Source organism: Amphiura filiformis, chromosome 8 (genome assembly GCF_039555335.1).
Source record: "Amphiura filiformis chromosome 8, Afil_fr2py, whole genome shotgun sequence".
Taxonomy (NCBI): Eukaryota; Metazoa; Echinodermata; class Ophiuroidea; order Amphilepidida; family Amphiuridae; genus Amphiura; species Amphiura filiformis.
In genome coordinates, this window is record NC_092635.1 from 31,376,630 (window position 1) to 31,952,797 (window position 576,168).

The 576,168-nt window shown below is 36.4% G+C and overlaps 6 protein-coding genes and 1 long non-coding RNA gene across 8 annotated transcripts; 3 read left to right on the forward strand and 4 right to left on the reverse strand.

The window, feature by feature from the left end:
- The first annotated feature begins 11,188 nt into the window (after positions 1-11,188).
- On the forward strand, positions 11,189-21,600 carry LOC140158250 (uncharacterized). The gene is made up of 12 exons (XM_072181363.1): positions 11,189-11,260; positions 12,748-12,836; positions 13,160-13,233; positions 14,753-14,925; positions 16,320-16,387; positions 16,892-16,969; positions 17,368-17,428; positions 18,199-18,313; positions 19,134-19,243; positions 19,445-19,510; positions 19,933-19,995; positions 21,111-21,600. The coding sequence occupies exons 1-12, from the start codon at positions 11,258-11,260 to the stop codon at positions 21,327-21,329; spliced, it is 1,119 nt and encodes a 372-aa protein (XP_072037464.1). The 5' UTR covers positions 11,189-11,257; the 3' UTR covers positions 21,330-21,600.
- A 5,723-nt stretch (positions 21,601-27,323) lies between these two features.
- LOC140158955 (uncharacterized) lies at positions 27,324-68,083 on the reverse strand. 2 transcript variants are annotated; one of them, XM_072182246.1, is made up of 12 exons: positions 68,011-68,083; positions 51,054-51,466; positions 45,359-46,823; positions 42,566-44,302; positions 41,410-41,558; positions 41,098-41,203; positions 36,290-36,393; positions 35,319-35,424; positions 34,985-35,109; positions 33,845-34,064; positions 33,215-33,331; positions 27,324-27,912 (listed from the first exon to the last, which is right to left on the reverse strand). In XM_072182246.1, the coding sequence occupies exons 2-12, from the start codon at positions 51,201-51,203 to the stop codon at positions 27,905-27,907; spliced, it is 4,287 nt and encodes a 1,428-aa protein (XP_072038347.1). In that variant the 5' UTR covers positions 51,204-51,466; positions 68,011-68,083; the 3' UTR covers positions 27,324-27,904. The 2 variants fall into 2 exon arrangements, with proteins under 2 accessions (XP_072038347.1, XP_072038349.1); XM_072182248.1 differs by lacking the exons at positions 27,324-27,912; positions 33,215-33,331; positions 33,845-34,064; ... (1 more) ...; positions 35,319-35,424; positions 36,290-36,393 and adding an exon at positions 38,561-38,638.
- Positions 60,409-63,808, reverse strand: LOC140158251 (uncharacterized). Its single transcript, XR_011859742.1, has 3 exons — positions 63,564-63,808; positions 61,449-61,523; positions 60,409-60,941 (listed from the first exon to the last, which is right to left on the reverse strand). It is a non-coding gene; the product is annotated as an uncharacterized lncRNA (long non-coding RNA).
- Positions 68,084-80,855: 12,772 nt separating the features above from the next.
- On the reverse strand, positions 80,856-111,761 carry LOC140158956 (germ cell-less protein-like 1). Its single transcript, XM_072182249.1, has 15 exons — positions 111,437-111,761; positions 107,098-107,221; positions 105,774-105,870; positions 100,250-100,347; positions 95,553-95,665; positions 93,921-93,986; positions 93,282-93,366; positions 88,482-88,566; positions 87,568-87,699; positions 87,174-87,243; positions 85,522-85,603; positions 84,887-84,948; positions 84,228-84,311; positions 82,646-82,733; positions 80,856-81,556 (listed from the first exon to the last, which is right to left on the reverse strand). The coding sequence occupies exons 1-15, from the start codon at positions 111,580-111,582 to the stop codon at positions 81,398-81,400; spliced, it is 1,491 nt and encodes a 496-aa protein (XP_072038350.1). The 5' UTR covers positions 111,583-111,761; the 3' UTR covers positions 80,856-81,397.
- Positions 111,762-156,203: 44,442 nt separating this feature from the next.
- LOC140158958 (NACHT domain- and WD repeat-containing protein 1-like) lies at positions 156,204-406,476 on the forward strand. Its single transcript, XM_072182251.1, is given in 25 exon segments — positions 156,204-156,320; positions 179,751-179,993; positions 186,408-186,654; positions 220,441-220,555; positions 252,481-252,550; positions 304,066-304,405; positions 341,848-341,933; positions 344,013-344,129; positions 350,036-350,135; positions 354,656-354,758; positions 357,557-357,708; positions 360,069-360,563; positions 360,566-361,346; positions 362,594-362,748; positions 373,000-373,302; positions 374,235-374,468; positions 393,476-394,071; positions 396,015-396,117; positions 397,593-397,940; positions 398,512-398,670; positions 399,758-399,930; positions 400,432-400,680; positions 402,030-402,225; positions 403,546-403,767; positions 405,338-406,476. Coding segments are annotated over 20 exon segments (4,902 nt in total). The 5' UTR covers positions 156,204-156,320; positions 179,751-179,993; positions 186,408-186,654; positions 220,441-220,555; positions 252,481-252,550; positions 304,066-304,311; the 3' UTR covers positions 405,574-406,476.
- A 31,451-nt stretch (positions 406,477-437,927) lies between these two features.
- Positions 437,928-446,420, forward strand: LOC140158957 (carbohydrate sulfotransferase 8-like). Its single transcript, XM_072182250.1, has 2 exons — positions 437,928-438,378; positions 445,064-446,420. The coding sequence occupies exons 1-2, from the start codon at positions 438,153-438,155 to the stop codon at positions 445,912-445,914; spliced, it is 1,077 nt and encodes a 358-aa protein (XP_072038351.1). The 5' UTR covers positions 437,928-438,152; the 3' UTR covers positions 445,915-446,420.
- A 4,059-nt stretch (positions 446,421-450,479) lies between these two features.
- Positions 450,480-461,587, reverse strand: LOC140158252 (ornithine decarboxylase-like). Its single transcript, XM_072181365.1, has 11 exons — positions 461,436-461,587; positions 459,399-459,495; positions 459,006-459,082; positions 458,641-458,813; positions 458,006-458,140; positions 456,631-456,796; positions 455,869-456,130; positions 454,988-455,133; positions 453,684-453,807; positions 452,610-452,694; positions 450,480-451,057 (listed from the first exon to the last, which is right to left on the reverse strand). Exons 1-11 carry the CDS (start codon positions 461,538-461,540, stop codon positions 450,910-450,912), a joined length of 1,518 nt encoding a protein of 505 aa, XP_072037466.1. The 5' UTR covers positions 461,541-461,587; the 3' UTR covers positions 450,480-450,909.
- Positions 461,588-576,168: the final 114,581 nt, after the last annotated feature.

The window sequence follows — 576,168 nt, forward strand, 5'->3', positions numbered from 1 at the left end:
GCATAATTTATAAATGTAGGCCTATAGTATTGAACAATGTACCCATTTGACATACACTTATAGAAAATAAACAAATTATTGTCTTAATTTATTAATTATAAATAAAATGACACTTCATAAAATTACATTCAACATTATGAAAATGATTGAAGAGAAAACACACAATGTAGATTATTATTAAACGGAGTAGGTAAGATGCCATGTCCATAGCTTCGCAGGAGTTTCGGACTAACAATCAACACAATCAGAAAAATACAGTCTAAAAGTGAAGATTGTATTTGTAGTCATGGCAGTGAGTAATCAGTCCTTTATGTGCTTGACACTATCTAGTATATATATAGTAAACTATACATTGCGAATTGATATAAAATATAAATGTCCATGTAAGGTGAGTTTATATAGCGAATAAACTAAAAACTGCAATGTAGGCCTATTTCTTAATATTAATAATAGGCATAGGTAAAAAGCAGAAAAGACGAAACAATTTGGAGTAATGAATGAAACATGCTGTTTCAGTGTGCATGTTCTCATTATTGATGGTTTGGAGGACTGTCATGTAAATTGGATGTAAGCGTGATCCTAAAAATGCCTTTTACCCAAACTAATTACAAGACCTCTTCTACATTTAGGCTGGCTTTCCCTTTTAAAGGGAATTTTTACTAGTGCACGGGTGTACAATTTATGCAAAGATAGTTTATAGTCCGGTGGTATAAATAGTGAAGGAGACTAGACCCTCACTATCTATCAGGTTCACTCACAGTCGCATACTGCTATGCTAGCTGCAAGTTAAACCCAGTGGGGTAGTACATGTAATACTAATAGCGTGTCCCGACCTCGACCATGGTGACCTTTGACTATGGCAGTCTCTTTAACTTGGTAACCCCAAGTGAAACTACACATGAAAGAGTACTCAAGGTGAATGCTATAACCGTCAGAGCGACTGACTTGTAACAATTTAACAACGTTTAATTTCATTCCTAAAAAAATTAAACAACCTGTTAATTTTTCATCATTGTTTCAACACAAAAATTTCCTTCACAGACAACTTTAATGTTTACACGTTTAAACATTATCAAAACAACTTGCTCTAGGTCCACCTGTTTTCTTTACGAATTCTATCTTATTCATATTCTAGAAACAACAATGTTTTATTTCCGACTAATAAGTACCGGCCCAGCTCACGCTGGCCCGGTCCAAAAAAGCAGCGTTAATTTAAATATCACATGTTAAATGCATATCTTTCCTGACTTCGTTACAGAAAACAAAATTTAAAAATCTATCATTGAATAATTATAATAAATTAACCAAAATATACTATTTTAGCAATTTCGGCCAATCTGCAGACAAATTAAATCTCAAAAAATGACTAAGTTCAGCTAATTAATATGCAAAATTGATGCCAATAGAAAACCGTACATGATATAAAGGTGCGGTTTTTTTTGCACACATATGTATACAAAGTTCTTTCAATTGATAACAAAAAATACACAAAAAATACACAAAAAGTAATTAATTATGCAAATTAGGTAATTACAGCTAATTATGTATTTATGATATTATTATGCAAATTAGGCATGAGTAATTTTAGGTTTTTTTCAATATTTAATGAACGTCTGTTCATTCATCATAAATTTTTAAGTATGATCCTGTTATGAGGTTGAATAAATGAACTGCAGTTAATTATTTAAAAACAATACAAAAAAAAGTTTGACATTTTGACGGTGTCTGGAATATAATTTTAATTTTTACTGTAAACATGGTATGTGTCACCATTACTCAAAGCCAAGTCCGAAAAGTAAAAATTAAAATTCAGTTGCAATGAGACTTTAAATTAACATTTTGTCATCTGGATTAACATGGGAGGATAATCGGTAAAAGCAAAAGCTATTTTACTGTACCGCGTATACAAAAATAGTATGGCCTTGGACACACACAATGGCTTAGAGCTATTGTGGTTTGGAAAATTACTCCCTAAAAATATCATTGATTAATGTTTTGCTTCAACTAGTTTTAGGGAAGTGTTTCATTCGTTGTCGACGGAATTAATTTACATGCTAAGAAAGATTAGTATTTCAGCTAAATGGTGGTAGTTCCTTTACTTCAATAGGCCTATATTTACTGATTTATGAGCGATCTTCAAAAATCCATAAAAACAGGCAGTAGCTCTTAAACAAAACAATATTTTTATTTAAGGACCCGATGTTAGCCTCGGAAAGGCTTCACACACCATATATTAAAAATTTAAACAATTTGGATAAATGAAGCATATGAAGAAATTCATTTATCGACATGGATGTTTTCTAAAATTGGCCAAATTTGAAGCGCGCCCTTTTCAATTCACTGTTATGCTTGCATGCACAGTGTAGCAGAATTATTGTGCAGCCACTGTGACATACCTAATAATAGCTTATAATATACAGACATGTTGATATATCTACCCATGATTACTTATACAGGCACTTTGCTATCTTCATAAGATAGCTTATACAGGTACCTTGCTATCTTCATAAGATAGCTTATACAGGTACCTTGCTATCTTCATAAGATAGCTTATACAGGCACCTTGCTATCTTCATAAGATAGCTTACAGATGAGTTGACCTCAATGTTTATCAAAAAGGCAATTATGTCTGAGCGAGCCCCATGCAACCACTACAATGTTCAATAGTCTTATTGTGATGTGGCGGGAGTTTTAAAAACACAAGCCCTAAACAAAATATAATGCGCGCGCATACTGCCAGGCAAAAAACAATGGAAATTGTGATGATGCGTGCGTATACTGCCAGGCATTGACGTCAGAAGTCAACTCATCTATACATGTACCTTGCTATCTTCATAAGATAGCTTATACATGCTTGCTATCTTCAGAAGATAGCCTAGCTTATACAGGCACCTTGTTATTTTTACTAAGGCACCTTGTTGTCTGCTGAAGATGGATCTACCATGCTATCATCTGAAGATGGCTTATACTGACACCTTGCTTGCTATCTACAGTATATAGCTTATATTATAGCTTGCACCTTGATATCTCCTGAAGATAGTTTATACAGCTTGCACCTTGTTATCCCATGAAGATAGGTACACTGAAGATATCGCTACAACATAAGTTAAAATTTGCAGCACAATTAAACGCAACTCGCCAGCCCCCTGCCCCAATTTTGTCAAATTTCGAAATTTGTGACAAAGACAAAATTGGGCTACTATCCGTAAAACATTTTTTAAATAATTTTTTTAGTGCTATATTTCAAAACGTTTTTATAAATTGTTATTATGATTATTATTTGGAATGTTATATCAAAACGAATATTTTGTCACCTCTTGTCAAAATCGGAGCAGTTTATTTTAATTTTTAACCCTCATTAAACATTTGACCTTTGACCTTTTGGAAATAACTTAAGCCACAGTTAGAAACGACCGATTTATAGACTGACCAGTAGATACCATACATATAAAAACAGGGAAAATATGTTGCAACTAACCAGCAGTGAACCAAAGGATGAATTCAAAATGATACAACAGTGTCACACTGGCAATGGATAAAATTAAAAAAGAGGGAAAATGTGTCACAACATCTAATGGGGGAATAACACAAAAGCTACAATCAAAGTTATTTAACAATGGTTAACTTAAATACCTTTTGTTTTGTGTCCAGGATCTGGGGTCTCAGAGGGGCTTTCAGAGTTATGCGGGGGGGCTTAATGGCTAAGATCGCCAAAAAACGGCTGATTTTACATGATCATAACCAAGTGCGGGGGGCCGGGCGGGGGGGGGCTTCAGCCCCAAAGCACGCACTGACTGGACACGCCACTGAAAGGAATAGCCACACCTTATGAAATTCGTCCTTCCCGTAGGGATGATACGAAAACACTTTGTCTGTTTGCCAAATAACAAAAATAATGTGTACTTCACGTGGCAAGGTGGAATTACACAAACATTTGTTTGACATTTACCTGAAGTCAATACACACTAGTTTTTAACTTTAACCAGACTATGATGCACAGCGTCATCATCCCTATATCTTCGTGTCAAAAATTGCCGTGATAGTACGGCGAATCCTCTCGTTTTTCAAAAGCTACGCATGGCGATTTTGTTCGAGATAGGCCGAGCGACTGAGGCTAAGCATTTTGTTACGAGTCGTACTTGACTCAAGGCCAAAATCACCTTTTACCCAAATTCACACGAATGCACAACACAAATACACTGTTTGATTAAGCTAATAAAATCTAAGTCTTTAATTGAAAGCCAGTTATGATTGGTACAATATATGACAACAAATGCACATACATAATAATCAAATATAAGCACTCTTTAACTATTTAGTACTTAGCCAGCATTCTTCTTGGTGATCATAAAGTTCTTGCAATGTTCTGGACGACTGATGTAATATATCCTTATTCACTTGTCTTGCGAAAATCAGCGAAGTCCTTTGTACACTTGCATTGATAAATCCTTGCGTATAAAATCCTCATACGAAAATGGTGTTACTTTCTCCCAAGTACTAAACTCCTTGCGTCGTTCTCCAAACACATTCGTAACTCCTTGCGCAGTTCTCCAAATCACTTTACTCCTTGCGCCGTTCTCCAATATTAAACTCCTTGCGCTGCTTTCTCCAAACTTGGTGCTATTTCCACCTTTCACACAATATCTTCAGGAAGCAGGACTGCGATGCAGTTGTCCCCACTTATTTTGACAGTTGCGTTGAATCAAAACACCAGACTTCAGCAAGTCGACAGAAGAATATATTTTCCTTTCTTGGAAGAAGTACGTTCTTTGACGTATTCTAGATCTTCTCCGACAACACTGGCAAATCAGTGGCGTAACTCCTATGGGCTCTGGGGGGGCGTGCCCCCGGGCACCCGGGCTAAGGGGCACCCAAGCCTGGATAGCCTTTGGCACGATAGTACTTTGTTATAGGAAAGAAGTGGAAGCCTTTACCCACCATGCATTGAATTACTCTTCATTTGGGTGCCCTTCAACACAAAATTTTTTCGCGCTTCGCGCGCATTGCAACTATATAAATTGTCATTTTAAAGACCTAAATTCAACTTGATTAAATACCAAATTAGTGGTATTTATGCACATTTTCGCGCGCCCGCACGATTGCTTTAGGAAGAGGGGTATTTTGTATTCTTGCCCTGGGCGCCATTTGCTACGTCACTGACGAGTCTCCAAAGTAAAGACATTAGAGAATATGAAAACATTTTGTTTTATTAACGCGGCTGTGTACTCAAGACGTTGTTTCTTTCGCAAAATTGAGCTTTTTTGATATTTGTTACTTTGTTATGTTTTTTATAAATACAAGGAAAGAAAATCCGGATTTATAAACTCCAACTGCGCTATTTTATGGATTTTATTTCACTATTTCATTCGTGTTTGCAATTTTAAAGAGAAAAACCTTTGTTGTATCAGCGGGGTGACACGCGCGCAACAACGCATCGCGCTGCGTATCGCGCAATTTGTTAACGCACAGATACGCTACGCATACGCGACGCTTATCTGCATGCGTGGCGCATCCTTTGGAAACACTAATTTCAAGTGGTCAAATGGCTCCGTTTTAGCTGATAAAATGTGGGTTTTTCAAGTTCTTTTCCTCGATTTGAATATCAAGTTATGAATGGATTTCGCTCAAACTTCTCAACGGGCTGTGGATTTACCCGATGTTCACATAATATAAGGTAGAAAAACGAAAACTGCCACATTCTCCTGTGAGATTCGATGAAAGGGCAAAATGTGACCACTTTAAACTTTAACGGCCATTATTTCAATGTTCATTTTCTCGGTAAAATGACGATTTAGGTACACGATAACTCAATAAATACAGCATCTATAGGTAAGCAAATATGATCATCGTAAAAAGCATGATCGACTCAAGAAACGGTTTTCTCATTTTTTATATTTTGGTCTATTTCCGATTTTAGGCATCATTTTGTGCAAATAGGCGTTTGTGAATTTTAAAAAGTTCAATTTGATGCCTTATATGGTCAATATCTCAAAAACTAAGGCCAATATCAAAAAAATAAAAAAACCGTTTTTGGAATGGAGCCTCAAGATTGAGCTAAAAACAAAATAAAATATTTTGGAAAGAGTGTTTATCTTTTATGTTGTCTCTAACATATATTGCCAAAAACTCACTTTTTGTGATTTTCTTCATAATTGTTGTTTTTACCCCAAATCTGTATTTATATTAAGATTTATTGATGTCTTGCCTTTATAAAAATGTATACTTTTATATGTCTTGCGCGAATAATTACAAAGTTATTGCACTTTTACTACATGCATATGAACTGCATTGAAACATGATATAAATTTAATCTGAAACACTTCGTAAGTTATTCGGTAGGTCTATGGCTTTCAATACTAAAATTGATTATTGTTGGTCAGGGGCACCCGAACTACTTTCGCCCCCGGGCACCCTGACCCAAAGTTACGCCACTGTGGCAAATAGTAGTACTTTGACTACATAAAATATTTCTGGTTTGCAATTTCCTTTCTTTGAAGGAATTGGACTGTAAGCATAGCCCAGATCAACACTATCAACTGTGACCATACTTGTGTTTACATTTTCTTATATCCCAAGCATTGGAAAAACCCCATTCTATTATGGGCCATTTACTACCTTCACATTATGTTCAATCTGGGGAATTCCAAAGTCTTAATTATAACATTAACCTTTCTCATTACATCACTTCCTTAGGGAATTCCATTACATCACTTTCATTTTACAACCTCAGGGGTTTCCAAATATTCCAAATTAGATATGATTCAACTTGTTTTGCTCAATGTGAGAGGGGAATTCCCCCAAAATGTCATCACTCATGTAACTTTGTAAACAAAGATAAATCATCAAATTAAATTACTCAGGGCACATGGGTGATCACAATAGTACGACTATCATATGAGATACCACCAAGTTCTATTCTACACATTATTACGATTTGCGCATGCTCTAAGGAAATTCGATTTGTTTTCAGGTAAAACCCAGGTTTTGTTTTTAATACACTAGCTTGAAATTAAATACACTAATTAGCGGCCATTGCTGTCTGCTCTGGATACATTTTTACTGCAGTTAAAATTGTGATATATTTAATTTTGAGAATTACCATGATTACAATTATAAAGATACACATTTAAGATCCAGGTGATTGTATAATAGAATATTCGATCACACGTGTATAGCACAATGCATATGTAAACTTTCTTTATCTATGTCAATAATAGAATATTTATTTCACCAACGGAGTATGGACCCGAGTATGGAGCTGTATGAAAAAAATATTTATAATATAGGGTCTTGACACTGTGTGATGCTTCAGGCATGTCATTATCATTGAACAACGGGTACTGCAAATTGTTTGCGATATCTGCTTAAGGGTATACGAGGTATTGTTGGTCGAAGCAGCCAAAAAAGTCGATTTTCATTATCTGAATCAATATATTATTGAAAAATAACACTTTGGTGTTTTGCAAAAGTTCATTCTACAAATCATATACTTTGAAAACTTGCTTAATTTATTGTTGTTAATGAGTTATGTGCGTTTTACAAAAGTGTTGTTGTTTCAGCCCTCTTTACAACATAACTCAAGAACCACGGGACCTAAAAAAAAATCTGTGATATTTGAATTCTTCTACACGCTCGCTATGAATTGAACAATGCAATTTTGCTAAAGCTCACTACCATTCGCAATATACTGTGAACTACTTTTTTTCCTGCTGCTTCGACCAACAATACATCGTATATTAAACCTTAAAGAATGGGAAGAGGTCCTTTTTTCCACAATTCAAAATCGCCCATTACATCGCTATTGTGTAACTTGAACTGGAGGAAGCTCTTGTAAAATATTGCCATTTGATGGTTCTGATTGAGCTTGATGGGTTGTTAAAACAAAACCCGTTTCAAAACACTTATTGGACAGAAGCACATGCATATTGCCAATATGCTAATGAATAAGTTTACAAAAAAGTTATAAGGAAAAACAAACCAAAATAATAATAAAATTAAGGGGACGATCAACTATTATTTCTTTTTACTTGGCCATATATCAAGTCGTGTACTTACGGAAAGTATAATTAACGATAATACACTAATTAAGACTAATTAAGAATAGGCCTGGATCGATTTGGTTGCTGAGAGCACAACAGAATTGAAGAAACATTATTGCATATTGCATATTGCAAATATCTCTGTGATGACTCGTGACACATTCCCATCGTCACACTTGATTATAACTTGTCATCTCGTGTGTTTTTTTCCTTCGATGCAAATTTACAAAGGGGTTTGTTCTCGCCAGGACATAATAAAAACATAGAAAATGTGCTATACAGTGTAGCACAATTTGAAAAGGAGAAATAAAAATATTTACAGTGCACACGGTGCTCGCGGGAAACTATGCAAATAACGCCAAATGAACATCTCGTCTTCGTCAATATCATCAGACTTTTATGGTGGTTCTTATCGAAGTCCTTCAAGTAACAATGTCATAAACAACAGTTAACGGAGATATATTCAACTTGGTTGGAATAGATTGGCACAGATTTTAGACGAGTTAAATGCGATTAGGTTTAGACAACGAGAGCTAAGTTAATTTCTACCAGCAAGAGATTTATTCCCGGGATTTAGTGTTTTACTCTAAGTATGCTGACACCAAAAGAGGTATGTATCTTTTATTCAAACATCAGAACTCTGCAGCGCAGCTTTGTTCTCAACCAGGAATTTTGTCCGGATGACAACAAATTTCGTGGCTGTTTAATCATACATTGAAAGGTTAAAAGACAACGTTTCAGCAAAGGCTGTTTCAAAAGGAATGTGTGAATACATTTATTTAAGGCATGTATTTTACAGTATTTATTTTCCATAGCGACAAACAACGTTTGGTCATTTCTCCTGTGAAACGAACAAGTCCGTATAATATATAGGCCCTATAGCATAATTCTTCTGTTCATGATCCAGCGTTAACACATTTGCCTTAAAACGTTAAAGGCCCATTCAGTCATGTCGGTGATTCCAGCGACGTATACAATATTAAAATTGTTTATAAATTGCCTATAAAAGTGAAGGAAAATTTTGGGGTTTTTATTTGGGTATTTTTGAAATGAAAAATGTGGCAAAAAACGAGGGTAACAGTAGTACATGTACAGTAATTTCTCTACTTGGGCGTAAGTTGAGAATTTACAATTTCATGAATGTCTTATTTTAATCCCGGCTTTCGGCTTGACCACGAGCAGGCTGTTAACACATCTATGACACTAAAAAGGTGTCAAAACTTTTTGATGATTTTTTATGAGCAAATGGCTGAAATGGGCCTAATTAAGGGAAACCACGCACAAAACATTTAACCTTTAAGTTTAATACTCCCCTGTAAAACTCTATCATCTGAAGTCGCGTTGCTCTCTAAGTGTATACCGAGTGGAAAGAGTGGGAGAGTGAAATGGAGGACAACCCCTTTTTGAGTGGAAAATTTCACTGACTTGAAACATATAGCGAATTGAGTATTGCAACGAATATTCGACGTTGAATAAAAAGTATGAATCGGGCCTAAGGGCGCAGGCGTACCCTATTGAAAGGTATATATCATACAAATAAAAGTCAAGTCAAACTTGAAAACTGTTGAAACCATCAATCAAATCATTTTGATGAACTTTTACAGGCAAGATGGAAATTTCGAAAAGCAGTGCGCATGGTCATCGTGCAAGCTACTATGAACAAGTAAGTGCTTTAAGTTTTAGGTAAAAAAAACAAAAACAAACAAAAAACAACACAAGTTGTAGGGTCGGTCTGTCCATTTTTTTAAACATATTTTTTAATATTTTGCTTAAGACGATAAAAATTCCCCCAAAATACGACGGCTTGTCAGGCTCAGGAGTGATGTACAGTTTACTTTAAGGTAAAAATACGTTAATACAAACGGTGTTGGTTATCACTCCTCCAAATATACACCTTAAAGTCAATCACAGTCATAACCATATAATCATGAGCTGGTATTTTTTGCCAACAAAAATAAGGGCCCTTATGCTTCAAGAGTATGAGTGAAGTAGAGATTAAAGACGATTTATATTCATTATTGAAGCTGCGAATAACTGAACAAACAAAATGACCCAATACCATATACCATGAATACCTTGTCAACTTTAGCTAGGGAGTTTAGTTCAACACCTGATATATACTCCCCGGGATATACTCTCACATCCCTGATTATTTGTACAGCATATGTTTCATCTTTGTGTACCCAAACGCTAACCATTTTTTTTTCAAAAAAAAAAAAAAAATAGAAAGGTTCAATAATTGATTACAACTGTTGATTATCTTCCATTTCCAATTCGTTAATCCTCTAACTCACCCTCTTTAATCCATTTCCTCTTCCATCTATTCTTCGTCCTCCTCCTTTACCTTGTCTTCTTTCTTCACTTCATCTTGTATTCCTCCTTTATCTCTTTTCCTCCTTACTCATCTCTTCTTCTTCCTCCTCCTCCCCTTCATCTCGTCTTGCTACTCCTTTGCCCCGTGTTCCACTTCCTTCATCTCTACTTCTTTTCCTCTGTTATCTCTTCTTCTTCGTCGTATCCTTCTTTCCTTTGTTTTATTTACATTGATCTTCTTTTGTTTCTTCCAATTCTTCCATCTCCACATAATCTCCTCTTCTTTTTCCTCCTCCTCTCACCTCCCTCTGTTTTCTTCATGCCCTTCATTTTTTGAAACAGAACCACTGCAGAAGTTGACGACGAATCGGAAGGAAAACTTACTTTTGTCAACAATGGAGTGGAATTGACATTTGATAAGAAGGACTATCGGGCAAAAAGACAGGTTAGATGTTTGGGTTGTTCAATGCATGGTCCAACTTCAAGATACAGGTTTGATCAATTGGCGAGATCTTGCTGACTGACTGTTCTGCAGTGTAAAAACTATACACAAGCTCTTAGTATACATTATGAAGGTTGAAGGCAACCAGTATCCTTACCGCGTTGCTATAATAAAGTAGGGGAGACCAGGGCAAAGTGGACCACAATTATTTTACCCAGCCCAAACAGGATTACAAAGCGAGGCAAGGCAAAACTTAAGATTTATAATCTTACCTTAGGACTGCAACTAACAAATGACATCATAAACGCAGGTTCATTTGGGCCGGGGTAGAGTGAAACGTGGGCATTTGTCGGGGTTTAATATTCTTGTCTATATGACATCTAATCCGCAGACACGGATTACACAGGAGGTGAAAAATATCTTGAGTTTGGAAGTTGAAGATCGCAAACCTGAGCAGATTGATATGGTGAGTTTGCTTAATATAAACTCATGTGGTCATTTGAAAGCGGACTTTGGGCTCTATCGTGGGGGGGGCACATAAAAAAAATCGCCTTAAAAAACCAACAAAAATATGAGGGAGCTGAAATTATCAAAATCAAGGGTCTTTCGGAGTTTTGGTCAACAGCTGCGAAGTCCAAAAAGGGGGTCTTTCCGGGGGAGCCTACCCGTATGGTCATTTGTGTTAAGTGCTCCCCGGGGGGGGGGGGGCTCTATATAATTATAGACCATTCATAATTGACACTTTCCTGCCGTCGGATGGAGCGAACATCGATATCATATCACCATAGATATTCGGCAGATATTACGTATTTAGCCCCTCAACGGTCAATCAACGCCAATGGTGCCAAGCGACAAAATGATCATTTGAGCCCGTGTTTTCCGTAACACCTTATTTTTGTGTACAAAAGGTTCAAATCATACGTCAACAGTGTAATCCGACGTATGTCGCATAATGCTAGACTACGATACGGAAAAAAATTCCTGCCGAACGAAAGGCCGCATACCGGTATTTAAACCTATATTGAAAACAGACCGACTCCACTTTTTAAATCAGTGACTTCGAAAGCGAAGGAGCATTTGGATTTCAATGGATAAGCAAACACAAAACGTTTTCGACATTTTATTCGCCAAAAGGTTGTCAGAAAACGTGTAAATGTTGGAAAAAATGTGTAAATGTCGGGTTATATAAAGGATATAAGCAGGCCCGTAAGCATGGGGGGGGGGCCTGGGGCGGACATTCCAAAATGTGCCATTTTTTACCCAAAAAGTCCCATTTGCGAGCGTAGCCATCGAGAAAAATTTGGGGTTTTTTTATGCCTTTTTGGTCCAAATTTTGGGGGAAAAGTCCACTTTTTTAAAATCCGCCCCCTAATCCAAAACGGTCCAAATTTTGAAAAAAAGTCCACGTTTTTAAAATCAGCACCCCCCCCCCAAATAAATCCTGGTTACGGGCCTGGATATAAGGTATAAAACGTTTTCATAACGTTCAAAAACATTTTTTGCTAACTTTCTGCAAATATTCTATACCGGTATTTGAGTGTTGACAAAATATTTGGCAAAAAATGTTTGCAAAAAATATTATACAATAACAATTTGAGAACATTTGAAAAATTGTAGTGTGTTTTCATAGGGAACGTTTTAAAACGTTTTTATGACCTTTATAAAAGCCGACATTTAATGTTATTAAAATGTTTTTAACAAAACCAAAAACCCCAAATATAACCTGTTTTAGAACTGGTTTTTTTTGTGTTTGCTGGGTATCACGGGTCACGTTCCTCTCTGGCCCTGGCCCTCCAGTGACCTCGCTTTTGTTATTTCATAATGACTGATGATACACGATATCAAAGTTCACTCCATCAACGGCAGGAAAGTGCAAATCATAGAAATGGTCTATTTTCTGGAAAATTAAAGGTTTCTGCTTCTTTTGTTGTACCTGATTATGTTTGCCAACAGGCTCTTCGCGGACTTCAATCCATCACATCTTTTGCCGAATATCCGCCACATTTACAGGATAAACTAGCGAGAACGGCGTACTTTTACAGGTGAGTTATGGATAATTTTAGTACATAACATCAAAGTTGAAGATGTATTAAAACAGAAGCAAATCATGTAGTAATATTAAACTGTATAAAATCATCAGAACAATAAGATGGGTACCATAAAATAAATCCTCAATTAGATATTGACAAAAATGTGACATAGAAATTGTTTTAAAACACTTTTTTAATAATTCCTATTGTTAGTAATCGCAATGGTAAGCCTATATTTCATTTTGCGTAAAGAAATAACATTGTGTTAGAATTTATTTAAAATACCTATACTATATGCATACTAATTCCTTGAAATGTATGTTGATATTCGACAGCATTCCTTCTAAGAAAGTAATTGTGAGACAAGGTCACCACGCTGAAACATTCTACTTTCTGATCACTGGTCAAGGTAAGCAATGATTTTCTATCTCTTGGATTTATAAGAAGAGTGTGTTGTGTCCCCAAGTAGCTCATAATTAGATTAACCTGCTTTAAACTTGATGCACATGTAAAGGATTTCGTTAAGTGTTGTAGGCCGGCAATAACGTGGCCCCGGGGGGGGGGCACTCCAACTTTGGAGGTGACGCGTATGTAGGGCTGTTAAGACCCCCCTTTTCAGCATCGCTGTCACCCAAAGACCCCATATTTTTTTACGAACACATGCTCTGTCCATACTCTGTCACCCAAAGACCCCATATTTTTCCATTTGATCTGTCACCCAAAGACCCTTACAAGTCCAATTTGAACAGCAACTTTCATTTATCATGGATTTTGTTACTTATTTTGAAAAAACAAGGAAATTTGAAGCCATTTAGAACTAAATACTCAATTTTCGAGGTTTCTGTGGTGCTTTTTCGGCTCTCACTCAAAGATTCCATTTAAAAAAAAGGTAATGTTCTCACCCAATGACCCCATATTTTTCACATTTTGCTCTCACCGAATGCCAAAAACCATGCTCTCACCCAATGACCCCATATTTTTTACATTTTGCTCTCACCGAATGCCCCTTAGTGCGAAAGTGCCAGCCCTACACCTATATCCATTTTATATTGAAGTGCCCCCCCCGGGAACGTGGCCTTTGCATAATACGAGTTTTGCATGAAAATCCGGAGCCTGGGAAGTCTACATTGATGGCGAAGTTGCCAGATGAATTTATGATAATGTTGTAAAACACCGATGATGCGTGTGTGATGCATATGGGGAGTGGAGGAGGAATGGGATGGGGAGGAATGGGTCGTGAGGGGTGCAATTTCGTGTGTTTAGGAATGTGGGCGGTGTTTGGGGCATGGGGGCTGCTGACATATGTGTGTGTAATATAATTTCCGTGAAATCCCGTATCACAGCCCGTGATATTACGGGAAAGAAAAAAGTTCCGGCAAATTTGCTGCCACAAATTTGTTACAGTGTGAGGGTGTGTGCGATGTGCGTTGGGAGGGGTGGGTGGATGGGCGTGTTGTGTGTATTTCTGTGGTCGTTGGAAGCCAATAAGTATATACATTGTACCTTAAACAAAATTGTGGAATACGGCAATCGATCAATACTCATGATTATTATACAGTATTTATTGTGGGACATTAGAGCACATCAGACATATCGAATTGCATTCTGAATACGAAGAATGTCCTTCTGATATCAAATAATTTTGATTTTTGAAATTCGCAATGTAATACACATTTTATGGCAAATCATTAAAATTGATATTTTTGATATTTAACAGTGTGAGGGTGTGTGCGATGTGCGTTGGGAGGGGTGGGTGGATGGGCGTGTTGTGTGTATTTCTGTGGTCGTTGGAAGCCAATAAGTATATACATTGTACCTTAAACAAAATTGTGGAATACGGCAATCGATCAATACTCATGATACCCCCTTACTGTTTTTTTAAAAATATAATCGCATTAATCTGTATTTAAAAAAATTAAATTCCGTAGCTGAAGAAACAATAACAGAACACAAAGATAAAGACAAAGAACCCGAAAGTACAATAGTGAATACATATGAGAAAGGAGACAGTTTTGGGGAGCTAGAAATTGTTCATAACATCCCGAGAAAGACCACCATAGCTGCAGATACTACATGTGAAGTGTTAGCAATTGATAGCGAGGTAAGAAAACTGTAACTTAAAATCTCTAAAAGGATCACATATTTTGACTAATGATTATACTGTTGCTTTTGATTGGTATAGGCCTATCGACGGATATTAAACGTCCCAGCAAACGCAAAACGTTTTACAGAAAACTTTAAATTTCGGGTTATACATGTATAATTATTATACAGTATTTATTGTGGGACATTAGAGCACATCAGACATATCGAATTGCATTCTGAATACGAAGAATGTCCTTCTGATATCAAATAATTTTGATTTTTGAAATTCGCAATGTAATACACATTTTATGGCAAATCATTAAAATTGATATTTTTGATATTTAACAGTACTTGAAGTAAACTTTATAAATCTGATGATTTATACTTAAAGTGTATGTAGGTGGGATGAAAAGCCGACGATCAATTGAAAATTTTGACCTTTCGTATTGAAGATATGGATTTTTTCCCAAAACACCAAAAAAATAGGTCTTTGGGGGAAAAAATTCATATCTTCAATATAAAAGGTCAAAATTTTCAATTGATCGTCGGCTTTTCCTCCCAGCTACATACACTTTAAGAATATATCATTCGATTTATAAAATTTATTTCGAGGACTGTTATATATCAAAATTTGAAAAATATCAAATTTTAATAATTTGTCATAAAATTTGTATTATATCGTGAATTTCAAAAATGAAAATTATTTGATATCAGAAAGACATGCTTCGTATTCAGAATGCAATTCGATACGTCTGAGGTGCGCTCATGTCCCACAAAAAATACTGTCGAAACGCCATAAACGCTCATTCTAGGTCCCTTAAAGGGGCATTTCGTGATCCACAGCCTCATCCCCCCACTTTTCTCAAAAAAAGTTGAGATTTTTATATCACTGGAAACCTCGGGCTACATAATGTTTATGTACAAAATATTTCTTGCAGATTAATTCGTTTAGCAAAGATATCGTGAAATTTGAATTTCGTTCTGGTGCACCACAGAACGAAATTACAACGCATTGTCTATGGAGCAGTGTAATACACATATTCGCGAACGCAAAATCGGAAGCAACTGAAATTTTGGGAATGGTTTTTTTCGTGGATATCTAATGAAAAATGACATAAATAGAGGATGCTAGGATCACGAAATACTCCTTTAAGTGCTGCCAAAATACTTTTGCAATAACGTTTTGACAACAATGTTATTGTGGTGTTTTTCAAAATGTTTTCATGACCTTCACATAACCCGACATTTAAATGATGTTAAAACGTTTTTACCAAAACCAAAACGCGTTTATAACACGTCTATAACGTTTTAAAGACATGATTGGGTTTGCTGAGCCGTAGCCCTAAAAAAAGCTGATTGATTAATTACATAATTAAATATATATTCCATCAAATGTCTTCAACATTTTAGGATTTCTATGACATGTTTATGGAAGATGGAGACCAAACATTTGAATTCGATCATTTTAAGTTCTTAAGGTAAAGTTGCTTAAGTTTTAAGTTTACATCTCTCATCCTCTCTTAATTCTCATCTCGTGACCCCATCCCCTCCTCTCTCTTCTTGCCCCCCCATCTCTTGGGGAGCTCTCTACTGCCCTTTATTTCCTCTCTTCATATTGTCCAAATCTTTGGGCAGAACTTGTTAAATAAAAATAATATGTAGGCCTAAATGGTTTGTTCTGGGATATGCTGATGGTTGGATCTATCACACTAAACTGCCAATAGGACCTACTTTTGATTCGACGTATTGCTAAAAATGTTGTCTGCTGTTGATTGCTAGAAATGTTGTCTGCTGTTGATATTCCTCAACAAAAACAAAAACAGCAACAACAACAACAACAACAACTGCAGCAGCAGCAAAGATGCTGACGACGACAATAACATCAACAACATCAACAACAACAGAAAATGACCGTATAAAACAATAGTTACACGGGGATCATTATTTTATCTAACACCCAGCCATTTTGTTTTTTATGACAGGACAATACCTTTCACTAAGGGCTGGCCGATCAGAAAACTCTATGAACATCCCCAGATGTGCATGTCTCATTTTTTCAAGTAAGTTAATAGTTCTGGTGGTACACTGCAAAAATATTGAGTAAAAAGGTCACAACTCAACAGTTGAGTAAAATATTTGAGTATACAATTACTCAACATTGAGATCATATAGGTCACAAATCAACAAATGAGTAAAAATGACTCAACATAAGCTCAATGTTGAGTAATTTTGTACTCATTTGTTGAGTTGTGACCTATATGAGCTCAATGTTGAGTAACTTTTTGCTAAACTGTTGAGTTGTGACCTTTTTACTCAATGTTGAGTAAAATATTTTTTGCAGTGTACAAATATTTGCTTATGTTATCAGTGACGGATAAGAAATCTTTATAGCTAATGTGATATTCCTACATTGAGAAGACTCACCAATTACAAGTAGCTTTTTGTGAATCATAAACAGGAAGGGATCAGTGATTGTCAGAGACAGCAACAACTCGGAATGGCTTTTCATTGTAAAAAGTGTAAGTGTTTCAATTTTTCTTAGATGTTGTAAAGTGCTACAGATAAGGTTATTTTTAATATAGTTTAGTGAAACTATGGAGATACAAAAATAAACATATTTCAATACTTCGAAGTATTGAAATATGTTTATTTTTGTATCTCCATAGTTAAGGAAAAAGATATGTCTTGAGCATAGTTTTGAATGATTCAAGAGTAGCAGCATTTCTGATATGAACCGGTAAGGTGTTCCACAAACGTGGAGCTGCCACTGAAAAGGCTCTACCACCAGCACCCTTCTTAGAACGAGGCACAAAGAAGGAAATACTATCTGCCGAGCGGGTCTTCATTGCCATCTGGGATGATATTTTCACAGTGAGGCAGTTAGTTATGTACTGGGGAGAGAGTCCATTCAGAGATTTAAACACATAAAGCAGCGTCTTGTATACAATCCTCTCACTGACAGTGAGCCAATAACATTGGCTCAAGAGAGGGGTAACATGCTAAAATTTTTGTTTGAGACATATTAAACGTGCACATTTATTTTGCAACTTCTGGTTCTCAACCCTCAACTTGTTTGTGTTATTCCACTTGAAATCCATTCACCCCTATGGAAGATAGGACCTTTATCTTCCACACAGGGAGTGTGAATTTCAAATGGGATTACCTGAATGGTTATGGCACTCTATTTGACATCTACACCCCTGTGTGAGAAATTAAGGTCATGTCTTCCATAGGGGGTGTATGGATTTCAACTGGAATAGCTGATTTTGCTGCATTTCTTTTGGTACAGGGTTCATGTCAAGTCATCAAGGAATTGCGAGAAGCTAAACCATTGATAGTTGCACAACGAGTGGCCAATGAACAAGTTGGAGGGGAGAAATATGCACCAAATGGTCTTAATATAGGTAGGGAAATATTGCCACTACTGCAGGCAGTATCAAATTGTTTGGCACCGTAAGCTTCTTTGTTATAGAAATGCCTGCTAATACTTCCAAATTAGATCCTTGCGAAATGATGAAAATGTATAGTATATGTTGTTTTATTAAAATAACACAATCTACCAACTATAGTAGACCTATGTTGCATTGCGATGTGGAAGTCCTGTCCATAATCACAGAAACCTGAGTATTTGGATACTGCTCAATGGTGTCTTTGTGTATGGGGTACTAGGGGGTAAACCCCCAATGACTTGGTTAGTTAATACACCCCCCACCCCAATAGTGTAATTTGCAAATAGATTGGTAAACACAAAATTTAACCTTTATTTTGTGCTGGGTTAAAATTGTGTAAAATTTACAATTGATGTCAACCGGGAATTTTTTTTATCTCTACCCTCTCAGAAAACTGATCTTGATATGTACAGAACATGCAAGATATACTCCACCAAAAGGAATAATAATAATAAAAAAAACCTTTTGGTGGAGTCCAAATATATTTTTAAAAAGAACATTACAATGGTGATTTTTCTTGGATCAGTATGTCACTTTGGAGTTTTCATTTTATTTGAAGGCATTTTCATGTCTTCATGAGATGGCCTGGACTACATAAGACTCAAGTGACAATGTTACTAATTAGGCATAATATTACATTCAATTAATATAGTATCAGCCCGAGTATCAGGTGGGAAGATGAAATCTCAATTCATGAAAAACTGCATTACCACATCTTTTAAAAACTTTCTTACCAAATACATTAATGTTGTCATTTCACCTTCCTCTTGTGCAGGTCCACGTATAGATTCCAGAAGACGGAAAGGTTTTCAATTGGGACCACCAGAGTTTGCTTCACCGACTTATATTACAGCATTGCAACCAGCAACTAATGAAGACATTAAGGTAACATAAATATCAACAGCCGAGTAGGTGCAGTATAGGACTTGAATGTGGCACTTGCCCATTTGTTGTTATTGAGTAGTAATTGCGCCACCCAGGGATGCGCAAGACAAATTGGCAAAACTTAAACATTTGAAGTAGCCTTTGATACTAACTCACCATCATATCTTATAATGTGGCCTCATTTGCTTTTATTTGATTCAGAATAAAACATACGAAGAGAAGACAGTGTTTGTCCAAGTGGATATGCTCCTGCCTAAGGATGTTTTTGTAAGTTTTCTGGCTTCTTGCTCACCTGAATAGGTGTGAAAAAACATGAGTAAATGCAGCTATATGCCCTATTTCCCATTTCCAACATAATTTAGATAATTTGAATCATAACTTTGTGTATGTCCTGCTACAAAGAAGAATGGATTATATTATTTGGACTGCTTATACACAATTGAGGGTTCTTGCACATAACACTCTTGCTTACATAAACCCTCAATTGTGTATGTCCTGTTACAAAGAAGAATGGATTATATTATTTGGACTGCTTATACACAATTGAGGGTTTATGTAAGCAAGAGTGTTATGTGCAAGAAACCAGGTTTAGTAGAAACATGGTCTATATAATAAATGATTAATCAGAAAAAATGTGGAAAAGGGTCAAAATACATTCAATTTGGTAACATTTTGTCTAATGTTTCTAGGGTTTGTCCATGATGTGTGGTGAGAATGGCATAACCGATATAACACAACCAAGCTTGAGTCTTGTAAGTATATTCAACATTTCATTTTGAAAATTAAAAGTTTGAAAGTGAGCTTGGAAACTGCTTATCCACAAATCCACAATAGCATGTTTGGTAAAATTTCAAAGTTTTTAGGGGCCAAAGTTTTCGATCATTACAGGATCTTTATTTGTCTTTGATAAAGATCCTGGTAGGATCGAAAACTCAGGCCCCTAAACCAGTGGCGTAACTGTGGGTCAGGGTGCCCGGGGGCGAAAGTAGTTCGGGTGCCCCTAACCAAGGATGTGCATGGTGCCGAGCTAATCAATTTTGGTATTGAAAACCATAGACCTACCGAATAACTTACAAATAGTGTTTCAGATTAAATTTATGTTTCAATGCAAGCTAATGCAGTTCATATTAATAAAACAAAATGTTTTCATATTCTCCAATGTCTTTACTTTTGAAGACACGTCACTAGCTGCAGTGACGTAGCTGGTGATTGTGGCGCCCAGGGCAAGAATACAAAATACCCCTCTTCCTAAAACAATTGCGTATGGGCGTGCGAAAATGGGCATAAATGCCACTAATTTGGTCTTAAATGAAGTTGAATTTAGGTCTTTAAAATGGCAATTTATAGTTTCAATGCTGCAAGCGCCAAAAAAATTTTTATGTTGAAGGGCACCCAAATGAAGAGTAATTCTATGCATGGTGGGTAAAGGTTTCCACTTCTTTCCTATAACAAAGTATTATCGTGTCAAAGGCTATCCAGGCTTGGGTGCCCCTTAGCCCGGGTGCCCGGGGGCGCAGCCCCCCAGAGCCCATAGGAGTTACGCCACTGCCCTAAACACTTTGAAATTTTGCGAAATTAGAGACAATCTGTATTTTAGAAGGCCATGATTGAAATATCTTAGGGACGAAATCAAACCTCGACCGGCGGTCAACCGCCGGTTCCGGGTGGTTCTGTCCGGTTGCTATTGCTCCAAATAATATGAACCGGTGGCTGACCGCCGGTCGGGTTTTGATTTCATTCCTCAACAAATACTATGAAATGCTTGTTTCTTACTACATGACAATACCCATATCTAAATTTCTAATGTTTGCTAATGCTTTGCATAAGGATTTGTTCACCTGTCAAATTGTTTTTGTCTCCATTTCAGGTGAGTCGTGGTATAGAATGCATCATGCTTAACAAGCGTTTCTTCATGGAGCACGCAACTGCCTTTGTGAAGCAACAACTGAAAGAAATAGTACGACCATATCCACTCCAAGAGACTTTACAAAAACATCTGCAGACACACACAGACTGGGAACACTACAAGATGCAAACACTATCGGGGACTTTGAAAAGTGTTGGAAGAAAACCAGCATCACCATGAGGCTAGAGTCATGGGAAATTACAGAGGGTTGCGAAGACACATCCCGTAGAGGGCTGTGTGTGATATTTGAATTTTTCTGGGGCAACCATTGGGTTTTGTGTGTAAAATTTGGTTATATCCTTCATGTAAACCTACAAGAAATAAGCCTGAATCAAGACTTAATTTAGAGATTATACAGCTTTATTTCGTAAGTTAGGTAATCCTCGTCTTGATACTACTCTCGAGTAGGCTTACATGAAGGTAATATCAAAATTTGGCTAACATCAAACTATTTTATTGTGTCAGTCCGTGTCACGTCACTTCCGGTTGATGATGTTCGAGTGAAAACAAGTCCCTGATTCGATTTTTGTTGATGATTTCTGTCATTGGTGTAATGTAAATTTCGATCGCAAATAGTCAGTGGAATCAAACAACCGTTTCTAAGTCTTCAGAGTGAAAGAAACTTACTTGATTTACCGCTTATATACTGACAAACTTAAAATTAAATTCCATGGTCGAGTGTCGTTTTTTTTTTTTTTTACATCACTCCAGCAACATCGCTATGTAGCCTCCTTCACAGCCGGTTTCTGTTGTTCACAACAAACCGTGAGCCACATGCAGTTTGGGCCCAAGACTAGAGATAGCCCGGATGTCCGACCGACAGAATAACAACTTTTTTGGGGGGGCGGGGGTCATCGTCCATTATGGACCACTTGTCTGCATCCCCGGCTCGCATTGTAATATTACATGTTTTAGCATATTACATTAATAAAAGTATATTCATATATTTTGAATAAATTAAATTTCAGTATGCAGTGTAGATTTAATTGTATCAGTAACTGTTGCATAGTCTGGGAGAAGAGAGGGTATAATATTTTGCAGTAAACATTTGACGAGAGCGTATTTTAAGTGTACATTGCGTTACTACGACTGGTACTGCGTTGAAACACACTTGCCTAGCTCCGATTGACTGCTGAGGCAACCTGCTGTTGCCAAGTGGAAATTTATGAATGAACTTTGCGTTGTTAGCGTTGTTAGCTCTGACTTTGCAACATCATGGTAGTACGCGCTCGTCATATGGTTTACTGCAAAATATTATATTCATAATCATTGTAAACATCTACACCACCACTTCAATCTTGCATGGCTCAGACTGACAATGCATTTGTTCACTGGTTTTCTCACAGGTGGTGTTGATAAATGCAGTTCACTTTCATAATGCAAGCACCCAACCCGTAACTACATAAGTAGCACTACTTTCAGGCAAGGTTGCTTTAGTATACTATCCAGAAAGTTTGCATCAGCAACCAGGCTCTTTACACTTGCCCAACATGTTAGCACTTTGCTTTCTATTCTCGTGTTATGTGCTCGATATGTTTTTGATGCCACATACCATAAAAACTTGAGAGTTAGTATATGTGCTTACTATCGAGCACTTTTAAAACATGCAAACATGAAGAGTCCCATCCAGTTTGTATACGTCACTGATTCAATGATAAACATGCACACCATATGTTAATCCAGCATTAGGGTTTTAAGCAAATCATCGATATACATAGTACATAGTTATATACGAACAAGTAAACCTGCAAATGCGTGTCTCAATCCCATTAGCTCAGTTGGTAAAGCGCCGCGCTTTGGTACAATTTCATGTTTTCAAAAGTGCTCGATAGTAAGCACATATGATAACTATCGAGTTTTTACTGTACTGCAGCTACTTCAGAAGTGGCTAAATCCACAGAATAAGAGCCACTCTTCAAAATGTCACAAATGCTACCAAGGTAACGTTGAACCTGTGATGAAAATAAACATGGTTCAGTTTAGTACTTTATTAACAAATCAAATAACCCCAATCTAAAACCATTTCTAAACAATCCCGTTCACAACACGCTTCAATGTTAGTTACTTAACATTTGACATCTTATAGGACAGCCCAACAAGAAATTAAGAAATATACAAACAAGTAAAAAATTGTATTTTGTGGAAAATTTATTTCCTTTTTATCAAACCAAAATATATTGAAAGCCGACGGAAAACTTGGGAAATACAACTTTGTTTTCCTGAGTAAGTTACACACATAAATAAAAGTTAGCACCGTAAAACATAAAACAACAACAACAAACTTTTAAATGCTGTAGTCACGTTTTTTAACAGGAAAGAAATATAGTGGCTCTCTAACTATGAGCACATTACCATGTTTACTTTAGGCAAAACCTTTTACTTGCAAAATACAAAACTTGCGAATACACAATATTGGAAACGGGCAAGATGTTTATGAATACTGATTGATGGGGGTACATCTTTTCTTTTCCTGAATCAATTACAAACATACAATGTACCAGATAACTTCTAATCTTAGTCTTTAACAGGAAGGAATACTAATGGTGGTTCTCAAATATCTGTCTATCCTTTAATGAAAGCCTACACTTATGTCTTCATACTAACTCTTAGTATGCTAACATGAAGGTTATACCCAAATGTTAGATTATTATGAAAGTCTACTTCAGGTAAAACCTTGATACTTGCAAAAGGTATTGAAAGCTGCATGGCACAAAGTTTATGAATACCGATGGAGGTACATCTTTTGTTTACCTGAGTAAATTACAAACATACAATGCACCAGATAACTTCTAATCTTTGTAATCTTTAACATGAAGAGGTAATAATGGTGGTTTTTAAATATATCTCTATCCTTGATGTAAGCCTACACAAAATCAGCTGATTGTCAAGACTTCATAGTGGGATTAGAAAGCTTTATTCCATATCACTGTCTTGATACTAGGCCAACTCTAAGTGTGCTTACATGAAGGTTTATACCCAAATGTTAGATTATTATGAAGTCTACTCCTGGCAAAAATTGTTACTTGCAAAATGTATTGAAAGCTGGCACAGAGTTTACGAATACTGATTGATGGGGGTACATTGTTTATTTTCCTGAGTAAATTACATGCACACAAAGTACTAAAAAACAAATTAACTTCTAATTCTAATTTTAGTAGTCTTTAACAAAAAGAAATAATATGATGGTTCTTAAATGTGAGACTATAATGAAGTCTATTCCAGGAAAAACTTGTCACTTGCAAAATGCAGCTGGCAGAAAGTTTATGAATACTGATTGATGGGGGTCCTTTGTTTGTTTTCCTGAGTAAATTACATGCATACAAAGTACTAAAAAACAAATAAAGCTTCTAATTCTAGCAGTCTTTAACAGGATGGAGTAATATAGTGGTTCTCAAATATGAGATTATTAATGAAGTCTACTCCAGGCAAAACATGTTACTTGTAAAATGTAATGAAAACTGGCAGAAAGTTTATGAATACTGATTAATGGGGTACATCTTTTGAGTAAATTACATACACAAAATACTAGAACTTAAAAAAGTACTCTTATTTTACAATGGTTTGAATGATTTATGAGGTTTCTAAGGAAAACAATAAGAAACTGATAAGTTTGATAACTGTTAATGAAAAGTTTTGAGTAATATGACGTACACATTTTAGCAGAATATTAATATTTAACTTTTTTTAACATAAAATATAGCTCACACATTTTAGTACTTTAACTTTAGAACTGGAGTACTGAAGCTCATTTGAGTACTATAATTTTGGAATTTGAGTACTAAAACTGTTAAGTTTGAGTGTTTTAACTGTAACTCACTAAGTGCAACTCAGCATAAGCATGATAATATGCGACACGATCAAGGGGAATGAGTCGGATGTCGCTAATATTGATTTTGAGATATTGGCAAAGAAAGTGTTAAAATTCTTTTGTTTTATATTGTTTTCAGTGATTGATAAATTGACTTAACTTCGCAAAGAAAAGTCATATCAACATGGGGTTTTCAGTTCCTGAAAGCTCTAAATGTCTTCTTTAGAAACATATGTAAAACTCATTTTCGACCAGTGTCGACATGCGACTCATTCCTCTTGATCATGTCACATAATTATGTTAACCATGACCTAACAATCACTTTGCCACCCATCACATACCAGGTATTTCAACATTTTACTGAATTGGATATCAAGATACCCATAATCAAATGATCTCAAATGATTTCTTACCTACAACATATCTTACATAACACCTCAATAGCACTACAAGGACATGGTCAAAGACTGTCTGAAACAACACAGCACATCCCGATTAGTAGTATGGATTTCAAATGGTTGAGCATTGCAGCATGAGTTAACATACCATGATAAATATGAGTATAAAACTAGCCCTAATACATACAAGTTTGGACAGAGTAAACACAAAATGTTTTAATACTACTACAAATGGCAAATCAGAGCACTAGAATTTCTTACATGTCATTACTGTAATGTGCATAGTTGGGCACTATATAAGTCTAACTACAAGTTTGAGTGCAAAAACTACTTATATATAATCATTGTAAGAAAAATATGTACTCAATACAAGAAAACTATCTACAACTTGACACAAAACAAAAGAGTTGTTATGCATATGACACCCACATCCTACCATTGCTTGCAAACTCATCTGGGCCAGCACCTGATTAATACATCTGCCTTATTATAGACACTATTGGCACAACACATGCAAGAAGATCGTAAACAAGCACATAATTGAAATTTGGCAGATGCTCTGCAATACCATTGTGAGGTAAGCACACACATGGCACAATCCCACTTCTGGATCTTTGGTGGATCTAATCCAATAATGATTATGCACTATATGTTATGCTTCAAACAACAAGGAAAATATATGCTGGTTACAGGTGGGTGACCCGATTAACAGTCTCTTATTCCCCCTCCCACTTTCCCCATCAAAATTCAGATTTTGGTATCAGATGAAAGCTCATTTTTGCCCATAGCCCCAGTTAATTTTATGCATGCATGTTTTTTGTTTAGGCAGTATGAACAAGATCATGCTACAGTAGAAATTTCAATTGAATGAACACAGCTTTCAACAGTTGTACACGATTCAAACGTGATCGCATATCATATTTTTCAAACTACAACGCGAATGCACAACCTTGGACATAATACTAACCAATCACGAGTGCGTCGGCATTGTTGCATTCTGTTCTGCATTACACACACACAGTTGCACAAGCTGGTGTACATTGCATATGTAGTATACACATAATTTTTTTTGGTGCTATGTCAGGCAGACTCAGGCTGTGTTCATTCAATTCAGACACTGTGATACACATTTTTGCTACTAGAATCCAAATAAACCGCTGTAGCAATTTATCTCAAAACTTGGGAATGTTTGGGTGATGACACCATGTCCATGTGAAGTAAAAAACATCATGTTACAATAAATTGGACCACACACATTTAACCAAATTTCTTACCAGACTACCAACATACCTAAAGCAAGCAATAATCAGGTCTATCCACTTTTTTATCATTATTATAAAAGAAAATTACTTCATCCATTAAAAATCTCAATTCTCGATCACGGTCTAAAAATTAACACGTTCAGCAAGATCAATTTAGTGTTCTTTACTAAATATACTCTAATTTCCATGATTACTTGAAACTCAATTAGAGAAAACAAACATATGGTTGCATTGGCACACAAGTCAGCAATTCAGGGTGATGAATTTGGCACTTATCTTAAACACTACACTACAAAGATTGCTCAAAAATCAATGTGGTTAACATCTGAGTCATGTTGTATTATTCCAAATGGCAGTGTTTTTACATATTAAAATGGTATACTTACAGGGTGCAAACTTGATAACCCTCCTCTTTTAGTTTATACTATAACGAACCAGGACTATACATCAACACACACCTGCATGCCAGTGGTGGGGTCAGTTCCAATAATTGAAACTTAATCCCGGAGTCACTTGCACAGAAGGTTCTAGAACTTGAGAACAAGTCCTCAAACGTTCAAAATTTGTAGTTACTACAACTGGGTAGGTTACACTACTGTCAGGCAGTATTAAATTTTTACACACAATCCTGCCCTTCTGGGTAACAATTTTAGTACATGTGACTTTTAGATTTGAATATTCAACATACTTTTTCGTACTTCGGCCAGTAACTTATTACAATTATCACAGCCCAACTGACTATTTAAATAAAGTCCTGTTACATTCACACTACCTCTGTGGAAGGTATTGGAAATATGGGGAGCATGAACTTTAAATGGAATAAACATATCAGACAGCTCCATTTGAATTTTATACGCCCTCCTGAGAACGATTCAACCTTAAACTTCCACAGATCCAGGCCGAGTTTCAATGGGCTCCATTTGAGATTCATATTCCCTCTGCTGAAGATATTGCCAAAATCTTTCACAGGGGGAGTGTGGACTTTAAATGGATAACATAATGTGCTATTCTTCAGATTAATTTTACATCAGGTGTACTTCTTTAAGATCAACTACTTACAAACATGTGCGCGAGCTAAGCACTCAATATGTAGCACCAGGACTGAATAACTTAGATGCCTCCATGGAAGCTACAGCATACATTTGTACTAGTATTATATTTAAAAACAAATACAAACATTACTTATTGTAGGGACAAAACTAGCCCCTTCTAAAGACAAATTACTTTCCTGGTTTCAAGATGTGGTCTTCTTGGAAGCACCTAAGCTACTCTGCCAACGGGGAGCTCTCACCAGCCTACATAATGAAGAAAACAAAAACAAAACAAACTTAATAAAATGGGACATTAATGTATTTGAAGGAATATATGGAGATTTTAATTTTATTATTTATTCAGAATAATTTCCAAGATATGTAAACTAAGTCTCAGTGGTTTGCTCAGAAGTGAAAACACTATGAGGAATGTCCCTCATAACAAACTTAAAATTAAAAAGAAAATACTGAATTTGTAGACTAATACAGACTATTTATCAAGAGTCAAAGTCCCCATGCTTTATATGCTGTGAATTCTCGCATATTCATGAAGACTGATCGTTCGTGTTTAACAATAATGTCAGCATGCCAACATGTATTCGCGATAGAGTGTTGCCTGTCTTTGTGTTTATGCGAAAGACCGTAAAAGCATGCAGTTTTGTCTGTCGCACTTAATGGAACATGCACCAAATTTAGCTTCAATGTGGCCCTCATTTATCAGGCGATGCTGAGACTTTCACTATTTGGGAAAAAAAACAAGCAAAAGAAGGCAAAAAAGCAAACACAACAGTTAGTACAGGAAATCTTTAACTGTTTACTGCAGAGTGAAATAAACACTTGCTCCAGGAGATTGTTCCAAGCAATACCTGCTCAGTAACAGAAACTGTCTTTGAAGGAATTGCTATGCCAGGATTTATTAATAGTGAATGAGAAGTTTGAAAACAATGTCCAGAACTGCAAAGGAAGAGAGAATACACAAGACAAATTAGACATTATTTTAATATACAAGCACAAGAGCCAAATAAGAGCAGCGAATAGTGAGAGAAGTAATGCCGACAGATGCTAACTTGGCAGCAGACATTTTCCAGTTACCTGTGCCCATGAGCAGTGCTAGAGTTTGCACATCAGCAAGAAGCTTGATATACTAAGTGAGATGCAACATGAAAACAAAGCAACAATAATCCAGAGTGGGCGAACAAAGGTGATGTAAACTGAGGTCAATCTATGTCCAAATCCAAATTGACATTGAGAAAGAACATTACTTGTTAGTAAATGAGACGTAAGTCTAAAATGTAAAATTCTTCAGTTTTGCTGATAATAGGTTGGAGAGAAATTAGTCTGTAGTTAATGTTACTGAAGATGAAATCACTTCAAACAATGTAGTTAAAGCATCTACGAACGTTAATGTTGCATGAGATCATTCAGATCAATTGAAAATATGAGCAAGTTGGTGAGACACGACACTCAAGATGTCAAACAAAAATGTAATGCTGTAAAACCAAAAAAAAAAAAAAAAAGTGCAAGCTTGTTTCTTTTCCTGAGAGGATGGCATGAATATTGAAAAAAAAAAAAACCTTGAAATTTCACACTTCTTAGATGTGGCGTTTTTTGTGTTGACTACAATGCCTCCTCCTTTGGGGCTATTTCACTTGGAGCCGTCCCTAGATGACAGCTCTTTAACCCTAACCCTACACATGGTTTTTTGGCTATCGGAAGGGAAATAAGGAACGAAAAAGGAGAGAAGATGAAGAAGAATGTCACTTGGCACCCCGGGATTCAACCTCGGACCCCTCGCATGCCACGCATGAAGATCCCCAGCATGTAGCTACACAGGTGGCGTTGGCCCGCCAACGACTCCCTGGGTATATATGACTTGGTCTGATTGCGTCATCAAGTCCCGTGGAATGCATGCACGCAGAGTGGTTTTAATAGTGAGCTTTAGTGAGTCCTAGTTGGGTTAGGGTTAAAGGAGCACTCTGTCACATTTGGCCTGAAAGGGGTATTTGGATATTTTATAAACTTGGTCTTTAAGGCCAGTGGAAACTGAATTGGCATTAGCAAGACATCAACATGTACTTAGTTTTGGAGGAGTTGAGAAATAAGCCATTAGTGGACACCTAAAAAGCAATGGTATCATTTAATACAGCTTGAAGGTGTTAGTTCACCTTGTCCTCAAAATATGAAGATTATTATTAGTCAGTAAATGAGACATACAGGCTGAGTCAAAAAGAAGTAAACTCATGTTTGAGGGGCTGTAACTCGAGATCAATAAGAAATTTGCTAAACATGAAAATACCACTGGAAAGAGCAATTTCTACACGTCTAAATCAAAAAAAGAATTGTTGCAATTGCTCAACGCAAACTCAAGTTATACTCATTTGAATACAACCACCCATTTTTGTAGCTGCACACGGTATCACTTCCCAAGTAGGGGCCTACCTATTATATTGATTTGTAAGGCGATATTCAAATGAAAATAAATTTATGTGGCATGTGTGGTTTCAATCAATAATTCCTACATGTTAAAGGGCTCTTTTCAATATGAATTTTACCTCATTTCACTACATTATAATAAAACGGTCCAAATAAGGACATGGCACCACAATTTACTGCACGGGAGCGCAAGATTCTGTCGATGAAGTATCATGAAAGTTAGAGTCCAACTGAAGTTCAGCGTTTTAGAGTCCCACTGAAGTTCAGCGTTTATTTCGTCTCCAATTTCCCACAGATAACCGGGTTTCATGTAAGGGAGCAGTATAAAAGAATGTGAACAAGTTCATGTGCATGGGACACTAAGGAACAGACAGCCGGAAGTTTCAAGCAGACCACGAACTGCTAAATCACAAGTAAACATTGCTAGAGTTAGACATGCGTTACAGCAAGACCAAATATCAGCTCAATCCTTTACCCAACATTCCCCAATCAAGCTTCTGCGGATCGTTCGTAAGACTTGAATTGGTATCCCTACAAACTATAGTACCGTCATGGACTTTGTTGAATATTAATTAAAAGCAAAAGTTGTCTTTTCAACAATAAATCCTGTCAGCACTTTGCTGATTCGTCGAAATTGAAATGGATGAAAATCAATCAGCCGTGTGCAGCTACAAAAATGGGTGGTTGTATTCAAATAAGTATAACTTTAGTTTGCTGTGAGCAATTGCAACAATTCTTGTTCTTATTTAGGCGTGTAGAAATTGCTCTTTCCAGTGATATTTTTTATTTTTAGCAGTCCTTGCAGATATTGAGTTACAGCCCCTCAAACATGAGTTTACTTCTTTTTGACTCAGCCTGTAAGTTTAGTATGTACAATCTTCAGTATTTTGCTGATAATAGGCTGGAGAAAAATTGGTTTGTTGTTAACGTTATTGAGGATGAAATCACTTCAAACAATGTAGTTAATGTTATTACCAAGGAAGGGATTTATCTCCCTTTTTGTGGGATAGGTACCACATTACTTAATTTTCAGGCATATCGGAATGTTGATATTGCAAGAGATAAATTGAAAGTATGAATAAGTTGGTGATAAATAATACATTCAAGGTGTCAAACAAAAATGTTGCTGTAAACCCAAACAAACGAAAGTGCAATTTGTTTTTGTTTTTCCTGTAAGTGGCCGACATGTAATAACGGTTTTCTATCTACGGAATTCATGTTCACTACATGATATGTAATATCTTATAAAATTGAGAAGAGTACAAAAAATGTGGGTCTGTGACACTTTGAAGTGTTTTACACATCTCTATATTTCATCAGTCAAATCGATTTACAAAATTTCTCATGTGACCACATCAATTTTATTATTATTGTTATTTACAGAATGTGAACAGGAGAACTCACAGCTCTGCCATGATTGTTCAAGGAGGGAGAAATTGTGCACTTCCAAATTATTTTGCCATACTTCTGGCAACTTGGATTGTAAGTGCATGCATTTATGCAATAATGTGTAATGAATTGTGCAATCAATTACTATTTATTTGATATAATTATACAAAGGAACAGTACATCACTATAATACATGATACATGCCATGTTTATACATATTATCAAAACATTATTATTATTATCAACCATTGAGACATGGTTTTCAAAAGACAACACAATAAATTTAACAAATAAGTCATTCCACAGTTTTGGGGCAAAGGTAGATAACACAAGTAACCAATACCGAGTCCTCTCTTGTACATGAAGCAGGTCGTACACTATTAGTATCATATCAAAGTCCATACTTTGGTTCTTGTACTTGTCATGATATCAGAATTTTGATGACTTACTTCATTTACGAGCAAGAGGTAAACCATGGAATGGCCCAAATGCAGTTACACTACCATTAATTATTAACATTCATGAGGCACCAGAAACAATTTTGTTTGATCTTTGCATCGATCTTTGATGCTGCTTTGATGCTTGTTATTAATGAGCTAACAGTTAATTCATCAAAATTAATGCTAAATTTATGTTAGTCAATGTCAATACAGACAAAGAAACATATTTATCACAATTAACAATAGTCATTTAATTGTTTTCATAAATAAAAAGGATTGGTCAAGCACCAATGGTCGATCGAAAGATCAAACTAATTTGTTTCTATTGCCTAAGTAAAATTAATATATCCATATCGATATCACTTGGAACACTGCATTACAAAATAATTTTCATCGTCACTCTCATTAAGATCACAAAAGATACAAAGTTGTTGCACAGGAGAAATTTTTTGGATTAGAATAAAAAGCCATTTCAATCTTCAAATGATGCACTAAGAATCACATAATAGCCAAAACTTTGCATCACTCCTAGTTATTCGCTGTCAAAGTGATGTAATAATCGGATTAATAGCAATAGGGTAAAACAATTTTTGAATGTATCGCGCTGCACTACAAGCACATTGTACTCATCGACATTCCCCCAGAGAAAATGGTCTAGCGACGGCCCTGGAGGTACACCATCATGTATGGCGTCATGAGTGCAAACAACTCTGGTGGTAAAGGTACCATGGGTGCAGCATGGGTGAGTGCATATAAATTGGGGGTTAGAGGTACCATGGGTGGATGGAATGGCATCTGGGGAGGGTGAAATACTAATGGCATTGAGGGAGGGGGCTGATAGAATGGACTAATTGACCTTCCTGAAGCATTTTGTAAGACGGCTGCTGCAGGACCTGCTGGCAATGTGAGGGTTGATGATCCATGTGACCTAGCTAAAGCATTATGAAGGACCGCTGCAGCAGCATCTGCCTGTGGATTGAGGGTTGATAAAACGTTTGACCTAGCTAATGCATTTTGTAGGACCGCTGCTGCAGCTTCTGCTTGTGGAGAGAGGGTCGATGAACCGTCTGACCTAGCTAAAGCATTTTGAAGGACCACTGCGGCAGCAGCTGCCTGTTGAGAGAGGGTTGATGTGGATACATTTGCAATATCTTCTACAGATTCATTTACAGATGTAGAATAAGATTCATGTACATAACTATTAGATATTAATGAAACTGATCTTGTAGATCTATTTCTTCTTGTTGATGATACTTTTGAAGAGAAATCTTCTTTAGTTGTCTTTTCTGACAGGTTAGACTGACCTTCATCTAGGCTTGGTGTTCCTGATGAAGCAGGAGGACCAGCTCGTTGGTTTGGTCGTAGAGATATTTGTTGATTTCCCTCAATGCCGCTCCATCTTCTCTCTCTTTGCCCGGGTTCTGAATAACAATAAAAAGAGTGAACACAAAATTTCACACATTGGCTAAAAAACTGCCAACTTGCTCTATACGGCAAATCAACATTGTTTGCTTGTTTCCACACTTTTCTATAGAAACAGGAGCTTGTTGGTCGGATTAAAAAAGACCATGGTCAAACCTGCATTTAATTAGCTTAATAAAATACATTACCCAAACAGGTACAAACTAGGTATCGTATAACACTGCTGTATCGGTCCATACATGTTTTAAAATAGTTCATAAATGTGAAGAAACTGTTAAAAAAGTTTTTTATCATAGGCAGGTCCAATATTTTGAGTAGTGGATGCCAGTGCACCCTCCGTATATCCAAATTTTGAATGAAAAATAAAGCAGTAAAACTTTTCCCCGTAATTTTTAAAGGGTCAGTCTGTGGAGGACAACCAAACCAATACTTTTAATATTGCTCTACCTGGGACTTTGGTCAGGAGGGAATGAACGGAAAAGTCACCTGGAACCAGGTAAATGTGAACATACCTCTGTTCTGTGTGTTGAACTGTGGTGGTCCTGCACCTAACAACCCTGGCGTTGGCGGTGAGGATTCTTGGGCTGATTCTGGTATTGCAGAGAACGTTGGGCCTGGCCATGTGTTGAGGCGTCTTGCTCTTGAGTTGCTGTGATGAGTTTCTACTATTGGTTTGACATGGGGAGGCAGGTGGGTGCATTGAATCAATTCTCGTGGGTCTTCATCATTTCTCTGCATTAAAAAAGAATCATAATATAAACAGGTACATTTATGAGTAGGGTGAATTTCTGCAACAGCTTTGGCATGTGGAGGTAGGTGAGTGACTTTAATACCCCATATCTTGGGATCGTAGTAATTTCGTAGTAGTGTTGCACTCTACCGAGTGCCGACTAACTAATACAAAATATACAAAAATGTATATACATAAGCAGTAGGAAAAGATAAATAATGCAAAATAATTAGGTAAACTCTAAATCATAATCACTGAATAACAGTCTTTTGAAGAAGCAAGACTTACAGAGAATCGTGCTTGATATGACAAGTATAGTTTATTATTCAACTAATTGAGTGTACTTGCTTAGAATGCAACATTACAAAGTGTATTGTGTTTTAATTAATTATACTGTACTTTATTTATTATTCTTAAACACTTGAGAACATTCCTACAATCTTAGGGCTCATATTGAAATACCCTACCACGTTTTCACACAGAAAGAAGGCAGGATTCCCCTCGCTAAGCGAGCGCCTCAGGAAAGCTCGGTCATAAAACGGATGGATTACGCATCAGTGATACACCCTGCCCAGGATTTTAACAAAAGAAGGCTAGCACAGGAAAGCTGCAGGATGGCGCACACCTTCCTGTGTAAGGGAATTTCAATACGAGCCCTTATTGGTTCTTACCCGTGTGATATGACACAATATAATAAGGGTCAGCATGTGTGCATTGACACGATAAGCGTACTCGCTATTTGGACCAATCGGAGGCGCATAGTAACAACAGGACCGCTCGATTTTAAGCCCTGGGTAATTCCTTGTAAAATGTAGGATTTAATTTGATTGAAATTGGTAATACTTATGATATTTTTATTTGAATTGAAGTGTTTAATGAGAATAAATTAGGCAATACACCCGATGATTTGATTAGTACTTACATCTACAATGAAACCTGTATCACTGTTCAGGAATGTGTAATGGAGCATTATGGGGATCTGCTTCGTCAGAGGTGAATCATAACAAGATAGTAGGAATTCACGGCTGTACTTCTTGCAGTGTTTATCTGCAAAAAAGAAAAAGAAAATATATATACATAAAATAAACTCTGACATTTTAGCATATGTATATAACCAACGACGAGTGGAAGAGGCAGAAATTGCTGCACAAGACCGCAAGAACTATCTCACATGACAGGCAGAGTGGCCTACCCGGGCCAGTTCTATGAGATGGTTCCCAATCATTTTGATGCAGCTTGTACATGTAAATACTCACCCGACTCTTCACTGCTGAGTCTATCCCTACCATCCCTATCACTTGTCTTTGGTCTAGCGCCCTCTTGTGGTGATGTGTCTACTCTATCGTCATGTTGAGGTGCTACCTGAAAATAGAAGAATACATTAATTACCCTGATACATTATTACACACATGTGTGATACAGACCAAGTTGTTTATCTCAATAAGGTCAATTTCAGCACTTAAAGCTTCACAGTCATTTCATTAAGACCAACTTCTCAATTATTTTGATAGACTAAAATGAAGTTGTGATTAACAAAACCTGACCCTACTGAATTTAATTAACTGGAAACTGTTTTCTCTACATATTTTCTAACCCTAACATCATGATATAGGTTTAGGGCTCATATTGAAATTCCCTTACACAGGAAGGTGTGCGCTATCCTGCAGCTTTCCTATGCTAGCCTTCTTTTGTTAAAATCCTGTGTGATTATAACACTGCAATTAGCCACTTAAATTAGGAGCCAGCGCTTTCCTGGGTTGTGCGATGAGCCATAGTCAGTTTGTTTTCTTCCCATTCGTCATGGACCACTTCAAAAGGCAGGGTGTATCACTGATGCATATAATCCATCTTTATGATAAGTTTTATGACCGAGCTTTCCTGAGGCGTGGGCTTAGCGAGGGGAATCCTGCCTTCTTTCTGTGTGAAAGCGTGGTAGGGTATTTCAATATGAGCCCTTACCACAAATTAAAATACTACTGCTTGGGCACCTCCCTTCAGTCGTGCAGTGGTGGGGCAATATGTAAGGTGGATTAGCACCTCTGCCAAACCAAAGGATGGAGCATCGTATGTCCAAAAAGCAACCTTTGGAAATTAGACCAAAAAACACCACAGAACCTATGGATATGTTCAAGGTTTATGGACAATACAAATGGCAATTGCAAGCCGATTCTGAATGAAAAAAAAACCAGAGGTTACCATCTATAAATAAAAAATAAAATGGCATTACCTGATAGCTATGGTCTGTCTGGAGCCTGGTTGGTGCTGATGTACTCCGTTCCAGTGTAGGATGCATCTTGTGACTTTGAAGGTCATGATGAGATGACTTGTCCTCTATAACAAAAGATAACAGATGATACTGCTTAGGTAAAAATTAAAACCAAAGTGTGGATCACACTATATTTTCCATCATTTCCATGCTGTGAAATCCCTAAGAATATTTGCATCAAAGTTTACATCAAACTTGTGACTGGGTGTGTCAAGAAGTGCAAGTTAACTGTGTAAATCAAACTGATATACCGTAGAATTCCATCTACAAGCATATATGCCTCTAAATGAGGGTTTTCTTAAATAGCAGACACCCTCCACAAAAACATTACAATAGATTGGTCTTACAATAATCAGTTTGTACAGCCACCTGTGTCAGTAATATAGTTGTCCAAACTCAAAATAATGTTTTTGTGGAGGGTGTCTGCCTTTCGACTGACTCTTTCATCAAAAACAATAATTTAGAGGCATATATTCTTGTAGATTCTCTTGGTCGGGCTGACGTCACAAAGGGGAAATAGCCTTGTAAAACCAGTGTGCGCATGTGCAGCGCATGTGCAGTTCCCCTTTCTCGAGCTGGTTGCTAGGCGCGCGCTTGTGCAAAGGGGACAATGTTCCCGGATGTCCGACCGAGTGAATGTGATTCTACGGTAAAAGTTTTAATGCACATTTTGTGACTGTGTACAAGTGGATCATGTTGTAAAAGTCATGCTAATAAGATGCACTCTCCAATAAATACACAGCATGATATTTGTAATTTATGTGTTTTAAGTTTTAAATTAAAATTGTGACGGCATAGTTCACAAAATAACAGTCACATTGAGTAAGTCAGGTTATTGTAATGGCATGTTATTTTGGTTCACATCAAATGACACTTTAGTTTTGATGACCTCATCCAGAGGGGGGTGAATATCATTCCCATGATGCATTTGGGTGTCAAATCCTGGTCATTTGGCATTAAATAACTTGGTCTAGGATCAGCCACAACAACCTTAATTATAAATTTGTTCTGCATGCTTATTATGCAATTTGTTCAGGAAGATTCATTATAGGAGAAGGGGAGCTATACCTTATCCTTGAGCTACAAACCCATGCTATGCTCATGTACAAACATGTTGAATATACTACACAATCATCTAGGCATATGTGCCATGATCTGATCCAAGCAAACCAATGTATGACATTTTGAAAATGAATGATGTTGAAATCCCCACATCCCTGGCATACTTCGTTATGGTTATAGGAAAAAATATCTAATTGTTGATCATGAGAGCCAATTTGGTACACACGGTATGCACATTATATTTACGGAGCAAGCACAGCTTTTGAGAATTGACCAATCACACTTCGAAATATGGTTGTCGCTACGCAAGGTCAAGGTTTGATCGCGCGATTGTGTTATTCCATGAAAAGTATGCTGATGCAACAGTACGCAGAAGGTACATCCTCTCATGATCGAGAATTAAATATTTTGCCTATAAAAGTTTATAATCCCAAATTCATTATTGCTGATTTTGGTCTGATTGGATAAGATCATGTCACATGTCATTGGGGAACCAGCTACTTTTTTTGCATTGTAAATTGCTATTTTTTTAGGTTCACTGGTTCACACTACTCCTTCCACCATGTTATGTTGTCCACTACTGCATTCCCTTGTCAAACTAACAAAAAATACTAAAAAAGCTAAAAAACACAGCACATACACACTTTTAAAGCAAAAAAGAAAAAAGAAAAAAAAGAAGAGCAATAAGCAAATAAATTTCAAGTCCAGTGAGCATTCCTAATTTTCCCAATGAGTTTTGTGTGAGAAAAGATTGTTGTCAATTGATCTTTGTTCTTTTGTAAGATAAAATAGGGAAAATTAATAATAACAAAAAGGCCAACCTACTGTGACAGTACCAAGTTAGATATAAAAGTGTTGGTCAGGCAGTGGTTTTGAGATGTACGCCTGTTGGTGCTAGAAACCAGCTATGCACTAAGGAAAACAAGTGCACACAATAGGCGTCACTTAACTCATATTATCTTGGCACTTTATAATTACAAATAAAGTTCAACTCTGCCTAATTTCCACCTGTACTGTCGCATTGATTATTATTAATTTCCCCCATAAGACATATTTCTCTGCTGACATGTCCTCCTTACAAAAGAACACAAATCATCACTATTATTGTACTACGCTACTGCATGACTCTCTGCTACCATGCTACTGTACATCATGTACATGACAAAAGAAAATGCAACTTTTTGTTCATGTTTATTACTACCTGCTTCCTTGTTATTAATTAAAAAGGAAGGATCCAAAAAGGAAAGGCTGTGAGATGAAAAGATACAAAAACATAAAATTTAGTACTTGTTTAACATGTATAGGGTGTCACATAAAAAGCGGGTTCTAACGGATGTGGTAATATGCATTTTCAACCATTATTCCCAATTTACTTGAGCTATAATTTGCGAAGAACAAGAGTTCATTTGATAGTAATCATTTTGAATATATGATCTTGAATGTACAAATGGATGCAGGATAATTTTCCAAATTTCTGTTGACTTTTAAGTCGCAAAGTACTGGTTGATTGAACATGCACAATGCTCAATCAATGGAGTTTTTATAGCAGACTTACTGGTCTCATATTTTCTCAAAAATTGCATAAGTGGTCCTGCAACCATTTTTACAATCAAGGTAATACCTTTAAAATTGCTTGATTAAATACAACCTATAGCTAAAAGGTTGAAAAGGCATTTTAAGATATCCCCCATATTCGCTGGAACCTGCTTTTTATAGGACACCCTGTATGCATGATGTCTGCGACCTGCTCCGACAAAATGAACGTTAAGTTACAAGTTGGTAGTTTTGAGTTGATTTCCTTTGTTCGACACTTACCTATAGAAGCCAATGTCTTTTGTGAATGCCAAATTGTGAATGTTGTGCCCCATTCGCAAAGGACATACTACTGGCAACAGAATGCCCAATTCACTAAGACATACTACTGTCTTGTACAGGTGCACATCACACAAAGAACATCAACTCAGCAGTCAGGATGTCTTGAAACCACCAACTTGGGACTTTATGCTTATTTTGTAGGAGCAGGTCATCATATGGAAACGTTTTGGCAGTATTGTCTCATTTGATATAGACCTCCTCATCCACACACAGTGCAAAGTTCTATGTACACAATTCACTGGGTCATTGCACAGGAGATTAGGCTTGATCAATAATGCATAAGCACACCCAGGGAGTTTGCAATTAGGACCACTCCATTGTTGTGCATGGGTAAATTGGAGGGGGAAAGACACAATCAATATTCACAAACTGGTCATGAAGCATGTGTTGGTTGTTTTCTGTTTCTTACAAACTTTTATTACTACAAATTTTCCACAAATACCACAACAACTTACGTGTGTCAGGTCCTCATATATACCGCAAACGTAGAAAACATAACACACAGGAAACCCTATTACCCCTACAGTGCAAGTTCTGCGGCTCAAGCCGATTTGGCCTTAGGTCCGGTTGGGAGATTTGACATACGGATAAAATAAAATGCGATATTTTGTTGATTCACCACTCTGTTAAACCAGCAAATGACTTCCAGTGAAATTTAAATAGTATATCAGAACTAAAACTATCTTTTTGAACGCAAAGAAATGTTAAAATTAAATGAAATGATGTGAAGTACGTCCTTTCAATCAGCTGACTGAAGCGGTAATGGCGGCGGCGTCCCCAAGCAACGCATCCGGGATGTCGTGATGACGTCATGCTAATGGGCTATTTCCTGACCTTTTAATAACACGCATACCGATTGGATATTTTACATTATTGAATAGTCCGGAAAAAATATTTGACCTATCAGAATTGTTTTTATAGATACTTCTAAAGCAGATAATCAATTTTGCAATGCACTTTGGGAAAAAAGAATTGGATCATCAGCAACCGCGAGAGGGCCATTTGAATGTCGGGATTTCACTGGATTCACGCTAATTTTTGCCCTTTCGCATGTAAAAAAGGGTGATTTTGCAACATTTACACGACCGTCCTGAGAAATGAAAGCTTCTAAACACATTTTGTGAACGGATTTTGTGAGAAGAATGTGTATAGTTTTAAAATCTGAATGGGATTTTAATTGGATATTTTTATTTTATTCAGTAGAAGCTCGTTTAGTGAAAATTGGCCTGATTTCTCTATGTAACCACTTTCATTTTAATGATCCGAGAGCAAATGAGACAACATTCGCATATGAAAGTATCTAGGTGATCCGAGTAATTTAAAGGCCTAATTTCAATGAAGCTGGGCAATCCTGTCCCTCTCCCAAGGTTCCATGCTTGATTGATGATCTTCCAGTGCTTCCCACAAATCAAACCTCAGTGGTAAAACAAATCCCCAAACCTTCCAGCAGGACATCTCCAATTAGCTTCCAGTATTCATAAAGTACTGGATTTGAAAATGTCAAAATGTTAACAAATAATTTAAAGCCATAATTCTGGTTTCGGTTAGGTGCCAGAGATATTTCTTAAAACCAGATTTACAGGACCGGTACATTTAAAACTGAAAACTTTGACCTCCTTTTCTTCAAATTCTTGTCACAAAATCTGTAACCACTATTTGCTTACTAGTATAATCAACCCCACAATGCCACAGGGTCAAATTAAGGTTATCATTTGGGCATTGTCCACTAAAATTACTTAACATATTTGACATCATAACAATACCAATCTATCTTGAATGGAGTGCAACACAAAATGTTTTCCATTTGCCAGTCTTGTACAACTTATTCTTACCTTCCTCCTTTTTCTGTACATTATTGTTAGCGTCGTCATCAATCAGTGTTGTGCCCAGTGATGCAGACCCATCCCCACTGTCACTTACTGTAATATTTGTTTCACACTGTAAAATATAGAAGGAAAGGGAGGAACATGTGATAAAGTTAAAAATAATGATTCATTAGACAAAACCAGTTTTTCTCTCAAATTGCCACCATGATACAATGAACACCATACATGTAGGAATACTGCAAAGTTTTGAAACTTACCACTCAGCAGTTCAATACAAGAGATATATTTTGTTGAGGGCAGTATCAGATCTTGACATACCTGTGTGCTGTTCTCATCAGTGATGTTACTCCCTGTCCATTTCTTAGCCCTTAGTTCCACGATTTGCAACAGCTCAATACGATGCGACAACTTCTTGCTGTGGTCCAATATGATATTTCTGATGCTTGCAAATATCTTGTTCATTCCATCTGCAACACAGAGAATAAAGGAGGAATCATTGGATGCAAACAGATTTGGGTGCATATGTTTGGGTGATTAACAACAAACCTTGTATGTATTTTACAGACATTTGGGTACATCCCTACATGCAAGTTTGGGTTATTTTGTAGGAATCTTGGCTGCATTCTCATACTTTTGGGTGTAATTCTTGTTCATTCCACCTGTAATAGAGAACGCTTGTTAAACAATAGCATATTACATGTGCCACCTGCGTTCCGCTAATGAAACACATAAAAACACAACACAAAATGGAAGTCCACACATGTTTGAGTTGAGTGACTCATGAGTGACTAAGAACATTGAAAGTTAAATGAATCTGCGAATAATTATGTACAGTCTTGATACCTCGGTTGTGTAAAAAAAAAAAAAAATAGAAATAGTCCAAAATTTAATGATCTTTGGGAAATTGGTGTGATTTGAATAGTTGCTAAAAAGATATATTTTGATGGGTACCAATCACACAATTCTATCCAAATTGAAAAGATAGTGGTTAGTAACAAAATCAAAACTCGACCGGCGGTCAACCGCCTGTTCAACCGTCCGTTCTATTGTCCATCACTGTCCTCTGCTATTGTTCTAAACAATGGAAACCGGACAGAATCGCCGGTTGACCACCTGTCGAGTTTTGATTTCATCCCTTAGTGCTTACTGATTGATGACCACTCACTACAGGCAAGTAAAACATCTCAGGCTAATCAAGTTTACACTATGTGACCTTCTTGTTAAGCATCTTTGAAACTGCACTAACTTACACCAAAGTTTGGATGATTTGGAATTTACACATGTGAGGCATTGATCACATTCAAACTAACAAAATGTATAGGTCATTTATATAAACTCCAATGTTCTTAATCATGTGGAGAGTTACCATAACTTGAATCTTAAGGTTATTGCATCATGGCATTACGAATGAATACCCAAAGTACCCACTCACTCACCCATTCACTCAATTGTCCAATCAACAAATCAATCTCACCTTTATTATAATCTTCCATCTCTTTGCCATGGGTCTTGAGGAGATGACACAAATTGCTGATTCCGAACGCAAACTGCTTGTGGTTGTTGCTTACAAGGAATGAGTAACTGACATTGATAGCTCGCCACGTAGCCAACATAACTTTTACAGGCACTCCAACTTCTTCATCATCACTATGGTCTGTGCTGTTGTTATGATTATATCCATTATTCCGATTCTTGTCACCTTCAGCAATGTCCTGATTTGTGTCTTGCATTCTGTGTTTGGCAGTAATTCGTTCCAAAGCTGCTTCTAGTTTTTTCACATGAGGAGGTATGGTGTGTGTTACAGCCATGTGAGCTTTTTTAATAGCTTCAAGTTCTGCTTTGGCTGATGACAGAGTACGCTTGACACGTTCCGGCGATGACCCAGTTGGTACTGCTGGAGCAGTGGTGTATGGATGGCTTTGTTGGCGTGCTAACCGTGCTACAGTGTTGGCTTGGTTTAATGAAGCTGTATCTGTAGGTTCTGTCTGAGTGTGGAGTGTGTCCTTTGTGTCAAGTGATGGACTGGAAGGATCATCTACGCATGGACTTTTTGGCCTAATTACTGAAGGGGAAGATCTCTTGGAAGTAATTGCAGAAGGTGAGGTTACTTGAGGACCAAACCCAGGAGGTGCTTTTAGTATATTTCCTGAGGTAAAACCTGGGGGTGGTTGTCTTGCGCTAAATCCAGGTGGAGGGTGTCTGGCCATATAGCATGGTGATTTGGACATTATGGTCAGATCAGTAGTTGCCGGTTCTTGCATGATCAAATCCATACTCTTTGTTTGATTTGATTGTCTTGTTGTCTTCATTTCTGTATGCAGCACTGGTAATTGAGATAGTCCCGGTAGTGGGTTTCTTGCACTGAAACCAACAGGTGGATTGGATTTGCTTTTGACCGTAGAGAGACCGGGTGAAGGGCTTCTTCTGGTGAGACGGCTAACTTGAGATGTTTCCGAACTGGTCTTCTCTGTAGATTTCTCCGGGGAGAATCTAATGCTAGAACTAGGAATGGGTGATGTTCGTGGATTGGATGTGGCTAAGGAGAAACCAGGTGGAGGGCTTCTTCCAATGACAACTTGAGATGTTTGAGAGCTGCTTATCTTTACAGGGTTCTCAGAAGAGAATTCCCCTGCTGCAATAGCACTGGACCCAGCTTCCACTGATGTTGGAGAGATTGGATCCACCCTGTTTTTGACCACAGGGGATTTATTTACCAGCTTCCTGGTACTGAATCCAACAACAGGTGAAACTTGAGAAGTGTCCTCTTGTTTTGTTTCACTGACAGCTGTTATCATTTTGGGATCTGTACTCTGTTTGCTATCTACATAGTTCTCTTCCTTCGAATCCAAATCTTCTTTGGAGTTATCCTCAAATTCATGTTTCATCCCATTTTTTCCATCTGATGAGCAACTTGAGTCGGATAAGGTTGGAGAGGCAAGCCCTGGACGTCTTGAGTTCTGCCAGTCTCTTCTGGCCTTTGCTTTAGTTATGATAGCTTTCTGTGTTCTTTCGCCAACTTTATGGGGCATGGTCACTGGACTCTTAGGGGATGGGCTCTGTAGAGCAAATTGAATCTTATCTGCTGCAACAGGAGAATTGTATGTAGATGTGAGTTGGGACCCTGAAAAGGCATTTCTTGCGCTAAATCCAACTTTTTGTGGCGGTGTGGTAGGGGTTCCCTCACTGTTAGTTACAGCTGTTGAGCTTTGACCTGTAGGGTAAATAAAAAGAAAAGTATGTTTTAAAATTTATCATTCAACTGGAAACACTCATGGATTCTGGCGCCTGACCATACTCAAACAAGAAACTCAACTCAACATCAGTGCAAGCTCTAGTGCACGTACATGTAGTATTAAAGCCATAATGTGTGGTTTACTCCACAGTGACACCCTTAAATTTCAGTCAGTGTCTTAGCTAGCCACATTGTCTGCCCATCATTTTTGACGAGGAATTTGCTCCTGGGACATGCAAAATGAATGCCTTTGACGGATGCTTCATTATACTTGTAGGAGTTGAGAAAGGCTATTGACCTTGTTAGTAAACCAGATTTGCAAAACAAGACCATAGCATCACACAAACTCTTTGAACCCCAATGTGCTGTAGAAGTCTGGTAATTTATGTTTTAAAGGTCAAATTAGTCAGGCAATTTTATTCAATTGATGGGGAAACCTCAATTTCTAGCTAGGACCTTTCACGGTCGAAATATTAGTGATGGCTGAAATGTCTCGCGCATGCATGAATCATTTGCATATAAACTATGCATGTATCGTTATTTATCTTTAGTTATACAAGTCTTATTTATACCTCACTGCAAGAAGCTCCACTCAGTAATGATCGGCAAGCTAATACAGGTCGCTGGAATGATATCATATAGTGATAATTTTCTTTATTTATAGGAGACATATGTGATTGTCAAAACTAACATTTTGTTGAAACAAAATAAGAATTAATTCTTTATGGAAAACGCTCATTATTGCTTTAAATCGAGCATGTTTACTCAAAGAAATGGCCACATTTACATGCACAATCAAAGGTGGTACGTCTGTACACGCGCCAAGAAACTCCAGCAAAGTACTTACGTCACTCTCCTGGAAGCCAATTTAGCCAAATGGACTGAGACATGTAGTTGCATTGGTCAACTTTTAATTGGGCTATTTTTGAAGATTTTCACCACTACCTATGACCATTTCCTGTCTCATACATTGTAGAAACCAATGGTTAAGAGAAAAAAAAGGGCTACTTTCCGGTGATTTAACCCTGCTCTCACCTTGTACTTGGCTTTTTTGTTCCATATCAGTGCCACCATCACTTCTGACTCCTGATACATCCATCTGTGAGCTTTGGATTTTGTTGGATGTTGATGATGTGTACAACTTTCTAGCACTAAATCCAATAGCTCCATCTTCACTCTGATGTCTTATCCTGCCAGACGAGATTGGTGATTCAGATCTTTGATCAGATGATGGAGTTGACCTTCCCAAGTTCATCTGTCCCAATTTTCTAGCGCTGAATCCACCTTGTCCATCACTGTCCCCACTCTGATGTCTTGTCCTCCCAGACGAGATTGGTGATTCAGATCTTTGATCAGATGGTGGAGTTGACCTTTCCAACTTCATCTGTCCCAATTTTCTAGCGCTGAATCCACCTTGTCCATCACTGTCCTCATTCTGATGTCTTATCCTTCCAGACAAGATTGGAGATGGAGATCTTTGATCAGGTGATGGAGTTGACCTTCCCAAGTTCATCTGTCCCAATTTTCTAGCACTGAATCCAACTTGTCCAGCACTGTCCTCGCTATGATGTCTTATCCTCCCTGACGAGATTGGCGATTCAGATCTTTGATCAGGTTTTGGAGTTGACCTTCCCAAGTTCATCTGTCCCAATTTTCTAGCACTGAATCCAACTTGTCCATCACTGTCCTCACTTTGATGTCTTATCCTCCCTGACGAGATTGGCGATTCAGATCTTTGATCAGGTTTTGGAGTTGACCTTCCCAAGTTCATCTGTCCCAATTTTCTAGCGCTGAATCCACCTTGTCCATCACTGTCCTCACTTTGATGTCTTATCCTCTCAGACGAGATTGGCGATTCAGATCTTTGATCGGGTGGTGGAGTTGACCTTCCCAAGTTCATCTGTCCTAATTTTCTAGCGCTGAATCCACCTAGTCCATCACTGTCCTCACTCTGATGTCTTATCCTCCCTGACGAGTTTGGTGATGGAGAGCTTTGATCAGGTGGTGGAGTTGACTTTCCCAACTTAATCTGTCCCAATTTTCTAGCGCTGAATCCACCTAGTCCATCACTGTCCCCACTCTGATGTCTTATCCTCCCAGATGAGAATGGTGATGGAGAGCTTTGATCAGGTGATGGAGTTGACCTTCCCAAGTTCATCTGTCCCAATTTTCTAGCACTGAATCCACCATGTCCATCACTGTCCCCACTCTGATGTCTTATCCTCCCAGATGAGAATGGTGATGGAGAGCTTTGATCAGGTGATGGAGTTGACCTTTCCAAGTTCATCTGTCCTAATTTTCTAGCGCTGAATCCAACTTGCCCACCATCACTGTCCTCGCTCCGATGTCTTAATCTTCCAACAATCTCTGGAGGTGAATTTTGATTATCTTCCCGAGGTGATGTCGACATGGCATTCAGAGCAGCCCCAGCTGACAGTAATTCTTCTGCAAGGCATTTGAAATGCGGAGCGACAGGGGATACTGAGGCTTTGCGAGTAGGCTGAAATAATCAAGAAGAAAATTTTATCATTATTGTGTAACTGCCATAGAGAAACCGCACATTTGTTGCTTTACATTAGGGGTGGGGTATGAGTGTTTGAACCTTAGTATTTTTTGTGGGACATGAGAGCACATCAGAAATATCAAATTGCATTCCGAATACGAAGAATGTCCCTGATATCAAATAATTTTAATTTTTTTGAAATTCACAATATAATACACATTTTTTATGGCAAATTATTCAAAATTGATATTTTTAATCAAAGTAAACTTTATTTTGTCCCCAAAACAACAATATAAATTAGGTCTTTTGGGGAAAAAATATATATATCTTCAATATGAAAAGGTCAAAAATTTCAATTGATGGTCGGCTTTTCATCCCAGCAACATACACTTTAAAAGTACATATTTAAGTTTAATTCGAGGACTGTTGTATCAAAAATCTGTCATAAAATTTGTTTTATATCGCGAATAAAAAAAAAATCAAAATTATTTGATATCAGAAAGACATTCTAAAATGCAATTCGATATGTCTGATCTGCTCATGTCCCACAAAAAATACTGTTCAAACACTCATACCAGAGCCCTTAATCTTTACCAATCTCTCATTTTGCCTCATATTACTTATTATTAAGTTTGTGTCTGGTCTCCATTTCCAAGTTGATTGATACGTTGGAAAAAATCCAGAGGAGAATCACACAAAGTTCTACAAAGATATTGAAGATCTTCCTTCTTATTCTGAGAGGCTTGTAGACCTTAAATTAATCAAGCTTGATGATGTTTACAAGTGTCAACGATTAGTCTTTGGATTTAAAATAATCAATGAGTTTGGGCCTGCTTCTTGCACCAAACTGCCAAATCTTCATCTTTCTGTATGTTTGTTTCCCTTCCACATCTTTGGAATGTTATTCCCTCTGAATATCGACACTGTGTCATTTCATGACCGGTATGATTTATGTACTTATTGTTTTTTTTATAATACAAGCAAAGAAAATCCAGATTTGTAAACCCAAACTGCATTTTTGATGGACTTTATTTCACATTAGGCGTGTTTCTATTGGGACCATTTACCGGTAAAAAGACGGTAAAGAGATTAATTCTGCTCAATAGAAACTGACCTTCCCCGCTATTTACCGGTAAACAGAGGCGAGTTTTTACCGGTAACATTTTCCTTCTTGAGGAAGGAAAATAGCGGGGATGCTTACCGGTAAACGTCAATAGAAACTCACTCCGTTCCGATTGAATGCGCATACAGGGAAGAAAACAGAAGTTGAGTCGCGAAATTGACCTCGGCATCATCAATGAGCTAGCTTGTTTATGTATTATACCATGATTATACCATTCCGTTCGCCAAAATTCTTAGGCCTAATCACATACAAATATTTGACTCATTTGCTATAAATAAAGTAAATGGAAGAAATATTCATAATGCATTATCCTTGCATTATACATATTATGCTAAATATTTAACATGACTAATTGAGTTATGATTTATGACCCTAGTAAAAGCCATGAAATAAAACAACAACAACAACATCAGCGGATGAATCCAGCTGTGCATGCTAAATAAATAGAAATCAACTCGGATCCAGCGGTGTGTGTGTGCTTCAGAAAATTAGAAAGATTTCATGAATTTAATATTATGTTGTTGATGTTAAAATACTATTCGCTAAAAAGAATATTAACTGAAATTAAACTGTGAAAGATTAAATTCTAAGACCTATTTTTTTTGCGCGCAACAATACTGAGTACTCACATCGATATCACTGAGGGGGATTTCCCAATGGCGTAATTTGATGTACAAAAAATGAATGAAAACGCTAATAAAAACATTATTCTTCAGTCTTCTTTTCTCGTGTTTGCTACCTCATTTTTAGCTAAACAATTAAGAAAATACTACAATATTAAAATCCACAATGCTTTGTGATTGACCCGGGGATTGACCCCAGTGCATGACCTTTCGCCGGCACACTTTTAAGGTGTGTCAATTGACGCTGTTCATCGAGTGTTTACCGGTAAACAATGTGCAATGGAAACTGACCGTTATCCGCCTTTCGCCGCTATTTGACGGCGAACAGTTTTACCGGTAAAATGCAGGGGACTCAATAGAAACACGCTATATTTAAAAAAATGTGTTAGCAAAAAATGGCAGCTGTGCACTCTCAGACATACATAGATATACAATACATACATAGTAAAAAAAAAGTGGCATAAACTTCTTTTATTCAAGTAAGACATAAAAGTATCTTTTCAAAGGCATGTATCAACTTCATTTTGTGTTAAAACAACAATTGACCCATTCCATGTCAACTCCAGGGATGTGCACCGCAGCACCTCTTCAATTTTTTTCTTTTTCTGTGTGGTGGTAGATATTGATGAGAAAGTAAAATCCCGAAAATTTGAGCTTCATACTCTATTTCGTTTTCCCGTGGCATCAATTTGAAATTTAGAGGGGTCAGCGTAAAAAATGTGTCGCAACGCGAAAGACGATGTTTGGAGGTCCATGAATGTATAAAGGGAACCATTTACAACTTTGAAAAGTATGTATCCTGGGGTACTTATTTGTGTAGAATTCAAATCTGGCATCAGAAAACTTGTAACTCCTTTACTTTAAAAGATATAGGGCCCTCAAAATGCAACTTCGTCCATCCAGGACCAACTTTGGGGGGTCAAAACTCCAAAAGTAAAAATAATTTTATTGTCCATATTTTTGCCAGTCAGAGCCCTTTGGTAGGACATTACTCTTATCCAATATTGAGCCTATTAGAATACTTTTAGCTGAGATATTACCCATGCAAAACCCCAATTGTACATTTTTTGTACATTTTGACCCCCCTGAAAACCAATGTCAGACATTTTGCCCCACCATCAACTTCAGGTATGTTAAAGATATGTCCTTGGACAACATTTCTGAGAGATATTGGCTTTGGGTCTCGATGGCTTCAACACATCAGTAAGGTTTGCATTCTCCATAGAGTTGTACACATTTTGATTTCGCATGTATAATGACTTATGTACAACTCTATGGAGAATGCAAACCTTACTGATGTGTTGAAGCCATCGAGATGACCCCTGGATGACCTCTGGTGACCTTGACCCACTGACCAATACAAACTTGTTCTGTCTAGGGTCAAGATGCACCCACCCACCAAGTTTGAGGAACGTATGCGACCCCTAGTCTCCGAGAAAATGGTATTTTGCTTGTTACGCATAAATTATGCAAATTAGGTACTTAATTAGCATATTTTGCGCTGAAAATCTAATCAGGATGAGAACATCTGGCCACGCTACTTCCCACCAAGTGACGTCACTGTACCCCATACGGATCTCCAGATAATCTGTTCACAAGGTATTTTGCTTATTACGCATATTACGCATAAATTATGCAAATTAGGTACTTAATTACCATATTTTGCGACGAAAACCTTCTATAAAGACCCCCAATGACCATCCCTCCACCAACTTGCATCACTGTATGTCTTACCAGTTCTGAGAAATTGCACTTGCAAGCTCGGACGGACAGAGAGACAGACAGACAGAGAGACAGACAGACGGACAACCAGGAAACATAATACCTCCGGTGGAGGCATAAAAAGGAGTCACTGATATATCAAAAAGCCAAAAATGTAACCCGTTTTTATTTTGCAGCACATCGCCATACCCCTGTATACAGTCTGCAAAACAATTAAGGTACCAGTCATTGTTACCCCCGTATATCCTAAACAAAGGAGGATATGTCATAATTAAAGCCAAAAACAAATAGCTGTATCTTTCAGCTCGGATTTAAGACCCAATTCGTTAAAATTGATCAAGAAATAAAGCACAATGATCCAAATCCTAAGGAAGATGCAAATTCAAAAGTTGCAGTTTCGCTCCATTACATGATTAAATGCCCTATTGATTTGTACATAAAGCATTGTCGAACAAGAGAACTAGCGCCATGCTTCCATTGATTAGCACACATAAACTAGCGACGTGCTTTCCATTTATGAGAAGATAAAAGTGCAACTTTTGATTTTGTTACTTCTTTAGGTTTTAGAGCTCCATTTCTTTTAATAATTCTCAACCAATTTCTTCAAGTGGGGTCTTAAATCAGAGCTAAAGGGTACAGGTATTGACTGCTGGTTTAATTTTAACATATTCATCATTGCTTTAGGATATGTATGCAAGGTTGAACATAACTGGTACCTTAATTATTTGGCTTACTGTATGTTCATCTCCATGTACTCACCTTGGTTTGTATGTAGTTAATAATCCTAATTTTATCCCTCACAGCCAAACCATGTTCAATGTTCTGCAGGCGTTTATTTTGAGTTGGCACTCCATGCGGCCGTCTCAAAAGTCGTGCTGAATAGCCCTGTTGCAGGTGTTCCTCATCCATGGTTAATCAAGTTTAACCAGGTTTAAATCAAATGAACTTGGTTTTTTAGTTGATGTAGATAATCTGGCAATGTTGATCAACTTTTTTGGGTTGTAACTTTTACGATGAATACGATGAATTAAAATAGTATGTGGATGGGTGAAGATCTTTACGGCAGACCAGAGATGATTGCACCTTCTCCGAGTAGACAGAGAGACAGCACGTTTTTAGCTACATCAATTTTGCATCTCAAATCTTGACCATGATACATACATGTACCATACCTGAAATAAATAAATGGAAAACATAAGGTTTTATATTTATAGCTTTTGGCGAGTATCCCGATTCTAGTAAAAAGACGGGTACAAATTTTCAAAGTCACCACAATTGATCTGCACAGCAAACAATTTGTTCAAATCAAATTATTCATTCTTGCAAAATAGTCAGTAAGTCATCTGAACACCAAATGTGACCCTAAGTTCACCCAGCACCTTAAAATGGTTCTTATACTTTCACATCTTTACTTTTAAAACCCATCAAGACAAATCATTCCACTTAACTATTGACTGATAGTCTCTATGGCCGGTATTCACAAAAGGAGACTAACTTTAGTCCTGGATTATCCCTAGTCCTGGACTAGTTAGTCCTGGTCTAAGGATGGTCCACGGACCAGGACTAATTGGTATTCACAAAAGCTGGATTAACTAGTCAGGCCTAACTCGCGATCTGAAAGTTAATCCGCGGACTATCTTTTCAGATTGCGAGTTAAGCTTCTGACTAACGCGAGATCTAACGGTCAATCCATGGACTAATTGAACTGCACATGCGCAACAGCGTCATCAGAGGCCGCACATCATCGAGCGCGGGTTTTCTATGGTAGTCCGATGAAAATGTGACAAGAGATCAATCTTGAAACACCCTATACACAAACTTATTTGTCATTTATACATTAATAGGCCCACATATTTATGTTTATTTATGTGTTTTCTTTCTTGATTATAATTTATGTTTAATTTAAAGTAGACCAACGGGAATTTGAAAGAATGACTGCTAAAGAAAGTATAGGCCCTACGTTTATTAACGCCAGTGTTTCGACTAGTCCAGTATGGCTTTGCTTATTTAGTAGGCTTAGCTTATTATAAAAGTGAGGGACGGAGGGACAGTAACAGGGGAGTTATTGCCAGGAGGAGCGGTTGTTCAGGTTTGACCATTTTTCCTACTCGTGCTTCGTTCACCCCAATTTTCACGGTAAATATGGAAATTCTGATATGAGCTCGAGGAGGTATGATCGATCGGAGTTGTAAAATTTTTCAACATTTTTATCAAAATTGCCTAAGAAATGGTCCATACTCCGTGTATCCGTGGGTGCTCATGATTGTTGGCAAACTTTGAAAACAACCCCTTTTTGAATATCATTTTTCGAAAATTTCAGAGGAATAGACCAATTTCTAATTTCAATCGATTTCTCGAAACCCTCACATGTTGTTTTGGACAGAAACAAGTAGGGCCTACGACTAGTCCCAATACCGATTTACTATGTGCACTGATTTCTGTTTCCCAAAATAAGAATTTCGAGCATTGCGTGCATGATGAATAATTGGATATGCACCTTTTTTTACTTGATTCATAGACGAACAGCTCTTTTTTTTTTTCTCCAATTAGCGAATGTTTTGAAAAATGACACTTTCTTGTGCGTTCCATAAATCATCCCATATTTTACAAAATGTCCGATATTTGAGCTAATTACGACGGATACAGGAGTACAGGGACCGTGGGAACTGGATCCGCTCCTGGTTTAAATTGCCAGTAATGTAAAGTCTACTGCAGGAAGAGAAGGTTTTTTTTGTGGTTTAGAGGAATAGGCCTACGAACGGGCCTACTTTGCTGTGGTTTAAAATTCCCAAAATTTTTGAAATTTTGAAGATTATTGCATTAGGCCTAGAGGTCAAGCTGCTCTTGGCCCTGATGCCATCTCCCTCCCCCCGTGGGTTCAGTTTGTATTTAAAGGTAGGACGTATGACCGTTCCAGGATTTGAAAATGACCCTATTTCACGGGGAATCGAGGACATTTGCAGCAATTTTACCCCTATTTTATGCGAAATCAAGGACAATTTGCCCCAAATACCTCCCCTATTTTTATCATTTTGAGGACGCATTTTTATTTCACCCCCGTATCACAAGGAATCAAGGACATTTTCCCGATATAAATACCCCTATTTTTACCATTTCAAGGACGCTTTTGAATTTCCCCCCTATTTCACGGGGAAATGAGGACAATAACGAAAACTGTAGCGGTAAAACGCGGACAAAAGTCCTAGAAATACACCCTATTTTCCATTTCAAAGACAATTTTGCTCCAAAACACCCCTAATTTGGACAATCGCAAAACAATTTTGTCCTCGAAAATTCCATGGACATTTCTTGAAAAGTACCCTAATTGGAACCATCATGCGTACACATTGTCAGTGAAGACTGGCGGCTCCTCCATCTGCTCATAAATTTTACAATAGACATATACGCATGAATGTCTATATTTTAGCTCTGGGGAGGGTAACATGGGGAGGGTGCGGGGAATGATTGTTATGTCACGACAGCTGAAGGGGGTGTGCAAGCAATACTTTTGGCACTTTCGGACATAAGGGATTTTTGCTACACATTCATGCGGCACCTTTTCAATAAAACGCTGTAAAAAGCTTAGAATTATTGCATGATACATGTCATCTTTGTTGTAATCTGCACAGGCTTCATTAAAACAAAGGATCTCGACTTAAAATCGCACCCTTATGTTTTGTAAATAACCCAAATGTCGCTTTCTATAATTTCAACATCTAGGCCTAATTGTTTTGGTTTGTGTCTCCTCACTTCAAAATATATTTGATGAAGATGCTTTGTCTTAAAGAAACCTTCCTTCATAACCCAAATCCCTAGCATGATATCTTCATACATGTCATCTTACAATCTGCACAGGAGGCATGCAAACAAAGAATTTCCATCTGAAATCTCACCCTGATGTTTTGTAACCCCACATTTCACTTGGTATCATTGAACTTTTCATATCTAATTGTTTTGGTTTGTACATGTATCTCTTCACGTTTTTATTTACAAAACAGTTCAATGTTTTCTTCTAATTGTGTTCCATGTTTGGACTACAGATCCTAAGGTATTACAATGTATGTTTTATTTCTACCTTCCTTATATTTACAAAACAGTGTGATGTTTCACAACAAAAGCAGCTTTGGCGGAAACATACATGATATCGATTATATTCCCTCAACTTTCAGCACACACTTTGAGTGAATTTCCTCCGTTCATATCACAAAACACTGCATACCAATGTATAACATTGCATATAAACATGATAAACAACGGCTTAGAACCAGAACTGCGTATGTCCAAAATAGATGTTTTGTTTTGCAATGATGAGTTCAAAAACTTTCTGATAAATAGAATTTCAGCAAAAAAAAATTGTTTTGAAATATAGGGACAGAACACTTCTGTCAATTTTGTCATACGTCAAATAACGACTTCTGGTTAGTCCCCTCGGTAATATTCATAAACGGGCTAAACTTTACTATACCCTACCACATTTGACCGTCGCCGAAGCTACCCTAGTTTTAGCCCTGCTACACCGACCAGCGCGAAACTCGATGATAGGATTACATTGAATGATGTATGGATTAACTCAGTGCAATATATAAATCACTTAATTTAGCAAATTAAATAAACGACGAGAGAGATTCAAAACAACATTGTAGTAATTTAATTAATAATGCCACTATATAATGAAGAAGAGGAACATTAGTAAATTTTAAATTTAATTAATATTCATAATTATTGCTTTGCTTCCCATAATCAGCCAGGAATCATAAATCTGCATAATGATCGGTTTCTATTCATTAATTATCTTATTTAAAGGAATTATTAATTAACTTAAGAACATTAAATAAAAACATTAACTTTTAACAATACTCAGTCATTAATTACCGTATAATATGTAAATTATGATGCACACGAGGAAGGTTACCGTTGTTGCAGGGCTACAGCGACATCGCTGTTTGATAATTAATGAATTAATTAACAAACAAACAAACAAACTTTATAAATATTCACCCATTAATGCGATGCCTATGAGGAAGGTTATCGTTGTTGCAGGCTACAGCAACATCGCCGTTTGATAATTAATGAATGAATTGACAAACAAAACTTTATAAATATTCACCCATTAATGCGATGCCTATGAGGAAGGTTATCGTTGTTGCAGGCTACAGCAACATCGCCGCTTGATAATTAATGAATGAATTGACAAACAAAACTTTATAAATATTCACCCATTAATGCGATGCCTATGAGGAAGGTTATCGTTGTTGCAGGCTACAGCAACATCGCCGTTTGATAATTAATGAATGAATTGACAAACAAAACTTTATAAATATTCACCCATTAATGCGATGCCTATGAGGAAGGTTATCGTTGTTGCAGGCTACAGCAACATCGCCGCTTGATAATTAATGAATGAATTGACAAACAAAACTTTATAAATATTCACCCATTAATGCGATGCCTATGAGGAAGGTTATCGTTGTTGCAGGCTACAGCAACATCGCCGTTTGATAATTAATGAATGAATTGACAAACAAAACTTTATAAATATTCACCCATTAATGCGATGCCTATGAGGAAGGTTATCGTTGTTGCAGGCTACAGCAACATCGCCGTTTGATAATTAATGAATGAATTGACAAACAAAACTTTATAAATATTCACCCATTAATGCGATGCCTATGAGGAAGGTTATCGTTGTTGCAGGCTACAGCAACATCGCCGCTTTGATAATTAATGAATGAATTGACAAACAAAACTTTATAAATATTCACCCATTAATGCGATGCCTATGAGGAAGGTTATCGTTGTTGCAGGCTACAGCAACATCGCCGTTTGATAATTAATGAATGAATTGACAAACAAAACTTTATAAATATTCACCCATTAATGCGATGCCTATGAGGAAGGTTATCGTTGTTGCAGGCTACAGCGACATCGCCGTGAATGACAATTTCTCAACAACCCTACTATCGATTTCCATGATTTTTGTACCAAATTTCTTCTTTTTAAACGACCTTGCTAAGTATAGGCCTAAATGATAAAAATTATCATGATTATACGTCGTTCATAAAACGCCCTACCACTCACAAGCTTTACTTTACATTGACCGCGTTCTTACGCTCAATACAAATCTGAATAAAGATGGAAGATAACAGTTCTGTTTCATTCACAATGTTTTGTTGAACTTGTAAAAAAATGTCTTATGATGCTTATTTTTTTTTTTAACTAGTCGGGACTGTATGACCATTTTCTTCTTAATTAACTTTACAGTGGTCTGTTTTTATTTATAACAACTAACAACTACAAAGTATGAAATCACATAAACCAATGTATACGTCGTTCATAAAAGGCCCCAACCAGTGATAACCAGGTGCAAAAGTTCTGTTTCTTTTTAATTAACTTCTCAGTGGTCACGGTCCTGTTTTTATTTATAATATCTGGAAATTATGAAATCACATAAACCAGTGTATACGTCGTTCATAAAATGCCCCAACCAGTGACAACCAGGTGCAAACTAAGTTATGTGCATTATGCGCTTACCAATGACAACTTAACTTAATATTTCCTCTTGTCAACAAACAAGCAACTCCCCATTTCACATGTGCATCATATGTACATCGCCCAAGCATCATCATCTACAATCCAACGATCACTTGTATCAATATGCAAATATATGATTCAATACGTGCATATAATAATAGGGATTAGTTTTTTAACGGCTTTTAAGTCAGGCCTGGGCGGGGCGTAAATAAACATGTGTTGCTTAATCCTAAAACCAAGCTGGTCATTTATTTTTATTCTTTAAATAATCAAATAATATTAAAAAATCATTCATGCGCGCCGCTGTAGCACAGCAACAGCGTACCTTCACCCAATGGCAAGGTATAGGTTAGCGGCGTCGCTGTAGCACGGCAACAGCGATACCTTCCTCCCCTACATTAATTTGGTGACATGACCAAATAAGGTATACCTCAGTGCCGTCGGTGTTACCATACGGAAATAGGTATACTTTCGCGCCGTCGGTTTGGCCCCTCAAAATGTCTAGCTTCGGCGCCGTCGCTGTAGCATGGCAACAACGACACCTTCGGCGCTGTCGGTGTAGCCCAGTAAAAGATATAGCTTGGCGCCGTCGCTGTAGCACGGCAACAGCGATACCTACCTCCCCTACATTCATTTGGTGACATGACCAAATAAGGTATATCTCAGTGCCGTCGGTGTTAGCATACGGAAATAGGTATACCTTCGCGCCCTCGATTTAGCCCCTCGAAAAGTCTAGCTTTGCGCCGTCGCTGTAGCACGGCAACAACGACACCTTCGCGCCGTCGGTGTAGCCCATTGAAAAGGTATAGCTTCGCGCCGTCGCTGTAGCACGGCAACAGCGATACCTTCGCGCCGTCGGTGTAGTCCTGTAAAAGGTCTAGCTTTGCGCCCTCGCTGTAGCACGGCAACAACGATACCTTCCTCCACCATACTCATTTGCTAATATGACAACTTTAACAATTAGGCCTACTTAAGATGCACCTTTGCACCGTCGGTGTAGCCTTACGGAAATAGGTCTACCTTACCGCCGTCGGTGTAGGCCCCTCATAAATGGTCTAGCTTGGCGCCGTCGGTGTAGCACGGCAACAGCGATACCTTTGCGGCGTCGCTGTAGCACAGCAACAACGATACCTTCATTCACCATCACATCATTATTCAATATATGATACTTAACGTATTTACTCCATGAAATAAATGCTACTCATTCTTAATCAAACCACTCATTAACAATTAACATTCCTCTTATCAATATAACTTTAATCACTATTAACATCAATCATTGTTAATTACTTACAACAACCCTCTTTTCCCTCACACTCATTATTATTATGTCATAATTATTAATTAACTACCATCGCCCTCTAATCCATCATAATAATTATAATTATATAATCATTCATAACCAATTACAATCGGCCTCTTATACGTCACACTAATTATAATTATATCATGCTTATTAACATCATCTTTTGATGCGGTCATCATTACTTGAGTACATTAAAATCTATTACGCATAATTAATACTTCTAAGCCATTATATAATGCAATATAGTTATTTCATTATGCTTAAATTCAATTCAAATGACATTATTACTATCTAGAAGTAACCACAATAATTTAATCGTACTAACACTTATATTACCTTGATGAATGCAAACTTCATTAAGTCAAACGCCGACATACTTTATTAAAAACCTGACTCATAAACCTCTATCCCATTAATAAGTAAAGCTATCCTAAGTACAAAAAAAAGGTGCAGCTTCGCAGCGCCGTCGATGTGGTAGGGTATTCTAAAGGTACTCCCATAAACGTGAAATATATTAAATTAATATTATGTTACCCAACTTACCAAAATTCAAATGACCATAAACACACACCCACACATAAGTTATTATGGTTTTCATTTTTTTCTCTTAATTTTTTTATTATCATTTTTTCTCTCTGTTTTTTAACATGTTTACCAGGAACATCAATATCTTAAATTTTACAGGAATGTCTCTAAGTATCGATTTTGCTGATGATAATAAGGGAACAACCCAAAAGTTCGACGAAGCCCTATAAACGAAAGTCCTTTCGTTAGGGAGGGAGGGGGTAAAAACGTCAGTTTACGTTTGTAAAAAAGTAGTTAAAACAACGGTCAAAGTTGATCTTTTTTTAAGAATTTACAATATAATTTTAAAAGTAGTATTTTTGAAGTACAATATTGACATTTTACAGTGGTTGCTTCAAAATAATTTCAAATCGATATAGAGTGCAGTACTGCAACCTGCAATTTGTAAGTTCATTTTTAAACAGCTGTACCGCACCTTGATTCTTTTTTATTTGAAAATCCAGCAAGTCATATTTTTTTCGTGCCCAAAAGGTATGAAGAAAAATATTTTAAAATAAAATAGAATATTGGTTTCTTCCATATACGTGATCAATATCATTGCACTGTCGCACTCCTCCACATCCCCATCCACCATAGCGACGGCCCTGTATCCTATGAATCCAGGTTGGAATCCGGGGTTGGAATTTTCGATATTTGAAAACTTACGTTAGAGGGGAGGGGGGGTTAGGCTTCTAACGAAAGGACTTTCGTTAGAACTTTTGGGTTGTTCCCTAATATATCAATATAAGGTCACTGTGGGGCCAAAACTTAAAAATAGCTCCATCATGTTGTTATGTATCTCAAATTGTTCCACTCATCACAGGAATAAAAAAAGTCAATGGTCATATTCTTCTTAGTTCAGGAGTTATAAGGTCAGATAGGTCAAATTACTCCCTTAGGGACCGTTCACAAACACTTGTAAGGGGGGGAACCTGATGCAAAAAGGGGCCCTGAAATTTTTGACCCTCCTAAGGGGGGGGCTGAAAAAATGACCACAAATTTTCCTGGAAAAATTGAGTTTGCTTTTCTATGAGGTTGACACATAATTTTCATGTCAAAAAAGGGGGGCCCTGAAATTTTCGAGGTCTGTAAAGGGGGGGGGCAAAAAATGTTCGCAATAAATTTTTTTTTTTATTTTTCTCCCCCCCCTTAGGATTTCTTTAAGAATACCCTACCACTGTAGATTTTCAATGGGGGTCTTTTATGAACGACCCATACACATACACTGTGAATGTAAAAAATGGTAGGGTATTCTAAAAGATAGACCAAATTTTCATAGTCATGTCCCTGTTCAGAGTTTATGCAGTCAAAGTCAAATAGAATGTGCATGCATAACCTTTGACTTATCATGTGATTTCATCTATTCTGAGGTTATACATTTCTCAAACAAATTGTTTTCCTATACTATTTCGTCTGCCCAGAGGAGTATTTTGAGACAAGTTGTGATTAAATCGGTGCACTTTGAAAATTTGGTGACTGTGCATGTGATATTTGACCTTTGACCTATTTTACTCTATAACTCCTGAACTAACCATTAGTTCAGAATGACAGTTGACTTTTTTTATTTCAAGCAATGAGAGGAACAAACAATTTGAGAGATGGATTGCAACATGATATAACAAATTTGAAATTTTGGCCCCATGACCCTTCGACCCCTCATGGGAAGCACAGGGGCATAAAAATGGAGAACCAATTCTAGTCTTATCAGTTGAGGCATAAGGATGCAAAAAACATTGGTTCCACTAATCATGATGTAGCAAAACTACATCCCAAATATTACCCAATAGCGCCCTGTACTACCATGGCGAAAACAGACAAAATGTTCACTGAGTAACTACGCTGCATTTTGGGCAGCTAAAGAATAATAAACAAATGTCAACAAGAAAAGAGGTTACGGTTATCTGCTTTGGCTTAATAAATAACAAGATCAATAATAACAACTTCAAACTTTAATCTGCCACCATAGAATGTTGCATTAAATTCAAATTGTATTAATAATTAAATAACAAACATTTTTCACACACTTGAAATGAAGAGGCATGATTATGCTGATTAACTGGAATGGTCCAGAAAAATGTTCACTGCAACTTTGCAATCTATGTCAAATTTAGTGGTTCTTTAACATTTTATGTATCATTTGTACATTGATTTCCTTTAAAAACATTCACAAAAGAGATCTTGCACAAACATCTTTAGTCATCCAACTGGTGGTGTCAAATGTTACTACTCATCATGCTTGAAGATACCTGTAACAAGAAAGAAAGAAATAGAGTAGTTAAAAACTCATAATATTGGGGCTCTTTCTAAACAGGTCAAATTTCAGGCCCAAAATTTCACTGACATTATGATAAATATATGAGTTTTCTTCTGGTACCAAATCTCTATTTTGATAGGATAAAGTGGGAGGGGAAATGATGCTGTCAATCTGGCTATGTACATCCCTTTATAAAGTGAGTCATCACTTGGGATTGTGAGAATAAACCTGAAGTTGGAGTCATTTGGGATTTAAAACTTGAGTCAAGTGACAAATCCCAAAATGATGAGTCGAGTCCGAGTTGAGTCGTTACAAGTCTCAGGGAATTAAAACATGTTACAATGTGATTGTAGGTTTCAATTCATGTAAATTTCCAGTTTTCTCAAAACTTACTATGAAATTGAAAGAATTTACATCTCATTAAAATATCAAAATTTTATGAATTTTATGGTTCTTCTTACAAGTAACATTGATATTAAACATGTTAAAAGAAACTCACCATTTATAGATTTAGGCTAAGGCTGTAATTTCTTGCTTTCTGTTCAACCAATGTCTCACAGCACATCTGAAACAACTGAAAACAAAATAGCAACATTTTAGAAATAGGTATCATCTTAAAACATTTTGAACACAAAATTAACATTTTTCCTGTGATGAAAACCAAGTTTCAAACAGTTTGTCATGAAATTCAACTTGGAATTCAGACATGTTATTATAATTATTATTAATATTATTAATATTGTTACCAAGCCCAATTTTAAATATTGGGCTAAGCCATTGGGCAAAGTCCACACACCACCTGTTGAAGATTTAGAAATATCTTCCACAGGGGGAGTATGAATTTCAAATGGAATTAGCACATTAACCAACACTATTTGACACTCACTCTCCTTCTATGGAAGATTCATACTGACTCAAATGGAATTCAAATGGAGCTGCCTAATGTGTTCATTCCATTTGAAAATCTTCCACAGGGGCAGTGTGGATTTTAAATGGAATAGCACAATATTACTGTGGGTGGGTTGTGTGTGTGTATGCTCACAGGTGATGTTGAAAAGGTGACTATGCTGGTATGCATGGAATGGGGTGGGCATTTGGAGTGGGGTGTGTCTTAGTGTACAGTGGGAGTCAGGATCGGGCTTTAAAGCGGCATGGCGTATCAGCCAATGACAAGCCTTGATTGTGTTCTTTTGTCTGCAATGCGCTTGCGCCACGCCGCTCAGCGGCAAGCGGCATGGTAGTATGAAACCAGCATAAGCGTTGGATCGCGGCGATCAGAAGGACATCCCTAAAGTCCGATTCAGACTCCACAACACATTGCAGCATGATGCTATGCAGATGCTTTTAAACCATTGCGGCATCACACAATGAAATAAAATGTTCATTTTAATTTCATCGCATGATGCTGCGATGTTTTCATGTCATGCATGTTGGGTCTGCATCTCCTTTTTATAGTCATTCTGCAGACCTCGATTTAGACAATATTAACTGACCATCTATTTTGAGGTCATTGTGTGAAATCGGAGGTTTTGTTTTGGGCTGAGGTATTTATACCGAGGCCCAAAACAAAACCCGACAATTTCACACAATGACCACAAAATAGATGGTGCAAAGTTATTATTGTCATTCATTACCATCGTATCTAATATTTTGAACAAATTAAAATGGCATTTTATGTTATTTTATGCCATAAAAACACTGTTAAATATAACCAGTTTTAATCATTGTAGTAACCTACCCTACAAAAAAATCAACCAGGCGAATATAACATTCGCGCCGACAACAAGAGCTACCATTTACAAAAGCGTGACGGCATCGCGTAGGTGTGTGCGTTGCCATAACGCGTAGCTTATACACGCACGCGTGCGCAAGTCATTGTTGCGCGTCCGGAGTCATTGTGAGTTATTAATGACATGTGCGCGGTCAGGCAATCAATTTCTTTTGATTGGATTACAGGCTTCTTGATACTAATGAGGTTATGAATTTCTAGCAGCCAATCACAAGCATGCATGCATGCAGCATGGCCACGATATCGCAACGCAATGCAAAGAAAGTTCAACTTTCATCCCCGACAAAATTTCCACCACACGATGAGAATTTTTACCGTCCAGCATGCAAGCTTGTAAAAACCTGGCTGCTCAGATTTCATAGAAGTATCGCAGCGTCACCGATGTCATCGCATCGCGCTGCGACATGTAGATATACCCTAGTCATGCTAACTTTTGTTTTTTTTAAACTTCCGTGGTCCGGGTATGCGCCGGTGAATAGTGATCGCGTAGGTCGCCTACGCGACCAATGGGTCAGCCGGCTTGTTGTCAAGTGCGTTGATCAGCCAATCAGCGTGATTTGTTATTGCTTTTGCATTTACGCTCGTGTACGCGATACGCACAGGCACGACCACGGAAGTTTAAAAAAAAAAAAACTTTAGTTAACCTAACCATGTTATGATGTCCTTCTGATCGCCGTGATCCAGTGTTTACCTTTACTTGTTTATACATAAGCTAGCATTTCATGATGTATGGCAAATACATCAGGACATATACCTACGCACCTGTATGCGTAAGCTTCGTGGCATGAAAATTTAAGGTTGAAAATAGCTCTGGTTACGGCATACCTGGCTACTAATTCACGTCTATGCTTCATTACTTTGCAGACCACAGTCTCCGTTAAATCTTACACGAAGGAAAATATACAAAATGCATTTTTAGATGGAAAAATTGGGCATTTTTACCCGAGTAATGTGGCGGTAGGTATGGCTACATGTCAAAATTCCAATTAATTACGGGCATTAATAAAGCACTTCCGGGAACTGTTGATGGGCGGGGCGTTACTAATTTACATGTTAATGATGTTTCGTCACAGATGATGTCCTTTCATGTTTTGATTCGTTTTTTAAATAAAAAAATGAACAAATAATCACAATACTCACCGGAAATTTCAGCCTTTCTTGTAGTTTTATGGCCCGATTCCCGGTTTGGTGAACTAAACTCGACCTATAAACTTATTTTCAGTAGGTTCCAAGGCTTACCTTTCATAACATTTACAAAGCTGCAGTAAGTTTGAAAGTTCTGATCACTTTGTTTACCCCTGACAGTATTTTTATTCAACAAAATGCTTACAAAAGTGCCCCAAACTGCTATTTCACAGCCACCGGTCACCGCTTAGTCCACAAGTTAAACCTGCCCTCTCAGTGGACTAAATTTGGTGCCGTTTTTGCATCATTTTAGTCCCGGACTAAGCCTAGTCCACTTTTGTGAATACCAAATAACTTTAGTCCTGGACTAAACCTCCGATTTAGTCCAGGACTAAAGTTAGTCTCCTTTTGTGAATACCGGCCTATGGGTTTAAAAGTAAAGATGTGATGGGAGTACTATGATAAGAGTTTGAAAGAGCAATGTGTTGAACCTGTAGCCTCTGGTGCAGTTGAAAGTGTTTGTATTGACCTGCAATATTATAGCTTGAGATTTTCTTTTGCACACATCTCTGAAATTATATACAAGGTGGTTCTCGAACCATGAGTCTCGCCTGCTTTCGCTACCTCCTGCTTTTGCGATTACTTTTGGTAGAGGTACAATGTAAATGAATTTGGTGGTTATTGGCTGAGCACAATCATCTGGCTGATGGTGACTGTACCCACCAAGTTTCATGCCCATGCAACAGTTTTTACTAATTGACCTAAGATGACCCCTGGTGACTCTGAAATGACCTTCCAAAAATTTGGCTCTAAATGTTGACTGTACCCACTAAGTTTCATGCCCATCCTACAGTTTTTACTAATTTGACCTCAGATGACCCTGAAATGACCTTCCAAAAATTTGGTGTACCCACCAAGTTTCATGCCCATCGGACAGTTTTGACTAATTTGACCTCAGATGACCCCTGGTGACCTCGAAATGACAGGTTCCAAAAATCTGGCTTTAAATGTTGACTGTACCCACCAAGTTTCATGCCCATGACCTCAGATGACCCCTGGATGACCTCAGTGACCTTGCGCCCTAACCAATACAACCGGTTCTGTCTCGGGTCAAGATGCACCCACCCACCAAGTTTGAGGAACGTGCGACTCATCTGAGAAAATTGGCGGAAGGCAAACTTTAACCAAATTTGTGTACACCCCACCCCTACACACACACCCCCACATACGGAAAAGTGGTTATATAATATAGTCTCCTGCCTTATCAGGCGAGACAAAAATAAGTAAATACAGCATTTTTCCTGTATTTTGATCAAAAATTAAAAAAATAACACATATCCAATTTGTGACCGTACACCACGAATGAGCCGTAAATGTCCTCAATTGTATTCTGCGTTACAGTGTAAAATGGGCATGAAGGTCGTATTCATAGGTACCTCAATTTGGTGCTACGTGTACCTCATTTAATGAGATACACGTAGCACCAAATTGAAATACCTATGAATATGACCTTCATGCCCATTTTACACTGTAACGCATAATACAATTGAGGACATTTACGGCTCATTCGTGGTGTACGGTCACATTTAGTCATACTCAAGCAACTCACAACTTGACTCAGCGATGCTAGGTTAATTTGATTCTTCATTTTCCATTTTGCCCCCGATTTTGCCAGGAATCCACACAAATCTGATTTGATCCAAATCAAACTTGATAGATTTTGAAAGCAATACAATGTCAGTCTAGATTTTGTGTTTCACCAGAGTCTGGTTTCACATACATGTGGTTTACAATCAATAACCAAACAATTGTGAATAAACAATCAACACTTGGGTTCTGGCTAAGTAGGTAAGTACTTCTTTCAACTTATTGTGTACAGGAAGATTTCCCAAGACAGGAATCACTGAATCCCACAATGAATACAATCATTATTAACCAGATTACAATAAAGCAAACAATTCTGAATACTTAGTTTATGTTTTTGGATGTAGAATCTGGAAACAGAACAAACATCTAGCATGTAAGAATTGTTTATCTCTGACAACACAAACCTTTAAAAATTTGGCGAATATACATCATCTAGTCTGAGTATGCCGACTCAATCGAAGAAGAAGAAGAATAATCAACAGGGTTCGAATTTTGGTTGTCCGTCGCCCGGGACAACTAAAAAATCGCAGGACAACCAAAAATATTGATGCGGTTGTCCGGGATTAACCATAAATCTGTAGCCAAAAGTCACCTTTGTAGGCCTACAGACAACCAAAAACTTAGACGGACAACCAGAAATTGTAACCTGGTTGTCCGTGGGACAACCATTTATTTTTCCTTATTTCGAACACTGATAATCAACTTCATACTGTGGTTTATTTTCACACTACTTATTTTTTGAGCAGCCACAATCAAGAGATACTCAGTGTGCTATTTATTAGAAAATTTAAATTGTTCAATCTTTTATTTTCTGTCTTTTTCTAGGCATGTTATGAGTGTTTGAACATTTCACCTTGCAACCAAAGTGCTATTAGCTATTATAATTTTAAAAGTATATAATCCCCAAGGATATCACATGCCTTGTAAAATGTAGGCCTACATAGAAAACCTTCTCTGTGCTCCCAAACAAAAGTGCTGGTATCATATAATACAACTTAGGTTGTTGACACCAGAGAAGACATTATGTGTACACTGTATACATGTAGGTTTGCAGTCAAAGAAAAGCAGGCAAGTCAGAACTCTTGCCTCCCAGTCCCCCCAGTAAAAACCCCAAATTGGTTAATTTTGCCCCCCCAAAAAAATTCCTGGGGCCACCACTGCGTGTAACTTTCTTTGTAAGCCATTATTTGCAGTTTTGCCAAATCCTGATTGTACACTTGTCAGGTTTTATAAATAGCGTTTGTTATAGGGCCTACATACTGACAACCCATGGACTCAGGAAATTAGATTTTAAAAACATGACTGGGAATAACAGCCAATTTTGGTTTACCAGTCAATTTGAGCTATATCCAAAATTTACATAGTTCAATGTCCTTGAACCCACACTTAAGTTTTAATTTGGCTATTTAGAAATCTTAGAAACAAAATTTTGTCAGCGCATGGGCACTATATAAAATATATATTGCGACCAAAACAAACTTCTTTGTTTGTTTTCTCGCTTTTAATTCCTTCCTCCTTACCATTCCAGTTCCCCAAAAGCCCTTGGCTTGGGCCTGCCTGGGGCGTTAGGGTTAGGTAGAGAAATTAATACAGATTTATGTAAAAATAAAATATAATCGTGTAAAAATATTGAGGCAAATGTATGGCTTTTAAAATCACTATACAAGCAGAAGCAGTTCAGTGGCGTGCACAAAGGGGGCCGGATATGGCACAATATGGCACATGCCCCCACCCCCCACTTTTGTCAGTCAGTCATGGGAAATGCACCCAATCAGGGGGAAATAGGGTAACTATTTATAAATGGTGAGCAAAGCGAGCCAAAAATGTTAGAATAGTCAGGCCAGGAACAGTGTTCGAAATATGCCTCAAAAAGTTACCGGCCAGCCGGGCCGGCAACTAGATGCCAGTCAGAAAAGTTACCGGCCAGGCCAAAAAGTTACAGGCCAATGGCCGGCTGACCGGCCCTATTTCGAACGCTGGCCAGGAATCGAGACCCATGCACCCCAAATTTTGAAAATCCTGCCACTGCACTGAGCAGAAATGAGGAAGATGACTGGCTTTCCACTCACAGCCCTATACTAGAGCTCATGAGCTATGAACTTTTACTTTTTCTGAGTGAAAATCAGGGAAAGTGTAGCATACAAAAAATCAAAACACCAAGAACTTTACTTGAATAAAAATAGCAACAACAAGTATGCCAAGACCAATGACAGTGTACCCATGCTATAAAGTGAGTAGAGGAATTATATAGATTGTAAACACAGTATACTATACAGTCATGAAACTGCAACCATGCTGAATTTTATGTCGGTCAGTGTGAAAACCTGGGACGAAGGTCACTCAATCTTGCACTGCATCAGTGCATGGTCTGCTGCCCCTTCCTTTCATGAGAATAAATACACATTTTTGACAACACTAGTGTTTTAAACTATACCAAAGTGAACTCTACTGGTTCTATCATAAATTAAAGGGTCTAAAATAGTAAAATTCAATTGCTTACCGCATAAAAATGAACAACCTTCACTCCTGTCAGCTCAGCTTGTCTTCTCACCCATGAAGAAACTCATCATTTGTTTGCTCAACAAGTCGTCAGAAAACTTTAATTATTATAGAGGGCGCTAGACTAAATTCTGGAATTCAGCAGATGATGGTGTATGCGATATCGCTATTTTTGACGTCGCCATTGGATTAACACATAATCATGAAATCTTCACAAACAATTCTAAATTTGTTATGTGGTGTCAAAGCAAAATTATCTTACTCTAAAACCGTTGGGGTTCTGCAAAGTACCCCACTGCAAGTATGTTAATTGTCCATTTATAATCGCTAACCGTGTATTGTGAATGGGGCTGTCAGCCCTGTATCTTCGCCAGCCTCGTACGTCCGTGTTGCGGGAGCGCACCACCATTAAACGCGCCCATTGAAATACACGGTAAAAGGCCTACATTTGGATCTCGTTTTGGCACTTGAATTACGTATTTCAACTATAAAGCTTGGTATCAGATTAAAGCTGATCATGTGTAGAATATTATTCTTTTAACGGAATATATTGCTAACCACCGACTTTTTCTGTTATTTTGCCGCAAAGAAAAAATTGTGCAAATTTAACCCTAAAAAATCACTCAATTTTGGAAACCGGACGTTGTTCAAATTCGCGCCAGAACTTCAACTCTGAAATAAAAAATTGGGACTTTTTCTCCGAATTCTTCATGTATATACTTGTCGGAAGCAAATGAGCTGAAAACGGGCAAAATTTGACTATACGCTTAGAAAATAAAGCCGAAACAAGCTCAAATAAGCGGTGGACTATTTTAACCGAATTTCACTGTTACATAAATCGTGGAGTGATTTGGTGGTGCGCCCTCTTGCGTGTCCTATGCCGCCTGGAATTCAGGGCTGGAATTGTTTGTTCAAGGGCGCCAACCACTAAAAACAGATCACATAATAATTTATCTTGAAACTTTCTCTTTCCACCCCCGGGTTCCACCCTCTCCACTCAGGGAAGTGCCACTAGCTCCACTACTATCCTCCGGGCTATCCTCTCCCCCATCTCACCAATTAGATTATTTTCCTTTTGATGATTGAAATTTGATTTAATTCATTCTTCTTGAGAATGGGCGGTGGGCCCATCCCTTCCCCCTCCCCCAATAAAAAAGGAAAGAAGAGGAAAGGAGTAAGGGCTGTGTAATAATTAGGTAAATTTTTTTTTTTTTTTTTTTTGGGGGAATTTTTACAGCCAAAAGGGGGAGCAATTTTTGGCAAGCCGAGGGGGTGGGGGGGGGTTGCAAGCAATTTTGGCACACATTCATAGGGCGCCTTTTAAATAAACGCTCTAAAAGGCTTAGGAAAACAGTACAGAAACCAGTGGGGCACTACTGGGGGGTATAGGGGGAAATGCCCCCCAGATAGAAGCTCTGCCCCCACAGAAAAATTGAAAAGAGGGGTGAAAAGCCACTTTTTAGCCAAAATAAGGTGAAAATGCCCCCCCCCCCCCCGAAAAAATTTCTGGTGCCGACACTGACGGGAACGCGTAAATATGCAAATTTTCCAGCTCGCTGCACTCGCAACATGTATCTAGACCATTTATGGTTTGTAAATTGGGATCCCAAAAATTTGGCATGTGCAAGGGGCAAAGAATATATGGCAGGCCGAGAGGGGGCAAGCGATTTTTGACGGGCCGAGGGGGGGGGCAAGCCATTTTTGGCGAGCTGTTTAGAAATTTTACCCCCCGAGCTTATAATTATTGCACAGCCCCTAAAAGAGAAGAGGAAAGGGAGAAAAGTGCCTACAATGCCTGTACTACGCTCGCTGATCGTATTACATATTTTAGTATACCACTGTGCATTATAATTATGCAAAAAGTAGAAATCCAAGTAAAATTGAGAGCATCGCTGTGAGCTAGCAAATCACACATTATGGTTTTAAGTATTTGATTGTGTACTCTCCGAGCTTCAAATCCACAAATTTTATGCACTTTACAATTTGGGTGTAACACTGCGACTCCAATGAGTAATAACTCCAAATTTAATTTTTAGCTAAGGCCAAAAACAATTGTTTGCTTGCCCACACCCGACAGACCATAAAATTTGTGGCAACCGTAAAAACTTTTCTTATCTTCCCCCCCCTAAAATATACAAAAAATAAAACAAAAAATGATCAGTTCTCTTACAAGGACAAAATACCTTCGAAAATGCTTGGACATCCACTCGCAAGCTGAAAAAATCATCCACAAATAGTTAGTTAATTCAATTGGTTTTGACAAATCAAAAACTCTTAATTTTGTAATTACCAAACCTGATAAACCTGTTTCAAAATAATAATTATGATGTATGTAAAAAGTGTATAATCCATGTCATTCACAAATAAAACCAAACCAGTACTCATAATATTTTTGTTTTACTATTGCATTGGTTTTTATTAAAAATAAATTATCACAATAATCCTTTGCATACAATACTTGCTTCATTCAACAAATAATTTTAAAAAAATTGTGTCCAGATCTGTAACTATTGGAACCTAGTAACCACAAAATCTGTTAACACAGGCAACCTGATACCACAGTGTTTTTAAGTCTCCACTCTCCAACACATTTACATGTTATAATGACCTGGTAACTAAAATTCCTGTTAACACAAACTAAATCCCAATGTCCTGACAATTTTGTGTTAATAAGGTTCTAATGACATTTGTGACCTGGTGCCACAAAATGAGCGTAAAGTTGCAAGCCCGGGGGTTGCAAGTTGGTGGTTTGGAGACATCCTGGCTGCTGAGCTGATGTTCTTTGTGGCGTACCTGTACGAGTAGTACATGTATGTCCTTTGTGAATGGCCCATTGTGCCCCCATTCACAAAAGACATACAGACATACTATTGGCTTGAACAGGAGCGTCTGAAATAAAGAACACCAACGCAGCAGCCAGGACGTCTTGAAACTAACAACTACGCTCTGCCATTTCGAGGTAGCAGGTCACATTTGATCAAATCAAGAATAATCTGAAAAGCAAAATGATAGCAATAACAGACAGCTGGGCTATACAAATGGCTTTAGAAAATGGTGGAATTAAACAATACACATGTTTCTCTTTTCTTTTTCATTGCAGAAAAGAGCTATGCACTATGCGGGGTGTCATCTTTTTTGAGGGGGGACTTAAGGGTCAAATTTTGATCATTTATTCATGATACAATGTAGAAGGTTTATGCTTCCTGTAAAAGTCTTAAGAGCACAGAATTAGCCTAGCACAGAAATCTTGCACTGAAGGATTATACAGCTTTATTCCATAAGCTACTTAATCCTTCAATGGAGTCTTTACACTAGTATAACTCATGAATCTATTATACCAAGCATTTTTAAAAGCAATGTGGGCAGTCTTCTGAGACTATTTTCATAGCCTTATAGAGGGTATGCAATACGCCGTCACTCATAACAGAGTCATCCTCATTTAAATAAAATTCTCTCCTCCATAAGGTACCACGGGAAAATTCACATGATAATATAATAAAATGTGTGATGAAGGTATGAATGGTCGTGGAATTGATCTAGAGACCTGTCCCTCTGTCATCTTAAGTTATCTTAAAACTGTCCTCCAGCATGGCTGCTATTTCAATGGTTATACAATTCCGGTTGGTTTATTGCATACACTCTATAGACTCATTCAACATTCATACTGCAGTCGTTAAAATGTTCTTTCCACAATGCCTGCAAAAATTTTAGTTGTTGTTGTTTCAACTTTGTTCTCATTTTACTTGATCACAGCTTTTGCAATCTTAGCAGTCAAATTTTGTGATAATCATATCGAAGGGTAAGTGCCAAAAGGCCCAAAGTGCATTTTTGGCCAAAATGAGATTTTTACAACACTGGGCATCTTATGATTGCATGGCCATAATCAAGCTATAGCCACAGAAACTGTTATCTGTTTACACATCTGTTTAACACAAATTAAGTTGATCACTTGACTTTTGGCAGATGTAAACAGGTAAGAGTTGACATGTATTATAAACTGTCTTTAATCCAAATGTAACCATAGTATGGAAAACACACCCAACACTAAGCCATGATGGGTTGCAAGGCTCCGTACATCCGGCTACATGGTTACATACATGTTTTTAAAATTAGCACTATTACAATTTCAATAAGAGCTACCAGGATAAATAAAAGTGTTTTTCAGTTAAAATTTTTAGCATACATGTACTAAGTGGTAATTACATGTAATTTGGGTACCTATGACTATATTGGCAGCTGCTGAGAGCTCCACATTTGGCAGAAAACCGTTCAACTATCATTTATCAGAATATACCAAAACAATATGTGGTCAAAAATGTATTTATATGTGCAGCCCAAAATTCTTGACAGAAAACCCCAACTTTACCCCAGGAATATAATCAGAATTTCTCAAAATTGAGAAACTACATTCTGGTCATCAGATCAAATAAAAATCACCATTTCACATTCAAGCAATTACTATTAAACATTTCTGAAAGGCAACAGTATTTTTGTGGGACCTGAGAGCACATCAGACACACCAAATCATTGCATTCTGAATATGAGCAATGTCCTTCTAATAACAAATAATTTTTTTTTAAATTAGCAATATAATAAAAATTTTATGGCGAAGTACTAAAAATTGATATTTTTTATATATTTGGTATTTTAATATTAGTTCTCAAACTAAACTCTAATGTTAGGTACTTAAACTGTATGTAGCTGAGAGGAAAGCCATCCATCATTTGAAAATATTGACCATCCGTATTGAAGATATACATTTTTCCCCCAAAAGACCTAAAGACTGTAGGTCTTTTGGGGGAAAAATGTATACAAAAGGTCAAAATTTTCAAATGATGGTCAGCTTTTCCTCCCAGCTACATACACTTCAAGTACATATCATTAGATTTATAGTTTATTTCGAGGACTGTTGAATGTCAGAAATATCAATTTTTAATAATTTGGCCATTTGTATTATATCGGGAATTAAAAAAAAATCAAATTATTTGATATCAGAAGAACATTCCGCATATTCAGAATGCAATTTGATATGTCTGATGTGCTCTCATGTCCCACAAAAAAATAAAATATGTGCTAACATTGCTATCGAATACCTTAAAGTAAGGAAAATAAGAACAATTTCCAAAAATTAGGAACTAGATTTTGGTCATCAGATTAGTGGTAATTATAACACCTACTCCATTGGTTAAAAGTTCCAACAGTAAATACAAGACATTGATCCTCAATGACTGTATAATACTATGCAGTCTCTACCAGTGTAGTGTTTTTGATATTTTTCACTCACTCTGTTGAAAAACAACTAGCTGATATATATTATAAAGTCACCAGCATGGTCAGCATCAAGTTGCTACCAGATGAAGCTACTGGATCTCAACTCACTCTGGGATTTTAGCCACAACTGAATAGCTGGTAATGCTTGTACAATCACTATCATTGCTACCAGTCGAAGCTACTGGATCCCAACTCACTCTGGGAATTTGGTCATAACCGAATAGCTGGTAATGCTTGTACAATCACTATCATTGCTACCAGTTGAACCTGCTGGATCTCAACTCACTCTGGGAGTTTAACCACAACTGAATAGCTGGTAATGCTTGTACAATCACCATTGCTACCAGTCGAAGCTACTGGATCCCAACTCACTCTGGGATTTTGATCATAACCGAATAGCTGGCAATGCTTGTATAATCACTATCATTGCTACTAGTTGACCTGCTGGATCTCAACTCACTCTGGGATTTTGGCCACAATTGTATAGCTGGTAACGTGTGTACAATCACTAACAATTAATGTTTAATCACTTGCCAACGACCATTTGTATGGAACGAACATAATCTATATGTTGTTTCACTGAAAATCTGTTTCACCAACTATATACCTGACATATGGCAAAACAAAAGGTGGTAATGGAAGCACAAAATTGGAAGCAACATAAAATGGTCACTAAATGGTTACAATACAATCATTTTAGTACATGTTTTGATTTTGACAGGCTTTTGCCAAAAAATTCAGTGAGCGTAGATTTATATTACATTTTAAAAACATTTGTCCTCAGTTTGTTTATATGACATGCTCCTACAAAATGAGCATAAAGTCACCAGGGACCTATAGATGAATCCGACGAGACAAGCGATGGTCAGGGTTAAGTCGCCCATAGCTGGGGGCCATCCGTGCCAAACTAGCTTAGTTTGTTTGGATTGCGACACGCCCACTATCGTGAGTGCATTGGAGCGCGTAGCACTTGCGCCGCATCACAGGAGCGGTAAACGCTGTACGCCTGTGATACTGGCGTCGTGTAAAATGGATAGAAGGCCCCCAGCTATGGTTGCCAGTGAGGTGTAGGAATGTGTCAAGTCGGATTCGTGTATAGAAGATAAAGGCCACTACACATGACCACATTCAATAGAAAACAAACACTTTTCTGGAGGAAATACCGATTTTGAAGACATAAGGAATGAGCAACCTGAACATGTTTGGTATGATTCAAAATAAGGAAGTAAAATCTGAAATATTTTGTCAACTTTCTGCTCATTTTGTGAGATCAAACTCTACGTGGTGCCAACGTGCTGCCTGCCAGTTGTGGTGACGCAATCGGTTCATAACGAAAAACTTTCTTTGTAAATTTTATCATGGCCTATGAACAATAAAATAGGCCTTTTAACTAATCAGATGACAAAAATCTATATTAATGAGGTATATAAAACAAATATTGACTGCTTTATTCGGGTCATGGTTAACATCATACGCCCGCGGTGATCTCAAAACCATGCCATGACCTTGCGCCTATAATTTTAACAATGCCCCTCATAGCAGTCAATATTTGTATATTATACCATACTCATAATTCAAAATACCTATACTGGGAATTTCAATTGAATGAACACAGCTTTCAACAGCTGTATTTGACCCAACCGCAATCAAATATCGCGTATTTCAAATTACAACGCGAACGCATGACCTTGGATACAATAATTAAAACATTAACCAATCACAAGTGAGTTGGCATGGTCAGATTTACTTCTGCGTCACGCACAAGCAAGCGTTCATCACACAGTGTATGCAGAAGATCGTCACACTGTTGTGCAGCTGTGTTCATTCAATTGAAATTCCCAGTATAATTGTATCAAGCTCCAAAACACAAAATATTCTTCATCTCCAGTCACTTGACCAAATTATTTCACCTGTCATCCCATTTTATAAATATCAAAATAGTATCAAACTTACTCTTTTCACCACATCACCAAACCATATATCTATTTCATAAATATAAAATATCTATTGGATATCAAATATCCCAACCACACTTTGACATTTCAATGTTTGCGCCCATACCATTACCGTATATCTTTTTAAATCTATACAATACCGACTAATTTCCAGATGTAGTACATTACATGATTAAATGCGATACGTGCAAATTCCTTTCTTTGCGCAATTATCGTAAATATACATTTACAGCTATACCATGAAGTAACCTGCATAGAATCATAACTTCCAGCTCTAGATGGAATTGATCAATTCCAAGTTTCAAACTGCAATGGATCCATCCCTAATCCTACAACATACATTAGTACATGGTCATGTGCAATGCAACATGCAACATCAATATTAGTAATATGAAAATTTGACCCACTCTGACAAAACAAGGAACAATTCGCATTTTTGACAATTCATGATTTGAATATAAATGTAAGCACTATAATCAAATTAAGTATTTCTTGGTCAAACTGGAACACTGTGAATGCTAGTGGCTCCGCGATAAACATATGCAAATATAGCGCGGTATAGAAGAAAGTATACACGCGCCTTACATTGCGTACACGCTTAGTACACTACATGGATGCAACGCGCATGTTCCAGTTTGGCCAAGATATACTTAATTTGATTATAGACAATAAGCTTGAAAGTGATACCAAAATGATGTAAATAGCATCAATACTTCAAGATATGGATAATTTTGTAAATGATGCCTTTATTTTTGCCAAATTGATATTCTGAGAAATGGGGTAATAAGTTTTCTTCTTTACATAAGATTGAATAGGGATTATCCTAACTCAACTGTTAATTATTGATTAAATAAACCTCTTTTTAATACATACTTTCAAGGATCTAGTCCCACAGTTAAATACTATGAAATTAAGAATTTCAAAATTTGATTTTTTTTAAATGGAAATGTCATCTTTAGAAGCCTAGTTTGTAACTTAAAAACCTGTCTGGTGACTTGTTCCGGGTTTTGTTGGAGTGGGTCATAAATGTAATGCAGTTTAAGTTTGGTCACAGCAACCTTTCCATCCCCTCTACCATACATTTATTTTCACAGGCTGTCCTGTGCACACCCAAAAGTGACTTAAAACCCGGGACTCCAAATAGCCCAGTGCATATCACTATGGTAAATCCGCTATATTGGATTGTCACATCCTGGAGACCAAAATAGTGTACCTACGGCATTTATCAGCAAAGGTCCAAAATCAAATGATGATTTGCATCTTCAAGTGTTAGGAACCGTTCACAAACACTTGTTAGGGGGGGGGCTGATGCAAAAAGGGGGAGCCCTTAACATTTTTGACCCTCTTAAGGGTGGGGGCCTGAAAAAATTTGTGCAATGAAATTTTTTCGCATCAGGCCCCCCAAGTGTTTGTGAACGGTCCCTTACACAGGTTTATGCATGTGGCTTAGCGTGTGCTATCAGCACAACCCACTTGATGCAGGATACAAACGAATATGCACTCTAAATCCAAATTTGCTGGGCTCATGGCGAAATAATCCGGAGATACACTATTTTGCTCTCCGTGAGCGAGACACAAATATGGCAGCATCTGGATGTACTCTTTTAAGTCTACTCTATTTGGCACACCCAAATAATATGTCATGTTATATTTCCCATTAATGTTAATAACATTTTGTGTCGGTCACAGAAACCCTTACATCCTCTCTACTACTATTTTTTGGTTAACCACAAGCTTAGCAGTGACATTAATGCCTTTTTTGGGTTTGCGCTACAAGCATGCCAACAAACCGCCCTTGTATGCATGCAATTAACTTTACGCACATGACTCAATACTGCGCCAGAGAAATACGCACCTACGTAACTACCGACCTTGAGGCGAACCAATGTTTTTGAAAGTCTCAATGTAACCATTGCAAAAATTACCAAATCATGCTTAAATATATCATAATATATAAATATTTCTATTTACACTGTACAACAGTTGGCAATAGCACCATTACTATAATTGCTTAGCATTAACAACAACAAAAAAACAGATTTTATGTCACAGAAAAAAGCAAACTTAACAAACAAAAGCATTATTTAAAATTCATCAATCACACCCTATGAGATCCTCATGAAGCATGGGGTAAATATTACCAACAGCCAAACTGTGCAGGTCACCTGCCCTTTGCAAATTGGTTGTGAGCAAAAATTAAAGTAACTAGCCCTTCATAAGGGAATAAAAAAGAAAACACCAAGAAAACACTAAATGGGGAAAAATCAGCAAGACATTCTTTGAATTCAAGGCTGTATCAAATTATAGACTTTACCATTAACTACATGTAACTTCATTCGAATCCATAAAGAGTCAAATATGTGCATTTGATGACCTCATAGAATACCTTGTGTATAACACGGGTTATGCCTTGTTATTCCGAAGGACTGTTATTCCGAAGGATTGTTATTACAAAGGTTTGTTATTCCAAAGGATCATTACTCCGAAGGTTCATTACTCCGAAGGGTCGTTACTCCAAAATTACAAGTTTTGTATTCCGAAGGGTCATCAAAAACTCCAAATTTTGGAGTAATGACCTTTAGAGTAACAAGCTTTTGGAATTTTGATCCTTCTGATAAACAAACCTTGTAGTAAATTTGAAATAACAACCCTTCTTAGTAATGAACCTTTGGAGTAATGATCCTTCAGAATAATGTTTCTTGAGATTAATCTGTTCCCATAAGTGGGTTACACAACTTTAGACACATTTTGGCTTACACAATTCAACAAAACATCATTCAGCCGTAATATTTCACAGGGTCAAAATCGCCATGTTGATGGAGACTAAAAAAGTGGGGATGATGTTGTGGATCAGACTATCTTCTATAATAAAGCATTTAAAATATGATGTATTACATTAGTGAATGATTTTTGACTTTTGATCCAAAGTTTATTACTAGAGTTTCAAACTTTTTATCTGAACTCAAAACTTTTGGATATAACTTTGACCTTCATATTGAGACTGGTAACCCAAGTTTGGGATCAGTGACATTCTAGATACTTGACCCCAACACTTTGTACAATCTTGGTAACTTGATCGGCCCCCATCATGGTTGAATTATATTTTCTTCCTACTTTCAGATGGCACTACATCTTTCATTAGCGAGGAGAGTCTGTCCTCTACATCAAAACAAGGCATGCCTTATGAAAATCACTGCAAGGCTGCCTATTCACTACCCTAAAAGCCTGTAGGGCCATGAAATTTTATTACCAATGTCAGTAAGGTGGACTCAATGCTATCTTAAACATAAACCCTTAGCATTGCCTGTTGTTGATGAATCAGCCTGAAGTCTTACAAAGTATAACAAATGTAGACCAGTGTATTAAATGTTTACAATTTGATTTTGAGCTCATGAAATTTGATGAGGGTTAGTTGATTTGAACACCCTACTACTTTAAAATTTCGAGCACTGAAGTTGTGGATCAAAAGTTAAATGTGCAATCAACAGATTATTATGTCTTATTTTAATTATTGATTACAAATGGTGAAGAAAACCATTGCACTCACAGAATTTCAGTCATCAGTATTTTAGTTGTTTGTTTATATAAAAAAGTAGTTACTTTATGAAATACATAGTTACATCACTTTTTTTTGCTAATACCATTGGACATATACAGGTGATTAATTGAAGTTCTTTTAAAATCAGTGCTACAGATAAAAATATTTCTTTGCATCTGATGTCACCTGTCAATCAAACTCAGAGAAGATTTTTTTTTACAAGCTGTCGTAATGATTGAAATTTCTGAACGAAATAGTGAAACAGTGTGTCTTAATGTTAATTTTGCACCTTCAAACATACAAACTTTCTCAAAAGTTAGGTCTTAGTAATTGGAAACTTCACTTCCTGAAGGTACCATGTCAACAATGCCTAGAAAAGTTTCTTTTTGGCTTTGAAAAGTACCTTAATTTTCACCATTTTCTGTGATTTCTTTTTTCCGATTAAGGCACCTGATGAATCAACCTTACATGCAACTAACCAATCAAGGGTCGTGTGGGGTTTGATTGACAGTGACATCAGATGCTAAATAGTTTTTTTTAATTCAGTCTCGGATTATAGTGTCTGCTTTTTGTTGTTCTCTTACATGTGCGGTACCAGGTACTAAGGGCTCATATTGAAATACCCTACCACGCTTTCACACAGAAAGAAGGCAGGATTCCCCTCGCTAAGCCCACGCCTCAGGAAAGCTCGGTCATAAAAAGGATTATAAAGATGGATTATATGCATCAGTGATACACCCTGCCTTTTGAAGTGGTCCGTGACGAATGGGAAGAAAACAAACTGACTATGGCTCATCGCACAACCCAGGAAAGCGCGCTCCTAATTTAAGTGGCTAATTGCAGTGTTATAAATCACACAGGATTTTAACAAAAGAAGGCTAGCATAGGAAACTGCAGGATGGCGCACACCGTCCTGTGTAAGGGAATTTCAATATGAGCCCTAAAAGGAACTAATCATTCTCTTTCATTTTCACATGACCAAACTGGGAAATAAGTTGGCTAATGTTGCCTACTAACTGTAAAAATAAATAAACAAACAAACTTACTGCGAGGTAGCAAAGTTCAGCACTTTTTTGCAAATTTAGCAAGAACATATCGTAAACACAGAAGTGGGGTTCTGATTGAATCACACCATGAAAAGCTATGAAACATTTATACCTCATTTGTAGCGGACCCCATTCTTTTTACATGTTAAATGATGTGAATGTCTGCCAATGCTGAACTTTCCTATATAGTGTGTCTTGTCTCTAGTTGAGAATAACGCCATGTTGGATTTCGCAGATTCAAATCAGTGCACTTACGTCGCCAGCGTAGGGACAAATCGCCCTTCTACATCCGTGTATTAATACACCTACAGTATTAGGTTGGCACGCCTGATTTGAATCTGCCACTGCAAAATCCAACATGGTGTCACTCTCAACTTCAGATGAGACAGACTATAGTCCATTTGCCTTCTTCAAGGCTGTGACATCATCGTCACAGTTCCTTTGGGTACGTACAGATGCACTACCTTTGAACATTTGAGTCAACACACATGACTTAATACCGAGCCCACTGGAGCATGCATTGACGTCACTGCCTCAAGGCACCCAAATGGACTATAGTAGCAATTGTACAGAATGCCAACATGCAGGAATTTACAGTTACAATGAACATCTAGTGATGTTCACAATCTGTTCACATCAAGGCTTAAAGCCATATTGTAACATTGCTGAGGAGGACTCTCTCAATATTTTTCAAAATTCTTGTTTTTTTTACATGATTGTAATTAACTTTATTAAACTAACATATCCTGCAAAAATCAGACTTTATGTGCTGTAGTTTTGTTAAGATTTTGAATAAAACGCAGGAACCGTTGCTTAATTATTACGGTGGAAATATTAGTCAAACGCGTACACGATGTTCATAACACAGTATGTACATGGCATGCGAGATGGTCATACACACATCAAAGGATCATGCCGTAGCACAACCTAAGAAGTGATAGACATTGGCGATGGTAGTAAATTCCAATTTTCTTTGCTTTACCTCAGTGTTTTGGCTCAAAATTAAAATGGGACATACAAGGGGGTATCGTCATCTGTAAGGGACATGTGGCCAGTTTGGAAATTCCTTTTTCAAAAAGCAATAGTGCCATGTGATGGGCAATCATCACCGTAGATTGCTTTCATTTCATCATAGATTTATGAGCATTGTAGGCCTAACCCTTCAAATGCAGGAACTTAATCACACTGCGTGCCTCAATTTTCACCATTTTGCAGGTTATGCGCCTATTGCCCATCTAGCGCCACCTGTGAAGAAAGTAAACATACTTATGAGACCATTTTTGGACCATAATGTACATAAGGACCAGTTATTACACTGACAAAATTTCATCTGTATAGCTCTTTCACTTCTGGGTGATGTCAAAAACTTTTGGATACCCCCTCGTATCTGACAATAAAAGATAACATTTTATGGAAAAGAAATACTAATCTGGAAATGTTGCAATATGGCTTTAATGTGCTGCAGGGTTAACAACTGGCCACCAATCAACCTGAGACAGTCCAATAGTATTGGATCCAATAATATATAGCAATAATAGAGTAAGGTTTCCAATAATACAGTAATATATAGGTATACTATTAGCTTGGTCCTGGCCGATCCTCTATGTTATCAGGTTCTGCTTCTGGTTCAGGTACTGGTGGTTGGTTCGATTCCTCTCTAGGACTCATGCATAGAAGATTAACACTGACGCGCATTGGAAATGGAGCATGACGGTCAATGTTTAATACTACAATTTCCTGAATATACAAAGAGGGGAAATATTAATGTTATAAGTATTTTTGTATGAAACTTGCACACAACAACAACCATTATATGAACACAACACAATTAAAGGTATTTTCTATTCAGTGAGCCTTAAAGCATTTAACACATTTTTAGATCCCTCCTTGCATTTTGATATACAATTTGTCAAATGCATTATTGGAGGTTCATTTCTGAAATGAACAAAACTTGTTTACCATTTTAGTTGCACATACTGCGATCTCATTCACATATTATTATAGAACGCGCTACAAACTTGTGCTTTGACAAATTGGTCATCAAAATGCCAAATTCAAAGGTAAAATAGTAGCATCATCACTTTGAAACAAAACCTTCAATTTTCAAAAGATTGCTGTCATTAAGAAGTGTGTTTCTAAGGAACAAGTTACATTTGACCTAAAATGGTCACAAAATTCTATATTACTTTCAACTATAACAATTACAGCTTCATTTTTAAGTACAAGAAATACAAATAATTATGTAAACTGGGCTCAAAAAGGAACTTATAATTTTTCACACGGTCGTATTATAAAATCCTGTTCATAAAAATGAACTAAAATTACACACAGGATTACTTCAATACTCTACTCTAAACACATGTCATTAACCAAGCAGTGTCCAACTGACAAAACGGCAAAATGCACTGACACAGAACAGGTTTCTGGACCACATTCACAGGCGAGTAATTGGCATGCAGCAAAAGAAATATGTGAGAATGCTTTTCTCACACTTTCTTCAAAAAACAGGTCTTGTACCACATAATTCCACTTACTTACATATTTCTTGCCAATTATTGGGTTGTGAATGTGGTCCAGGAAGCTGTTATGTGTCAGTGCATTTTGCTGTTGTGTCAGTTAGACAACTGTTTGGTTACTCACTGACCAGTGTTTAGAGTAGAGTATTGAAGTAATCCTGTGTGCAATTTTGGTTCATTTTTATTCACATGATTTTAAGATATGACCTTGTGAAAAATTATAAGTTTCTTTTTTAGCCCAGTTTATTATATGAGGGGGGAGGTTTACTTCCTAGGGCTGAAATCACACCATGTTAAATAGCATACCTACCTCATCTCTCCCTAAACTTAGACTTGTAATGTCACTTGACTTTTGGTATAGTACATGGCCTTGGGTATCATATGATACAACCCGCACCCTAAAAAGTGAAACAAAATAAGAAATAAAAGTTATTTCATTTTGCAATAAGTTTGCAGAAGTGACCGACATACACAATGATACTACCTCATTCCTACCACAGTCAGGGTCTTAGCTAGAAATTGAGGGTTGCCCGTCATTTGAATAAATTTGCCTGTCCTAATTTGACCTTTAAAATATTTACCAGACATCTACAGCCCATTGGGGGTTCAAAGAGTTCAAATATGTGCTGATATGGCCTTGTTATACAAATTGGGTCTACTAAAAAGGTCAATTAGCTTCTCAAAACATACAATTTATGATATAGCATCTGTCAAAGGCATTAATTTTGCCCGTCCCAGGAGCAAACTGGCCGTCTAAAATGACGGCCAGACGGTAGGCTAGCTAAGACCCTGACCACGGTTTTATAAACCAATACAAACTGTTTCCAAAAATAACTTGAAACTGTTTCCTGATCATATTTCTCGGAAGCCTAACCTTGCAGTATTATAATTAGGCCAAAAGAATTATCATGTTGCCTTCACAAGCTTATAATCTGGTGGTTCAACCAGGCTGATTTTTTTTACCAACTCAACCATTTGATACATACTATTTCACAGTAACATTAGTGAAGAGAGTAAAATGCATATTGCTTGCTGTATTTTCTACTCAATGTTGAATATTTTATTTTATAACATCCATGACAAAGTATGTTGTTGGGATTCAATGAGTTGGTCCTACCAGGATTATAGCTAGCCCAAGTTGAGTGCCGGCTAATTTTACTATCTATTATCCAATCAGAGTGCTGGCTTGGGGCATAATCTTTTTAGTGAATGTGAGGGATCCAGGAGTAGGCTTGGGTTAAGATGAAAAAATCATTTGTTAAAAAAACCCAAAAAAACACAGGCCTAGATTTTCAGAATTTTGACCCAGCCATGAAGGGCAACACAACAACTTTTTTTGGCCTTATTTGCTACCCCTGGCGATATATAATCATTCATACACTATATATAATTGTACTCACACAATCTGGGCTGTTCCTTTGAATGCGTTCACATTGCGTAGGATTGATTCACTTTATTTGGAGGTGGGTGCATTTATATTAGCTCGTATTTTCTACAATTTTAATGAATATTTCAATGTTGTAAAAATAGGAAAATCATAGGTTTTTTTTTCTTGAATATGAAATAAGTTAAAACTGCTTATTACTTGTTGCTGGAGAAATTTAATAAAATAATACACTTCTTATTCTTCACAGAAAGCAAACTTGCCAACAAATGAAGACACTGCAAGGCACATTAAATCAGAGATGCCACTTTCCAGGTTTTAGCCTGAATTCAGGTTTTTTGTGAGTCCAAATTCCTGTGTTTTTATTTATTTTCCACCCTTTTTGGGGCTTTTTGGCCTGCATTCACATGCTTTTTCAGGTTTTTTGAGTGAAACTGCATGGCATCTCTAAAATGTCTGTACACTCAAAAGAGCTGGGGGTGGGGGTGGGGGGTGGGGAGGTAATTACCTAAACATGATATTCCTCTGTGCTTGCAAACTAACACTAGCTGTGACTGGATGTGTGACTGTGTTTCTTCTGAAGATCAGTAACCTGCAAGAGGAAGTATTAGATATAATGAAAAGTACATTTTGAAATGCACAGTTACAATTAACAATTCAAGACATTTATTTATTGATTTTTTTTATAAAATGCTAGAGTGAACAAAAAACATTTATGCTTAATTCTTTCTGATAGCGATTTGTATGTACATACGAACAAGGTATGTGTAAAAATAAACAGGGAAAAACATATACCTTGGATGAAATCTGACAAAGTCCCTTTAAGTGTCTAGAACAGTTTGTAATTATTAGAACTTGATCATTATAGTTCCTTCAGCCTCAGGCTGAATTATTATTATTTTTTTTATTAATGCTAGAGTGAACAAAAAAATGTATGCTTAATTCTTTCTGATAGCTATTTGTATGTACATACGAACAAGGTATATGTAAAAATAAACAGGGAAAAACATATACCTTTAATGAAATCTGACATAGTCCCTTCAAGTGTTTAGAACACTTTGTAATTATTAGAACTCAATCACTATATTTCCTATAGCCTCGGGTTGAATGGACCAATGAATGTATAAATTTCTGGCACATTAACAACAGACGATTATATTAACTAACCTATTTGCAAAGCTGACAAGTAAATCTACTCCGTAATTATAGCCCGTCCATCTCCAGCAGTACTGCAATAAAAAAAAATGAATGAGATAAGTGATGTGTTATTACTAATTAAGAGATTAGACCCAAAGAGGACTTGTTATGCTTGCATGTCGCTCATGTAGGGCAAAATAGTTTCCCTCGTTTCCATGCACCCAGCAAACCATTTAAAGTGTGTGCTCATTTGCATTAAAGGGGTACTACACCCCTTGATAAATTTGTGACTATTTTTGAATAAAAAAAAAAAAATAATAACACACTGGTAACAAAAGTTATGTATATTTTTATAGGGGCAAGGAATCCAGTTACTCCACTGGAATTTTAGAGACTCAAGACAAGCGGTACGTTATTTATGATAAGAAAAGAGGTACCGCTAGGATATTGACGCATACAGTAACAAAAAACAAATATATTTGCCTATTGTAAGCTGAACAAACTAGCCCATGAAACCGAGAGGAACCACTGTGGTATTCGCTTTCATTTTATAGTGACCTACATAACATGTTTAGGACACAATAAATATTTATATGACAATTATGAATGGAAGTGCATCACAATGCACCCCCCCCTTTACTTTAATCAATCCCTTTTCAATCTACCTCTGTGTCCCTAGTCATTACCCGTCCACATCGCATGGAATGCTGAAAGAATTGCTCCGGTGTAACAGTCTCTGTTGTTGGTCTGTAATTAAGATTAACAATTACAATAATACCAACAATAATGATAAACAGTAAAGAAGCACTGATCACTGCAGCATGTAGGGTTTATTTACAATGAGTAATATGTCATGTTGCTGGTGTTATGTATTGCCCAGTAAAGTGTTAAAGTGATTAAAGACTCCACATCTCAGTGGGATACGATACTGCAATGCTTTTAAAACATCACAGCACCGTGTGATGAAATTAAAATGTACATATCAATTTCATTGCATGATGCTGCGATCATTATAAAGCATGTGGGCCTGCATCTCCTTTAATGGTCATTCTGCCAACTTTGATTTTCCAGTAGCCAATCGCAAGCATGCACGGCTGCGATAAGTTGAACAAATTTCAACTCTCATCGTGGACGAAATCCAGTTTTAAAAGAATCGCATCGCAATGCAGTGTGGAGTCTGAATCCGACTTAATGCAGCATTTACATACAACTTTACACAAATGTTCCCAATGTACTTTTTAATATATAACATGCAGCTGGTGACGTACATTGTGTTATGGCAATCCCGCATAGCCTCTGCATACTTTTCAGGTTGTTACTGATCAAGACATTCAATATTAATTAAACAAGGTTTTGCAGCTAAGACTTGTATAAACACTACCTATTCTTATTTCCACAACATAATCCACCACAGCCAGCAGTACGTTCCTTACCCAGAAGAATTACATGCTATACTGTCTCGACTCAAGTTGAGAGTGCCTTCAGTGCATTTACGAAGTTGCGTTGCCATCATGTGGAAAAACTGCCCTTCTAAGCATCCTTCTTAAATACTTGAGAACGTTCCTGCAATCTCATTGGTTCTTACCCGTGTGATATGACACGATATCACATGGGTCAGCACGTGTGCATCAATGTGATACGCGTGCTCGCTATTTGAACCAATCGGAGGCGCATAGCAACAACGGGACTGATCGATTTAAAGCCCTAGGTAGTTCCTTATAAAATGTAGGATTTAATTTGATTAAAATTGGAAATACTTATGATATTTCTATTTGAATTGAAGTGTTTAAGAATAAGAATAAAGGTATTGTTTTTAGCCGCTGTCGTGCATCTATCGTCTCATATAGCACGGGCGACATTATTTGTGGCGTAAAAAAAACTCGGCTTCACCTCGTTGTTTTACTTAAAATAATGATGTCCCCCGTGTTATATGAGACAATAGATGCACTCCAGGGGCTAAAACCAATACCTTTATTCTCTAAGTATACGCCCCGCTGGTTTAGGTCAGTGTGCAATATTTGAAACTGCCTGTGTGAAATGTGTATGTGGTGTTACTCCCAACTAGAAATCAGATGCAGTATATCTACACTGTAAACTGGTATCACCGGTGCACGGGTTCAAACTCGCACGCCCCCAAGTCCAGCATCTTATTGATTGAGCTAACTTATATCAATATTATCATTTTGAGATTGGAAATGTTATGTACAAATTACTCACTACCGTAATCCTCTGAGTATAGTCCCACAGTTGAGTAAGTACCAATCCCTCCATTTTTCGAAACATTTCAGATATTATAAAAAAACACCAAATTTCTTACCCTTGATCCTGTCCTTGCTCCAACGATAACATACATTGCCACTGGTGTTTGTATACAGGTAATAACCATTCTATGGGAAGGGGAAAATAGGGTATAAAATATTAAGCAAATTATTTGAGCACTTGGTGCACTTGATCATTTTTTTTATTTATTTTTCATTTGATAAAAATGTTTCATGCAAAAAACTGCATGTAAAAATATTTTAGCAAGCCATACAGCAGAAGAGGTTATCATACTACATTGTATATCACCCAACTAGTTTTTTAAAAATCCATCAGTTATTCCGTTTAGGCTGCAGAGTGGATTAATGGCATTTCAGGCAAAAATGCAAATAAGCTCATCAATATTCATAAATAACACAAAACTATAGAGTACAAGAGGTGAAGATACTGACCTGTTGGTACAATCTTGTCTCTCTCAAGATGCCTGACAGCAGATTGGTCATTAATAACATGGTTTAATCTTAAACTCTGGAAGAGATTCAGGAAATTCTTCCCTCTATCAGACTCCAAAAATTCACCAGATTCTGAAACAAAGAAGCAGTTGTTTTCATATTCTGTAGTGCTAAGTCTAAAATATCAACTTATGATAGTTCCTGAGGACAACAATGATTCACTTAAAATCTAAGAAGTCCTTGAAGCTCTTTGCATTTTAGTAAAAACAACAGCATCAAATATATAAGACATGCTATAATGTAGTGCAACTTCAGCTTACTGAATCACAACCAAATTTTTTAATTAATATAGACACATTGTTATTTATTTTTAACTTGAAAATATGATTATGCTTTTATGGTTGGTATGAACCTAATTATGGAAACTTTTGGGCCTCATTACCTCCAAATTTGTTGGTTCAATATAAAAGTTAAGCCTATTTAGAATGTTAAAACTTTGATGAATACAACTATGTCAGATTTATGTAAAAATTTTCAGGTTTGGAGAAAATCATAAAACGTATGACATGCAGCAATTGTTGTTGGTGTGTTAGGTCTAAGGATATACAAAAAGTTTCTTTGTGAGATTATTAGTTTTCAATAAGACAATTAAAGGTTGATCCTTCATGTAATTATTTTGTGTTAGCTAATCCTAACCCTAAGCCTAATCCTAACCCTAATTTTGTGTAAAAAAAGGACTAACCAAATTAATCCATTGTCTCTCAGTTAATTGAATACATAATAATACCAAAAACTTTGTGTATAGAATGTCCTATATTACTGTTCTATAATCTCACAATGATTTTAAAAATGAACTGCCGAATATTATATGACTATTTCAAATTTATTATACTTGAAATATCAAAAGTACTTACTTAATTTTCTGAAATAAGCATCAGCATCTTTTCCTATTTGTTTATATTCTCCCGTCCAAGAAGGAGTGATATGTAAAAATACAAACTGTCATAATGAAAAAAAAAAGACAATGGTCATCTTATTTCACAAGAAAAAATTATAACATTCTTTATTGATTAAAAAAAAATGTATGAGCTCACTAAATTAAATTCTATTACCGCCACGACCCATTATTCAAAATCGTGCACTGTGGTTTGTTGAAACGCATCACGTGCAAGACCATTATTTCAGGTATATTTTTTTATTAAATGTCATAGCAGTATTAAAACACTGAATTGCGACACAATTTACAATTTATAAACATCAAAATTTACACATTAATTAATACAACATAAAAATATATATCTATGTACAATTTCAAAGTAATATATTACTACATCAAAAACATATTTAAAAGAAAAAGGAATTATAAAACACAATTTAAATCAAATTCATAAAAAGTCAAAGAGGTAAGAGTAGTGCACTGGTAGGGAGCTCAATTATTGCACAAAAAACAAAACTTTCATATTGATTGAATTTTATAATGATACATGAATATTGCACACTGTTTTGGTGAAAGGTTTTTACTGAAAATATACAAGCTATTAAACTGCACTTTAATAAAAGTTAAAGGACACGGATGAAAATAATGCAGCTAGCACAACAAAAATTAGTAATTTAGGAAGTATAGGAGGGTAGTTCATTTAAAAGACTGGTAAGATAGGGCAGTGGGCTGTTCTTGAATCGGTCAGTTTTGAATCGGTATGGTTTGAATTTTGCTTGTTTCCGGAGTTGCATACTTGATCTGAACTTAGAGCAGGGGAACCACCTTGAGAATCTTTCAGAGCTGCTAGCTTTGATAGCAAATTCCTTGCAGATATGAATTCTGCGGTCCACAAGAGATTGAAGGTTGAGGACTTCCAATGCATCAGAGTAGGTTGTATAATCTGATGAAAGGATGCAACGGCATACACGCTTCTGAATCTTCTCAAGGTGGTTCACCTGCTGCTGAGTGAGGCCAGCACTCCAGAGTGGTGCAGCATACTCTAGACATGGGCGGACATAACCTTTGTAAACGGTAAGGAGATCTTCTTTGTCAAGCCCGGCTCCTTTCAGTTTTCTGAGCATGAACAGCTTTCTGTTGGCCTTAGTGTACATTGTATTTACCTGACCCTCCCACTTCAAATCCTTATCAATGATAACTCCAAGTAGTTTGACCTTATCAACAACCACAAGATTCTGACTAGAAATACGGACTTCCACGTTGGGAGCAGGTTTTCTACCAAAATGGACTTGCATGACCTGACATTTTGTAGGATTGAGCATCATCTGATTATCAACAGTCCATTGGTGCAACGAATCCAGGCTTTTCTGGATCTTACTAGGTTTCCCATGGCCCCTGCTTTCACCTATGGTCAGGTCGTCGACATATTTCCATACGTGGATGTCCGATTTCTTGTCATTCTCTTGGGCACTGTTGATAATACTTAAAAATATTATTGGGGCCAAGATTGTACCTTGTGGAACCCCTCCCAATAACGTTTCCCATTCAGACAGACTATTTTTATACTTAACTCTTTGTTGCCTACCAGAAATGAAGTCGGCCACCCACTGCACAATAGATAGTGACACACCCATGCTCAGGAGATTTGAAACAGCAATGCTGTGAATCGATGACATCGAAGGCTTTTGAGAAATCTGTTAGTACCAGCGTACTGATTGTACCAGATTTCTCAGCCTCCGAGACCAACTGGTGGTAAACATCTATCAAGCAGTGGGTAGTCGACATACCTTTCTGGTTGCCATATTGCCTCTCATCGACCTGGGATTGAATAGAATCAACAACAAATTTGGAAACCTTGCCTTCAGCTATTTTGGCCAAGTTTGATGTAAGTGACACTGGTCTTAATTTGTCAATTGAAGGGGTGTCGTCTTGAAGCGGGATGACATTTGCTTGTTTCCACTGTGATGGCACTACACCTTCTTGAAGAGAAGTATTTATGATGTCTGTGACAGGTGAGCTAAGCTCGTAAGCAAATTCTTTTAAAACCTTCTGAGGGATGTTATCAGGGCCACCCGCTTTGAAACCGACACCTTCTTCAAGTCACCATAGATCTCCATGGCTGGAATTGAGGGGAGGATCTTTACTCGGGAGGTAGGCAGGCAATTCATCACAATTGAGGGGTTGTTGAACTTGGGAAAAACTTGCCAGCTGTTTGTTGATAGCATTAGAAACAGCAACATGATCAACAGGGTCTACACCGGCACATGGATAGTGGGGTTCGATTTATTCATGTTGGCAAATGATCTTATTTCTTTGTGCCATTTACCAGGTTCAGTCTTTTGCAGATACTTGACTTTATTTATATTATGACTATGTTTAGCTTTCTTGATTTCATATATGACTTGATTCCGCAGTTTATTAAACATACATTTGTCCCCCGAGGCAAATGCTTTCTGCCTTCTCTGAATAAGATTCTTGACTCTGTCCGTCATCCAGGGCTTATCAGTGGAGTGCAGTCGGACAGTCTTTGTTGGAAAAGACGAGTCAATACCCTCATTCAGAGTGTGATAGAAGGCATCAGCCTTGGATTGGACATCAGGAGCATTGTGAACATCTGACCAGGATTGTTTTTGAATCCATCTACCAAACTCACACATTTTAGAATCAGTTATTGGTTGAAGAGTCTTGTATTTCAACATGTTCAATGGTTTGGAGTGCTTGGGTACTAAGCTGATGCATTGATGGTCACTACGGCCAATGGGAGCAAAGTGAATTGGTTAGCAATAAAGGCTCTCCACATTGGTTATGACAAGATCAAGGATGGCATTACCTCTGGTAGGTTTAGTGACAATCTGCTTCAGCTGATTACCCGAGCATAGGGGCTTGATGTTAGATCGATTAAAGTCACCTAGAATCATGATGGCAGCTTGCGATTTGCCAGTTCTTATTTGATCAACAGCTGCTATCAAATGGTTCACCAGAAGATCGTGGTTGGGAGAGTCTATGCCCTTAGGGATATAAACTGCAGCAACGGCGATGTATGGCGCTGCTCTTGGCATGTTTGGGTGCTCCAGCTTGATCCACATAACTTCAAGTTCTGAGGGAACAGATATTTCTTCCATTGGTTCAGCTTTGATATTGTCTTTGACATAAATCAGCACACCGCCTCCCTTTGTATCTTGACGGCACTTACTAAAAGCATTGTATTTTTCCAAGGCATACTCTTCAGGTGCTGAATCTGGTTTTACCCAGGATTCAGTAATAACAGCTACGTCAGTCTGATTGTTATTTAACAACTCGGCTAGTTCATCCATCTTGTTCATGACTGACCACGCATTGGATAGAAAAAATCGTGGCAGAAAGGATGACTTTGGATTTGAGTCATTAGTAGGCCTACTGTTGGTGGCCACGGGGGTGGACACTGGAGGTGCCTTAGGGATGCGAGTCAAAATTTGTGATCTTTCAGCAGCAATAGCATGATGATGATAGGGACGAGGGTCACTCTCTGAGTATATAGTACCAGTACATGATGAGAGTCTATCTGAAATAATGGTACGGATTTGTCTTTGTTTATTTCTGCCTGCACGACAGCCTCTCCTTCTTGTTCTAGCTATACCCAAGGATTTTATATGGGTCCATTGTTCTGGAGGCAATGAAGTCTTGGTGCCATTATTAGCAGGGTTTAGCTTGAGGAGTTGTTGGGATGTGTACTTGGCGATGCACATCTCGTATAAATGTAAATAGTTCAATCGGTGCAAAATTCGGCAGCCTTAGTTGTGTGTGTGTAATTTTAAGCTTACTGAATTACCCTTACCAGATGCGAAAAATAAGAGTCAGAATACAACAGAAAGTTCATCAACAGTCAACGGAGATGTCCAATTACTAAAACGGTGATAGTACACTAAAAACACGATGATGGTTGAACGAAAAGGACGAATTTATCAACAGAATGTGCAGGACGAACAGAAAGTTCGTGCAGGCAGCTCAGAGCGCCCTCAAAAAAGCCAATAAAGTGGCATGGGTAACAAATTTTATGTTCTTCTCGCATCACAGTGCACAGCAAAGCGTGATGCAGTATATTAGCGCCGTTACTTATTCTACGCAAAGCATTACGCTTGGTTACACGTTCAATAATTCTGCAAAAATCCCCCCCCCCACAAAAACAAAAAAAAATTGAGGGCACTATTTTTTATTTACTCCATAACCAAAACAAATAGCCAACCAGACTCATCAAAAATATACAAATATTGTCCTCATAAATCAGCTTAAAAGGTCAATATACTGAAAGGTTTTGGTAGTAAATAAAGAATATTACTTGTGTTGTTGCTTGGATGTGCCCGAAAATGTACCATTTTTGTAAATTCAGGCTGGAAAATCAAATCAAACTTCAGCTTTTTCAGTTGCAATGGTTGACAAATTCTACAACCATGCGCCGCAGAAATAGATTTTCGTGGTAGAAATGAATCTTTTAAAAGCGAGAAAAGCACTAAAAAGCGAGATCCACAGCGAGTCTCTGTAAGCCTTAGTAGGTATGGTGTGGGTTCTATGGAGATCTTGATATACATGTAAAGTGTATCATTTAAAATGCCTAAAACTTTTGTTTTTATATATTATTGGCCCAACTCAAGAACTGCAAAACAAATAGCATAGCAAATGCGATTATTGGCTCCCTTGACTCATTTTTATACGATCAATGTATAAATGTTAAGAACGTACCCTGCAGTTTGTGAGTTAAATGGCTAAAACTGAAAACAAAATATGTTAAACTTAGTCTTACCTTTTTGACCATTGAGTATACATCCATTTCAACTTGAAGAACAAATAGGTTGGGTGACTTTACAACTGTTTCAAATAATTCTAGACTGCAAAAGACAACAATAATTCTTAAAATTATTACTTTTATCTTAAGTTTGATTGAGTTTAAATAACAAGAGAACTCCTGGAGCTTTAAGGTAGAATTAGTTTTGAACACACATATTCCTTGTCCAAAACTTATGATTGAAGTTGCCTATTTAATTGTGAGAATGATTTAGATTAGTTCTAAAAAAGGTTAAACAGATTAAGCTGTGATTCAGATATTAAAATGTCCTGACTTGATGCATGCAGTCACTTTCAGTAAAGAAAGATGAGAGTAATATTTCAGTATTCTATGACAAGAACAAACATTATACTCATGGTGGCACGAGGAATATTTTTTTCGGTGGGGGCACTGAGGGGGAGCAAAGTGAATCAACCAATTTTGCACAAAAGTGCCGCAAAAAGTGGAAATTTGTATGATCCCCCTTGCCTCCCCCTGGTAGCACCGCCACTGATTATACTTGAAGTTTATCATGATGTTGAGGCTGCCACAACACAAAGGTTACTGCTGTACATTTTGGTTAATCTAACAAAATTATAAGCTTTTCAGAAGGGTTACCTTAATTCTCGTAATAGTGATGCTCTCTGCACATCCATTAGGTTACTTTCCAACCACTCTAGACAGCTGAAACACAAAGGACAGGTGGGAAATAAACCACAAAGGTTATTATTTTAAGTTAGGAGGGATACAGCATGAAAATGTTTGAAAGTCAGTACATTTGTTTGGTGTGTGTGAAGTTGTGCATTTGTGAACACCCCACCCAGCACACCCACCAGGCTGATACATTACACTAATTATAACTCAATAATATAATCCAAGCAAAATATTTAGTGTCAAACCACACTAATCATAACCGTGGATACACAACAAATGTGGATGTCTTTAATTCCTTTTCACCACCAGCATACGGCAAAAAAACGTAAAGATGCATTAAGGGATCTAAAATGAGCGTTTATTGCGTTTCGACAGTATTTTTTGTGGGACATGAAAGCACTTCAGACCTATCGAATTGCATTCTGAATACGAAGCATGTCTTTCTGATATCCAATAATTTTAATTTTTGAAAATCACAATATAATACAAATTTTATGACAAATTATAAAAATTTGATATTTTTCAAATTTTGATATATAACAGTCCTCGAAGTAAATTATATAAATCTTATGACATATTCTTAAAGTGTATGTAGCAGGGAGGAAAAGCCGACGGTCAATTGAAAATTTTGACCTTTCATATTGAAGATATGGATTTTTTCCCAAAAGACCTAATTTTTTTGGTGTTTTGGGAAAAAAATCCATATCTTCAATAATGAAAAGGTCAAAATTTTCAATTGATCGTCGGCTTTTCATCCCACCTACATACACTTTAAGTATAAATCATCAGATTTATAAAGTTTACTTCAAGTACTGTTAAATATCAAAAATATCAATTTTAATGATTTGCCATAAAATGTGTATTAAATTGCGAATTTCAAAAATCAAAATTATTTGATATCAGAATGACATTCTTCGTATTCAGAATGCAATTCGATATGTCTGATGTGCTCTAATGTCCCACAATAAATACTGTCCAAACGTTCATACCCCAGCCCTTAAGAGCTGTGTCTTATTTGCCCGTATAGGGTCAGGTCCCGTTTGGATCTAGTAAAACTTAGGCGGAGCCATGATTTGGAGCAAAACTTAAGGTGTAAAAAGTCTTTGCTTAAAGTTTGCTTAAACTTTTTGGCTTATAATTGGCGAAAAAAATTAGACTGATAACATTGCGTATTGATATAGAATCGCACATTTGGGAGGAGCACTTACACTTCCGTGAATTTATGCAAGCATATGTTTGGACTTTAATGACTTGTACAGTTTCAAAAACCAAATAATGTTTGCCAATTATAAGCCAAACAAACTTTAGATAAGTCCAAGTTAAAGGTCTTCAGTTGGAATCCCGAGGGTTGGGGGTGTGTATGTTTTTATTCAAGTCTATATTTTGACTACCAATAAATGTGATATGTGATTGGACTATTCCAGTTTAAATCCATACACCCCCTGACATGACCTTAATCTTCCACACAGGGAGTGTGAATTTCAAATGGGGTTACCTGAATGGTGACTCTATTTGTAATCCACACTCCCTATGTGGGAGATTAAGGTCATGTCTTCTACAGGGGGTGTATGGATTTCAACTGGAATAGCCCCTTACCTGCAGGCAACGCCTTGTAATCCATACGCTGTGGCTGCAGCATGATAGGAGCATACAGTCTTAGGGCTAATGGTGTCTGTCATGATGTCTGCACACTGCTGAATCAGTCCATCCTAACCATACAAGATGCAAACATACAAACTATTGATGATAATCAGGCGGCGGATGACATGTTAGAGAGAGACGGCAAAACTACTCAGCCGTATGGCACTTTCCACACAATCAGAACACAGAAGTAAATCGTGTCTGAATTTTGCAACTGCCGCGATCACTGGTAAGTGCCGTTCAATTTACACACTGAGTGATCAGAGCCTATCCAACACGGCAGATTTTTGCGACTCTCACCCAGTAATAATCAAATTTTACTGTATTCAATTAATTTAAAGGTTAGTTTTGTGGGGTTCATTATCGAACCCCAACGGTTTTAGCTAGTATTAATATTATTTAGTAACATAGGCCTACTTGTTTGTGATATTTTAAGCATTTTAAAATTTCAAAATAATCCCATTCAATTACATGGCTGACAAAGGAAGTTTACTGAATTTAGAGAATGCATTGCGCTCACCACCTGATGATAATCATGATACATTTGAAACTCTGCCAAACCATGTAAATTAAAACAAGTTGTCATGGATACGAAAGTGGATAGTTGAGAACTGAGTAAAAATTTATTTTTAACAACCATTTAAGGGCAGAGTAATGGGAGAGAACATGGACCTTTTCGAGCATCATTATTTCTGAATTGATATGTCAAAAGTATATAAAACTATACATTTTTGGAAAGGAAATGAGTCAAGGAATCCCATGGTGACGTCAGATTTGTTCAAAAATCTCGAATTTTTGAAAAATCACAAAAATTCACTTTTTTACCCCAATTTTTTTGTGACAACTTAGAAAAAAATCCGTTCGGAGTAAAAAAGATTCAGTTAGCCTTTCATGAAGAAGAGATATGAACTTAGGGAAGGTTTTTTTATATGTTTGAAATTCGTCTCTTTTTTCGAAATATTGAAAAAAACATGTGAAAAAAGTAATTTTGTCACTCTATTAAGCTAAAAATTGAACATAATGGTGTATATTTTTGTTTAAAACAAATATTTTGAAAAAATGAGAAAACCTTCCCTAGACTTTGATGTACTCTAAACAATAGTTCAAAAAGTTTACCTTTTGCTTGCATATTTTTCGAGCTATCTTGTCACAAAAATCGTGCAATATTGTTAAAAATGAACTCTGAGAAATCGACGTTTTAGTAAAAAAATGTCTAAATTATGCACAAAACGCCCTTATATTTTAAAACGGTACGACTTTCACGCTTGTAAAAGCTGTATCTGGTGCATGGTCTAAATATGCATCTTTTTGCACCAATAAATCTATAATGTCTGCTTTCAGTGCGCTAAAATTCAAAATAATTAAAAAATCCAAGTGGCATTTTGACTGCAAATTTCTGTTTTGTTTACACCACATTTGCTGGCGTGAACAACAAACCGAATGCGCCTAGACTGCGTTGGACATACGCGCAGAGTTGCGCCGTGTCACGCTAAGCGAATTGCGCGCGTAATCAAAATATTTCGCATTCGCGCATTTCTGACTCATTATTTCCCGCCAATTTACTAGGCTGTCTTGAGCCATGTGACTTTTTAGAGTTGAAAAGAGTGAAACAAATCAAGCAAAAATACGAGTAAATATTAGCAAGTTGTATTTTATCAGTTTCAAGTGAAAGAATACATCTTAGTGTTGATAAATATCAAGAAATCTCAAATTCGGGCGTGAACGAATGTGTCTTCCATTACTCTGGCCTTAAGACACTTAACCATTGTTACCGGGTGGACACTTTGTACTTCTAAGAACAGGTAGTGATAATTTAATGATACTACTTACTAGAATTAGTCCCATTTTTGTCTATGCCCACTATGCTTCCCACGAGGGGTAGAAGGTCATAATGGGCCCAAAGTTAAAAATCTGTTCTATCATGATTAAAGAGTTTAACTTCAACACTACACTATTTTTCGCTCACCTGGATCGTTTTCACTAGTTCGACTAGCGTCTTCAGCAGATGGTGATGCTGTGATGATATCTTGTCTACAATCGGGATATCTCTCACTGATGACGTCATATGATTGACAGGATGACGTCATAGGATGTTACGATGTAGCGCCACCCCCCCTGGGCATCAGCAAGTTATCCCAGATGGGGTCTATTTCTAGACCTTTGTCACGATTCAGTCTTGGTTTCTGAGTCCTTATGTGTATTGCTTCCAGAACTCTGCGGGAATATTCCTTTTGCTCCCGTTCAAGAACTTTTACATTTTCCCAGTCAATCTGGTGTCCTTTTGATCTTACGACGTGCTCCCTGACAGCTGATTTGGAACTGCCAGCTGTGGATTTATGTTCACTGATTCTTTTCTCTAGCTTCCTGGCCGACTCGCCTATATAACTAGCATCACAATCAGCGCAAGTGATCTCGTACACAATACCAGACTGTTTAATGGGTTCTGTCTTGTCTTTAGGGGCTACTAAAGCACTCCTAAGCGTATTTTGAGGTTTGAAGCTGGTACATGTAGATACTCCTGCGGTCCTAAACGCTCGGCGTAGCTTCTCAGAAAGGCCTTCTATAAGTAAGGCAAGGTGACAAAACCTTTATTGGCCGTCTCCGAGTCCGGGTTCTGAGAAGCACTGTCTTTCTCTTTGGGCTGGCCCCGGAAAAAAGTCCAGTCTTTATAGCCGCAGTTTTTAAGAGCGTTTTTCACATGTGCGATCTCCTCCTCCTTATCTACCGGGTCTGTGACAACCGTTTCTGCGCGATGGAGTAGCGTTCTTACCACACTGAGTTTGTGTTCAAGTGGGTGGTGAGAGGAGAAGTTCAGTGAGAGATATCCCGATTGTAGACAAGATATCATCACAGCATCACCATCTGCTGAAGACGCTAGTCGAACTAGTGAAAACGTTCCAGGTGAGCGAAAAATAGTGTAGTGTTGAAGTTAAACTCTTTAATCATTTTATCTACCACTACGTATGAATATCCACTCGTATATCTGTTCTATCATGTTGTAATATACCTCAAATAATAGAGGAACAATTTGTTCCTCTCATTGCTATGAATAAAAAGTCTACCGTCATTCTGCACTAGAATACTTAGTTCAGGAGTTACAGAGTACACTAGGTTAAATGTTAAATATCTCATGCACAGAGGCCAAATGTTTAAAATGCACTGATTCAATCGCAACTAGTCTCAAATTACTCCTCTTGGCAAACAAAATATGAAAATAATCTGTTTGAGAAATGTATAACGTCAGAATCAGGTGAAATAATGAGTATAAGAGATGAGTCTGGTATTTATTCCTAGCTACATTGTTGTATCATGTAAAGAAGACACATGTAGCAGCTGACAAGTGCATCCTTTTGATATGACTGTACACTAGGATGTGGCGAAAAACACTTTTTTTTCTCGGATCGACTTGGAACTCTTGGAGAATTTTACTAGGGTACATACTAGTATTGTGCTAAAAATCCCTACTTATTTCTTACTGTATAACTCTATAGAGAAATCAGTAGGAACAACCTGGGAAAAGTAGGCATTCAGATAACATCATTATGTAGCCAATATTAAACACTTTGGGTAGTTTGTTTGGACCCTGCAGCACATCACCAAATAGCAAGCAATCTCCAATAATTGGTTACCATTATTTTTTGCTAAAGAAAAAAGCGCAGTGATTTATAGTGCGCTACGCACAGGCACAACGCCTAGACATTGATCTACAAGCCTCAGCACACTTTACAGGTTTTCGCTGACCACTATGGCCCACATCATTCCATAAACCATTTAACAACAAGACATGTATTTAGTTAAATATTGATGATATTTGAGTTGCTAAATTATGGGGTACGGGTAGCATTTCCCCAGTTCTACTAAGTCAAATATCACAATACTGGCCTTGATATGAACTGCAAAAGTACAAACAATACATAAGATATGATTTTAGAGCAGTTTTGACTTGACCGGGGGTTAAAGGGTCATGTGATGCCCGGATTTACAGTAATTTTCAAGGCCGTGTGACCTTTTGACCTCTCTGGTCAGAACATGGCTAGCTGAAAATCACATATTTATTTTTGGCAATGCTGCAGTTCATATCTATGCAACAATACCAAATTTTGTGAAATTTCTGAAAAACTTCTGAGTAGAACAGGGGAAATGCTCCATAATGCTACCCCTATCAACTCAAATATCATCAATATCAAATATCATCAATATTTAACTTACATGAAAAAATATGTCTTTAGCAAAAATAATGGTAACCAATTGGAGACTGCTTGCTATTTGGTGATGTTCTAGAGGGTTTAGGGTTATGATGTGGCATCTGAATGCCTATTTCCCAGGTTGTTTCTAATGGGAATTTTCCCAGGTTGTTTCTAATGGGAACCAAGGGAGAACAGTGCATTGATTGGTCACCCCAGGTAAAATAAGAAATAAATAAAATTCTCTATATAGAGTAAGAATATAGAATAAGAAATAGCAAAAAAGTAGGGATTTGTGAAAATCTACTGCCTGCGTGAACTTGCTTCGATCCTATTGATATTTCAGCACAATACTAGTATGTAGCCCAGTCCCCAGTAAAATTCTCTGAGAGTTCCAAGTCAATCCGAGAAAAACAAGTGTTTTTCGCATACCCTAATGTACACAATATGGAACTAGCGGACTCTTACCAATTGCAGAAGAGAAGCTGCTGCTAGTATGGAGACTACCTTAGCAGGTTCTATAAGAACATCATCTCGGTACAAGGATCCAAGGGCTACCTCTAAAGCTGAAAAACACACCAAAATGACATCAAGTTATAAACACTGTTTGGAAAAAAAATGCATTGAAATGGAAGAGAAACAGATTGACGGCATAGAGATAAAAATGATTAACAGTGAATAAGATGAAATTAACACTAAAAGGGTTATACAGACATTTTACTTAATATCAACAATGTAAGGCCGATATTTAAAGACGAAGTAACTTGTGATTAAAAAAAACAAACCCTGCAGCTGAATTGGGACTCAAACCTGTTTCTTCATATATATTCTTTACAAGTAAAATACAGCCTCCTTTAATTCAAGCAAACATATTTTTTATTCTCTTTTATAACAAATTATTGCAAATTAATATAAAATAATAAGATTAAGGGTAATATCTTAGCATATACTCTTAAAGATTATGAAGGCTTGGACTTGTGCCAAGTCTTTAAATTTTGTGCCTGCAATTGTACTAAATTGCAAAATTGCATGATTTAGCCCTGAGATTAGCCATTAGTTCTGACTAAAGGATTAGGATTGGGCTAAATTTACTTTGGCAAAGCAGGACATTTTCTAATCCACAAACATTAGTACTGTTCATGTTTTTCTGGAATCAGCAGTACTATTTAGGGGTGTGACTTTCGGGTAATTTTGTGCCCAGGTACCCGGTGCATTTTTCGGGCAGGTAACCGAAATTGCAAAAAATTCAAATTCAATGCATTTTGATATCATTAATAGAGTATGACATGAAAACAAATTATCAATTTTCATATTAAAAACACAAAACATCGTGCAAATTTTTTTTTTTTTAGGTCAACAATGAATGATTTTTTAAATTTCGGGCACCCGGCAGGGTATTTCCTGCCCGGTAATGTAATCTCGGCGGGTACCATGAGCCTGCCTGAAAATCCTGGCTTAGTACTATTGTAATGCATGTATGTCACATTTTGGATTCATTTTAGCTTTTCCTTTTTCATACTGTCAGATCTTCTATCAGCATTTATAAGGTAAATCAACTCATACATATCACTAAGAAATATCAGACGTAATATTCTGTCCAAGATTTTGTCATGCTGATTAAGTTCAAATGCTATCATCATATTACCATGGTTACTGGGTAAATTTATGCGCCAAAATGTTGATCTCTGATGCATAGAGAAACTAGAGTACCCTTAGGATAAAAGACAAAATATCAATATTCTAAACTGTTGACTGCAGTCTTTGCCATCCAAATATAGCAATGAAATAAATTGAGTGGGTAGATTTTGCCGTGTATCACCATGTTGTTTGCGATTTTCTTATAAAATGCTACAGTGTACTCTAAATATAGATTTTTATAGTGCAACAATTCCCGCCAAGGATACCCAGATTTCTGCATGAATTTAGATTGGGCTAGGATGGCGATTTATGGCTGAGATTTCAATATCTTACCCTGAAAATATTCCTACCAAATGTGAAGAAAAAGATCAAAGAGAAATGCTAATTTTCTTGAATTTGAAATTATTTTTGTAAAGTTAATTTGTGAAATTCTAGACAATTTGACAAATTAATTTAATGATAATTTAAAGATATGGATTTTTTCCCTAAAAGACCAACAAAATTAGGTCTTTTGTGGAAAAAAATCCATATCTTCAATTCGAAAGGTCAAAATTGTTAATTGATTGTCGGCTTTTCATCCCACCTACATACACTATAAGTATAAATTATCAGATTTATAAAATTTACTTCGAGTACTGTTAAATATCAAAAATATCAATTTTTAATCATTTACCATAAACTGTGTATTACATTGCGAATTTCAAAAAATCAAAATTATTTGATATCAGAAGGACATTCTTCGTATTCAGAATGCAATTGCTCTGATGTGCTCTAATGTCCCACAATAAATACTGTCCAAACGTTCATACCCCATCCCTTAATATATGCTGCCCAAATCTGCCACACATCCCTACCTTTTCACTAACAACAGCTCCAGGCTATATAATGCCCAGGTGGGGGGGAGTTCTTAGTGGAAATGAGGATACTGGGATGTACGGCAGATTCGAAGTGCATTTTCAACCATTTAGTGAAGAGTCGGGTGCATTTTCCGCCATTTTGGTTTATTGATGGCCATCAATTTCATGAATATTTGGTTTAAGGGATCTGGAATGAGCGTTTTAAGCGTTTTTATTTTTTGTGGGACATTAGAGCACATCATACATCTAATTTATTTCTGAATATGCATAATGTCTTTCTGATATTTAATATTTTTCATTTTTTGAAATTCACGATATAATACAAATTTTATGACAAATTATTAAAATTTGATATTTTTCACATTTTGATATATAACAGTCCTCGAAGTAAATTTTATAAATATAATGATATATTCTTAAAGTGTATGTAGCTGGGAGGAAAAGCCGACTAATCAATTGAAAATTTTGACCTTTCATATTGAAGATTTTTTCCCCAAAAGACCTCATTTTTGTTTGGCGTTTTGGGAAAAAAATCCATATCTTCAACACGAAAGGTCCAAATTTTCAATTGATCGTCGGCTTTTCATCCCACATACATACACTTTAAGTATAAATCATCAGATTTATAAAGTTTACTTCGAGTACTGTTAAATATCAAAAATATCAATTTTTAATCATTTGCCATAAAATGTGTATTACATCGCGAATTTCAAAAAAATCTAAATTATTTGATATCAGAAGGACATTCTTCAGATTCAGAATGCAATTGATATGTCTGATGTGCTCTAATGTCCCACAATAAATACTGTCCAAACGCTCATACCCCATCCCTTAAGGAAGGATGTTTTTTTTCAAAATTTTCTTGAAAACATGCCAATAGTTTTCATTGTTTAAGCAAAATTTGTGAAATTTTTCAAAAATTAGTACATTTTGGGTCTATTTTTCATCAAATTTGGTTTAAAGTCGGGTAGTTTTTCAGAGTCCCAGCCGCACATCCGCACCCAAACCAAAGTTGAGACCCCACTCCCGGGATATAATGACATTTTGTTGTCAATCCTTCGAAAATGAGTCTGATAGTATGACCTCCAGTATCTAGATTTTGCCATGTACCAATTGTCTGTCCTCATCCTATTATTTACAGTTCTAAAAATAGTGCCAAGCTTGATGCCTAAAGGGAGATCCCGATATAGACTAAAGATGCTTATCATCATCAGGTGTCCACAAGTCAGTGTTCAAATATTTTGATATTAAATGCTGTATGTATGAAGATGCACTGAACAGTATAGAAGTAGTACTACATTGTGATTTTCCCAAACCTTAGAAATTTGGAGGATGCATCAGATATCCGTATATGCAATCAATTTATGTTTGGTATGTACCATTAATAAATTAAAGCATGTTTTTCTTTATTTGACTTCAAAAACTTGGGCCAATCAAACATGCATGGTTCTTTTTTTTTCTTTTTTAAGCAAATCTAGGCATTAACTGCTTTGCAAATTAATTAAGTTTGCGAGACAACTTAAACCAAGCAAAGTGATCTGATAGATGAAGGTCATTGTAGCTGAGCTCATGCCATTTTTACAGAACAAGCCCAGGGGGCACTTAAGGGGGTACTACACCCCTGCCCAATTTTGTGCCAATTTTTGCATTTTTCTCAAAAATTATAGAGCATTGATGACAAGCAAGATATGTATATTATAGGGGCAAGGACTACAACTACTGCACTGGAAATTTTATTTCAGCACAGACAACAGTTGTGGAGTTACAGTCAAAAATGAGGGAAAACCAATATTTGATCAATAAATCAATAACTACTTGCCTTGAGTTGTTGAATTTTCAGTGCAGTAGTTGTAGTCCTTGCCCCTATAATATACATATCTTTATTGTCACCAATGCGCTATAATTTTTGAGAAAAATGCCAAAATAGGCACAAAATTGGGCAGGGGTGTAGTACCCCCTTAACACAAATGACCATACAGGTATGCTCCTCAGGAAAGACCCCCTTTTTTGATTTCGCAGCTCTCTAAAAGACCCCTAAATGGCCCATTCCTCACATTTAGAAACCAGAAAGTCAAGACAAGCCCTTGAAAGACCCTGTTTTACTTGTTACCAGCTCCAAAAGACCCCCTTTCACTGGTATGCCATCAGCTCCCACCACCTCAAAATTCCCAGGGAGCATGCTGCATACCCACCAAAAAAATTATGATGTGCCCCCCACCCCCGGAAAGGCAAGTGTATAGATGACAATCGGGCATTCCCACATTGGCAGCAACTGTAACAAGGTCTTTATCATGTGGCATATGTCCCCATCCTTTAACAAATGAGCCACAGGACGAGCAAATTTCATTTCATTTTCTTTTTGTCCAGTGGAGATTTTGAACCAAGAACCTTTACATCAAACAGTATTCCAAGCTGCTCCCGTTTTAGTGACTGTCTTGTAACATAGGAAGTCATCTACCTCGATATTTATACATTGTTGTTATTTATAATAGCCACCACCTTTATATGTGTACATGAATATGATGTATTTTTTATGACAGCTTTCCTTTTGTGTACATGTATGGAAGATAATTGCATGTTTTGTATCAAGTAAAGGCGAGTGGGATGACAGGAGCCATATTTTTCCAGTTTAAGCCATTTAGGTGACAAAAACCATTACGTTTCACTACCTGGAGAGAATTGATCAAAAATTGAATTTCCTCCTGAGGTTCGTATCTGTCAATTAGTTGACCAGATCACAAGGATGTCATTATATAGCTAGAGGCAGTAACACAAATGGGTCAATGAGATACCCAGGAAGTGAGTTTTGCCTGAGAAAATTTGTGGTTAAATGTTGATCCCTCACTACAAGAGTTATTACCGTCGATTTGGTTGAAAAAGAAGGTGAGACATGATCAAATCTCTCCAGGTAACAAAACGTAATGACCACTTTTCTACTGGCAGGCTGACCTTTCAAGTAGGGTCAGTGGTTTAAAAAAATTAAGCAAAAAAAAAAAAAAAAAAAAGCTGTAAATAATCGAAATTGCAATTTTTGTCCATATTTCCCATCCTTTGCGCACATTTTTTTCTTTCCCCCAGTCAAAATAAATCTATTTTTGCCCAAAACAGCTTATTTTACATGCATGCAGCAATTTCCATTAAACTCAACCTCCTTTTGGCCAAAATTATAATGTTCTTTTGTTGCAATTTCTAGGCGCTGCTTATACCTAAAGACAGTCTATATGGTGGAAATTATGGTAGGAAAGAGTTTATGAAAAACTATTCAGCAGAATAAGGGCTCATATTGAAATTCCCTTACACAGGAAGGTGTGCGCCATCCTGCAGCTTTCCTGTGCTAGCCTTCTTTTGTTAAAATCCTGGGCAGGGTGTATCACTGATGCATATAATCCATCTGTTTTATGACCGAGCTTTCCTGAGGTGCGCGCTTAGCGAGGGGAATCCTGCCTTCTTTCTGTGTGAAAACGTGGTAGGGTATTTCAATATGAGCCCTAAGTTACCTTTGATATCGATGTTGTCATCTGGTACATCAATGCCGATCTCACTCTCAGAGGACTCTTTCCATGATCCACTGAACATACTAGCAAAATAGCTGGACTGTGATCAAATAAAACACAAAATACATGTATTTGCTTGTTAGAAATATTGCAGAAAGGGTTGTCTGATGGCTTTTTCAAAAAAATCGTTGATTGAAATAAACTTTTTAATTTTTTACCATTTTTGATAAACTAAGTTAATTTCTTTCTTAAAAATTGACTGTTTTACTTCATTTCTGTTGTTTCTACAGCTTTTGGACACAATTCAATACCTCTATGAATGATGACATTAATCTATTGCAAAATAATTTCATCTTCACAGATGTTGAATTCAACAGGTTTTTCCCCATGATATTTGCCAAATTGTTTCTATGAAACATGTTTTGAATTTTTGTAAATTCTTGATACGATTACGCATACATGTAATGTATATGTCTAGCAAGCCACTGGTCACTTTTGAATTTATCATTTATCATGGGGTATGGCAGTTCTTGGAACATGGGGTATGGCAGTTCTTGGAATTCAAAAAAATTGAAAAAAATTGATTGAAATTTAAAAAAAAATCTGATGTAGGGGAGATTCCTTCTTATCTCCAATCTCATCTCCCAAGCATCTCCTCAACTTATTCACAAAATAATGACATCTTTAAACAGGGGCGTAGCAGTCTAGATATTTGACTCATAATCACAAGGTAGCTTGAGGTTGTAATTTTGCTTCACCACAAGTGCCTCTCCTCACCCAAGGTGGCAGAGTCTGTGTATTGCTAATTAGGGACAGGCTCTCAACTTTTATTTTTTGTTGAAGAGACATAGGGAGCCAAACATATAGACCCCAATTAGACCCCAGTTTTGTATGTTTTACATCTTAAGGGGGTACTACACCCCTGCCCAATTTTGTGCCTACTTTTGCATTTTTCTCAAAAATTATAGCGCACTGGGGACAAGTAAGATATGTATATAATAGGGGCAAGGACTACAACTACTGCACTGGAAATTTTGTTTCAGCACAGACAACAGTTGTGGAGTTACAGTCAAAAATGAGGGAAAACCAATATTTGATCAATAAATCAATAACTACTTGCTTTGAGTTGCTGAATTATCAGTACAGTAGTTGTAGTCCTTGCCCCTATAATATACATATCTTACTTGTCACCAATGTGCTATAGTTTTTCAGAAAAATGCAAAAATAGGCATAAAATTGGGCAGGGGTGTAGTACCCCCTTAAAGTTGTTCAATGGCCAAATATCAGTGGTTGGGGTTACATTTCAGTTGGTACAGAGGATACTAACCTGACATAGGTATATTTTATGTAGGTGCCATTCTTTGCCAAGGGCTCTGATTGTCACATCAGAACTCTCTCCATTCACAAACAGGGTTTGGTAAATGTACCGGGATGTACATTTCAACTTCTTTCTGTAAAATTTGTAGAAAAATAAAAGCTAGCAATAATATTTTAACAAATCCAATCACCCAGAGCTTTATTTTCCGTACATGTATAAGGATAAAAAATATTAGTGTTATTTCTTGACGAAATTATCTTTATTTCATACCTTGTTCACTTTTTAAATTATCTACTTGTTATTCAGCATCCCTTCACTTCCAATTTGCATGAATTTTCTGTGTTTGAAGCTTATATTCACAAATGGTCAAATTTTCCATAAAAGTTCAAAATTCGGCAACTTTCCCTTCCCAAGAAACGTGAACGTAATTATGGTGCCCCATTTAAAGATGAACAGAAGGAGTGGAAACAAGAGTTATCTGACCCAAATACCAAAGTTGATAATTTGGACAGATCCGTGAGACACCAGGATCTGGGAGGCAATAGATGACTATAGAGATTGAAAACCGAAAAGTGTAATGTAGTCATGCACTTAATGTTCCTGAATCTCAGAAAGAATCATCCAAGGAGAGACAAATTGATGACACTAGACTAATTGAAGCAATTGTTGATGAAGGTTTAGGTGTTCAAAGGTATGAAGTGAAATCAGTTATTCATCTTGGAAAGAAGACTGAAGAGAAAAATAGGTTGATAAGAGTTATCTTTGACTCAACCAGGACAAAGAGAGAGAGACTGAATGCCAAGAATTTACATGAAACTGAAGATTGGGATACAGTGTACATTACACCTGATCTATCACCGAAAAAAAGATATAGGAACAAAATCCTGAGAGAAGAAGTAGAACAGAGAGTAGGGATGAAAAGGATCTGGTTCAGAAAAGGACAAATCGTGATAATGGGACAAGCATCCAGCCACCACCAATTCGTCTGGCAGGAACATCAGCAGGGTTGTAGATACTCTAGGATATTTTTAGTGCTGCTGGGTGACATTTGATAAATTTTTTTTGCATATTTGGCAATTTTTTGCCAAAATAGACCAAATTCTTGACTAATTCAATCAAATGGTGCAATTTTGGCTTCTGAGTGGTGGGCTCCAGTGCTAAAATTGTAGGTGAGTGGTGGGCTCCAAAACTGAGTGGTGGGCTTTTGCCACCCACCACCGCCCACTGCAACTACAACCCTGAACATCGCCAAGCTACAGGAAGTGAGCAGTCCTTTCGTGAAATCTTCAAGTGATGGTGTTGGCACTGGATACCTGAGTGGGAGAAAGCTCCAAGATGGTAGAAGTAAGGATGGCGGAACTATGCAGTAGCGTAGCATGGGTCATCATATTGGGGGGCACTCACCATGATTGGGGGGCACCGGGTCTGATTGGGAGCAGCAGTTTTTTTAGCTCCTTCTCATTTTATAGACTTTTTCATATCGAAGTTTTCCAAAGTGATGACCATCATACGGCGCGCCAGTTGTGTGTTGCGTCAATGCACGCAGTTGACGAGCATTTCAATGTGTATTTACGCGGGCCTGTAAATTTATGATTTGTGAACATTTCCGATGGCTCCTGAAAAGGTTTATTAGATTAGTCTATTAGATGCAGTCATCAGGCGTCCAGAAAATTTTCTGCTGTCTGGGAACTTACAATGACAAGTGCTAGAAATTTTCTGTGAAATAACTGAAATAGGCCTATGTGCGCGTAGCGGACATCACGAGCGCGAAGCGCGAAGTCCTAACGGCCGTGGTCCAGAGCCCGCTTAAGGGCCCTGGAAGCTCTCAGGTTTAGATGCTCTCTTGTGCAATCTGAGCCTTATTTTGGAACAGTTTTCTATCAAAATTTACATCCTTTTTCACAAAAAAGTATTACTGTCAAAACTCACAAATTTCCAACAATGTTGTCATTTGTTTTGTCATAAGTCATAGTACATATAGTATATGATTGATACCGGGTCTAATCACATCTAGGGCTCAACCGATTATTGGATGTCGGATGTCAGTAAAAAATTCAAAAATTTTTTTAAATATATTTTTAACATTTTTTAGAAGTATTCTGCAACTTTGAAGAACCACTGGACCTATTCTGAATGAAGGGCTAGGATTATTCACAGATAATTTGAAAAAAAAATGGAAAAAAAATTACGAAAAAATTACAGTTTGTTATCCTTAATGTGCAAACCATTAACTTGTGTTTACCTCTTCATCTATCACATATTATAAATGCATGGAAAACCAATGCATCTATAATATGTGATAGATGAAGAACTAATTTTTCGTAATTTTTTCTGATTTTTTTTTCTTTTTTTTTAATTAACTGTGAATGATCCTGAAATTTCATAATAGGTCCAGTGGTTCTCCAAGGTCGCCGAAATTTTTTTTCTGTGACCTTTCTGGGAACGCCGTTCCCGCGGTTTTTGGAGGCCTGGCAGTCATATTTAGATGTTTAAGGTGGGCATTTAATCTAGGCTTTTTATAGCCTCTTTCAGAGCCCTAAAAGACAGGTGAAATCCAGTTGTAGTAACTACAAATTTCGAACGTTTAAAGACTTTTTGTCAAGTTTTACGAAGTGCCAACACGGTGCCTTGCACTTGCAGTGTTAATGTTTTTGCAAGTTTGCATTACTAATATAAAATACTCACTTTAAAAACCTGATGTATGTCGTCTGTGATTGTTTTTACGAAGAAAGTAGGCCTACAGTGCTCAGCTGTTGGTAGCTGGTTGCTAGAGAAGTCTAGCCAAGAATTTGCTCACCGATAGCTTCACATTCTAGGCTAGAGACCGTTGCATTCAAAATCTAGTCGGATTCGCTGAAGCATGGAAGTACAGAAGTAAACACAGCCGATCACGACAGGCGATTGCATCAAAAATGTTGCTAAAATTATACTTCAGCAAAATTTTAGACTGTCCGACATAGGCATATCTTGCTCAAAAGATACAGTTGACTCATCGAAATAACTTTCATCCAAATTTCAACATTTCAGAATAAATAACCTCCGGTGCAAAAAATTGCACCGCTGTCCGACCGAATAACGACATCTTATCTTGTGGACAGCGCCGGCGCAGAAAAGAATTTGCGAAATGAGCGATTTTTAAAAATAAAAATACATCGTCATGCAGTATTAAAACACTGTCAAACACGCTTGAAAATGCTTGATACGCGAGCGTAAATCACCGTCAAAACGAGCGTTCATCAAGCGCTCGTGCTACGTGCTTATACATGCAAGTTTTGGAGTTTGGATCACCAGTTTTGCATTCAGCTTTTTTATGTCAAAAATTGCAATAAAAATGTGGATTTTGGAATAAAATAGAGCTTGTTGGACAAAGTAATTAAGGTATGTTTGCATTAGTCCGAATAATCAGACCCAGAACAAAATATTAAATTCTGACATGATCTTGTACTGGGTCTGAACTGTTTCCATATGAAATCTTGATGGCAAATTGGACAATAGAAGCACATGGTTCTATGTGACAGCTTTTTAATCCCTATTCAGGTTACGTGAATCATGCTATTGACCATCCTTCTGATACTTGAGTGTTTGGACACTCAAGTATCAGAAGGATACTTGAGTGTTTGGACACGCGGAACAGTTTTTTGTCTACCTCTCTGTTTGTAAACAAACCAGGAGGTCGATATCGTCCTCCTCGCCGAATACGAAAGTCAGCGCAATAGTACGGCACTATGTTTGCATAGCTATTACAACATGTTCATACATACACGTTATATTTACAGCATATGTGATTGGTCGATAGGCGGGCATAAACAACGTTTATGCCCTGCTTTCTGGTCGTAAACAAGCCGCGTCAGAACCGATGAACGCTTTCATGAGTAGGATATACGCTGCGTATGCTCATGAAGCTATTTACGCAAAGCGAGAATGATGTACGCGATGTTCGCGCTGGCGTCCAAACACGGTGGACTGAGCAAGTAAACGTTTTCTTACAATTAGAATGGAAAAACTTTTAAAAGGATAAGAAATTGGTAGTTTTAGTCTAAAATGACGATATTTTTTAGTTGTGGAGGAAAATAACAGCACGCAGAATGTTACGTATGTATGAGCGGGGTTCATTCATATATTTTCATGACTAAGCGTTGTTTATGCCCTCGGGCTAAAGCCCTCGGGCATAAACAATCGTTAGTCATGAAAATATATGAATGAACCCCTAATTTAACCTTGTCAAGGTCCTTGATACGAAAGTTTAATTTGAATAATTTTCGGGTGGTCTATAAAATCGCCAAAATAAATACAATGAATCAATGCATAGCATATCTGATATTTACCAATCTAAAATGATATATTTTACCTTTGTGGAGTCCTCATAAGTTGTTCGGTTTCGCTGTCTGTGTCTTCTTCATCTCGAGTTCTTTTCCTGCCCCTCCCTTCCACCGCCTCGTCATGCTCCGGTGCCGAAACGCTGTTGTTGGCATTTCGCGAAACATAACCACCCATGTTTTCGGATTATTCGGAGTATTTAACTCAATGTTTAGCTAAAACTATTCAACACCTTTGAAAAAGAATATTTAATTACTGTCATCAAATCAAAGTGCGAGTCAAAAGGATATAGTTTTATGTATCAAAAGCTTACTCAAAGTATAGCCAATTTTGATTCAAACCAAAACAGGACGTCGCCATATTTGTTTACAATATTCGAGTGTCAGGGACCAGTCACTATTTAATACGAATATTGATATTATACATGTGGTCACGGCGCGGCGTTTGCAGATCGATTTTCATGTGACAAAAATAATTAGGACATAAAATAACTTTCAAAAATGTTTTATTTGGTCAAAACGTTTGCCTGAATATTTACTGTGAGCTGTAAAATTAATGAGATAAATAATAATAAAAAATAATAGCCTTAGCCTATATACAATTAAGAAAAAAAAAGAATAAACTATAGGCCTATTAGTATTACTTAGTAAAAAAGGAGAAGATAAGCGGACCAGCATGTAGTCATACCTAAATTACAAGTTTTACAACGTTTTTAAAATCAAGCTATGTTTCTTTTAGGCCTATATGAACTTTTTCCATATCCAATAGGCCTACTACTCCCGACCCCAGAAAATACACCAAACACTAATTTTTTTTAATTAAATTTTTTTTGTCTGTTTGCCAAATGAAACATTGCTAAAAAGGCTTAATCCTCACCTATATTTACTAGTATTAGTTCTATTCTTTCAATAAAGTCAAATTTTATTAGTTTTGCAATTTTGATTGGAAATGGGCCAAAAACATGCAATTTTACATGATTTCTTACAATTGCATATTCAAACTGGAGGCACTAGTCTTGTAGTCTACGCATTTTTCTTGGAGCCCCTGGAGTTCGCTCATCAATATTTTATGTTTTATATCCTATTGGTTATAAAATTTAATTGGTTATATTAAAATATATTAAACAATAGTGCTCAGTGTATTTATTTATTTATTTATTTATTTATTTATTTTTTATTTTATTTATTTATTTATTTATTTATTTATTTTTTTATTATTATTTATTTATTTATTTAGAATAGGTAGTCGTTACTCTGAGTTTCATGCCTAAAAGGCAATCGTCAGACGACACGCTCTCCCTTTTGGGATTGAGCACTTTATTCAAAAGATAGTCTAACTTGAGTAAAATGTTGTTATTTATTTATTTATTTATTTATAAACAAAAAGTAATGCAAAAATTAAATTATGCAACTGGCAGTTTCATCCATGATGGAATCATCAGGCATACTGATCTTAAAACTACATTACAAGCACACACATATATAAATACAATCGTTATACACTTGACATAAACTGCTTGAACTTAAGCTACAATAGTCCATCATAAAACGAGTTAGTTGAAGTTGTGAAAAACCGTCAATAACCACTTGGCCAACCAAGAAAAATGTCATGTTACTCCAAAGTCACTGAGTTTGTATTTACCCTTATGTCTGCATTTTGATACCAGTTCTGAGCGTTTGTTTAAGGTTGAGTTTTTATCAGCTGTCAAGATATGGTATTTTTCTGCTAGACAAAGATTGCAGCGTTTGGTGGATGGGTTATAAGGGGTAGCTTTCTGTATGATTGACCATTCAAGGGTGTACTGTTCGCTTTTATCCTTTAAAGACCATATGAATTTGGAAAGTTCTGTGGAGTGGGACATGGACTTGTTTTTGAAGGACGCCGTATGGTTCCCTAATCTCTCCTTGAATGTGGTGCTGGCGAGGCCGATGTATTGCTTGGGTGGGGATGATTCTGGTGCAACGGATGCTTTATATATGATATTTCGTGTTAAGCAGTGGCCGTTCAACGGGCAGGTTGCCTTTGCTTTATAAGGGCAATTGCATGTCCTTTCGTCGTTGCTCGCAGAGGGTGTGTTGAGGGTCTGTTTGTTGTGGGTGTTGATGATGGATTTCATGTTCTCCATGCATGAGTAGCTTAATTTTACATTGTTTCTGTTGAAGATTTTGTGTAAGGGTGATTCTTTTGGAAAGTGATGGTCCAAGAGCTTGAAGAATTATTATGACTCAGAATTGATGTGAAGATCCACTAACCAGTTATCTGATTATTAGAAATTAAACCAAATACATGGCCAGTAGATCTTCCATCTGAGACGGGGAAAGACTCAACAGAACAAACGGAGAGCAAAATATAACTTCACAAATAAACTTTAATTTCTCATCAACAAAGTGATCACAATAATATAATAGATGAGCGAAATATTCTTAGTTCATCCTCCGGCTATGGCTGGCTGACAACTGCCCCGAATAATAGGCGGGGTAATTGAGGAGACGGAGACATGGAGCGATATATATTTAAATTAGCTATGGAAAGCAAATAGCGTCATAACACACGCCCTGCCTTTCTTGAATTGGCGCCTGACAATTCTAAATTAATAATATAACTTTTTAAAATACCAATTTGAATTGATCAACCTATGATTTAAAAATATATATATCTTTCTAACACAAACTTTAACATCAGACATAACATTCATCAAGTAACTGCATGACTAATAATTAACTGCATCTTTTTAATCTGAAACATGTAACTCCAAAACACGATTTGATAGGGAGAAAATTATTTTAAAAAACAACATCTTTTAAAACTCTGAAGCTCGTACAGCAGACAAGGAGAAAGGGGAAAAGGGGATGACAAACTAACACAATTCTGAAAGACATCGACCAAGACATTGCACAATCCCCAAACTGGGCATTTACAATGTCAAGTTCCATGTGTTTCAGAAAGTGCGAAGATCTTACTCTACACCTTAAACTACACCTTAAAATTAACCCTAGAGTTCATAATCTTGAATCGCTGAATCCCTGGCCAGTAGATCCACCGCTGTCGACTTGAACCCATTCGCTGCACTGTACTTGACGCTGATCTTGACGTTGAACTTGACACTTGCGTGATGAACTCGACACTCAATTTGTCGGTGTGATTCAGATCATGTTTTCCATAAAATTTTAAACATGACGTAATAAAAATTGCTTTTTGCAATTAGACGATAACTGATGACGGATGTCAATATAAATAACAGCCGAATTAATTTCTTCATATAATTGCAGTTTTCAATGCACCAACATTGTGAAATAAGACGCAGTTCCTCCCGTAGATACAGTACTTGACGAACACGACGAAACAATTCCACACGACGAAATTGCACTTAGACATTCAGATCTGAAGACAAATAGCTGGATAATATTTGATTCAGAATACAACGGGCTTACATGAAAATCGTATGCAAAGTTCCTAGGAAAAGGTTTTATAAAGTTGTGCACCATACTTTGCATAGAATGACGTCATGTATCAGGTCACAGTTAATAACCCGTATTTTATTTCTTTATTTCTGAATCAAATCTTATTCTGGAATCACAAATATTGTACTGACGAAAATTCACAATCATTTCAGAATCACACATTTTGCATACCAACGGGAACAAAATTCTTCTGTGTCAAGTTCAAATCCAAATGCACCTATTGTTCAGATGATTGACCACGAAAATGACCGAAGAACTCCATACTCCATTCAGCACGACTTTCGAATTCTCTGAAATATAAACTCAAGCAAAATACACAGTATAAGTATAACACATACATACTATCTAATTTAGCATATTTCTTAATTCCATAATCATAAGAATACCGTATACCATATATAATATAACATGAAATTTCATCATAACATAACACACGCTGCCTTTCTTAAATTCTTCACAAATTTTGAAAAATTAACACAGCCAAAATTCTATAAACACAGTTTTCAAAAATTCATAAATTACAATCTGCTCTATGCACAACATTAGTATTACAAAATTTAATTGCAACACATTCATCTGCTTTTGCCAGATATCTTCACAGGATTACTTTTCAAAAGTCCAAAGCAGCTGGGTTTAAATTATCAGCAGGCTCCCAAGTATTTCTGGAACTTGGGAAATCACGCCACTTGATAAGATACTGAAGCTTGTTGTCCCTGTACCTACCACGTAAAATCTTCTCTACTTCATACTCACTACTTGTGGTAACAGGAGTCAAAGGTAGACCCGGTATAAAAGATGTGCGCTTATCCAATTCCTGGGATGCCATAAGTGGGGCAAACGAGTCATCTGGACAATCAGCATCTACAACATCTTCTAGAGGATCCTTTTGCACAAAATATTTGGGCATGACATGATTTTCTGGTCTGGCATATCGATCATAGGCAAACTTCATTCGATTAACATGCACTGGGGCTGACATCAACTTATTGTTTGTCAGATGTAGAACACGGAAATTCACGGGCCCCGTTTGCTCTCTGAGTAAGTATGGTCCTGACCAAAATTTCATGAGCTTCTTGGACAAGCCTGGTTGAGTGGCTGGAATATATAACCAAATTGTATCACCCACCTGAAACTGTACATCACTTGCATGTTCATCATAACGGTCTTTCATGCTAGCTTGATTAAGTTCAAGATGTTGCTTAGATATTGAACTGAACACTTCTAATTGAGATACCAAATGATGGATATGTTCTCTCACTGTCTTCTCTGGGTATTCACTCTTAGCCATCAATGTCACATCCAGGGGTAGTCTTGCTTCCCTGCCATATAATAAAAAGAAAGGGCTAAATCCTACAGAATTGTCTGCTGGTGTAGACCTATATGCAAATTGAATGGCTGGAATATACTCATCCCAGTTTGTCTGATACTCATTAGCATAGTGTGACAAGGTATCTAAGATAACAGAGTTAAAACGTTCCTGAATAGCATTACACTGTGGATGATAACTACTTGTATTCAACTTTGATGTACGCATAATTCTACACACTTCAAGCACCAGTTTACTGAGGAAATTTGTACCTCGATCACTAAGCAAATATTGCGGACAACCATGTTGACATATAATATGATCAAAGAATGCTCTAGCTACAGTGGCTGCATCAATAGTCTTAATTGGAACTAAGATAGGCCATCTGGTACAGTCATCTGTAAAACACAATACATACCGATTACCATTGGTTGTAATAGGTAGAGGACCCAAGATATCCACACTTACACGTTCAAATGCACTGGGGACCTTCATGGTCATCATGGGAGCTCTAACTTTGTGTCTATGTGTTTTTCTCTGAGCACAAGATATACACGATCTTACCCAATTGTCAACATCTCTATACATACGTTTCCAGAAATATCTTTGGCGGATTTTGTGATATGTTCTCTGAAAACCAAAATGAGCTGCTAAAACATTATCATGACAGTTATTAAGTATGATATCAATCATGGTTACAGGTACATAAAATTGCACAGTATTTCTTTCTGGCATGTGACGTTTGGCGGTGTGTGCCATATATGATACAAAATACCTTCATGGACATAGTATTGATCTGACTGCAATAAAATATCACGTGCTTGTCTTTGATTATCAGGCAATATGTCTTCATCCAAAAATCTTATCATGGGACCAGCAAAAGGATCAGCTAATTGAGCATCTTTGAAATGGTCCACATTAACATCAGTTGGTAAAGAAGGAACTTTTTTATTATCTACATACTTTTTGTCTCCATCCAGTCGTCTATTCCTCTGAAATCTCAGATTTCGAACAGTATTCACTTCTGGATCTGGCTTTGTCTCTGGCGTGGGAGAATCATTGATAACATCATCAGTCATTGTCTCCAAGCCACATTCTGTCCAGTTTGAATCTGTTGCTGAGGAAGTAGGGGAGTCAACATGATATGAGTTACATGAATTACAAGATTCTGACACTTGAGTTGGTATTCTACTTAGTGCATCTGCATTACCATTCTTACATCCTCTTTTATGGACTACTTCATAAGTATATGATTGTAACTTCAGTACCCATCTTGCGAGGCGACCTGTTGTGCGCTTTTGACCAAACAACCATTTCAATGCACAGTGATCAGTCTGAATTATGAACTTTACAGTATGTTGAAGGTATGGGGAATATTTCTTAATCCCTTCAACCACAGCCAAAGCTTCAAGTTCAGTAGTTGTATCGTCTTTTCGGAATCATGCAAAGCTCTACCTCCATAACAAATTACCTTCTCTTCACCATCTTGTACCTGTGCTAAAATGAAACCAAGACCTTTTATACTGGCGTCAGTTTGCAACATAAATTGAGTACCATCAAAACGAGGGTAAGCAAGAATTGGAGGTTCTACTAGCTTTTGTTTCAGGATTTCAAACGCTTCTGCACACTCTTTTGACCAAATAAATTGAACATCTTTACGAGTGAGATATGTTAAAGGTGCGGCTATTTTACTGTAATCTCTAATGTACTTCCTATAATAGCCTACAAAACCTAGAAATGATCTTACTTCCGATACCTTCGTTGGAACTGGATACTCTTGGACTACTTTGGTTTTCTCTGGATCAGTAGCTATCCCATCTTTACTTACAATGTGTCCTAAATAACGTACCTGTTCTTGAGCAAAACTACACTTTTTAGGCTTGAGCTTCAAATTGGCTTCTCTCAACCTCTGAAATACTTGTCTCAAATGATCTACATGTTCATTAAAAGAATTGGAAAACACTATTACATCATCAAGATATATTAATACAAATTTCCAATTTAAACCTCTGAACACTTCTTGCATAACTCTTTGAAACGTGGCTGGAGAATTTGTACACCCCATTGGCATTACATTAAACTCATACAAACCATCTTGTGTAATGAAAGCACTCTTTTGTTTTGAGCTTTCTTCAAGTCCAATTTGGTAATAACCTGACGCTAAATCTAGTGTGGAAAAATAATTTGGTGTTCCTGCGCCTAAGCTATCTAATGCATCATCTATGTGAGGTAGAGGAAAATTATTCTTTTCCACAATTTGGTTACATAATCTCATATCACAACAGAATCTTAGTGTACCATCAGGTTTAGGAATCATTACAACAGGAAAACTCCAACTACTGGTGGATTCTCTGATTAAACCATCTTCTAACATCTGATTGACTTGTTTACGTATTTCAGCTTGCACATGAGGAGGTTGTCTATAAGGGCGACATTTGATTGGCGGATGATTACCAGTTCTTATGACATGCTCAATTTTCGTATATCTTCCTCTAGGACTATCTTTGGTTTGAAAAACGTCTACATACTCAGATATAAGATCAGATAACATATCAGAATCGGTTTCAGTTAAATGAGAATCATTGAAATTGACCTGAGAAAGAACTTCACGTACCTTAGGATCTGGCGAATTCTGTGCTTTTACATGGACTGATGATACAGGTACTTCATCTACTACAGAGTCATCTATATCGGTAAAATGAATGATTTCACTGTTATTTACAAGTGTAAATGTACCAAGTTTTGTTCTAGGATACAACACAATTGGTTCATTGCTAGTGTTTAACACAAGTAATTGAGTACTACAACTAGATTTGTTAGCAATAGGTTGAACACTTGATACTGTATTGGCAATCAATACTCCTAAAGCAGTGACTCTCCGTCCTCCCTGACATAATCCTATTGTGCCTTTTGGAAGATTATTCGATAACCTCATACGCACCACTGATTGTGAATGAGGTGGAATTTCTTGCCTTTCAATTACACGTAAATTACTCCTCTTAAACAATCGCAATTTCTGTGTGTTAAAATCTAATCTGGCCTTATGCTGTTTTAGAAATCTCTTTCCCAACATGATTTCCTGACTAAGATTTCGAGCAATATACATTGGCACGAGAAATTTTGCACCTTCAATAAACAACGGAACAACAACAAAACCACTGATTTGCAACACAGATTTGTTAGCGGTACAGGCCTTTGTTAATCGCGGTCTTGACACTGCAATTTGGTGTGACAATTCCAAAGAATGCCAGTACTCATGATCGATTAGATTCATTGTACAGCCAGTGTCAATTAAACAGTCAATGTTTTGGCTACCAATAGTGACAGAAATATAAACTTCTTCATCAAAATCTGTTTCAACGTTATCACTATCGCATTCAGGCCGCAAAATTTGAATCAAATTTTCCATTCTTGCTGAACTTGGGCTGAATTACACGGAGAATTACTGCTCTTTTGACGCGTTTGGTCAGTCACACTGTTTACATTACAACTATTTGAAACAAATTTCTGTACAGTTTGTGCATGTTTTACCTGTTCATCAGTTGGATAACAACAGTTACTACGACCCCGATTATACACATCTTCCTTTTCAGGACACTGTCTGTAGCTATGACCTAGTGTATTACATCTGTAACATTTCATATTACGGTCATTAACCTCTCTACACGTATACGGACTCTGATCAATACAGCTATTACTGTTTACAGGTGCATGACATCGATCATTTACATTTTGTTCAATAGATTCAATGTACCTCTCATTGGACAATATCCTTTCATTGACCTCGCCAAAACAATTGTTTGTACGTCCTACGTTTTCGTGTACTACTCTCACTGTATTCACTATTGCCCTACTACTTGTATCCACTAATTTCACTATTTCATGACTGAGTCGGAGAAGATCATTATATTCTGCACTATGGATTACCTTCTCTGGCTGCTCTGAGTAGGTAACCTAGGCAAACCTTAGTTAACACATTTACTAGTCAGCGAATTCGCCGAGACCGGGGCCCCAACACAATGCATATTTACATAGAAATTTGAATTTTTTTCGAGAATAGGTGGGTGAAGGAAACCTACATAAATATGTTTTCTATACTTCACTTGACCCAAATATATGATTTTTTATGGTGATAATCAAGTCGCACATGGAATTTTAGAGGGATTTTGATAGCAGTTACATTAAAAAAAGCTGCTAGTGCTATCGCCATGAGACTAAGATCTAGAAACACCCCTTATGCCGTTTTGGGGAATTTTGCTAGCTGAATCTTTTTGATGAAAGTCAATCTTTGACAAGATGTAACTTTGCTACGGAAAGTGCTATGAAAGAAAAGGTTTTCAGTTTTGGCTTAGTTTACTCAAGGGCTTTAATTTGATATATAAAACGATGCAATTTGATGGCAAATTTGAATTCACCTAGGATACCTACTCTGAGTCAGCAATTGGTATGCCTCGGTGCATGCCTAGGGCAACTTGTATGCCTATAGGAGCCATAATCACATTTACTTTTCGCCATTAATATACATTGTATCAATACAAGAATATCACGCTGCAATATTATTCACAAAATGGCGAAAACAGAAAACACGCAACAAAATTCTTGCGCCAAAATTCAACTTTGGCGGAAATCACTAAAGCGTATTTCACTTAATCTATCAAAATATCACATAATATATATACATATGAATCAATTCAATATTGCTATAAATAATAATACCAAATTAACTTACCTGGGGTTGGTTTTTCCCACCAGGGCAGCTGACAGCCAGTCACAGCTTGCTTGGTACCGGAAAAGATTGGATTCTGCACCATTTATTATGACTCAGAATTGATGTGAAGATCCACTAACCAGTTATCTGATTATTAGAAATTAAACCAAATACATGGCCAGTAGATCTTCCATCTGAGACGGGGAAAGACTCAACAGAACAAACGGAGAGCAAAATATAACTTCACAAATAAACTTTAATTTCTCATCAACAAAGTGATCACAATAATATAATAGATGAGCGAAATATTCTTAGTTCATCCTCCGGCTATGGCTGGCTGACAACTGCCCCGAATAATAGGCCGGGGTAATTGAGGAGACGGAGCCGCGGAGCGATATATATTTAAATTAGCTATGGAAAGCAAATAGCGTCATAACAGAATTCTTTGCCCACATTAGTTGTTACGTTTTTTGAGTAGGGTGGGTTAAACCAGATCACGTTGCGTTTGTGGTGTCTTCTTTCCTGATTATTTGGCTTGGGGTCACTTTTGAAAGTGAAATCGTGGGAGTATCCTGATCTGGATAAGGCTTCCTTATAGGGTGGAATAGCGTCAGTGAAGGATTGTTCTGAATTTGAGAGTGATGAGATGCGCTTGTTCACAGAGTTTGGCACTTCCTTGAATATCATCGGTGGATGGTTTGACTTGACGTTTATGTAAGTTGGGTCATCACCTGGTTTTCTAAATGGCTTGAATGAGTTCTGTTGCAGGTTGAGTGTGGCGTCGAGGTAGTCGACGGTGTTCAAGTTTGCGTCTGCCGTGATTTTCAAGTTGAATTCTGTTCTGAACTTAGAACATAGGCGTTTCTTGGTACGTTCCATTTCAGAAGACCCTCAACACACCCTCTGCGAGCAACGACGAAAGGACATGCAATTGCCCTAAGAAAGCAAAGGCAACCTGCCCGTTGAGCGGCCACTGCTTAACACGAAATATCATATATAAAGCATCCGTTGCACCAGAATCATCCCCACCCAAGCAATACATCGGCCTCGCCAGCACCACATTCAAGGAGAGATTAGGGAACCATACGGCGTCCTTCAAAAACAAGTCCATGTCCCACTCCACAGAACTTTCCAAATTCATATGGTCTTTAAAGGATAAAAGCGAACAGTACACCCTTGAATGGTCAATCATACAGAAAGCTACCCCTTATATTACCCATCCACCAAACGCTGCAATCTTTGTCTAGCAGAAAAATACCATATCTTGACAGCTGATAAAAACTCAACCTTAAACAAACGCTCAGAACTGGTATCAAAATGCAGACATAAGGGTAAATACAAACTCAGTGACTTTGGAGTAACATGACATTTTTCTTGGTTGGCCAAGTGGTTATTGACGGTTTTCACAACTTCAACTAACTCGTTTTATGATGGACTATTGTAGCTTAAGTTCAAGCAGTTTATGTCAAGTGCATAACGATTGTATTTATATATGTGTGTGCTTGTAATGTAGTTTTAAGATCAGTATGCCTGATGATTCCATCATGGATGAAACTGCCAGTTGCATAATTTAATTTTTGCATTACTTTTTGTTTATACTTACGCTCTCCTTACGGATCGAGCACTTTGTTTACTGGCAAGTCAGCCTTATCTACTTCGTATTTATTTATTTATTTATTTATTTATTTATTTATTTATTTATTTATTTATTTATTTATTTATTTATTTATTTATTTATTTATTTATTTATTTATTTATTTATTTATTTATTTATTTATTTATTTATTTATTTATTTATTTATTTATTTATTTATTTATTTATTTATTTATTTATTTATTTATTTATTTATTTATTTATTTATTTATTTATTTATTTATTTATTTATTTATTTATTTATTTATTTATTTATTTATTTATTTATTTATTTATTTATTTATTTATTTATTTATTTATTTATTTATTTATTTATTTATTTATTTATTTATTTATTTATTTGTTTGTTTGTCTCTATGGTACAACAATGACAAAAAGTCGAAAACACGTAGTCCCCTGACGTATAGTTTACAAGCAAATAATTTGTGACTAGTCCCTTACAGCATACAGTATGTTCACCCTGTACATAATATCAATTCACTTTATCCTTTCCAATGTTCCAGGGAGACATCCTGCTTTCAGATTATTTTTTGTTGTGTTTCCGGTTCATGAAGAAAAATAATAATCGAGCCCCAGATAGATGAGATGTGAAATCTACCTAATTAAAATAGTTCAGACTTGCCGTATGTCTGTGCCTTAAAGTTACCTCATTCATTGACTGTTTTGTTTTGTTATACGTGGACTGGTCAGTAAACGTTGCAAACGAATAAACTGGTAAGCTTACACTGTCACTGCAGCTCAGCTGTAAAGTGTAAGTGTTTCATTTCATGATTTTGGTGCTGACCTGGACTGGACTGCAGCTGTCAGTCAGTATGTGCGGTGACCGTGCTTGACGGATCAAATCTTGTGGTAAGTACAGACGTTCAAAGTACTATACTAAAATGTTAGAGATAAAGGGAACCGGGAACTATATAGTTATGCAAGCAAAAACAGCTTTCAGTTTCAATAGACAATACATCCGCACACGCATGACACGTGCACACATCGCATATTCAAACTAAAAAAATACAATGTGTCGTTTGATCGAGAAATCTATCTACTATCCACGACGACACGATAGTTACTGTGTGAATAGAAGATAGAGAGTGCTAGTATAACACGTTCAGTCATCGTCTGCAGTTTTAAAATGCATCAAAACAATTTTTTTAGATTGTCCAATTTGGCTACAATCAGGGTCAGGGACAGGGTTGTAGCTAGCCAACTTTTAGTGATGGCTAAAATTAAGAGAAAATTGAATCAGAATACCAATTACTTGACAGTAATGGCATTTGACAGCTGTTTTGAGGACAATTTGTCATTTTAGTGCTGGTCGGCAAGACCCACAATTCCTGGTCAGTCAAGCTGAGTACTGGTTACTATCGACCAGTGCCGACCACCGTGGCTACAACCCTGGCTACAATTTAGCTAGGCTAACATTAATATGTATCTTAGCTGAAGTATTTGCTTACTTTTAACCGGAAACACAAGTGCTGAAGTACCAATTCCGACCATATTATGAGTCCGTTTAATTCTGCAACCTTGCTTGATCAAAGTTGTTTTGACGACCGGCCAGCGCCACTCATTAAATACTAGTGATGGAAAAATCCAGTGCTGGGCAAATCAATCCATCTCCCGATTTGCAAAGGTTGACTTGTCAAATGTTGCAAACCAAGGCAGTTAAGCGAAAGCCCTGGTGCCGTGTTTCATTACCGCTCATGCACTGATCTAGACTGCCTTACTAGCCTGTATCTCGTTTCAGCCAAAGAACGTCTGTAATACATACCTGTTTTTAATGACTTTGCAACAATGTTTCTATTGTCAGCAATAACAGCTTGCATTCATACTTTTGAGTTTATATGGTGAATTTTCGTACACATCATAAATAAGTGAAATCAGAATATCCTGAAAGGAATTTAGGTAACAAATTGAACGACACTGACCTCGCAGCAGCTAATGTTTTCATGTAAACATGGCGTCATTAGACATTTTTAGCCTACGTTTCGTATCCTACTATCGGATCGTTGAAACAAGAAAATCTCATTCCCCGGCCTCATTCACGAATTCACTCACCTTCCTACTACACCACCAGTTGAAATAAAACTCGAAACATCCCGTGTTATTCCTCAAAACTACATACACCTTCATTAATAAAAAATTGAAATCCTAGTAGAAATCCGTTATCGAAAATTGTTTGATATAAAACGTCAACAAAAGTAATTTTTCTGAAGAGTAGATACCTCGTGTCAAAATGGCGGCTCGCAGTTGCATCCCCTGCTTTCCCCAGGTCACGGTCTGTCTAGGTGACGAAAAGTCAGGGTCAGAGGACAGCGCAACCTGTCTGCTGCCATGCCGTAATATATGCACCTAATATGGGCATAATGGCTCCGCCCAATATATGGCGCTGTCAATCATCGTTATTCACAATCGCCTTTGTCGAACAGACTTTTACGCAGGTAAGAGCTCACGCTGTCCTCACTTTAGCGATTAGGATCGACGAGCGTCAGGCCGACACAATATGGTTGTGTAGGAGACTATCATCGTGATGCCCACGTTGGAACCATTGGATTACGGAAGAAATATTCATACCAGGACTGAAGCAAATGTGGCCATTTCTATGTTTGTACCGGGCAAGTACCGGACATTTTTCAACACGGACCTAGCGGAGATAACTGCAAATTCGTCCAAAGGTAAGCAAAGGGTTGGGGATCGCATTTTTAACTTGAACTAAACTGTTTCGGAATTAAGCCACGCTAAAAGTAGACCATTTCGGGGGCTGTATTTGGTGTACATACATGTGACGTTTTGAACAGAGTAAAAAACGACCATTTATTCGCTATTGCTGATATATACTCGCCGAAGCATGTACCAATACACAAGGTATTGGTACATGAGATCAGGTATAGCACTGATCAACCACACGATAAGAAGAATCGGGAAGCACCGTAAAAAAACTGGGCAACTGCATGGTGGCAAGAAAGTTTCGCACCACATACGTCGAAGTTCACTTTTCAAAGGGCGAACTGTTGTTACGAAAATCAAAACGACTGGTAAACATATCTACTAAATGACCTCAAAAGGTCAAATCGTCTGTGAAAAATAAAATGACGAAATTGCAACGGTGTAGCTGTCACCCTTACGAGTGAAAATACAGCTTATTTAGCCAGTGTCAACATGAGGTCATCGGTTTGAATATTTTCCTAACATATTGGACTAACTCCACAGCTATATGGTTTTTCACAATATAATAGTGATGGGAAGAAAACTGAAATTGTTCGTCATTTTTCGGCACAAAAATGTTTGGCAAAAAAATGACGTCACAGACATAAACAACAATCTCCTAATTAGCATATGGTCGCCATTCCTCCAGCTAGCTCGTCCTGTGATTGGTCCTTTAGTTAAATCTAGTTTTTATTCTATATCGCTGTTGCAAACTGATGGTGATACCCTTCCGGTTCTTGAACATGTGAGCCCAGCACTACACGTGTTGATCACCTATCACAATGGGGACTGTGTGATGTCTGACGATCACTTGAGAAAAATTGACACAAAATGATGTTTTTCGTGAGTATAGTCATGGTGAATTGACGAAGGAATAGCACATGTGTCACTAATATGTCAAGAACAATATCCTCATATTTTTGAGACAATAATTAACTTGAGGAAGTTTTTATTCATATGCATGACATTAATTGGGCCCTGTATGGCAACCGTGTACATGTGCCAAACAAGGTATGTGACATGAGCACAAATACTTGCACCTTCTAACTTTCGTATCACAAGCTATCGGTTGTTCATACTAAAGTTAAGAATTTTCGAACAACGTGTCGTGAATACACGACCTTGGATGCAAAACTTTATAAACCAATCTCGTGCATTGGCATGGTTTGAATCGCTTCCGTATGCATGTCCATGTTTATACGTACTCGAGAACTCTAGCTTCGAATTTGCACAATAGTAATAATGCATTAGATGCTACAGGCAAATATCTAATTCTCGATCATGAGAGCCAACTTGGGTACGCACAGCAGTATTTGCGTCAAGCATACTACACAAAGACCGGCGCAAACACAGCTTTTGAGAATTGACCAATCACACTATAGCTGTTGCTAGGCAAGGTCTTGGTTCGGTCATGTAGTTCTCGTGATCATGTTATTCTATGAAAAGTATAAGATTTGCCTATTTTGAACAGTCTTAAAATATTGCTGAAAACTTGTTTTGCAACATTTTTGATGCAATCGCCTGTCGTGATCGGTTGTGTTTACTTCTGAACTTCCAGACACGGGGTCATGCTTCAGCGAATCTGACTAGATTTTGAATGCTAGCCTATGGTCTCTAGCCTAGAATGTGAAGCTATCGGTGAGCAAATTAGAATATTGTCTCTATTCGAGGAAATATGGTATGTAATCATATTGATAGACCTGTAGATCGAACAGCTGAGAGTGATACATGTACTATACACTTTTTCTTTTGGTTGCTCAGACTCTATGTTCTACTGAGATTCTTTTGTTTTATGTTTTAAATTTATATGAGTGAATTAAACATCTGAATTAATTTTTAATTAACATTAATATTTAGTGCTTTGATGGTGTATTATAAATAATGAATAGATTACACTTTATAATGTCCTTAGAATGGCTATCTATTCTTACCAAGACTAAATTGTTATGATCAGTTTTAATTGTTAATTTGATTTATTGTCATCTGTAGACTCTAATTAAAGTTGTCCATCTATTCTTAGTACTTTGCCCTTTCCTTACAATAAAGTAATAAATACATATTGGCTTTAAACCTGTCTAGTCTAAAATGTTATCAGTTCAGTTGTGTTTTATGATCAAGCTTTGCGTAAATATCTTCCTCTCTCAGTCCCTCTCATTGACATCTACACTATGCATTTTCCAAAACTTTATACAGTAGGCTAACAAATTTTTAAGCCATATCATATTCAACATGCTAGAATTATAGCACCCTGAATGCTGAAGAAAGTCATTTCAACACAGGGAAAAGGCTAATTATCTTTGTTTTATTTATGTCAAAACTTGACATTATACATGTTGGTGATCTTTTTTTTTATACCATGCTTGCTATATTTTATAAGGACTAAATTATTACTTTTGCATCAAGGTTTAACAGTTGCCAAGCATTTTGGAGTTGAGGTTTAATGTATCTCAACCTATAGGTAACCCAGGCAAACCTCAGTTAACACATTTGCTGGTCAGCCAAATTCGCCGACAATGTCAATGCATTTTTACATAGAAATTTAAAACTTGTGCCCGAAGAAAGAAACCTACATAAATATGTTTTCTATACTTCACTTGACCCAAATATATAATTTTTATGGTGATAAGTCACCCGCACATGGAATTTCAGAGGGATTTTGATAGCAGTTCCATTAAAAAAAAGCTGCTATCGCCATGAGACTAAGATCTAGAAACACCCCCGAAATGCCGTTTTGGGGAATTTTGCTAGATGAATCTTTTTGATGAAAGTCAGGCTTTGACAAGATGTAACTTTGCTACGGAAAGTGCTATGAAAAAAGGTTTTCAGTTTTGGCTTTGTTTACTCAAGGGCTTTAATTTGATATATAAAATGATGCAGTTTGATGGCAAATTTGAATTCACCTAGGATACCTACAACCTACCTATTGCTGAAAATCAAAGTTGACATCATGGGCATGATCCATAACAAGTAAAGCGTGTTCTTGGTGCTCTTAAAACAATAGTGTCCTCTGCAATAGATTAAAATGTGAGATTGGCTGAAAAGGGCTTGATTGACAACATTCACTTGCTGCAGGATGTTCAGATTGATGCAAAATATGTGACCTGTTCTCACGAAATGAGTGTTTAGTTGCAAGTTGGTGGTTTGAGACCTTCCAATTGTTGAGTTACTGTTCTTTGTTTGAAGACACCTGTATCGAAAGTGGTATGTCCTTTGTAAATGGGGACATAAAAGGATATACCACTGTCACTTATACAGGTGTCTTCAAGCAGAGAACATCAACTCAACAGTTGGAACAGCTCAAAACTCCCAACTTGTGACTTTCATGATGGCAGCAGGTCAAATATGGACTTCACAAAGGTTAATTATTGGACCAAATTGTTTCACAATTTACACCAGATATGGTCACAAGAACAAGAAGGACAGTTTATCTTTATCCAAATTTACAGCTGTCCTTTGGATTTACCATATATTTAGTCCACTCTTACTGCACTAACAAATTGCATAAATTATATAATTGAAATACAAACTTTGAAGACTGAAAATATGCTGAAGCTGAATAAAAATAAGAGTAAACTTTTTGTGACCACGTCACCTCATTTCAAACTGCTGTCAAGTTGGCAATGATACCATCACACTATCAATAACTGTAGGCAATCTACGTACATGTATAGTTTGATCAGCTCATAATCAACTGGCCTTACATTTGTATAGTATCACAGATTAATCTATCAATATATTATATTTGGAGAATTGTCCTGTGACATGCCACCAGAAGTATCACAAATTATTAATTAAAAGTCCTTTACTCTCAAATACCTATGGTCTACTTTATTCAACATGTACAATATAGACCAGACAGGTCAACTATTACTCTTAAATGTGGGTCTACTTTTTGGCGTAGTAGTAAAAGCCTAACAATTCCCGCCAATTACGAGCTGATCAAAGTATAGGCATCATCTTTGACAATCAGATGTCTACTCTCGATTCCATGAAAATACAGCTGTGGATTAATAAATATTATCCTGTTTTGTCAAATGAAACATAGCTAAATCATAATCCTAAAATTAGTTTTATTAATTTAAAGGAGTATTTCATGATCCTAGGCTCCTAGCATCCACTTTTATGGCATTTTTTCCGTAGATATCCATGAAAAAATCTTATTCCCAAAATTTCAGTTGATTCCAATTTTGCGTTTGCGAGTTACGCATGATTATGTGTATTACACTGCTCTATAGACAATGTTGTAATTTCGTTCTAGTAAAAGTACCAGAACGTAATTCAAATTTCACGATATTTTTGCTAAACAAATTAATCTGCAAGAAATTTTTTGTACATAAAACATTATGCAGCCAGAGATTTCCAATGGTATAAAAAATCTCAACTTGTTTTGAGAACAGTGGCGAGATGATGCTGTGGATCACAAGTATTTTAAAAGGGCTCATATTGAAATTCCCTTACACAGGAAGGTGTGCGCCATCCTGCAGCTTTCCTGTGCTAGCCTTCTTTTGTTAAAATCCTGGGCAGGGTGTATCACTGATGCATATAATCCATCCGTTTTATGACCGAGCTTTCCTGAGGCGCACGCTTAGGGAGGGGAATCCTGCCTTCTTTCTGTGTGAAAACGTGGTTGTATTTCAATATGAGCCCTAACTGCCAATGCAAATCAAATTTCAATTTGTAGTCAATTTTTGAAAATAAGGGCCAAAATGCCCCAAAACATGCTTTTTGTATGCTGTGATAATCAAGACCAAAGATTTTATAATTAACATCAAGATCGGCATTAGATATTAAAATTATGAACGTAACTCTTGGCATACATGTATATACTCTAGATTTTGGGTATGTAGACTTGTTCCAAGTCTTTGAATTTTGTGATTGCAATTGTAAGAAAACTTGCAAAATTGCATGTTTGTGACCCATTTTCCCTAAAATTACAAAAATAACAAAATTTGACATTTATTGCCAGTGGCGGCGCCAGGAATTTTTTTTTCGGGGCATAAGGGGGCAAAGTGAATTTCAGGGGGAAATCAACAAAATTTATGTAAAATTACATAAAAAGTGGAAATTTATGTAATTTTTGGTTTTTTCGGGGAAGAGTTCTGACTTAGAATGGATTAGGATTTAGCTGTGTTTCATTTGGCAAAACACAGTAATATCCTTGTAATCCTAAAAGATTTTTTGAGTTTTTTGGAATCGGGTGTAATGTCCTCGTAAATAAATAAATCATACCACTTGTAATGTATATTGGTTAGAGGCATTTGAAATTGTCTGTAGTCCTTGAAATTAGATTATGTTGAATATCATGTTCCCTGAAAAGCTCTTGACTATGCAAGAGATGAAGCTCTAAAAATTCTGTCCAGAGATTTGGCTCAATATGACATCCCCAAATATCCCCAGGTTTTTAATTTTAGTTTATCAACTATATAATCATTATTTTACAATGAGATGTCAGTGTGGTTGAATTAATCTTTTAATAGTAGTACCATGACATGTCCAGACTGACCATGATGATATTTGCTCACAGCAAAACTGGAAATGTTACCATAACAATGATCCAACTTACAGCCAACATTTTGTTTGCTTAGCTTTTCCCATCAGAATATCTGAAAGATGTGATTAGTTTTTGTGAAAAAGTGACTCATGGGATTTTGATAGTTAAAATATTTGTATCTGTGCTCCATGTTGGAATGGTCAGGGTCAGAATTTCGGCGTGAATCGGAACAGTTGCCTGGACCACATTCAGAGGCGAATGATTAGCACCCAGCAAAAGAAATCTGTGAGAATGCCTACAAGATCCGTACACAGGTGATAATTTCCAAAGAGTAAGTGGAATAGTGTGGAACGGGGATGCTTCTGCTTTTCACACACTTTCTTCAAGAAGCAGGTCTTGTCACACTATTCCACTTACTCACAGATTTCTTGTGTTGGGAGCCAATTATTGTGCTGTGATTATGGTCCAGGAAGCTGTTCCATCACTTCCATGTGCATTTTGCTGTTGTGTCAGTTGGACAACTGTTTGGTTACTGACCAGTGTTTAGAGTAAAGTATTGAAGTAATCCTGTGTGCAATTTTGGTTCATTTTTATGGACAGGGTTTTAAGATATGACCATGTGCAAAATTATAAGTTTATTTTTGAGTCCAGTTTATGTATACATGTTAGCATGTAATGCTGGATAATATATTTTACATTTTGATTCAACAAACCGCTGATGGTGCCTGTAACAGTGGATCACAGGCTATAATAAATCTTTTCAAGATTCAACATCATTCTTTGACCTTGACATTTACGTGTAGTTTCTTCTGCATTTCAGTTTTAATACAAGCCTTTTATAAATTTGCTAAATTTGTTCACATTATATGTGATTATTTTACAGGGAATCAATCACAACATCTACTTTAACACACCATATTAGTGCAATCATCAATTGTTGGTGACTTGATGAATCGGTGTTGTAGCTGTCAAATTAATGGTAAGTAGTTGGTTACAAATGAGGTTGGTTGGCAGTGGTGGCACCACAGAGACATGGGGAGAGGGGTGGAGCAAATACACCTAGTTAGAACTCTTTCCCCCAGTTGCACCCCAGGAAAAACTACAAATTAGGAACATATCCACTTCTTGCAAAATTGTTCGCAAAAGTTGGTGATTTTGCCCCTCCCCCCCCCATGAAATTCATTTTGCCCTCCCCTCCAATGCCCCCTGGAAAAAATTCCTGGCACCACCACTGTTTGTTAATACAAGTATGGTTTAGCTTGGTCAGAACTGATAAAAAATATATTTGCAAACTAAACTGGGAACAAATATATTTTGAGGAAATGAAGAAAGTGCAATGAGACTAAGGGCTCATATTGAAATTCCCTTACACATGAAGGTGTGCGCCATCCTGCAGCTTTCCTGTGCTAGCCTTCTTTTGTTAAAATCCTGGGCAGGGTGTATCACTGATGCATATAATCCATCCGCTTTATGACCGAGCTTTCCTGAGGCGCGCTTAGCGAGGGGAATCCTGCCTTCTTTCTGTGTGAAAACGTGGTAGGGTATTTCAATATGAGCCCTAAAAGAAGCATGAAGAAAAATCAATATTCCTCTAAATTTGTTAGAGTCCGTAGTAGTCTGTGGTTAATACCCTATGTTACGTAATTATGAATAAATTTGTCAAATTTGTAGATATTTATAAGCACAATGCATTGAAGTAAACACCATGAAGAACTGCAATGGAAATAGGGAAAAACTGGATATAGTACTGTTTTTAGTACATGTAGATACTTTTCCTGATCAAACATTTAAATGGCAAAATGGACAGTACCACTCATCTGATCAGTATGAATAACATCCCAAGACCTTGAAAACTTCCTTTTACCACTTATTATGAACATTTAAACTCTTGTTTGCTTGTATTGGGGTTAAAGGCCTACTTGCTCTTTTCATGGTACAATTTTGTTGGGGGTCTTAGATTTGAGTACATATATATGTACACAACCCCACCCCGACCACCCCCCCCCACACACACAATACATATTTCGAGGATTGAGAGCCAGAAAGCCTCAACTCACAATTACCATTCACATTCACAACTCACAATAGTTACCATTCACATTACTTGTACACATGTTCAGGGTTGCCAAAAAGTTTCAGCCTGAATAAGGGAAAAGTCACCCAATTTTTCCATTAGATTCTATGGAACAGGAAACCAGGAGTTGCGGTAGCCATTTTTGAATTTTATGAAAAGTCAACCAATTTATTTCTTAACCATTGAGTTCTATGGGACATGAAATTGACAAAAATTGTGGAGAAGATCTTCAAAAGTCGCCCAGTTGGGCTACCAAGTTGCAGGTTTGGCAACCCTGCACATGTAATGTAAAAACAGCATTTTCTCCCCACTAAAAAAAATGAAACACGCAATGTTTCAACCAATATCAATAAACTGAAGACAAGCAACACATTGATGAATTTCACCTTAATTTGAACTTCCAATTGAACTTGTACATCAAAGAAAACATACAATGTACTAGACATGGTTTCTGGGTCAAGAGCTATAACAGGAAGGAAAAGACTCGCTTTTGTGTATTATGCTTTGTTGAATGTTTCGTTGCAAATTTGGCTGCTAAAAACACATTGGAATTGTTTGAAAGTACATGTAGCAATACATTTATACATTTAGGCCAAATGTAAGCTACATCATTCGGGGACATCATTAGGCATCATCTTCACACTTTCTGAAGTCTTGATGGAACTAGCTTTAATGTGGGGTCACAGGGTTATGCCGACCTTCCATGCCCTATACAAATTGTATCAAAATGCTCAGTATCTATTATATTTTTTTCTTTAAGACAGCCAGCCAGCCAGGGCCTCTTCACAAATTAACATTGGTTGGACTTGAATTGACCAGGAATTATATTATGTGTTTCTTTAGCTGCAGATCATGAGGCATAACTTGAACTTTTGGTGATAAAGGCTGGTAAAGAAGTGGTGGTAATATCTTTGAGACAATTTGGCAGAGCAGCTTGGTGCATTGTAACTTATGTAAGTAAAACCAAATTTTGTTTTCATAAATTTTGCCCAGTCTGTATTCAAGTAGGCATATCATGTTACTGGGGTTACCGGTGTGAAATGATGCACATTAGGCCCTTTGCACTTGATTCTGAGTGTCTTAAAATTTGTTTGTATTCTAGCTTTTTGTAATTTGATGAGTGAAAATAATAAATGAATGAATGAATGAATGAATGAATGAATGGTATACCAAACTAATGTACATTTTCAGGAGCAAAAAACAAAAATAGCATGCAACATCTAAATCTAACACCTATCATATGATGAGTTAGAAATCACCTTAGGCACTACAAAAATAATGTTTGATTGATAAGAATCCAACTGACTATCATGCCAATCAAACAGTATTTTTGTCTTGCCTGAAAGGAGGAGACCATATGATCTTTTCTGGCTGTATGGATGGCTGTATGGAAGATTAAATGATCTCTGGTTAACAGTTAAAAATCCTCAGTATTGCAAACAATCTTGGGTCATAGCTACACTATGGGTACCGTACATGACATTTATTGGCAGTATCAAAGGCACAGACTACCACATTTGACTACAATCAGTCAAAGTACTACCATCACCCAATAATGAGGTCCGATCATTCCATGAAATGCGACAGACAAAACTGTGTGCACATACCACATATTTTTACGTTATTTAGCGTAAACCGGAAGACACATGATGCTCTTGCATATCATGAAGGCACATGATCAAAGGTCACTTACGGAGGTCAAAAGTCATTTGATGTCAACTTGTAAAATAGGAGGAAATTGACAAATCTGCTTGGTCCCAATAGACAGTTCACATCCAACTGCAATCAGACTTGGGCCATATCTGCATAATATTGGTGGTATTAAAGGTCACATACGGAGGTAAAAGGTCATTTGAGGTCAACTTGTAAAATTGGCTGAAAATGACAAACACTTCAAATCCATTTGCACCCAAAGTTATGCCAAGCAGCACTATAGGAACCCAAACTTGGGCCAAGCTGCACTATGTGAACTTTAATGTAATAGTGGTGTTCAAGGTCACACTTAGGTCAAATGTCATCTGAGGTCAACTTGTAAAATAGGCTGAAACAATTTTCGGGCTACCAATTTGGGACTGCCATCCCTTAAAAGTAATTGCAAAAGCAGGCGGTCGCGAAAGCAGGCACGACTCGTGGTTCGAAAACCGCCTTGTTTTAGATCTTGGTTGGTTGGACCATATACCACAGGAAAAAGCAAACTATTCCTGATACCGAGGATATCCATAATATGTAAAAGCGGCAGGTTTGCTAGAAATATTAAGCCCGGATCGTGGGTAAAACCATCGAAAAGTTAACCTATTTTTCTCGTAACCATTTTTTCCATGGAACAGAAAACTACAGAAAGTCATGAGAGACCATGTCAAAAAGTCACCTCATTGTACGAATGTTTTTATTGGCCATCAGGAAACCTGTCTTTGGTATCTCTGAAAAGCCATACATCCTGAATATACCAAATCTGTTTACTTTTCCACAAATTTGCAATTGAAGAAGTACATCGTCGTTGGGCATGAAAAACCTCTGTGTCATTGGCCCCTGAACATGTTTAAAGCAAAACCTCTTATGTAACCTGTTGGCAGTTTTGTTTTAAACATGTTCAGGGGCCACAAGCACATAAGAAGTTTTCCTACCCAATGGTCATGTTATATCTTTTGGTAAACAAAATTAGCAGTAGTTGAGTTTTCAGATGAATTTCACTGCAACATCCTGCTGATAAAGGGATTGTTTGTTATCTTAAAATATAATTCGGGAAATTTCATTTATGTTTGTGTGGGGTATGTATTCTTCAAAAGCCTTTTTTATTTTGATCTAAACATAACAAAACATACACGAGAAGAAAGCTTAGATTACGCAGAGTAACATAAACTATATTTGGTTGAATTCGGTAAAGTATTAGCTTCAAAAAATGAAAATTGTTATCAAAAATATGGCCGTACCTATGATTTAGTTGGCACATGTAACGCTGCCCGCGTAATGCGGCACACCATTGTGCACATAAATGCCACAGCATGCACTACGATGGGCTGAAGAAAGTGAAAGAGGGAGAAGAAAAAAAAGAATTTGAAGAAGAAGTAAAAGATGTAGAAGACTTTCAGTTTGTAAATAAAAAGGATAAATAAATACAACAAGTATACGGGAAAAAGAAATTGGCCGAAGAAAAAGAGGAAGAACTAAACGTGTGTGGGTGTGTGTGTGTGTGGGGGGGGTGAGTAGAACAATAAAATACCAATTTAGCATGGTATCAATGTTTAATATATCAATAATTTCTTTTGGTTCATACTGTTAGCAACAGGTTGTTGCAGAATGTGTTTGGAAATATTTTGAGTATTATTTTTGTTTTGATTGAATTAATGCAGTCCTGAATATTTATAGCACATTTTAGCCCAATAGACAATTTTTCACAATGGCTTCCAAACAACTGTTGCGCAGTTATGGGCTATGCAATAATTATGAGCCCTGGGGGAGGGTAAAATTGGGGGTGGGGGGGGGGAAGAAATTTTTGGCAAGCCGAAAGGGGGGGGGGAAGCAATTTTTGGCAAGCTGAGAGGGGGGGACAAGCGATTTTTGGCAACATGTATCTAGACCGTTTAAGGTTTGTAAATTGGGATCCCAAAAAATCCCATTGGCATGCTCAAAGGGGGAGGGGCAAAAATTTTGGCAGGCCGAGAGGGAAGGGGGGAGCGATCTTTGGCAGGCTAAGAGGGGGAGGGGCAAGCAATTTTTGGGGAGCCGTTTGGAAATTTTACCCCCCCGGGCTCATAATTATTGCACAGCCCCTTCGCAGTTATTACCCTCTAAATATTAAATATACTTGCACATAGTCAGTGATTGCTCACTTAGAAATTGAACAATATAAATGTCACTTTAGTATGACGAATAGGGAAATGATTGTTAAAAAATACAATCATGAGTCTAGCTTTCAGCTCGTAAACATGATTTGCCTCCATGCATATTTCCTTTAAATATATCTTATATTGTTTTTAGACATAGTGCGGCTAAGAAAATCAGTAATAATAACCCTGAAAATGTCTCAATGAAATATAACACCAATATTGTGCATACAAAATTATATGTTTGACTGATTTCTATAAAAAACACATTGTAGTGTTGTCATGGAAACATGCAACCTGCAGTAGAGTGAAATCCCTGCTAAATTACATTTTATGAGGCTCCATACTCGGCAAATAATACACACACATGGGACTGGGTTGCTATAAGAGCCTTGCATTGTATCTCACATGCATATATATATCAGTTGCATCCGTGATAGGAAACTTCATACATAATTCACATAAGTTTGTTTTTTACGCGAGTGAAAATTTTGAAGCTTGCTAGTGGATTTGTTATTTTCAATGTATGACATTTACTTTAGGGTTTTGATAAATACTCCCAAAATGTAAGATGGTTTCTTATTATTTTTGTGCAATGTGTTGTTCGCCTGTTGTTATTGTTGTTGTTTGTTCATGGTTTTTTAACACCTTTATTTTTAATCATGTCATACTATATAGTTGTCATAGTCACAAAGATAAGCACATGAGGAAAACGCAATTTCAGAAGCCAAAAAATACACCTTCGAAAAATGCAATTGCAGCCACGAATACCGCTATCACATTTTCCTCCGGTGCTTACACTATGAGAAACCCCGGAGAGAAACCAGCCAGCAGAAATCAAGTGAATGAACCTGTGCCGACCGATGCAATTTAAGGCAACTAAGAGATTATTGCTGCTGCTCAGTTTCTCTTAAAATGTTCAGAGGTTTTATCAAGGAGATTATACCCAGAGAGAACCAACTCAGAATTGCCCTGTGTGTAATGCTGCTATGGTAAATCCACCATAGAGATTAGACCCAAAGATTATACCCAAAGAGTACCAACTCAGAATTGCCCTGTGCGCAATGCTATGGTAAATCCACCATAGAGATTAGACCCAAAGAGTACCAACTCAAAATTGCCCTTTGTGTAAATGACGCTATGGTAAATCCACCATAGAGATTATACCCAAAGAGTATCAACTCAAAATTGCCCTGTGTGTAATGCTATGGTAAATCCACCATAGAGATTATACCCAAATAGTACCAACTCAAAATTGCCAGGGTGCAATGACACTATGGTAAATCCATCATAGAGATTAGGCCCGTAACTAGGGGGGCGGGGCGAGGGGGCCAAATCACCAAAAAATCCTGTTTTTTGACTCCCAAACCCCATTTGTGAGTGTAGCGAGCAAAAAGTAGAGGTTTTTGAGCCCATTTTTGGTCAAAAAAAGGTCAAAATTTTGACATTTTTAAAAAATGTGCCCCCAGTCCACTTTTTCAAAATAAGCCCCACCCAAAAAAATAATATATAAATCCTGGTTACAGGTCTGGTTGCTGTCATATGGAAAGACAAATGTGACCTGATCTGCTCCAATCTATATACATGTAAGGAATGATGAAATTAGATACTTGCCAAATTAGATTGCAAAAGCAGAAGAAAACATGCAAAAATTGATTGATTACCCAAAAGACTCTGAAACTTGAGATGAAAGTCTTATGAAGAGTGTTTCAAAAATTTGAAAATTAATCTATAGACAAGGTATTATAATGATTTATCATAAGACTAAGAGAATCATGACATTATGAAAATTGTTAGCCTTTAGCGCAGTCATCAAACCCTTAACCAAAATGAATCTATGTGAAGTAAAATGAAGCAAATTAACATAATGTTGAAGAAAAGTAATGAAAGAGAACAAAACCAGACCAATCTGGGGAAAATATTTGTTTTTTCATCATATAGCCTTGACTCCTGGTTGTGAACTTCAACTTGAAGTTCATATTATGCATCTACACAAATTTGTTTCTATTTTTCCCTAAAATCTAATCATTATATAGTTGGATTTTATTCTTGAATCTTTAAGAAAATACCAATTTTACATGTATGTGAATTGTGTTTCCATAGCGATGCACCGATTTTTGCCCAAATAAACACAGTAAACCTAGTAGCTATAAACATACACCCTACAGCCTTTCAGTATTGTGCAGCCTCCTTAAACAATTACAGCACTCAATGCAAGATCATTGAACAGCTTTGACAGTGATGTTGCCATGGTAACATAATTTCATAACCAAGTAAATATTTCAGTGCTTAGATGTGTTTTTTCTGATATTAATTTTACAAATGTGACACACTATATAAAGAAAGTCCTGAGCAAAAGAATAACAAATGTAAAGAGAATATTATACGCAAGAAAATGTCAAATAATTTATTCTGGTTTGAATCAGTTGAGGAAACTATTTAGGGATGAGCTTGGCATTAGTTAAAGCTATTGTAATAAGAAAATAGATTTGCATTTTTTGCATAGTGTGACGATGAATTGGATGGAAATATAAGTTAGAATAGGCTTTGCCCATGCAATTTTGCATAAAATTTTGCATTTTAAAAGATAAATTACGGTGCAATGCTGATGACATGCTATGGCATGTAAATTTCTACATTTCGGTCACTTTTTCTTTGAAAAAAGAGGGGGGGGGCATTTAATAGAAGGGGAGCCTTTAATAGAGTAAATATGGTATATGGCATGTAGTAAAAATATTTCACATTATATTTTCAGTCTGCCTCTCATCACAGGTCCTTTTCTTGCTCCGCTTGAAACACTCTCTCCTTCCCCACCCCCCAGTTTTCAATGTTGGGAGACTATAATGTAGAAATGATGATGACGTTGTCCAAATCAACATTGCAATTGGGGAGTGGGGAAGAATGTTGGCCAATTTTAAAAAGCTTTCGTCAGGATTGTGGTTTTGTAGTGTTTTTCCCCACAAAATGCCAAATATAACATTTAACATTATGTTTTGACCAACAAAATAAAAAGGACATTTAAAAAATGTTTTTGTTTGCTGGGTGGGTGAAGGGTACTTTTTATTTAGGCCAGTGTTTCAGTATTATAAAATGGCATAGTTCATATCTCAAACAGGTGCATAAAAAAGTATGATAACCTGTGAATTTTTGGCCAAAAAGAAGTGTAATATTTACTTCAATTTTGATGGCATAGAATTCATACTAAAGACTGAAAATGAATAGACATGTACTACAGTAAGCCAAATAATTAAGGTGCCAGTTATTTTCACCCCCTGTATATCCTAAACAAAGGCAGATATGTCATAATTGGAACCAACAGCCAATAGCTGCATCTTTAAGCTCGAATTTAAGATCTAATTTGTTGAAATTGTTCAAGAAATAAAGACAATAAAGATCCAAAAACCCAAGGAAGATGCAAATTAAAAAGTTGCAGTTTGCTTCATTGCATGCCCTATTGATTTGTACACAAAGCGTTCTCGAGCAAGAGAACTAGCGCCATGCTTTCATTGATTAGAACACAGAAGTGCAACTTTTTATTTTGTATCTTCATTAGGTTTTAGATCACAGTTTCTTTCATTCTCAACCAATTTCAACATATAAGGTCTTAAATCAGAGCTAAAGAGTGCAGGCATCGACTGCTTATTTTAATTTTGACACATTGGTTTTTATTTAGGATATACAGGGGTGAACACAACTGGTACCTTAATTCTTTTGCTTACTGTATGCCTGCCCTTTGCCATTTCAATAGAATATCAGCTAGAGAGACAACTACCGTGATTCTTTACTCGTCAATAATAGAATAGAAGCAGCTTCTTCATCTTCTTCTATCCTTTATTGGTCACCCAATTGAGATTGGCAAACATCCAGTCTGCCATGAGCACACAATTTGAATTTCTTTTCTGTGGATGTAAATCCCCAAAGAAATAAGACTTGTTGACTCAACCCATGATAGTGTGCATGAGATAGTTAGATAGAATGTACATTATATTCGCTTAGTTTGTAAACTCATCTCAGATTGGTCCATTGGAAACGTCAGTTGGTACAAGAGACCAATCGCAATGCACAAAACATGCGATGGCGGATTCCGTTAGTGTCCATCTCATTTATGTTCTTTTCTTATGTGGGTTGGTTGGTTTAGTGGTAAGATTTGATTACCTGATAATCATGATAATATAGGGAAGTGTGCTAGAGGACAGGTATAGAGGCCGTCAGCCTTTCGCCATCTTGTGGGTACAAATGATACGCGCGTTCATGCGTCTGATACTACGCGCAGGTCGCAGCTTGCCACGCAGTTGTTACCACGCATCAACGCGATGATTTTACTGTTCACGCATGGAGATCGAACAACCATCGCAGCGTGCACCCACAAGATGGCGGCATATGACGTCACGCTGACGGCCTCTATTGGTAAAACTTCACTCTTATTATTCAAGTTATATCCTCTTGCACTACATGTCCAATTATATATAAAATGAAAGCAGAATTGACAGATTGATACATTTATATAAACATAAAAACCGGAAGGAAAAATACTGGTGAAGAACCAATCCACACTAGATTATGCATATCACCAATCAGTTTGCTGCTAATTTGTCGATCACTGATCCCAATCCAGATCTGTAAAATACCAAAAAAATAATGCCCTCAAACAGATCTGTAAAATACCAAAAATACCCAAAAAATAATGCCCTCAAACAGATCTGTAAAATACCAAAAATACCCAAAAAATAATGCCCTCAAACAGATCTGTAAAATATCAAAAATACCCAAAAAATTATGCCCTCAAACAGATCTGTAAAATACCAAAAATACCCAAAAAATAATGCCCTCAAGCAGATCTGTAAAATACCAAAAATACCCAAAAAATAATGCCCTCAAACAGATCTGTAAAATACCAAAAATACCCAAAAAATAATGCCCTCAAACAGATCTGTAAAATACCAAAAATACCCAAAAAATTATGCCCTCAAACAGATCTGTAAAATACCAAAAATACTCCCTCAAACAGATCTGTAAAATACCAAAAATACCCAAAAAATAATGCCCTCAAACAGATCTGTAAAATACCAAAAATACCCAAAAAATTATGCCCTCAAACAGATCCTACACTACTTGAGAAATTAGGGCTCTATCCTTATATACTTTTCAGAGGGAGGGCAAATTAGGGGAGCCAAATTTTAAGAGGGCAAAAAGTGCAAAAGGATTAAGAATCTAAGTTACAATGTAGCCTGGGCAGCCAGCATCCCAAAGGGGCGGGGTTAAAGGGGTAAGACTTGGGGGGGGTCAAAGGGGTAAAGACTTCTGGGGAAGCTGCCCCTTTGCCCCTGGCTATGCCACTGATATTGGAGATTAATATCAACTTTGACCCTGCTTTGGCTGATGGCAAGTAGGTAAAACAAGTAAAAACCAGTTTAAACTGCCTACCTCAGACTTTTCCAGCAACATGATGATATATCAAATCACTGTCTGGAATTTTCAACTTTTTTGGTAAAATATGATAATTGCTGTTGTGAAAATATTATGAAGCCTAAGTACCGATTTTGGGTGACAATAAATAATCAGTTCATCAGATGGGCAAATGAAGGGATTTTTCCCAATTCGGATTCAGATCCGATAAGGCCAAAATTGAACTGATTCGGATGTGAACGATCAGATCTGTTCTACTCTAAAAAATACTTACTTCGGGACGTTTTTGAAAGTCCTTGTTTGACAGATGAAATATAGATTGAAATACAAGTGACCCTCTTAAACAAATGCCGCCTTTACAAAGGATATAAGTATCAAGTCTGGGCGAGATGTTTTTTCCAAAGAGTTTCGACCCAAGGAGTACCAACTCGATCCACTCTGGTAAATCCGTCATATTTCTTGGCAAAGGTGAATTCAAAAATGCAATTGGTCTGTAAGTTTTGTATAATAATTTGAGCTCAACATTGCTGCATTTTGTTTTGTATCATGTTTGGTTCTTTCATTCTGTATAATATATATTTCTATCATGTTATTATCATGTTCATGTATATAGAATTATAATCAGGTCTTCCAGGGAGACCAGTACATTTGTATTGATGGAATTTCCTGAATAAATAACGAATAAATAAATAAATAAATAAACACTCAACATCAAAAGATAAATTTACATCTTCAAGCAAGCTTGGGTGTTACAAGTGCTGTGCGTATTATCAGCACATTGCATTCACTCGTGTAACACATTTGAAATCAAAATTTACCAGGTACATTGGAAATAATACGGAGGTACACTATTTTGCCCTCCATGCGCAAGTCCACACAGCGCAACATGCAAGTAAGATGTAGGCCTGGGATGGAGGCGGTGGCACTCCTTTTGTTTAATCACTTTGTCTTTTTTGTGTAGATTTATTATATCTATAATAATTAGACCCAGATATGTCATTGTTATCTCTTATTTTAGTTAGTAAAACTTAAAAGTTGGGCCTTTAAATTCAACAGCGCAGCACCAGCAGCTGGAATTATCTGTCTTCCAGCCTAATGAAATACATTTGTATTTTAATTTGTTAACTTTCAAGTTTGTCATGGAAAGATAAATGTCAAATGAGTGTTGCATGCAACGTGCTGTAAGGCTTATGTAGGAGGGGGTATCAAAAAGTTTTAGAAATCGCCCAGAAGTGAAAGAGCTATATCAATGAAATTTTGTCAGTGAAATCACTGGTCCTTATGTACATTATGGTCCAAAAATGGTCTCATAGGTATGCTTACTTTTTTTACAGGTGGCACTAGATGCCAGTAACCTGCTGCCCCAGTTACTGCGCATAAACTACAAGATTGAGAAAATTGAGGCAAGCAGCATTATTAAGATCCTGCTTTTGAGGGGTTGCAGTGCGTAGAAAATTGATGATGAAAATGAGTGTTATCTTCGGTGGAGATTGTGATATGTCACTCTCGCTTTTTGGAAAAGGAATTTTTATTTCATCACAGATTTTCTGGGCACTGTAACCCTTAAAATGGAACTTAATCATGCTGCATGCCTCAATTTTCTCCATTTTGCTGGTTATGCGGTTACATAGGCAGGTAGTGACATCTAGCTCCTGTAAAAAGAAGTAAACATACTTATGAGACCATTTTTGCACCATAGTGTACATAAAGACCAGTGATTGCACTGACAAAATTTCATTGATATAGCTCTTTCACTTCTGGGCGATTTCTAAAACTTTTTGATACCCCCTCGTAGATGTTCTGAGAAGCATCTGCCAGAAAGGCATCATCACTCAGGAGATAGTGTTCCCCCTGAGCTGGTACCGAGTTGAAAACCTATCCATCTAGTAATTAAACAAGGTATCCAGAGATCAACCACAAGATATCACACTCTTTATGCTACTCTTTATGCTCAAAAAGTTACGTAGTGTATTGTTACGTATCGTAATGATGGCATGTAAGATGGGGTGTTTATATAAAAAGCAACGTGACGGTTTTTCAATTAAGATTTGAAATAATTTGACAATTCAAATTAAATTTTATTATCAAAGCTGCTGTACAGGCACTGCACACGTTCACCCCTACTTGTAGGAAAGAAAGACACAAAATGTATCCAACGTTGCAATTTATAATTATCTAAACCACTCTACAGATATATGTACAACATGTTTACAATTTTAAAACTAACAAATATTTATCTGTTGTTGATATAGTACAAAACAGTTGAGTTCATGGGCCATGCCACTTCAAATATGGAACACATATTTTTCAGTGCTTTTTGAAAAGCTATACATCTGTGCATCTGTAGTGTATGAATGCTAGACATTTGAATGGATAAGGGGGCTGTAATTTTCTTTGGAATGGGGTAGACATGAATATACTTGGGTCATAGAATTTTTATACCAAAAATCGCGGGTCATAATGTTTTACACCTAAAATTTTAGCACGCTATGTACCCTTTCTTTTTATTTACAATCAAAATGTGTGCACAATCTTTAGCTATGCATTCTTTACACTTACAATCAAAAAATTTTGTGCACTCCTTTTGTATTATATACAATTAGAATTTGTGTGTGCTCCGCACCGTAAGTCCAACAAGGAATAATTTGTTTAGAGTCTGTGTGGGCGACATATTTGTGACCCCACTTCTGAAGAAAATGGAGCCCCCCTAACCCTAACCGCCTAGGGGCTTTTTGGCGACGGGAAGGGAAAGAAGGAAAGAATAAAGAGAGAAAAGAAGGAAAGAAGTTGTTTGCTCTGGGTGGGATTCAAACCCGAGACCCCTCGCATGCCAAGCACTCGGTCGGCGACACTTTGCCACGGTCTTGGGCTTCGCTGGCCAGCTAAACCGTGCCTATATATCACTTAGAGCGATTGCATCATCACACCACGTGGGATGCATGCACGAACAGCGCATATATCAAGTAGTATTTTGTAGTATTCAGGAGCGTTAGGGTTAAGAAGCCAGTCATAGCAAGTGGTGAAAATAATAATAATAAAGACAGATTTAATATAGCGCCTAATGCAAATGCCTCTCAGCGCTTCGAAGAAACCTTTGAAAACCTTTAAGATTTTAACCCTTAAACCCTTAAAATTTGAAAACCCTTAAGCTTTGAAAACCCTTAAGATATCTTCTTTGGGTTAGATGTACCTGGTGATAAAATACAGTAATTGTTATATAATATCTAGATAGAATTGCTAGTTCCATGATCTGGCATAAATAATACAGTATATCGAGGGTTCAGAACTAGAAAGCCGTAACTTGCTCTCACAAAATGAGTATAAAGTAAAGCCTCCATTTCTCCGTTTTACAAAATCAAAATTCCGTTTTGCAATTTTGCCATTTTCCGTGATTTTCCGTTTTACTCATAAATCCCTATAAAAACACCTTACAAAGCAAAATGACAACATGAACTTGTTAGTTATTTGTCCTACCTTACTGAAGCCGACCTTCAACATTGCCATTGAAGTATAACATAAGTAATTCCTTGGTATGTTTTTCATCACAGTATCACTAGGCTTAGAGAAAAAACGCAATTTTTTGACCAAAAATGCGAGATGGCAACTTCAAAATGCGAGAAAAAAGCGAGATTTATGCCCAAAAATTGGCGAAAATCAAAAAAAGGTAAAAAATTGAGTGAGGGCAGTATTTCATTGACTCCATACCCCTGAGTGATGCCAAAACAAAGCATGGAAATTGCCGACCGGACTATCAAAAATACACAAATGTTGTCCTCATAAATCAGCTTAAAAGGTCAATATACTGCAAGGTTTGAGTAGTAAATAAAGAATATTACTTGTGTTGTTGCTTGAATGTGCCAGAAAATGGACTGTTTTTGTACATTCAGGCTGGAAAATCAGGTCAAACTTTAGCTTTTTTAGTTGCAATGGTTGTCGAATTCTGCAACCTTTCGCCACAGAAATAGATTTTCGTGGTAGAAATGAATCTTTTAAGCAAGATTCACGGCGAGAAAAGCAAATTTTTGGATAGTTTTAAATATTTTTTCAAGAAAATTCTTACTTTTCTGTCAATTTTAAGCTTACTTTTTCAGAATTTTTCATTTTCGATTTTCCGTGCTCAAATTCCAATTTCCGTGATTTTTTCCCGTTTTCCGTATCGCGGAGGAATGGAGGCTTTAGTATAAAGTTGGCTCCTTGCTTTGGTCTTCAAAATCAATATTTCGTGCACAATGTATTTTGTTTTCTACACGCTGGCGAAGTTACGTAATAAATCAGATTAACTACCATAGCAATAGGTGAAAACAATTTTGAACATATCGTGCCGCACTTGAAGCAGGTTGCAATCATCACCTGTGTATGTCTGCAATCATAGATTAAATACAATACTGGTCTTTTCAAAGATACTAATCTTACAGGTACAAGTGATCAGCTACCGTGTGAATGTATCAGTGCAGCCCGGTATATTCAAAAATTGTTTTCACCTATTGCTATGGTAGTTAATTAGATTATTACGTAACTTCGCCAGCGTATTGAATTTTTTGGACTGTATCATCTATAGTGCCCTGGCGACTTTATGCTCATTTTGTTGGAGCAGGTGATTATGAGTTGAGGTTTTCTGGCTCTCAACCCCCGCTATATTCTAAGATGGCAACACATTACTATGTACAAGCATAATACTAAGTGTTGTTCTGCAAAGAAATTAAACGCTATTTAGGTTAAAAGTACCTGGTGATAAAATACAGTAATTGTTATAATATAGATAGAATTGCTAGTTCCATGAACTGGCATTTAAAAGTAATACATTCTTATGTTCTAACAATGTGTAAAATCATAATATTCCTTCTTTGTAAGTGTTGTTCTGCCTAGGAATCTAAATGCTATTTCATAGGTTGAATGTACCTGGAGATAAAATATGGAATTGTATTAGTTACTGGAACTTTTTTTAGCATAGACTGAAACTTGGCAGTCTATGTTCTTAAAGATGGCAACAAATTCATTTTATCAATGTATATTCCCATGAGAAACTTATTTTAAATTTGGAGCTTAAAACAATAGGTCCCGCAGTACCATTGTGCAAAGTTTTTGCTCATTACTGTAAAAATCAGAGGTTAACCATAGGTCTTCAAAACTTTGAAGGCCTATGGGTTAACTGAGGCTTTCTACTTTAGATGGGGCAAGATTCTGTCAACCAGAGGAGGTCTCAAATTACAATCCCGGCCATGACTGCTTGAAAGCAGGACTGTTTGAAACCGTATTTCTGTTATACTTGACATATTAAAATTTCGCTTTTTTTGGTGTGAAGTCTGAATCCTTCCCTACTACTTCAACCCTCCCCGGCCCGACCAATCAATGTTAGATGTTTGTAGGGGTGCATGACCAAAAAAAACCTACCAACATTGATCGGGTGGAATGGGGGCACTTTTGAAGTACCTGTGTTAAAGAGTTCAAACAATTATGACCGGGATTGTATTCTATACCTTACGAAGAATGGTTTGAAATTTAACAGGTTCCATGATTCTTAAACTATAGTTTGATCTGTTCGTAATCGACGGGCCCTATAACATAGCAGATTAATATCAATATTTTATTTGGAGAATTGTCTTGTGACATATTTGGCTTAAGTATTTATATAATATTGAATGGCTTTGAGTGTGATACAAGAATATATTGACGAGATAGAAAAATATTGCACGAGTCGAAGACGAGTGCAATATTTTCTATCGAAAGTGCAATATATTCTTGTATCACACTAAAATAAGCCATTCAATATTATTATTATTATTTATATCAGGCTTTTGCTATGCGGTAAAATGAAAAATTAAGCTTACCTAGCCACCGGGTTTAACCAATGTGTATTGTAATGTAAGCTTACCTTTTGACGTTCTTGTTTTCTGCTCTTTACTCCAAAGACAATTTCGGAATAATCATATATACTAATAGGTTTATTTGTAGATGTGAATTATTATTTCCTAAGGTTATCATCATCCAGAATTGCCGCGCATTAAGTTTGTGATTTTACTTGTTTACACAGTAAGAAATCTCCTGTGAGCCGTTACAGTATCTGTATTGTTGTGATGTTGTATCATGACGCGTGTTGGTGCTGTAACCATTGTAACGCGCGACGCGTACGCGATACGCGTACAATATTTTTTATTGTATTGCATCCGGGTATTCTGCAAATATTGTACAATATGCAGTTTTATTGTATCGCTCAAAAGCCTGATATAAATAATATTAAATACAAATTATTATTTGAAGTCCTATACTTTGCTTCATTAACATGCAAAATACCAAGCAGATCAATAATATCCTTCTTAACATGGCCTACTTTTTTGCGCAGTGATAAAAGCCTAATAAATTCCGCCGATTATGAGCTGATCAAAGTATAAATCACTTCTCTGCTAGTGCCTTTCTCCATGTATGGGAGTCCATGAGCTTTGGGTGCATAATAGATTTTGCCATTTTTATTCATAAAATGTTGATACAAGAATGAAGAGATATTAGCCTGTAACTGACCATAGCAATTTGAGACCATCTGGTAACCATATGTACCTATGTAGAACTGTGTGACCAGTAAGGTACATCCACATGGAGGGCGTTTGGCTTAAGCAACGCAGTTCTTGAGCAGGTGGTATGCGCCGTGCATTCTCTAAATTCAGTAAATTTCCATCGTCAACCGTGTAATTGAATGGGATTATTTTGAAATTTTAAAACGTTTGAAATATCACAAACAAATAGGCCTATGTTAATAAATAACATAAATACAAGCTAAAACCGAGTATATGGAAAATGCCATATGGCCGAGCGGTTTTGCCAGCTCTCTCCGACCATCATGCCACTCGCCGTGTGTTCTTGAGCAAATACTTGACCCTGTGTGAACAAGCCATTTTGCGATTTTCAAGAGCTGAGCTTAACCCATGATCTTAGTTTCATTATATAATGTATGGTTCATTTGGGTGCAACATTTATAGGTCACAGTGTGCTTCCGGTTGTATTTGTCCTTATCAGGCATTTCAAAACTGAAGGATTCTATAGTCGTCAATATTGTCGTATGGACTCCCAGCCAGGGATTGAACCACAATTCTCAAGTGACTTGATCCTTGAGAATTGGATGACCGTATGAACATGCCCAGTGTCTCTTTCCATGGATTTCAATTAATAATCCACTAAACCCTGTCATGCCTGCAATTAATATAAAATTCTTAATTGAATGGTTGGAACCAACTAAAATAATATAGCCATATTGGCGGTGTATATCATTGAATTAACGCTCATCAAAATATAATACATGCAAGTCAATTGATTACTTGCTGTGAAATTTGCTATTACCGTAATTTACTGTAAATGTGATATTGAATGCAAATTTTGATGCTTGCAAGTAGCAAAACATGAATTTTCTAAAATCAAGGAAGCAAGTCATAAAGTAGATGTGAGAAGTCATGGAGGGGCAAATAGAGGATGCTGATGGGTTTATATCCCGGTTAATATTAATGATAATTTTAACATTGCTGGGCAGGAAAACCTCCCATAAATGGCCTTGAACATATGTTGAAAACAAGACTGCTAAGAGGTGACATAGGAGGTTTTGCTTTAAACATGTTCAAGGGCCATTGACACTATGTGTGTGAGGCCCGGGTGTGAGGTTTGTTTTTCCTGCCCAACATTTTCATTTTATTCACAAATTGGTGATGAAATAAGGAGATATTTGAAAATGTGTCTTTTCAATGATGCATTGTCTTTTCTGTACATGCAGGACTTCTAAGAAATAAGATTGTATTGCATTTTAGATATCCATAATAAAGTTCAGTGGAATTGGCATTTGGATCTCAAAACATTCAGTCTTATAATTTCTCTGAACTTTATAAAATGAGTAAGTGGAATAAACTGGAATTGACCTGTGGATCTGATAACTCATCTGTTTCAGCTTCTGTTTCTCTGACACACATACACAGTTACACATCCCCACCAGAACACCCCAAACACCACACACACAAACAACTTTAAGTTATGAATAAGCCCATTGCGATGTTCAAAAAAACATTGAACATTGACATTGAAATAAAAACATTGAAAACATTGACTCCATTAAAAATTTGTGAACCGCTCTAACATAATGAGCACCATGTCAACAAAATGACTTTTTGAGATATAATATAATTGTGGGGGCCAAAGGAGGCATTTTTGAAAATTCGGTCAATTCACAATACGATGTGCCTAGGCCGAAATACGCAGTGTATCATGGGAAAATGTCGACATCCAAAGCCCGCGTAATACGAATTCAACACGGGAACATGTCATTGTGTGTGTAAATGTCAATATAATTACGTTCACGCGAATGTACACTTACAGAAGTTTACAATAATTGTAGTATATCCATTTTCGATCTATTGATCACACAGAATCCTTTGTGAAGCTGTTTTCAGCATTATTATTATCACACTCGCGTAAAAACCCAATGGTGGCTAGGAAGGCGATGTGGACCCTAAAGGTCAAAGTTTGGACTAGCAAGAGCAACCGTTGGCGGCGCAATGTATTGTCAATCGCGAGAATTGAGTTACTATAATTATTACATTATACATACAATAGGCTATCATTTACTAAAAACACCAAAGGTCTAGCATACTTGGTTCTAAAGTAATGAAGTTTTTTGATGTTTATTTTCTTATGTATTTTATTGTTTTTTTACTGCATATTTTTACCTTTATCTCAGTTTCAAATTTGCCGCCTTTGGACCCCATGGACCAGATCGTGTCACAATTGAAATCTATACTTCAAAGCCAATCATGAACTGTCAGTCACTTTTAGCAATGACACACTATTGATTTCCCTGAATGCCTGATTTGGTTGCAATCTTATCCCATTTGATCAAGAAAATACAAAGTGTAATGATTTAATTCCCTTTTCATGTCAAGAACATTCACAATTTGATTATTCAATTTTGTCAGTGTTTTGGATTGAAAACATTGACAAATCAATGTTGGAAAAAACATTGATATTTTTCAATACATTGAAGCATTGCAACGCCTCAGTTATGAGTGTAATTTGACAAGCTCTTTTCTAATGAAAAACAAATAACATTCTTCCAAATATCATTAGGTAAAGGTTTGATCCAAAATTATATTGAGACACATAGAAACAACTTCAAATTAAGGCTTGCTTGACCTTCGTTGTTGTATTTTAGTTCAAAGGAAATTCATAAATACACGTCACAATACTCAGTACAGATGAATATATTGGGTAAATTGACATTTTATTTACAACAGAAATAGAATTTTATCATCGTCAGCTGAGAGCGTGAGTGGTCAATTCCACCTGTAATGAATCTGTAAGTAGTTCCTTGGAAATACAGGGCCATAATTTGATTTTGAGTATCAAGTGGTATCATGTAAACACCTCCACCAAATACACTAGCAATTGATTGAATTTTGTAGAAATGAATCTAGTCGATTTTAAAGTGAAAAAAGTGTTGATGATTGCCTATGACAAAGTATTATGCATGGTTTGAATTTGTTTTTTGAAATCATTATTTTCCTTTAAGGTGGTACTACACCCCTGATAAATTTTGTGACTAATTTTGCATTTTTCTCAAAAACTAACTAAACACTGGTAACAAAACTTATGTATATTATTGGGGCAAGGAATCCAATTACTTCATTGAAATTTCAGTGCTTCAAGGCAAGTGGTTCATTATGTCATGTTAAGAAATGAGGTACATTCTAGCTGTACCTCTTTTCTTATCATAAATAACGTACCGCTTGTTTTGAGTCACTGAAATTCCAGTGTATTAACTGGATTTCTGCCCCTATAATATATACATAACTTTTGTTACCAGTGTGTTATAATTTCTTGGAAAATGCAAAAATAGTCACAAATTTATCAAGGCGTGTAGTACCCCCTTAAGGTTGGTCTGAACCCTGGAATTATGAAAACTTTCGGGCCTCATAACTGCTAAATTATTAGTCTAAAGAATATAAAAGTATACATTTTAGAATGGAAATGACTTGATGAATTCATCTGTGAGGTCAATTTGGGCCAAAATGCTCATTTTGGAGAAAATCCCAAAAAAGCGGTTTTTGGCCCAAATTTTTCGTGCAACCTAACAAAAAAATTGTTTGGCCAAAATTATTTTTTTACTAATTTTAAAAACTAGATAAAAATATCTAGGGACCGTTTTTTCATTTTTTGAATTTTGACCAACTTCACCAAAAATATTTTTTGACCATTTTTGGTGCAAATTTCTCAAAGTTGGTCAAAATTCAAAAAAATAAAAAACGTCCCTAGATATTTTTATCTAGTTTTTAAAAATTAATAAAAAAATTTTTTTGGCCAAACAATTTTTTTTTGTTACGCTGCACTTAAAAAATTTGGGCCAAAAACCCGTTTTGGGATTTTCTCAAAAATGAGAATTTTGCCCAAATTGGACCTCACAGATGAATTTAGTAAGTCATTTCCAGTCTAAAAATGTATACTTTTATATTCTTTAGACTAATAATTTAGCAGTTATGAAGCCCGAAAGTTTCCATAATTCCAGGGTTAAGACCACCCTTAAGTAGCCAAGAATGAAAGGCTCTAATGTCATAATGCTAGTTGTATACATCAATGGCTCTAATGTATGCTAGTTGTATACATCTATGTTATTGATGTAGAAGGGGATGTGGACAAGGAGAGGGAATAAGTGGAAGAGGAGAAGATGGAAGAAGAGGAATACAAGAGGGAAAAGAACAGAAAGAGGGAGGGAAGAAGAACATGGGAGGGAAAAGAAGAGTGGCGGATCTAGGAATTTTGTCCGGGTGTGGGGGGGGGGCAAAGTGAATTTCAATGCGGACAAAATCAATCAATTTTGTGTACAATTGCTGCCAAAATTTTAGTTATTTGGTTTTTAGGATGACAAGGCCTTTTTGTGGGTGGGTGTGGAGGCAAGTACGATATTTGGGGCCAAATGCCCACCCCCACCTTTATTTAGACTACTATACTTCCATAGAAGTTCCTAGGCTTTAATGCAAGACCTACTGCTGAACCATCAGTTCAAGTTTAAGTTTTGATTCTGATTACTTTTATGACATTCATGTGAGTTCAGAGAAAAATATTGAACAATTCCAAAATCTGATTTAAATTGGAATATGTCGGTGGAAAACAGTTCAAAACATAAACTTTAAACTCTGAAGAATAATAGGAATTATGGTTGGGTCATTGGAGTATGCTACAGACCAGGAATACAATGCAATACATATTTGACAAAGTTTTTGCATTCTTTCATTTCTGATGTCAAGTTTTAAATTTAGATATCTGCGAAATGCTTAATATTTCATGCTCCAGTAAATCAATTTATTTAATCAACATTTAATTAAATCAAAATTAAATTATACAACTGGATATTCGTACGTAGTGGTAGATAAAATGATTAAAGTTAAAACTTCAACCACTACACTATTTTTCGCTCACCTGGAACGTTTTCACTAGTTCGACTAGCATCTTCAGCAGATGGTGATGCTGTGATGGTATCTTGTCTACGATTGGGATATCTTTCACTGATGACATGAAGGTTAACCTTCACTGATAAGAACTCAGAAACCGAGACTGAATCGTGACAAAGGACTCGAAATAGACCCAATTTGGGACAACCTACTGATGCCGGGGGGGGGGGTAACATCCTATGACGTCATTCTGTCAATCATATGATGTCATCAGTGAAGGTTATCCCGATTAGTGCTCGAATTTCGCGGCGGCTACCGCGGCCATTGCCGCGGTGCCCTTTCATTTGGCCTTAATGCCCTGAAAAACAAGAACTTTACGCGGCCACAATGGCCTTACCCTAATTTTGCAGTGGCCAGTAGCATTTGGGATCGAGTCTCGGGTCGGGAACAAAAAAATGCTCTCGATTCCCGGAAGTGGAATCAATTTAAAAGTAGCCCTTTTATTTTGTATCACAATTGACTGTAAAGCTTAAGCTTTCATACAATCGCAGGTTACACTCAATCATTATGATCACACGTGTCGTTTCCTCCAGCTTCCTCGCCCGCAAGCGAAATCACAACAGAGTTGCCAGATCTTTTGCCGCACAAGCGCAGCAAATGCGCTGCAGGCTGCACACAACAAAGTTCATCGATATCGGGGCCACATGTTCCCTTGCTGACGAAAGCGCCCAACACGTGTCTCCTTAGCGGGGTTGGCAAATATGTTTTTCGATCGTTCTGCAACAGGTAGAGATCCTGTGACATCCTGCAATTTGTTTATCGGAGATTTATTTTACGTATTTTTGCGTGATTTTTTTTCTTCCGTGTTTTTTCAGCGTTAAAAAAAATGCTGGAAAATAAAAACGCTGACATTTTCATGCCTGAATGTATTCTAATAACGAACCTGGAACGAATATGAAAATTGAAGCTGTATTATCATTCTAATAACAGGTAAAAGTTTGACTGTATCACTGCACCTCCCAGGTGTTTGTTTCTGTTTATTTACATACTCATATTTCACTGAATGAATCATGAAATAAATAAATAAATAAATATATATATAAATAAATGAATGAATCATGAAATAAATAAAGAAAGAAGAAATAATGGTGGATGGATGGATGAGCGAATAAATATATGAAATAAATAAATCATGGCCTCGGTGCCCCCTAAAATGTTAAATAGCCTAGGCCAAGTTGGCCTGCCCTAAAAATAACGAAATTTGCTTTGGCCTTGGTGCCCTGGCATGATGGCCTCGGTGCCCCCTAAAATGTTAAATAGCCAAGGCCAAGTTGGCCTGCCCTAAAAATAACGAAATTGGAGGCTTGATCCCGATCGTAGACAAGATACCATCACAGCATCACCATCTGCTGAAGACGCTAGTCGGACTAGTGAAAAGGTTCCAGGTGAGCGAAAAATAGTGTAGTGTTGAAGTTGAACTCTTTAATCAAAATTAAATTGTTTAGCAAGTTACTTAAACATCCACTTTCTTCCGGCAATAATTATGTAAATAGCTCTAGACATTTCTTACCATAGAACCATGTTTATCACAATGGTTGAACCCTTGATATGGGGCATGGGATTACAGCTTTTAGCCCCACCTGCTTGCCCACCCCCAACCATTTTATGGGACTAAGATTAATAATGTTTTGCAAATTCTGGGATTTTACCACTTGTGAAAATACCTTACTTTATTACTCCCGCTGCTAAATAAGTCCCCGCTACTAGTTGTGGCAGCACAACATTGGAGGAGGGTGGGAAAGGGAGGACAAAAAATCACAGAAAATTCACTGTTTTTGGCCATAATCATTAAATTTCAGTTTTTTGCCCCAAAAGTATTTTTTTTCCATTTTGCCCCAGCCAATTATTCTTACGCCATCACTGGTCTCTAAGGAGAAGCAATTTAAATTTAACCAATGAGGTTGTTTGTTTTATGTTGATATGAAAAGAAAGATGTTGGTGGTTGTGGTCAGAACTTAATTGTGTGTCGCTAGTGAGATGGAAAGCGAGTTGGCGCAGCGATTGTTCCTTCGCCTTGCACCACTGTCTCATCGATCAGGTTAAAGCCCCAGCCGTGCCCAAGGACTGTATGTGCACTTGGTTTATCCCGATCCATGCTCACTTTCGCAGGTTTTCTCTAGGATCTCCGGTTTCTTCCTGCTTTCAAAAGCTGTGATTAGTTGTTTATCACAGATGATTGGTGGATGTTACAATCTACATTGTAAGCACCTGTGTAAGTATGGATAAGTTTGCGTTGGTTTGGCTGCACAATGCTTAGTTGATAAGATCTGATTGTGATAATTTACCATGGCAGTGAAATTACAGCGCTTTGAATCCTTTGAGATATGGTAAAAAGGCGGTATATAAAAACCGAAATTTCTGTTATTTATTTATTTATTTATTTAGTAAATAGGGTACACGAATTATGTAATAACATCATAAAATGAATGGTCAAATGTTGTATAGGTACATGTAGGCCTATAGCAAACAAATCAAATTGATCTTTAAAAGCGAGTTTCCGTTCAATTCCCTTTTAAACTTTCTGTTTTATAAGCTTACAGGGCACCAACATATATAGGTCATATCAATATCATTAACTATTCAGTCCTGGAAAGAAGTTACCAACAAACAGGAAAATAACTGGTTGCCAGACGGAACTTATATACATGACTTTTTCCTATATCAGTGACAATGAACTATCTTGGTTCAGTGACTTTATGGTATGATAGAAATAGTGGTGTAGCAACGTGTATTTATCTATCATTGTAGCCATGGTATATTTTGATGTCAATGTGTGAAGTGCATGTGATGCGTGGGGAAATAGGTAATGCTGTGTTCAATGTAAGTACAATAACATTATTCAGTCTTGCAGTGAGTGTTTTGTGTAATGTTACAGGATTGGAACGTACCTGGAGATTGAAATTGGTAAGCTAGTGTATATGGTCCATGGTCTATGATATGATTTAAATCATATAATTTGTGTATGAAATACCATGTCAATAGACATTATATGGGAGATGTACATAGAGTTAGGTTGACTAAAATCGCCTTAAATATCCAACAAGTCAATAATTATACAATTTTGGAGTTTATAAAGAGATGTGGAAGAAGTATTTTGCATATCAGGATTGCATCAGTTATGTGATGAATGGCTAGCTGCCATCTAATAGGGTGATATGGATGCACAGGATATCCCTCTGACATATGACCTGGATATAGGCCTATAGCTTCTCTAGTCATCTTGGTTTTCAGGAAAAGATCGGAAACTACTCCTAATCAACTCTGTGATTGACCACTGTTTTGTGTCACAAAAACTGTAATATTTGCTACTCTCTAAATGTGAAAGAGTGAAAAACAACTCAAAAAGAGTGGTTTTTCCACTCCTCCTTGGAGCTGTATGAGTGACCACTCCTTTTAGAGTGAAATTCACTCTTCAAAAAGAGTGAGGAAATTCACTCGGGAAAAAAGAGTGAGAGTGAATTTCACTCCAAAAGGAGTGGTCACTCATACAGCTCCAAAGAGGAGTGGAAAAACCACTCTTTTTGAGTTAAAAGCTCTGAAATAAAGAAGTAAATGAGACTGACAAAAAATAATCACAGAAATAGGCACAAAATGTTCATTCATTCATGTATTTTTTGTGAGCAAAGGAATTACAACACAATAAGTGTTATTACATGTTAATTAAGATTAAAATGGTAATTTTGGCATGATTAAAAGCTTAGTGACGTAGAACTATAGGCCTAGCATCACACATGCAGATAGACGTGCTGTATACTATTATAGTACAGCCTTTTGGAGACTGGTCAGACATAGAGGCCTATAGTCCTCTGTGACTTTTGGCATCACACATGCAGATATAACGTGCTGCAGTAGGCCTATATAAACATGATAAATTAGAGACTGGTCAGAGATAACAGGCCTATGCTTTGGCCTGACCATATGGCCTAAGCCTAGCTAGGTATGGCCTGGCCTTGCTGCATGCGATCCTGTGGCTACTGGTATGTATAGCATGACTAGCGCATCGGACTCGGAGATGTGATCGGGTACATACTAACAATAAAAAGGCTGACGCAGTATAACAAACATTACAATTTTAATATTACACAAGTACACTCAATCATTTACAGGTTTATGAAGTAAAACATGTACCAGGTATGCATAGCAGTGCATGAGTGTAATACCAAACCGACAATGTGAATCAATGTGTTCAACAAATGAAGACGCTTCATGGGTACAATTATCACCTTTGAAACAATAACATCAGATTTTTAGTTGTCGATTACAATCTGCAATGATTCAACATATAAATAAAATAGTTCAAAGTAGGCCTATATTTACCGACAAAAATATTGGCTATTTCTTCGCCAAACTGCCTCGCCCATTCCTGACTACTGACAACTCCACCGCCATTGCTGCAACGATTAATTTGCGAATGAATAATCACAATTTTTTTGTGCGAAAATCCGGCTTTCTGATTGGCTGTACGAACTGTGGATTCACTCCGCAAAGAGTGATTCTGATTTCACTCTGAAATTGAGCGGTAATTTTGGATCACTCTGCAAGGAGTGAATCTAGATTGACCGAGTAGAAGCTTTTTTTCACTCTAAAAGAACGAATAACCGCTCGAATAGAGTGAGAATGAAATCACTCCAAGTTCCGAGTGAAATTTTCACTCTTTTACATTTAGAGAGTACACTGCTTTTGGTAGGAAGTGGTACATAGCGGAGGTTTTTAATTTGTTGTTCAACATTTATTGGTATCTTCTTGGCAGTAAACTAAGAATTCAGAGGATATTTAAGGTCTTAGATAGGGGTATGAATGGACTTCTACAGTATTTTCTAACATTTACATGTACCAATCTTTGGCTGAGTGCAAACAAAAAATTTCTTTAAAAAGGATATTAATTGCCATATAGGATACCACAAGTCTAAACTTTGTTCAACATAACCAATAAAGCTCATTCCAGTGCACCCATGTTGATCATGACTAAAATACTCTCTGTACAAAGTCAATGGAAATTCTTCATGCAGAAAAATTAATTCAAAAATTGTTTTAAAAAAACCACCTGAATTGGCTGGTGAGGTTTTTCTCATCCATACCCATGCCATGTCCTGTATGATTGTCAAGCAAATCTGTTTTAGGTGCTAATCGGTTCTGATATGTGAAACAAAAACATGTTTCACAATGACCCATAGAAGAGGGATGAGGGTATTACTTTTTCGTTTAAACATCTAAATGGAACATATTTCTTGCTTAAAATATCTGGAATTATGAGTAAAATATGAGTTGATAGAATAAAGTGGGCAGGGGGGGGGGAGGCTATAAGGTTGGTTACACATCTTTAAAGTCAATGTAATTTTTAGATATTATTTATTATTATTTATTCATTTTTTTTATAATATTGTATTTTGTTGTTAATTTTTGATGGAAAATAAATAAATTTGGTTGATTCAATTTGAAACATATTTTAGATAGTTTGATGAAAAACAGAATACCCCAACAACAACAACAACAACAATAACAACAACAACAGATGATGCATGCAAACTTTTATGCTGCACACAAATTAATTTGCAAATACAATAAAAAATTATGCATACAAAAAAAAACCCAATCTTTACTTATACGCTGCACACAAATTAGGGCATGTTGATCAATGAATATTGTGTGGGTGGACGGACATGCCACATCTTAGCTACATGCCAAAGATTCAAAAGTATATGATATTATATTTTATCACATATCTCATGAATATATCTGCTATACATTATCATTACATCAGCGACCAGAGTTTAAGACCTGTTGCATAAAAAGTGCCAAGTCAAGTTAAGTAGCCAGGAAACAGTAGATCCTCTGCCTCCCACGTATATGTATGCAATCCTCTAGCTCTCTGATTGACAATGCGGCGCTCTCTCTTTCGATCTGACACTCTAGTGGTGGCTCTCCCAATCCAACAGGGATCTTCCCAACATATTGTGCTGCGTCTTGTCTGTACGCCATGCTACTTGTTATCGCCTTTCACCCACGTGGATGTTAATTTGTATCACACGAGTGGCTCATAAATTTAATTCAAAATGTTAACAATACTGTATTATATTTTACTGAAGTTGTTTCATGTGTAGTGTACCGGGATATAATGTTACCCAAATTTAAATGAATATGCAGTGTAATACAGTGGCTCAGTGGTTCTTACAAGTATTTAGCTCTTGACATTTCACTAGATTGCACAGAGAAGCCTGTCACATACAGAGCAGCAGGGATGGTCAATATTTGCAGCTAGTTTTGACTTGTTTATAGTGCATACCTGCCAACTAGTCCGTTTTTGCCGTATTCCGTCCGTTTTCTAGAATTCCAAGTGTCAAAAAACGTCGAATCCGTTTTTTCGATTTTCAGAATTTTTTTTTTTTTTTTTTTTTTTTTTTAATTTTTTTCAAAGTTTTTTTCGGTTTTGTAGTGTCTCTGGACCTAGACCTAAATGCTAGGATCATGGTTGACCTAAAAAAAAAAAAAAAAATTGAATTTTGCACATTGTTTTGTAATTTTAATATGAAAATTGATACATAGTTTTCATGTCATACTCTATTAATGATATCAAAATGCATTCAAATTCAATGCATTCTGATATCATTAATAGAGTATGACATGAAAACTATGTATCAATTTTCATATTAAAATTACAAAACAATGTGCAAAATTCAATTTTTTTTTTTTTTAGGTCAACCATGATCCTAGCATTTAGGTCTAGGTCCAGACTCAGAGACACTACAAAACCGAAAAAAACTTTTGAAAAATCTTTAAAAAAAAAAAAAATTTTTTTTTTTGCAATTTGGTGCCCGTTACCCGCCGAAAAATGCGCCGGTACCCGGGCACAAAATTACCTGAAAATCACACCCCTAATCAGTGTTCACTTCGACTTGCTTTCTTGATTTTTTTTGCAATGTATAAATTGTTAGGTCCAAATGATATGATTCCAATGCATTTAATGCCTTGATTAGATGGCTTTTTAAATGTTGAATATCTCTCCTAGAAGTGCCTTCTATGGGTTTCTAGAGTGTAGAAACCCAAGAGCTTCGGGGGGCTTCGCCCCCTCGACCCCCACCGGGGCGTTGCCCCTGGACCCCACCAGGGGCCCTTAAAACGGGCCCCTGGACCCCCTGCCGTGATGGGCGATAGCTCCACTCGCTGCGCTCGCTCCGCTTCGCATTGAGTCAGTTTTCTGGGAATTCAATGTTGGCAGGTATGATAGTGCAGTCAGCATACAAATGTATATACAGAAAAGTCTGTACACTGACACTTCATGATCCATAGCCTCATCCCCTCCAACTTACTCCAAAAAAAGTTGAGATTTTGATCCATCAGAAACCAAGGACTACATCATGATTGTGTGCATCAGCTTTCTTGCAGATTCAGTCATTTGACAAAGATATAGTCCAAGTTGTATGCTGTTGGGCTTGCGGTTGACCAAAATTGCAACACAGTAGCCTATGGGTACTGCAGGTCATCAACACCCGTGGCTTTCTATCCCCGGTGTTGTGCTCCACTCAGAAAGAAAAACAAATTGTGTCTTTGTATTCTTTCTTTTTTCCATCCTTCTTCCCCTTCCTTTGCCAGAAAATCAGAAAGGGCATTAGGATATTCCTTAAAAAAGGAATGGGACACCCAATAGGAGAGCAGGGGGTTGGGTTTAATAAAGATGATTGAATAAAACCTAGTTATATTTGACCTGGTTCACTGACTTAAGTCAAAAATTGTGTCTTCAAGAGGAATTTTATGATGCAATGGCAATCAAGTAGGCATATCCTGCATTATAGAGTTGCTTTCTTAGGCCAAGAAAAAAAATTGTTTGCTTGCCCTCAAATGAATTTTAACAATTGGGTCGGTCGGTCAGGATTTTCTTTTTTTTAATTACTAGCAAACTCTACTGTTTGTATTAATTAAGGCTCAAATTATGAAAAATCAGACAATTTTGGTGTAAAAATGAATCAACTAACATTACAAAACAACTAAAATGTTGAACACAAGCTCTAAAATACATTTTTTTTACATCTTCAGAATGCAAACATTTGAAAAGAAAAAAAAAACCTTTTTCCGGAATTTCCAAAAATAGGGTCGGTATTCTTTTGTACAGTAAATAGAAAAAAACCAATTTTTTTCTGATTTCCAAAATTAGGGTCGGTCGGTTGAGGGCAAGCAAACATCTTCTCTTTTTTTTTTTTTATTGAGAGCAGGTCATTGGCTGTGGCTTTGATGCTATCATGGCTAGCTGTGTATGTGCATTTTGAAGTGTAATTAGATGCTCTGCATTGACCACTTTACTCACCCACAAATGAAACTAGTACGGTGTGTGGGTGAATATCTTTATCTAAATGAAAAGCTTTTTGTGAAATTGTCGTATTAAAGTAACAATTCAGCACGATGCTGCTGCTGATGTTATAACAGCAGCAGCAACGGATTGGCATTCGCAGGTTCTCACAAAACCTTCTTTTACCGTAACCCTAAACCATTTTCCTTACTTTACCCAGATTCTAGTCCAAAGTTTGTTTTACTAAGGTACCCATTATAAATTGGCTAAATCCTGCTAGGGCACCAAGTCAAATACATGTCCACAAGTTACACATTTGAAAGGACATTAAACCAATGGCATGCATGGGCACCTTGGGTCAGTCTTGTATTCTGTATTTATAAATACAAATTTATAAATTCTTGATTGAGTGATCTGGAGGTTGCCATTTATGTCTGGGTGCAGCCATCGAATTAAGGATCTGAAGGGGCACAGCAACTTTTTTAGGGCAAGTTAAAAATTGCCTTGGATTTTCACTGAAAAGGCAAGGCAGCACGGCAGTTTGCAATATTTCAAGAGGGCATCATGATCATGGCAACTGTTGAAAATTTGAGAAGGGCACCAAGGCAATTTTTCAAAAGTGAAGAAAAGACACACAAACATAGATAGATGATTTTATAATGAAGGGGCAGGGCTGGGGCACCGACGACAACTTCATTAGAAGGCACAGCAAGTGACTGCCTTGGGTAAAGGACATATTTTGAGGGCATTACAGCAGTGGGGATGGGCACCCACGGCAAAATGCCATGGGTGCCGTGGGTTAATTCAAGGGCTGTCTGGGTGCCAGTTTTTCTGGATAGTTGTCCTCAAGCACAGTGGGTGGTCTTCCTGTACTTTTCAATGGTAAGGCAGTTGACTTCAGCAACTTGTTGCTCAATGTTTGGTGTGTTTTACCGAATAAAAACCATTATAAAATGAATAGTGCTCGATAACTTTTAAACACTTTCGACAACTTTTCTCCAAAATTAGTTGGTCATAGCATTATGTAAGTTACAGGATCTCCCAATCTTCAGATTTTTTGCATTAGTCATTTTTGTGAAAATGCATGAATACCAACATGTTGTTTTCCTATCCATTTGTATGAGTTTTTCTAGGTCCTTTTTGCTGATATGATGTTGTGTAATGGCTGTGCCCATGTAACCCATGTTGAATTTAGAAATTTGTATTTATACATAAGGAATAGAAGACAGGGTGACTGTGGTACCTGCTAAATACATGTACATCTTGATCTGGGCTAGACATTTTAAAAATGAAATTAGAAGAGTGCAGACGACATCACTTGCATTTATATTTAATCTACATCATATGCAAATTTTTGGGGAAAAGGATCTCACATTTTGATTTGATGGCCCTTTATCTATGTGGTGTTTACAAGGAAGGTGTGCCTGAAACCTCAGTATTTAGTACTAAAATGGCAAAAAACACAAAATTTCTTTAAAATGGCTGTTTCAATTTTCCTGAAATTTACCCAGTATGCTGATAATGCAGTATGAACATGGTAGAAACGAAACCAAATAGGTGCTGTTTGCATTTGTATGGTTTTTAGCGAAGGAATAAAAGTCCTATGCCTACATGATAATGAAACCTATGTGAATAAAAAAAATATCTGGGACTGTCAAAAATCTTGGCAAAGGGTACTTAATGTTACATCCAGGATTAAGTATTTGGTTAATTTCCCTCAGTAAGTATAGCATACATGTACATACACTAAGACTTCTTTATAGCTATTCCTAACTAATTAACTGTAACCCTACCAGAACCAGCAAATTGGAGAAAAAATTACAATAAAGTATTCCAGGAGCACAAGCATGTAGTTGTTCCTGGAGCATAAAGCATTATGTGTCTTCCTGTTGATAGCAACTGGACCATGCAGATAGTCTGCTTTGCAATTTTGTAGGTTTATAAAAAGTTAGTTTTAGTCAGATTTAGTCTTTTACGTAGTATTTTAGTACACCACTGGGCATCATAATTATGCAAAAAGTAGAAATCCGAGTAAAATTGAGGGCGTCGCTGTGAAGCAAATAACACATTATGGTTTTAAGCAAATCATTTATGAGGACAATATTCACCACTGCTTCGTACCAAAGTACATATCATCCTATTGGCCAAAATGGACAGTTTCAGCTTCACCTTCAAATCATTTCCATAGTATAGTCAAAGCTTCACTTTTGTCTTTTTTCTGCAAGTCAAGCTTCACATAAGTTTTACCCTATTGACAAATGTGATAGTCCTCAGGTTTTTCATAGTAATCAGATTCTTGGGTAGTTTCTTGCAACTGTAGAGAGTCTTCGTCTTGATCTGTCATGTCTGTCTCACATGTGTGGCATTTTGCACATGAATTCTTCTAACAGCAATTGATGTTTTTATTTATTTTTACTCTACAGACCTGAAACCTTTCTTCTTTTTAGCAGATTTCAGCTTTTTATATTGATCTAATTTACGTGTTTCAACCCAATTAGAGCCATTTTACCACAATTTCATGCTGTCTTTCAGCTGTATTTGAGTATTTTCAGCTTTTTTCCTCTTTTTTCACTAAAATTTAGTTTCAAATCAACTTTTATATATGTTATTATGCTTTATAGCTGTACACATTAGACATGCTGGTGCCATTTGAATGAGTATAATGAATTTGTAAATGTTATCGATTAAAAAACATGCTTTATCATGGTTTGGCCTATTATAAACACATTTCCGTAAGTAGGTTCATTTTAATGTACAGTCAAGTAATTTTCAGTATCTGCAACAGTTTTATAATGACGCTTTTCAGTACATCTTTCTATTGCAGGAGACACCTTCACAGGGAATATTGTATAAGAGATTACTCATGATCTTTGATTCTTTGCCTAGCTGACAGATTGATCATAGATATTGAAAAGAACCACAAAAAAAAAGCATGAAAGAAAACTTTCCCAATTTCGATATTTTTTTGACACAATCAACACTATGGATTGGATGACCCTTCACCAGAAATACAAAACACTTATTTATTAAGCTTCACATCTTTTCAGCAAATTTTAGGAAAGCTTCACGCAATGAAGATAAAATAGCACAATTTTTTTACCTCAAGCTTCGCCGTCCAGCCTAGAAGATGATAGGTTCAAGCTTCACACTGTCGCCTGTATTAACTCTCACAAGACCCTCTTCTGTTCCCATAACCCCAACAGTAATAGTCCGAAGTTTACCATTTTCTAACATCTCTTTTCCGTGTTGTAATCCATGTTGTAATTTGTAAATCCATGTTTCATGAATAAAGCTTAAAATGCATAAACAATGATTAAAAATGATATCAATGTCACAATAAAGTGTTCAATATCGCGATCAATATGCTCTGATTGGAATATTCTCACGATAATAGGCCGACTGTTACGATGTTTGGATGGATATAGGGGTTCATGCCTTGGTAATATATATCTTTATTTCGGCATTATTAAACAATATTTTTATCATAAAAATGGACACACACAACTCATGATTGTGTTTAACATTTATTTCTCTTATTTTTTAACAATTTTGTAACATCTTACAAAAATGTAATTTTCCGTGTTGTACCTCCGATTCCGTGATTTTTTTCTGTTTTCCGTAAAACGGAAAACTTCGGACCCTACCCTAACCGTTATCCTTACTATACACAGACCCTAACCCTTTCGTTTTGGGAAAAAATCTAATGATTCTGTGACTGCAAGTATTACATCGCACTCCATGGATAATGGATTTGCTCCAGTTTTTTAAAGTAATGCCAACAGTCATCATCATGATCGCAATTATTTATATGACTGGGATAAAATATCATGCATAAAATCATTTTAAACAAATCGTACTCTAAAATGTTATTTTTGTGCAATTTAAATTTCAATTGCTTCTGGCTTTTAAAAAATGAAACGCAGATAGAGATAACATTGGCAGCCATACTTAAGAGATGTTGATTTTTCATGTTTCACTTTTATGTGTGTAATGGGAAAGTACACAAATGTATGCAAGAAGTTTTGAAATATCAGGAAAATTTTCAAGACAAAAATAATGGGCTATAAAGCATACTACATATGATTTTGGAAGGAAATAGATTTTTGAGGTATGGCCTATTATTCTGGCCAAACTAAGTGTTTAAGGGCGTACTACACCCATATATTGGTTTGATTGGTCTAAAAAAATATTTTTTCATTTATAGCGAGGCGATATATGCACGGATCATGTGAAATAAAAAATAAAAAAAAATAAATAAAAAAGGTGTTTTTAAACCATTGTATAGTAAGTCATTTTAGCCCTATATATTTTTTGTTTACCGTATCCTGGTAACTCAGATGCGTGTTTCATAACAAACCATAATTTATTCTTTTCAACATGTTCAAGTAGGGTACATGAATAGAATACATTAAATCCTTTGTTATACTCTATAGAAAATCTAGTGGTGCTTGCAAAATATATAACACTGAATAAATTAAATAAACACTTACACAATAGATGCATAGTCATTAGTCAATTTGATATTGATGTTGTTATTGATGTGTTGTTAGGAGAAGAAGAGGCTATTAGGTCACCGTATGTCAGGTTATAGGTCAATTGGTTCAGGTCAAATTTAAGCATCAATTTTGAATACACATGTGAGAGTCTGTGATACAAAATGTATCATAATGAGGAATAATTTTGATATTCTGTCTTTAACTGGATATATATCGAGAAGTGCAAGGTGGATATACTAATATACCTTGGGATGTAAATGGTGAGTACAATTTAGAATGCCTAGTTGAGATGGATTTCACAAATAAATATAAAATAGTTACCAAAATCACAAAAGCTAAGCTTACGGAAAACTACCCAATATGGTGGTATAGGTGACAAGAAATACAATTTTTTTCAACATTGCTGTAGTATGGTTGTGGTAACCTGTTACCTATGGCTTAATTAAGTTTCAGTGAAATAATGTCGCAAGTTAAAAATACAAAATATAGCTCAACATTGAAAATAGAAGCATTTTAACCAGTTCCTTTTTGATAGTTGTGGAGCACCAAGTTCATGAAGTCATAAAAGAAATCAGGAACCACTTATTCCCATTTTACATATCAACTTTATTTCCCTAACGTGTTAGCAACACATATCCAAAATTTTAACGAAATCCGTTGATATTAAGCTTTCCAAAATGAAGTGAATTTAAATCATCAGTGATGTACCACCTTTTGGCTTCTACTTTTAAAAGCATGTAAGCTACGTTGATACCGATGCCACCAATAAAACGAGAAGATTTGCCCTTCATTTTGCATACCACTTTGTCCAATTTTTTTTGTAATTTCTTCACAAAATGCAAAAAATGCAAAAAAATCAATGGGTGTAGTACCCCTTAATTTCATGAGGTATTCTTTGGCATCATGAAAATCACTATATCTCTAGAGCTATGAGTTTAAAATTGGCAAGAATAGTAATTTGATTTAACATTTAATTTCACATTTATTTACTGTATAAGTCATTATTTGTGTGTTAAGATTTTTTTCTTCGTGATTTTACCCTTTCCCTCCTACTACAAGTGTACATGTATGAGGTACATTGTGGAATACAGCCTGTCTAAAAAAAAATTGTGCAAGTGAAAAGCACCCTCTTTGGCAATTAGAAAATACCGTTGTGACATGATACTTATATCAACGTCAAGGGCGTAATCTTAGCTCTCAAATGCCGTTTGTTCTGTTCAATTTGCTTGTTTTAATCTCGAGATATGTTTAATTAAGGGCTGGGGTATGAACGTTTGGACAGTATTTATTTTGGGACATTAAAGCACATCAGACATATCGAATTGCATTCTGAATACGAAGAATGTCATTCTGATATCAAATATAATAATATATAAAATTGATATTTTTGATATTTAACAGTACTTGAAGTAAACTTTATAAATCTGATGATTTATACTTAAAGTGTATGTAGGTGGGATGAAAAGCCGACGATCAATTGAAAAATTTGACCTTTCGTATTGAAGATATGGATTTTTTTCCCCAAAACACCAAAAAAAATTAGGTCTTTTTCGAAAAAAATCCATATCTTCAATATGAAAGGTCAAAATTTTCAATTGACCGTCGGCTTTTCCTCCCTGCTACATACACTTTAAGAATATATCATTAGATTTATATAATTTACTTCGACGACTGTTATATACCCGGTTATATATCAAAAATTTGAAAAATATCAAATTTTTATAATTTGTCATAAAATTTGTATTATATTGTGATTTTCAAAAATGAAAATTATTTGATATCAGAAAGACATGCTTCAGATTCAGAATGCAATTCGATAGGTCTGAGGTGCTCTCATGTCCCACAAAAATACTATCGAAACGCAAATAAACGCTCATTTTGGATCCCTTAACAACAAAATTGTGCCACATTTACTAGGGAAGAGGGCTGTGATTATGATTTTACCCTTTTGTTGTTAACTAAACATATATCAAAAATAAAATAAGCAAATTGAACAGAACAAATGGCATTTGAGAGCTAAGACTACGCCCTTGATGTTGATGTAAGCATCATGTCACAACGATATTTTCTATTTGCCAAAGAGGGCGCTTTTCACTTGCACAACTTTTTTTGAGACAGGCTGTACATCACATCAACGATATCATAGTTAATATAATTTTTGTGTCATTATTTCATGTTTCTATGTTTGTGAAAATAAATCCTCAGCAAAAATAAATAACAATACCGTGAAGTATAGTACGTGGATGCACTCCCAGCTATCAAGAATCTCAAATGAGAGCTTATCAGCACATCACGTGTCGTATCTCAAAAGGCTGCCTTGTGTGATGTTTTATAATTGTCATCTAATTATGATGAGATATTGTACGGTATCATAATATTACAATCCCATGTCCATTTGTTAAAGAAAAAAACATGCTGAAATATAAAATAACAATATGAAATAAGCCACAAAAGGCAGCTTTTTGAGACATGACAGTAGGTGAGAGAGCCAACAAAATTTTGTGGCATGATCAGGGACAGGCGATTAGCGCGAAAAAAAACAGCAAATTGCGCGGAATTGCGCGGAACTCTTTTTTCAGTGCAAATCATGTAGCCCTGCCCATAGGAAAAAAAAATAGCAAATTGCGCGGAATTGCGCGGAAAAAAGTTCCGCGCAAATCGCCTGTCCCTGGGCATGATCAAGTAAAACGAGTTGTTTGCCACTGAAAATTGATTTTGTAGTCTAGCCAGTAGGAGTGTTCAATTTCTAATGCATCATATATTTCTCTAAAACATGACAATAATTTAAAGCCCGGGAACAGTAGTTGCAATTTCAGTAGGATTTCAGCATAATGGACGATTCCAGTTGAAATCCGTACACCCTGTATGGAAGACATGACCTTAATCTTCCATGCAGGGAGTGTGAATTTCAAATTTCACCTGAATAGGTGACTCTGTTTGAAATCTACAACCTCTCTATGGGAGATGTAGGGTATGTCTTCCATAGGGGTGTATGGATTTCAACTGAAATAGTCCAATGTCGCCTCTTAACTTAAATTGGCAAGAGTATTATAAGGGTGGAATGGAAATTGATTTTGTCGGACAGACGACTTATATTGCTTGATCGCATTATATTTCTCTAAAAGATTCAAGATTTTGAAATTCTTTTTATCCCACCCAAATTTATGACGCTTCTTGGAAATTTATAATTTTGAAATGTAAAAATAGTAACCAATTTTGTTTAAGTTTTATTCATTTATATTCATATTGAGTTGCACATGGATTTTACTTTTAAACATTTGCTCACCATTAGAATTTAGGAAGCATGAATGATGTGACAAAATGGGCTATTCCATACACCCCCTGTGTAAGACATGACCTTAATCTCCCACACAGGGAGTATGAATTTTAAATGGAGTTACATGGTTAACTTCATTTGAAATCCCCACTCCCTGTGTGGGAGATGAAGGTCATGTCTTACACAGGGGGTGTATAGATTATCTGGAATAGCCCAATATTGATTGGGAAATGTTCCTGCTTTGTGCATCACTTAGCACTTATGTACAGTGTTTTCTTTGTAAACTTTACTCATTTTCTATTTTAATGACTTTGATTTTAACTCTCTTCACGCAGGTGTCGACTGCAGACGACAAGTTTTAAAAAATTTAAAAATTCAAAAATTTTAGAAATGTAAATTTTCATGACCATATTTGGAATCAGCATGAAAAATGCATTAAAATGAGTACAAACAAGCCTAGTATTGATTCAGTAGCTCTTGATATTTTGAGAAAATATTTCAAAACTTGAACTTTTTCCATTGAAGCGCATGGCTAGCACGCAGAGCATTAAAGATGAGGATAAATAGACTCACATAGCTGTGTGCATACCTACTAGAATTTCCTGACAGACTAATATAGGAATTAGGATTTTTAAAATCTTTACAAAATCTCAATAGTCTCTCTCTCTCTCATCTGTTTATCCAATGTGTTTTTATTCACTGTGAGTCAGTGATGTCAGTGTACACTATATTGGGCACAGGTTCACATAATGACCTTTCTCTCAATCAAGCATCACTGTTGTATAATTTTCTTACTGGGCATTACGGGTGCCCTGGGAAAATTAGCCCTGTGTTTGGATATGAACTAAGGTAGCCTAATACTTAAGACAATGCTTCTATGTACTGAAGAAAGTGCTGCTGTCTACTGAAGATAGTGCATCTTCAGTAGAAAGTGCTGCTGTCTGCTGAAGATAGTGCATCTATGTACTAAAGAAAGTGCTGCTGTCTACTGAAGATAGTGCATCTATGTACAAAAGAAAGTGCTGCTGTCTACTGAAGATAGTACATCTATGTACTAAAGAAAGTGCTGCTGTCTACTGAAGATAGTGCATCTATGTACTAAAGAAAGTGCTGCTGTCTACTGAAGATAGTGCATCTATGTACTAAAGAAAGTGCTGCTGTCTACTGAAGATAGTGCATCTATGTACTAAAGAAAGTGCTGCTGTCTACTGAAGATAGTGCATCTATGTACTAAAGAAAGTGCTGCTGTCTACTGAAGATAGTGCATCTATGTACTAAAGAAAGTGCTGCTGTCTACTGAAGATAGTGCATCTATGTACTAAAGAAAGTACTGCTGTCAATTGAAGATAGTGCATCTATGTACTAAAGAAAGTGCTGCTGTCTACTGAAGATAGTGCATCTATGTACTAAAGAAAGTGCTGCTGTCTACTGAAGATAGTACATCTATGTACTAAAGAAAGTGCTGCTGTCTACTGAAGATAGTGCATCTATGTACTAAAGAAAGTGCTGCTGTCTCACTGAAGATAGTACATCTATGTACTAAAGAAAGTGCTGCTGTCTACTGAAGATAGTGCATCTATGTACTAAAGAAAGTGCTGCTGTCTACTGAAGATAGTGCATCTATGTACTAAAGAAAGTGCTGCTGTCTACTGAAGATAGTGCATCTATGTACTAAAGAAAGTACTGCTGCCAATTGAAGATAGTGCATCTATGTACTAAAGAAAGTGCTGCTGTCTACTGAAGATAGTGCATCTATGTACTAAAGAAAGTGCTGTCAATGTCATCTATGTACTAAAGAAAGTGCTGCTGTCTACTGAAGATAGTGCATCTATGTACTAAAGAAAGTGCTGCTGTCTACTGAAGATAGTACATCTATGTACTAAAGAAAGTGCTGCTGTCTACTGAAGATAGTGCATCTATGTACTAAAGAAAGTGCTGCTGTCTACTGAAGATAGTGCATCTATGTACTAAAGAAAGTGCTGCTGTCTACTGAAGATAGTGCATCTATGTACTAAAGAAAGTGCTGCTGTCTACTGAAGATAGTGCATCTATGTACTAAAGAAAGTGCTGCTGTCTACTGAAGATAGTGCATCTATGTACTAAAGAAAGTGCTGCTGTCTACTGAAGATAGTGCATCTATGTACTAAAGAAAGTGCTGCTGTCTACTGAAGATAGTGCATCTATGTACTAAAGAAAGTGCTGCTGTCTACTGAAGATAGTGCATCTATGTACTAAAGAAAGTGCTGCTGTCTACTGAAGATAGTACATCTATGTACTAAAGAAAGTGCTGCTGTCTACTGAAGATAGTGCATCTATGTACTAAAGAAAGTGCTGCTGTCTACTGAAGATAGTACATCTATGTACTAAAGAAAGTGCTGCTGTCTACTGAAGATAGTGCATCTATGTACTAAAGAAAGTGCTGCTGTCTACTGAAGATAGTGCATCTATGTACTAAAGAAAGTGCTGCTGTCTACTGAAGATAGTGCATCTATGTACTAAAGAAAGTACTGCTGTCAATTGAAGATAGTGCATCTATGTACTAAAGAAAGTGCTGCTGTCTACTGAAGATAGTGCATCTATGTACTAAAGAAAGTGCTGCTGTCTACTGAAGATAGTACATCTATGTACTAAAGAAAGTACTGCTGTCTACTGAAGATAGTGCATCTATGTACTAAAGAAAGTGCTGCTGTCTACTGAAGATAGTGCATCTATGTACTAAAGAAAGTGCTGCTGTCTACTGAAGATAGTACATCTATGTACTAAAGAAAGTGCTGCTGTCTACTGAAGATAGTGCATCTATGTACTAAAGAAAGTACTGCTGTCTACTGAAGATAGTGCATCTATGTACTAAAGAAAGTGCTGCTGTCTACTGAAGATAGTACATCTATGTACTAAAGAAAGTGCTGCTGTCTACTGAAGATAGTGCATCTATGTACTAAAGAAAGTGCTGCTGTCTACTGAAGATAGTGCATCTATGTACTAAAGAAAGTACTGCTGTCTACTGAAGATAGTGCATCTATGTACTAAAGAAAGTGCTGCTGTCTACTGAAGATAGTACATCTATGTACTAAAGAAAGTGCTGCTGTCTACTGAAGATAGTGCATCTATGTACTAAAGAAAGTACTGCTGTCTACTGAAGATAGTGCATCTATGTACTAAAGAAAGTGCTGCTGTCTACTGAAGATAGTGCATCTATGTACTAAAGAAAGTGCTGCTGTCTACTGAAGATAGTGCATCTATGTACTAAAGAAAGTGCTGCTGTCTACTGAAGATAGTGCATCTATGTACTAAAGAAAGTGCTGCTGTCTACTGAAGATAGTGCATCTATGTATTGAAAAAAGTACTGGGCTGTCAACTGAAAATAGTGCATCTATGTATTGAAGAAAGTACTGCTGTCTACTGAAGATAGTGCTTAGAATGATGAATTGAAAAAAGTACTGTATTGTTGTCTATAGAAGATAGTGCTTAGAATAACATACTGAAGAAAGTACTAACAGCTGTCTACTGAAGATAGTACTTCTATGTGCTGAAAAACTACATATCATTGCTGTCTACTGAAGATGGAACTTCTATCTTTTGAAGATGGTACTGCTATCTACTGAAGATAGTGCTTAGACCACAGAATTAGAGACAGAGAACTGGGACTCGACCGCCATCTTGATACAGGCATGGAGCAAAAATTGGGGGTATTCAGTTTCCCTGGGAATGCGCTCAAGGCAATGCAAGCGCGACATGGATGATGGGCGCATTTGAGAGACCCACAGAGATGCGACCTGCACACGATACCAAGATGCTAATGATGAGACGCAGAAATGATTTCGCTTCGTCTCAGCACACCCTCGGCACGGACCCAAAAATTCAAAAATAGTATGAACGCTCTCTTTTTTACAATTGCATAAATTATTCAGTCTCTGTCAGTTCAGGAATTATTATATTGTACAAAATATGATGGTACAGTTCTTTCAGAGACACCTTGTAGCATCTACTGATGATGGACCTGCTACACATGTATGTAACAAAGACAGTTCTGCTTTCTACTGAAGATAATGTTGATATCTACTTTTCAGAGGTACCCTGTAGCATTGCTATCTACTGTTGATAGAACTGCTACACGTGTATGTAACAAAGATCTGCTATCTACTGAAAATAGTGTTGATATCTACTTTCAGAAACACCCTGTAGTACTGCTCTCTACTGATGGTAGACCTGCTACACATGTATGTAACAAAGATAGGTCTGCTATCTACTGAAGTTTGTGTTGATATCTACTTTCAGGAATACTTTGTATCACTGCTATCTACTGTTGATAGACCTGCTGCACATGTACTATCTTACTATAAATAGGGGAATGTTGTGACTATGTGACTATGTGTGTGAGATAATCAAAGGCTCTGTGAGTTTCGATCCAAATGTCGCCAAATTCATACGGGAGATCGGGAATATACGGAACGTGTTTAAACTTTATTTGGTTGAAAACGGTCAAGAATTGGCTGCAAAAACATTGAAAATATGGGTAAAAACGGGTTTTTGTTATGAAAATCAGTTGCCAGCCTACGCGTCTCTGCAGCGCGTCGGCGCCGCGTGCGTAATGCGCACTACGCCAATGCGCGCGTAAACAGTGCAGAGCCACGCTACTTGCGAGCCAGAGACCAGTGGACATGATAATCCGGAATGAAGGAAAAATAAAGGACAAAAAGGTACATGGACGGGTCACAGGATTATGCGGGTGAACACGTCGGCAGACACGCTATGAGAGAACGTAATATATACGGGAAAAAGACGTTTGTTGTATAAACAACATGAAGCGGTACTATAAAGAAAAATTAAATCAAAATAAGGTACGAGTAATCCCGGGTTAAAGTAACTAAATGAAACGGGAACGAAACAAAGAAGGAAAGAAACTAATCAGGAAAAAAAAAAAAAAAAAGCTAATATATTGAGATCAGAATTAAATAAAAAACATGGAAACGGGAAATCACAAGCAGCAAATAAAAAACAGCTAAAAGGGAAATGTAAGAAAGAACAGATTTAGAAAATAATGGGAACAGGGTTTTAAATAAATAAATAAATAAATAACATGGAAACGGAAAATCACAAGCTAAGCAGAAGAAACTAAAAAAGAAAATGTAAGAAGATACAGATTTAGATAAATAAAATGTACCTTTTCAATGATTCTACCTGTTCAGTAAATCTTCCTGTTATATAGTGAACGCTCCCATTTACTCATCTAGCGGGGACCCGCGCGAAGCGCGGGTATCCCGCTAGTGTATGTAACAAAGATAGTTCTGCTATCTACTGAAGATAGTGATGATATTTACTTTCAGGAATACTTTGTAGCACTGCTATCTACTCTTGATAGACCTGCTACACATGTACTATGTATGTAAAAAAGATAGTTCTGCTGTCTACTGAAGACTGTTGATATCTATTTGCAGGAATACATTGTAGCACTGCTATCTACTGATGATAGACCAGCTACATGTACAATGTATGTAACAAAGATAGGTCTGCTATTTGCTGAAGATTGTGTTTATATCTACTTTGAGGAATACTTTGTAGCATTGCTATCTACTGATGTACATGTGTGTAACAGAGATAGTTCTGCTATCTACTGAAGATAATATTGATATCTATTATCTACTAAGATCATGCTACTATTTACTGTAGATGGTGTTACTATCTACTGATAATGGTGTTTATTATATACCAAAGATAGTGCTGCTAACTGCACTCTTATCTATTGAAATTAGTGTTGCAATATATCTAAGAAGAGTGCTGCTATCTACTGAAGATAGCAAATATAAATGATTTAAAAATGTGTATTATTTCTTAAACATGACTTCGTGCAAAGTCTATGACTGATTTTAGTTAATAAATACAATATTGATGTTAAAAAGTCTGTGCTATTGTTGCTTGTTTATCTTACATTTTATATGCTTTGTACGTCTGTTTTTGGCGCAACATATGGTAAAGACATATGATATTTGCCAGACTTGCTGGATGCCTTCATCATAATTGTTAGATTTGAATCATATGTCACAAGATGGTTAATTTGCAGCCGATTCCCTGTGCCTGGAAAACTCCTAAAATGTAAAATCAATCAAATTTCTTGTCAAAGGTGAATACTGGAATATCCATTGATTTGTGAGTCTTAAAATTTTACACGTTTTGCACAAGGAGTCAGGTGGCAAAATTAAAATGGTGACAATCTTCCAAATCGACAAGCAGGGGTCGCATCTAAGGAGTCTGCACATCCAGGGACTCCTTACTTTTTGATTTTGGCCATTTTGGACTCCTTATATCACCATTTGAAAGTGACCAAAGGGTCCGATAAACACTGTATGGACTCCTTAATTTTACGACGCACTATGGCGTAAATCAGTATATGAATCGTTGATTAAAAATTAAGAGATCAGTAAATCTTCCGAATCGCCATAGGCCACAACACTAATAATTTCAATGGAATATTTGACCAGTTCCAAAGTTTAGAATTTCGGACAAATGGACTCCTTAAATTCTCATTGGACCCCTTAAATATTGGTTTTGCAGGTACCAAAGGGTCCAGAAAAATTAAATTGGTCCCTTTGATTTTTTGTGTTCACGCTACCCCTGTCGACAAAACTAGAATATGAGATGTCATCTAAGATTTTAGGATATGGATTTGTTAAGCAGAAGGATCTGTGTCCGTATTAACAGGTTTGGATGATGAGATTTACAAACATGAATAAGATTAACGTTTTAAAGGAGGGGTGATAGCACCCTCATCTAAGATCTAAGATTTTAGGATATGGATTTGTTAAGCAGAAGAATCTGTGTCCGTATTAACAGGTTTGGATGATGAGATTTACAAACGTGAATAAGATTAATGTTTTAAAGGCGGGTGATAGCACCTCATCTAAGATCTAAGATTTTAGGATATGGATTTGTTAAGCAGAAGGATCTGTGTCCGTATTAACAGGTTTGGATGATGAGATTTACAAACGTGAATAAGATTAATGTTTTAAAGGCGGGTGATAGCACCCTCATCTAAGATCTAAGATTTTAGGATATGGATTTGTTAAGCAGAAGGATCTGTGTCCGTATTAACAGGTTTGGATGATGAGATTTACAAACGTGAATAAGATTAATGTTTTAAAGGCGGGTGATAGCACCTCATCTAAGATCTAAGATTTTAGGATATGGATTTGTTAAGCAGAAGGATCTGTGTCCGTATTAACAGGTTTGGATGATGAGATTTACAAACGTGAATAAGATTAATGTTTTAAAGGCGGGTGATAGCACCCTCATCTAAGATCTAAGATTTTAGGATATGGATTTGTTAAGCATAAGGATCTGTGTCTGTATTGACAGGTTTGGATGATGAGATTTACAAACGTGAATAAGATTAATGTTTTAAAGGCGGGTGATAGCACCCTCATCTAAGATCTAAGATTTTAGGATATGGATTTGTTAAGCAGAAGGATCTGTGTCCGTATTAACAGGTTTGGATGATGAGATTTACAAACGTGAATAAGATTAATGTTTTAAAGGCGGGGTGATAGCACCCTCATCTAAGATCTAAGATTTTAGGATATGGATTTGTTAAGCAGAAGGATCTGTGTCCGTATTAACAGGTTTGGATGATGAGATTTACAAACGTGAATAAGATTAATGTTTTAAAGGCGGGGTGATAGCACCCTCATCTAAGATCTAAGATTTTAGGATATGGATTTGTTAAGCATAAGGATCTGTGTCTGTATTGACAGGTTTGGATGATGAGATTTACAAACGTGAATAAGATTAATGTTTTAAAGGCGGGGTGATAGCACCCTCATCTAAGATCTAAGATTTTAGGATATGGATTTGTTAAGCAGAAGGATCTGTGTCCGTATTAACAGGTTTGGATGATGAGATTTACAAACGTGAATAAGATTAATGTTTTAAAGGCGGGGTGATAGCACCCTCATCTAAGATCTAAGATTTTAGGATATGGATTTGTTAAGCATAAGGATCTGTGTCTGTATTGACAGGTTTGGATGATGAGATTTACAAACGTGAATAAGATTAATGTTTTAAAGGCGGGGTGATAGCACCCTCATCTAAGATCTAAGATTTTAGGATATGGATTTGTTAAGCAGAAGGATCTGTGTCTGTATTGACAGGTTTGGATGATGAGATTTACAAACGTGAATAAGATTAATGTTTTAAAGGCGGGGTGATAGCACCCTCATCTAAGATCTAAGATTTTAGGATATGGATTTGTTAAGCATAAGGATCTGTGTCTGTATTGACAGGTTTGGATGATGAGATTTACAAACGTGAATAAGATTAGTGTTTTAAAGGCGGGGTGATAGCACCCTCATCTAAGATCTAAGATTTTAGGATATGGATTTGTTTAGCAGAAGGATCTGTGTCCGTATTGACAGGTTTGGATGATGAGATTTACAAACGTGAATAAGATTAGTGTTTTAAAGGCGGGGTGATAGCACCCTCATCTAAAATCTAAGATTTTAGGATATGGATTTGTTTAGCAGAAGGATCTGTGTCCGTATTGACAGGTTTGGATGATGAGATTTACAAACATGAATAAGATTAGTGTTTTAAAGGCGGGGTGATAGCACCCTATCCCTCCCTCATTGGAAAGTCTTGCAAGTTGCAAGACAGTTCAGCCTGCAAATTTAACCACCTTTTGTTTTGAAAATGTCAACTTGCAAATTTTGGAAGCTGATAAGATAGCCTCGCAAATTTTTTTCACAGTTTGGCACTTTGAAAGTGGAAAACAGTGTACCCTTTAAATGATGTATGATACAAGAATAACACCCCATTAATTGATTCATTGTTTTAAATGTGCAATTTATATGTTAATTCTGTGTAAGGAAGAGAAACATGTGTAGAAATTATATATTATAATGATCATGGTACTACGTCAAGAGAAAGAAAAAAAATTAACATCTATACAAGTCCCAGGGTCTGAATAAACCTACTTCATAAATACAGTATGTGCAACATCTTTTACATCTATAAGCTTTACATATACACAGCGTCTCAGCCGTAATCTTTCAGTAGCGAGTAGCATAATCTGTTAAGTATCCTGGAGATGTTTTCACCTCCTTTCATGCATTAACCCATCCCGCCTTTTTGCAATAATAAAGTAACATACGTATCACTCTCAACATTGATTGGCATCGTATTGTACATCATGACGGTGTTGCAAATGCTACTACGTAACGTTTTAAATTTGCGTTAACATTTCTGCAGTAACACTTGCAAATATCAAAATGCTCATCATTTAGTAGTGAGACTGTCTTACAAATTTTTCGTTGATACCCGAAGAGTGAACATGGCGAATAAAATTTGCGGCTATATATGTGCAAACTGATGGCCTCTTATGTATGCTAAATCCAAATAATTTAAAAATATAAGCTTACGGTGTGTCAACCACATATGGGTAACTCAGTGCATTGACATCTATAAAAATACATTATGATAGTTGCTCCTCAGGCGATTCGTGTTACATTTATGATAACAGTGAAATTACTGTTGACAATTTATTATTTTTGCAAGGGTAAAAATTAAAAAAAGCATTAAAATACCATGCTATAGCATGGTAATCTTTGAAACATTGATACCAATATTGGAGAAATTATAAACAAAAGTGATTTGTATGATTTAAAATGATTTTTTAGTGAAAATTTTATTATGCCAAAATTAGCATCTCAGCATGCAATAAGGTCCAGAATGCTATGTGTCCGCTCTCTATCACATTACATAAATCCCTCCAGTAACTAACGAGTTATGTTCCCCTGCTGATGACAATGGAATTGTCCGCTGGTATACCTGCTGTTATAATGTGCAAATAATTGGAACACAATACGGGCAGTATTTCTGTTATTAGACTGTAATTTATTTTCTAATTTTAATATTTTGTACTGCTTTTAATTATATCAAATTGATTTTTACAGTATATCTGCACAATAATATTCAAATGGTAAAATACGATTTATATTTTACCCCAAATACAAAAAGTATAGTATCTTAAAGAACTGTTTAAATTTTTATCAGTTTCAAAGACTAGAAACCAGCTGTCATCGATACCAAATGTATTTTGACAATAACAAGACATTACAATCCATTGCAACTCAAGAAATGTTAATTATATTGATGTGTGTTTCTATTCAAATTATATTCAGTTGTGCCCCGTGTTTTATTTTCTGCAGAACATAGCGACGGTTGCGGCAGCATCAGCAGTACAACGAGCAGGAACAATCCACCCAGTTAGACGACTCGTCGTCTAAAAAGGAAAAAGCAAGAAAAAAATTGACGGCACTAAGTGCCTGATAGAATCACAGCGTCATACAGAAGATACATAAATTGGAATTGGTCTGTGTTTATGTGTGGATGTCATAAGTTCTTAAATAAACAGTGGACTTACTTCTGTTGGATTTTGCATAATTTCAAAGGTAAGATGAAATGATTTGGCATCCACCCTTGATTATTAATTTAGATTCATGCGTTCAACTGATGCCCCATGCATACGACAGTGGCGGCTACTATTGCGATAATAATTGTGAATTTGCTTACTGCTATTTAACTACTATTGCAGCAGCTTTAACGACATCGCGATAAGTGCAGTCTTTCTTCAGCCATGCTGTTATTATCATCCTAACCTGACAGAGGAGATGCTGAGTGGTGATAATTGTGTGATATTCTTTTTGAGTACGATACATCATCCGTGGGTTAATTACGACTGCAGGAATAAGCAGCCGCCAGGCTGTTTAAAACAATATTGTACAGGTATGCTTATTAATTGAAAAAAGGGATGCCCTTACTATCATGGTTGTGCTAGGATATATTCTTCATAATCAGTTTAATTTATATCAGTTTCGTGATGCAGTGATATTAACATGCAGTGACATTTGAAATCAAGAGATATTAAGAGATTGGTTTGAAATGTTTGATTGAAATGTTTAATGAGATTATCATTTGTAGGTGTGACCCATTGGATGGAAGGTGTTTATTATGACACAGTCTCGTGATTTAGTAATAGGCCATGTGCATCTCATACTCTATTAGTATTTAAGTACACTAATGTGAAGTTAATGTAATACAGATGACATAATTGGATAATATAATAGGATGGACCAATGCAAAGTGTATTTTTGGTCTTAATTTGATGTTATAGGTTGGGCAGCTAAACCACATGAATACTGTCTAGTGGTTATTGTTATCACCATCACAGTAGGAGTCAGGGAAAGGAGGAAAGGAATAAATAATAGAAGGAAAAGAAGGACTTTTAATGAATTAAAGCCTTAATGTACGATTTCCGTCAAATTTTAATTTTGTAATTTGCTATTCAAAATGTTGAAATAATATTAGTAATAACTGCCGGGAACGGTTGCTGTCCATTTTAAGTTGAAATAACAAGGTAAAGTGAAAGAAACCCCACTGGTTATTTTCACCATTAACATGCAGTTCTATGGGAGGACATATTATCATAATTTTGATAAAAAAATTATGATAATATTATGTCGAACTTTGCTCTGTTGACCTACAAAGACAACAAATTTGACCGATTCCATTTAGGTGCAAGTTGGGACATGTGTAAACATTACAAATATGCAAAAAAATCAGGTTTGAAAAAAAAACCCCAATTTCATATTATAAGATCGTACATTATGGCTTTAATTGATTGACTGAATGAACAAATAGAGGAAGGAAAGAAAGAATAAAAAAGAAAGGAAAACAAGGACTTTATTGGATTGATTGATTGATTGATTGGATGAATAAAAGACTGAATGAACAAAAAACTAAAGAACAACAAACTTATGAAGGAAAGAAAGAAAGAGAATTAAAAAAATAACTTATTTCAAAAGAGGTCATCAGCGTGATGGGTAAATCAATATATAATTACCTTCAAGTATAAAGGAAATCATGTGATTACCTAGAGACAGTGGTTAGAAAAATAAGATCATTAAGATGAAACAATGCTTTACCACTTTACTCCTTATAAACAGCCATATTTAAGGTTGACCTAAAAAACATCATAAACATGAGCTTTGATTTTGGTCGCTAGAGTCTCTGTAATCTTTTTTTTTTGCTCTTCACTTTTTCAAACCATATAGAAAAAATTGGGTCAACTTTTTTGGGGACAGTCATTCAGGGGAATAGGATTGTGTGACCCCGGTCAAAATATCCTGGGCATGCCACTGCACCGCGGCATGATTTGCACCCATGACATTGAAGGGAAATTCAACCATATTTATTTACCAGCTTTTACCCTCAAGATGACGAAAAGGCTGACGACCTCTATTCCAGAGTGCCGCAAGTGATAATAGCTCTTCAGTAAAAATAATGGTGACAATGGAATAAAACTGATGACAAGGACTTCCTTCTACCATAGATTTTATAAAGGAACCAATTTTACATGGGGTAATGTCTGACTTTTAAGAAAAAGTTTTTTTATGCCTCCACCATGAGGCATACTGGTTTTGCAATGTCCGTCCTACCATGCTTCCGTCCTTCTGTGCTTCCGTCCTTCCATGCATGACTTTCTTTATCATACTCAAAAACGGATTTTATTATAAGAAAGTTATCTAGTACATATAGGCTCCTTCACAGCCGGTTTCTATTGTGTATGTTTGCGAGTGAGCCACAAGCAGACTGGGTTGCCAGGGACTACCAGCACAAAGTATCTGTTTTTGACTATAACAATATAAATATGAGGTCTGGATTTGGCATGCTACCAGCTATACTGATAACATGACTAATTGGGAATCTGAACATAAACACTTTTTGTAAACTGATAATACTCTGTGCTTATTTATGGATGGAAACTTAGGAAAATGCTATCAATGAAATAATTAATATATTAAACATACATTTTGTTTTGTCAATGATGAAAATCACAAATGAAGTTTTTAGGACCTAAGTTTGCACAATTGCTGTATGAAAAAGGATATAAAGTTGTACCCCACCTGCTGATCCCTACTGGTAAGCTGTCAACAAGTGTGAATGGAAGTGTGACCACTAATTCAACAATATTCATCCTTGCTTGATGCAATGAGATTAACTGACCAGACAGGACCAATTGATGTGTGTATTGGGATTGACACTGGTCGGGGTGGTAAGTACCATTTGGGTATAGAGCAACTAGACAGTTAGTAGTCCTAACAATATAATCAACACATTCAGAAAATAAAGATTGGATTGAGCCCGGGATTGAGTATTCAGTCTTTTTGATTATAATGTGCTTGTAACTACCAGTAAACTATACATTGCGAATAAATAGGCACAATAAATATACATAAATACCAATATTTACCACCCGGTTAGTTGTGCCAAACACACAAAATTTGCAATGCAAAATTATGAAACATGATCTTCATCCATGGCATTGTCTTTTTTAAAGACATTTCTTGTTAACTATTGAACTTGAATGAGCTAGCCATAGTGTTTTATGCGTCATAAATAATCTCAATAGATTTGTTGCACAGCCATTTTACAAAGTTTCTTTTTCAAAACATTATGGTAAATTTCATCAGGAGCTTTTAAACAACATTAAAAAACATGTTTTTAAAAAACGTTTAAAAAACATGTTTTTTAACAACATTTAAAAAACATGTTTTTAAACAACATTTAAAAAACATGTTTTTAAACAACATTTAAACAACATTTTAGAAATATGTTTTAAAAAACATTTAAAACAAGATATATAGTTCAGAATATTAGCGTGAGAAATTTTGACGAATGCACTTAGGATTAATTTATTTGACCTTAATTGGCCATACAAGAGTATGTTGGTTAATCATTTCATTATTTTTGCATATGATTAATTAGCTATTACTGGACAGAATACAATACAATACAATAAATGGAATTTATATAGCGCCTTAGCATAAGTTTGAACAAAGCGCTTTACAATGATCTTAAAAGTACAACTTACACTACATCTTGGGCTACAATAAAATGTCCATCTTAATTAAAAATAAAGAACAAATGGGTTTTCAGATTAGATTTAAAAGTGGCCAGAGCTGGCACAGAATTGCAGAAGGCATTATCCCCATATGTTGTGCAAGTTCTATCACAGAAGGATATATAGTGATTATGAAAAAGCAATTGATTTGTTTAATCTTTTTGTCCTGCTGCGTTGAGTTGACAATATTCAATATTCAAGATGGCCAATTATCAAAGTAATAAATTACTTGGAAATTAATCGCATGTTATCTATACAATAGCGAGATTCACGCAATTTGCATTCATTACAAGAAGAGATATATCTCCTTGACTGCAAGAAGAAATAATTCTCCGAAGTGTTGATTTGACATGAAAACGTGTGTCACGTACAACATGCCAACAGCAATTTCATTACATGTGTAGAACGTACATCAGCAGTGTTGGAATTCAGCATTTTTTTATGCATAGCAAAATTTGCTTTCATTTCTTTTCTCTTGGTACATTCACATACTTCAGTGTGTAAGTCTATGGCATAAAAATGCTACTTAACTCCAAAATTGTGTAGCAAATTGATAAAATTGTGCAGTATTTTGCTACGCGATACCAGCTATTTCCAACGCTGCGTACATGGCCTATTTGTAATCATCCTTGAACAACAAATGTGTTGCAACATGACAAGATTTTTTTTGATGAAGAAGTATTAACGCCCATCAATTAAATTGCAATGGAGCATTACAAAATTGTTGATATAGATTCACACTTTCAGTCTTTCAGTCTGGGTGGAGGGAGGAGGATGTCTGGCTAAAGGCCACTGCTTTTTTGGTTGCCAAACCTGCGATTGGTAGAATGATTAGGCGACTTTTGATCTATTGTCCCAAAACTTGAAAACGCCTGCTGCAATTTTGTATCTTTTAGGCGACTTAGAAATTGAACGGAAAAATATCAATTTGAAACTCATTTCAATGAATTTTGCTACAAAGAGAACACATCTTGAAGTTGTTGAAGATGATTGTAGCCCGGATTGTGGGTGGATTTTTGGACATTATATTTTGGGCAGATTTGTGTTGATTTGTGCGACATTTCAAATGCGACACCCAAAAAATGGCTGATATTTTTTGGCAACCCTGCTAAAGGCTGCTATGCCTCTTGAGCACATTAGCTTATATTTTCAGTGTACACAGGTTTAAATTGGCTTAAATTTATGCAGGAGACATATCACTTCACAACAGGTAAAAATAAATCAATGTAAAGCAACGCTTATATTCCCGGGCTATAGACGAATCCAAATGCACGCATTCCTACACCTGACTAGCAGCCTTTAGTTGGGTAGCCATCGCTACAATGCACTCAAAATGTGAAATGATTCGGCCTTGGCGGAAATTTTAAACTGCATTCCATCACCCGTTTTACACCTTCCGCAAAAACACAGGTAGACAAAAGAATAACACAATACAGTTCCCTTCGACAAAACACACAGCATGGTCTATTCGTTGTTGAAGTGACATAATAATCGGATTAACTATACGCGGTATCTATGCATTGATGTACTTATAACAAAAGGACTATGTATATGAATAGATGCGACAGGATTACCTCATGAATTATCTCCATTATATATATTATTAGCTATTATTCTATTAACCCTCCTTGTCCTTGCATCTTCTCTAGGTGTTAGGCGGCTTTTATTTGCACAATCGGATGCTCAAAACACCAGGTTGGTGCTAGCGGCTACCCAAAGATGTCCGACCAAAGCCTGACCATGACTTGGCTACTTGGATTCGTCTATATTCGCTGTAGAAGTGATGTAATAAATTAGATTAACTACATATATAGCAATAAATGAATACAATTTTTGATTATATCGCCCTGCACTACATGCAGGTTGCACTCATCACCTGTGTTTGTCTGCAATCATAGTACCGCTCTTTTCAAAGATATTAAATCTTACAGGTGTGGGTGATCACCATGATACAGGTTGTATCAAAATGATTGGTACCCAACTACCAAGCAATCAGGTTTGTTGTCTAAGGAATCACATCACCTGCTTCATCCACATTCAAAATTAGATCCTGATAACACTATAGTTTATTGTTTAATGACCTTTTGGTGAATGTTAGGCTGCATTTTGATGTAGCAGTCTTATCCATGCCCTTTAGATATTGTAGTGTAGTGCAGGGCGATATAGTCAAAAATTCTTTTCATCTATTGCTATGGTAGCCTTACGTCACTTCTACAGCGAATAGTACACTAATATTTCAGTCATTTATAAATGAATAGATGAGTTGATACAGCAATATCAGATGTATCATTCTTGCTAGCGTATATTGTCAACCTGACTCTAGCACAGTACGTAAAGTGTGACCTACCAGATTGCAAGTTAATTTATTCATAGAAGTTTCGCTGATAATGTAAGAATTGACATCCGTACAGGAATGCTGACAAGCCTGAGATGACATCATGTCCATATCAAGTGTCACTGATGGCTGCCATATGCCTAGCTGGGTCTATATATCATGGCACCCAATGGCCCCTTGGCAAAATGCATGCCTCATTGAGATTCAGACACTTGTTACAATGTTGAGGGTGCAACCATGGGGGTGACAGGGGGCAGGTGTCCCTGCAGGAGAATATTTTCAGTTGATATCGGAATGGAAAGAATAACAACAGTCCCTAAATATATTTCTTTTTTTTTCATTATCTAGTCATGTGTACATGTACAGTATATTTCTTGAGTCCTCCTCCCTTCTCCATTAGACTACTTAGCATTAATATCATTGTCACACCTGTTAAATATTTCTACATGTGAGTTAAATATTTCTGTGTACGAGTTAACAACATCTCTTGTCCCAAGTCATGATATGAACTATTTTGTTTTCATGATATTATCAAACTGTTTTCTTTGCAAATTGTATGTATTGCAGGATAGTGGAGTTTGCCCAGGCATCAGTTGATGATACAGCCACGTTTCTCTGTTTGAAGTAGTCTGACCTCGGGTATACGTGACTCGCAAACGTAGGGATAGCATCGTGTGTAACAAGCGTTAGCAGCAACGGAACATCTGTGTTGTATTAGTTGGAATATTACGACTGTCAAGAGGGACAGGGATTATGTGACGGATTCCATCTTATTTGGATAATACATTGTCAGCCCCACCACGTGCATCAGTCGGTAAGTCTGCGTTTAACCGTGACTTTACTTCCCTTCGAGCCGACCCCAGGCGTTTTCAATTTTCCAACTCACATGGAATTTGTTCGTTAAATACTGTAATGACAATGCCATTATTCCATCAGAGCTATTCATCAGTGGGAAGCAGGGCAAAGGATTGGGTGCAGAATTAAAGACAGAAATGATATCCAAATGCAATTTTCAAATTAATCGGTGACGCAATGGTACCTGGCACATGAGATGCATATGCCTGACTTAAAAGGTAGATGTTATCTATGTTTTATTCAAGGTTAGGTAAAGAGTTCTAACTATTTCATGAATTTTTTTTTATCAAACATTACCTAAAATACAACGTGTTCAATTTGTATTCAACAAAAGTATGGAACATTTTCGGAAATTACTTTTAGTTCAGGAAATGAAATCTTGCTTCAGGAAGACACCATCAAGAAAAATAATGGAAGGAGGAAAAAAAAAAAGTTCAAGATCATGTTCAGAATTAATGGCAGTGTCATATCTAATGAAGATAAGTAACACAGTGAGATCCTAGCTGTGCCTGCTATTTTTCATAGTCTGTTTTTTACAATACATAATACTCTATGTAATTTTTTTGTACATTTATTTTTGTGAATTGGAGTGAGAGATACATTTTTGCGATTGTTATATTCATTATTGCCTCATCTTGCCCTATACTTGCAATACATTATGCATATATTTGTGAGGTGTTAATTTCGTGGATGCCACTCCAATCGTGGAATCCACGAAAATAAAACCCCAGAGAAAATTACCACTTATACAGTATAGAAAAGTGCATTTTAACCACGACTACAGTTTTAGTTGCCATGGATACATATCTTCATTAACGCTTTTTAACAATACGTTACCATAGCACTTTCATAAAATATTTATAAGAAAAATAAAGTAGCGGTTGAATTCAATTCAGTTCAAATAATTCATTTATGAAAGCGGGTCGGATGAGAGTATGACCTAGTGGTGTGTGCACTCAAATATTGAGACAAATAAAGCTGGCATACAAGAGGAATGGTGTGGGTTCTATAAGGGAGATTTCAGAGCCTGATATGAGGGGTGTGATTTCCTCTCCATGTGCTTAATTTTCACAGGAGGGTATAAACACCCAAAACTTTTTGTTTTCATATATTATATATTATTGGCCTCAGCTCAAGAACCTCAAGATCTGTGGATACATAAATGTGATTACTGGTTTTCTTTACTTTTCTTTACTCATTCCCGATCAATGGATATTAACCCAAAACGCCTAAGGGCTTTTTGGCGACGGGAAGGGAAGGAAGGGAGGAATAAAGAGAGAAAATGGAGAAAGAAGTAGTTTGTTCTGGGTGGATTCGAACCCGAGACCCCTCGCATGCCAAGCACTGGGTCAGGGACACTTTGCCACAGGTGTTGGGCTTCGCTGGGACAAGCTTTTTGACAAGAATTCCACCTTTTATATCTCGAGGAGGTTTCACTGTTGTCAAGATGAAGAAATTTATTGAGCTTTATGATAAATTCAGTTTTCACTTCTGATGATGTAGATGTATTTGTGTGGTGGATTTAGAAGTAAAAAAACAGTGAAAAAATTAAATTTACTAAATCAAGCGGGAATAACATGTAAAAAGAGCTAAAAAGTGAGCAATTTTACTAATGCGTGCGGGGGCTTTGAGACAAACTATTACATTAAGATGACCTAATGATAGATGTGCATGTTGTTTGTTTAGACATGTTTTTTCCTGCGTAATTTGCTGTTTTGTAAGAAACTCTGCCTTTTTTTACATAAATAAAAGACAACTAGGTGGGTCATGACTTTGCATTAACGTTGAGATGCATCTGAGAGGAAGTTGCTGCACCATTTTGCAAGGTCTAAAGTGGTTGCATCATAGAGATTTTTTGTAGGTGTTAATAATGGTTCAAAAGAAAGTTCAGAATATATACAATGTGGAATTCTATTTCTTGTTTACCTGTTGGGTATATTTACTAGTATCTTTGAAAAGTTAAGCTGAATTTATACTTGATTGGGATGCATGGCCTGTCGCTTTTATACTTATCACGGCGATAGCGATTGCAGACGACAATTAAAATATTCTAAATGCCATAAAATACATTTTGTAGAACATCCATTGCTGTCAATAATTAATTCATTGCTGAAAGTTAATAATTGAGAAAGGTAAATTAATTAGCAAAATAATAGATCAAGTTGGTTGTAAATGATTGGTTGATGCATTCATGTGTCAAGCAATATCGCTGGAAAGTTTTCTTCAACTCGCAAAAGCGACATCGTTTTTGCCTCAGCGATTGGTATCAATTGATCGGCTTGACGCTCTGAAAATGGAAGTAAACACGGAGTATGTGTGAGAATCACTTTTCTGCAAAAGCGATCACGTATAAATTCAGCTTAAAGGAGCAAGAAGGTAGCTTATTGGAGGAAAGGAAAGCAAACAGGCAGGGCCAGAGAGAGAAAGAGGAAGGTGGTTTACTAGAATGTTCACCGCAGTAGAAAAATGCTGCAGAAACTTTACTGCTTCTTCTGTCGAAACGTAGAACAAAAGAGTACTGACTTTGCCATGTTTTTGTGTATCTGTCACGGGGTTTGTCACTCATGGTAGGCAAATAGTGTACCTCAATATGATTTTGCCATGTGTCCAGCAAACTTTGCATCAAAGCATGTTGTGTGCATGTAACACATTGTGCCAAAATGATGCATTAAGGTGGTACTACACCCCCTGATAAATTCTGTGACTAATTTTGCATTTTTCTCAAAAATAACTTATACACTGGTAACAAAAGTCATGTTATATGGGCAAGGAATCTAATTACTTCACTGAAATTTCAGTGATTCAAAACAAGTGGTTCATTATATATGTTAAGAAATGAGGTACATTCTAGTGGTACCTCTTTTCTTATCATAAATAACGTACCGCTTGTCTTCAGTCACTGAAATTCCAGTGTAGTAATTGGATTCATTGCCCCTATAATATACATAACTTTTGTTACCAGTGTGTTATTATTTTTGAGAAAATGCAAAAATAGTCACAAATTTATCAAGGGGTGTAGTACCACCTAAGGACTGAATGCTCAAACCTTTAGAAAAATGCAAAAATAGTCACAAATTTATCAAGGGGTGTAGTACCACCTTAAGGACTGAATGCTCAAACCTTTACACAAGCTTAAAGATGTTAATTATTATTAGATTTCAGACACAGGATGCACACTACATGTATGTGCCCTCCATGAGCGACAAACAAAAATGGCGAATTCACAGCGATACACGCATGGCAATTTTGAACCGGTATTCTTTGTGTATTTCTCTTTGGTCGCAGCAGAAAAAAAACACGTAAGACGTCAAACTATATCTCAGCCTTGGCTTTTTTTTCACAATAAAAATCCTTCACATAAAATAATTGATGAAATAAAGCTTTCAGAAGTAAAGATTTGAAGGGCAGCATTTTTGTAAATGTATATTAATGGATTGTGGATAGTTTGTACCAGTCGTTTCTGTGGTGATCATCATTCTCTCGGTCGGACATCTGGGATTATTGTCCCCTTCGTCCCCTTTGCACAAGCGTGCGCATAGCAACCAGCTCGAGAAAGGGGAACTGCACATGCGCACATTGGGTTTACAAGGCTATTTCCCCTTTGTGACATCAGCCCGTCCAAGAGAATAAGTACATAGAGAAGGTCACTTAGGTGCAAACAAGCTGTAACAAAAAACAAAACCATGCTAGCAAGCTGTTCATCCTGTTATGCAATGATAAATGTGGACTTTATGATACTTGTTTTTTTTTTTTTTTTTGAGAATGTTTACATATGGCGTCGAACAACATGGACAAATTATAATTTGGAGACATCATCATGATTGATGAAGACAACATGAATTTGTGCTTACACAAGGAAGAAAAATAGCTATTCTTCTGTCCAATGGACTGTTGAAGTAGACTCAGGCAGTTGGAGCATATTTTATTATTATTTTTGACTCATTCCCAGACACTATACTTGATTGTTGTTAAGTATTGTTAGGGCTTTTGGGAAAAAAATGTGTATCTTCAGTACGAAAGGTCCACATTTTCAAATGATGGTCTGCTTTTCCTCCCAGCTACATACACTTTAAGTTCATATCAATTTATTTATACAGTTTAGTTCGAGGACTGTTAACTATCAAAAATATCAGTTTTGAATAATTTGCCATAAAATTTGTATTTATATCGCAAATTTTAAATTATTTGATATCAGAAGGACATGTGCTCTCAGGTCCCACAAAATGTTGTGCAAAGGTCACTATCCGATCCCTTAATAGCAATCTAACACAGAAATCTTCCCTCATCTATAACTCTCTTTCTCTGACAGGGTAATAATGAAACTGGTTGGGTAGAGATTTAAAGACATTACTGATGTATTCATTAAGGGGGTACTACACCCCTCGATAAATTTGTGTCTATTTTTGCATTTTCTCAAAAACTGATAACACAGTGGTAACAAAACTTATGTATATTATAGGGGCAAGGAATCCAATTACTACACTGGAATTTCAGTGACCCAAGACAAGCGGTTAGTTATTTATGATTAGAAATAAGGTACCGCTATGATGTACCTCATTTCCTATCATATATACTGAACTGCTTGTCTTGAGTCACTGAAATTTCAGTGTACACATGTATAGTAATTGGATTCCTTGCCCCAATAATATACATAACTTTTGTTACCAGTGTGTTATTATTTTTTTGAGAAAAATGCTAAAATAGTCACAAATTTACCACAGGAGTGTAGTACCCCCTTAAACAGCTGATAAAACAATAGATCAATAGACCCAAAGGATGTATTTCAGCAGTTTGTATTCAATTGTTTCCATGAAAATGATACACCTACACAAAATAAGTGATACCCCTGCAAACATTTTCTGGGTAAAAGGGAAGCCATTTGTTATAGAAAAAAAGGAGAATATAACATTTGTATAATTGAAGACCGAATTAAAAAGACTAGTTCGCATTTGTCGTCCTGTCAACCAGACCAAAAGTGCCATACTGTGCAGGTCAGCAAGCCATCATGCCGTGCCTTTCCCCTAACGTCAGATGCAAACTAGTCTTTTTAATTTGGTCTTCAATTATAGTGTAGAAATTTGATAATGAAACATGGAATCCAAGATGTTTGTGCAAAAAGGGAAATGAAATTTTTCAGTGATTTTGAGGAGTATATATGGAAGTTTTTGTTTGTTTGTTTTTGTCAAGAAACTTCCTGCCCCTCCCCCAAAAATTTGATCGTCTTATTAGGTAGCAAAAGGAAAAATGTAGTTTTTTCTATCAAAAAGTAAAACAATGGTTATACTTAACCCCCTGGACACCATGCACTGATCATCTACATGTAACAGCATTTTGGATTGGTTGATAACTTGAAATGCTCATTTCAATTGCCAACTATGACTAGGCTTTAAGATGGTCAAACTTGCAATTGCAGATGATTAATACCCTCCTTGATTGGTTCAAAATTGGACACAATATTCATTTTGGCCAATTGGCAGGTAGTTCTCGTGGTTTTAAGAGAGATTGAAACAAAAGTGTAAATATTCGCATCCATGGAAATCTTTCTGTATACCACATGAAGCCAATTGATGCTGCACATCAAACTTAAACTAGTCTTGGGCAAATTTGTTGGAAAATAATGACTGGTGTGGTTTGATGATGGCCTAACCTACATGTTGTGTATACATATGAACTAGAAGAGTTGAGACCTCCAGGGTATGTAGCTCATGACAAAAACTAAACAGGTTTCAAAAGTGGGTCTCTACATGTTTGCTGTGTAAGGTAGCTGTGTAAATGTCAGTTTCATACATGTAGTAGGTTGGGGGAGGGGAATATAGTCTTCATGTAAAAAAGAAAATCGGCAAATTGGGACATTATTGGGGTGATATTTTAACAAGAATTGAAAATAGATGTAAAGGTTCTGAAAGTCTGCAAAGTACTTTTTCCCTTTAGGCTAAAGGCACCTGCTTTAGTTATCTGACTGATTCTGTAGTTTACTTCAAAAAGTCTGACTCTCTGGGTCTGCCACATTATTACAATCAAGTAAGGATTAGAATTCAAGTTGCTTCCAAAATGTGACCCGGCAGCACAAATGAGCCGTAAATTCCCTAAATTGTATTCTGAGTTACGGTGTAAAATGTGTACGAAGGTTGTATTCATCGGTAACTTAAGCTGACCCGACATCTGTCTCATTTTGATAGTCAAAAACTAATTAATAATCCTATTGTTGAAGTGGATAATAAGCTTCTACCTTAGATGGCTATAGAACTTTTAATAGCTCTGGTCTTTGTTTGCTTTTGCTAAATCCTGTTCAAGTGGTGGGTTACCAGGCATTGTATTTTGTACAGGTATGCATAACCAACAATTAACAATGAGAGAACTTTCTTAAACCTTGTTGACTTGGGGATGATGTGAAATGACCGCCAATTATGACTGTTTGATATTTATTGCCAGTAATGTGGAAAAAGAGACACATGTAAAAACATAAAAAGCTATAATTTTGTTGAAGGAGCAAAGTTTAACAAACCATATCCCCGCTTCTGGATATCGTTTGAAGTCAAATGATATACCATTTTTAAGTTTATGATGTTTATTTTTAAACACAAAATTGACCGGGGAGGAATTTACGGCTCATTCGCCGTGAACGGTCACAAAATAGTTTGTCTTTTTTTGCGGGCTTTAAGCGTGTGTATTACGCATTACCATACACACATCTGTAATTGACCATTTTCTGATAACACTTTTGACCCCATGCGGTACACTTCCGGGGCATGCATGATGTTTTTCCCGGGCGTTGCCATGTCCTTGTTGTGGCAATGTGGTTTTGGCCAATAAGTGCGGTCCTCTGTAGGCGCTAGGTCACACAGATTACGGCATCAGCAGAAATAGACCCTATTTGGGACAACCTGCTGATGCCAAGGGGGCTGCACTACATCGTAACATCCTATGACGTCAGTCTGTCAATCATATGACGTCATCAGTGAAGGTTATCCCAATCGTAGACAAGATACCATCACAGCATCACCATCTGCTGAAGACGCTTAGTCGAACTAGTGAAAACGCTCCAGGTGAGCGAAAATAGTGTAGTCAGTAGCGTAGGCAGCGGGGGGGGGCAGGGGGGCAGAGCCTGACAAAAAATGAAAGAAAAGTGCCCTCTTACAAAAAAATGAAAGAGAAAATCAGGAGGGCAAAGGAAAAGAAAAGGGCAAGGAGCCCTTTTCTAGCGAAATTCAGGGCCAAAATAGTGTAAATACAAACATTTTCCGCGCTATGCGCACACATTGTGACAATAAAGACCTTTTTTAGCCGGATAATGGGCGAAAATAGTGTAAAATACCATTTTTTTTGCGCTACTCGTGCACATCATCCCAATAAGGCCCTTTTCGGGAAGCTCGAAGACATTCATACAGTCTCTATGTAGGCCTATTGTATGATGCAACTGCAATTTTTTTCGTCTGTGCTCCCAAAATTTTATTTTGCCCCCCTGACCAAGAAAGCTGGCTACGCCCCTGAGTTGAAGTTAAACTCTTTAATCAAAAAGAGAGTGGTTAGGTTTGCGTAAAAGAATATCAAACAAAAAATACAAAAGGGAAATGAAGCAGACAGTCCTATAGATCAGAAAATGAAATCAATATAATACACAATAAGATCAAAAGTAAGGGAAAAATGAAAATCAAACAAGCTGCATGTAAAAATTAGGAAAGCAATATAAAAAGATTTGAATAAAGAATGAGATGAGATTTATGAAGGGAAATAAAGTAGACAGTCCATAGAATTAGAAAAAGAAAAAAAATATTTAAAAATTGGATACAAAAATATCAGGGGCAACAAGCACAAGACGAACTAATGTCACATGCTGTTTCCATGATGATATTCATTGCTAGATTAACCCCATGAGAACTACCTGCCTATTGGTCAAAAAGGAGTTTTCATTATCATTTGGACCAATCAGCAACATGTATTGTTAGAATAATTTCACCATGCAAAAAAATGGGGTGAATTATTTGCAAACCTCCATTCTGATTGGTGATTAAAATGAAGATATCATGTAATTGACCAATCAGAGGCAATGTTAGATCGGCAGGGGGCTAAAGCATGGTTTTATAATATCGCAGGTTCTGGCTATAATTCCTGTTGTGTACTTTATGAATAAGCATGAACCACAGGTCCTTGCAATATTCATAAGGTGCAGTAACTTGACAACACGTCACTCTGTCTGTCGTATGCATAGCAAGCTTGTAGTGGGCGTTTGATTTACATGCACAGTACCTCAAGTTAAAGCTGTAGTTTTACAGGCAAAACCACTACTCTATTCTGCACGTACGCTATTTGGGACTGGTAAAAAATGCATAATACGGATCGGTTTAGACTCAAATTTCATTTAAGGAAATATAAATGGAGTTTGTAAAAAAATAATGTACAATCTTAGTAGGAGTGTTGCAGTTTATAACGGGAGACTTGCCTACAGGTTGCCTACTTTACAAGTGGGAATTTTCCCGCTTCATTTATTTTTTCGCTTTTGTATGTATTCTTTTTGTGTATAGTTCAATGTACAATGCTTAGAATCGTGAATTTACAAAAAGAAGCGAAACTTTTCAAAAGTGGAAAAGCGCAAAAAATTACACACACAAAAATTTATACTTTTAAAGTCTTTCATGTGTACACTTGCAATGTTACATACTTCAGCTGGATTTTTTCCTGTAAAATTTAAATTACCCATATTGCTTTTCATTAAATGATTTTTACAGGGTTTTGTAGGGTTCCTGAATTTATTTAAGATTCCTATCTTCAGACATTCTTGACTTTGTGCAATCTGCATAATTGAACAAAAATGTTTGGTGGACTATTAAATACCATGCATAGTATACAAATATAATAGTAAATACTGTCTTTATTTCGTTCTGGTTAAAACTATGGGGCCGAGGTGAGATCAATACGCCCCTCAGGAAAATAGTATTAATTGATGTCAACGATTTAAGGGAAATAATTAACTTATTTAGTAATTTCCTTCTTCATGTTAAATATCACACACAATTGTGTCCATTTGTGACTGCCCTTGCAGTCACTTCTTGCCTCAGTGTGACTTTATAAGATCCTGTGGCATATACTGGGGTACCCAAAAAGGTGGCTTTGTTACATTTTGATGTGCAGTTTGGATTTCAAAACACTGTCTCCTGAGTATTCCTTCACTTAGAAGATTCAATTAAGTCTTAAATTGAGGCTAATTTATTCTTTATTACTCATGTTTTTATCCTGTTTTAAAATATTTTTCAATTATTTTCTTATGACGTTTGGCATGAAATGTGCCAAGGGTGGCTGAGGATTAGGGGGAGGAGGATTAGGGGAGGGATTCATATTGTAAATTTGATTTAAAACCCCCTTTAAATATTTGAATCTAGTAAAAAAATGTCTGAATGAACTCCCAGACATCTAAACCAAGTAAATAAATACAGAAGTTCATTTAAAAGACCAATACTTGCTCAGAATGATTGTAAATGTGGAAAAAAGAGGTGGGGTTACATCCTCCCTACTTTGTGATTGTTTTTGCCCGCACTCTCTCATTTTTTACGCGATTTCCATAAAAAAGGTGTCAAAATGCTCAGAAGGATGAACCACTTCAAATGAGATGTGTAGGTAAAATGTTTGAACCATTTCATTTTTTTACTATGTAACACAAATGTACCCCAGGTTGTGACACAGGACCATAACTATAAGAGACCTAGAGCACTCGGAATGCTTGATATAATTTGTTATACCAATACCAGGCTCACTCAGTCATTTAATTAGGTTCTGGAAAGAATTGATTTTGAAATCTTGTGCATTTTTACTTTTTTTTTTATGTCGAGCATATCTAGGCATTACTAGCTGAAATGTAGGAGATAACGCTGACAAAACTTCGGCCAGGCACAAGTGTCCTGGTGAGCGAATGGGGTCGCCGTAGATAGCTGGTCGGGGCAACTTTTACAGGAAAGTCATCAGGCTTATTACCCTGATCGGAACCGACTGTAACAAGGTCTTTAAAATTAATATTCTCAGTCAAATGAAAAATGTTAATTTTAATTTTTTCGGAAGTGTCAGATAAAATCCTAATGATTGCAGTTGTCTACTTTTGTTTTGATTACAGTGTTAAAATTTGGTATGAAATATATTTATGTCTTGTCACATTTTTTATTTCAACAGACTGAACTTGGCCCGCAAGTATTTTCATAGGACAAGTTTCTCGCTTCGTAAACTTAATATGGCTACCGAACTAAAGGTTTATCCCATCGCCATACGTAGGTTATACGCATCTTTTATGTTAATACACATTTTAATCAGAATCCTAAAGTGATAGTACCGCGTTTATACAACTGGAAAGTTTAATCATTTCATAATGAATTAAGCAACCATATTTTATGTCTTGATGATTTTTGCTGACTAATGAGCTATCGTTGTTGTTTCTTTCATAAGTCTCTAAAATAAGAAGCAGCTTGTAAAATTGACTATTATTAGACAGTTGTGTACAACTGTTGGGTAACCCTTTGCAACTGATAGAATTAATGGCTATTAGATAACCGTTACTTAACTTGTTTCAACATCGGATTTCTACAAACATCAAATTTCAAACTAACATCTACCGACCGTATTTGTTCCAATAAGCGCCCATAGCCCAATAAGCACCCACCCAGGGTATTTTCAATTTGCTAAAGGTTACCATTAATGTTGAAGTGACTGATAGACGTTGATACAGTGAAATAGCTTGAGGATTTGAAGTCCTGTGTAAACTTGCAATACATTTACTGCATCAGAAAAGCTACTAGAACGTCTCGGGACCCTATTATAACATAGGTAAATTTGTCTCTAATAAAACGGCCCTTACGAAAAAATTAGGTAAACCAGGTAAAAAATAAGTGCCCACCCAAAATGACTTTCTAAAGCGCCCTGGAAAATAACTGCATCAGGCCAAAAAAAAAAAATTGTTTGTTTGTCCTACACAGCTTTGAAAGAGGATGTGCGGGCGGGCGGATTTTTTTTTATTTAAAAAAATTTTTTTTTTGGATTTGGCGCATTCCTGGACCTTAAGCTAGAGCTAAATGCTACAATCATTCATGGTGACTTGTTATAACTTTGCATATTGAAGACACAAACTGTTTTTGTGGGGCTTTTTTAATTTTCAACCATGAAAGATCTTAGTATTTAGCTCTAGCTAGGTCCAGAGATACTCCAAATCTGAAAAAAATTTGAATTTTACTTATTTTTATAAAATAAAAAAAAAATAGAAAAAAAAAAATATTGGTCAGGCCTTAATCTGAGGAGCGGGCGGTGGAGGACAAACAAACAACTTTTTTTTTTTGGCCTCATTGCAGTGACACTATGCAAGTGTATTGGGCTATTCCAGATATATTCCGCACCCCCCCTATGGAAGACACTTCCGGAATTTGGGGCTAAATTGACAGCCGGAATTCACATGTCAGGAAAACCCCATGGAAGACACTGCCGGAATTGTGGTAATATGTCTAATATGGCCAGCTGGAATTCAAGTAAATGTAAATGTCTTCCATAGAGTTCCAGCTGGAATTAGAACATTTTTTGTTTCCAGCCAGAATTCAAGTAAATGTCTTTCATAGGTTAATCGAGATGGTGATCATAAGTGAAGATTCTGCTGGAATTGGAGCATTTTGACCATTTTCCAGCCGGAATATTAAGAAATGTGAATGTCTTCCATAGGCACATCATGGCCTTTCACAATCCCCACTCTTGTTTTTTTTTTTATTTTAGCAGCCGGAGTTTCACCTAATCTCAATGTCTTCCATACCCTCCAGCCGGAATCTTTGCTAAAAATGACTGCTGGAATTCTAGACACATCTCAATTCCAGCTGGAATTGTATTTTTTTTTAATGTCTTCCATAGGGGGGGGGTGCGGAATACATCTGGAATAGCCCATTCAGCAGATAATGGGCCATTACATTTGAAAACCACACTCCCCTTGAATATTTATGAATCCCAACCATATTCAACAGCTTTACCCATTCCAAATCCAATATTTTTCATTCCAAAACTGTAGAAAAGGTATGGAAGATTTTGGCAAGCAAAATTTCCTACAAATAGGATCCAAATTGGTTGTAAATCCTACTGAACAATTTCCACTGTTTGCAGCTGGATTTTAACATAAACCGCTCAAAATAATCCACCTAGATTATGCATATATTTCAACTGGAAAGTGCGATAGCAGTGTTATCTTCCAGAGGGGCAGTAGAATTCAAATGGAAGAGCCAAATTGATGTGTAAATTCATTTGTTGTGACATAATACTCTGTCAAGGTTGAGCGTGCAAGTACAACAAATGTGCTGATTTTACGGAATTTAAATGTTTACGATTTTAACAGAAACAACCATTTCTTCAGAAAATTGTGTCACTTTTAGTATACATCTCAGTATTAGCATTCTATATTTACACAACATGCTTGTTAGCATACTTTGTTGTAGAAACAAGTCTTTATATTTTTGAAATGAGAGGAAATTGGCATAAAAATGATGTGTTTTTGAGTTAAAGTCTGCATCCATCGTGCAGTAATAATGATTTGATTATATAAAGGGAGACCTGTATACGTTTTGTAACTCTGTGCTTCATCTTAACTAATATTATTGTGTTCATTTAGCCTTGACATTCCCTATCTTGTGATTAATAATTTTTTACGTGAGCGTGCGTTATAGTAAATGCCATTCATGGGTCAAGTACAAATTTAAGATATAAGATTTTAAGCAAAATATGCTCTTAAAGAACTGTCATCAGTATGATCCAATCATGAGCCACTGGCTCTTCAGATCATTGAGCTGCCATAAGAACTATATGTGTACTCAATACCAAATTGGTTGTTGTGAGCATGTCAGTTAACACACGGCAGCTATGCTAGTATGACCTGTAGCAACAACAATTTGTACTGTACAAATGAATAAAAGCTATTCCTGACTCCAGCAATATTATGAATAAAAGCACATGACAAAACTAATTTGTGCTGTCTTTTCATTGCATAAATTTTGTTCTCCTTCTTCTTTCTAGATTTTTTTTTTTGCATTGTTGTTGGCAATTCTTGTTACAATAATGCTGAATTCATGCATATCGATTGTTACATCTTCATGGAAAAATTATGGTGTATCTAGGAGGGCTGGGGAGTGTGTATGCATGAGAAAACGCTTTTCAATATGGAATAAACCTTTACTCTTTGCAATATCATGTAAGCGGCACAACTCATCTCCTATTAAAAGTGTGTTCCCACGAATGGGCTATTCCATTTAAAATCCACACTACCCCTGTGGAAGATTTAGCTAAAGTCTTCCACAGAGGGAGTATAGGTTTTGAATAGAATAAAAGAGACAATTGGGTAACTTCCATTTGAAATTACTCACTCCAGTTGTGGAAGATATAGGTAGAGCCATAATACAGGGGGAGCACGGGTTTCTAAATGATTAACCCTGACCAATTACATTTGAAAAACATACCCCCCCCTGTGGAAGATATTTCCAAAATCTTCCACAGGGGGAGTGTAGATTTTAAATGGAATAGCCCAATACACACTCATACTTCTAGCTTAAGGATGTAAAGGATGTAAAAAACAATTTCAAAAAAGGGTTAATCAAAGAAAATGGTTGGTTCTGTCAGTTACCGTTATAAAACTGTCAATTGTCTCGCAACAACCAGAATCAATAGGGCAATGCCAGATGCAATTTCAGTCATGTGATTCATTTTTTTCTTTTGCTCTCGTTCAGTCTTAAATATTATATTAATATTATTGATTATGAATTTAAGGGCAATGAGTTTCTTATGTAACTTGCCATTTCTGTAATTATTAGTGATTTCTTTTCATCCGACTGTGACAGGAACTCACATGGTTAAATATGTGGGTGGTTCAGTTTTGCCGTAATCTAAATTATAAGATAATTTTTCCCCCTTACCATTTTATGTGTGTTGAACATTGTTCAACCACTCACCATACAAATGCATGATGGTACACGCTTTAGCTCTCATGTATGGCAGGCCAATATGGTGGATACCAATATTTTTGGTACACAAAGCGTATGCGGTATAATTACCCTCCCTTAAGACTTGTGTACAGGGCAACTACATGAACAAATTGTGTTTTAACTAGAATATATGAAAACCAATATCTTGTAGCACATGAAACTAAGAAATAAACGTCCCCTCCAATCAAGAGCAGAGTGGGAAGAGTTGTGTTAATGAGATGATGTCACAAATCACAATTACCGTACTGACGCGAGTATAGTCCCACCTTCGAGTAAAGTCCCACCCCAAATTGTAGTGTCCCTGGGGGCCTAGACCTAAATGCTAGGATCATTCATGGTTGACCTAAAAAAAAATTGAATTTTGCACGAAGTTTTGTGTTTTTAATATGAAAATTGATACTTTGTTTTCATGTCATACTCTATTAATGATATCAAAATGCATTCAAATTCAATGCATTTTGATATCATTAATAGAGTATGACATGCAAACAAAGTATCAATGTTCATAATAAAAACACAAAACTTTGTGCAAAATTCAATTTTTTTTTTAGGTCAACCATGAATGATCCTAGCATTTAGGTCTAGGTCCAGGGACAAATTCGAGTATAGTCCCACCCCCCAAATGTTCACCCAAAAACGGGGTGGGACTATACTCGAGTCAGTACGGTAAATAAAATGAAAAAGAAGAAGAAAGATAATTTCAAGCTGTTGACAAGAATATGTTGTATTATATGAATTAATGACCAGACATTCCCACCAGTGGATGGACTGGCTTTTTTTAATGGAGTAGATGAATCATGATATAAAGGAGGGGAGAAGAAAAGTTTATATAATAATCTATTACCAATCATGTAAAAAAGTTTCATAGCGTCAGTCAGAAATATGTCTCATCAGGGATTTTTTGTGATGGACTCTTCAACACAGGCTTATGATCCGCAGCAGATTGTTCCTTCTGATTTTTGACAGAAACAAAACCAAAATAAACTTAAAAGCTTGATCATAATTTGGATAAAATGTGTAGCTTTTAAAGTTCATCTGTCATATTTTCAGTGATAGCTGTATCAAGCACTAGAATCATCTGTGTGTAGTTAACACATACAGGCTACATCTATGTGTCCATCAGTTTCAGTTTCAGTTTCAGTTTTATTTTACCAAAAATCATATAAATCAAAACTACGCTATTGTACAATGGTACAAGGTTTGCCCACATGAAAAACATGCAGATCCAACATAATATGTGACACTATCAAGGGAAATGAGTCGGATGTCGCTAATATTGATTTTGAGATATTGCCAAAGAAAGTGTTAAAATTCTTTTGTTTTATATTGTTTTCAGCGATTGATAAATTGACGTAACTTCACAAAGAAAAGTTGTATCAACATGGGGTCTTCAGCTTCTAAAAGCTCTAAATGTCCTCTTTAGTAACATATGTAAAACTCATTTTCGACCAGGGCCGACATGTGACTCATTCCCCTTGATCATGTCACATATTACTCCTGTATATAATTTGATTGTGATCATGATGCTATATTTATCATCCCAACATGCCAATAATGTGAACAACGAATGTGCTGCTGAGTGCTATGTTCAAACACTGGAAATGATATTTATTTGGATAGGTACATCCATGAAATAGATGACACACCGGAAATAAGGTTGAGAACATAATACTCATAAATAATGTGCAGAGGTTTAAAAATGGATCAGGGATATGATGGGAACTGATGATGACCAGGTGTATGAAGGTTTTGGGCTGTTCCATTTGGAATCTATATACCCCAGATGGAAGATTTGACCTTAATCTTCCACACAGGGGATGTAGATTTCAAATGGAGTCACCCATTTAGGTCAATCTATTTGAAATTCACACCCCCTGTGTGGGAGAGTAAGGTCATGTCTTCCATAGGGTGTATGGATTTCAACTGGAATAGCCCATTGCGGACAAAAAGATTACAAAAGTGTAATTCTAATGTCACAGACATTTTGGTTTTTATTGCAAAGTTGCATTATTTTGTAATCTTACTTTGCCCATCAATCTACAGTGACCTACTATGAGTCTATGCCCTTCAGTGACCTATGCTGACCTTTCATGACCCACCTATGATGATCATTCAGGTGTTTATCTCATCTGCTGTGTGATATCATGAAATGTTTGATTTGGAATCTACCTGCTAGGTATAATAAAGGAATTGAATTGAGGTCAAAGGTCATTTGAATTGAATTGAGGTCAAAGGTCATTTGAGATCAACTTGTAAAATAGGCTGAAAGTGTTAAAAAATGCTGATGAATATTTACTATATGCATGGTGTTCACATATCTTTGGACGACCTATTTGGGACCGCCATCCCTATTGTGTTCTGTTATCAAAAGTAGGCTGTCATGAAAGCAGGTGCGTGGTTCGAGGCCCGCCTTGTTATTTGATGTCTTAATCAATGTCAAGGCTATACCCCATCTACGGCTGAAGGATGCCAATGAGAAAAATGGTGTATTTATCATCAAAGTAGGAGTGTACCTTTAAGATGGAACTAAAGATGCTTTTGCAGCAGTTCAGCTTGGAGAGACAGGAAAGATCGATTTTTGAAACCGGCTACTGTTACTCTATATGCATGTATCTAGTTACTTGTTTAACACTTTGAACTTTCCAAGCAGTAAATTTTCTTTAGAGATGTTTTTTGTTTATTTCATCTCTTTTTATTCTGTTAGTGTAAGCAACATATGCCCCTCAGGGTATTCAATCTAATTCAGATTTGATTTACACACGGGTTTGTCTGAAGGTAAAAAATGCTAATGAATAATATATTTTTGAATTGATGAATTAGAAGTAGGGAAATGGAAGAATATAGGTTTTTGCCTGGAGATATGCATTATGTGAAGTTGAACAATTTATATTGCTCAAATATATGCAGCAAATTATGCATTTTAAGGTTACTCGCATGCTACTTTTTTTTTCTCCCTGACAAAGTTACATAAATTAGAGCTTTAAGGGGGTACTACACCCCTGCCCAAATTTGTGCCTATTTTTGCATTTTTCTCAAAAATTATAGCGCATTGGTGACAAGTAAGATATGTATATTATAGGGGCAAGGACTACAACTACTGCACTGTAAATTGAGGAAAACCAATATTTGATCAATAAATCAGTAACTACTTGCTTTGAGTTGCTGAATTTCCTTGCCCTTATAATATACATATCTTACTTGTCACCAATGTGCTATAATTTTTGAGAAAAATGCAAAAATAGGCATAAAATTGGCAAGAGGTTTAGTACCCCCTTAAATTCAAATGGTAATTGGAATGCTATAGAAATATTATGATAATGGTAGTGATGTCGCATCCTATCATTTTTATTCATGACAGGTTTAATGTCACATTACTCCAGGATTTGAAATTACCAGCAGACAGGATGTAATAGGGAGAGGGGTGCGAGCATGGGTGAAATTAAGCGGGCGTTGTTCCCTAGTTTGACTTGTTGTGGATATAAAAATCATGGAACATGGAATGATTTATGTCCCAAATAAAGCATCAACCATCATTCCACATGAAAGATATACACGATCAAGCACATTTTCACTCAAAATATCAGCTATTTCAAATAATTTGCATCTTTTAAAACAACTTTTACACAAGTTGTTTTTTCACTCAATTTGATACAGATTTTGCCTGACTTTTGCAGGGACCTCACACCATTCTGAGCTCACATGAGTCCATTGATGTTCATGACCACAAAAGAATGACAAAATGTACAAGATCCAATCATAATGAAAGGTATATCCATCTACCACAAGACAAGCAAGTGTCAGAGAAGATATAGCTGATACTTCCCACATGCATTTTTCATTTCAATTTTCTGTACTGATTATTTCAATTTTCTGTACTGATTATTTCAATTTTCTGTACTGATTTGCTATCTAGTGCAAAATGAGTTGATAGTGACAAAAAGTACCTCCGTGAACAGAGCACATTCAGATCTTGCAAAATGTGTTAATTTCTTGACAATCAACCCATGTTTAGCCAGTCTATTCGCAAACCAAAACAAAGGGAATCTGTACAAAGTAAAGGGAGTGTCATTTAATGAAATTAGGTGATGCGTCATGTTGCAAAGGATTCTGGGAAGGGTAAGATACCTTCTCTGTACATGTGTACTCCCACTCGCAAGTTTTTTTTAGTACTGCATTTGAAACCTGTGTAAAAGTCAAATCTACAGCATGCACATCTTGTGAAGATAGCATCTGGCTTATGTTCATGTTTGCATGTTAGGTGGGTGTACAAAGATACGTTTGCTATCTCACTAGTTTTACAAAGGTACATATGTACACTATCTGATATCAAGCTCACCTAAGATCTCACATTGGCAGGTAGGTCAGCACTCTGTACACGTTTGTGTCGTTGGTAAACATATACCGATGCTAAGCAATCTAGCCACAGCAAACTTTAGAGGCGTTTTAAAAGCTTACTGTCTCCAATTAACTGGGTCAAAATGTGTGACACTTGATGAGATAGCACGAACCTACTTTGGTGTTGCCTGTAGGGTTAAATTTCTTGAATCAGTTCCTTGAATGTGAAAGTGTTATGATGGAAGACTGTGCTCGGTTCCTCCCATTCTCATCATCACTATTGATTTTGAGATATTGCCAAAGAAAGTGTTAAAATTCTTTTGTTTTATATTGTTTTCAGCGATTGATAAATTGACGTAACTTCACAAAGAAAAGTTGTATCAACATGGGGTCTTCAGCTTCTAAAAGCTCTAAATGTCCTCTTTAGTAACATATGTAAAACTCATTTTCGACCAGGGCCGACATGTGACTCATTCCCCTTGATCATGTCACATATTACTCCTGTATATAATTTGATTGTGATCATGATGCTATATTTATCATCCCAACATGCCAATAATGTGAACAACGAATGTGCTGCTGAGTGCTATGTTCAAACACTGGAAATGATATTTATTTGGATAGGTACATCCATGAAATAGATGACACACCGGAAATAAGGTTGAGAACATAATACTCATAAATAATGTGCAGAGGTTTAAAAATGGATCAGGGATATGATGGGAACTGATGATGACCAGGTGTATGAAGGTTTTGGGCTGTTCCATTTGGAATCTATATACCCCAGATGGAAGATTTGACCTTAATCTTCCACACAGGGGATGTAGATTTCAAATGGAGTCACCCATTTAGGTCAATCTATTTGAAATTCACACCCCCTGTGTGGGAGAGTAAGGTCATGTCTTCCATAGGGTGTATGGATTTCAACTGGAATAGCCCATTGCGGACAAAAAGATTACAAAAGTGTAATTCTAATGTCACAGACATTTTGGTTTTTATTGCAAAGTTGCATTATTTTGTAATCTTACTTTGCCCATCAATCTACAGTGACCTACTATGAGTCTATGCCCTTCAGTGACCTATGCTGACCTTTCATGACCCACCTATGATGATCATTCAGGTGTTTATCTCATCTGCTGTGTGATATCATGAAATGTTTGATTTGGAATCTACCTGCTAGGTATAATAAAGGAATTGAATTGAGGTCAAAGGTCATTTGAATTGAATTGAGGTCAAAGGTCATTTGAGATCAACTTGTAAAATAGGCTGAAAGTGTTAAAAATGCTGATGAATATTTACTATATGCATGGTGTTCACATATCTTTGGACGACCTATTTGGGACCGCCATCCCTATTGTGTTCTGTTATCAAAAGTAGGCTGTCATGAAAGCAGGTGCGTGGTTCGAGGCCCGCCTTGTTATTTGATGTCTTAATCAATGTCAAGGCTATACCCCATCTACGGCTGAAGGATGCCAATGAGAAAAATGGTGTATTTATCATCAAAGTAGGAGTGTACCTTTAAGATGGAACTAAAGATGCTTTTGCAGCAGTTCAGCTTGGAGAGACAGGAAAGATCGATTTTTGAAACCGGCTACTGTTACTCTATATGCATGTATCTAGTTACTTGTTTAACACTTTGAACTTTCCAAGCAGTAAATTTTCTTTAGAGATGTTTTTTTGTTTATTTTTCTCTTTTTATTCTGTTAGTGTAAGCAACATATGCCCCTCAGGGTATTCAATCTAATTCAGATTTGATTTACACACGGGTTTGTCTGAAGGTAAAAAATGCTAATGAATAATATATTTTTGAATTGGCGAATTAGAAGTAGGAAATGGAAGAATATAGGTTTTTGCCTGGAGATATGCATTATGTGAAGTTGAACAATTTATATTGCTCAAATATATGCAGCAAATTATGCATTTTAAGGTTACTCGCATGCTACTTTTTTTTTCTCCCTGACAAAGTTACATAAATTAGAGCTTTAAGGGGGTACTACACCCCTGCCCAAATTTGTGCCTATTTTTGCATTTTTCTTAAAAATTATACCGCATTGGGGACAAGTAAGATATGTATATTATAGGGGCAAGGACTACAACTACTGCACTGTAAATTGAGGGAAAACCAATATTTGATCAATAAATCAGTAACTACTTGCTTTGAGTTGCTGAATTTCCTTGCCCTTATAATATACATATCTTACTTGTCACCAATGTGCTATAATTTTTGAGAAAAATGCAAAAATAGGCATAAAATTGGCAAGAGGTTTAGTACCCCCTTAAATTCAAATGGTAATTGGAATGCTATAGAAATATTATGATAATGGTAGTGATGTCGCATCCTATCATTTTTATTCATGACAGGTTTAATGTCACATTACTCCAGGATTTGAAATTACCAGCAGACAGGATGTAATAGGGAGAGGGGTGAGAGCATGGGTGAAATTAAGCGGGCGTTGTTCCCCTAGTTTGACTTGTTGTGGATATAAAAATCATGGAACATGGAATGATTTATGTCCCAAATAAAGCATCAACCATCATTCCACATGAAAGATATACACGATCAAGCACATTTTCACTCAAAATATCAGCTATTTCAAATAATTTGCATCTTTTAAAACAACTTTTACACAAGTTGTTTTTTCACTCAATTGATACAGATTTTGCCTGACTTTTGCAGGGACCTCACACCATTCTGAGCTCACATGAGTCCATTGATGTTCATGACCACAAAAGAATGACAAAATGTACAAGATCCAATCATAATGAAAGGTATATCCATCTACCACAAGACAAGCAAGTGTCAGAGAAGATATAGCTGATACTTCCCACATGCATTTTTCATTTCAATTTTCTGTACTGATTATTTCAATTTTCTGTACTGATTATTTCAATTTTCTGTACTGATTTGCTATCTAGTGCAAAATGAGTTGATAGTGACAAAAAGTACCTCCGTGAACAGAGCACATTCAGATCTTGCAAAATGTGTTAATTTCTTGACAATCAACCCATGTTTAGCCAGTCTATTCATGAAAACCAAAACAAAGGGAATCTGTACAAAGTAAAGGGAGTGTCATTTAATGAAATTAGGTGATGCGTCATGTTGCAAAGGATTCTGGGAAGGGTAAGATACCTTCTCTGTACATGTGTACTCCCACTGCAAGTTTTTTTAGTACTGCATTTGAAACCTGTGTAAAAGTCAAATCTACAGCATGCACATCTTGTGAAGATAGCATCTGGCTTATGTTCATGTTTGCATGTTAGGTGGGTGTACAAAGATACGTTTGCTATCTCACTAGTTTTACTAAGGTACATATGTACACTATCTGATATCAAGCTCACCTAAGATCTCACATTGGCAGGTAGGTCAGCACTCTGTACACGTTCGTGTCGTTGGTAAACATATACCGATGCTAAGCAATCTAGCCACAGCAAACTTTAGAGGCGTTTTAAAAGCTTACTGTCTCCAATTAACTGGGTCAAAATGTGTGACACTTGATGAGATAGCACGAACCTACTTTGGTGTTGCCTGTAGGGTTAAATTTCTTGAATCAGTTCCTTGAATGTGAAAGTGTTATGATGGAAGACTGTGCTCGGTTCCTCCCATTCTCATCATCACTTAAGATTGAATTTTGGGTACAACTCATCTGTTTTGCTATCTTTACCTTTCAGCATTTTGAATTCACTTGTTGCTTGCAAGAAGGTTTGTAAGTCTATAGTATAAGTACTTACTGCTTTCTTGCATTCAAGTGCTAAATTGAAGCTACTCCTTGGAAGTCTTGTCATTCTAATGCAAGCATTGTTGGTCCTACAACAGAGGACCATCTCAATTTTGATATCTAAATAATTTTAGAACACACAACCGATTTTACCAATGCATTTAATACATGATACTGTAATTTGTTTTATTATCTTAAAGGCACTAGTATCAGTGATTCCACAAAGGAATAAATGTATTTTTAAGAGTGGTTTAAAGTGAAGAATAAGTCAATTGACATTAAGACACCAAAAAAAATATGGTCTTTTGTGGAAAAATGTATATTTTCAATATATGAAAGGTTAAAATTTTCAATTGATTGTCTGCTTTTCATCCCAGCTGCATACACTTTTAAGTGCATATCATTAGATTTATAAAGTTTACTTTGAGGACTATTAAATATAAAAATTTTTAAAGTATCAAATTTATATTATATCGCGAATTTCAAAAAATCAAAATTATTTGATACCAGAAGGCCATTCCTCGTATTCAAAATGCAATTCCATAGATCTGATGTACTCTCAGCTCCCACAAAAAATACTGTGCAAACGCGTAAAATGTTAATATCCGATCCCTTAACAGATGCATGAGATAAGCAGCTACATATTTGTAAGCCGGTCAGGATTTTCCTTGTAAAGGGCCTGGATGTCTGGATAGTTTATTCAATTATGTCTCAATGTTTGAAAAGCATGTACCTCAGCTCAGGATATGAATAGCTTTTAATAACAAGTAAGTCAAGAATCCAATAGAGATACCTGTTAAGTAATGGAGAAAAAAAAATATCTGGAGAAATAGGTTAAAAGGTGTCTGCTACTGAACAATAACATGGCCTCTAATGGGCTGTTCCATTTAAAATCTACACCCCCCCCAGCTGTGGAAGATTTTGGAAATATCTTTCACAGAGGGAGTATGAATTTCAAATGGAATGAACACAATAGCAGCTCCATTTGTAACTCACCCTCCCTCAGATTCGGGTTGAATTTTTCTCAGAGGGTGTATGAAATTCAAATGGAGCTGCCTAATGTGTTCATTCCATTTAAAATTCATACTCCCTCTGTGTAAGATATTTCCAAAATCTTCCACAGGGGTAGTGTGGATTTTAAATGGAACAGCCCAATTGCAATGGGGAGAATAAGCGATTTAACTATTGTGAATGTAGGTTTTATTTCCATTTATGTTGCAGATGATGTGAGTTTAATTTGGTTTTATTTTCAATGTATTTTATAACGTGTGTCTTACATAGTGGCATAGCTAAAGGGGTGTGTGGTGCAGACTGCAACAGGCTAGACAAAGGCAAAATTGGAATGCAAAACATATAAATACACAGTCAGTACAAAAACAAGGTAGCAGTTCATAAATCAGGATCTTATAGCCAAATTGAGGGTCTTTTTTAAAATTGAGGTGAAGATGACCACAAGGATGTTTTCTTCAATTTGAGATATTAATGACTGCGAATAAGATTTAAGTATAACCCCAGAGTATAGCATGAACAGAAGGATGAATCTCTCATGTGCACACTGAACTTGCACAAAAGGCTGGCTACATGCATCTAAATCTGTGTGTATTATTGTGTGTTAATGGTTTATTGAATGTTGCATCTCAAATGAGATTCAGAAGAGTAAGTCCAGATCATGAACTGAATTATAATATTCTTTACTTTGTTTTTTTAATTAGAGAATAAAGGTGTTGTTTTTAGCCGCTGTTGTACATCTATCGTCTCATATAACACGGGTGACATCATTTTGCCTCATTGTTTTACGCCAAAAATAATGATGTTGCGTGTTATATGAGACAGTAGATGCACGAGAGCAGCTAAAAACAATACCTTTATTCTTATTGTTAAACACTTCTATTCAAATAAATATATTACGTATACTAAATTTTAATCAAATTAAATTCTACATTTTGTACAAGGAACTTACCTTGGGCTTAGAATCGATCAGTCCTGTTGTTGCTATGCACCTCTAATTGGTTCAAATAGCGCATACGAACATTGTGTCATATCTAGAGTTTGTTATATCGTGTTATATCACATGACTAAGAAATAAGATTGCAGGAACTTTCTTAAGTGTTTAAGAATGTTATTTGTAAATTTGAGAAATCCATGCGACAAGAAATATATGGCTGACTGGTTTACAAAGGTCAACATATAAATACTAAATACTTGTGTCATTTTATAATGAAGCCTGAAGAAGGTACGCTTGGTACTGAAAAGTATAACTGTTTCCCGTCTCTGTTCGTTTTATTTAATACTAATACTAAATTTGATATAAATGAATATAATAATTAATTCAATGAATGAGCATTTTAGAAATGTTACCATCACAATTCTGTGATGATGTTCATCGTAGCCCTGAAGAAAATTATGTCAAGATGTTTGAGAAAAACACACTGGATCCTAACCTACATGTAATTAATACAATGGTCATGAAAGACGGGAATAGAAAAAAATGGCAGACAAACTAAAAGCCGACGGGAGATGGTGTGAAAAAACATAATGATATCTATCTCCCACATCATAGTGAAATATCATTTGAAGGTGGCCAAATATTTACTCTGCAAGCTTTTAAACTGTCATCTGACGTCGTTATCTATACAAGCATCCACTGTATGCAAGAGTAATTTTTCGCTCCTTTGCCAATCAATATATTATGACTACAAGCATCATACATCGCTGTCTGGTTTTCAAAAGCACTTCTGTGCTACAGATCCAACAAGAGGGGGTGACAAAAAATATTGTGCATCTTCTAGTGCCTAGGGAGTCCATATAAACTTGTCCTTTGTAGCTTATACTTGATATAAACAGGTAATCAAATCCGGTGATGCCAACGCTGTTCCTTAGGCGTACAATTGTGCTACATGATGGTTGTATCAGGTACAGTAATAATTATAATTTCTAAAATGCCTCCTTTGGACTCCATGGAGCCGATCGTGTCACATATTATAATACAATATGGACACCATTTTGTTCCACGTACTGTCCCATTGTTATTTCGCCCACCCAATTTTCTTAAACTTGAAAGCGTTTACTTGCAAACAATTGAAAACACCCACCCAAAATGACTTTAAAGCCATTATACACTCTTATAAAAAAATTTTTTTGTTCCAAATATGATTTTCTTTTGGAATATTTGGACAGCTTTATTCTGTAAGCGGCTAAGGGACCGTTCACAAACACTTGTTAGAGGGGTCTGATGCAAAAAGGGGGCCCTGAAATTTTTTGACCCTCCTAGGGGGGCCCTGAAAAAAATGACCACAAATTTTCCTGGGAAAATTGAGTTTATATGCTTTTCTATGGGGTTGACCCATAATTTTCATGTCAAAAAGGGGGCCCTGAAATTTTTGAGGTCTGTAAAGGGGGGCCCGAAAAATTTTCGCGATGAAATTTTTTTGCATCAGGCTCCCCCTTACAAGTGTTTACTCGAAGGATACACCCATATTAGTTATGTTTATACATGTTCCAACATACTGACACCTTTGTGTACGTATAGGAAAACAGAAACACTTTTGGTGAGCAAGTATTATTTCAAAATTCTTCCCTTTGGGATGTAAAGAAAATTGCAATTTTTTTTAAAATCGGGAGTAGATAAAGATATAATAATTTAATGATCTTTGTCAATCAGTATAGTTGGTCAATCAGTATAGTTTAGCTGATTTGTCAATCAGTTAGTTCCTAAAACTAGGATCCCACAGATATGATGCGTGCATGCAATCAACAGCTGTTATATCAGCAGATATTTAAGATCTCAGAAAAATAGAAAATGAAAACAATTAATTTCAAGTCTTTATGAATGAATGTTACAAAGGTTTGCATTTGCAGTACCTAGTGTGCATTTTTGATGCAGAACACAAACAACTAAGCACTTTGAATTGAAGTTTACCAGGTGCACAGGGAAATAATCTGGAGTAACATGGCAGAGTTGGTACTCTTTGATACTTTCTCAGAAGTATATACAAGGAAACTGAGGCTTAAACAATAGAAATTAACAGTAATTAAAATACGTACATGCATTTATGTTTGTGGACAAAAATGTGACTGAGGCTATGCTTATCCTCACACCAATATAGCTTCAAAACCGCAGGGTGTTGATGTTTAAAGTCCCTATATGCGAGTTACATGCATGTACACACTGTGTTTTCTACAGATGAATCCTACACTTGTTGAACTCGGGAGGAAACAACCGGAAGTTGTTAGACACCACAAATAGTGAAACTCCGGAAGTCAAGGTTGGGAGCCTAAGGTCAACCAAATGTACCTACTAGTAGTTGTGTTCACGTTGTCGGACGTATGCCCGGTGGAACTTGGTCAGCATAAGTTGCTAGGAGTAGCGGTAGGTTCTGCTAGGAGTAGTGGCAGTGTGAACGATGGTCAGCATAAGTTCCGCCAGGTGTACGTCCAACAATTTACTCCTGAAAAGTCAGGAGTAGCGAGCTGGATGTAATCTCCGTCAGGCGTATGTTGCAATGTGAACGCTGCGACGCCTGGCTTCCGGTGTAAGTTTAGTCTTTTTTTGGTCGGAAGTAAAGAAATAACATTTCTTGTGGTTGAAAAAGGGCATGGAAATACCCGAAGTGGTAACCAATGTTTACACCAACCAGTAGTGATTGCTTGGTGGAGCTGGTCAGCATGGCGCTTTAGGCCTACTCAAAACCGAGAATTGTCAATAAATACATGCTTTCTGACAAGCAGACCAGGATAAAAATGTTATGTGGCCTTTTTCAGGATTTCCAGGATTTTGAAATTGTAATTCTCTGATTTGGCGAAGTCTATTATTCTAGTAAGGGGGTACTGCACCCCTGGCCAATTTTGTGCCTATTTTTGCATTTTCTCAAAACTGGTGACAAGTAAGATATGTATATTATAGGGACAAGGACAGTGCAGTAGTTGTAGTCCATGCCCCTATAATATACATATCTATCACCAATGCGCTATAATTTTTGAGAAAAATGCAAAGATAGGCACAAATTTGGGCCCCCTTAAATCATCCTTTTTTACAACATTTTCTAGGCGTGTGTGTATTAGGTAGTTTGTAAAGAGACAGGATCAGGACATGTACCACAAGTTTTTAAAGGCAATAGAGACAAGCTGTCAGAGTCTACCCACAGATCCTGATTTCCAGGATATGTGGTCTACTGCAGTACTGAATTGTACATGTATACAATTATAAATCATAAATATTCCTAATGATCTGCACCTGCATCTTTATTAAAAATAATGGTAATTACATTGAAGGCTTCATTATTTTAATGATCAAAAAAATTAATGCAGATCGGGAGAACCAGGGGAATATCCCTTTGGTATATGTTCTTGCAATTAAACTATGGGTTAATGTCTTTTGTCGCAACAGTGACAATCTACAGTTTCAGAATAGACATCCTTTGTAGATAGAAAATTTTTTTTTAATGTATTTTGGTGTGAAATAAATGTGACGTGTCATTTCAAAAGGAGACACTTTTGGGCAGGATCGTAAATGGAGAAATAGCCAAAAATCTGCTGGTGGGTGATTTTTTCACAATTTGGGTTTGTTGCTAATTTGTGATGTTATTAATGTTAAAAATATTGTCTGATAGTTTCAGACCGAATGTAACTGGCATCTTGTATTTTTTGAGACATTTTTCAAGTTAATTCCCACTCTCAACATTGTCAATAATATTTTTAAAGGCCGATATCTCAATTTCCAATTTTATAATACCATAACTTCCGAACTCAATATCTTTGCTTAGGAATGTCCAAATTCATTTTGGAAAACGGTGTTGTGGAGCAAAATATCTCTATATTTAAGATATGTAAAAACCTCAAAATTCATAACCTGCCCAAAAGTGTCTCCTTTTGACATGACACGTCACAAATTATGCAAAGGCTATTATTGGACAGGACCACTGTGAATATTAGACTCAAAATTAATTAGAAAATTACTGCTGGCATGTTATAGAAATTGTTACAATCGACTGAATAATTCTATTTTCTTAGGTCAATTGGTTAATAAGTTGTCAGTCTAAATTGTTAGACATGGCACGATCGAACAATCGGCCCTCATGAATATGCGAGAACTCACCCCATACAATACACAGGGACTTTGACTGGTTCTTTCTCATCTGTGGAAGCAGCACTCTTTGGCTAGCCCATGCCCATTGGATGATAACCGTCATTCTATACAAACAAATCCAGCTCAAAACCTATTGCTCACAGAAATTACAAAGACATTTTTGTTGATAACATTAAAATTCTGCGTTGGATGTCCAATTGAGTTCCAATTTGCCAAAAGGGGACAATGAATGTTTACAATGTAATTTGACCCTGCTAGCTAGTATATTGCTAATTTAGGTCGATTGCTGGACTTGTTGTATATATATCTGACATCAGAAGAAGATTTCTCATGGGGAATCTTAATTTGTTGTAAATAAATCTTGTTCAATAAAGTGTAACAAAAATAGAGGGTGTAGCACAAGGAAGGCATATCTGCTATAGCTGCCAGGTGTCATGTGTGTACAATAATGAATACAGAAATGGTCAAATTGTTTATAGGGCAGCTATTGCAGATAAGATCTTCCTGGGCCTATCTTGCACTAAACCCTCAACATATGTACCTAAAAATAGGTCATCTATTTTTGTGGTTATATTTATCAGGATGAAATTGGTCAAGCGATCTACCGATCCAATTCGCCGTAGAAGTGGCGATGTAACAGGTTAAATTACCATAGCATTAAATGAATACAATTTTTGAATATAAAGCCCTTCACTACAATGTTCATGCGGTACCTATGCATTGAACCATAGATGTCAATGAACAGGGATGAAGACCTGGATCGTAATTCTATAGAATATTCATATCATGCTGATTACTCACACCTGTAAGATTAGTACAGTCCAACCTCTCTTATCCGGACCTCTTTTATATGGATCTCTCTGTTATCCGGTTGTGAAATTTTCAGAGGAAAACATGTTTTTGATGATTTAACACCTTAATTCCATGCTCTGAATGCTTAGAATGACATCTATATTGCACAAAGCACTCTAAAGCCATCTTTTAGTGCTATCCCATATTAGCACAATCTTTTGTTGTCACAATTTCAGTCCTTGGAACTTTCAATACAGAATTACATGTAATTCACTTATCCGGATTTTTCACTTATCCGGACAATGCTTGGTCCCATCATGGCCGGATAAAAGAGGTTGGACTGTATCTTTGAAAAGTGGTATTGTATTCAATCTATGATTGCAGACATACACCAGGGACGAGATGATGAGTGCAACCTGCTTGTAGTGCAGGGCAATATATTCAAAAACTGCATTCATCTATTGCTGTGGTAGTTAATCCTGTTACATCATCATTTCTATTTTTTATGGCGAATACTGCCAGTGAGTGGTTGTATATTTAATGCATTTCCACTCTGTGTTTTAACTTCTGCAGTATGAAATGTTTCTATTGATTTTGTGAGGGGAAAATTCTGTGTAAAACATAATGGTTGAAAATCTAGTCAATGTCTCCCTAGAATTTATACATATATCGATGAGGGTCTTTTCAATCCCTTTATATCTCAGGGGGCTCCGGTTTAGAGCTGGAAAGAAAGTTAAGCCCTAACATTCACACACTTGACAATGGTTAATCTGCAATATGTTCATGATGTTTACATCCTGTGAGAACGGCTCGCATGTCAATCAATAAAATATCAAACCATGCTATCGATGCATACATATTTTAGGACTACTATATGTTCGGATTGATTATTGAGATTTTTTTTTGGGGGGGGCAGGCCTCCAAAAACCGCGGGAACGCGGGAACGGCGTTCCCAGAAAGGTCACAGAGGTCACAGAAAAAAAAATTGCAAAAAAAAAAAAAAAAAAAAAATTTTTTTTTTTTTTTAAAACTTTTTTTCCAAAGTTTTCGGCGACCTTGGAGAACCACTGGACCTATTATGAAATTTCAGGATCATTCACAGTTAATTTAAAAAAAAGAAAGAAAAATCAGAAAAAAATTACGAAAAAATTACAGTTTGTTATCCTGTATATAGATGCAAACCATTAACTAATGTTTATTTCTTCATCTATCACATATTATAGATGCATTGGTTTTCCATGCATTTATAATATGTGATAGATGAAGAGGTAAACACAAGTTAATGGTTTGCATATTAAGGATAACAAACAGTAATTTTTTCGTAATTTTTTTCCATTTTTTTTTTTTTCAAATTATCTGTGGTTCTTCAAAGTTGCAGAATACTTCTATAAAAAAAAATTGTTTTTGGAATTTTTTTACCGACATCCGACATCCAATAATCGGTTGAGCCCTAGATGTGATTATACCCGGTATCAATCATATACTACATGTATATATGTACTATGACCTACGACAAAAAAATGAAAAAAAGAAATTTGTGAGTTTTGACAGTAATACTTTGAAATTTTAAGTTGTGTTTTTTTGTGAAAAAGGATGTAAATTTTTATAGAAAACTGTTCCAAAATAAGGCTCAGATTGCACGAGAGAGCATCTAAACCCTGAGAGCTTCCAGGGCCCTTAAGCGGGTCCTGGACCCCGGCCGTTAGGACTTCGCGCTACGCGCTCGTGATGTCCGCTACGCGCACATAGACCTATTTCAGTTCTTTCACAGAAAATTTCCAGCACATGTCATTAAGTTCCCAGACAGCAGAAAATTTTCTGGAGGCCTGGGGGGGGGATCCACATTGTTGCTATGGATCTAATTGGACAATAATAACTATGTACCAACCATCAATTTTGAGGTCATTGTGTGAAATTGGAGGGTTTTGTTTTGACATTAACGCAAACAACAAGAGCTACCAATTACAGAAGTGTGGCAATATGGCACGGGTGTGTGCGTTGCCATGCGGAATCATTAAATATGTGCGTATACGCTAGCGCTTTAAATGAATGATCTTGGTTTGAAGTTGTACTCAATGATATGGGCACAGACGTCACTACTATTCCAAGGGGAAAATAGTATAGTGTGAAAGGGATCTTTATTTTGCATCAAATATGAAGCCATTTGTTACAATGTGAATGCACCTGAGTGGTTATTATGTGATCTTATTATCAATTTATTATTCTCCTCTGCATGAAATGATTCTGCTTTCATCTTGATATAATACCTCTGTTAAAGCCATATTGTAACATTTCTGTAAAAATAGATTAGCATTTCTTTTCCATAAAATGTTGGTTTTTACTGTCAGATATGTCCCCTTTTAATTTTGAGCCGTACAACTGAGGTGAAGCAAAGAAAATTAGAATTTACTACCACAGCGCCAATATGTATCACTCTGTCGGTCATGCTACGGTATGATCCTTTGATGTGTGTATGACCGTCACGCATGCTGTGTACATACTGTGTTATGAACATCGCATACATGTTTGACTAACATTTCCATCATAATAATAAACCAGATCTTGTTCAGATGGTTTATTCAGAATCCCAGATTTTGACAAAACTACAGCACCTAAATTCTTGATTTTTGCAGGCTATTTTAGTTCACTAATGTACATCACAATCGTGTAAAAACAGTATTTAAAAAAATATTGAGGGTGCCCTCCTCAGCAAATGTTACAATATGGCTTTAAACATGTAAATTGGAATAACCATTGGGCAAAATTAAATTCACTATAACAATTGAATAATTTTTGTATAGAAACATTATATAGAAACATCTTATCCCATATTCTCAATCTGATGAATTTGCTACAGTAATCATGATAATATTTATTTATTTATTTATCTGACCTGGAATCATGGTTGCATTTTATTACCTTACAGTATTGAATATCCATTATCCGTTATTAGCTGATAAGCTTTGCTATAAAATATTCACCATTAGATTACAAATAAGAGCGTCTCTTCTGAGAGTTGACCTCAAAATTGACAATAGGATTGTGGGAATTGTACGATGGACAGACGGAAGGAGAGAGGAGAATAATATTATGCATTGGAATTGTGTGTCATGTGGATTATCTGACCAGCATGAGCCAGCCATTAGACTTATATGTGAATATGTGATATACTTGCTAGTGAGTTGATGTCTTCAAATTGAATTTAAGATAAGCTTATATAGCGAAAAGAATTGTTCAAATTATTTCTATTTTATTGTTTCCATTGTTGATGTTATCTTATTGTTCACAATGATCATCATAATTACTGGTATGCATTTTTTGCTTGGCAAGGAAAACACACTTTAGCAACAGAAGATGAAAGAGATCATATCATTAAAAACCTGATTCTAAACAAGAACAAGCTATGAACTTCACAAAATGTATTATATTTGCATACTAAGCAGGGTTTATATGATTTTTTTTAAATAAATTTTTTTGATTCCATGCAAGAACTGCTATACCCCCTGATAAAGTCAAAAGAGTATCAGTGGAATGCTAGTCATATGCACAATCCTACCAGGTATTTACAAAAATCAAAACATGTTTTATATGTAAAAATTTAAAAGAAAAAATTTGGTAAAATCATGGGGAAAAACCTGTTGAATTCTGCACCTTCAATACAGATAAAGTGACATCATTTAATTGTATCCAAAAGTTGCGGAAGCATTAAGATAGAAGTAAAACAGTCAATTTCAGCAAGAAATTAACTTACATTTATCAAAAATGGTAAAAAATGAAAAAAGTTGATTTAAATCAGTGTTTAAAAAAAATCAAGTGATTTAAGGGATCTAAAATGAGCGTTTATTGCGTTTCGACAGTATTTTTTGTGGGACATGAGAGCTCCTCAGACCTATCAAATTACATTCTGAATATTTAAGCATGTCTTTCTGATATCAAATAATTTTCATTTTTGAAAATCACAATATAATACAAATTTTATGACAAATTATAAAAATTTGATATTTTTCAATTTTTGATATATAACAGTCCTCAAGTAAATTATATAAATCTAATGACATATTCTTATAGTGTATGTAGCAGGGAGGAAAAACCGACGGTCAATTGAAAATTTTGACCTTTCATATTGAAGATATGGATTTTTTTCCCAAAAAGACCTAATTTTTTTTGTTTTTTTGGTTTTAAAATCCATATCTTCAATACTAAAGGTCAAAATTTTCAATTGATCGTCGGCTTTTCATCCCACCTACATACACTTTAAGTATAAATCATCAGATCATTAAGTTTACTTCAAATACTGTTAAATATCAAAAATATCAATTTTTAATGATTTGCCATAAAATGTGTATTAAATTGCGAATTTCAAAAAATTCAAATTATTTGATATCAGAATGACATTCTTTGTATTCAGAAAGCAATTCGATATGTCTGATGTGCTCTAATGTCCCACAATAAATACTGTCCAAACGTTCATACCCCAGCCCTTAAATCACGATCAAACAACCCTGCTAGAAAGAGGCAAAATGAACATGGTCAATATGCTTCAAAGGAGTAAAATTGATCTTCAATCAGTCCCAAAATCAGTGCATCGGTGATGTCACAGAATGCCCAGGCATGAGAATTTTCAGTTTAAAAACTGAATTCAGTTTTTTTTATAGTCAAAATTTCCGCAACTTTATTTAATTTCAGCCTGTTTTTGGTACTTTTTGCCCAATTTCACGCGCATTTTCAGTTTTTTTTAGGAAAGTGCAGTCTCATGCCTGAATGCCTTCTCATCTGCATTAAGCATATGTTAATGATATCAACTAATTTTTGATGCATTTTTTTCTTTAATCTTACAGATTGTCAACCTAGTTGATAGGGAAATTGAATCAAATATTGCACTGGAACTTACTTACCAAGCACTTCAACCAATTGTCAACTGTGTCTGGCATTATTGCATGTAACATCATACAAGTAAGTACATGTATTTAATACAATTTTCACCGTTTTCAATAGTTTTTGTTTTAAATGTCAAGAGGTAGCAATGACTTTTTAATGGACCTGCCCATGGGATGGAAATAATGATAATAATAGAAATATATTGGAAAATACAAGAGCCTCTAAGTGCTGGAACATCAAAGCACACACACAAATCAAAGCATATATATAATTCAAGTCTATTCATGATTAAAAAATGTATTGAAAATGCACAATTGCAAAACAACCGCAAAGACCTGAGTAGTTGATGTCATGTAATAAAACAGCTTTCTCATATGTGACCCCTCGGCACAACTGAGCCCGGATGTCGCCATTGCCACTATTGAGATATGCTCCATCGAAATTAACAATAAACAATAGGAAACAAAGGATTTATTTACTGTTTTATTGATTTTTCACTACTTAAATGTCAAGTACTATAGACATGATATACATCATTTTAAAGCTAATTTCAAGCAGAATATTTTGGTTGAATATCTCAAAAATGATGATTGGCGACTTCAGGGCTCACTTGTGCCGAGGGGTCACATATGTTCATGAGCTGTTAGGACCAGAAAATTGTCAGAAGTGAGCTGATTTTGCATGATTTTGCTCCAAAATACAGGCACCCCCTAAACACCCCTGGATCTGCAACTGTCTAAAACATCTGGTATCGATCATTATTGCTTCATGATCTGTTGAATTGATTCTTTTTTTCAAAATCATGTATTTTTGTAAAAGGATTGATTTTCAAAATTCTTAAAAACCATAAAAAACAAAGGATTTCTCAATTGATTTGTTTGCTACATTGCAAACATGATATAGGGCCATGTAATATGTCACTGTAAAGCTTATTTGAAGCAAAATTTGTCTGTCCTATATAAAAAAAAGTGAAAATGCCAACATGGACGGGTAACAAATGAGATTTTCCGACACTACAGTTTTTTCAGATGACCTGTAGCAAAACAGTTTAGTCTGCTCAAATAACTGTCAAAGATGCTCCTTGATCGTAATCAGAGACTGGTCACGTGTCGACCGGCCTGAGATTTCAACTTTCACATGCATGGGATTCATCAATAATCAATATTCCTTGCCGGTTGACACATGACCAGTCTCTGATTACGATCAATACAGGAGCATCTTTGACAGTTGCCAAAAATTCACCTTCTGATTCTACGACTGGATGATTCATAATATACATTAACATTTAACCCTGTGAGCACTCCCTGCTGATCTAACATTGCCTCTGATTGGTCAATTACATGGTATATTCACTTTAATCACCAATCAGAATGGAACTTTGCAAATAATTCACCCCAATTGTTTTGTGTGGTGAAATTATTCTAACAATGTTGCTGATTGGTCCAAATGATAATGAAAACTTCTTTTTGGCCAATCGGCAGGTAGTTCTCATGGGGTTAATACAGTATCAGCTTTGATAAATATGTGCAGATTCAGCCTTTTACTGTGGTGGAGACTCACTCAACTATCTCCTTTAATATGTGACCCAATCTGATCCACTCAGGCCAAAGTCAGACATTTTGAAAATTGAGTTACTACCATTACTAACTTGCTCAGTACCGACACTTACTGATGTTGAATCTCCAGGTCTCTTGAATACTTGGTTGCAAAGTTATGAACCTTTTATAAATCCATTTTCTTGTTTTTTCTCCTCATTTTTGCCTATATTTCAGTTTCGTTATTGCCGACTTTAGCCTGGTTGGACCCAATCTGGTCACATATAGTAAAGTTCAGTATCTACTAAGTGGTTTTTTTCTCACTTGTATATACTGCATATGTGTACCTTTGGGAGAATATTTATTATTCAAATACACTTGTATCTTAAGTGGAAGACATCATCTGCTGCATTTTATTTGTTTGCATACTGCATTAGGCTCTTCCAGTTGTAATCCATACACCCCCTGTGTAAGTCACAACAATAATCTTCCACACAGGGAGTGTGAATTTCAAATGGAGTTACCTAAATTGGTGACTTTAATTGGTGACTTTAATTGAAATCTACACCCTGCCCTTTGTGGGAGATTAAGGGCATGTCTTCCAAAAGGGGTGTATGGATTTCAATTGGAATAGCCTAATTTGACATGGGAAAGCAGTTGTTGTTTCACTATATTTTTTGTAAACAATTAAGTTGAGTTGATGTCATTGAAAGGAAAATCTGATCTGAGAGGGTACATGAGTGCGTAATTGTTGGAACAATGCTTTTCAATTAAGGGTGTGCAGTTTAGCGCTAGGCGACAATATCGTGAGAAAATATTAATTATTGCGATGTGATAATTTTCACTGCTTCATCAATGACCTCACGATAAACTAAAGATTCAACAACTCCCAAACGAAAGCTGAATAAATTATATTTGCGTAATAAATAATATTTGCGTAATTGTTGGAACAATGCTTTTCAATTACGGGTGTGCAGTATCGCGCTAGGCGACAATATCGTGAGAAAATATTAATTTTCGCGATGTGATAATTCTCACTGCTTCATCAACGACCTTATAATTAGTTATAGATTCATCAACTCCCAAATGAAAGCTGAATAATGTCGCCAATTTGGCAATAATATTCCAAGTTTGTAGTCAGATTGTACCTTTCTGACATAATTGACGCAATGACATAATTGAAACGCTGTTTAAGATTATACAGCATTATTTTAAGCTTACACTACAATTTATTTGAGTCTTAAAATTTATTGCGATATGATCGATATCGTGATAAATTTTGCTGTGATATGGCGACATGGAAAACCCTTATTTTCAATGCTAAAGAATAAAGCTTGACCTTGATGCAACATCATCCAAGTGGCACAGTTCATGTCCCATTGAAGAGTATTTGCACACCTCTATGGTAGGAAAAATTAGGAAAAAAAATTGGTATTGACATTATATTTTGATTGTGTGATTCTGATACATTATAGGTTAATTAATCGTCTGAAATGAATACCAATATAAGCTTATATAATAAAAGGAGGTAGTTCAAGTAATGCAATTTTGCATGTGTTGTCATAGAGATTGCTATCCTATGCTAGTAATTTATGACTTACCACGACTCCACTTTTGTATGTGCATTTATTTACGGTACACTTGGTTGTAATGTAACCCAATACCACATATTGAGTAGTGGTCATTCTATTAATACCAAGTATCCCAGATGCAACCACAAGTTTTACTAATACAAGAAATTACTTATTGCTCTGTGTGCTAGCCATGCACTTCAACAGAAAAAGGTTGAAGTTTTGAAATATTTTCTCAAAATATCAAGAGCTATCTTAAGAGCTACTGAACCAATACTAGGCTTGTTTGTACTCATTTTAATGCATTTTTCATGCTGTTACCAAATATGGTCATGAAAGTTGACATTTCTGAAATTTTTGAATTTTGAATTTTTTTTTGAAACATGTCGTCTGCAGTCGACACCTGCGTGTGAAGAGAGTTAATCACCACAGTAACAGCCATTTTATTATGCAAAGAGTGATTCTGTGTAGTAAGCTTAGCACAAGACTCTGTAATACAAGAAATTTACCAAATGCCAGGTGACACAAATTTCACGACTCTGTACACTCGACATGGCGCTGTCAGACTGCATGCAACAAAACATCGCAGGAGATCAATATAAGATCTGGAAATAAATTGTTGAGTTGTATGCTTCCGACCACTGCTGCATGTCATTTAGAGCGATCATATCTATATCATGCTCAAACTGTAGGTCACAAATGAACATGTACAGTTTGATGGATCAAATTTAATAATTTTCTACCTTTTAAGTTCAATTGGAATAAATTGTTTGTACTTCAGAAATTTAAGGTAAATGTCATATTCTATCACTGCAAAAATAGTACAATTTATAGAGAAATATCACTTTATTTGCCAAAATATTTTAATCTGTTCACATCAAGGTAAAGCGTGGATGTGTGTGTATCCACAGTGCGAATTAGTGCTTATCTTGGTAAGTTGTATGTGTAACCTCGGACAGAATGTATATTCTTTAATGGGTTCCAGATGCAATCAACTTCAACAAGGCACATTATATTTGAAATAATGCATTTGGACCAATCATAGTGCACGAGTTTTAATAATGGACAGTGGAGGTAATAGAATCACGAAAAGCTTGAAAAATGTGACATTTTTTTGCAACATATTTAAAATAGGTTTTTGCAAAAACTTTCAGTCAAAATCAATAAATTATGGTAAATAAATGGCAGATTTTAGCCAAATTGAAGGAAAAAAAGCTCCCATAACACAAAATTTGTTTGGGGGTATAAGACACTTCTGCTATGTTCTGTAAATAACATTGGTTATATTTTCAGTCTATCTTCGATAGATAGATTTTTGCTGTCTTCGGTAGACAGGGATGCAAGTTTTCTGCTTCCACAGTAATTCCTGCTTTCCTGAAGTCCAAATTCCCTCACTTTTCTTTATTTTCAGCCCGTTTTGGAGGCTTTTGGCCCTGATTCACACACTTTTCAGAGTTTCCTTCAGGTCAGCTTGCATCCTTTGGTAGATAACATTACTTATGGTGGCAATATTAGATAAAATTACTTCTTTGATATCTGTATCTGTAGATACAATTGCTTATAATATTCTTTGCTATCTTCAGTAGATAACATTGCTTATATTTTCAATTTTTTGCTATCTTCGGTAGATAACATTACTTACAGTGGCAATCTTTCCTATCTTCTATGGATAAAATTGTTTCTTTGATATCATCTGTGGATACAATTGCTTATAATATTCTTTGCTATCTTTGGTAGATAACATTGCTTACAGTGTCAATCTTTGCTATCTTCAGTAGATAACATTGCTTATATTGTCAATCTTTGCTATCTTCAGTAGATAACATTGCTTATATTGTCAATCTTTGCAGTCTACTGTAGATAAAATTGCTTATATTGTCAATCTTTGCTATCTACTGTAGATAAAATTGCCTATAATATTCTTTGCTATCTTCGGCAGATAAAATTGCTTATATTGTCAATCTTTGCTATCTACTCTAGATAGCATTGCTCATTGCTCATGTATCTCCTGTAGATAAGATATTTAAAAATTGCTCATAATTATACATACATAATTATGTGAAAATTTTGAAACATGCAATTTTTGAGATATTACCACCCCTTACGTCTACCTGCCTCACACACCTCCATACCCACCCAACAAATCTCTTACTGTGAAACATTTAGTGGCAAATAATAGGATGAACAAATGAAAGCTACCAAAAAATTGATTAAAATACTTTAATAATGAATAAAAAATGTCAGCCAAGTTGTTTCCTAGAATATGTGGGTTGTTTCATTAATTAGTGGCAGAAATTCAAAACACCGTTTGATTTTTAGCAGTTTTAAGAAGCCTTTCAACATACCTCATTAAATCTAAAGAAATGTTTAAATCTTAGAGATGTTGAGGTGGTTACCATGCCATTTAATTATCCAATCATGCAACATCCTTAATGCTCTGCATGCTAGCCATGCACTTCAAAACGGAAAAAGTTGGAAGTTTTGAAATATTTTCTCAAAATATCAAGAGATATCTTAAGAACTACTGAACCAATACTAGGCTTATTTGTACTCATTTTAATGCATTTTTCATGCTGATTCCAAATATGGTCATGAAAATTTACATATCTGTAATTTTTTGAATTTTTAAAAGAAATTTGAAACTTGTCGTCTGCAGTCGACACCCGCGTGAAGAGAGTTAATGCTTGGGTATTGTTTTTGTATTAAACAGAGTGCATAGTTGCTATTTGGCAAATAGAATTGAATTTAAGTATGATTGTTGTGATTACTAAGTAAAATTTGTTAGTTTTTCAGACTTTTCAACTATGAGGTTATAAAATGCAAGTGCCATGTACATATTGAAGTGAGGACAAGGTCTGAAATGGTTTTTATTCATTTTAAATATATTGGCATTTAAACAAACAAACAAGAACGTTTCTTGGAAATTCCTCTTGGTGAACATAATTTGCAACTGTTTTTATAATACAAAGCAAAAGTAAAACTGCTTTACCCATGCTGAGAAAATAGCCAATTCCTTTGTTCCGTGTGGACAAGCCATTGCTGAGTAGTTGTTAATGTTGGCATGGCCCATGAACTACGGCCCTTGGTCGACATCATCATTCTAACAAACAAGCAAGAATACATTTCTGAAGATTATCAAGCAAGCAAGAAAGTTTCTTGGAAATTTCTAAAAATACAGTTCCTCACAGGATTTCATGTGATCAATAGATAGTAAATTAATCAACTATAATTATTGTTAATTGTTGTTTAAGTGTACCTTCGCATGTAAAATCATTATCATCTAAACACACGATGACGTATGTTCCTGTGTTGTATAATGCGGGTATTTGATGTTGACTTTTTCCCACAATGCACTGCAAATTTTAGCCTCTCCCTAGCAACCGCTGGAGGCGCAAATTTTGTATTGTGAATCAGCAGAATTGATGTTCCTTTGGGACCTTCCAAAACAAGCAAATAGACAAATACATCCATATGAAGTGTTCTGAACTTTTTTGTCCTATAACCAAATGTCAACTGAGGCCTAGAAAAAAAATGTTTGTTTGCCGTTAAGAAACAAAAATGGGTCAGTAGGTCAATCCATTTTTTTTTCATGGGCACTTCAGTCATTTTGACACATGGAAAGTAAAACCACATCTTACAGCATAACTATAACTACAGTCAGTCTATTCTGAAGTACAAAGTACCGACGCGGACGCACACATTGGGCCAACTTTGAAGGCATGCATACCTGCAGCAGAGATGCAGCACTGCGCACTGTTAACGCACTGTATACGCGCGCGTTGTCACTTTGTACTTCAGAGTGGACAAACTGTATTGAGCACCTGAACAAGGGTTAAATAGGAGCTTTTGAAAAATAAGAGTGTTGGGAAATTATTTTTTTAAACGACCCGAGGTTTTTTTGTTTTTTGGGTCGGTCGCGGAAGGCAAAGAAACTAGTTTTTTTTGGCCTGATTTGAATACAAATCACAGAGAAGGGATGCGATTAGGTATTCATGATATGTAGTTTAAACAAACTATGAGAAGGACTCTCCAACAACACTGTATTTACTTAGGCATGTATGGTTTAGAACAGAAATCAGCATAAGGACTGTCTTGACCCAGTTTGCTGTGCAAGTATTTTGTAAACTGAGCACAACAATGATCATGTGATAGCCTCTAATTGCCACTCCTTTTATAATTGTCTGCTAAAGGTGTTGAAGACATGTTATGATTATGTCTCTGAGATGCTTTCTATGAGAACCCCATGATGACTACAAAGGTTGCTATCGCAACAGTGAAATATCGGGCTATTCCAGTTGAAAGCCATATCCCCTGTGGGAGACGTTGATCTTCCACAGAAGGAGTGTGAATTTCAAATGTGGTTGGTTGGTTGCTTTATTTGAAAATACACCTTCCCCCTGTGAGAGATTCAAGGATATGTTTTCTACAGGGGGGTGGATTTCAATTGGAATAGCCCATTGGTGATGATTATGCTGCTGTTGATGATGATGATGATGATGATGATGATGATGGTGATGGTGATGGTGATGGTGATGGTGATGGTGATGATGATGGTGATGATGATGGTGATGGTGATGATGATGGTGATGATGATGGTGATGGTGATGATGATGATGATGATGATGATGATGATGTTGGTGATGGTGATGGTGATGATGACGATGATGACGATGATGACGATGATGATGATGGTGATGGTGATGGTGATGGTGATGGTGATGGTGATGATGATGATGGAAACGATGACAACAGCAGTGTTTATGATGATCCTGACTATGATGACACTGAATGTTGATTGTGGTATATGATGATACCTATGCTGATTATGATGAAGATGATGTGGTGATGCAACAAAGTGTATGATGAACTGATGATGCAACAGTGTTTATAGTGACAAAAGTGATGATAGAGACGATGATGATGATGATTATGATGATGACCGAGGGTGACGATGAAGATGATGGCGATAAAAATTCTGGTTGAAAACTTAATATGTCAAAAGTGCTTTTGCCATGTTGTTTTCATTCTGTATAGTAATTGTTAATATCAAATTTCATGTGTCTTTCTTGCATGTACACAGACCATATCATCCAGTTTATTTGTTATTCATTTCACTTGCCAGCCAGAATTATGTTTGAAATAGGTAATCGTGCTAATGGCATCTCTCTCTGTTATCTTTATGTCAATATTTATCTATAACTGGCTTGTAGTTTTGAAATCTAGCTCAAATGACAGAATATCCTGCTCTTTATCGTTATTGTAAGTCAGTGTATGACTTCTGTACAAATGAATGACATGCTCGCATACCTGTAAACAATTAATTACACAAAAATGGACTTTTTTCTGGCATCAAACTTGTAAACAAAAATTTTGATGACTGAAGATACTCACATTTCATTTATCTGTAATTTTGGTTATAATTTTTTGTTGGACATGGTATATTTTTTCTGACTTCTTAGCTGGAGAAGCTTATTTCAAGTGGTCATGATGAAAGAAATCTACTAAAAACTTGAAGGGGGGGTTTGGGATGTCCGGCAGATTTAGGGTGCATTTTCAGGCTTTCCGGTATAACTTTGGGGTAGCAATTTTTTATGGAAAACATTCTCACTGTTATAAATAAAAAGAATAAAAGAATAAAAACTTAGGCCTCTTTTTAATGAAACTTTTTTTTTGGGGGGGAGTATGTTTTCAGAATCCCAAACTGCACATCCCGACCCAATCCAAATTCTAGACCCCCTGACTAGCAGGGGTACTCAGTTCAAAATACCTTGACATGCCACAAACATGGGTATCAATTTGGTAGATCAATGAACCTTTTTTCCAAGCCAATTTTCGTATATGGATGGGTCCTTTTTTAAAAATTTTCTCAATTTTTGCGGAAAATATGCCAATTTTGCCTCAATCTAACCAAAATGTTTGAAATTGCGTAAAAATTTTTTTGGACAATTGGTTAAAATTGTGACTCTTGGTATATGGATGGGTTCAGATTTCTTGGAAAATTATTATATTGACAAGTCCACTTTCAAATCCTCCCCCCCCCCTTCCCCCGGATTTCTAGTTTCCTCATATTTTGTTTGTTGGTTAACTTTCGATATTTTTGATGAGGCATCTTTATTATCTGTTATCCAGGGAAACACTAATTTCTGAATTTCCTATGGACAAAAAACAAAACAAAAAAAATCCCTTACTTGTTTATAAGGTCTCTTGTATTTTTTAAAAATATATTTTGTTATTCATTGATGTTTCTGTATGGCTGTTTCAATATATTCAGACAATTTAGTTTCATACCTGGCAGTTAAATAGTAAGATCATTATATTGATATTAAGTTAATATGAGCCTACACAGATTTCATGGTACTTTATGGTACTTATGTTTTTCATTTCTTTCATGGGCAATATTAAGGAGTTATATAACAGTGTGAGAAATATATTTACAATCATGATATATTATTACTGTCCGTGTGTATAGTTAGTGATCAATGGGCTGTTCCATTTAAAATCCACACTACCCCTGTGGAAGATTTTGGAAATATCTTGCACAGGGGGAGTATGTTTTTCAAATGTAATTGGTCAGAGTAAATCGTTTTGAAACCCATACTCCCCCTGTATTATGGCTTTACCTATATCTTCCACAACTGGAGTGAGTATTTCAAATGGAAGTTACCCAATTTTCTATTCTATTCAAAATGTATACTCCCTCTGTAGAAGACTTTAGCTAAATCTTCCACAGGGGTAGTGTGGATTTTAAATGGAATAGCCCAATGGATCTTTACAAGTGTCCGTCTGCGATTAATAAGCAAATTACATTTATTTTACCATGGCAGCAGCAGTGAGCCACTAGAAGAGGTCGCAGTGGCATGTCATGGTTGCTAGGAAGCCATGTTATGCTTGGTAACCATGTGATAATGAAGAAACTAAAATGGCAGGTTATAGTCATCAAGATGCATGCTGTGTGAGATCTGTGAAGTGTTTTAGTGGTTTCATTATTGGGCCTGCGGAAACATTTTATAATTAAACCATTTGTTTGACTACATGTAGCATCTCAATATCGAGCCACATGCAAGAGTTTTTAATATATCAACACTTTGAATGTTTGTGAGAGCAAATTACGAGAGTCCATTTGTACAAGGTGGGTTGAAAATTATTATGTGCAAATTTCATTTAACTAGTTGATGTAGGGTATATTATAATCATAATTAGGATTGTAACTGTAGTTCTCATATAGACTACTAAATACTTTTGTTGTCTACACTGCGCATGTATTCCCATACATGTAGTGATAACTGAAAAACTTACCGTTCGTATTGTGTAGGATGCATGAAAATATTTTTGAGCGACTTTGGTTAGCGCCATAGCGTGAATGTATCAGCGCGCAGCGCTGTGTCTTTTTGTGCCATTGTGACAGGATTGGGCTCAGATGTTCAAAAAATATGTATAAAACAAACATGGTCAAAAGGTCAATTTGGAGACAGCTGCGTACGTACCACAGATTCTGGGAAAAATTTGGACACTTAATTTTTCTCAGTCGTCAACCCAGAAAGTTTTTGAAATGAAGGCGGCAGTCTAGTTCTTATCATGTCAGCATTATCATAGAAGCAATGTCTAAAGTTTGTTCTATATCATCATCATCAGTCAGCTGCGGAGCAGGCGACTACAAGCTTTCTCCAACTAATGCGATCTTGGGCAAGCGAAACAATTTTGTTTGGCTGCAGCATCCCTTCAGTATCTCCCAGGAGGTGCTGGACATACTGTACGTACAGTGTGCGCGGCCGTCCCGGTTTCCTCTTCCCATGTGGTGGAATATAAAGCGCATATTCTTTCACAGGCTCGCCATCTTCAAGATGCAGTATATGGCCGAGAAATTTGAGTTGATGAATCTTGACTCTGCCAACCAGTGGAGTGGTGTTGGTCAGGTTGTAGATGGTTTCGTTTGGAATACGATCCACACGCTTGATGTTTAACATGACTCAGTAGCAAGATGTTGCAAATGCATTGATCTTGTTTTCCATGTCCTTGGTAATTACCCATGACTCGCATCCGTACAGAAAGACAGTAACACACATTGTCTGAAACAGCTTGATTTTTGTTTCGATATAAGGCGGAAATTATTTGGCTTTTGTTACTGCGCGCGTCAATAAAGTCCCAACTGACGTTCGTGTAAATTCACATAAGTGTGCGCTAGTCGCACATTATGCAGCGCACACCTAGCGTAAGCATTGCGAAAGAAAAGTGTGTGTGGGGGTGGGGTGGCAGTGGGAGTAAGGGGTTGTTGTGCATCACAAAATGCCCCTTTAAATTAAATTTCTTGACACTATTTATGCCTGAAAAGTATTCTTTAGTTCAAACTTAAATATTTTCAGAAGTAACACATGTCACAAAATTCACTGAAACAGACTTTTATCTATCAGATGTTTTTTCTGAAGAAAAAAATGGAGGTGTTTTCCTTTTTCAACTGACCCATCTTCTTTATCTATCACCATCCAGCATCTGCTTATTAATGCTCTGCGTGCTAGCCATGTGCTTCAATGGAAAAAGTTCAAGTTTTGAAATATTTTCTCTAAATATCAAGAGCTATCTTAAGAACTACTGAATCAATACTAGGCTTGTTTGTACTCATTTTAATGCATTTTTCATGCTGATTCCAAATATGGTCATGAAAATTTACATTTCTGAAATTTTTGAATATCTAATTTTTTTTTTTAACTTGTCGTCTGCAGTCGACACCCGTGTGAAGAGAGTTAAAATACTGAATTCAGTGCAATTTGAAGGCATATTGAAAGTAAAGAGCCCTTTATCACCGGGCTTAATTTCATACTTCATGAAACTCAAGAAGTGTCCTCAGATTTACACTGGAGGGCACCTTTAGTGTCAGTGGTGAAATTTCCAGCCAATATCCAACCTGACCATGCTAAAAAGAAGATGAAAGCACACGCTGATTGGAAGGAAGCAAAATGCTAGGATTATGCCAAGCTGATGATGTGTGGGGGATGCAGTGATTTTTATTACAACATTAGCATTTTTATTTGTCTATCAACTGTGAAAATGGCTCGTTTGGCATACCTGTTTTGATTATAGTTGGCCATTTAACACCAGGAAATCAATAGTGATTTGTCTCATCGAGCACAAATATTGATTTTTTTTATTTTAATGACCAATCTCGTTAGTCAATGTGACATGTAATGCATCATTTGTTGTGGATGCATTTTATTAATGTTGTGTCTCTATAAAGTTATATAGAGTCGAATTCAAATTGGTCAATTATAGTTCTAAAACCAACAGACATAATATGTGATGCATGATTAATATCAGGTACGACTGTGGTCATTTAGATGCATCAGGTGCAGGTTCTATTTCAATTTTACCTTTCACTTTTATTTTTCCTTCCTCATTAATGCTGTATGAGCCAGCCATATATGGTCATGAAAACTACATATGAAGATTACATATGAATCTGTGCATGTAATGATATTAATTTAACAGTAATTTTGATAAATTACTGAATAGTTCATTAATTACAGCAAGCATTGAAGCAGCATTGATGGTGGATCCAAAGATTGAACATATTTGGTTATAGTGCTTTAACATATAAACTGGCATGGCATATAGACTGAATATTGCACATTTTTGTTAAATGAACAACAAAATATTTGATTACACAATATTTGATTACACATGGATGCTGGTAAAAAATATTTAAATTAGTGACTGTAATTACTCAAAGTACATGATAATAATGTTTCAGCAAGTCAGTCAAACATCAGAAAACACATATGGCCTGAATAAATACTTTTCATGACTATTTTAAGATTTTGAGTTACTTATTTGGGATTTTACCTTGTTGTCGGTATAAATTTCAAATGGCATTACCTGAATGGGTGACTCTATTTGAGATTAAGGTCATGGTAGAGGGTGTATGGATTGCAAATAGAATGGCCCGTTGTTACAAAACCTGTCACATCATTATAAGCACATTTGTAACTGCTTTTGTTTTTTTGCAGATTCTGAGATTTTTCTCCAAATAGCAATCAATCAATATATTATTATGTTTGTCCTGTTTTGAACAAAAAGCTCTTACACTTGTTAATTGGCGCAGTTAAAAAGTTTTCAATTTTTTAAAGCAAACACCAGGTTGCTTGTTTTACAATTAGCTTTAGGATTATATTGAGAAATTTGACATGTGTATTAACGCCCTGAGCACTATCTGCCAATCTAACATTGCCTCTGATTGGTCAATTACATGATATCTTCACTTTAAAGGGGTCTCCGGCAATCTTAACATTATGCCTTATATGTTAGAAAAATAATTATCAAACATGAATCACATGGTTTCATTTAAAACAAACTCATATTGACCATAAAAACAAATAAAAACAGTCGGCTCTCAACACGCGATATTCAAAATTCCCGCGCCAAAATTGTCTAAGTGCAATGACGTATTGGTTATTTGTGCTCCATTGACGTCAGTCTTCATTGTATTACTGAGACGTCATTGCACTCGACAATTTCAGCGCCCGGGAATTTTGAATATCGCGTGCTGGGAGACGGATGTTTTTATTCATTTTTATGGTCACTATGAGTTTGTTTCAAATAAAACCACGTTTTTCGTGCTTGATAATTATTTTTCTTGCAAATAAGGCATACTATTGTGATTGCCGGAGACTCCTTTAAGGAAGGGGTATGAAACGTTTGGACAGTATTTATTGTGGGACATTAGAGCACATCAGACATATCGAATTGCATTCTGAATACGAAGAATGGCCTTCTGATATCAAATAATTTTGATTTTTTGAAATTAGCAATGTAATACACATTTTATGGCAAATCATTAAAATTTGATATTTTTGATATTTAACAGTACTCAAGTAAACTTTATAAATCTGATGATTTCTACCTAAAGTGTATGTAGGTGGGATGAAAAGCCGACGATCAATTGAAAATTTTGACCTTTCGTATTGAAGTTTGTTTATTTCCCCAAAACACCCAAAAAAAAGGTCTTTTTGGGAAAAAAATCCATATCTTCAATATAAAAGGTCAAAATTTTCAATTGATCGTCAGCTTTTCCTCCCAGCTACATACACTTTAAGAATATATCATTAGATTTATAAAATTTATTTCGAGGACTGTTATATATCAAAAATTTGAAAAATATCAAATTTTAATAATTTGTCATAAAATTTGTATTATATCTTGCATTTCAAAAAATGAAAATTATTTGATATCAGAAAGACATGCTTCATATTTAGAATGCAATTCGATACATCTGAGGTGCTCTCATGTCGCACAAAAAATACTGTCGAAACGCCATAAACGCTCATTCTAGATCCCTTAATCACCAATCAATCAGAAATGATCAGTCAGAATTGAGCTTTGTAAATAAGTCACCCCAATTTGTTTGCATGGTGAAATTATTCTAACAATGTTGCTGATTGGTCCAATTGATAATGAAAACTTCTTTTTGGCCAATTGGCAGGTAGTTCTCATGGGGTTAATACAGTTTTATGTTGTGAATGTTGCATTTTTTTCATGACAAGAACACAGCCGTATAGTTTTCATGCATAATACTGCATGGTAATGATTAATATTTTGTCAAAAATTTGATGCTATGGAGTGCAATTGACATTTCATTCACTTCACTCAAATAACAGAATATTGTATCTCAAAATATCCCTGAATCAATACAGGATATTTTGTAACCATTTCAAATGTTTTTACATGTTGTTTTCAAATATAGTTAACAAAACATACAGGGCTAGTGTCTATTTTGAAGAAAATGGACAGAGTTGCCAACAGATATTACTTTGCCCAAGTAGCAAGTCTGTTTCAAATACAATAGAAAATACAAATACAAAACAATAGGACCTGTAAAACGTGATATTTTCAGGGCATTACAATTTTGATTTTTGGAGAGCCCATATTTGTTTCTGCAAAATTCAGTTTTTGGGAATTTTTAAAAGCCATAATCTAAAACATCTAACTTGCTCTATTATCCTAAAAATACAATGAATTTGGCTAAATCTAATTAGATGTAAGGTGGAACATGTTCTTTCTTTCTTCTTCCACTCTGTTTCTCACTTTCTCTTTTTTTTCATCCTCACTTTCATGATTGAAATCTGTAAAGTAAGAGATAAGAATCTGTTGTCCGTACTTGAATTTGCTTCTGGAATTTCCATCAGGTTGACAGATTTGGTACAAGATATGACATATCATTCACAAATTACAGCAAATTCATGTAATCGACCAGCCAGCTCAACAACAGCAAATATCCTCAAATTGTGGGGGCAATATATAACAATGCATCGGAGCTTACGTGCTCCCATACAAACATGTGTGCCCTTTGACATTTGCACGAGAAGAAGAGCGATATTTAGGTAATAAGTGGAAAATAGACTACTATTGCAGGCAGCGTGGATCGTCGCATACAATCTATGGGGATTCTAGAGCTCATCTGTATGTAGCGTCACATGAAATTCATGCAGGGAGTTGGAAATTCACATACTATTACAGACAAAATGTCTGCATAATTTCTGGATGAATTTTTGTTGACTATGCACAAATACATATTTTGTATTTTGTTTTATCAAAATGATGTTACATCTCTGTGAATATCTAAATTAGGAGAAAAACCTTCTAAAGTTGTTGGAAGTCTGTTTAAGGTGAAGGTAAAATTAGATGTGGTCTTACCTTAGGCAAGCTACATAGCCCGGGGGGGGGTCACTCCCATTGTGGCCTGTACACCATCCGCGATAATGAAAACGCGTAAAAAAGGTTGTTTTTCGTGGGTAGGCACGCGTTTAGGGTGTCAAAAACATGACAAATTGGGGAAAAGGGTAGCAAAATTTCAATTTCTAAATACGCGGAAATGAAATTTAGGGTATGAAATTTGATGTTAGGAATGAAATCCCTGTTTAGGGTGTCGTTTTAGCCAAGGGTTAAATCCTTGTTTAGGGTGCTTTTCAAATGTTGATTATCGCGGATGGTGTACATGCCACAATGGGAGTGACCCCCCCGGGCTACATGTAGTCCATCTTGAAGTGGTCATGCATCTTTTTTCTGTATCTTTTAGGCAAGATTCTTCCATGAAATGTTTGTTCTGTGTGGTTTTCTACTCCTGGGTGAGGAGTGTGCCTCTTACCCTTACACACTGTACACAGGGTTAGCTACTCATACATGTACATCAAGGTGGAGTGAGGTGGGCCTGGGGGTAGCATCCATATATCTATGTGCAAATATCTTGTGCAAGAGGTCTTTTAATGCGAATAAGACAGAAAACCATTTAAACCACGGCTGCATATTACTACATAGTTAAAATGGGATTTGAGGCATTTTCTGGATATTAGGAAATGTTCTGAGCCTGTTTTAAACAGATTATTTTAGTAGGGTAAAGTTCGCTGCTCAATATTTTGTTTATTTGAAGCAAATCGGACATGCGCTTTCATAATACATCAGTTTATATTTTCTTTGTATCTCATTGTTTTTATCATGAGCAATAGAGTTAATGAGGTAAAGTGACTGAAAAGGCTCATTAATATATATAATTTCTGTCAATATTTTGCCTAATCAATTAGCATTTATGCAAATTAGCTCATTAATTTAGCAAATATGAAAATTAGAGGGTAGCTAGACTATAATAGACATTTTTTAATCACTGTCATGTTGTTATTTATGGATAATTTAACATAATCAGTTCACATGTGTTGTGAAATTGTTTTATGTGACACTAGCATGTTGTGTATCATCATTCAGTAACAGTCACGTCACTTGCTTTTGTGTTTTGTACACACCCCTATTGCTTACCAGCAAAACCATTATCATATGCCATCTTTCACCAGCAAAATCCTTCTTTCGTCCACTACTAATCCATTGGATTATTGTGCTCTATTACTATTGAAAAGTAAAGTGAAAACCAACACCCTTGGATCTAGATTAAGTTACATACTTAATGAACGGAGAGCTACAGTCCCAGATATTATCCAATACATTTGCTGGGTTTCTTTAAACTCATCCCGTCCATCAATAACCTCCTCAGGGTTCGTATCGACTGCAGACAACTTGGCCATATTTAAGGATGTTTTTTATTAAATAATCTTTTAGTCTTAAATTCATCCACCTTATTTAAATGATAGTATGATAGCTTAAATTTAAGTTAAGTTAAACAAATGCAAACGTGCCCAGTAAAGGTGAAATAGTAAATGTTTGGTGTAAACATCCAACATTTTTATAATTCTGTGTACAGGTATAACCCCTGCATGCAAAAGCATTAAAGTAAGCTTATATTGTTGTTGACAAAGGCGCTTAGTTCATTGGTGACAGGCCAAGGCAGTAGTATCCAGGTGGTGAACGCCGTGCATTCTCCAAATTCAGTACATTTCCGTTGTCAGCCGTGTAATTGAATGGGATTATTTTGAAATTTTAAAACGCATAAAATATCATAAACAAATAGGCCTATGTTAATAAATAATATTAATACAAGCTAAAACCGTTGGGGTTCGATAATTAACCCCACAAAACTAACATAGTGTATCGAACATGCCATACGGCTGAGCGGTTTTGCAGCTTTTTGCCAGCTCTCTCCGACCATCATGCCACTCGCCGCCTGGTAGTATCCTCATTTCAACAGATTATAAGGTTGGTACGAGTAGGTTCATCTTATCAGATGGCAAATAGATGACTGGTGTGGGCATCATATGCTACCAACATCATGTTGTTGTCGTAACTCCTCATCTTGCTCATCTCCTAGCAGGACATATAAATCTCAGAGGACTGGAGCTTTTTCCTTCATGAATGCATTATTATAACAGAGGAAATGAAAGTTGGCTGACCGATAAAGGCGTAGATGCACAAAGTGTTGCTAGTCCTTGAATCTGTTGAAATTTTGAATTGGATCGGAAGGTTTGAAAAGTGGTTTAGTAGAGTACATAGCATAAAAAAAATAACACCATTCTTGAATAAAAAATCTCTAATGTTAAGGCATATGTGGAAAATTAGTACAGTATACTGATAATATTTTTGTAAGTAATCAATTTATTATTGTCACAAGAAGTTTTAGCTTGTACTATTTTATTAATGTAAATCTGAAATTTAATAACATATTATGCTGTTAAAATGCTTTTCATATATTTATATCAAAAAAATTGAAGTGTAGCTGAAATAACAGTGTTTTTACGGTACTTATTTTTCCGTCCCATCATGGTTGGCACTCCATGCGGGAACATAATACAAGGGATTTGAAATATTACACTATAACAAAGCCATGTGTATTATAGGATTTAATATTATGTTTCATGTCAACATGTTGGTGGATAGCATGAACTAGATATATTACGCCATGTTTTAATATTACTTTGCTTTCGTAATGTTGGTGAAATAACTAGCAAAAATAACATTTTACTGTATTTTGATTTGCATTTGCACTACATTTTATGCTATGTTTTGTCAGGCAAAGAGAGCATGATGATACTCATGTTATTACATGAATGATGGACAGCAGGGAAAATATCTTACACTTCCCATAATGCATTTCTCCCATTTCAATTTTATGTACTGATTTGTTATCTAGTGCAGCATGGGTCGATGGTGATGTAATGTACCTCACTGAACAGTCAACAGAGCACATCCAGATCTTGCAAAATATGTTTATTTCTAGACTATCAATGTTTAACTAGTCGAGTCTCAAAATGAACGCAAAGGGTACAAAGTATGGGAGTATCATGTGATGAAATGAATTGATGTATCATGTTGCAAAGGATTCTGGGAAGGGTAAGATATCTTCTCTGGATGGACAGTGTAAAGAGAATAAATGAAGAGTTTGGATACAAAATGTGATAAATCCAAAGGCTGCCTTTTGTGGTTTTTTGTTTCTTTGTATTACTATTGTTATGTATATATTAGCGATTCAATTGTAATGGCTAAAAATACACAAGGCAGCACATGGCACTACATATCAACTAATATGTCAAAGCAGCTTTTATTTTTGTTCTGTCACTAACATGAGTGGGTATTTCAGACTTGCCAAGCATGAGACGGGCATGTTTACTTGACACAAAAGTGTTCTCTCATAGTTAAAGATGGTACACAGACAAAATTGTTTTGTTAGTTTTGATGCCTGTGACATGATAAAGAAGCCAAACAGAAATTTGACATGGTGGACAAGAATAGACTCGCTGAGTCTCATGGACGCCGTTCCTATGTCCATCAGACTCGTATTTCCCATTTTGGATGTCAATGGGAAATACACACGTTAACGATTTGCGCCGGTTAGAAACTTGAAAAAAAATCTTTAAAATTTCATCAATGCATATAAAAGTGGTACCAACCGTATTGTGCTTGCTAATTTAAGACTCGGTTGAAACAAAATTAAGGATCGAAAGCATTTTAGTGTCCAAAAGGCAAAATTATCGTCAAAGTTCTGCGAAATCGGCACCCTTGCGAAGGGTTCAGAATTGAATCGAAGCGAAAATATCCGATCTTTGCGATCAAAAACACAAAATTACAACTTTAAACATACTATTGGCAAAAGACATTATTACCAAACAATACAGAATAGAAAATTTGACATCATTTTCTCAAAATATTGAAAAAATTTGCTCACTAGACATCGAAAAAGTTCGCAATCCAATTCCCGTTCAAACGCGTGGGAAACTGAAAGTGCGATAATCGTGACTAGACAAGAAGCCAATTGACATCATTATGTTATGAAGAACTCAACAGTGTCTACTTCAGATTTAGTTGTACCTGATGATGTTACATAAACTTCGCAAGCAGGATTCTTTTTAGACAGAGTATGCGCTTGCTGTCAGCGTTAGGAAACTGGGAGGGGCTTAATATTGCAGCCGACTATCCACAGATTTGGCTTTTCCAGTTGAAATCCATACACCCTATGGAAGACATGATCTTAATCTTCCACACAGGGAGTGTGAATTTCAAGTTGGGTTACCTGAATGGGTGACTGCATTTGAAATCTATACCCCCTGTGTGAGACGTTAAGATGATGTCTTCCACAGGGGTGTATGGACTTCAGATGGAATAGCCCATTGTTTGAGCTGCTAATCATTGGTATTTTGTAGTTACGTGCTGGGTGCGGAAAGAATACAGATTTATTGTACAGAATCATGCTTCTTAGTATATAAAATGAATGAATTGTTATGTGAAAACATGATCTGAATCGAAATCTAATGGTTTACTGATGTTTATTTGAAAAAATCACATCTGTTATTCATAGTCACACCACATTCAGAAATAGTTTAATGTTTAGATGTAAGTCTAGACAAAATGGTCCTGTGTAAAAATGATTGCAACAATGACTGTGTTTTATTGCTATCTCCAGTAGATAGCAGGTGTGGTAGTAACTTATGTTTGTAGTATTTGATAGCAAGGATGATATTTGACAAACAAAGCTGTCTATTGGAGATATTGATGGTGCTAAGGTTATTGCTGTCTTCGGTAGATAGCAATTGTAATCACCACCAGTAACTGCGCTGACTTCAAGAAAAACATCAAATGTTTTCTTGGTTGTCAAACTAGACTAAGAGAGGGTTCCATCACATGATCTGTATGTGCTCTTTTTTGCATTCTTTTGGGAGCTGGTTCTTGTCCATGTTGTTTCTTCATGTTTTATTTTTTGGCTCTAGTGTTTCCAGTAATGATAATAAGTCTTTTTTTAATATGAGGCTTTTGGGGTTATCCTTGGTGTTATCAACATATTCTCTTGTCTAATTTTTCAGTCAGGTTTAAATTCTGTAATGTGACATCTTTAGCTTATACATATATGCATGTAATTTTATTCCTATATTTATTATTGTAAATATAAGTTGTGGATTTGTAGCCCTTTCGCTGTGCAACATCATGTTTTAATGGTAAAATGTTATTGTTGATAACTCCAGAATAAAAAGGAATTAAACAGGGGATAGGCCTAATGTCAATCTCAGTCTACAATACTTTATATGGGACATACAACATCCAATTCTATCTGCAGCAGCTTTGAAGTAGTATTATTAATTATGTCAAAGCCTATCTACAGTAGACAGCAGTAATGATGGTAATTAATAGTGTCTATCACAATGCTGATAATGAGCAGAGTTGGTAACAGCTGATAGTAATGGTAGTAACAATAAGTGCTATCTTCAGTAGATAGCACTCTCTCTCTTTCTCTCTCTCTCTCTCTAGGTGCCATATCCTATGACGTTGGCGATCATGTCATGCCACAATTCTCTGTTATAAGCTATCTCCAGAAGCTCTGTCGCTTTATGTTCAGCTCCCCTTTCTTTTAGCCAGTCTTTCAGATTTGATAACCACAGCACTCTCTTCCTGCCTCTGCTCCTTGATCCTTCTATTCTTCCTGTCAATACTAGGTTCTCGAAACCATCATTTCTGAGGATATGTCCAAGGAATTTGAGCTGCTAAACTCTGATTTCACGTAACAGCTTCCTGTTCACATTTGCTCTACTTAGGACATCCTCATTAGACACTTTATCAGTCCACAGGATCTTCATCATTCTTCTAAGGAACCACGTCTCGCAGCTCTCCAATCTTCTTTTAATGTCTGTTGTTATTGTCCTAGATAGCACTGGGAATTTCAAAAGGTGAAGTTCAATCACACCACTGTGTACACTTGATTGCAATTATGATACTGATTATTGGTGTCTACAGTAGATGGCACTGATAGTGTTGCCCCAAGCAAAAACCGAAAGTCAGGGTAAATCAGAATCAAATAGATAGCAATTCATGATAAGGAAACCCTGGGATTATTCTTGTTTGCCTTATGTACATTTCCCCATCAGATCTCCTATGATCTGAGCAAACTATACATGCAAACATTTATAACACCAGTAATCAGTAGATAATATAAATGCAGTTGCCCACATATAGTCTTCAGCTCATGTTAACATCATAACCACATCAAGTCGAGTGTACTTACGTTCAGCCAAGGTTGATGAACCTTGTCCCTTGGGCTTTATGTGCTTGTGATTGGAATTAGTAGCTGCCAAACGAACTCATTTTTACGCAATAATACCCAGCTAAGTTAATTGTGATTGATATTGTTAATGAACACATCATAATGCTCATTATCATTCTGTGGAGTTGGAAAATTTATGAAGTGCATAGGTCAGTTTGAATTTGTAGTTTTTCCAAAATTTATTCAAATGACACTATACTAACAAATGCACAATATTTCATTAGTTTCCATTAATAAGTCTGATAATTCAGAACAGAGTGCAAATCAGTGCATTGTGGGTAAAAGTCTGTAGGGATATCACAGCCAGGCCTCACACAGTAATTCAATGGTGACAAACTTTGCACTTTTATAAAAACCTTTTTAAATTTTTTTTTTTTGCCAGTTGTTGGGTCTGATTGTCCCCATAGAACTTTTATATAACAAACAAAGATAGTTAGAACCTACCTTGGAAGTACCAAAGTTGTAAATGACAAATGAAATCACAGGAATTTCCGATCAGTCAAAGTCCATTCCCACAGCCGTCTATGGGAGGATTATGTTATTATATCCCCAAGAATGTCCAAGAATATTACCCACAATGCACTGTTCTGAATTATCGAATTAGCTTATTGAAGATAAACATTATATACATGAACTTGTGCTCTCAGATAAAAGGTATTTTTAATGGGAATGTATGCAGTGACAATTATAAAAGAGATAGATTGCAATTTTACACTTCATTAAGGTACATTTTAAGTTGTTCTGTGATTTAGTATTTTTATTCTGTATCTTCCTAGGGTTAGAACATTGTCTTCCTTAAAAAGAATTACGGAGGAATCAATTCATTCTTGCTAATTATCTAATGTCAAAGGTTGCGAGAATCGATTCATGGATTCTCTCTGAAATTCTAACTTGGCTGCCTAACCCCCTAACCATTAGAATACTCTCCCATAAGATCCATGCGCGCAGAACACTAGCGGATAAATCTTTATCTGACAATGCTGGAGAATACCCCACTAATTACTACTACAAGACACTATCCCGTAGGATCACAACACCTGTTTGGATTCTCAAATCTTGAATTGTTTTCCACCTTTATCTATGAGTCACCTATTCATCAATCCCATCATGCCAAATTTTCTCGCTGCAAAGATACACTTAAGGGTGAACTACATGGGGGCTTTTGAATTCAGTTTTGTCTGTATGGTAAGGGTGTGGATTACTACAAAGCAGAATATGTTTGCATACTGGGATTTTTGTTGGATTTTGCACGATTTATAAATTTCTTCAGTCGTATGAATGGTTTTTTCTTGTATGGTTGCAAGGAAATGTATCAATTTTTATGAAAATTCAAACTCTACAAAAATGAGGTTCATTTCCACATAGTGAAATTTCACTCCAGGAACATATTGTGTGTATTAATGTATATAGGCCTAGTGTGTAGCATAATGCATAATGTGTCAGTGTGTTATAGATTTTCAGTTGGTTGGAATATTATATCATGTAGGGGATAAGGTTATGTGAGGAAAGAAGGAAAAGATAATCAAACTATTTTTTTGCTGCAGCCAAAAATGTTCCTAGGACGTTGACAATGACTAGTGTCTTAAAGCCATATTCTAACATTTCCATACAAAATAGTGTTTCTTTTCCATAAAATGTTAGCTTTTATTGTCAGATATGCCCCCTTTTAATTTTGAGCTGAACAACTGAGATTATGCAAAGAAAATTGGAATTTACTACCAGCGCTGATGTTGCTAATGTGTGTCACTCCGTCGGTCGTTCTACGGTACGATCCTTTGATGTGTGTATGCCGTCCCACACTGAACATCGCATACACATTCTACTATTACTAATAATTATTTCTATCGTAACAATTAAATGACGGTTCCTGCGTTTGATAAAACTACAGCACCTAGAGACTTGATTTTTGCAGAGTATGTTAAGTTAATAAAGTACATTATAATCAAGTAAACAACAGAATTTTGAAAAATATTGGGGGCATCCTCCTCAGCAAATGATTAAAATTTTAGTAAACATTGAACAAATTGTTTTTCTTTTGTATATCAAGTAATGCGGATGGGCTTAGTTTTGAATGGAGGAAAACAAACTGGGGGTAGTCCAACAATGGGGCGAAGTATATCAAAAAAGATGGTTGATCAAATGTTTCAGCAGACAGAGGAAGTTCCCTGTTCCCATGCATTGATAAAAGCTGCACACATAATTTATCTCAATATCATCTGCAGCATTCAGATTCAGATTGGGTTTCAGCACCCTCCAGGTCTATGCCCTTACACATGATGTAAATTGAAAGGAAATGGACTCAAAACACATCAAGTTGATGACACCTCCAACTGTCTGTTATCTTTTTGAGTACAAATGTGATTCCTTTGCACTTCACCAGGTTTTATACCCGGGTTTTTAATGGTTTTTCCATCTCTTCTTATAAGCCTTGAGACTCTTTTCTGTACTTAATCCCAGTGATGGTGTGAGGGACCTCATACTTAAGGCTGTGTCATCACAGCCATGCATGCATTGTCAATTTGTTAAAGGTATGTGATGCTGGAAGTGCTAAGTGTTTCTAGAAAGGAATGTTATGCATTATTCTATTTCATAAGTCTTTCAAAAATTATGTAAGTCTTTCATTCTGAATGTTATAACTAAATAAATGCATGCATTGGAGGTAATTGGCTTATAGATATCAAATGTAATTTCAGCACCCTCTTAAGCTACCACTTCCCTAAATAGAGAAAGGGGGGAGAGAGACAAAAAGGATGTTGAACCTTTGTATAAAGTGCATACTTGGCAAACACAAAATATGTTACAGAAAACGTTGAAATATCAGTAATATTTACATTTTTCACAAATGTTTACCAAAATATATTTAACCATAACATTTGACAACATTTACCAAGTTGCCAACATTTACCAAGTTGCCAAGTTACCAAGAGTGTACGACCGGGTTTTGGGGTCAAGTTTCCAAAAGGTCACTGATCCCAAACTTGGGTTGCCAGTCTCCAGATGAAGGTCAAAGTTGTGAGATTAAGGTACATGTTAATTTCGTGTTGAGATCATAAGTTTAAATTTCCAATTCTTTTAAAAATTGTTGTCATATTGTTTTTTCATACAAAAAGTTTTATAATGTTCTCATAACCTTCTACCTTGATTTTCATAAAATTGCAGCCAAATTTTGTTTGTTTGTTTATAAAAACAGTTGACCCACAAATGGGATGATTATTTATTGAACAACTTTCAATTTTGTCATAAGAAGCTGTGCTAATAAAATCAAGCCATGTATCATAATCATCCCTACATCTAAATATGCTCACCACTAAGCTTCCATGCCACTTGTGCTACCAATAGCTTCCATGTAAAGACAAGGACCACCTGGTGAAATAATTAGTTGTCTTGTTTGGGGTGATGTATTATTTACACCTTCACTAGGATAGTTAATCGCTCAAATCACCTGTCTCCTTCAGGAAATAGGTAAATTAATTGACCCTAAAATAAAGGCAACTCAGAACAGAAAGATGAAAGTTTTATGAAACATTTAGTAAGCAGCAAAACCTGATGTTTCTGATTTGAATAAAAGCAGATGGCTATCCCATCAGCATATAAGCCACCAACAGTATCTGATAATGTCAAATTTGATATTTATTTGATTAAAGAGTTCTCTATATAGAAGAGCAATGCTCCATTTTAAGCACATTTTAGCAGTTATATGCTGTTCAACCTGTATCATAGTGATTGGTACTCATCCATTTTCGTAGATAATGAATGAATCTGACGCATCAAAATTCAATGTAAGATCCAAACAATTTGTTGACTAATTGTATACCAAATCATAAATTTTACATTCTGGATATTTCACAAGAATCTACTGTTGCATTTAGAAGAGGCAGGCTTTTCAATAAACATAAAAATTGATGTACCAATCATTTTGATATAGCCTGTATGGTATATGAATTACCAATGCTATATAAACATTCCTATTAGTATCATTGTTCTCCACCTTAGACAGCACTAATACTTGTAACAATCCTTGTTATCTACTGTAGACAGCATGAACTTGTTCAGTATTGCTATCATTAATATCTACTGTAGATAGCACTGCGCAATACTATTGTTAATATCTATTGTTTCCATCTTCTGTTGGTAGCATTTACTATTATCATTGTTATCAAATGTAGATTGATAATACTACTCATTGGTATCATTACATTATCATTATTGATACCTACTGTAGATATCAATGATTCATATTATCACTGCTATCTACTGTAGATAGTATAGATCATTGCCATCATTACTATTTGGGACCAGAGTTCTTATCACCACAGAGTTATCTGTTCTACTGTAGATATATATTTGGAAGCTGCCATAAGCCCCAGTGATGATCAACTGATCTTAATCATGCTGCTTTATCTTTGCCTTTGGATGTGTTTTTTTGCCTATAAAATAGATAGTATGAGATCTAACAGGTCCTATACATAAAATCACCTCTTGTGGATTACCATGCAAATTTGACCTTAATCTTTTTTTCCCTTCTATTTGTATGCATCTAAATATGGTGTGAAAAATCTGTAAGACAATATGCATTATCACAATTGCTACCAGATATTAAAGCTAAATAATCACAGGTTGGATCAGGTTACTTGATATATGCTCTCCCGTATTTTTGTCTGCCTCTAAAAGATGGTGTCATATTTGAAGGGTCATAGGCGCCATGTATGTATGGGATATGTCATTTGCCATCGGTTGTGATTAAATTGACTAACACCCATTAGCTTTAAGTGATATCAGAGCAGAAAGGTCAAAGTTTTAATGTTTTAAATGAAATGGTTTGTGTGAAAGCTCCAGCATGCATTATTAAACAACTGCATTATCTTCTGCAAGTTCAGCTTTTTTTTTCTTCATTCTTTTCTACAAATGTCTCTTCACTAAATGTTTCAAGAACCATCTGCCAAAGGGCCAATTTAAATCATTGTTGATAATGTTCTACAGGCAAGCAAAGCTCCTTATATTTTGTGATCAAAATGGGACCTTATTTTCCACAAAAGCAATTCTTTATCACATTAAATTTTCACGAGCCTTGAGACACTCTTTCTTCTATTTTGACCTTTGCAATTATTATCATATTATAGTTTGGCTATATAAGACTGTGTTATAAGCATGATATAAGTACTGCATATATGACAGTCTTATTTCTATTTGAAATTGTTTTTTGCAGCTTACCAAATGTCTTGTAAATTTTGTGGTTTTATTGTTCAGAGTTAATTGAGAAATGATTAAGATGCCTTCAATTTCCACGCCTGCATTAATTTAGCCTCTTAACAGCTAACAGAGGCATTTTGTATCAGATTTTAATCAAATTTCAGAGCATGTGGTTACCGCAGGAATCAAATTCATCAATTCTGGTATGTCATAAATTTAGCCTGTGTGCTTTAATATGATAATGAGGAAAATTATTTAGTTTTATAAAAACACAGCAAATTTGTAAGATATATTTTGAGAGATTTGCCATTGTATGCAGATTGTTCCTAAAATGCTTCCAAAATTGCTTAGGCTAAACAAAAAAAGTTGTCTCAAAGCCATGGTAGTTTAATGCAGAATGGTTTTTTTAAACTTAATTTTGAATTAACATATCATTTTTTGTGAGTATCGAATCAAGTAAATTTTCCTCAAAATATTTCTCAAAATTTCATGATTTTTTAGCAAAAGCCTAATAAAAAGGGACATAAAAATGAATTTGCCGTTTCAGCTGAAATAGATCCGCTAAGAAAAAGAAGTGCATGCGGGGGAAGTAAGACATAACCTTTTAAACCTTACAGCAAGTCGGAAGGTTTATATTAAATTATGATGATCAGAAAGAATTGCTGTCTTTTGAAATCACTGAACGGATATTCTCTGAAAAATTATAGCATGGCTTCAATAAAAAAGAAAACCATGAGTCAGTAAGTTTCACCCCTTGTGACCTGAATATGCATTATTTGGGATGGGAGTACAGAGCACTGTGGGTATGTACACTATCCTGTTTAACCTGTATTGATCTGCATTCATTTAAGCATGTTATTTCTGTAGTATGTTCACACAAGTGACCCAAGAATGAATTTGGATCTGATTTAGTTTTAAGGTGTGTAATTATAAGAAATGCTTATTTGCAAAATATTCACATTACATCTGATATACATTACTTTCAACTTAATGCAGTCTGATGTGGATTGAAAAGTGCACTGTAGTTAGCCAAACTCCCACTGTAATCTCAGCTTGCCTCGCTGTGTTAACATTACTACACATCTATTGCATTTCCTATTAATGGTAGGGAATTCATGCAGGCAGTGCATTAATCAATAGCATTATGTATGCAAGGGACTAGCAGAATGTGCAATTTTTGATCACCAAAAATGTATCTTGAACCAAAATTAGACCGCAAATTCATTTGTAACTTTCCATTTTTCTTGGAAGAAAGTCCTTTTAATACTTTGTGTACATGTAATTTGTGCTTTAGGGGACAAAGGATGTACAAATTAACTTACTTATGATTTCTACAATCTTGGTTGCATTTTCACTTTTAACGAACAACAATAAAAAAATGGGGCAGATTATGATGCAACTTAAAAGAGAAAAGAACAAAAAAAACCTGAATTGATAGAAAAAAAATGAGCATACGACAAAAAACGCAGTTCCACTTTCTGATTACCCATCCCTGCATTATGTATGCATGTTACCTAATGCACTCTTTGTAGCCATACTGTTTTATGTTATGTCTCTAGTCTGGAGTAAACGGGTTTTGTGCTGTTATTTGCCGTGTTTGGTAGAAAAGAAATAACAAATTGAACTATGGCTCAGCAGATAACGACATCATTTTTCAGTGAAGTGCAATATAGAATAGTACAGTAGTAGACTTTAAACAGCAGAAACAAGGCTTACTATTTGCAGAGCTGGATGTCTTCTTCAGCCACTGACAAGATTATTCCACTTGACTTGACACTTACCTACCGGATATTGATTGGTTATGGTCAAGTGACAAAATCTTGTTGTAAACAACTGGAAGATCATGATGCCCCCGGTTTCTGTTGAGGTTGCTGTGAGTTCTTCTTATTTGGATCGCTTCCCTGACCCATCCTGAACCAGTCTTCTTCACAGTCAAGAAATTGCACATGCTGCTCCTTAATGCTATGCTGCTCCTTATTGATGTGCTCACCAACAACTAAACAAAAAAGTTTTTATTTGTAACAAGATTTGAAACACGTTTACTAGACTGGCCCACAGTCTCGGTTCGGTTCCATCACTGGATAATGTAACAATAAATAATTACGTAATGCCCTATGAAGAAAAATGCCAACTCCCCCCCCCTTATTTTCTTCAATGCCAAAACCCATTCCTCTTCATCCACAAATCGACGCCACTAATTACACCCACCACAGTCAACCATGCAGCAATATAGAAATATACTCGTATTATAAGTGAACGCGAAAGTCCATTGAGCGCTGATTCCGAGACTGGTCCAATCTGTTAGAGATCTCACTTCCAAATATTCGCTCAACGGCACGGTGATTCCGATGTCAATTACGAAAGCCCCGCCCCAGTTTCAATTCAAATATGGTAGCACAAAGCTATGCCGCGGGATGTGACGCAAGATCGGATGGGACACTTGTCAACAAGTGAGAGGTATTGAGCTCAAGTGGCACGCGTCTGATAGACCCATGGTACGCGCAATAATAAAAGGCAACCACTCGACTCGGACTTAGGCCTATTGTCCATATTATGCGTACATTATCGCGTGCGGTTTGCAAATGTTTGCACATTATTTAGCTAGGGAAGCCTTTTCAAATATCCTCGCTGCCAAGCTGCGTTGATTGGTCGGATACAATATCGTTGTTTAGTCGCTACACAAACGTTAATGTAGTGAAAACATGGACGTGGTATATAGAAAGATTATGTGACTCCAAATCCGTAAAAGTGAACTTCCAGCAGTTTGTGGGAGCTGGAAGTCAAATTGCCTACAGACTGGGAGGGTCCGTGTATTGGGTTGATTTTTAATGCTATGTAATCTACATTACCAGTCGTTCTCCACGGACCCGAGGGAGGGTCTACACGTTTACTTGAGGATTTAATTTGTGCAATCTAATGTCATGTTGTCAATTAGGACCAGTTCAAATAGCTTAGTTATATTTTATTTGTTGTATATGTTGGTTTAATACAAAATGTATGTATTATACACCATTTATTGCTATCTATTGAAGATAGCATTAATTCTGTCTACTGATGATATAATTAATTGCTATCTGCTGAAGAAAGCATTAATTGCTATCTACTGAAGATAGCATTGATTGCTATCTGCTGAAGAAAGCATTAATTGCTGTCAACTGAAAATAGCATTAATTAATATCTACTGAAGATAGCATTAATTGCTATCTACTGAAGATATCATTAATTGCTATCTACCGAAGATATCATTAATTGCTATCTACTGAAGATGTCATTAATTGCTATATACTGAAGATATCATTAATTGTTATATACTTCATTAATATATTCTTGTTCATTGATTGGTTAAAAGTGGATCACATGACCAAAAATAGTTCTACCATCAGTACTCCTATCCGTAAATAGTACCTCTAAGCCGTAAATAGTATTTTCAATGTCCCGGATGAGCCGTAAATAGTACCTCCAAGCCGTAAATAGTACTTTTGACCATGCCTTCACATTTGATGCGACGGAACAGTTCACGCACGCGTAACTGCCATAGCGTGATTTCGCGATGCTGTAATTGGTTAGCCCGATTTTAGTCTATTCGATTTTTTTGAAGGGCAAATTATGCTTAAATTGGTCGTGCTGTTCATTCAGGATAGAAGCTGGAGAGTCAAAACGTCAAATGTAGTAATTCTCTTTTAACCAATCAATGAACAAAGAACATATTAATGAAGTATATAAAACAAATATATACTGCCTTTATCCGAAGTTGAGATCAATTAATACTATTTTCCTGAGGGGCGCATCTCACCTCGGGCCCATAGTTTTAACCAGAACCTCTCATGGCAGTATATATTTGTATACTATCTACTGAAGATAGCATTAATTGCTATCTACTGAAGATAGCATTAAATGCTATATGCTGAAGATAGCATTAATTGCTATCTACTGAAGATAGCATTAATTGCTATCTACTGAAGATAGCATTAATTGCTATATGCCAAAGAAAGCATTAATTGCTATCTACTGAAGATAGTTAATTGCTTTCTACTGAAGATAGTAAATTGCCATCTATTAAGGATAGTAAGTAAGTGCACCAGGTTGAAGATATGTGGACGTTTTAATTTTAGTCTCATAAAACCTTTGAGTTTACCAATAGAATGTACATTATACTATAACCATTCTTGTCATTAGCATCTATTTTATAACACTTGTTCAGGTGACCTGTATGTCTTGAAATTCACCAAGACAATCAGTTCTGATGAGTGAACGCATTAATGGAAGACAGCAGTAATGCACTTTGATTGCAAATGAACTTGTGATGAGGTCTTAAGGCTACTGGCACTCTGTATCCATTTACTGACATGTAATATCTGACCTGAATGTAAAACACCCTCTCTGATGCACATGTACATCCTCAACCATACCATTCAACACTGCTAAGCAGTCTCCCATTAGTATGCGGGTTGTGACATTATGTATGCCTAAAATGAATGACACAACCTAACTAAACAACAGCCTTTTGTCAGGAGTGGGCATAATGGAAGAAAAATAGAATACTCTGATTGAATCAATAATCATTATTGCTTTGTATTGTTTGTATTAGTTTATAGTTCATGTAGCTGTATATATTCTTTTGTAAAGCGCTCCGTTCTTTGTGGGGCACTCAATAAATGCCTATTATGTTATGTTATGTTATTATAGATTTCAAGACATTTAAGGTATTTGGATTCAAAAACTTAATATTTACAATTTCCTTTATCGTTACAGACAATTTGCCCAACAAGTTCAGAGCAAAAATACTTCACAAATACTGGCAACAAAATGTTCACTTTCTCAGGTAAGTTTTTTTAAATTTTCTATGTAAGTATATGAGAAATTAATAATTATAAACTTCAAGAACTATATGCTGCCCAAAATGAATTTGCTGTTCTTACAAGACAATGTCAGGTCAGTGTCATTATTTCGTCGATCGGATGACATTGTGACGTGTCATGGAAATGGCCAATCTGAGGTAATTCAAGCATGAGAATTTTCAGTTCAAAAACTGAATTCAGTTTTTTTTAAGTCAAAATTTTATTTTATTTCAGTCTGTTTTGGGTACTTTTTGCCCAATTTCACGCGCATTTTCAGTTTTTTTAGGAAAGTGCAGTCTCATGCCTTTGAAGTTTTTGCAACTTTTTCTCATTTGTAATACATTACCTCAATTAAAATGTCCCCTTTTCTTTCTGGATATAAAAATGAATATTTAAGTTACATTTAAAGTATAAAATACATTGTTGTCATTTACCAATTAATTGCAATTAGTATACGAGGGGGTATCAAAAAGTTTTAGAAATCGACCAGAAGTGAAAGAGCTATATCAATGAAATTTTGTTAGTGCAATCACTGGTCCTTATGTACATTATGGTCCAAAAATGGTCTCATAGGTATGTTTACTTTTTTTACAGGTGGCACTAGATGCCAATAACCCGCTGCCCCAGTTACTGCGCATAAACTGCAAGATTGAGAAATTGAGCAAGCAGCATTATTAAGATCCTACTTTTGAAGGGTTGCAGTGCCTAGAAAATTGATGATGAAATGAAAGTTATCTTCGGTGGTGATTGTGATATGTCACTGTCGCTTTTGGAAAAGGAATTTTTATTTCATTACAGATTTTCTGGGCACTGTAACCCTTAAAATGGAACTTAATCATGATGCATGCCTCAATTTTCTCCATTTTGCTGGTTATGCGGTTACATAGGCAGGTAGTGACATCTAGCTCCTGTAAAAAAAAGTAAACATACCATTTTTGCACCATAGTGTACATAAGGACCAGTGATTGCACTGACAAAATTTCATTGATATAGCTCTTTCACTTATGGGCGATTTCTAAAACTTTTTGATACCCCCTCGTATACTTTTATGTTAGTATGTCATATTTTTTAAAAGTGATTATCCATTCAAAATTGTTATACGAAACATGATACGAATCGAATCATGGTTTGAATTCATATCCGTATTAGCCACACAGCCATGATATACTACGATATAGTGGCGTATGTCACATATTTACGATATAGTGGCATATGATACACCACTATATCATCCAAAACATGGGAAATCTTGTACACAATTTTTCCATTTAGTGATTATACCTAATTAATTAATGACATGCTAAATTGTCTTGAAAGTTTGTCAAAATGTGAGCTTATTTATCGTGAAACTTAATATTTCATTTTGTAAAAAATGGGCGATACGCCGGTATGTCATCTAAGTGACAAATTATTCATTCAAATATTGTTGTCTAGATGAATATTATTGTTAGCAGATTAACTGGTATATCCTTGCTAATTTGTTTTGTGAAAAATAAACTGTTTATTTATGATTCATCTCTTTCTGACTTTGAATTTTAGTACTAATTATGTATACAGTATGCAGTGAATTTCAATTATGCCAGTAAGCTTTTATCTGAGAAGACTGCTAAGACTTTTGATTTTGAGAATCTACATGAAAAACCAAATATATTATAAGTTGATAGTGATCTGCAATTTCTTATGCTAAAAATTGTTGTTGATGTGGTGGGTTCTTTGGTAAACAAGTCAGTCAACTGAATATGTCACTAATGACATCTGTAGCCAACAAGTCTCAAATAGCTATAGACAATATTTCAGTCTCATTGACACCTGTTAGGAGTCAATGCGGCATGCCATGCGCACACACGACAGTAGAGACAATCAGTTTCACACAACGACGCTCGCTCACTCACTCACTCACTCACACACAGAAAGGTTACAAGTTGTGCGTGCATGTGACTGATATTGAATATGGATTTCTCCATGCTATTATGTCAGTGAGGTGTTTTATCTGTAGGATAATTTGCAACATGTTTTCAGCACGATCGGAGACGGAAGAATGAAAAATGTCACCACAGTTGCGGGATTGGAATTGAAAGAAAGGACACCATTTTGAATGTCATGTAGCAGTATTGATATTAAAGCAAAGGATATATATATGCGTAGTTTGTGTATCTCTGAATCATCGCCTTTTTGAAAACACTCTTCTGTACGATTGTCTGTTCACGTTAAGATAAAGAGCCTCATCGTTGAAATGTAGCGTCTGCTGATCGACAGCATGGTATATATCTTACTACTTACTTGTTCACATGCATTATGCATTATTACGTAGCATTTTATGGTATGATTGTTTCAGCATAGTAAACAACCAAGCAAGCTCGTTTGGTTGCTTTAGGGCTACCTGCTTAGTAAGGAAGTTCTAAAACCATATAGTCGAGTAGGAGAAGCGTGGTTTACTTTAAAGCTATAGCTGATGAACTAGTCAAAGCATACAGTACATGGGATATAGCCTGCAGGATAGGCAGCCAGCATGTAATTCTGTTCCAATGTGCTAGTAACTTCTCCCAAATACGACGTCACTTATCCTCCATTGCTGTGTCTGTGATATATATTCGCATATTAAAGGTATTGTGATTTGGATCTTTTTAAAAAGATGTTTTTTAATGTTATTATGAATATGTATATGAGAAATAGTGTGATCATAGATAGACATTATTTATATCGTTATTTGTTGTATATCTTATATTAAGGTATATTAAGTGTATTTCTTAAAAGATATTGTAATCTCAATACCAGTCAACATTAATGGGTAAATTTTCTTGGGTAGATTTTCTGGACATGTGACCAATGTGTATCAATGTGAGTGAAACCTCCAGTCCGATCCCTGACCCCCCGGCTGTGTCATCGCTATTTAAGTCTTAGTCATTTTGAATTAGAATAATATTCTTGGCCGCAATTTCGATAGAAATTTATGCCTAGCAAATTTATTGAATATTCAGCAATCTTATTTTCTTCACAATATCGCCAAAACCTAATTTCAAAAATACCTACCCAGAGAAAAAATATTCATCTGCAGAAACTCTTACCATAACATTAACTTGCGACAAGTAACTTATTTTGCATCAACGGAGGAATTCTTCCTATTCAAATACATTGGCAGACCACCAGCTGTGCTCGGGTCACATTCCATAATGTTAATAATGTCTGCGCCCATGGGTGTCACATGTCCAGAAAATTTCCCCGAGAAAATGTAACCATTATTGTTGACTGAATACTGGGGATTGTTTTATTAAATTATTATTTTTTACCTCTTTATAAAACCAATTCTAACATTTTAATTGCACAATATATCGCCTATTTATTACACATTCTAATTTTTTTCATGACCCATTATTCAAAATCACACACTTTGATTGGTTAAAACACATCATGTGAGGAATAATGGGTCAAGTGCTATAACATATTCTACGCATGGCATAATGCTTAATTACGCATATAATGTATCTGTGATACGCGCTGTCACTGAAACGCACTACACCTTGAAATAAACAACTTAAATTATTTGGGCAAAAAAGTGATTTTTACTCTTTAGATCAACATTATCCTAATGAAAAAATCATTTCAAAAAGTATAATAGATATTACAGGTTATGTAAAATTGAAAAATGAAAAGCGCACTTCAAATTACGTCAAAACATCTAAAGCATAAATATCTGAAATTGAACGTTAAATTTTATATAGTGCAATGCATTAGTATAGTAGAATGTAATGTAATGTGATCTAGCAAAATGGGCCAGATATCGCTCATATTCAATCTTAACTATAATACACTGTTCAATCACACAATATACTTATTACATTATTCTTACACTGCTATCAAACTTGAAGCATTTGTTTCCAAGATATTAACTTTTATAGTTTTACATGTGCAATAGAAAAGGAAATACACTGCAGGCTTGTGTTGGCCGCATCTCAAGATTGATTATACCGACATGCAACTTTTAGAGCTTGATCACATCACATACATAGATATCATGCATAACATACTAGACGTAGATAAAATATGACATTTTTTACTTCTTCCTAATATTCCACCCGAGGGTTATTACTGCTTCGAAATGGATTGTTACAGATCTTGTGCGGAAAATTGGATCGTGATATCCATCCTATTTTTCTCGCTTTTTTCCTTTTACTTCATGTCACCACCATACTTAGCAACTTATAATCTTGTATGTTATGCGTAGAATCTACTTTTGGATAATTGGGAAGGCTATATGCTGATGGCATTTCACAGGACAGTCTTTGAAATTCATGAAATTCATGCGCTGTCCTTGATTGCTTATGCGTACATGTTACTGACTTGAGTACATTAAAGAAACACCAGGTTATTATAGTATGTGTGGTTTCAGTATCTCTTCTGAATTGAAAAATCATTCAGTAATCTTATATTAGAGATTGCACTTTCTGAACAGGATGTGTCTTGCTTTCTGTGAGAGGTCTCAAAATATGAAAAAAGAGTTTTGGGAAATTGTTTTCCTACTCATGAAATCACGAGGCATAAAGAACTGTAGGTGTAGTATTTCAATTCTTTGCAGTGGGAGACACCCCCCCCCCAATTCGGGCATTGCCTCACCCTAATTTGAACTCCTCCCTGTTTCCCCCATCAATATTTTTTTTTAAATCACCCAAAAATCCACAATTTTGTACAAATTGTTTTATACCCCAGATCTTACACCCCTACTCCAGGATCAGGAAAAAAAATCCTTGTCCCACCACTGATTCTTTGACACAATCAAGAAGCACTTTCTTGGAATGCACTAATGAGCTCTCAAAAAAGGTCTGTACAGTGGAGTGTGCCCTTCTAAAAATGAAAAGTCATTCCAAAAGCTGTGCAGCACGTGGGATGTACTCATGTACATTGTTTGTATTGGAGTCCTGGGAAATCTTGTATATATTATTATAATTCAGAATTGTTATTTGTCATAATTTATGATATTTTTCTCAAAATTTGTCATTGTTTTGTGAAATATTAAAATGGATACAACAATAATAAGGCTAACAAGCTGTGCGCTGTCTTAGTTAAGAGTTAAATTGAATTTGATTCTTACTTGTGACAATTTTTCATATTTCTGCAGCCTTAGTAAAGAATGAGAAATCTCACAGGTGCCATGTGAACCTTGTTAACTTTAAGGCACAATTTTGAAGGATGTTATTTTATACACTAGACTAATGCGTTCAAAAGTAGTGAGAAGGTTTTAACTTGTTTGGCAAACTGTCTGTTTCTCTCTCCTCCCTCTTCTCTCTCTCTGTCACGTTTCTCTCTTGCTCCCCATTTTGTCTTGCCTGAAAGGAAGAGAATATAAACTGGCCTCAAAAAGAAACTTATAATTTTTCACAAGGTCACATCTTAAAATCCTGTCCATAAAAATGAACAAAAAGTACACACAGGATTACTTCAATACTCTACTCTAAACACCTGTCAGTAACCAAGCAGTTGTCCAACTGACACAACAGTAAAATGCACTGACACGAACAGCTTCGAACCACATTCACAGGCTTAATAATTGGAACCCAGTAAAGGAAATCTGTCAGAATGCATACAATATCCATAAACAGGTGATTATTTTAAAAGAATAAGTGGAACTGTGTAACGGGGCTGCTTCTGCTTTTCACACACTTTCTGCAAGAAACAGGTCTTGTTCCATACTATTCCATTTACTCACAGATTTCTAGTGTTGGGTGCCAATTATTGGGCTGTGAATGTGGTCCAGGAAGCTGTTCCATGTCAGTACATTTTGCTGTTGTGTCAGTTGGACATCTGTTTAGTTACTGACCAGTGTTTAGAGTAGAGTATTGAAGTAATCCTGTGTGCAATTTTTGTTCATTTTTATGGACAGGGTTTTAAGATATGACCTTGTGAAAAATTACAAGTTTCTTTTTGAGGCCAGTTTATAATCACTTCACCGGATATATGTAACAAATTGGTTAAAGCTTTTGGTTCAAGTTTTGATTAAATGCTCTCAGGTAATAGTTCAAATCCTATTGCAACCAAACTTTGTTCATTGCTTCACTATGAGTACACACATGTATTGGTTAGGTCAAAGGTCACTTGAGGTCAACTGGTAAAATAAGCTGAAAATGAAAAAAAAATCTCTATTCAATATTTATTTTGTGTGTTGTTCACTTTTTATGTCTGCGGAACCTATTTGGGACTGCCATCCTTAGATTTTCAACTCAAAAGCAGGCGGTCATGAAAGCAGCTAGTCAAGACTCATGATTCAAGAACCGCCTTGTTCCTCTCTCAATATTAGTGGTTTCTTTCTCTCTATGGCATTCTCCCTTTCATGTTCAGCTTTCCCTTTTTGTTGTTTACTGATGCCATCAGAAATGTAATCAGTAAATCGACATTGTTGTTGTTGTGTAGAAAATCTGTCCAATTGCTCAAACAAGCCCTCGGATCTGTTATAGCTGTTCAAGTCGTCAATAATGAGAGAAATCTAGAGGAACTGACAGTGGACACTTGTGCTACTGGCAAGGTACATCATAAATAATTATATGAGGTGAAACATGGATGAATGTGCAGAAGGGATAATGAACTTGTTATGATGCTTTAGGTAGTAACAGAATTAATGACCTTACACCTACTCAACACATGTAACAAACATGAGTATCAGACACATGATTAGAGTGATTTAATCCTCCTTCATATGCTATAAACCCTATACAATACTGTATAAGCCGACATGTTCAAGGTGATTTTATTTTCGCGTATTTTGTGGTTTGACATCAGTAGGCAAATTCAGCGAAGCTTAATAAAACCTTGAAAATATCCGTACGGGGGAAAAATTGGCTTATACAGTACTATGTAAGTCATCAAACCATGTCAACCATGATGGATACCAAAGAACAATATGTCATAAGATATGATTCAAGTAGCGATTTAAATTGTCATGCTGCAATTCATCTTTTCAGTAAGTCCCTTAAGACTTTGTGTGTGGACCCCTGGTGTCGTCTTTTGATATCTCGCCGATGTGCACATTGGTAGCGAACACTGTTTCTGCGTATTTGTGAAGCCTTGAAGAGTGCAATAACGATGCGCGCCTCTGCATGATGACATGGGGGGTCCAAGCAAAAAGGTTTATGGATGTACTAAAAAGGTGAATTTTTTTCCCAAGAATCCAACATGGCTGCCATTTCAATGCATGGATTCTCAAAGACAGTTTTGAACTGAAATTCCTTACATAACAATAGATACTCGTTATGCAATACACATATATTATTGTGGGAAGGAATTTCTGAGCAAATTAACTTCCAAAGTTCCATGTATTGCTGCTACCATTTTGGTTCATGATTTAAGGATCTGTTGTAGCCTGTGAATGAAATAATGTGTGCCTATACACAATCCTCTGAGAATCCTGCAGTGCTCCTGATGAAATGTTTATACTTAATGCTCTGCTTGCTAGCCATGCGCTTCAACGGATAAAGTTGAAGTTTTGAAATATTTTCTCAAAATATCAAGAGCTATCTTAAGAACTACTGAACCAATACTAGGCTTGTTTGTACTCATTTTGATGCATTTTTCAAGCTGATTCCAAATATGGTCATGAAAATTTACATTTTGAAATTTTTGGATTTTTAAATTGTTTTTGAAACATGTCGTCTGCAGTCGACACCCGCGTGAAGAGAGTTAAGACATGAAGAAGTTCTTGAACATATTTTATCTAACAGGATATGCAAAGCTTCAAGTGGGAAGTAAAACGCTATGTTGGCCGCCCGCTTGACGGCAACATATCAGTACTACATAGAATATGGCTGTTAATAATGCCATGATTAGATTTGCATTGAAAAAAATGCATGAATTCAGTGTCAACTCAAGTTTTTCAACTCATCATCAAAAATGTAAGCATCCACCCTTATTCTGCCATAACAGTGTTATTAAACCTATGTACCTGGTAAATGACAGGTGCCTAAAGCATTTCAGACCTATTTGGGCTTATTCTGCACTTAGGGATTGACTATGCATGTTCATCATGCAAATCCTTGATTTATTAAATGTGCTATATTTAGCAAGGTTTATCAATAAAGTTTGTATGGGAGTAAAATATGGATGAATGTACACAAAGGATAGTGAACTTGTCATCTGGTCATGATTATATGGCGGTACAGAGAGGAATGACCGTATATAAGCCCCCTCAACACACTACATCCATGAAATATCTAATCATCTAGTGAGATGTATGATTAGATCTGGATGCTCAGATGCTATTTTGGCATGACCATACATACCGTCGGTCGCAACACATAGTGGCGTAGAGTGATTGTCCAAATTTTCCGTTTCACATAGTGGCATATAGGTTTAGAGCTAGTTATTATCCTATAATAGTTATTCCTTGTTAACTATTAAAGATACAGTTTAATAGTTTGAACCTTAATCTTAAATTTCAAATGAAATCGGGCCACTGAGAGATAACAGTGGAGGACTATTGACTCCGTTACTAGTAGCATATCCTTTAAAAACGTTTTGCTCTGAGACGTATTTTGTCCTTCACGTACGCCACTACGACGATACTCAGTATAAAAGCAAGAAGATCACACTGCCTCTTATTGTGGTAAATGCGCTATATTTAGTAATGTATATTAATACAATATGGTGTGGGGTAAAATGTGGATGGGTACATGAACTTGCAAGATAGTGACCTTGTCACAATATCTGATATCAGGCGGTACAGAGGAATGACTTTATACTTCCTCAACACACTACATCCATAAAATATCAGCGAGATAACACAGGGTTAGATCATCTATTCATATGCTATTTTGGCATGGCCAAACATTTTATTCGGCATAAAAGCAACAAGATCTCTGTGCCTCTCAATGGTTTAAATCGGCTGCTTGCAAGAAATATCAATAATAACTGTATGGGTGATGTATGGATGAATGTACATGAAGGAGAGTGAACTTGTTATTGATGGTTTAGGAATACAAGATAGAGAGGAATGACCTTAAACAGATGTGTCTACTAAACATGTTACAACCATATCATATTCAACCTTACTTACTGAGATGGAGCTTTTAAGGGTGTACATCAAAGATAGAGGATTTTGGTTATGAACATGTATACATATTCAGCAGTATCCTAACCTTTCCATGTATTAAATATGCTGTTTACAACATTTGCATGGGGTGAAATATGTATGAATGCATGTGATTGAACTAGTCAAGATGAAGAAAGGAATGACTGTTAAGCTTATTCAACGTTATATCTTGGTATAGATTATTCAGTCTAGTATAGATGTAAAATTAGATGTAAAATTTAAAATGCAGTAAAATTAGATGCCTGATGAAGTCAGATGGTTTCTGATGCATTGTAGTAAAGTGAGTTGGAAAATTTCAGTTCTTATTAAACATATGGTGACCTTTTCTGCAATCAAGATCATCTAGCCTTATTTGGATGGATCTCAGACTTTTTGTTAGACATATCAGAGTGCTTTCGCTACTATCATGGGATGACCATACATAAACTTAAAAGCATACAGACACTATATCCACCCCTTCCTAGACAGAAGATTACTATTGGTTAAACCTTTTGTATGCTATCATGGAGTGACCAACCATATATACCTGCTCAACACCCTTTGAAAGCGACAGAGCTCATCAAGCCTTTATAGACACAGGAAAGGAAGTAGACAAGAGAAGATAATTTAATACTTCATGTGCTACTCGGGATTAATCATATTGCTTACCTGATACACTGTCTAGCTTGCCTTAGACGGTTGCCTTAGACAAATCTTTAGTTTAGATTATTCCTTCATTTGCTCTCATGAACTAAGCAGACCCAGACTCCATATATAGTACATGTATCAAGACATCAGATTGAATTGGTTTAACCTTTCATTTGCTATCGTACAATGATCATATAATCTACTTATAATATAGCAACTCAAACGCTACAAGACTATCCAGTCTTTCCTAGACATGAAATTACATTCACTGAAATCCCCTACCTACCATGGTCCGTGGTACTGTAGTATCATCATCCCCAATAACCTAAAAGCAACTGGTATAGTCGGGCTTATAGTCCATAATCTAGACAGGTAGACATGTAAGATTATAGTAATAGTTAATTCCTAACGCTGTTGCGGAGTCAGTATACTAACTTTGCTTAGCTACAGTCAAGTGTAAAAATATGGAGACACTTTTGTTGTGCATTTAAATATTACAAATTCCATACTTGACCTTATTAGTGCCCTGCATGCTCAGTCAGTCACTTGGGGAGGCTATTAAAGGAGTATTTTGTGATCCTAGCATCCTCTTTTTATGACATTTTTCAGGAGATATTCACGAAAAATTAAAATTCCCAAAATTTCAAGTGATTCTGATTTTGCGTTTGCGAGTTATACATGATTATGTGTATTACAGTGCTCCATAGACAATGTGTTGTAATTTCGTTCTGGTAAACCAGAACAAAATCCTAATTTCACAATATCTTTGCTAAACGAGTTAATCTGCAAGAATTTTTTTGTACACAAACAGTATGTAGCCAGAGGTTTTCAGTGATATAAAAATTTCAACTTTTTAAAAAGAAAAGTGGGGGGGGGGTGTGGATCACAAAGTGCCCTTTTAATATAATTAAATGCAAGTAAAATTTAAGCAAGTTCATATGAATATAAGTTCATTGTAATCTAGACTGAAAAGTTAAGATTAAGTAATTAAGTAGAATATGGTACTTCATACTAGTTGATGAGGCAAAGCAGTTGTGGTCAGATAGATATAAAACAGAAAGATTTCTTTTGCATATTTTGATCAACTTACTGTAACAAATCTTGGATGGAATAACCAGTTCTGAACTAAAATATTAGAATGGATGAGTGTCTTGTTAAGGAGTGATGAGGTTAGGCACATACATGTATTAGCTCTGAACCAAATAATTTAGATGGGAGAGTGTCTTGTGAAAAGGTGATGAGGTTGGTTACAATATCAGCCCATGGATGGGCACTGCAAATTTAATATTCACAATATCCAGAGCAATCAGAGAATGATTTTTTGTTATTAAATGTTAACTATGCGACTTTTTACTTGTGCACACATTTATGCCATGTGTACTACCAATTAACCCATTATGGCAAATAGAGTAATTATTTACTATAGTTAACGAGATTACCGCAACATGCCTGTGAAATTGCATAAACAATTGATGATTAACTCAAAAAGCAGGAGAAAATGTCCAATTAAAATTTAAAATGTTCCATTCATATTCAGATATTTCTAAATTTGGCCCAGAAATTCAATTCTTAGCTTGAGTTAATAAATGTAAAGTAGTGAAGTATAATGAGTCCCATGTTGAAAGAAAAATCAATTGGGATTTTGCAATTACTAATTAGGCTTAATTTGAATGTCACATTATTCTGAAAAAACCCTCAAAATTGGGCTTAAACTTCCTGAGGCATGATCATTTTCATAGTGAAAAAAACAAAAAACTACAAAAGAATTTTAATACTTCTTTTTCCCATTTCTCACAATCAGTTTTGCGGACTTCATACTTATTTTGCTTGATCGCGTCACATAATATTAATAAATTGCCCGAAGCTTAATTGCATGCGTGCTTTGATCACCATTTCTTTACACCGATTTGCACACAAGACACAGCTTTAATGAATCTCACTGCTTAACTTGAAGGTTTTGCATGAATTGCAATAATTCATCACGTGTGCATTGACAGCAGGCTTTCCAATTTATTAAAAGCTATCAAATTTATATTTTCTTAATTATTTTAGCATTTTTAATATTCTTTGTTGTTTAAAAATATATATCGCACACATTTTCCTTGCAATTTATTTGTAGTTAGCAGATTATAAGTAAAAAAATGACAATATTTTCATGTCAATCAACTACTTATTAAATAGGGTTTGCTGTAATACACAATTAGTTTCTTTGGTGAAGGATATACAACATTGCGATAAAGTACAACATTTTTCATGAAGTTTGGGTATTTTTTCTAGAAATATTAAAAGGAGGATAATCTACAACCTCATCCCCATTTGTTTGCCATCAAAATGGAGATTCTGATTAAGTGGAAAGCCCATATTTTTCCTCGTTAATTCTGTGAAATATAAGAGATGATAGCAATATTAAGGCTGACTGTAAAATGTTGCTGTCTACTGAAGATAGCACATATCAGATTGTGTTAATATTGCTATCTACTAAAGATAACATATAATCAGATGTTGTTAATGCTGCTCTCTATTGAAGATATCACATATCAATATTATCAGATGGTGTCAATGTTACTATCTACTGAAGATAGCACATATCAGATGGTTTTAATATTGCCATCTAATGAAGATAGCATATATCAGATGGTAATAATGTTGCTATCTACTGAAGATCAGATGGTGTTCATTTTGCTATCTACTTAAGATAGCATATATCAGAAGATATTAATGTTGTTATCTACTGAAGATAGCACATCAGATAGTGTTGATGTTGCTATCTGCTGAAGATAGTATATATCAGATGGATTAATGTTGCTATCTACTGACAAAAGTTCATATCAGATAGTGTTAACGTTGCTATCTACTGAAGATAGCAGTATCAGATTGTGTTAATTTTGCTATCTACTGAAGATAGCATATATCAGAAGATATTATTAATGTTGCTATCTACTGAAGATAGCACATATCAGATGGTGTTGATGTTACTATCTACTGAATTTTGACAATTGACCACACCGAAATATAAGAATATTACTGAAAACTCCCTCATTTTCAAACCTTTCCACGGATTCAAACATCAATCGATGATCTGTATTCGGAACGCTAAGGCCAAAAAAAAAAGTTGTTTGCTTGCCCTCAACCGACCGACCCTAATTTTGGAAATCAGAAAAAATTTTTTTCTATTTACTGTACAAAAGAATACCGACCCTATTTTTGGAAATTCCTGAAAAAGTTTTTTTTTTCTTTTCAAATTTTTGCATTCTGAAGATGTAAAAAAAATGTATTTTAGAGCTTGTGTTCAACATTTTAGTTGTTTTCTAATATTAGTTGATTCATTTTGACACCAAAATTGTCTGATTTTTCATATGTTGAGCCTTAATTAATACAAACATTAGAGTTTCCTAGTAATCAAAAAAAAAAAAAAAAAAAAAAAGACCGACCGACCCAATTGTTAAAATTCAATTGAGGGCAAGCAAACAATTTTTTTTTCTTGGCCTTAATCATTGCGCATCATCAGAGTGAGGCATCTATCATCATTGACAGATATTTGACTCTGTGGAACGGGCTGAAAATGAGGTAGTTTCGTAAAATTCTTTTATTTCAAAAACGGAGTGGTCAATTGTCAAAATTCAGAAAGTATGTGATAGCTGATGTATTCCTCAACCACATCAATTATTTAGTTATGCTTGGTTTATGTGTTGAAATCCCGAAACAAATTAAGTTTCCAACGATGTCAGATGGTGTTAATGTTGCCATCTAATGAAGCTAGCACATATCAGATGGTAATAATGTTGCTATCTACTGAAGATGGCAGTGTCAGATGGTGTTCATTTTGCCATCTACTGAAGATGGCACATATCAGATGGTATTAAAGTTGCTATCTACCAAAGATAGCATATATCAGATTGATTAATGTTGCTGACAATAGTACATATCAGGTGGTGTTAATGTTGCTATCTACTGAAGATAGCAGTATCGGATTATGTTAATTTTGCTATCTACAGAAGATAGCATATATCAGATGGTGTTGATGTTGCTATCTACTGAAGATAGCACATATCAGATGGTATTAATGTTGCTATCTACTGAAGATAGCAGTGTCAGATGGTGTTAATGTTTTTATCTACTGAAGATAGCCTATATCAGATAGTATTAATGTTGCTATCTACCAAAGATATCCTATATCAGATGGTGTTAATATTGCCATCTAATGAAGATAGCACATATCAGATGGTAGTAATGTTGCTATCTACTGAAGATGGCAGTGTCAGATGGTGTTCATTTTGCTATCTACTGAAGATGGCACATATCAGATGGTGTTAAAGTTGCTATCTACCAAAGATAGCATATATCAGATTGATTAATGTTGCTATTTACTGACAATACTCAATAGTACATATCAGATGGTGTTAATGTTGCTATCTACTGAAGATAGCACATATCAGATGGTATTAATGTTGCTATCTACTGAAGATAGCACATATCAGATGGCATTAATGTTGCTATCTGATATGTGCTACTGAAGGTAGCACATCACATCATATAGTGTTAATGTTGCATCTACTGAAGATAGCACATATCAGATGGTATTAATGTTGCTATCTACTGAAGATAGCACATATCAGATGGCATTAATGTTGCTATCTGATATGTGCTACTGAAGGTAGCACATCACATCATATAGTGTTAATGTTGCATCTACTGAAGATAGCACATATCAGATGGTATTAATGTTGCTATCTACTGAAGATATCACATATCAGATGGCATTAATGTTGCTATCTGATATGTGCTACTGAAGGTAGCACATCACATCATATAGTGTTAATGTTGCATCTACTGAAGATAGCACATATCAGATGGTATTAATGTTGCTATCTACTGAAGATAGCACATATCAGATGGCATTAATGTTGCTATCTGATATGTGCTACTGAAGGTAGCACATCACATCATATAGTGTTAATGTTGCATCTACTGAAGATAGCACATATCAGATGGTATTAATGTTGCTATATACTGAAGATAGCAGTGTCAGATGGTGTTAATGTTTTTATCTACTGAAGATAGCCTATATCAGATAGTATTAATGTTGCTATCTACCAAAGATAGCCTATATCAGATGGTGTTAACATTGCCATCTAATGAAGATAGCACATATCAGATGGTGTTGATGTTGCTATCTACCAAAGATAGCACATATCAGATGGTGTTAATGTTGCTATCTACTGAAGAAAGCACATATCAGATGGTGTTAATGTTGCTATCTACTTCAAAAGTATGTTTTTGCATAGGTTGCAAGTAAGAATCAAGATCATTCAACCAAGGTAGAAATGTAATGTAACGAAATCAGATTACCCTCTTGTAAAATAATCTTTTATTTTGTAATCACATCAGTAATCTGATTTGCTGTTCATTCCATTTTCCTCTAGACTTCATGTTGTTAACAATTATTCTTCAATAGTCTATCTAATTGGTTAAAAAGAATGATCAACTCTGACACATGTGAACTTTACTTGGGAAAAAAAAATATACAAATTGATCTGACCTGCAGGGCATGTAATCAGAAAAAGCCATGGACAGGTAATTACAGTTTATGAAGATTTTGATCATTATATTAAAAATATTGAAAGCACGTCATGTTCAAAAACAGAAATTGATAATGTCACAGGACTCATCTCTTAATCACTATCTGTCTAATTGTTAACAACTCAGCTTATTTGTGATAAATTCAATGAATAAACCATGGTAAGTTATCCATTGATTATCACACAGATATTTTACCATCATTTACCATCTGCCAATTTCAAGTTTGATTCGGGGGGTGAACGACCAACCAGGTATCATAACACCCGTGGATGCTACTGTGTCACGTTCGCCATTGTGATTAAGTGAGACACACGTCTAAGACGCCAATTTAAAGTGCAAAGTACTGTGGTGCAAAAATCACAAGTTATATAAAGATGACATAGAAAAGATATTATGATGTGGGGCTACAATAATATAACAGATTTTCAATTATTAGGATTGGAATGGAAAAGTCTAGAAAGTTTGGCTACAGAGAAGGAGGTTTACAGTGATGTCAGCCTTCTACACAAATATGACTTGTAGTTAGGCCAATTTGTCACTTTTAAAACTGGACCTTCGTCTATTCAATTGCTTGTAACTTTACTTCTTGAGGTCATATTGGATTCAATGTGGTGTCATAATGTGCAGGATTAGATAGTGCATCTATAACAAAAACAAATTTACCCCAATATGGTTCAGTTTTGAAACTGTGATTATTTTTCCAAGTGTAAGGATACTTTATTGGTGCAGTATAGTATACAAAGATATATATACTTGTCATTTTGAGGTTAATGCACTGACATTGCAGATTATGCTCAACTGAAAATTGACAATTTTGCCTAGAGTGACGGAGTATAGTTGCATCTGGAATGATGATAAATGTAAATATTCAAAATAAATGGGCTATTCCAGTTCCAATCCATACACCTCCTATGGAAGACATGACCTTAATATTCCACACAGGGAGTACACATTTCAAATGGAGTCACCTTAATGGGTGACTCCATTTGAAATCTACAACACCTGTGTAGCAGATTAAGGCAATGTCTTGCATGAGGGTGTATGGATTTAAACTGGAATAGCGCAATACACTGCCAGTTTGAACAAAACCGCTGTATTAGGTAAGCTTCTATATTGTATCATCTAAAACTTTAAAAGCTGACCTTGCTATGTTCCTTTAACAGCTATATAAAAATTTTCCTTTGAGCGATTTGCTCACAATGCAATTATAATGATACAAACTTATATATTTGTCTTAGGTTACTGATCCCATTTGAAGAACGAAGAATTGTCTCTGCCAAGCTGAAATATAAAACTATAATTACAGCTAAACTTTAACACTGATTTGTATAAATCCAATGTATCTGATACTTGTTTGCTAATTCATGCATCTGCTGTGTAAATTTACACTGGTGCTAGGGGGGTTCTGGATCCATTTTAGACTCTAAAATCATCCTCCGTATATCTGCTGAGCTATAAATAGACCTACAGTTGCCACCTTTAATTCATTTGGTAATTCATGTGTCTGCAGATGCAAACTAATATTTGCGCTGGGAGGCGTTTTGCTCCCATTTCAGAGACTTTAAAGTTTGTACCTAGGTTTTCATGTAAACCATGATATGTTGCGGTTATTCGTTATTACATTTCTAGTGATTTGCAAGATGCTTGTAATGCATCTAACATCAGTGCTTTAGCCAGGGGTGCAAAGGGTGCAGACCGCAATGGGTTGGGAATTTCAAAGTAAACACGGGCCGAGAAGGATGGCTTACTGGACTTGCCAGCTCCATCTACCGTGCAGAGATTGGACCAAAATTGCAATGTATATCTTGTTTTTGATCCATTTTATGCTAAAATAGAACTTAATTATGGGCCAAATAGTGTAAAATGTTTTGCATTCTTCGTAGGTAATTGTCATGGTAAAGTAATTTATGGAGCAAGTCAGCATTCAGACTTATCAAATTCTCTATAAAAATGATCTGGGAATATCATATTGAATATAATAGGCCACCATGCCAAAAATGAGGATGTTCAGGTAACCCCTAATACACCACTGGGTATCCTTCTTGAATATAATAGGTCACCATGCCAAAAATGAGGATGTTCAGGTAACCCCTAATACACCACTGGGTATCCTTCTTGAATATAATAGGTCACCATGCCAAAAATGAGGATGTTCAGGTAACCCCTAATACACCACTCGGTAGGCTTCTTGAACTTGGTCTATTCTCATTAAATATTTATAGGTTAATGATCATGTATTACTTGTTGGGAGAGATATTAGACATAAATAATGTACGCGTGCTTATGTTGATGCATCTAATGCACCAGCCCTGAAGGGGGGAGTGCATGCATTAGATGCATCAACATCAGCGAAAGTGCATTATTTTGTCTAATTTCTCGAGCAACAAGTAATACGTGTTCATTAACTTATTTCATACACGAAATTAAAAAACACATGATTTTTTGCTGTTTTTATAACAAAAGTATCACTTAAAATATTGGAAAACAGAGCCAAATATAAATGCATCAACCCGCCCCAAAATGAATCAAGCCTATGCGACGCGAACGTGTGTGCAAGAACTGCGCGTAGTACGCGGAATGCACAATATACACAATGAATGCATGGTTTGGATTTTTCTAACGATTGCTCTGACTGGTTCGTGCTATCTAAGATTGTATGAATCAAGTATAATGGGACACAAGTTTCAGTTTTCACTGGGTGAACAAGAGGCTGGCTATATGTGTCTGTCCAATATTGATATAATATTGGATGGTTGAGCATGATACCATAACATATCGGATGAGTCATAAAAATATCGGACGAGCCAACGGCGAGTTCGATATTTGTATGACGAATCCGATATGTTATGGTATCATGCGAAATAAGCCATCCAATATTATCATTATTAGGTTTTCTTAACTCCTAATAACCCTGAAAACATAATATTGACTAATTCATGTGCCTGTGAATGCCATCAAGTAATACTTGGTTATAGATTGCCATGTAATTGTCTTCTCATATCACATGTCAATTTACTTCCAATTTCTTTTATGCAAGCAGCTAGAGAGACCCAGCTTTTAGGTAGATACATGTTTTGTACTGCTATGTTCAGCATTATTACATGACCTACATGTTAATAATCATCTTTTTTTTTTTTCAGTACTATTCCTTTTCCCTTAAGTTATTAGTCATCATCTTAAGACATTAATGCATGTTCATGACCTGCAGTCATCTCCCCCCCCCATTTTCCATCTCATTTGGCTTCTGAATTTCCTTCCCCCGTGGGTTTAACCCGGGTTGTTCACCCACATTTTAAACTGTGTTCAAGCATGATTATTCTGAAAACAGCAGAATCGGGTAAAATTTTAGACCATCCACGGATCATGATAAAAAATTAGGGGTGTTTTGATACACATGCAAGATATGGGAAATGTAAAAATATGGTGCATATTTAAACATGGGATGCCACGTCTGGAAACATTCATGATGTATCAGTAAATCATTTGAAGCCCCATATCAAATATAGAAGGGAGTATTAAAAAGCATCATTGAAATTGTTCTTGTTTATGCATTACATAATTTTTCATAAAATATCCATGTTTTTTTTCCTGGAAATAACACCAACAAGAAAATGCATGTATTATTGAAGCAAGTTAATTTTAGTGACATGTTGCACATACCTTTATCTTAAAAGGTCATGTAGACAGGTTGGCATTGGATTGCAATTATAAGAAATGGGAATTGTAGTGAAATGGAGCGTATGTACTTGGTATGTTTGAACCATCAATAGAGATTATTGTCACATTATGTTCAGTAAAGCTGTATCTCTAGAGTCAGTTTAAGGGCTCGGATAATGATGTTTTCACATATTTTTTGGGGGAACCTGAGAGCACATGTGACATATCGATTTGTGTTTTGAATATGAAGAATTAAATGTCTTTCAAATGTCAAATAATGTTGATATCAATTTTTGGCTCTTAGCGGAGCTAATGGGCCTAAGGACTCCAGCTCGATGTTAGCCATATTTTACCTCATTTTTCGGCAACTTCCGGCGCTGCTTTTTTATACTAAGGCTTTTTTTGTGTGTGATATCTAGATATCAAACTGGGTTCTAAGCTTTGCTGAGTTATTTTTCAATCGATTGCACTCTTTTAGAGGTGAATTTGGGGTGGGGAAAGTACTTATTTTGAAGTGAGAAAAGTCAAAAGTCGTCATGAGAAACAAGTCATTTCTATCGTTTTGCTTGGTTCCCTGTATGCGCTAGAGATTATTTTGGTCTGAGTAATTTAAGTTGCGAGATCATGGCGGGAATTGACGGATTGCACTATTTTTCTTTGGGAAAGTGACCTTTTATCATGAATTTTTGCGGTGATCTCACGTGGCTAGAAACGTGATTGGATGATTCCTTTGTCCAGGTTGTTTATTGAGTTCTCGGAGTTTCATCACCATGGGACAACACTTCAAAATATTTAGAAACCAGTGGCGTAGTAATTTAGTTAAATTAACGCTAAATAACCAGGGTTGCCAAAAAAATTCAGCCCGAATCGCAGGTCAAATAATCGAAAAGTCGCCCAATTTTTTTCTTTTTTTTTTTTCTATTCTATGGGGCAGGAAATTGTCCCGGGTAAAATCTTCAAAAGTCGCCCAATTGGGTTACCAAATCGCGGGTTTGACAACCCTGAAAACAACGTCTCGCCAGCGAAGGTCACAGCTGGCATTGTTTGTCCGCAGGCTTTCTACAACGTGGGGTTGGGAATTCTGAAAATCTGTAAAAAGGGTGGGGGGTTAAAATTTTGCGGAATAAATGGTGGGTTTCTAAAAAGCGTGGGAGCAATATATAAAGCGTGTGGGTAGCGCTACAAATTGAAAAAATATATATAATAAAGTAATTTGATGATCTGTTGAAAAACATTCATATTTTCTTCATAAATCTCGAAAGAAAATGTCGGAAATTAATTTGCTGATGTTTTCAATTCGTACGACGTCACCCATAGCAGAATCGACGCGCCGTGAATTTTATGAATGAATCAGGAATCAGGTATGAATATAATTTTCAGTCTCTACACCAGCCGCTTTCGCCCGCTCGCTCCACACTAGAAGTGGAGCGATGGGAACCACAGCGGCTGTGTAGAGAGTAGAGACTGACGGATTGCAATTAATTCAGGATCTTTACCCTTTACCATTCGGCCATGTGTTTCATGATAAACAATCTAATGGCAAAACTCGTATATTTTCGAAAGGTGATTGCAGTGATGCAGTTGTGCCAATATTATGTCGCAAATGTTCCAGATGAAATAGAAAATCACGAGTGTTTGATAGATGAGGATGAATTGATTCTGAAATGGATTGATGGTGCAGATATAGTGATAAAATGGACCCGGAAGTGACTCTATGAAACGCCGATGTTCAGTCTTCCGAATTTGATAAAGTAATGTTGTAAGCTTTGATCACAAACGTTCAAATTTGTACTACTAGTTGCTACAACTGATCATCATACTTATACTTATACTATACTATACTATTTAATTCACTAGAATCTGTTTGTCTGTGTCTGCCTCTTTTCTCGGAAACTAGTGTAGTACATTGTAGTAGCTCGTTCACGTAGCGATTCCGTTGTCCCACTGGCCTAATTGCATGGCGATCGGAGTGTTATCATCAGACTCAGAGCACAAGTCACACCTAGAATATTTTCTCAATTTGAATTTTATCCTTTCTGGGTATGACTGATTTTTTTACCGTAAAATTTGCGTCAATTCCCGATCGATATATTATCCAATTGCGATTACTTAGATGAGAACAATTGGTAACCAGCGGCACTGTGCAGTACCGGTCTGTTATTCAATTGCGTTGTGCATGGGTTACGTGTATTTTTATGTGTAAAATGCCTATACAGTGATCCACCAAAAAAAAAAAAAAAAAAAATCATCGTATAGATCCCTGTACTAAGTGCATCTTGAGTTGACCCCAGGCAGCATAAGTTTGTATTGTGAGGTCATCCAGGGGTCATCTGAGGTTCAATTTGCAAAAACTATCGTATGGGCATGAAACTTGGTTAGTAGTACAGTCCCGTCAACATTTGAGTAGAACTGGCAAGCGACTGTTCGCCACTTCAGAGGACTACTTCCAGCGGGTACTGGTCACGGCACTGGGTCCAGGGCTACATTTGGAGTCAAATTTTGGAAAGGTCATCTGGGGTCACCCAGGGGTCATCTGAGGTCAAATTACTAAAAATTGTCGTATGGGCATGAAACTTGGTGGGTACAGTCAACATCGCGCAAAGCGCGCCCGGCGGGCCGTTCGCTACTTCAGAGGACTACTTCCAGCGGGTATTGGTCACGGCACTGGGTCCAGGGCTACATTTGGAGTCAATTTTTGGGAAGATCATCTGGGGTCACCCAGGGGTCATCTGAGGTCAAATTACTAAAACTGTTGTATGGGCATGAAACTTGGTGGGTACAGTCAACAATTGGAGTCAAATTTTGGGAAGGTCATTTTGGGGTCACCCAGGGACCATCTGAGGTCAAATTACTAAAAATTGTCGTATGGGCATGAAACTTGGTGGGTACAGTCAACATCGCGCAAAGCACGCCCGGCGAGGCTGTTCGCCACTTCAGAGGACTACTTCCAGCGGGTATTGGTCACGGTACTGGGTCCAGGGCTACATTTGGAGTCAAATTTTGGAAAGGTCATCTGGGGTCACCCAGGGGTCATATGAGGTCAAATGACTAAAAACTGTTGTATGGGCATGAAACTTGGTGGGTACAGTCAAATTTTGGGAAGGTCATTTTGGGGTCACCCAGGGGTCATCTGAGGTCAAATTACTAAAAATTGTCGTGTGGACATGAAACTTGGTGGGTACAGTCAACATCGCGCAAAGCGCGCCCGGCGAGGCCGTTCGCCACTTCAGAGGACTACTTCCAGCGGGGCCGCAGTCGGAGCCAAAAAATGGGAAGATCATCTGGGGTCACCCAGGGTCATCTGATGTCAACTTACTAACTGTTGTATGGGCATGAACCTTGGTGGGTACAGTCAACATTTGAAGTCAATTTTTTGGAAGGTCATTTCAGGGTCAACCAGTGTCACCCAGGGGTCATCTGAGGTCAAATTACTAAAAATGTTGTATGGGCATGAAACTTGGTGGCTACGGCCAACATTTGGAGCTTAATTTTGTGGGGTCGCACAGAACAAGTTTGTATTGGTTAGTGGGTCAAGGTCACCAGAGGTCATCCAGGGGTCATCTGAAGTCAAGTTAGCAAAACTGTCGTATGGGCATGAAACTTGGTGCGTACAGTCAACATTAAGAGCCAAATTTTTGGACGGTCATTTTGGGGTCATCCAGGGGTCATCTGAGGTAAAATGACTAAAAACTGTCATATGGGCATTAAACTTGGTGGGTACAGTCAACATTTGGAGCCAAATTTTTGGAAAGGCATTTTGGGGTCATCCAGGGGTCATCTGAGGTCAAATTAATACAAACTGTTGTATGGGCATGGAACTTGGTGGGCACAGTCAACATTTGAAGTCAAATTTTTGGAAGGTCATTTTGGGGTCATCTGAGCTCACCATTTAGAGCCAAATTTTTGGGAGGTCATTTCGGAGTCGTCTGTGGTCAATTTAGATGAATTCTAATAGTTGTCAAGGCTTACTATAGTTGTTGAAGGCTTCTAATATTAAAAAGGAATTTTAAAATTTTGCAGAACAAATTATTCTTGCTGGTTCAGTAGTAATTTGCACACTAATGAATTATTTTCAGAGGAAGATTAACTCCACATCGAGTTTCAAGGACGCATTGAATATTTGTGGAGAATTTTTTCAAACTGAAGGTTTAAAAAAAATTGTTCGACCTACCCAACCTTTCCATACAGCTACCAACCTGTTGAGCATTTGACTCCAAGAACAATTGCTTTCCCACAAAAAAAAGCGTAGAGCCACAGCGCCATTGGTGCTCTTGTTAATAATTTACCATAAAATTTGTATTAAATCGAAAAAAAAAAAAAAAATCAAAATTATTTGATATCAGAAGGACATTTCTCGTATTCAGAATGCAATTTGATATGTCTGATGTGCTCTCAGGTCCCGCAAAAATACTGTACAAATATGAATGAACGTTACAAAAGGGAATTTACATGCATGAAAATTCAAAATACAGTGTATCTGAAGTAAGGCATAATCACCAACATATCTTTTCTGTGTACAACAACTTACATGTGGTACCATGCGGTACCAACCCATGTATTATTCAACCTGTTAAGTCTGTCACTCTGTTGAAGTTTTATGCCTTGATAAACATGTAGTAAATGTATGACAAGGTGTAGAGACTTGTTGTGGGGCAGAAACAACAGATGAGACACTAATTGTGATGAGATCAACCACAAAGAGTTACATGTCTGCAAAATTGGGTTAAAATATGCTGAACATGTGTATCATCTGAATTCTATTAAACCGTTATTGCAACCAGGGTTCGATTTAACTGGTGTCGTGGAGCAAAATACTCCCCATTTTAGACAACCTGCTACACAAATTTCAGCTTGTATAGCAATTTTTTACAAAAAATGCATTTGGAGGCAAAATATGCAAATTGCGCCGCAAAACACAATTACATATTCGTAGTAGCCCAAAGATAAATTGTTGATGTGTGCTGATACCCTATGGTGTAAGGCATAATCACCAACATATCTTTTCTGTGTTCAACAACTTACATGCGGTACCATGCGGTACCAACCCATGTATTATTCAGCCTGTTAAGTCTGTCACTCTGTTGTAGCTTTATGCTTTGATAAGCATTTAGCAAATATATGACAAGGTGTAGAGACTTGTTGTTGGGCAGAAACAACAGATAAGACACTAATTGTGATGAGATCAACCACAAAGAGTTACAATGTCTGAAAAATTGGGTTAAAATATGCTGAACATGTGTATCATCTGAATTCTATTAAAGCATTTATTTCAGGGAGGGCGGGTTAGTGTAGTGGTCTTCTCACTCGCTTCTCACGGCTGTGGCCGGGGTTCAATTCCCCGCGTGTGAGTTTGGTTGCCAATCCATGCTCGTCCTCGCAGGTTTTCTCCGGGTGCTCCATTTTTCCTCCTGCATCTAACATCGGACCTCTTCCCATATCCCTGTCCCGTCATATCCGGATGGCATCCCTTCAATTTAGTAGCCTCTGAGCACTATTGGGCTTAGCCTGGCTTCGGCCGAATGTTATAAATAAAAAAAAAAATAAAAAAAGCAACATTGACATAAATTAAGATGAGTGGGATAGTTGGAGTCATATTTTTCCAGTTTTAGCCATTTAAATACAAAACTGCAGCATACTTCTTAATATTGATACACTGATCCTATAGGAAATGAGTTATGGGAGCCATTAATCTCATTTCTATTTCCATAAGTCTTACGGTTCATGAGTAAAATCCCATTCAGTGATCCCAGTGCAAGTGGAACAAATTGAAATTAAAATTGTTTATAAATTGCTTAAAAGTGAAGGATAAGTCATTCAAATTGTCATTTGGTATTTTTGAAATGAAAATATTGGCATGAACCAAAGAAAAAGCAGTATTGACGAAATTGAAGCCCCATTTAAATACATGTAGCTAATTTATAGTAGGCCTATATGAATTACAAATTCATGTTTAAGTGTTATTTTGGCTGAACTAGCAGGCTATGTTAGCACATCTATGACAATACAATACAATAATACAATAAACGGAATTTATATAGCGCCTTAGCACAAGTATGAACAAAGCACTTAACAATGATCTTAAAAAGTACAACTTACACTACATCTTATGCTACAATAAAATGTACAACTTAATTAGAAATAAAAAAAACTTAATTTGGAAACAAATGGGTTTTCAGATTAGATTTAAAAGTGGCCAGACTAGGTGACGTACGAAGTTTTACAGGTAATTTGTTCCAGAAAGCTTTGACAAGGACAAAGGTACCAAAATTTGAATTTCAATCATTTTTACGGTTATCCGGATGAGCAAATCACTGAATGGGCCTTTAAGGCCAATAATGTTTTGAGAAAGTTTTAAGGTGTTTTACCACTCCCCGAGAAATGGGGCAGAAATGATACCCCTTAATATATGAAGCCTTAAGATCTGCTCTACCATTCCTTTTGTGTGTCAGCTTTATTCATCACAATATTTAAGTGCATTTTTATACTGTGCAATGTAACATTTACATGAGTAACATTAATTTACATACACATGATTAAGATAAGTCATCCGCATGTTTAGCATATGTCATTCAAATATAACATATGTCATTCACACGGATAACATATGTCATTCAAATGGTTAACATATGTCATTTGCATGAATATCACATGTCCTTCACATGTGTACCATATGTCATTCATATGTGTGAAGCACACCACCTGCATATTGATGTAGGTTTCAACTCATTTGTGACCGTAAATGACGAATGAGCTGTAAAGTCCTCCCCCGGGCAATTTTGTTTTATTTTGTGTTTAGAAAATATATAGCATAAGCTTTAAAATGGCATATCATTTGACTTCAAATGATATCCAAAAGCGGGGTTTTGGTTTGTTGAACTTTGCTCCTTCAACAAAATGGTAGCTTTTTTTGTTTCTATGTGTGTCTCTTTTTCCATATTGGTGGTAATAAATATCAAACCGTCATAATTGGCGGTCATTTCAAAGCATCCCCAAGTCAACAAGGTTCAGGAATATCCTCTCATTGTTAATTATTGATTATACATACCTAGACAAAATACAATGCTTAATTGTAACCAACCACTTGAACAGGATTTAGCCAAAGCAAACAAAGACCAGAGCTATTAATAATTCTATAGACATCTAAGGTAGAAGCTTATTATCCTCTTCAACAATAGGATTATTGATTGGTTTAAAATGAGATACATGTCGCGCCAACTTGAGGTACCGATGAATACAACCTTCATGAACATTTTACACTGTAACTCAGAATACAATTTAGGACACTTACGGCTCATTTGTGCTGTAAGGTCACATTTAGGAAATCATACCTTACAACAGATGCGCTATTCCAGTTGAGTAACATACACCCCCATGGAAGACATGACCTTAATCTGTCCCAAAGGGAGTATGAATTTCAAATGGGGTTACCTGAATAGGTGACTATATTTGAAATTTACACCCCCTGTATGGGAGATTAAGGTCATGTCTTCCGTAAGGGGTGTATGGGTTTCAACTGGAATAGCACAAGAGACAGGGAACCTGAACCCTGTTCTATTAAATTTATTCCTAATTAACATGGAAATTGAGAGGTGAACGACTGTCTTTTATGGTCATTGCACAGTGTAATGAATGGGAATTATGTGTCCATTTAACGATCGATTATCTTCAAACATGGCTTCATTACATGTCACCGTGTCACAGATGACGTAAATGTATACTGATGCTCTTGTAAAGAATCTTGGTTGTGGGGCTCAGAAATATTTTTTAGCTGAACTATGAAATGATTATTATAAATATATATTTGCATTCCTTCATGATACAATTTTTTTGTTTCTGCTTTTGTATTTGGGATGGATTGTTTTTAAAACAAATAATTTAAAGCAAAAAGGTTCCCCAAATCGTAGCAATTATGGTATGCAATTTCTTCATAAATTACACACACAAAAAAAATAAAGAAAACTCGATCTACAAATTTGAAAAACAAATTTTATACTGTCAGAAGTCTAGATGAATGCACAAAATGTTAAATTATTATCAAGTAGATCATATTTCATAAATAAATGCAACAAATAAGAGACAAATTTGATCAAACATGCAAAGTGTAGTGCGCACATTTTGATTTTTTACAATAAACCTCTTTCCTACACTGATTTAAAATGAATTGTCATCACATAGAATATATCTTACACTTCCCACAATGCATTTCTCCCATTTTAATTTCTGTACTGATTTGCTATCTAGTGTAACATGGTACGACTAGTGACGGAATGTACTTCAATTAACAGAGCACATCCAGCTCTTGCAAAATATGTTTATTTCTTGACTATCGATCCATGTTTTCAGGGTTCCCACAAAACACCTTTTCAAGGCCTTGAAAGTCCTGGAAATTTATGGGAACCCTATGTTTAGCCAGTCAATTCTCAAAATGAATGAAAACAAAGGGAACCTGTACAAACGTAATAGTAGTGTCATTTGATAATGAGGTGAAGTATCATGTTGCAAAGAATTCTGGGAAGGGTAAGATATCTTCTCTGGGCTCTCCACATCCCAGATCTAGTTATTCATGCACATTGATGTTTATACAATGCAAATAAAATGATATAGTAGCAAGGGCTAGGCATCTGATTGTCGCTACAAGTGTGATAGCAGAGTAAGATTGGTAAGCTTAAGGCATATAATGTATACGCCATAATATAGGAAGGTTGGTGTCAAGAGATTCTACTGCTATCAGGTTGCAGTAATAAGTTTGGCATAGGGGTATTAAGAATGGAATAATGAACCCGCTGACTGGCTGCCATGCTCACTTGCCTACATACATGCATAGTCACTATGGACCACAATAGCCTCATCCCAATGGCATAGTTCAATAACCTTAATTACATAATCAGAGTGCAGAATTTGACCTCAAGTTGCAGAGTATGAGTTTTTGTGCACAAATTTTCAAAGGTCATTCAATGAATGTACAAATGTATTGGGGTTTACGAACGGTGCCCCTGTTAGATGAGCATGTTGTGGATCGTAGAGAGTAAGGCTACACATACAAAAACATCTCCTGATTATATTGTTGTCTTATTTGTTGTGGTTTGTTTGTGAACTAGCTCAAGCAGGTGAACATTGGGGATGGTGAAATGGATGGATGCAAGATGTTTCTTGCCGGTCAAGTCGGCTACAATGTTTTTCAAGTTTTCAATGTGACTGCTGTGACGTCATTGTACATGTACACTGTAGTATTAGGTTATACAACTTGACCCGGAGTGTCCGTGTTTGAGAATAAATAGACAAAGACTGTACATGTAGTGATACAGGTGCAAGACAGACAGACTTTTGAATGAATGAATTAAATGTCAAAGCTCACAAGATGCTATTGTCAATGTGTTTTAACACAGTAAAAAATAAGAGAGGTTTATAGAATGCCTTTAGGGGGAAAATGGAGTGTATCAAACTAGGGTGCAGGCTGGATTTTGTGAAATGCACATCTGAAGCTTTTTAGGAGAAAAAAGAAGAAATCTAACAAACATGCATGAAATATCTCATCTAATTGTACAATTTTTGGAAAGAATATCTCTCTGAGAAAAATTTGCACAACTTTCAGAATAAGATGACTAGCGAATGATGCACACCATTATCTCAAGGTCATTCAAATAACTTCCAGAATTCAACTCGACCATAAATAGAGCAATCCATGCTTTCAGATTTACCATTGTAAACTATGTATTTCTATACTTCATTTCAAAAATCACAGGGCACCCAGAATTTTTTTTAGATAAAGAAGAATTGAAACCGACCGCCCTTACCGTATATTATATCAATTTTGTTCAGGGGCTGGGATCTGATTTTGTACAATTTGTGTACAGTTTCTCCATAGAAAACCATTGGTGACCAAAATCGCAGTGTTTCTATACATTAGGCATGGCGTAATTATAGACAAAAACATTGCACACTGTAGAGGTAACAACAGCAAGTGCATTAAAATGTTCAAAATTGGCGTGGCAGTGTACCTGTGATGTAAAGTGCTGGTACACTCTGTCTCTGGCAGTGTACCTGTGATGTAAAGTGCTGGTACACTCTGTCTCTGTTAAGGTTCAAAGGCACTCGATTGCCATGGTGATAAATCACACTGCTAAGTCAAAGCATTCAAGCAACTATAGAACATGGAGTAATACATTGTTTTTGCATAATTTGAATTTGAAAAACACTATACAATTTATGCGTTCATCAAATTTAATTTGTATATTGCATAGTAAAAAGCAATGGTGGATGACGTTGATTGAAATTTTGATATATACATTGATGTGATATGTACGAGTGGCACTTGCAAACAGCCACTAAAATGTAGCTGCTTCATCACTCATATGCAGATGTATGGAGTCAGTGGTTAGAAGGCTGTTTTTGATGAAACTTAAATGAAATTGACACTGCAAACAAGTACGGGTGAGAAATGTAGGTTGTCGTTATTAAGATGGTTGTCCTTTTCATTGATTACAATTTGTTGGTAATCTTAGAATCGTTAATTTAATATTGTTGAAGCATACTGGGGATATGACTGAAAACACTCTTACATTTTGAAGCATCCAAAATAATTTGCTTCAGGTGACAAAAAAACAGCAAGGACATAGATCTTTCCAAGGTCGGTCAGGTTATGTTGTTGTTGTTTTTTTGCAAATGACCCTAACAATTCACAAAAACCGGTAAACAATTTGCTCTGCTGACATTTTTGAGTCTAAATCAATCCACTTTAAAATGAACACACAAAATCTGGGTCGGTCTGGCCTGTAGAATGGGGTGGTTGGTTTTTTTTGTCATCTTATAGTGGTTTGTATTATTTTCAGTGAAATTGTTTCATATTTAAAGCAAACTTTGAAATAATTCTGGAATAACAAACAGGTGGGGGAGGTGGTAAACCAGAATTATGCCCAAATATGGAACAAATATTAATGCTATCTGATAATTCATTGTGGAGTTATGAACTATTTAAAATGTCCTGAGATTATTGTTTGCAGTACAGTAAAATTTATGGTAAAGATTAATGTTACTTGGCAAGCAATCAAAGCAAAATCTTGTTTTCAATGCATCTTTATCTACCATGTCAATGCATAGTCAACCTTGCCACTGACATTTTAGTACCATGTATTGATATTTTTCTGTGAGTTGATATTGTCTAGTGGAGTTGATTCAAATGGTTGCATACAATCCATTATGTTTGTATTTGATAGCTCAAGTACATGTTTGTGTCTATCGGTGTGTTGATCTTTTCTTGGTTTTAAATCATACTCGGAATCCATTTTTTCCTTTTAAGTAACTCTATGTTTGACATTTTAGACAAAATTGAAAGAATATTGATCTGTTTTTACCTATATTTTTAAAACAAAGAGTTTGTTTTAATTTGACAAAAACTGTTACTAAAGTTTGATCAGCTCGTAATAGGCGGGAAATGTTAGGTTTTTATCACTACGGCGAAAAGTAGACCCACGTTAAGAGGCTATTAGTTGATCTGTCTGGTCTATATTTTGTGTGTTAAATAAAGTATAGAATTAATAATTCGTCATGCTTCTGGCGAGATGTCGCAAGACAATTCTCAAAATAAAATATTTTTATATTAATCCGCGATGTTAAAAGGCCAGCTGATTGCAAGCTGATCAAAGTATAGTTTTGTGTCTTTAAAACATAAATATGCAGTTTTCATCAATTTGGAAGTTTAAGGTAAGTTGTTATGGTAGGTGAACAAAAAATTGAAATGGAAATCAAATTTTGGTGCTCTTAAAACATCTGCTGTGGTAATTGGATTCATTGTATCATTTCTTTTTGTGTATTTTAATATCTTCATTCTTTTACGGATTACAATACAAAACAATGTCTAAGATTTCCCACTTAGAGTGACCCTGCATGCACCCTTATTAGATGTTTTGTGAATTACACATACATTCTATATGCAGACAGGAGATACTGCAGAGGTATAGACGAATCCAATTTCACACATTCCTACACCTCAATGGCAGCCAGGGCTGGGTCATGTCGGCTCCATCTCACCTAAAATGTGAAATGATGCGGCCTTGGAGGGTATTTTAAACTGCATTCTATCACCCCTGTTACACGTAGACAAAAGAATGATGACAGTCTACAACACAAAAGAATCTAACATCGAAATTTAAGCGGCTTTAATCCACCCCATTTGGCAGTCACAACACCAGTTAGGTGCTGGGTCCCCGCTGCGGAACTGTTAATGAGAAAGAAGTATTACATTATACTTTATTTAGTATCAGATGCAGCAAATACATCGCATAGTTAAGTGAGAAAGGCAGGTTGTGCCAGATATGCGATTTTGAAATCGGATGCCCCATCCGTCTCAAATAGCAAACAACCCATTTGTTAGATGTAATGCAGCACCGCTAAGAGTGCCTGTGTTTGTTGTCCAACAGTGTCTTGTTATTGATTTCCACGGCTGTAATCAGAGGAGATAAAATGAATAACGGTTTTAGAGATGTTACTCTTTTTTTTTATCTCCTCGCCGTAACAGATATTTGTTCAGAATGGTGAAGTTTATATTGTACCGCCCGTAGTCTATCAAAACATGCATGAACTCAACGCACCGCATTTAATCGTCAGTGTTCTGGCTGATATTATCAGTTTAACCATGCGCGTAAAACGGATTCTTATTTAGCGAGCATGTCAGTCTGTTGTGAATCAATCCCTCGGTATTCTCATACCCAGCTGCAGTCAGAGGTGAACTGATGTATTCATTAAAGAACAGAATGTTTACTAGTTTGTGTGTGGAATTTCCGATCCATCAGAAGAGAGCTGTGAATTTGTTTCTTAGAACGATTCTGAAGGGATTTTTACAAGACAGATTTTGTTATCAGCAACTATGATGCGGATATGCATCTGTATGTTAGGTTTACCGACACTTCCTTCTCTCCCGTTACGCTATTCCAGTTGAAATCCATACACCCCATATGGAAGACATGTCCATAATCTTCTACACAGGGAGTATGAATGCATGGTATGAATGTCAAATGGGGTAATACAATGGGTAACTCCAATTGATATCTACACCTCCTGTGTGGAAGATTAAGGTCATGTCTTCCATAGGGGTGTCAGATATTTACTGGAACAGCCCAAATTGCTATCCAAGTGCCATTTGGTCCTCTAGCCATGCTCGTAAAACTTGATCTTATTATCAGTGTCAATGTCAAAAATCTGTTTTTCATGCTTTTTTGGTCAAAAAGAGGTCAACATTTTGGAAAGATGGTCCACTTTTTACAAAATTGCTCCTCCTTGGAAAGAAGTCCACATTTTCAAAATCCTCACCCCCCCCTCCCACCCCCACCAATCATGAATAAAGGCCTGAATGGAGGTTATAATAAACACAGAACATGGGGTTGCAAAACTTTGCATGAATGATGAAGATCAAAAATGAAGGTTTGAAATAGGTTGCAAGTTGTCTCATATGCAAGAAATGGGGTCATATTCCATAGAGGTTAGGAACCACTTATAACTTGAGCTTACAGAACCAACACTGACAGTTAAGAAAAAGATTACATGATATGAATAAGTTAGATGATGGATGACATACGAATCATGAATCTGCATGAATTTGAATCTAAGCAAGGCACAAAATGGGCTATTCCATTTAAAATCCACATTCCCCCTGTGGAAGATTTAGCTAACATCTACCACAGAGGGAGTATCAATTTTGAATATAATAGACAATTGGGTAACTTCCATTTGAAATACTCCCTCCAGTTGTGGAAGATATAGATGAAGCCATAATACAGGGGGAGTATGGGTTTCAAAATGATTAACCCTGACCAATTACATTTGAAAAACATACTCCCCCTGTGGAAGATATTTTCAAAATCTTCCACAGGGGGAGTGTGGATTTTAAATGGAATTGCCCAATAGACTTAGGGAGTAAGGCAGATCAAATTCCAAATCCTATACAGTGTTGAATGACATAGATTGAAGTCAACACACAAGCTTGCGTACAAAGACATAGGACTCTTACAAATGCATGTCACAAGATGGTTCTCAAATTGTTCTGTGCACATGTATTGACATTTTATACATAATGTTAGGAGCAGAAAATCAATTTTTGAGGTTGCAAGGAAAACAGTGAGTTTTGTATTCCCAAACGTGCCTGGAATGAATACACTGCGACTTATTTTTAACCTCATCATCAATAATAAAGAACTTGGCTTGTTTGTAAATCGAACGTAGCGAAAATATGCTTTTCTTGTGTACCATTTCATCAGAGTTATTATGATAATGATGCAAATAGATTTTGATTTGTTAATATTCTACTGATTTTTTAAAATAAAATTGAGTATCCATATGAAGAAATTAGCTGAACATAAGTTAATTTTAAAGGTCAATTTTCCATTACCGGTCAGACCTTTAATGAATATTATTTTGTATATTCATTGCATTTTTTTCAGTGACAAGGTTCACTGATATTATAGAACAAATTTCAGTGATTATTTTCCTTTCATATGAAGATACATACTTGGCAGTGTAAACACACATTTTAATTAGTCTTATATATAATTATATGAGCAAGGTATGCTTTCCAATACTAGGAATTCCTTGATTGACCTAATCACAATAACTAGGCTTATTATGGAACTATGGTCTTTTGTTAATCATGGGTCCTATTTGTGGAATGATATAATTAAAGATGGTTGATTAGCTTGTTTGTTTCACTGCTGGAATTCAAAATTAAACATATATATCAGTGAAACAAACAAGCTAATCAACCATCTTTAATTATATCATTCCACAAATAAGACCCATGATTAACAGAAGACCATAGTTCCATAATAAGCCTAGTTATTGTGATTAGGTCAATCAAGGCATTCCTGGTATTGTTTACAAGTGTTGTGATGATGACTTGCTGAATGCGGCGGTATAACCGGGCACCTTATTGTTAATTTTGCACCTTCAAACATGCAAACCATCTCAAAAGTTAGGTCTTTATAGTAGGAAACTTTCTTTCATGAAGGCACCATGTCAACAATGTCTAGAAAAGCTGCTTTTTGCCTTGTAAAAGTATGTGATTTTTCACCATTTGCTGCTATTCCTTTTCTCCGATCAGCACCAGATAGATCGGTCTTCCTTTTACAGGCTATTAACCTGTGTTAACCAATCAAGGATCGTAATTGACAGTGACATCAGAAGCGATAAATTCTTTTTATCTCTGTTTTTAATTATAGTCTTATATATAATTATACGCTTTCCAATACCAGGAATGCCTTGATTGACCTGATCACGATAACTAAGCTTATTATGGAACTATGATCTTTTGTTAATCATGGGTCTTATTTGTGGAATGATATAATTAAAAATGGTTGATTAGCTTGTTTGTTTGTTTCATTGATATGTATGTTTAATTTTGAATTCCAGCCACATTGTAAGGATGTATAGTGTATACGTCCAAATAGCGTTACATTGACTTGCTGTGTAAAAATTCTGATTTTCAAATTATGTAATAATTTATGACGTGTGATTTTCTAATTGTCATATGAAGAGCTTAGTTGCAGCCACTTTTTGACTTTTTGAGAAAAACAGCTTTTTTAATTGTGCAATTATTACTTGTTCGATTTCATTCATTTTGGTTTGGGATAAAGTGTATTGATGAATATAAACTATAAATGAATAGATTTGGTACAATTGTCATGCCTTCCTATTTATTTTATTATTTTGTATATATTGTGTCGTTTGTGGATGTAAGGCCTTTTGCAACTAAATAAATTTATCCTACCCTTTTCTAGAAACCACCTTTGAAATCAAATTTGAGCCTATTTTTTGCACTACTTTTTGTAATTTGACTGACTAATGCTTTCAAAATCAAACAAAAATTTGAAATATCTCCTTTACTTTTTTAATTATGAATTTTTAATTAAATTCGGCAAAATGCCATTTTTTTAGTGTTTCCGAAGCCACAGCTTTTGTTAATTAAAACGATTTTTTCAAACATAGTGACCCAAACACAGTTCCTTTTAGTTTTAATAGTTAAGAACATTACATCAAAAATTTAAAACAAAACTATTTTATATTCATTTTAAGGTCAGATTTCCGGAAATTCCCTAAGATTTATCCAGAAGGGAAGGTGGTATGAAGGGTCAAACCACCACCAAAATGTGTATTTTTACCCACACTATAATGTCATGCAAATAACTCAATTTCAGCCAGAGGTTGGTGTAAGGGCTTTTGCAACTAAGCTCTTCATATAGTGTCAAGATAATATAGTGTCATTAAAGTATAGAAATATCATATAGTCCAGCTCCAAGCATCTCATCAGTAGTTCACAGGCTCAATATTGATTGCAGCTAATAGTTTGATAGCTCTTAACATTCCACAAGAGGACACATTTTGAAAATCTACTAAAATCTTCAAAAATGACACAGACTGCTCAGTTTTGCTAAACATTAAAAACTGAATCAGCATTATTGTATGGTATCAGTTATTGGTTCAAATCAAAAGTTTTTGGTGGGATGATGTTGAACAATCACTCATTCAACCAATGGGCATATTTGTTGTGAAATTACTTTTCTTACTACCATTTCCACCTATCATTGTACACCAAAAAACAACCTGTCGTAATGAGAATCACTCTTAATTTGTAAGATATTTACTTACAGGTCTTACAAAATGTCACCCTCATAACCAAAGGGCCTAAGTCATTATTACATGTTATGTTTCTCATTTGGAATTTTAATTTTCTGTGTAATAAACCCATAATTAACCAAATTTCCAGCCGCATTCTTCATTAACTTGTGGAATACATCAAAAGAGATATATTCCACAAGTTCATGAAGAATGCGGCTGGAAGTTTGATTACCGTAATTACGGGTCAGAAATCAAAATTACAAATGAGAAACATGTAATAATGACTTAGGCCCTTTGGTTATGAGGGTGACGAAATGTATTTATTGGGACTCAAGTGGAGTGCCTATCAGTACTGATCTTACAAGAAGTATTTATCGCGGCTGAAGTGGAGTGCTTATCTATATCATGTTATATATAATAATGGTCCCTGCACTGGTGTCAATTAGGAAAATTTTCTTTTTAAATTTCTTCTTTTTTTCTCACTGATTAGCATTTTCTTGAAGTTCAAGGTCAAATAGATTTATCAGGTGTGGCAAAAACATTTCCTGTCACTGAAAAAAATGTTATAAGAATGTAGATTACTCAGGGGTACCTTGAAGTATAAATTATGTCAAAGAAAAGTTTAAAACTAGTCAACAACACTCACATTTTTGTCTGAATAAATTATGTCATCTTTTCCTTAACTATGTAAAGGGTGTGTGTGTTTTTTGTTTTTGTTTTTTTTTCTTCTTTTTTTCTATTGATTTTGTCTAATTCATTTGTTAGGTCATAGTAATACGTCTTGACTACTGTGTAATAATATGTCTTGACTACTGTGTAAAATACATTTTGATGAGAGTACATAAGTATTAATTCCTAAGTGGATTTCAAGGTCTGCTTGCCCTTGCGTATAAAGATTGCTTACTTGCTTGCTTGCTTAAGGCGACTCTTGTAGTCGGATTCCCGTAATGGAGATAACGTCATTATTAATGCTAAAGTGAGTGCAAAATGGGTCACATTTTACAAATGCTATTAAGATGTCAAAGTTATTAATAGTTCTTTATGCAGAATGTATTGATTGTTTAAGATTTTATAAAGATATTTGATTTTTCAAGTCAGTGGCAACAATTTGTCTCGATAAATATTTTATATATGGTACTGTTTCAAAAAGTGTTATGTCATTGAAGTCTAAATATTCATAGGTAATAAATAGAGAGGTTTGTAAATCAATATCTTAAATTGAATGAAACTTCAATACAGAATGGCTGCATATGCACTGACATGCTGTTGACTGCCCTTAAGGTCTCACCATTAGACTCTGTTGAGAAATTTTACACTTTTCCCTAAATTAGACTATTCCATTTTAAATGAACACTCCCCCTGTGGAAGATTTTGGAAATAACTTCCACAGAGGGAGTAGGTTTTTCAAATGTAATTGGTTAGTGTTAATCATTTTGAAACCTATACCCCCCCCGCCCGTATTATGGCTTTACCCAATACCTATATATTCCACAACTGGAGTGAGTATTTCAAATTGAAGTTACTAAACTGTCTATTCTATTTGAAACTCATACTCCCTCTGTGGAAGATATTTCCAAAATCTTCCACAGGGGTAGTGTGGAATTTAAATGGAATAGCACATTAAAGTGTCTGCTCTCCACTAATATCTAGTGGCATTTTCAGAGGGAAAACTAATATGTGACCGTACAGCACGAATGAGCCGTAAATGTCCTCAATTGTATTCTGAGTTACAGTGTAAAATGGGCATGAAGGTCATATTCATAGGTATTTCAATTTGGTGCTACGTGTATCTCATTAAATGAGGTACACGTAGCACCAAATTGAGGTACCTATGAATACGACCTTCATGCCCATTTTACACTGTAACTCAGAATACAATTGAGGACATTTACGGCTCATTCGTATAAATACGGTCACATATACTAAAATCTCTACTGTATGGTCAGTGTAAGGGTGTTTACATTGACCCATCGATGCATCCGAGTTTTATTTTAGCTGCTGGCAATTTATCACTATGTGTTAGCTGATAAAAATGGGTTGAATTTTATTTGTGAGTTTTTATGATTTGATTACTGAAAAGGAGATAGTATCGGGGGAGGGGGTTGGGGTGTAATCAGTACAAATGACCTACAGAGACGTGCTGCAAACAATGACCCCTTTTTCTAGGCCAATTTTGGGATATGGATGGGTCCTTTTTTCAAAATTTTCTCTTTTTTTTCAAAAAATCATCAATAAATTTGGGGAACCCCCCCCCACAAATGAGTCAAATTGTCTTAAATTCTGCCAAAAATTCGGACTCTCATATATCGATGGACACAACTGACATATCTTAAGATAATGGGTAAAACTGTGCTATGCATCAATTTCTTATTGTATTTCAGTTGTCATGTAGGTGCCTGAAGCCATCTTTGGGGAAAACTTAATTTGGGAAAAATGTCAGTTGACCTTTTTATTCAGTGTCATTCTTATTTTGTTACTTATTTGTGTCCTTTATTAATCTATCCAAATGACAAGAGCTAAAGTGTGGCCTTTACAGGGTATTTTTTGAGCAACAACGTAACTTGTGACATAAACACAGTGTCCTCATTCAGTGTTTTGTGTCCAATATCAGTCACTGCTAAATGAGATTGCGCACACAAAAATATGATAATACATTAATCTTCAATGGCTACCTGGGTTATCAAATCAAATTTATTGAAATCTTCATGCTACATTTTTGTTACTGCTTTTCGTACTCTAACCACAAAAATAATAATGCATGAACTATATTGATCAATGTAAGGAAGCTATAAGCATCTCATAATTGAAAAACAAGTGAAACCAGTCAAAATTGGCTAAGTGCACAAAATTAATTTTACACAAATTGTCACTTTTACAGTGTATAAACATCCATTGAGCTATTCTATTCCACTTGGCATCCATTCACTCCATATGGAATATGTGACATTAATCTTCCACACAGGGAGTGTGAAATTTAAATGGGACTACATGAATGGGTGACTCTATTTGAAATCTACACTCTCTATTTGGAATATTAAGGTCATAGCTTCCATAAGGGCAGTGTGGTTTTCAACTGTAATGGGTTTCAACTGTAATATCCCATTATGCAAAGAAATGTAGTTGAAACTATAATGTGATGCAATTGAATAATTGTGATTAATCAGACGCAGTATTAGTTGTGCATTTAAGCAATAAATTACACTACATACGGGAGATAATTACATCATCAAGATATAATTAGGTGTAGGACTTGTGAGACTCTGTTGCTTAATGGCCATCTGAATATAGATTACCCATTCAAATTACATATGGTAGAGTAATAGAATGGAATGAGCAGATAATTGGTCATCATTGACCAGTCTCATTATCTGTACTCAATTTTACTAGTCTAGGTTTGTGTAACTCTATCACATAATTGTTGTTGGTCATTTCTGTATATCACTCAATTTTATATCACTCACTCTATTTGTGTGTCACACATACACTATTTTGCTCTCCACGTGTGCCAAACCAGTATGGCATATTTATCATAGCATTAGGCCGTATGCAGACTTTTTATTAGATGTAAAATATTTGAAGTAACATATCTACGTTATTCATTCTATTGCCATTCTATTACCAGTAATGTTTAAGTTCTAATGAATGTTTGATGACGTAAAATCGATAATATATTTCTACCAGATATTATATGTAACATATTCTCGATTTTACATCATCAAACATTCGTTAGAACTTAAACATTATTGGAAATAGAATGGGACTAGATTAAATAACGTAGATATGTTACATCAAATATTATATTATATACGTCTAATACTCAGGAGTCTGTATACGGCCTAACGCAAATCTGAGTTGGGACATATATTTTACACAAATGAGTACTGAGATTTTAAAATTAAAACTATCAAGCTTGGATACAAAGTGTTTTCAATTTTAAAATCTGAAAGGGTGTTTGATAAAAATGAAAAATATTGTGAAATGATTGTTGAAATTAAACAACCTTGAAACTAACTCTTTCCTATGCATACAGTTTTAAGGTCAATTCCCTGTACTATACACTTCTAGTGCCCGTTTCTATTCATCGTTATGTATTCTTCTCCCGTGCATTATTTTCGCGAACTACCCTTCACAGCCCAAATTATATAAACCTGCACGCTAAACAATGCATTATCTAAAACCTGCACGCTAAACAATAGATTCTAGATAATACGTGCACGCTCAAATACTAGAAATACTACTTTCACATAACCATAAAGTAGAGTTAGGTGGCGCTTTAGACACAGAGATCACATAACTATATAATTGTCTGTTCGATATATATACCAACAAAAAAGTACAAATATACATTCTGTGGTGTTAAAATGGTATAGTTACAAACGGTGTTCTATAATAGTGTACAATTACGAATAAGGTGCAACTCGCTAGACTTGAGTCCAGTCCTCGTTTACGGAGTTTAGGATTAGGGTTTAGGGTTGGGATAGGGCAGTCTTGTAATAAGACTAGTAGAGTTGCACCCTTGCAAATATCATTGTCATAAATTATGATTAATGACCTCAAATAAATCAAACATCAAATGAGAATAATCGAGCTTCTATTAATTAAAAAGGGCCAAAAACAGGTGGATCATAATTATACAAGATGACACCATTGCAAAATATTCAGCATTTTACAAATGAAATACATGTAGGCCTATATCTAAAATAACATAGCCGGGCCTGGAAACACACACTAGCGCATAATATCATGATCATGCTTTATAATACCATAGGCCTTCAAACACATGTGTTTGAAGGCCTATGATAATACTGAACAAATTGTTAAATCCCAATGTCGTGTGTTTTAATATAAGTAGTTCAAATTATAGAGCTATAAAGTCCAGTTGATATTCACCGTAGTACTAGTCTGACATCTAAATCGATCGTTTCCAACTGGTTCAGTGCTCTCTGTGTTCGAAACCACAATATTAAATGATCACAACATAAAGTCAAGTCAATTAAACCATGCGTGAACAAGTTACCTAAGTATGACTTATGGTGCAATCGATACCATTGATTACAGGGATTGATTTTCTTTACCAGTTAAATGCTACGTAGCTGGTCAATGTCCTGACGGTGTTTTTAAAATGTAAGATATTTTCCTAATATTAAAACTAATATAATGAATGCAGCAATTAATATTGCCTATTGTTTTAATAGGCCTACACTCAAAAGTGTATGACGGATAATGTACTCGTGCAAATGCATTCGTCAAGATAATTGCACTTGCCATGGAGTTATTGCATTTAGCTTTTCGAGCCTATCGGCTCTCAAGCTAAATGCAATAACTCCACGGCGCGTGCGATTATCTTGACGAATGCATTGCACTCAGTTCATTATCCTTATCATAATATGTTTGTTATCAATAATATCACCTTACATAATTATAGAAACCACTATTAGATGACTACTTGATCCTATTAATGGTGTACCAGACTGTACCTACCACCCATCCGCCATGTTTATTTGTACATGTAAATACTCACCGACTAGACCTGACGTCAGTCACCTTTTCAAATTGCTAATTATGATGTAGTTTAAACAAAAAATCAATAGGTCTCAATCTTACGCTTGAATTTCATCATAGTGACAACAAAGCTCTTTGATCACCCTAATTGCTTAGCAAGATATGTTATTTTTTTACTTAAAAGGAAGGTGAAAGTAATTCCATCATCTGCTGCTTGTAGGTGATGTTTGCTAGCAACAGTTTGAAAATTGCTCAGTGATGTGGTTGTTATGGCGACACAGGGAAATTATACAGAGAGAAAAGCTAATGTCTGATTTGTGTTTGTATTGAAAAATATGAAGCCATGTGTGTCATGAAGTATATTATTGACTGATGCAGAGTAAGGTGTATAATATATACCATGGAATTTACTTGCTTGCTGGCTTTGCTAATTGAAGGTGATTGTTATGGATGCTTTAATATGCTTTATATGGTTTACGTTAGATTGATATGATACAAATATTGAAGTAAATATGTATTTGTGATGTCAGCCTAAAAGCTGACCAACAGAGTAAGGTGTATACATACCATGGAAGTTGCTTGCTTGCTGGCTTTGCTAATTGTAGGTGATTGTTATGGATGCTTTAATATGCTTTATATATGGTTTATGTTAGAATGATGTGATACAAATATTGAAATAAATATAAATTTGTGAGGTCAGCCTAAAAGCTGACCAATCTATTTAGATTATTTATTCTAATCTGATTCAGCTCAAAGACCTATCAACCATGTGTTGTGGATACAATTTTATACTGGATAGCTATCGGATTGGAGGACTGTGTGACAAACCACTATGTTTCTACGCTTGCCAGCTACTTCAAGATTTATTTTCATATATAATAGTCAAACCTTGGGTATAGAAAAATTATCAAATTCGTGTACATCATGGAACATACTCTTTGCATGGCTGTGCGTAGTAAGCAGTTATGCATGAGATAGCCTCGCTAATATGGACGCGTGAGAGTAGCGTTGTAAAGCGCGTGTAGTTAGCATGATTAGTCGCGAGTAACAAGCGTAGTTGAATGTTCCACGATGTCCACGAATTTAATATTTTTTCTATAGTAACTATCAGCCTTCTTTACAGACCTCCCCAGAGTGCCATCATGGAATGTCTTGTTCATTGGATAATATCCTTCCAGACCTTCCTTCTTTGGACATACAGCTCTTTGCTTTTTATGGGTAGTTCTCCAACATTTCAGCCTCTTGGAATGCTACTCACTTCCATTCTCACCAGATGGCCCTGCTGAAATTGGCATCATAAGGTGATGGTAGTGAGATTCTGTTGGTTTGTTCTGAACTTTTGAATGTAGTCACATGGGAATTATTACGGCCATACTGTGTAACATGTTTTTCTTTTCTTCTAATTTGATTCTTTTTGGTAGAGAGTCTTCATACATCTCATGTCTGATGGGTCTCTAATATACAGATCTGCTATCTACTGAAGATAGCTCAATTATTGTATTAGCTCATTCCAGTCTGCTATCTGCTGAAGATAGCCACATCATTGTATTAGGTCTGATACAAATCTGCTGTCTACTGAAGACAACTTGATTATTACAATAGGTCTCATGCAAGTGTGCTATCTACTAAAGTTAATCAATTGTTGTATTAGGTCTCATACAAGCCTGCTGTCTACTGAAGATAACTCAATTATTTTATTTGGTGTCCTACAAGCCTGCTATCTACTGAAGATAGCCCAATCATTGTATTAGGTCTCATATAGCCTGTTAACTACTGAAGATAACTCAATTATTGTATTAAGTCTCATATAGCCTGACATCTACTGAAGATAACTCAATTATTGTATTAGGTCTCATACAAGCCTGCTATCTACTGAAGATAACCCAATTATTGTATTTGGTCTCATACAAGCCTGCTATCTACTGAAGATAGCTCAATTATTGCACCAGGTCTCATACAAGCCTGCTTAGTGCTATCTACTGAAGATAGCTCAATTATTGTATTAGCTCATTCCAGGCTACTATCTACTGAAGATAGCTCAATTATTGCACCAGGTCTCATACAAGCCTGCTATTGAGCTATCTACTGAAGATAGCTCAATTATTGCACCAAGTCTCATACTCATACAAGCCTGCTTAGTGCTACACACTTAAAACTACGGGGTCAAAAAATGACCCAAACGGGGTCATTTTTGACCCCAGCATAGTTATCAACTAAACACCATACCACTAACGGGGTCATTTTGACCCCATCGGTCGAGGTCATTGCAATGACTACGTATTTGGGTCAAATAGTAACCCCATTGGGGTCAAAATATTACCACATTTCGGGGTCAAATGAAATAACCCCTTCAAAAGGGTTGCCTTATTGGGTTACTTAATGACCTCATTTCGGGGTCAAATGAAATGACCCATTTGAAAGGGTTGTTTTATAGGGTTACTCAATAACCACATTTAGGGGTTGTTTGGATTTTTTAGTAGGCCTATGGTCATGCTGGTCCCACCAGGACATAAGTGTGTTTCTGCACAGAGAAAGCATTACATAAACAGCAAACTGCAAAATGCATCTGTGTATCACACTCACACACAGTCAGTCATCGCCTATGACAGTTCACGTATTATAAGCTTACATGATATAAGCTTATAACAACTGCAGCCAAGACACCAGCCACGACAGCATGAAATTGGAATGAATCTGCGTGCATAGACAAGGGTCTATGCATCCTTGCAGTCTCACTTTTCAACTAACTTTTCATATTCCATCATGCAGACAAGCACACACGACAATCCGCTGAGCTGCACAATCAGAACAAATATGGCGCTGATGTGACCACGTGAGCCGATGCACACCGTGTGTGCAAATAGTTCCAAAATGCAAGTCATTATAAAGTTGACAAATTGGGTAACTTCGGTCAAAAAATTAGTTTTATTTATTAATCAACAAACATTAATTGCAGCTCATGTTTAAACTCATTTATGAATTGAGATTTTCAAAGCGGAAGATTGAAACTGATATCAATGCGGCGAGGGTATCGGCAAAATGACCACTAAGTTTTTGACCACGTTAAATCGTGGCTAAAATTAAAACAGTACAACCCCCTTGAAGGGTCAAAACAACCCCAAACGTGGTCAATTCAAAATGACCACGGAAAATATAACCCCGTAGTTTTTAGTGTGTATATACTGAAGATAGCTCAATTATTGTATTAGCTCATTCCAGCCTGCTATCTACAGAAGATAGCTCAATTATTGTATTCAATCTTATACATGCCTGCTATCTTCTAAACATAGCTTAATTTTGTATTTGGTATCCTTCAAACCTGGGGGATGGGGTTTTGAATATGAACTTATGACTGGCATTGACCAAGTTTTGGTCAGTTTTGCCTTAACTTTGATCTTCAGATTTGTGTGCATTTGTAAAACTAATTTGCCACCTTTAAAATGAAAAACAGCGTTTATGTAGACATTCATGTAGAAAAATAATGGGTCTCATGGAGTCATGTTCATTGATATTTATTCATTTTGATTGATTGCATCACATATGTTTCGACACAGCTTATTTATTCCTACATCAAGGACAAACATATCACTTGTGCAGGACAAAATATGCATGTATGCCATGAGTGAATATGAGATTGAGAAATAGACAAAGAATATGTAGCATGTCCATTGCCATATTGTGGTCATATATCGACCACTTGAATGTCAATTACCATTTGAATGATGTATATACTGTACCCACAGCAAAATTCAGGTTTGCAAAAAGTATTTTATTACACACTAAAAACAGAACTCTATCACTGCAGTGCTAAGGGGTTTGAAATCCAGGCTTTGACCCCATGAGGGACTGACATTTTACTCACCCAGTCTCTGGATATGTCACTAACTGTGTTTTATTTCCATATACTTGCCTTTCCTTTTCCATCATATTTTTTCCTTTGTATTGTAAGGATAATAATGTATTCTGATGGCTTAAACAGAGCAGTTTGAATGCCGATAGCTTGTTTTTTGAAATGGTGCATGCATGGAGCCATATGATGTATTACTCTTGCTCATAGAATCGAGATGAATAATTTATATCTTGTAGTTTACTGTTATTGTTGTTGGATTTTTGTGGCCTACGTCCTACGAGATTATACTTTGCCTCATCTTACATGCATTGCCTGTCCAGTCGTTTTGATGTCTTCAAAATAGTTGTTCTTTACACCTCTGAGAGGTCAGTTTTGAAGTACTTTGATCACTCAAGGTAGTCCCAGCTGTGAGACAAGTTGTTCACGGTTAGCATAATGGGGTCATTCTAATTGTAGATCCGGAAGAAAGAAAAAAACCTGGGTGGTGTCACTGGATACTTTTTGTTTGTGTACGGACACTATTAATTTTTTTTTGCATTCTTGTTTTAGCCTCAAAAAGGTGCAGCCAATTTTACAAAACAGAATTGGTTGGTTTTTTTTGTGTGTACGCATATTTATGTTTTTACTCAAAAGTTTGCCACCAATTTTACATACAGACTAATATTAATGATAATGATAATGGTTATTGCCAATGTTGGGATGTTATCCTTATATGAGATAGACCAAAGCTTAGGCAAAAAAAAATTATTTGTTTGTCCTCCACCGCTCGCTCCTCAGATTAAGGTCTGACCGATATTTTTTTCCAATTTTTTTTTCAGATTTGGAGTATCTCTGGACCTAGCTAGAGCTAAATGCAAGGATTATTCATGGTTGAAAATAAAAAGCCCCCCAAACACATTTTGTGTCCTCAATATGCAAAGTTGTAATTTGTGTTCATGTCATAGTCTATTAATGACTTCAAAAGACATTGGATTTATATCATAAGATTCTTACATGACCATAAATTATAACTTTGCATATAAAAAAAACAAATTAAGTCACCATGAATGATTGTAGCATTTAGCTCTAGCTTGGTCCAGGAATACGGCAAATCCGGAAAAAAAATTAAAAAAACAAAATATAAAAACACGCCCGCCCGCACCTCCTCTTTCAAAGCTGTGGAGGACAAACAAACCATTATTTTTTTGGCCTTGCTTAATGTTCCAAATGCATCAGAAGTACTACAGTATCATGCAATAAACATGAATGCATTTATAATGGTGATTAAAGTTAAGATTTTGCTCAATAGTAAGTCTATTTTTAGTCATTTCATAAGCTGATGAAATAGCTACTTTTTACTCTGCAATACATTAATAAATGAATGTCATCTTGTTTAATAACAAGCTACTTACAAATTATTTTTATTAATAACAAATTTAATCCACGTTTATTAGTAATGAAAACTTGTTATTCTCAAATCCAAAATGAGATTCAAAGTAGAATTCATCCAATTTGGTACTGCGCATCAGGCATACAAATTACAAGGTAAATAAGCAGGAGGGATTCTTTTTTTGTAGCGAGGGATTCAAGAAATGAAAAATTAATTCAAACATGACTGTTTGAGCAAAGAACCCTGGATATCCAGCACAGTGCATACAGAGTCATCTTGATGAACATATATATATATACTTGCAGTAATATTACATATTGTTCTTAAATAGTCTAATTAATACGGTTTGTTGTATAATGCTGAACATGTCATGGTAATTGTTGCAGGACTAAATTGAGCAGGTAACCACTACCTACCGATCTAACATTGCCTCTGATTGGTCAATTACGTGATATCTTCACTTTAATCACCAATCAGAATGGAGCTTTGCAAATAATTCACCCCATTTTTTTTGCGTGGTGAAATTATTCTAACAATGTTGCTGATTGGTCCAATTGATAATGACAACTTCTTTTTGGCCAATCGGCAGGTAGTTCTCATGGGGTTAAGTGATGCTTCACACAGCAAAGATTCAGTTCAGTTCTGTTTTCCAGTGAGCTATTTCAGTTGAAATACATACACCCCCTTAATCTCCCACACAGGGAGTTTGAATTTTAAATGGGGTTACCTGAATGGGTGACTCCATTTGAAATGTGCACCCGTGGGAGATTATGGTCATGTTTTCCATAGGGGGAGTATGGGTTTCAATCAGAATAGCCTATTCTTGGATTTGGCAGACTAATGTTGTTTTTACACTTGAAACAGGTAGGGTATAATAGTAGAGCTCTGACAAGATTGTTAGGCAGGTGCTGTCATGGCTGACCTACTTTTTGGCATTCAATTCTTACGTTTTTTCTTGGCTTTCTTTATGGCATGGTGCCAATTTTGATGTGTAACAAATGTTTTTGATGCCACTTTTGGTCCATGCTATGCCATTGATGATGGATTTGCCACATATTCCCTGTTCATGATTAGTTGGAGAGAGGAAACAATGGGCTGTTGCAGTTGAAATCCATACACCCCCCTATGGAAGACATAATCTAAATCTTCCATGCAGGGAGTATGAATAATAAATGGAGTTACTTGAATGGGTAACTCCATTTGAAATCTACACCCCCTGTTTCGGAGATTAAGGTTGTGTCTTCTATAGTGGGTGTATGTATTTCAACCGGACTATCCCAATGCTAATGGGTCCAGATTGTACTTGACCAAAAAAATGCAGGATGTTTTGTAGAGTTGGGAGGATTTAAAATACATAACTGTTGATCATTAACTTTTTAAAAAATAAAGAAAAAAGAAGTATGAAATTTGAGTATGAATTTCAAGTGATAAGATGTTATCTGCTGTATCTTAGGCTTTTCCACATTTATATCGGATTACCGTTCTGCTGCTCAGCGCGTGTAAAGTAGGATTACAGTACCAAGTATACCAACTTGATTAGGAGGCTATTTGCCAATACCAATAAACCGGCTACCCAATTTTGGCAATTATTATCGTAATCAGCTTTAAGTTGCATCTTGTCGGTTCGTTTTACAAGGAAGTTTTATTGGAGATATGTAGTATCTATTACCTTTGTTTATAACTTCATCTTTGGTATTTAAAGGACATTCACCCATTGAGTGACGTATTTGATTGAAATCATGTGACTCTGTGATGTGATATATTATTAAAAACGAAATGCTGTATGAAAGTTGCATCAACTTGTTTACTCTGAAGAATCATAAGATTTGATAATCCAACACATTACTTACATGCTAGTTCTAATCGAAGGAATTGGTCTTGGAAGGTTTGAGCCATTTTGGGCTGATACTGTGTTCTGACATTTTCTGAGAAAATATGTGACCGTCCATCTCAAACCGCTCGTAAAGTCGGCAAATTGTATTTCGAGTTACAGTGCAAAATGTGCATATAGGTTGTATTCATATGTCCCTAATGTTTGTCCTACATGTTTCTCATTTTAGTCCAGTCAAACACCAAGCTTTAATCCTATTGTTGAAGAGGATAATAAGCTTATACTTATGTATAGAATTAGTAAAAAGCTTAAGTCTTTGTTTGCTTTGGCTAAATCCTGTTCAAGTGGTGGGTTAACCAACAATTAACAATGAGAGGACATTCCTGAACCTCGTTGAGTTGGGGAGGATTTGAAGTGACCGCCAATTATGACCATTTGATATTTAATACACACTTAAAACTACGGGGTCAAAAAATGACCCAAACGGGGTCATTTTTGACCCCAGCATAGTTATCAACTAAACACCATACCACTAACGGGTCATTTTGACCCCATTGGTCGAGGTCATTGCAATGACTACGTGTTTGGGTCAAATAGTAACCCCATTGGGGTCAAAATATTACCACATTTCGGGGTCAAATGAAATGACCCCTTCAAAAGGGTTGCCTTATTGGGTTACTTAATGACCTCATTTCGGGGTCAAATGAAATGACCCATTTGAAAGGGTTGTTTTATAGGGTTACTCAATAACCACATTTAGGGGTTGTTTGGATTTTTTTAGTAGGCCTATATGGTCATGCTGGTCCCACCAGGACATAAGTGTGTTTCTGCACAGAGAAAGCATTACATAAACAGCAAACTGCAAAATGCATCTGTGTATCACACTCACACACAGTCAGTCATCGCCTATGACAGTTTTCGTATTATACGCCGACATGCGAGATGCTCACACCTACTGCAGCCGAGACACCAGCCACGACAGCATGAAATTGGAATGAATCTGCGTGCATAGACAAGGGTCTATGCATCCTTGCAGTCTCACTTTTCAACTAACTTTTCATATTCCATCATGCAGACAAGCACACACGACAATCCGCTGAGCTGCACAATCAGAACAAATATGGCGCTGATGTGACCACGTGAGCCGATGCACGGTTCCGAAATGCAAGTCATTATAAAGTTGACAAATTGGGTAACTTCGGTCAAAAAATTAGTTTTATTTATTTATCAACAAACATTAATTGCAGCTCATGTTTAAACTCATTTATGAATTGAGATTTTCAAAGCGGAAGATTGAAACTGATATCAATGCGCGACGGTATCGGCAAAATGACCACTAAGTTTTTGACCACGTTAAGTCAGTGGCTAAAATGACCCGTGAATGTGGTCAAATTAAAACAGTACAACCCCCTTGAAGGGTCAAAACAACCCCAAATGTGGTCAATTCAAAATGACGGAAAATATAACCCCGTAGTTTTTAGTGTGTACCAGCAATGTGGAAAAAGAGAAATAATGTAGTGCCAAAATAATGTACCCTTTTACTGAAGGAGCAAAGTTTAACAAGTTAGAACTCCGCTTCTGGATATCGTTTGAAGTTAAATGATATATCATTGTAAAGCTTATGAGATATATTTTTTAAACACGGAAGAAAACAAATTTGACCAGGGGCCGACTTTACGTGCGTTTCGACCTGGACGGTCACATATGTCTTATTCATATAGTTACAACCCAAATAAAGTTTAAATTACAATGCAATCTGTATAGAGGTCTCCTGTAACATGCCAAAAGGAGATTTCCACTTCAAATTTAATTTCAAGATGTATGTAGGGATTCCATAAAACAAAAGTTGTTCAAAAATGTTTCAACTTAAAATCACTGAATATCCCTTAGAACTGATTGACTGTGAATTCTGGTGGTCCCTAGGTAGCGATCAATTCTGTGAAATGCTCTCAGCATAGCACTAGATCATTATGGATCTAGCCTATCATATATATGAGAGATTCACATTAGTCTTGACAAAGTAATACATAACGATGACAAAATGCTGTATATTACTGACATGAAGTGGGCTTAGACTTCATAAATAATGGGACTGTAGGAGAAAGGAAAAGCTTGCGGTTAATGTAATCATGATCTTGATGTTCTATGATGGCGTTGTAAGATACATTAAGTAGAACATGAGTTGCAAAATGGATGCATGGCATAGCATGCAAAGTATAAACAGTACATGTCTGGGAAAATGATATATTGATTGAAATAAATTAAGGAATGAATAACTTTTAGTTGGTATAATTTTTGTTTTCATATTCTTTTAATTAGAGAGATTCAAAATCAAAGAGATGTGTAAACCTGGATATGCTATAATAGTGGGGATTTTTGCACATGCATTTTAATTCTAGAAAATTATTCACACTTGAGTAGAATATATTATATTCAATGTGTTTTCCTCTCTTTTACTTTGTACAAAACTTATTGCTCTCCTTAAAGTTTAAAATGGTTGAGTTGGCATATGAAGAGTAAAATAAATAAATTTTTAAAAACAACTGCCCGACGCTATCCAAAGTTTTCATGTAACAGCAACACCATAATTGTGATGCCTAAGCAAAAAATCAGGCGGCGGATGACATGATCGAGCCGGCAACCCGTGAAACCGCCCGGCCGTATGGCATTTTCCATATACTCGGTTAGTTTTGTGGGGTTCATTATCGAACCCCAACGGTTTTAACTTGTATTTATATTATTTATCAACATAGGCCTATTTGTTTGTGATATTTCAAGCGTTTTAAAATTTCAAAATAATCCCATTCAATTACACGGTTGACAATGAAAATTTACTGAATTTAGGGAATGCATGTCATCCACCACCTGCAAAAAATGTACATGTTAGCAGGTGAAACAAGAATCACATAAAAAAAGACATTACAATTGGATACATTAACTCTCTTCACGCGGGTGTCGACTGCAGACGACAAGTTTAAAAAAATTGTAAACTTCAAAAATTTCAGAAATGTAAATTTTCATGACCATATTTGGAATCAGCATGAAAAATGCATTAAAATGAGTACAAACAAGCCTAGTATTGATTCAGTAGTTCTTAAGATAGCTCTTGATATTTTGAGAAAATATTTCAAAACTTGAACTTTTTTCCATTGAAGCGCATGGCTATACGCAGAGCATTAATGTGGAATGCTAAGGTTTCATGGCATGAAGATCAAATATAACTATAGCAAACAACTACAGCAGGTGTGCCAGGTGGAAGGCAGTATTAAGTAAGATTGTTGTGATCATTCAAAATTCATTGATGTACTAGTGGTACTTTTTGTTCTTATTTGTAATTCATTAATAGTTTCATGTGTTGAAATATTATGATTGATTACACATTTTATTATTTTGTTTATATCATTTCAGAAGTCACCATGACAACTGTCACCTAGGAAACCCTCATCCAGAATGCATTGCAGGATAGCCCTGGAATATAGCAAGATACAAACCTGCTTGAGGCAGGTCTGGTATGTGTCATCCTGTGAGCCTTGACAGGGACTTCAAGCATTTGGACTTACTAGACATCATTTAAACAAGTGAACTCTAGCAAGAGTCGAACCTACCACCTTGTTGGTATCTACTTCTTGCATTTGTTATTAGCCATACCAAAAGATGACCATGGATGGTCTGTTATCTGGAAGGCTAACAAATCTGCCACCACAGCCTTCAAAGGTGGTCAAAGTGGTGATGAGCTGCACAAAATCAGGTATGTACAGTATATTGTGACACATCTATGTTGAGCTATTCCATTTAAAATCCACACTACCCCTGTGGAAGATTTGGTTAAGGTCTTCCACAGGGGGAGTACGAGTTTCAAATAGAATAGACAATTGGGTAACTTCCATTTGAAATACCTACTCCAGTTGTGGAAGATATAGGTAAAGCTATGATACAGGGGAGTATGGGTTTCAACTGGAATAGCCCATTACACTTTTGAGAGTTATAGTAAAAGTTAAGCCTATGCTCCCCGTCTCTATCTCTAATTGGGTTTCTACCACATGTTCTTGGCCTTACATATGGTCATTTCATGACCTTGGAATACTCAAGGCAACCTGGACACGTACAAGATACCCTTCCTCATGGAAGTTTCACAGCTGAAAGAGTACTGAGGATAAGAATATTTGAAGTTACTTACAAACGGTTCTGAAATTGGGGAAATACCGTTACACCATTTTCATTTCAGAATTATCAACATAATTTTAACAAAAGTGATAAGTTATGTCCGTCTTTCAGATTAGGTCTGCTATTGGATTTGCATAGAATTCCTTGTGCTCAGCATAGAGAAATTAAATTCTATCTCTCGCTTGACATGAGAAATGGAGGATTTAGTTTATTCATTGTAGGGCTAGTGAGTAGTGATTATATTAAAAGTGCAAAAAAGATGACGTGTAGGGAATAAGAAAGGGTAAATAATGAGTAAATTACTGAATTGACCTTTTCATCCAATCTCGTTGGACTTCATCTGGCAACTGCAAAGATGCTCCAGCAGTGTCTTAGCTAGCCACCTGTCTGGCTGTCGTTTTAGACGGGGAGTTTGCTCCTGGGACGGGCAAAATTAATGCCTTTGACAGATGCTGCATTATAATTGTAGGTATTGACAAAGGCTGTTGACCTTTTTAGTAGACCAGCTTTGCAAAACAAGGCCATAGCAAGACATATTTGAACTCTTTGAACCCCCAATGGGCTGTAGAGGTCTGGTAAATGTTTTAAAGGTCAAATTAGGACAGGCATTTTTATTCAAATGATGGGCAAACCTCAACCTCCAGTATTGATCATAGTTAGAGACTTGTCACATGTCAGCCGACATGGAATATTGATACAGTGGATGTTATGATACTAGATCATGAAGAGAGGTGGTTTGAGGTTTGAATGTGAGAGGTTATTTGGGAATGAGTGGAGAAGCCATCCCTCCGCAAACGAGGGGGCCTAAGATATCAACTTTTGCATGCATGAGATTCACCAATAATCAATAATTCTTGCCGGCTGACACATGACCAGTCTCCGACTACGATCAATACCGGAGTATTCTTTGCAGTTGCCAGATGAAGTTCAATGACTTACCTCGTAACTTATCTTCTGATTCTATGACTGGATGATACATAATGTACTGTATGCGCCAATGTTTTTGCAGGAATATATTTTCATGGTTTCATGTATCATTGACAATTTCACGGGTTGTTCAATTCGCGGTCAATAGTAAAATGCTTAATTGTCTCGAGACAGCAGGAAAGCACAACAACGCAAAGAATAGACTCCGCATTGCCCCCACGATCATGAGGACCATTTAATACACATAAGCTTATTTATAATAATTTCACAATCTCATAGAAATTAACTATATTGAGATAATAACAGATTTCATATCAATTAAACAAATTATATACATTGAGATGATTAATTGCAGCAAGCATTTGGAATTATTTATCATCTTCATATAAATCAATAAATACACAAATTATTGGAAAAATGTGTACAAGCCAACCATACAGGCTGGACAAACAAAAGTTGACTTCTGAATCACATTTAACCAAATTTCATCTTAAGCAAATCTTAAGCATATCTTAAACAGATACATCTTTGGATCAAACAGAGGATTGGATTGGAAAACAGCATTTTTAACCGCAATTAAATAATTAGAAATTTCCAAAAGAATAAACAATGCCAACACTAGCAAACGAACATTTTGTATTCAGCAAGATACGGCATCAATGCTTAAACCATTTACTGATATATAATCCACTGGTATTGACAACCAAGTAAATAAAGATACTCCAAATAAGCAACAAAGCATTTATAACCCTGGTATAAAAACGCAGCAGAAAGGGAGGAAAGCATGAAGGCAACCAATAGCCCACTATAAAACGCGGTAGAAAGTGGAGACAATCTACTGACGAGATTCTTCAGGTTTCAAGAAACTCCGTAACACATTCAAACACCATAAAACGCAGTAGAAAGTGGAGACAATCTACCGACGAGATTCTTCAGGTTTCAAGAAACTCCGTAACACATTCAAACACCATAAAACGCGGTAGAAAGTGGAGACAATCTACAGACGAGATTCTTCAGGTTTTGAAGAAAATCCTTAACACATCCAGGCACCATTAAACGCGGTAGAAAGTGGAGACAATCTACTGACGAGATTCTTCAGGTTTCAAGAAACTCCGTAACACATTCAAACACCATAAAACGCAGTAGAAAGTGGAGACAATCTACCGACGAGATTCTTCAGGTTTCGAAGAAACTCCGTAACACATTCAAACACCAGAAAATGCAGTAGAAAGTGGAGACAATCTACAGACGAGATTCTTCAGGTTTTGAAGAAAATCCTTAACACATCCAGGCACCATTAAACGCGGTAGAAAGTGGAGACAATCTACTGACGAGATTCTTCAGGTTTCAAGAAACTCCGTAACACATTCAAACACCATAAAACGCAGTAGAAAGTGGAGACAAGCTACAGACGAGATTCTTCAGGTTTCAAGAAACTCCGTAACACATTCAAACACCATAAAACGCAGTAGAAAGTGGAGACAATCTACAGACGAGATTCTTCAGGTTTTGAAGAAACTCCATACAAAGCATTCATTCCCCTTCTATAAAACGCAGTAGAAAGTGGAGACAATCTACTAATGATATTCTTCAAGATTTCAAGAAATTCCATACAAAGCCTCTATTTTTAAGCGTAAAGCAGCATATTTGGACATACCATTTTATTGGAGTATCTTTAACCATATTTAGTTACTGAATCACCCTTCCAGCTTTTGGGAGTGTGGGTGGGATTTTTTGGTCCATCAAGATCGAAGGAACAATTGCAAGTGCATCACTAGGAGAACTATGGACATAACAAAGGAATTAAAAAATAAGACGGGAGACCTGAATGGCTGCACACCACTAAAGTGACAGCTGACTGGACAGAAAAACTGAGCTTGTTGCTATAACAACATAACAACAACCCCTAAATTAAAACTGACTTGACCAGGAGACCAAAACACTTTAAGTGTACTTGAGAATGCTCAAGTGGGAATAAGAGGATAAGCCTCTACACCTAGATGCACATGACAGCCTAATGTCCCCTGCTGCTGAGACAATCTAGTTTTTAAAAGATTTGCAACTTTAAAAAACGGAATTATCATGTTTTGGCGGGGTTTTATTTTCGCGGATGCCTCTTGATGAGCCAAATCTGCGAAAATTTCAGCATATACAGTACATCAACATTTGTGGGGAATAATGTATTTTTGGTAAATGTGGCATTCAAGACAAATGACCTCTAAATTAAACCTCTAACCCCTAACCCTTGACCCTAATTAGCATATGGTGATGTTTATGCCTTAAATGCCACATCTACCATATTTTTGGATTGATGGTTCCTGACTGCCCCTTTAACATCTACTAAGTACATGTACCTAGTGACACAGGACAATATTAAAAAGGCTTATAAATTTGCAAACTTGCAACAGGTGGTTTATCAGTTTGGGGGTACTGTGAATTCACAGACTCCTCTGAATCCACAGACCATCTGTGAATTCAAATACTCTTACTAACTTCTTAGTGCATTTTTTGCTAGTTTCGTTTCAAGGTGCTTACATGCAGTTGTATCTTTATAAATATTGTTGTGGTTTAAACATCTCTATGTGCTATAACAACATAATATCTTTAAAAAAAAGTTTGAACAAAGTTATGCTGCAAGTTTTCGAATATTTCTGCTTTAGTATCATTTTGCTCTGCCAAAATAAAATTGCACAGATAAAATTTTATTTGTGCAGATGAATTTGAAGCAAAAAAGCTCATTTACTATCTAATGTACCAAACAGACTGCCTAAGTGTTTTATTTGCTGCCAAAACTAAAACAAGTGAAAAGTGTGTGAAATCACAGACCTGGGTATGTGAATTCACAGACGGGCTGTGAATTCAGAGGAGTCTGTGAATTCACAGTGCCCCTGAACTGATATATTAGTTAATAGTATTTTGTATGTAAGAACATCATCAGGCAACCTAAAAGCCTAAAGCAGTGAGTTGTTACAATACATAATACTCCCTTTATTTTTTTTGGTCTAGATATAGTTTGTGTATTAATAGGCAAATCATTTTCTTTAAAAATCAGTCCAAAACAATTAAAATAGATTGATCTATGTGTCATAATATTTGGTGACCACTTTCTATGCAGACACCTGTAATGCAGGTTTTAGTAGAGATGCCTATATCATATGGGATGACACTAATTGTTCAAACCGGGCAGCCCGAGGGAAACGCTTTACAGTTGAAAAATCAATTTCAGGATGATTAGATAATATTCTTTCTCATTCATCATCATGTGGCCATACTTGTGTGCACACTATTACTAATATTTTGAGGTTTTTGAAACCTTCTGAGTGTTTGATGTTTGATTCTGGGATGAAGTGATATGTGTACGGGATTCAAACACATCACTTAAAGTATGACACACCCAGAGGGGTGTTCACACCAAAGCGTACCTGGGACTAGAGTTAACACTGACATTGCTGCAATATTGTAAACAATTCATGCACCAACCTACAATGGCCACATAGGTTTCCATGGATCAAGTTTTCAAGAGACAGATATCAGGACAAATGGGCCTAAAGCCAGTGAAAGTTATCAGATTTTTCAAATGTTTTTATGCAATTTGTCAAAAAAGTTTGGTTATTTATGAAGAAACTGGAGGCAGTGTAATAATATGTGAAAACAAATATGTGGCTTGTTAAACTGAGCTCCTTGCAGAAGTCATGCCACCAGTTGGTTGTTTTCTACTGGTAATTAGGCAAATAAAAAAAATAAAATGTCACATTTCTGGGTACATTTTTTTACAGCACATAAGAACAAATATGTCAGTCTACGTATTTGTTGAGAGTATGTATGAGTATGTATCTCTCTCGTCTGTGGTGCTCCATCAGATCCCATGACCCGGCTGTCAGAATTCAAAGATCCAACCTGGTCGGCTACCAGAGATCATTCCTTCCATCCTCAGCTCACTTACGGAATTCTAGACCTGTCCCTATTACCTCCAACCAGAATCAGCTGGGCTACAATTCGGTCGGAGGTTAGCAACTATCTTGGCACCAACCCATCATCGCTATACACTGATAACAGCTGTTAATGACTTACATAGTTCAGACATAAAATATGAAGAAAATGAGTTGATATAAGAAAAATAGCATCATTAGTTGAGTGTTGCATAGTTGTGACATCAACTAAATGTTATTCTTTGTACTGACTTCTATTATCAAGCCATTTAAAGATGGTGCCATTAACAAAATTCTTCAATGAATTAGTTTTTCCTCAGTAACTATCCTGGAGGTTTTTTTTTTTCTTGTATTTAATATATCAGGATTACATTATTCCGATTCGATGACCAGAAATTTGTGGGGAGAGAATTGTATACTCCCCTTGAGCAAAATGAAAATAGATTATCTTTGTACAGAAATCTGCTGATATTCCCTCCCAATAATTGATGAGCGTTTGACAAATTTGAAATTGTGGACTTGCATCTGATTGTTACTTTGACCTCTCTATATTGATCAATGTGAACGGCAATAAACTGAACAATGACTGATCCCTTTTATATGATGCACTGATTCGTTAAAAGCATTAAAAATATTTCAGTATTGTCGGGTGATTATATTAGACATGTATTTTGTACCAAGTGAAGGATTTGTATGTGTGAAAAATAGGAGTTACCCAATGGCGATGGAAATTCCATATTATTATTACTACTACTTGCAGTAGCCAGGCACCTGCCCGAGAGGTTGGTGATAACACGCTGCTGCATGCAGAGAAACGAGCTCGCGCGAGCTGCACTTATCAGTGTTAGTTGAATGGAAACGTGATAGCCTAGTATATTTATTGTGCATTTATTTGTCTTTGGCAGAGTGATAAATTATGCAAGTTTAGCAGGATTGCCGCGGCAGATTGAATCACAGATAGCATTTCATTGTAATGAAACTGATTGCAAACTGATCGCTGTCGGTGTATCGGTTTTATTCTCCTTTTGCAACAAAGCTAGATACATCGCTGCAAGGTATCATTTTTGCATAGTATGCAAAATTAACAAGTGTTTGTTTTAAATTAAATATTGATAATACTTTCACCTGTTGGTATACAATAGTGATTCTAGAAACTTATGTGTTGATATGAAAGAAAATAGAGTAGGAAATTGGCAAATTGGGTTTGTCACATATATATGTGTGTAACGAATTTTTAATTTATCAACTATAGAAACACATATTTAAAGCATTGCAGTAATTGCACCATAAATTTCTTGCTAAAGATACTTTATTCAATTTAATTCTAATTGTCTCTTAATATATTGGGTTTTTTTAATCGGAATCATTAAGCAAGGGTGTGAAATGTTGGCTTGTACATGGATTTCCTCATATTTAATTCTGCCACCAACTCACAATTTTGCATTGTCTGTGTTTTAAATTGCCATATCTGTCCATCCCCATTTGATTGCCTGGTGCTCCCCAGTAAAAGGAGGAATACAATAATAATCATTGATAATGGCCACATTCACAGAAAAGCATGGGCTGAAATCTTGGTTGATGTCTCATTTAAGACAAACCATCCCCATATGTTAATTAGGGTCAGGGGTTATGGGGATTATGGTTAAGGGTTAGGGCTAGAGTTAGGGTTAGGGTTAGTAACCCCTGACCCTAATTAGCATTATGGTGATAGTTTGTCTTAATAAAAGACATCTACTGAAATCTTTGCTATACCGTTGTACAATGGCGTGATTATGATCTAATTTAGCCATTAAAAACAGCCTTTTATTCTTAAGTCTGCACAACCAAATGATATCTTCACGATATTCTGGATGAGTTGTGGATTTTCAGACAGTAATATGGTGAGTAAGCTTGCACGTCGATTTGTCATGTTGTTTACTTGTCACACAGCATTGACAATGTTTATACGGTGGACTAATTATGATTTTTTTAATGTCCAAGGTCACTCGCACCCTGAGCAAGTAAAGCATCATTTGCATATTTGCACAGAGTTTCAAAAGCTAATGTAAGGCTCAACCATTGGAATATCCAAACCATAACTGAACCAATGGTATATATTTTGGTAAGCAGCCCAAAGTGACAATCCAATATGTCCCACAGTGCTATGCATAGGGCTGTATACAAAATCCAAGTTCTCCTCACTTTATTTCTTTGGTACAAACAAATATTTCATTACAGTAAAAATTTCATTTGAATGAACATAGATTGACGAACATCCACGTACACTGCGTGATGAACGCACTCGCGTACACGCCTGCTGAAGTAAATCCAATTCACTCTGATTGGCTGATAATTCTGTCTTTTGATTGGTTTGACCTGATTTGAATAGTATTATCGCCGGCCCACATTTTGTAGTTTGAAACATACGGCTGCTGGCAGCTGTGTTCATTCAAATGAAATATTTACTAGAGTCATTCTCCAGGCAGATATACATATTCTTGGAAGAATCTTAAACCGTTAACTTATCATGTAATGAAATTAAGAGAGTTCAAGAGAATTTGAAATATGTTAATAAATGTGTTAATGTATACATCAAGCAGTATAAAATTCCCAGATTACATTCTGTTCTGCTCTACATTCTATAACATGTATGTTTGAGAAAAGTAGGTAAAATATGCATAGATGAAGTTGAAAATATGTTTTCTTCGTAGAATTATCTGGGTAAGATATGCATGGTGGAAACATTTTACAATTCCGCATTACAAGGGAGAACTTTTTATTTTTTTATTAACGGCATCTTTATAGAGGGTAGCCCAGATCAGTGAAGAAAGCACTGCTTTCCACTGGGGCCCTCTTTACGTGTTAAATTACAACAGAGATACAAAGTTATAAAAAATATACAAATATTGAAAAATATAAAATTGCCTTAATCTTAAATTACAAAGCACTTAAAATACCAAGAAAATCTATATAAATTCCACTTCCAAAAGTTTCAAAAGCTCCTTGATTTAATGTTTCTTCAAAGAACAGAAGAAACCATGTATCATGCAGGGTTGCCAAAAGATTTCAGCTCAAATCGCGGGTCAAATAATCGAAAAGTCGCCCAATTTTTTTTTTTTCATTGGTTTCTATGGGGCAGGAATTAAACTATCAGAAGGCGCGGTAGCCAATGTTGAAAAGTCGTCCAAATTTGTTCTTAACCATTGGTTTCTATGGGACAGGAAATTGCCAAAAGTCGCGGGAAAAATCTTCAAAAGTCGCCCAATTGGGCTACCAAACTGGTTTGGCAACCCTGGTATCATGTGGAGCCAGTCCAAAAAAATAAACATATAAATTATACAAATAGCAGCATATAGATAATGGATAGGTAAATTGACATTTGAAACTGATCTAGATTGATAGGTATAATCATTCTAGACAGGTAATTTATAAATAATAACATGGCTTCCAGCCTGCGGTTACATGGCGCTGAGGATGCATTCATTATTGCAACATTTTACAAAATAACATTTTGTTATCCGGAACATTGATTGTAATGAAATTGTACACATTAAATTAAACATTTTATGAAATATTTTTGATCAACTTTAATTTAGCGATATCATATACCACTGATAGATCGGCAATCATGATATTTGCTCAGCCTTTGATTAAGGAGCGATTACAAAATATTTATTATGCAGCATTATACTGTGCAATCAAAATGATTTCTAATATTCGTATGACCCTGCAAGTGGTCAACATGACATAATTACAGTATACGGTCCCTGGCAACAAATGGCAATAAAAATATTCATTACAATCTGATATCTGCTTTCTACCCAAACCATGACGCAAACCTTTTTTTTTATTATACAATTTAGTCAAGAGTAATGCTGATATGAGGCGTTGTATAACTAGATTTACTGCCCATGCTTGGCTTTAAGTCATGGGTCATTCCAGTTGAAATCCATACACCACATATGGAAGACATGACCTTAATCTTCCACACAGGGAGGGTGAATCTCAAATGCGGTGACTTGCTTTGAAATTTACACCCCCGGTGTGGGAGATTAAGGTCACGTCTCCCATCTGGGGTGTATGGACTTTGAATGGAATATTCCAATCTCAGTGTTCATTGCATAATCAATGCTATGGACTTGAGGCAATTTGTGCTTATTTGTAAAAACAGCTTTTGGGTGTGTGGCAGGTTTAGCATAGTGATAGTGACCTGGCTATTCCGTACTGTACCTTATGATCTAAGACACTGAATGATGTCCACACAAATTTAACTTGAAAACTTTGGGTTTTTTTTTGGTATATCTACCCATCTTTGTTTTGAAGAATTTATGTTATTGAGATGTTCAGCCCACCCCACCCTGCTGGGTTTTGTTTTGGTATCTTTAGATGAAATAGTTCTTGAATAAAATAAAGTCAAGAGGAAAAAAAAAAAAAAAATCCAATCCAGATTTTCGCCAAAAAGTGATGCTATTATCGACCATGTGTGCAACTTGGTAAGCTTACTACACAAGATAGCATGGAAATATCGGCATTTTTGAAACATCTTGGTTGAAAAAAGTGGTGGGGGCATTTATTTGAGGGGGGCAACTATTTGACGAAATACGGTACACACCTTGACACAGTCACACAGCATGCATACCGTATTTCGTCAAATAAACGGGGGCGTTACATTTTCTCAAGGGGGGGGGGGCGTTTATTCAAGGTCAATTTTAGAACGATAAAAACGCTAAAATGATGAAATATGAACTAGAAACACTGACTTCTGGCTCACTTCCGGGTTTCCAATCCAGATTTTCGCCAATTATTGACGCTATTACCGACCATGTGGGGAACTTGGTAAGCTTACTACACAAGATGGCATGGAAATATCAGCATTTTAGAAACATCTTGGTTGAAAAAAGTGGTGGAGCGTTTATTTGAGGGGGGCGACTATTTGACGAAATACGGTATATACATGTATGATGTACAAATATAGTGAAAATATATTACTATATTAGAGAAAAAGTGGGGATGAGATTATTCATCAGACCATCCTCCCTTTGGCTATTGGCTTTGATTCTAAAGTTCAATCACATCGCATGATGTTGCTAAGGTTGAGTTAACCAAACTCTGTCGGATGATAAAGTATTTGGTCAAATTAGTCTAGTCCACCATATCTGACGTTCCATGTTAGAAAATGCTGTATTGTCAAAAGAAACAGACACCAACTTAGAGCGAGCCCTGGTGATATTTGAATCCCATTGTTATCCGGTATCTAATCATGCACACTACATTGTTGGCAAGAGAAAGACTTAGGCTACATTTATTTTTCAATCAAATGCACTTGATCAGACAACAACCGAGAGAAGCACATATAATGGGCTATTCCAGTTAAAATCCTTACACCCCCTATGGAAGTCATGACCTTAATCTCCCACACAGGGAGTGTGAATTTCAAATAAGGTTACCTGAATGGGTGACTCCATTTGGAGTCTATACCCTGTGTGTAAGAGATTAAGGTCATGTCTTCCATAGGGGGTGTATGAATTTCAACTAGAATTGCCCAATGCCCAGGACTCTGGAAGAAACTGATATCCCTACAATCCAACACGGTAGCTTCTCTAACCAATTACCGATGTGGATCGTCATCAAAATATTTACACAGAGCTGAGCTAGCACAACAATTAGTCTGTCTGACATTTAACAATTTGAACAAAAACTGTGACCAAACCAGAAATTAAATTTGCACATCTTTTCATATATAAAGAGCTACTTCTTACATAGGAATTTATACATTTCAAATGATATGCCTTTAGTGAAGTTATTCTTTAATTAAATGTTAAATCAACAGATTTTGTTATAAAAAGGGAGGCTCAGGCCATCTGTAGATAACAGGCTTATACGAGACCTAATACAATGATTGAGCTATCTTCTGTAAAGAGCACACTTGTATGAGACATAATACAATGATTGAGTCATCTTCAGTAGATAGCAGACTTGTATGAGACTTAATACAATAATTGAGCTATCTTCAGTAGATAGCAGGCTGGTATGAGACCTAATCCAATTATTGAGCTATCTTCAGTAGATAGCAGGCTTGTATGAGACTTAGTACAATAATTGAGCAAGCTATCTTCAGAAGATAGCATGCTGGTATGAGACCTAATACAATTATTGAGCTATCTTCAGTAGATAGCAGGCTGGTATGAGACCTTATACAATTATTGAGCTATCTTCAGTAGATAGCAGGCTTATTATGAGACCTAATACAATAATTGAGCTATCTTCAGTAGATAGCAGACTTGTATGAGACCTTATACAATTATTGAGCTATCTTCAGTAGATAGCAGGCTTGTATGAAACTTTATACAATAATTGAGCTATCTTCAGTAGATAGCAGGTTTGTATGAGGCTTAATACAATAATTGAGCAAGCTATCTTCAGTAGATAGCAGGCTGGTATGAGACCTAATACAATTATTGAGCTGTCTTCAGTAGATAGCAGGCTGGTATGAGACCTAATACAATAATTGAGCTATCTTTAGTAGATAGCAGGCTGGTATGAGACCTTATACAATAATTGAGCTATCTTCAGTAGATAGCAGGTTTGTATGAGACTTAATACAATAATTGAGCTATCTTCAGTAGATGGCAGGCTGGTATGAGACCTAATAAAATTATTGAGCTATCTTCAGTAGATAGCAGGCTTGTATGAGACCTTATACAATTATTGAGTTATCTTCATTAGATAGCAGGTTTGTATGAGACTTAATACAATAATTGAACTATCTTTAGTAGATGGCAGGCTGGTATGAGACCTAATAAAATTATTGAGCTATCTTCAGTAGATAGCAGGCTTGTATGAGACCTTATACAATTATTGAGCTGTCTTCAGTAGATAGCAGGTTTGTATGAGACTTAATACAATAATTGAGCTATCTTCAGTAGATGGCAGGCTGGTATGAGACCTAATAAAATTATTGAGCTATCTTCAGTAGATAGCAGGTTTGTATGAGACCGTATACAATTATTGAGCTATCTTCAGTAGATAGCAGGTTTGTATGAGACTTAATACAATAATTGAACTATCTTCAGTAGATGGCAGGCTGGTATGAGACCTAATAAAATTATTGAGCTATCTTCAGTAGATAGCAGGTTTGTATGAGACCGTATACAATTATTGAGCTATCTTCAGTAGATAGCAGGTTTGTATGAGACTTAATACAATAATTGAACTATCTTCAGTAGATAGCAGGCTTGTATGAGACCTGGTGCAATAATTGAGCTATCTTCAGTAGATAGCAGGTTTGTATGAGACCGTATACAATTATTGAGCTATCTTCAGTAGATAGCAGGTTTGTATGAGACTTAATACAATAATTGAACTATCTTCAGTAGATAGCAGGCTTGTATGAGACCGTATACAATTATTGAGCTGTCTTCAGTAGATAGCAGGTTTGTATGAGACTTAATACAATTATTGAGCTATCTTCAGTAGATAGCAGGCTTATATAAGACCTTATACAATTATTAAGCTATCTTCAGTAGATAGCAGGCTGGTATGAGACCGTATACAATTATTGAGCTATCTTCAGTAGATAGCAGGCTTGTATGAGACCGTATACAATTATTGAGCTATCTTCAGTAGATAGCAGGCTTGTATGAGACCTTATACAATAATTGAGCTATCTTCAGTAGATAGCAGGTTTGTATGAGACTTAATACAATTATTGAGCTATCTTCAGTAGATAGCAGGCTTATATAAGACCTTATACAATTATTAAGCTATCTTCAGTAGATAGCAGGCTGGTATGAGACCGTATACAATTATTGAGCTATCTTCAGTAGATAGCAGGCTTGTATGAGACCGTATACAATTATTGAGCTATCTTCAGTAGATAGCAGGCTTGTATGAGACCTTATACAATAATTGAGCTATCTTCAGTAGATAGCAGGTTTGTATGAGGCTTAATACAATAATTGAGCAAGCTATCTTCAGTAGATAGCAGGCTTATATGAGACCTAATACAATAATCAAGCTATCTTCAGTAGATAGCAGGCTTATATGAGACCGTATACAATTATTGAGCTATCTTCAGTAGATAGCAGGTTTGTATGAGACTTTATACAATAATTGAGCTATCTTCAGTAGATAGCAGGCTTATATAAGACCTTATACAATTATTAAGCTATCTTCAGTAGATAGCAGGTTTGTGTGAGACTTTATACAATAATTGAGCTATCTTCAGCAGATAACATATTTATATTAGGGCTCATATTGAAATTCCCTTACCCAGGAAGGTGTGCGCTATCCTGCAGCTTTCCTGTGCTAGCCTTCTTTTGTTAAAATCCTGGGCAGGGTGTATCACTGATGCATATAATCCATCCGTTTTATGACCGAGCTTTCCTGAGGCTCGCGCTTAGCGAGGGGAATCCTGCCTTCTATCTGTGTGAAAACGTGGTAGGGTATTTCAATATGAGCCCTTAGCCCAACAATACAATGATTTAATTATCTTGAGTACAGAGCAGACTCTTTAAATATGGATAGGCCTTCATGGTTTCATGAAATGTAGGTCTGATGTTAACTTGCTAATGTTTACTCCAACATCCTTACCATCAACAGGTGCAATTTGTCCCTTTAAAGCTACTATAGGTTTATTCTGTCTACTGGGTAAATAGCAGTCTACAAGGTAAATAGCAGATGACTCCTGGTACAAGACCATTATATCGACAGTATCAGTAAATAATGAAGCATTGCCACAAGGCACAGCTGATGTACTTCCACCAGCTTGCCTAACTGTCTGCCATGATACTTGTCCGATAATGTAAGGCCTGGCTTTTTTTCCTTCCAGGTGACGTATGTACTGGCTACAGAGTGTAGAACAGTGGGATTCAAAAGAGCAAGCATGTGGACTACAGACAATGAGACAATACCCGCACCTGTGTACCCGCTGTAAAAGATAGGGCTAATGCATCAAAAGAGCCAGTAGCTACACCAAAATACAATGTATTTTTTTTTTAAGATGTTGATTCACAAGCCTCAGCACACTTTACAGGTTGTCGCTGACCACTATAGCCCCATATCAATGTTGCCATTGAATCTTCACAAAAAAAATGGTTTTATTATCAGCGACTCTTTATTATGGCACACTTTGTTTTTTGGGTTTAGAGCTCAATTTCTTTTTTTTGTGACAAATAAACAGAGAAACAAAGGCAAACCAAAAACATGGGAAAACTAGTGCAGATATTATGCATATGAGACGCTGACATATACTTCGTATTTTTTGGCCTAATACTGGATACCTCCGCAGCCAATTTATATTAAATTGAATTGAATACCATTAAGACAAATAATTGTGCTGAAATTACACCCACACCCACCCCGACACACCCATAGTAAAACATTATTTAACTAATCACTTTCACTATTAATGCTCTGCGTGCTAGCCATGCGCTTCAACGGAAACAGTTGAAGTTCTGAGATATTTTCTCAAAATATCAAGAGCTATCTTAAGAACTACTGAACCAATACTAGGCTTGTTTTTACTCATTTTAATGCATTTTTTCATGCTGATTCTAAATATGGTCATGAAAATTTACATTTATGAAATTTTTGAATTTTGATTTTTTTTTTAAACATGTCGTCTGCAGTCGACACCCACGTGAAGAGAGTTAACTTATTTGCAAATTGGTATAGAAGCACAATATATTGGCAAAAATATTGGAAAAGATTTATTGCTATGCTACAAAAAGGCTTAAAAACCTTTCTGTAGCAGTTCATGTAAAATGATTGCCATTATACGGTCTAATTATTTACATGCAGTCAGTCTCTAAACATTCTTTTTGCAAGTCATGTTGTCACTAATGTACCTTTGGTGTTTGTATACAGCATCCCGTACTATTCTTCTGCATAATAAGTGTTTTGTCTACAGATAATAAAATGTATAAAAACAACTTTGAATGAAATGTATAAAATGTTAAAAACATATTTGAATGAAATGTCAACTGAAGTGTTTGAAGCAAAATACAAAAATTATAATGGTAAAAAAGAAACTTGAATTATTGATTTTTCTGTTTAAAGTGGCTCGGAACTGCTTGTTTTAGAATTTTATAAAAAAAGTTGCAAATATTTCTCAATTTTGAGTAGGAGTTAAGCTTTCCCTTGAGAAGTTATGTAGAAAAGATTAAAACCTACTCATGTTCACCTACCTAGAATACCAAGTAGTTTCAAATCATTTCTCAAGTATTTGCAGAAATTGCTGAAATTGCATAACTTCTGGATTTGCTAGAGAATATGATGTGTAATGAAATTTTAATTTTAAAAAGCTTTTAGCCTTCAGCTGTAATAGAATTGTATCATTAATTAAGCTTTTTTGTACTTAATACCAATCTCAAGTGCTTTCAAGATAGTCACTATCTAGTGAAAACATTTTTTAATTGACACAATTTTGTTAATTTGTGATAATTCTCCTTCCTAATGAGCATGAGGGTATACTGAAAGAATGAGGCATGTACATCTGTTAGTATGGAAATATTGGATGAAAGAGACAAAAAGCAGAAATCCTCCACATAAACATTGGAGTTTGAGCAACTATACTGATACAGGTGGCTGTATGAACATGTAATATTAAAAAAAAAAAAAAAAAAGAAGATGTTTGCTTGCCCTCAACCGACCGACACTAATTTTGGAAATCAGAAAAAAGTGGTTTTTTTTATTTACTGTACAAAAGAATACCGACCCTATTTTTGGAAATTCCTGATAAAGTTTTTTTTTTTCAAATTTTTGCATTCTGAAGATGTAAAAAAATGTATTTTAGAGCTTGTGTTCAACATTTTAGTTGTTTTGTAATGTTAGTTGATTTTTCATATTTTGAGCCTTAATTAATACAAACAGTAGAGTTTGCTAGTAATTAAAAAAAAAAAGAAGAAAAAAAAAAAAAGAAATCCCAACAGACCCAATTATTAAAAAGTCATTTGAGGGCAAGCAAACAATTTTTTTTTTCTTGGCCTAAGAGCAATCTATTGTAAAGTTTTGTGGAGGGTATCTGCCTTTCGTCTCTTTCGTCAAAAAAAAAAAAGGAACATATAATAGCAGTGAAAAACCAATGGCTCTGGAAAGCTCTGTGTAAACATATATTGTAGAGATGTTAAAGAGAGAGGGTATTCCTGAGTCGGATGTTTTTCAGTGCGTATTAATTTTCTGGTGTGACAAACTTTATATTTTGCATTTTCCACTGCCATGTTAATTTCTTAGCTGTGATTTCCCTCTAAAATAATTCACTTTGTTGAGGGTTCTGTTCTTCCTCCTATTGGTTGTTGCTACTGCATGTTTCTACTGAGGAAAGGTTGGCAGGTGATGCAGTTTAGTCGGGAGTTTAGTTCTAAAGTGTTACCGGTTAATGTGCTCCGTGGAAACAGATCGGTTTAGAGTGATGCGGTGTGGACACCCGCCAACCGTGATCCACCTCATGAGGTAGACCATGCAGTGTGACACCTGTTATTTCTGCCAATAAAAACACAACGGTTAACAGTTTGGATGTAGCACTTCTTCTCTGGGCATCTTATGTACATCCCATCCTGATTTTAAATGCAGCCTGTGGGTCAGGAAAGCATTTTTAGTACTTCTGGTACACACCACAACCCTTATTGTATGCATCAGTAGAAATATGCTGGTTGTTGATGAATTGGATTGTAGGTTACCAGGTAATGCTGGGTAAAAACACAGAATGCTAAGTATAGACATGCAAAAAGAGTGACTTTGTGCCCTAGGAATTCTACATACAATGCTTTCCCCAGAAGAGTTATCCAGAGCAAAAACCTTACAAAGGCTTGACACTTTCATTATATCAGGTTGGAAATCTGTAATGAACATGCCCATGGTAAAAGTAATGTTATGTAACTGTGGTAATATCATATCTACCCTAAAGCTTAAATCCTGTCTGGACGTGAGTTAACTCACGAGCATGTATGCATAAGGCATGGGGCAAATTTTCAGTAATAGCTCGCAAAATAATCCTGCAGCGCATTTTGATCACCTTTATTGCATAATCTTTCATGTTTTAAAATGTCACAAACAGTGTCGTCATGCTGAATATTACTAATACGATGCTCTCTGTATTAACATGATTAAAGTTGAACCATGAGTTGAACTACAGTAGCCACTGCTGTTTTTGTTTGTGTTGGCTGGCTACTTGTTATGCAATAGGTGACCTCCACTTGCCCATGGTGTCTCTTGAGAATATTTTCCCAGTTTTCAAAAGCCTCAATTGTTTTTCCTGCGTTCAAATTTGTAATAATAATTATTCATAGAGGTTAAACTAGGGGAGCTTATACTCTGCCAGGATTGCGTTGCACCTCCCTTTCATCATGAGTGTGACAATTCTTTAATGCATGCTTGTGTATGATCTGTGGGTATTGAGCAATCATGTAGTATTATGACTAGATTGATCAATTATGACCCAGTAGCAATTTTCTTCTCATAAATAGTCTTATTTTACATGTTTAGCTTGCATCTGACTATCATTATTTCGACAACAGACACATAGGCCTATAGAATCTGCAAACAACCTTTCCATTTGGAAAGTAATTTGGCGATCATGACATGACTCAATAAACTAATGCCTAAGAAATGTTATTATATAAGACTTTCAATAATATTCCTTGGCAGAGTCGGACATTGGATCCTTTTAATCACTTTGCAACCTGGGTCACACTAAATTTATCTTTGATCTACGATCTAAATGATCACAGCACAAATTCAATGACCTACACACAAGTGTGCAAGTAATTACGGTATTACATCATCACTACACAAGTGGATATGGTTGTCTATAATTATATCTAGTTACATCCACTGTCATATATAAATTGCAGATTGTCATCAGAATACTACAAGGTCTTAATTGTTTTATATGCATTGTACTTGGAATGCTCTTACATTCTCTCTAAGAATTATTTTGCCAAGGTTGTTTTGTGTGTGAGTGACAATGGCTTTGAAATAGGCTTTGTGAAAGTATGTCAATCATGAAAGAATTATTCCATCATTAATGATAGCTAGGGTTCTATCTCTTTATTCTTCATACTGAAGAATTGCCGGACATGAGTACATTAAGTACCCTTGGTTTTGCACATCACAATCCTCATAGTCCAGTGTACATGTGACTGCTTTGAAAAAATGATTAACCTTTTCTTGTTCCATGCAGTTGACATGTGGATTTTATAACCCCCCCCCCCCCCCGCACACACACACAAAATCACATACTAAGGTTTTCTTTCCTTATCTCCACCATCCATATATATTAATAACCTTTACCCTGAAGAGTCTGATTTGACACATCAGGTCACATATTTATACTATGGCCAGGTCTTGATAAATTATCTTCCTGTTAGATAGCATGCAAGCTGCAGGCAGACTTTACACTTTCGCAGCAGTAGTAGATCTAATCTGCTGCATTTCATGTATGGAAAAAAATCATCTTAAACCATAGACCCTTGAAAGAGAAAGAAAAACATCCTTGTGCCGAGCATATTTAATAAATTAATCTTACAAGCTTGTTTATATCACAGCTAGCTGTGGTCATCTTCTGCATTATTTTGCTGCTAGGTATTTACTAAGCAACCTTCAACACATCCACAGTACCATTCAAGTGGTCCTCGTCCTAATCCAGGCAATAAAAGTCGTTTATACTCGAGACGTTATTACTGCCGGGGTGTTTGTCGCCTAGACCGTTGATTGTAATCGGGAATTGCTCCGTCCAACTAGTCGTCCATCCATCCGAGATGGACATCTAGTAATTAATTACTAACGAGTAGTGCTCTTTATCATTTTGAGTATAGAGTCATTAGATTGCTATGAGGAATCACCTAATTGTTTACTTATAGGAGATTTTAGAATGGTCATATTTATTAGGATCAGTAAGATGAAATGGGCTTGCAATTTGTCAAATACTAGTTTTCACAAAATAAATGATTCAAGTTCATACAGTATGTTATATGTAGTTGAAAGGGGCTATTTACTGAAGATAGCTAACTTACTATACAATTTTTTCACCCTTATGTGGCAGTGACATCAGTCCGCATTTCATTGAGTACAGCTTCAAATCGCCAGCGTTTGCTCAAAGTGCTGGCATACACACGCATGCGCGTAAAGATACCACATAGATGCACGCACGAAACAGCTCCCTCAACGCGTTGACATCACTGTGACATCAAGGTGACATAGTATATTTATGCCTTGTTTTTTGTATTTTGAAATTAGTGACAAAATGCCATCTACTGAAATTGCTATCTACTGAAGATACCCACATTATTAAGTTATGACTTATGCAAAATTACTCTCTACTGAAGACAGTTTACAGGATGATTTTTGTAGCTGCTATCTTCAGATGACTGATAATGATTTAATCCCCTTATTGAGAAATCACCATCTGTTATTACAAAAAACTCTTTTTTATGCCATTATAATAAACAGCTATCTAATGACGATACTGTAGTTGAAATTATAGCAAAAACAAATTTTCATAAACTTAATCACTGTACTCTGTCAAAATCGGGACAAAATATGAGTATCAAATAACATGAAATGTAAACCAGAATTATCAGGTTCTTATTTATTTGCCTATAAGTTGCTATCTACTGAAGATAGCTTGTGTGTTTTCTTGCTATAAAAGTTTAATACAGGGGTTTGTTTACATTACCTTTAATGTAAACTGTGTTAAAATGTGTGATAGAATGCCTTAATACCATGACACATATATCAAGTCCACTCCCAAATAATATTGGGTCCATTCCCAATGTTTGCGTCATAGCTTTTACTAGACTGTGTATAATTAGCATGACAAGCCTACGTGCCTGCTCACCAGGTAGACATAAATATAGAGGCAAAGGAACGATAGAAACTGTCAACAAGGCAGTTCCGATTTGTAATGGCATTTAAATTTCCTTATGATAAGACGATGTAATCAAGTTCAGTTTCGAGGATTATATTTTTACAGGTTTTGTGAAAATACATGAGCAGAGATAAGTAATGGAACTTATCAGTCATGGAGAGATTTTTTTTATAAAGTAAAAACAAGAAGTATTAGTGTGCCTCAAGCATGTGTATATTGATGAAATAATGCTGTTTATTGCTTGTCAATATAAGATTTTGGCAAATCACCTTTTTGTCATCTGTAAAACCATTTCTATAAGGTGTTCCAAAAAAATTTCATTGTATTTGAAATGTAACTTGACCACCAACTTGATCTGGTCCATGGGGCCCAAAGGCGGTAAATTTGAAACTGAGATAAAGGCAAAAATATGGAGTAATACACAATAAAACACATAAGAAAATAGACATCAAAAAGCTTCATAACTTTAGAACCAAGTATGCTAGATCTTTGGTGTTTTCAGTAAATGATAGACTATTGTATGTATAATGTAATAATTACAGTAACTCGATTTTCAAAAATGCCTCCTTTGGCCCCCATGGACCAGATCGTGTCACATATTTGCTATAAACTGATACATAAATATTGTTGAAAATATTTTGGCACATACTGATCACATCGGGACACCTTGTATTGCATCTATCTCACATTTATATCTTTGAAAGAGCGGGAGCTAGTCAGGTACGTGTACTAAATCACGTTATCACTTGTGTACTCTTTCTAATCTAATTCGCATTTTATAGAATTTCCTCTAACATGTCAACTACAGTCAATGTCAGATAATGTCATACATTTCAACCAAGGCCATCTTTTTATAAAAAATGACTGCAAAACAACCTTCAGTATTATTGTAATCATATTATGTTTAAAAAATTTCAAATTAAATCAAAAAAGATTGTATTATAATATTAGCACTATATTTTTGTCTTAGCAGATAACAGTTCATGATAACTTCCAGTAATAATATTTATGTCTATACCCCCTTCGGGCTTTTAACAGTTTTGCGAAGGGTAAAAAAATATCATCAAATACGACTTAGCGGGTGTTACAGGAAGATTAAATTTTAAAGAGAGGATCAAGGATGTTGCAAGATTTAATCAGCCATAGTGTTTCTAGAGGGCATCGCGCAAAGAAGACCCGATGTTGATTTGAGACCTGGTGTTGTTTTGATGTACACCCACATAAGTGGTTCAGAGACTAGCGATGTTGTATTTTTGGCATCCTTGTTATGCAATTAAGACATGTTTGTGTGTTTGTATTTGCATCACATGGTATAGGAAAGAAAACAGGTGTTATATGTCTGGTGGTTTAGTTTTGCCCGTTGATGTGCCTTTTGAATTTAGATAACATATATTTTTTACTTGATGATGGATGTGATAAAGTGGTGATGAATATGATAACATCAAAGACAGCTATTGCAAATTTTGTTTTAAAGATATGTAATAGTTATTTCACGAGTGGCCCACAAGGGGTATTATTTTAACACGTTGCAGGCAAGGAATTGAAATATTTTTAGTATTTTTAGACATTGGTACTTGGTTAATTTTGAGTTTATGAAGAGGCAGCAGTTTTATTTTACTTGGAGTATAGACTTTGGATTGACAGTCAATATTAGCAGAGACACACCCTTAAGAAATGTGAATACCCCCTCCCCAGCAGCAGGTGGCAGAGAACCAGAAACGAACGCATGATGTATCTGTGTGAATAAATGCTATACATAAGGTGTCATGCCTAAATCTGGATTAAATCTAGATTAAGTGTGATCCATCTGAAAAGTCTTCCATGTTGATAGGCTATTTGGAATAGACAATGTTACTAATACTCATATCTACACTTTGTCCACTCTGAAGTACAAAGTGACAACGCACACATATACAGCGCGTAAACAGTGCGCAGTGCTGCATCTCTGCTGAGGTATGCGTACCTTCAAAGTCGGCGCAATGTGTGTGTCCGCGTCGGTACTTTGTACTTCAGAGTAGACTAACTGTAGCATAGGTCATAGGTTGACTACCCAAATGAGAGATTTTATGTTCTTTTTTACACAAAAACAATCTTCATAAAACTGGGAAAATTCCACTCTTCATGTCTGTTCTTCAAATATCATACCGATGAAAGTAGTCATTTACTAAAGTATAAATGAAGAAAGAGTGGACAATTTCATGAGCAAAGTTATTCAAATGTAATCACAAAATGAGCAGTTTTTGTATGTGTGGGTCCCTATATTTCATGCGCAATCAGATGCTTGCATGGGGATGTCAAATCAGTCCATGGACCCTCTTTCTGCTTCGTGCCTAGAGCATGAAGACAAATGGCTGCATATCAAAAAATAAGTTAACCATTGACTCCATTTGGGTTTAAAGAAACAAAGATTATTTCAGTCCCAATATATCACATGGTTCAATATGATGCTTACATCTTTTTTAGGTTAAATATTTATTCATACATGTAATCCTGATTTCTGAAAAATACAGCACTAATTTTTTGGAATTAAAAAAAAATATTATCTTGTTTTACCAAATGAAACATATCTAAATCCTAATCCTTAGTACATAGCTAATTTTCCTGGAATAGCAATTAATTAGCTTCAGATGATTATACCTGCACACAACCATTTTTCCTAATCTATTTTCATCCATTAGTATCACAACCTTGATATGACCCTTATACACTTGGGCAAAACACCTTTAACCACAAAGCCCAGGATCCCTGTTCTAGATTCGGTGCATTTACCATGATAGTTTAATTACTAAATGGATCCAACATTAGCGTAGTGATGCCAATGTCCTCCAAGAAGATCCTCTGTGGTCATCAGAATTAGCTGTGTCAATCGGGTGACGTGGATATGAGAAGTGTCAGGTTTATTGCTGTAAGCGATCTCATTAAGAAAGCTAAGTTTTACCAAGTAGTATATACAGGGTGTCCAAAAATCAAAAGAAAAAGAAAAGAAAAGAAAGAACCCTAAGAATGAGTATGTTATGCCTGTTTTTCATATTATTGATGCATTATGTGTGTGTGTGATTACCCACTTGCATGGATCCTCCATCTTGCTATCAAAATGAGGTTATCTCCTCAAATGCATGTGCAAAATGTGCATTTTTGTTTCTCACGCTTTTGTAGGAACGCGCCAGAAGGCTTTTGCAACGTGTATGCTGTAATCAAAGCATGTGTTTGACAGGCATACGCACACACATCACACACTTAGAACCTCATTTTAAGATGACCCTGTGATCGACGAATAGAAATGTATTATCATGACTATTGGTCAGAGAATCCTTACCCGCCCCAGAATCCTTTACGACATGATGCATCACCTCATTCCATCAAATGACACTCGCATTACATTTGTACAAGTTTCCTTTGTTTTAATTTTGAGAATACACTGGCTAAACAAGGGTCGATAGTCAAGAAATAAACACATTTTGCAAGATCTGGATGTGCTCTGTTCATTGAGGTACATTTCATCACCATCGACCCACGCTGCACTAGATAACAGATCAGTACAGAAAATTGAAATGGAAGAAATGCATTATGGGAAGCACAAGGTATCTTCTCTGATTATTGGTCTTGCAATTTGAACAGACTTTTTCCCAATTTGAACAGATTTTTTAAGCTTTTGGTAGATATTATTTGGAATGGTTAATTTAAAAATGAACATTGTTTTTTTGTGACAAATGTCTCATTACCACTAGACTGAGAAATTGTCAAACTTGGGCCAAAATTTGAGATATTTGTATGCCCTCAGAGAGGATCATTTAATCATAACACATGCATGCAACAATAACTAATTTTGCTACAGAAATGTTATGGTTTGGATGTGCTGATCAATAATGTTATAAGCACTATAAATGAGTACAAGACATAACATAATATTAGGACCTGTTTAAAATCTACCCATAACCACTACCACCTGGTAAATATATACCAAAGCTGTAATATGGTTCACAAATTCAACCTGTTTCAAATGCTATTCATTATTCAATTGCAGAAGCTTTAGACTCCGCTAAATTCATGCTGCCAAACAGAAAGCTGTTTGATTACCCATAATCAAAAAGTAAGCTCTTGTCGTGCAGAATGAAGCGTTTCACAGGTATTTGAAACAAAGCAAACAAAAAAATGTGTCATGCAAGCCATGCCTTCAGCAAACACTTATTAAAAAGTAAAATCACTGCGCATCAAAAAAAAAAGTCGCTATACAGCATGCGGCGGCAAGCAAGCTATCGGTAATTTTGAACTGTTGCTTTCATGGGCCTTAACTATCCTGAAATCGCTTGTCAAGTGTTTACCCTGAAGGGCCAACATCAGGGCTGGCAAAATCGCAAACAAACTAGCAAGGTATAGAGTTAGGTCGTCATGTAACCTGTATATACACTGCAAAAAAAAGTGTTCTGAATTAGAACACTAAAAATTGTAACACTTATTGAACATATAAAAGTGTACTGATTGTGAACACCAAGTGTTCCAGACTTTAACACAACTGTATAATTTGTGAACACGTGTGTTCACCTTTTGAACACTTGATGTTAACATATTGTCGTCATTTTGTGAACATGGTGTGTTCATGTTTTGAACACCTAATGTTAAAACTTTGAACACAAAGTGTTCCAAATCCTGACACATTTACATGTTCAATGCCATGTAACACTTTAAGAACACATTTACATGTTCAAAATCAAATGTGTTCAGCTCTAGAACACTTGTGTTCTAATCATTTAGAACACTTGTGTTCTAATCTTTGAACACTGAGTTGTGTTCACAAATGTCATACACTTAGTGTTCTAGTCTGGAACATATGACACTTAGGCCTAGATATGTTCAATAAGTGTTACAAAAAGGGATGCAACTGCTACACAAAGCAAAGTACAATGGGTCAATGTATAAATGTACACCTTTGTCCGAAATGTAATTGTAACAACAGACTCAGTAGTAAATTACAGCAAACCTAGGGCTAGGCCTATGCATGTTTGACTAGTGCAACATCGCAATTACATCTATTCCATCAGGCATGCCATGGCATGAAATCGACCTGCATACTGACCAGTTGTAAGACACACTCGTCAGAGGTTTAGGCCTACAGTATAATTCACATTAGGCCTATATCAAATTGCAGATTTGCACACTGTCTGACCATGTGACTATTGCATGGTCATGATTGATAAGCTTACTGCGCATTCATTAAAATGCACTAAAACCACGCAATACATGAATTTACCTTTTTTGTCTCGTTGTTCTATGATATGTGGAGAACATGTTCGATATATTTCTTTTAAATAAAATGGTATTTTGTGGGTAAATCTCACCTCAAATCCCGTCCAAATCGCGGTTTCTCACTCCGATGACATTGTCTGTTCTATTATACGGTGCAACGACGCATGCGTGGCCCAGCACGTGGTAAATATAGCCTACATACATACAGTGTTCAAAACAGAACACATTACATGTTCATTCAGTGTAAAAGTTGTGAACACCTGGAGCTGTAGGCCTACTACACGATTTTATGGGCGTGCACCCAGAGTTATTTGGAGTGTACTGATGCGGTATAGGCCTAAATTTCAATATTCGACGTAAGCCTACCCTATAGGCCTAATAGGCCTATTATCAGGTATTTTTCTATAAACCGCAAAATGTTCAATGTTCTTTCATTCAAGCTGCAGGCCTGTGTAAAATAAAATGAGAACAACTGATGATCTCCATAAATAATAGTAACCAATTATAAAAATGGTTTTACAATCAGGCGAGCATTTTATATAATAGTGTTGTGAAAATTGTAGATTAAACATACAGTGTTCATTTTATGAACATTTAGTGAATGATCAAACACTATGTGCTTAAAAGTTTCCTCTGGCGTTATGTTACTGAACACTAAGCATTACAAAATTGAATGCAGTATGTCAAATAGGCCTATGTCGAATTTGAACAGGTGGTGTTCTAATGCTGAACATTTCAAACACCATGTGTTAAAAGTTTCCTCTGACATTATGTTACGAACACTAAGCATTCTGAAATTGAATACAGTATGTCAACATTTGAACAGGTGGTGTTCTAATGCTGAACACTTCAAACACTATGTGTTTCAAAGTTTCCTCTGACGTTATGTTACGAACACTAAGCATTATGGTTACGAACACCAAGCATTATGAAATTGAATACAGTGTGTTAAATTTTGCACAGGTGGTGTTCTAATGTTGAACACTTTTTTTTGCAGTGTAGGTTTGCTAGCAGCTTGGTAAAAAGGAACCTCTGAACCACTTTTATAACCATTATATTTTTATGAGGACCACATTAGTATGGTTTCCATTTGCAAACTTACCTTACTACCAAATCTCTTTTTAAACCATAGCACCTTATGATATTTGTCCTTGAAAAAAGGTAATTTATACTGTGGGGAAAATGGTGCTAAATAAATATACCTATTGTTGAATCTTTTGACCCATATGATACCCGCATTTGCCTCTACCGATAGTTATTCTCAAAATGTCTCACCACTTTAGAATGCACTATGCTGAACACATAAACCATATCATTGCACTTCACTTTAAGATTCACATGGCAAATAGAAGCACACGATAAAGGAATTTATAACTTCATACTTCAGCTGTAACAGTATGTTAAGTTCTGTATTCCTAGAACTGATAGAGAACAGTCTGTTGATTTAATTTCTATAACAAGATATATTCTTTTATACATGTGATGGTCTAAGTATTTTGTCGAGGACATAGCAGTATCTCTCTTACTGTTGATCCAGTTATGGGTTCATGAAAGAATTCAAAAGTCAGAATACACAAATAACTGTATATTGTAACACTATGGGGAAATCCCCCACATTGCCTAGATGGAAACTAAGCTCTTATACCTGCAGCCAACTGAATACCAGATACCCTTTTTGCACTAATAGCCATTTTTACTTGAGCTATATAGCAAAGAAGTAGGTCGTTTAAATAGAAGTTGTGTTGAATTTTGCTAAATCACCGATTTCCCTCTAGTGAGCAAGCTTGTGTTTTATTTGTTCTGTGCATTCTAACTCTTTCCATCCGGTTCCGTATTACAAATGATAGGCATGAATATGGCAGAAATTGCTCAGGGGATTACAGTTTTGATTTTAATATTTTCTTCTCATTTAGACTATACAAATATGAAATGTATTCACTTAAATTCAAATTTGCCTAATTAATTATTTGCGGTTCTTGATGTTACCATGGTAACATGTTGGCGAGCTATCAAATAACATACTGGCATATAAAGTCTTAAGTTGTATGCAAATAACTGTCTCGTTGCATATTTAACCTATTATTTTGATGGTGTGAGAAAAAATTACCATTTATATTCCGACTTTGTGATGACTAGCAGTTATCATTTCTTCATTGCTATGGTTGTCGGTGTGTCAATTTGTATAACTTTGATATTGATTACCGCTTAAAGCAACATCAGTGCCATAATTATATATTAGTATGGCATATACATGATTATAAATTGTTTGTCTTTGACAGCATGAAATTGGTTAGCTCAGTGATGATTACCCATTGTGTACCTTAAACAGTGTCTCAGAAAAGAGCTGTGTATATAAAAATATATTGCATATAAGCCAAAGCTTAAACCCCCACATTGGAAAGTGTTGTTTCCCAGGAAAACAGCAGGCCGCATGCCAGATCATGGCCAGAGAGTAACATGGGTATATTTATTTCACCTCGAAGGCATTGGCTAGTCTGGCAAGTATGGGTTAACTTTTCCACAGGCCATTCAATATACCATGCATTAGTAATAGAAGAACTACAACTGGTATCTGCTGGTCAGTTTATACTATCATTACCACATCTGTGGCTTTAAAAGCACTGTATAGGAGAAAATTATTCCTCAAATGTACAAGAAATATATAGGCACGTGCCCCCCACTTTTGTTGGTAATTGGGGGGAAATCAGTCATTCCGCTCGTTTACACTCCTAATCAAGACTCCATTCGGGGGAACTGAACAACCTGGCCCCCCCCCCACTTTCAATGTACTGCGCACGCCACTGTATATAGGTGACATAAATACTTTTATAACTTGGGAGTAGACATTTCATCCATTTTGAAATAGCGGGAAATGCTAATAGGAACAGACATTATGACACTGGATGGATACCTTACAAGTGCATGGCTAACTTGGGAAAGAACAGTATCCTACAAATACTAATATTGATTGATAGCTGATCACTTAAATGTTAAATAGCTGATCACAGAACTTTTGACCAAGATGATAGACTTTCAAGTAAGTTCTTTCATCACTGTTATATTGTTATTGTTTCAATTGGAATTTGGGTCAAATGAGGAACCAGTTAATTTGAAAACAAAGTTCAAAGAAAATGTGCTAATGAATGCACTAAACTACTTGGCAGTACTAATTTTCTCAGCCAATTTTCTGCTTGATTCAATTATGTCTGTGCCCATAGTCCACATAGCGTGCATTATGCTGTCTGCATATATCTTTGTACAAGGACCGGTACGGTGGCAGCGTCAACCTGGTTGTGCCAGTGCCCTACTCAAAAATCAAACTTAATTCATAAGAAGAACTTTTACATCTTAGGGAATAACCCAAAAAGATTGATGAATTCCTATAAATGTAACCATTTTTGTTTCATATAACTTGGCTCGTTTTTCATGTCTGTAAAACAACTGGAAGTGAGTCTAAATAACATGTGTTTTTTTTTAAAACATAAAGAAACATAATGGACATTTTAGCCCCTCCCTCCCTTCCTTCAACTACTCTCATTTAACAGAGTCTTTGATATTTTTTTTGTTCCCTAATCTCATAAATACATCTTTCCTATGTACTTATAAAACTAGCATAAATTGTTAAACAGCAATGCTTCTAAAACAGTATAGCAAATACAACATATATATACAGTGAGGCTTTGCACAGGCTCTGTATAATTCACCCGTTGTCTTTCTATAAGCCGCATAGTGTTTACAAATAGGGAGTCATCACAGAATTTGCAACCTACAATTATGGAGATTCACACTTAAATATAGATCTACTGGAGAGCAAATCTAATTTACGACTGTATTCACAGTGGAGGCATAGAGAGTGGTTATTAGAAACATTTAAAAACATTGATTTGAAATCGGTGGGATTCCCGATTTTGGATTGGGATGGGATGTACGGCTGAGATTTTGAAACTGTATCGAAAAAATGTACCAAATTTTATGAAAAGGAGACCCCAAACCATGATAATATATATGTTCAAAATTATGATAAAATTGGATTAATTCTAAAAAAATTTTTTTTTTAATTTGCACATTTTGCTGACAAATCTGCACTCTGTCCAGATTTTTCGAGAAGCTTGTAAAAAAACACCCAATCTCTAAACCAAGATATATAAGGGTACGTGCCCTTATTTGCTGGTGGGTCTTCATTTTTTGCCTGAAATTCTAGTTATGTCAAGCGAGCCCATATGTGCCATTAGGCGAATCTATACGGTATATCCTTTAGAACACAGCTCGTACATTGATTCCTAAAAGCAAGACAGTAAAGAAAAAATAAGCCAACTGGCTGACCCTAATTTTTGGCGTGTTACACCAGTCCCACAATTTGTGTATGCCTGAGCAAGAAATGAATAAACAAACAAGGGATAAAAATATTGAGCATAAATGTGAACCATGTTTTGAACTACTTCAGTTTCTGAAATGCAGCTGCGTAGTCAAGTATATTCATGTCTTACCTCCAGAATTCAACCAAATTAGCATGGATATAAATAGATCAATATTTTCCCCCATAAATAGCTCTAGAGTTTGATGTTTCAGTGGCCCTGAAAGACACGCATATCCGTATTGATAAGTTTTGAGAAAACCCCTTAAAGCATAGTACTAGTAGTGAATCTGTTGTCTGCAATTAAAACAGAAACTGCAAAGCCTTATACAGCATGTTGTAACTTGTATAGTAAAACAAAGGGAACACCGGTAAATGTCAATGGGCATTAGGCCTACATGTGTAAAACAGGATCAAGTAAACTCTTCAGAGACGACTAGGATAATAAGAGGAAAATATAGCAGAAAAATATTGGCTGTCTCTGTGTGTTTTATTTATATGCAGCAAGATGAGAGGAGAATGATAAAACATCCACTTGATCACGCATCTACAGGTATCCTCATTCCCCACCTGTCTGCGCCGGTAATCACAGACAGTGGCGTGCCCAAAGGGGGGGGCAGGGGCACATACCCCCACTTTTGTTGGGAAATTTGGGGGAATCAGTCATTCCGCTCGTTTACACTCCTAATCAGACTCCATTCGGGGGAACTGAACAACCTGGCCCCCAACCTATAGTCATATATAACCAGGGAATCGCTGCCCAGGGCAGCGTAACCTCGGTGGCTACAGGTCGGTGATCTTCTGCGTGGCATGCGAGGGGTCCGAGGTTCGAATCCCGGGGGGAACCAAGTGACTTCTTTGTTAACCTTCTCTCCTTTTTCAGTTAGGGTTAAGCAGCATAAAGACCCAAATTTTGTGTGTGTATAGCTGTATATGATATCTGGTACAAAATACACACACCGTTGGTACATACTTAAAAATACTTGGTTAAATATGCACCAACTAAAAATAAATTGACCCGTTTCATCGCAAACAACTACTTTTGGGATTCTTTTTGCCCCCGTGCGGGGTCAAATTTGACTACAAAAGTGGTTGTTTGCAATGAAACGGGGTCAATTTATTTTAGGTGGTGCATATTTGACCCCATATTTTTAAGAGTGATATTTTTGAGCAGACACATCTCTAAAATGCATTTGGCATGCAATTGCAACCTACTGCAGACATATGCTAGGACAGTGCACAGTTTGGTTTAGTGTTTCTTTGTATAATTCCCACCTCAAGAGGTGTATTTCCTATTACCAATCATTTAAAAACAAGACAGATTTGGTAAACTGCACATAACACGGGACCATTACAAATCTTCAAATTTGTAGCGAATAGGGTTGATGTGAATTTACGCTAACGTAAGGTGGTTGTTTAGTGGCGTGCGCAGTAACAAAAACTGAACAATGTTTGCTACTTATTCGCTACTTGCACGGTTCCGCCATTATGCACTATGTGCGGGGAGAGCCTCGAACTGGCAGCATGCATGAAAGGAAGAATTATGTAACCTTACACAGAACGTTATGACTAGTTCAATTCCCATTCATGTATGCTGCCAGTTCGAGGCTCTCCCGCACATAGTGCATAATGGCGGAACCGCAAGTAGCTTAATAGGTTGAACAAAGTAGACATACAGATTTCTTGATGTGTGGGTGTCCATGTTGGCCAATGTATGATGTCCCTTGACACACCCCACCCCCAAGTAGGATTCACACCTTCTTTGCCTAATCACCATAACAGCTAATATGGATTTATCCTAAGCCATTTTGCCTTATTGGTCCATACCAGTTGAAATCCATACACCCCCTAATGGAAGATATGACCTTAATCTCCCACACAGGGAGTTTGAATTTCAAATGGAGTCATACATTCAGGTAACCCCATTTGAAATTCACATTCCTGTGTGGAAGATTAAGGTCATGTCTTCCACAGGGGGTATGTGGATTTCAACTAGAACAGCCCATTTCTGTTGAGAAGAACAAACACTTAACCTAATAATAGTCTTTCCCACAGTCTGACTAAACAATCTCTGAATGTTTAATGGTTTAATTTGGTTTATTTTGTCTTGGGTGTAGACAAGGCTAGATACGGTCCAGACAGAACCATATACTATTTCCAAGACAATATTGAATAAAGCCATGTATTATGGATTAAAGTATATGGTAATAACAAAGTAAACTTTTTATACTATCTTATTCCCAAAATCTAAACACTAATTTATATTGTAAATGTTGGAATTGTCATACAATCCTAACAAGCAAACAGTGCCAATAATGCATCTGATATATGGCATTTCTATCATTACATTGGAGCGATACAGATCTAATACTTGATGTGAAATAATATTACATATGTGCCACATTAGTCCAATGTAAATGAGGTTAAAACAATAAGAAGCATTTTAAAAAAGTAGGCTCTCCTTTAAAACAATGGGACTAACATGTTATTTGAGTACACTTTATTTAGTTAATATTTAAGCTCTACACGTCTAACCACACATGCAACATGAGCAGAATATTATCTGGAAATTTGTAATGTAATGTAAGTTTGGGTACATGTTATGGGTGAAGTGATATTCGGCAAGGATTTTCTTATTTGCCGTCGTAGTGTGCGTCAATATCAATCGTTGCCAAGTCCATTGGTTCACGCTATGTGTGTTTGGAACCATGATCAAAATGATCACAACACAAAGTCAATGGGTTGCTAACAGGTGTGCAAAGCAAGTGTGAACCAGTAGCCCAAAGGTATGACGTATTCACTACAACGGTGAATTGTAGATATTTTTATCTTGTGTAAGGTTCAGTTAATCATCTTTTCTATAATGTGGGTAACAGCAGGTCTACTGGCAAAGGGTATAGACAGTGGACCCCTCTCTATCCACAGAAAGATTCACTTTTAAAGGTCCAAATTTGGATGAAAACCCACATTAGTAAATGTTCAGTTGGAAAATCTCAAAAGACCCAATAAAGTCAATCTTTTTTCAAGATACAGTGTTAATAGATCCTTCACATTACCATTTTGGAAACCATATATTCCATCCTTGTTACAAGCTGGGTGGGTATGATGACAGATCAAGAGAGTAATAATATTATAACATTGTTCTTTTTACATACATACCATCTGCCTTTGACAAGGATATCCTCTCAATTCCATCTAAAAGAGCAACGGACAAAGACATAAGAATGACAAAATAAGAAACAAAAATGAGAAGGCAATTAAAAAATAATGATATATTGGCTTGGGTAATATGGGAAGTCTTACATAGTGTCATGTGATCTGCTTCAGTTGGTGACCTGTCACCTGCTCCGCACCTCTTCCTTTTTGTCAGTGCTCATACATAATTCAATGTGTCTTTTAATGGTACTCGTGCTTATTGAAGATAGTGGGAATTTCAAATAAAATCCATTTTTTTTGGCTATTTTCCAATTTAAAATAGAGGTAGTCATTGTGACGTCAACTGCGCCATCTTGTGGGTACGGAGTGCCTTGTTGCTAAGATCACCGCGTTGACGCTTGACTGAAGAGGTGCGTCACTCGCTGCGACTTCCCTGTTATTGGGAGCGTAATGTCTAATGCATGGCATGCAGAACGGCAGTATCCACAAGATGGCGGATCCCGCGGAAAAGACTGGCGGCCTCTATAACATACTAACCCTAACTTGCCCGATTAATAAAACGCTACAGCACCAAAAAATCTACTACAGCATGAAGCTCCTACCAGCCCAAGCATGGCGAGGGGTGTGATTGGCCCCACATCATTCCATAAACCATTAAACAACAAAACACACCCTAGACATACCACAAATAATCATCGCAACCAGGATCAGCTCCCTGAGTTTCATACGGGTTACAACGAGACAAATTAGCAGTGAGTTCCTTGTCCAGGGGAATTTCAAGCTAACTCAATTTTTCCATGAGAGCATATTAGGCACTACCAGGGTTCGAACCCGCAACCTCTCGCACCATAATCGAACGCCTTATCAATTGAGCTAACTTGATTGCACAAGAAACATACCACTGATATAGGTACAAAAAGGTTGGCCGACCAGCACACCAGTTGTGGCATGCTATTACAGTCAGAGTGCTCCAAACCAGGGGCTAGTGGTTCAAAACTGGGCAGAAAGGACCACAACATGTGCCCTCTTCTTTTCTTCTCTCAAACACCTCTGCCCACACAGCAGTTAGGTGTGAGGCCTAAAAAATAGTTTTCCATTGATTTTTTCATACAGATCCAGACCTATTTTGGTAAGGGGAAGGAAAGTAGGAAGGAAGAAAGAAAAAAGAATGATAAGGTTTGAACGGCCAGGGACCCCTCGGGTGCCAGACACGTGCAACACCATCTTACCACAGGGTCCTACCTTGGCCGGCCAATCTTTTCGTGCCCATATGACTCTTCACATGATGATGCAATCGCATCACATGGGATACCCGCGCTTGCAGATGCTATGTAAATTGAGGTTTTTTGATGTTTGGTTCGGTTAGGGTTAATACAACAAAATAAGGTGATTGTGAGCTCATACTTGAAAAACTAAAGGCAGTGCTAGTTAGTAAGGTTATTTGAAATTCATGAGCAGCCTGTGTCAATTCAAGATACTTAATTTGCTGTGAATAATTTATGAAAATAGAACACATAACAGATCATGAAATATTTACATCAGGAAATAGGTGAATGTAGGGTAATGATATTCCATGCCCTAAAGAGCTTAATGCTTGTTTGACATTGAAAGGATAGAAATATGGCACACCACCAACAAAGAAAACCAATAGATTGCCCTATTTGAAGCCATATGAAATGTGGCACACCACCAACGGAGAAAACCAATAGATTTCCCTATTCTAAGCCATATGAAATGTGGCACACCACCAACGGAGAAAACCAATAGATTTCCCTATTCTAAGCCATATGAAATGTGGCACACCACCAACGGAGAAAACCAATAGATTTCCCTATTCTAAGCCATATGAAATGTGGCACACCACCAACGAAGAAAACCAATAGATTGCCCTATTCGAAGCCATATGTAACAGTCTACATAATGTGGTGTAACCTATGTACATATTGTTCTTGGGTGAGATACTGTGGTATAGACGAATCCAATTTCACACATTCCTATACCTCAATGGCTGCCAAAGTTGGGTCCCCGGCGGCTCTACCTCACCTAAAATGTGAAATTGGAGGGTATTTTAAACTGCATTATATCACCCGTGTTACACGTAGACAAAAGAAAGATGACAGTTTACAACACAAAAGAATCTAACATCGATTTTTAAGCAGCTTTTTGGTGTTGTGGAGACCCAAAGAGGACAACCAAATCCTGACCATGACTTGGTTTGTTGGATTCGTCTATACTATGTACAACAAGAGACAATTGAGACAACAATTGTATGCCATGGAACACATAGGCTTTAAAAAAGTCTTCATAAATGCATTCAATTGAACTCTAAATTATGCACAAGCTAGATCCATGTAAAGATGCATAACATCATGGCTAATTTTAGTGGTCCAGTATCTTGAAGAATATTTTCAAATGTTGTTGTGGGAGTCATTACATATGCATTTTATTATGTGCTATTATTAAATTAATAATCTGCACGGTGCCGATGCAAAAAAAAGGAACGGTTCATTGATATCATCAATGACAAAATGCTTGTGATCGTATACCGGACATTTCAGATGTAACAGTTGCATAAATCTAACTCAAATGTGCAGCAAACTTGATCAGGAAAAGTGGATTCTAGCTTCCAATTTTATCACATGTGATACTGTTTGGAAGTTGAAGGGGGGGGCGAATTCCCACTTCTTGACAAAAGGGTAATTCTTGTTTATGGCCATTTCAAATTAGTTGATCTGTATCACTCAGAAGATGTAGCTGTCTGATACGGTACACAATCAGTTGTGTAAAACTGTAAATCAATGGAAAATAAAAGATTTGGATGGTAAAGATCCAGCTACCAGCAGTAATTGTGTTTGGTCTACTTATTGGCTCAATAGGACAATAGATTTAATTCAAATATGATTTACATCGGCGATCAAGCTTTAATTGGTAATCTGTGTGATACACAGGTTACAATTGGTAACTTGCTGAAGCTGCAGGCATCAAATTCTTCTACTACCTTCAAAAAATGTGATTTTGCGGCAATATAATTTCATGGATCTGGGCTCCTTGAGAAATTCACGAAAATATATTGCCCACAAAATAGAACTTGTTTTACAGTATTGGACTGTCTGTACTAGGATTTCAAGTGACAGCCTTGCCCTTACTGTATTCAAAAGTAATTTATCCTTGTGAGAGAAAGTGTGTTTTCAAGTGATTGTATTAAAGTGCAATTGAAGTGGGATTTTTAACATTATTTGTAGCCTTTGAAATGACAAGAATATTGAATGAAAAGCCGGGGACATTTATTTTGCTTGACAAAGCTGACTTGGAGATGAAGAGGATGAGTCTTTGTATCTAATGCATACAAAGGTTCTATGGGTGTACAGGGTTAGGCCAAAAACAAGTTTGTTTTTACTACATGAACTTCAATTAACTCTTAGAGATACACGTTGGCCGTAAAATTCTTTTTTTTTCCCAATTGTGGGATTGAAAAAAAATATTTTCAGTATGGTACCGCGATCCAATTTTTTTTTTGCAGTTTGGTTGTTGTTAATTTGTAGCTAATTTGCATAATTTATGCATATGGTTAGGTTTCCGTTTTTTTCCATATCTGGAGATCTATATGTGGTACAGTGGCATAACTTGGGAGGGGATAGCAGAGCCAGAGGTTCTCAACCTGATTAGATTTTCAGCGCAAAATATGCTAATTAAGTTTATTTTTCAATTTATTGTATGTAATGCTAACATTTGGGCACAACGCATCAGCCAAGGGAACTTTGCATTTACAAGCCACTGTATTTTTATTCGATGTCGAATATTTGATGCAACAAGTATTTGTTATCCAATCTGCTTTAGTAATTTTTATCTTCTAACAAGAAGATTTGATCATCTTTGATTTGATTATGAAAAATAGATAATATTCATCATAAAATCAAATAAAGTAGCCATGCACTGAATATTTAATGTCATATACTTAATTTTCATTAGCAAAAATATTCGTTCAAAATGGTTCGGAATAGATTGAATAGCAGATGCTGTCTTGGTTCATCACAAATTTGACGTTGAATAAAAATAAAGTAGGCATCGGCCTTTGAGCAATATGTTTTCAAGGTCATGTCTTATATCTGCCAAAGCATGTCTAATGTTAGCGATTGATGAAACAAGTGTTACTGTAGCCTCTTATGTGGACGCAACTCGGTTATTTGATACAAGATTTGATGGATTCGGATTGCACCTAGTAGGTTAAAAATATCACAACCTGCTGAATATTGTCATATTATGTCATCTATTTGATGTATCTACCTTGCTCATACTGTAAGGAGGAAATATTTGTGCGATTCATTTTTTGTTGTACTTTGCCAAGTTTTAAATTTGCGATTTTAAGTTTCCTTACATTGACTTATATATACAAAAGGAATATATTTGCGCATTTGAGCACTTGTAGCTGCCTGGAACTTGAAAAGCGCAAAAATAAACGAAGCGTGAACATTTCCAACTTTTACAGTACTTGTTGTTGTCATATAGAGTCGCAAGAGACTGAAGCTATAGTAAGCTTATCAAAAATTGTCTTTCTTTTGACATTTCTGCAGACACTGAACATGAAAGATTTGTGCTTCTGAGAGATGTGGTCCCTGAGGTCCAACGGCACTGTCAAGAGTTTGGATTGGACTTCCAGGTAAGGAAATTGTATTTGCCAATATGTGCCCATCCACCACAAACTGGTCGTAAAGTCAGCATTTTCCATTTTGAGATACAATCAAAAACAGTATATGGATTTCTATGTAAAGTATATTAGGAATTTGACCTTTGACAACCATTAACTTCACTTCCAGATGTCCGATGAAGCTGGTTGAGGTGTCATTTTGAAGCTGAAAGTGCATTCATTCAAAATCTGCAATAAACTGAAAATGATCCAGAGCCGACTTTACTACCACTTTGTGGTGGATGGTCACATATATAAATGTATAATATACCGTAAATAAACTGAGCTCAAAAATAAATTTATAATTTTTCACAAGATCATATCTTAAAATCCTATCCATCAAAATGAACCAAAATTAGGTCGATCCTTCATGTAATTATTTCGTGTAAGCTAATCCTAACCCTAATCCTAACCCTAACCCTAATCATAACCCTAATCCTAACCCTAATCCTAACCCTAATCCTAACCCTAAACTTAACCCTAACCCTAATTTCGTGTAAAATTACATGAAGGAATAACCCAAAATTACACACAAGATTACTTCAATGCTCTACTCTAAACACACATCAGTAACCAAGCAGTTGTCCAACTGACACAACAGCAAAATACATTGACATGGAACAGCTTTTTGGACCAAATTCACAGACCAATAATTGGCACCCAGCACAAAAATTCATTGAAAATGCATCAAGATACTTACACAGGTGATAATTTCAAAAGAGTGAGTGGAATATTGTGGAATGGGGCTGCTTTCTGCTTTTCATGCACTTTCTTCGAGAAATAGGTCTTGTTCCACACTATTCCACTTACTCACAGATTTTTTGTTCTGGGTGCCTATTATTGGGCTGTGAATGTGGTCCAGGAAACTGTTCCATGTTAGTGCATTTTGCTGTTGTTTCATTTGGACAACTGCTTGGTATACTGACATGTGTTTAGACTAGAGTATTGAATTAACTATATGTATAAGTTTGGTTCATTTTGATGGACTGGATTTTAAGATATGACCTTGTGAAAAATTATTATTAAGATTATTATTAAGTTTCTTTTTGAGTTCAGTTTATTTGCCTAATGACGCATATGGGCTCCCATTACATAACTGCAATTTAAGGCACAAACTACAAATAAAATTCCCAGTAGCAAATAAGGGCATGGACCCTTGTTGGGATTTTCAGAGGAGGGGGCTCTCTATTTGTATGTGAAATTTACCTAAGGCAAAGAGCCCCTGTGCGTCATATAGGCAAATCTTTCTAATCAATATTGTCCCAAAAACGGCTGATTTCATGCACATGATTTTAGCTAAATTAAAAAAAAAATTCTCCAAAATGCAAGTGTAGCATAGCTGTGGATCATGACGTGCCCCTTTAAGATGAATTTATCTATAATTTTATACATTTAATAAGTGTTGTGCATGCAAAATTCCCAGACCTAAGGGGGTCAATGGTGAGAGCTTATACAAACGCTAAAAGCCCCATTTCAAACAAGATGTTTTTTGGAGGAAAGTTTTAGTTTTAATTATTTTGTTTGTGTGTGGGGGTGGGGGTGGGGGTGTGTGTGTGCTTTGCGCATATTCCTGAAAGGGTTGATCTTCAATTCATCTTTATATTCTATCAAAATTGAATTTGCATCTACCCATTGGGCCTGGACCAGCTCTCACTGTTTCTTAAAACAAATGTTAATGTTAATAATTCATAAATTCTATACATACATGAGTGTGAAGATTGCAGCTCCATATGGGTCACCATAAATATTTGATGGGGATATGCACCCATGGATTCTAGTTGTATCTTAAAAGTTCTGATGCATTTTTTCAGCTTTGTGGGGCTTTGCAGAATTTTATCTTGTGAAATCTGTTAGGTTTATACAGGTTCATAAAATTCATTAGGTTTACGGACATAGTCAATGCATTACACAATCCTGTGTGATATATTTAGCAAATTTCTCACAACACATCAGCCATTTAAGGACAAGGAACAATCTACTCATCACTTTTAGATCAGTCCACTTAATGCACCTTTCATTCATTAACATTTTGTATATCCTTGACATTTCTAGTTAGTGGACATGCACGCAGGGCCTGGTGATTTAGCCACAAATGATCACGAGAGTACTGCACTGAGATTGAAAGAGATTACAGATGCACACAGGATATCACAGGGGCCATTTTTCCTGGTAAGTTCTGTTTGAACCTCACACAGTCACCAGTACCTTAAATTTTAATAAATCTTAAGGTTTTGATTGGTGTAAGGTCATTGTATACTTGTTATTGTACTCAACGAGGTAGAACCAAAGAGTACTGACTCTGCCATGTTTGTGTGTCGTTCATGGAGGGCAAATAATGTACCTCTTTACACAATATGCCCTCCAAAGCGACATACCAAAATGGTGGATTTCACATAGCACTACACAACATGTGACAATTTTGAGTTGGTTTTCTTTGGGTATATTCTCTTTAGTTGCAACACATCAACTGCTTAGTGCCAGAAGTGGGTAAGTGCAATAGCTGCCATGTGTAGCTGCCACGTTAGATAAGTACAATATACTGTACGTAAATTGCCAAATGTTCACAGGGCAGCTATTACACTTACCACTTTTGAGACTCTTTCAGGAAATTGGGGTCCACTAAGATTACCTCAGAAATAACAGCAAGTCAACTTGCTCCACTTCCCCATCCACCTGTAGTGACTGGCCAACAGATGCACCCATGTTTGGTGTAAGAATTAAAGCTGTGAAAACACATTTGGTGTAATGAATTACCTGATAAGAAAAAGTTGTGGGATAGGCTTTTACGACGGGAATTCATAACAGTTAGTGGGTTTTTAGCGGATTCGCCGTCGGACAAGTTTAGAACGGTCAAGCTTTTATCAGGAGTAGCTCTGACATCTTCAGGACAAAGTACCTAAGAATGAAACATGTAAGCCGCCCTTGCCTACTGATGGCTCTAAAAAGAGCCGTTCACTGAAGACTGCCCCTTATCAACAGAGAACAAGGTCTGCTTGTTCTTTGTAGACAAGGGGCAGTCTTCAGTGAATGGCTCTTTTCAGAGCCACCAAACCTTTAAAATTAACAGATAGGCGAGATCTGCTTGTTCTCTGTTGACGAGGGGCAGTCTTCAGTGAACAGCTCTTTTCAGAACCATCAGTAGGCAAGGGGCGGCCTACATGTCTCATTCTTAGGTACTTTGTCCTGAAGAAGTCAGAGCTACTCCTGACGAAAGCTTGACAGTTCTAAACTTGTCCGATGGTGAACCCGCTAAAAACCCACTAATTGCCTGATAAGAAAACATATAATAATGAAACATTTCAGGATCTTTTTCAATTTCTTCCAAATTATGAATTATGAGTGCAATGAATCAGAATTTGGTATTAAAATTGTATAATATCTCCTGCATGTTAGCGTAACAAGAATATGTATGGAAACATGGTTACAATTTTGTATTGTTATTGGGCAAAAAAAACCGTCTTTGTACTTGTGGCCCTTGAACATGTTTAAAACAAAACTTCTAAGAGGTTACATCTAGGAGGTTTTGCTTCAAACATGTTGAGGGGCCAATGACACATATGAGGTTTTTTTCCTGCCCAACAACAATATTCTGATTGATTATCACCATCATACCAAGTCTGTGAAATCTTGAGATACTTTGTGTGAATATGGCTAATAATAAAGTCCTTCAACTGGTTCAGGATATCACAGGGGCCATACTTTTTTTCATAAGTCATCTTAGAGCCTGAAATAATTGTCGCGTACATTGATGTGATGCAAGGGGGTTTCCCTTTCAGATCTCTCCTCCTCTCTTAAGGTGATGCTGACCAAGTCATCCATAAATTATTAGCATTTTCTCCAATCCGAGCAGGGCCTTTCACAAAGAGTATAAGGGCTAGTTGCCCTTATATCAAACATTATCCTTTACTTAAGATTGATCATAAGTATTTGAGAAATGGGAACTAGGAATTTTGCAGTGACAACCATTTTCAAGCAAAATGGGGAGCCCAAAAACAAGACAATTAGCAGTAATTTCCTTGTTCAGTGGAATTTCAAGCGAACTCAATTTTTTACAAGTGAACGTACTAACCACTACCGGGGTTCGAACTCGTAACCTCTCTCGCACCATAGTCAAACGCCTTATCAATTGAGTTAACTTGACTGCGGTTTAGTTTGATCCTATAGCGCTCTTAGTACTTGGATAGGTACTGATAGCAATAACACAATAGGACCAAACTGTATGTGGCTCCTAACCAGGCTGGTCAACTTAATACAATGGGATCTAAGAAACTCATGAATCAAACTTTAAAAGAGCTTGCTGTTCATAGTTGTTGCTGAAGATATTTTGAACACTGTATACATATACATTCTTCGCAACAACTTATACAACAGTAAAAGGTAAAAGCTTACTTCATAAGCATTTGAACATGGTTAACGTGAAATATTGATAAAGTGAATATTGAAGAAATCAAATCTGAATCAATTTGAAAAAATCAAAAACCAAACGTTGCCAAAACCAAATGGTTAGCAATGTCACCTTAATAGTGTAGATTGTGCTGCGAGCATTGCCCAAGTCATCAGAGGTAACACCGAACTCTTTGAACTGTCTTCTTACAAAAGCAGTTTATATATCACTATTGATGCCGCCATTTACCTTTTCATAAATTCTACCTAATATCCTATATGCATTCTCCTTAGGAGGAATGCAAGCATAGTATGCTATCAAGGCTAGGGAAGCAATAACCGCGGCATAATTATGATCAGCCAAGTCAAATAAAACTGCTTTAGTTAAGAGCCTGACCCTCTCCCTCCTTGTAATGTATGTATGAAATATCGAAAATTCAACCTCAAAAGATCAACTTTGACCAATATATTTAAGTATTTTTTTTGCAAACGTAATCAGACTTTTCGACCCCTTTCCCAAACAAAAGGACTTTCATTTATAGGTTGTCATCAACCTTTCAGTTTGTTCCCTAAGTAAAAGCCAGATAAAATATCCAACCAATATATGCAGTAAATGTTACGATAGAGTTTTAGAATTTCTTACTTTATCATAAATGGGAATAGGAGTGCCATACACAATATGCAGTTTCCTTTGCTGTGTGTGTGTTGGATTTCCCAGCCCCCAAGCTGATTTTCCTGCAGATCAATAGTTTCTAAAAGGTTACGATGGTTGATTATTAATTTTGTTCGTCATACTGTATGGTTGTCAAAGCAGTGCTACTATTAGCAGTATCGATTTCCCTCTTTGTGTTTCATTGATTTATTCATTTGCATTGTTTAATAAATATCAAGATTTCATTTAGAGGGTGATAATAGCTCATTGTGTTCTGTTTTCACCGACTTATTTGACACTTACAAAAAACAAGTTGCGACGAAAGGTCAAAGTTGAGATTTACTCATCTATATGATACTCAATGTGACCACTGGGTATAATCAGTTGACCTACTTAATTAAAGAGATGAATGCCTTTTAATGCTAATTAATCTCTGAGGATGAAACCTTAAAGTGGATCTTAAAATAAAATCCAATTCCCAGAGCAGACATATTTGATGACGGCTTAAACCTGAGTGAACCTTGATCGGTGTAAGCATGACTTTCCACAGGGAATCTCTTGACAAAGTAAAACTTAAAGAAATTTAAATTCAAAATCAATATTGATAGTATGGTATTTACAATAGTTTATGTTCCAGTGAAGATGTGTAATTTGAACCATGGAATTGGTCTGAAGAGTGTACGAGGATGCTAAATTTATCTTTGCTGTTTATTACGTGACTATGAAGTATTATATTATCGTCTAGCTATTGAATTATTTTAAGAAAAATGAAGTATATAAAAAAGAGGAGCAACAATATAGAGTTTCAATTAATAATGCCATCAGCACTGACTTCATCACTTCAGATGCAAATTACATGTTATTTCTCATCACCCACCACACAAAACCAGACGAAGTCAGTCTTGATGATGTCAAATTAACCCCCTGAGCACTACCTGCCAATCTAATATTGCCTCTGATTGGTCAATTACATGATCACCAATCAGAATGGAGCTTTGCAAATAATTCACCGCAATTTTTGTGTGTGGTGAAATTATTCTAACAATGTTGCTGATTGGTCCAATTGATAATGGAAACTTTTGTTTGGCCAATCGGCAGGTAGTTCTCATGGGGTTAAGGGACTTATGAAGAAAGCTCGTCAAGTTTGCAAATCCAGCAGGGTATTTGTTGTTATCAAATTCCCAGTGTGAATGTCTTTCAATTAAGAAAGAACTAAAATTGTGTCCCATCTGGTCAATGAAGGATAAAGGGGTGGGTATACGCATCCTAGAATGTAATAGGCTATTCCATTTAAAATCCACACTACCCATGTGGAAGATTTAGCTAAAGTGTTCCACAAGGGGAGTATGAGCTTTGAATAGAATAGACAATTGGGTTACTTCCATTTCAAATACTCACTCCAGGTGTGGAAGATATGGGTTAAACCATACGGGAGGAGTATGAGTTTCAAAATGATAAACCCTAACCAATTACATTTGAAAAACCTGTGGAAGATATTTCCAAAATCTTCCACAGGGGTAGAGTGACTTTCAACTTGAATAGGTCAGTAGGATTTAGGCATGACTTGCTTCCATTTGTTAAATTAACAGGTTCAATGCCCCTATCACAACAAGCCTATTGGGCTATTCCAGAAATTAATGGCACCCCCCCCCCCCCCCAAAGAAGACATGTAAGTTTGTACCATGAATTTTTGGGAATTCCCAGACCAAACTTTTATCAAAAAAAAAAAAAAAATGGGAATTCCCATTTTGACAATAAGATGATTAAAAAATTAGGAATTTCCAATGTCCCTAAAGAAGACAGGCAAATTTTTGCCAAATTTCCAAGCTAAAATAAAAAGGTGTCTTTTTCTTGGGACTTCCCATGTCTTCTGTAGGGTTGTGAAAATAATGACCATTTTGTGGGGGGGGGGAATTCCCAGAGGAATGGGAATAGCCCATTGCATACCAGTGATATCGTAAAATTAAAACTCAAGTTCTCAAGCTGAAATTTGCCTGACATACAAGATATAACCAAGGGTTCTTCATTTTGCTATTCATGTCATTTATTGTAAAATACTTTAAATGTTTTCTTTATATTCATACAATAAATGTTTGCTTACCTATACCTAGCCTTCACTGAACTGATGGGAAATTCACCAACGCATCTTAAGGTCAAAAGGCTGCTTAGGGAATAATAACAAAAATATTGATCACAAATGTGAATGATAAAATTGTATAAACATGGAAACATGACCCGTGGATCTTAAAGGAATACTACATATCTGTTTGACATTGAAACCATGCAGCGTCTATGCTTACATGATTACAATGGCAAGCATATTATATGACCTGCTCAGACAGAATGAGCGTAAAGTCGCAAGTTGGTAGTTTCTAGACCTCCTGGCAGCCGAGTTGATGTTCTTTGTTTGACGCGCACATGTGCAACCCAGTAGGTCTATGTCTTTCTGAATGGGGCATTTTGCAAGCCAGTAGTGTGTCCTTTGTTTGTGCCATTTACAAAGGACATATTACTGGCTTGTAGATGGGACTCAAACAATAAACATCAACTCAGCAGCCAGTAGTCCTTGAAACTTCCAACTTGCGACTTTACGCTCATTTTGTGGGAGTAGGTCATATATCTATCAATGGATCCATCACTTGATGCTTTTTGGCCTCCTAACATAAGCAGATTTTATACAATTGAATTGTGGTGTCTTGGGAACCCCCTTTGCTTGCGGTACAACCAGCTTTCACGTCCTTGGATTAACATTAAGGTGTAGGACAATGACACTCTGTTCTCATTTCAATTTTGTTCTACCCATTGTATGCTGAAATCGTTTTAAGTTCAGTCATTTCCTAGTAAGAAGGATGTGCGTATGAATCAATTTGCAAAAATAATGGGAAAAAGTATTTTAAGTTTTCATTTTGACGAAGCAATTGTAGTGTCAGAATATGTTTTGTACGCTTTTTACCTGTCACTTATGTCACAAATATGATGCATTATGTATTTTTATTTTTATCATTGTCATTAATATCCTTTTGTTTGCTTGTCATTTCAGTCTATCATATCCAATAAGTATGGGGATTATATCTTACCAAATAGAATCAGTGGCACAGAATTCAGCCATATCCGAGACTGTGCTTTTGAAGCAGGCAAAGGTAGGAGCAAATTACTGTAATGTAGCTAAATTTAGTACACATAGTTCAGTACTCTATTAAAGTACTAATAATTACCCATGTGTATCATGATTGAGAATAAAAGTACACAGACACCCAGAAACCATTTCTCATTGCATTTAGACAGAAGCAGAGATCTGAATTTTGATGAATCAGTAAATCACTGAATACCTTTAATAGTCGCTTATACTTGCTTCTATATCACTATGGACCACAATGGCCTCATCCCAATGGCATCTTTCAATAACCTCAATTAAACAATCATACTGCAAAATTTGACCTCAAGTTGCAGAGTATGAATTTTCGTACCCAAATTTTCAAAGGTCATTCAATAAATGTACAAATGTATTGGGGTTAAAGAACTGTGCCCTGATATATGAGCATGTTGTGGATCCTAGTGTATGTTGCTTGTCTATGAAATGTAATAGCTTGATATGTAACATGAACCAAGCCATGTATGAAAACAACCTTATACAAGGCATATAATACCTATTCAAATTGTAAACACTGCAGCACAAGATAACTACTATGTCATTTCCCATTATAATGTAATTTGTAACATCGCTAAGACCTGTGTGCACAATAACAGATCACATCTTGGGCATTAACAGTTTGAGCCCATATGACATGCATCAGAAAAACAACTGACAGACTGAGGCTGAATATTTAGTGGGTGTACAACCCCTGTTACTTTCCAATTCGGCGAGGATGACAATTTTGTCATCCTTGTCTGTTTACAAACGGAGAGGTAGATAGACAAAAGACCTGTCAAAACTGTTCCGGTTATCCAAACACTTGAGTATCAGAAAGATAGTCCACCATTGAGTGATTCACGCGGCATGAATAGGGGATTAAAAAGCTGTGTCAGGTGTGTCTTTGTTCAGTTTGCCATCAAGATTTCGAAGGGGAAACGTTCTAGCCTAGAACACGATCATGTCAGTAAATGAATATTTTGTTCTGGGACTGATTATTCAGACTAGCTGAATATATGCTTATTGCTGTAAAGTAAGAACATAGTGTAAGCAAAAAATAAAAATCTAAAGCAAAGTAAACTAGTGTTGGCCATTTACATGCGGCAATCCTTTCTTTCTCCATATCGATCGGATGGGTTGAGTTACCGCTGATTTTTCATGCAAAGACATTCACTTCTGAAGAAGAGGCACTCCCAAAGGGCATACCATATTTAGATCATCCAATTATTAGCCAACTCTATTAGGTTATTATGGCTATACTGTTTAACCATGGCCTTTATGCACAAGGGCAGTTTGCTTGTGGTCCAAAGCTGTGATTCACCTGAAAATTGCACACCAATTTGAAGCTTGCTCTAATCCTCTTGTGTACAAGTGCATGATGGATTCTCACTGAACTTGAGGGTCGCAAATGACATGATTTTGGAATGACGTTGATTAAAATGACTTTTTGTACCGTGCTTTATACTCAGAGGGTGGCTTCTTCAGGATTTTTCCTGATTTTAGGATTGTTTTGTGGCCACATTGTACACAATTGTATTGATTTTCAGCAAAGCCTAATTTCCCAATGTTTTTCAGGATTTTCTACTACTTTCAGGATATCTCACAAGCTTTGAATCACATTCATATGTGAACTGTACTGTACAATGCTAATTAGGAGATGGGCTGTCTATAAGGCCTAAAAAATTGTTTGATTGGCGTAACCCGACCGACCCTAAAAATAAAAAAAGAAGAAACAAATTGTGATTTTCAGCTTAAAATGTGTGTAAAAAAAAAAAAATTTCCGACCGACCTACCCTAATTTTTTTTTTCCATGTTACGCCAATCAAACATTTTTTAGGCCTAATGGAATAAACTACATAATGCATGAATATGTATTTCATTCCATTTAATATTTGCCCCATAGTTTTCATCATAATTCAAGCCCTGGGATAAATTCTATACAATAGTAAAAAAACAATTGTTTAACTCTGATGGCAAAGATAATAATGTTAGTGGGTGAGAAACCCATGAGAAATAGCCATAATCATTGCCAGGATTCACTTGGTCACTTGCGCGCATTTGCACATTTTGCTGGCTATATCCAACTAAAGAAGAAAGCAATCCTGACAATGATGTCAAATATAGAAGTAAGACCTCAATTTTAATGGGCTCATAATTTAGTTGCAATAGTGAAGCATCCTCCCATATTTGTTGCACACTTTAAGTTGAAACATGCATTGACAAGTGTTCCTCCCAGCAATTTCATGGTCAAATCATGTGCAGTGTTCAAATGTGTTATGCATTAGATAATGTGGATCTAAAGATAGTGAAATCTGATGTGAAGGAGCTGATTGATTTTCACAAGCTGCAGGTGGTTGAATTGTACATTACATGGATGTCAATGGAGTTCAGTTCATCTGAATCAGTCCTGAAATATAAAAGCTACAATGCATGACAACTTAAGAAACAAGTAGAAATGTAAAGAATCCAAACATTTTGATTGCATTTAAGGCCATGTTGACAGAACTTCTTTAGAAGTAAAGGCACATAACTGGTAAACAGACATGTGATATTGCTGGAGCATAATGCATTAAAGTGTCAAATAGGTGACATTGACCCCATGATTCCAAACCTAGACCTCATGATTCCAAACCTAGACCTCATGATTTTAAACCTAGACCTCATGATTTCAAACCTAGACCTCATGATTCCAAACCTAGACCTCATGATTCCAAACCTAGACCTCATGATTCCAAACCTAGACCTCATGATTTCAAACCTAGACCTCGATTCCAAACCTAGACCTCATGATTTCAAACCTAGACCTCATGATTCCAAACATAGACCTCATGATTCCAAACCTAGACCTCATGATTCCAAACCTAGACCTCATGATTTCAAACCTAGACCTCATGATTCCAAACCTAGACCTCATGATTCCAAACCTAGACCTCATGATTCCAAACCTAGACCTCATGATTCCAAACCTAGACCTCATGATTTCAAACCTAGACCTCATGATTTCAAACCTAGACCTCATGATTTCAAACCTAGACCTCATGATTCCAAACCTAGACCTCATGATTCCAAACCTAGACCTCATGATTCCAAACCTAGACCTCATGATTTCAAACCTAGACCTCGATTCCAAACCTAGACCTCATGATTTCAAACCTAGACCTCATGATTCCAAACCTAGACCTCATGATTTCAAACCTAGACCTCATGATTCCAAACATAGACCTCATGATTCCAAAGCTAGACCTCATGATTCCAAACCTAGACCTCATGATTTCAAACCTAGACCTCATGATTCCAAACCTAGACCTCATGATTCCAAAGCTAGACCTCATGATTCCAAACCTAGACCTCATGATTCCAAACCTAGACCTCATGATTCCAAACCTAGACCTCATGATTTCAAACCTAGACCTCATGATTTCAAACCTAGACCTCATGATTTCAAACCTAGACCTCATGATTCCAAACCTAGACCTCATGATTCCAAACCTAGACCTCATGATTCCAAACCTAGACCTCATGATTCCAAACCTGTACCTAGCTATTGAATGTGTCAAATATAGCAGGGGATGACCTTACCCCATCTCCCTTTTAGGTGGAATTAATTTTCATGATTTAAAATTGAGATTCCATCATGGTAGGATTGTTGATACTGTACATTAGAAGACTTCCAAAAGTGTTCAAAATAAATTTCATTTTAATTAGCATAACACTCTCCACGCGGGTGTCGACTACAGACGACAAGTTCCAAATGTTCTAGAAAAATTCAAAATTTCAGAATTTTACAAATGCCTGACCATATTTGGAAGCAACATGAAAAATGTATTAAAATGAGTGCAAACAAGCCCAGTATTGGTTCGGTGGTTCTTGAGTTAGCTCTTGATATTTTGAGAAAATATCCCAAACTTTGGGACTCTTTACGTTGAAGCCTATGGCCAGCACACAGAGCAATAAGATTGACCTGGCAACACACTGCATGGAGTCATGGTTAGCGCTGGGTTAAAACTGACGGGGTCCGTTGGACCCCTTCACCCCCCATTTCCACAAATTTCGGGGTCCGGGTCATATTTTCGGGTCCAGCAGATCAACGGTAGGACCGGCATTTTTCACCATTAGCGTATTATTTTTGTATGGTTCCTCTTCGCTTGACCAGGGAAGTGTAAAACACTTTCCTGGCAGTGTTGGATTTGCAGCAAATTTTATAGTACTTAAGCAAAAAGTACTATTTTCTGATGGTCTGGAAAACAAGTGAACAGGGCAAACAAACAAAACAAAGTCTGGCAGATTGGCGGCTATTTTAGTATTTTTGTCCTTTTGAAATGAATGAGAAAAGAAACAGTTCATTGCATTATAATATGAGGCCAGGATTAGTATTGTAACTTACCATGCAGTACTATCGGGAGTTGATATGGAATTTTGATGCTCAATCATAATAGATAAGCCTATATATTTGCATGATACCTTTTATGCTGTAACTGCAGATGAATCTACTGAACTTAATCACATCCATTTTGTGTTACTTTTTTACAGATATTAACATATTAGATGAGTGGTATATTCAAGAAGCTGAGGACCCAGAGCAAGCCTATGTATTACAACCTATCTCTACCAAACTCAAATTCTACTATGATTTGTAAGTTCCATGCTATGCACTCACAAAATGAGGTATCAACCTCACAGAAGATATCGTACATTTCCCACAATGCATTTCTTCCATTTCAATTTTCTGTACTGATTTGCTATCTAGTGGAACATGGTTTGATAGTAATCAAAGGTACCTCAATGAACAGAGCACATTTAGATCTTGCAAAATGTGTTTATTTCTTGACAATTATTCTATTCTCAACATGAAAACAAAGGGAGCTTGTACAAAGTAATAGGAGTGTCATTTGATGTAGTGAGATGATACATCATGTTGCAAAGGATTCTGGGAAGGGTAAGATATATTCCCTGTATCGACCTCATCCCAGTAAACACTTGCGCAAACACCTAAAGACAATCCATTGGGGGAATATGAATTTTAAATGGAATGAACACATTAGGCAGCTCTGTTTGAATTTTATACGCCCTCTGAGAGAGATTCAACCTGAATCTTCCAAAGAGGGAAGGTGAATTTCAAATGGAGCTGCAAATGTGTTCATTCCATTTGAAATTCATACTCCCTCTATAGAAGATATTTCCAAAATCTTCCACAGGGGTAGTGTGGATTTTAAATGGAATAGCCCATTTTGAGCTTATATTAAGGAGACGTTGCCTGTTTAAAAACAGGCAAATCCCCCTCTATATATGCTTTTCTATGATATATTACATGTTCATGTTGCTTGTTTGCAAGTTCAAAATCAGTAAAAGAGTTGGGAAATCCTTTGTTATCTATTGTTTTTAGAGAGGTTCAGTGATCCATATCTCAAAACAAGTTCTGCTGACATTACTGCCCATTTATGGTTCAAAATCAGTAAAAGAGTTGAGAAATCCTTTGTTTTCTATAGTTTTTTGAGAGGTTCAATGGTCCATATCTCAAAACAAGTTCTGCTGACATTATGGTCCATTCATGGTGGATGGCTGCAAATACCCAAATTGGCCACGTTCAATGTTATATCCAGCCTGTCTTTACCTGTGTGACGTGCTTATTACAGAAATAGTGATTGACAGTTTGCTATAATGAAGATGTTTAAGAACAACTTACGTTTGAGAGGAACTATCAATAATTGTGCAGCTATTCTTCTGCTGTAAATAAATACTGTTAACGAATAAACAAGCTATTTTTATATCTCCCCATAAGCAAAATTAAGGTTCACTTAGCTCATTTTAAGTGCATTTGATGCATTTAAATAACCATCTCAATTCCAGGTGGTTGACACCAAGTCAATTTATATTTCAGTATGAGTGATATAGGAATGATAGTAGCGATAATTAGTCTTTGCTAAAAAAACCCCATTATGGACAAAAGTTGATGAATGGTCACTCACATCATGCTTCAAAGAGTTAGTCTTTTCTTTATGACCAGCTAACAGTAACCATTTCTTAACAGTGATGAGGTATGATGCCATGTATTAAAAATTCTTAGTCAGTGGGAGTGGTCTAGTTCAGAGACACATTTTTGATTGGACAATCGCAAGATTTCGGTGCCGTTTATCATGCCGTAGACGGCCCCACGTCATCATGCGTCTTGATAATGCCTTACACGCTTGTAGAGGTGCGCGTATGTATTGCGCTGTAATGCGTAGACTAGTGCGGAATACGCGTACGCGCTATAGCAATACGCGCAACAGAATACGTGAAGTTGTAAACAAGTTTCGTTCATTTTATAATGAGGGGAGTTTTTATGACGGTAACTTAGTTTTTGCTTTAAAAAATTGTTTACAGTTATTAAAATAATATTTAACTGACTAAGAATGAGAATAAGCGATAGGAATTTTTATTTTGCCTATCCTCTACCTATGATGAGCGACAGGCAGGTCCAATATTTTTATCGTAGTGGATACCGGCTGCGCCCGGCATCCACTACTCAAAATATTGGACCTGCCTGTCGCCTATCACACGGTAGAGGATAGGCAAAATAAAAATTCCTATCGCTTATTCTCTAAATAATCAACTTTGAAAATTTCCCTTAAGGGCTCTGGTATGAACATTTCAACAATATTTTGTCTCAGACTTATTGAATTGAATTCTGATATCAAATAATTTAGATTTTTTGAACATTCGCGATATATGACAAATTATCAAAATTTGATATTTTTTAAATTTTTGATATTTAACAGTGAAACCTTTTGTTTCCTAGTTGAACTAATAAACCAATATTAGGCATTTAAATAATGCAGATACATATTTTAATGAAGACATTTAGATCACAATAAGGAACACACATATTCAAAATTTATATTTTTATTCAAATATCCAATTTTGATGTAGCAACAGGTTGAACAACCAGAGGGGTGGGGGGGGGTGTTTTTAGTGGAAATTAGGGTATGTTGATGTGTGCCAGAGTCAGGGTGCATTTTCAGCCATATTCAAAATTGTCTTTTCCTATAGTTTTTGCAAAATTCGTTTTTTTTGTTAAATTTGGGTTAAAAGTTGGATAGTTTCACATCCACACATCCCCTCCCAAACCAAAGTTGAGACCCCCTCCCCCAGTAAATAACACAAAAACTTTAAAAGTGAATAAAACATGTAAGTCACTCACGTCACCTACATTTAGTAGTTTATAAGTGATGTACAGTTTGCAAAAAGAATAGAGAAAACTGTGTCAGCATTTGAAAATGAAAAGAATGAATACATTTGAGTTGTTGTTGTGGTCATAGTACCAACCACCTTAAAATGGTATAGCAAATAAATCAAAATGTACTTGCAAAAAAATCTACTGCATCATACTTTCTCCACAGATATGTCAATGAAAAGAATTTAAACAAAACTCTTTTGATTTTATGCCCACAGGACGGAGGAGAACAAAGATGCTCATGAAAAGGATATTAGCAAGTGGAAGAAAACACATGATTCCCTGATGGAAATGTTACAGCAGAGTTCTGAATATGTACACGATGAAGGACTGCTTAACGAGGAGGAGTTACACAAATATCATATATCAGGTATTGAAATCAACATCTTGGCTTATATAGGGCTATTCCATTTAAAATCCACACTACCCCTGTGGAAGATTTAGCTAACATCTTCCACAGTGGGAGTATGCATTTTGAATATAATAGACAATTGGGTAACTTCCATTTGAAATACTCACTGCAGTTGTGGATGATATAGGTAAAGCCATAATACAGGGGGAGTATGGGTTTCAAAATGATTAACCCTGACCAATTACATTTGAAAAACATACTCCCCCTGTGGAAGATATTTCCAAAATCTTCCACAGGTGGAGTGTGGATTTTAAATGGAATGGCCCATTATAGGAATACAGAATCTGAACATTAGGAGTCGATGGAAGTCATTTTTAAGCAGTCAAGTTAGCTCAAACGATAAGGCGTTAGACTATGGTGCGAGAGGTTGCGGGTTCGAACTCTGGCGGTGCCTAGGCTAGTACGCTCTTGTGGAGAAATTGAATTTGCTTGAAATTCCCCTTGACAAGGAACTTACTGCTAATTGTCTCGTTGTAACCCGTACGAAACTCGGGGAGCTGATCATGGTTGCGAAAGTTATTTGTGGAATGTCTAGGGTGTGCGCTCTTGTAGCAGCAAAGTCCCTGAATTGTTGTTAAATGGTTTATGGAATGATGTGGGGCTGTAGTGGTCAGCGACAGCCTGTAAAATGTGCTGCCACTTGTGGATCAACGCCTAGGTGTTGTGCCTGTGCGTAGCACACTATTAATCACTGCGCTTTTTTTAAAAACATGTAACTTGTCTTTTGTTATGTGTGGCCAGGACACACCTTGTTTAATGAAACATTGCCAATCTGGTCAGAAGTCATGTGGTCAAAAATGGTTTGCTCAGGAATCACATTTAAAACACAGAGATGTGAGAGTTCCTCTTTTCAGCTGATTTCTTCATTTTTTGTTTTCAAAATTTATGTGTTTCTTTTTTCGGCCCATATTTAGTATTTTTTTAGTATTTAGTATTTTTACCCAGGTTTTATGCTGGTTTTCAGCTTTTTTAAAAGTAATTGTCCTCTTTTTCGGCCGGTGGCCTATCACACCCTGAAAATATGCAAGTGCTAGAACATTGTATGTGTAATCTGAGATGAATTTGTCTTAGGTGAAATAAAATAAAATAACTCCTTAATGGAAAATTTATTTTTTGTGCTTTAAAACCAGCACATTATAAGATGTTGATCTTCTTTACTGCATTCCTAATGACCATTTTACATTTTTACAGTTTTACATTTTGCTTGGACCTTTTGTATTTAATTTTTCTGTTGATTAATAAGCAGGTGGTTCATTGTAATAATGCAAATGGTAGCTATTGGTGGTCTGTGCACATAAGATGTCTGCACATTTGCACAACCATTTGTGCATAAAGAAATATACTTAATAGATTCAAACCGATAAATCCTGGTTCTGACTTAAAATTGGTCTTAACCCTTGAATTAAGAAAATGTTGTGCCTCCTCATAACTGCTAAGTATACATATTTAGAATGGCAAACACTTAATGAATCCATCTGTGACATCAGATTTTGGTAAACGAAACTGCCAAAACAAACCCCTTTTTATACCCAATTTGTGTTTGGCAACATAACAAACAAAAAGCTTCAGTAATATCTACATGTAGGAATCGTTTTGTTTTTGTTTTTTTAACAACTTGACCAAAAATGCTTGAAATTTGGGTGAAAATAATGCTTTTTTGTGATTTTCTTGATCATAATTAAGGTTACATAAATCTGTTCTGTCAAAGGGAGATAATTTCTGTGAAGATGAAATGACTGTCAAACAATTATGTAGTTCACATTGAAAATATCACCTCATCTGAGGAGATCATTCATTCAAACACAGCTTTGCATAAACTGATGTCTTACTGTTTAAGTAAGTCACACGAGCTGTAAATGTTTGCATTGTATTGCAGTTTTTAAACTAATTAAAAAAATATGCCAATTAATATTTACTTGTTGTTTATGACTAACATGTGACATGTTAAGCTGCGTTCAGACTACACCATGGGGTGTCAAACTGCAAAGATGAAAAAGTCACCGCCTGGTTCTCAATGTTCTGCGATATCACAATCCAGTTAAAATACCTTTAACTGGCCTTGTCATGCATTCATGTGGGAAACTTTTGCCAAAATTCACCACAAGGCGATGCACACATGTTGCATTTTGTGAACTGCGATGACCTGTGATGACCTGCGACAATATATTCTCTTTGTGATGGAAGTGTCAGTACTTTTGTCCATTGCAATACAACACAAATGGGATGGGAGTGTGTGAACACAGCTTTAGTCAAAAATAACAAATTTACCTACTTTTTAAGCACTTAATATTAACTTACGTCTTTTCTTATTCTTACAGCACTGGAAAATGAACTCACACATGCCCTGGGTCTCTCCAAAGATGCAAGTCAGAATTGTATGTTCATTTTCCGATCCTTTACTGACATGCCACAGAATGTTGACTGTCAAGAAATGCACAACTATGTGGACATCCGCAAACCAAATCGGCCAAAGATCTATAAGAAGGCTGTGGAGAGAATCAAGTACCTGAAGGAAAACAGTATTCCGTCAACTGTGTCCGAGGAAAATATCCTGCCATTTACAACGTCATGGACATCCAATGGGATTGATCCTGTAGCAAGCGAGGAGCATGCACAGTACCTCAAGGATCTATGCAGTCAGGTTACTACAAAGCTGAAGGAATTGATTACGCAAACAATTGCGCAGGATAAGGAGAATGCACGTAACTTGGATTTATCCAAAGGAATTCATAGCGAGGTTCTTGCACATTCGGTTATTGCTGCGGCACACACCAAAAACTTTGTCAGTCGTGATTCGATCACGAATCAAGTAGAAACCTCATCACCGAGTTTTCTAAGGCAGGGGACAAAATGAACAGTCCGGTGGTGTTGCACGGAGAGGCAGGAAGTGGTAAAAGTGCCGTGGTATCACAACTTGCCAAAATGGCACCGTCATGGTTAGGGGACAGTGTCGTCGTAGTTACAAGGTTCTTACAGGGTACAACGAATTGCAAAACAATGAGAGACTTATTGGAGGGCATTTGCCAACAGATCTTAGAGGAGTACAAGCCCAAAAAGACACCAGGTGAACTCCCTCGTGAATATGAGAAGCTGGCAGTGTATTTCCATGAGCTCCTAACCACTGTGCCTAACCAATCCAAGCCCTTGTTTCTTCTTGTTGATATCCCACAATCTCTGTCCCAAGTTCTGACAAAGGAACAACTGGATTGGTTACTGAAAGAAATCCCGTCATCGGCATACATGGTTATTTCAGTGTCTGACTACTTGACTTTGAAAGTTCTGAAAGAACGCATACCAGGAGAGAAACATTTCATCCGTGTCACTTCCTTGAATGACCGGGAACTCTCAGGGATGGTCAAACTCTTCTTGCAGGAGAACAGTCGAACACTGACCCCAGATCAGGTCAAAATTGTGAGTCGAGCAGTTGCACGGCGACTGCTGCCTATGTTTGCAAAATTAATGTGCCATGAAGCGCAGCTAGTGAACCCTTCTGGAAATGGGCGTGATCCCATATCCGCAATTAATGATGCCATGAATCTTTTATTTCAACATGTTGAGAAGAAGCATGGGATTCTGGTCATTTCACACATTTTAAGGTAAGGAAAATATGGAGACTATATCTTAGACACCATTTAATTCCTTGTCAACTTTTCTCTTTCATACATGTGTAGTGTAGGATTAAGAAATAAATTGGACAGTTATTGTAAATAAACTTGCTTATTATGTGATAACTCATGCCCCCAAAATAGTGCCCCTGTTCATGCACTTAATGTAGAATTAAGAGATAAATTGGGATAGTTACTATAAATAAATTTGCTTATTATGTGATAACTCAATAACTCATGCCTCCAACTAGTACACCTACTTATTTATACTCACAGATGAACACAGAAGCAAATGGACAGCAAATTTGCAATTAAGTCTGCGGTTTTATGGAGCTATGCTTTTCACATGTTCACGAAGGCCAATTGTGCTATTGCTTGAGTATAATAAATACTACACAACCTTCATGCAATAGATGCTACTATATGGTGCTTTAGCAAATATACTTGACTGAGCGTACATATAGCAGTTTTTGCTTGCACACTTCATGGAACGAATAGCCCTTACTATTGATTTTGAACATTTTGTATCAGTGTTTTGTTTTTAATACTCTTTTTTAAACTTTTTGGTGTTATGTTATTATACTGAATGGATCATCAGATGTTTTCAGCACTGTGTTTTCTGTTTTATTCTTTTGCATATGAACAAAAGTACCGTAAAGATTTGCCTAATGGGGCACATGGACTCCTTTGTCTTAGGGTAAATTTCACATACAAATAGAGAGCTCTAAAAATCCCAACAAGAATTAAGGAACAGTGGCCCTATTTGCTGATGTTACTTTTACAGGAGGGCACTTTTAGTATGTGCCTAAAGTTCCAGTTACGTCAAAGGAGCATGTGGGCACCATTAGGCTAATGTGTATAGTACCTAATGAGAATTAGATATTAAACTTATCTTTTAATGCTTACGTACTTGCCATAGGCTTCAGCATAAAAAGTCCAAGTTTGGTGATATTTTCTCAAAATATTAAGATATATCTTAAGAACCACTGAACCAATACTAGGGTTGTTTGTACTCATTTTAATGCATTTTTCATGCTGGTTCCAAATATGGTCAAGCAAATGTACAATTTTGAATTTCTTTTAAATTAAACAAAAATTGAAACTTGTTGTCTGCAGTCAACGCCCGGGTGGAGAGAGTTAAGTGACTCCGTCAAATGTCAAACATTTTTATACAGTTTTGCAGGCATCACTGATTTCCATTATAACCATTCTTGTTATTATTTCCTTTATTTGGATAGATATTTATGCGCAGCCCACCATGGTCTTACAGAAGCTGAACTCTTGGATTTATTATCCTGCAACGATGAGTTAATGGCAGCCATCTACAAGGAAGATTTCCCAAGAATTGTGAGGTTTCCATATAGATACTGGTCAGCAATCAGGATTGACCTAGGTAAATGTCCTTTTCACCTTTTGTTTTGACCCTTTGGTGACCCCCTGAACTTAGGGTCAAGGTATTAGTGGTCAAGGTATTATTCTCTTCATGAGGTTGACTTTTAAAGTGACCTTGCTAAACTGATGATGTTACGGATGTATTTCTCATAAATACCTTTTTGAGAGACACTGGGACTTTTTAGATTATTGTTTGGTAATATTATCAGCTGCGAGCATACTCTCCATTCTTGCAGAATTAAATGATTTGCATTCAGGGAGAACTCAAGTGCAGTATGTTATTTATTATTGAAGCTCATTCCTTCTTGTATAGAGCAAATTTATGATGAAATGAATAAGCATCTAGCATGTGCCTATTAAAATTGACTGGTCAATGGCCATTGTCAAATACTTAATAATTCATAGTATTTTATAAGGAGTGCTTGAGACAAGTTTAAGCAATACATTTTTAAATGTCAGCCTTGTTCAGGCTATTTATTTATCCATTCCTTATGTTTTTTTACAAAATAATGTAATTTATTCAAAAAGTGGTAATTTTAAATTCCTACCACCTGTGGGACAAAAGTGAGTGGAAATTATGATATCAAAAATATGTCTTTATTACCATTCAGAGTAGACATAAGGCCGCAAAGTACAATGTGTGTTTGCCTCGTCTCCGCGAGCCAAGTAATCTTTTCCCAGTACTTTTACGTCAGTGTAATACAACACCCCTATAGAATAGGAGAAAACAAAGCAAACAAGAACTAAAACTAAAGGGAAATATCACATGTGAAGAATGGGCTATTCCATTTAAAATCCACACTCCCCCTGTGGAAGATTTTGGAAATATCTTCCACAGAGGGAGTATGAATTTCAAATGGAATTAGCACATTAGGCAGCTCCATTTTAAACTCACCCTCCCTCTTTCTCAGAGGGTGTATGAAATTCAAATGCAGCTGCCTAATATACTAATTCCATTTGAAATTCATACTCCCCCGTGGAAGATATTTCTTAAATTTCCACAGAGGGAGTATGGATTTCAATTGGAATAGCCCAATGTGTGTGCTGCTTGGCAAAGATACTATCATGGGGACTGGAGAGACTTGCCTCAAGCGCAGATGACTTGATTTTCTTGTTAGTGTGTTTCTTTGTTTGTTGCAGTTTTTTTATAAAAATCTCTGTAAGATAGGTCTGTTGCCCTGCAGTCAGTAAATTTGTTACTTAATTCTGTTTATTTCTGTTTTGTGTATCTATGAATGTTGTCAAGAAAGGTCTACTGCCCTGTAGCTACTTTATTGTGAGTTCATTTTGTTTATTCCACTTTTGGTTTTCTCAACATGTTTTTAATTTTGTTTGTTTTATGTTTTCTATGTAAAAATCTCTTCAAGAAAGATCTACTCCCCATTCCAGAAAAATACAGCACTAATTTTTTGGGATTAAAAAATTATCAATTTCTGCCAAATGAAACATAGCTTAATCCTAATCCTTTAGTTCTAACTGGTAGTAAAATACAGTTTTCAAATTTGTCCAATTTTTGGAATAAGGGCCAAAACATTTGTTTTGAGGGTGAGTTTTATCAATCAAGAACATAGACTTGTACTAAGACTAAATTTAGATTATGCATTATCCCCAGACAGAAATAAAACAACACGATAACAACCATTTGCGACTCATGTCGACATTAGAAAAAAGATCAGTGAATTTATTTACCAAATGTTTTTTAACAAAGAAAACTGGAATCAGCCATTACACAAGCAGCCCAAAATTGGACAAGCGATTGCTGGTACTATACTTTTCTGGTGGATACCTAAAAGTAGCAAAAGGGCAAAGCAAGCAAGAGACAACTAAGTTGACTCATAAAAAGCAAAAAATTGAACAAAGGCGATTGCCGGTGCTATACTTTTGTGGTGGTTACCTAGAAGTAGCAAAAAAGGGCAAAGCAAGCAAGAGACAACTTTGTTGATGTGAATATACCTCATGACGAACTCTGCCGGGACATCCTGGAGTCCATGTAAGTTGACTCATAAAAAGCCCAGATAAATATTAAGGAGACAACTTTACCCTGTATGAAAATACGTGGTGAGCTCCATTCGTGATTACCTATAGAGCCGGTTGCTCACTAAAATGCCGCGTCTTTGCAAAAATGAGGCCTTCAAATATAAAGATAATTGATCAAAGCATGATCTCAATAAAAAGCAAACATTGACTGGCTGAAACCTTCGCTTTTCCATATAAATACATAGCATGCTCCACTAGACTACTGAAGCCATAATTGCTCTTCAGGAAGATTACCTGACAGAAAATAATGATTGTTTTGAAATAACTGGTTAAGTTAATGTAATAACTACACTATTACATTAAATATCAAAAATTCGGACAGAAAAACTGCCTCTCACGCACTTCATGTATCAATTATACTATAAGTATCAAGTAACATTGCCATCATTTTGTGGTGAATATATCTGCTTGGTTGGCTTTGTTACTCGACTATTAATAAAAATAAATACCCACTCTACCTATTCACGAAGCCTCATCTATGACAATGATAATTCTTCTACTAATACTGGAAAGTATTTCAGATTTTGTTTTAAATATAAATAATATCTTCAATCAATATATTCCCTGCCTCCACCATTAATGGGTGTGGTGGGTGGGAGAAAATTTTTCACCGATCTTCCTCCAATGCTTATCGACAGAGAATGACATTCTCGCTCACAAGCATGGCGTCGAGCACGCAATACCGACAGCCGTGATTGGACCCTACAAACGCACCAACGAATCACGCCATTGGCCAAAGCTAGTTACCGGAAAAAAACCTGACCTTTGACCCGCCTGAAACTTTTCTTTCTGCAGGTGATAAATTGAGTTTCACCGCGATATACGCAATGAAACTGTATTATCCCCAGACAGAAATAAAACAACACGATAACAACCATTTGCGACTCATGTCGACATTAGAAAAAGATCAGTGAATTTATTTACCAAATGTTTTTAACAAAGAAAACTGGAATCAGCCATTACACAAGCAGCCCAAAATTGGACAAGCGATTGCTGGTACTATACTTTTCTGGTGGATACCTAAAAGTAGCAAAAGGGCAAAAGCAAGCAAGAGACAACTAAGTTGACTCATAAAAGCAAAAAAATTGAACAAAGCGATTGCCGGTGCTATACTTTTGTGGTGGTTACCTAGAAGTAGCAAAAAAAGGGCAAAGCAAGCAAGAGACAACTTTGTTGATGTGAATATACCTCATGACGAACTCCGCCGGGACATCCTGGAGTCCATGTAAGTTGACTCATAAAAAGCCCAGATAAATATTAAGGAGACAACTTTACCCTGTATGAAAATCGTGGTGAGCTCCATTCGTGATTACCTATAGAGCCGGTTGCTCACTAAAATGCCGCGGTCTTTGCAAAAATGAGGCCTTCAAATATAAAGATAATTTATCAAAGCATGATCTCAATAAAAAAGCAAACATTGACTGGCTGAAACCTTCGTTTTCCATATAAATACATAGCATGCTCCACTAGACTACTGAAGCCATAATTGCTCTTCAGGAAGATTACCTGACAGAAAATAATGATTGTTTTGAAATAACTGGTTAAGTTAATGTAATAACTACACTATTACATTAAATATCAAAATTCGGACAGAAAAACTGCCAAACAAGTTTTTGTCATTTATGCAAAAAATTGCCAAACACCCCCCCTCCCCGAATTTACTGATCCGGATTTTTTAATTATTGGCTCATCCGGGAGGGTATGAAAATGCATGAGGGTTGGCATTGAAAAGGTCTATCGCATTCGCGTACTGCCAGAGACCAAATTCTGATGGTTGCACAGTCATAATCAAATATAGGCAGGCCTGTTGTCTACCTTGCGTAATTGCCGATTTAAAATGGCAAAATGCGTGACCACGTGAGTGTTCTCCCCAATGACTTTGTGAGCATATATCTACTTATATTCCTTGCACCCTTTCCCATTTCATCCGCAGTAGCCCACCAAGATCAATCTTGTGAATGGCAATAGCGCTCCAAGCCCTTCCAAGCACTCCTTCACCTTGTTCCTGATTTCCCATGTAGGGCGCTTTTAAAATATCATTTGTCCCTGTGTGCATTGTGCAATATTACCGTTCTTGGGAAAGTGGTTCTTATACATTGTACATTAGGCGAGCTACTCTGTCCAGTATATCTCCATGTCTTGAGCCTTTTAATTTATCCCTGGTAGTCTCATTCTACATCGCCTCCGCCGTGGAGTTGTTTGGCTCTTCCCTGCCTGTCTCACGATACTGTCCCCTACCACACACATTCTCATGTTAAGACTCTGTAATTAAGCAAAACAGAACAACAAGCAGCAAATTGTTTCTACCAAAAGCTAATAATTAATACTACAAAGGTTCCTTCTCCAGCTGATGAGTTATGTCTACCTGAAAGGCGGAAACAGAAAAGGAGCTAATGAAATTATGAGACAACTTGACTCCTATGCCGCCGTCTGACATTCCCAATTTGCTGTGTCTGGATACTACACCAAGGATCTATGTGGGATAATAAAGTTTTGCTATTAAATGCTTTTCAGTACAATCGTAATACTTATTACGATAAATTATTTTCTTCTGGGCAGGCGATTACCGACAGCCTGCTAGCAAATAGATGCAAAAAAAAAAAAAAAAAAGATTAATATATAAATTCATAACAATTAATTGCTGCTTTCAATAGTCTATATTGGACTTTACAATGGACTAACAATCTGTGTGAGTTCCTGTCTGATTACTACAAGATCTGCACAGGAGAGACTACCTGAAACATACATACAATTATGGATTACACAGGTTGACTAGCCTAATATATAATCGAAAGGCTGAGGATTTCCACTTTCCCTATTAATATTTAGTCACTGATGCCCCCATAGCTGCCGCCGTCAAGCGTCACCTATTCTACAGCTATGATGACTAAAATGACCTGGTTCCAATTTCCAAGCCTATTAATTTGATTCCTTGCTTTAAGATATGTGAGAATTGAAACAGTGTTAGATGGTCACCACCAAAATGAATAAATAAAGGACCTGGTCGTACCAGTCTGGATTTCAATAATTCTAGCATTGTCCTAACAGGACATAATGACTGATATGATGAACTCTCTATCCTTAACTTGACCCCTGACCCTCTCTGATCAGCTTTTGAAAACGTAATTGCTACTTCCAGCACTTTTGGATTTGTATCTAGTACTCAAGCAGCCCATGTAAAAATCTCTTCAAGAAAGATCTACTCCCCATTCCAGAAAAATACAGCACTAATTTTTTTGGGATTAAAAAATTATCAATTTCTGCCAAATGAAACATAGCTTAATCCTAATCCTTTAGTTCTAACTGGTAGTAAAATACAGTTTTCAAATTTGTCCAATTTTTGGAATAAGGGCCAAAACATTTGTTTTGAGGGTGAGTTTATCAATCAAGAACATAGACTTGTACTAAGACTAAATTTAGATTATGCATTCTAATTTCTGGAAAACACATTTTCTAATACCTTTTATAACCAATGATCAAAATTAATATAAAATATTAAAAAATATGAGCAAATTCATAGCCTATACCCAAGATTTTTAATGCATAGACTTGTGCCAAATCTTTGAATTTTGTAATTGAAATTGTAAGAAATCATGCAAAATAGCATATTTTTAGCACATTTCCCCTCAGATTGCAAGACAATCAAAATTTGACTTTTATTGTCAGTTAGAACTAGCTTAAGGATTAAACTTTAGCTAAGTGTCATTTATCAAAACAGGATAATATTTTTTAATCCAAAAAATTTAGTGCTGTATTTTTCTGGAATGGGGAGTATTGCCCTTAAAAAGTTTTTTTTAAAGCGCAGTGATTTATATTGCACTACGTACAGACATAAACCCACAGGCCTCAGCACACTCTTTAGACAGCACTGTAGACACATTTTCTAATTTCATGATATAAACTATGTACATGCGTGGGAGACTAAAGATAGTGTTAATCATGGGAAAAACACAAAATTAACAGTTATTATCATGTATCGTTACTGTCTACACATACTCGACTGGCGACGTGATACGATCTCTGCCACAGCACGACACCATCTCTGCCGCAGCGAATAGTTTATTTGTCACATAAGGACCTTGATCAGTTAATTTGTTTTTCTATTTTAGTTGGGTATTATGACTATAAATCTCTCTCCATCACAGGCAGAAGATAGCCTAAGGATTTATGGTATTTTGAGTAACATATCAAAGCCCTTAAAACATAAGTATAGGTCAGGTGTAATTGAAATGACTGCTATAAATAGTTGTCTGTTGTTTGCGGTTACTTAACATGTAAATCGTCCTTGCCCGACTGTGTGATTAGTCAATTGATTAGATATAATAGACTGTTTTTGCTACCTATTACACATTAATTTAGACATACCATATTACATGGCTCTCACTATAAGACGCAGTAAATGAATGTGCGTGTATTACATGTAAACTGGCCTCAAAAAGAAACTTATAATTTTTCACAAGGTCATATCTTAAAATCCTGTCCAGTTGAAAATATTTTTGGCATGCAATTAGCAGACTTATAGCATCAAAGACACTGATTTCATACCTGTAGGTGACTTGCTTGGAAGAGCACACATTAAATGAAAGACTTCACTAAATTCAACAGTTGCAAAAAGTTAATATCAAGTTCTTGATTTGAATGCATGTTTTCCTGATACTGGGTGCTCGATTATAATCTGAGTGTACTTGCCAATAATGGTTGCCTGATTATAATGCAAGTTTTCCTGATACCTGGTGCCTGATTATAATGCAAGTGCCCGATTGCAATTACTATATTCTGGTCAGACAAGCTTGACCATCCTGTAAAAGGATACTCATGTTTGCAACTTTTGAAATTAGCAATCTCTCCATTTGTGTGTTACTAGAGAGATTGCGGAGAGGCGTTCACTGCAAACGCCATACGGGTTACGGATTTCTGCATTTTGCGGTAGAACGTCATAGTCCCGTTCACATCCAAACTAGCCTCCTACACAGCCAGTTTGTGTCGGTCCTAACGCTCGTCGTTCCTAGTATGTTCGTGATAGCCGCATAGAGTCTGAACCAAGACTACGTGTAAACGCAATTGTAATCATGATGGCGCTATGCTGAGACAAATAATTTAAAGGTAATAGGAAGCACCCATTGATTCACCTTGGGTGCATCGAACCAGAGAAGATTATCTTCTTTCATCGAACTACTTTCCTCGGTATTGATATGCAAATCGACTGGCTGTATCTATAATGCTCTAAGCATTCAGTCCAGATTAGCGATATTTGAGTTTTGCGGGCTATTGGAAAATGAGTATAGGCCTATGTTCACACGTGTATGCTATTTGTCTAAATAATCTAAACAGAGTTTGGTGTTCAGTGGATGCCTAGGAAGTCTTGGTGTATATTATTCGAATAACAAGAAACAAACTCCATTATCATATAAATAATACCCTGTTTACTTTTTAAAGCAAAATGAAAATAGATAATCTAATATGCCTAGTTCGATTACTACCCAGCAAACACAAATATATTACAGAAAACGTTAAATGTCGGGTTAAAGGTTATGTGAGGGTCAAGGGCATTAAAAGTTTTAATAACATTCAAAAACCCTTTGTTCTAAACTTGCTGATAAACGTTCTAACACAATAGACACTTAAATATGTTTGCCAAATGATATTTTACTATAGCATTTCAATTTTGGCTTAAAATGTTGTTGTATTATTTTTCAGTATAACACAAGTTTTCATGATTTTTATATAAACATACATCGATATGTTATCAAAACGTTTTAACTAAAACCAAAAACACATGCATTATCATGTTTTAAAAACATTTTGGAGTTTGCTGAATAGTATCCATAAGCAAAACACTTTGACAGCTGTTTAATGCACAACGAAAAAGCAAGGTGAAAAATAGCGTTGCACGAACTTCTGTTCCCGTCCCAAACAGACAACTATACGCATTTATGCCGTAACACGACACAATCTTGCCTAAAACGCCTTTTCGCAAGCTGATTTTTGGACGGCATTTTCCACACACAAATGAATAGGCAATCTGCCCGTTAATTCAGCGTCGAAAAAAAAAATCGAAATTTGTTCACTTCTTCTTGTCTATACAAGATCAAATTTTAACCCCCAAAATGGATTTTATTACATGTCGGACTCTACTTGTTCTATTAGGATACTTTAATGCGTTTTTTGTCATTTTGGAACGTCATTTTTGCTACCAACCATAGCGTAATCGCCTTACGGTAATTCCACGATTGACCAATTCACAATAGATTTCACCCTCTAGAGGGCATAATAACCGATTTTCGACTAATGTAGCTTGCCGTTTGCGTTCCCGTGTCACGTTTCACGTAAATTTCGCAATCTCTCTATTATTAATGCATCAGCACACCCGTGAGATTAGAATCACTGAAGATGAATATGCTATGAGTCTGTAGATGATGCATGTCAAAAATATTTGCAATCGAAGAAATGATTTTTGAAATATAGAAACAAAGGAATAGTTGTTTTTGTTTTACACTTTATGTACAATGAAAATTAAATCTTGGGACTTAATTAATCGAGTTGTGCCTTTTTGGCCAATTATATATCTTGCTCACTAATTTAAGAAAATAGTTGAATTATCTGCCAGAATAATGATATTAGCACTTAGGCAAAAAAAAAAAGATTTGTCTCAAAGCTTGCGCGCGCATTTGTAAAATGGCGCAAAAAAAAAGAAATGCAACATTTTTTTATTTCAAAATTTTTAATAAATTGTTTAGAAAAATTTGGTGAAAATCAGATTTTTTTCTCAAAATACCATAAAAATGCCAAGTTGGGTATTTAAAAAAAAAAAATCGCGTTTGGCTCGTGAGCTTTCAGACAAACCTTTTTTTTTTGTTGGCCTTACAAAAAATAAGGTTATGAAAGGCAATCATTTAATATGAAAACCTATTTTCTTCAAATTCATAGCTGCCAAACTAAATGTACCAATAATTTTACTCAGTCTTAAATAATGCACACAGAAAGTGCCTCTACTCATGCAGTACAAATTTGCATTTTCCATTACAACGGCATTCAAGAAAGGAGTAGGAAGAGAAGATTTTCAACAACTAGCACTTGAATCCAGTCAATTTTTTAATTTTATTAGGTTGTCTGCCTCTAAGACTTGCCAATAGTCGACATTCAAAATGACATTATTTTCAATACTACACTGGCAACATCGCTATTTACGGGTCGTAATGAAAAATAAGAATGGCTTGCGGGGACAGTTTGTGTTTTCCGTGTTTGAATGAGGATAAAAGCACACAACATGTCTAAATTTAGACTAGTGGAGATTGTTTCTGATGTTTACTACATGTGCTGAACACATCACTGACAGCCAGTGTGATCTCACTTTTATCTCGGACAGTTAAAAGTCATTTGTATCAATTGAGGTATAGCTATTTTGTTGTAGCTTTTGGAAAAGGTATTTTTTTGACTAAGACTTGAATATGTGACATTTAGAAATTTGTAAATACTTGTATTTTATGAATCCATGAATGTTATATTGAGTTAAATGTAATTCTATATTGTTTGTAGTCCCTGGATAGGGCAGAGTTAGTTCCTTCATTTTGAGTTAAATGTAATTTTATATCCTTGTTTGAGGTACCCTGATAGGTCAGAACAGATTTGCATTTTATGCCATAGTAAATTTAGAAGTGCTAGTACCTATAATTGGTAGAATTGTATTTGTGCGTCTGTATGTGTCTGTGATCATTTGAGGACTTGAAATCAATTGGAATGTTTTTGTTAGGTTGGCTAGTGTCTTCAGCAGATGGTGATGCAATGATGATATCTTTTTGATGACGTCATGTGATTAACTATGACATCATAGGATGTTAAGATGTTCCCTCCCCCCCTCGGCATCAGCAAGTTATATCCCAAATAGGAGCTATTTTTAGTCCTTGATCAGAGATCATGTCTCAGTTTTTGAGTCCTTATGTGTATTGCTTCAAGAATTCTCCCGGAAAATTGTATGGTTCCCGATCCATACACCAAGTATACCTCAAGGCTTTGTTGTGAAACTCAATGTTATACATGATAAAAGGAATATGGGAAGAGGTCTGATTTAATAATCTATAGGGTAGTGTGCATCTATGTCTAAGTAACATACAGACACAGACCCATGCAAAAATACTGTCATGCTGGGGTATATTTTAACAACTTCTTCATATTGAATAATTGTTTTTGTTTATTGTTATTAATTGTTTCTATACAGGTGCCCTTCTAGTTGAGAAACACATAGACAACAAGACACTGTTATGCTGGGACAGCTCCGTAGTGTCGGACATAGCACGCCAACGATACTTGACAGATAGGCTGACAATTAACACATGCCACCGAAACATCGCAGACCTATTCCTGCAGACGTGGGTCAAGGAGAAACTTCTGAAGGTCGAAGGTCGCAACACGGAAGGCATCGATTTATGTCGCAAAGTAGCGCCACAACCATTGTTGTACGGGGAGACAAGATACAATATCAGGAGAGTCAGTGAGCTTTGGTTTCACTTGGCTCATTGTGGTAGGTGTATAGGAGCATGTGTATTGGGCTATTCCAGTTGAAATCCATACACCCTATGGAAGACATGACCTTAATCTTCCATACAGGGAGTGTGAATTTCAAATGGGGTTACCTGAATAGGTGACTCCATTTGAAATTGACACCCCTGGTGTGGGAGATTAAGGTAATGTCTTGTATAGGGGGTGTATGGATTTCAAGTGGAATAGCCCATTTCTCACCTCAATTGACATCACCTCATGGGATTTGTCTTGAAAATTAAAAAAAAAGGTTTTGGGCATTTTGAGAGTTTGAAAACATGAGGACTTCCAGGAATCCAACGAGTGCATTCTTAACCAGTGATTTTTGATATACTCACAAATTAAATTGAAAGAGTGCAAAAGTCAGACCAGATGGAATCGTACCAGCACACTTGTGATTTCTGGTTGAGAGTGAGTTTTTTATTACAAACTTTTTTTGCCATAAGAGCCCTGGAGCATTGCTAAGTATATTTGATTTAACATTATAGTGGCACCAACTGCTATACAGTGGGCCAAAGGCTGCACGCTGAATTTGGAGGGAGGAGGGTTCTTCCCTAGGGAAATCTGTGATGCGAATGGCACGCCTCTGGACTGCATCTAGCTTTGACATCACTGTCAAAGTAGGAGTTGCTCAATGGCAAGCTGTGCTAGCATACTCCATCTTTGATCTGAACATGCTCTTATAAATTATGGCTCTCTGAGCAGGCACCAGGTAGGGTGTAACTTGGTGAAGGAGACCATCTAAGGCTCCTACTAAGTGGACAGTGATTCTGTGTGGTGTGTGACATAGAAAGTAAAAACACAGTTTTAAATGATTTAGAATCAAACAATGGGTTCAAAGAATTGTTACATATCCAGATCTTGCACACATTATTAAATCAATACTGACTGTTTTCCTATTCACTTATCAAACAGGAGACTTGGACCGGTTGAAGTCCTCTACACTGTGTAACTTTGAGTATCTACTGGCCAAGACACACGCCATGTCCATCTATCAGCTCCTGCAAGATTTTGATGTGGTGCGTAGTATGGTCATCGACTCTGAGGTGGACATCATACGTAGTGCCCTGCAGCTGTCCGCAGCTGCACTGACTGCTGACCCTCTGCAGCTGGCTGCAGAATTGATTGGACGACTGTTGCCAATGAAAGGTGGGCTGTCATTAAATTATGAAATTCTCTACTTATTCACACATTTTTGTCTCAAAACCCTGCTAAATTTGCAGAACTAATGTCGTAGTCACTATTTAAGTGGGTACTACACCCCCGCCCAATTTTGTGCCTATTTTTGCATTTTCCTCAAAAATTATAGCACATTGGTGACAAGTAAGATATGTATATCATAGGGGCAAGGACTACAACTACTGCACTGGACATTTTATTTCAGCACAGACAACAGTTGTGGAGTTACAGTCAACAATGAGGGAAAACCAATATTTGATCAATAAATCAATAACTACTTGCCTTGAGTTGCTGAATTTTCAGTGCAGTAGTTGTGCCCTATAATATTCATATCTTACCTGTCACCAATGCGCTATAATTTTTGAGAAAAATGCAAAAAAAGGCACAAAATTGGCCAAGGGTGTAGTACCCCTTAACAATAATCTAATTTTGACCTCAAGTTGTGTGTTTTCTAAGGTCATTCAACTAGTGTGCTGGTATATTGGGATTAAAAGAACTGAGCCTCTTGACAGTGACAGATGTTTATGCGGGTTGCTGTAGAAAGTACTCCGAAGTATTTATTTATTATTAATATCCTAATCCTTGTTTAATAACAATTTACAAAACATTCATACTCATAATGCTTCAGGATAGGATATAAATTGGCTGTACTATTTTAGTCCCCACATCCCCTGTGGAAGATGCACTGTCATCTCAATTTCAGTTGCACCGTATGGTCAATCCAGCTGAAATTTTTTCGCTAGTTTTATGTGATATTCAAGCTGAACATTGTTGCCAAATTTATCAAATCCGAATCAATTTAGAACAATTTTGTCCAAAATAAGATAATTTTGTATTTCTAAATTGGTAAGTAAAATAAACCAATGGTATTTTACCAGGTAATTTTCAGTAAAATAGCGTAATTTACCGTAAAATTTGGTAAATTAAAGACGCCAAAGGAAAAGAAATTTTTTGAGATGTCGTCAAAACCAGGGCTCAGATCCACAAAGTTTGTCCAGTTTGACTGAAATTTTGTCAGGAGTCTGTCAGGCTTAAGGTCCTTGGTGTTTATCATACCATCTATCATTATAAGGATCCACATGGTTCTCATTGCCATGGCAACACAAATCAAAAATTGGTGTGAAAATAACAGTGTTTTCTCATTTTAACATACCATGTATTGCTGGTACATTTGAGTTGGTTTGATTCCCTTATTGTGCAGCTGAAAAATCCCTATTTTTGATCAAATTTTCTCCTCTAATTTGGCCATAACTTTGAAATGTTGCCACATCCAAGGTAATAGATTTCTCAATAAATTTTCAAATTGATGTGATTGTTCATACCTTTGAAAAAGCACATATATCACAAAATGGTTTCCTTCAGACAATGTTGTTTTACTTGGAACACATATTATATTAAATGAGAATATCTTAGTACTTTTTATCTTAATCAAAATTAATATTTTGCAATGAGTGCAATATTTCTAGGAGAATTAAAAGGTTTCTTTCAGACAATGCTGTTTTACTTGGAATACATAAAATGAGATTGATCACAAATAGTTTTCAAAATATTTTACTGTAATACTTTTTGTCTTGATCAAAATTAATAGTTTGCAATGAGTACAATATTTCTAGGCAATTCAAATAGTTTTCCTTCACACAATGCTGTTTTACTTGGAATACATATACTAAAATGAAGTTAATTGTTACTAGTATTCAGAATATCTAAAATAAAGTACCTTACAATGCACATCTGACAATAAAGCGCATCAAATTGCAATTCATCCTACGTCATCAAGAACATAGTTATAAACTGAACTTAACTTAAGCACTTCAGCCCTTTTGAAAGATTGCATTTAGACTGGATCAAAATGCCTTTTCCACTTTATGCTACTTCTGTTACCAAAAGTAATATCGAAAGCAGGCGGTTGCGAAAACAGTGAGACTCTGGGTTCGAGAACCGCCTTGTTTTGAATGACAATAAGTTGCATCTGGAATAATTTCAACTGTTGAATTTGGTTGGAATTTCAAAATCATCCACAGTGGGGGTGTGGTTTTTCAGTGGGACAGCCCAATCATTCACCTGGGTGGCCTTAACTTCACATACTACTTTTTGACCAAAAGGGCTAAATTGGAATTGATGAGAGTAGTCAACAGATGTGTACTATGAGAGTTAGGTTGTCTCCCAGGTATATCCGCAGATATTGGCCTCATTTTAGGGCCTCTGGTGTAATAATGGCCCCCTTTTTGGTCAATTTTGGTATAAAAAATACCCCATTTTCACCAAATTGGGGCCAACATTTTGTGAAATGTGGTCTTGGGTATAAAAATGGGTTAAATTTCATTGAAAATTGGTATATGTGTCCACTTTGAGATTTACGGAAGCACATCTGTACCCAAATCAGGGGGATGTCTGTAAGTCTTGTCTGATAGAGAACAACTCTTCTTATGACGCTCATTTCAAGTAGCGAAATATTTACTTTTTAATTACGGTTACCTCATGGGAAAAGCGCATGACTGCATTTGTTTGCACAGACTGCGTGATAAGTTCAAAACAGTAGAGAAAGTTGAAATAACATTAGATGCTTTATAAAATTTGCACAGATTGAATCTTGTTTGGAAACCAAACAATAGGGCAGTTCATATAGGATGGTTAATCCACATCAATGTGGTCTTCTGAATCCAAATCAATGTTTGTATTGATTAGTATTGGGACATAACGTGTAAACACAGATCATGCAATTGTAATGAAAGTGTGCTCGTAGCATTGTATTGTGCTAAAGAAAAACTAGTACCAGATTTGTAACGAGTCATGACTCGAGACTCGACTTTTCAAAATTGAAATGACTTGACTCGGATTTCCAAATTTCCTCCATAGAGATTGTACTGTACAGTGACTCAAATCATTTGACTCGACTCGAGATATTGCAAGAAATGACTCGACTCAACCATGTAATGACTTGACTTGTTACAACTCTGACTAATACACTATCAGATTACTATTGATGCTGACCCATAGGTACACTGCTGCTGGCTACTTTGTTTTATTTCTTCTTTTAAACCTGGGACACTCAATCAGTTGAAAACATAATTAATCATGTGCTCTTCCTTGAGGCCGAGGGAGACTCTAGAGTACTAGTGCAGTACCAATCCAGTACCAGAGTCTGTACTGTCTGTGTGATTCAGATGTGTTTAATCGGTACCTACTTAGGTACTCTAGAGTACCAATGAAGTAGTTTGGCAGCTGTGCATCGCTGGGGGTAGCAGAAATAGGAATGTAGTAGTGTATATTCCCCGTTGCCCTCACACATTTTATTTTTGGAGCAATTCGGGTTTTATTTGAAAAATCATACAAAATTGTTATTTAAAAAACATTATTAAAAAATTCATATGTAACAAAAAGTGATCTAAAGATATGTTCACACCCAGACTTTAAAACCAATAATTTTTCTTGATATTTTTCCTTTTTTTTTTAGAAAGCTCATATAGACGTATTTTACAATTACCCTCAGACCGAGAAAGCCAAAAAGGACAAGGACACAAAAGATTTTGCTAATCATGGATGGCACTTCATCAAGTTACCTTTTATTGAGCGATTTGTTTCAGAATGAACACCAATTACCTTTGATCTCAGCCAAATAAAATTAACAAAATATATTCTTATAGAGAAAACGTTATTGGACACATTTGGAACGCGACAGCCGCCATCGAATTCCCCTTACCCCAGTGACCCTGACTGGAGTAAAGTGTTACACTTTGTACTACTGAAAATAGATCAAAACCTATCCTAGGGTAGACACACCCCCCTAGAATTAAATTCCAGAGTGTACAACTCTGAAACCGTTGATTAACATAACATATCATGGCTGAGACCCCCACAAGGTATATATACTACTGGTGCATACAATTCAAGATCTCCGGGGGTGACTGTCCCCTGGGATTCCACCAACAGGTGTGTAATTGACCTGGAGGTTACAATGGATAAAAGGATTATTGTGACTTACTCGTCTACCTGTGCATGTGTATCATTATAATTTCTGAAAGGAATATCTAAAAATCCCAATCTTCAATAAATGTACTATACTCGAGCAGCAACCAAATTTTTGCACATATAACTCTTTTAACATATACATTGATTATTGACAGCTCTCCATTTTCTAGAACTGATATATATACATATATATATATAAATATATATAATTTATTGAAGGGGGAACAATATTATATTGTGACCCTTATCCTTGAAGATATTGTGCATATTTGAAGATTTCTGAAAGCCTTTCTCTCGCTTACCTCTGGCATCTATGATAAACACATTTGGCATTTACAAGCTGGTTAATTTAAATTAACATTCAGAAATTTTGTACCATTTTGCTTGTACTCCTGATCTATTGAGGCTTTCTGCTTATCCAGTATTTCTCTGTATTGCAATAACGTAATTTATACAACATTTAACAATAATATCCTCACTACTTTACTTGCAGCTATTTCTGTAAAGGATTCCTCTTCGCCTGTGCTGCTAAGCCTTAACTCACCTAAGGACAATTAGAAATCACCATGCTAACGCAACATAATTGACATATCATAATACACTTCCTTTGTTTTTGTTTCTTATTGAGCTGTTAACTTCTCTCTATTCCCTTTACTTAATGAGAGTGAATTATCACTCTTAATTATGTGTTCACTAATATATACTTTTCATTGCCCCCATACCCTTATTGGGAGTGGTGGGTGGGGAAATTTTCAACTGATGTTCACTTGATGAAGTAACATACATAAATGCCCATCCAACTCAATCACTCACTAGATGTCTACAAAATCAATGTCACCTATTGATCCCATGCCATGACAACACAACAACACACACAGCAGGGAGCAAGCAATGGCTTGACAATACACAATTGGGATCGTCCATTTCTGCGCCATGGGTAAATTTGTTTTCCTTTCGCTTTGCCCGTAAAACATTATTACCCTCAGACCGAGAAAGCCAAAAAGGACAAGGACACAAAAGATTTTGCTAATCATGGATGGCACTTCATCAAGTTACCTTTTATTGAGCGATTTGTTTCAGAATGAACACCAATTACCTTTGATCTCAGCCGAAATAAAATTAACAAAATATATTCTTATAGAGAAAACGTTATTGGACACATTTGGAACGCGACAGCCGCCATCAATTCCCCTTACCCCAGTGACCCTGACTGGAGTAAAGTGTTACACTTTGTACTACTGAAAATAGATCAAAACCTATCCTAGGGTAGACACACCCCCTAGAATTAAATTCCAGAGTGTACAACTCTGAAACCGTTGATTAACATAACATATCATGGCTGAGACCCCACAAGGTATATATACTACTGGTGCATACAATTCAAGATCTCTGGGGGTGACTGTCCCTGGGATTCCACCAACAGGTGTGTAATTGACCTGGAGGTTACAATGGATAAAAGGATTATTGTGACTTACTCGTCTACCTGTGCATGTGTATCATTATAATTTACTGAAAGGAATATCTAAAATCCCACACAAGTTTCTATCTGGATTAGAAACTTGCTACACCCCCCCCTCCCCCCTTTTGTAATTTTGAGTAAACATTTTTTATTCACCATTATTGGATGGGTGCCATCATGGCACCTCCCATGTGCCTATCTGGCATGGATTTACACGATAATGTGTGCACTCCCCCCATTTCTTTCCACTTTTAATCCTGCATTTTTTATACAAAAGGAAAAAGGGGTTAATTGACCATAAGTACCTGCACGTAAACATATATCTGCATATATGTTTGATAACGCTACTGATATCTAGATGGGCCTCAATGAAGGATATTGTCTAAATGTTATTGTTGGCCCATTGAATTATACCTCACAGTTTGCCCATAATTGGCTCAGTGCCACTAATTGCTCATTAGCATAAAACAACACTAAATTTCTTACTGGATATTGACTGAAATACATGTAATTCTCTGCAATAACACTACTAATTGTGCTGGCCCTATATGTTACATTGAACTCTATAATGTATATTCACAATAGGACATTGGCGAAATCAACGCGATAACTAGCCGGCTCGCAACCTCACAAAAAACTTGAAAAATTGAGGGCATAGTACTTGGCCCCAAAGTCTAGCTATCCCATGCCAACCTGGAGTTGATTCCTACTTCCTGTTAAAACAGACTAAATCGCCCCAATACCAGCACAACTGACTATTTGTTGTTATTAACGCTTCTGAACGCTCTTTAACATGAGAATTTCAAATACGCAACAGAATAACGTGTTGCTGAGATACCGCACCGGATGTAATCTACTCAAATACCTCCACCCTGTCATACTATTACATAACGCAAAGCACTTCAATATATCTTACTCAGGGTGCTCACAACCGTATAGATTGTTACATAACAATAATAATAATAATATTTATTTCTTATATAGCGCAATTACATCAAAAGAACTCAAAGCGCTTTACAAGACATGGTATTAAAAGCACATACATTTGTAAAAATATGAGAACAATATTTGAATTTACAATTTTAAAACATACAAAAAGTTTGAGGAAACCCCTTGATATAAGCAAGCAAACCAATATATTAAAAACCAGTGAAAAAAGACAAGCAAGATATTGCACAGCATGAGCCTAAAAAGGCAAGATCAAACATAATGCAATTGACTGTGCAATGCAATATGCCTTATCACGAAAATTAAATAAGGGAAATATTACCGCAATACGCATTAACATGTGGACACTGCGCACGGAAACAAAAAATGCCTTCGAATGCGATAGCAATTACATTCCACAAAAACATACAATAAGATATAATATGAAAAAATATTTGAATTTACAATCTTAAAACATACAAAACCAATATATTAAAACCAGTTTAAAAAGATAAAGCAATATATTGCACAGCATAAGCCTAAACAGGCAGGATTGATCAAAATGCAATTAACTGTGAAATATACATTATAAAACACCAAAAAGCAAACAATGCACACAGTACATATTGCACAACGTAAATGCAACAGAATTTCGAGAACAGAAAAGCAAAAAGCCATGCAATATGCATTATGCAAAAATTAAATAAGAGAAATGACCGCAATACGCATTCACAATTAAACACAGCGCACAGAAACAATAAATGTCTTGGAATGCGATTTCAATTACAATTCACACAATCATACAATAAGATATATGAACAATATTTGAATTTACCATCTTAACACACACAAAAACCAATATATCAAAACCAGTTTAGAAAGACAAGCAATATGCTGCACAGCGTAAGCCTAAAAAAGGCACGATTGATCAAAATGCAATTACACCTTGTTACATCTTGTAAGATTTTACTCACAAACGCATATACAATCCAATTTTTTTAGAAAAACAGATATTAATGATATTCTGAGTCCCATATTCATTTGTCCAATGAAACTTTGCCATGTACATGTAGTCCCCTAAAGTTTTCGTTCAACTCGCGACAAATTCTATCAAATGTCTTTTCACTTCCACTTCCAAAGTCCATTATCCATGCAAAGTTGGATGCTCTCTAAGTTATTCTTCTTTCTTCAATTATCTGACGAAGTTGATTTGTGTTTAAGCTATCTCATGATCAACATCGCATTGGTTACTTGCTTTGGTACTTTTAGTCAACCATTGGAAAATCACTTTCATAAGAAAACTTTTCGCCTATCTCAGGCAGAAAATCAGGTTATTCTGTTGTACGTGTAGTGGATAGAGACCTTGTAATCTGAGTATGTATACACATTGCACTGAACAGTAAACTGAAGCACAACCGCACATACGGAACCCAGTGATTGGGTTGAATTCCATTTGCATGGGTAACATTGGACAAATGTGGATAACAGCATTCTGCTTGATGTCTTGCTTCATTTTCAGTCTTCTCGAAGTTTATTTTCAGCATTATTTTCAGCTTTATTTCCAGCATTCTCGAAGTTCATGCGACCCTTAGTTCATATGTTGAAACGCTACCGGTCATGGCAAGATCATGCACAACACATCTTCCCAACTTCCACTACTTGCCATTGCAAGAATGCTCAAATTAATATTTTCCGTGCAAGATTCAACTGTGGTTGATCAAAGGATGCTATTTTATACAACAAGAGAAGCTTATATTTTTCATTGGCTGGACTCCGACTTCAGTAACTTATTTGGTTCAATAGATCTGACTTCTAACAGTCTATTTGTGAAAAAGATGCTCTCCTTGTAAGTGCTTGTGCATAAGTACAGTTTCACAGATAACACAAAGTTTTCACGATGCTTCGCTGTGCATCTGACAGTCTACTTTCAGCTCACACAAAGTCTAGTAGTCACTAGCAATTATGGGTGTCCAGGTGTACATGTACATACAGGTCAGGCTTCCTTATTACCACCAGCGTCAAAAATGTCATTGGTATTGCCTGCATTAAAATAAAAAGAAAGAAAATGGGAAACAACCTGCCAGCACATCTAATTACCATGTGTAACTTGAGATTCTATTTGAGATCCAAACCAATGATTTGATTTTTTTAAATTTATTATTATTAATTTCTTTCCCTGACTCGCCAAACATTTTCCTGTTTCCTCTTGTTATGTAGATACGAGTCAAAACATTTTTGTGCGATCTTCTTCCTGATGCAATTTTAACCATTTCAAAATGTGAAATTAAAGGACTTGCTTGCCTCATTCTTTCTCCTTCCACCTGACATAACTAGGTTGCAACTATCAATTATTGCTCCTTATTAAATGACTAAGTTCAGACTGTCACAATCTTTGCCTTAATAACCCTTATCCCACAATAAAATAGACACAATAATACTTGGCATTTGTATACATAACGCCAGAGCTGAAGGACACATTTTCTCCCATTTTTGAAAATCTTATTGACTTGACCTCGGCAATTTTTATCCCTATTTTCCATGAAATTCAGACCTCTATTTAATGAATTTCCTGATTCAATTCACTAATGATTTAAAATTGGCCTCCCCTAGTGACCAAAGAGGAGTATAAATGTATTGGGCACTCATAATTACTCCTTAAAAAAAATACCGACCAATTCGATGTCATTTGATGACCTAAACTATCTGTAGACCCTTCTTCACCCAGTTATCGTGAAATAATCTTCAGTTGAAATTCTGAACTTCACCATCGAGTTCTATAATTACTTGAAGTTTATACACATTAGTCCTGTTGAGCACCTGATCAAAGCCTAACAAGGACATGTACGTTCACATCACTTTATCCCTACTTAAAAGGTATGCCAGTATGATCAAGCTCCACTCACCCATACGAAAAAACAACCTCATAAACCCTGGCCTTTTTTATTTTAATTTTTTTTTTTTTTTTTCCTTTTTTTTTTTTTTTTTTTTTTTTTTGTTGGTTTTTTTTTTTTTTTTTTTTTTTTTTTTTTTTTTTTTTTTTTTTGTTTTTTTTTCGATGTATTTTGACACGAAAAGTGGCTAAAAATAAGATCGCCATTTTGATGAACGATTTCTTTTCATGGTCCAAGTTTTTTTTTTTTTTTTTTCAATGAATTTTGTCACGAAAAGTGACTAAAATTAGATCACCATTTAGACGAACGATCCAAAGAGCAAGACCAAAAGTAACAATTCTAGTCCAGGGACTAAATCGGCCCGTACCAGTTTATCGATGCATTTTGACTGAAATTAGCCCTACACTACAGACCACTTTTAGATGAAATTGGAACTAGGCTACCTTATAAATACGGCATTATGCCACAATTAACCATTAATCCAAACAAGCAGTAATGCATAATAACCCATGTGACCTGCATGCATTAAATAGGCACTATACATTTTATGCGAAACAAGTAAGCATAGCCATATCGTCAACTGAGAAAGTAAAATATACTCATGATACCTTCCTTTAAGTAAGTCCCAAAACCAGACATGCATTAATTAAATACACATTTCATTCAGAATAAGCTTAGCCTTAGACATAATTGTCAATTAAGGAATTATAAAGGTAAAATATACCCATGAGTCACAGTATGCCACAAAAACCCGGCATGCCAATGTTATGCCAACTTCCAAAATTTACTTGCATTAACTTTAAATGTTGAAAGCCCGCCTAAAAAATGTCCAAAATATGACCAAAATATGTTGAATTCGCTAAGTTTCTAAGGGAGACGGGCTGCCCATACCACCACCTTGACGGATTTAAATGAGGAAATGCACACGGACATTTTCGACACTTATTATGTTTTCAGATTTTCTATGGCTAATTTGAAATTTGCCAAAATACTTGCCTTTGCTGAACTATTGTGCCATTAAGTGGTGTTAAATATTATAATCTGCACATCGTATCTTTTGCTAATTACAGCTAATTATCTTCTCATGCTTATTATTATTTGTTAGGATTCCCCGATCTAGTGACCGGTCACGTGACCGATGGCCGACCGCATCATCCCCGTACACGTGTATTAATCATGCACACAACAAAACTTGTCAATGAATTTTCAATACTCATTTTTCCAAACTCGAACATAATTTCTATTAATGAACAAAATAATTCAATCATTCTACAATCTAATAAGTTCATATTCAGTGTTACTTATGTGACTTTCAAATATTATTTTGATGAATATTAAGCGAGAAATCGCAAACTGAATGCCCCGGGAGAAATCGAATTGTGTGTAATATTGAGTATACAATTATTATTTATATTCCACAATAATGCTGCTTTCATACTACCATGCTGCTGAGCGGCTAGGCGCATACGCAACCAATGCTTGTAATTGGTTGATACGTCATAATTTGTCCATGGCGCTTGAATTATTATTATTATTATGAACTAACATAATTTGACATCTATCAACTCTTTATTTGACTTTCCAACTTTTAATACGTAAACCTACATGATCCCCACATTTTTGAGATTTAATCTAGTCCTTCGAACACCAAATTTCATGAAAACCGACAATTTTTCCTTTAGCAAACAATTATCCTTTTTTACCAATTGATATCTTTTCACCGGCCCCTCTCTAAAAGTAAAATATGACTCTCAACCTTGCCCTGAAAACATACCAGATTGCTGAAAAACCTACTTAAATTAATACTGAAGCAATCAATATCTAAATCGATAATTTAATTTACTTAAATTTTGCAAACCCTAATTGCGCGCTGCAAAACTTGACTCTTGTCCAAATTTTGCCGGGCAATAAAAACCAATCAACCATAAAGTATTGGGCTCACAATTATACGATAAGACAACACCGGAGAGAACGTCATTGGTTTTCAATGGGAAGTCAATGTTTGCTTATCAGATATCGATTGATTCGCCCAGAGCTCAGATTTCTTGAACCATCACATGAACCCTGACGTCATGAGCGCGCCGTTTATTACGACTTGCCTTATTTGGATAATGAGCTACCATATTTGGGTACGACCGATAATTTACGTTGTTGAAAATGCCTGCACATTTTTGTATGTGGGGCCATAATTGGGACATAACCACACCTTATATGAATTATTCGTGGGACCACGATCAGTAAACAAACATTATTACTGCGTATAAGCCACAGGGATGCTATGTTTTTGCTGCATTTTTGCGTGAGCCAGACCCTAATAAATATAATTATTATTTTGACGCCTTCATTTACAGAATACATACAAATACATAAAATCATTCTCACCCGGTTAAGTCGTCCACTGATGAGACATTAATCGATCCATCAGATGGCTGCTTGCCTGAATTGTCGACCCGATCAGTGAGACTACCAGCAGACACCAATCATACAATCAATTTCCACGATTGTATACGGATATAGGCCTATAGCTCCCGAGACGTACTCAGAAATATTGATTTTACTATCCATATTTTTTACATCAAAGTTTAGCATTGTGTTGATGCCTGGCCTTATCTGCGTATTTGTGCTGGAAATCTACATTTTGTATAACAGCCGCCAATCTAGCCACTTAGCCAATAGCCAACAATTGTACATAGCGTGGCGTAGATTTCGAACAATCATCTTGAGTTTCCGGCACTTAAATTTTGAAATGGACATTGGCCAGCCAGGCATCCTTTTTAAATGTAATTCAGGAACAAATTTTCAACTGATGTTCACTTGATGAAGTAACATACATAAATGCCCATCCAACTCAATCACTCACTAGATGTCTACAAAATCAATGTCACCTATTGATCCCATGCCATGACAACACAACAACACACACAGCAGGGAGCAAGCAATGGCTTGACAATACACAATTGGGATCGTCCATTTCTCGCCATGGGTAAATTTGTTTTCCTTTCGCTTTGCCCGTAAAACATTATTTTGTTGAAAAATTTGTTACATTTTTATATAGGCTAAATGTCACCTAGAGTTCTAAAGATATGTTCACACCCAGACTTTAAAACCATTAATTTTTCTTGATATTTTTCCTTTTTAGAAAGCTTATTGAGTTCATTTTACAATTTTGTGAAAAAATTTGTTACATTTTTATATAGGCTAAAAGTTCAGCTGTACTCCCACTTTGATCATAAAATTATGATTGTGCTAAACTCTTGCCTTTAAACTCTAACTAAACATTTGCCTGTTTATTTAGTCTCACTAGTGACACAAGAATGCATTGAATTAAGTTACATAGGAAGGTACAATACTCAAGATATTTCTCCTCTTCTCAGAAATTGTTGATATATTTAAAAACATGTGAGAATTTAAAGAGACAAACCAATTAATCAATCTTAGCTTTCCTGGGGATGAAACATCCAGATATTCCTGTGACATTTCACATTTTACATAAGATGGAGGAGTTTACTTTTGAAAGATTTCTTGTGAAAACACAGACAGAAACCCACACTGTGTAGGAGTAAATTGCGATGCCATCCAGAAAAAGAAGTTGTTTATTGCTAAAATTGATTATAAGAAATGGCCAAAAGAAAGTCTTCAATTTCTTCTGTATTTAATTGATTTTTGCACAAATGTTTTATATATCTCAAGAAATAAAACCAATTCTGATGGAATTGTCCAATTTCATTTGAAAAAAAAAATCAAATTTCAGTTGTCAGAAACGTGAAATGAAGACTGATTTTGGTCTGCAAACGACTTTTTCAGCTTAAGAGCATTACATATGTCTAAGAGACTTACGCCCACCATTTTTTTTCTCTCAGCTAAAAATCTAATATCTTTTTATTACCTATTAATTAATCATGCTTCTAAAATTATGTACATTGTATAAAAAACCAGCTTTGGAAAATCTTGTTAAACTAAATATTTTTCTTTGTTTGTATAATTGATAACATTTATTTAATGCTGATTTATAATCCAGTCGAGAGTAAGCATGATGTTGTTATGTGTTTTTATGTGTACTGTTTGCTACAAGAAGAAAAGCGATACCTTGTTTTTTTCTTCTTTTCTTTCAAAATTGCAATTTTCTCACACAGTAGCTTCAGAACAATGGATGTCACCACAATTCAGATCTCTTATTCTTAATGATAAAGTGGTCTCCCTTATTCTAAAGTTTATCCAATTCACTTCATAGAAGATAGAATGTTATAAATGTCTCAATTGCAACCAAACATGCATCTTCCTTACAAAACTGCCTTAAAAGTGTAGCTGTAAACATTTCTTCGTAGCATCTTAAAGAACTGTCTAAAATCAAATATTGCCGTCTTTTAACAACTTGCTTTTCTGAAATTATCAAGCAACTGTGATTCATTACTGTGATCAAGAATTCATATTTGTAGACACAAAATTCAAGTTTATACAGCTACTTCTTGTTTTCACATTATTTCAGAAAGTATAAACTTGCTTTACACACCTTTTTTCTTACAAAATTGCCACATAAATTGTAGCTACTTTGACAACTCTTATAAATAACAGATTAGCTTTCTTGTTGCTTCACCCTGAGACGAATATACCTAAATATTCGTCTCAGCTTCACCTGATCAATCAACTTTGAAATGTCATTCTGTAGAATTCTTATTTTTAGATACTAAATGAAGATAAAAGTTGCCAATTTTGCCTAGTTTCACGCTAAAACAAATTTGTACATATTCAATTCATTGTCAGGTGAATTTCTGTTGCAATCTTCTCAAGTTTGCCACTTTTGCATTTTTGTTGATATTTTCAGACATACTATATTATCAGACATAATATATTATCAGCAATAAAACAGAGAAGCAAAATGAAGCATGAAAATTCATTAACAGTACTATTTTACTATGAATTTTGAATGTTTTACAATTTGCATCTTATTGAGAAATACAGTCATGCATTATTTTTGTTGCAATGTGAGTTTTACCCAAGGATGTTAGACCCAAAGAGTACCTACTCAGAATTGCTCCATGTGTAATGTTATGGTAAATCTCCCATTCTTGGTTTGTCACACATAGGTACAAAATAGTGCACTTCCGGCATTTTGTTGGTAAAGGCCAAAATCGAGCAACCATGTATAATGAAATACCATTTATATAATGCATTATGCAAAAGCTTCAATGCGCTGGTTCAAAAGAGAGGCAACAGTATAAAAACTACACATCCAGATTCCTATTGCGGACTCCTCCACAGGTACACCATCACCAAGGTACTTGGCAGGTTATGTGCAGTACCAGGGGAGTACCAGTGCAGTACCAGTGTAGTCCCACTGCTGGTGGGTCCTGTGCAGTAGCAGTGCTGGTACTGTGTAGGTACTATGTGTGTACCAGCTAGGTATCTTGACGATGGTGTACCTGTGCAGGTGGTCGTAATAGGAATATTGTAGTGTGTAGATACATAAAAATAGCAGACAAATAACATTACCTACCTGTACAATATACAATAGGAAAAATGAGACTAAAATTGGGGACAAAATATGAAAAACTTGCATCATTGTGAAATGACAGTTTATTACACAAACCAAGTTTTGTATAAATACACACCAATAAGGCAATATCAAAGAAAACATCTTGCAAATTAAATCAGTGCAAACATATTGCAAGCAATAAAAACAACAACACCCTCAATGGATCAGCATGTAACTGTAAGCTTGAGCGTTGCAAAGGTTTGCATGTGTACAACACATTACTCGCACAACGCATAAAAGCGCCAACTTTAAATCAAAATTTACTAGGTGCATGGCAAAATAATCCAGAAATACACTTTTGGGCTATTCCAGTTGAAGTCCATACTACCCCTAATCAAATGCATCCATGTGATTGAAAGATCCAAATTAAACCCCATGCTGTCAGAATCAGCACATTGGTACATGTATAACATACTGCTTAAGAGGGTGTAGATTATCACATATTTTGCTTTCAACATATTTAACACGCTTATAGAACATTTAATACATCTTCTATCTTTTAGTGGATGTGATATTTTTCAATCAAATCAAAATTGACTCATAATATAATCCAGTAAACAAGATTTTTTCTATCTTGTAATGTTCATTTCATATGAGCTTTCAGCTTATCATCTCAGCTTTGACATAGAAAAGAGATTACTTATATAAGCCATATACTATAAACATTAGAGTACATTGACCTGTCATATATATGTTTATAGGTGAACGCAAAAGACACACACTGGCCTACAGATTCAATGGACAGGGGAAAGAAGAATTATGCATCACACACTAGCACAATTAAACATGAAATTACAAATGGAAACATAACATGCATGGGCAGATAAACCAGAGAAAAAACTCAGAACATACCTGCGTGTGTGGGGACTTGAACCCCAGACCTCTAACTTCCGGGCGAGCGCTCTAACCACTGAGCTACACAGACTATTCCTGATAAGGGATTCAATGGCTCACAAACCCAACAACTAAGGTATATAAACAAAATAACACATGTGTACCATCATACATATGAACACACTAGATGTGTCATAAAAAAAATCATAAATGACAGACATGTGCACCAACAAGAACACACAAGATCTGACATGGGCACACAAAATACAGACATATAAACAAAATGAAACATGGATACATATACGCACACAAAATGTGACATGCACAAGCAAAACACACATATATTGTGTAAACAAAATGACACATGCAACAACATAACATATGAACACACAAGATGTACACATAAAACACACCCCTGCAAACAGACACAAGAAAAAACTTGCGCCCTCACACACTTACACAAATATACATATTATGGCACAGATGTACTGTCATTTGTTTGACCCCGGCTGCAACATTGTGGCATTGTCCTTGTGTGCCTGTGAGGGGACAAAGTAACGCATTAAAATGACTTCATTACATTGGATTTCTATGCTAATATAATAGGCAGCACACTGTACCAAATAATTTGTGTCTTTAACATGAAGATAAAATGTATCCTGTTCCTTACCTCGACACAGATACACAAGTTTATACATATAGTTTATTTCTAATGTCTTACATTTGATATCAATTGTGGTAGATGATTTATGTAAACACAAGTAAATTGCAAGAACCATACATGCAGCAAGCAGGTAAATATTGATATGCAACCCAAGTCATAGGCAATTTCCTCCAGTAAAGCTTCAATACAGAAGATATCTTACCCTTCCCAGAATCCTTTGCAACATGATACATCCCCTTATTTCATCAACTCCGGGCATCAACTCCTTTGTTTTCATGTTGAGAATAAACTGGCTAAACATACATGGATCGATAGTCGTGAAATAAACATATTTTGCAAGATCTGGATGTGCTCTGTTCATTCCGTACTTCTTTTGTCACTATCGACCCATGTTGATTGCAAATCAGTACAGATAATTGAAATGGGAGAAATGCATTATGGGAAGTGTAGGACATCTTCTCTGGCTCCAGTATTTATATAACAGATGTTACTTGTAACATTTATTGGAGCATAATACAATAAGCCATTCCCTGATATAAATGGCAGCAGGCATGTCGCTGCTTGAAAAAGGAGCAGAAACGAGGGAGAAACGGTCATCTTAAAAGCAGGTCCATAACCGGGGTTTGATTCTAAGGTTTCATTGGGCTATTCTATTTAAAATCCACACTACCCCTGTAGAAGATTTTGGAAATATCTTCTACAGGGGGAGTATGATTTTCAAATGGAAGTAACACATTAGGTAGCTCCATTTGAATTTTATACACCCTCTAAGAAAGATTCAACACAAATCTTCTACAGAAGGAGGGTGAGTTTCAAATTGATGTGTTCATTCCATTTGAAATTCATGCTCCTCCTGTGGAAGATATTTCCAAAATCTTCCACAGGGGGAATGTGTTTTTTAAATGGAAAAGCCCATTGATTGAATCATGGCAGAAGAAGAGTGGTAGACTAGAGGAAAGTAGAAAAAGGAGAACAAGACAAATTGAAGAGTGATAGAGATGGACAGATTAATCAGACTTTCACACAGACATATGAACATTTATTACATGAATTGGTCTATTCCATTTAAAATCCACACTACCCTGTGGAAGATTTTGGAAATATCTGCCACAGGGGAGTATGAATTTCAAATGGAATGAGCATATTAGGCAGCTCCATTTGAATTTCATACACCCTCTGATGAGAAAGATTCAACCTGAATCTTCCACAGATGGAGGGTGCATTTCAAATGAAACTGCTAATGTGTTCATTCCATTTGAAATTCATACTCCCTCTGTTGAAGATATTTCCAAAATCTTCCACAGGGGTAGTGTGGATTTTAAATGGAATAGCCCATTGACATTATTTTTATATTATCTGCTTTATTTGTTTACTTCTGTTTTGAATATGATATGTTTTGTCACCACTGTAATGTAATACATTCAATTTATAACAGAGCTAGGATATCATGTATAAACTTTATAAATGATGAAAGGAAGAGGTCTATATGCTTCACCCTGGCAGGGCATAAGACAGTGCGAGACACAATTAATATATGCGAGGATGGGAAATAAACGATGCAAGCCCAAGAAATTGTGATTTAAATGACTTTAAGAAGCTTGTGCAAACTGACATATAATAAATTGAGAGAGCAGAAAATATCAGGCCTGAGCAGGGTTTGAACCCCGGACCTCGTGATAAACTTTATACTTTGTTCAACTCGTAAAAGCCTAGGACTTGTACTATTTTGGATCAATAAACATAATATGTGACACGATCTGGTCCTTGGGGGCCAAAGGAGGCATTTTTGAAAATTGAGTTACTGTAATTATTACATCATACATGCAATAGGCTATCATTTACTGAAAACACCAAAGGTCTAGCATATTTGGTTCTAAAGTTATGAAGTTTTTTGATGCCTATTTTCTTATGTATTTTATTGTTTTTTTACTCCATACTTTTACCTTTATCTCAGTTTCAAATTTGCCACCTTTGGCCCCCATGGACCAGATCGTGTCACATATAGAATGATGTACACGGATTTGGGTGCACCACCTACACAAGTGCGCTTTGCATATTGTGTCATGTTTGTGCATTTATGTGGAGTTGACAGTTGCAAGTTGACAATGATATGCACAATAACCAAAACATAATGTTCGCCTATGACGAGTTTAATCAAGTGTGACTAGGTTAAATAGCTTTATCTACAGCACAACACTATCAATTTTTGTGGACTGCTAATTTATTCACCAATTTAAGGTTATAATATTTGCAACATCAATGCAGTAGCAATTAGACTCAAATTCCTACTAAGCGAAGTGTCACTATGGAAACAAAAGACCTTAAAAGTTCAATGAATCAGGTTATAGATATATATATATGCCTTAGATATATATATATTTTGATTTATAGACAAGTTTTAGTTTCAGTAATGGAAGTGCTACCTAATTTTAGAGCACATTCTGTGAAATATATATAAGTATAGAAATAAAAGATAACAGTTCACAATTTTTGACTGTGTATATTTAGATATTCTTTCATGTAAATTGATAAAGCTTTTCACTTGATATTCTGAGTCTATGCTCAGAATACTAGATAGTTGTCATCACTGCTGCTGCTTTTGTGACTTTTGTAGCCAAATGTTGTTCTCATTAGAAAAATCCAGTCAATGAATATGAAGAGAAATGTTAATCATGCCTGATATTCATATTTATTCAATAGGTAGCTATCCCAAGTACTTGGAAAGTCTTGTTAATAGTGCCATGGAATGGTGCGAGCAGTTCACACGTCCACTAGTGGTACCGTTGGCATCATGGTTACCGACACCACGAGAACCATACCTATCAACGCTTCAAACCAATGGCCCGATCCTGCACATGACCGTCTCCCACGACAACCAATGTGTATTTTGCATCCGACAAGATAACTCTATAGCCGCTTACAAAATAGCGTCACAAGAGAAAGTCTGGGAGCACGACGGCCACGGCGGAGCCGAAATCACCAGCATAATGGCGTCGTATGACAATATGTTCTTAGTGACGGCAGCCGGAGATAAGACTGCAATCAAGTGGTGTGCAAGTAAAGGTGAAAAGATTCTGACATTTGAAGGACATACTACGCTTGTTACATGTGTGCATATCACACATAACAATAAGAGTGTAATCACTGCCACTGCCGATGCCAAGGCACTGTGTTTCCAGGGGGATACCGGAAAATTGGAATTTACTTTGGAAGGACATAAGAAGGGTATCATCGCTATGGCGGTCAACAGTCATGATGATGTGCTGGTGACAGCATCATTAGATCGCACAATCAGGGTAGGTAGAAAATGTTGCTTTATTTTCCACATAAAAGAGATAGTGTATGAGGGGTAATAAGGTACCATGTTTAGTTTAGTCGTTTAGCGCCATCGGTGCATCAATAGGTACCAATAGCTCTTGCTATCGCAACCTGATCATTTGCCTAGTGCACAGTGTCGACAGCCTCTAAATAATTATTTTTTCCCTGAAATTAATCACGCCGTAATACTCCGTTGGTGAGCGACGGGCGATTGGTATTTCACCAATAAGATAGCTCGCCTTTCCGAACGCAAGAAAAGGAATTCTGACTGGATAGAAACCGATCGCTAGATCGCTCAGTGATGAGTGTACAGATGTAGAGATGTATTCAATTCAATTTGAATCAATATTCTATTATTGACGCAGATAAAGGAAGTTGTATAGTTGTTCACTGTGCTGTATTGTATTATAGACATGTGATTTAATATTCTATAGCCAGTGCTCTACATGTACAGCACCGTGGTCTGAGCTGAATGGGCTATGCTTGGTAATGATAATATTCTCAAACAGCTTAATATATCACATTATTATCGTACGATTTAAAAACATTTCGGGAAAATGCAGTTAAATATATGTGTTGAAAGAACACGATAATCATATCTTAGTTAATTGAAATTCCAGTGACTTAATTGAAAACAAAACATGGGTTTTACCTGACAACAAATCAAATTTTCTTGTAATGGCAACGCCATATGGGATACTGAGCATGCGCAGATCGAATGATAAACGTGTATGAATGGAAACGCTATGTATCTCATATCGTGTAAGTGATATGCTTAGCCTGAGTCGCTCTGCCTATCTCGAACAAAATCGCCATGCGTAGCTTTTGAAGAACGAGTGGATTCGCCGTATTATCCCAGCAATTTTTGACACAAAAATATAGGGATGATGATGCTGTGTAGTGCTATCATTCGATACCACTATAGGACCAAATTTAGATTCGTAGCTTTACCTTGTTTCATTCACTTTGGGTGATTCCATTTAAAATCCACACTACCCCTGTGGAAGATTTACCTAAAGTCTTCTGCAGAGGGAGTATGAGCTTTGAATACAATAGACAATTGGGTAACTTCCATTTGAAATACTCACACCAGATATAGCTAAAGCCATAATACAGGGGGAGTATGGGTTATAAAATGATTAACCCTGACCAATTACATTGAAAAACATACTCCCGCTGTGGAGGATATTTCCAAAATCTTCCACTTAGGTAGTGTGGATTTCAACTGGAATAGTCCATTGCACCATGTTCTATTACAGGTGGTATGAAGAAATTTTGTTATTGAGATATGTTGTCCATTTAGCAAAGATTTTCAGAGCTTATTGATCAAATCAAGTCAGCAATTCTCAGTGAAATTTGGTGTACTCTTATTATTATATTTGTGACCCATTAGTGACCCATTACAGCGATACATAAGGAGTGAGATTTTGGAACTGGAAAATTTGATGTTAATTTTGTAGATAATAAAATAAGCATTAAAATGATACCATTGTGGTTGTCATTGTTATGATAATAAGGTACCTTTCATTGTAACAGGTTACATTTATTCATTTTACCATTGGTAATCTAGAGGCATGCCATAGGTAGTACCGCGTTCACTCATTCTTATGTAAACTACACTGTCACCTTAGAAGTTTCTGGTCATAGAAATAGCCGTAAATAAAAACACAATTTGCATTTCATCCATGAGGTTGCAATTGGGAAGTAAAGGTGGAATGTGCTGGAATTTGTTGGTCATGTGATACACAGGAATCCCAGAATCACATGACCCTGGCACATGACTAGACGACATCTTGGTTCACTGATAATATAAAAGTGACAGCCACATGTCAAAGTTCAATTCTTGCCCTAAGTCAGTGATAACTCATTGTATGCAGCCATCCAAGATTTTGACCTATCTGTGTGTCTTTTTACCCTACAGCTGTGGTGCTTACAGAGATTCCTGTGTCTGGATAGTATACCATGCTATGATCATGCCATTACACAAATGACGGTGTCAGCAAATGATGCTTTCATTATGGTTGGTAAGTAGAATTTAATGATGTTCACTCTTGACCCAACTTTCCTCTCTGGTTTTTGCATAAGTGGAAGGAAAGAAGGAAGGAAGGAAGGAAGAAGTTGAAGAGAAAAGTTGTTTTCCCTGCCCGGGATTTGACCCACCGACCCATTGGGTGCAAGGATAGCAATTAGCCATGTGTGTGACTGTTGCCTGGCCAACGGTTTCATGCGTATATATAGTTTGGCAGGATCATGTGGGATGCATGGCCTTGCAGTTGCTTTGTGCTGTAGTAGTATTAGGGTTAATTTGATATGAAGACAAAAAGGGTCAGCTGCATTAAAACTATAAACTTACTACTCTGTAGTCATTTTACATATTGATGTGATGAGCTTTCAAAGGCCATCAGTTTGCAACTCAAGACCACAGGAGTATTTTACCATGTGGAGGGTTTGTATCTGCCCAGTACATAATTAGGTTAAACGAAATGATATAAGTGGTGGTCATCATATACATGCATAGAAAATGGTGGATTGTGATGACTTGGCTTGGTATGCTCTGAGACTATATACCTGTATGCTACTGTTGAATGAGCAATAGGCCACTCAACCAGTCATGTTATCACTAATCAGCCATGGTTGCCAAACCCCGTAATTTGGGAGAAAAATTGGGCAACTTTTCAACATTGGCTGTCGTGACCTCATGCAGTTTCCTGTCGCATAGAAACTACTGGTTAAGAGGAAATTGGTGACAGTTCAATTATTTCACCCGCGATTTGGGCTGTAATTTTTTGGCAACCGTGTAACAGTCAGCATTAACATTATTTTATCCGAACCATTTTGTCTTTAATGCAGAGCATATAAATAACTGTTGAAGGATGTAGGAAGTGCCTATCAATCATTTAACAAGCATTCTTAAACCCTTAAGAATGTCCTTGCAATCTTATTGGCTCTTGACACGATATAACACAGTGCAGCACGTGCGCGCCGACTCATCCGATTCTTACGTCCTTTGATAACTAAGATTGATTGAAAAAAAAATGATAAAGCCTCATAATATATGTATACATTATACATGTATATTAGCTGTATGCAAAGTAAAAACAGCCATTTTGTGGCCAAAATGAATTTAATGTGACCGAAACAGTTTCAAAATAGTAAAAAGGTCAAATACATCCATACATCAATCAGGGTTATATGCAACCTCTGCTTGGGGGAAAAAAATCCAAATCATCAATAATAATAACACTTTAAATAAGAAATCAGAACTCATATCGACCTGTCGCCACAGGAGAAAGGTACCAAGCCGTGTAAAAAAGATCATCAAAACAACAATTAGTTTGCTGATGATCGCCCATAGCATACAGACGTGAAACCCAGGGTACCATAAAACAACACTAAATGTGTTGAAACTGATGTATTTTCGCTCTACCTAGGTATTGCGCACTCTTTTCAACTGTACATTTAGCTATATTGGATATTATATGATATATTTATTGCACAGGTTATCAAGATGGCAAATTACAAGTCATGTGCTTAGCAACAGGGAGTGAGGTGCACACACTAGATGAACACAGAGACCATATCACAGGCATCAGTAGCTCAGTAGACGGCACTTACTTTGCACTGGGCACGACCAGCAAAGACTTGTACATCTACAATCTCAAGACGAGAGAAGTGGTGCAGAAGTTGGGAGGTCATACGGGTGCTATAACTAACGTGTCGGTGACAAGGGATGGGTTCTTTGTGTTGACGGCATCGATGGATGGCATTGTCAGGGTGTGGAATCTTCCCAAGGAACCACAGGGTGAATTGACACTCAATGTACATCAAGGAAAGGTGACATGCACGGGTGAGTCGAAACTTTTTTTTAGCAAAATATTTTGGGAGGAAATGATAGTATGGGTGACATTGAATATAATCATATGAAGATGATAAAATTATGGATATATGTTCCAATACATTGAGTAGGTATTTTTAGTACTTTCACCATTTGAAAGCAGCACAAAATCGTTTATGTCTAAATGTTACCCCAAACAATATGCCTGCCCCCCCCCCCCACCTCCACTCAACACAAAAGTGGGTACATAAGCATCCTCACTTGTTCAAATGCCCCATTGTACATATTTTTCATTAAATTTACTCCCCTTTTTCATACAAATCAAGGACAAAACTGGGCAAAAAATACCTGTTGTTTAATTTCTTTGATTCCTTGTCTGATAACGCATTTTGATTTTCCCAAAGTACCCCTTTTAAATTTTGATGATTTTGTTGGCTGCTGTTACTAAATTATGCAGATTATGCCATAAAAACAGAATTCTTGAAAGCTATTTTTGGTTCTACATGAATTTGATATTTTTTTAGAAATCTTGGAATAATGTATTATAAACTCACTGTTATGATATTTTCTTCCCGTATTGCAGCCCTCTCCAAGGATGCGAACTGGGTGATCACAGGATCTGATGACTGTACATTGAAACTGTGGAATTTAGAATTATGTCAAGTAACTCAAATCTTTTATGACCATCTCAAGGCTGTTACATGTGTAGCATTGGCAGATGACAACAGCTTTGCAGTGTCAGGTAAGGTTTGGATTAGTGTTTGTATGTTGGGATGGAGTAGGGGTGCGTATGTGTTCAGGGGGGTGCTTTGGGGGCCGCTGCACTTTGTTAAAAATCATGAAAAATCAGCCGTTTTTTTGGCGATTTTAGCCATTAAGGCACCTGCATAACTCTGAAAGCCCCTCTGAGCCCTCTGCAGGAACATATCCTGGGTACGCCGGTGGACATGCACATGACATTTCACATTTAAACCGTGGACCACTCTGCAAACGGGGACCGTCCTCGGTTTCAGAGGTCTGCAAATGACCACAATTGCATGTATAATTCATTTGCGAGATACACCTTCAATTGTGCATTAAATATATCGTCCACAGTTGCTAGGTACATCTTATATACATACACACAAAAAATGGCGAAAAACATCCTCGGTATGTCAATTGAATGTGGATTCAGACCAGCGTCAGTCACCAGCATATAGACAGAACACCCTTCTATGTGTGTGTGTACGCCACATGATAATAGGTTAGCAAGGGTGAATCAAACATGGCGTTACTCTAAACTTGAGACGAGACACGCTATATAGATTGAGGCTTATAGATTGAGGCTGATTTGTACTGTTATACCTACTTATTCTCCTCAAATGTACTTCTGAACACCAAGGTAGGGAACAACAGTGTTACCACAACCAATCACTCACCAGCGATGCTGCGTTCAATGAGCGTGTAGCATTGTGTGATTTCACACACCAATCCAGAACTTCATTTTTGAGGAGCTCAATTGCACCATGTTGCTTTACTTATTGAATGCGGTATCCACTGTGTGGTCGAATACGCAGTCAAATTGCCTGATATTGACTAGTTACTTTTTTGATGGTCATTCATGATATGTTGGGTTTTGTGAAATTCCCATAGAAAATGTATTTGTGCATGTATCCTGCACATATATAAGCAGCCAGATTATATAAATCCTTCTTTGTTGCACTCTAAAATGTGCTGCTAGATCTATGAATAAAATATTCCGTCAAAATGTTCTCCCTTAATATTGTGACATTTTCATTCTTATTATATCAGTGTTTATATCATAAGGTTTGACTTATCTCTATATACAGGCTCAGAAGACGCCACTGTACGGGTTTGGAGTATAGTAGCTAGCATATGTGTCGTCACATTCACAGAGCACACAGAAAAGATCTCTAACATCATGACAATGTCCGACAACAAACGCATTTTATCTGCTGACCTTGCAGAGTCCATCAAACTATGGAAAGCAGAATCTGGAGAGGTAAGAACTTAATACATTAGGCCTTAAAAAATTGTTTGATTGGCATAACCCGACCGACCCTAAAAGTAGGCCCGACCCTGTTTTTTTTTTTTTTTTTTTTTTTTACAAATAATTTTTTTTTTTTTTTTAAATGTTAAAATTAAATTAAATTTTAAAAAGAAGAAAAAAAGTTTCAAGGACTTTATGATATGCAATTTTCAGCTTTAAAAGTAAAAAAAAGAAGAAAATCCCTACCTACCTACCTACCCCAATTTTTGTTTATGTTTAAAAACAATTTTTAGGCCTTATGGTTGCTTTACCAGCCTCCACCTCCCTAAGTTGTCATCAGCATTGTGCATCAACTTCTCCATGTTAATACCAAAACACTATTGTTATGGATAATAATAGTAGGGAAAATGTTTAGGTATATGGTTAGGCGTAGGGGTAGAGTTAGACATATATTATGAGTTCGAAATTTTTGATATACCCATTGGCATAATTCTTATCATTTGTATTTTGCAGGTATTGCTCTCATGTTCTGGACCATCAGCAGTAGTAGCCCTGACCCCAGACAATCACTTGGCGGTCAGTGGAGACGGCAATGAGCTGATGAAGATCTGGTCAGTGGGTAGCGGAGAGTCGGTCAAAACTATCAACCACATGGACCATATTACTTGCCTCACCATCACTAAGGATTCACAGTTCACAATAACAGGATCAAAGGATGAATCACTCAAGATCTGGGAAACAAAAACGGGCAGGTTAAGTCAAGTAAGTATACAAACCATGGACGAAAAAGATAACAGACCGCGTACAAGCAGTCAATGTCTCCACATCATACCCGATAATGAGGGACAATTGTTCCATGAAATGTGACAGACAAAACTGCTATGCACTTACCGTGTATTTTTGTGGTTTGTCGCATAATCGCGAAGGCACGCAGAGCTCTGTCGCATATACGTGAAGGCACACAATGCTGGCGTGATTGTTAGACATGGCACAATCGAACAATTGGCCCTCATGAATATGCGAGAATTCACAGCATACAATACATGGGGACTTTGACTGTTGATACATGGTCTGTAGTAGTCTGTGATAGAAACCTTTACCAGACACATGAAATTTTCTCTTGCAATCTTTGTAATACTCTGCATTTGTAATCAAAATGAATTGCAATTTTGAACATACAGAATGTTAAAAATCAGAATGAGGGTGTGCTATAGTAGTCTGTATACCTTCCTCAAGGCAGTAATTTTGTAGGAATCTATTATGCTAGTTAGATTGCTTGTGTCATTTCCTTTCTGAAAATGTATAATTTTGTAAAACTATTCTTTTTATGGTTCATGTCAGCTAAACGGACAATTTGCCACCATTTTTGTCAAAATCGGAGCAAGTTGAATTTTTACCCCTGTACAACCAAAATGTGCATTTTTTTACCCCAAAATAAGGTTTTTTGTAGAATAACTTTGTAAAGGTAGGTGGTAGGTAACACAAAATATACATTTTAGAAATCCTTGTGATCAGACGATTAATTTGATGTATCTGTTGACAAGATTGGAGCATTTTCAAATTGTTACCCCTGTGTGACATTTCATGACCTCTAGGGGTCAAATCCAAAATGCCTCTACATCCTAAAATAAACTTTAGACCATGTACTTTATGTGTGGAAACTCCCATGCTTCTATCATAAAATGCACAATGTTTTAGCTTAGCAGCTGAACTATGCAAGTTTTTCAAACAAAAGGTTTTTTAAAGACTATTGTTCCAGTGAATCAATGCACGCCATCTTAATACCAGGCAGCTCTATTTAGACTAGTATATTCATTGAATTAAGTATACCAAATGTTGCAGTTTCTGAGTTAAAGCATAATATATCCTTTTTTCCCCTTATTCAGTCAAACATTTCAGTGGATGTTCCTAGCAATATTTTTCAAACCCAACTCATGGAATATGTTTCAAAGACTCTGTCCACCCGATTTACCACAAGTCCATAGGCTGATTTCAGATGAATGAAATCCCTAGTCGTCCTTTTAAGCCAGTCTTCTTGTTTACGATAAAGAAACATTTCACCGAAACCAATCTCATCATCATAGCAATTTCATCTCTTTCAATTGTATCAGGTTCTGGCTGGCCATGACGACGTTGTCTCGTGCGTGACCATTGCCGACCACAATCGAAATGTCATCTCGGGTTCACACGACAAAACATTGATTGTGTGGAATATGTCTACTGGCGAGATTGAGCAGACCTTAAAGGGACATACTGACATAGTGACCAGTGCAAAGATGACTGCCGATGGCAGTATAGTTGTCTCAGGTGGGTAATAAATAAGAACCACAGGGTTGTACAAGACCGGGCACGTTTGTTCATGTTTTTATTGTACTTCTATACTAAGGAAAGTAAAGAAGTAATTTTCGGGGCAATTTCCATGTATATATGCTCATCTTATAAATACAGCATGTTATATAGTGAGTAAAATGAACAAATGTCAGAGCATACAGCATTTTATATAGTGAGTAAAGTGAACAAATGTCAGCGCATACAGCATGTTATATAGTGAGTAAAATGAACAAATGTCAGAGCAAATCCAAGAGTGCCTAATATACCATGAGCTCAAAGGATAAAATTTGTATTATTTGCATGATTTTTGCAGACCTGCCATGGGCATATGCCTTTTCTACTCCCCCTTGTGTGTGGGGGTGTGTGTGTTTCTTTTTTTGGGGGGGGGTCCACTTGTATGGGATGCTGTGTTAATGTAGAGTGTCTTTTTACTCCATAACAAGAGTCCCTTTCCCATTATTGATTGCCTTGTTACTCATTTTAAGCCCCACATTGAAAATCATTATTTTCCAAGAAAATGGCAGACAGCTGGCAAGACTGTAATATGAGTAGGGTTATTTCACCTTGAAGACATGGATAGTCTTGTAAATATGAGCTATCCAATATGCCATGCATTACTAGAACTGGTATCTACTGGTCAGTTTATACTCTCATTTCCACATTTTTTTTCTAAAGTGTGGCTTTAAGACAATAAAGGTTTAAAAAAAGAATGTGAAAAATATGGCACATGTGCTGCAACCAATTCAACTGTTTAGCACTAAGATTGAAAACAATGCAAAATAAAAAAAAAAGATAAATGAATATGCCCAACAAATGATTAAGGCTTTAAAAAATGTTTGATTGGTGTAACCCTACGGACCCTTTTTGTTATTTCCTTTTTAGAACACACCTCAAATATTGACCACTTTAATGGGCTATTCCAGATGAAATTCATATGCCTCTATGGAATATGTGACCTTAATCTTCCACACAGGGAGTGTGAATTTCAAATGGAGCTACCTGAATGGGTGACTTCATTTGAAATCTATACTCCCTGTGTGGAAAATTAAGGTCATGTATTCCATAGGGGGTTTATGATTTCAGTTGGAATAGCCCAATCATTAACAAGATAAACAAGCCTATTGCTGACCTTCATTGGTTATGACTAATACTTTGCATTGCCACCATTTTAACCCTGGTACACAGGTTCCAGAGATGGTACAGTCTTGGGTATGGGCGGTACCTAGTGGCTGACCTTCATTGGTTATTTTTATGACTAATACTTTGCATTGCCACCATTTTAACCCTGGTACACAGGTTCCAGAGATGGTACAGTGCGGGTATGGGCGGTACCTAGTGGCGCCCTCATCACAGCATTCCATATGAACATAGGGGTTGAAGAGCTCCAGATGTCCTTTGATGCCAGTCATATTGTCGTAAGACTTCAAGAGGGTGGTTGTGCGCCACTGTTATGTTTACATAATAGTCCTGCTGCAGACATCAAGTCACAGAGCCAAGTGGATATCGATATTAGAGAAGGTAAGCAAAGATTATGTAGTCTATTGGGCTATTCCATTTAAAATCCACACTACCTTTGTGGTAGATTTTGGAAATATCTTCCATATGGAGGGGGAGTGAATTTCAAATGGAATCACTTTAGCATCTCCATTTGAAACTCACCCTCCCTCGGGGAAGATTCAGGTTGAATCTTTTTCAGAGGGTGTATGATATTCAAATGGAACTGCCTAATGTGCTCATTACATTTGAAATTCATACTCCTCCTGTGGCAGGTATTTCCAAAATCTTAAACAGGGGTAGTGTGGATTTTAAATGGAATAGCCCATTTGATGAATTTTGGACAAGGTATGTGTGACACACCTGTAACATTGGATACCTGATTTGAATAGTGTGAAATATGCTCATTTACATAATCCTGTTCAGTTCTGATAATAAGTTATGTGTGACGCGCCTGTCACCTCTGATGTCAGATTAGAATAAGATCTTAACAAAATGTACAGGTAACCAAAAAGTGTTACAGCGTATTATGTTTGACATGCCTGTTTGTTACACCTAGGTTTCATTATCATTGAGGTATAGGACTTTATTTTTTCTGAGAAGAGCAGGTAGGGCAACTACTTGATTATATTTCTACATGTTCATACTACATACTCTGAAAATTTTAGAACATTTGCACGGGTCAGTTTTTTTAAAATCACATTTTTGTTCCTAAAATGGGGGTTATAGCACCCTCAACAGGCACTCTCTCCATAGGGTTACATGTAAAGACCAGTTATAGAAAAATGGCCCTAGAATAAAACTGACTCGTTCATTTTTCCTCAAATTTTTCATATGATGTAGATTTAACATCTGGAATGTAATGCAAGTGGTGTCGTTTCTGCTCTTCTAAATTGATTTATAAAATGACCACCCCAGACCAAGGTGGTTACTCTGGAAACCTGATTAAAAGAGTGTAACACTTACAAAATCTTGTCAAATATATCTGACACATTTATACAGGTTCTGGTAGGTATCATGTTGGTATATCAGTGACTCCTTTTTGAAGGCTAATATTGGTATTATGGGTGGGTCCTTTTTTTGCAAAATTTGAGTCCCCCCCCCCCCCACCAGATGCAGGTTGTGTTGGTTTTGATAATGTATTATGTGCGACACACCTGTAACTTTGAATACCGTAATTAACAACAATAAACCAAAATCAACAGTTTTAATAACATATTATGTGACACAGTTGTTTGTTACTTTGGAGACCGGATTTGAGTGATGTGAATGTGCTAATTTATAACTGTTAATTGAATATCCTTACTAAATGTTCCTATGAAATATGCAGATATCATAGCAGCTCTGATCATGCATTAAGTGCTTTCTTCAACAATTATATTTGCTATTTGCAGCTAACAGGTTCACATATCAGCACAATGCCACAATTTAGCTGCCTTGATTAGAAAGAATGCTTGTTTAAGATTAAATAAAATAAAAATTATTATTTTTATTTAATCTTAAACAAGCATTCTTTCTAACCAAGGCAGCTAAATTGTGATAAATTATAATCAGTATCTTAAAATTGTTTTGATTTTCTTTTTCTTTGAAATAGAATCATCATCAAGTGTCCTGCCTATCAAGCCTAAACCGCCACTCGTCCACAAACAGACATCCATCAACCTGCCAAGTGTACAAAGCCGCAAATCTACCACATCAAACCCAGATGCGACAAGATCCAAACAGGCAATGGGTGGTAAGGCAAGGCATCAGAGCTATACCGATAACCCAACAAGTCCATCGGGAAAACAGAAGAAGAACAAGAAATCAGGAGTCTGTGCCATTGTATGAGATGCCAGTTGTTATGTTTTCTTATTTTCTATGTACTATTACAACTCATGTAAGGTGTCAATGTACTGTGCTTTTCCTGTTTCAACTCAATTTGTATAATGTGTATAAAGGTTTTTAAGGATCTGTTAAGTAACCCCTTGTCAGTGGAGTCCTGTCTTTTTTTTAAATGATTATTTCAAAGTTTTTGTTTCAACAACTGTCCATGCATCTGGGCGAATTTAAGAAAGAGGCTGCTGTATATGACAGATGTCACTTGTTTCAAGTAGGGGCCAAAAATGTATTTGTCAGAAAATGAACATGTTAACCATGTAGAGTATGTAATACTGTTTAATTATAAAGATTACAATCTTGTTGCAGTGATGTCCCTTAATGCTCTGCGTGCTAGCCATGCGCTTCAACGGAAAAAGTTGAAGTGCTGAAATATTTTCTCAAAATATCAAGAGCTATCTTAAGAACTACTGAAGCTTGTTTGTACTCATTTTAATGCATTTTTCATGCTGATTCCAAATATGGTCATGAAAATTTACATTTATGAAATTTTTGAATTAAAAAAAAATTGAAACTTGTCGTCTGCAGTCGACACCCGCGTGAAGAGAGTTAATGCAAACCTTTCACAAGCATCACACTTTCCCAATGTGTAATGATATGCTTGATTAAAGGATGCATTCAACAAAGGTAGACATCACTGCATGGTGGAAGGCAAATGGGGACATACCGTAAAACCCTGTCTACAAGCATATAGTGTGCTTCTGATGAAAGCTCCATTAATCCAGGCGCCATTATGGAGTTTGAGCAAATAAATTACGGATCCAAGCATATACAAACAAGTATTATTTTAAGACCGATCTATTGTATTGGTATATTAACGCTTGCTTCGAATTAATTAAGCTTTTATAAAAAGCACTATATGCTTGTAGACGGGGTTTTACGGTAGTACTTGTCGTATGTTTGGATACAATACTGCATCCATTTAAATAAATGTAGTACATGTAGTACTCAAAATTGTCTGTTCATTTCTCTTTGGGTTTAGAACTCTCCAGAGTATACATATTTTGAGATCCCCAAATCGGATCGTATGCAAGGTAATTCAATTGGGATCCTTTGTATTGTTAATATTAGCCTTTTGAAAGTTCATTTAGATGAACTAGACATATGGGTCAAAAATTCATCATACAAGATGATCATCTCTTCAATTTTTAGCAAGAAGTAGTGTGTAAAATATTTCAAACTTTTCAAACTACTAATTGTATATACGTACAAAACTATTGGCTAAGACCAAACAAAAATGAACAACTTTGTGCTAAATAGTGCATTATAAAAACAGCTCAAACAAAATATTATTTTTCATCTCACTTTGGAATAATGCAGGGTTTCCTTTTCTTTTGATGATAATTATACTTCCTTGGTGAAACAAGGCTCTAATTATTTTCAAATGTCTTATGTGTATGTACTTACTCTTATAATAGGGTAGCGAATACATAGGAGCCATTTACATAGGAGCCATTTTCTTGATAGTTAGGTTCAGTACATAACTATTATGATTCAAATTTATTCAAATTTCAATGTAACCATTATAGCGTAATAACTGACAGCTTGCTGTAAACTAAGCAACTTTGACCTTAATTGACCTAAGAACAGCTGTTAAGGTGGGTATAAATGCAAAATCAAGTTGCTCTGAACTTACAAAGCCTTGTCATGTAGAGCAGAGCAATTATATACTACCTTGATGAAACAATTCTAACTATGATCATTTGATTATTACGGAAGTATTAGTTATGGCAGTGAAGTGTATTGATTGATTGGGGAATTGATTATTGTGTTCTTGATCATCATTCTCAAATTTGGGCCAAATTGGACTTACAGTGTTTTGTTTTCTTATTGGTTCTACAAGTACCAATTAGATTATACACCTATAATGGGATTTTTACAAAATCTGGGTCTACAACCTAGCTACATTGACTCTATGGACCAAAAATTTAAATATAGTTAGTCTCATTTGGTCTAATTTGCATAAATAATCAACACTAATTAGCATGTTTGTCCATGTTTTTATGAATAACATTACCGTACAATTGATTCATCCATTATGCAGGATTGGTAAGGAATGTCATGGGTACAGGGTACATGGTGGTGTATGGCCAGGAGTATATGTGTTCAAATCATCACTCTCTCAAAGAATTCATAATAAAAAAGTACAACATAATCTATATCATGACATTATCTAATCCAATCAGACCAAACTCGACAATAATGTAATTGAGATATGGGCACAATTGGAACAAAAATATAATAAAAACTTAAGAATGTTAGCATATAAATTACAACATGCAACTATGTATATGGCAAGGATGTGAGAATTGTAACATCGGTAAGCATAGGTGCTGAGCTAGGTAGAAATTATGGTAATTCAATTTTCAAAATGCCTGACTTTGATCTGAGTGGCACAGATCATGATACATAATTATAATCCTCTCTGTGCCAAACTGGGCTATTCTGGTTGAAATCCATACACCCCTATGGAAGACATGACCATACTCTTCCACACATGGAGTGTGAGTTTCGAATTGGCTTACCTGACTGGGTGACTCAATTTGAAATATACACCCCTTGTGTGGAAGATTAAGGTCATGTCTTCCATAGGGGGTCTATGGATTTCAACTGGAATAGCCCATTATGCCAACACCCTTTTCATTTAACATGAGCCATAGATCAACATAAAATGAATTGGCAATCAGTGAAATTTCTCGATGTATAATTCACACCTAAATTCAGATGAAAAAAGAGCGAAATAGTCTGTCAATTTTCACATTAAGGTCAAAGATTTAAATGTCAGAGGTCAAATATCTGTTTATCCTACTTTCAACTTTATCTCATTTGTGGTAAAAATCTCAGAATAAGGTTATATTTTTATATAAATAAAGTATGAAAACTTGCAGATCACATTAGAACATAAACATTTCAAGAGTTTTAAGGCCAACTCCTTTTCCCTCTTTTGTTGTTGTTGTTGTGGAAGACTTTTTCTTGTTTTCATGTTTATTTTGGTGCCTGCATGTAATAGGATATTGTTTATAATGTATGGGAGAGAGTATAGGTAGATATATTTATCTGCAAATTATAGATATTACTTTTAAGAAGTACATCGGAAGTATATTACAAATTATTGGTGCCAGTGTAACAAATAGAGTAGCAATATATTCTTATATTTTATTTAAGCAGATCATATAAGATAACTCCAAAGCAGTAAACATTTTACTTCTATATATGCACATATGTAAAAACCTTGCACAAAGGGGTCTGTTTCTGTGGTGCAACCAGCTATTTGATGTGGATTGGTGCAAACAACTCGTAGAAAAGACATGTATTAAAAAGAAATTGAGCCTCGGATGAATGCCTGATATAGGCCAAAACCTCTCTTATGGTTCAGCCTGTGAAAGCTGAAGTTTGGAAGCAACATGAGCCTGATTTTTAACCAATGAGTTAGGGTGTTCTTTGCTTTATTTCAAAGTGATTGGACAAAAATCAGTTGCTTGTACCTTGGGAACCAAGTGTAACACAGGCTCTAGGGATTATTGTCCAAATTTAACTTCTAAACATGTGGATAATCAACTGCTTTAGTGCCAGAAGTGTGTAAGTGCAAATAGCTGCCCTGTGAACATTTGGTAATTTACACACACTATATTGTACTCATCTAACACATGGCAGCTATTTCATCTTACCTACTTCTGGCATTAAGTAGTCATAGAATTGTGTAAATGCAAATAGCTGCTCTGTGAACATTTGGTAATTACCCACAGTATATTATACTCATTTAACACATGGAAGCTACAAATGCCAGTGATTTCACTTCCCCACTTCTGACACTAAGCAGATGTCATGTCTGACGGTCAATCTTTACCAGCAAACTTCCAAACGGAATGAAAATGATGAATTAATTGAGTACATCTGGTTCATGGCAAGTTTGAAGACAAATTTGAACATCTGATTGTCAACTTTTGGTTAAGCCTTACACATGTGGGGTTTTAAATGAGTGTGAAAAGAGGTTTGATGTAAAAAAAAAATGCACACACATTCTATTTTCATTGAACCAATGCAGTGGCCCTCTATACCAATAAAGCTTAAAACATTTGATATCGAAATTCGATAGTGAGACTCAATTTGGTTATTATCATTAAGAAAGTTTGAAGCCAGTATGACTTTTTATAGGACAATGAGACTGAATTGAGTCAATGATTGTCTTGTAAAATGTGACATGATCAAGGGGAATGAGTCGGATGTCGCTAATATTGTTTCTGAGATATTGGCAAAAACAGTGTTCAAATTCTTTTGTTTTATATTGTTTTCAGCCATTGATAAATTGCTCATAACTCGGTAACCAGATGTCCGATTTTGATGGGGGTTGCATCAAAATGTAGCATTTGTAAACTGCCAGAAAATGATGTAAAAAACTTCAAATTGAAAATTGCCGACATGTGACTCATTCCTCTTGATCATGTCACAAATGTTTTTAGTATTAGACTGGAAGGGAGAATCGGACCTGTGTAGGTTAATTATTGTCAGCGTCAAAACACATGTCTTTATACTGTTACCCTTTGTGTTAAAAACAGGTAGTTGTAACTGCATCATGTTATATGTTTGAAACATGAAACAGTATTATGAACAGAAAATGTTTATTGAAATTTTAAAAGATCATATTTTCTTAATCTGTACTGATGTAATTGTTCTCTATATTTTTATGATGATTATAATTTGTCTTTGAATTGTATATTCATTCATGTAAGAACCTTATAAAATCAGATCCTTCTTGATTCAAAGTTAGGTATGTAAACGTATAGCACTTATTGGAATTAATGCTTTGTACATAATTTTCTTCATTCTTCTGTTATATCTGCAGTTATATGATTATTATAATAACCTTGCTTTTTTTGTAAGCTAGTATTTGTATCACATTCACAGTTTGAGCATAATACAATCACGATCAAAGACAACCATATTTTGATATGTATGACATGGCTTAGGGCTGCATTAACCACAACATACCGGTAGTTACATTGTCTTTTTTCATAAAACATGCTTAACCTAAAGTTGCCCTTTTTTACCACGCATTACTAATTTTTTCATCACTTTTACATAAATCTTAGTCAGTTATTACCATTTATCATTCTTACCATCAGCCTCTCTGTGTGCAGTAGTGCATGTGCGCCAGGCAGGGTACTAACTCTTATGACTGACCATTTAGTTATGGGGTGGACCCCAAAATGTTAAGTTTAAGGCAAAACATGGTGTAATGTATTTCCTACCTTAAATAGTATTTTAAGTAATATAATTTATGCACGAGTGTTATAAAACAAATATTAGTTGTGTGTGTAATGGTCAAAATAATGTTTTTTTCCATATATTTTGACCATCACACTGTTAATATTTGTATACTATCATAGAGCAGGCTGGATTAATGACACTAAAATTTTCATCTGCATCACATACTGTTGTATCAAGTTAATTTTACAATGTATTGTATAACAATTAGATGACTTTAAAAAAATCACACAAGGCAGCCTTTTGCTATACAACAGTATGTGATGCAGATGACGAAATATCCGACCTCAAGCTTAATTCAGGGAACCCCATTTGAAATTCATACTCCTTGTGTAGAAGATTAAGATCATGTCTTCCATAGGGGTGTATGGATTTCAACTGGAATAGCCAATCATATCATGGCGTATCTTGAACTGCATCTGCCTTGCCAGTTGCTACCTTTGTCAACAAATCGGCTTCAAACCCATGTATTATTCAAAATAGGAGCCTTATTTTTACTTTGCTTCTTCATATCTATTGGTCAGGAATTAGCTATAATTATAATTTTCCAAATCATTACACTATTCATTCATGTTAATTTGGATAATCCCGATAGTTTACCGACAGATTATAGAAAGTAGGAAATGTAAAAAGTGAAAGTAAAGTCTGATCAAAGTTTGAAGCAAATGAACAAAAAAAATGGATACTTTGGACAGTACATTTGAATGTACCGGTCATGAGTATTGAACCTTGATATAGCAACTGTATTTATATGCTAATTGTGTTAATGGAGCTTAAGAACAACCTCAAATGGAGACTATTGAAGGTGCTGTCTGTCATAGGATTAAGCAAGCTCCTTTTTTGGCTTGCTTTTGTACTAGAAAAAAGTATTATAATATTATGCATTTTATCGCAGGGTGCTCGAAGCCATGGTCCGTGTGAAGAATATCTGTGTGAAAAGACGATCTTAAAGTATTGCAAACTTGTTGCACAGTGGTGACCTGCAAACTTTCATTACCTTTCACCATGATGAACTTTAACCTTATGACCCCTTGAATTGTCCAATACTTGCAGTTTATGTACATTTCTGTGTTTTGTGATATTTCTGTACATTTTGTGCCATCTTGCTCGTTTGTATCAGGCAGGGAAACAAACAGACAGACATGTTGACAGAAACAAAGATGAAGGTCTTTGAAATTGAAATATGGAGGTATATGAAGGTAACAGATCAAAAGATGTTTTCTACTGAATTTTTATACAGGGTGTGAAAACATTATTTGTTGCCACTTATCTTTTAAAGCCATAATGTGTGATTTGCCCCACAGCAACGCCCTCAATTTTTCTTGGATTTCTACTTTTTGCATAATTGTGTTGCCCAATGGTGTACTAAAATGCCATGTGCAAGACTAAGCATGAAGTGCTCTAATTGCAGTAAAATTGAAGGTTTTATATTAAATCCGGAGATCTCCAGTTTTATTCCGAGTTCACCGATCGAGTGATTGCTAAACACATCATTGAATCAGTGATGTATAAACTGTGTACATAGTGCTATTCGTCTTACGTTTTGACATATAAACTGTGTGCATTTCGCTATTCATCTTACCTCTTTATGAACGACCCAGCTGCATGAAGCTATGCCAATAATCATGATAATAAAATATAATCAGCGAGCCAATACATGCATTGTAGGCACTGGAATGAAATAGCAATTTTCATCGTTTTACCTCATTTGTTTGGCTCAAAATTAAAAAGGGACAATGTGGTCAGTGAAAACAAACATTTAAATAGGAATATAGGAATATATATTCTTTATGCAAATCACACATTATGGCTTTAAGGTCAAAATGGATGCTGTTTTATATGTTGCCATAGCGATGGTTAAATGGTGTTTGTATCTGTAGGTTATGGTGCTAAATATGGAATAAAAATGTAGTATGCAAATTAAAATCAAACTATATCATGCGTGCGCCAAGTACTGTTAAAACTCGTGTGTAAAATGACACTTTGGTAGGTGTATTGTGTTGTTAGTTAATCAGCTCTCACGTGTAAGTTCTCCCACCCGTATGTTTGTTATTTATAAAAAAAATATGTATTTGACAAGATTATTATATATCAAAAGGGGTTTTTGTATATTGGATTTACATGTGTATATATAGAGAGAGAAGAGCAAATCATGTGTATTGATTTCACTATTGTATATTATTATTATATTATCATTACTGGAATGAATGTTCTTATAATGTTTCCCCCTTCTATTACATCGGTCAACTGTTTGACACTTGTCAGCTGTCACTTCTTGTTATTATCATGTAAATGTTGTTCATTATAAAACAAGCTGACGGTATTATTGATACTATGTTTACTTTATCAAGATGTGTTTGGTTAGACAATTTATGTTGTCACATTCGGTAATATAGTTTACTATAGGGTCCACAACTTATAAGTTCCCCCCTAAATATTTTTATGAATAAATCGAAAAATATTTGACGAAATGCAAAGGTGTAAAAATCTATGGGTAGCCCTATTTGTTTTACACATATGGACCAAATTATAGCGTCACACGTCATTGCGTTCAGTCACAATGGTTCATTATGTAAAAAAGAAACCGCTTTAAACAGTGTTAAAAGTTATTAAGTATTCCTATCTGAGTCCATAGGAATAACTCTAAAACAATGCAGTAGGCCAGGTCTATTCATGTGTTTGTTAAAGAAAACCTGACTGCTATGGACTCAGGTGCAACTTTTAAAACGGTCTCTTTTCTTACTCAATTAACCATTGTGACTGAACGCAATGATGTGTGACGCTATAAATTGGTCCACATGTGTAAAACAAACAGGGCTATACATACCTGTTTATATTTTTACATTTCGTAAAATAGTTTTCGACTTATTTTAAAAAGTATTAGGGGGAACTTATAAGTTGTGCACCCTATATAATTTGGTACACAGGACATTTGTGGCATATTATTCCATCTGCCTCTAATAGAATTCTATTTTTTTCTGTATGTGTGTAAAGGAATGCATATTAAAAGGCAACTTGTGATATAGATAGACATTCCTTATTCCAGTTTAACGCTTTACTCAATTGACACAATAAGAAGTTTTCTGCATCAATTGTGGGTCAATTGATGATGAGCGTTGTTAATGCCTTGATAATTTATTGATCTATTTAATTCCAGTGTTAGAAAAAGGACTATTACGATGAGCAAATACCATGTTTGTTTGTTTTGGTTTTTGGGAATTGTAAAATTGAACCAAATAAGAAGCAGTTAACAATTGCATGTTAATGGCTGTCAGTTAAATATCTGGAACTAATAGTAATATTAACTTTTTGTTACGTACCCAGCCACTGCAAAAAATAGTATGGAGAAGTTGACCAATCTGAGCTGCTGAATCTGACCATGTTATCGGACAGCTTACGTAGGTGACATATAGATTGATCAGCTCATAATAGGCTTTTACCACTATGCTGAAAAGTGGACCCATGTTAAGAGTGCTATTAGTTGACCTGTCTGGTCTATATTTTGTGTGTTAAAGAAAGTAGACGAAGTATAGGACTTGAATTAATAATTCTTGATGCTCCTGGCGAGATGTCACAGGACAATTCTCAAAATCAAATATTTTGATATTAATCCGCGATGTTATAAGGCCCGCTGATTACGAGCTGATCAAAGTATAGGGACCACAAACCATCTGAGATTAGAAAACTGAGACCCAGAGAGTATCGACTCAGAATTGCACTATGGTAAATTTGTCATATCTGTGGGAAATTTTAGTGATGATATTTTATTTATTATGTTTATCAACTTTTATATTATATCTACCAAAAAACGTTTCAAAACGTAAAAAGCGGCCAAAGTTTAAAAAATCTTTCCTGTGTGGCTTTTCACCCTTTTTTAAACTTGGTCCCATTTAGTAAAGTAGTAATAACATGAAGAATGAGTCCTATTTTTTACATGCAACCATTATCAAAAACATTTCAAGGTTTATGTTTTATTATATTGCGTGATCATAAAGAGTAGTAGAGTATTATATATACTTAGCAAATTGACTGTGTGTCAACCTGCTACATATAGGCCCTACATCTGTACATAAGGCGCAGAATCGCACATGACGATGAAGAATTAAACAAAGTGAGTATTTGCTACAAAATACATTATAACGCCTATACGGAAAAAAACTTCAATTACGCATACGAACATTAATTCATTTGCTCTACAAAATAAACACTGACAACTAAGAAAACCAACAAGTAGCCTATAGATGACTTCGTATGGGTCTTTAGAAACTTTCATAAATGGGACCAAGTTTAAAAAAGGGTGAAAAGCCACACAGGAAAGATTTTTTAAACTTTGGCCGCTTTTTACGTTTTGAAACGTTTTTTGGTAGATATTAATTCTTTTTTTGAGGTAAAAAATATTGCGCGCTAAGTGGTTCTTTGTAGCCATGCGAGGTGAACTAGTTGGATATCCATATTTCATGGTTAATGGTGCTTTGTAGCCCTTCAAGGGCAAACTAGTTGGATATCCATATTTCGGGTGAGTGGTTTTTTGAAGCTCCGAGGGCAAACTAGTTGGATATCCATATTTCGCGTTAGCGGTTCTTTTGTAGCCCTCATGGGCAAACTAGTTGGATATCCATATTTCGCGGTTAGTGGTTTTAACGACCGTAACCACCCCAATCAGCTGCATACCGCATCCAGCTATTTTATTTATCAAAATACTAGTTTGTTAATGCTATGGGGTTAACAGAGTTATTAAAAAAATTAATATTAGAACCCAATAGTTCAGCCAAGGACTGGAAACGACATATTGATGACTTTATATAGAGTGTATTCAATAAACCCAAGGCGGAACGAGAGTTGCTAATAGGTCTGTCACACTACGACGGGCTGGATCACCGTACATCACCGAATACAAAAATATTTTATTCGTGGAAAAATCACCAGTCCGGCAGAAGATTCGGTGGGATTTTGGGTCCGATTCCCGTTCGTCTCTCTATGCGTTGTGGCCGCTAATAATCCTGCAGGCGTCTTATATCCGATCGCTCAACGTCCGACAAATGACCGGATTTGGGGTCCGATTCCGTTCGCTTCTCTATGCGTTGTGGCCGCTAATAATCCTGCAGGCGTCTTATATTCGATCGTTCAACGTCCGACAAATGACCGGATTTGGGGGTCAACATTCGACAAATGTCCGGATTTGAGGGTCCGATTACCGTTCGTCTCTCTATGCGTTGTGGCCGCTAATAATCCTGCAGGCGTTTTATATTCAATCGTTCATCGTCCGACAAATGACCGGCGAATCCGTGGCATGTGGCACCAACAGGGACATCCACCCTATCAGAAAAGTGGGGGAGGAGAGGGTGTTTGAGAGGGTTTTTGACCACTTAGAGGCAGTGACGTAGCAAGCACTTTTTCAGAGGGTGAACAAAGTGGGGAAAGACAACTTTTTAGGGGAAAACTTTGACGAAAATGGTCAAATATTGGCTAATAAATACAAAAGGGCTACAAATCTGATATATCAGGGCAACCAGTGTCCGGGGACAATAGAGGTGAGAAACCTTTGGACAATGAAGGCCCAATTGAAGCCATTTGTCATTTTTGGATCACTTTTAGCACTATTATTGGGTACTATTTTAGTTTGAAACAGCCGCAAATTGGTGAAACGAAAGCCTAATTGAAGCCAGTGAAAAGTTTTCACCATTATTGTATAATCTAAACAATTGTTTTAAAAATAACACGTGGATGTCCATAGCAGAAGCAAAAAGGAAGACTTGTCCATTTATCAAAATGAAGGTCCAGTTGAAGCCATTTGCATGGGGACTGTAGGGCCTATTTACATTATTAGGCCTAGGCCTATTGTGTAAAAAATTTAGTTTTAAAAATGGAAAATTTGGAAAATTGTTTTTGGTGCATCATTTTTACACTATTATTGCCTTAAACAAAAAACAAAGAAGGCCCGAACTGAAATTGCAAAATTACTGACACTTAGATATAAGACTTCAGACTCGTAATTTCAGGTAAAGCATACATGGATTGATATGTTAAAGTCAGTAATAGACCTAAGTCCGTCTTAAATACTGACTTTGGTGACAAAATGTCACGGGCCCTACATATCGACGGGCCGGCAGTAATTTTCACAGACTTTTGGGCCAAGGAACCACATTTAAGCATTGCCTATAATAATCACAGGCCTATACTTATAGGCTTACTATATACTATCCTGGGCCTACTCAATAACGTACAATTTAACCTTTTCCATGTTTTCTCTTCTTTTTTCTTTCTTGTCAATCACTAAAACTGGTAGGAATTTGATATTGCGTCCTCTACCCTTCAGAAAGTGCCCCTGCCTCAATACTACTTACATGCATAGGCCTACTAAATTACGTGCAATTTAACTTTTTCTCTTCTCTTCTCTCTTCAATTTTTCTCACTTTCTTTTCTTTTTTCTCTCCTTTCCCCCTTTTTTTTACCTGTCAGTCACTAAAGTACTGGGGAAAATATGATATTGGGTCACACACCCTTCAGAAAGTCCCCCCCCCCCCCCATGATCGATGCACATGTTCGCCATAGGCCTACATCCGCACAAGCGCCTGCATGAAACCTTGCAAACACCTGCGGTATATAAACGAAAGAATAACGAACAAACCCAGGGTATATATACAGAACAGTACGAACACACATCGGACAACTTCCGAACATGTGTATTCAGACGCTCCGCTTCAAGTTTTGTGCATGCACAAAACTTGAAACGCATTGTCGACGGACTAAACAAACATCACCTAACACGAAACGCATTTGGCGGATAATAGCAGGACAGATGAAGAACATAAAACGAACATTGACGAACACTAACGGATTTGCTAAAATACCACCCGTTTCTTATACGGAAGACCGATCCGTGTAGTGTGACACTAACACGGTCTGGGTCAACGTACATCACCGAATGCAAAAATATGCTATCCGGTGGTGAAGGCCTCACAGGAACGTATTTGCAACGAACACGGGCCGAGTGCAGCGAACAAAGAACGAACATGAACGAAAGGAGAGCGAACAAACTCCGCAATATGCAGCACCATACGAACACACATCGGATAAATACCGAACATGTGTATTCGGTACACTCCGTTCAAGTTTTGTGCATGCACAAAACTTGCCGACAGACTTAACGAACATCACCTAACACAAAACGCATTTGGCGGATGATAGCAGGACATAAAAAGAACATAAAACGATCATTGACGAACATCAACGGATTTACTAAAATACCATCCGTTTCTTGTACGGAAGACCTATTCGGTGTAGTGTGACAGGCGCATAAGTAACCGCTATCCGAACCATAAACACACATGCATGATCAGACAACGAGTATTCAATTTCCTCATAGCATCCCACGTTGTTCACACGTCAGTCGAATTTGGCGGTGTTGGTTTGTTAGCCCTCCAAGTTATAACATCGTTCACTTTGTGTTGAACATTGTATGTGAGCCTCGCTGTAATAACATAAAGATCAGTCTGATATCACAGAGCAGACCCTTGAGAGGGCACTTGGCTCATTTGCATGGCAGTCGGACTCTCCATTGTATTTGATCATTTGTGTATGGAGTGCAATGGCGACCCGTCATTGTATTTGTTCATGTGTGTATGGAGAGCCACTCTTGGAGCCCATGGGACTTAGGCTAGGTCCTCAGGTAGAGTCAGGCGCTGTATGTACTAGAAACGCCCATTCTTGATTCTGCGTTCATTCAATGTTAGCATTAAATTTGTATTGCCCGGCGGCCCCGCGTAATGGAAAAACCTGAATTTGTTACATAAAAAGAAATGAAAATTAAAAAGGCAAGGTTCTACCTGAGTACATATTAAATGGGTGTAGAATTTTTTTTCAAATATATATATGAATTTAGACAAACATACGGGATATAATGAACCTTTGACATGACGCCATGATGACATGATTTTATTAGTCGTTTTATATATCACCTATACCGTGTATAATAATACCAGTGTTTGTAATTTTATATTATATAGAACTAATATTTTGCATCATAAATGCGCAGTTCATATGCACAGACGATTACTAATCTTCACGACTTCAAAATAACATGTTACAAAGCAGGTAATAGGTGCTGGCCTTGTCCTATTGTACTTGTTCATTTGTGTATGGAGAGCTCGCTGACCTGTTAATAGAGGTCAATGGAATAGCTTCTTTATGGGGCACCTCTCCATCGGTTTCAGGGCGCAGTTCATTGAACTCAGCGGGATTCTATTGCAAGTGCTTTTATATTATTACAAAACGGATCGTGGTTATTGCCTTGACAAACCTAATAAATAATTCATACCAGGGATGAATAAATCCAGGGTGCGGACATTTCATTGGTCGCAAAACCACCGGGATTCGATACAAGTTTGCGTTGTAAATGAATGCGTGAATAAGAGTGTCATCCCCTTGGCGCGATATTTGATTTCTGAATATACTCAAGTTGCCGTAGAAAATGCCTAAAATCATCAAGATATTGCAATACTGTCTAAAGTGATGTAAAATTGTGGCAAATTTGTATGATTTATCGCACATAATTTCTGCGTGAGCGTGGAGAATCATTTACATAGGATTTTGGAGAAAAATGTGATAATTTTAGGGAAATATAGAATGGCGGAAGAAACAAATAAAACATTTTCCTGGAATGTGTAGACCATACTCTTTCTGTTCCTATTAATTTCTATACTGAAATAATTCTTAAAATGAAGTTGTTGGATGATTTTAGTTGGCATTTCTAGAAACGTAAACATGTAGGCAGATAGTAGAGAGGGCACTCTATTCACGAGATTTCTTTTCCAACGCCAAAATAGCACGAATTTTGGTGGTTTGCGAGTGAAGAGTGTCCGCACTATCGATGGACTACGTAACTGTTCAATAGGTTTTTGTAAATGAGCTAGTGTTAGTGGGTAAGCTGTACATCTCTTTTGCATTGTTAAGACAACCACGCTAGGTTTTTCGATCAACGTACTATGCGTGTTTGGTCAAGCGATAATTTGTAAAGCAGCAAGTAATGGTAAGGATGTTGCCCTTTTTAACTACTTCTGACTTTTGATTTAGCCCAAAATGAATCAATAAAATCGTGTATAAGATATTTGTGGGGATATTTGGGCGCTATTACAACAATTTAAATAAATGGGCACTTCTGGGTTGGATATATTATAGACTCTATAGAATTTAAGTATGATATATTTTCGATGGTAAATATATTTTCACTTTCAAAGTTTGTAGTTTTCATAATTGCAATTTCTTAATATTATATAAAAGGTGAGAATAAGACTATAAATGTAAGAGTATGGGATAATTTTGATTGTTAATAAATGCTAAACGTGGCGGTAGACATCAGCAATATCAGGGATTGCCGCGATTCTTGCAGTAGCTTTTATGAATAGAATACAATAGTGGATACAATAGCGGATACAATAGCGGAACAATAGAGCTCTCTTACGGGCAAATAAACCTCGTCGCGTTTTGCTCAATTTCACTTCTTCTTTTTCATGAACTAACCGTTATTTTTTTTAACTTGTGGCAAAACTTCGACCGAAGTTTTTAATATCAACACACGACTGGCTGAAATATATTAATATTTACCAGACAATACTGTTTAACATAATAATTATGTTTATAGAGTAATTGTTGCTTACAAGTTTAATGATGCTTGAACAATTTGTTTAAAATTAATTTAAACTTGTTTAAAAATGTCAAACGTTTTAATTTGTCATAGCAGCACTTGTTAAGCAGCATTGGGCTATTCCATTTAAAATCCACACTACCCCTGTGGAAGATTTTGGATATATCTTCCACAGGGGGAGTATGTTTCTCAAATGTAACTGATCAAGGTTAATCACATACTCCCCCTGTGTTATGGCTTTACCTATATCTTCCACTACTGGAGTGAGTATTTCAAATGGAAGTTACCCAATTGTCTATTCTATTCCAAACTCATACTCCCTCTGTGGATGACTTCCACAGTGTGGATTTTAAATGGAATAACCCATTTAAGGGGTGCCTTGAAATACAATATATATATGGGGTGAGCGTAATTACATATTTGCTGTAACATCACATAGTCCATTTCTGCGCTGCTTAGTCATTGCTTATGCACAATATCTAGGCTTATATAAAATATTTTTTCATACATACTATCTATTCTCCCATAAAAAAAAAAAAAGGACAAATATCTTATCATAGCTTCAATACAAATGTTATATAGCTTGTTGGGATGCATAGTGTATCAATCTTTCTTTGCACTCCATGTTATTAAGAAAAAAATCTTAAGTCTTTCTGTAACTGGTGCAATGTAACTGTGTATACTTATATATGGTTCTCTTTGTCTGTTTGTTCTCCGAAGAAGAAGAAGAAGAAGAAAAACAAAACCTTTTGAAATGATAACTTATGTGCAGAAACTTCTTTAAGAAAAACATTGTATATTAAGTGTGCTTTGAAGAAAAGGTGTACTGAAATAATGACCATGTAACTATACATACATGGTTCTTTTAGTGTATGCACTTCCTTGAAAGCCGATATACAGGTTGATATGTATATAGTATATAATAAAAATGGTATTGCTCTGCAAGTGGTTGGATCCAATTTGATATTGAAAGCTATATAATATAAGTTAAGCTGTTTGATGGAATCAATCAAGCATATTATAGCTTTTCATCTGGAGTAAGTAAAATGAACGGATTAGTCAGATTGATATTGCGTTGGTACAACATGAACAGTAAAGGATAGTGAGTAATTGTTTGTCATAGAAATGGTTATTTTTGCATCAAATTATTTGCAATAGTGTTTTTCACAGTTTCTCTTTTGTGAGCATATTTCCATTGTAATAAACGATAATTGAATGTCTAATTACAAGCGAAGAAGGGCTTCATTTCTAATGCAATCAAGTTAATTGATTTTTTGGTATTACCCAGAATCCTTTGCAATGTGTATATTCATCATTGCGCACATTGTCACAGCGCTGTTGTACTGCGCAGTAAGGATGTGCTCTTATGTATTCTGGGTTAACTTCACAAAGGTTTTCGGGAAATACTGAAATAGTGTATAGATTCTGATGTCGGCCATGTGTAAAATCGGATCTTTTCTACATAATTGATTTACACACCAAGTTATATCTAAATATTGCTGATTGAAACATCCAAAATAAATCAATAGTTGCTGAGATATAGTTGTTGTAAATTTATGAAACCACAATGAACAGCTTTGCAATTAACACAGCAAAATTGGACTGTTTTGTTTCTTTATCTTGATATTGTTCTTTTAAGAAATCATGACTTGGTCCTGAAAGAATGAACTCATGCAAGATATATGTAGCCTAAATGTCTAGAGGTAAATGGTAAAGATTTCAGTAAAGCTAAGTTTCAAAATTCTAACAATGTTCACTTTTTCAAGGGTCAAAAATTTAACACATACATGTATCAATACGTAAAAAAAATATCATTACTCAAAATTTTAAAACTTCACAAAGTTACAAGAAACAACCAATATGATAGAAATGATTTAGGTGGAAGGAGAAAGTGCATATTGTTTGTATTTAATAAATGGTGTGTAAATAAAATTCAGATCCAATATGTTCAAATGACAATTTCTAGCCTTCAAAGCAAAATACAATCTCACTACAATAAACATAGCATTGTATCAATATGTGGGTGCTGAAAATATAACCGTACAAAAGAAAACTGGTATATGTCAATGAAAGTTCACAAAAGGTGGTTTGTTGTTGCTTGTAAGTAAGATTTTTAAAGCAGTTCACCACAATTATATATATATATATATAATTAAATGCAGTGTAAGATGCAGCCATTCTAATGATATGTGTTGCAGTTATAATACTTATTATACTGCATTTGGTGTTCTGATTTGGGTGTGCAATTATAGTTAAGCCAAGTCCTAACCTATTTCTACAGCTTCCTGGACCTATCGTAAGATAGTCAATATCTTATTATCAAAATGGCTGTGTCCATATATCAATTGGAATATTGTACACAAGAGTTCTGTGGGTCAAGGAGTCGACTCAAATATTGTACACAGAGTTTTGTGGGTCAAGGAGTCGACTCGGATATTGTACACAGAATTCTGTGGGTCAGGGAGTTGACTCAGTTATTGTACACAGAGTTCTGTGGGTCAAGGAGTCCCCTCAAATATTGTACACAAGAGTTCTGTGGGTAAAGGAGTCGACTCAAATATTGTACACAGAGTTCTGTGGGTCAAGGAGTAGACTGAGCTATTATACACAGACTTCTGTGGGTCGAGGAGTCGACTCGGATATTGTACACAGAGTTCTGAGGGTCAAGGAGTAGACTGAGCTATTGTACACAGACTTCTGTGGGTCGAGGAGTCCACTCAAATATTGTACAGAAGAGTTCTGTGCATGGGTCAATGAGTCGACTCAAATATTGTACACATAGTTTTGTGGGTCAAGGAGTCGACTCATATGTTGTACTTGGAATGGACTCTGAGTTGAGGCATTATTTGTTCCAAAACGATTTTGTCTCATAAACAAACATCTCAAAGACCACAAGGATCCCAAAGTGTAATATTTGATTCCTTGAATTTCCAAAAAAAAATCCTCACTTGTCAACTTTCTGATAACTGTTTAGTTTATGAAGGGGGTAAATGAATCAATTTGTCATCAATGATTTATCCCAAAGCAGCACCACCTAATGAGTAGATCTATATTTTATTGTGTTGTTGAACTTTTTTTATCTTATTTGCTGATTACTGTTGTAAAGACAAAGTCAAAAGTTTTTTGTTCATTTGTCAAAGAAAGTCGGAGAAACTGACGTAAATGTTCTAAAGGGGTATTGTAAAATGAAAGACAATGGTGTGCAATATACAAGGAAATAAAGGTAATAAAAAGCATAAGTGAGTTTTCTGTTATCATTTGCGTCAGTGTCTTCACAAGACACCATAAAAATCTGTTCATAAGCATGTGTGCCTATTATAGACTGTCCCACAGTCTCGGTTCAGTCCTATCTTTGGATAATGGAACATTACATAATTACGTAACAGCCTATAAAAATATGCCAAAGTCCTTTAACCCCATACCCCAAATTTCCGTCCACTTCTAAATACACAGCTCCAACAACCAATTCCTCTTTCTCCACAAATGGATGCCACCACAATGATTGCACCTATATTGAATGCTAAAATTCAGTAACCGCTCCCCATGTATTGGGTTGATTTTTAATGTTATATAATCTACATTACAAGTTTTTCTCCATGGACCCGAGGGAAGGTCTTGCCTATTAGGCCTCGTATCCATAGGCTGTTCCCTTGTGGCATGTGCCCTTGTTCCATGTTTACTTTTTCCCATGTGACCTGCCACACAGACAACGAACCGTAGCGGCCACTAAGCAAAACAAAGGTTCGTTGTCTGTGTGGCAGGTCACATGGGAAAAAAAAAACACGGAACAAGGGCACACGCCACAAGGAACAGCCTATGGATGAGGTTTAAAGTTAGCTCGGACAAGAACAAATAAAAATTTGTTCTTGTCCGAGCAACTCGTTAAATAGGCACATAAGCTTATTAATGTATTTTTACGACTAAAGGAGCTGAGAGGTAGGTGTTTAGGTCAATTTTCTGATATCAGATAATTTTGAATTTTTTTTTAAAATTCGCCATATAATACAAATTTTATGGCAAATTATTAAAAATTGATATTTAACAGTCCTCGAAGTAAAATTTATAAATCTAATGATATTTACTGTAGCTGGGAGGAAAAGCCGACGATCATCATTGAAAATTTTGACTTGTTATACCTTTTTCCCCAAAAGACCTAACAAATTTAGGTCTTGGGGAATAAAATGTTTATCTTTTAAAATTTTATAAATTTTTTTAAATGATCGTCGGCTTTTCCTCCCAGCTACAAACACTACAAATTAGTAGATTTATAAATTTTATTTCGAGGTCTGATAAATATGAAAAATAAAAAATATTTTTAATAATTTGCCATCAAATGTGTTTTATATCGCCAATTTAAAAAAAAAATCAAAATTACTTGTCCTACAAAAATTACGTTGCAAACATTGATCCCTTGCGCTGAATTTTAGCCAATGAGGAAGAGCGCTTTGGTTATGTTTGGAAAAGCACGCTACCTAGTCAAATACCAATCGCCGTCGCTCAGCGATAGCGTATAAATTCAGCTTTAGACAAGATGAACAATTTGAATTTTTGGCATTAAATCGGACGATTAAAAAAATGACCCTTTATACAAAATTTTGTTGACCTTGTAGCTCACAAACGAGAAAACGACAGATATTGTGGTAATTTACTTTTTTACTAAACATTAAGATTTTAAACATTTACAAAATCCCTTAGGCCTATTTGTATTCGACCTTTAACTCCTCATATCTCATCTCGTACTGACAAACCTTCGATTTTTTCATCATCACCTTTCCAAAGTTATCTATCTAATACAGGAACCAAATGCAAGACAATGTTCTATATTTTAGTGGGTCATTCAAAAATTAAAGCCCAGTATTGAAGGCTAATTTGCTCCACTAAGAGGAATACATTAGAGTGGAGATTTTAGCAACCAAAATATCAATGAAGACTTGAGGCATGATTGATAGTGTTACATATATTGAGCCATAATGGGCTATTCCATTTGAAATCCACACTACCCCTGTGGAAGATTTTGAAAATATTATGAAATATATTATGAAAGCATTATGAAATGCTAACGGTTTCAAATTTGATGTCAATTTTTTATTTGCTTTGTACAGGGTGTCCCAATAATTACAGAACCCTCATTGCGCCCTCCTTTTCTCCTATTTCTGAAAAGTTAATCAAATATATTTTGGTATGCAAAGAAACCTTTATTCGTTATATATAGTATTTTGGCGAGCATTGTCTAAGGTGGTATAAAAAACACTAGACTTTAATTAGTCCGTCTTCAGTAGATAACATACACATGTTTTTTTATCAAAATAAAAAATGTAAAGATGTGTTGGGACATGACATGAAAACGTACACTATGGTCTTACTTCCGTTTTTTAACGTGCTGAAATGCCGCCCCCAACTCAACACAAAAGTTGACAACCATGAGAGTTACCAAATCTTTCAAAAACTCCCTTTGCAATGATTTTTCATCAAATTTACCCCCTTTTTCATACAAAATCGAGGACAAAATATGGCCAAAAACAACCCCTTTTTTTTGTGGTTTTCAATGATTAGAATTTCAAACACCCCTTATCAATGACACTAAATATTGACATAAAATTTTCCCAAGTACCCCTTTTATCCAAATTTCGCGGACAGTGCAAATTAAATACCCCCTATATTTTGCCAATTTCGAGGTCTTTGCTACGGGTAAAAAAATAACCCCTTTTCCGCGCAATTTGGTAACTCTCATGGTTGCCAAATTTTGTGTTGAGTTGGGGGGCGGGGCTGAAATGGGGGGGGGGGGTTTCTTTGGTGTCATGCCTAAAGCTGTTTCTAACACCCCCCACTCAATGTTTGGTGGCACTATGCGCGCGTGAGCAAAAAAAGTAGCTTTCATTCAACAATACATTACCCTGTCAAAAGTGAAGTGTCCCACACTTTTGGCCAGCATCAACTTTTGAAATAAAAAATGTCAAGATGTGTTGGGACATGACATGAAAACGTACACTATATGGTCTTACTTCGGTTTTTTTAACGTGCTGAAATAGGGATTTCTTTGGTGTCAAGCATAAAGCTGTTTCTAACACCCCCCCCCCCCCACCCACTCAATGTTGGGCGCCACTAGGCGCGAGTGAGCAAAAAAAAGTAGCTTTCAACAAGTGTCCACACTTTTGGCGAGCATTGTCTAAGGCGGTATAAAAAAGCACACAATAGACTTGAATTAGTCCGTCTTCAGTAGATAACATATACACATGTTGAATATTTGCATCAAAATTTGCATCAAAATTTATATTACTCTCAGTCTTAGAGAACCTTATGTCATAAACAGTGCTCCTACGAAACCCAGATAAAGCCGGCAAATTATAATTTGGAGATAGGCCTATGTCCAATGCTCATCGTCAGCTTTAAAATGATAATTCAATATTATGATTAATACTCAATCTTTTGTCCTTCAAAACTAAATCTTTAGCTTCAAATTTCCTTTATTTTCTATTCTACTAGACTTGCTTATTGGACTGTATCTCAAATAAAGCCTGGGCGAAAATTGTTACTTCTATGTGAATGGTGCAAACTGACATATGCATGGTCAACGTTGTGTAAGGCAGGGGGTGAGTATCACGCACTTGTCTACTGTGTGGAAAGGCAACAGAACATTGTCATTAGCCTATACCGGGTAACATTATTAAATTTATTATCATGATGATTATTGTGATGATCGTATGATAAGGTTGATTTGAACACGAATATGACAATAGCAACTAAGGCCTGTATATATAATACTAAGATTGTCTTATTTACACATGCAATCTATATCAAACATTGTAATAAGACTTGTTGAACAAATTTGCTTAACTTCTTTGACAAACTTGTCAGTCACTGACCATCGGGCTCAGAGCGTGGCTAAGAGGGGTCCATACTAGGCCCCTACTCCATTTCATTATGAAGGAATAACCATCTTTGGAGGTGTTTTAGAGAGGATCATAATGTCGTTTTCGTAGCTCGAAATCATTATCATCATCACCGGATATCCGTCCTTCGGCTGCGGAGCAGACGACTCTTTGGCAAGAGGCTACCTTCATCGTACCCTATCACATGTTGGATACAGGTTAAGGCTCAGTGTTGGTCATGTCATAATGATGCCGACGGTTGCGGGTCTGACCGATTGAGTATTACTACTACGGCAAGAAAATCGAATCTTTATTCCCATTTGCGGAATATTGGACGTGCGATGTTCGGAATAAAAACTTTGGAATAGTACACCGGCGAGGCTTCAAAATATCAGACTGTGTAATCGTTCTATACCCGGGCGTTACATCTTTCTGCGTTTATTGTTGAATTCGACATCGACATTTTATAGCAAGATGACTGACCCAAGGCAAAGGATGCAGGTATTTTTCTGGATGCTTCTTCTAATTTCAGCAGCTGGGTTCATTGGATACGGAAATTTCTATAATATCAGTTACTGGGAAGTGAGTGGAAAAGATAGACCTATTCCCAAGCAGATGAGAATAGGTAAAGTATTACGATTACATTATTATATTCCATAAAAGAATACCTATGTGCGATATTTTTAAAAATCAATTTCAAGCACATATCACAGAAGAAATAATGTTTCTATCATTCTCTGGTTGTCTGACCTTCTTATTATAAAATTATATCAGAGAAGACTCGCCTCCACTAGCTCTTAAAGGCACTATCGTGATGCGAAAGAAGGACTTCAAATATTTTTGAAAGGAACTGATTACAAGTTATGGATAAGTCAGTAAAATTGCTATATAAGAGTTTTTTCATGAAACAAAAATTAGGCAAAACTTACGAAAACGGGAATATTATTGATAAATAGGAACATGATAAAGTGTCAGTAAGTTACGTGTAGTCATGGTGTGAGAGACCAGATTTTAATCTGTTTCCAGATATTTTGTTTTCAACTTCCAGATTTTTTTCTACACTTGTACACTTGTTGTGTACAAAAGTATGTATGGTTAAAATAATTTCAGATTGTTTTAGCTGTTCCAGACCCTCTGTTGCCAAAAACAGTTATTTTTTCAAAGACACACTCTCAGGCCTGCGTGTAGTATTACGGACAGATTCCTCAAACATTAATTTTGAATGTTTACCCTTATGAGGTCGTATTTGTTTCTTGTAAGTTGTATTAGTATAGGTGAAGTTGCTGGCAACACCCCTTAAACTATACGATTGTCATTCAATAAGTTCTGCTCCAACTCTTAAAACTTCGGGTCTGAAAATAGTAGTTTCTTAAAATGTGTGCCATGATCAAACAAATCACATTGTCTACATCTTCTGGAGGTAATCTTGGTCAGTAATATCGACCCATTTGAATACGTACAAAAAAGAAGATCGCAATTGCCGTTTTATAGGAACCTTTTTCCATTCCCAAACTTTTCCAGCATCTTTGTCAATTGGAATTCCAGTCGTTTTCAGAATGCAAACTCGAAAATCCAGAAATGTCTTTCATTGAAAACCTAGGCAACTCCTCTAGGGTGTGTGCACTTATTTTCTGGAATAGCCCATTATCTATTGAAGCCTTTGTAGCAAGAGAATTTGAACCAAAGAAACAACCGAATTAAGTTTACAAGCTTTTACACACCAGTATGTAGCTAATACCATCATGGGTATAAGAAGAGGATAGCTGTGCAAGTTACTAGTAGCTTCCATTACCATGATAACTATCTCAATCATCTGGAACAAAACGATGATATTTGTTTTTTTTCTATTTTTGTTTTGTATGTTTAGATGGCAAAAGATCGGTCATAAGAATGGTTTCACAGATGTCAAATGGATCAAATACACGCAATCTGGTACCTAGTGGTAGAAATGACTCCAATGTATGCGTGGAATGTATCATGGATAAATCCAAAGCCTTGTTGCAGGTAAGCCTCTAATTTTACACATAGCCTACTTCATACCAGTGCCTTAAAATTTCATCCGAGGATCTTTTCATCCCAGCTACATACCTGTTAAGTACATATCATTATAGCTTTATACATTTCGCGGACTGTTCTTTTTCAAAAAATTTCATTTTTTAATCATTTGCATTAAAATGTGTATTATAATGCGAATTTCAAAAAAATCTAAATTATTTAATATCAGAAAAGACATTCCTCGTTTTTAAAATGCAATTCGATGTCCGATGTGCTCTCAGGTCGTACAAAAAAAGTTAAAACGTCGCTATCCGGGCCCTTAAAAGCTAGCTCGTATTATGAATGCTTTATTGAAATTACCATCATGATAATCAAGGTGATTTTCAAATTTTTTTTCAGAAATTGGAGCGACACACTTTACTGACTGAAACTAATCCCAGTAGACGAATGGAGATAATGAAAACTATTCAAAATGAGCGCTTGAAACTTCTTGAACGAGGCTGCAGACATTATCGTAACTATGGCAACCAAATGATGGATTTGGATGACTTTGTCGATACTAAATCCAATATGAACTCTTTTATCAGCGTGTCGAAATACAATTTCATATATAATTTTGTACATAAAGTTGGATCAAGTCAAATGTTACACATGATTAAACAATTAACAGGTTCCGAAGGAAAGCGAATGTTTAAGATGTCCAGCAACACAGCCAAAAAAGCGTTTTTAGATTATACTACTTTTGTTTTTGTTCGGCATCCATTGGCACGATTATTATCTGCATATCGAGATAAATTTGTGTCTCACCACATTTCTCATTATATCCACATAGGTCGTGGAATAATAAAAGCTACGAGACCAAACGCAACACAAGATGAACTTCGTAAAGCAAACGATGTTACCTTTTTAGAATTCATTAAATTCATAACAGGAGTGCCCAAGTCACGGCGGGGAAATACACATTGGAGTTCACTGGTGTTAAGAAATAAGATTTGCGACGTTAAGCATGATTTCATTGGAAAACTTGAAACCATGGATGATGATATGACTTACTTGATGACAAAAGTTTTAAATGTTCCAAGTTGGAAATTAGGCAATGCTTACAAGAGTACTAAAAGTAAAAGTGAAATTCTTCGAAGTTATTATTCACAAATACCTGAGGAACTAATGCAAAAGTTGTACTATTATTATGAGGCTGATTTTAAATTATTTGGTTATAATATGGGACTCCCACTTTAGGCTATCAGTTTAAACCATTTCATAATAAAGACAAGTCACTTAATAGTCCGCTTAATCATGTTAATAGAGATAATTTATAAAATATTTCTGGAACAGTTTCTCACATTTCGACAAACATCTCAAAGACCACAAAAAGCAATTGAGCCAAAAGTGTAATATCTGATTTTCTTGAATTACCGCAGTAGGATCCATGTATCACCTTTCACACTGGTTCACACTGATCCTTCATGTATCTTAAAATGTTCTATTGTTGATTGCATTTGTTCCTTGTTTCCATTTTTCCTGCTGGTATATTTTGTTTTTGCTCTGTATGCGCCACGAGCGTTTATTGCGGATCTGCGCGCTTTACAAGTGTACTTATTATTATTATTACTTATTATTTATCCCCCTGTGTTGACGAATTTGTCAGAGAGACCTACACGTCTCGGGTTCAGGACCATAAGGGCCTATCTGCAATACCTGGCCCATAGAAGCATAGATATTTGGATGATTTCTGGATTCTATACTGTACACATCTAAAAACATAATACCTGGCAGCTATTGCAGATAGGGCTTTCTTGCCCTAAACCCCCGATATCTACTTTATATCCTACATGCATAATATTTTATGCTAGAAATACCCAATGAGGGTTTAGGGAAAGAATGCCCTATCAGCAATAGCTGCCATGTACCATATTTGTTTTTTTATTATGTACAATATAGAATGTTGAAATTGTCAAATGTCTATAGGGCAGCTATTGTAGATAGGACCTTTTGGAACTAATTCCTCGACGTTATCTTGGAAGAAAGTGTTAAGATATTTCTTTCCAGATGTTTTAAACTATTGTAAAAATGAAAGACAATGGTGTGCAATATACAAAAGGAAAAGATAATAAAAATCGTAAGGAGTTTTCATGTGTGTCAATTTCTTCGATTTTTTGGTGTGTTCCCAGCAAACACAAAAACGTTTTTAAAACGTTATAAATAAGTTCTATTTTGGCTTTTGGTTTAGGTAAAAACGTTTTAATAACATTAAAATGTCGGGTTATATAAAGATCATGAAAACGTTTTAAAACGTTTTATATGAAAACACACTACAACAATATTTTTCAAATGTTTTTAAAAATGTTATTGTAAACTATTTTCGTAAACGTTTTTTTCCAAATATTTTGTCAACACTTAAAGGAGTATTTCGTGATCCTAGCATCTTCTTTTTATGACATATTTCGGTAGATATCCACGAAAAAAGCTTATTCCCAAAATGTCAGTTGCTTCCGATCGTGCGTTTGCGAGTTATGCATGATTATGTATATTGCACTGCTCCATAGACAATGTGTTGTAATTTCGTTCTGGTGCCTGACCTATGCCGTTCACTCCAACTGGGGGTTGAGTGGTGGCATCCGCATCACAATATCCCGCCAAACTGTTCTGTCATCTGCTGTACGGCTGGCATTTACTATGGAGTTTAGGTTAGTTCTTTTGCAGTCAGCTAGCAGGCAGTCTCTCCACCTCTTTGGTGGTCTTCCTCTAGGTCTGACTCCCTGGATGTGACATTCAAAGGCCATCTTTGGAAGGCGTGAGGGAGGCATTCTCTGGATGTGGCCAAAATAATGCAGTCTCTTCCGGGTTATTCTGTCCAAGATGGAAAATTCAACACCCAGAGTTTTGCGGATGATGGTGTTTCGGATCCTGTCTCTCCGTGTTACTCCCATTATCTTTCTAAGGCACATCATCTCAAAAGTGAGCAGTCGATTTTCATCCTCTCTTTTCAATGTCCAGGTTTCTGCTCCGTATAGCAATATTGACAAAACAAGGACCTTGTAAAGCTCAATCTTGGTGTTGGTTTGGATGTCCTTAGCACTCCAGATACTCTGTAGTCTCTGCACAGCTCCTATGGCTTTGCCTATTCGAAGTTTAATATCTTCTGAGCAGGATCCTTTTTGGGTGATCTTTCCTCCCAGGTATGTGAACTCCTCCACCTGCAGAAGTTGGGTATTGTCAATTGTGATGTTCAGATGGGTGTCCTCTTTGCATATGGCCTGGACTTCTGTTTTAGCGATATTTATTTTGAGTCCAAATGCTGAGCTGCTTTGATGAATGAGGCTAACTAGTGTCTGGAGGTCTTCTTCACTGTTAGCAATTAGTGCAATGTCGTCTGCAAATCGTAATACTTTGCATGCATGGCTAAGCAAGCTGATCCCTCGATAGTTGCCGCAATCAAGCTTGTCTTTCTTCTTGTAAATTGGTGTGATGATAGCCCTCCCCCAGTCATCTGGGAAAATTTCGCTGTCCCATATTTTGGTGCATAGCATATGTAGGATTTCGATCCCTGCGCTCCCAGCTGCTTTGAGTTCTTCAGCTGTGATGTTGTCATATGGTGCACCAGAACGAAATTCAAATTTCACGACATCTTTGCTAAACGAATTAATCTGCAAGAAATATTTTGTACATGAACATTATGTAGCAAGAGGTTTCCAGTGATATAAAAAATCTCAACTTTTTTTTGAGAAAAGTGGGGGGGATGATGCTGTGGATCACGAAATGCCCTTTTAAATAACATTATGTTAAAATATTTGCACTCAGCAAACACAGAAATGTTCTTAAAATGTTTTATTCAAAATGTTTTAATAACATTTAAATGTCGGGTTATATAAAGGTCATGTAAACGTTTTTAAAACGTTATTGCAAATATTTTGGGCAAACGTTTTTTGCAAAATATTTTTTGGAATGTTATTACAACGTTTTTATACCCTTTATATAACCCGACATTTAAACGGTTTCTGTAAAACATTTTGTGTTTGTTGGGCAGTAGATTATCAAAAAATGTTTTTAAGTGTTATGAAAACGTTTTATACCCTTAATATACCCTGTATATAATACGGCATTTAAACTTTTTCTGACAACCTTTTATAACCTTTTGCGAATGATGTCGAAAACGTTTTGTGTTTGCTGGGTTTTTCGTCTTGTTTCAAAATTTACTCTAAAAAACCGATCTAGTCGATTTGATTACTAGTGAACATGATGAATTAAGATCTCAAGATTTTCTGAGTCAATTTGTCCCGAATCTAATGAGATCCTATTTCACTAGAAATCTAATCAGATCGACTTGATCTGTATCACTCTTGAAAATATTATCTCAAGGCGCGGATCCCTGCTTCAACGGACTAAGAAAACCATAATCATAATTCAGTGCTGGCAGATTTCCACTGGTTCTGCAATATGACACAGAAATCAATACAAAATTGTCTTTCACGATAAGGCATCACATTTCCATGTCCATGGGCATCATGGACTCGGCTTGTCACATCATGGTCTCCGTGTAGGAGCAAAGATATTGGTAGATGAGACCCATAAAATCGCAAATTCCTTCGCCTCCGAAGGAGTTAAATATCTATGGTGAGACCTGCAAAACATCGCCGGTGCGGTATTAATATCCACTGCTGTTGTTAATTCTTCTTATTGCGAGGCCTGTCTCGTCATGCTGATTCCTATACTTAAATAAAACAAAGAAGTTCAAAATCATTGAACTCATAAGTTCAAGGCAAACCAATTCAAGAGGATATTTTCTGCATGGACAGGTCATATACACGTGGACAGGTCATTATGACATCTTTCATAAATAATATCCATGGCATTGCAATTGGAAAAGTTATTATCCTAGTCTAAGGTGAAGTTCAACGTTATTGGACATGGTCAGTCGATCACTACGCGGGCTGCAACAACTTGAAGGTACATGTACCAAACACACCATCGATTGCCCCGAACCATTGCCATGATTGCTGTCAGTGACATTTTCGGCATTCGAGATGACTAACCGAAGGGTGCGAGCATGGTTCTGGATACTTTTGATAACAACAGTGGTGTTCATTGGATATGTGTACTTCTTTGACATCGGGTACTGGGGAGTGAGTGGAAAATATATGCCCAAGCAAATAAGAACAGGTAAGAATTATACTTGGATTCCATAATGACCAATCAGCCTTCATGTAGTCAACCAACTCATGCAGCTTCATGCAGAAAGCAGACATATACCAACGACTACACTGTGTATGGCATTCATAGAGAAAGCAAATGAATACCAACAACCCCTAGGCATGACATTGCGCGATTATGAGAAGGTGTTTGACAGCGTTGAAATACCACCTGTTCTCTAATCATTTGGTTGAATGTGGAATTGACAATACTTACATCTCAACCAGTAACATGGCTCTCCAGAAATGGACACAGATACTGTACAGCTTCATAAGTTGATAAGTATTGATAGAGGAGTAACACAGGGGACTCCATGTTTCCCCAACTCTTCAATGTCGCTCTGAAATCAATTATCATTTACAAGTTGGGCTGGAAAAATGAAGGGGTTAGGTTATAATATCATTGGGGCTTAGGTTTTTGGTTAGGATTAGGATGAGGTTTAGCGCAAGAGTAAAGGATTATGGTTTAAAAAATAAGACGACTAAACTGAGTACATAATATGACCATTTGCCTTAGATGCCTTACGTAAGTTATCATTTAAGATGACACGTCTAAGTATTAGCGTCATGATGAAACTTCCATACTCTATAACTATCTCAATCTGGACAATCATCGTGTTTTCCCCTTTTTCCTGTGTATATGACAAACGATCGGTCATAAGATTAATTTCAAAGATGTCCCATGGCGCATTAATATACGCAAGGAATCTGGTACCTAGTGATAGAAATGACTCCAATGTGTGCGTGGAATGTATCATGGATTCCGAAGCCTTGTTGCAGGTAAGCTTAGAGACGCATCATATGATACCCGGGGGGGCGATGGTAGGAAGTTGTGGTCGGGGAAAGAAATTTTTCGGCGGCCAAGTTTTTTTTGTAGTGTTGGTGGGATAAGTTTTTTTTTTTTGCTCATGTAGTGGGTGAAGTTTTTTTCAAAAACTTCCTACCCCCACCCTGAGAATCTAATGGTGCGTCCATTATTAGCTCTTATTCCAATTCAGTGACGATTTCATAGAGGGAATCGGAGGATTGGGGTGTAGTGACAGTCATTAGGGCGTGTAAAAATCCAAACTAATCATGGTGATTTTCTTTTTCAGAAATCAGAAGGGCATAATTTACTGGATGAAATACATCCCAATAGACAAGTGGAGATAGCGAATGCTGTTCAAAATGAGCGCTTGAAACTACTTGAACGAGGCTGCAGACATTATCATAACTATGGCAACCAAATGATGGATTTGGATGACTTTGTCGATACTAAATCGAATATGAACTCTTTTATCAGCGTGTCGGAATACAATTTCATATATAATTTTGTACATAAAGTTGGATCAAGTCAAATGTTGCACATGATTAAAAATTTGACAGGTTCTGAAGGAAAGCGGATGTATATGATGTCCAGCAACACAGCCAAGAAAATGTTTTTAGATTATAATACTTTTGTTTTTGTTCGGCATCCATTGGCACGATTATTATCTGCATATCGAGATAAATTTGTGTCTCATCACATTCCTCATTATATCAGCATTGGACGCGGAATAATAAAAGCTACGAGACCAAACGCAACAGAAGATGAACTTCGTAAAGCAAATGATGTTACATTTTTAGAATTCATTAAGTTCATAACGGAGTGCCCAAGTCACGGCGGGGAAATACACATTGGAGTTCGCTGGTGTTAAGAAATACGATTTGTGACGTTAAGCATGATTTCATTGGAAAACTTGAAACCATGGATGATGACATGGCCTATTTTGATGGCAAAAGTTTTAAATGTTACAGGTTGGAAATTAGGCAAAGCTTACAAGAATACTTCAAACGGAACTTCAAATAAAAGTGAAATTCTTCGAAGTCACTATTCACAAATACCTGAGGAACTAATGCAAAAGATATACTATTATTATGAGGCTGATTTTAAATTATTTGGTTATAATATGGGACTCCCACTTAGCAAAGGTATTAAAATACCTAGCTATAATAAACAAGTTTGGATTCCAAAAGTTCTTGCAGTTAATATTTAAGGTACATTTTACAATTTATTGGAGACCAAACTTGGTATCATGGTGATCTACATGTATATAGTTTTTTTTGACTGACGTTTCTTTGCCGCGCCGGAATCAACTGAATATTTTACAGTTCATTATTCTATGTTGTTTCTTAATCCTGCAAAGAGTGTAACCTTATTTGTCTGTTAAAAATCTGCCCTTTGAGTTGATTGACACATTATTGTTTTACCTGTAACAACAAAACCAGCAAAACTTTTATAAGGAACTATAGTCTGTATACCTCCCTCGAGTCAGTAATTTAGATATTGTTTTTTATTGTATCCTAAATGTAATGCTGAAAAGTATATATATTTTCATAAAGGAAATGATGCAAGGAATCCAACATGTCGGATTCCAGCAAAAATTAACAGTTTTTGAGAAAATCTCAAAATATGATTTTACTTTACTGACTCGAGGAAGGTATACGGAGTATACTACTTTCTTCACCCCGCGGAATTTGGAGAGCTGCACAGTTAATTTGTTGGGTGACAATCTAAGTGCGGAATATGTTCGGCTGCAACCGGCCTAGTTGATGCAATCTGATTTTGATAATTCACGATCATCACCAGTGGCAGCGATTACAGCGTTTTTTAAAATCCTCTGGAAAAATGCGCTATGATAAATCCAGAATTTGTTTATATATGATGATAAATGTCAATTTTTATCTCAGATTCATTTGAAGGGGCGGGGATATGGAGAATAGTAAACGGACACTAAAGAATTGTTAGTCTGTGTCGTAGACAAAAAGTATAGAAATATAAATTAAAATTGACATTCAATATTATGTAATCATTTGCCACATATGCAATTCAATGAAACCAAAACTCTTCAAGACTATCAATGTGCATTGTGCAAAGCATGTTTATTACTTTTGGGACTCGGACAACCGGTCCCGGCCGCTTACACTATATTAGCAATACGTGTCCGCGTCCCGGACCCGGTACTTAGAAAATAAAGACGAAATACAGGCCTAGTTATTTTTAAACATAACTTTGTGCCGCTTTTCTTCTTCCGTAGAAAAGTATATACTGAAAAACGTTGATTATGTACACGTTGCACAGTCCTTGAATCTTATTCAAGCTTCTTGAAGCACAACAAATATTTTATAAGACAACAAAACACAAAGCAAAGTAGTGCAAACCTGCGTGAAACACCAATTCATAAGCAAAGTTTTTTAAGGTCACTTCATGGTACAGTAGTTTTCGGTGATGCAAACGAGGATGAAGATGGAGACACGAAGATGCATTATAAATGCTACAACTTACAAGTTAACCTCATAAAATCATAATGATTCGGATGTTATGTTTACTCCAGGAATAAAGGATGTTTAAAGCGTCAGTCAGCTGTTGGCCGTCTCATAATTACTAAAACATCAGTTTGGATGGGCTGAAAACTTGATATATCATTCATCTGAACAACATATAGGCTAATGCGTGTTTCAATAAAAAATAATCCAGTCTACAATGTATTATTATAACGGATGTTCGTGTTACTTCGATAGCCAAGGAATTTCCTCGATGAAAATGTTCAAATGATTAAAAATTACTTAATACAATTGCTGTTGTTGCAACTGATCATGACGACACCCATCATGCCTCGCATACGATTACGAGTTGCATTTACCGTATTTTATGCCTTCTTGATCGGAGCAATATGTTTCACTGCCAACAGAATATATCATCAACACAAGCTAATAAAATTAATAAATGGGGAATCGCCATCAAATAAAGCAGTTAAATCAGTGGATGCGATAAGTGGTAAGTTGAGTGACTTCTATTATCATAAACATGATAAAGCAAATGTCGAACAGATTCGCTAATTACCGACTACCTGTTCGCCGTTGAAGTGATGATGTAACAGGATGAATTACCATAGCAATAGATGAATACAATTTTGAATATATCGCCCTGCACTACAAGCAGGTCAGACACGAGCCGATCCCGTCGAAAAATGGTTTTTTTATTTATTTCTAAAGCAGTATGCAGACTTTTTATTAGACGTACAATATTGTATGTAACATATCTACGTTATTTAATCTAGTCCCATTCTATTTCCAGTAATGTTTAAGTTCTAACGAATGTTTGATGACGTAAAATCGATAATATATTTCTACCAGATATTATACGTAACATATTATCGATTTTACGTCATCAAACATTCGTTAGAACTTAAACATTACTGAAAATAGAATGGGACTAGATTAAATGACGTAGATATGTTACATACAATAGTATACGTCTAATACTCGGCGTCTGCATACTGCTTCAAGATTGGTTGCGCATTCATGAGATGCTAGACTATGTCATAGTCTATTTTTGACAAATAAAAGCATGTTAGTAATGTTAATCATGATGAAAGCATTCAGTTGAACTCGAAATTATACTGATATTTATTACATCAAAATATATACTAGTATAAAATTGTTATGAAAAAGTTTATATAATTATATTAGTGACAGTAAAAAGTAAAGTGTACGTAGGCTTATATTATTGAATGCAACATATCATAATGTCATAATTAAAAACTTCGGTCGAAGTTTTGCCACAAGTTTAAAAAAATAACGGTTAGTTCATGAAAAGAAGAAGTGAAATTTAGCAAAACGCGACGAGGTTTATTTGCCCGTAAGAGAGCTCTATTGTTCCGCTATTGTATCCGCTATTGTATCCACTATTGTATTCTATTCATAAAAGCTACTGCAGGAATCGCGGCAATCCCTGATATTGCTGATGTCTACCGCCGGCGTTTCGCATTTATTAACAATCAAATTATCCCATACTCTTACATTTATAGTCTTATTCTCACCTTTTATATAATATTCAGAAATTGCAATTCGGAAAACTACTAACTTTTCAAGTGAAAATATATATTCCATCGAAAATATATCAGACTTAATTGTATACATAGAAATCTATTATACCCAACCCATAAGTGCCCAATGCACCCAAATATCCCCGACCCTCTATGACTTGTTCACAAGTTGATGCTTTACAAATTACCCTCACTTGACCAAACACGCATAATACATGATCGAAACACCCAGCAGAGTTTTACATAAGATTATGTGGCTTGTCTTAATGATTCAAAAGATGCTACTTTCTTACCCACTGACACTAGCTAATTTGCATGGCAGAAATCTATAGTGCGGACACTCTTCAGTCGCAAACCAACAAAATTCGTGCTATTTTGGCGTTCTTGCAAAAGAAATCTCGTGAATCGAGTGCCCTCTCAACAATATCCCTAGATGTTTCCCAATAATGACACACTCTAGAAACGCCAACATAAATCACCCAACAGCTTCATTTTAAGAATTATTTCAGTATCCAAATCAATAGGAACAGAAAGAGTATGGTCTACACATTCCAGGAAAATGTTTTATTTGTTTCTTCCGCCATTCTATATTTCCCTAAAATTATCACATTTTTCTCCAAAATCCTATGTAAATGATTCTCCACGCTGCGCAGAAATTATGTGCGATAAATCATACAAATTTGCCACAATTTTACATCACTTTAGACAGTATTGCAATATCTTGATGATTTTTAGGCATTTTGAACGGCAACTTGAGTATTTTCAGAAATCAAATATCGCGCCAAGGGGATGACACTCTTATTCACGCATTCATTTACAACGCTAACTTGTATCGAATCCCGGTGGTTTGCGACCAATGAAATGTCCGCACCCCTGGATTTATTAATCCCTGGTATGAATTATGTATTAGATTTGTCAAGGCAATAACCACGATCCGTTTTGTAATAATATAAAAGCACTTGCAATAGAATCCCGCTGAGTTCAATGAACTGCGCCCTGAAACCGATGGAGAAGTGCCCCATAAAGAAGCTATCCCATTGACCTCTATTAACAGGTCAGTGAGCTCTCCATACACAAATGAACAAGTACAATAGGACAAGGCCAGCACCTATTACCTGCTTAGTAACATGTTATTTTGAAGTCTTGAAGATTAGTAATCGTCTGTGCATATGAACTGCGCATTTATGATGCAAAATATTAGTTCTATATAATATAAAATTACAAATACTGGTATTATGATATACAAAACGACTAATAAAATCATGTCATCATGGCGTCATGTCAAAGGTTCATTATATCCCGTATGTTTGTCTAAATTCATATATATATTTGAAAACAATTTCTACACCAATTTGTGTTTATTGAATACACTCTATATAAAGTCATCAATATGTCGTTTCCAGTTCTTGGCTGAACTATTGGGTTCAGCTATTAATTTTTTTAATAATTCTGTTACCCCATAGCATTAAAAAACTAGTATTTTGATAATTAAAATTGCTGGATGCGGTATGCAGCTGACTGGGGTGGTTACGGGTCGTTAAAACCACTAGAACCACGCGAAAGCGCGAAATATGGATATCCAACTAGTTTGCCCCGCAGGGCTACAAAGAACCACTAACCGCGAAATATGGATACCCCGCAGGGCTACAAAGAACCGCTAACCGCGAAATATGGATATCCAACTAGTTTGCCCTCGGAGCTTCAAAAACCACTCACCCCGAAATATGGATATCCAACTAGTTTGCCCCGTAGGGCTACAAAGCACCATTAACCGCGAAATATGGATATCCAACTAGTTCACCTCGCATGGCTACAAAGAACCACTTAGCGCGCAATATTTTTTTACCTCAAAAAAAGAATTAATATCTACCAAAAAACGTTTCAAAACGTAAAAAGCGGCCAAAGTTTAAAAAATCTTTCCTGTGTGGCTTTTCACCCTTTAAACTTGGTCCCATTTATGAAAGTTTTTAAAGACCCATACGAAGTCATCTATAGGCTACTTGTTGGTTTTCTTAGTTGTCAATGTTTATTTTGTAGAGCAAATGAATTAATGTTCGTGCGTAATTGAAGTTTTTTCCGTATAGACGTTATAATGTATTTTGTAGCAAATACTCACTTTGTTAAATTCTTCATCGTCATGTGCGATTCTGCGCCTTATGTACAGATGTAGGGCCTATATGTAGCAGGTGGACACACAGTCAATTTGCTAAGTATATAATACTCTACTACTCTTTATGATCACGCAATATAATAAAACATAAACCTTGAAATGTTTTTGATAATACATACGGTAGCCTACGTCATATTGCACCGCTTTCGAACAGTCTTAAACCTATAAGAGTACATTGTTGCATGTAAAAATTAGGACTCATTCTTCATGTTAATACTACTTTACTAAATGGGATCAAGTTTAAAAAAGGGTGAAAAGCCACACAGGAAAGATTTTTTAAACTTTGGCCGCTTTTTACGTTTTGAAACGTTTTTTGGTATTGTATTGGCACTTCACTGAACAATTCTGATTTTAAAATCTGCCAGTTTATTAATCGCGAAATTCCAGGTTAAAAATAGACTATGGACTTTGAATTTTAAACGGGATTTTGAGCGGGCAAAGTCCCTAACACTCACACTGTCAATCATACTTGTTTATCAATCAAATTTAACCGCAAGCAAATACAATACGCGCTCATGCACTTATTGACGCGTTCATGCAATTACATAACACAATGGCGGCATACTTGTGTACCATGTAGTTATTAATGGTAATGATAGGTACCCGGAGGATTTAAACCATAACGAGATCTGGGCGACCAATCACAAGCCAGATCCATTTGAAGATGCATTACATCATGGCCAATTTTAGTAGGCCAGATTTCCGACAATCTCATCCATAGAAGCTCATAGACAGCCGTGTTAAGCATGAAAACCGCAATCCAATGTCAGTAGTCCACTTGGGGAACTAACAAACAGAGGGTGTAGGGTGTCTGAAAAGATCAGATGTGAAAATCTATCAATTGTGCACACATTAATTAAATCAGAGTTTTAAGCTTAAATACAATATCCAGAGTATATGCAGAATGGGCAAGTGGACTACGGGGTAGTCTAGATACTTGTCCACTATAAACACTAGCAGTATATGTATGTACGGCACATTGATATCATTCTCAACCGAAGGGTATTGTGGCGAGATATTCCCACTATAAACACACCAGTATAAATTGTGTGCGGTATTACCGGAAGTAGTGAGCTTCTTCATGATGCGTAGGATGCGCGCAGGACATTCGGAACGATTCTCACCCCAAGAGTTATCAAAACAGAAGCTACATGTTCACCGCCATGATCATATTGTTGAATGGGCTGTTTATAGCTCGCGCCACAATATTTACACATTCCCCGTGTGACCTCGGGGTCATTGCAAATGTACGATAATGTTAGTTGGTATATAATTTGTGCGGTAACTGTGTCCCACTATAAACAGCAAGAGTATCGGTACATATACAAGGATTATAGTATACGGTATACTCAAAATGCGGTATATTCACTATAAACACGCTCATACACAGGTGATTAGTGCAATCTGCTTGTAGTGCAGGGCGATCTATTCAAATATTGTATTCATCTATTGCTATGGTAGTTAATCCGATTATGACGTCACTCCTACGGCGTATAGACGAATCCAATTTCACGCATTCCTATACCTCAATGGCTGCCAAAGTTGGGTCCCCGTCAGCTCAATCTCACCTAAAATGTGAAATAATGCGACCTTGGAGGGTATTTTAAACTGCATTCTATCACCCGTGTTACACGTAGACAAAAGAATGATGACAGTTTACAACACAAAAGAATCTAACATCGATTTTTAAGCGGCTTTTTGGTGTTGCGGGGACCCAAAGATGGCCGACCAAATCCTGACCATGACTTGGCTCGTTGGATTCGTCTAGGGAGAGCGAGCTAACACAACGGTTGTTCTCTTGCCTTGTACTACGGAGGTCCCGTGTTCAAGCAGGGATATTGAATAATGGGATGGGAGACTGATTATTACGGGTCTGGACAATATGCGCCATATTGCATGAGGGTTAGAGTATTGCTTTCATCATAAGGATTTAGAAAAAGTATAGTTTGAACAATCCACGACATGCAGTTCTTCAAAAGTCAAAGGTCAAATTTTGGGGTCCAAGTGCTTTAACAATATTTAAAAATGATCCAATATTAAGCCAACTGGTCTCAAATTTTTCCTTTGGCAAAATCAAACCAAATGAAAAATAGATCAATGTCAATAGGGCTCAATTGATTTTTGTGCCATTCTAACAAGGTAACAAACCACCGGAGGTATTGAAAACTTTTTTTTGAATGTTTTTGCAAGCGGAATCCGAGACCATTTAAAAAAAATAAAAATCGGAGAAATTTTCAATTGTTGTCCCCTGTGGAATCTAAATTTTGACTGTACATAAGAGATAGTTGAAACTATACTTATTTTGCATCCTTATGACGAGAGGAATACATTGGCATGGTAACAAGATTTGACAAAATTTATAAGCGGCCATTTTCAAATTATGCAAATTAGCCACTGTTCCACTAAGATTATTTTGTTGATATGTTTTGTGCGAGATTTTGGGAGATGGACGCATGTGAAATGGATTCAGTTGCAATTAGTGGTGTGTAATTGAGCAATTCTAACATTTTTACGCATACTAATGCACATTGCGCATGTGAATTATAATAATTCGCCTACTATACAAGCATCAACAATTCCAATATTTTTCACAGGATTTGAAAGGTAAATAGCATATTTAAGAGTGTGAAAATTGGAGAACTGGTACTGACCAATCTCTACCAAATGTTAATGGTGTATTTGTTGCAAATAAGAAAGATCAGTTTTTTTAGAACGATGGGATATTTGGGTGACATGTTTGAGTAAAAACTAGATATTTGGCGCATAAACTAAATCAGTTTTTGTTTTGGTGTGTGATTATTGTATAAAACATAGAGGGTCTTTTGATTCAAACCTACAGGTGTCTCTTTGGTTGCATTCGGTGTTACCTCCAGTGGTGGCACCAGAATGTTTTCCGAGGGGCATGGGGGGATCTTAAGGGGTGTTGCCATTTATCAGCTGAAATGACTAATGTTTACGATATGCGCATGCTCATTATCCTCTTTAACGTTGCCAACTCAAGAAAATTCGATTTTTCGTCAGTTTTTGTTTTTAAGATGCAGAGTGGAATTTAAAAACTCACAGTAACGCTTATCATATTCTTTCAACATATATATTCAACTGCAAGTCTTAGCTTGTTTATTTGGAAAGAAAACTCATGGCTAAAATGTAATTACATCGCTGAGCTATTAGCGATTGGCATGATTGGTTTTTAGCCAATGATTGGATTTTAACCAATCGCTCACCGAGCGCGGAGTGCAAGTATAAGTTCTTTTTGTAATAGAAGCTACTCTCAGCCGCCGCGAGCAGCTTAATAAGGCACGTGCTTTGATGCCTATACAAAATAATTTTTTACCTGGCGTTGACGATGTACGTGGCACTGCATGCCCATGAATTCGCTTGCAGTGGGGTATATCTTGTAAATGTTTTGTATGTCTGTTTCAATTGTACGTTTAAAAAGCCTGTTTCAAATTATTTGATTTCAGGAACACCGTTTGGTCAAGGAAGTAATACTATCTCAACAGAAAACGTAACTACATCATGGCTGCAAGACATGGAAGCCATCCAAAGCGAACGTCAAGAAACATTACAGACGGCGTGCAGTAAGTACGTCAACCAATCCTTCATGACACTGGAGGAATTCGCATCTGACCCAAATAACATGGTTTCCTTAATTTACAATGATAAATATAAGGTCATCTACAATTTCGTTCACAAAGTTGCATCTCAACATCTGGTGAAAATATTCAACAAGAATGTTGATGTTGAAGCATTATATACAGCAAATAGACTTAATAAACTCAAATACGGAGCGGCAATAATGCGTCTACGGAATTACAAGAAATTTATATTCATTCGTGATCCGTTTACACGATTCGTTTCGGTATATCGAAATAAATTCATCGAGCATCCGGATGAGAAGTATTTTAAACTTTTATCTAAGAGAATTGTGCAAAAGTACCGTGAGGATAAGAAATCTAATGCGGAGCAAATGCCGACATTTTCCGAATTTGTTGACTATATAACGGGTTATGATAAGAGTCGCAGGGCAAATACACACTGGAGTTCATATGTGACAAGGAATAGAGCATGTCTCCTGAAGCATGATTTCATCGGTAAATTAGAAACAATGGAAGATGACTTTCCTTACCTATTTCAACATTTGTTACACACAGACATAACGATAGCAGGACCTAGAGACAATACAACTACAGGACACACTAGTATTCTCCAAAACTTGTATTCGGGTGTGTCGGAGAAATCAATAGGAAAGTTGCTGAAGTTCTACGAAAATGATTTCAGGGTTTTCGGTTACAATATGAGTGTGCCGAAATAGTATTTATAATATTTTCATGATTCATAATATAGGGGGTTCTAAAGCTGAACAAGAACGTTTATATTGTTGCAACCAACACCATCATAATCATGATAATGTTCAAATAAACTTTTTTCTGCCATGAAGTAATGCAGGTAGTTCAAAATGTGGGGCGGGATGGAGGACCGTGAGCTCGCCGATATCATTCTTCATTGCAGAAACAGGGGCAAGATGCAGCCTCAAAAAGAATGGACATCAAAAGGACACCAACGTCACACCTGATCCCACACCACCAATGTCGGGGTAAAAAGCGTCATTTCGAATATTTGTTTTTCCTGAGTAACTCTAATCAATGCAATACTGGATACTGACCATTGGGTACGACGAGGATGTGCAACAAAGATTCTGAAAATGACCCCGTAAATAGTAGTATTTCAATTTCTTTTGTCTCAGTAGCGTGGCGTCAATGGAGCACACCAAATTAAAGTGACAATATCGCCACAAAAAACAACAAACATACAAACAAACAAACAAACAAACAAAAAATCCGCATCACAGACAAAACGAGAATGGTAAAAAATTCCTAAAATTAACGGCACTGCTCAATTAATTAATATTGCGAGGTCAGTGTTCGTAGCAATGTTACGAAGAGTTTGTTTTTCCATCGCAGATTTTGCTAAGATGGGGTTCTCCTCTATTAGTTGATAATCAATACAAATAAGTCATGATATACCGTATAATTCCGTCTACAAGCATATATACAGGGTGTCCCAGAAAAAATTACCGAGTGAATAAAATTGAACGTAAGTCGAGAAATAAACATCAAAATCAAAAAATTTAAAATGTGACGTATAGCCCATTTTATTGTGCATAACATACGAAAAATTTATTTGATTCGCTTGACTGGTTGCGAAGAAATTAACGATTACAGAATGCGAGCATCATTGCAGTTCATTCCAAGTTTGATCAACATGCATGTTTTTCATACTCACTCGCCACTTCCTAAAGTTTGTGTATCTCATTAAATTTAGTCCACATTATCTATTTCATAATCCGACGGTGTCATGTTATTCATGCTTTCACTGAAGATAAATAACAGTTTTTCCGAGAAAACCTTGATTTCTGCAATTGGAAGCTTTCCAACTTTAATTCTTTAGGTTGTGCAAGTATGTTATATTTTAACTTTCCAAAGAACATTTGAGCCAAGAATGACAATGATCAAGTGCGTACAGCTTTAAGTCTGATTTTTGATACCATGCAACATGAATGTTGAAAGTTTTAAAAGATTTTTTTAAAAACTTTGCATTACAATTTGCATTACAATTCCAAAAACATTAATGTGCCGTGTGAGAAATTTTTTCAGCCAGCTGGAATTCTTTATGCAATAATTCTTTATGCAGCATTTATATATAACAACATTAACGAAAAAAGATATTTACAAGTACCAAGCATCATCTAACATGCAAGCTTTCATTTTCAATATCGTGCAGGTTTTCAAATTTGAACAAAACCTAATTAAATGTTTTGCAAGAAACAGATTGTTTAAAAATAACGAAAAGGATTTCACCGAACAAAATATGAAGCACATTGACAGTTAACTACTAGTGTGCATTGTGTTGAATGATCTTTCTTTCAAACTTGGAATGGCGTGAATTGACGCAAGCGTTATATAAAATTAGCATATAAGATGCAAAATAAGACGGGCTACACGCTGATTTTTAAATTTTTGAATTTTGATGTCTAGTTCTCGACCTACGTCCAAATTTATTCGCCCGGTAATTTTTTCTGGGACACCCTGTATGCCTCTAAACGAGGTGTTTTTGACACAAGAGACAAGAGGCAGACACTCTCAACAAAAACGTTATTTGGAGTTTGAACAACTATATTACTGATAAAGGCGGCTGTACAAACATGTATATGTGTAAAACCAATCTATTGCAATGTTTTTGAGAAGGGTATTGGCCTTTCATATCTTTCGTTAAAAAAACCCTTCGTTTATTATTAGAGGCATATATGCTTCTAGACGGAATTCTACGGTATGGTGTTAAGAATCACTACCTGTTACCATTGGGATGGATATTATCTGGTTATGTGTAAAATATGGTATTGGTGTGTTTAATTAACTTAGAGATTTGGATTTTTAAATAAAGCAACAAAGTTATTAAAATTACTTTATTTCTTTATTCAATCTACTTGGTTTAAAAATATTATTAGGAAAGGAAAGAAGTTTACAGGAACAATACATTTCTTGCAAAAGATTCTTTTGAGTCAATGTTTTTGTTCGTCTGCAGAGAATCTATGTACAAAATTATTAAATACATGACCAATGATGTATCCTTGAGGAACACTACATTTACGATTTCTGCCAGTGGATGCCATGCATTTCCATTTAAGATGACATTCAGAGAGCGGTCCAATGACCTTGGCCATGAATACGGGTTCAGTGAGCTATTTTTATAAATCACGGCTACTAGTACCCAACATTGTGGAGCACTGGAGCTTATTTAAAAACTTACAAATATTAAGTCGAGTTTGATACATATGACCAAGGATGTATCCTTGAGGAACACCACATTTACGTTATTTTTATAAATCACGGCTACTAGTACCCAACATTGTGGAGCACTGGAGCTTACTGACAGATATTAAGTCGAGTTTGATACATATTCAAATACCGTAAAACCCCGTCTACAAGCATATATAGTGTTTTTTATAAAAGCTTAATTAATTCGAAGCAAGCGTTAATATACCAATACAATAGATCGGTCTTAAAATAATACTTGTTTGTATATGCTTGGATCCGTAATTTATTTGCTCAAACTCCATAATGGCGACTGGATTAAGGTAGCTTTCATCAGAAGCACACTATATGCTTGTAGACGGGGGTTTACGGTATATTAATGTCTTAGGTCCGATGAAATCAGGATATTTTGTTTAAATATCTGAAAATGCATTTAGCATTTCAAGGTATAAACAAAACTTCTGATTAAATTCAATTATATAGAACAAAATGATGCAGGTAAACATATTATTAGAAAAAAAGTATGAGGCTGCAGTCAATGTATCTGACCATAAAGCTACTACCAGCTTCATGAATCTGACAGAGTGACATTTGACGCATTCCTATTGATATATTAAAGGAAGTCTCCGGCAATCACAACATTATTCCTTATATGTTAGAAAAATAATTATCAAGCATGAATCACATGGTTTTATTTAAAACAAACTCATAGTGACCATAAAAACGAATAAAAACATCAGTTTCTCAACACGCGATATTCAAAATTCCGGGGCGCCGAGTGCAATGACGTCCCAGTAATACAATGAAGGCTGACGACAATTGAACACAAATAACCATTACGTTATTGCACTTAGACAATTTGGGCGCGGGAATTTTGAATATCGCGTGTTGAGAGCCGACTGTTTTTATTCCTTTTTATGGTCAATATGAGTTTGTTTTAAATAAAACAATGTGATTCGTGCTTGATAATTACTTTTCTAACATATAGCCTATAAGGCATAATGTTATGATTGCCGGAGTCCCCCTTTAGGGCCTGTGCAATAATTATGAGCCCTGGCGGAGTGAAAAATTGGGGGAGAAGAAATTTTGGCAAGCCAAAAGGGGAGGGCCAGCAATTTTGGCACACATTCATGGGGCGCCTTCTAAATAAAACGCTCTAAAAAGGCCTAGGAAAATAGTACGGAAACGCTTAAGTATGCAAATTTTCCTCCTCGCTGCGCTCGCAACATATATCTGGACCATTTAAGGCTTGTAAATTGGGATCCTAAATAATTGACATGCGCAAGGGGGGGGGCAAATAATTTTTGGCAGGCCGAGAGGGTGGGGGGGGGGGGTGATTTTTGGCGGGCCGAGGGGGGTTTGGCGAGTTGTTTGGAAATTTTACCCCCAATAATTATTGCACAGCCCCTAATTGGTTCGTGGTTGATAATTTCCAGGAAATGGCTAAACTTCGTGGGGACTTAGAATACTAGTACATTGCTTCAAATAATTTTAATTTTAAAACAACACTCAATGCTAGGTTTATTTAACGTTACATTACATTACATTACACTACATTACATTACATTACATTACATTACTGGTTATTGAGGGCCCACAAGGAAAATAGCGACTTACAAAATATTTTACAGGTACAATTACATTCAATATACAAATGGAATATAAATAAAGCATATAATTATGGCATGAGCAAGACCTTTACACTAACAAAGCCATGTTGTAACATTTCCATAAAGATAGATTGTAACTCTTTTCCACGAAATGTTTATAGTTTTCACCGTCAGATATGCCCATTTTAAAACAAAGAAAATCGCTATTAATTTATTACAAGCATGTCTCCAATGCGCCTCATTCTATCTATCGCGAATGAGTTCGGTTCTTTTAATTTTCCGGCACGGCGTATACGTACAGTGATGGGTATCACGTGTGCGTTTAACTAAAATTTCGATCATATAATAAACCGACGGAATACAATGGTTTATTATTAAATTTAAGATTTTGTCTAAATTTCTTTAAAAAATCAGTATATTAGGCTATATTAGGCTTATATTAGATTTGTCTAGCATATCTTAGTTCATCAAGGACATTAAATTAGTATAAAATCTAGATTTCTAGAAAAATCCAGGATGGGCTTGTGAGAAAACGTTTAATAGTATGTGGCTAATGCGTTTTGAACAATTGGAGTGTATACCGGCTTCCCTGATGCCACAATGAAGTGAATTCAAAATTCTCCATTCCTCTATGTCGCAATGTCTAGCACTCTACCCACCCTTTCACGGTTGCTTGAGTACGCCATGGGGGAATCCGAATTCTTTATTTGAAGGGGGAATGGGGGGGAAGAGGTTAAGTTTTATTAAGTTTTAAATGGAGAAAATTGTAAAAATTTAAAGTGGACGCGAGGGGAACGCGAAATTTGTTGTCGGATTTTCAACAACAAAAATCCCACCCCACCCTTTCGTAAATATTGAACCGTTCCTAACGGTGAAATGAATCTCTCAAAATTCTTGAAGTGAGTAGACATCTTGAAGAATATCCGTGGCGGAGATATCACGTTGATCTTCAGCATCGACAGCAGGGTTGTTGTTAGTTTCAATAGCGTCTTTGTAAGCTGTACACCTAGCAAGAAGTGGTTGGACGTAGTACCTGTAAACACAGTGAAAATAAGCAAGGTATTTTGTAATTGACATCAACGTCAACATAATGAATAACACTGTGTATACTTTCAGTCATCTGGGATTTGATCAATTAGTAGATAATTAAATCTGGTCAACCAGAAAAACTCACTTTTTGGTCAGATGGAATCACCGACGTTTCGGCCAAAACCTTTGGCCTTCAGCTGGGTGGATGATTTAGGGTCATCCGAGGTCAATCGATGAGGAAGTTGCTTGATGACTCGATCCCAACCATGTGACAGATTGACCTCGGATGACCCTAAATCATCCACCCAGCTGAAGGCCAAAGGTTTTGGCCGAAACGTCGGTGATTCCATCTGACTAAAAAGTGAGTTTTTCTGGTTGACCAGATTTAATTATCTACTAATTAACACAGTGAATACAAACGACTCTACAGGCAGTACTCTAAATCAGCCGTTAGAATAAATTAGTTTAGGAGCAAGGGGTTTTGAAAAATGGTTGAGTTCAACACCCATGTCAACCAATCTTTGATACCATGAGGTATTAGTATATACCTCTAGATCGCTGCTATAGGGGTAGTGGACTCCAATAATGTATAGGGTACGTTTTTCGCTAGAGGTTACGAAAGGTAAAAAACTGAAAATGCTTCGATCTTGTTTAGCGATATATCAAATTACTCGTCTGATGACAAGGTTTATAAACATGTATAGTTTATGCTATCTACGATCTTTCATTATTGAGTTATCCTACAAAAACCTCATGTTTAGGCTAAATGTTTTTGGTTGTCTATGTCTCAAAATTTCAACTTTCTCCGATTTGGGCAAAAATGGTAGAAAGTTGTTTGTGTAGCTGAATAGAATCAGAAAAAGAAAAGTTTTGCTTATCTACTTTGTTCACTTACTGAGATAGAGTGCAAACAAGGTCAAAGGCCACTGGATGGCCACAAGCCATGCACTGTTGATCTGACTTCCATTGCACATAACAAGTAAACAGTTTAGAAGGCGAGTTCTATACCGGTTTTTGATTCTTAAATCAAGGTGAGCAATTTGCCACCATTTTTACCCAAAATTTTGACTCCCATACAACCCAAAACAAACTAAACAGTTTTAATCCTTGTCATCAGAAGAGTAGGCCCTAATTTGATATATATTTCAACAAGATCGAAGCATTTTCAATTTTTTACCCGTGTGTGACCTTTCGTGATCACTATAGCGAAAAACTTACAATTACAATACAATTTGAGTCAACTACCCCCTAGCAGTGATGTAGACTTGTAGAGGATCTATCCTAACACCTCGTGGTATCAAACATTTGTAGACATGGGTGTTGAACTCAATCCTCAATTAAGGCTCCTAGACTAAATCGGTCTTCTATTTGTGTCAACTCTTTTTTAACACTGTGGATCAGTACGACACTAAAGCGGAGTTTCGATATCCTTTAATACACAGATCCCATGTAATAGGAGGGGTAATAGTGAATTTGTTAGTAGAAGAGATGTACATTTGTCCCAAGAGACACGGAAACGCTCTTTTCAGTAAAATAAAGTACAAAAACACACTTACCAGACATTTTCTGGCACAGCGTAATAGAAAAACCGCTTCTTAAAGCCATTGAAACCTGTTGTCATGCATGTGTATGCCCCCATATCTGTGCAAGGGGCAAAAACATGCAGTTAAGGGGGTACTACACCCCTGGCCAATTTTGTGCCTATTTTTGCATTTTTCTCAAAAATTATAGCGCATTGGTGACAAGTAAGATATGAATATTATAGGGGCAAGGACTACAACTACTGCACTGAAAATTCAGCAACTCAAGTCAATTATTTATTGATTTATTGATCAAATATTGGTTTTCCCTCATTTTTGACTGTAACTCCACAACTGTTGTCTGTTCTGAAATAAAATTTCCAGTGCAGTAGTTGTAGTCCTTGCCCCTATAATATACATATCTTACTTGTCACCAATACGCTACAATTTTTGAGAAAAATGCAAAAATAGGCACAAAATTTGGCAAGGGTGTAGTACCCCCTTAATGCACAAGTAATGATCAAGCATGGTTGGCCTTTTCAAGTGTTTAGTTTCTTAGTCTCAATTTATATGGATAGTCTCCATCGTAGTCGGTATTGATATCTAGAGGGAGCGGAATTTGGTTGCGGAGGAGAAATGAATGGAGGGTCATTCTGCCATGCAAATGAGATATTGTCACCGGATTGCTAAAACCTCCTCCACAAATCGATGCCACTGATACCCATCACGCCTCTCAAATAATTGTCCAACTATATAAATTATGTACGGTGACTTTGGTGTCAATTAATAGCGCCGCCCGTTGTCATAATCCAATAAATTCTCGTTACAATCGTGCAAATCATGTTAAAGTTGCTGTATTTGACAGAGATATAATAGTACTTACAGCGCGCGCTGATCATTATTCGCCAGCGAAGTGGTTACATAACTCCTTGGCAACTGGATCACGCACCTTTTGGAATTAAATTGGTAGTGCACAACTTTTGTTGTCCCCAAAACAAAATATTGTCCCATGGGTGGGGGAAAGGTCATTAAACTTTCCATGGGATCAAATTTCAAACTTCATAGGTGTTGTATGCGTTATAGGTGTTGGAAATCGTGTTCACTACTTACCTTCAAAAACCATCCAATCGCCAACGTCAAGTTTTGGCAGCATACACTCGTCTACGATGACATCTTCCTCAGGACAAGTTTCTCCCATTACCATACACTCATATTCCATTTCATCGTCTTCTGCCTGCAAACACAATACAGCCAGAACAGCAGAATTGTGGTAAGAATTTAAACAAACTGTTGTCAGAATAGGAAGGAACTATTCACCTTCATCCAATTTACGGTTTCGGAGCCAAATCCCTGGACTATAATATAAGCAGTAAAATCACCCTCCCATTATGCACGCAGTACAGTGAGCGCCCGGGGGGGGGGGTACTCAAGTTTGGTTTTGGTAGGGACGTGCCGCTGAGAATTTCAAAGTGGACCCATAAATATACCAATTTTTCAAGAAATTTGGACCCATTTATATACCAAAAGTCAAAATTTTCGGCCAAATTTAACCCAAATTGTCTTAGTTTTTACAAATTTTCCCAAAATCTTTGGAAAATTTTGAAAATTTTGGCTAGATTAAGGGAAAAATGGGGCTATTTTCCGAAAAAATTGAGAAAATTTTGAAAAAATGACCCATTTATATACCAAAATAGGCTTTGAAAAAGGGCCATTGATATACCAAAAGGCTGAAAATGCTACCCATATTTGCGGCACGTCCCCGTATGGTCATTTGTACTGAGAACCCCCCCCCCGGGAGTGAGCGTTAATCCGTCACGTTGTAATGAGCCCGTTACAAAAGGCGTCGGGAATCACCCTGAAGGAGGAAATGCCCAGATGTATCACTTTTAAAACTCTACCTTTTGTCATGAGGGGGGTAAAGACGTTGTCTCGTGTCCAATAAGGTATCAAAATACGCAGAATAAAATTGTCCATCTGTCGACTACCCTTCTTTAGTAATTTAGTTTAAGTGTCTCTAAGAAATCGCTTTTGTTATAAGTGTAAAAACACTTTTTGTGAACATTATATCTTAAACGATCAAATACCACGTTTAATCGTCAGTTTTGGAGGGAGTCGGTAAACAATGTTTGGAAACAAGTACGAAGTATATCTTAATCATGTTCAGTGGCGTATCCAGAAGACCCTTTCCAGGGTGGCTGAGATAGGCTTGTGCGTCATATGGCTAAAGTTTGTGCAACGAAAAAACGTAAACATCTACACAAATATAATTATTATATAAACTCCTAGATGAAAATAAAATGCCAGACAATGAAGTCAAAACTATCTTTTAGCCATTGAACAGTTGAAATGTTATTGTTTCTGGCTACAACAGTGACTCCAAAAGCTTTTAGATTTCATGAGTCAAAAATGCTCACATCTTTCAGAGCTCTCGGAGGAAGAACAGGGAATCCAAACACATTTCGCAGAAAAGATGAAAACAACCCGTCATTGACGAAATACATATAGTCGTAAGTCAAAGGTTTGTCCAGCGCTGGTATACCAGACATCTCAGCGAAATGACCTGTAAAATATAAATATATCATCGAAAGTTTTGACGTATAGATTGAAATCTGCCTAAACCTGTGGAAGTTTCAAGAAAAGTCTTCCACTGATGGAGTATGTTTTTCAAATGGAATGGGCTAGGGTCATTATTTTGAAACCCATATTGCCCCTGTATGCGGCTTCAACTATGTCTTCCACAAATTGACGGAGGAAGCATTTTAAATATCTTCCACAACTGGATGGAGTGAGCATTTTAAAAAGTAGTTAATTGTCTACTCTATATTGAAACACATTGTCCCTCAGTGGAAGAGTTTTGCTAACTCTTCCATAGGCGGAATAATGGATTCAAATGGAATGGGCCATTGGAAGTCTTAAAGGAGTGTTTAGTGATCCTAGCATCTTCTTTTTATGATATTTTTCAGTAGATATCCACGAAAAAAACTTATTCCCAAAATTTCAGTTGATTCCGATTTTGCGTTTGCGAGTTATGCATGATTATATGTATTACACTGCTCCATAGACAATGTGTTGTAATTTCGTTCTGGTATACCAGAACGAAATTCAAATTTCACGATATCTTTGCTAAACAATTAATCTGCAAGAATTTTTTTGTACATAAACATTATGTAGCCAGAGGTTTCCAGTGATATAAAAATCTCAACATTTTTTGAGAAAAGTGTTTTTACTGCTACATTTTGTTATTTATTCAAACTTGGCATCTTGAACTTATTCTGTTGAAGCCAGGAATACTCACTGATGGACTCATGACGGCTTAGTCGACGTTGTATCGTACTAGGCTGACGAGTTAAAATAGGGCGTTTTCGGGATCTTCTTCCACTTCGGTTGGAACTTCCTACCACAGAATGTCCAATTCGTGGTCCGGTTTTAATGCCGATGACATTGGCTGCAAGGGTTACTGCGGATTCTGCGTAGAATCGGCCTGGTTCGGCGATTATGGTTACACCAGAGTCAGGTGGAAAATAGTTCTCTATTCCTTCTCTGATCGACCATGCAAACTGAAATGCAAACATAATCAACTGAGAGACCAATAGAGGTTATCCACGTTACTCATGTGTGACTCCTAACAAAAGGCGCTTGTTCCCGTAGTATTCCTCAAACCAATTCAATGTACGACCTCGGAGTTACTTGCAAGACTTAGGCGGGCTATTTTGAAACAGTCATGGTTGCACATGCAGGTACTTCTTTTGAAAATCCTAAACAAGGTTTAGCAGTCGCTGATAGGATATGCAGCTTATAGAACACGGATAACCTCTATTAAAGAACTTTTAACCAGCTTTTAAAAAACTCCATTATATTGAAGCTGATTAAAAGTTCTTTATCATGATAAAAACAACAATAACAACAACAACAATACATGTACACTTTCCCTTAACAACTGTCTCATTTATATTTGCTTCGGGTGTAATTAAATTTGAAAAAAACCCCCAAAAACACATTTACAGAGAACCACTCAATCAATGTTATTAGGCTCGTATTATCATCAGAAGTAATTTACCAGTCTAAACGGATTGGCGCAACGTGGAGATCCAGGGAATCCTCCTCCTATGTCCAAAACATTCATGTTGAAACCCATACGATTGCCGACATCAAAAACCTTCTTAGCAAATTGGAGAGTATTTTCAAACATCGCCGGGTTTGAACTTCCACTTCCTATATGAAAACTTTATAACATAACAAAATTATTTATACTTGAGCTTGTTTGGTAATATGCCTTGCTTTACATAATCTTTGTGACAGGGTTAGCACTACAGCTCTAGAGTTGGCCCACAACCCCGGGCCTACGACTCCCCGGTACGACTCCGGGCCAACGTAGTTATCCACGTCCAACTTAGTTTCGTCAGCACAGACATTGACTGTTATCATACTGACATTTTTTTTAACGGAATACTGCTCTTCACTAAGTTGGACAATAAGTAGTTCCTGAAACACGTAGCGGAAGATCGTGATGGTCCCCAGTAAGTTCATCCGCACAGCATGCTAGGAGATCGGGAGCCAACATGACACAGCGCACTGCGCGCGAGTTTTGTTGTCGCACCCATTGAATTTGTGTGGAACTGACTCGCTATCGGGGAAATGTACGTAAGCATTCCCCACCGTAGCACGATAGACACCCATATCATGATATGATAAAGGAAGCGAAGGTGGGGTGTTCCTCACTAGGGCCTACGACCCCGCCTACGACACTTCGAACAACCACTTTCTATTTGGTTAAGACGCGGATCTGAAAGAACCTGCTCTTATGTCATGCTCTGAATCGACTTCAAAATATTGAGCCGGCGATGCTGCTATCGTGTAACACCTCGCTCCAATCCCGGAAAAAATGAGTTGGAACTCCCATTGTAATTCCCATGTTCTTCTTAGTATTGCATGCACACTATATGAGTCACTGGAAACTAAGAATTATGATAGTGTTGTCTCAATGTTCATAATACGCATAGCCCCTCCCCTTACCCCACCAAACAATGTTGGGAGAATGGTGAAGATGAGCATATTGGGCATGCCAACATTGTACGGGGGTAGAAGTTTTCGAACAATTTTCCAAGATTGCAGGTCCTGGGACCCAGGTGTATAAATGTGTACCAGCACAACATTATAGTGCTGAGAAGGTACACTCGCTATGCGGGAGAAGTGGCGACCCCAACAAGAAGTTACTTCAGGGTAGTCTGATCATTATTAATACATGTAATGCCATAAAATCGGCCATTATCACGGCGTTACTCAAGAATATCTATGATTTGAGTTATGGCTTTGTTATGTTACGGTTAACATGAGATAAAAATTCAAAAGTGATTATCATGATTATCACATGATTTTGATGTTACCATGGTTATTATTAATACTAAAACAATGACAAATAGGTCGGTACTCACTGACACCCAACCAATTGCAATTCATGTTTCTTAGCCATTTCCAGCATGGTCTTCACGTTCTTGTGATGGCAGCCATATTTGAAGCCAAATGGGTTTTGGGCAGTTTGGTCAAATATACTCAATCGTAGAAGCAATCTACTAAGATACAATGCATACAACGATTAATATCAAAACAATAGATTTCATATAAGCATGCGATATAATACCAATTTTATGGGAAATTATTTGACATTTGTGCCATTTAAACTTAACAGTCCTCTAAGTAAACTTTATAAATCTAATGATATGTACTTAAAGTATATGCAGCTGGGGTGAAAAGCCGACCACCATATGAAAATGTTGACCTTTTGTGTTGAAGATAAACATGAATTTTCCCAAAACTGACCGATGCATTCAAGTGATTGTACCTTGTGACAGTGTTTCTAGAAGAGATCAATATTATTCTGGAAAGTGAGTGTTGTTGACCAGTTTTAAAATCCACTTTTGATGTCTATTCCCAACATGTATAAATCTCTTCATTGGCGATGGGCATCTCTGCAATACCGAGGGTCTACGACTGAATGACACCAACATTTGGGTGTTGTAGACTTTTCACTCAAATTCTGTTAATCTTAGGAAAATAGAAAATTACGTACCGCGCTGCTGGGAACACCTTCTTTATCTTCAACAATTCCTCCTCACTATCAAATGTCATAAGGTCAACATTATTCTTTGCAGCATATGAAATATACGACATTTGCTTTTGGGTATGAGAATAGACAATACGTGATGGTGAGACGCCCAGGCTAAGAACACGTTCTATTTCTTCCTGTATGGTCATAATGGTATTAAACATGTTAAAAGTATTACAGTTAATAACCGAAGTATATTTATTAATAGGGGATATTTGGGGCTACATCTTAATTTAGTCAGAGGCAAAAAAAAAGAAGCCAATTAACATATTCTGCAAAAGACTTAATAACGCTAACACAACATACCTAAAGATCGATCTAATACATACCAAACTGGCGCAATCAAAGCCACAACCAAGCGACGATAACAAAATCAAAACTGGGTTGTATGGCATACATTTCACCGCTGAAAAGATAAAATTATTTCTATCATTTGATAATAATATTCGACAAAATTTCATCCAAGACAAACAATAAAGCAAACTATATATTACGCAATGTGACAGACACACTCCTCTTGCAAAAGACTTTAAAAAAGAGACAGGGGAAGCCACAGAAGAGTATTAAAATGCGTCGATCAGTTTGCGACTACAACTATTGCAAAATGAAGTGTCCAAATTTCTAAATAATAACATCATTATAACATGTCACTCATTCATATTTGTATGAATCATGGACTTTTCAAAAAAGAGAAATATTCGGTATTTTTAACGATAACTTACCAAAGAACGGCGTAACACGGGGAAGTTCACTCAACCATTCTTTGTGTTTCTTCAATACATCTCCAATATCAACAACCATAAACGCGTCTTCTTCAAACTAAAAACACGAAAAAAAATCACAAATTAGAAACCATGTATTGTTTTATAAAAATTCAAATAAAGAATAGTTTACATCATCTAGGACATCGTGTTACATAGGTAACCGTGTGAAAGGATATGACCTTTGATTTTTTCCATATAACTCAAGAGCTATTCGCTGCAGATAAGCCAAGCTATATATAACGCCGCAGATGGTTTGAACACAATTTGACCAAAATACCTATTGAACCGTATTGATCTTGACCTATTTGACGACGTTACCTGTGCAACGATACGTCCTAGATGGTGTAAACTATTCTTAATTGGAATTGTTTTTGCAAGCCAAACAATTTGAGACCATTTAGTTCAAAATCGGAGCATTTTTTAGGTTTTTCAACTCTTTTTGCTTATTCGCTGTCGAAGTGAGGTGATAATCGGATTACCTACCATAGCAATAGTGCCAATAGATGAATACAATTTTTGACTATATCGCCCTGCACTTCAACGTTCACGCGGCTCCTATGCATTGAACCACATCAATCTGATCACTTGCACCTGTAAGATAAGTATCTTTGACAAGAGCGGTATTGTATTCAATCTCTGATTGCTGACATAAATTTATATAGGTGATAAGTGCAACCTGCTTGTAGTGCAGGGCGATATAGTCAAAACTGTATTCATCTATTGCTATGGTAGTTAATCCGATTTATTACGTCACTTCGACAGCGAATAACTCCTGTATGACATTAATTAAGGGCCATGTCTCTTTTTAAAACACTTTGCAACTTGGCTAGCAGTGGACATTGTCGAACACAAGTTAGCCCTTAGAGAGTCGTCCAGACATTTGAGTGCAACATAACATTGTAACAAGAAAAAGAAGGTGGTAATATTAGTTTGTTGTATTGAGATATGTGAAAAATACAGGCATTGTCCACGCATACTGTACTTAGAATGTGATAAAGTTTGAATTCCACCACGTGTTATGCTGCCCCAAATAGTATTGTGAGGGGTTTTCTTTTACAGAATCAGGTTTCACTGCGAAAACGTGTTAATTCAGCAGGTTGAAAAGGGTGATATAGGGTTTCGAAATTCTATTCAATACATTGTAATCATTTTGTTTGCTTGTGCGCAATTTTATTTTACGAGAAGATATTTTTACTTGGTAAGAATTTTACAGGCATAGCCAGGCTGAAGGGTAAAATAATTGATTTGCCCACAAATTGTACGTAATGTTCGACCCTGTATTGCAATAGAGAAAGACTTTGAGCAAGCAGATTTAATTGACCTCGATTTTCAAGTTCAGTTGTAAATAATTATGATGGTTAAGATGGTGAGCGACCCTTGCAACGTTTAAAGGAGTTACTCAAAAAGCCCCTGATTTGGTCCTGAATGTTGGGATTATATGCGGTGATATATCTCACAACATTCTGGAAAATCTTGATGGCAGTAAAGTACACAAAATACCACCAGTAGGATTGCACAAAATCCTCTGCTGGACGATCTGCAATCCGCGCAAAAGAGGTGGGGCTCATTTTTGAAAGTAAATTTTCTAGAATTAGATTTTATACTCATCTGACCATCAGAGACTAGCATCATAGGGGCACGGGGGACACGTGCTCCCCCCCCCCCCATCGATCTGAAAATTTAGAAAATCCCATAGGAAAATTGCCAAAAAACAACTTGTGCCCCCTCCAATCAGACCCGGTGCCCCAATCATGGTCGGTGCACCCGCCCCTTCCCCCCCAAATGATGACCCACGCTACGCCACTGCTCTGCGCCATGCAAGAATTTCACCCGGATTTTGACATTCAGAAGCCAGAAGGCTATAATTAACACTTTCTTTTACATTTTCGTCTGCAAAATCTCCAACCACTTTAGCATGCTCTACGCACTCGAGAACCTAAAAATAATAATGCATTGAAAGCTACATACATTTACGATGTTTTATCTTATACTTACCTTTCTGTCGCATTTTTCGTGCACTCTTTCTTCAATAAAATCTCTTTTGCTTACTCCTCGATCGTATGCGTAAGGCATGAAGTCTCTAATCGTATGTTGTGCCATAGTAATTCCTTAGTAAAATCTCAAGATTGGTCACTTCTCTATCGCGTCGGATGCTGGCTTCCTGCAAGAAAAATTAAGCGACAACTGCAAACCGTCAGGACGGAACTCGTTTTTTTTATCACGAACATTACTTGCTCTTGCCATATTTTAACATTTGCTGAAGAGGACGCCCTCAATGTTATTCAAAATTGTAATGTAATTTTAATAGAAAACTTACATACCCTGAAAAATAAAGTCTTTAGCCAGATGCTGTAAAACGGACGTCGTTTAGTCGAACGCGTACTCGTACGCCCATAATACTGTACGTACCAACGTGGAAAAAAATAGAGCGCGCCTGCTCGCCGTAAGTCGTCTGCTCAAGGTTGTGTGTTGTCCGTTTGTTCAAAATCAAACGCTGCAGAATTGCAGAATGAATCAAAGTTTTGCTTTTATCCAGACAAAAATGTATGTAGATTGGAATATTTTATCCCAATTTTGAATAAAAATGCGTTACTCAGGATTTTGTAAATTATTCTACACTGAAAAAAAAAAAAAAAAAAAAAAAATTAAAGTGGTGAATTAATATACACACTTGACATTTAGCATGGAATATATAGAGATTGGTCTGGAAGGGGTCTGCATAAACCGCACGGGCTAAATATTAATTGGGTGTGTCGGGAGATGATGTAAAATAATTTTGTGATAGAAAATGTGCTTTCCATTAGTTTACATTATGGAACTCATAATGTGGTGAATTAGCATAAAATGGCGGTTTAAAGGAAACTGAATTGGATTTTTGTGGGGTTAAATTTCTGAATTTGAGGAACATTATTCTGATATTATCAATTTACTGAGGTTTAAGGTGATATTTACTGAACCTAAGTACCAAGCAGTGTTCATCAGAACTGAAATGCGCTTGTAATCTACCAGTTTTGAAATTGGGAGGAGCTTTAAAAATATGGCTCTTAAAAGTGGTAAGCACTCAGAAAGTTTGATAGACCCCTGGGGCCAAATGTTATAAACTTACTGTACACAAAGAAGCAGTGTGAGTTCATTGGACAACCAAGAGTCCGCACATTTTGTTTTGTACCGTAAGTATGTAGCATTTGAGAAGGGGGTGGGGGCATTCAAACTTTCTTCTTTTAAGAGCCATATTTTAGGCTCCTCCCATGTTAAAAAAACTGGCACATTGCAAGTGTATTTCATCTGTGATAAATGTCAATTGCTGACGAAGTTTAGAAAATATCACCTCAAACCCCTATAAATTTTATAATAACAGAACAATTTTGCAAGTCCGAAATCGTGTCCCCCACAAAGCTCTAAATCAGCCTCCCTAAATCCGTCATTTTAGGCAAATTCGCTACATTATGAGCATCAAAATGTAAACTTATTGAAAGCACGTTTTCTATCATTTATGCAGACCCCTTCCAGATCAGTCTTGGAATTTTGGGAAAAAATATTCGATACTAAATGTCAAGTCTGTAAGACCTGTCAAAGGTTTGGTTTTTATCCCGGGTTTTTATCATTATTATTATTTATTATTTATGTTGGAGGTACAGCAAGTACATATTCTCCTTATTTATTGAGTAATTTATAGCATGCATCAGATTGATGTGATACGGTAGACGCGTAGACGGCTTTTTATTCATTCCAATATTTGATGATGATACAACCAATCTAAGGGAGTGTTCATAAATATTCTGGTGGGGTCCAAAAAAGAGGGATCAACAAAAATTCAGGGATCCCACCCCCCCACCCCAAAATGAGGGTGAAAGTCCGGGGTAAAATGTATAACAAGGCATGCACTCTCAAGCTTCAAATCAACAAAATTTGCGCACATTATAATTTAGGAGTAACATTATGACTTCAATGAGTTATAACTCCAAACGGTCCGTTGGCGAACATGGGCGCAATCTATTAGTAATGAATGTTCTTTTTAATCTTCATCATTTATTATAATAATAAAACTTTTGCTAACTTTCTGCTGGTGTGATTGATTCCAACCGGGAAAAGCCCTTTACCACTATAGGTACCCCTGATAAGTGACTGCTGATCAATTGTACTGTACATAACATAATCTGAACAAGACAACTTAAAAAATACTTAAAAAATACCTACATTTAAAAAAAATACCTACATTTTCCAAAAATATTTGTGGCGCTTCACACGTTTTTTTAATTTGATGTATTATGTAACCAATAAGTATTATGTAGGCAATCGGCATTGTAACTTCCAGTTTTGGGACACTTTAACCTCTGACATCTCGGGGAAATTGCTGTAATTATTATTCATTCATTTGTTTTGTAATAATGTTATCATTAACGATATATTAAATAAATAATTTATGAACTAATCATGTTTTTAAACAGTTTTCTATTCTAGTAAAACATTAAAATACGCACAAAAAAACCCACCACAATTTACCCGATAGGTCAGAGGTCAAAGTGTTCCACAACTGCAAAAACTGTCCCACAATGCATTGCAAATTTCAATGCCGATTTGGCTTAGTGCGGAAGATTTTATTTATCAATGTACATTTTTGAATACCTCAAAATTCGACACCCATAAGCATGCTCCTGAGGTGTGATGTTAATTATGCCCCTTATTTTGCTGTATAGGCGGCGGAAGCGAGGATATGCCCTCCCCCTAAATTTGTCCATGGTGGACGTCCCCCTTAAAAATCCTAATTGCCCTGCGTGTTTATCACTGTATTTGTGCCAACAATGGGGTAAAATTGCCTATCATATCAATTAGCAACGTTCACTTTCACTTGGGTCTACAATAGTCTGCGAGCAAATATCACCGTAACATCGAAGCGAAATATATTCACCCACTCTAAATTTTAATGTTTTTGCCGCCACAGTTTCGTAGTTCTGCATCCGTCCATGCATAATATCGACATGAAAGTAAGCAAAATGCACAAAATCTCAGCTATTTGCCCATTAGATGTCGAAATTTTCTGGGAGCCCAAGCCATGAGGCATCCGCTCGCATTCGATTTGCAAAACATAAAAAAACCCTAAAATATGTATCAACTTTTCATACACATCTATTGTTTGCTGATACCAACCTGTCACTGCAATAACTGAAAAGTATTAACTTTAGCCAAAGTTAATAACATGAAAGGAGTCGGGTCAAAAATATTTAGGGGGATCAAAATATGTTTTCCACCCTTTATGAACACTCCCTAAGTTGCTTAAACAGGGGCTATCTACAGGGCTGTCAACTCTCACGCATTGGGCGTGAGTTTCACGCATTGGGTCACTTTCTCACGGTCTCACGCCAAGGTAGTATAATCTCACGCCTAGGCAGTAAACCTCACGCAAAAAGCTGGAAAATTAGTACAATCTCATGCATCATCAAAATAATTTGTTTTCTCTATCCTCCTCCTTTCAGATTCTCGAGCGCTGTGTCTGAAATATTATGGGTCAAAATGAACATTTGTAGTTGGCAATCCCGGTACGCCTCTGTCTCACGCCAAGCAATTCCAAAAAGTTGACAGCCCTGGCTATCTATCTAGATTAATAATGGAAATTAAGTAGGTGAAATGCAAGAGGTTTATTCAAACGTCTCGTCAACGTAAGCACCATGCACTTGGGACTGTAATTTATATGTTTTAAAGCAAAGTCACCTGTAAAGAAGGAATATTTTAGAGATTGGTTGCATTTTACCCATGAAATGAAAGGTGTCAAATACTGTCTCTAATCACCATGTCTCAATCAATAAAGCTTAGCATAATACATGGTGTCCTTATAACAGGCGAGCCCTGGATGAGCAGTTTTTGACATCTTTATGACACAGTGTTTTGTTACACTTGCTGCTGCGAAGTTATAAGCTGTTATAATATACCCCCCTAGCTGAAAATGGACCGTCCTACTCGATTTGTGAAAAGAATGTGAACCCTTTTGGTAGATAAAGTTACTGCCTAAAATGAGGAAATATGTAAAATAATTGGGTTTGAAATTGAACTCTTAATCTTAATAGTATAAATTACGTTGAGTCGAAGGGAGTGCTAACATTTTTCTTCCATGAATTGGATAAAAAAAAGACCTTCATCATCATCATTCTAAGCCATCGTCGACCCACTGCAGGGTGAAGGCCTCTCCAAGGTGACGCAACTCTGATTTATTCAACGTCTATCTCATCCAGGGTACATCAAGAAATTTTGTAATTTCGTCCCTCCATCTAACTTTCTGTCTTCCTGGGTGCCTAGTACCATTTCTAGGTATCCATTCTGTAACCAGTTTGGTCCATCGTCCATCTGATGTTCTAGCTAGGTGACCAGCCCAAGACCACTTCTTTTGTTTCACAGTCTGGATGACATCGGTGACCTGTCATTTGTTTTTCTGTCTCTTTTTGTGATCCCTAGCATGCTCCCTTTCCATACTGTGTTGAGCCACTCTCAACTTCTGCTCCATTCTCTGAGTTATGGCCCAAATTTCTGAGTCATATGTCATGGCTGGGTGGACACACTGGTTATAGACTTGGCTTTTAAAACAATAATGGCATATTGCTCTGCATCACCTCATTCAAGTTTCCAAAAGCCCCCTCATCCTGCTCTTAACTCTTCTTCGAACTTCATCAAAGTATTTGTAGCTCATTTTGACAACTTGAACCAAGTGCACATATTCTTTTACGTCTTCTAGTGCTGTTTGGTGAATGTAGATTTGCTTCTTGATGACAAATCTGTTGAACATACTTTTGGTCTTGCTCATGTTGATCTTCAGTCCCACTTGGTTACTCATTCTTGAGGGCTTGCAGCATAGACTCCAGATCATCAGGGTTTTCTGCAAAGATTATAATATCATCTGCAAATCTCAGGTGGCTTATCCTCTCCCCATTGATGTTGATCCCTTTCTTTTCCCAGTCAAGCTCTTGTATGATGGCTTCCAGAGCTGCGTTGAATAGTTTTGGTAACCCCCGGTGAATGTTGATTTTGTTGCTCTCAGAGTGTTCCTTTGCTGTATATGTCCTTGATTATGTTGACATAATTATGTGCTCTCGATTCCCTGATCAACCGGTGCCTGTAGTATAGCTGGAATTTCAATGCTGTCGAAAGCCTTCTCATAGTCTACGAAAACCAAACACAATGGTTGCTGATATTCATTTGCTTTCTCTATGATCTGGTTAACTACATGTAGGTGATCTGTGGTAGAGAATCCGCTTCTAAATCCGGCTTGTTCTCGTGGCTGGTTGAAGTCCAAGGTAGCAGTGAGGTTATTGGTGATGATTGTGGTGAAAAGCTTATAAACATTGGATAGAAGACTGATTGGACGATAGTTTCCTATATAGATCTGTGGTGTTGCCTTTCTTATGAAGAAGGATGATAATGGCATTACTCAAATTGTCCGGTATTTTTCCTTCCCGGATACACTGTGTGAAGATATCAGCTAGCTTACTAATTTCAACTTCACCTCCCTCTTTCAACACATCAGTCAGTATCTCATCCTCTCTGATCCTTTTCCGTTCTTCATATCCTTAAGGGCAGATCTTACTTCATCTGTGTTGATGGGTGGTATATTGGGATCGCTGGTTGGGGCCTTCTACTGGGATCTTGCTGCTGTAGAGGTCCTGGTAAAAATGTTCAACTCTGGATACAATTCCATCCCGGTCTGTTAAAACACCAAGTCTAAGTTAATTGAATACAGTTTAGTTTCCACGCCCTCCAGTGAACATAGGCTTGATCCAAATGGATAAATTGTCACTTGAGTTTGGCCAGATTAAATAGATACACCAAATCCTCTTTTCCGATAATATCGAAATGATCAAGGATGGTCAGATGCGTCAAACCCTCGTCTCAGGTGATCAAGTATGGCCAGATACACCAAATCTTTTTGTATTATATCCAGATCAAAGATATGTTACTCTGATCATATCTAAGTGATCAAGGATCGCCAGACACACCAAATAATAGTTGGGTCATAATGCAGGTGACCAAGAATGGCCAAAGGTAATCACGGACGGTGAGATCTGTAACATTTTTAAATCAAATAATCTTCTCTGCTCATCCTGGTGACTAACGCTAGCCAGGCGCATCCAGGTATCAAGGATGGTTAGCCTGATGTATCATATCCTCTTTCTGATCACAATATAAGTAATCAAAGATGACCAGATACAGCATTTCTTCTCTTACATTCAGGTCAACAAAGATGGCCAGCAAATCAACTGATCACCTAGATGTACAAACAATGGCCAGATGTATCAAATCTCTTTTTAATCTTATTCAGGTTATCAAGGATGGACCGATACATCAAATGTCCAGGTGATAAAAGATGGCCAGAAGCTGCCAGATGCTTCGAACCCTCATTTATAAATTCTAATAATCATCAAAGATGGCAAGAATCATCAAGTGATCTTTTATGTTCATATCCATTCAGGATGGTAAGATACATCTAATACATAGTTTCGTCAGCCTACGTCAGTTTACGTGTCGCGTGTCCTTAACTGCCTACTTGGAGAAGGAAATGGCAAAACGTCGCCCTCTATAGTCAATATAATAAACAGACCGGTCCGGTTTATATATATTTGTTTATAAAATGCTAGAGTGAGGAGTGACACAAGTCAAGAATCTATATAGGCACCTATAAAAGACAACCACGTGGGCCAATCAGTGGTTCACAGCAGCTTAGGAACAACAAAAGTGAAGGGGTACAGTAACTTAAGCATTAGACACATGAAATAAGATGCTTATGCACTCTGCCCTTGAAGGATGGTGCGCCGTTGTCAGTTACGTCTCCGACTACTCCACCTGGTTACTGGTAGGCTATTCCAAACGTGAACTGCAGTGTGGATGAAGGTCCTGCCAGTAGACAGGCGACAAGTTACTCCTGATTCCAGAAACGTATACATTCTAATCCTTTAATTTAATAGCACTAAGGTTTATTCTTAATTCAATATTTTTATTTAAAAAAACTAGTCTCTGTACATGTCTCGTAAACAGCCTAAAATTTGGTATTCTAGAATCGGGAGTAATGCAGTCAATATCTTGTATTGATAGGAAAGAAATAGACTGATAGATTTATAAAACAAGTTCTCTATGTAGTCCATCAATGTTCCATCACTATTTTTACAATCTTCGATTTAATAGGAACGCTATATCAGGGTTAATTGCGTGTTTATTTGATTCGTACTAACTAAGTGGCAGGTGCTATTTCACATAATAAATCTTTGAAAGATTCTCTACGACGGGCTATTTACACAATTGTCACATTGCATGGTATTTCAAAAACTTGAATACTATACTCAACTGTATTTGTTGTGGGGAAACATTGCGAACTATATATTTGAAACCACTCGATCTAGTTAGTCATTACGTTGATGGTTTGGTGTTGACACTCCTAAAATAGAATGTCAATCTGGATATATCGCCACGGCAATTTTCGACCTAGTAAACCAAGTATTCCATTATACCAGAAATGGTGTGTTTCAATAACATCAATTCGGTCAATCATGCCAATTTGTGGTTTTCTTGGTTTGTATATTCTAGCATTTGACAGGATTGACTGTTGTCGAGTTCTTACATAATTTCTGACGTATTCGTTGACGGGAAATATATTTGACCAAGCGCAAAACATCGCTCTGATATCCAACTATAAGAGCACGGAATTGCATTTCGGTTTGCTCAAAACCAAGTCGCTTTTATTACATCACGTCTAATTACTGGCTGCTGCGATTGAATTCGGTATAGATTCGAATTGGTGGCGACGACGCTAATCTGATCAAGCCAAAGTTGAACATGAACTAATCTTGTTCAAGGACATTTCCATACAGTCATGAAACTTATCTGATTGAAATTTCCATCTCCTGATAAATGATCAATTTAATTTGGCGCTAGTCTATATTGACTATCACTATGCAATGTCAGTGCAGATGCTACTTGCACTCCGTTACTATACTTGCCGCTCGTTTGATAGATTCAAAAAGATATTCTTAGCAGCTTGCAATTGACCATGAACGATTCATCTATATACCACACTCATCTTGACAATAATTATGACATTATCTTCAACTCTTCATTTGGCCTATTGATTACATTTTGCACAATAATTCTTCCAGCTTTTGTCTGCAATGCTCTTGTCCTTCTTACTGTTTTATTCAACTCTCAGCTTCGTACTGCAACGAATGTATACGTCGTCAATCTGGCTATTTCTGACTTACTTGTCGTATGTTTGGAGAGTCCGCTGATCATAATTCAATTCTTGTTCGACTCGGATATCTCTTCACAAATCTTGACCAAAGAGACCTGCATTGTTGCATATTTCTTCAACACTCTCGCTGGAGCATCGTCTGTGATAACTCTATTAGCTCTTAGTGTAGAGCGATATGTGATGGTTGTTTACCCAATTCAAGCACGATCTCTGGCACACCGCGCCAAAATTCGTGCAATATCAATTGTACTGTTCGTGTGGTCGTTAACAATTTTAATGCATCTTGGACAGTGTTTTCTCTATGGATCAATTCATAGTGTTTACTATGCTAGTGACGATGGAGGAGAAATGTACAACAGGACATTCTGTTTAAGTGCACTAAATGATGATGATCTTGCTCCTTGGGAAAGTCATCTCTACGCTGCAACTGTATTCTTCTTAATATACGGGACAACATTCACGATAACATTGGTGCTGTACATCAAAATCATCTGCTTTTTGTGGAAGCGTAGGAAGCCAGAACTCCGTAAAACCTCCTCAACCGGTCCGTCTTTTGGTCGCAAATCAAACAGTCGCGTATCTATAATTGCTACAAATAACACCATTCGTATTTTCACTTGCTCTGTTGTATCTTATTTTTGCTGTTATTCTGTTTATTTTTACGTTAACTTTTACTATGTCTACTTTGGTTTATTACCTAATAGTGGCCTGTTTATGGTAGCTTTAGCCAACTTACTGGGTGCAATAAACTCACTTATAAACCCTCTACTATCGGCAATTTTTGTAGACCAATTTCGGCATGCGATATTGGAAATCGCAACATTTCGATATCTTTGCGGTCATTTTGCCCAAAGCAGTGGACATCGTCGCTCGAATAGACAATGGGATGGTGAAAGTACTACAATCAGTCATGCTAGTACGATGCATAAATCGTCATTTAAACTTGACGATTTACCTCGAATACGGTGCGATACTTTGCCATCTCATGCTGGTCCAACTAAGACTCATCTGCAAAATCGTACTCCTAGTGCAATAACTCTCTAATATTATTTAAGATGATCGATTTTAAACTACGGAAATATAAATAAGTCAGGTATTTCATAATGGATTAAACATTATCTGAGGAAAATGTTATGATGACATCCATTTAGATATTGGCTGTCATTCAGTAGTTTGCGGAGCTTCACAGCGCTTGATCTTGCAGACCTTTCTACAGGGTGTCCCGCCCCAAAAAACCAACAACAACAGAACCCTTATTGCACCTTACTTTTCTCTTATTTTAAAAAAGTTGACCAAATATATTTTGATATGCAAAGAAACCCGTAATCGTTAGCTTTAATAAACTAAAACAATTATTCCAATCGGCTCACAATTTTTGAAGATATGCCCTTTTAAAGAAATGTACCAGTTTTTCCTCAGCGTTGGGCCAGACTTCACTGAATAAACTTGTTGAAGGGGATTTGCTACTTCTCCCGCACTGTAATACTATAACTTCATTATGGCACCCCATTTGTTGCAATGGTTCCAATATTGACGTCGCAGCGTACATTTGAATGAAAGTAATACAAGATTTGAAAGTTGCCACAAATTCCATTGCAAATTATTGTGGTGATAATCAATAACAAGTGTCAATTTTTCACATCAGTCGTCGTTGTTTCCTGAATCTGATATTGAAATATGATAAGTTCAACATTTTCTGTCACCAACAAGGCCGCAAGAAGAGGATAACCAATGGTTACATATGCTAATAACACCTGTCAATCAGGACATTGTGAATCTAACTTTAACCTTTTAAAGTTTGAATTTGACATAAAATGAACAATGACCACTGATGTGAATAATGACAATAGAGACCTTGCGAAATGAAGTTACTTTAATTTTAACTTTAACGTCTAGAGGATTATAGAGGCATGTTTGACACCCCCATGCATGAAATAAAAAGAATAATCCAATTAGAGCAGAACAGACTTCCTTTAATGGATACTAGATACAAGTCAATATGATTTGCGGCAACATTCAAATCTTGGGTTACTTATTGTATTGGGACCATTACAGCAAATGAGGTATCATAATACGCACAGATAAAATTGGCTTCCAATGCATTTCCCTAAAATAAACCGTTTTGGAATAATTGTCATTTATTAAAAGAGTATTCTGTGATGATCTTAGCATCTCTTTTTATAAGGTATGGGGAATATTGAGGAGGTATCGGCTGTAAAAGAACAATAGCGCTCAAAGATAATATTGTTCAAGGTTGCTCCGCAGGGCTAAACCGAAAACAATAGCGATCAAGCTTAAACTATAAATTAGCCCCCGATAGAGGGTAGGGTCTGAAGAATGAGGGACATTAAAGGAAATATTTTTTTAAAGTGACGGGCTGTCGATAACTAAAGGATACGCTTTGCTTTCTTGCCCTACGGGGCCATTACATATTGGAACTCCATTGTGAATTGCAAGTCCTCACTGTAGAGTTTCCGGGCTGAGCTCAACGGGCTTGATGCCTTGATGCTTTTTAAGCCCTGAAGGGCTAGCATGGGGCCCAGTATAAAAATCAAGGCTGCAAGCCCGTAGGGCTGAGGCCGGAAACTCCTATAGTGAGGACTTGCAACAAATAAAATTCCAATATATAATTGCCCCGTAATTTCGTTCTGTTAACAGAATTAATCTCTAAGAATTATTTTGTACATAAATATTATGCAGCCGGAGTTGTCTAGTGGTATAAAGGTTTTTCGAGAAAACTGGGAGGATGAGGCTGTGGATCACGTAATGCCCTTGTGGTAGGTACTTTTAGATGTGTTCATATCATTGTATTTGCAATGTATTTATTTTAAAATGCTGATTGTAGACAAATAAATGAAACACGTGCATGTTGCAAATTTCTGCACCTCAACACCAGTATACCATCATTGTGTTCAGCCAGAAGGGTCAACGATTATTTTTTGAGAATCGGTTGCGAATGTTATGGGTGACTTTACAAATCACTCTTTTGGTAGTAAATTCTCACTCTGAAAAGAGGAACGTAATAACTTATTTGGCTCCTCAGACATTTTTTATCATCTTACATTTAGTGATGGTCATTATGGTTAAAAATATCATCATGAATCTTGCTTAGCTATTATGGTATTTTATACCCAATTAAATATAGTCTGATTGGAGGATTTTCTTCAAGTAAGATTTTGTATCCTCGTTTCACTATAAATCAATATTGACACATCTTTCGAGATCCATACCATGTGTTTGTATTCACACGGTTGCCTGTAAACCAATCTAATTTCTCATTATCGTAACTCACTGATGACGAAGATTTATTGGCATCTGAAAAGGTCCAAAGAGTGCGATGTGCAATAAATCAAGCCGTTATATTGTGATGTGTTTGATGTCTGATACTGATAATATCACTTTAATGTGGTTCAAAGCCACGAGGAGTGAATAAAACACTTTCAATATATTGTGATTTTCGTATTTTCAAAGGGACGAATTACCAGATTATAAACTATCGAATGCGGGTAACGACAATGGCAAAAACGTCCCTGTACTCAATGATATGAAGCGTATCATATCGGAGGCGAAGGAGTGTTACGATTTCAATGCCTGTACTCCGGAAATATGTCTCCCTCAGCGTCTGGGCCATTTGAGTGATCTGGACCCTGATTCGTCACTACGGAAAACCCGCTGCCTATTATATATTATGCGTTTGTTTGTTTGTTTAATCAGTCCCTCCATGTGGATTATCGCTTGAGTTCTGATGGGACCAGGTTCAAAACAATGCTCAAGCCAGCCTAAAAAGAAAATAAGAAACAGATTTGAAGATACATAACAAAAGAAAAGAAGGCCACTCCAAAAAAAATCAAATGATAATTTTTTATGTCAATCTCAACTGCCACTGAAGGAATTTTGACCTGATCTGTTTTTATCTGACAATCGAACATCGATTAGTGAAGTCAATATCTCGCATTGTTGAATCTAATGGTCACCCCCTCCTTTAAAAAAAATCCAGCTTAAACATCTCAAATATTATGACAACTCTATCTTGTGTCTAATCTAATAAATATGGATAATATGGAAAAATCAAGCCTAACTTTATGTCAAAGATAAGCTCAGATATATGTGATGAGCGACCCGCGTTTGAGATGTCAGAACATGGAACCGTTTAGACAGTTCAGTGTGCATTTCATTATCTCCTTTCACTATCGTACGTAAGCTGTGTAAATATAATTTTAAAAGGTATAGTGAGGGTGTGTCATAGGAGTTGGTTATAGTGTTTACTAACTCTCCATCAAGTGTCTTTTGTTGACACATAATGTGACGCAATGAAAGAAAGGTATAGTCCGTATACATTCCTCGAGTCAGGAAAGTAAAATCAAATTACAAGATTTTTTCAAAAACTGTAAATTTTTGCAGGAATCCATTATGCTAGTTGGATTCCTTGCATCATTTCCTTTGATACAATAAAAACAATATATAAATATTACAGCTGACAACTTACAGAAATGTAGCACATCTTTTATCTGTAGTTCGCATTTTCTGTGATGTGTATTATCCCAAGGAATATGTTAGGAGCAGGAAATTGTTCAAAATTAACATTGACAAAATTAACATTGACAATTAACTGAAATTAAAGTTCAGTTTCAGTTTATTTCACCAAGATCAAGAAAATGTACAAATTACAAGATAGATAATGTGGTGTGGAGGTCAAAGAGAGCAAAGCTAATGATGATTGTATTAGTGATATTAAATTGAATATCAACAATTCTATCAAGAAATCGAGAATTAAAATATCCTCGACATTCTTGGTATCCAACTTCACCGTAATGAGAAAAATAATACTTTTGGGCATACTCATCCAAATGTGCAAAACTCTTGATATGTTAAAGAAACAAGATATAAAACCAGTTGACAAAAATGTATACAAAAAAATTAACCGAATTAAAGCCATGTACACTAAACTATTAAATTAATATGTAGAGATAAATTGTTGTGGTAAAAATATTCACAAAAGCTATATACAATTACACTAATAAGTTAATCAAAAAAATCTTCTTGACACGAAAAGTTGTAATAGGGAAGAAAACAGGAAATTAGTAAAAAATCACTAGTTCCACAAACTATAAATTGTAAACTTAATCACCAAAATCAGACATATAAAAAGAATTTAAAATCAATATTTGCTAAACTGGAAGTCCAAGGACTGCCCTCGTAGGGTCTTGGAAGCAATCCATATTAGAACTAAAAGACCCAGACTGAACCATGACAAAGGGTTAGACATCGACCCTGTCTGGGACAATCCCCTGACCCCCAGGAATCAAGGGGCGGCACAACATCTTCCAGTTTGACGTCATCAACATCTGTGACGTCATCGGAGGTGTCCTAGTACTACATTACTAGCAACAACAATCTTCAGAGCAATAACATCCGCTGAAGACGCCGGTTGACCCGGTGAAAGCGCTTCGTTGAGTGTACCAAATTTTAGTAGCGTACAAGTATATTTTTGCTTTCTATTTTCTATGGAACAGTCTAGCTCTTGCACTAACTATAGAATTTCAAAACCAAATTCAAACTTGAGAATTTTTACTTGTTAATATCACCACAGAATCATGCTATTAATCTTTGTAGTTAGACTTAGTAATATTCCAATATAGATATCATTGAGTATGATATAATATGTATACGCTGTGTAAATAAAGATAATATTGTTGGTGATGAACTCCATTTTATTTTTGAATGTAATTATTTTCACCAACTCGGAACTAAATTTATCGATACGAAATTTACCTCAGGGTGTAATACAACTAAATGTATGAACTGTTCAACTCAAAAATACAAATTACATGATCAGTTTTAGCAACTTTTTGTTAAATAAAATTATTCAAAATTTTAGGCTCTCGTATAGCCTCACTTTATCATCTTATTATTGTGATCTTTTATTTTTGCATTTAATTTCACTAAGCATCTTCTTATTTCACTTAGTCTTTTGCGTTCAGTGCCTTTCTCTATCAAACTTTTGATAATGATTCTGGATCAAAAATAGTGTTGATATTATTCATTTTATTATGAATTGTAGAGTTAGGTAACTTTAAGATACATTGAACCCCGTTTAAGCCTTTATTTTGCCTATATGGAATGAAAAGTATATTTATCAATAAAAGTTCAAAGTTCTATCGGCGTTGACTATCGGTACCTGTAGTCGCATGACACAGACGGGAACATCCCATTATTTGCAAAATGGTGGCAATCTATGAAGGTGGCAGAAATATAAAAGGCTAATTATTTCACGGGGAATTATTTGGATCAAGATTCCGCATATCTTGAAATCGGATAATAAAACGGACATTGAAAAAGGTAAGTGTTATTATTAGATACCAGTTTGTGTAGTTTTATTGCTGCAGTATAACAATAGGTAACGTGCCCAGGTGGTTAAATATTGTTGCATAAATTTTCTACTTACTTCCCGTTTGCTAATGCACTGTACTTGTATTAATTAACAACTAGCGGTCACCCGTATTTCGCGGTCACTGTGTTTATCGGTTACTGCCTTTTGCAGTACTTATATTTTATATTCTTTTTAATGTACTGGTCAGGTGTAATGGGCAGGTTCCCGGGGCAGGTTCAATTGCAGTGTTTGAGTTAATTTTTTACACCCCATTTTGAAAGTTAAAAGGGCATTTCGTGATCCACAGCCTCATCCCCCCACTTCTCTCAAAAAAAGTTGAGATTTTTATATTACTGGAAACCTCTGGCTACATAATGTTTATGTACAAAATATTTCTTGCAGATTAAGTCGTTTAGCAAAGATATCGTGAAATTTGAATTTCGTTCTCTGGTGCACCAGAACGAAATTACAACCCATTGTCTATGGAGCAGTGTAATACACATAATCATGCATAACTCACGAACGCAAAATCGGAATCAACTGAAATTTTGGGAATAGGTTTTTTTCGTGGTATCTAATGAAAAATGACATAAATAGAGGATGCTAGGATCACGAAATACTCCTTTAAGGTGTAATTTCACTTGGTGCAGGGCAATTTGAGATGCAGTCTCGGAATAATCAAAATAAATGTACAATAAAATTTGTAGAACAATACTTTCAACATTGGCAAAGTATTTTGCACAGACACTGATTATGCTGCTAACCTGTGAGTTACGTTGCTAAAAAGTCACCCATTTAACCATCTGTCTCTATGGGACAAGAAATTGTCAAAAGTTGTGGGATCTTCAAAAGTCACCCTTTTGGGCTACTAAATCACAGTTTGGCAACCTTGGGTGATTTGGAGACTTTGACCTAATTCAATAAACAAACATTTAACTGTTGACAATAGGTTCTAGTTTGAACACTGACACGATAATGTTGACAAATTAGTTGAATAAACAATGCATGTTAATTACTCAAGTCAGATTCTCCTGTGTAATGGTATGAGTGAGCCAATCTCAGCATTGATCAGATCAGACATAGGATTTGCGGGTTTCATGTTAAACAGCATGACTGTATTGTAGTGTATTGTGACTGTTTACTCAGTGTTTACTCAGTGCTTAGCTCGCAGGTTGCTTGCTAGTGCATTTTAAACTAATTAACATTATTTGACACCATTAACGTAAACAAAAACAAAATTGGACGTTTTATTGAGGTGCGGACAACCTTACTCTACGCAACGCAAAAATCCGTTTTCCGAAATAATGTAAAACGTAGAAGTTTTTAGCCTTACCAAATTCGCCAAACTCAGTAATTTATTATAGATAGTTCATAATCCATATTGATACAAAGAAATAACGTATGATAGTAATAATATTGGCTCTAATTACATGACATGACCATTTTAAGGGGGTATTACACCCATTGATTTTTTTGTTGCATTTTTTTGCATTTTGTGAAGAAATTACCCAAAAAAATTGGACAAAGTGGTATGCAAAATGAAGGGGCAAATCTTCTCGTTTTATTGGTGGCATCGGTATCAACGTAGCTTACATGCTTTTAAATATAGAAGCCAAAAGGTGGTACATCACTGATGATTTAAATTCACTTCATTTTGGAAAGCTTACTATCAACGGATTTCGTTAAAATTTTGGATATGTGTTGCTAACACATTAGGAAAATAAAGTTGATATGTAAAATGGGAATAAGTGGTACCTGATTTCTTTTATGACTTCATGAACTTGGTGCTCCACAACGATCAAAAAAGGAACTGGTTAAAATGCTTCTATTTTCAATGTTGAGATATATTTTGTATTTTTTAACTTGCGACATTATTTCACTGAAACTTAATTAAGCCATAGGTAACAGGTTACCACAACCATACTGCAGCAATGTTGAAAAAATTGTATTTCTTGTCACCTATACCACCATATTGGTTAGTTTTCCGTAAGCTTAACTTTTGTGATTTTGGTAACTATTTTATATTTATTTGTGAAATCCATCTCAACTAGGCATTCTAAATTGTACTCACCATTTACATCCAAGGTATATTAGTATATCCACCTTGCACTTCTCGATATATATCCAGTTAAAGACAGAATATCCAAATTATGCCTCATTATGATATCACAGACTCTCACATGTGTATTCAAAATTGATGCTTAAATTTGACCTGAACCAATTGACCTATAACCTGACATACGGTGACCTAATAGCCTTTTCTTCTCCTAACAACACATTATAGTATTAAATTGACTAATGACTATGCATCCATTGTGTTTATTTAATTTATTCAGTGTTATATTTTGCATGCACCACTAGATTATCTATAGAGAGTATAACAAAGGATTTAATGTATTCTATTCATGTACTCTACTTGAAAATGTTCAATAGAATAAATTATGGTTTGTTATGAAACACACATCTAAGTTACTAGGATACAGTAAACAAAAAATATATAGGGCTAAAATGACTTACAAAAATGACTTAAAAGCACTTTGTATGTACATATATTTTATAAGTTCATGACATGAGGTGATGAACATATTTGCAAGAAAAAAGAAGAAGAGGGGTACTGATGAAAATCAGGGTATTATTCCCTCTTCATGTAATGGCAATTGTGTAAAGTGTAAAACAACGTAGAATGCGCGAATTTGAAGTTCCGTAAACGAGTGTTGTTTGTTTTATTTCAGACTATTTGTTGTGATGGTGTTCTTCCATCATTTTCCGTCTTCTGGACCATTTTAAGATTTAATTAAAGATGAACTGAATGCATCAAACAATGGAGCCTAAAAAATTAGGTAGGCTTAATTAGCCTATAACACGTTTTGTAAGATTCGAAGAAGTCCCTATAGTTTGATCAGCTCGTAATCGGCGGGACTTATAACATCGCGGATTAATATCAATATATTTTATTTCGAGAATTGTCTCGTGACATCTGGGCATCAGAAGTATCATGAATTATCAATTCAAGACTTATACTTTGTTTATTTTATTTAACACGCACAATATAGAACAGAGAGATCAACTATATAACGTAGGTCTACCTATATTATTGGATACATTTGTTCAAAGAAAACCAAATTATGTGATTAATTATTTGATTTGTTCACAGTAAAACTAACATGTAAGTAAAGAAGTGAAAGTGATTGTGCTATTTTTGCAAGGTATTCATGGCAAATACAACAATAATTAAAATAATATATTGAATACATTTGTTCAAAGAAAACCAAACTAGCCAGAAAGTTACAAGAGTTTGTAAGTTTCGTTTTCCAAATATGATATATCCAGACCATGGATGTCTTGTGTTATTGTAATAATTAAGTGTATGTTTCGTCATCTGTTTGTTTTCTTATTTCAGGTCATAAACATTTGACCCCATCTAATATCACTACCATCCTCCAATCATTTCAAAATCTGTATTCATCTCAAAATGAAGCACAAAGCCGTCTAGCAGAAAACTGCCGCATAGCTGATCTTAAATTCCATGGCAACATCCCAGCAGATGGTAACTGTTTTTTTCATGCCGTCTCCGATCAGCTATCTCTGCTGGGACTTCCAATTCAAACAGCTGCACAGCTAAGACATCAGGTGGTAACTTACCTCAGAAACCATTCACAAATTCAGGTAAGGTATCAAGAGGTTTCAGCCTGTATAAAATGTCATGAACATATCTCAGTACATCTTTTATCTTGGTTGAGAGGTCTACGTCAATCAGTATATCCAAACTTGGATCTTAACAAAGAAATATTCAAACAACAAAGTAAAAAACAATATGTATTTTTTCTTGCAACATTACCTACTGATGAAAATTAAACAGCAGTTTGAAACATGATAATAAATTTCAAAAATGTGGTCGAAAAGGAGGAAAAAACCCACACTAAACATGAAATTAATTTCTAAACCAAGATTCTATTGTGTACTTGATATCTCCTTAGCTGATTTCATACACAGACTGTATGCATGGTTCGGTGTTTTTTTTGTTCTTGAAAAAACTAACCGAAACAATTTGGGCATAAAAATATTGAAAAAAAAATCAATGTTTGTTAATTCTATACAAGCACACCCTTTTCACTAATTTGTATCCCATATTTTTGCAGGGTCCAGATGGCGTCATTGACTTCCCATCTTATATCCAATCTGATTGGACAATCTACCTCGAGTCAATGTCTAGAGATGGAGAGTGGGCAGATGCGGTCATCCTTGTAGCAATGGCTCAAATGCTGAAGAGAGATATCATGGTAGTGACCAGCTCCCCAGAAGGGACAGAAGATCAAGCTTGTCAGTGGATAGTTGGTGATGTCAATCATACAGGCTTAATTCCTATCAGACTTGGACATGTCTGGGAGCTACACTACATGAGTCTAGGTAGGTTTAGTTTGTGAATTTTGGAATAAAGGTTTCGAAATTGTATCAGTGTTTGTTAAAGCATGTCTCCATTATTCCCTTCCAACGCATGCATACCATAATATAATCTTCCTGGATATTTGGTGTGCTCATTGGTGTATTTCGTATAGTTCACAAACGTTATTGCACAGATTATTTATAATTTAAGATCTTAAATGATTTTGTTTTAAAATAATGTTTTGTAATTTGAAAAAGGACATTTATCTTCTTATGGTTTGAGCATTGTACATTGATCAAGTTTAGCTTTCATTAGTTTCTATTAATTTTGATTACTGTTACTTTATGCTATAGAACCAATAACAAGTAGTTCCAGTCCAGTTGACAGTAATCAGAATCAATACAAGATACAAGGTAAGGATGTGAATGATGATTGAAACTCATATTTACATTGCAATGATGAACCAGATAATAATCATAATGTCCAATAAACTGTAAAAAATATCTTTTTATCTCCATAATTGATAGTTTTGGAGTAAATCTAGGTAATGTGCAGGAAAGTATTGCATAACTCTGTTAGCCGCTATAAGCAAAATACTTTCAGTCAGTGTGTGTAGTTGCAATAGTTTCCTCCATTTTACATTTTGATCATTGGCAATAACAGTTTGCCATACCAGTGTAAAGAAGTCGGATGTGCATATAGCAGGTGCTTTTAATACTTTCTTGTCATGTAAATCAAGACGTTGACTAATGTTAATCTTGGTGATTTGTTCATTTGTTCATTTTGTCAGATTCTGGTGCTCATATACCAGCTAAAATAGCTCATATGGAAGTAGACATAGATAGAACATCGTCAGTTTCTCCAACCACAGTGAGTACAGTAGATAACCAAATGAGAGAGATGGAAGCAGGGAATATAGCAGTGAGACATGAGGCTACAGGTAAAATTAAATTAAAATCTTTAATTGTAACTGAGCCGTTAAAAAGCGTAGAGTAAACAGGACAAAGAACCTAAAATATTTTTAATGTATAATTTATTTATTTATATATTTATTATTTGTGGTTTTGGGTTAAATGGTAGGGGTGAATGGACTCTAAGTTACGTTTGGCTTTTGTTTGTTTAACCAGTCGGTCCGGCCGGGTGGACACACACTTGGTTCAGCCTAAAGTAAAATGCTTAAGCCATGCTTAAAAGCTGATATACATGATAACATGTATGAAGAGAAAACTAGAAGAATGAAGAAAAAGAGCAAGGAAAATAAAGGCCACTTCTAACACATCAAATCAATATTTTACAATTTTGCTCTTAGCCCTTGGGTCGCGAAATAAGAAATACGGAATTCTAATTCCGTGCCTCAATATAAAGGCCGGTGGATGGTCCTAGAGGTACGTTTACCTGTTTGTCCTTACTTTTTACTCCTTTCTGTCCAATAGTTCATGTTTAATGTTTGATGTACCAGTGTTAGTACCAGTGATAAAGTCTTAATAAACTATTGTTCTACAATAAAGATAAATGATATATTTTCAAGTCCCCATTTGTGGGACATGAGTAATATAGGAGATTCGCAAAGTTGTCAAAATAATACCTGAATTGAAAAAGATACAGATGACATTACGATATGATTGACTGTGAACCAGTCTACTGATGGAATTTTATTGTGATTTGGTGTCTCAGGAAATGAAATTGCCGAGATCATGGATTTTCATAATCAAATTCGACTATTAGAAGCCAGCATATCTTATTACTACTTTTACTACTGTATACATTACACCACACTTCGCCATACTGCATTTTAGAAACGCTTGCTGTTAGAATAAGAAAAATTTTAATGCTAATTTATTGCACATTCTAGGGAAGCGTGGTTACCTTTTTAAAATAACCGAGTGAGAGGGTTTTCAAGAAAATATTTTTCGTGTCAAAACTGAAGCATCCTCTGTATAAAAGAAAATATGAATATTAACTGCATATCATATATAACGATTCGTGATACCCAATTGTGGTACATTTGATGTCGTTTAAGAGGCAGAGAATTTTATTTCAATTTTATATACGCCAAAATATTTTTTAATTGATCACGAATAAGGATAGAAAAACGTTGAAAATTCTATGTGAATATTACATTAGACCCCACCAAAGATTACTGTTTCATTTTTATGGTAATCTAATCTTTTATTTCCTGAAAAAACATTTTGGGTCTAATGTCGATTATTTACATACTTGATCAAAACATCGAACGTGTATACAAGAAAAATGGTAGGTTCCTCTACAGTATTTTACTGACCATGGAAATGTACTGAGACACGAGCACCGTCGTGTCAAAATCGATATAATGTATTGTCCATATAGACGCCCATTTATCATGTTTATTGTTGGATTTTTTTGTATAGAACACGCAGTTAACAACAATTGAGCGCTATTAATACACATTAATGTTTTTAGGCAAATAAAATTCCAAAATATGGTACGTTTTCTGCCTTTGCTTGTCACGTGGTAGGCCTATGTTGAAGTTGCGATTATATCTTCAAATAAGTTTCAAATGGATTTCAACAAGACAAGTGGCCGAGTGGTCTAAGGCACTGGGTTCATAGTGTGTCCAAAGCGGTGCGCAGTGAGTTCGAACCCCGCCTCCGGCAAATTTAATTTTACTTTTTTTTTTTTAATTTCATATTAATTGGGGAAATGTGACTGGGAGAATTTATGTATGGCGTGGAGTGGTGTGTGTATAAATATATCGACGTTTTATGGATTATTTGATTATTTATAGGAGTACCAAGTGTCTGCGTGAACAACTCAAGTGACACAAGACAAATTGTGAGCAGTCAGGGCGACACACATGTGTACGGAAACCAGACCATATCTGGAAACCAAATGAATGTCAAGGGCAACCCAACAATCATTGGTCAACAATCCAACTATCAAGGTGCGAAGATCTATTTGAATCCAGTCTTTGGGAATGATCATGACAAGAAAGAATCAACCCTTTCCAGTAAGTAACAAATCTGCTGCAGGTACTACATAATACACTTAATGAATGAAACTACCACCATTTGCTGGTTCAAGCAGGCTTGCAGAAATGTTGCTTAAGACAGAAATCAAATTTGATTCCATAATATCGTATGAACACGAGGACAATTTTGTGAAAAGTCAGTTGTAATACTTTTGCATCTTGATAAAGATTTTTTTTATTCAGCTGTAATGTGATTATTAATCCATTAAAAAGTGACATAAGAAAGCCAAAATATAGTTCAAAACATTGGTAATTAAACAATAAAGAGAACTAATGCGGATTCAAATGATAAAACGGCTCACCATTCAAAATCAAAACTTTTGTGAAAAGTACATGAAGCCATGGCAGCAACATTTCGAGCGCTAAAAGCCAGAACCACCTATGTCCAAAATTATATATGACCCATTTCGGCAATAATTAATTCTGCCCCCATAATAAATGTAAGTTACTTTGGGGTCACATGGTCACTTGCGTCTAACTAACTGCAATTGACCATGTATACATCCGAAGTCACTTGCATTTATTATTGAGGGCAGAAATAAAGCCATAATGTGTGATTTGCTCCACAGCAACGCCCTCATTTTTTTTTTCCGAATTTCTACTTTTTGCACCATTGTAATTGCCATTGGTGTACATAAATGCCCTGTGAAAGACTAAGCCCGAAGTGCTTTAATTACAGTAAAATTTACCATTTATAATAAAAACCGGGTATCTCCGTGAGCTCACATCGCGTGTGTGTGTTACGGTGTGTATCATTGAATCATTGTATAAGTGACGTTCCGTATAAACTGTATGCATATCTTACAACTTCTTACGCCTCGTTTGTTCGTCCTAGCTGTGTAAAACTACGCCAATGTTCATGATCATAATAGGAATGACGAGCTGCTACACGCATTGTAAGCGCTGGAATGAAATAGCAATTTTATTCGTGTTACCTCATATGTTTGGCTCGAAATTAAAAGGGATAATGTAATCAGTAGCTATCAGCGAAAACTAACATTTAAATAGGAATCTATTCTTTATATAAATCACACATTGTTGCTGACATTTGTTGCTGAAATGAGTAACATGTAATCAATATTATATATACAGGGTGTAACAATAAAATTTGTACAATTGCATTTTGACTTCTCAGGAAAAAACTAAAAGAGTTACGGCACAAATGTTATATGCATTAGAATCAGTAATATCTTGGCTAAAAGAAGACGTTTAGTTGGTTTCTTTACTAGCTTAGATTCAAAAGTTATGTTCGATTAATTAAATCGTCCAGAAAACGTGTTGGGCCACTTTTGCCATGTTAGCGTATACCAAGTTTGACCGCGTAGATTGTGCTTTTCGTGCATTGAACTGACACAAAAGAATTATATAAGTGGTGTTTCTTCATATAATTAACACGAACTTAATAATAATATGATATTTCTTTAAAATCTATAAATGAAGTCATGAAATTTCTTTAAAATTATCTTATAAATAAAGTAATTTCTAATATCCCTGAGATATCATTGAAAAAAAACTGAGAACAGTTTTTGCACCCATAAGTACAAAACAATAAAAAATTGAAATTAAGTTCAGCTGGGCTTCTAGCTGTTCTGGGGCTACCACTATTGCCAGTATTTCTGTCAACAAATTTTACATACTTCTCATAGTTATAATTATGTAATTGTATGCCTTGATGGAAGAGGTGAGTTTGGAAAATGAGCTATAAACAATCTTATGGTTTCTGCTTGACTCCATGTATGCTACCGAATGTCACAACCATAAAAATACGGTCTTCCAACGTGAATTGGGGTTGAAGGTGTTGAGCTGCAGCCACGATTTCTAGTAAATAAGGTTGTTATGTCAGTGCTTAGTTGTTACTTTCAAAAACTCAAGGAGATATTATATTATGTAATCATTTCTACCACTTCGAATACCCCATTGTTTAAATCGACCTATCATAAGAGCACCGTCCAACTGGTCCATGGTTCAACTCTATTCACTCACTTTTGTAACCGTGACTTAGACAAAAGTGGCCCAAGCGGTTTTAAGACTAGGTTACATAATTGGCAATATCTTCACTTGTATACCTACGATTTTATCGAAACAAAGCGTATCTGGTGGCTAAAGAAATTATCTTGATAGACATATAAATATCAGACCAAATAGTAGGCGGCATACTTGTGTCATTCTATTTTCAAAATTGTACAAATTTTATTGTTACACCCTGTAGGTGGTTCTGGCTGTAAGTCCTCGATTTGTTTTGATCCACAAAATGTAGCAGTGCTCATTCAAAATGATTGCCTTCAAATTTCATGATTGTGGTGATGACAAAATTATTATGATTATAATGGTAAGTTGGAACTAAAATTGTGGTTTTTAAAGGATACAATTAAGATTTCTGTGCACTGTTTTTCCAAGAAACAAAAAAGACATAATCCATCATTCTGAAAAAAAAAAGCTTCCAAGTAGCCAGCACAGCCTGCATGTTACTGTATGTACATGTAGGTATAGGTAGGTTGGCAGTTTAACCGGTATCAGTTGTTATCCAGGAGCAAGAAGTCGCTATATTTATTTTATAGAAACAATGGTATATCTCCAGGCACCAACATGATGTCCCGGTATGATTAGAGGAATATCTCTCTATCTACCAAATTGCACAATAAGTTGAAACAATTACTACAAATGGCATTGGCTAAAATTCATTTAAAGTTTTCACTGTTGAATAAATTGGTGCATCGTGGTATGATATTAGGCCTACATGCAGATCCAGAGCAAGTTTGCATTTGCTAGGTCCTCCAAGGTCAAAGGTCAGCTCAAATTTAAAGTTCCTCCGATCGGACTGTAACTCGGGGAAAACAATCCCCAACACTTGGGGAGTACGAAATCGCAAAGGTCATTTGAGGTCAAAGGTCAGGTCAACTTCAAAGTTGCTCCAACTGGGGGAAAATGATCCCTGATATTTGGGGACTATGAGGTCAAAGGTCAGGTGAAACTTTAAGTTGCTCCAATTGAGCTGTATCATTACTCGTTGATGGTCGATAAACGTCCCAATAAATCGGACTTAGTCACCGGTCAGTTCTACAGCATAGATATCCATGGCTAACGATGGTTAACTATGGAAACATGTTAAAGGACATCAAGAAAATTTTCTAAGTTATTTATTTTGAGCTCTTTCGAGACGAGTAATGGATATATATTCTGTAGATTTAGGTTTTGTCTGTGACTGCTAATGTGAGGCCGTCGTAGGTCGTACGGGGCTCAAACTCGGTGGGTGGGTGTAGTTCTATCCTGGCAAGAAGAAGTTTATGTTCGTTAAGTCATCCGACCCCGGGGCCCCCTCCAAGGGGTAATTTGAGGTCAAATGACTAAAAACTGTCATATGGGCACGAAACTAGGTCCTACGGGACTCAAACTCGGTGGGTGGGTGTAGTTCTGTCCTGGCAAGAAGATGTTCATGTTCGTTAAGTCATCCGACCCTGCCCCAGGGGTCATTTGAGGTAAAATGACTAAAACTGTCATATGGGCATGAAACTAGGTCGTACGGGGCTCAAACTCGGTGGGTGGGTGTAGTTCTGTCCTGTCAAGAAGATGTTTATGTTCGTTTTAAAGTCATCTGACACCGGGGTCCGCTCCCAGGGGTCATCTGAGGTCAAATTACTAAAAAGTGTCGTATGGGCATGAAACTTGGTAGGTACAGTCAAAATTTAAAACAACATTTTTGAAGGTAATTTTGGGGTCATCCAAGGTCACCACAGGTCATCTGAGGTCAAATTAGTAAAAACTCATATATGGGCATGAAACTTGGTGGGTACAGTCAACATTTAGAGTTATAAGTTTAGATCATTTTGGGGTCATCCAAGGTCACCCAGGGCTCATCTGAGGTCAAATTACTAAAAACTGTCGTATGGGCATGAAACTTGGTGGGTACAGTTAACATTTAGAGCCAAATTTTGGAAGGTCATTTTGGGGTCGCTAGGGGTCATCTGAGGTCAAATTAGTAAAACTGTCATATGGGCATGTCACCATCAGCCTGGTAATCGCGCCCAGGCGAGAACCGCCAAATATGGTAACCGCCTAGTCTATTTTAAAACTGATGCATCAATGACTATGTTCATCATGTCATTATTGTATCATTCTCACATACATTAGGAAATGAATTTGGAGAATAGAGGCCTTGCATGTGACATATCCCGGGGACATATCATCCCGTAAATATGGCGGACTACTCAAATGCATTCAACAAAAGCATGATTGCAATCAAATAGGTTGATGACAACATTTGATTGAATGGACTGCACTCCGCCATAACTACGGTGAAGGACACCGGCTCAAATCCTTTGTTTGGAGCCAATCGATAATTTCATGCAGGGCCTCTATACTTTCTGTTAATAATATACTATTCTGACCTCACACTCCAGTAATTTCAGATCATTGAGCTCAGTAACACATCAAAGAATGTCTTCCAATTCATGAAAACAAATATATAATCTGCATATCGGATTAAAAGCTTGAGGCATTTCAATTGCAAGGCCCATTACTTATACACCAACAACAACATAGGCCTACAATTGTATATAATGTAGCATGTGCACACATTATCATGTTGTGGATGGTGAATCAAGCTGCAGTGCCTACCCATTCCCAAATAAATGCAGTGACCAACCGGTGTTCACTCATGATTGACGTACTGATCATTATGTATGATTTAAACTCATAGGTTTTGGCAATTTGGGAGGGGTGGGTTCAAAATGACCCCATAGGATTATACGGGGTAAAAATTTCAAATTGCTCAAATACCCTTTCAAATATATCAAATTATTTAAATAAATAAATAAATAAATAAATAAATAAATAAATAAATAAATAAATAAATAAATAAATAAATAAATGAAAAAAATTGAACAAATTGTAGCGTAGCATTACAATCATAATAACCATTGCTGGCAGGCGGATTCGAACCAACGATATTGACATTACCAGTCTGATGCTCTAACACTGAGCTATGCCATCATCTAGTAATGAGGGTCGAGTTTTTAGCGTATACAGTGTTTGTCTGTGTAATGCCGCCTTGTGAAATAAATAAATATAAAGTCTCAATTTTTAATTTAAATTTATTTGATAATTTTCTAACCTATATTTTCTTTAGAGCAGGGACAAATATTTCCCCTTTTATCCAATTTGGCCGCTAAATAAGAATCTACTTCTTTTATTACTGATTTAATTCCGCGATTTGTTCCATTCAGCAATATCAAAGATTAATGTCAAGCATCTCACGACAGATATTTAGTTGGCTTAGTGGTTTTGCACAGTGCTTTTTAACCGGGAGGTACCGAGATCGATTCCCACCTCTGCCTGCAATTTTTTTCAAGACCAGGAAATAATAACCTGACATTCGCCGCTGACACTCGTACTGCAGAAGCGGAGTTGTAACTTGTTAAACTTTGCTCCTTCCGTAAAAGGGTACATTATTTTAGCATTACATTATTTTTTTTTCCACATTGCTGGTATTAAATATCAAATGGTCATAATTGGCGGTCACTTCAAATCATCGCCAACTGAACGAGGTTCAGGAATGTCCTCTCATTGTTAATTGTTGGTTAACCCACCACTTGAACAGGATTTAACCAAAGCAAACAAAGACTTAAGCTTTTTTACGAATGCTATACATAAGTACATAAGCTTATTATCCTCTTCAACAATAGGATTAAAGATTGGTGCTTGACTGGAATTACGTGCTAGTGTCATTGGTTATTGTTAAAAGGCAATAAGGTGTGTAATTGCAATATTTCCTCTGAATAGGAAAGACTCTCTACATCGAACCATGGATGCTGGTGGTTCAAATTAAGCCCGATCCTGACTCCACTTCGCAGCGGTATGCGATGCTGCGATGCTTTTCAAACATCTCAGCATCCCGCGATGAAATTAAAATGTACAGGTGGAGTCAGTATCAGGCTTTAGGAATAAAAACCCAATTCGAAATGATGCGCTTGAGAATTCAACAATATAAATAATGGTAGCTCTATTATAATACACATTAATGATAAAATTCCAAAATATAATACGTTTTCTGTCTTTGCTTGTCACGTGGTAGGCCTATGTTGAAGTTGCGATTATATTTTTAAATAAGTTTCAAATGAATAACAACAAGACAAGTAGCCGAGTGGTCTAAGGCGCTAGGCTCATAGAGTACTAAGCGTTGCGCCGTGAGTTCGAACCCCGCCTCTGCCAAACTTTAAAAGAAGTAAATTAAAATTTGACTTTTTTTAATTTCATATTTGGGAAATGTGACTGGTAGAATTTATGTATGGTGTGGAGTGGTGTGATAGGGCATGTACTTTAACTGGCCGGCGCGGTCCGGTGACTAAGTCTTTATTGGGCGTTTTATCGGCAGTCAACGAGTAATGTCTTGGGGAAAATCATCCCCGACACGTGGAGAGCAGGGTTTACTTTAACGCACAAAACACGCGTATTTACGCGTTCAAGCTCTTTTTTGACTCCTTCAAATCCATAGTCCCAAAGTCCAATGCGTACAAAATATTGAAAACGTACGCGTTCAGATATTGCAAGATTTGAATAGAGAAACACCCGATATTGTGCATTTATTCTCGGCTTTTGGCATTTAGGACCTACTCCCAATATGCAGGGCCCATCACATTTTGTTAGCATCGATCCATGTATGTTTTAGTGATTGTGTGTCTCTAAAATTGTATAGTGTCAGTTTGAAATCTTGCAAATTGGGTTCGGGTCCTTAAATGATGCACCAAATATGTCTTTGGACTTTAATTTTGCAAAATTTTCCCTTTCAGTGGGGAACATCCAGGCTCAGACACCCCCATGCGTAGTGGATAAACAAGTGACCATTTTCGCTTCTGCTTTCGACATTTGCCAATTTAGGCCCTATGTTTAACACAATTTATAGGTCTAATGGGGAAAACGTGACAACGAAAGGCTTTATGGACCGTCATTTAACAATGTTCGGCTTTTCAACTGTTCAAACTGAAATTTTATACAGTGCCAAAATGGTCCACCAAATCGCTTCAATTAGGTCTTCAATTAGGTCTTCATTTTGCAAAAAGTTCTAAAGGGGGAACATCACCCAGCGTAGTTGATAAACAAATGGCCACTTTCACTTCTGCTTTCGACATTTGCCAATTTATGTTTAACACAATTTATAGACCTACCATAATAGGGAAAACTTGCCGTCCTCGAAAGACTCCATGGACTGCTCATTTCACAAATGTTCGGCTTTTTTAAACTAAAATATTTTACACATTAATAGTGCCAAAATGATCCACCAAATTGCTTCAATTAGGTCTTCATTTTGCAAATGTTTCTTACTTCTCAGGGGGCAATTTTTAATATTATTATTTTCTTCTAAAATCCCCCCTTCTGACTGCTCTAGATTCGCTCTAGATTTCTTTTTGCCATTTTGTAGCTAAACTGTTGAAATATGATGCAAAAGTGCTGAAGATGTACTGTGACATTTTTTCTCCCCAATGCTTACATGCTTACTGAGGACGACTTGTCCAGTTAGCTCTCTGAATACCTCTGAATGACTCTGTTCTGCATAAAACTCCCAATGACTTTTCTCTCCAGTCCAGTGTCTCGGTTAGTTGCTTGATGTAGTCTCTCTGTGGTTGTCCTCTTGTTGTTTTGCCATGTATAGGCGGCCACAGCAAACACTGCCTCTGTTTCTCTTCTGGCACAGTGTCCAGCGAATCTCATCCAATTGGTCGTATCCCAGCAAACACAAAACGTTTTCGACATCATTCGCAAAAGGCTATAAAAGGTTGTCAGAAAACGTTTAAATGTCGGGTTATATAAAGGGTATATTAAGAGTATAAAACGTTTTCATAACATTAAAAAACATTTTTGATAATCTACTGCCCAGCAAACACAGAATGTTTTACAGAAAACGTTTAAATGTCGGGTTATATAAAGGGTATAAAAATGTATTAATAACATTCCAAAAACATTCTTGAAAACTTGATACAAAACATTCTAAGCAGAATGTTATTTTGAGGTTGAAAAAATATTTTGCGAAACATGTTTGCCCAAAATATTTGCAATAACGTTTTGAAAACGTTTTCATGACCTTAACCCGACATTTAAATGTTATTAAAACATTTTGAAAACAACATTTTAAGAACATTTCTGCGTTTGCTGGGTGCAAATATTTTAACATAATGTTATTTAAGTGTTAACAAAATATTTGGCAAAAATGTTTGCAATTAGCATTTTGAAAACATTTTAAAAATATTATTGTAGTGTGTTTTCATACAAAACGTTTTAAAACGTTTTCATGACCTTTATATAACCCGACAGTGTACAGCCAAAATAAATATAACTTATTTAAAACGTTTTTAAAATTTAAAACGATTTTGTGTTTGCTGGGATGTTAGCCAGGTAACATTAAGTGATTTTCTCAATAAATCTTGTGAAGCAACTGTCAAGCACCTTACTGAACCTTACTGAAGTACAGGGGTTCAAATTCGCAAGTTCAAATAAATTGCTAGACGCTTTCATTACTACGCTAGCGAGGTCGTATCTATTACTATGGGATATAAACATCAAAAGTACATGCATCCGTTGGCCATTGGTCCCCCTTCGTGATTGTACAATAAATTGACAGCTAAAATGAAGAAAACTTTGCCTTTTCTCCCAACAATTCATAATTATATTTTTGGATTAATGAGATTATTAAATCATATTTCCGTTGCAGAAAGATAATTATAACACAATTAACACGTGATCTGAGACTTGGAAGCTTACAGGAACCAATTTTGGTTCTCTTAGTTGTAATCCAGCGAGAACCTTTAGGAGAACAGGTTCTCAGGTTCTTCTCGAATTTGAATCCCTGAAGTAATTGTCCATGTTTCTGCACGTTACAGCAAGAACCCATATTGTCAAAGTTTTTTTTTAATCAAAGGCCACATTAATATATATATATTTTTTTATATTTCAGAGAAGATAAGCAACTGGCAAGAAAAGCTGAAGAAGCACTATCTCAAAAGCAGAAGTAGAATACGGTTTGGAAGGAGAAGCTTTGACTTTGCAAGTATGGATGACCTTTGTATAGATCTGGAACTTTTTGAAGAGCAAGGTAACCCTAGAGTTGAAGTTGGAAAACCTGCGAAGAGAAGAAAACTAAAAACATACAAAGAGTTGTTTAGTTTACCAGATATACATCACGTATTATTATATGGAGAAGCTGGTACAGGGAAAACCACACAGATAAGTAGAATTGCGTATGATTGGGCCAAAGGTGAGGAAAATGTTCTCTCTGTGATGGAGTTGGTTTTCATCTTAGACATTCGAAACTTTCAAAGCAATCAATCTCTAGCAGAGGCAATTAAACGACAGCTCTTACCTGGTGTGCCTATAGATGATATAGACGAAGTGCTAGATTGTTTGGGAAATAAATGTCTAGTTCTTTTTGATGGTTATGATGAAATGCCAAAAGATCTTGATAATCACCCATTGCAGAGTGCACACCTCACTAATTTGTTTGTAATAGTCTCAACAAGGCCACATATGAGAGATCAGTTTTGTATAAACAATGAAGGGTATAGTCTAGTACAAGTGTCTGGATTTTCAAAAGAAAACATGTTTATGTATATTGCCAAATTCTTTCAAATCATAGGAAAGTCCGGTCTGGCATCATCATTGAACCAGAAAGTGCTAGAAACACCTTTGTTACAAACCATGTCATCATTCCCAGTACTCCTTGTCATGATATGTCTTCTGTGGGAATATAAAAAGGGTATTTCTTTTCAGAGCATAACAAGTCTTTACACCGAAGCAGTTAGTAAATATCTCAACAAACCATTTAGTGAGAAAGGTGGAGGCTTTTCTAAAGATGAGATTCAACATGTGCTTCTAAAAATAGGCAAAACTGCTTTGGCTGAATTGTATGTAAACAATGTACAGATTAAAGAAGAAAAGTTTGAAGATAGTGGTATCTTGCAGCAAGCTATTGATATGGGTTTGGTGATACGTACAGAAGGTAAACTAGTAGAAGACACCTCTGTGTGCTTCATTCACAAAACATTTCAAGAATATTGTGCTGCTGTTTACCTGTCTGGTTTACTTGATACAGATGAAGGCAAGTTTGAGTATTATGTGGGAAAAATCAATGCACAAAATGTGGAAGAAATGGAATATCTCATGCGATTTTGCTGTGGTTTGAGCTTGGAAGCTGCTACACTTATCTTTACTTATGTGGTGGAACTCATTAGGAGTGATGATGATGATGATGATGATGATGATGATGATGATGATGATGATGATGATGATGATATGCAGGAACAAAGTTTGTGGGAACTCCCTGTCATTTTGCTGTATGAAACAGACTTGTCCTTTGATGGGGTGGACAAATATCTCCACAATCTATTACAATCATCCAATTTGTGTAGTAACCTATCTATAGATAGGACAGAATTGTTTGCAGCCATTCGTTATTTCAGTAATGATAGTAGCCAAACTGCCAGGAAAACATGGTTGGGACAAATCAAATCAATCGCAATTTGGTGTCAGTGTCCTAGTGAAACCACCATGATGCAAGTATTAGGAAGCATGTCATCACTGCAGAATGTAGAGATTAGACTACAGAGACCTGCACATGAAATGATGACATCTTTGAATAATGAGTTCATGCCTTTGTGTCAGTCGCTCATATCATTCAAATTGTCTAATGATCACATCAGCAGATGTCAACCTTATGTGGAATGTAAAGTTATGTCAGTTGTAAGCCTGCTCAGCTGCATGCCTGCATTAATTAAGGTGTCACTTGAAAACATTCAACTGACTGGAGATTTGGATGGCAACCCTGTGATTTTGAGTGAAAAACTGAAGGAGTTCAGGATGTCATCACATCTAAAACTGACTGTAGATGTGATGTCACTGGTTAGCCTACTAAGCTGCATGCCTGCTCTCACAAAGGTATCACTTAACAAGATTTACCCCACAGATGGCTTGAAAAACAACCCTGTGATTTTGAGTAAATCACTGAAAGAGTTTGTAATGTCATCTGACTCAGACTCATATATGACATGCTCTGTCAATGTGATGTCACTTGAAAGTCTACTCAGCTGTATGCATTCCCTGGCAACCGTGTCACTTCACTGTATTAAACTGACTTGTAGTCTAGATAGCAATCCTGTGATTATGTGTAAGTCTGTAAAAGAATTTAGGATGTCATCAGATTCAGATGAGATCTGCTCTGTACATGTGATGTCCCTTGTAAGGTTCCTAAGGTGTATGCCTAAACTGACAAAGGTGTCACTTCACTGCATTCAACTGACTGGAAGTTTGGATGGAACCCGTTTAAGTTTGACTGAGTCGCTGAAAGAGTTTAAGTTAACCTCTGGCATTAAACATACTGTCAATGTGATGCCACTTGTCAGTCTACTGAGCTGTATGCCTGAGCTCACAAAAGTGTCACTTTGCAAAATTCAGTTAACTGGTAAATTAGTGGGCAACCCTGTGGCTTTGAGCCAATCATTGAAAGAATTTGATATGTCATCTTTGCTTTTTGTGATGTGCGATGTAGATGTATTGTCACTTGCAAGCCTATTACGTTGCATGCCTGCATTAACAAAAATGTTGCTAAAGAACATTCAACTGACTGGTAAATTAAATGAGAAACCTGTTATGTTAAGTGAATCTTTGCAGGAGGTTGAGATAACAAACGTATTCAACTGCCCTGCAAGTATGATGTCATTTGTAAGCCTGTTACGCTGTATGCCTCCCCGGACAAATTTGTTACTTGATGGCAACGTTCCTGATAAATTCGAAAACAACCATGTGAATTTGTGTGAATCACTGAAAGAATTCAAGTTATCATCTCACTTTGAGGATACTGTAAATGTAATGTCACTTGTAAGCCTACTAAGATGCATGCCTTCACAGACAAAAGTGTCACTTGACAACATTCAGCTGAAAGATGGAGTGGATGGCAACTCTATCCATGTGAGTGAATCACTAGAAGAGGTGGAGGGCAAATCAATGCAGAAGTTGAGGCTGTCATCCAACTTTGACTGTAGTGTAAAAAGACTCAAAGAGTTTCAGATGGCATCCTCCCGTAAGTGCACCTTTGGTATAGTGTCATTTGCAAGTCTTTTATGTTGTATGCCTCCCCACACAAAAGTGACACTTGATGACAACATTCAGTTGACTGATGAATTGGATGGCAACCCTGTGACATTCAGTAAATCAGTAATTTTGAGTAAATCATTGAACAAGCTGGAAATATCATCTGTCTTAAACAGCAGTTTAAGTTGCATGTCAATTGTAAGGCTTCTGTTATGTATGCCAGCACTGGAAATAGTGTCACTTCATAACATTACAGTGATTGGTAAATTGAATGAAAATCCTGTGTTTTTGAGTGGATCACTGAAAGGGTTCAGTATGCCACATACGATGTGGTATATTACAAAGGTAAGACTAGCAGATGGGACATCAGCATTAGCTCAAATATTCGAACACACTCCAGCACTGCAGCATCTTGATTTGACTGGGAATATGATTTGTTCTGATGGGGTATCAGCTCTAGCTCTGGCATTCCGACATACGCCAGCACTGCAGCATCTTGATTTGACTGGGAATGGAATTGATACAGATGGGGTATTGGTACTAGGTCAATCCTTCCAATACACTCCAACACTTCAATATCTTAACCTGGCTAGTAATAGCATTGGTTCAGACGGGGCATCGGCACTAGCACAGGCGTTCCGAAACACTCCAAAACTGCACCGTCTAAACCTGTCTGGCAATAGCATCGGTTCAGATGGGGTATCAGCACTAGCTCATTCATTCCAATACATTCCAGCACTACAACATCTTGACCTGGCCGATAATAAAATTAGTTCAGATGGAGCATCAGCAGTAGCTGAGTCATTTCAATACACCCCAACACTGCACCGTCTAAACCTGTCTGGCAATAGCATCGGTTCAGATGGGGTATCAGCACTAGCTCAGGCATTCCAATACATTCCAGCACTACAACATCTTGACCTGGCCGGTAATAGAATTAGTTCAGATGGGGCATCAGCAGTAGCTGGGTCATTTCAATACACCCCAACACTGCACCGTCTAAACCTGTCTGGCAATAGCATCGGTTCAGATGATGTATCAGCACTAGCTCAGTCATTCCAATACATTCCAGCACTGCAACATCTTGACCTGGCCAATAATAGAATTAGATCAGATGGGGCTTCAGTACTAGCTCAGTCATTTCAACACACTACATCACTTCAGTATCTTAACCTGGCTGGTAATAGCATTGGTTCAGATGGGGTATCAGCACTAGCTCAGGCATTCCAAAATACTCCAGCACTGCAGCATCTTAGCCTGGCTTATAATAGCATTGTTCGAGGTGGAGTATCAGTACTAGCTCAGTCATTCCAACACACTCCAGCACTGCAGCATCTTGATTTGACTGGGAATATGATTTGTTCTGATGGGGTATCAGCTCTAGCTCTGGCATTCCGACATACGCCAGCACTGCAGCATCTTGATTTGACTGGGAATGGAATTGATACAGATGGGGTATTGGTACTAGGTCAATCCTTCCAATACACTCCAACACTTCAATATCTTAACCTGGCTAGTAATAGCATTGGTTCAGACGGGGCATCGGCACTAGCACATGCGTTCCGAAACACTCCAAAACTGCACCGTCTAAACCTGTCTGGCAATAGCATCGGTTCAGATGGGGTATCAGCACTAGCTCATTCATTCCAATACATTCCAGCACTACAACATCTTGACCTGGCCGATAATAAAATTAGTTCAGATGGAGCATCAGCAGTAGCTGAGTCATTTCAATACACCCCAACACTGCACCGTCTAAACCTGTCTGGCAATAGCATCGGTTCAGATGGGGTATCAGCACTAGCTCAGGCATTCCAATACATTCCAGCACTACATCATCTTGACCTGGCCGGTAATAGAATTAGTTCAGATGGGGCATCAGCAGTAGCTGGGTCATTTCAATACACCCCAACACTGCACCGTCTAAACCTGTCTGGCAATAGCATCGGTTCAGATGATGTATCAGCACTAGCTCAGTCATTCCAATACATTCCAGCACTGCAACATCTTGACCTGGCCAATAATAGAATTAGATCAGATGGGGCTTCAGTACTAGCTCAGTCATTTCAACACACTACATCACTTCAGTATCTTAACCTGGCTGGTAATAGCATTGGTTCAGATGGGGTATCAGCACTAGCTCAGGCATTCCAAAATACTCCAGCACTGCAGCATCTTAGCCTGGCTTATAATAGCATTGTTCGAGGTGGAGTATCAGTACTAGCTCAGTCATTCCAACACACTCCAGCACTGCAGCATCTTGATTTGACTGGGAATATGATTTGTTCTGATGGGGTATCAGCTCTAGCTCTGGCATTCCGACATACGCCAGCACTGCAGCATCTTGATTTGACTGGGAATGGAATTGATACAGATGGGGTATTGGTACTAGGTCAATCCTTCCAATACACTCCAACACTTCAATATCTTAACCTGGCTAGTAATAGCATTGGTTCAGACGGGGCATCGGCACTAGCACATGCGTTCCGAAACACTCCAAAACTGCACCGTCTAAACCTGTCTGGCAATAGCATCGGTTCAGATGGGGTATCAGCACTAGCTCATTCATTCCAATACATTCCAGCACTACAACATCTTGACCTGGCCGATAATAAAATTAGTTCAGATGGAGCATCAGCAGTAGCTGAGTCATTTCAATACACCCCAACACTGCACCGTCTAAACCTGTCTGGCAATAGCATCGGTTCAGATGGGGTATCAGCACTAGCTCAGGCATTCCAATACATTCCAGCACTACATCATCTTGACCTGGCCGGTAATAGAATTAGTTCAGATGGGGCATCAGCAGTAGCTGGGTCATTTCAATACACCCCAACACTGCACCGTCTAAACCTGTCTGGCAATAGCATCGGTTCAGATGATGTATCAGCACTAGCTCAGTCATTCCAATACATTCCAGCACTGCAACATCTTGACCTGGCCAATAATAGAATTAGATCAGATGGGGCTTCAGTACTAGCTCAGTCATTTCAACACACTACATCACTTCAGTATCTTAACCTGGCTGGTAATAGCATTGGTTCAGATGGGGTATCAGCACTAGCTCAGGCATTCCAAAATACTCCAGCACTGCAGCATCTTAGCCTGGCTTATAATAGCATTGTTCGAGGTGGAGTATCAGTACTAGCTCAGTCATTCCAACACATTCCAGCATTACAACATCTTGACATGGCTGGAAATAGAATTAGTTCAGATGGAGCAGCAGCACTAGCTCAGTCATTCCAATACATCCCAGCATTGCAACATCTTGACCTGGCCAATAATAGAATTAGATCAGATGGGGCTTCAGTACTAGCTCAGTCATTTCAACACACTACATCACTTCAGCATCTTAACCTGGCTGGTAATAGCATTGGTTCAGATGGGGTATCAGCACTAGCTCAGTCATTCCAATACATTCCAGCACTGCAACATCTTGACCTGGCCAATAATAGAATTAGATCAGATGGGGCTTCAGTACTAGCTCAGTCATTTCAACACACTACATCACTTCAGCATCTTAACCTGGCTGGTAATAGCATTGGTTCAGATGGGGTATCAGCACTAGCTCAGGCATTCCAAAATACTCCAGCACTGCAGCATCTTAGCCTGACTGATAATAGCATTGGTCCAGGTGGAGTATCAGCACTAGCTCAGTCATTCCAACACATTCCAGCACTACAACATCTCGACATGGCTGGAAATAGAATTAGTCCAGATGGGGCTTCAGTACTAGCTCAGTCATTTCAACACACTACATCACTTCAGCATCTTAACCTGGCTGGTAATAGCATTGGTTCAGATGGGGTATCAGCACTAGCTCAGTCATTCCAATACATTCCAGCACTGCAACATCTTGACCTGGCCGATAATAAAATTAGATCAGATGGGGCATCAGCACTAGCTCAGGCATTCCAAAATACTCCAGCACTGCAGCATCTTAGCCTGGCTTATAATAGCATTGTTCCAGGTGGAGTATCAGTACTAGCTCAGTCATTCCAACACATTCCAGCACTACAACATCTTGACATGGCTGGAAATAGAATTAGTTCAGATGGAGCAGCAGCACTAGCTCAGTCATTCCAATACATCCCAGCATTGCAACATCTTGACATGGCCGATAATAAAATTAGTTCAGACGGGGCATCAGCACTAGCTCAGTTATTCCATAATATTCCAGCACTGCAGCACCTAAACCTGGCTGGTAATAGCATTGGTTCAGATGGGGCACTAGCACTAGCTCCGTCATTTCAACACACTACAGCACTGCAACATCTAAACCTGGCTAGTAATCGCATTGGTTCAGATGGAGCACATACACTAGCTCAGTCATTGCAACACACTCGAACACTGCAGCATCTTAACCTAGCAAGAAATGGCATTGGTTCAGTTGGGACAGAAGAACTAGCTCAGTTATTTCAACACACTATAACACTGCAGCATCTAAACTTGGCTGATAGCCCAGCAAACACAAAACGTTTTCGACATCATTCGCAAAAGGTTATAAATGGTTGTCAGAAAACATTTAAATGTCGGGTTATATAAAGGGTATATTAAGAGTATAAAACGTTTTCATAACCTTAAAAATAATTTTTTGATAATCTACTGCTCTGCAAACAAAAACGTTTTACAGAAAACGTTTAAATGTCGGGTTATATAAAGGGTATAAAAACGTGTTAATAACATTCCAAAAACATTCTTGAAAACTTGACACAAAACATTCTAAACAGAATGTTATTTTGGGGTTGAAAAAATAATTTGCAAAAAATGTTTGCCCAAAATATTTTCAATAACGTTTTAAAAATGTTTTCATGACCTTTATATAACCCGACATTTAAATGTTATTAAAAGGTTTTGAAAAAACATTTTAAGAACAATTCTGTGTTTGCTGGGTTCAAATATTTTAACATAATGTTATTTAACTATTGACACAATATTTGGCAAAAATGTTTGCCAAAATAGTTTACAATAACATTTTTGAAAACATTTAAAAATATTGTTGTAGTGTGTTTTCATACAAAACGTTTTAAAACGTTATCATGACCTTTATATAACCCGACATTTTAATGTTATTAAAACGTTTTTACCTAAACCAAAAGCCAAAATATAACTTATTTAAAACGTTTTTAAAACTTTTTGTGTTTACTGGGAGCATTGATCTATCCTGGCCCGAATCTGATTTCCTGTTGTTCGAGTCCGAGTCCGAGTCTTTGATGCTCGATTCCGATTCCGAGTAATCATTGTACTATTTAGACGGAGTTTGTTAGTATCTCATTCTGTTCAATTTAGCCACGTGCATCACGTATTTACTCGCCTGACATCGCATATATTTACGGGAGCGCAATGCCTATCGTCACGAGCGTCACCGCGCAATCCACGTGAAACAATGATGCCTATCTATGTGAATACTGAATATGAGAAACAAAGGAAGAAACGAAGAAAGAGGAAAAACAAAAAGAAAGTAAGAAAATCACAAAAATTTAAGAAAAATGAAGAAAAGAAAACAAGAAAGAGAAGAAAGGAAGAAATGGAAGGAAACAACAAATAGAAAGAAAGAAAACAAAAGAAAGAAAGAAGGCAAGTAAGAAAGAAGAAAGAAAGAGCGAACACTTAACCAACCCAAACTGTTACAATTAAACTAGATAACATATAAACGAAATCTCATGATTCAAACTCACAAACGTCCATGTACTAACAGTGTCGTAGATTTATGTTTGACATGGGGGTGGGGTTGGAAAATTTCTTGGAGTATTTAGAATCCAACATCTTTTGGCAACAGAATAAATTTATGGTACAAATGTGTGCGGAAAAAGTTTGCCATATTGATATTTAAATGGTGAAATATGGTGCAATAGTGGAACAAATTGGTGCGAAGAGTGAAAGGTTTGTCATTTTTAGGCCGAAATTGTCAAATTTGATCATGTTGGTTAGAAACCCACATACATGCGTCAACATAGGGAATGATTGCATGAATGGGGGATTCATCTCCCACTTCCTGGGATCTTATCTTCCTGGGACTTATCCATTAGGCTACCAGCTTCCACTGATGGCGTCCGACTAGTAAACTATTATTATTTAGTTATTTTTAAAGAATTTAAATCACAAATGTAAGATTGACTGCTGAATTCAGAAGGTCAATGCAACAATTTATTATGGTTAACATTGAGGCTTAAAAGATCCAAAAAGGCCACAGAAATCGAGCCAAGTCCTGGAGCCGAGTTCTGATTCCTAACTACCCGAGTCAGAGTCCGAGTCCAGGTTCTGCACAACCGAGTCAGAGTCCTCCAGAAAGGTCTCGAGTCCAAACTCTAGCCCTAGTCCAGGACTCGAGTCTTCCAGCACTGGCTCAGTTATTCCAACACATTCCAGTACTGCAGCATCTAAACTTGTAATTTTGGAATTAAGTTTTGGAACGCCTTTGTATCAAGAGCGGAAAACTGACAGCCCTGTGCCCCGTGCAATGTTAAGAAATGCCAATGCCTTCAGCAGTTTTCCAAAGTGTTCCAAAATTGATTGATGGGGAGAGGGGAAGGGTAAATCATAGATAGTCATGTTTGTTCATAAACAAAATACACGTCATTGCAAATTCTGCAAATGTATGTTGATACATAAAGATGGAAACATGAGGGATGACAATAAACCTCTTACCGATTTTTCTCTTGAAAGTTTACTGCTTTCCTCAGACATTTTCAATTCATATTAATGAATAAGTATAAAACACTTCTAATCAGACTGATACCTACCCCCTATTCCAGAAAAATACAGAACTAATTTTTTTGAATAAAAAAAATATCATCCTGTTTTGCCAAATGAAACATAGCCAAATCCTAATCCTTTAGTTAGTCCTAACTAGCAATAAAAGTCAAATTTTAATATTTAGCCAATTTTTGGAAATAAACGGAGAAAATTAGAGAAAAATTTCGGTATATACTCAAGATTTTGAATGCTTAGACTTGTTCCAAGTCTGTGACTTTGTGACTCAAATGTCAGAAAACATGCCGAAAATGCATGTTTTTGGCTCTTTTTTTCAAGAAATTAGTAAAATAGTGAACCATTTCTTTTATCACCAGTTAGGACTAAATAAATGATTAGGATTGAGCTATGTTTTCATTTATAATCCCAAAAAATAGTGCTGTATTTTTCTGGAATGGGGAGTAAATCCATCCATCCATTTGAAAGTAATAATAAAAATTAGGAAAAACAGGCAGCTCATGACATAACATGGCATTTTGCACTTGAACTCTTCATAATAAAATGAATATTCCCGATGACCTTTCCAATATTATTCAAAGGAATATGCTAGAATATCATATCAGTAATATAATGAAGACTATTAACCACTACAGTATTAAAGGATTATTTCCTCATGTGCAATATGTAATATTCAAATATTTATTTTAAAGTCTTCAAATAATATTCTTTAAAGCATGTGTAATATTGGAGAGAAGTGAAATCCAAAATGTGTCTTCAAGGGACAGTTTTATATGTGATGGGCATAACTTATATTATGCAATCCAACACGTTCGCAGTTATCACAGTCTGCAAAACAATTATGGTACCAGTTATTTTTACCCCTGCATATCCTAAACAAACAAAGATAATTATGTCATAATTAGAACCAGAAGTCAATGCTGCATCATTTAAGACCTCATTCGTTAAAATCGGTCAAGAAATAAAGCCACAATGATCCAAAACCCGAGGAAGAAGCAAATATGATCCAAGACCCGAGGAAGAAGCAAATGTGATCCAAAACCCGAGGAAGAAGCAAATATGATCCAAAACCCGAGGAAGAAGCAAATACAAAAGTTGCAGTTTTGCTCCATTGCATCTCCTATTGATTTGTACACGAAGCGTTCTCGGCCAAGAGAACTAGCGCACATTAAAACTAGCGCCGTGGTTTCCATGATTAGAACATGAAAGTACAATTTTGTTACTTTGAGTTTTAGATCACCATTTCTTTAATTGTCAACCAAATTCAATCAGAGCCAAGGGTATGAGTATTGGCTGCTTGTTTTAATTTTGACATATTCATCTTTGATCATTGTTGTTTAGGATATACAGGGATGAACATAACTGGTACCTTAATTCTTGGGCTTACTGTATTTTGGTGATGTTAATGGTGGTTTATTAATGTTTTGAATTTTTGATTTGTTTAGGTTTTTTGGTGATAAAATACAGAGTGGGTCAAAATGTTCTCCATTCTAAATCTGACACAAAACCAGTTGCAAACATTATGTTATTACATACCACATTTTGTTGCATTTTAATCACAATTTAGATATAATATTGTTTAGAGCCTATGTGGTTGCTAAGTTTCATCACAGAGATGGCAATTTGGCACACTGGACTTAACAGCAATATGTTGATATGGTCAAGTTCTCTTTCTTTAATGTCCACATAATCAGTCCATGATTGAGCAGTCCATCATTGATTGAGACATTGTCCTGAGAGGAAATCATCACAGCTGAAAAATGAAAAAGAGTTGAATGATTTCAGGACAATGCTGCGAAGACCACTATTGATATCTCAGTAAAGCAAAAGTTCAATAGCACATTTTTGCACTTTTGTGAACAAACACTCAATAGCCCACAACAACCCTCATCAGATATCACAATGAAGCTTTTACCATGACCATTCACAAACAAAGTCACAGCAAATTAAAAATAGGCAAATTTTTGGACCCACACTGTATTTGTCAGACAACCACGATTTCATACCACGATAACAATGTTCCAGTAGCTTTACAATGGAACCAGTTATTTGAATTAATTAATGTCATGTGACTCTTGAAATGTTTTAAAATAATTATGTAGAATATGTTTAGGTAACTTTCTCATTAACATATTGAAATTAGGCGTTCCAAATCGTATATTTCCGAAGATATTGTCAAAAAACTGTCGAATTAGTCTTAACTGTGCTATACAACGTTTGAGACTAATTCGACAGTTTTTTGCTGATATCTTCGGAAATACGTAGATTTGGAAATCCTAAGCTACAATGTATTACGCTGTACATGTCAGCAATTCCATAAGGAATTCGTCACATTTACGTGTTCTTTTTGCATGAATGTCTGAAAGGGGCGACATTTTATGTTATACGTAAGATTTAAAGAATTCGATTTTCCAAAATATATCGGGTTACCTTCCTTTAAGGAAAAGGAAAAAAGAGAGTACCAGACAAGAAAAATGTGATTTATGATAGTTTAATAAGAGAAAAAAGAAAAAGAAAAGAAGAAATAGAGGATAAAACTAGCTATGACTCCGCTTTTGTAGTCTATTTGAGGTTTTATAAAAACTTGTGTTTTAAAGATATTTTCACAATAATACGGATGCCAGTGGTTGTCACTATAATGTCTATGTTTTTTTACTACAATTATTTCTGTACTTTAATATATTCGTGACCTTAGACTAACATCAAAATGATGCTTATTTGTATTAACCATGTTAAATGGACCTTTGTTATAAAGATACCAATAACATATTGTCGGGTGTATTACATACTGACAGATCTGGGGATGAGGCTCAATAGGGTAAAATTCATAGTGATGGATGTTGAGATTTCACGAAAAAAAGTAATCACATAGTGACGGATAACTTTGGCAATCTATTGTATATTATATGAGATGAACGATTTCACAACATTTTAACGTTTTGAAAATAACTTTCGATGCCTACTTTTAATAGACACCTGAATTGCTAAACATTAATGGTAAGTTTATAATGGCCAACACAATTCACCTACCCAACGTTTTCCTATATCCATTTTTTGATAAATTTGTGATCGACATCCGTTACTATGTAAAACACCCCGGTTTTTACTGTCACTATGTAATACAACCGAATTATATTGTGTGTCTGGAATTAACAAGAACGATACATTATTAATAAATCTAGTACCATAGTGGGGATGATCTGGTAATGCCACTATGCTACCAGTATTTAAAGGAGGATGCATCTGATTTTGTCATGCTGTTTTTTAAAACCTTGATTGATTGACCTTGACCGTTGCAGCGTTTAATGGTGTCTTTCCATTTAAATATGAAAGGCAAAATGCTTTAGGTCTATTCGGAATATCATGTGAATGATGAATTAGGTGAACCAACTAGGCACATATGGGGCTTATTTTGTAGCTTACAAAATCATAGGACACATTTTCAGCCTTCATATCTCATCGGATAAATTAGACAAAATACAGCTTTTCAACCGGCATATTAAAAGGGGGAAATGAGAATGAGGCTGAAAATCGGACTATCCTCCTTCAATGACAATATATTTTAAAAAAGCACAGTGCTGAAAATAGATAAGATCCCGGTCTTTTAAAAGACATTACACTACACAAAACTTGAGGCATTGCTGACTGAAATTGATAAGTAATACTGGATATATGAATGAAAAATTAAATGCCATCTTTGAAATTTGCACTTTGGGTTTTAATGTAAACGTTATCAATTTTGATGCATAAAACACACAGAAAAATGATCCGCTTTCCGTGGAGTGAATTTCTTTTTTAAATAAACAAATCTGAAAAAACATCTATAATCGTATCCCCAGCTTTCCTTAATAAATTTCGGTTATTAATTAATTTCTTGAATTCACATTTAGCGCGCATTTTGGACTTTTTTAATTTCTTGACATGTAGTTGAATTTGGTAAAGGAACAATGTTCTAAAGGAACTGGCACTATACACCAAGTACAATATAAATTACTGTGTCAGGTAAGGATATTGCTAATAATGATGGCAGATATGAATTTGAAATTATAATCTGATCTACTGGACTTACGTTTTATGAGTGGCAATATTTCACATCCTATCTCGGATGCATCAGCAGGGCAACTGATGTTTAAGCGGCAAACGTTCGTTGACCTGTGAACGGATGTTGTGTCACAGGTCGAAGATGAGCCAAACCTCTGAGTGCGCTGCTAGTGAGGAACACCCCACCTTCGCGTCCTTTATCATGTGTGTCTATCCTGCTACGGAGAGCAGTATTCGTTAAAAGAAATGTCAGTATGATAACAGTCAATGTCTGTGCTGACGAAACAAAGTTGGACGCGGCCAACTAGCCCTTGCCAAGTTGTGACTTAGCTCGCCTCCCTTGTTAAGTGAAGACTCCTCTCGTTGATGCATCCCGAAACAGGATGTAAAATATTGTCACTCATAAAACGTAAGTCCATTAGACCAGATTATAATAATACCTGGATGAATGATTATCTTTATGAATAAAATGAATCAGAAGTGTGAATAAGAGCCTCTTTTCGTGAAGTTATTTCTGTAGCAGTGTCATTGAACTTGAAAGTGTTGATCTAAAACATCGTCCTTTCCGCTGCAGTATTCAGTATTATGATGTTATACTCAACGCGCTCTGTCCACAAGGACTACAACGAATAGAGACCTATAATCCTTAGATATGGGTCTGTTTTCAAGTTGACATAAACCCTCACACATATCATGCCCTCGTATAACCATGGTAACTACATACATGCAAGTGACTTCAAAAACTACGATATTCAATTGGACGGGACAATGAGTCTATCTTTTAAAAGAAATCCTTAGACATAGGTCTATATTTTTGAGAAAATCCTTAGACATGGGTACCTGTCCACGGTCAAATGGATTTTAGATATGGGTAAGGGTTTCAAGTCTGGAGCCTCACACCCCTGTCAAAAAATATCGAAGTACCCTCCCGTGTCGATCGCACGACTTCATGGATATGTCAGCGCTCAAATCGGACACAATAAATAAAAGCTTCAGTCGGTGAGTTCATCAACCATCGGTCTAACCATCAGTGCAAATACCTTTTGCGTAAGTATGATAACCATGATTACGAGAACAGGTTGAACATTGCACCGCCGACCACGCCGTATTTTTATTTCATGCCATGTCGTTGACTTATCGCTAATACTAGCTTCGAGTTCATTTTCCGCTCCGTCGCTTTAAATGATTTTATATCTATAGCTGCAGGAAATTGCATATAACTAAATTAGAAATACTTTACTACGTCAAGGATAATTTTTTAAACAAATCATTAGTTCTTATAATTTGACAATTTGTAGCACAAGATGTTATGTTGTAGCAGTTATGTACTATTTAATTAGTACTCGACCTATCCCGGGGAATGTGGGGGACATGATGGGGCTTGTAACGTAATTTTCTAACTAATTATAGTAGGTATTACATTCCACTATTGTTACTACTATTGCCATTACCATTACCATTACCATTACCGGGTCACAGTGTCATCGCCCCGATATCTTCATGGCAGAAATCGCCATGGTAGGTTGAATCCTCAGCCACGCATGGCCATTTTGTTCCAACCTTTGAGACGCATAATGAGCCGAGGGACCTGACTAAGGCTACTGACAATAGCCGGGTAATTGATTTCTCTGTGTGTGAGTAAGCTTGTATACGCCATTGAGGTCAATGGTCATCGACTTTTATACTGCCTCCACGGGAGTAGTGATTGCAGCTATAGCCTACGCGCTGTAGTCCATACAGGACCAACGCAATATAAAATCAGAATTTTGGTCAGATTTTGAGTTCAAGACGCACGCTTCTTTTTGAATACTCAAGCTATAGCTAATGACTATCATATCCTTTCAACACATATGGCCAAGTGCAAGGATCTAAATATGGCTTCTTTAGAACAAAAATATTACGGGAGATATTCATCATTTTCTACCCCGGTATCCAAAGATTTATCGTCTGAATATCAAATCGTGCATAGCACACTCACGTGTATCGATCCCGGGTATTTATTTTAGTATCTCTGCTGTACCAAGTAATTATTAGCCAGGCGATGTCGGTGTGCGGGTGACAGGGTCGGTACCCCTCCCAAGAGGTCTTGGAAGGGGATGAGGGTGGAAGAGGTGGAAGAGGTGGAGGAGGGGATATGAAGAATGAGAGGGGGACTGGACGAAGAGAGAAAGAGAGAAAGAGGAAGAAATGAAGAGAAATAAATAAATAAAAGTAAATAAATAGAAAGGTAAGGAAAATGATAGGAATGAGAGGGGACAAAAGGTAAGAGGGGATGGAGAAGGGAGTGATACTTTAGCAAGGAAAGAATAAGTACAGAAAAAGGAAAAGAAAGGAATGACAAATAAATGTAGGCCTTATAATAATTATTATAGAAACTAAACACAGCCCCCCTCCACATAGGCCTAACACTAACAGCACTATAGGCAGCCATTCGATGATGTCAATGCCTTTATGCGTTACGTATTTAAATGCCCAGTCAGATGTATTTTACACCTGCCAAGCACAAGTCACCCAATTTCGAAAATTGGACGTTGAATGTACACTCTCATGAATATTGATTGGCAACATTTTCCAATATGTCAGCGCTCAAATCGGACACAATAGAACAATAGACCATTCAGTACGTTGCCTAAAAAACCATTGGAGCACAACGCGCCACCGCAATAAAAATATTTAATTTAATTATGTAACTTTAACATATATTTATTTGATTTATTTTGATTTATTTTATATTTATTAGACTCTATATACTGGTTATTGCACAAAAGTTGAGTGTATGAGGGAGTGTTTAAGGGACATTTGTGTCCCCACAGATTTTATTCCAAAATGAAGCTCCAATAAAAGTCATTTGGGTGTATATGTTTTTTAAAGTATCAAAGTGTGTCAGTCTAAAAGATTGTGTGATGCAGGTGGTTTCTGAGGTCCGAATTAAAGTCAGGCATTTGGTGCATATTTAACGCGTAGACTCTAACCCGGGGACTCTAATTCTGTGCTTTCTCCAAAACAACATTGTGCTTGCGACTTTATTATTCAAGTTGCCAAAATGCGAGCTCTGGCAGGTGCGACTGTCCCACAGGATTGACGTTCTTGATTCCTAGCAGTTGTGTTCTTTTTGCTTATAATTATAATTTGTCTCGTAACTTTATATTTATCATTTGCGTTACTTGTGTCTTTAATGTTTCTTTTAAGAAACATTAAAGACACAAGAAATTAAAATTTCTTACATTTGCAGGCAATCGAAGTCATTGTCTTACAATAATAAAATAAAGCAATATCTGTGATAGTTGATTGAACCAGGAATTGTAGGCACCGTATGAAAATAAATGACGCATGTATGATACAGAGTTCGTCGCTAACATTGTCAGGAAACTGTTAATGGCTTCATCATAATTACTTATCTACTATTTGAGAAGCACTTAATGTGTTGATAAAGTGTGTTTGTTTTGAAGTTCAAACTTGAAAACACACAATACTGACGTCAGTAAAAACATATCTACACGGGGTTCTCCTAGTTGAAGGTGTACGGGGATGTGTCACGGTTTGGGGTGCATTTTCAGCGATTTTGGTATATCGATGGATGGGTATTCAGTGTAGACCAATTAAAGCAATGCGACCAAATGGCAAAATTGCAAATTTGCAAAAACAGCCAAAATTAGGTATAGAGAAAGTCAGCATCTGAAAGTCTGCGTGGCACATCCCCCGGGCACATCCCAGTACAAAGATCCCCCATCTACACATCTACATTTTTGTCATTTTACAGGAGAAGCACTTGTGTTTCAATTTGTTTACTTTTTATATTTTAATTATTTGATTACAATTTAATTAATTGCTCCTAAGACTTGTAAAACAGCTTTAAATGTGCGCATTTAGCTATATTTTTTATATTCAATTTCGCCCAATGTGTGTCTTACGACTTTCTTAGTCTCAAACGACGATATGAGGCTAGTTACGCAAAATCACGTGGAGGAAGTAAACGTTCAATGTCCGTCAACAGCACGCTTTTCATTTCACAATGAACTTGCCTTTATATTTTTGCACACTTGGATGATATGATTGTAGAAACACACACATATGTGTAAACCTTAACGATGGAGAATGGTACCTACACGCTGAGTACCAATACGCATCACGATTATGAGAGTATGAGGTCTTCCCAGGACGTATTTGACAAAATATATTTCCCTGGAAAAACTGCTGTAGGATTTTATTTAGCTTTTGTCAGTCTGTTTGGCACTGTTGGCAACGTCATTGTCATTCTGCTCATTTACAAAACAAGTACTCTACGAACACCAACTTACATTCTTATTTTAAATTTGTCTGTAAGTGATTTGATTGTTTCATGCTTCGGAGCACCAATGTCTTGCACTAGTTCTTTTGTTGGACGCTGGCTTTATGGAAATATTGGATGTAATATATATGGATTTATTAACTATTACTGTGGATGCATTTCGCTAAATAGTTACGCAGCAATAGCTATTGTCCGTTATCTTAAAGTAGTCAGACGTTCGGTTGGAAACATCATGTTAAAGGCATATATTATGCGTGTTATATACGCAGTTCACGGCTACACATTGATCTTTACCATCCCACCGCTATTCGGATGGAATGATTTTGTATTGGAAGGATACAAAACACAATGTGACATTGCATACAAGATCAAAACACCAATCTACGTTTCTTATATATTCGTCATGTTCATCGCTTTGTTTTTCATCCCTCTTTCCATCATTATGATATGTTACGCCATTATTTTACAATTTGTGTCAAGTAATAGAAGAAGATTAAGACGAAGCATAAAACAAAGCGGGTCTCGCCCAGATTCAGTGAGATCCAGTACAAGAACCACGTTTATAGTATTGGTATGTTTTATAGTCTTCTTAGTTGCGTGGTTGCCGTATTGTGTTGTTGCATTTTGGGCATTGTTTGGCGACCCTAACAAGATAAGTCCATCCGTATCGGCTGCACCTGCCTTGCTTGCCAAATCGTCGGGTATATTTAATCCATGGATTTTTGCTGGACTTAATTCACAGTTTCGTCAAGCACTAAAGGTATGAATAGTTAAAGTAATGCATGGAAGACACGACCTTCCACACTTTGTGAGGGTTAATTTTAAATGGGGTTACATGAATGGTTAAATCTGTTAGAAATCCACACTCCTGTGTGTGAGATTAGGGTCATGTCTTCCATAGGGTGTATGGATTTCAACTGGAATAGCTCAATGTAACAATACAGTCCCAGATCAAATAACATAGCGAATCACCCATTTGTCTGGCGTAGATTTCTTTTTGTGACTTTGGGGAGGGGGATGGGGTTGGAAAAAAGTCTTGAAGTATAGTGAATCTAGCATCTTATGACGACAAAATAAGCGCAAATATGGTACAATTTTGCCATATTGAAGCTAAAATGAAATATGGTGAAAAAGGGGAATAAATTCGCGCAAAAATGGGCACTTTTAGGGGCAAAAATGGCCAAATATGAGGTTAATTTGGTCAGAAACCCGCACACAGGTGTCAACATTGCGGGGGATTGAATGGACAACCCCTGGCAAAATATTGGGGGATTTATCCCTCCATACCCCAGGATCTACGCCTATGCTTTCAGCCTTCTTGGTAGCAGCTAGCTGCTCTTGGTCTTGGTTCAAAACCGGGCGCTGAAGCTCTTACTCAGGCCCTTGGTGGCGCTGTCTCATTTGCATTACACATTCCTGAATAAAATTGATATCGCCAATGTCAGGCAAAACTCTAGTCAACCGATTTATATTGTTGTACAAGGCTCACTCAGTCGTTTAATTAGGCAATACAAACGATCAAATTTGGTGTTGAAATGAGTAAAATTTTGAGTTGCACCTTTTAGATGTAAAATTAATTTTCTCGGCCAAATAAAAAGCAACAATTTTCATTTTTTCAGTAAATGTCATGAATAACTATAATGCTTGATACTATATTTTTTTTCAAATCCTAGTGTTAAACTTAGGCGTGAAATTCACTCATTTAGTGTAAGATTTTCGATTTTGATAGGCTTCAACTTTGCCCGCGACCTTTTTTTGATCAACATTTTCTAACGCATATCACCGTGAGCTATATATCATAGTTTTGTCAAAATTTCGGTTTTGATTCCACCATTTTTCAATTCCGACTAACAATTTTGTCAAAATCAACTCGCGAATGTACCCATGGAAGGATGATTTTGTAAGCCACAATAGAAATATCGATTAGTTCTGCTGGTTATATGTGACCGTCCACCACAAATCGCTCGTTTTAGCAAACTACATTAGTTTGAAACGCTAAAAAATGAATTCCGATAAAAGCTCGCGGGCGAAGTTAAGGCCTATAAGAATCAAAAATCTTACACTAAAATACACATTTTCATGCCTAATTTTAACATTATTGTTTATACTTCACCGAGAAAATCAATTTCATAGCAAAAAGGTGTATCTCTGAATTGTGCTGATTTCAACATGTATCGATCGACTTTTAGCGCGACTATGCATAACAAAAGAAGCTGGTGGTGACTAAGGCTCAGAATGATGTAACATTAAGTTGCTTGAAAATAAAGTGTCACTGTGAAGGCCAATAACCTTGGATAAATTCTCTTTATATAAGATTATAAATCGCTTCTTTTGTGCTGATTGTGTGGGCGAGGTGGGGGTGTGTATGTGGGTGTGTATTTTCTGCAAAATCATCGCCGTCATTCTCATAATACAGCTCGACACCCTCATTATTTAAATCACGTTCTCTCTCTTTTTCCTTACACAGAATCATTGCTGGTTCAATACATTTTCCTCAACAAAGAAAAAAAGCGGCACGGACGAACCCATGCAAGGATCAGATTCAGTGAACAAAATATCCGGTTTTGAGGAAGGTCACTTGTAAAGGCTAGCACATTGCTGAAGATTTGTTGATAACAATAATTGTTATCAACAATAACAATAACAACCAGTGTAATGATTTTTCCTCAAGGGGTATTTATAAGTTGGTACGGATTCCGGTTAATAAAATAACACGTAACAACGTAAAGTGGAGCAAAAGACAAATCAAATACGGTATCACAAAGAAAGACAATTTATTCACAATATATGAAACCTATGTGACAAAAACCGCTATTATGAATCGTCATGTCATTAAAATAATGGTAAGTCGTACAGTGATGCACAGAAAGAAAAGTACGTGTTCAAATGACAAGCTCCGAAACAATTATTGTTTTCAATGTTCTTTATTATTATTGTTTTCCATCTATTGTTTTCAATAGATGGATCAGTTGCTAAATACCCGCGTCCGCGTCTAGTCCTACAGGAAAGAAACTGTTTTCTCAAGACTCACGAATTAAAGGTGGTGTCTTTCGCCTTTTCGCAAAGCTTTTGCGATTGTAAAAATAAATATCCTAACTGCTATACCGTAATGTCTTCGATGAATTGCTAGGAAGGTAAAGTGAAACAAACCCAACTTGCTATTTTGGCCGTTTAACATGGAGATTGACATGCGATTTACTTTATTTTGTCGCAAAAGCCTAACGATAAATGAATCATTCATGTAAATTTAAAAAAGATGTGGAAAGTTCAACCTTGTTCTATGTATATAGAATATAAAAGGTGATTTCTTTACCTTACTACCTTACTACAATTTACATTGTATTTAATACTAATATACAACGAAGTACATCTATTGGCCATATAATGCATACCTCTCAGAGATTTATTTCATTTTTATAACAATCGAAACAAATCAAGTTAGACGCTTAATGAAGAATATATTTTTTGGCACGGTTTTGGCAGCTTTATAAATACAGTAAGTTGATATTGATTGATCCAGATGGTGATGAAATCCATCCACCTTCATCGTGATTTAATCATCTTTTTTGCTTTCTGTTTACCAAGATCTGAATAAAAAAATGAAAGAAAACGGAAAAACAAAAATACATATCCATTTATAGGTGTTATAGTCAATTTGATTTTAAAATAATCCTGGTAACATTTCGCAACTAATGACGAAACTTCCTCTACAAGAAATATTATAACTAAGTACTCTTCGACAGTGGTGTTGGACGCATTTCATATTTAGGGGTGATGACGAGTATATTCTGTGCCAGTTTAATCGAATATTTGGGGCGCAAAATAAATTCAATTGCAGATGAAGTGTTTGTCAAATATTGCTTTAGGATTTTTAGTGGGGACGCCCCTTAAAAATTTAAAGGGAGGACATGTCCCCTCTGGCCCTCCCCCGTACTTCCGCCGCCTATCCTCTTTGAGTAAGTGCCCATTTCACGTGGGCATTAAAAATAAGTGCCTTTTATAAATAGCCCAAGTAGAAGATAAAAGGTTAAAAATGAGGGAGGCACGACTTAGATAAGCACCGCAGAACCCTTTTTCTTTTTCTGTGTGGTGCTAGATATTGGTGAGAAAGTAAAATGCTGAAAATTTGAGCTTCATACTCTATTTCATTTTCCCGTGGTAGCAAGTTGAAATTTAGGGGGGGGGGGTTAGAACTACAAAAGTAAAAATAATTTTATTGTCCATTTTTGGGTCATTCAAAGCCCTTTGGTGGGCCCTGTTATCCCATATGGAGCCTATTAGAATACTATTAGCTGAGATATTACCCATGCAAAACCCTAATTGTACATTCTTTGTACATTTTGACCCCCTGAAAACCAATGTCAGACATTATGCCCCACCATCAACTTCAGGTATGTTGAAAGTCTTTGGACAAAATTTTTGAGAGATATTGGCTTTGGGTCTCGATGGCTTTAACACATCAGTTAGGTTTGCCTACTCCATAGAGTTGTACATAAAGAGTCATTACATGCGAAATCAACAATGTGTACAACTCTATGGCGTGGGCAAACCTAACTGATGTGTTAAAGCCATCGAGACCCAAAGCCAATAGAGTTGACATGGATTGGCTCATATAGTTTTCTGAACCAGTTCTACATGGGGGACAAGAATTGATGAGGTAAAAAGTCTGTATCCTGAGAATTTTTTTGCCAGGGTACTCTTTTTCAAATGGCCGCCAAAATCCATTTAAAAGCTTATATACATTTAAACTAGTCACTTACGAGGTATATTTGACCAGATTTTGTCAAACATAATTGAATCAACTTATTAATAAAAAGGTACCAGAATCACAGGCACTTTCAAAACGGCCGCCAAAATATAAGAACCGCAGGATATCAGGGACAAAGCCACAGAAAATTTTATTTCAAGTGTAAGAACAAGAATGTGATAGTTGTCTATAACTCATGATAAAGTATTTTGGGGTGGTAAGCAGGCTTCTTATTTTGATCATTTATTAATAAATTTATCTATCAAAACATTGTCATAATGTTCAATTCTAGATCTTAATAAATACCAACAGCCATCACACTAAGAAACTCTTCTATATCAAATTATTTATCGTTTTCTGCTTTTTTTGTGGTCATTTTAATTCTATAAACTGTACATTTGTGTGCAAATTGAGGGCGCTATTTACATATATTTAAAATTTAAATTAGCCACATAATATGAGTTATACCTTACATTTCATGATGAAAATTCCGTTGTCTGTTTGCTGATGTTCTAATACCTTTTTACAAGTGTCTATCTCATGTGAAGATGCAAACAAGATTTTAGATAAATAGCGCCACCATTGTTCAACTTTTCTTAAAAATGACTCAGTTTTAGAGGGCGCACCACCAAATCACTCCACGATTTATGTACCAGTGAAATTCGGTTAAAATAGTCCACCGCTTATTTGAGCTTGTTACGGCTTTATTTTCAAAACGTATAGTCAAAATTTGCCCATTTTCAGCTCATTTGCTTCCGACAAGTGTCTACATGACAAAATATGAGAAAAAGTCCCAATGTTTTCTTTCAGAGATGGAGTTTTGGCGCGAATTTGGACAATGTCCGGTTTCGAAAATTGAGTGATTTTTAAGGTTAAATTTGCACACTTTTTTTGCGGCAAAATAGCAAAAAAGTAGATGGTCACCAATATATTCTGTTAAAAGAATAATATTCTATACATGATTAGCTTTAATTTGATACCAAACTTGATAGCTGAGTTACGTTTTTGAACTGCTGAGCGCGATCCAAAAGTGCGTCTTTCCCTGTGTATTTCAATGGCGCATTTAATGGTGGTGCGCTCTCTTTACGTGCCATCAAACAACCGTGTATTCAAAATGGCCGACAGAATAGCGGTTGTATATTAAATATTAACCGCAATGTCGCAACAATTTTGCTTAAAGTAAGAAGAAGAAAAAATAAATTGTCCAATGCAATGACGTTCCAGTAATACAATGAAGGCTGACGACAATTAAGAACAAATAATCATTACTTCATTGCACTTAGACAATTTCGGCGCGGGAATTTTGAATATCGCGTGTTGAGAGCCGACTGTTTTTATTCATTTTTGTGGTCTATATGAGTTTGTTTTAAATAAAACTACGTGATTCGTGCTTGATAATTATTTTTCGAACATATAAGGCATAATAGTATGCTTGCCGGAGACCCCCTTTAAGTCAATGTCACTCAATTTGCATGCCTTTCTGTATTTGCTAGTGTTTGTATCGAGCATTGTGAATGAATGGGATAACGCAATGACTGCAATATCTATGCCATAACACAAATTTAAGGACCTAATTCAAAATATTTTTAGTTTTCTAGACGTACGAAAACGTTGGCCGGGAAACGTGTGGCTTGCTATAGCCGTTCTGCTGGTTGGCAATCGAGGGTTCGGTGGGTCAAATCCCCGGCGAGGAAACTATGGTACGCCAGAGTGGACAATATCCTTTTCAGAGAACAAACACATTAAGAAAGAAAACACTCCAGCGAGAACAAAAATCCTATTAACTGAGGATAAAAAGATCATCGAGAATTTAAAAAAAATTGAGAAATAATATACACATCGAGTTTACAAATTGATATGGGTTTGATGGAAAGAAAAAAAAAAGACATCGATAAAAAAACAATGTTGAGAATTTGAAAAACTCATTGGGAAATAAAGAAGTAATAAATAAGAAAAAGTACTCTCCACCGCATGTAGTTGGTTTCGATTGCAATAAATTAATGATGCGTGTACACGTAGTGCAGACATCAAAGGGCTAGCACCATAGACTGCTGCCCTCATTCGTCAACTCTCTGGGTTGACCACTGCGAAAACTACATGAAAAAAAAAGTGACGGACTTTTTCAACCACTTTCTGGTTGCACTGAGACTGCGCAGTTGTGTCCAAATTGACCTTTTGACTGAGTTTGTTGTTTTTAGAACTTCAGAGCGCGATCTTGTCACAACGGCGCGGTACACGCCGCTAGTCAGTCGCGCTATGGCGCACAACCAATATTCTGGTTTCGATATTCTAGTTAAAGTTTCGAGTTTCGAGTTAAGTTTTCGAGTTTCGTTTCCCCGACAAATATAAGATTTTTTTATTATTTATTTTCATGAGTTTTTTTCAAATTCTAGATGATTATTTTCATTCTCGGTGAATGTATTTTTTTCTCAATGGTCTTTATGAGGTTTTGTCCACTCTGGCTTGCCATAGAAACTTTGTTTCGTCCTTCCTTCCTTCCAATAAGGCAAAAAGCAGAAAGGGAGTTAATGTTAAGGTTAAGCATTTTTTTGCGTACAGTGTAAAGGGCTGATTATTTAAAGCAGTCAATGACGTTTTGGAGTAAAAATTGTAGTGTAATGAATGACTAACGTAATTATATCCAATGAAGAAATTAGTTTGGACACATTATATATTTCATTTTGACACGCAAAGTTGCTAATAAAAGTAATGACGGTGCTTGGAAGCTTTTAAATGCGGCTTCGTATTTTGCAATTTGTTTATACACGTACATTAGTTAACACCGGAATTGAATTAACTGATGGTTTATTCACCGGTCACACTTGACATTTGTATAATTACAGTCTATGGTTTGATAACTACCGGATCTCCAAACATTTTTGCATGATATAGATGACATGACAGTAAGATCTATACTTAAAATCATAAGTGATTTTAAAAATTGTGTTTTTATGACATATGAAAATATTATTCTTTAAGCTTCGACAAAGTGGTCCAGGAATTGGCTCCGTAAGTGGCAAGGCTGAACTGTATCTATGCATTTGCTTTATTTAGATAAAGGCTTAGAAAATGCTTTGTAGATGGAGTGCTAATGTATCAGACTTTAATATGGTGACCTTCGCATAGATTGCAATGAAATCATCAGGAAACACATAAGATTACGTTAAGCTATTCAGGAACAATGGATTATAAATGCAAGTATACAGTTGACTTCGCTGAACAGTGATTTTTGCAGGACAAGGAAATAAAGATATATACATCAGCCGTCCAGAACTCTATGATCACCAAGAAGTCATTAGTTAAAAGAGTGATTATATTTGATTATGCATTTGTTGCTATGTATCAAGCATAAATGATTTTCCTTTCAAGTAAAGGCTTAGACTTTGTTAACTTAATCAAACAGTGTATTAGTGTTGTGCATTCGTGTGATTTCGTGCAAAAGGTGATTTTGGCCTTGAGCCATTAAGGCCCGTAACAATGTAACTATGTATGTTCTGTGGCTGTCAATTCTATAGACACAGTGAGAAAGTGCAAGCTTCGACTATCCTCGTAATCAATAGGGTTTTGACTCTGGAATGGTGTCTTAAATCTTTAAACTGTTTAATTATTTTGTTTCAAAAACATGTCTTTTATGTTGTATTTTTGCTGGTATGATGGAAATCTGAAATCTTTCCCTTTTTGAAAAATTTTGTTGGATTTTTGCTGGCAAATTCTGAATTCTTAATTTTATATTGGATAAAAGTACTTTGTATTGAAATTTGATGCGCTGCAAGTGTTGGTTATTTATTTTATAATTGGTTAGTTTCCCCATCTTACGTTCATGGTTGTGTATGCTGATATATTTATGTATAGGTCACCACGGTCATCCGGGTAAGTTTTTAACATCCGGGTAATATGCCGTTGACAACAAACAAAACATAAATGCCGGTGTTGTGTTGTTGTTTGGGTTTTGCGCTGCGCTGTGCTTTGTTTTCAACGGCTCCTGACCGGAAGTTACGTAGCTCCGGGTCACCTATACTATGTATTAAATATTTTGCCTCGTGGGTAAGTTCTTAATATTCTTCTTAGCAAGAGCTTAAAAATCATTGGCAAAAATGTAACTTCTTACAAGAATGCTGTATTCTGCGATAGTCCATAATTATTACATGACTTCTGCCAATACTTTTGATTCTCGTTTAAAATCTACCAATAACAGCCATTCGAATGTTGTCTGCGGCATGCGGTTGAAGTGTAGTCTAGCATGTCTAGAGAGAAAATGTGGCTACCTGTTTGGTTAAAAAACCAATACTGTTTAAAATTTCGGGATTAACGCAGGCAGCCCGTATGGTGTGCAAAAGCAGGTCCGGATTTACCTTTTTGGGGGCCTTGGGCCAGGCCAAAATTTGGAGGCCCCAAACGCACCGCGAGGAAAGCATGTGCACTCAAGTGGCCAAGTTTTTAGATTCTATTAGGACATTTTCAATATAAGACTATTTTAGCCCAAATTGAAGCTGATTTTTGCTACATAACAAGACAGTGCGCGCGAAGCGCGCAAAATTTTGCAATTTTTGTACCCTATATAAAACATGGTGTTTTTCGGCTAAAATGGAAGATCCATACTGCACACGGCAATTTTGGGGGCCCCAAAAATTTGGGGGCCCTGGGCCCGGGCCCATCTGGCCCTATGGTAAATCCGGCCCTGTGCAAAAGACGTTGCAAATTTTCGATGAAAGAACTTAGGCACCTACATTCCAAGCGGAAACGCTTTTCAGAAACATATCACTCTTTTTTTAGCAATCGCTGAAACCTAAATATGCAATTCCAGGCGATCTGTAAAAAACAGCGTTAGCATAAATGACTCTGAACTTGGAACACTGAAACAAATGTTTACATTGGTGTCAGACCTATTATAATGCTACGATTAGCCACCTATTAATGACTTTCATTTTAACAATTTGTTGTTTTACTTTTTATTAAGTTAATGAATTTATCGAAAAACTTTTCGAAGAACGCTACCTTATAGGCGTAACCCCTAAACGCAAGGATGTGTTTCCTTGACGTTTCTCCATAGAAACAGTGCAAGAAATTGGGTCTTTTTTTTTACATCTATTGATCCATTTATTTCCCCATTCCACCTGTCCTTGTCCTAAAATGTATTATTATTATTATTTTTTTAAATTTAATGGGCATCCCTTTAATTTAGTGGTTTCACTATTGGGCTTGTCCAGGCGTTCTAGCCAATTGTTATAAATATAAATAAATATAATATATCTAAACGGAAAAGTAATAATACGGTGGGTCTCGAAAGCAAAATATCTCCTGTTTTTAATACAGTTTCGAATATCATTCAATGCACTCGTTTTCTAGCGTTATAATTTTAAACACCCATTAATTACCCAAAAATTGAGCCGTTTGGCATTATAACAGGTAACACAAAGATTTAAAAAAAAACCTTTGCCAGAAAAACGTCAGGTACATATAATTATAATTAAAGACAGAGATAAAAGATTTTATCGCGTCTGACGTCATCTGTCAATCAAACTCGAGCACGGTTTGTTTACAAGTGTCGTGATGATGACTTGCTGAACGCGGGGTATAACTGGGCGCCTTATTGTTAATTTTGCACCTTCAAAGATGCAAACCATCTCAAAAGTTAGGTCTTTATAGTAGGAAACTTTCTTTCGCGAAGGCACCATGTCAACAATGCCTAGAAAAGCTGCTTTTTGCCTTGTTAAAGTACGTAATTTTCGCCATTTTCTGCTATTCCTTTTCTCCGATCAGCACCAGATAGATCGGTCTTCCTTTTACGCGCTATTAACCTGTGTTAACCAATTAAGGATCGTAATTAACAGTGACATCAGACACGATAAATTCTTTTTATCTCTGTCTTTAATTTATATAATATAGAGGTGGTTAAAAGCCGCAGAATAACGGGGTCATAGGAAGGGGTGTTCTTAGTGGAAATGAGGGTACGGGGATGTGCGGCAGATTCGGGGTGCATTTTCAACCATTTATTTCGGACTCGGGTGCATTTTATGGCATTCAGCCATGGTTTATTGATGTCTCTCAATTTCATATTTGAAATTTCAAATTTGGTTTAAGAAAGAGCCTGCTTCTTTTTCAAAATTTTCCCGAAAAGGTGCTAATTTTTTATTGTTTATCAGCATATTTAGTCACAATTTTCCAGAAATTGGTATAATTTTGTAAGTTTCTCGTCAAATTTGGTTTAAAGTCGGTTAGTTTCATATGATCCGATAAGTTAAAAATATTACAAAGCTGGAAAAATGTAGAGGAAGAAAAGGTTCGTGTGATGGCGCTATGTCCTATCACAGCGTGATTTGGCCCGCTTCCTTTTGTATGCAATAAATGAATCAACAAATAAATAAGTAAATAAATAATTAAACACACAAACATATAAATAAATAAATAAATAAATAAATAAATAAATAAATAAATAAATAAATAAATAAATAAATAAATAAATAAATAAATAAATAAATAAATAAATCAGCCGTTGAATTGTGCCGAAATACTTCAGGCTGGTTGCCAAGTTTACAATCATTATCAGTTCAGTTCGGTTTAGTTCGGTTTCATTTCATCACAACAAACATAAAAGAATAATGTAATACTGACGGGATATTTATAGAATCACTTAGTATCAATGAGATAATAATAGTATCATTACAATGTAATTCTATAATAATGTGGTGTGTAAGATGTGGTTGCCACAGAAACGCAGAGCGTGTAAAATTGTGGCACCCAAATATATTTTGTTTCATACAGCCAACATCATGACATGGACAATCTGTATGAACCTCATGTATGTATTTTCACACATCGCTGTAGCTTTATTATTTTTTACAAACAAAATGGATCATATTAATATAAGTGAAATATCCTTGATTTCATTGAATATAATAACGGACACATTTTGTATATTTTCTTCTTCGTCTGCACGGTCATTTTATACATGCGGAATCTTCAATGCTGGCTAAATACCGCGAGATCTCGCAAAATCACAGGAGAGGAGTTTTGTGATCACGGCGTATGGAACTCACAACCTTTCTATTATTTTAAACTAACATTTAACAGTTAACAATTTAACAATCGGCAGTGCATGCAAATTCCTTTTTCTACAATTTGCACTTGAAATTAAACAACTTAATTATGGTTCAATCTTATGGAGGCGTATCATATGTAATAACCAATCTAATCTACGAAGACTAACAAAATCCTTTGGAAAATGGATACTAAAGCTCGTGGTAAAAAAGTATTATAACATGCTTTTTCAAAATTACTTTGCTAGGAAAGGCGATGTCAAATCGTGTCATCGAGATTCGAGTCTTACCAAGAAAGATTTTGTCACTTATATTTATCCGTCAATATACTGGATTTTTTAATCAACGTGACGATTTTATTTGTGATTTTGTAATCAAGTAATGAAATTGCAATACCAGAGTATTGCGCGAAATTCTAACCGATACCGCTGGAATCCAGTTCTATCCGCAACACCATAAACCTATAATATTATGAAATAATTATACACAACCTGAAAGAAAACAATGTATTATTCTAATCCTGAATTTGCGACTAATGTAATTAAAATTACATTTCAGCATCGCCTTAATTGCGGCAACGTTACACATGAGAATGACACAAATGCACATGAATTTGAACCAATCTTGATTAAAATGTGCTGTGTTATAGGTATGTGGATATACCTACAGCATTTCATTCCTGACCAATAGTCAGTATCGTCAATCAGTCAGATATTAAATTGCCGGGTGGTGTGCTAGAGAAACTGGTGATGTTGACACGCCCTTGGTGTGTCGGTGATTAACTAGCATTCGCTAGATCCGTTATTGTATCTCCAATTGTATTTAAGGATTTGGTTAAGAAAGACTGCTTCTTCTCACATAGTGTGAGGGAACAAGAACTTAGATGGCAGCCTGCAAAACACTGATTTTCATTCTGCTTTGTCTCTCCGCCGATAGCACAATGGGTAAGTTTGCAATATTTTGTTCAATCACGTGTTCAAGGCCAGCAAACTTTCACTGAACATTATGAACTAATTTTATAAATTTGATTATTTGCGCAAGATAATACTCACATTTTAAAATATGATTGAGAATCCACTGCTTATATAAATATATTCAGCAACTTGACATTGTATAATGGCTGACAGTTAACCAACTTGGACAATTTTAGGATCTCTGATATTAACAACGTTCACGCTAATGCCGTTAGCCTCGTGTTTTGAGCAAAATCAACCACTAGATCCTCCAGTAATTCTCTCTCCTCACCGTCAACAACTCGATTGTCCTCCCACATTTTTATATTCCACGTCTTCCAGCACTAATAGGATCAATAAGAACACGTGAGCTTTTCACTGATTTTCTACCAAAGTCTTCATTTTTAATGTAGGAAAAAGGGAAATGATGTGAGGAATTGGTTGAATTTTAAACCATGAAGGACATTGTAGGCATCCGGTCCGACTGCCTGATCAGGAAATACTGCCGAGTCTGGCAGCATGTTGCCTGCGCAGGCAACATGGTATCCCACAATGCAATGCTCTATTTCAAATATAGCATCTTTTAATATACCGTTATTTCTTGGTCTAGAGCAAAGAAGTTGGTAAAATATATAAAATTATCAATGGATGTACAATCAGAAGTATTTTTTCTTCAATTTTAGTTAAAATAAAGGTAATTTGCATATTTAAATCTTATTTTTAATAAACCGTTAGAAATTGTTTTGTTATTTAAATTATTTTCTTCCCGGTGGAATTTTTTTCGCCCGGTGAAAAATTATCAACTTACATGTAGCTCATGTGTGTCAAAGTAGGCAACATGCTGTCTGACTCGGCAGTATTTCCTAATCAGGCAGTCGGTCCGGACTGCATTGGTATAGCAAAAAGTAAATGCAATTAAGTTTGAGCAATTTTGATGACAATTTTGTTCTTATTTATAGAAGAGTTATGCCAACCAAATTAAATTCCCGTAATATCATTTTTATTATCGCTTCTTTCAGCCTCTTGCAACTATCGATCATCGTTTAGATGTGATAATGGGGAATGTCTGAAAGAACCACATGGAAATCTATTACATTGTAACGGTGAACCAGATTGTAGTGACATGTCCGACGAGATGGATTGCGACATAGCAAGTATGTTACGAATTTTTTGTGATAACTTGTGGACACAAAATATTTTTTCACTATTGAGGTACCGTGATGAATACGGCTGGGTTACTCCTTTCGATAAATCTATCTATTGATCTTTTGCCCACTTTATATAAAATGCAAACTTAGGGTAAAAAAAAACATTCTTAAATCTAAGTTTCCTTCCGCCACAATTTTTGCTGACATCACTGGGTTCTCTATTGGTGAGGGTTCTATCACTCCTAACATCCTGGTCACCAGGTGGCGGCATTTGCATAGTTACGGTATTGAGCTTACGGTTCCGTTTGAAACTATCATTGAAAAAGCCCACGACCGGAAGGCGTGAACGAGTGTGAAACAATTGCCTGTTGATCAAACTTGGAATGAATTGCATTGATACGCGCAGTATGTAATCACTCATTTCTTCACAATCAGTCACTGAATTAAATGACATTTGCTTATGATGCACAATAAAAAGAGCTAAGCGCTGCTTTTTAACGTTTTCGATTTAAATGCCTTTTTCTCGACTTATGTGCAAATTTATTCACCCGGTAATTTTTCTGGCACACCCTGTATAGGTTGGAACAACATCGGAAATGTAAAGCATTTTTTATCAGACTAGTCATTAAACGACCCATATTTCAATGATTATGAAATATGTTGATTTGACAACAATTTACTATACAGATAGAACTCGGCAGATATATGCATACGATTTGATAAAATACATGTCTAGCACAAAATTTTTACATAATTGTTCAGATAAAAATAACATTAACCCTAACACTGACCCAGGTTTTTTGTTATCGGAAGTCACAGAAGATCCGAAAAAGTCAAGAAGAAGAAGAATTTTGGACTTTGCACCCCCGGAATTCGAACCCCCCCCCCCCCCGCATGCCAATCACACGATCGCGGACCGGGAGCTACACGGCTAATTGCTGCCCGGCCCGCAATTCCGTGAGCATTTGACACTTAAAGTGATTGCGTCATCGCAGACCCTGGGATGCATGTATGCGCAGAATTTTTCATCGTGGTATTCTGTGGTTTTTTCTGGTGTAAGGGTTAATATAGAAGCATTTTACATATGTGAAATATGGTATTTCCTATATGTCTTTGTTTGCTTTGCTTTGTAGAAATGTGTATAGAGACATCCGAGACTTTTAAAGTAAAACTTGCTATCAACCAAACTCAAAAGATTTCCTCGAACAACTACCCCAAACAATACCCTACAGCTGAAACTTATGTGTATGGTTCATGTATTCGAAAATTCTACGCTGACCATGGCATATTTACTATTGAGTTTCTTGACACCAGTATATCTTTAGGTGACAATATCGGAATAGGTCTAGGATTATTACCTAGCTTTACTAGCGTAGTCTACGGGGCTAGCGCTGCTGCGCAGGGACCTGTACGAGGGAATCATCCACGTAGCGTATCCATACTTCCTCTTACATACGGCTCTCAGATGTGGATTTTGTTTGGTACACAGCACTATTCAGGATATTTGCAAGGCTTGCATCAATTTTCCAAGGCTTCTTATGGATTTTTGATAGAAATATCTGCAAGCAACAAAATATTAGGTAATACTTTGTTAATATTATATATTAGGTAATATAATATAGCGCACGTTTAAAAAACGCCTCTCAAACAACTTACAATTATACGAGTGGATATTCATACGTAGTGGTAGATAAAGTGAATTAAAGTTTTAACTTCAACACTACACTATTTTTTCGCTCACCTGGAACGTTTTCACTAGTCCGACTAGCGTCTTCAGCAGATGGTGATGCTGTGATGATATCTTGTCTACAATCGGGATATTCCTTACTGATGACGTCATATCATGTGCGTATTTGGGGGGACTTTGGGGCGCCAGCCCCCCGGGGTCAAAGTATGGGGCGGCAAAAACGAAGGGGCGGCGGAAGAAGAAGGGGCGGCAAAAACAGGGGCGGCAAAAAGGAAGGGGGCGGCAAAACGAATTAGCAAAGAAAAAGGGCGTAAAAAATTGAAAAAGCGTAAAAAAATTTGAAAAAAGGTTGCTTTTAGGGCGCTAGCGCCTAAAATCCTTTTTTATTTTTTTTTATTATTTTTTTTGCTCTTCACTTTTTCAAACGACCGTGAAAAAAATTGGGTCAACCTTTTCGGGCTATTAAGGAAGGGGCGGCAAAATTGTTTCTTCTTCAGCCCACGGGGTTGGGGCGGCCACGGTACGCCACTGCATATGATTGACAGAATGACGTCATAGGATGTTACGATGTAACGCCGCCCCCAGGCATCAGCAGGTTATCCCAAATAGGATCTATTTCAAGTCCTTGATCACGATTTAGTCTTGGTTTTTGAGTCCTTATGTGGATGGCTTCAAGAACTCTCCGGGAATACTCTTTTTGTTCCCGTTCGAGCACCTAGACGTTTTCCCAATCAATCTGGTGACCTTTGGATCTTACAACATGTTCCCTGACCGCTGATTTGGAGCTGCCAGCAGTAGACTTGTGTTCGCTGAGCCTTTTCTCAATATTGTATATAAAGTGGGCACTGGACACATGGCTGATTGATTAACGTTGAATTAACGTTAATTTATTCGACTTCACAATTTAATCGGTTGAAATAACGCTCGGATTTGAAAGTTTGTGTGTCAACGTCCAATCGCCGTTTTAAACTTATTTGAATACATTCACAACGACATGAAAACACGCAACTTGTATTTTAGTATTATATTTGTGCATTTCAAGATAACTGTACGGATGGATTTCTTTGTGAAGTTAATGTTGGATTAGTGTGCTTATACGACTACCAAGTTTGTGATACTTACTTCCATTGTACAGACAGGTCAGATGAAATTAATTGCGGTAAGTTTATTTATCGTTAGTTACCTCTGTCTTTATCAAAGCGGTAGGTTTATTCATCGTTACATACATTACAGGTGTCTTAGACAAAGTTATTGCAATCGGTTTATTTATCATTACGTTACCTCTGCCTTAAACAAAGTGATTGCGGTAGGTTTGTTTATCGGTACATTACCTCTGTCTTAGACAAAGTGATTGCGGTAGGTTTATTTATCGTTAGTTACCTTTGTCTTAGAAAAAATGATTGCGGTAGGTTTACGTGTCGTTACATTACATCAGTTTTAGACAGAGTGATTGCAGTAGGTTTAATTATCGTTACATTACCCCTGTCTTAGACAAAGTGATTGCGGTAAGATTATTCATCGTTGCATTACCTCTGTCTTAGACAAAGTGATTGCGGTAGGTTTGTTTATCATTATATTACCTCTGTCTTAGAAGAGGTTTGCATTTTCACTTTTTTCTGATCATATAAGGTTGTCTCAGACTGATTATTACCGTTTATTGTTAAAATATTTGCAATATTATGTTTAAAGTATAGTTTATCAAGGAAACTATGGTCAACCAAAACATGTTAATTATTGTCAAACTAAACTTCAGAATACCATGGATACTTATACACAGATCAGTGATAATAATTTTTGGTCTCTTTGGAGACAGCCTTTGCCACAATCTTAAGGTTTTTAAGGATTTGCTGTGTAAGAAGTCACTAAATGGAGCTAAGGTTTATTAGTGACTTATTTCTTGCAATTACAGATTATCAGATAACAAAGTTCTTTGAAATTAATCTTGACGTAAGTGTCATTTTGTCTTCACCTAACTATCCGTCAAGTACATATGCCGATGCACAATGGGTTGTAACGTCTACGGACATGGGAGCTTATCAGATAACTTTGACTGACTTCAACATATCAACATTTGCCGCATCTCTTACCGTTGGAAAAGGAAGCGATTTCCAACGCAATATATTATCATTTGGATCCCGTGACCTAGTCATACCATTAAATGAAACAGTAATTATAAAGGAAGCATCCGTTTGGATTTGGTTTCATGTCAACGATCCAGCCAAAGCGACACATTTACAGTCACATAATGGGCAATTGACATTCGATACATTTCCAAGCTCAAATGGAATCCAAATAATTGTTTCACGAATTTCTAATGGTATGTTATATGTGTATCAGCTTTACACCGGGACGTTTTATTTTTTGTATGAAATAGAATATTGATAATGATAATGACGATGATGATGATAATGATGGTTAATATTATCAGCATAATCTTTGTATACTTTCCTAGACAATATATGTACTGATCATTTTGAATGCGAGTCTGCGTGTATTCCAAGGAGATGGGTTTGCGATGGTTTTACCATGTGTTCTTCAGGCTCGGACGAGACCAATTGTATACAAGGTAAATTAATTTTCTTCAGGACCTTCCAAAAATCATCTCCATCGCTAAGAAAAAGGCAATACTAGGTGAATATTACAATGTGCCGATCATCGTCCGTTGTATTTTTCTTCACACTGAACTTCACGTTTATGAAATGGCGACATTCTTGTCACGCTATTGATGAACTTTTTTATGTTTACTAATCCCCTGAAACGATAAGAAATATCAGACGGAGAATAAAGTTTAAGCATGGAGGTATATAAATAAATGGAGAATGATCGCCAGAATTCTAATCTCTTAAGTGGAGATTATCCTATTACCTCTATTCAATGAGTCACCAAACTTGAATGACTAGCCACTTCAGCCAAGCTATTGATCTCCACGATGGTTATGAGACTCTACCATGGTTCATTGATCGTCACTCCCAAAATTTCCTCATAGGAATTGACCCTACATTGACCCGTACCGGAAGGCTTGTAAAAGAGACTGTATAATGACGTCAGCTAGTCAATTAGCTGTTCAAAGTCGCCAGTTTTGATAGCTTATAGTTTCAATGTATGATTGTGCGAAAACCCGATGAAATTTGGATGTTCTGTTCTCAAGTTATGAAACTGTTTTCTACACTAGTTGTGCCGTAACTTGACAAATATACTTAGTTTTCATGTTCATATATTAAGCTTATAAGGGGGTCTGAGGGAGTTCAAATATAGTGCAAATGAAAGCAAAACGTTTTTACCTTCCGATTGTGAAAAAATTATGTTGGGCCAATTTGGGCCAATTGAGTTAAAGCGAGTAAGATTTACCGGAAGTACTTCGAATTCAGCTAAAATCTTTTCATCATCATTAAACTTCTCATTTTATAATAAATAATTATCAGTATTTAGGCCTAAATGATTATTAATATTATTAGGGGCCATCATTTTTCTTTGGAGGGGGTTCCAAATAGGCCTATACCGGGGGGTCATAACTTTTTGGAAAGAAAAATAGGGGGTCATAGCCTAATTTAATTTGTCAAGAATCATGACCAAAATGTAGGGGGTCACAATATGACCACAGATATAGGCCTACAGATAGGGTGTTTATTTTATTCAAAAAGACTGATTTCAATGCAATTTTTTGGCGAAAATGACATTTTGATATCAAATTTTCTGAAACATTCCACTTTCCAATAAACATTATAAGTAACTGCATTTAGCACCCCATTGAAATAAATGACCAGTGAAACAGACTTAACAATGTAATCAGCTTAGCATAATCAATATCACCTGAAATTGCCTATTCAACAATAATTGGTCATAACCAACGTAGTACAAAAGATGCTTGACTAGATCATTCTCCATTTATTTATATACCTCCATGGTTTAAGTATGTGGGAAATTATATATAAGAAAGGAACAAAATCCAGGATTTGAACCTACCAACTGAGCTAATGAGTCAGATGGAGACGAGCAGTGATGTTATTATCTATAGGTCTTCAGTTCAATACCTGTCCTCTATCATCGTCTAATAACTTTTGATATTTCACTACGACAGCTCGTGATCAAAATAAAAGAGTACATCTAAAATCATTTGATTTATACATTCTATCTTCGCCACATTTCACTATGTCCTACCCGAGAAATATTGATTGCATCTGGGAATTTACGTCACCAGAATACGGTAAATACGTCATTAAACCAGGCCGTATTATTCGCATCGAGGAGTTCGACTCTTTAGATTTCGGCAATGGATCGTTTCCTTCACAAATGATACTGTATCATTATCCGAAACATCTAGAGCACGTACCAGCAGCTGTTATGATTGACAGTCAATTGATGTGGGCTAGATTTTCTTCAGATAATTATGGTACTACATCAGGATTTTATGTCATAGTTGAACGTGATACCAAAATGGGTAAGGCTATTGCTTCAATATATCTAATTATTAATCAAAAATTAATTACTAGCATTATTATTATTATTATTATTATTATTATTATTATTATTATTATTATTATTATTATTATTATTATTAAATATTTCTACTATCAGACACGTCGTTTAAGCATTTGATATAGTTAACGTTATAGGTAAGGTTATCCCATCCCGTGTTTTAAATCAGCCAATGTTTTTATTTCCTCTCCCCCCTTCCGTGTACCCAGCCATCCCGAGGCCCGTCTTTTAGGCTTTTGTCTAACACACGCGTCACGTCACGTCACGTCACGTCACGTCACGTCACGTCACGTCACGTCACGTCACGTTGAAATGTTATCAAAAGTTCATAATAAATTATTAACTCCACAATTACCCTTATCTCCCTACGTGATAAATAGTCCGTGAAATAGTCCATGGAATTCCAGCTTTTCATCAATGCCGCAAAGCACAGCAAAGCTTCAATGAATAAAATAATCGGGATTGCTGGAACTACTTTTAAACCACAGCCCGTATCCTAGTTTAGTGTAGCCTCTTTTGCAGGCGGTGCGTTTTCGCTTTTCTCAAACTATGAGTGTGATAAAAACACGAGTAGCCTGCGACGGAGGCTACGTACAGTCCCGGGGGGGCACTCCAACTTTGGAGGTGACGCGTATGTAGGGCTGTTAAGACCCCTTTTCAGCATCGCTGTCACCCAAAGACCCCATATTTTTTACGAACACATGCTCGCTCCGCGCTCTGTCACCCGAAGACCCCTATTTTTCCATTTGATCTGTCACCCAAAGACCCTTACAAGTTCAATTTGAACAGCAACTTTCATTTATCACTGATTTTGTTACTTATTTTGAAAAAATAAAGAAATTTGAAGCCATTTAGAACTAGAAATTCGATTTTCGAGGTTTTTGTGGCGCTGTTTTGGTTCTCACCCAAAGATTCCATTTTAAAAAAGGTCATGTTCTCACCCAATGACCCCATATTTTTTACATTTTGCTCTCACCGAATGCCAAAAATCATGCTCTCACCCAATGACCCCATATTTTTAACATGTTGCTCTCACCGAATGCCCCTTAGTGCGAAAGCGCCAGCCCTACACCTATATCCATTTCAAATTGAAGTGCCCCCCCCCCGGGCGTACAGTGCGCACACCACTAAATAATGCTCCCACTGAAACACACGTGAAAATGGCCTATCAAAACAAAATAAGCTACCTCATTCGCGTGTTTCAGACTTATAAAACACGTTAGCCATTTTTGCAGAATCTGTGAGGTATATGATGCGGTATTATTTGCCGTCGTTTTATCTTTTCAGTTTCTGTTTCCGTATCCGTAATAGTTTTTGTAAGTCATTGTTATTCTGAAGTGGTAGTCTCCCAGGTATGACCAATCTTTTATTCTAGCCTTTTGTTAGTTACTGAAAATTTGAAGCTCGTGAATTTCAGTTTTCGTTTTGGTAAGTTATATTGATTTTTTACATAAAACCTTGAGATGTGCGGTTGGGTGCCAATCTAGACAAAAGAAGAGTCTAAATTTTACGGTCCTAAATTCGCGGTAAATTGTACGGCTTCAATTGACTTGTGTTTGGTGTATATGTACTTACGCCTAGACGTAAGTGGCTCTTTAAAAAAGTCTTGCATTGAAATATATACTAACCATGTTGCCAAGTTATAAGCAAAAGTCTTTCATATTGGCGATGAAACGAGCGTCTAAAATCTCCCAATGAGGCGCGTACAAGTGGTGATTTGGTAATCATGTTTTATATTGAAATGCAATACAAAAGAATTTGCATTGGAGCAAAGATAATGTATTCTATTCATGGCAAGCTAATCTGATAATTGATTGGGCCTATATATGCAAGACTCGTGTTTATTTTAAATGTTTATTTTTGCAGAGCTTATTTTCAGTCATGGATCATACTGATAAATTTCGCGAGGGGGAGGGAGGGAGGGAGGGAGGGAGGGAGGGAGGAGATACTTAAGTTAAGACTGAACAAGCGAGAGTGGGAGGGGGTGAGGAAGAAAGAGAGGAGAGGGAGAGACGGAAAGACTAGAAAGAGAAGAACTCGAGAGGAAAGAGTAGGGCCCGGGGGACGGGGAGGGAGTGGGGAGACTGATCATATGGGGGGGGGCAGGAGGAAGCAAAATAGGGAGATAGACATTGATACGAGTGAAGGGCGACACTGTGACCCTGCACAAGTGCAATGGGGCGCGACAGGTTCATAAGCGGACCTTTTGTGATTGAAGGGCTTATTTTCAACGTTTTTACAGAAAAAAGTGGACCTTTTCATTCGGATTTGCATTTTGTCATAATAATGTGATCAATTTATCACTGTCAAACACGAGAGGGCGCTAGACCATTAAAACAGCGGTCGGACACCGGTGTTCAATACTATTTTATCTCCAGCCTTTATGGGATTTATTGACACAGGCAATTACCCTATTGAAATAAGCTGATTGGTACTTCAGAGTTAACAATGAAGTCAGATTACAGTAAACTTACTGAATCCCTTGCGTTTTCGTATCTGAACAATAGAGTTACGGAAACTGAAAAGATAAAAAGACCCTTGGTCTTCTTTGATGGCGGTGTAAATAGCTGGTCATATAATTCGCAGTAGGGGATATTTGCTCTCGTCTCGGTTGTCTTTTGCTCCCTTTTTGCATTTGGCAACAAATGTTGCCAAATGCTTTCTTTCACCCGCATTTCTTTCTTCTGGCAACATTTCAAATCGCTATAACATCCACATACTAACTGACCACTCCCATTTATGGTTTGTACCCCAATTTGACCTTTGACCTTGATTATATAGTTGAAAATGTGATTTTTTTTACACAAAAATACTAAGGCTTCTAGACGATTAAGCCGATTTCCACCAAAATATTTTAGAAGAATCCCCTACCCATGCTTCATATAGGATGTACACAAATAAGGGGTCAAAGGTCATTTTTCTTCTTTCTGGCAACATTTCAAAATGAGTCTAGCACCCGTATACTACATCGGATTTTGACCAGGCTTGGTCACAATAATCACTGACCACCCCATTAATGTTGTGTGACCATGACCCTAATTTGACCTTTGACCTACTTGATATGGCCAAAATGTGATTTCACGACATTTTTTTCACATGCCACAAACCTTGTGGGAAGCACAAGTGGGTAAGTGGCTACTAAGTTTCCTATATGGCTTCAAGGTCAAAGGTCATGTTCGTGGTGTGGACGGCGGTGTGAAGTTGGCGCGAAATGTTGAACTTCATTGCGTAAATGACAGCTTGTCGCCCATTTACGACCGCACAACAATAAAATCACTCCGCGTTTGTCGTGGCTATTGGATGCGAATCGTCATCGTGGTTTAAAGCTGGTAGGACCTACATTTGTATAGGCCAATTAAATTAATAAGGAATATTTTTTCATACAAATACAAGTAAATATTTTGCCATAGAAAAAAGTCATTTTTTAAATAAATGATCGTGTCTGGAAATTCATGGAAGGTAAAATCGCGAATCTGTTTGCCCTTTTACGTGCATTTCGATGGGGCTTATTTGGTGGTGTGCGGCCGTCAGCAATCGCCACGCCGATAACCATTTCACTGTGGGCCTGGGATAATGACGGGTTCGATGCGGAAACACCCCGGGAAAAACTAAACGAAATCGTGAACTGATCCGTATGACTTGTTTGTAACTTTTAAGAAGATATCAACGTGACGTGACGTGACGTGACGTGACGTGACGTGACGTGACGTGACGTGACGTGACGTGACGTGACGTGACGTGACGTGACGCGTGTGTTAGACAAAAGCCGCCTTTTATGCTACTTCTCACATTGTTTCCATGTAGCGTGTGATGAGCATCGTATGCGATCGTGTGACAATGACACGACCTGTTGGGATGATATCAGTCGACAAGAGTGTGATGGTTATTTCACATGTGTGGATAAAGCTGATGAAAGCAACTGTGAAAGATTCGGTACATAATTTAAAATTTTACTATAAATAATTGTATACTCTTGTAACGGCAGAAGGTCAAGCAACAATAATAATATAATTAATTGAGCAATTGATTACAAGTATGATGGTATTAACGAATTAAGTTGGGTCCTAGCAACCTCTTTTTATGACATTTTCAGTAGATATCCACGAAAAAAGCTTACTCCCAAAATTTCAGTTGATTCCGATTTTGACGATATTTTTGCTAAAAAATACTTGTTTTTGAGAAAAGTGGGGGGGGATGAGGCCGTGGATCACGAAATGCCCTTTTATGTTTACTAACTTGCCACCTTCTGCTTACTCGTGTAAAAGCAGATACTTTGCACTCTTCAATTTCTATGTATTATAGCATACCCAACATGTGTTAGAAATACATCGTGTTTCCTTCCACTTACCGAACTTTGGAAATGGGAGGATGCTAGACGCAGGTGCCAAAAAGTATCGCCACATTCTCATCTTGCGGTGCCCAGTAATTGTGAGGAGTTCCAAGTAATATTCCAAATCGCTGATCAAAGACTACTTTTGTACAATTCCGTGTGGCTTGGATGTTCAACAGATGGAAATAGTTCTTTATCTAAAATGGCAGACAATATTAACTGTGTGGATAACACATACTGGAATGCAACATCCAAATCTGGTGTTGGCTACTGGCGTGAGTAATTTAGTCTATATTTCATAAACAAAAGTATGAAAACTTTAATAGCTCATTTGTGCGATGTTCCTGCTCTGAAAAAGCTATTCTTCAGACCTAAATTACTTTTAATGAACAGGGTGATGAGATGGAGAATCACGAGCAGAAGGAGAAAGAATTATTGCAAGAATAAGATCAGAAATAGGAAAAAGGCGACGGATGTCATATGCGGATTTCAACGACGACAATAAAAATGATTTATTTTCTCTTGACACCAAATCTTTCATAATTCATTATAAATAGAAAATGGTTCTTTTTTAGATCCAAAAACTGACACGCATTCAGAAATATTTCAACTCCTATCAGGAGTCTTGATCACTCTGGTGTTTTTAGATGTTAGAGCAGATAAGAAAACTCGCTGGCTTATAGAAGTCTGGATAAGGAGCAGAGGCTATAACACCGTGAATAAAGACGAAGGGGCCTACAAACTAGACATGAATTATTAACAGCTTATAAATAAACGGCAACAAGGAAGTGTCATCAAGACCAGACAGTGTTGCCGTTTCTTCTAACATCTAGAAACACCAGAATGATCAAGATTCCTGATAGGAATTGAAATATTTCTGAGTGAGTATTAGTTTTGGATCTATAAAAGAAGCTTTTCTACTTTTATAATTGATTTATGTTCTTTACAGCTTGGCAAATCACCCTTGAGTTTGAGTCGTATTTATTTGCCTCAAACGATCGTTGGCATATTTGGATGGAATCACTTTCAGGAAATACGAGCACAAATGAGTGCCTTGACAATGACGTTATTGTCACAGTTCTACCTAAACGCTATCATTTCTACCCTTTTGAAGCTGTCTGTGAATTTCCGTATTACGAATTCCACGAAAATACGTCATTACAGTGTAAGTAAATGTAAATTAATATGAAAAATAATGGATATGGTGTTGTTCTTATTACCTTAAGATTGGTACAGTGACGTAGCCAGGGGGTTGCCCCCTGTGAGAAGTGTTGCATCCCCTTTTTCCCCCTTGTGACGGCTACTTTTTGGAATTTTAGCACACTTTTTACCATTATCGTCAAAGTTTACCCATGAAAATTTGTCTTGCCGTTCTTTCCCCCCTTGCCTCCCCTCTGAAAAAGTCCTGGTATTCACTGGATTGGTAATGTCTCTGCGTGCGCAATAGCAATTCGATTTTACCGCCTTTACACACCAGCTTATTATTCTGTGATTTCAAAAACAGGCGCGTTACAAAAACGGCTATTTTTTATTTTTCAGCAGCTGATCGAACATCTTTGTTTGAAAATTAGTTCAGGAGAATGTCGCCTGTGGCAAACAAAAACTACACAACCAATCACAAATTGGCGACAGCACGTTCGATGATGAGCGCGTGGCGTGGAATGGATGTCCACACTAACCGTGTACTGCGTAGCGATACGAAGTTTAATTCTAGAACGCCTCGTGCAAAAAGTTGTTTCCCTATCCATGAAAAGGTTTTTAGACCTTTCTTCTTGAAAAGTAGAAAAAGGATGCATTTATGATGGTTTTAAGAAGAAAAGAAACATAATATGGTAAATAAGCCACTAGCAGGTTTTCCCCTGATCCTGACCGCCGTGATGTCATAGATTTAAGCCTGTTTCAACCTTTTTTTCATTTCCATTCAATTTTCCCCTTTGCCATTGCCTTCCCCTTTGCCATTGCCTTTCCCTTTGCCATTGCAATGATAGCAAGACTACAATAGTCGTTCGCTTACTGAAAAATGAAATAATGTCTCGTTATGTAATAGTTTGCACAGGAAATCCACACCTGATGGGTTTGAACTCGTCTGAATCCAAAACGATCACATGGCCTTATGACTTTGGTTGTATTTTCCCTTATGAACGATGTATCTGGGTGATTGAATCAAAGGATATCATCAATGGAATTTACACGATTATCGTAACGGAACATCATTTTCATGAGAGCGAAACTGATTCAGTTGTGTTTATCGGCCATGGAGGTAATGTCAATAGTGACTCGAGATTATTTGATGCGACCCACGTAGGGGTGCGTCATTGGTTTGAGGTAAATGCGTCGTGTATGTGGATTATGTATGAATACTACCACTGTTTTCATATCATTGGAGTGCCAGCACAAACATTAAGTGTAGAAATCACGAGAAAGATTAATGGTAAGAATAAACATATAAAAGATAACATAAACCCACATCATTATTTATTTACATAAAAAGTAAACTTGGTTCTTAAATAAATATGACTTCTTTGCATTTTTGACTCACCCAGAACACAGAGAAAGAAATCTAAACAAATTTAGGGACCCAAAACTACACACTTTGAAGATGCACTCGAAAACATTACTGTTGAATTGATGCACATAGACCCTATTAAATGATGAGGGAAAACATAGAACATAAAAAAGCTACCACTTTCAAATATCAATTGAAAAAATGAAATTCTGAAATCATGGTATATTACATAATTACAGTTTGTCTTTTGCATGATTGCATGATTGATTCTTCATAGGATTATGTGATGCGTTGACGTTTTCTTGTGGTATTCACGGGTGTTTGGATGAACGTCTCATATGCGATGGATGGCAGCAATGTATTCCAACCAACGAAGAAACCCAGTGCCGTTAGTTGGAAAAACAAACAAATAACCCCCACACAGCCAAACCCCAAACATCCACACACCCGTGACCCGTCCCATTAACACATACCCACACCCATCCACTTTATTTAAGTACGCACGCAGGATTTCGTTTGGCGGGAATTTTGTAAACTTCACTATTTAAGTTACAAAGATAAATAATACGAAATTTGGAACAACTACCCATTTTTGAAAAGGTTCAAAAAGATCGATGTATGGGCAAATTACCACAGTATTTGCAAGTGTGTGATAGTGAAAGTAACCTTATTCCGCAATGAATAAACTTTGACCCCAATTATGTGTTTTACTAAAAACACAGGTTATAGCTGGGGCATGTGTGCAAGTGACGTCACGTTAAGTATGATTATGTGGAAAGGGTAACATTTTTAGTGAATTGTGCGAAAATTACGTTTTAGGTTCCATACTGTAAATGACTCCTAAATGCTAAATGACCATTTGCTTCAACAATGTGTACAATATAATACACGGGGTAATAGCTGATGCATATGTGCTGGTGATGTCACTGTATTATGTTATTTGCGGAAGCAGCTATGAGGAATGTCTTTCTGATATCAAATAATTTTGAGTATTTAATATTTGAAATTTATTTATTCATCAGATTTCTGCACCAATGTGATTTCCTATGAAGTACAGAACACCGAGTCGTTGAACATAACATCTCCTCTTTATCCCGTCACGTATCCAAATAATTTGACTTGCATATGGAAGATAATCAACTTGGGGAACTTTTATATTGTGATTTCTTTCTGGCATGTTGAATTCGACAACCCTGACAAATTGGAAATTCAACTAGACGATGGTATTATTGTCATGATCATATCCTGGAATGCTGGGATACCTAACTCAATTACAAGCAATTCGAATGAAATGATGATAACATTTACATCTGACAATGACGGAAGAGCAAAAGGTTTTGCTCTAGGAATTCGAAGCGAGAAAACTATTGGTATTCTATAAAACAAGAAATACATGTAAACAAAAATGATAAAGCCATACCTTGCTATTGTCGCTTTGCCGTTTCTTAGTTTCTTTTGCTTGTTTGTATTATTTATTGTATCAATTCCAAATATTCTCCATTTTCTTCATTTTAATTTAAATTTAGAACTAGAATTGATGCCATGTTGCCATGTCAAACTGTCCTACCAGTGACGGGTATCATTATTGTTGTGCTGTATACTCAGTGGTGTATACTTTTTAAATGAATTTGGTTAATGTTTGTTTTTTAAATCTTATTGTTTTGGCATCACTTACACATATCCCAACTTACGTTTCATTGGAATGAAATAACACTTAGCTCTGGCGAATGTGTGCTTTTAACACAAATACTGGCGTGACAACGGCTTTCCTCCAGGATTATAGCTTAACCCAGTACAGTACAATATTGTTTTCACGTACATCAATATTGTGAAATCAGTTGATTTCGAGAACAATTATATTTCAAAGTAAATTATTTGTAAAACTGAAATAAATCAGAATTTACAGAAAAGAAAATGTGGAAAATGATATCACTTACCAGGCATATTTTTAGACATTAGGTAAAGTTTTCCCATGACCTTCATGTTACCAGGATAATTGTGCACGAAATGCTCGAACATTGAAACGTTAACTATCTTTCACTCTCATTTTTATGTAATTACAATAATTAATCATAAAATAAATATATTTTTAATCAAGTTGAATGCAAAGATGACGAATTCATGTGCAAATCTGGATATGGATGTCTTAACGAAGCGCTCATTTGCGACAGGAAACCACTTTGTATTGATGCATCAGATGAAGATGATTGCGGTGAGTTATGGTGGTACTACACCCTCTGATAAATTTTGTGACTAATTGTGCATTTTTCTCAGAAAATAACTACACACTGGTAACAAAAGTTATGTATATTATAGGGGCAAAGAATCCAATTACTTCACTGAAATTTCATTGATTCAAGACAAGTGGTTCATTATATATGTTAAGAAATGAGGTACCTTCTAGTGGTACCTCTTTTCTAATCATGACCAATTTACCGCTTGTCTTGAGTCACTGAAATTCCAGTGTAGTAACTGGATTCCTTGCCCCTATAATATACATATATTTTGTTACCAGTGTGTTATTATTTTTGAGAAAAATGCAAAAATAGCCACAAACTTATCAAGGGATGTAGTACCACCTTAAGCACATTCTAATTGAATTACGTAACATACCTGCTCCCTTGACTGCACTGACTCTGCTCAGTGAAGTAAACAACACATTTTGGGGACTAAATTATGTTTAAAATCAATCAAATTGTGATATAAAGATTTCTTTGAATTATTTTACCAAAATACAGACACAAGTTTAAAAGCAATCAAATTATGATACAAAGATTTCTTTGAATTATTTTACCAAAATACACATATCTTCTTGAAAGTGATAGACACAAAGCAGTGTTTTTATCTCACGTTGTATTCACGTATACTCTTATTGCTTCCAAATAATCACCAACTTTCTTTGCATAAATTTTTTTAGAGATGGTAGCATCGTGCTCAGATGGATTAATATCATTTTCTCAACATCATGTTGAAACTGTTACAAGCCCGTCGTACCCTCATACACCAAGGTCTCAACTAGCTTTCTCATGCCTTTGGATAATCCATGCTACTGATAATATGGGATACTTGATTGACATAATAGACTTTGCAGGACCTAAGTGGTTAAGAGTAGAAATATCATGTCCTGAGGAAGTCGATAAGACACCAGTTTACCTCTTGTTTGATGCTAAAAAACATCCAAGTTCAGTGACGATTGGAAATAGATCTTCGATTTCTATTCATCTACGAGAAAGTGTAATCTTTCCACAGCGTCAAGAACGTGAAGCATTTATGGCTAATATAATGGAACTGCCGATTGCTGATGAGTATGGTACGGTACTGATATTCTAGCAAATACAATTATTTTTAGAACCCATATCGCTTTTCCTAAAGTTTGTTCGAGTCCCAGCTCGTACTCGCGTAAATTCATATAATTACGCAGTTACGCATTACGCAACCCACAACTAGCGTAAGTCCAACTGCATGCACGCCATTCTATATCAATTATGAGTTTTATTTGTTTTTCTTATTATAAGCCAACCAAACTTAAATACCAAAACTTTGACAGGCGTATTTTTATTCGGCAGTAATCATAATTAATATTTAGGTTTTTTTCTCTCCAAAAATAGAGGAATGGCATTGTGAAATCGATGAAGTTGTATGCAACACGACGGATCCGTTGTTTGTGATTTGTTTACGGAGTGTTGGCTCGTGCGATCCTAACCTTTGCAGTGAAATCCGTCTTGGAGTAAAAAGCCTCACCCTGGCACGGTGCCGTAAGTACAAGAACAAGAAATTGCTACAATTGGAAACGGTACCACATAATAGCATGTGATCTATAGTATACAAATATTGACTGCTATGAGGGGCATGGTTAAAATTATAGGCCCAAGGTGATCTCATGCCCCGAGGCGTAGTCGAGGGGCATAGTAATGGTTTTGAGATCACCTTGGGCCTATAATTTTAACCATGCCCCTCATAGCAGTCAATATTTGTATAATATGACTACCGGAGGCATTTTTGTAACACGTAACACGTCTACCAAGCATGGAGGAGGAGGGAGGGGCGCTGTATTTAATCATAATACTTAACGTATAATTGCATTGTTTTGGGGTATAGCATATTATAGCTATGGGACTCCTTTATCCATTTATACCAAAGTCTTGGTCAGTGGCTATGATTTAGCTCGTAAAAGCCGAATTTCACTAATTTCTGCATACGTCGTCGCGGAAGATGCTTGTCGAAGCGCGATTATATGCAGCGAGTTCAAGAGCGCGAACGAGATCGCAGTACGCGCAACTAAAACAATAAAAAAAGTTTCGTTCATTTTAGAAAAAGGGGAGTTTTCATGACGGTAAATATACCGATAGTCGCCCTATTATGTCATTATGTGAGTACACCTTTACGAAATATGGAAAAATGCTGCTGTACACAAAAATACAGATCAAATTGAATTTAGGCTAAAATCATAAAAGTATGCAATTTTACCATATTTATAGTAAATAAATATCATATACATCACTATTCTAATCTAAATTCCGCACTTATCATGCTTATGTAACCCATCCTACACCAAAACCTGATCTTGTTGTGACAATTTGATTGATAATTCGTGTGCAGAATTTTGTTAGCTCCAATTGGATACCTAATTTTCTACCAAACGCTCTAATTGACAACGATTGATACCAGTATATGAATATTGGTGCATTGTAAAAAGTTGCAAATCAAAACTACGGACGGGGTCAAAATTGCTACGCGTGTGAAATTAGTAACCTTTTTCAAACTTTTTATGAGAGCTAACAAAGACGACATATGATTATGGTTGCATCTTTTTAAAGTAGTGCCAAGGATGGCCAACAATTAGCCCTAGTCGTTTGACGGTAAACGTTGGTGTTTTAGTAGCATACCTCCGTCAGGCCCTATCGCGGCGGCGTCCTACTTTAGCCATAATCCTGTTCGGCCGGCGCAGTGTAGCGTCCGTGCGTATAGGTTAGGTGACTGACGGATTTAGTCTAGCGTTTTATCGGTTGACGAGTGTTAAGCTATATGTGTTAAGCTTTTTTTTTTTTTTTTGGGGGGCTTCAATTGATTAGAAATGTTGCGATTTTCAAACTCTTATGTGACGTGCTTTGAATAGATCTGCGCGTTACGTACGTTAAGAAATTACAACCTCTTTAAAATGTGATGAAGGACGGATATGGTAAATTTTCAAATCAAATTGCAATGTGACAAATGATTATGTACATGTTTAAAAATTAACAAAACTATAAAATTTAATGTAATATTTAAACACAATTAAATGCACCACTGTAATTTCTGGGAAGTGAAAGGTCAGGGCAATGTGGTTAAAGGTTTATCACTTGAAAATGATAGCAACATTTCATTATTAACTACATGTGATGCATGATTATTACTACAAAAAGTCATTCCCTTCTTGGTCTGTGCTGTGTAGGAAAAGTCCATAAATCTTTCACCAGTTATATTGCTAGTCATAGTCATAGTTTACTAGAACTATTTACAACAGATCGATAGCTCAAAGCCTCAATTTTTGAAAAATGCCCCACTGGTTTCTGGCAACTGTTTCGTTCGATAAGAGGAACTACAGTTCTACAAGAACTAGGCCAGGCGAGTAGTTTGATTTTTTTTTAAATATTGTGTTTTCTATAAAACAGTCTGTTTTCAAAAGTTTGAGTTCCGAGTATATTGCTCCAGTGGTCTGGATATCAGCAACAACAAAGTTGCCAATACAACAAAACCCTTAAGGGGGTACTACACCCCTGGCCAATTTTATGCCTATTTTTGCATTTTTCTCAAAAATTATAGCGCATTGGTGACAATTAAGATGTGTATATTATAGGGGCAAGGACTACAACTACTGCACTGAAAATTCAGCAACTCAAGGCAAGTAGTTATTGATTTATTGATCAAATATTGGTTTTCCCTCATTTTTAACTGTAAATTTTATTTCAGCACCGACAACATTTGTGGAGTTACAGTCAAAAATGAGGGAAAACCAATATTTGATCAATAAATCAATAACTACTTACCTTGAGTTGCTGAATTTTCAGTGCAGTAGTTGTAGTCCTTGCCCCTATAATATACATATCTTACTTGTCACCAATGCGTTATAACTTTTGAGAAAAATGCAAAAATAGGCACAAAATTGGTCAGGGGTGTAGTACCCCCTTAAAGTGAAATATATTCCAGACCTAAAATTTCACAGTGGTTCTGCATTTTGATGTTGTAAAGTGGGGGATAATGCCGTAAATCTGGGCACACACATGTATGAGAAAATCCCAATTTACTGCGATACCGTGATCTTTTTACCCGCTCTAAATACAGCATGTGGTATAACACATCACACCATTGGAATCAACCAGACCATTATATTAACGTCAGTTGATGATGATGATGAGGAGAATTATGATAATGTAGATAACAACATATACGGTGATGATATTATTTGTGTTTACTACATAAACAACAATCTAAACGATAATATCCTAGTGCGTATCAACTATTTTGACACTGAAGAAGGCTTTGACTTTTTGTTAGTTGGACAAGGAGATAACCCAGATGATCGTGATTCTATTCTTGCTAGACTAACTGGTAAACCCAAGCTTCGAGCTCTGACTTCAAATGATGATGCACTTTGGCTTACCTTCGCTACTGATTCATCCGGTGGGGCATTAGGGTACGAACTGGAGTTGAATCTCATCACTCAGGATATCGTTCATGGTAAACCTTATTCTTCTGTTATCGCGTCATTACAACTAAGTGATATTCACCCACTATTCAACGCATTTTTGCGCAAGCTTGGTATTGTATGCTTCGTTCTTGGTGGAGCAAACCTCATGTAATAGGCATGTGTTGCACTGTTTGAGGCTCTGTGTCGCACTCGCAGGTGGTCCGGTACTCCGGTGTAGAAGCCCAGTTGCGTATCGGTACCTTTGACATGTTTAAGACGGACCTACCTTAGTATGGAAACGGTAAAGGGTTCTCAGTTCCTGGAAGTATATAGGGTCTGGGCTGGGTGGGTTTCCATATTTGGCATTTTTGACCTTTCCTTCAACATCTTTAGTTTTGATGCCTCTTTAGTTGTCTCAAGTCCCGGGGTCTCAAGTGGAGGTACGCTGCTGAGGAAGCTCTTTCTGAAGTTCAATCGGCTAGTGGCTGGGATGTGTTGAAGACAACCTTCAATGCTGGCCATGATATTGACATCTGTTAGTATCTTATACCATTATTGGATAGAAATTATATTAATATAATATGATATATGATAGCTGCTTCATTTTGACGAGAAGCTACTGGCCCTTTGTTTCTGGTTCTGGTTCTGGTTAGTTACTCCAACAAAGCGGGATCCCGCATCAACGTCAGAGGAGGTGACCCGGAGCCTTAATTTAAAGATGATTGAATTTGGGGCGTCGAAGATGTGGTGAGGTAGATCGTTCCAGTGCTTTACGGTCCAAGGAAAAAAAACTGTCGGAGTATAGATGGTCGTTCTAGTTCTCGGTCGTTGAAATGAAGTAGGATGGGTGCGTTTTTGTTGTCGTGTAGGTCGGGTTCCCAATCAACATCCACCAGTCGACCGTTGATTTTGTACATCATGGCAAGTCTTACGATGATACGTCTGGTCTCATATTCAGTCCAATGTAGGGATGAAATCATAGCTGACACGCTGGACTCACGTGAGTAGTCGTTGAGGCACATCCTTGCAGCTGATCGTTGAACCATGTCGAGCTGATATTTAGCTTTTTTTGGTGCTAGGGTACCATGCGTTGGTGCCATATTCCAATTTAGGTTGAACAAGGGACAAATACAGTCTTGATTTCACGTCCGGGGTACAATATTTGAAGTTATGACGGATAACACCTAAACCTTTTTTGCATCCTTTTGTAACTTTGCTAATATGAGAATTCCATTTAAGGTCGCTACTAAAGGTGATACCAAGATAAGGATGGCTTGATGTCACTTGAAGAACATTTTCACATAGCTTATAAGGGGTGATTGATGGTTACTTTTTAGATGTAAAATGCACGGGGTAACACTTTTCTGTGTTAAAAGACATCAACCAATCATAGCTCCATTTGGTTAAGGCATCCAGGTCACTCTGAAATTACTGCGTATCTTGATCAGAGTTAATTTCCCGATATATGAGATCATCATCCGCAAATAGGCGGATCTTAGTGCCATTTGAGACACAGTCTGGCATGTTGTTTATATAAATCAGGAAACACATAGGACCAATGACGGTGCCTTGAGGCACGCTCGACGTGACGTCAGAGATTGAGAAACGTTTTCCATCAAGCGTAACACGTTGCTTTCTTTTGGTTAAGAAAGTATTTATCCAACCAAGTTCCTTCCCTCTTATACCGTAGTGATGAATTTTCCTAAGCAGACGAGTATGCGGAACGCGGTCGAACGCTTTTGAAAAGTCTAGTAAAACAGCATCGACTTGCTTATTTTTTTGCAATGTCACTGATTGTAGTGACAAGTTGAGTGTCACAGCCCCCTTTTTTTTCTAAAGTCATGTTGGGCTTCAGCAAGAATATTGTGTTGGTCCAAGTGAGACATAATGTTACTGGTAAGAATGTGTTCCAAGATCTTACAGCATATTGATGTCAATGCAATTGGTCTGTAATGTTTTTAACATTTTGGGCCCTTGGCCCCATAATATTTGAAATATGGGGCTCATTTACCCATGTATAAATATGTATGATGCTCAAGTTCTATCAGCTTACCAACAAGAGCCCCAAATAATTCGAATAAGAATATATCCTGCATGCTATACATACGGGTATAATGAGAATATATCCTGCATGCTTTACATTCGGGTATAACAAGCGTAGAATGCTATATATACGTAAGAAAATTAATATTTTCCAGACATATGCCGAGATGACGAGTTTCAATGTCGGCCTGGATATTGCATCCAATCTACAGGAATATGCGATGGTTTTAAAGACTGTCACATAAACACAGCAGACGAAGACGTATGTGGTAAGTTGTTGTTGACGTTGTAGTTGCAGCTATTGTTAATTCTAAAACTGTTTATCTTTTGCTGCTGTTGTTAATGTTTTTGTCACATTGCCATCGTTGTGGGAGAATGACGCTGAAAAGATGATGATGATGAAGATGATGATGATGAAGATGATGATGAGGATTATGAGGATGATGATGACAATATTTTTGATGTTGACGGTGACAATGATGATGTAGACGTCGAGTAACTGTAACATGCATAATACAGCAGTTAAAACCACTTTTGCTGTTCTTATTTCAAACCAGCTTACATTCTTTGTCCAGAGGATTTTCTGTGTAAAGAACACGTCACCGTAGGCTTAAATAACGATGCTGCATTTTGTATACCAATATATCAAGTTTGTGATGGAATATCACAATGTCCAACTGGTGAAGATGAAAAACATTGCGGTATGATTATCTTAATATCGTTATGTGTAAAATGCTCATCTTGTTTTGCAATCGGAGCCAGAGATAAAAATACTAGTTTGCGTCTGACGTTAGAGTTGTCGTGTCGTGATGATTGCTTGGGTGATTGAGTTTCTGAACGTGGCGGTAAAACAGCGTACCTTATGATAAATGTGCACCTGTAAACATACAAACCATCTCAATGCCTGGAACAAATCCTTTCTCCAATGAAGACGCCAGATGAATCAACCTTCTCTTTACGCCGTCAAAATGTCAATTTCAACGTGGACCGCGCGTATCTACCGTGCGCTTGTACCAAAAAAGCCAAATTGCAATCCAATTTTATACGGCCAATTTCACACGCATTTCAATGGGGAATCTCTACGTATGAACCGCGCGTATGAATGAAGTTAAATTTTCATACCTCAATGTTGATTTATTATAATCATTTCTTACAAACAAAAAGAATCATATTAATAGTTAAACCTTCCTTCCTAAGTTCATTACCCTTGACTCTCGTAATATAAATAGGCAGATTTTGTTTATTTTCAACGGAGTCCCCACGTTAATTTGTGCGTGCAAAATCCTCAAAAACTGGCTAAATAATAATAATAATAATAATAATAATAATAATAATAATAATAATAATAATAATAATAATAATAATAATAATAATAATAATAAACAACAATAGATCCGCGGGCGTTTGGAAATCGCAAACTCTCTAATCCCTCTCAAGTGATTCTCAATAACAAACGTACAATAATCACTACCCTACCTTTAAACTAAAACAATTTCTCTGTGAAAGATAAACATATAAGGAAAACTGAATGTTGTGTAGGGTATATACTTTGACCATCAAAAATCTTTGCTCTTTCAAAAATAGAAACGACGCGCTGTCCAGCTAACTGCAACTGCTCCTATACAAAGGAAACGTTTCAAGTACAGTGCGGAGCTTGGTCGTTTGAAACCGTACCTACAGTGGCTCGACTCACCAAAATGTTGCAAGTATTTTGACAATAATAGTAACGATCGTAATTAATTGTGATTTACATAATGCCGAATAACAGATTGTTATAAACCCATTATTAGCAACTGCATGGTTTACTTCGCGAGGGTAGCTGCCCGAGCAAAGTAAACCACGCAGAAGCTAAAGATCACATGATTCTTTCATTCGGAATGTCCGTTTGTCTTTGCCACTAAACCTTACAAGAAGATTACTCTGTTGATATCAGCAGAGTAAAAGTAAAGAATAAAGCGGTAATGTTTAGCTGCTACCATCAACATAAGAGAATATTTATGTTCCAGGTATGACAAATTTTTAGCGCTCATGCGTAACGCGTATGTGTATACCTTACACAGACATGACAGGTGATGAGTGCAACCTACTTAAATGGCAGGGCAATACATTCAAAAATTATTTTCATCTATGGTTATGATTAGTAATCATTTGACTAATTATGAGTGTAAAGACAGATCCATCGTCATAAGAAAAGATTGGCGCGAGCCACAACACAATGCTGTTTACTTTCCGAATTTGTCAGCTTTACTAATGGTGAAGCACAATACGAGCCATACGAATATGATTTGAATATAGTTACAGCAGAAGAATACCGGGAGAACTCCAATTTTAGCAGCAGCAAATCTTGCAGGACTATGCATTCATGCGGACCGTAGATGTGACAAGCGGCTGCATCGGTGATCAACCACTACACCAATCCGTTTCCCCCATATTATATCTCATAATAGGCCTATTTCAAATCATTATTTTCAACATCAACAGTTTATGAACCGTGTGACATTGTATTCGTATTTTCACTTCTAACGAATATGATATTTTGTAGGACGCTGTCAAATGGAAACCAGACCACGTTTCTGACGAGTGACTTATTCAAAACTTTGTATCATCTAGAATTTTTGTAAGTATCACGGACCAACATGGGTAAACAAACAAACAAACAAGTATCGTTTCAACTGTGATAAACTTGTCATAGTTAGTCATTCAACAATAACAATTAGAACTATTCTGATTTCTTTTTCACATGTATAGAAAATAGGCTGTGCTTAATATTGTATACAATAATAGTTTAGAACCAGTTATACATCCCAGGGTTAACACTCTGAAGTTGCAAAATACTATTCGATCTCTAATTCTTCTTGTGATGTGAGTGTTTGATATGAGAAGTGCTGGCACGCTAAATTTAAGCATAAAATTACTCGTGCTAAAATAATACAATTTGTATTCGCTACAGGTCACTTAGTAACAACGGGATACAAGCATTCGACAGCCATGCCTTTCGAGGACTGAAGAACATAACTTGGTTGTAAGCAAACAAAGGTTCCTGATTATAAACTAAAGTGGTCAAAAATCAATTTATACATATTTCTCAGTTACACAGAATATGCAATGAACGGATTTTAAAAAGCATATTCATCGGTTCAACGGAAGATCAAAACAGACATGACCATGACAAAGCAATAAATCCAAGTAAATTTGTAGGATCTTACATTATAAACTGAGATCTTAGTTACCACTCTGAATATAACAACTTCACTTGTAATGTTTAACATTTACTACATACTTTTACAGGGATCTTTCTTACAACGACATATCGGACATAAGTAAAGGCTTTATGAGGTCACTTAAAAAGCTGACGAATTTGTAAGTAATGAAAACCATTCCCAGTAAACACAACGCATTTTATAGAAAACATTAAAATGTCGTGTTTTATAAAACATATATTAAAGGTATCAAATGTTTTAATAACGTTCAAAAATATTTTTAAAAACTTGACAAAATAATTATTTTGTAAATTTATCAAGTTAATTCTTTATATAACTCAACACAATATAATATAATTTTTATGATACAAATTTAAGTGCACAATTATATTAATATTATACTTTAAACAACTCTTTAGTCTTAAAGTAATGTAACAGCATTCAAAAACAAAACACTATAAAACGCATGTTTTGGCCCTTATTTCCAAAAATTGGCCAGATATTCAAATTATGATTTTATTGGCAATCTGCGTCCAATTGAACTATGTTTTATTTTTAAACATTGGTACTGTATTTTTGTGGAATCAAGAGCACTGGTTGTGAGTTAAGGTCAGACTAATGTATTGTTATGTGATGTTTGTATTGGGCTCCACTGCCCTTTAGGCCCTTTACAATTGATTCGTAGTTTCCCGTTTCATGGTTGAAATCAAGGGATGAGGCGACTTTTAATTATTAATTATTAATTATCTATTATTTTCTTTATTTTAAAACAAGTGGTCACAACCTACATCAACCCGTTTTGACTAGGACCGTGTATTTAATTATTTTACAACTATGTTTGATTTTATACATAAGTAATGGTACAGTTATGTTCTTTGTTTATTCGTCATTATAGTTGATATAATCAAAGTCAGAAAGTAGCAAATGGGAGTCACTAAATGTTATTTTAAAAGAGAAAATCGAAAATATAAATAAAATAATTAAACATTTTGCAATTCTCTTCTTTGGACGCGGGCGGGAAACAGGAAACTAAGAATATTGTAAAGGGCCTTATAACAAGGCCAACAGATTTCGATGTGGAACCTACCTACGGAAGCAACCAAAAGCAATACAGTTACGTATGTCTCTATCTTTTCCAGAATTCTATGGAACATTTCATTGAGTGCTATAGGAGATGAAGATTTTGCTGAACTGTTTCATTTGAGAACGTTGTAAGTAATCATGGTAATATTTGAAAGTAAACCGACAAGCTTTTCTCACATAAATTTGTATGCATGTGGAGTGCACTTGTGATTAGACCTTCCAAAGTTTTCTGACCTTTGTCTATTGAGGCAAGTTATTACCATTATCCTGAGAAATGGTGGCCATGAAAAGAGTCGTTGAAAAGTATGCGTCCTTTCCCACTGAAAATATGGTGGCACTGAAATGAGATTCAGTAAGTTTCCTGAGGTCTACTGTGAATGGGGATATGACATATAATTCCATACCTTTGCCTTCATTTTTAATGTCATATTGAAAGTTATTTATCTGTCCCCCGCTGTTCTTTTTTGTTTTTGGTGAAAGAAGCAGATCACTGTGTTAATTAGAATAAAATTGCTGTATTGTTTTTCAGAGTTCTAGTAACCAATGACAGAAAGCAAATTCGAGTAGAAGGTGGAGCTTTTAACGACATTCAGAATTTGAGTTTTTTGTAAGTTAAATATTTTGATATTCCGAAAATAGCAAAAAGCAAACTACAAAAATATTGAAATAATACATTTTTAAAATAACCGGCAAATAAGAGTTTGTGATTGTGTTATCTCGTACCTCATCCAGCTGTTTACACGTTAATCAAAGTATAAACTGCAATATTTCACCTATTCATATTTAATACAAAACGTTATTGATGTATACTTTGATCAGCTCGTAATCGGCGGGCCTTATAACATCGCGTATTAATATTAAAATATTTAATTTTGAGAATTGTATTGTGACATCTAGCCAGAAGCATCACAAACTATCAATTCAAGTGCTAGACCAAACATCAACTAATATCACTCTTAACGTGGGTCTACTTTTCGGCGTAGTGGTAAAAGCCTAACATTTCCCGCCTATTACGAGCTGATCAAACTATAGGAGATGTTGATAATATTAGCCCAAGTTTTACTGTGATATAGTATAAGATGTTGAAATGATACATTTAGCATGTTTACACGGAATTTTCTAACGAAATTATTTATATCAAAGCGGAGCTTGAATTCAAGATCACTCTCTTGTGACTGATAAGTAAAACAACGAACACTGGACCTATACATGGTTTACGAAACATACATTAGTGCAGATTGTTCTTTTTCTTAACATATTAAAATATGATGTATAATATCTCTTATTTTTTTGTCTTTCACTTTAGGTTAGCTTATGACCACACAATGTGCTGTTACTTCAACAATTTAGACCAGTGCCTAACTACAAACAGGCAACCTATTTTCTTTATGTGTGGAAGCTTGGTTAAAAATCAAATTCTCCGAATCTTTCTATGGATTATTGGTATCAGCGCGTGTCTTGGAAACATTTGTGTTCTTATTTCCAGATTCTTAGCAAAAAGATCAACGGATTTCCAAGCTATACAGTCTATTCTAATAGGAAACCTGGCATTTTCTGATCTTCTTATGGGCGCATACATGCTTCTAATAGCATACATTGATGCATATTATAGTGATAATTACTACAAATTTTCCGATAAGTGGAGAGTTAGTATTGGGTGTAGGATAGCTGGATTTATGTCTCTTCTTTCAAGTGAAACGTCACTTCTGTTGTTGACTGTGATGACGGTGGATAGATATTTAGTTTTAATATTCCCGTTTAGTAAAAATCACATGACAAAGACATCGGCTATTATCTGCGTATTTAGTGCGTGGATTCTGGGTCTTTGTATAAGTCTACCTGCTTCTATTCTTGCGGGTCCCGACTCTGATTATTATGAATTATCCGATGTTTGTATTGGGCTGCCCTTTATAACAAGGCCAAAAGATTTCGATGTGGAACCTGCAATTGTCGGTAATAATATATCGGGTCAGACCTTTAATGTCCCAATCGCAACGGATTCGGGAACTTCTTGGCTGTTTTCTATTGCAGTTTTCATTTGTCTCAACTTATCCTTATGTTTAATCATGACAATTTTATACATTCTTATATTTGTTCGCGTTACAATCTCACGACGAATGGTTCAAGGCGCTAATTTAAGGAAAGAATCCCACATGGCACTGCGCATGTTCAGTTTCATTCTGCCTAATATTTTGTGTTATGTTCCGATCGTAATTTTAGGTATTTTGTCTCAAGCTGAGTGGATTGTTCTCAGTCTTGATATGTACGTATGGTCGGTGGTATTTGTACTGCCTATTAATGCATCTCTCAACCCATACCTATATACACTCGCCTTCTTAAATCCTTAATTAAAACCGAAGCACCCTTTTGTTTGCAAGTTTGTGAAGTGGAGACACCTACCCCTGAAATGTCAAACAGGTGCATCTACAAGTTTACAATAATTCTTCTTTACAGCTTAAATTACCAAAGGGATTCTTTCTCAGTCCGTTAATACATGTCATACAGCCAAGGGCAATATATGACTCAGATGCGGAATCAGGCTTTTGTCTAACACACGCGTCACGTCACGTCACGTCACGTCACGTCACGTCACGTCACGTCACGTTGAAATGTTATCAAAAGTTCATAATAAATTATTAACTCCACAATTACCCTTATCTCCCTACGTGATAAATAGTCCGTGAAATAGTCCATGGAATTCCAGCTTTTCATCAATGCCGCAAAGCACAGCAAAGCTTCAATGAATAAAATAATCGGGAAATGTTTCATGTATGGAAAGAGGAAAATGATTTTGAAACTAACAAATGTTTTGGTAAAAGTAACAGACATTTTGGAAGTTCACATTTACTTCGTTCTCCATGTTTTATGTGTAAACCGATTTTCATTGTGAAGATCGTCAGCGTGCCCCCTGCGCTGGCTGCCAAATTAAGAGTAAATCAGGATGTGGTTGTGATTGTGTTTCAAAGTTTTGATATATTTTTTTTCCATTTCAAATTATGAGTACAAGATGCGATTTTGTGCTAAACGCTCGCAAAAAGTTCGGGTGTTTTCATGTCATAAATTTTGTACAAGTTTTCTTTTTAAAAATGCATTCAAAAATAGCGGGTGCTCTGTATTTTTGCATGGACCATAAAATGGCATTTTTCAAAACATTTGCTCCAGACATGTTGACTGCATGTACATGTTTGAACATGTTTGCTCAATGCTCACCCTCGGTACATGTACGCCTTTTATCTTGTGCCGCTTCCGCAGTACCTGCGTGTCGTCGCGTTACACAAAGACTTTTGATACATGCATGTTTACAGTCAGCGCGTCTCAAGTATGGTACAGCCACCACTTCAGCGTACACAACAGCTTGTTTATAAATTTCTGATTGGACGAAACAAATCCCTCGTGTTGTCGTGGTAAAGTAATTGTTTTTATTATAGCGAACATTTGCAGTAAAGCTAGCTTTGAGATGGTGTATTTTATCATGATCGCCGATTTATTTAACCATGCGACACATGTGCATAATACAAGCGTGGCGCACGCGAGTGTTTGTTTAGAAAGCAAAGTACATGTTGATTTTTGTGATGAATATTTTTTGTGTATTTCAAAAATTTTCAAAGTTGACATTACATGCTTTAGAAAATGTTCCATTTCACAACTGGGTATCTTGCTTGCCTTCACTGGTTGACAAGAATCCTTTTGCTCATTCATTGTTGCTAGTGTAGACTGTGTAGTAGATTTAATGACCTAAATTCAAAAATATTGTTTCCCCTTTCAAAACCAAACCATTTTTGGGGTGGCGCATGCATGTTTAGGCATTCTTCTGGTAAATTTTTTTCCATGCATGGCTCTCATGTTTAAGCAGTATATGTTTGAGTACTTCATGTTTTCCTCGGACTGATCACCCAAGGAACACGTGTTCACCCTCTCAGGTTCCATGGACTATTTCACGGACTATTTATCACGTAGGGAGATAAGGGTAATTGTGGAGTTAATAATTTATTATGAACTTTTGATAACATTTCAACGTGACGCGACGTGACGCGACGTGACGTGACGTGACGTGACGTGACGTGACGTGACGTGACGTGACGCGTGTGTTAGACAAAAGCCCGGAATCACGTTCAATAGATGACCTTGTTCTGTCCAGCTTTCCAGAGAGTGACCTACGCCTGAGGCGATCGGTTGTCAAATGTCGACAGTTGGTAACAGGTGTCATGATAGGCAATCAGTTACATCAGATGATCGTGTTCAGTCCAGCTTTCCAGAGAGTGACCTACGCCTGAGGCGATCGGTTGTCAAATGTCGACAGTTGGTGACAGGTGCCAAACTTAGCATTTGCTATAGTATTTGTTTGTTTTAAATGATATTCCCTTTTGAACTCGACAATGACCCATAATAGGAGAGAGACGGCTCGCACTACCCCCATCCCCGGTCTACGCCAAGCTGGCACAAGGCCAATTTCTACAAACTTTTACGTCCTTCAGGAAATGTCATTTCGTAAGACTTGCGTCTTGCCCAGCAAACACAAAAACGTTTTTGAAACGTTTTAAGGGATCTAGAATGAGCGTTTATGGCGTTTCGACAGTATTTTGTGTGGGACATGAGAGCACCTCAGACGTATCGAATTGCATTCTGAATACGAAGCATGTCTTTCTGATATCAAATAATTTACATTTTTTGAAATTCACGATATAATACAAATTTTATGACAAATTATTAAAATGTGATATTTTGTTTGGTGTTTTGGGAAAAAAATCCATATCTTCAATACGAAAGGTCAAAATTTTCAATTATTCGTCGGCTTTATTTGATATCAGCTGGACATTCTTCGTATTCAGAATGCAATTCGATATGTCTGATGTCCTCTAATGTCCCACAATAAATACTGTCCAAACGTTCATACCTCTTCCCTTAAATAAGTTATATTTTGGGTTTTGGTTTAGGTAAAAACGTTTTAATAACATTAAAATGTCGGGTAATATAAAGGTCATGAAATCGTTTTAAACGTTTAGTATGAAAACACACTACAACAATATTTTTAAAATGTTTTCGAAATTTCATTGTAAACTATTTTTGCAAACATTTTTGGCCAAATATTTTTAATGTTTAATAATGATAATAGTAACACTAATTTAGTAATATTAATAATAATAATAATAATAATAATAATAATAATAATAATAATAATAATAATAATAATAATAATAATAGTAATAATGATAATAATGATGATGATAATAATAATAATAATAATAATAATAATAATAATAATAATAATAATAATAATAATAATAATAATAACAACAAAAGTTGTAGTAGTAATAAAATAATAATATTGAAGAAAGTAAGACTTTACTCCACAAACTGAAAACAAAAACACTAAAAAGCGTCATCCCATTTTTCATCTACTAAAACATTGCTAAATCTTAACAATAACTGATGGCGCTCGTTCTCGTTAAAGTTCATAAGAACCATACAGTGTGCGACATGCACAACACAGGGTGTTAACAAAAATTACAATCGCATTTTATTAAGAAAGAAAGAAGATATTGAGACAAGGAAAGCTGAACTACACAAATGGATTGGCATACAGTATGGCTTTACTTGGGAGGGGATTGAACATGAGTTGGTATGCTAACTGAACTTAATGTTGATTTAATTGTATTCATTTTTAGAATGTAATCACTTTTGAGATCCATTCACTCATTTTGTAGCTCTGTCCTTTTTTTCAACATTGAGTAATTTTGACTTTTTATTTAGAGTGTGCCCACCGGGAAGATTTTGTCTTTACCCTATCAGACTCGGACAACTGACATTGATGCGCCACTGAACATATAAAATACTTGGACCCGCAAATCCACGCCCCCAAACAAACCCCGATTTTTACAAAGACTACACTGTTGTTATGGGATGGTTAAGGGTTTGATAAAAGGAATGTCATCTGTCCCATGTAAATGATTTTCTCAGAAAGGGAGCAACACACCTTAAATCATTTCCTATAAAGATCATTATGGCAGCACGGTGGCTGAGCGGAACGGTCTCCGACACCTAATCGGAAGATAGCGGGTTCGATCCCTGGCGACGCTATCGTGTTTTGCCCTTGAGTTTCACGCCATAGGCGATTCCGCGATTGTCAGACGACACGATGGAGAAAGTCTGGTTTGACCACCATCCCCTTGGAATGGGAGACTATACATTCCATGGTGTCAAGAGCCAAGCAATTGCAGAGTCTGACTCCCTTGAAGAGTCATAAATTTCTTGACTCCGTCGACGACTCTGAATGTAGAGTCAATTGACCCCATAGGTAGAGTCAACTGACTCTCCTGTGATAATCAGGTGACTCCTTTGCAGAGTCAGTGCTAGTTTACTCCACTTATAGAGTCACTTGACTCCATTCTGGCTATCAGTGTAAGAAATACCCTGCAGCATTTCTTAGTTAAATGGCTATAACTAAATTTATATCGGTTTTTAAAAACGGTTTTAAAAAACATTTTTATGTTGTTCTTTTATTTCTTTTTATATACCTGAAGAAATATACTAAACTGCTCACAAAAAGTATCGTTACACTTTTAAACACTGAAAGGGTATTGAGGAAATTAATAAAAAAGCTGGATGCACCATTTTATGCTGTAAATTGTGACAACTCATTTGATGCTCTGCGATCTCGTTGAAAAAGTTTGAATGGTAAAGGGTAGAAGAAGCAAACAATGTTCATTGCCTGTGTAAAGTTTTGAAATGCAAGGCTTGTAGACACATGACTTTAAATGTGGAAATTTTATGACATATGTAAATATTAACTCTTCTCTTACAGAGGAAAAATTGGAACACGAACTACGAAGGGGGTTGTTACCATGCCCTATATTTTTAATATTAAAAGTCAGATACTGCTACCTTTGCAACAATGTATAGTAAAATAACAAAATAAGTGGAAACATTCCCCACGTCGTGTCGCTATGACGTCATAATGTGAGCATGCCAAAAGTTGGCCAAAATTGGTTATTTGATAAAAAAACAACAACCACGAATATGCGATATTCAACAGGTGTTCTGCTAAATATGAAAGGAAATATCTATTTCAACCAGCAAGTTTAAAATCCACATCCATTAGGGATGAAATCAAATCTCCGTCCGATTGGAGCCGGTTTCTTTTGTTTTAGACAATGGAACGCGGTTCAACCACCGGTAACCGCTGGTCAATCTGCGGTCGAGTTTTGATTTCATCCCTTAGAGCAAAATTAAATATCATGGACTTGGAAACCTATGGCGGGATTCCCAACCCCTCTTAATCCTATTTTTGTCGGTCTCCTTATCCCAGGGTAAGGTAATGCATGGGTTATAAAGTCATTGGGTGTTAACGCGTGCGTTTTAGCACGACGGATAAAACCCCTTTGGTCCGTATGCACAAAACAAGTTAGACCAGGTCTAACTTTAGACCAAGTTAGGCCAGGTCTAACTTTAGACCTGGTCTAACTGTGCAGATTAGTGGAGATTAGCGGAGAAGGAACTTTTTGTTGCTTATATACCTTATTCCATATTATTGTATTGTATTGTATTATTGTAGTTTTGGACTTAATTAGAAGTTTAGGAGGAAAAGATTCTATGTACGACAGGGTTTAAACGTGTAATGATTATCATATATAAACAGAAAACTACAAACTTTCCAATATACCTTTGTCGAAATAGTCCATAATTATTATAAACTGTATTATTTTACATAATATACTGGTTTAACGGTTAACTTTCAACATTTAATCGTCCGTAAGATGTTTTGCGGTTCACTTTGATCATAGATGCGAATCTTATTATTAAAGCTGCGCAAATCGTTCGTTACTTAAATCCTAAGTACGTCTCTTTACTCCAAACATCATGCTCCTTGTTTTGGTCATATTAGTTATCCAATACTAGAGTCAATACCATTTCCCTGATATGACAAGTGAAGTATCTAATTCGATTGCTCCCATCCGTATGCACCAAACTGTTTGTTGTATAAGTTACCTAGTATATTAGATTTAACAATGGCTGCCTTCAGAAATATATATTCTGAGCTGGACCATTCACACAGTCTGTTAGAAAGTCACTAACATGCAGTAGGATAACGCACCTTTGTTCCATAACCATTAAGGTATAGGACATTTTGGTTTTGCTATAGCCCCGAATGAAATGTATTTAATTATGTTTGTACTCACTCAGGTAGCATTGTGTGTGAATTTTACATCCGAACTAAGTGCTATTCTTTTTTATGGGCATTTTAGTGTCTAAAATGGGACAAAATGAGGGTTTTTCAATATTGCCGTCCATTTCTAATCGTCACCCCCATAGACTTTACATGTAAAATAAAAAGGCTCATAAAAATTTAATAGCACCTAGTTCGGATGTAAAATTCACACAAAATGCTTTTTGAGTGATTGCAAAGATAATTAAATACTTTTCATGCGGGGGCTATGTGGAATTTTTTTTAATGTATTCTTTGTACAATGAAATTTCACAATAAAATGTCCATTGGAAACAAAGGTGAACGATGCTTTTCCACTTTGATTTTAGTCCAACGTTTGTAAACACTGATTCACCAAAAACACACAATAATAAACTGAGACTTGTATTATACACTCAGTTCAACCTATAACATTTCCGTAAGAACAACTGCTTTATTTTAACACTAATGTTGACAATAATAATAAAAGCATTGAAAAGTTGATGATAGATAAAAGCCATTACCAGTAATGTGCCAAATTGGAACACCCAAAAATTCAGATTTTTGCATTTTTGGAACTACAATCTTGGAAATAAGTAAGAACGCTTGGCACACTCTGCCGTAAATTCCGTGCAGAATTTCTAATGATCATGAAAATGACGTATATTGTGCTTGGGAACAAACATGACATCTACAACAATGATTTACCATTCCCCTCCCCATCAATCAATGTTCAAAACATTGGGAAACCGCTAAGATATTGGCATTTCTCAACATTGCATGAAGGGGTGACAGTTTTCTGTTATTTACACGCAAGCGTTCCAAGACTTATTTCCAAGATTGTAGTTTATAGAGGCGCAAATAAAGCGTTCAAATACCAAACATGAAAGTAATCTGATAAAGACATCTTCTGACATTAAAATGGGTTAGGATAAAAGTATGTCCCTTCTAGTCATATGGGTATTAAGGTTGTCGAATTCGGTAATCATGGTTGACCTACGTACGCTATAATTGAAGACCGAATTAAAAAGACTAGTTTGTGTCTGACATCAGGGCAAAGGCGCGACGTGATTGGTTGCTGACCTGCGCAGTACAGCATTTTTGGTCTGGTTGAGTATAGCAGTCGACGCTGGTGACAGAGACATTTTCAATTACACAGCGATATGATCAAGTTGGCCAGTTATTGATGCTTGTTGTTCCTTTGGTAAAGCCTGAAAGTACTTAATTAAGAGAGGCGCTACTTCGATCGCAAAAGTTAGAACAGTATGAATCTTGTGTAATAGCATGGACAGTTTAAAAGACTATGTCTGTCCAAAAGGTGATTCTGCATACGTAATTATATTAATGAGCTGCGCTGACAAAAAGTGATTCTCGTATAAATAAAGCAGACGACGCCGCAATAAAAAGTCATTTTCTCATCATTTCTGAAGTTCTGAAGAAATAATCGCTTTCATAGATTATTTAATTACTGTTTAAAAGAAACGTGTTGAAGAATACCCTATTTAAAAATGTTTTTATATTTGAATACCGATTAATTCTGACTCGTGTGTGATTGGTTGACAGCTACAGGCCTGATTACCTAGAGGGATGGCACAGTTCACTTATCTGCACTGTTTGTCACGTAAGCAGACGTGACTTAAGACATGACCTGAACGCTGGCACAGAGCAGGGGGTCGAGACTGTCGAAATTTTTAGTACTCCGAATTGGTATCGCCAGTTTGTACATAGTACCGCTAGACTTTTGGACTAATCTTTAAGGGTAGACTAGGTATTGTTGGTCGAAGCAGCAAAAAACATAAATCGATTTTCATTATTTAAATCAATAATATTGAAAAATAACACTTTGATGTTTTGCAAAAGTTCATTCTACAAATCATATACTTTGAAAACATGCTTGAATTATTGTTGTGAATGAGTTATGTACGTTTTACAAAAGTGTTGTTGTTTCAGCCCTCTTTAAAACATAACTCAAGAACCACAGAACCTACAAAAGTATATCTGTGATATTTGAATTCTTCTACACGCTAGCTATGAAATGATCAATGCAATTTTTGCCAAAGTTCACTAGCATTCGTAAGATGCTGTGAACTACCAAATCGCAACAGTTTAAACTAGTTGTTAACCTTAAGGCAGCTTTAACACACTTATGTAGTTAGATCTTTTTGTATTCACAATGCTTTCCTTTATCATCTGAAGTATCCAGAATGATCACGAATATTTGCCTTGAATGGCAAACACGGCTTCTCAAGTAGACCATTGAATTCTATCGAAGACGACCTTTCCGTAGTATTTGCGCAAAGCCTACGTGTTTTGTATAACTGTCGCACTTAAGCTTCTTTGGATTTATAATTTAGCATGATTTGGTATATCGATCTTATGATTTTGGTACATTTGTAAATAGAATCATGCAAAATTTGGGAAGAAATAACATGCTAGGCCAGATGCAGCCAGTACCCTACAATGTTGACATACGACGTTTTGAAACGTAGCCTATAGCTCGAACATTTGGCTTTCCTAACGGCAGGTGAAATACGAGTTCAACTGTCCTTTTTGACAGACAATCCAAGTTCGGGATCTTGGACATTGCCGGATCTTGGATCAAGAACCGAGACCATCAAAGGAATCACATCAGAAAGTCAGCCAATCAAGATCTTCAGGCTTAGATAAGTTACCATAGCAAAAGTAAATATCTATAATAATTGTAAATTTATCTCTTGTGTGATATTGTAATTTGTAAGGGTAGACTAAGTATTGTTGGTCGAAGCTGCAAAAAACATAAATCGATTTTCATTATCTAAATAAATATATTATTGAAAAATAACGCTTTGATGTTTTGCAAAAGTTCTACAAATTATATACCTTGAAAACTTGTTTGATTTATTGTTGTGAATGAGTTATGTACGTTTTACAAAAGTGTTCTTGTTTCAGCCCTCTTTACAACATAACTCAAGAACCACAGAGCCTACAAAAGTATATCTGTGATATTTGAATTCTTCGCTATGAAATAATCAATGCAATTTTTGCCAAAGCTCACTAGCATTCGCAAGACGCCGTGAACTACCAAATCGCAACAGTTTAAACTAGTTGCTAACCTTAAGGCAGCTTTAACACACTTGTGTAGTTAGATCTTTTTGTATTCACAATCCTTTCCTTTATCATCTGAAGTATCCAGAATGATCACGAATATTTGCCTTGAATGGCAAACACGGCTTCTCAAGTAGACCATTGAATTCTATCGAGAATGACCTTTCCGTAGTATTTGCGCAAAGCCTACGTGTTTTGTATAACTGTCGCACTTAAGCTTCTTTGGATTTACGATTTAGCATGATTTAGTATATCGATCTTATGATTTTGGTACATTTGTAAATAGAATCATGCAAAACTTGGGAAGAAATAACATGCTAGACCAGGTAAACTGTTTTTATGCAGCCAGTAGTCTACAATGTTGACATGCGACGTTTTGAAACGTAGCCTATAGCTCGAAGATTGGTCATATCGATCTTATGATTTTGGTACATTATGTAAATAGAATCATGCAAAACTTGGGAAGAAATAACATGCTAGACCAGGTAAACTGTTTTTATGCAGCCAGTAGTCTACAATGTTGACATACGACGTTTTGAAACGTAGCCTATAGCTCGAAGATTGGTCATATCGATCTTATGATTTTGGTACATTATGTAAATAGAATCATGCAAAACTTGGGAAGAAATAACATGCTAGACCAGGTAAACTGTTTTTATGCAGCCAGTAGTCTACAATGTTGACATACGACATTTTGAAACGTAGCCTATAGCTCGAAGATTTGGCTTTTCTGACGGCAGGTGAACTATGAGTTCAACTGTCCTTTTTGATAGACAATCCAAGTTCGGGATCTTGGACCATCAAAGGAATCTCAACAGAAAGTCAGCCTATCAAGATCTTCAGGCTTAGATAAGTTACCATAGCAAAAGTAAATATTTATAATAATTGTAAATTTATCTCTTGTATGATATTGTAATTTGATTGACAGCCATCCCATAATGCACTATGCAATAAACAGTATGTTTGCGAGTTTAGGTGATTTTGGCCTGGGTCATTTTAGTATTTTTATATATGATTATTTTGAAAATTGAGCATTTTCTGACCATTTTGGTGCAATTTCAAATTCGGCAATTTAACAGTTATGAGGCCGAAAAGTTTTCAAAATTCCAGAGTTAAGACCACCCTTAAGCAATGGTAAAAAGGAAAATGGGCCTTAATTTTTAACTAATGTATGCCTAAAATATGATACACAATAATGTGTAAAAATGGCTGTCCACCGAATGGCTTGAATTAGGCATTCTAGTATGTCTTTTTTTAATTTTTATCCAAGCACCCCTAGGTGGTTTGGTTATAAAGGCAGAAAAAAATTCAAGGGGCGGAAAAAAAGTTATGAGCTCGTTCCCAAGGTGTGTTACCTCAGGTTACGCCCTTGCACCTGGTCCATATCCCTCCCTGGAGAACAAGGTGCTATCATCTTGGATGTCAAATCTTCAATAGTTCCCATACTTGTGTTTTCGGATAGCCTTAGAGAGATATGAAGCAAGAAGAGGTTATTAAAAATGTCACTGGGTGCGCACGTATTCAATGTGTACGATCATTAGCTTTGTGTTGCACTCAAAGTTTTTTAACCTAACCTATTTTATACGAGCAATTGACTTCAATACCTTGTTTAGAATTCAAATAAATACTACTTGAGACAATTAAGAATCTAAAGTCGGACACCCAATGATTATCTGAGTGTAAGCAACGGGTGATTGTTGTTTGGTTAATCAAATCCTTAATTATACGATTTCGGTGAAATATTAATATATTTATTCTTTAAATATTCAAGACAAGTGGTTCATTATTTTTGTTAAGAAATGAGGTACATTCTAGCGGTACCACTTTTCTTATCATAAATAACGTACCGCTTGTCTTGAGTCACTGAAATTCCAGTGTAGTAACTGGATTCCTTGCCCCTATAATCATGATAATATGCATAACTTTTGTTACCAGTGTGTTATAATTTTTTGAGGAAAATGCATCAAATATTTTGCCTGACTACTACTAATATCAAAATGGTCGGTACACATTGCTTTCCTGTAATTAATAGATCCAAATGCAACATTAGCTTGAAAGATCTGATCTAAACTGTGTTTTGTCTCAAGTTGAGAGTAACACCATGTTGGGTTTTGTAGTGGCAATCTATGTGTTTATGCGGTTGCGTTTCCAGCGTACGGACAAATCGCCCTTCTACGCGTGTGTGCACGGTCCGCGGGATTAGGTTAGCACGAGATTTGAATCTGCCAATTTGAGGCGATCAAACTAGATCATGCCCCGGTCCTATAAATTGTCATTACATGACTCAATACAAAATAAATCGTAGGCACGGTTGTTTGATGTAAGCTATGTCATTTTTAAGTAAAGTTGAACAATGATGGCGCTATTTATCTTAAATCTTGTTTGCATCTTTGCAAGTGGTAAACACTTGTATAATTGTATTTGAACATCAGCTAACAACTTTTTATCATGAAATGTAAGGAATAAGTCATATTATTTGGCTAGTTTAAATTTAAAATATATGTAAATAGCGCCCTCAATTTGCACACAGGTTATAGAATAAAAATTACCACAAAAAACAGAAAAAGATGAATAATTTGATATAGAAACGAAAATCTATCTGAAATATTGCATTAAAATATATGTGTATTAGTGTGATAGCTGTTTGTATTGGCCATGTCTAGAATTGAACGTTTTACAGGGTGAATCCGCTGTAAATGAAAACATCACTGAAAAGAGCAGATTCTGAACATCTAAATTTAAAAAAGAATGTTGTATTTGCTTACAACAAATCCGAGTTATACTTATTTGATTAAAAACCAACCATTTTTGTAGTTGCTCGCGGTTTCATTTACCACGTGTGTAGTGTATTGATTGGTGTTGCATAATATTCAAATGGAAAATCCACGACGGTGTTGCAGTTTGTATGATACCTCCTCGTATAACCATGATATCTCTTGTCGTGCTTATAACTCGTGTAATTCATAGTCTTCCAGATGGTCCGACTGAAACTTGCTTGGGAAATGTTGCGAAGGGTGTTGTGTCTTAAGCTGCTGATCCTTGAATCTATTTGCAACTATAGCAATGTTTACTTGTGATATCCGATCAGCTGTGGGAAACTGAAGACGAAAGAGACGATGAAGTTTCATGATACTTGGCTCGTTTGTTTGTGTGCATTGCAATATGATGAAATTGAAATAGAAAAATTAAAAAAAAATTGACAGAAACCACTCCTGCCACACAACTTTATTTTGAACATCGCACTATCTCGCTTCTCTTTAATGCTGTTCAAAATCCAATTGTCTGTGTTACGTATTTCATCTTTCTTCATTATCATTGTTTTAGGAAAGTTCGACTCTCTTCTTTAGTCTATATCATAGAAGTTCAGGACTATAAACAATTTAAATAATTGAATAAATGAATACAAAACCCACCCAAGTCCATGGAAAGAGATTTTGAGAAAACTAAGAAACAAATGTGTATCATACATGCTGGGTATAGGCCATGCTGGATTTCACATGCTCAATACACGCGCGTAGAGGGTGGATTTGGGTTCAACTTTTATACAAATGAATACATGAATCCAAAACCCACGTATATATATTCGGAATCACCAATAATTTGTTCCAGGAATGGTTCATACGATTTTACAGTGATTATGGCAAAACAAAAATTATACAGACTTTTATATCTTTATCATACCTCTACAAAATGGCATAAGAAACTCGTACTGCATCCGAGATAATTATCTTTTTTTAACGTTTTGTATTTGCTGGATATACAGCGTAATAGTACCGAGATTCCTTATTTTAAGATACGCAATGCATTTAACATCAGTTAAAAACCAAAACCAATGTACGTATATAAAACTAAAGAATAATATTTTGCGCCATCATTTATTTGGAGCCAACAGGAGATACATCACAGATTTGCTCATGAGACACTTCCAAGGAAATACAAACTAATTTAGCCGTAATAAGACATGCCCAGCTATCAAAACAATGATAGGTAGATTTTTATCTGAAAGCTACCATAATTATCAAGGACAAGTACAACCATCACTCACCTGTCAATCCTCATGTTATGCAATCCCCCTTTTAAAGGAAGTCTCCGGCAATCACAAAATTATGCCCTATATGTAAGAAAAATAATTATCAAGCACAAATCACGTGATTTTGTTTAAAACAAACTCATAGTAACCATGAAAACGAATAACACGCGATATTCAAAATACAATAAGGGCCGACAACAGTTGAGCACAAATAACCATTATTCTATTACCCCCACGACCCATTATTCAAAATCGCGCACTGTGATTTGTTGAAACGCGTCACGTGACAGACCATTAATTAGCGATAAAGTGTCAAGGGCAACGAACTTTATGTTCTTCTATCATCACAGCGTCCAGCAGAGCGCACAGCACACCTGCTTATGTAGGGGAGAATGGAATTCCAGGGGTGTGTTATTGTATGTGCATACCTGCTTATAGGGGAGAATGGAATGTTAGGTTGTGTTATTGGAATGTGCATACGCTTTGGCTACGCGTATGCGCTCCACCTTGAGGTAAACAACTTGAAATATTTGGGCAAAAAATTTGATATTTTCTCTTTAAATCACACTATTTTGTGGTAATAGAATAGAAATAAAGGGTGCAGCATTATCCTTTACACGCAAATAATGTGTCCTCGGCAGTAAAACGTTTAAATAATGGGTTCGGCTGCGCCTCACCCATTATTTACGTTTTACTGCCTCGACACATTATTTTCGTGTAAAGGATCATGCATTACCCTTTATTTCTTAATTACGTCATTGCACTTAGACAATTTTGGCGCGGGAATTTTGAATATCGCGTGTTGAGAGAGGACTGTTTTTATTAGTTTTTATGACCAATATGAGTTTGTTTACCATGTGATTCGTACTTGATAATTATTTTTGTAACATATAAGGCGTAATGTTATGAGTGCCGGATACTCCCTTTAACACTGTTGTTTTAAACAGAATCAAATGTTTAGGCTGTTTGTTATATCCTTTTTTTCAGTCTTTTATTCCGATTCTTTCCGAATCCGATCACAAAGTAAAATACCCATTCCAGTACTCTCATTTCACGCTACCGGAACGTGTTTCGTACGCAGTTCAAATAGCGAACACTTTTCATTTATTTCCACTCATATATCTAATTTAACCTAATATTTTGTAAAACTAGGTCAATTAAATACATTCAGGTAATGTAAACTTGTCTCAGTAGGTATGCAATGTTTGACGAGCAGAATATATTCACGAACAGCAAATAAATTGGTTAATTATTGTTTTGAGTTGCATTCGTGCTGTCTGTATACTCAAGATCATGCAGATGCTTCGAGTGAAATTGATATTGTTTCAGCAGATATTGGAGCCGCAGTGAACTACCTTTGAAGGCATATGTCAGTGAAATTACCCGATACGGATTTGTACTTCATAGACCCAGGCCCTTTATTAGTTTCAAGGTAGGGTGGAACTGGATGAATCAGCTCAAAATGTTGTGATAAAAGTGTTGCCATCAAGGTGACAACAAGTGGTGAAAAATAACGTGAATGAATAAATAATTTGAAAATATACCAAACAGAATAATCGTCTTGAGATCTGTCGGATATCGCTTTTTCAATGGGAAATGCACTTTGCTGCTTGGATGATGTCATGATGAGGTTAGCATTTATTCCGTATTGAAAAGCATGTTCCGACGGATCGTGGAAGATGCATCTTGGTGTAGATACTTGAACTGCTGTCATTCCACATCAATGCATCTAATTTCAACTGCCAGCAAGTGTGAGACTGCTGATGCACGCAATGCACCCAAACTGAGCACCAAACCTTGTGTTTTTTCTTCGTTGTATTATGCATTGGGTATTCGGTTGGCGGGGTACCTCCAGACGAACTACGACGAATCTCTTTGCCAACAACTACCACTTCCTTTTTCTTGAGAGGACAATGCCTATATGAGATGCCTTAGTCAGCTGTTTCAATCACCAGTAAAATGAAATTTTCGTATGTGAGCAAAATACCATTTTGACCTACGAAACTAGACATATTTACGGGGGTGTCAAACTGATATCCCAAATATGGCGCGGTCTGTCATCCATATCTCCTAGGTTCAAGAGTTTAATCCAATTACGGTATAGTCTGTGATATTCTGATTGAAAAATTGTAAATAAAATTCACGCGCATGTAAATTTAAATGATTGGGACCGGCAGTATGTGTTCACAAGGAATCGTTGCAAATTCTAGTCGGTTTTCAGGTATCAAACGATGTAGGAGACAGAAGCATCATTACTATAAAAAAATCCCCGTGTTTTACATTCAATGAATTAATGAACACGACTATCTCGCCGCAGGCCGGCAAATAATGACATTCATCTCTGTTGAAAAGACGTGACAATGAGTATGAGTCGACACATTGGCCATGTTCATTGTTCTAACAAGATAAACGTGAAAATGTTCAAGTTCGTTTCATTTAAAAATGCCGAATATAAGTTCAATTTATGATGGACGGATTATCGGATCATGTATTCTCTCACGCCCTCAGGGATAAGAACACCCTATGGTGGGTTAATTTACGCTGGTTTTAACCAGGGATGCTGACTAACCGAGTGAAAGTCTCGCGCGATCGTGAATTTGATCTCTGGTTTGATCAACAACACAGCCGAAGCTTCAATCTCACATGTGTTATAAATGATTTGATGTGATGGACAATAAGCTCATCCGGATTTGTTAATATTTCGGGATACATTGGAATATCAACACCTGTTTAAAAGATGCCTCGTCTAAAACAAAAAATTAGGGTAAGTTTTAATTATTCAATATAAAATAATTATGTCTGAGAATGAACCTTTTTGTTTAATTGGTTCACGTAAATACATTTTGCCTAGACACTTAGATGTCTAGGTGTCACTTCAAAATCCCTACTGGATCGTTCAATTTGGCGGGATCGACTCTCGTTACGTTAAGGCGTGTGTCCTTATAGTGACGATTCCCCTCCCAGTTTTCCGATAAAATAATGTATACCTTACAAACTAAATATTTAACAAATAAGGGTTAGAATGAAAGCCACTTTCAGGGATAATTACTGTATCATTATTATAAATCTGACACCAACAATTGTTGTGGGATCCCATGCTTGTAACCATTTTAGGCTCAATTTTATACTGAAATTGCATATTTCGGTTTCAGCCATTGCCCAAAAAAGTGGTATGTTTTTGAAAAGCATTTTATTGTTGATATCACTGTTCACAATTTTGATATATGTACTCTTTTAACCGTCAATTTTAAAGCCTATTTTTAACAGTATCCTACACCTTTGTTCCATAACCATTAGGGTATAGGACATTTTTTTTTTTTTATATAGCCCCCGAATGAAATGTATTTAATTATGTTTGTACTCACTCAGGTAGCATTGTGTGTGAATTTTACATCCGAACTAGAGGCTATTCTTTTTTATGGGCATTTTAGTGTCTAAAATGGCCCAAAATGAGGGTTTTTCAATATTGCCGTCCATTTCTAATCGTCACCCCCATAGGCTTTACATGTAAAATAAAAAGGCTCGTAAAAAATTAATAGCCTCTAGTTCGGATGTAAAATTCACACCAAATGCTTTTTGAGTGATTACAAAGATAATTAAATACTTTTCATTCGGGGGCTATGTGGATTTTTTTTATGTATTCCTTGTACAATGACATTTCACAATAAAATGTCCATTGGAAACAAAGGTGCCTAGGCTGTGCTTAAACCGTAAATACTGGCGATGAAAAGATTTTAAACTAGAATTAAAAGACCAGCGTATGACCCATTAATATGGAGTTTTGTAATATATATCGCGGTGTGATAAGGAGTTGAATTTTGGACATATTTTTCCTTTTTTATATAACAAGGAAATGCTTTACTTACCCCAAACTTTCCCACGTAGTCTTGACTTAACATCCGTTGCTGGATGGTATTATTCCAATTTAGCGATTTTAGTTATTTACCTACATTGACGATATGTTTGCCACCAGAATGTTGGATATTTTCCAGAACTGACCATGGCTGCCGAGACACTTTAAAGAGAACTTGCTTCGTAGATGTGTGGCAGTTTGTGACATTAAATTCAGAATTTTTCTACTAGCAATTCAAACCTATGACAAATTTGGATGGTTTGAGATATAACATGAGGTTATACCATTTTTCACCCTAATGTGGCAGTGACGTCAGTACAGTGTTCGATCAAGCCATTGGTGTACACACGAGCGCGCTTTAAACAGCTGTTTTAAGGTGTTGACGTCACTGCCACATCAGAGTGAAAATGGTATAGGTATAAATAACTATGCAAAATCATAGTCGCCCTTTGGTAAAGGTTGGCAAATGTAGCAGGCGTTAGTTTAGCTGACTTTGCTCGAATAATGGGATAGAAAGAGCCGCCCGAACCGAAAAGGTGAGTTCCGCATACCGGGTTTCTAACATGGCCTCTATAATTCATTTTTCTGGGAAAAGCCTAACCGGGGAAAAGGGCTAATCAATAGTGGAGGGAATGGGATTTGTTATAATAATATCGAAATTAATACTTGTCGTCCGTAACAAGAAGAAATGCATCACGATTTTATGATATCCAGCTATAGTTTTTTTTTTTTCAGTTGATTTATCATTTGTCCTTCCAACAACATTAGATTGTATATGTTTCCTCGTGTGAGAATAACTACAGTCAGCAGACCATCTTAGAAAATGTAGAATAACAATTACAATAAATAAATAAATAAATAAATAAATAAATAAATAAATAAATAAATAAATAAATAAATAAATAAATAAATAAATAAATAAATAAATAAATAAATAAATAAATAAATAAATAAATAAATAAATACGAGTATTGTGGAGCGAAAGTTGTAACTCTAATTTTCACGCTTATGCGATCATCATGGACAAAAGTTTGGAATATTTTTATGTTTTTGCACAACCCTGCTTTTAAGTGCAGATTTCTTACCGTCAATGACCCGTCAGCCATGCAAAATAGATCACGGCTGTCTGGCAAGGTCTTACGTACCATTCCATATCACACATAGCGTAATGGATTACAATGGCTCCTTATGCCTGACCAAAGAACCATCGGGCATCCTTTCGCAGTTATTTTAGCGATATGATTCATCAGGTTACATTGACTTTTGCATTATCGTGTGTTGAAACCAGCTTTACTTTTTTGCATCTGTTTCTTGTATACGATATTTCTGATCATGGAGTGCGATTTTTGATCATGGGGATGCTCGCGTCATTGACTTACGTAATCACGGCTTCAAACAGAAGAATATTAGTGTCGCTTTCGGAATTACACAAGGTGCAGATTCTAAAATTGTGAAGAGACATCGAGAGACCGGAACTACTACATCTAGACCATGGTCAGGTTGGCCCCGAAAGACAACCCCCAGGGAAGACCGATCTCTCCTGAGACTTTGCCGCAATGACCGCACGAAGCCTGCATCTCAGCTGCGAACAGAATGACTGAGGTCCATAAACGCACCTGTCACCAGGAAACTTGTGAACAATAGACTTGGTAAGTGCAGATTTGCGCGCAAGACGACCAATAAGAAAGCCGATACATCGGCAAAGACATCGGCACGCGCTTGTGTTGGTCACAGAGACACAGCAATTTGACAGTAGGCCACTGGCGTAATATGATCTTCGGTGACGAGGCCCGGTTGCCTCCTCCACACACAAGATGGCCAATTCAAGGTCCGAAGACAGGTTGGTCAAGCCCTGTTGAGGATTGTATCCTGCCTAGAGTCTAGGGAGAAGGTGGTAAAATCACAGTATTTGGAGTATTCACAATAGGTCGAAATCACACCTCTACATGTTAAAAGGACACATGAACCAGGACTAATAGCTGCATGTTCTTGATACAGTTATGCTTCCGTTTGCAAAAAGAGACTTCGGGAACAATTTCGTGATCTAAAATGACAAAACCACGGCCCACAGAGCCCGGTGCGTGAGGGAATTCCTTGAAAATGAGAATGTAGAACACCTGGACTAGCCGGAGTTTGAGCTCGGGTATGAATTTATGGGCAGAAGTATCTCGTAAGTTAGGTAACGTGGAAAACCAACCAATTCCCTGCAGGAACTTGTACACGCCCTCATTGCTTGCTGGCAAGATATTCCACAAGGAAGCAAACCTTGTCGAGGGAATGCCACGTCGCATACGTGACCTTGAGCTGGCAAGGGGTGGACACACCAAATATTGAGTTGTGTTTTCTCAAGCAAGAGACTTATCTGACTATGTTTTTGTTCAAACAAGAAAGTTTGCTAGTGTCTTTAATCTAATTTTGTGATACAAAAAGTCCATCAAAAAGTGTTGCATTGTGCGATCCTTCTATCGAAATGCGCTTCCTCATGTAATGCTTTGCCTAATTGACAAACTGTGTGATGTAAACAACAAAGGACATTTGTATCTTTCAATTAAATTCAACTGAGCACTACTCCAGAACAATAAACCTGTTCATAATATGATTGAAAACAGCATTTGATACAAAAATAAAAATATTCCAAACTTTTGTCCATGACTGCATATAGCGTATTTTTCCAGAGGATTCAAAGCGTTGTAATTTCACTGCCACTGGCGAATCATTGGAATCTGATTTCATCAACTTTACGGTTAATTTAACTTATCACACATACTATGCTATTTAAATGTCAGTACATAGTTTTAGTGTTCAACAGATGATCAAAATCAATATCTCAAAGATGCTGCTTGACATTCAAAATAAGTATATGAATTTATATATCCCTATATGAAAACGGGTAAGAGCCTCTATTAAGTTAATCATTGATTGGCTATCGCTCCGGCAATGTCATTGTCTTTATTGGACTACAATCACTAATAAGTTTAAAGGCTAACGCATTCCATTTTTCCATTTCCCATCTGGCGAAATAATCAACATCTCGAAGAAAATAAAATACCTTTCCATCAACCTGAAACTTCAACATAAGGAGCTATGCAATAATTATGGGAAGAGAAGCAGGTTTCTAAGCAATTTTTGGCAGGTCGAAGGGGGGATAGGTAGGGGAGCGATTCAGACATTCAGAAAACACTCTAAAGGCATAGAAAAACAGTACGTTGAATCGCTACGCTCGCATTCTATACTCGGTTCTAGATCATTTTGTTTGCCAATTGGGAACAACATTTTTGGCGTGTGCAAAGGGGGAAGCAAAGATTTTTTGACAGGAAGGAGGGGACAAGCAATTTTTGGCAGGCCGAGATAGGGCATATAATTAAGTGGCACAACATACTAATTGAATTGCCTATAAACATAATATTGAATAGTGTAAGAAAGTAATGGCATAGGCGGCGAGAGTGAATGGGGGTGGGGGGTGGCGGAGGGTGGACACGCCCTCCTAAAAAGTCTGGACAGAAGGGACAGAAGAAAAAACACAGTTATAATTCTTTTTTGAGTTAGAATAAGGTAAAATTGCCCAATTTAACGCGATGCTTACGGACAAGTCCACAAAATACCAAATTTCACCTTCATTTTGGGCTAAAACAGTCTGAAATTGAAAATTGAAAATCGCGAATGTCCCGATAAAACCGGCAAAAATATGCATCCCCCTAAAATTGCTACCACTGCTTCTTGGTGCTCACCAGGGAACCATAAGCGTAGTTCTCGCAAAAATCCAATGAGGGTTCTTCTTCTGCAAAACAGGTTCCATGAAGACCCATATTAGTAAGCGAAAATATGTGGTTTCGTTTACACGGAATCTTGCATTATGAAGAATATAATATATTATCCTTTTTTCCTGCAAAAAGTACTTGTTCTTCAAGGAACATTGTAGTAAAGTTTTTGATAGTAAAGTTTTTGATAGGTAATCTCAATATGTTTCCTGGTATAGCATCAGACACATATGTAGAATAAGTGAACACAAACATATTTTTAGGATTTGTAACCGTTAACATGATTAATGTTTTTTGCCCTCGGTGTCTGTGGTTGTGATTCGTAGGGCAAATGTATAAAAAATTACAAAAACGTATGTCACATAGGTCCTTTAAGTTCCATCAGAAGGAGCGGACGGGCAAAATCAGAACGATATTCCATCATATTTCTCTACGCACTGCTTGCTTTAAAAAAAGTAGTCTGAGTGAGTTACACATAGAAACCAATATTAATCAAATATGCCTTGTATAAGGAAGCGTAACGACCTTGATGATCAATAAAAGACAACTAAAATTAAACAAATGATATAAAGCTTGGATCCGCTGTATGACAGCCATAATAATGTAAAAAATGGAAGCTTAATTACATAATATACAAGGTCATATAGCATGGTACAAAGTACGCTTTCCTATAATTACGATTTACAATATCCTTGAATGGTTTGATTTTAAAATGTTTCATGCATTGTGCATTTTCAAGAAATGCGATATGGATGTGATTAGAAAAAAAAGACGGATAGCCCTTTTAGAATATTTTGATCGCATCGACTGTATTTCCCAATTATTTCATTGCATTTTGTTTTACTAAAAAGCCTTGTGAAAATAAATATATGGCTGAAAAATGTGTTGAATATGAAATATTCTTAAACACTTAAGAACGTTCCCTCAATCTTATTGGTTCTTACCCGTGTGATATGATACGATATCACATGGGTCAGCGAGTGTGCATCGACGCGATACGCGTAATCGCTATTTGAACCAAGAGAAGATATCGCTAGTATCCAAGATCCTTTGCGGTTGCCGCGGTCGACTTGCTAAAACCATGCTAAAACCACGTGTTATCACGTGATACGTTGTAATCGGGTATCGATTGATCAGTTGCCTCTCTCAGTTGTTTACCTTGTGTTTACTATGCAATGACCGTGGCCCGCGTGGACCGAACGAGAGATCGCAATTAGAAAACATCATGCTCAAGAACCATGAAATGTTTTCATTATTCAGTAGAAAACGACATACCAATAAATATTCCAGGGTATGTCAAGTCCAACTGTTGCACAATAATGCAAAATGGTCATCTGAAATTTGGATTTCGTCAGCTAACCTGTCGAATTCCACTACCGTAGCGCGTAGCATACATACATTCATATCAAAGGAAAGTTCCACAGAAGTCTCATTTGCATAATTTCACGATATTCGGGCACAATTTCAAGATATTTATGGACATTTGCATAATTTCACGATATTCGGGCATGTATGCAGTGCATAATTTCACGATATTCGGGCACACAGAACCCTTCTCGGGCACGACGTATCACATGCAATCATCATTCATATCTCACTCAGTCAGAATGCTGACTATAATTAGGGACCTACTTGAAAAATCCCAATTGTAAATCTAAATGGTTATTTATGCACATGTAAACAAATGAACAATCTTTGACTTTTGGATATGGTATCAAAACACATGAATCCACGCCACGGCCAATTGTCTTTATAACCCTGGTCCCATCAACTCTATTTTTTTGAGGTGTGGTATTAATGCGGCTGTCAATTGCAATCCTGCTCCCTAGAAATAATAGGTGTCCACCGCTCGGTCCGACACGCCGCTAGTCCGACAACACAAATTCCCTATACTTAGAGGTGCGTCAGTCCGAAATTGAAAAGCACGGCGCTAGTCGGAAAAAAAGCATGCATTAGTCCGAAAATAAAAACCACTGCAACAGTCCGACACGCTGCTAGTCCAAATCTGAAAGCAGTTTTCTGTCTGACACACCGTTAGTCCAAATCCGAAATACACTGCGCTAGTCAAATTTGGAAAACACTTCTTCAGTCCGACACTGCGGTAGTCCGAAACTGAAAACCATGGTGCTAGTCCGAAACTGAAAACTACAGCGCTAGTCGAATCTGAAAAACACTGCACTAGTCCGAATCTGAAAACACTGCACTGGTCCGAATATCAGACTATCGCAGTGTTTCCAATTCAAATTCGGACTAGCGCAGTGTTTTTCAAATGGGACTAGCGCAATGGTTTTCAGTTTCGGACTAGCGCAGTGTTTTTTAGATTCAGACTAGCGCAGTGTCGGACTGAAGGAGTGTTTTCCAGATTCGGACTAGCGCGGTGGTTTTCATTTTCGGACTAGCGGCGTGTCGGACTGGCAGAGTGTATTTTAGATTTGGACTAGCGGCGTGTCGGACTGGTGCAGTGCATTTCAGATTCGGATTAGGGGCGTGTCGGACTAGCGGAGTGTCGGACTAGCAGCGTGTCGGACTAATGCCCTGTACTCGTTTAATAGTACCTGGGCCAAGTGATGTAACACAGTCACAGGGCTGTCAACTTGTTAGAATTACGGGGACACGGTCACCCAGTCAGTCCGAAACACCGTCAATCCGAACCCCTGTCAACCCAAAACCTCAAAAAGACGTCTTATTTTTAAAAATGCGACTTAATTTAAAAAGACGTCTTATTTCTAAAAAGGCGACTTAATTTAAAAAGACGTCTTATTTTTTTAAAAGGCGTATTTTTTACAAAAATCTCTCGTTCCAAAAATAAGTCGTCTTTTAAAATAAAGTCACGTTTTTTTCTGAAA

Excerpts from the sequence above, each read along its gene's own strand:
- LOC140158250 (XM_072181363.1), top strand. Across the intron at positions 14,926-16,319 it reads TGTTAGCAATTGATAGCGAG|GATTTCTATGACATGTTTAT; the intron begins GTAAGAAAACTG and ends TCAACATTTTAG. Across the intron at positions 19,511-19,932 it reads TCCTGCCTAAGGATGTTTTT|GGTTTGTCCATGATGTGTGG; the intron begins GTAAGTTTTCTG and ends TAATGTTTCTAG.
- LOC140158955 (XM_072182246.1), bottom strand. The coding sequence starts at position 51,203 with ATGGATGAGGAACACCTGCAACAGGGCTATTCAGCACGACTTTTGAGA. Across the intron at positions 36,394-41,097 it reads TGTACAGAAAAAGGAGGAAG|AGGACAAGTCATCTCATCAT; the intron begins GTAAGAATAAGT and ends CTTTTGTTATAG. Across the intron at positions 33,332-33,844 it reads GTTCAACACACAGAACAGAG|AACCCGGGCAAAGAGAGAGA; the intron begins GTATGTTCACAT and ends ATTGTTATTCAG.
- LOC140158956 (XM_072182249.1), bottom strand. The coding sequence starts at position 111,582 with ATGGGTGGTTATGTTTCGCGAAATGCCAACAACAGCGTTTCGGCACCG. Across the intron at positions 87,244-87,567 it reads AGACAAGATTGTACCAACAG|AATGGTTATTACCTGTATAC; the intron begins GTCAGTATCTTC and ends CCCTTCCCATAG. Across the intron at positions 81,557-82,645 it reads TAAGTTTAGGGAGAGATGAG|GAAATTGTAGTATTAAACAT; the intron begins GTAGGTATGCTA and ends TTGTATATTCAG.
- LOC140158957 (XM_072182250.1), top strand. The coding sequence starts at position 438,153 with ATGATTAAAAATTACTTAATACAATTGCTGTTGTTGCAACTGATCATG. Across the intron at positions 438,379-445,063 it reads ATCAGTGGATGCGATAAGTG|GAACACCGTTTGGTCAAGGA; the intron begins GTAAGTTGAGTG and ends ATTTGATTTCAG.
- LOC140158252 (XM_072181365.1), bottom strand. The coding sequence starts at position 461,540 with ATGGCACAACATACGATTAGAGACTTCATGCCTTACGCATACGATCGA. Across the intron at positions 458,141-458,640 it reads AAGGTGTTCCCAGCAGCGCG|ATTGCTTCTACGATTGAGTA; the intron begins GTACGTAATTTT and ends GTATCTTAGTAG. Across the intron at positions 452,695-453,683 it reads CGATTGGATGGTTTTTGAAG|ATATGGGGGCATACACATGC; the intron begins GTAAGTAGTGAA and ends CCCCTTGCACAG.